General features: G+C 38.3%; 8 protein-coding genes, 1 long non-coding RNA gene, 2 other non-coding genes and 2 pseudogenes across 33 annotated transcripts; 4 read left to right on the plus strand and 9 right to left on the minus strand.

Moving 5' to 3' along the window:
- Positions 1 to 40,989: 40,989 nt before the first annotated feature.
- Positions 40,990 to 57,132, minus strand: LOC134474533 (small ribosomal subunit protein uS5-like; annotated as a pseudogene).
- A 41,922-nt stretch (positions 57,133 to 99,054) lies between these two features.
- Positions 99,055 to 140,434, minus strand: Asb9 (ankyrin repeat and SOCS box containing 9). Of its 2 annotated transcripts, XM_063242738.1 has the most exons (8): positions 140,338 to 140,434; positions 127,167 to 127,392; positions 118,561 to 118,640; positions 109,068 to 109,175; positions 107,164 to 107,314; positions 105,748 to 105,882; positions 103,724 to 103,915; positions 99,055 to 99,278 (listed from the first exon to the last, which is right to left on the minus strand). In XM_063242738.1, exons 2-8 carry the CDS (start codon positions 127,258 to 127,260, stop codon positions 99,109 to 99,111), a joined length of 930 nt encoding a protein of 309 aa, XP_063098808.1. In that variant the 5' UTR covers positions 127,261 to 127,392; positions 140,338 to 140,434; the 3' UTR covers positions 99,055 to 99,108. The 2 variants fall into 2 exon arrangements, with proteins under 2 accessions (XP_063098808.1, XP_013000327.1); XM_013144873.2 differs by lacking the exon at positions 140,338 to 140,434 and having other exon boundaries at positions 127,167 to 127,509.
- Positions 140,435 to 151,816: 11,382 nt separating this feature from the next.
- On the minus strand, positions 151,817 to 170,553 carry Asb11 (ankyrin repeat and SOCS box containing 11). Of its 2 annotated transcripts, none has more exons than XM_003463035.3 (7): positions 170,321 to 170,553; positions 163,350 to 163,429; positions 159,396 to 159,503; positions 156,928 to 157,078; positions 154,285 to 154,419; positions 152,992 to 153,183; positions 151,817 to 152,395 (listed from the first exon to the last, which is right to left on the minus strand). In XM_003463035.3, the coding sequence occupies exons 1-7, from the start codon at positions 170,499 to 170,501 to the stop codon at positions 152,271 to 152,273; spliced, it is 972 nt and encodes a 323-aa protein (XP_003463083.1). In that variant the 5' UTR covers positions 170,502 to 170,553; the 3' UTR covers positions 151,817 to 152,270. The 2 variants fall into 2 exon arrangements, with proteins under 2 accessions (XP_003463083.1, XP_003463082.1); XM_003463034.3 differs by lacking the exon at positions 170,321 to 170,553 and adding an exon at positions 169,269 to 169,490.
- Positions 170,554 to 175,524: 4,971 nt separating this feature from the next.
- Piga (phosphatidylinositol glycan anchor biosynthesis class A) lies at positions 175,525 to 189,397 on the minus strand. 2 transcript variants are annotated; one of them, XM_013144871.3, is made up of 6 exons: positions 189,227 to 189,397; positions 185,902 to 186,621; positions 181,521 to 181,653; positions 180,852 to 180,984; positions 180,490 to 180,696; positions 175,525 to 177,809 (listed from the first exon to the last, which is right to left on the minus strand). In XM_013144871.3, the coding sequence occupies exons 2-6, from the start codon at positions 186,557 to 186,559 to the stop codon at positions 177,543 to 177,545; spliced, it is 1,398 nt and encodes a 465-aa protein (XP_013000325.1). In that variant the 5' UTR covers positions 186,560 to 186,621; positions 189,227 to 189,397; the 3' UTR covers positions 175,525 to 177,542. The 2 variants fall into 2 exon arrangements, with proteins under 2 accessions (XP_013000325.1, XP_003463081.1); XM_003463033.5 differs by having other exon boundaries at positions 185,845 to 186,621.
- A 5,875-nt stretch (positions 189,398 to 195,272) lies between these two features.
- Vegfd (vascular endothelial growth factor D) lies at positions 195,273 to 228,354 on the minus strand. The gene is made up of 7 exons (XM_063242981.1): positions 227,614 to 228,354; positions 211,035 to 211,245; positions 204,716 to 204,906; positions 201,706 to 201,854; positions 200,299 to 200,399; positions 196,472 to 196,667; positions 195,273 to 195,914 (listed from the first exon to the last, which is right to left on the minus strand). Exons 1-7 carry the CDS (start codon positions 227,701 to 227,703, stop codon positions 195,788 to 195,790), a joined length of 1,065 nt encoding a protein of 354 aa, XP_063099051.1. The 5' UTR covers positions 227,704 to 228,354; the 3' UTR covers positions 195,273 to 195,787.
- A 173-nt stretch (positions 228,355 to 228,527) lies between these two features.
- Pir (pirin) lies at positions 228,528 to 342,756 on the minus strand. 6 transcript variants are annotated; one of them, XM_003463032.5, is made up of 10 exons: positions 342,636 to 342,755; positions 340,909 to 341,039; positions 331,113 to 331,205; positions 304,329 to 304,412; positions 300,612 to 300,818; positions 280,637 to 280,721; positions 260,625 to 260,669; positions 252,501 to 252,583; positions 234,094 to 234,160; positions 228,528 to 228,834 (listed from the first exon to the last, which is right to left on the minus strand). In XM_003463032.5, the coding sequence occupies exons 2-10, from the start codon at positions 341,002 to 341,004 to the stop codon at positions 228,722 to 228,724; spliced, it is 873 nt and encodes a 290-aa protein (XP_003463080.1). In that variant the 5' UTR covers positions 341,005 to 341,039; positions 342,636 to 342,755; the 3' UTR covers positions 228,528 to 228,721. The 6 variants fall into 6 exon arrangements, with proteins under 6 accessions (XP_003463080.1, XP_013000322.1, XP_013000323.1 ...); XM_013144868.3 differs by having other exon boundaries at positions 342,525 to 342,707; XM_013144869.3 differs by lacking the exon at positions 342,636 to 342,755 and adding an exon at positions 342,408 to 342,427.
- On the plus strand, positions 233,238 to 233,364 carry LOC111754881 (small nucleolar RNA SNORA40). The gene has a single exon (XR_002789556.1). It is a non-coding gene; the product is annotated as a small nucleolar RNA SNORA40 (small nucleolar RNA).
- Positions 244,140 to 247,280, minus strand: LOC134474546 (large ribosomal subunit protein eL42-like; annotated as a pseudogene).
- Positions 270,526 to 270,716, plus strand: LOC111754882 (U2 spliceosomal RNA). The gene has a single exon (XR_002789557.1). It is a non-coding gene; the product is annotated as a U2 spliceosomal RNA (small nuclear RNA).
- A 13,793-nt stretch (positions 342,757 to 356,549) lies between the features above and the next one.
- Positions 356,550 to 405,732, plus strand: Bmx (BMX non-receptor tyrosine kinase). Of its 4 annotated transcripts, XM_013144867.3 has the most exons (20): positions 356,600 to 356,753; positions 357,916 to 358,049; positions 364,675 to 364,821; positions 365,828 to 365,932; positions 367,889 to 367,970; positions 371,650 to 371,769; positions 373,447 to 373,511; positions 378,248 to 378,423; positions 381,172 to 381,243; positions 381,846 to 381,899; positions 386,551 to 386,605; positions 388,052 to 388,131; positions 390,615 to 390,742; positions 393,086 to 393,160; positions 393,864 to 394,035; positions 396,180 to 396,396; positions 397,294 to 397,358; positions 397,969 to 398,087; positions 401,402 to 401,559; positions 405,282 to 405,732. In XM_013144867.3, exons 3-20 carry the CDS (start codon positions 364,684 to 364,686, stop codon positions 405,354 to 405,356), a joined length of 1,956 nt encoding a protein of 651 aa, XP_013000321.1. In that variant the 5' UTR covers positions 356,600 to 356,753; positions 357,916 to 358,049; positions 364,675 to 364,683; the 3' UTR covers positions 405,357 to 405,732. The 4 variants fall into 4 exon arrangements, with proteins under 4 accessions (XP_003463068.3, XP_013000321.1, XP_063099004.1 ...); XM_003463020.5 differs by lacking the exon at positions 357,916 to 358,049 and having other exon boundaries at positions 356,550 to 356,753; XM_063242933.1 differs by lacking the exon at positions 357,916 to 358,049 and having other exon boundaries at positions 356,601 to 356,759.
- Ace2 (angiotensin converting enzyme 2) lies at positions 398,417 to 460,547 on the minus strand. Of its 2 annotated transcripts, none has more exons than XM_063242931.1 (19): positions 456,502 to 456,872; positions 445,166 to 445,324; positions 440,074 to 440,167; positions 439,536 to 439,679; positions 436,841 to 436,953; positions 434,744 to 434,849; positions 432,420 to 432,517; positions 428,023 to 428,192; positions 425,256 to 425,482; positions 422,476 to 422,620; positions 420,555 to 420,653; positions 419,732 to 419,854; positions 419,159 to 419,331; positions 417,972 to 418,030; positions 416,031 to 416,131; positions 414,440 to 414,556; positions 412,337 to 412,531; positions 410,456 to 410,589; positions 398,417 to 398,715 (listed from the first exon to the last, which is right to left on the minus strand). In XM_063242931.1, exons 1-18 carry the CDS (start codon positions 456,709 to 456,711, stop codon positions 410,481 to 410,483), a joined length of 2,442 nt encoding a protein of 813 aa, XP_063099001.1. In that variant the 5' UTR covers positions 456,712 to 456,872; the 3' UTR covers positions 398,417 to 398,715; positions 410,456 to 410,480. The 2 variants fall into 2 exon arrangements, with proteins under 2 accessions (XP_063099001.1, XP_063099000.1); XM_063242930.1 differs by lacking the exon at positions 398,417 to 398,715 and adding an exon at positions 460,361 to 460,547 and having other exon boundaries at positions 406,150 to 410,589; positions 456,502 to 456,787.
- A 21,818-nt stretch (positions 460,548 to 482,365) lies between these two features.
- On the minus strand, positions 482,366 to 515,233 carry Cltrn (collectrin, amino acid transport regulator). The gene is made up of 6 exons (XM_003463030.5): positions 515,033 to 515,233; positions 514,669 to 514,727; positions 511,654 to 511,739; positions 497,958 to 498,071; positions 493,536 to 493,730; positions 482,366 to 483,194 (listed from the first exon to the last, which is right to left on the minus strand). Exons 1-6 carry the CDS (start codon positions 515,088 to 515,090, stop codon positions 483,038 to 483,040), a joined length of 669 nt encoding a protein of 222 aa, XP_003463078.1. The 5' UTR covers positions 515,091 to 515,233; the 3' UTR covers positions 482,366 to 483,037.
- Positions 515,234 to 532,016: 16,783 nt separating this feature from the next.
- Positions 532,017 to 554,226, plus strand: LOC101788011 (uncharacterized). Of its 11 annotated transcripts, none has more exons than XR_010045450.1 (8): positions 532,017 to 532,382; positions 533,567 to 533,700; positions 533,834 to 533,891; positions 537,666 to 537,783; positions 539,098 to 539,256; positions 542,469 to 542,732; positions 544,965 to 545,519; positions 553,873 to 554,226. It is a non-coding gene; the product is annotated as an uncharacterized LOC101788011 (long non-coding RNA). The 11 variants fall into 11 exon arrangements; XR_010045451.1 differs by having other exon boundaries at positions 532,018 to 532,382; positions 537,730 to 537,783; XR_001199653.3 differs by lacking the exon at positions 533,834 to 533,891 and having other exon boundaries at positions 532,019 to 532,382; positions 544,965 to 545,159; positions 545,331 to 545,519.
- The last annotated feature ends 6,544 nt before the right edge of the window (positions 554,227 to 560,770 follow it).

Genomic DNA, 560,770 nt, shown 5'->3' on the forward strand with positions numbered 1-560,770 from the left:
CTCATTTCTATAAGACCTGGAAACGCATGGGTTAGATTTTGCTGTATGCCCCTTTTGGATTTGGTTCAGGTTGTTCGGGGGATGGATCCCACAGGTTTGGTTTATATTTGGCTGTGGTGTAGGCAGACTTCTAAGATGGCCCATGATGAGCATCACCCCCTGGTCTTTGCATCTCAGTGTAATCCCATCCTGTTAAGTGTGGGCAGGACCTAATGACCTGCTTCTAATGAATAGAATATGGCAAATGATGCAATATCACTTCAGCAGACTGAATTGCTTTTTAGCTTGCTTACTTTAATAAAGCAAGTTACCACTGGAAATACTCACATTACAAGGAACTGAGGGTAGTCTCAGCCATCAGCAAGTAGGGAACTGATCCTTCAGCTCAATAGCCATTGAAGAAATGAATCTTGACAATAACCGTGTAAATGATCATGGGAAGAGATTGTTCACTATTGAGCTTCATATAAGAGAATATTCTGGTTTGACACCTCAATTGCAACCACACATTTAAGCCATGCTTAAATTCATGATTCATATAAACCTTGAGCTCATAAGCTAGGTTTGGGGTTATGTGTTATATAACTAACACAGTCTAGGTGTGTTATATAACACATGTGGGTGGAGGCCACAGATGTTTGTGCACACAATTTCAGATGTCATAGCAAATAAAAAGAAGAAGAAGGATAGTTGAAAATGGTAGACTACTATAAGAACTAATATCCAGGGATATGAAAAGATATAGTGACAAACAGATAGACTTCAGTGAGTCTGATAAACCTAGTTTTTAATGATTGAAGTTGTAAGTTAACTCCTGCAGAATTAAAAGCAGATAAAGAGGAAACGTTATGCAATTTCGCATTGAAGTATACATTTTCCCCCCACACCACTGCTCAAGTACTGACAGAGTATTAGCTCATTTAAGCTTTGTAATAATGATGTGAGAGTAACATTATTATCAGAATTTTGTAAGGAAGGTACCAGGAAGTTAACTTTTTAAGTCACCAGAAGGAACTGGCAGAGTGAAACCTTGAAATGGGTCTGTGCTTTTAGGTACCATGCTTTCCCACTCCTCAATGGTAAGAAAATTACTTTGGTTGAACAAAAGTTCTGAGACAGGAACTCTTGAAAAAGGAAGCCTCCTGACTATGAAAATCAGGAGCTCCAGAGAACAAGAAAAAAATGCAGAATTCAAATGATCAGGGTTGTTCTTTATCTTCCAGAAGCTACAGGGTTTATTGTCCTCCATGAATGAGGAAAGAAATAAAAGCAAAACAAAATGAAACTTATGTGAATGGCAATGTTTTCTTCCTGTGTAAACAAGAAAACCCAGGTAGATAGCAGGCGCTGTTCCTGAGAGACTGACAACAAACAACCTTAGTCATGGGGTAGCCACATTTCCCCTTGGGACAACTATGTGGTCCTCGTTGGTGGCAGGTACTGAGGAGCTCCTATTGCTGATGTACAGGTCACTGATTTTGAGTTTCTAAGACAAGGAACCCTGAAAACTCCCACCTTTAACAATACATTTTCTCTCTCCTGAGCAGCGTGGTTCAGTGAAGCGTTTTGTTCATCCCCTCCCACCCTCTGTCCACAATGCTTGACAATATTTAGGGATTTTTGGTTTTCATACTGAAGAGTACTACTAGCATGATGTGGGTCAATGCCAGAGATGCTGCTAAACATCCTACAAGGCACAGACAGTGCTCACCACAGCAAAGCACTGTCCTTGAGGAAGGGGTATGCTGAGTCACTGACTGAGACATCACTCCAAGCATCTCTAAGAAAAGAATTGCATGGGTGAAGAGGACAAATGTTGATGAGCACAAGAGAAAGCATTTCCTGTGGCAATTTTTAGTGAAATAGGTTCCTCAAAACAGCCAAAAAATGGCTCCGTAAAGTCTTGAATTGGTGTTTATCTTAAATTGTTGAATTCATACATCTAGAAAAATCAGACATCTGGCTCATAGCTGGAGCCAGTGAGTGAGACTCATGCCATAAAATTTAGAGTCCAAATAACCTTTCTTCCCATGCTTGAAATATCCTCAATCAAAAATTAGGATCATCAGGTACCTTGTAAAATGTCTGGACATTCATTTTTCTGGTTTCTAAATAGACACAGAAATATGGAAAACCTGAGGTGCTTCATTATTCAGCAGCAAAATTGATTCACTGAGAGCCTAGAAGCATAACCACTTTAACTTAACAGGTGCATTAGTATAATGTGAACTGCATAATAGCAAAGCCAAAAAGCCATTTACTCATTGACAGATATAAACAAGCCCAAGAAATTTAAAAAGAGAGGCCTTCCCAGAATAAAAGTGAAACATATGTTGAAGGAATAAAATAATCTTACCGACAAAGAACTCTACTGTACCAATGAAACAGAGAGAAGAAACAATTTTTTAAAGAATAAGCAATACCAGATTTACATGCTTGTGAAGTAGCTCAAAATTACCTACAAAGTCTGGACAGAATTTAATAAAAACTTCTATAGTAAGGAAGAAGAAAATAATTCAGTCTTATCTTCTTGAGAGATAAAGGGATTCGCTTGCGATAGATGCCTGTTTACTCTGTCCGTGAGTTAATTTTGGAGGAATATGTTTATGGCACCAAGTAGCAGAAGGCCCTGAGCTTTTCATTGTAATATAAAAATATTGGACCTCTTTTTGGCCCTACAATGCTTTCAAGGGAACATTCTAAGATAGAGAGGAGGTTTGGGAAGCAGCCATCCCCTCGTGTTCTCACACAGAGAGAAAAGACAAAGAGCAGTGTATTTGGTTGCACCTAAGTACCATGCATTTAGAGTACAGCCTGTCCTCATTATTCATTGTACTTATGTTCTTTAAATTCACTGTAAACACAAAACTAGCCAATACTGATCTACTGCTCCTGGAGAAAATAAAGGATGGAGTACTGGAAAGCATCTGTTCACATTTCCATGGACCAATTAGGATACCATCTTATTTTATTTTAGGTGCTTATTTAAAAACCTTATTTAATATATATTGTTGATTTATTACATCAAACTCATGGCCAGTAGTACTTTAAATCATGCCTGAGTGACTCTTATTGAATGTGCATATTTTCTTCATAAAGTATATAACAGTCTTCAAGTTCTTAAAAACACTAAACACCACTTTGGCACTATACTTGGAGACAATTTTAAATAGTAAAATTATCAACTAAAAGCATAAAAATGTGACACTACATAATCACCCCAAATAACACTTGATTCCAGTATGAAGACAAGAAGGCGTGGGGCTGGGGATTTAGCTCAGCGGCATGAGCGCCTGCCTTGCAAGCAGGCAGTCGTGAGTTCGATCCCCGGTACCAATAAAAACGAAAAAGACCCCCCCCCAAAAAAGGCAGATCTTTGCTTTGTTTGACCCCAATCAGGTACATGACTATTTTTTCCATGCTGCTCATTTTTAGGAATAGTAGTGAAAGTATTACCAGAATTAACTTTGGAATTACAAATAAATGTTAGGAGGTAGGCAAATCCACAAATACAGAGCCAAGAACAATGAGGATCAACTGCTTAGTGTTCTGTTTGAAACTTACAAGGTTCTTTTTTTTTTTTTTTTGTCTTTTTCATTTTTATCAGTACCAGGGATCGAACTCATGACCGCCTGCTTGCAAGGCAGGTACTTATGCCGCTGAGCTAAATCTCCAGCCCCATTGAAACTTACAAGGTTCTTGTAAGGTAGGTACTATCATCTCTGTTTTATGTAAGAAGGACATGCTCTGAAAGGTTAAATAGCTTTCCAAGGTTATAGAACTAGTACATGGTCAATCTGCTGGTGAGCAATTCTTGGATTTCCATGATACTGTGCTAGGACTTGAAATCTATTGAAGGTCATTCAATAACATCAGTCAGTTAAAGTGAAAATGATCAGTAGTGGAATCCAAGTAGTCAACAGGTGGAATGGTGAAAGAGAAGAACCCTAGAAGGCAGTGTTTGCTAGCAATGTATATGGAAGTTCCAAGAATTCTTTGAGTTTTCCCTGGAGTAGCAGGAGAGATTTGAAGGAAACATTGGTTTTGTTCACTCTGAGTGTGAGATGAAGAGTTACAGCTTTATAATCATTATTATGAGGTCCTATTTTGTAATCAGACCATGTGAAACGTGTATCATCTGCGTAAAAGTCAACAATGTGCTCCACAGGACTCATGACAAGAGAAAAATAAATGTGGCACCATTTGTTTCAGTGTCCTCCAGGGAGGACTGTAGCTGTGCACATCAAGATAGAGTGCTGATAAATTCCCATGGGCACCAGTTGAGGATGTCTCATGATGATGATATCTGGCCATGGTTTAGAGGAATGAAAAATATTTGGTATTTGTCCATATTTGATACCCACATTATGAATGAGACTTCCTATAAAAGTATTGGTAGATTAAAGTAAACTAGGACTAAAGGAGATGACAGATGCAAAGAAATAAATTCAAAGGAATTCTTAATATTCTTCATATATTCTTGTTTGACACTCAGTTGAGGATAAGTTACAGTTTTTTACTTTCAGCTCCATAACTTAGGAGAGCAGGAGCTTTCCACAAATAACCCCGATCGTTAACAAATGTTTTAAAGAAACATCAGTGAAAAATAAAACAGCAATATTCAGAAGGAAGTAAATACACCTTATTGTTTCAAATGTTGATGTTTCCAACTAAATTCCTTCCTAAAAATTCCAAGCTCAAGAAGCCAATGATTTAAGAAAAGGCTTATTTTTGAATGCTCAACAAATTATACTGTGAGTCAGAATATTAGTAAGATACTTTAAAAGTATGTAGGGTTAAAGTAACACCTAATGGTTTTTACCATGATACACCATGGCTTTTCTTTTTTTTTTTTTTCTTTTGAAAATAGTAAAAATGTAACAGCACAAGACAGAACAAAGCCAATCGAGACAATGCAGTGAAATTGGTACAGGATTTCACAGTAGGATACTGGGATAGTAGTAATATGTATTATACTATGGGATAGTATAATAGTACATACTGTTAACTATTATAGTACATATTGTTAACTATACTTAACTATTATTAAGTTGTCCAGTCAATTAGGTATAGCAAAATCAAACCAAAAATAGAACATTATAAAATCAATTGAGAATGCTGAATAGAGCAAAACAAACATAACAAAACAGTGACAATAACTTATGCCTTGCAACAGAAGATTGAAGGAAATCCCCCATATTTGCTATACTGCATATGGTCATCTTCCTAAGAGATGCTGAAACATCTAATCCCAGTAGCTATGGAGGGAAGGGGCAGGTGGGGGAAAGGTGCTTGATTTTCAACCCACGTGGCAGTAAGCTCACAGGTAATGGTTCTCCTTCAGGCCCAAGTTGCAGGCGCTTACCAAGAGGGCGGGTGAATAAGCTGCCTGAGTCCCTCCATGGCCGGATCTCGGGAGCTCTGTTCTCTTCCTGGCCCGCGCTGCAGGCACTTACCAAGAGCACTATGGCTTTTCTTAAGTACCATAACTTGAGGAAGTGCTATAATTGAGATCACAATAAAACAAAGGATTTTTAAGAATAAAGCAACAATAAACCAGTTTTAATGACTTTCAAGAACCCTTCGCGCTTTTGGTTAAATACCTGCCTGTGAGCTATTTAGGTCCACATTAATAACTGCAACCAATAGAATGAGCGAGTTCCCTATTGTGAAAGCCGGGCTGTAAAACTGCAAGCAACATAGACTGGTTGGCCACAAGACAAATCAGATGAAGCCTAGGCTCTGGTTTATTAGGCCCACATATTGTAAATAAACCTTGGTGCCTAGAGAAACATAAGTATACTGGCAAAACCAAGGGCATTGAAAAAGACAAGTAATAATTCAAAGATCTCACCAATTTCAACCAATAGGATTGTGTCACCAACTAGAATTACTGCTTCCATTTTGGAGTCTGGCCTTTTCAGAGAAAATTCCAAAATTTTACATCTTTACTCTCTCATATTAGCGTTTTATTGTCTCCTTTCTTAAGTAGATAGACCAGTAAGCCAGATTCATTTTTATCTGGGTAAAAGATAAATTGTGATGGAGGAAGAATGGGGCTAGGAAATAGATTAAGCTCCCAACTTGCAGTAGCAGTGAAATTTTCAGTGTTGCCAAGTTATCTTAACAAAGCTGGCCATGCATAAATAACTGTGATGTGTCATTATATGCTAGGAAATTCTGACATTGTTCCAGTATATGCTATAACAGAATAATGACACCATGATCATTCTCTACAGAACGTACAGGTAGTCAGGAAAGGAGTTTAAGACAACTCCTTTTTGATGATTTTAATCACCATAAATGTAATTACAAGACTTATGCCTCATCTTAATTCTAAAAAGCTTTTTAGCTGCGGTGAATTAAGCATCCTATGCTTTTTTTCCTGGTTTGATGGCTAAGACCTGCAGGGGGCATTGAAAACCAGAGATTATTATGCTACTACCACCCATAGATTCAGCAAGCATTTGCTGGGCTCCTGGTATGTGACTGGCTGGGAACTTAGAATGCAGGATACAGGTGAATAAGCTATGAGTCCCACTCATAAGGACTTCCAGTCTAAGAATCATAAACAAACAGCTCTGTAAAAAACAATAGCTCAATGATGAGGAATACAAGGTGTGACAAATGCATATATAATGTACAGTGGGATCCTAAGGGGACCATCATCTATTCTGCTTAGAGTATTAAGGAAGAGATTAAGACAGAACATGAAATTAAACCAAGCCCTGAGTAATGAGTTGTACCAAGATAGTTCAGCATTGCCCTTATAGCAAAGCAGTATTCTTTAAACATGAATGATATAATGATATGAAAAGGGTTTGGGGTTCAGAATCGACTTACACAGCTTTTTATTGTAATAATACTTGGAAAGGCACACATATAAGACTAAAGTAAAATTTCTATGCTTTTATTCTATTACAAAATCAAAACAAATGTTCAAATTAAATATGGTCAAAGTTACAATGCCAATGCATTCCAAATTACCCCCCATGTTTTATTTACTGTAATGGGTAATGTTTTCCTAAAATGAAATTGCTGATGTTGCATCTTCTCATTTGCTGGTTTATGAAACAAATATGTGCACAGTATTATATTTTAAAATACAGTAGCATGGAAAAGCTTATGGTAAACAAAAAAGTACTCCAGTTACCTCTCTCGGAAGAAACTGCTGTTTCTAATTTTGATGTTTTGATAGATACTACTCTACTTCTCCATACACTGCTTACAGTCATGTATCATTTATGTATCAACCTTAAGATTGTCTGATTTCTTGGTTTTTGGGTGCAGACTTGGTTGGCTTGCCTACTCCTCTCTTCCCCTCTGAATTACACCCAGAAGAGTACCAACAGTGTTCACCTCTGTATCATTAAACAGCACTTCAAACCTCCACCTCTGAGGCTATCAAACATGGGCCCTTTCTTCTTTATTTTGTTAGACAGGATAGTATTACCCCATCTTTCTAGATCTCCTCTTTTCCAACTAATGAAATTCTATCTTCTCCATGATAACATTTATATCCTGGCATAGCTACAGTTAAGTCTTTGATAACTGGTTTATAGATTGATTCTAAAGGTTAAAAACCTATAAAATTTTCTAACATTGGTTTAACCAAATATTTACCCTAGAACCAAATGCATTTTCTAGAGGCAGCATTGAAAACCCAAGTCTGTTTATTGTGAAAACTTGGACAAACAACCTCACTGTGCTTTCATGATCTTATTTGAAAAATAGGGAGTAATAATTTTACCTAACTCACAGGGTTGCTATGAGTATTTCAGTGACTTAATATACATAACATTATACTATGCATATGTAACTCCTCAATAAATACTAGCTTTTATTGTAAAACATTTGCTTCTTATGCCTTCCAGAGGAGACTGTCTATAGTATCAGGTTCGAATTGATTGTATTTCTTACTAACAGCCTCTTCTTTATACTTTATCTTCTCCAAACTGTTCATGGTGTCTCTTTTGATTGCCCTTTTATCTAGACGCTTTGCTCTTAGAATTCTCCTTTCTCCTATATGAATTTCTCTTCCAGCTGGGCAGGATCTTCTCAAAGTTGACTCACAGATTTGTAATCCTCATGTGTCCCTGTCTCATCAATCCTGTTCATTTCCCTTTTTCTTAGCTTCTCTATTTCCTGTCCCTTGACTTTCTGTCTCCTGGCTTAGTTTTACAATTTTTAAGAAGGAAATCCTCAAGAAACTTTCTATGAAGAAATATACTAGTGTCAAAATTATTCAAATGTCCAGAAGTCATCATTCTGCCCTCATAATGGTGTTTTTTTCTTTTATTTACAGAATTTTAGGTTACAATAGTTTTTGTTCAGATCCTTGAAATTCTTGGGCTAACATATTTTAGTAGAGTCATTGTCTCAATTTACCTGGGATAGTCAAGATTCATACCTTTTATCCCAAAGACTGATCCAGTTGATGTGTCCAGATTAAGACAATAAACTAAACTACCTGGTCTCCATGCCACCTAGTATTTGGTGTTACTGATGAAAAGAAATATGGTGGTTCATCTGTAGTCTAAATAACTTGTATTTTGTCTGAAAGTGTTTAGACTTCTCTACCTTTTGTATTCCAAAAAAAAAAAAAAAAAAAAAAAGGATTCCATGACATGTAGATACTGTTCTCCTTTTGTTGAGATGGTTGCTTTGTTTTTCCTTTCTAACTGAAGACATTTTCTGTTCCTCTGCAGAAGACAATCCACTCTAAATTCTTTGGACAATTTTAATCTCCATTTTCCTCTATTTTCATACTTAATCCCTAAATTTCTGACTTGGTTACTAAGTTTATGCTGCTTACAAAAACAAGGAATAGAGATGGAGGAATAAATATAACACAGTAGCAATTTTTGGATGAATGCTTTCTTTGCCTGTGGAATCTGTCTACAGAGATCAAGATGACATGTTATATACTTAGAAAAGATGTCCTCTCCCTTTGTTATTGTTAAGAAAAAGAATCATATCTTAATCATAATTTTTATTACTAGAAAAATATTCATTTGGGAAATTATTTTGGATAAGTATACTTACCATAAGTCCCTTGAATCAAAATATGGTTCTTTAATTATTCCAGAAGTTTAAATGCAAGTTAACATTTTTTTGTTCCTAAAATAACAGAACAGTAATATTCTTGACAAACAGAGAAGAATTAATGCTAATTCCAAATGCACAAAACTGGTCATCTGGGAGAAATATGGCGGAATAAAGATGTTTAAAAATCATTCCTTTCCCATTCTTTTTCTATCCTGTTTTACTTTCTTCCTTCTTAATCACACACTACTAGAAAATCTCAGCCCCACATTCCAGGGTAACATGTGAGGCTTGCAGCATGGCATAAAAACACTCCAAGGTCATAAGATATTTGCAGTTGATTATGCCACTTGAAGGAGAGAAGAGGTTTGATAAAATGAAATATTAAAATGCCACTCCTGGAACCCCCTGGAAGCCTGTGGCTGCCACTGTACAAAGCGTTCTCTTTTAGTACAGCAAACTGGAGCCTTGGGGGACCCAGTGATTGTTTGGTGCATTTGAACATTTAGCTCCCAGGCATTTTAAGAGGAGTCATCTGGGATTCTCTCTTGTTCCTTCCCAGTGTTATTTCTTTATCTTGGCATTGGAGGCTGCATATACCACATTGTTTAAACAGACTCCGGTTGGTCAAGGAAATTATGGTCATTAAAAGGGCCTAAAACCGACACATCCAAGAAACTGTTATGTTAAGAATGACATATGAATACCAGAATGCAATGTATCTTGTATAAGACTGAACTTCTAGAGGTATAAGAAATATTTACAAAACAAACAAGGCCTAGAAAAGACATGCTTTACTATGTGGTTTAGAAGAAATTCTCACTTTAGATGTGCACAGATCAAGAATGTTCTGGTTAATACTGTGATGGACTATCCAGATATCCAGGAAGGAAGAATTTACCCCACAAAGTGTTGGGAGTGCTGTGAACTATTGATCCTTATCCCAGACTGCTTCAGCTAAATCTAGTAGACTGGGTAAAGCCCCTGTTTTCTCTCCAGAGCAAGCCATTACAATGATGATTTATCCAGAAGGCAGAAAGACCCAGACCCTGGCTTATCCCTGGACAATTCTGGAAAGAATATCACAGCTCTAATGCTCCCTTGGGATTAGGTGATAAGACCACAATGCAACTTAGCTTCTCCCTAACCCAATTCTGCCTCCTCTATAGATCTTGATCCAAAACACTTCTAATAAATATCTCAGACCTGAACTTTGAGCTCAATCCTGTACGATTTCCAAGTCTGCTTCTCAGACAACCAAACTTCCAACAAATTGGAAGCACTAAGGTGCAAGTGGTTTACCAAAGGGCACCCTGATACTTGCTGCACTCCTATGGAAGTGACTTCATGTTTGTGTGGCATTCAGCACTCTCATTGGATTTAGGGATGACTTTACTGAGTTAGGGATGATTTCACAGATCAATGATATGAGTCTCAGAAAAGTTCAGTGACTGATCCATGCCTCAATTTAGTAAGGCATTGGTGGAAATTTAATGATGATGGTGTAATGAGTGGCCTCATTTTAAGAGCCACTAAATTTACCTGTTACCTCCTATAGTACTTTTCTATTGCCACTATGACAAATGAATACAATAACAAAAATTTGTTGTATTGTGTTTCTGTGACTTATAAGTCCTGGCAGGCTTAGCTTGTTTCCCAGTTTGCTATTTTACAAGGCCAAAATCAAACTGTTGGCTGACTGGGAACTAATTAGGAGGCTTGAGAAAAACTAGTTTCCAAACTCATTCAGGTTGTGTAGTTTCTTGTGGGAAGCAGGATGCCCACGTTCCTTCTTACATTTGCTGTTTGGTGCCTCTCCAGCACCAGTGGGTCAAGTTCCTCTCATACTTCTCCTCCAACTTTGATTCTGCTGCATCACTCTGAAGGTCTCTTCTGCCTCCTCTTCCACGTATCTTCCTCTGACTCCAGCTGGAGACAGTTCTTTGCTTATAAGGGTTCAGATGATTTGATTGGACTTGCCTGAGTAACTCTTGTTCCTCTTAATTTAAAGGTCCCATAGCCAGAATTGCATTAGCAAAGTCCCTTTATAGCAATATGTAGATTAGAACTTGATTGGATAACTAGGGGATGGGAGTCCTGGAGAAGGTCTTTAAAATTCAACCTATCATATTTTATGAATCATGTATTTAATGCAGATGATACCTCCAAGTCCCAGGAAGCAAGATATGCCTGGTATATTTGATCTTGCTAACTTTTGCTGCTGCCTCTAACAGGTTGATGCCTCTTACACAAGGCTTGTTGAAAAACCAAAAAAATTACTCAGCAGTTTTACACTCAGCCCTCATCTCCTTGGAATGTACCACTTTACAGTGCTTTATGAGTAGGGTTTCCCAAATGTTCTTAATGATAGCATTCACCTATTTCCCAGAATGACTCTCTCTAGTTCCTGATGTAACATGAGGCTCTAGGAATTCATATTTTTTGAAATGCTGACAGATCATCTTATGCTAAGGGAAAAGGGAGATATAATGTCAAGATGCAGGCTCTCTCCGGCCTCTAAGCTTTTGCATTTTCTGTCCTCTCTGTTTGGATTGCAGTTCCCCTTGCTCATTGCAGATCTAGCTCCTCACCATCCTTTAGGTCTGTTTTCATGTTCTTATCTCAAAAGAACCTTTCCACAACACCTTATGTACTTGAGCTCATCCTCCTTAATTATCTTTCAGCCCCTCACTGTTTTCATTTCCTGTGCAGTGGTGATCATAATCTGTACAAATTTTGTGAAAGTATTTGCTCATCTCTTATCTACCTAAACTAGCATGCAATATTGAATAAGGCAAGGACACTTTTATATCCACCTCTTCTGCTTAGTCCAATGCTTGATGCTCAAAAAATATTCATTGAATGAATTAATGAATGCATGGAACTGCTTCAAACTCATGAGTGTAGTACCCCACTCCAGTGTAAGGACAGAAACATTCCTAGGACCTCATCTGTCAATTTCTCCATTTTCCCAAAGGAATATGTGAGGAATAAGATGATTTTGTTCAAATTTTAAAAATAAACTTTCAAGATGTGAATTCAATAGCCAGTCGATGGAAAAAAAGGTTAGTGTAATGCTAGTATTTTACATATTAAGAAAAAAGAAAACATTTCATGAGTATGTCTTTCTATATATCCATATGATGGTCAACTCTGCAGTTCTTTGCTTAAATATGTGCCAAAATGTGTATGGGACTTCCCATGAATAGTGGATAATCTATACTTCAGGCTAGAAACTATTTCAAATTCTTTCCTCTTGGTTATCATAAGTGCTGGGACTAAGTCTTACCCTCTTGGTAACTAAAGCTTTCATGAAATTTATTTTGCTCACGTGTACTATAGAGTTGGTTCATGAGTGAGTGAGCAGAGAAAGTACTTTCCTCTTCCTTTGTTAGTTCCTAGGTCTTTTTCCCCATGTCTCTCTGTCCTTATCTGTGCTCCAGGAGGCTGACTTCTATGGGCTGGATCCTCCATCATTCCAGTTTCTGTTTTGACATACCATATAAGAGGTACCTGGAGAGTGAGAGTACAGGAGATTTTTTTAAAGGTGAAAGTAATTATTCTCCTGGATCTATATCAGCTCCATACCATACCTCTGTGTTCCCAGTTCTTGTCAAGGGCCCTTTTTCCATGGTTGCAGCTATCACTATGCCTACTGGCTCTTTTCCCTCCTTTGCCTCACCAGGCCTAAGGATCCAAATAGCTTCCTGATGTTGCTATACATTGGTACCCCAATATCACTAATGGTTCTCTTAACTCTATCCGTACTTCTAAATACTTCCTTCAGTGAAAAGACCTCTTCAAAATTCACATATACAGCATGGAATACTACTCAGCCATAAAGAATAAATTTGAATCATTTGTAGGAAAATGGATGGATCTTAAGACCATAATGCTAAGTAAAATAAATCAGATAGAGAAAGCTACATAAAACATGGATTCTCTTATATAAGAGAACCACAATATAAACCCTTTAAAGAGCAAAATAAGAGCTGATATGAAACACGGAGACGGGAAAGGGATCTGGAGAACAGGGAAGAGGGGAGAAGGAAGAAGGGGAAGTAAAATGATCAAGATGTATTGTGGAAACATACCAGTCACCCAAGATGAACGTAATTATGATGTGCTATAAATATACCAATAAAAAACTTCAAAAGATTTGCAGATAGTGTATTATTATTTTGTTTTTGGATTCTGACCTATGTTTTTATTTACTTTAGCCCCAATTTGCATTTAACTGAAGTGATTATAAGATTAGCCACAGTGAGGAGACATTCCTAGGATGTCACCTCCCACCTGCTACTCAAGGATAGGAGGCAAAATGACTTGCATCACTCTTTTCTCTGTCTCCATACCTCTGATATTTTAAAAGACTGAGAATGACAAAATAAAAATAGTTCGTGATTGGATAGGGGTTTTTGTCCGTTTAAGAGAAGTTAGAGCTAATAGTTTATTATTATAATTTTTTGCGTAATGACATTTTTTTTAATTTTAAAAGGAATAAAACAGAACAATAAAATGATTCAAAACAGTGATGAGGCAATAGGAAATCTATAATAGTTACTATACTGCACGTTGTTGTCCTCTAAATAGTTAATAGTTTAAAGCTAATCTGAATTTCTTTAAGCTATGAAGCCTAGCTTGAGTACTTACTTTTGCAAGCTTAATTGTTCAGCTTTGGAGCAGTTTCATTTAGTTTTGAATGATAATAAATCATTTGAGTGGCCTATTTTGCTTATAAAGTGCTTCATTTGGCTGTAGTTCAAGAAATGCAAGATGGCAAACAATACTTATAATATGAATGCTTCAGAAAACAAACAAATAGAAAGCTGATAAAGTCTCCAGTCTTTGAATCACTGTGAATGGATCCTAGCACTTGAACAAAGCTCATCAGATAAGTATTTACCATTTTGCCTAATTGCAAAGAGGCCACTTTCTAGAAAAGAACTATAAAATAGCTTATGCCTATTAATGCATCTAAATTTCATATTAAAATTTTGTACAGATAAAAGTGGCACTAAATGAAAAATGCTTTGAATATCACATGGAAAGTATACATCAGTAAGGTATAAACACAGGTCCTAGATCTATCCTTTAGCTGTGACATGTTGTAGATATAAAACTTTCAACAAATTGTTTCACTTGTCTGTGCTTCAGGTTTCTCGTCTTTAATGGCATAGTAATAAAAGACTCCCGACTCCACAATAAAGGGGTAGTTTGTGTTTCCTCTAAGGTAGAGCTCGAGACTAAGAATAAAGAGCAGGTAGTTTACTTGGAAGGTTATGTCCAGAAAACAGGAATAAGAGAGCAAGGTGAGTGTGCCAGGGAAGGAGAGAAGGGCAGTAACATTCTACAGGAGTGAGCTCTTTACTACTACGGTCAATTTGAGCTCAGTCTCAGAGACTCAGTATCCATGAAGAATGTTCCTCAGAATTGTTCTCAAACAAGAGAAGTATCAGTCATTAAAGCATTTATCCAGAAACTTACTGATTATTACCAGAGGTTAATTCTCTAGCTCTTCAACTGTGCCTATCCTGAGGTTCAGAGGACTGTCTGTGTTCCTAGGACAGAAAAGAAAAACAATCCTCTATGTCCTCCAAGTTGAATATAGGGCAAAGTGAACTGTTGCCCACAGAGATGCTGAAACCAGGGGGGATGTGATACAGTTCAGTGTGTATGTTATGGGAAATATATTTTAGGCTCTTTTTGTTTAAGGCCTGACATGGATAAGAAGGAGGAAAAGGTTTCATGATACATCTGAGGTACAAGTGGCAAAGTCATGACTAGCAAAAAGAAAAAGTCTGGATTGAATTTTACAGTTCTACTGAGAGGGCAACCATAGTAGAAGAGGTCAGAATCAGTGAAAGAGTTTCCCACTGAGTGCGGTTGGCATTGGAACCATTGTGTTTTCTCCATATCTGATGCTTCCTTCTTGTGGAGGAAAATCCTTGAGTGTAATCCACCAGGCCTCTCCATCTGAGAATGACCTACCCCTTTTGGCATGAGATAATAAAATGGACTTACATAATCCTATTCTTTTCTCTTTTTCTTTGTTAGCTTAGCCTGCCTATAGAAGGCATGTTATTTCAATTCCCCCCATCACTACTTTTATATCAGTGAGATGCCTGTTATTTTCAGAAATACTCTTCCTTGGTACCTGAATACTGATTGATTCTGCAGATCAATGTGAAGAAGTCTACTTGTCCATAAATATTAGCCACATTTTCCAATATCCTAAATGTTGGCTTTCTCTATGGATTTTGACTCCATGGAGTAGATAGATAGGCCACTAATATTTCTTGAACCTCCACAAGCGAAGATCATCCAACTGAAAAGAGCTATGAAAGTACTACCCATAAATTGTGGCTTATTCCACAGAGGCTGCCCTGGTAGCTAGAGAGACTTAATAATTTCATATAACTGGGTTAGTTTTGGAAATGGAGAAGTAAGACAATACACATTTACAAGAATTTAACAAAGAAGGAATCAGAAATCTGAACAATGACCTTAACTCACCAAACATGCAATTACATATGTAATCAGAGTATATAGGTGGAATATTCAAGAATATTTGAAGTGTAAGGGCATGAAAAAAATTTCCTTTTTAGAACAGAATGTCTTTATAAGACATCTAATTCACTGAAAGAGACAGCACTTTCTGGTTATTTTTCTTTCAGGGTCAGACAGCCAATTTTTGCTGTTACCAAGCATCTTGGCAGAATTATTATCTCTTTGTGCTTGAAAGGACCTTAGGAAATTAGTCTGGCTCCCTTTCTCTAGCCTCTATAAACCAAGGTAGGCAAAATGTTTTGTAAATGATCATGTAGTAAATATTTTGGGCACTGCAGGGTTTCTGCCACAATTCAACTCTGCCATTGTAGCACTGAAAACAACCACAGACAACATCTTAAATGAATGAGTGCAACTGGGTGTCAAGAAAAACAGATTTGCAAAAATGAACACTGTGCTAAATTTGGCCTGCAAACTATAGTTTGCCAACCCCTTCTCTAAATGAGTGCTACTTAAAACATGTTCTGTACATGGTACCTGTCCAAAGTAAATGTCTGTCATCAATCTCTACTGAGATAGATACAAAAATTGACAGTAAGTGTGTTTAAAAAATGCATTCCAATTTGACATTGCTGTCCCTTGAAATGGCTTTTTAAAAGTGTTTATTCTCATTGAGTTTACCAAAGATATCAGTCAATAAGCTGGAAATACAACACCTAGTTGCCCTCCACCAATAAAACAGTGTGACAAGACTTGGAGCTTGTCCTCCTTTTCCAGATAGTAAAATAAATTCAGAGCATGGAGCTGTTCAGAGTCATCCAATCAGTTAACAGCAGTCAGAATTTGACCCCAAACATCTCAAATACTAGTCCAGTGACATTCCTCCATATGGCATGGATTTCAGTCTGTGTGAATGATTTCGTGTTTTATAATCTTCCTGCAAGATCACAATGGTGGCCTTGAACCCTCAGGTCTGCTGAGAAGGTTAGATTCTAACATGCTTCTAAACTCCTATCCTTGTATCTGGAGTTGTCTAGGCCTAATTTGTTGCTCTGGGCCAGTCTACTCTTTCTTCATTATTCATTAGGATTCTGAAACTTCCAAGACTAAAAAGATATGGGAAAATAAAAATTAATTCTAGTATTCCTTTTCAATTCCACCCCATGCAAAATTGCTGGGTTATTAGGAGAGTCCTATGGCTCTCAATGGAACAAAAAGCACATTATTCCAAATATCCTATCTCTCTGCCTACTCATTAATACCCAAACAGAAGATTTTCAACCCTCACATAGAAAAAAATACCTATTTATATACTCAGGGAGAGCCCAATAGCTATTAAAAATAGATGAGTAATGGAGGCGAAATGCAATGTCAGTGGAAGATAGAAAAGCTGACATAATTTGTAGAGGGCTCTTAAAGGCCTAAAAATCTAAGTGATGTCAAAGATACATTGACCATGTCAGCAACATCAACCTAAGGAATCGTTTCTTAAAAATGAATGAAAAAATGATTCAGAAATGAAAAAGAGACTACAGCTAAAATAATCCAGCCTATGAGATAAAATGGCCACACCGTGGTAGGTCAAGGATCAGTTCTACTTTTTCATTAATTTTGTTAGTACATTTCTGACATACATGATCACAATCATCATAGAAAAATTGTATTTGTACATAATATATCTTTTTATTTTTTCCCATTCTCCTCTCTTCCTTCAAACTTTCTTCCCCTCTTCCTTTGTAAAACTTTGTTTCTATTGTTTTTGTTGCATTTTAAAATCTCTTTTTACCCTCATTCCCTCCCTTCTTTTTCTTCCCCTCCCTCTCCCCCTCCCTTTTTCCCCTTCCCATTTGAATATTTTCTTCCTACTTCCCAATATCTATCATCCATTTTGGTCCTTATGTACCCTTGGTGTTTCTCACACAAGACAAACAATGCCAGATTTAAACACACGTATCTGATTTATTTCACTTAAAGTTTTGTTCTCAAGGTTCACCGATTTACCTAGAAATGTCTCAAGTTTAAGGGATCAGTTTTAGGTGCAACTGCTTAAATTTTATTAAGATGCTTGAAGTCTCAACTTCAGAGTCCGCTGATTTAGTGACACTGGTAAGTGGTTTAGAATTTGGGCCAAAGTTTGTCTTTTCTGAATCAACTCTATCTAGATTGGGGATGACTAATATTGGACATTTATTATGCATTTTGTTCAAACTTATAAACTTATTTGTAATGCTACATAATTTTTTTTCTTTAAATACAACCTTGAAGAGCCTTTGCTAGGTGTATGGATACTGATGAACTTTAGTAGTGAAACTAAATCTTATTTGTTCTATATCATTTCTAAAAATCTGCATAAAAAGAAGTCATCTATTTTATGACATATAAATTGAATACTCTTATGATTCTGATGCCCCTTCTCTTCTCTCTCTCTCTTTCTCTCCCTCCTTTCTTTCTTTCTTTCTTTCTTTCTTTCTTTCTTTCTTTCTTTCTTTCTTTTTCTTTCTTTCTTTCTTTTTTTCCTTCTTTCTTCTTTCAGTCTTTTTAACTTGCAGTACTGGAGAATGGAGACAGTGTTTTCACACTGATCTATATACCCAGTCCTTTTAATTATTTTCATTTTGAGACAAGATGCTACTAAGATGCCCAGGTTAGTCCTGAACTTGTCATTCTCCTGCATCAGCATCCTGCAGTGCTAGGATTATAGACTGGGGCCACCACACCCAACTCCTTTTACTTTGAATTAACCCAGATTGGTATTGACTAGATGTTTGGAATTGCTGTATTCTTGAACTTTCTACAGCAATATAAACATTCGGGCTTATACTTATTCAAAAATATTCACCAGGAGGGAATGAAAATTGATGCAGCTGCTGTGGAAAATAGCATGAATGATCCTCAAACATTAAAAACAGAATTATAATATGATCCAGCAATCGTACTTCTGAGGACATGTCCAAAATAAGCAGAAACGTCACCTCAAAGAGACATTTGCATACTCATATCCATTCAGCACCAGTCACAGCAGCCAAGAGTTGGAAGCAAGCTAAATGCTCATTTATGGACAAATGGATAGGACAATTTGGTGCATGCATACCACAGAATATTATTTTACCGAATATAAAGAAACCTTGTTATATGGTACGAAACAGATGAACTTTGAGGACATTATACTAGGTTGGATAAACCAGCCACATAATGATACTGCATGATTCCATAACAGTTATATAAAGTAGAAGAATCAAAGAAGCAGGCAGCAGAATGGTGGTGAACTAGGCTGGGGGAAGGGAGAAATGAGGTATAGAATTTTGAAAGGTATAGAATTTTAATATTACAAGAAAAACAATTCTGGAGATCTATTGTGTAACAATTTAAATGTAATTAGTTATACTGATCTTAGAATAAATCTTGGAACCCATTTAGCAATAATTTAGACAGTAAATTTTGCGTTTTGTACTGTATTTTTTTAATGAATTAATGTTGGAAGGAACGCACCAGGTCTACATTATACCATCATAGAGGCTTAGGAGGCAACATGGTATAGTGAGAAGGCACCATAGATGATGGCACTGATAGACCAAGATCAAATGCAGTCCTATAACTTATAGTAAGTATCAAGTTAAAATTCTTTTCTAAAATGCATCTCTTGTGTCTGTGGCATACTCATCTTGTAAGAGTTTTGATCAGACTAAAAGTAATCAATGCAGTGTCTAGTATTCTCAAAACATGACAGCTACACTAATGGCAATATGATGGTGATGGTGGTAGTGGTGGTGGTGGTGATGATGATGATGATGACGATGAAGACGATAGCAATCTGTTGCAAGGTGCTAAGGGAGAGAGAAAAACTGAAAGACAATTCCCAATCCTAAAGGATTATTAGTGTTTTTCACCTTCTCTATTTGTTTCCATCTAACAGGATAACCTGCATCTTGGCTTAGGATACTGAGGGTAGTCTCTGAAATACTTAGTCATGTAAAATGACAAGCCCCAAATCCACTATTGTCCCAAACTCTTCATTCATTTCTGAGGATCAAAATAACCTCAAATCCTGACCCAATCCAAGATGCTGATGAGTTATGCAGTCCCTGGCTATGAAAGAGTATGTGCTCAAATGCCAGGAAGAGTACACTGTACACCGCACATCGCCCACGCTGTACTTGGATAAATGCATCTTTGTGCTCATATATGTTAGCTGTCTTGCGGCCTGTTTTATAGTTTCTAGTTTCAGATGATAATTTCATGTATTACAGCCACTTCAGCACTGCCTGCAGTATAGATTATTTTAGGATCTTCCTTTTGAAATTTTCATTGCGGGAAAATCTTTTCACAGTGTATCATGATTTTGGCTGTAAAGAATTTTTAATATAGTGTGCTGGGTTCATATAAAATATGAATAAGTAGAAAATGAAAATGGCCAAAGAGCTTAAAAAAGAAAAGTGATGGAGTTTTTCTACCATAAACGATCAATATAAACAAATAAGGTTCTCAGACAAGTTTCAGATTTTGTTTAGGGCAAGGGCTGACAAACTATTTCTTCAAAGAGCCAGGTAGTAAATATTTCAGGATTTGCGGGCTGCACTGTCTCTGACAGAGCTATTCAACTCTCCCGTTGAAACACAAAAACAGCCATACACAATACATAAATAAATTAGCATGGCTGTATTTTTGGACACTGAAATGTGAATCTCATTTCAGTTGTCATTAAACATTAATCTTCTTCTGATATTTTTGAATCTTTTGAAATATAAACACCATTCGTAGTTAGCAGACTGCACAAGCATAGGTCATAGGCCAGATCTGACCTTTGGGCTATAGTTTGCTGACAACTGATCTTGGTCACCTACTCTTTAGAATATTAGTACCAAGAGCTGCAATAAACATCCCAAAACTAAACTCCAAACGTCTTAAAGAGTATACTAAGAGACCTGTTATCTGACTCGAGTGTTTCCACCTACTACCATATTCCAGCATTCCTCTATGCAAATACACCACTTTTTCATCATTTCAAGGACTGTCATATCACCATGCATCACCTGCTCCCTTTCATCACCATTTCTACATAGTGAAAGCTCACCTATAACTTAAGGTACAACCCTAGTGCTATGTCCTTCATGAAAAATTCCTTGATACAATTTTTCCTTTGTCAGAACAAATATTCCAGGCCTTCTAGTTCACTGCTCTTTTTGTATACCACGTTGGTGACGTATATTAAAGTAATCTATCCCCATTACTGTTGTCCATGTATTAATCAAATGATCATCTCTGTGAGGGCAGAAAATGTGTGTGTTCATCCAATAGCTCTATATTCATTCAAAGTCAATTCCTAATAAAATGGAGCAGGTGTTCAATGAATACCTGCTGCTGAATGGATTTATTAATGTATTCAGACATACAATCAGAGAAGCTTTGTAATATGTCCATCAACACACCTCTCTCCTTGCTTCCTTCCAAACCTGGTAGAAAGACAGAGTAAAGAAGCGTCTTATGAAATGAACAGAATTCCTGAGGAGCCACCAAATATTTGGTATTATAGTCTGAATTCTTACTCCAGCTGGTGGCAAGTGGGTATTGCTTTTGGGAGCTGCTGAAAGAAGAGTCATATCACAAGGGAGCATTTCACAGAATCTTAGCCAGTAGAAATATAGAGAAATTATACAATATCAGCATCCCTTGTGAAATGATTGGATGGGTCTCAGAGACATCACAGAACCCTCTGAAACCCCTCCTGGAGTCAAGGCTGGGACAGAGCAGCTCTGAGCCAGAACAGGTTCAGCTCCACTTGACTGAATATGCATTTTCATTCTGTGTAATAAATACCAAGAAGTGTATTCTCAGTCAGATATAGATGCGTAACTAACTTTATAAGGAAAATAAACTTTTCACAAGTCATGGTACCATTTCACATTTTCATCCCTAATGAATGAGAGATTCAGTTCCTCCCCATCCAAAAACATATTTTCTGCTCAGTCCTTTTTTGCTTCACAACTAGGGGTTGATGGGTGAACCTGGGGCCTTATCACTGAGCTACATTCCCAGCCTTTTTAATTTTTATTTTCAGATAGGGTCTCACTCAGTTTCTGGAATTTCAGGCATGGGAAAGCACAGCCAATCTCAGTGATTTATTTTGAACCATTCTGGTGAATCTGTAGTGGTATTTAATTGAGCATTTAATTTACATTTTCCTGAGGAACAACATGTTGAAAACTGTTTCATGTGCATACTGACCACATATTTATCATCTTTAGTGAAGTGCCTGTTCAAGGGTTTTGCCCAATTTTTATTGAATTTTTTTTAACTGGGTCATAGTTGTCCTAAATTTGCTGTATTTTAAAAAGAGCCCAGAAAATATAATTCAACTCATTTAACAAGAAGACATGTGTTCTGTTTTATAGTATTTCATTATCATTTCCCCTGTATATATTATTTTTACCTAGCATCATATTCCTAAATATTGATACCACATATATTTCTTTGTTCATTAAAATAACACATACTTTCAACGTGCAGGTTCACCTCATGTTGCAGATTACTACAAAAGCTAAACTATTCCAGTCCAATATATGAAACACAGATGTGGAAGACATTAAATTTTTTAATAATGTTATGAAGCCTGCTGATTAAAAGCTACTTCATGATAAAACCCATTCTGACTGTGGATTAGTATTTATATTCATAAGTTTTCCTATTGTAAATCAAATCAACTAACAAACAGGTCTTATACTGAGTACTCTGAGTCATTTGTACAAGATTTCACATATTAAATTCCAGTTCAAAAACCCAAATCCTAAGGGGTGAGGGGTTTAGCTCAGCAGCATAAGCACCTTCCTGGTGAATGCAATGCTGGAGTTTGATCCTCAGTACCAAAAATCAAACAAACAAAAAACCCCAAATCCTCTTTTGACCTCAATTTTATTTGCTTTCTCTTTGAAACCTGAATTAACTACTTCCATCCTTTTTGGCAGCCATATAGCCAATGAGGAAATCAAATCATTTCCTGAAAATTTAAAGCATCAAAATTCCAGTACAAGTAACTGTAGTAATAACACTAATAAACATTGGTCTTTCAAGATAATTCATAATACATCCGCACAGTTCAATTCTCTTCTGTTTCACTGATTAGGAAATGGCTTCAAGAAGTAAAGAAACACTTCTAAGGAGAGAAAGGTGGCTAAAATATTTCAGTAGCAATAGCTTCCCTACAGATTCACAAATCAACCTTTACAGTAGAAAAAGGAACCAGATGAGGGACCATAAAGAGGATGTATTGTTGAAGAAGGCAGGAAGGAAAGAGTGGGTGATGCTACCTCTCCTCCTACTCCAAGCAGTGTGAACAGAGATATCTACCACTTGGAGGAGGAAGAGGGAATTAAGTCTAGGACTTAGATTTAAAACCCAACTGAGGACCTGTCAAGGTGAACTCTGGTCCCAGCTATAGCCCCACAGCTCCCAGCCCCACACCAATATCCACAGACTGAAGGTGCTGGAGGTGCATCAGCCAGGAAACACACTGCCTCCATGCTACCTCTTCCTGTCTCAGGTAGCACTGGGGGAGCTGCACTCCAGCTGCTGGGTACCAAGACACGGAGGCCAGCACAGGGATTTTTCTGGGAGCTCAATGCTGGGCCTATTGAAGCAAGACTCAAAACCAGGCAGAAACCAAAGGCCCTGTGTGTGGGCCTGAGCAGAGACACTGAGGCCACAGGCCTTCTTTGGCACCCAGTGGAGAACTGCACACCAGTGGGCACACTTGAGTTTGTGCCTGAGTTACAGCCAGTCTCAGCATGGACCTGTGGTATCCCACACAGCAACAGATTGCTCAGGTAACTGCAGCAGTGAGTTTCAGGCGCAGCTCACCTTAGCATCCGCCTTGGTGGCCATGGACATGTGCACCAACCTCAAGTAGCACAGCTGTCCCCAAGCCAGTGCTCACAGACACGGCCTCTGGACCTGTACCAGCACCAGGAAAAGATGGACTAGTGCCGTGGCCTGCATCAGTGTCAGCTGTGGTGTTGGCCTGTGTGACTTGTACCTGTGAGACTCAGGAATAATTCACAAAGTTCAGTGTCAGCCTCACTGACCAAGGAACTGCCTTCACCAACACTACCTCCAGCTCAAGAAGCAGAGCCTGGAGCAAGACTCCCTTCACTGAGGCTGAGCAAGGGTAGTTAGCACAGGACTTTGCCTTAGAACTCAGTGCCAGGCTGGCAAAACCAGATGCATGGTGCACCCTATCAGCCTGTCTCCAGGCCAGTGCCCATAGACACATCTCTGCAATAGCACTATTGTTGGGAGGAGTCCTGCTGCCCCAGTCTCTCAAACTGTTCTAGCCAGCATCACTCAGGGCTGGTTGCAGCAGCCCTGGGCCACAAGTCCACCGCAGCAGTAGGCAGCCTTTAACTCTGTGGGCCTTGGCCCTCCCACATGCTATGTCAGTCTCAGCAGGCTCTGGGTTCAGGGTGTGTTTGAGGTAGCTCTCCTGTCTCTCAGACACCTCCCTCCCTTCTCACACACCCACCTGTTCCCTTCCTTCCTCCCTTCATCCCACCCTCAGTGAGCACACAAAGACACACACACACAAATTTCCGAAGAAGTTCATTTTATTTTCTCCATCATTTCAAATTGTTGATGTAGACTTTTGCCAGCTGCTTCAGTGGCTATATCTGCGGACCTCTGGGGCAGCCTTTAAGGTTTGTGGCCGCTGGCCTCCACTGCCCAGATTACCACGAGGTGTGGTGAGGTCTCGTACGATGCTGGTGCTCTTTTTCTTGGGTTCCCCAGAGCTGGAGCTGGTGGGTGCTCTGGGGGATGTTTTTTCCTCCAAACAGCCTTGGTTTTTTCCTCCTGCCTTCCTTGGTTTCTTGGGCATCTGCAAGGACATAAAGAGATCACAGGAGTGAACTGATTTGAGGAAGAAGGGAGACGAGGGACAGCAGCAGGGGCTTCAGGAGAAGGGGTACAGTCCGGCCAAAAGGTAGGAGTGGTCTTGAGGAGTGTCAAGGGAAGAAAGAGAGAAGCTGGGCCGATCCACTCACCTTGCTCTCGAACCCAAGTGGTGCAGAGGATTTGCGTTTTTCTTGCACACTGGTGCTCGGACCTGCTTGTGTGGTATTTGCGTGCGATGCCGATGGTGAGTATCTAGATGGTGGCACAACCTTTCTCTTCTCTCTAGTCAGGGTGCTTGGCACGGTTTTTTCAGTTTCAGCCTGAGGCACTGCTTGCTTCTGCCCCATCTTCTACCCTTGCTGCCTCCCAGTGGGCTTCCCCAGGTGGGTCTGTCCTCTCTGTCTGCCTGGCCCTAGGATGGCCACACCCTTGGGCTTTATTTGGTCATGAAACCACTAGGTCATAGTAGCTATGGGGCGGGGGGCGGGGCTTAGGTACCACAAAGTGTCACCCATGGGGGAGAGGGAGGTTGGAATGATGAGCCCAGCATGTATGGTGGAGAAGGGAGGGATGTGCCCAGGATTCACGCAAATCTCTCTCACACTTATCTTCTACCCCTCTTCTCTCCCTAGACTCAGTACCAGTGATCAGGGATCAGGGGAGGGTGACTCCTCCACACTCTTCCCAAGGCGCCCCTTTCAGCGGTCCATTCCTTCCTTCCCTGTCTCGACCTCCAGAGAACACAGAGACACAGACTGGCAGGTTCACAGAGCTAAGTTTTATTGCTACCATCACTGGAAAGTGGTGCACAGTTCCAGGTCTACCTCCATTGCTCAATAGTGGTACACAGGCCACGGGCCACGCCTCAGGTTGTATGGAGTTTTGTGGCCTCTGCGCACACGGGCCTGTGGCACCACCTTCTGTGGGCCTGGGCCTCCACGGCCTCGGGCGGACCTCCTCCCGCTCACCCTGGTGCTGTTTCTCTGGCGGTCCCTGTTGACCTTGCCTTTCCGGAGCGGCACGCGAGGGGCTGGTCTTCCACGGGGTCTCACGGATGCGCTCCTGCACCGGGGCCCCCGGCTGACGTTTTTCAGCAGGTAGGTGAAATGGGCCAAACCGCGCTGCCGCTTCCCCTGTCTTTGGGTCACCAGCGTGCGTGGGAACGCCCGGGGAGATGTTCTCGCCCTTTGTTGGGGGCTCTTGGCCCTGCTCGATTTCTTGTTTGCCTGGAAGACACCGACATCACACAAGAGCACTGATTTTGGGGAAGAGGGGAGCAGCGATGGGAACAGGGCCTTCATGAGAAGGGGCACAGTCTGAGGACAGGAAAAGATCTTGGGAGGTTTGCCAAGGGACAAGGGCAGGAGTAGGATGGGACACTCACCTTGCACTTAAATTTAGGCGCTGTCATAGCCCTTGTCTTCTGTCTCGGGAGAGATCTTGATCTTCTTTTAGTGGATCTAGGCAGTCCACGCTGCCCATGCTGATACCGCGCCATCCCTCATGGGCAAGCTCTTCCCAGCGCTCTGCCCTGCCTAGGCCTGGCCACCATTTATATACTGTCCCTGAGGTGGCCACACCCTTGGGCTTTCTTTGGTCAGCAAGTCAGCAGCCAATGGTAGTCCTGGGTGGACAGAGAGGCTTAAACATCACAAGACACCAGCTGGACAGATCCCTGGGAAAGGGGTGGGGGTATGGTGAGTCCTATGTGAGATGGTTAGAGAAGGGGGAAATTTACTTTAGCAACACTAAAAGCATTCCCAGACGGTCTCCTATCCCTTCTATCTACCTGTACTCAGTTTTCAGGGATCCAATTCCAGGGAGAGGATCTTTCCTTCATGCTATTCCTAAGGCCACTGCCATTCAGTGGTACATTCTGTTCTGTTTCTTTTCCTCCCATTACCAAATTTGTGTCTTACTTGATCTTGCTAGCCCAGTTATATCTAAGACTATATAGAGATGTGCACCATCCTTCTCTCCTACAAATTTCTCTTGCAGACTTTGAGGATTGCTTACCATTTGGCTGCCACCAAGGCCTTTTTCCACTCCACCCCCTCTCCTCTGTGTCCACTCAGGTTCCTTCAGTTTTTGTTTTCCAGTCTGCCATCACTGTCCTCAGCCTGTATGACATCAGTGAATACATTGGCTCCACTTAGAGGCATCATAGCTTTGTTTAAAATTATAAGAGCCTGCTTATCTCAGTGGCTGTATTATTCAGGCTCAAATTTTAACTGTTGTCACAGTTACTTTTCTCATCCTGAGACAACATATCCAACATGCAAAGTTAAAGGGGAAATGGTTTATTTAGCTCACAATTTGTGGTTTCAAATTGAGATTAATTGGTTTCAATTAGAGATTTCAGTCTCTAATCAGCTGACTCTGGGGCAGGGTGGTGTGGTAGCAGGACAACCATTCATGGTGGTGGAAGATATCTAATGGAACAAAGGATGTGGACAGAGCGGGAGAGAGAGAAAGAGAGGGAGAGAGAGGGAACTTTGTGTGCCTTATATTGTAGAGGCTGTCCACCCTAGGATGAGTGTAATGCTCACACCATTAATCCCAGCATTAGACTATGAATGAATCACAAACTCTAGATTCATCTTTCTCCAAAAAGCCCACTCCCTCATGACCAAATGAGGCTTTGGGAGACCACCCAGACATAAGTCATAACATCCCTCCCCTGGGCCCTCAAAGACTCATGTACATTTCTTCATGTAAAAGACATTTAGTCCACCTCTAAGGCTTCCCAAAGTCATAACAGTTTTCTCCTTGCTGAAAAGTCAAGACCCAAGTCTCCTCTGAGATGTAAGGCAAACTTAAATATGAGCTTCTGTACAAACGAAAAGGAAGTTAAACATGTCTAACATGTAATGACTCAAGATGAACATTTTTATTCTAAAGTAACAAATAAGGAAATACAAAGGAATGGAACCAAAACAGTCCAAAATCAAGCAAGGCAAACATTGAAGCATTGGAGGTGTTATGGTTTGAGAACTGGTGGTCAACTTAATGCCAGCTGGATTACATCAGCATGCATTGAGAGAAGATGCCCCACCTGAGGAGGATAAATAGGTGGAGAAGAAGGGAGGTGTTGAGAGAGGTTGAGGCATTAGAGAGACATTGTGTGTTCCCCTAGGAGTTACTGTCTGAGCTGTTGGTTCTCCTGGAGAAGCTTTGGTCTTCACATCGAGCATTGCTTCCTGGCTCCAGAGGGGAAGACATGTGCTGCCTGGTCTCTAGGATGAACTTGTCATGCTACTTCCTGGCACATACCCGACTATGCTTGTTGTCGGAGGAGCTTGGGGCCTCCGTGTCTCTGAGGACAGCTGTGGTGCCTTTCTGGACAGCCCCGCTCTTTGTTGTGAGTGTGACTTCTAGCTCCAGTGTAGAACCCTCATCCCACTAGCACAGCTCCTTCATCCTGCTGGCATAGACTTTCTGGCTTCTACCGCTGACCCTTGGGTCTTCCTGGCACAAATCCGTAAAAGAGACTGGCGTGAGTCCTTCTTGTGGGCTCTGGACTTCCAGTTGGACTCGTGGAGGCGTTGTCCTGAGCTCTGGGTTTTTATATGGACTCATGTGGGACATTGCCGTGGGGTTTAGACTCTTGACTAAATAATCTATGTCGTTGATGTTGCAGATAGATTTCCTGCATTCTCATGTATTAACTTCTGGTGACCATTATAAAAATATTATAAACTCCATGTCCTGATCTGAATTGTTCTATGTGTACAACCCCTGACTACAACAGAAATTTGGTACCAAGGAGTGGGGTCATTTGCTGTGACTATACCTGGCTATGTTTTTCAAGAGGCTTTGGAAATTGCTTGTGGGTGGAGTTTGGAAAGGTTCAGACATGTCGCTTGGATGCATAGAGCTGGAGCAGCTTAGGCTGTTCTGTAGAGGAGATTCTGGTCAGAGCTCAGGAGACCAGAAGGCTGATAGAAAGCTGGATAGTGAAGACCAGGCTTGGGAGGTTTCTGCTGGGAAGGACTGCATTGGTCGTTGGACTCCACATGATGTGTGTTATGGCTTGGCAGAAAGTTTGTCTGAATTTTGCTCCTGCCCAGAGATTTTGCCTGAGACTGAGACAAAGGGCAATGGACTGATTAATCTTGAAAAAGAAATTAAAAAGCAATTGAACATTGAGGCTGTGGCATGGCTATTGTTGGGGGCTTTCAGCCAGCTTTATGTTTCAAATCAAGAGCAAAGAGCCCAGCAGGATAATTCACAATGCTGTGAGTTTGACCAGAAGGAAAATTCCAGGAAGGCTGTGGATTGTAAAGACAGAGTTGAGATTTTGATTCCTGAGGAGAAACAGAGAGATAAAAAAGATGGCCCTGGGGCATCCCAGGAAGTGGGTCCCCACCCTGTGCAGCCTCACAGCAAAGGTAAAAAAATTTGCTCAGAGAAGAAAGCTACAGAGTGCCATGCTCCAGAATGGCAACAGAGGCCAAGTGAGGTTCCAAAATGGTGACAGAGGCCACTTGAGGTTCCAAAATGGCGACAGAGGCTACATGAGTTTCCAGAATGGCGGCAACACAGAGAAGCTTTTCATCACAATCAGGTAAACAGAGCCCTGCGGTCCATGCAACTGACCCCTACAGCCAAGAGAGAGAAAAGCCTGGCTGTTGGGCGCAGGCGCTCATCGTACCATACCCTACCCGGGACTAAGGACCACGCTAGCTTCCGCAATGCGCTACGTCCCTCTCCAAATTAGCCACCCCGTGCACACCTCGTGCTCACTCCGTATTCGCCCCGTGCTGACTCTGTGGCAACCCCTGATTGACCACAGCTGGGTATATTGGCCAGAGCCCGCGTCAATAAAGCGGCAGTTACCTGTTACCCACAAGAGCGTCCTCTGTCTCATTGGGGGGCTGCGCTGGTCACCTGGCTACTGCTTCAGCTAGCAACAAACCTTGGCGGCATCCACAAGATGCTGATTTTACATGCAAGGAAAATGCACAAATTCTGAGGGTAAGATGGCTTCCATCTTGATTGCAAAGGGCCTGGCTGGCCAAGCAGTGTGCTCCTGAGAAGGCATGTAAATGTGAAGCCGAAGGTGCAGTGGAGACCCCAGAAGTTTGGAAAAGTCAGGAATGTGGATGATCCAATGGAAGCTGTAAAAAGCAAGCAGAGAGGAGTTAAGAAAAAAGCTGCAGGAGTTGAAATTGCCAGAAGTACCATGGGGGTGGAATCACCCAAACCTTTTGGAGCTTGCAACCAGATTGCTTCAGATGCTGAGCATAGAACTCTGGGACTTAATGTTTGTCCTGCTCGATGCTGGACTTGCTTTGTTTCCAATGCTTTATATTCCCATGCTTGTAACTTTTGGAATGGTAATGTTTATCTTGTGCCTTTGCATTTCAGTAATGTTTAACCTTTTTTCATTTGTACAGGGAGTTACAGTTATGAGTTTACCATAGATCTTGGAGGAGACTTGTGACTTGGACTTCTCAGCAATGCTAAAGCTGTTAGGACTTTGGCAACTCATGGAGGTGGACTAAATGTCTTTTGCATAGAGGATGTACATGAGTCCTGGGGGCCAGGGGTGGAATGTCATGGTTTATGTCTGTGTCCCCCAGGCGTCATGAGTTTGCATTGTGTATTTGTGATTGGTTCATTGCCTAGTGCTTGGATTGATGGTGTCAGTGCTCCACCCACATAGAGGTGGAGCCAGGATGTGGTGTGATGGCAGGAAGAAGGTATGTCTTGTTCTCTTTGCTGGTGCGAGCTTGCTGTCAGTGGCTGCCATGAACTGCGGTCCAGGCATGCCCGCCTGCCTTGGAGCCAACTGAGTGTGGACTGAAACCTCCAAAAACTGTAAGAAATAAACTTTTCCTTTCCCAACTTTTGGCTTCAGGTATTTTGTCTCAGCGACGAGCAAAAAGTAACTAAGACAGGAGGCAATGTATGATAAGATGTGAACACCATAGTACTTGAGTGACTGTATTCCTATTGCTCTGCCATTGCTTGTAGCTCTCATGGCTTATCTCTTGGGCATACTGTTTCCTCCTTGCAGGTTTTTCTCAGATAATCCATGTTCTTGACTTTTTCACACTTCTGGGATCTCCACTGCACCTTTGGCTTCAAACTCATAACTTCATGTATTGCCTTCTTAGAAGCACATTTCCTGGCCTCCCAGGCCTTCTGAAATCTCAGTGGAAGTCTTCCTTGAACCCACAACTGTTGTAATCTGTACGCACCTAAAATCAGCACCATATGAATGATGCCAATTTCTGTTGCCAACTAGAGCCATTGACAGGTTTCCTTCTCTCTTGGCTTAAGGGGTTAAGTGCCTTGATCACTGAACACTCTCTTGTGCCTTATATTGTAGGGGCTACACACTCAATTACAAGGAAGAAATTCTCTAGGTTGCCACCATTCTGAAACATGGTTCAGCCACAACTTTTCTGGAACATGGTACTCCATGGCTTTCTTCACAAAGCAAAGATTTCATTTTCATAATTTTGAGGCTGTGAAGGGTGGAGTCCTGCTGTTTCTTGCAATGTCCTCAAACCACATTTTCAATTTCCCTGTTTTTTTTTTTTTTTTTGAGCAATCAGGTTCTCTTCTCTTTTATCTGTGTAGTCCACAGCTTTACTGGAGCTTCCTTTCTGGCTAAACTCACAGTGTTTTAAATCTTTCTGCTGGGCTCTTTCCTCTTGATTTTCAATCATAGATCTGGCTAAAAGCCCCCAACAGTAGCCATGTCATCACCTCAACATTGGGCTGCCTTGAAATTTCTTCTACATGATTAGTTAGTCCACTGTCCTTAATCATCTCAGGGTCAGGCAAAGTCTCTGAACAAAACACAGAGAAACCTTCTGCCAAGGGATAACACGTAAATCTTTCCAAATTCTTCCCATAAACCATTCTCAAAGTCTCCTGAACCACATGGTCATGTATAGTCACAGCACTGACTCTACTTCTGGTGGCAAATTGTGTCTTGGTTACTTTTCTCATTCCTGAGGCAAAATACTCAACACCCAAACTTTATGGGGGAAAGGTTTATTTAATTCATAGTTTATGAAGGTTTTAGTCTGTAATCAACTGGCTCCATGCATGGCAGAGTGACAATTTTTCATGGTGGTGGAAGATACCTCACCCAGACATATCCAGAAGTGTGCTTTATTAATCCCCCAGGTGGGTCCCAAAACAATTAGGATGATAATTTATCTTAACCATCATAGGTATGACATATTTTTATGATGTTATTAGTCACAGGTGTGACAGGAGCTTGGGGCTGGTTCCTCTACAGTGATTCCCCCATAGCAGGGCAGAACCCTACAGCGTCTCACCAGTTGGTGACTATGAATGATGTAGCTGGACCAACCCAAATTGCATGGAAGTGCTGAAATGAATGGAATATTTGTTCTATGCACTCCCCAGATTTATGCTGAATTACAGACCAGTTAGATTTGGGACAAACTTGAACTTGGATAACCTTGTAATGCTGAAAGAGTAACAACACACCAGTGCTGGACTCACAATAGCACATCTGAACTTTGGGTACCATCTAGTGCTGAAAGGGAAGAAGAAACTGCAGGCTTGGAGAAAGTAAACAGTCTGTTCAGAATTTATGGAAATACAGGTACAGACAAAGCCCAATTGTGAAGATGGGAATGAAGAACTGATCCTTCTGTGTCCAGATGACATTACACATCAGGTAGCAGTAGCTTCCAGGAAACCAGGACCTCACCAAACAGGCAAAATTAGGCCCTCACAATTGACCTGGTAGTAATCAGTATGACTTACCTCCAAATTGGGAAATTTAAAATAGTAGTTTTAAGGAAACTCAATGAGTTTCCTTCGAGAAAACAGAGGGAAGTAATTCAGTACTTCAGTGATGTAATTCAGTGCTTTGAGAAAATACAGGGAAGTAATTCAGTACTCTACCAGAGAAAATTAACAGTGATGGAAGCAATTTGCAAAATCAAACAGAAATCTGTGAACTGTGAAATATCATAAGAAAAATGAATAATATAATACAATCCATCAGTAGCAGGATAAACCAAATAGATGAAAGAACTAATGAGCCTGAAGACAGGCTATTTGAAAACACAGTAGGAGCAGAAAAAAAGGAAAACATTAAGGAGGAATGAAGAAAATACACACGAACTTGAAGAACACCAAAAGCAAAAATATTCAGATTATTGGGGCTCAAGAGAGACCTGAGAATTTCAAAGATGTAGAAAGCAGAAACAACAGAAAATTCCTCAAACCTTAGAATAGAAGAGAATATAAGTAACCAAGTATAGAAGGTTCAAAGGTCATTAGTGAAATTTAACTCAACCAAGTCTATTTCACCTGTGACATGTGTGATATGAATGTCATGTATTATTACATTTGTCTACATTTTTTAACAGATGGACTTCTCTCTGAGAGCAGAAAATGTGTCTTACTAACAGTTGTGCATTCATCCAAAGTCAATTCCTAATAAAATATAGCAGGTGTTCAATAAATACCTGCTGCTCTGTGGATTTATTAAGGCATTCAGGCACACAATCAGAGAAGCTTTGTAATGTACCCATTAACACATCTCTGTCCTTGCTTCCTTCAGGACTGAGGGGGGGGATGCAGAGTGAATAGGATTATTCTGTAAAAAAGATGATTCCTAAGCAGCTGCCAAATAGTTTGTGTTATTTATAATTGGAGCCCTTACTGCCACTAGTGGCAAGTGGGCATGGCTGTTAAGATTTCTGCAGCAAGAGGCATATCAAAAGGGGGTATTTCAGGGAAACTTAGCAAGTAGAGTTATGGGAAAATTACCTAATCCCAGAAACCCTTGAAACATAACAGGCTGGATCTCAGAGAGACCACAGAACCCACCAAAATCCCTCCTAAAACCAAGGAGGTATTCAACTCTATTAGATTGAATATACATTTTCATTCCTTTGGCGTAAATACCAAAAAGAATTTCTCGGTGAAAAGTAGGTGTGTGATTAAGTTTATAAGAAAACTCAACTTTGCCCAAGTGATTATACTACGTCATATTTCCACTGCTAATGTATGTAGGATTCAATTCCTTTCCATCTCAACACATTGTGTCTTGATTACATTTCTCTTGTTGCTGGAACAAAATGCTGGGTACCTCAAGTTAAAGGAGGAAAGTTTTATTTATCTCAGAGTTTGTGGAGGTTTCAATCCATAATAAGCTGGCTCCAAGGCAGTGTGATGTATGGCAGAGGGCAACAGTTCATGGCTGCAGAAACCAGCAAAAGTAACAAGAACAAAAAGAGAGGAGTGCATGAGAAGACTCTTTCTGTCCCATGTATTGTATGTAGGCCACAACCACTTGGGTGTAGCACTCACACTCATAATCCCAGCACTGAACCATGAATCGATCACAAATTCTAGAAGCCTGCTCTAATGACTGCATGAGGCTTTGGGGGGACATTCAGACACAAACTATAATGCATGGTCTGCTCAGTGCTTTTTTTCCCACCAGTACTGTGGATTGAATCTGGAATTTTCTCACTGAGCTACATGGCTATTCCTTTTTTCTTTTGTTTGGAGACAGGGTCTTGCTTCTATTCTAAATTGCCCAAGCTGGGCTCAAACTTGAAATACTGCCTCTCTGAAAGCTGGAATTACAAGCATATACCACCAGACCTGGCTACTTAGTGCTTTACTTTTAATCATTCTGGAGGGTTGATAATGCTAGTATATTGTGCTTTCAATTTCCATTTTCCTGATGAGTAATAATTTTAAAAATTGTTTCATATGTTTACTGACCACTCATGAAGGACTTACAGCAAAGTACCTGCTCAATATTTTTTTCCCAGTGGTTTATTGACTGCTCTTTTTATTGGACTATAAGAATTCTTGACTTTTCCATACTTTAAAAAGAGACAAATAATTTTCAGATAATTTTATCATAATAAATGTGTTTTGGTTTATGGTATCTCATTAGGATTCATCCATATGTATTATTTATAACCTTAATCATATTTATAAATAGTGATATCTCTTATATTTCCTTGCAGATTAAACTGTCGAATACTTTCAATTTACAGCTAAGTAACATGATTTCTACCACAGATTTGCCACAATATTCCAATATAATAACAAAAATCTAGGTGCAGTGGTTGTATTTTTCATATTGTTATGAAATCTACTGGTTGAGAGCTATTTGCTATTTGAGTCTGAGAGCCTTTCCTAAATAGAGGGGTCATGTTCATTGTCACAGATTTTGCTCTTCTAAATCATATCAAACCCTCCACAAGCCTTTACTGAGTTTTCTAACTCATTTCTATAATGCACTAAATATTAAATTCCACTTCACAAATCCAATTCTCTGTTTTTGGCCCCAAGTTTTAGTTGCTTTCTTCTGAAAACTTGTATTAGAACCTTTCATCATTTTAGCAGTCAGATAGCCAATAGTGAAATCAAATTATTTTCCTGAAACTTAACATCATCATAATTTCAGGATAAGTAACAACAATATCACTAATAAAACATTACCTTTTCATAATAATTTATAGTATATGCATACAACTCAATTATGCTAAATGACCTATTCATGGATAGAAATTACTTCTCTGTTTCCCTGATTAGGAAATAGTTTCAAGAAGAAACTGATTTGAGATGGAGGCAGAGCATAATGGCTTTGATGTGTAAGATGAGAATGAACCTTTGGTGATAACAGAATTCCGCAGATCTACCAAACCACATACTTTGAAATTAAGGAAGCCAGGTGACAGATTATAATTTCAATTTTTAATTGTGTAATATATATAAAAAGTGTAATAATATAAAAAGATGCATTGAAGAAGGCAGGAAGGAAAGAGTTGCTGATGTCACTTCTTGCCCAACTCTAAGCATTGTGGATAGAGAGGACATCAACTTGGAGAAGGGAGGGGAAATTAAGTTCAGGCCTTAGACTTGAAATCCTGTACAGATTTTGCCGAGGTGAACCCTAGTCCCAGCTGTAGCCCCACAACTCCGAGGCCCACAACAGTAGCCACAGAACTTCTGGATGCACATTAGCCAAGAAGCTGACTCCTCCTCGCTGTCCTTCTCCTGTCTCAAGTAGCTTTGGTAGAGCTGGACTCCAGGCATTGGGTAGCAGAATACAGAGGCCAGCCCAGGAATTTGTCTGGGAGCTCAGGGCTGGGCCTACTGCAGCAAGACTCAATGCCAGGCAAAAACCAAAGGCCTTGTGTGGAGGTGAGAGCTGAGAGACTGAGTTACTAGAACTTCCCTGGGACCAGGTGGAGAAATGCACACCAGTGAAAAAACTTGAGTTTTTGTGTGAGATACTGCCAGTCTTACCATGGACCTGTGGTGTCCCACACACTAACAGATTGCTCGTGTCCCTGTAGCTATGTGGAACCAAGCTTAGTATTAGCCTTGGTGGCCTAGGACATGTGCACCAACCTCAGGTAGCACACATGTCCCCATGTCAATACTTACAGATGCGGCCTCTGGACCTGTTCCAGCACCAGGCACAAATGTTTGACCACAGCAGAGAATGGACTTGTGCTGTGGCCTGTATTAGCATCAACTGTGGTGTTAACCTGTGTGACTTGTACCTCTGAGATTCAGGAATGACCCAGCTTAGCATCAGTCTTGGTGACCAAGGAACTGCCTTCACCAGCACTACTTCCTACTAGAAAGAACAGCCTGGAGCAAGACTGCTTTCACTGAGACTAACAAGGGTAGTTAGTACAGGACTTTACCATAGACCTCAGTGCCAGGCTGGCAAAACCTAATGCAGGGCAGATCCTGTCGGCCTCTGTCTCCAGTGCTCATAGATACATCTCTGGAATAGCACTGGTGTCAGGAGGAGTCGTGCTGCCCCCATATCTCAAATTATTCTAGCCAGCATCAACCGTGGCTGGTTGCAGCAGCCCTGGGCCACAAGTCCACCGCAGCAGTAGGCAGCCTTTAACTCTGTGGGCCTTGGCCCTCCCACATGCTATGTCAGTCTCAGCAGGCTCTGGGTTCAGGGTGTGTTTGAGGTAGCTCTCCTGTCTCTCAGACACCTCCCTCCCTTCTCACACACCCACCTGTTCCCTTCCTTCCTCCCTTCATCCCACCCTCAGTGAGCACACAAAGACACACACACACAAATTTCCGAAGAAGTTCATTTTATTTTCTCCATCATTTCAAATTGTTCACGTGGACTTTTGCCAGCTGCTTCAGTGGCTATATCTGCGGACCTCTGGGGCAGCCTTTAAGGTTTGTGGCCGCTGGCCTCCGCTGCCCAGATTACCACGAGGTGTGGTGAGGTCTCGTACGATGCTGGTGCTCTTTTTCTTGGGTTCCCCAGAGCTGGAGCTGGTGGGTGCTCTGGGGGATGTTTTTTCCTCCAAACAGCCTTGGTTTTTTCCTCCTGCCTTCCTTGGTTTCTTGGGCATCTGCAAGGACATAAAGAGATCACAGGAGTGAACTGATTTGAGGAAGAAGGGAGACGAGGGACAGCAGCAGGGGCTTCAGGAGAAGGGGTACAGTCCGGCCAAAAGGTAGGAGTGGTCTTGAGGAGTGTCAAGGGAAGAAAGAGAGAAGCTGGGCCGATCCACTCACCTTGCTCTCGAACCCAAGTGGTGCAGAGGATTTGCGTTTTTCTTGCACACTGGTGCTCGGACCTGCTTGTGTGGTATTTGCGTGCGATGCCGATGGTGAGTATCTAGATGGTGGCACAACCTTTCTCTTCTCTCTAGTCAGGGTGCTTGGCACGGTTTTTTCAGTTTCAGCCTGAGGCACTGCTTGCTTCTGCCCCATCTTCTACCCTTGCTGCCTCCCAGTGGGCTTCCCCAGGTGGGTCTGTCCTCTCTGTCTGCCTGGCCCTAGGATGGCCACACCCTTGGGCTTTATTTGGTCATGAAACCACTAGGTCATAGTAGCTATGGGGCGGGGGGCGGGGCTTAGGTACCACAAAGTGTCACCCATGGGGGAGAGGGAGGTTGGAATGATGAGCCCAGCATGTATGGTGGAGAAGGGAGGGATGTGCCCAGGATTCACGCAAATCTCTCTCACACTTATCTCCTACCCCTCTTCTCTCCCTAGACTCAGTACCAGTGATCAGGGATCAGGGGAGGGTGACTCCTCCACACTCTTCCCAAGGCGCCCCTTTCAGCGGTCCATTCCTTCCTTCCCTGTCTCGACCTCCAGAGAACACAGACACACAGACTGGCAGGTTCACAGAGCTAAGTTTTATTGCTACCATCACTGGAAAGTGTTGGTGCACAGTTCCAGGTCTACCTCCATTGCTCAATAGTGGTACACAGGCCACGGGCCACGCCTCAGGTTGTATGGAGTTTTGTGGCCTCTGCGCACACGGGCCTGTGGCACCACCTTCTGTGGGCCTGGGCCTCCACGGCCTCGGGCGGACCTCCTCCCGCCCACCCTGGTGCTGTTTCTCTGGCGGTCCCTGTTGACCTTGCCTTTCCGGAGCGGCACGCGAGGGGCTGGTCTTCCACGGGGTCTCACGGATGCGCTCCTGCACCGGGGCCCCCGGCTGACGTTTTTCAGCTGGTAGGTGAAATGGGCCGAACCGCGCTGCCGCTTCCCCTGTCTTTGGGTCACCACCATGTGTGGGAACGCCCAGGGAGACGTTCTCGCCCTGTGTTGGGGGCTCTTGGCCCTGCTCGATTTCTTGTTTGCCTGGAAGACACCGACATCACACAAGAGCACTGATTTTGGGGAGAGGGGAGCAGCGATGGGAACAGGGCCTTCATGAGAAGGGGCACAGTCTGAGGACAGGAAAAAATCTTGGGAGGGTTGTCAAGGGACAAGGGCAGGAGTAGGATGGGACACTCACCTTGCACTTAAATTTAGGCGCTGTCATAGCCCTTGTCTTCTGTCTCGGGAGAGATCTTGATCTTCTTTTAGTGGATCTAGGCAGTCCACGCTGCCCATGCTGATACCGCGCCATCCCTCATGGGCAAGCTCTTCCCAGCGGTCTGCCCTGCCTAGGCCTGGCCACCATTTATATACTGTCCCTGAGGTGGCCACACCCTTGGGCTTTCTTTGGTCAGCAAGTCAGCAGCCAATGGTAGTCCTGAGTGGACAGAGAGGCTTAGACATCACAAGACACCAGCTGGACTAGTCCATGGGTCAGGGGGAGGGTGGGGTGAGTCCAATATGGTATAGTTAGAGAAGGGGAAAATTACTTCTCAACCCTGCAAACCTTTCCCAGACGGATCTCCCACCCCTTCTATATACCTGAACTCAGTTTTCATGGGTCACATTCCAGGGGGAGGGTCTTTCCTCCATGCTCTTAGTAAGGCCACCCTCACTCAGTGGTACATTCTCTTCTGTCCCTTCTCCTATCCTCCCCTAATTTGTAATTTACCCAGTCTTTAATGCTAATCTGGTCATATGTAGGGCTATGCAGAGATGTGCACCATCCTTCCTTCCTACAGATGTCTCTCATGCACTTTGAAGGTTACTTACTTCTTGACTACCTCAATGTTGCACTTTTCTTCAGTGGCTAAAGTTGCTGAACATTTTTATATATTTATTGGTCATTTACATTTCACCTGTGAAGCATCTATTCATTTAGATTGCACATTTTTGATTGGGTCTTTAATTTGGGGGAGGTAATAATGAATTTTTAAATATGTTTTAAAAAACTGGAGTTGGGTTTGAAATTAAATAAACAAATGACATTTGTTTGATTTGATTGCACCTGAATAATAACCGATTATCATACATAACCTCAGTATTTCCCATATATCCCATGCCATCAGCGTTACTTCTACCCTTGTTTAAGGCACGAATACATGAGGCTTTGTCTCCCATTTGTTTAATATTTGAAATAACAGAGCCATTTCTTTTATAGGAATTTTGTTAAAAATGTATTTTTATGATATGTATAAATATGCAGTCCTGAGAATTGGTAACATTGAGTTTTGTTTCAAACCTAGGTCCTTTTTTAGCTCTAACCCCCAGAACTTCTTACACATTTTTATCAATCATGATTAGGATAAAAATAATTATAAAATGACTTTCTAACTTCTCTGACTCTGAGGAGTCATCACTATTTGTGATTAGTGCTAGTCTCCTTTAGGAGTGGCCTTGGTCTTTTAGTGACTCAAACATGTTCCCTAATTAATTGAACATTTGAACTGGAGCTGAGTATGAAAACTTGCACATAAGGGTATGTGACAGTGTTTTTAAAATTACTGTCCACTGCAAAGTACTTGTTTTATAATTTTCACCGTATCTTGCTTCTAATTTTCACAGTTGCAAAACTGGCCAATGCTCATCTCAGTTAACTCATCCTTTCCTGGAATCACCTTTGCATACAAATTTCTAGCACACTCCAGCTCTCATTTCAATGCATATTAAATACACATTTTCCTGTTTTAGTTCTCAGAGCTTTCTGAGCAGCACTCAACCACTGTTGCCTCAACCAGGATAGGTATGTGCCTAATAGGAATCACAGTACCCTCCTCCTTCACAGAATTTATAGTGAGTACTATTAATTCCCTTATGTTGTTAAGTGCTTTATTTATAAATTCTTACTGCAGTTTTACAGTATTATTCTGAAGTTCTTATCCTCATGACAAAATGTACTCTTAGAGGTTTAAAGATTTATCTGAGGCCACTGACATAGTAGATAAGGAACCAGAATTTCATAACACTGAATTCTGCACATAATCTTATACATAGTCTCCAGTGTCACTATTTTGAGAAATGACCACTTTTGTCCTCATGATAACCCAAATTAAATATGGATACATAGATAAAGTACCAGGCTGATAGTACCCAAATGTTCACAAGTGTCCCTACCTGAAATTAAAAGTTGAGGAGAGTTCTGTGGTTACAGAAGGTGCTGTGATTGTCTGCACTGTATCTTCCTGGTCTCCTGTGGCCACACAATCAGGGTTCACACACACACACACACACACACACACACACACACACACACACTCACAAGGGGTTGATTTCTGTTTCTCCCATTACCATAATCTGTTGATGTCAACTGTCCCATCTACTACTGACTTTTGCCACTGCACATATTTCTGGAGCTTTTGCGGGTACCATTGAGGTTTCCACCCTCTTCTTCCCTGGATCCTTGGCTGGCCAATCCTGGGGGTGGAGTTCCGCACCCACTCTATTTGACTCACTCTGGTGAACTTCACGGAGTGTCTTATCCAGCTGGTGACAATGTCCCAAACTTTCTGCCACCCCCTGTTCTTTGGTTATCAGGACTGTTGCAAGATCTAGGGCAATATTTTCTTTGAACCTGCTAAAAGGGTCTATTTCCTCTCTTTGCTCTCTTTGTCACCTGAAGATGCAGGGAGATCACAGAAGAGCAATGGTTTGAGGGAAGGAGGAGGAGGAACAATGGGAGCAGGGGCTTCATGAGAAGGGGCACAATCTGAGGACAGGGTAGAAGGCTTGAGCAGTGTCAAAGGGGACCAAGCAAGGAGTGTGGATGGTCTACTCACATTGACCTTAAACTCAATGGTGAAAACTGCTTTCTCTTCTCCCTCACAGGATGCTTCTTCAAGATCTCCACTTGGTGCTGGTGGTTAGAATTCAGGTGGAGAAGGAGCCCTTCTCTTCCCCCTCACTAGAATGCCTGGGTCAGCTACTTCAGTATCTGCACAGGGTGCTGCTGATTTTCAGCAAATCTTCACTTACTGCTTCCCAGTGGTCTACCTCAGGTGGGCCTGACCATCCTTTATACTCCTTTCCCAAAAATGGCCACATGCCCTTGCACATTGCGGTCAGTAAGTCATCATCCAATGGTAGCCACGGGGAGAGGGGCTTAGACATCAGGAAGCACCATCTAGACCAGAGAAAGAGAAAGGGGTATTGTTTCAGGAATCTGATATCAAACCAAATGATAGACTCTGCACCAAGGAGTTAGAAAGCAACTTTTATTATGCTAGTGGGATGGTGGAAATCACTTCCAAATCACCAGCTTCAAGTCAGTAAAGAGTTCAGTCAAATACATTTTGTAAGCAGTAGGTAAAAGGCTGATGGAAGGTTATTATATGGTTGTTTATATGCACCGAGTCATATGTTGTCAAGCAAACTACTTTTAATTAGATTTATTTAAAATGAATTATCGGGCTGGGGATTTAGCTCAGCAGCATAAGCGCCTGCCTTGCAAGCAGGCAGTCATGAGTTCGATCCCTGGTACCAATAAAAACAAAAAAGACCAAAAAAAAAAAGAATTATCACAAGGTAGGAACACTCTGGGAAGGAAGGAAGAGGGTGTGAGCAGAGCAAGTAGAGTTCAATGGGTCCTTGACTGGGCCAGTCTGCCTCATACATGAAGTTTTTGAAGCAAGTTGGAAAAACTATCTATGTTTTCTAAGTAGAGAAAACACAAGCATAACAACTGGATGTGGTCAGGCTCATCTAGCATGTTATTAGGAAGAAGCAACTGGATGCAGACAGTCAAGGCTGACTGAATTTAGCAGCTAACTATGTGACAGACAGCAGGATGATAGTCACAGAGAACTAATTGATTTTTAAGTTTTGCTATAAGATATATGCCCTTACCATGCCCTTACAGTATCATGAGCACAACATACACAGCAGAGAAGGGAGGGATCTGCTTAGCAGCTGCACACAGCTCTCCTGCACTCATCTTCCACCCCTCTTATCCTCAATTACATGGTGCACATCTCTGCATAGCCCTTCCACCCCTCCCTATCCTCAATTACAAGGAATCAGGAAGCAGGGAGGTGATATCTCCAAAGTCTTGCCAAGGCCACCCCTCTCAATGGTACATTCTCCTCCTTCTACGCCTGATCCTTTTCCTAGTTTGTGTCTTACCTGAAGCACCTCCCTGCTAATCTGGCCATATCTAAGACCATGTGGACATTTCCTCATCCTTATCCTCTTCCCAAAATGCCAGAATACTGGCCATTTTTAAGGAAGCTCATCAATAATCAGTGAATCATGCCTGGGGTCTCATGAGAGTGAGCTCATTGTGTTAAATGAACATTAAAAATATCCTTATTTGATTTCACAGTTCCATTAGAAAGTAATATGTACTTGAATCTTGACCCTCAAATCTCAGTCAGTTGGAGGGGCATCCCAAGTTTGTTCCTTCTCACTCCCCTCCTCCTGTTCTCTTTCTTCTTTCCTTCCTTCCATTCTTCCGCTCAAATTTCCATTGATGGGAAGAGGATTCCACCTTCCTCCCTTCTCACACGGCTTCCTACCGCTCCTTTCCATCTTTCCTTTCTTCCACCCCACCCCAGAGAACACACAGACACACATTCACAGGTTGGCAAGAGGGAGAGTTTATTGTCACCATCACTGCAAAGTGTTGCTGTAGAATTTTGGGATTACATTAGAGACTAGGCAGATTGCTGGCAATATCTCAGATAGTGGAGGTTTCCAGGCTGTCTTGGCTTGGGATTTCCAGATTGTCATCCATGGTCCTCAAGTTCCTGGTCATATATAAGACTTCAGTGTGTGTGTGTGGGGGGGGATTTCCTCACCCTTCCCTCCTGCGAGCTTCTCCAATGCACTGTGAGGATTACCTGCCTCTTGCCGACCGCCAGTGTGGTCTTCCATCCCTTTTTGCAGTGTTCATGAGGTTCCCTCAGTTTTTATTTTTTCAGTCTGAAATCGCGTTTCTCACCTTTTTAAAATTTTAACTATCCTTATTCCTGTTGTAATTTTTTCTCTTATGTTCCTCACTTGTTTGTATTCATTGTACTGATTTTTCTTTTACAGGAAATGTTTTCTCAGTTTTCAAAAATATACAGCTTGGAGTTTAACTATTTATTTTTGCTCTACTGGAGTTTGAACAAGGTACTTCATACTGAGTTGCATCTCCAGCCATTTTCTAAATTTCTTTTAATTCTGAGACTGTGTCTGGTTAAGTCCCTAATCTTCCCTTCTGTGGCCTGATCTTGAGCTCCTCATGCTTTTGCCACCCTCACAGTTTCTCTTACAAGAATTTGCCACCACTGCAGACATTGAACTACTTTTAATATAGAAATTTATTCTTTTACATTTGATAATAAAACAAATACATTTGCTTATAAGTAGTCTTTCATGGTGTTCATTCTTCTTGCCATTTCCTTCATGTTGTTGTATTTATCATCTCTTAGGTTCTTTCTAGTAAATATATGGTTCTGAATCATATTTTAATTGTACTTTTGATAATACACATTTTTCATCTCTTTGAATTATATTTGTAAATATTAAAATCATAAATGTATCTACTAATACCTTCATAGGACATAGAAAATTACCATTCCTTTGACCTGTATTAATTTCATTTTGATTTTTGTCTCTTTCTGTGCTTTTTGACCCAATTACTCATACAAAACATTGTTTATATCACTGTTTCAAGCATCAGGCTGAAAATCCCCAACTGGCTCACAAAAACAAACTCATCATTCTTGCTTTAGTCTGCTCACACCTCACCCTGCCCTGGTCTGGTTCTCAAAACCTCCTTCTCCCAGCTCCTGCAACCCTGTGCCAGCTTCACATGTAGAAAAGATGTAGTTAGTTCCACAATCATTTCTCAGCTTTGTGCCTGACCATTATTCTCTGGTGACTGTAAAACATGCTCAATTTTTTTCACAAGGATTTTAATGATTTATTGATTTCTTTCTTTGGTCTTTTCACCTTCACTTTTCAAAGGTAAAGTATATCCAAACTGCATGTTGCAAGAAAACCTTCAGTATTTTATTCTATGATCTAATGACGGAAAAACACGTAATTACAACATCATTTCTCATTCTGTGCCAAAGCCAGAGGCGTATTAGCATGAAAACTGTGCTGTATTTTAAAAACAGAGTGTGTATTCCATCAGTGGACACAAGGGAGACGCTCATTAACTTGTACCAGACAACAACTGTACTTAATCTTCTTGGATAAAATTACACAAGATAAACTCAATCAGTTCAGATTTATGCAGCAGCGTCCTTGTGACATTTTTTAAAATTCATAAGTTGGTTTTCGCTTACCTTTATTGGAAAGGTTTCTAACATAGACAAGAACTGTTTTGGAGGGTGATATTCTTTGCCTTAAGACAGGAATGATACTAAAACTTTTCATGATTAGTCAGGCATGGGAGCAGACCAATCAGAATAGACCTGAGCTGTAAATATTATGTTCAGCCATTTGGGTTGGCAGCAGTTGAAAGTCTTGCCCATGAGAACCCTTGCTTCATGGGACGAGACACATCCTGGGCCTCCAGCTCCTTTCAGCCTTTCAAGTCACATGATGCTCCTTCCAGCAGCTCCCTCATCAACTGAAGTCCTCATAAGCTTATTTAAAGAACACTTACTTACAGAAAATTTATTGGGGAAAAATTAGAAAGAGTAGAAATAAAGGAAACAATTGTGAACAAGTATTTGGATTCAGTAATTTTCTCAGTGTATAATCATTATAAAACTATACTCAAAAGTCAACATCTGGGATTAGAAAATCCACTAAAGAGTCAAGGATTTGAGGTTGTGTGCAGAGATCCATGAAGAAGGTGAGTTACTTGAAAGCTGGCTAAGAACTCATCTCTGTGAAAGTAAAGATTCCCTCTGTAATTATCCTGGGTTGTTTGATTTTATTATATTATATGGTATGAACAGCTATTTTGAAGAAAACAAGACATTATAATAGCCAGTGCTGATTTAATATCATCTTGTTTTGAAGTCCTACCATAGTTTTGTTCTTCTGTTTCCATTGGTTCTTTTTTTTTATTTAAAGAGAAAGAAACAAAAAAACATGGAGATAAAAAAAGGTAGAAATAATACAGAATTACAGAAAAATAAATGGTAAGAAATCACTAGTTGATAAGTTACATATTGTCATCTTAGAAATAGTTGTTCAGGTTATAAAATTAAAGTATGTAAAGTGACATTCAAATAGTAACACTGCCAACAGTTCTGTTCAATGATCTAACAAAAACTTAGTAATACGGTTATCAGTCCTACACACTTTTTTTTATCTTAAAGAGGGTAAGATTAAGCATATCAAATCAGAACAAAACAGTTCAAAAAGAAACAATTTAAAGCAATACAGATTTCAAAGCAAGTCCACTGGAGATCTTCACTGTTTATTTAATTGTCTCTAGTTTCTTCCAAATAGTTGTCCTTATCTTCACACACATTAAGTACATACTACATATTATAGAACCAATCAAATCATTACATGATGATGAAGGCTTTTTAGGTCTTCTAGATCTGACATTGGGGAAGACAATAATAACTACCATAGTGTCTCTCATTCTCTTTGTAGTAGCTGTCCTTATCTTTACATATGCTGAAATTGAACTTAAGAGACTAGACCAATATCACTGTGATCAATGAATAATAGTATTGCTAGATTTTATATCATAATGCTACAGAATTAGCACTGGGTTTCTTAGTGTCTCTTCTTCTTCAGAGTATCTGTTCATTACAGCTTGCATTATATAATCTGTTCCCGTAAATAGTTTTTAAAAATCTTCTCACATGTGAATTTCTACATGTATATCTATCCTCTCTGTATTATAGGGAAAAACAAACCATAACAAGCCAGCAAAAACAAATTCCTAGAAAAACATGCAGTGAAAAAGACACATAAGACCCCAATATTAGGTGATCTACCATAGTTACTATGCTTTCTCTTATTATTTTCAATAGATTGGTCCACATCATCAGGCTTAATATAGTTAAGCGTAGTATTACATAGTTATTTTTATAAAAACACAACTTTGAAAACATTGTAGGACTTGAGAGCTGTTAATAATCAAAACCAGTATGGATATGTTTTACATCTTGTCATCTTCAGAGCTGTTGCCTCTACTTTTAGGATTGATACTATCAAGCATACCAAATTCAAATAATATCAGCCAAGGAAAAACTGCATTCTAATAAATCATTCAAATAAGATCAGTCATAGTAAGACAATGTAAGTAATACAGGGTTTCAGTTTAAGTTAATAGGAAATTAAGGATAGTTACTGTGGTATAACCTGCCATTTTTGGATCAGATGTCTGTGCCCTCAAATCTGATATGAGTGGACAGACCGGAACAAATTAAGTTCAAACTAAACAGGGCGATAAGACTACTGTGTCTTTTTAAATCCTAATACACGATTAACAATGACCTCTGCCTTTTTTTAATAGTGTATCAAAGCTATCTATACTAAAGATTATAGCTTACCATCTCTGCCTCATGTCTGCTACTCCATTTACTGCTATAATTTGTCCACTTTACTCCCTCATTCCACTGTTTGCCCCATTCATTGAGGCTTCTCTGCCACTGTTGCTGGAATCCTGGTATCCCTTCCTCTGTCTCTCTGGAATGTCCTTCAGCACTCTCTGTAGGGTTGGGTTAATGGCCACGAACTCCCACAGTTCCTCCTTGTCTTGGAAGCATCTTATTTCTCCATTAATTTTGAGAGAGAGTTTTGATGGGTATATGAGCCTTGTTTGCAAATTATTTTCTTTTAGGAGTTGGAATATTTCCCATTTCCTTCTAGATTTGAGAGTTTGTGTTGATAAGTCAGTTGTTATTTTGATAATTTTCCCATTGTAGGTTATCTGCTTCTTTTTCCTGGCTGCTTTTAGTATTCTGTTCTTTTGGTGGATTTCTGGAATCTTGATTATTATACATCTGGGTGTAGATCTGTTTTGGTTGTAGGTAGCTGGTGTTCTGTATGCCTCATTTATCTGGATAGCATTTCTTTTTCCTATACTTGGGAAATTTTCCTTTAATATATCTGTGAATATTCTTTGTATTTCATTTTTGGTTGCTCCTGCTTCCTTGCTCACATACTTTGTTCTAAAGTAATGTATCCTTTTGTCATCTTCTAGCCTTTGAATTGTTTTTTTTTCTGGTTCCTTGCTATTTTTAAGAGATCTTTTCTTTCATGATCATATATCATAAATCACTCTTCAAGTTTTGAAAGGCTAACTTTAGTTTCTGTCAAGGCATTTTGCCAGTGTTCAATGGAGTTTTCAGTTTCCTAGTAATCTCTTTGGATCTGTTTCGTGTATTCTGGATTATGTTTAAATTCTCCTTTAGAAGTTTCTCTTTCTTTTCTGATTCCCTCCATTCTTCCATCTGTGTTCTCTTGGGTGGGGCTTATCATTTTTTAATTAATCTCTTTATATCTTACCTCACTTGGATCAGAAGTACAGTTTTAAATTTGTCTATGAGGTCATGAAGGTATTTCTTTATTTCGGCTGATGCTGTCTCTAGTATTGGATGATTACTGTGCTGGTTCTCTTCTGTGTTTACTTCTCCTGGGTTATTTTCTCACATTAGGCAGCTGGAGATTTTTTATTTCTATCTCTTGTCATCTTTCTGGTTTGTTTCAGACTGGAGTGTCCTGACCCTCTCCGAATTGCTTAGGGCCTTTCAGAAGTGTGCTGACTTGAGTTTTTGCTGCCCTCCTCAATTTGCTGTTATCTGGGGTAGGCAGGGATGCAGGGATGGTGCAGGCTAGCCTCCAGCCTCTGTGCCAGTCAATCTGCAAGTTAGGCTGTACCTTTTGGATGTCGCAGAGTCGCAACAATTTTGTATCTGCTTATTGGGTCCCAACCAGAGGCGTGGTTCAGCCCCAGCAGACCCTGCCAGTTCTCTCTGCTCCAGGGGTGGCTGACTAATATCACCATTATACAGGTCTCTGCCCCAAATCCCAGCTGTCCTCTACTAGACCTCTCTGTGCCAGGAACAACTATCTGATGTCACTGCAGTGCCAGGTCTGCCCAATTCCAAGATGTCCTCCAGCCAGCGACAGCAGCCATGGGGGACCTAGTCCCTAGTACTCACCAGGACTCAATGCAGATTTTCCTCTTGGTTCCACTGCACATTGCATTGTTTGTCTTCACTGTGTTCCCGGAACAGCGCAGATTGGTCAGAAAACTGCACAGTGTCCGGCTTCAGAGCTCTGGAGCTTCTCACAATCTCCTCTGGCACAGCCAGGCAGCCCTTGGCTGCTTCATGGGGTCCCAGGTCTCAATTTCTAGTAGTCGCCAAAAGCCAATACAGTTTTTCTTCTTGGATCCACTAGTCAGTGTGCCACATTAAAGGTGCGGGATTCGCAGACTCCTGTTATTGGCAGCCACGGTTCCTGCACAACCTTAAATGCTAGGCTGTACTAGGCTGGCCGCGCCTAGTACAGCACTGAACGGGGCTCAGTGAATGCAAAGGGCTTCAGCTCTCCATCCACGCTTTTCCTTCCTTTTCCCAGTTTTATGTTTCCCTTCAGTTACCACCTTGGCTACTAAGAATCATTATTATCCATTCGTCTGGCCCTCTCCATGTTGTCATATTCTAGTATCTAATATGATTTCTCCACAGAGACTCTCCGCCCAATCCCCTAGCAAGCTGCCATTTTTGAAAACCTTGTTTCCATTGCTTCTATCATGCTGTATCTTACTGGATTTTATTATGTGTGGTAGTATAAACAAATTTTTATGGACAATGAGATAATATAGTAACCATTGTTCATTTTCTGCTATTTGGTTCTGAATGCCCTGTATACTTTCATCCTCTTTAATCAATGACCTCCCCAAGGCTATGATTCCAAAATGCCATTATCTACTAAAATAAAGTAGGTTTCTCCAGAAAACAATTGCTATTTCTAGATATAGAATATTAGAAATGCACTGTGTAGGTGAGAACTCATAGGCAGAAGCTTCCGCACTAGGATGCATGCAGAGCAGAAAGCATCATGGGTAACGTTACAAAAGAGGGACTGCTTTTCATGAGTCCAGGCAAGGGGGCCTGGAGAAAGTGACAGACAAGTAATTGTGTTGTTAGTGGCCCCTGCAGAAAGAACCTGGTGATGTTTTAGAAAGTTGAAGTCAAGTGCAGCCTTCTGGGTGAGAGCCACTATTTCTATCTAGCAGGAAACCTGGAGAAAACCAAAACCAAGAGCCATAGGGTGGACGGTTCTGCTTGTCTCCTTAGGACGATGATGCAGTATAGAGACTTCTGGCTTGGTCTTTTCAGCAAATCAATGGATGATGGAAAAGAAGATGTTTTCAGAGTGAAAAAATTTAAAGAAGATTAAAACTACATGTTCCTTGATTGGATCCTGGCTTGGCATTTGTAGAAATTTGATGATGAATTGAAGGATAAGTGATAATAGGGAATTACTGTCAATTATATTTTATTTATACAGATATGATCACATACAGACTATTTTAAAGATGTATACTGAGATGTTTGGGGTTGAGATGTTGTGAAATCCATAAATTACTTTTAAATACTTCTGACAAAATAGATGCTGTAAATATGGGAAAATCTAGATTATGGATGTCAATTAAGTTTATATTTTTGTGTCTGAAAATTTTATGTATAACATATACTCCAGCCAGTTTGTCATGAATTAAATCAAGCATACAGATTTAATTATATATTTAAATATCTTCAATGTATAGTAAAATAGTTTAGTTAACTATATTTAATTATATATAACTGAATATGAAGAATGGAAGTTTATTATATTATCATTTTGTATCAAGGACTAAATGACTGCAAGCAAGCTGAATACTTTAATTAAAATAATTAGTGTATCAATAGAAGTCTAAATAGGATCTGAATTAATAAATATGATAACTGGAGCCTTGCTGAGAACCATTTGGATTTAACTGTGTCATTTGTTATTTCTACAAGAGACTTTAATATTTGTTCAGCACTTTACTTTCAACCATTTCCAAAATATTGAAAAGTTTTCCTTCAAATTTGAGCTCCCAATTCTCTTTTCAGAAGAAAAATATTATCAGTAGTTTTCCCCAAAATGCTCCTTTGCAGATTTGTTGCTAGCATTCTATATTTGCAATTACCCACTTTGCTGTTTTAGTTTGTTTTGTTTAGATTTTAGATTTTATTGTAACATTTGTTTTTTTTCTGAGAAAGGGTCTCACTAGGTTCTGTAGACTGATCTTGAAATTGCAATCTTTTGACCTCAGCCTTCTGAGGAGCTAGGATTAAGACGTGTGACACCATTCTTGATTTTATTGTAACATTTTAAACTTTCCAGTTTAATTCTGAATTTTATTAGGAAAGTTTTTCTAATATTCAAAAGGCAAAGAATAACATAACAAAGCTCTGTGTGCCCAGCACTGAGCTACAATGATCTGCATTTTAGGGTTAATCTGATCTACACTCGCTTTCTTTCTTTCGTATTAATAGATTACTAATCTTCATAAGTCAGATCATTTTGAGACAAATCTCTAATACCATATCATTTCATCCAAAATACTTTGTCATGCCTCTCTGAAATATGAGTATTTTTCCTTACAAAACTTCAACATCATTATCAAACCCAGAAAAGTATTTTTAGTATCATCAAAACATACAGTCACCATAAAGATGGCTCTTGAATGCACTTTTAAAATTGGTTTGTTGCAAAGACCAACAAGGTCCAAGCATGGCATTTCACTGAAATGTCTTATTCTTATTTAATCAAAATGTTATTTTAATTAATAATGCATTTTAAAGATCATTTTACTGGATGCATAGTAAGCCATTGTAGGTGTGTCCCATAATGCATTTTATCTAGTCCCCAGGAGTGGATGATTAGGCTTTTCTCAGACACTTGCTGTTACTTACCATACTGCAATAAATAGTATCAAACATGACTTTGCACAATATGCAAGCATGTATATAAGATCAATTCCTATAGAAAGTATTACGTATTTAAAAGTATGCGGCCTTGCAATTTGTGACAGAAATAGACAAATTGTCTTCCAAAGAGACTGTCCCTAAAATACACCTGTTTTTCCAAACCCATACCAACACCAAGTGTTATAAAATTTCTGCTGATATCATAGGCTAAATATAGTAATTGTTGTTTTATTTTCTCTTTCTTTCTTTCTTTCTTTCTTTCTTTCTTTCTTTCTTTCTTTCTTTCTTTCTTTCCTTCTTTCGAGGCAGGGTCTCACTATTTATCCCAGTCTGACCTCGAACTTATGGTGATTCTTCTGCCTCAGTCTCCTGAATGCTGGGATTACAGGTATGCACCACCACTTTTGCCTTCATTTTTTAACTGAGAGCAAAATTAATTATCCCTTTGTACAGTTATGTAACTTGTATTTTTTCTGTGAACTGTGATCATCGATCATTTTCAATTGCATTAACTTTTACTTATTGATTTGCATGATCAATGTATATAATGAAGAAATTTGTTATTTATGTGTATTGCAAATATTTTTCTTGTTTGTTTGCCTGTTAATTTCTTTGTGGTATTTTCTGATACATTGGATTTTATATATATGTTATTTTATATCCACTTCATGTTGAAAAAATGTCTTGCATGTGCCTTCCTACACAGGGCACTAGAATTTTCAAAATCCTCTGCATGTGCTTGTAACAAGAGAGGGGCAAAGCTGGCTCATTCCACACACTTTCATCTTTGTTGTGAGCAACTGTCTTGTAAACACTGATACCTAAGCAAGCAGATATTTTCCCCTAACTTCATCTCGGAAGCATTCTATCATAAATGAACATTCTTGTCACACAACTTTGAGAAATGCTTGATAACTTCCTGGACTGTCTTTATTTTTACTTATTACCATTAGTGATGTAATTGAGAGAAGAAATGGTGAGTTGTGCTATTTCCCTGAATATTAATAGAAGTTCCAATAATGGTTAAGATATTTAATGAAATTGGTTACCTAAAAGTTCCTCCCAAAACAAAGGTAAAATCAATTTTTAATGGGAAAAGCTAGACATCAGAATTGTTTAGCTTCTTAATGCATAATATTAGACAATGGAAGAGGTAATTTAGCCCCTCTGTTGAAAAAATGATGCTAAGAAAAAAATTAGAAGTTAGATGTTAAATGAGTTACCCAAGGTCACACAGGAAGTTAAGTGGTGAAGCCAGGATGCTTATCTAAATTTACCAGATTAGACTCCAACCACTATGCTGTGTGTGTGTGTGTGTGTGTGTGTGTGTGTGTGTGTGTGTGTGTGAGAGAGAGAGAGAGAGAGAGAGAGAGAGAGAGAGACAGAGACAGAGACAGAGACAAAGACAGAGACAGAGAAAGAAAGAAAATAACCAGAAAATGAAGAGGGCATTAATGTGAAAGTAAATTTTGGATATTGCTGGTCTTCATTTACCTTGCAAGGCCATGATTTCTGCATTTAATAGAACTACTTTGCTTGTATAACCATGAGGCACTTGTGAAAATGTGTAGTGATTTGCATGTATTCTCTCCTCCCCAAAGATGTCCAGGTGTCACACTGTGCCTTTTATGAGATAAATGTTTGGTATTTCTTGCATGGATTCTTGCTGCTACTCAAAAGCTCAAAATAAGCAGAGTGGTTGGTTTCTACTTTTGAATCTTGATTTCATATGTACCTGCAACACATATGCAGGATGTTCATATTAGTAAAATTGAACATTTTAGTGTGAGGATATCAAATCCTTCAGTAAAGGGAAGTTTCCATTATTAAATATGAAACTCAGAGCTTGATAAGAGCCAGGGAAACGCAATTCAGATTTTCCTTTTTAATAAACAAAGTCAGGGTAATGTGTAAACAAAAGTAGCACTGTATAACCAAAATGTATATATATTGAACCCACTCAAATCTGATGTGTAAACTATAATTGTAACAACTTTTGTTGAATGTTTTTGTGTGATAAGTATTAGATTTAATACTAATGTGGCTTATCTCATTTTATCCTCATAACAACCATTTGAATTATATGCTACAAATTCCCCCAGTCTTACAAATGAGAATACTACGGCTCAAAAATCAGAGTAGATCTAGAATGTAGAATAGGATTACTCAATATTGACTTTCTAATCACTTCCAGTTGCTGAGTACCAAAATGACCTATTAGACTTTAAGGACCCACCTTCGTTTATTCGGCTTCAGCTTATCCTCCAGTCTGTGGCATAACTCATTTGCAGAAGACTTGAAAAGGAATTGTACTTACTAAGTCTTAAAAATCAGGAAATAGGTAATCCAAATTAGCATTAAAAAGAAGGAAGACCATCTAAAGGAAGAGAACTAAATTATTTTGAATCATGAACATTAACATTTTTTTTTGTCTTTTTCATTTTTATCGGTACCAGGGATCGAACTCACGACTGCCTGCTTTCAAGGCAGGCGCTTATGCCGCTGAGCTAAACCCCCAGCCCGAACATTAACATTTGACAAGTAGTTTACGCATCAACTTCAGAAATATGATGCCATGGTTTTTTACTTTTTTCAGATTTTATTTGCTTTATTTTTATTGTATAAAATCCCTTCTGTCATAGCCTCTGCTGGAGCTTGTACAGAGACTCTGGTGTGGGTTTTCACAAGATGTTCAGTGATTTCCTAGTAGGGAGACTTGGTGAACACAGTCTCTTTCCGGAGGTCAGAGTCAGGTGACTGTAGGTCTTGGAGTTGGTGGAAAAGGTGGCCTTAGTGAAGTTGTCCAGAGTGACTGTGAAGCCCTTGACAGAGGTGTAGCAGTCATCAATACCAGCCATCAGCAGCAGCTTCTTAGGCACAGGGTCTGAGACAAGGCTAGCACTTTAGGGGACAGGGATCAGATGCACCAACACAGAGCCTCAGCAACCTGTCACCATACAAGGGACAGTGTGGGGCTTGCCAATCATGTTTCCCAGTAGCCTCTCCACATGGGGACAGTGGAGAGTTCAATTTCTAGGATTATGGCCTCATGAATGGCAGTGAATATATAAATTTGGAGCACTTTACACCCAGGCCAACATGTCTGCTAGTCCTTAGTGGAGGAAAATGCCTTGAACCTGATCTGCAGGTCAGCATAAGTTTGTTTCTGCAAGGATGTGATGTTTAGGACTTCATCCTTGAGAGATGTGCCCAGGAAAATGTCAATCATCTCACAATTCTTGATCGGTAAGGCTTGTCTTCAGTCTTACTGCCATGAGCCCCACAACCTCAGTTTTGGCCCCTGTCCAGCCTGTGCCCCTTTCCTTGAAAGCCAGTGTCAAAGCCTCCGGAATTAGCCATGGCCACCAGTGCTTGGGACGCCTGGGCCTTTGGGCTGTCCCACTGTTTCGAAGTAATGGGCCCAAACTTTCTTTTCCCTCCCTAACAAATCTGATCAGCTACCACCACTACTAAAGTCACCTTCTTTCCTGAGATACAAGTTCCAGACAAGTTGAGACATGAGCATGCTTGTGAATGATTACAGAGGAAGTAAAATACAAAGCTGAATCTTGTCTTAAACTTTTCAAGTCAAAACAATGAAAACCTTCACATAGAATATAATATTAACACAATCTGAAAGCCAAAATAAATGATTGTAGCATGTTACTGTCCTTCATGATGTAATCAGTCTTATCAATTATAGCCACAGCACCCCTGAGTTCCTTATAAAGAACTGCCAATAAAAATGCTGAAATAAGCTTTGCACATGCTGGGAATATCATGACATCTGTTTTCAAAATTACTTTGCTGTAATTGTCAAATCTCATTATAGTTGGTAAAAATTGTTTTCTTTCACCTGAGATAAGTGCCTGTGATTTTAAATAGCAACACTTCAAAACTGGTGATTGTGAATCTTGCTAATTATATATAGTTGTTCTGTGTTTGCTAAAAGGACAGGATTCTTACCAATGACTTATATCACTCTGATGTTCATGGCTAGAGTGGCAATAACCTGACATCAAACAGAATTAGGCAAGGAGGTAATATAAGAGCTGGTACAGTAGGTTCAAAGGAAGATGAATTTAGGGGCTTCAACAGTGTCATTAGAGATTTGGGTTGTTTCTCTGTTGCTCTCCTATGAAGATTTGAAGTTTGAAAAAATAATAATAATTTTTCTCTCTAGCCTAGTAGGGTTGGCTCCATGCTAAAGCATGCTTTCTTTATCATTGAAGGATGTCTGCAGGAAGTAAGGCACAGTCTATCCACCTTTATTTGGAAGTTTCCTTCCTAGATGCCCTTGGTATCTCTCTTTTGTCTAAACTGGCTTAGGACTATCAAGAGCTGAGCTAATTGCTGAAAGAAGACTGTTCTTTTGAGATAAAGTCTCACTATTTAGTCCAGATTGGGTTTGAATTCACTATGTAGTCCAGGCTGGCTCCAAACTCGTGGAGATACTCCTGACTAAGACTTCCCTAGTGCTAGAATTACAGGTGTGCACCACCACACCCAACCAAGATTTTATAATAATTTTAAAAACATTCAGGTTAAAAATCATTAGTCATTGATTGGCTGCAGAATAAAATAATTCAGAAACACAATCCTGATTTAGGATAAGATTATACATCCTTAAGGCTATATATTTGCAACTTCAAATTTGTTGTACAAATGACCACAATCTTACTAAAATGCAGTTTCTAATAAGCTACATCTTTATCCATGATTATGTTAATGTACACAACAGCAAGGAGACTTTCTGGAGGGCATGGGGAGATGATAGAACACTAGGACAAGGGTGAGAAGAGCAAAATAAGCCTACTGAAGAGGCGGGCTAAATTTTACATTGTAAAACAGCGCAACCTATAATTCTTTTCACACATGCACTCAGATATGACAGATGATCTTCACTGTTCAAGTTGAATTTGCTTGCTCCTCTCATGCGTTTCCCAAACCCACATCACATGTTAAACAGTGCACCGACTCACAGAACTGTAGCTATAAAAGCTACATGTTAGATCCCGAGGCCAGACTTCCATTTGGTCATTTGTTCTCCATTCACTGGAGTGGTTAACTTGCTTCTGTTGGTTTCTACCAGGCTCTGAAGTTCCAATACCAAATGATATCTATCTACTTCCCTCCTGTACCCCTCTCTGTGACATTCTTAGTCATGTACGGGAACTTAACCTCGGAGACCCCACAAGAATAGGTTTGGATAGCACTTCCAAAAAACACATCTGTCTCTCTGTTCTCAAGTGTACTTTTTCTACTTTCTCTTACACACACACACACACACACACACACACACACACACACAACACACTATGTCTGTGAAATCTCAAGAGAATCTCCATTACTTCAAAACCTCTTGCTGGAGGGGCCTCCAGAACTGGGAGGAAAATTTCTGTTTCTCCCTTTTAGACCAGTTTTAGAGGAAATAATAAGCAGAGATTCTAGCTCTTTCATCTAGTTCAGCATCTCTTTCAAAATAAGCACTTACTTTTAAGTATTGCTGAAACTCACTCAACCAGTTTCTGTTTGGACTCCTCTGAGACAGCCCATTCCACTTCCAGAGAGGCAGGTTTATATTTGACAAGTTCCACAGTTTTAGCTGAGAATTGGCAATGCTGTATTACTTCCTTACTTTGGCCCCACTCTAATTTTTTTCATTCTTCCACTTGGAAATTCTTCAGAAAGTTAGACAGCTATTACTTCCCTGAAGGTTTCTCACTTCCCACTGATGCATGATTATTTCCTTAATGATTCTGCATTTAACATGATTCTTGTACTTCATTAGCTTAGTAATCCTCATCTGCTTCTCATTTATCAGTATCCATTTTGAAACTTTTTGTCCAGGACACTATCTAATAATGTTTAAATATTGAGACAAGTGCTTACAGAGCACACACTAAATATCAATCCTAGAGAAAAATAATTTGCTTGTTTGCTTGCTTGTTTAAACAGCCAATTCACAGCACAGACTTTTGTTGGGGTCAAGTAAAATATCCAGGGCTTTTATTTTATTTTACTTAGAATTATTAATTTATGGAGTGGCTATTAAACCATCCATTCCTCATACTAAGAGGTAGTTGATATAGCACAGAAAGTACAGTGCTTAGAAGGCATGTGTTTGAGCTCCAGCTCTTACGTTCACCCACCTTGGATAAATTACTTTGCCCTTGCTGGGTTTCTGCTTTTCCATCTCGAAAACAAAGTTACCGAGAGAATCTGTCTTTCCTAACTTATGGGGTTCTTTGGAAAATCAGTTGAGATGATACAAGTTAAATTGTTTTTGATTTGAAAACAAGATACAAGTGTTAGCAACACTGCATTATTAGCTAATTCTTCTGTAACCTAGAGCCAATTTAATTAATCCTTAAAGATGCTAAGAAGTAAAACATCAAGATATTTCCTGATTCAAAAAGACAAATGCAGTCAATGAATTTGGAACATAAAATTTAACATACTATTTATTCTAAACCAATTTCAACATGATCATTCTCCTTTTTATGAACATTATTTTTGTTTTTGTGCTTGCATTTCAAACAGAGCCTAAGAAGAGAGAAAAACATATGAAACATCCATGTGTCAATCAGTAAGAATGGGCAAAATATTATTTTATTCTTACATATAGAATATTAAAGATGAAGTTGAAAATTTATTTTTAACCCTATTTCCATACTTTCCACAATCAAGTGCCAGTAGAGAAGGCTGTACCTCTTCCTTGTCCATTTTTTGCATTTTTATTACATGGATAGATACCCATGAACAAAATATAATAGTGCCTTATATGTTTAAAATCATATGAATGAATCTTACTACAAATTGCCCCATTTACTCAATTGTATGCTTTGAAGATCTGTGTTAAACATAAAGTTTATATTTATTCATACTAACCAATGTATTTCATCTGTGCACAGAGAATAATGTGTTTATAAATCCCTCTATTGGCCAATAATCGGCGTGCTTACCAGTTGCTTTATAATTACAAATAGTGTTAAAAACACTCTATTCTAGAGCTCTCCTGATGCTCCTTTGCTAGCTTTTCTCAAGTTTGTACCTTAAAGTGAAATCCTTGAGTTCCAGGCCATGCACATGTTAGCTCTTTTACTATAGGTTTTTAATTTTATTTTTCAAATTAATATATTACCTTTCCATTCATTTTCTTATTTCTTCGTTGTTCACATTCCTGCATTGCTATTCTATGGCTTATTTTTCTGTCTGATGTTTGTGCACCATAGTAGCAACTGCTTGTGATTCCATTAAAATACACACACACACACACACACACACACACACACACACTCACACACACACCCCATTATTCACCAATAGACTAGAATTTCAACTTGAGAAGAGACACTATTTGACACATTTTGGAGTATTTGAAATTTCAACTTATTCTCGATTCATATTAAACATTTTGTTTTTTGGTTCAGGAAGTGTACTGAGGCTTTTTAAGATTTTTCTGAACATCTGTTTTCCCTGAATCTCCTAATATCTAACTAAGTTATAGGTTCTTTTGTCGCTTGTCACCTATTTTCTCAAGTGCTGCTTCTTTACTCTGTTGTTAGTTGCACCAAATCCAGAGAGTTATATTCTGGCTACCATAGGCTTGTAAACTTGATTTTCTTTTCATGCTTTAATGCATATGTGTACCACATAATAGTGATGTTCATTTTGGGGAACCAGTACATACAATTAATAGACCTTGACTATTTTGATCCCTTTACCCACGTTTCCTTTGTCTCTTCTCATCCCTTCCCTATTCTCAAAAAAGTTTGCTTTCTTGTTTTCTATCTTGTCCCTATTATTCTATTTCTTTTTGTATTGTAAGTTTCTACCATATAGAGCCAGTAGTAAATTCCTGAGTTCTAGCAACCAAAAAAAAAAAAAAAAAAAAAAAAAAAAAAAAAAAAAACTTTGGTGTTGTAAATGACCCCTAGAAGGTACAAAAATCACCCCACATAAAGCTTCAGACTCTAAGTCACTATCCTCTGCCTCCTATGATGCCAACTGAAGGTTCTGTCAGGGTGGATGCGGATGTACACACACCGATAAGAAAGAAACATCCTGTCTCTTCTGGAAGTGAGAGACATTTGGGTATGATTAAGCAGGTAGACATAAGATTTCTGATCCTGGCAAAGTGAGATAAGCTGCCCCCAAAGGCATAAAGTATCAACAACAAGAAATGAAGTTTATGTTCTGTAACACATTACATTTGAGAACATGAATGTGAATATTCTAGTTATTGTATGCTTGGCAATAAAACTTCTGCTTTTATTTTCTAGGCGTACATTGCTTCATAGAACATATATACTGTTGAAGTGAAAATTTCTTTTGCACTTTCATCTACTCTTGTCTTTTATTAGAAAGAAATCATAATACTGCATGATGTATAGGATTAAAATATGTTATTTCTGATTTTACATGAACTTGAAAATTAACTGAGAAACTAATTATGATTTGAGCAATGCCTTCTGTATAATTATAAGATCTTTCTATAATCTCCGCAGCTTTTTGTTCTAAAAATGTACAAAACTTCCATTTGGTCTATGTTATTAACTTGCTCCAAAGACTCAGGAAACATGCAGTGAAAGCTCTTTGTAAAGGTCTCCTCAACACTTTAGTAGCTCCAAAGCACCTAGCCTGAGGTTCCCAGATAAATCTTTATTTTCTTGGTCAAGCTGATTTAATATTTTGCAATTTGTTCAAACAAGCCACGGCTAATATAATCACATGAACAACCCAGGAACTCTTTTGTCACTCCTAGAGATCTCAAAGATATTAACTTTCCCTAGGGAGTAGGGGAAGCCATTGTGACCAAGCTTGAGCATGCCCAGAAGGAACTGAGAGCTGGAAGAAGAGGACTGGGAATGAGTCACAGGCCTTGGCTTATGGATGAAACCAGAAGTTCTGCCTCTTCCAGGTTTCCACCCCTGTGAAATATGGCATGAAATGTTTTGGAAAAACATGGGTTCTAGACTTGATTTGGCTACAAGTCTTCCTGTTGGAGGACAGGAGCTCAGACTACAAATCCAACTGGATGTACCTTCTCTGAAAATCAAATATATTCTCATAAGTTGGATGGGTGAGAGAGTAACAGGAGACCAGAGGTCTCTGTGGAGAGCTAATTAGTTTTGAAATCCACAAACTATGAAGGAGGCTTTTGAAAAATATTGGCCTTAGAAGTAGAATTTAAATGTACCTAATCCCCCTGGTAGAGATGATAATTCTCTCAAGACCAATTTATAGCATGTACTCTAAAGAATAAAGTTAATGTATGTTGAATATTAATAATGACTTTTTGCCAAGATTTTCTGCCCAAGTTTCATTGCCTGATGAAACTATCCATTTTTTAAAGTCCATAGAGACAGTTAAAACACAATATGTTGAATGCTACAAGAGAGTTACTGGTAGAGAGGAGGAAGAAAAGAAACCATGATGCCTTAGAGAAGGTTCCAAGACAATTCAACACGAAGGGAACACACAGGTAGTGGGGAAAGGTAGGTTCTGATAAGGAGTCATGAGCCAGAACTGGAAGACTGTAAATGTACTTAGATGAGGATGGCTTCACCCAGGTGGGATAAAAGTGAATGATGAGATTTGTTCTTTAGCATAATCATTGGAGCTCCATACAATGGAGCATGGAGTACCCAGACAGACGGTAGGAGACCTGGTAATGGGTTCAAGAGTTCTCTGAAGAGGAAGAGAAAAGACTTCAACTAATGACTCTTCCAGCCATCCTTCCCTGATGATCCTTGCCTTTTGGACAACAGACCTTCCATTATACCTCTCAAAACTCTGGTTGTCCTTCCATTCCTCCTGCATTCATCTTAAGCTAGGAATGTGCAGCGACTGTGAGCAGAGAGGCACAGATTGGAGTCAGAATCCTTGGTTTTTAATTCTAATTCTTGTATTCATGAATTCTGACATCTTGAGCCAATTGCCTAACTCTTCTGTTCAATCTTCCTATCTATAAAATGGAACGTCTTTTTACTTTACATGATAAAGTCTTTGGTGAGTGACTCAAACAGGTCTGTGCTGTAAAAGTGACAAAATAATCAACACTTATTTTTACTAATATTGATTCCATGTCTATGTTCCCCAGTACACACAGAGAAACACACAGACATGCACAAGCACATACACAAGTACATGCATACAACACATAGAGAAAGATAGTGGTGTAGAGAGACTGAAACAGAGAGACAGAGATACAGAGAAATTACATGGAAGATAAAGTCTTGAGATTAAAATAAAATAAAATGAATGTAATGTCTTAACTTTTTATGATTATGGGCAAGTCATCTTAAATTAATAAGAGCTAGCATCTCCTGTGAAGAATTAAAACTAGCATTTTCTAAATATAAAAAGCCACTCTTAACTTCTCTGCATTTTTTAACTTATTTAATCTGCATGACAACCTTCTAAAATAGGTACTGTTATTGTTCTTTGAATTTTATGAAGGAAGACATTAAGGCACAGAGAGCATAAGTAGCCTGAGCAAGTCTTCCTAGGGAGTAAGAAAGGCAGCTGGCCTTCTACTCAAGGCAACCTGTTTCTAGAGCTCACATCCTCAGATTATATGCCTCCTTTCTAGCTTTGAATATTATTTGCACATGGACATTTTATTTTCTTGTTAAATGGATGGATTGCTTTTATTCTCTGTTATCTTTAGCTGTCTGTGATAATTTAGCAACACTTAGATTTATCTCATTTATTTCCTTGGAATAATCTCCTCATCAGAATTTCAGAGCTAGGCAAACTTTACAAAAGCATGCCATGAGTCATCCTTTCCGATTTCATTACTTGATGCTTGGTGACTTCAACCATTTCTCCAGGGAATCTAGTTCCTCATTTCATATCCCAGTAATTCTTTGAATGAAGGTCATTTCTAAATCCACCCTCATGATTGCCTTTATCACTTGCTTTTGGTTGCCAATTTTCTTTGGTCTTTCTTACCTGTTCTTAAGTATAATCACACACGGCCTCAGTCAGTAGCCCTTCATCCTGATAATCCACAGCATTTCTCAATTCCTGCTCTAATAGATGAAGGTAAATAGAAAAAGAAAACAGACTTAATGCATATTTCATTCAATGAATATTTATTTTTCATACTCTGTCACATGCATAAAATGAGTAAAACATATTGAATTCAGAGTCCTTTCCAAGCACTTTCAAAATAGATCTCAAGTCTGTCTCTGTGTCTCTGTCTGTCTGTCTTTTACACACACACACACACACACACACACACACACACACACACACACACACACACTTTAAATTCTTTCAACTTTCTTAGGAACTAATGAGAGATGTCCTAAAGCCCAAAAAACACCTCTGACATTTCACCTAAGTGTTTACCCACATGCAGGATACTACACTTGATCTTAGCCAAAAGACTGAAAACGAATAAATTTTAGGATAACATATTCAGAAATCTTCTGCTCGGGTTGATGTGGAGTGGTGAATCTATTTATAAACAGTTTATCTTCTAATTGGGCATAATCAGGAACAGTTAAAAGCAGTTAAAATCTGTTCTGATCATTTCAGAGTGCTTAGATAGCATTTAACCCAGCAATTTTCAATATTAACCCAAGCAATTTTCAACCTAGAGAGATCTGGTACCCCAAGAGAAACTTTCAATATCTGGAGACATTTTTGGTTGTCGCTGATGTAAGGGAGGGGGTTGTTGGCATCTAGTGGCTAGAGGCCAGGGATGCTACTAAACACATAATAAACACATAGGACGGCTGTATCCCCTGCACAACAGCCTCACACAAATGACAAAGAAATACCCAGTTGTAAATACCAAAAGATCCAAATTCAAGAGACTCTTAAAACCTCTTAAAACTTTTAACATAATAATTTTGGCTTGCACAATTCCATGTCCTATGCTCCATGTGCTCTTCTTGCAGTTTCATAACATTTTAGCCCACAGACAACTTTAATGCACCTAAAGTTTCCGTCATATTTCATTCATTCTGAAATTAAAGTGGAGGATGCTATCAGGTTGTAAAAATAAAACAGGCCTAAATCTTACACAGCCAACATAGTCAGCAACACACATCCCGTGTTTTTGATTGTTTATAAAATTCTTCATTTTTCAAAACAAGCCAACCTACTAAAACCAAATTTCTTCTTGTAATTTCATTTCCTGATCGCAGAATTTCAAGTTTCTAAGACTCAGTGTCATCTAATCACACTTTTGGCTCAATTTGTGTCCTTTTGAAAGGGTATGTCATATCAGCCCTCTTAAGTTTCTAAATGAGAAAATATGTTCTGACATATGACATAACAAAAATTGCACCTTCACATGAGATTCAATCTGAATAATCAGAGATGAACTTTGCTGGAAAGTTACCCTACAAAAAAATGCAATTTATTCTTATCAACGTCACTCCTCAGAAAACAGTGCCCTCATCAGGTCCTTACACTCACAGCTGTCTCAAAACTTCTTTTGTTGGCCCAGGGCCACCAAGGACTGTTGGCTTACCCCAAAATCAATCCTCTTAGCTACTCTTTTATTTTCATTTAGTAGATTTAGAATGTTATGAAGAACCCTTCAACCCCTCTCTGGGATTATATCCAGGAGCCACTTTGCCTAAACAAAGTCATTGATTTTAATGGAACAAATGAGAAAGCCAATTTGTGTTGTGTGGCATCTTGACAAAAATGGAAAAATGCTAGGACTCATTTGTCCCAAATTCTATCTCTAATTATAACAACAACTCTGCAACCAAAGCAATCTTTCAAACATGTGAATTAGATCATGTTACTCCAAGGTTAAACCTCCTCCATTACTGTTAGGATAAATCCCAAAATCTGCTGTATAACTTGTAGTGCTATCGTCTAATCCCTGCATTTCTTCCCTGGCTTGATACACTCCTACTCCACTGACTTCTGTACTGTCCTCTTCTGGACCTCCATAAATTCCCTTTCTTCTTCCTGGAAAGCTCATTGTGCCCCATTTACTCCTTTTCTTTCCTTAGGTTGGCCCTTCTCATCTTTCAGGCCTGGACTCTAATTGATTTTCTCAAAGAAGTCTCTTCAGCTTCTTATTATATTTGCTGAAACATCACTGGCCTAAGCAAGCTACATGGCCAAGTCCAAAATCAAAATGTGAGAACACATACAATGATAAGGCCAAGGCAAATGTATAAATGTAAGGAGGAAGTGGGATTGCAGTCAAGAAAGCAAATAGTCACCACTTTTCCTTTCCCTGAATGTACAAAAGAAAACTAGGCATGTAACAGTGCTCTTTTGAACAGAGTCAATGCATTTGTACACTTCAGTGGTGTCTCCTTTAAAATCCTTGACTAGGCATGTCCTCCGTCTGAAGCCACATCACATCCTCACAACATCCTAGAAGATCAATCACGGTTCTTCTTTCCTCCAAAAACCACATACACAGCTCATTTTTTCTCCAAAATTCTGCCGTAAGTTAGTCTGGTGGGGCAAATCTTTAAGTCCTTGTTAACAAGAAAGAGATGCATACCTAAGAAAGTGAAAAGCTAACTTATTTGAAGCCAAGCCTGATACTCTAACCTGGCTATAAGCAAAGCTTACAGAATTCAAACTACATTCAGATAAGTCTACCCTGTGACAGGTCTGGAATGAGGCCAATACCCAATCACTAAAATTATTAAATACCCCTCTCTTCTGATCCACATGAATGACTGCTGCTTCTTTACCACTGACCATTCAGGCCTTGTTTTAATCCTCCTACCTCCCTGATAAATATTAAGATACCTAATCAATCACCAAATTGTCCCAGCTTCTTGATAACAGACAAGCTAGAAGTCTTAATTCCTTAAATCCTCCTTAGAAGATTTATCACAAGCTTAAACCTTCTAAGGAGGCCCTCCTAGATCCACAGTGCTTCTGCAGGGGAGGAATCGCTGGTAGAAGCAAGCTTAATAAGCCTCATTTTGTTCAGTATACAGGTGTTCTTGGGTGTGTTTGGCTAGTGGGCTTGAACTCCTTTTCATAGGCATTCCTATTTGATGTTAACTGCTCTGAAATGGGCCTTCAAAATACACTGGCTTAAACAGATGGAATTTCAAGCACATCTCAGCAGTGTAAAGGATCCTTAAATGGTAACACCAACTGAATTTAGGATTTACACAAACTAGGCAATAACAGATATGGTCACTGACAAAGCACCGTTTCCTCCTTCTATAAATGCTGAAGTGGTCTATAATATGTTCAGAGTGACTGAATTTATTCCCCCGTTAGTGACTAGACTTCCAGCAAGAGAAAGTATGTTCTTTGAATAACATCTATGCCCATCTCACAGTAGCTCCTTATCAGATTGAACCTGCCCAGAGTAAGCAAAATCATTTTTTTCCAGATATTTACAGACCCGTTCTTCAGAGTTAGCATAAAACAGGATCTTTGTTCATTTGCTTTCATATTTCTTCCAATGAGTATTTCATGCTTTTCTAAATATGACATAGCTTTCATTTGCAGTCCCTGAGCAGTGGAAATGAACAGTAAATTCTCACTTCTACCGATTTTTCAGATTCTATCAAACTTGTACATAATCATATTACTAGAAGATACATGCGTGTCATTGCACAAACTTTAAACATAGTATTGTTGGCAACTGGGAAATTTTCTTAAAATAAATTATTATTTGGAAAAAGTAGAAATATATTCAGTATCAGCCTGAATACCAGGTAATAAATATTAAACCATATTGAAATATTTCCCCAAATATTCAACAAAATAGTCTAGAAGTAGTAACCAGTTGTCATGGGGCTGAATTCTGTTTCACAAATGCAGATGACTACCTTTTATAGTCAAATGAAGAAAGAAAAGGATGAATGATTTGCAAATATTGATCAAGCTTTTATAACGTTATTGTAGAGATCAGAGCTCCAGGTTTTTTTCACTTGGTTTCTTTTCTGCCTTTCTTAATCAAAATTTTACAAAAGTGGTAGACATTGGAGCTGTTTGCAAATTCTCTGAGCAGCTGGTTTGTTTTTATTTCCCCACTTTCTTGAATTCAGAGTGGCCATGAGCTTTGCTTTGGCCAATGAAGTGCAAAAGGGGACTTGTATTAGTTTCTTCTGGAAGACTGGCTTTAACTTGCTATCATGAGACTCCCTATTATTTCATTACTCTCAGAAAGGTGGCCAGGGGGACTTCTGATATTGCAGGCTACATTAGCCTGTGTCCTAAGATGACGTGACATGGAGCAGAGGCCCTCAGCCAACTCATGAAAAATAAGCACTGAGTAAGTAACAGAGATGTTTCAGGTCAGTTAGTTAGCACAGCATAACTTATATCACAAAAGAGATCAGCATTTTTGTCTTTGAAAAAAATAAGTTATTGTAAATAGTACAAAAGTATATAGATCTGAACTGTTCAATAGAGCAACCTCTGGCAATTTGTGACCACTTAAATTAAAAATTAAGTAAAACTAAAGATTCACTTTCTTAATCACATGAGTCACATTTCAACTCTTCAAGAGCCACATTTCACCCATGGGCACTGAACTGGAAAGCACCGATACCCAAGCAGTTGCCTCCTCACAGAAAGTTCCATAGCCTTACTTTGGGCCTTCACTGTTACTTTAACAATGTTAGTATTTCTGCCCTATTCTCTCTTTTCTTTTCATTTTGTCATTTCATTGTATATTTTTTTCATCCTTTTCTTCATTTTTCTATATCATTTCATTTTGGGGTTATTTCTCATAAACAACAAATTGGATTTTGTGCTTTTTTCAACTAATCTGAGCTTCTTCCTTTCTAAATGTATATATAACCCCCACACACACTTAATTTGTGCATCATTATTCTAGACTTTATTCATTGCTGTGGTTTGACTGTGGTTTGAGTGTATTCTCCAATGGCTCATTTGTTAGAAGCTTAGTCCTCAGTGTGATGATGTTGTGAGGAGATAAAACCTTTAAGACGTGGAGTTTAAACTGCCAGGTAATTAGGTCACTGGGGCTCCAACACTCAAAAAGGATTAACATAGTTTTCATGAAAATTCAGTTACTTCATGTGAGAGTGTTTATTATAAAAGAGCAATGTGTTCTTTTCCTGTTGCTCACACTCTTCCTATGGTGCCATCCACCAAGATATGGTGTAGCTATTGCTATATTAAGAAGACAACCCAATCTTGGACTTTCTGCCTTCAAAGATGTTGGCTAGATAAATCTCTTCCTTACATACATTACTCAGTCTCAGGTATTTTATTATAGCAACAGAAAATGTATTAATACATTCATACCATCTTATTTCAGTTTATTTACCCTGACATTTTTCTTCCTTGACTACCACTGTTACCTTTTTTCACCTAACTTCCCTCCAGTAACCTAGAACTATTCAGCAGTTTTCAATTCAGCTAGTTCATAATCTTAAATTTTGAACAAAAATGTATTATTTTATTTGGATTCCACATCAAACAAGATCTAAATCTTCCTCTCAAGTAAGGCAGAACTTTCATTTACCTCCTTTTCTTCCATCTCCCCTGTAATTTCAAGAAATGTAAAATAAGGATTATATTATTCTAACCATTATTTTATTTTTACATTCACAATCATGTACAATGATTAATAATTTTTCTGGCTACACTGACCTGTGCTTCCTCCTGGTATTCTCTCACAGGACACATTTTTATTTCCCTCATATATATTTTTTAGTAATGCTTTCAAAGAGCCTTCCTGGGTCCCTGCATGCCCCCAAATGTCTTTTTTCCTCTTACTTGAGTGGTAGTTTGCCACGTTATAGTATTCAAAATTATTTCTCTCAGTATAACAAATATACATGTACATATGTACCAGAAGAGGAAAAGGAAGAAAAAACTAGTATTTATCCATACAGGCCATTCTGGCTGCTATTTTCAGTATCTCTTTTTTTACACTCATAGTAACTCTTAATTACAGGTATCAGTTTGCCCATTCTACATAAGTGGAAACTGAAGCTCAACAACATATTCTCCTGCCACAGTTATGAAACAAATGAGTGGCAGAGATACTTTCAGTCCAATGTTATTGGACCTCAAAGCCCATGTCCAGGAGAAATAGAGCAACATGGAGAAATGGGAGTCTTCTGATGATTGTCTCCACTAGGAACATCAATCTGCATAACTAACCATGCACAAAATTACCTTCACAGGCACTAAGGAAATCAAGTGAGATCACAAAGCCCATGTTCAGAATCTGGAACACTACTTTCTAATAAAAGTATAATATGAACCACAGCACAGACTCAAAAGTTCTAGTAGTCATATTTTAAAAAGCAGAGGCAAACAGATTAAACTAATTTTAATAACTAATATTATTTAGATAAATATATTCAAGATATTGTCATTTTTGACACAAAATCAGTGTAAATAAATTGAGAAAATATCTGGCTTTTTTGCTTGCTAAGTCTGAAATCTAGTGTGCCTTTTACCCTGACAGCTTAATTTGGAGTGGCTACATTTCAGGTGCGCCACGATTACCAAGGGCTGGTATTCTTCATGTTTGGCTGCCCTGTTTTATTCCATGTAACTTTTGAAAGCAAATACTTCTCAACAGTTTTAGATAACATCCTGTGTGGGTGGGCAATTTTTTTCAATTCTGGCTTTACAAAAGGAAGTCTGGCTCTTCCTGGAAATAATTTTATGGCTATCTTGTGCTAATTGCAGATACAAAATTAATTCCCTCTGGGTTCTCATCCTCATTATGTAGCACAGCCTCTTCTCCTGATCTATGCAGCCAAAAGTCAGAAGTGTCTTCTTGAAGCCAACTGTTAATCCATTCAAAAGACAGATTAAACATTTTCCTTGTTTGATGCCAGCTGAATATATATTCCTATGTGCATTTGAGTTACATTTTCAGGCAAATACTGGCCCTAGTTCAGACAGGTCTTTTTAATGCCTTTTGGGACAGTATAGGCATTGGGGCAAGCATCCAATAGATTTCCTTTACTCAATCCCCAAGGGTATTATGAGAAAAAAAAAATAACATACATACAAATCAATTCATTTTACATTTTTAGGGCATCCACTATTTCTTATTCTCTTCTGCCAACATTTCCACCAAAATTAATCTCCTAGGCCTCTCCTACAAGTTCCCTGGAGCCTCACAACTTCTGCAGTATCAACAATTTAGAGACTACATTTTTAAATAATAAAGGATCCCCTTCCTCAATGGCACGTAATAACAGCTTGACAGTCAAGGACAGTGGGGACTGAAGCCCAGCATTTGTGAGATCTAAACCGCAGCTAAACTTTCATGTCAGAAAACAGAAGACAGAAGTTAAAAGCTCAACCAGAAATTCTTGGAATCAATATATAGTTCTGGGGCTAGGGATATAGCTCAGCGACATAGCACTTGCCTGGAAAACACAAGAATTCCTCCACTCCCCATACCAACCAACCAAACAAACAAATATATATATATATATATCTCATAGGATCATCAGTAACATCGAAAGATTTGACGTTATAAACCCCCAAAAAGTTAGGTGAAAACAAATTTTTAAATGTTAAAACTGAAACAATTATCTTCAGGTTTATTTTTCAATGCTAGCTCTGTTATTTCCTAGATTTTGAGACCTTAAACATGCTTTCTACTTGTCTAAGACTCAGTTTCCCTGGCTTTAACCTGGAAGAATGAAGATCTTGGTTTTGAAAGATGTTGTTAGAATTCTATAAGTTAATAAACATATAGATATATAAGTATATAGATAGATTCATAATTACTTTGCACAGGATAAACCACTTACTACGTGCATCATAAATTGTAGCTCTTGATTTGACAGGATAATGCCAGTTTTCCATTATAGTATTTTAAGAAGTAAATACTAATTTTAATAAAAGTTCCCAGAGGAATGCTTATCCAAGATACCTACATATCTCAAGCTTTTTAAAACTTGTTTGAATACTAAAAAATCATTTATGTATTTGCAGTACATGTTTGCAATAAATAATGAATATATACAACATCAATAATCAAGAGCTGACCTTTATTGGACATTTAGATGTAAGGGTATTTTATTTATTTTGAAAGGAGTTTGTAATTAAGACACTGACAAAGCCACATGAGACCTTGAAAACAGCTTGATTGAGCAGGTGTGTCATACATCATCAGTGTGCCCATAGTAACCGTCTAGTGGCTTGTTGAAGTTCTTAGTGTCCCTGACATGCCCTATTCATGTTCTTCATCTGTATGCACTGTTTTTCCCTGTTGCTTTTTGCCTCTGAGTAACATTTATGCATTTTTACTGCTTATATCTTGACTCCTTACCTCCCAATGTTAGCTTAAACTCCTTTCTGCCTCACCCTGCTTGGCCATTAGCACCATCTGGGCCCTGGGTAGATTTCCTTTCAGGCTCTTTATATACAAAATGATATTTCAGCAAAGCTATGGAGGTGTTTATTATCTGGCAATCAGAAAAGCAAAGTAAAAAAGGCTATAGGAGCAAAGAAATTTCTTTGGCTCAAATTAGATTTTGTGCAGCCAAAGGAAAAAAGTGACATTGTGGCAACTTATTTTAAGTCTGTCTACACAATGTTCCCTGTTTTCTGTTGCCCCCCATATTCTCAAAAAAGTCAACGTCATTAGCCATGAAAATGCCTTTAGCAGAGGAACAGCTTGTAAGAGGACGGTGACAGCAGGATGTACATAAAATGGCTTATGAAAAGCAGGCTCCTCAAAACAGAGGGCTTCCCCTGGGAAATTAGGACTGGCAAGCTCAGGAGCACACTCCATATGCCTCGTCTACCATCATCAGCCACAGCCACCTGTGACAAAATGTCCCCACCTTCCAATGTGCCTCAGGGCTAAGCTTTCCCCTGCTGTTGACTTCTTTTTTCACATCTTCTCACTTGGAATCTCATTTTTGCTTGCTCCTTGTTCATTTAATTATTCATTTGATAAACATGTCCTTAACATTATGTGGGACCAGATTCTTTCCTCTTCCCAAAACAACTTTCCCAGTCCACCTGCATCATATTCTTGTAGGCTAATGATTAAAATGCACATTCTTAGATACCTTCCCAGCTCTAGGGAATGGAATTCTGTCGTGTATGGAGTTCAGATACTTGAATTTGTGATGTCTTCTGACAGTACTGTGACACACAGGCTAGAGTGCAAATAATTCACATGGAAGTCTTTAGCCATGGAATTCTATTTTGCTCTATCTACCTTACATCCCTAGCAGAATTCCCTCCAAGTTTCAATTCCCATACCCCACCTAGTCTTCCCCCGTGTCATTTAGTGGACAAGTGAACCACAGATGCTTTAACAAATGAACACAGTCCCGAATTCTGTTGCTTAACATAGTAATGGGCTATGTCTCACTCACACAACTTTTCAGTGTAGGGTAACCATTCATGCACTCTTTCTCAAAGTGTCAATTCAGAGCCTAGATACTAATCTTGTGGCTGCACTGTCTTCAACATGTAGGACCCTAAGTGTCCACCAGAGGTCCCTTTCATTCCATTTCTTCTTTGACATAAGAAAAAGAAAATGAACCACAGTGGACATTTTCGTGAACCTGTCCTGGATGTGGACACTTCTGTTTACATTCTACTTGTTACACTGAGTCACATGGCCACAATGAACCTCAAAGAATGCTGTATATAGTCTAGCCATATTCCCAGAGAGTCAAGGTTTTACTTTACAGTATTTTAACTGATAAACCAATTCAAGAACCATTGTACTTTAATAGTTAAAATAATAGATGCAGAGTTGCTAGGTAACAAAGACATACTGTGTCTTTCTATTGGAAAATTAGGATACATTTTCTTCTTTGATTATGCTGCATCTCTTTGCATTAGAAAGCAGAAATTTTAAAGAGAAGTTATCAGTCTATGCCTCATACAGCTCATTCAAAAAAAACAAACAAACAAACACTTTCTTCAGTACCAGATGACAGTGGCCCATAGGCCTGAAAACTGGAAGGATAGATTTAAAGACTTAAGAACATCACAGAATGGGTCACAACAGTTGATATTTGCACGATTCTTGTCACAGAAGAATCAACCCATTCTCTCTCTACTCTAATCCCCTGCAAGCTACTTAACTATTCTAGACCCTAAATGTGAACTGTGGGCCTATTGGGATGCTCAACACCAGAAATGACCTGTGTCCTCCAGATGGTTTCACAAATTGCAAGCTGAAAGTCTGACTGTGATTAATTCATATTCTGGGACATAATGTTATTGATGACAAGAGAAAAACATTTGAGTCACCTAAAAACTATACAACCCAGAGTTCACTACACTGATAGAGATTTGATTGGGATCCTGTAGCAAACCCAAAGCCCAGAGCACTGAAGACTTGATCAAATGAGCAGATACAGTAATGAAGAGAAGTCCAAATTCATTATCTCAATGACTTCACTCTGTGACTATAAAAGAGCTATTGAAAAGGGAGATCTTGAGGCTCAAACATAAAAGAGGGGAGCTTGCCCTCTATGACTCTTTAGAAGAGCAGTTGGAAACAATGACAAAAGTAACAGGGTGCTATTGTTTGATGATATCACAAACTGGTGTCTTCTGGGAAGAGTCTGTTTATATTTTTACTGAACCCAAAAGATGCTAAAGCTCTACTTTGGCAAGAAACAGGGAATAAATGGGCTTTATTTAAATCCCAGCTGCAGTGCACATGTGTACAGATTAACAAACCATGCTCCACAGCTTCACTTTTGCCAGAAATGCAGAAACAGCAAAATATTAAATCCCCAGCCACACACAAATCAGCATTGCCAGTTGCTTGATTTTTTGGTCAATCTCTTGTTGACAACCTAATAATGTTTGGCTTTAGAGACACACGAGCAAAAGAAATGTCTCTTTACCTACCTCTATAATAATACCTTGCATTTGGAAAGAATACTGCTTATGTAACACTTTCACTTTACTTAGCAGAATGGTTAAAGATATGAAATAGAAAAGGATTGAAGCAAATTATTTATCTCCTTCTTCATTATCTTTATCATCACCAGCATCAGAATTATCAACAACAATGTCTTTATTTCACACATATATTGATCCTTATTAATCTTTGTTGGAAATGTCTACTTCTTATTCCTCACTATACTTTCAAAATTATATCCATATTTCAAATTTCATTAAAAACATTGTGCATTACTTTAACTTAATAATTTCTTATGGAGCATTTGATATTATGTGGTTATTTGTTTATTGCTTTATGAGCTTCTTAATTCCTCTATTGTAATAAAATGATTGTTTATATAGATGAGTGGATGTTTGAATAGATGAGTGGATGGGTGGATGAGTGGATGGATGGAGTTAAGTAGATGAATGGTTAGGTAGGGTGAATAGGATAGGTATATAGAAGAGATAGAGCTGTAGAAATATTAAAAATAGATAGTGTAACATTACAGTTAAATAGTTGGGCTCAGGAGTTGCATGCAGTTCAAGTTTAAGCTCTGCCACTTACTTGCTATGTGACCTTGGTTAAATTATTCAACCACTTAATCTTAAATTCCTCATCCATGTGCAGGACTAGTAATAACTCCTTCTCTTTGAATTAATTCATGCAAACTTATTGATGTGGTAATCATTTGATAAATATTAGCTAATTTTATTTTGATAAAGAGTTTAAAACAAAACTTGCACAGATTTTTTCTCATGCATCAGTCTATAATAATGGTGAGGATTTGCATAACTGTCAAACATATGTACTAAGTTATGTGCTCCTTGAAGCAAGGACTATGTTCCATTTGCCTCTTTATATCCAGAATAGTGTCCTATAAAGGGAAGAAACTTACTCATTGACTTTTAAATATCTGAGTGAATTACTAATATGTTAGATTTAACTTTATAGCAGACCTAAAGAGTACCAAAAATAAATAGAAACTGCCATCATTACAAACTTTCTTCAGTTTCTTTCTTAGGGCAAACTCTAAAGCAAAAATACTAAGAAATGTGTCTATGAAAATTAACTGTCTTAGTTCTTTTCCCTTATTGTTGAGACAAAATACCTGACACCCAAAATTGGGGAAGAGAAGGTTTATTTCTTACAGTTTGGGAGGTTTCAGTCCATACCATCCTGGCTCCAAGGCAGTGTAGCATGGTGGGGCCACTGTTCATGGCCATTGCAAATAGCGAGACTGAACTGAGCAAAACAGTAAAGACACATCTTCTTCCTATCTTTACACTGTATATCAGCTCCACCCCTGGGTGGGTGCAGCACTCACACCACCAATCCCAGTGCCAGACAGCAAACCAATCATGAATGCCAGACTCAGCTGCATCCATGATTGCATGAGGCTTGGGGGGAGAGGCATCTGAACACAAACCATAACACTGCTTTTACTCAAAGAACAACTGTAATTGGTTAATATTAACAAAGAATTATTAATCTTGTTTTACATCAAAGAAGACTTTCTCTGAGACAATAGATAAGTCATCCTAGATGAGACTTTCTAGGAGCAGGGACATTTGGATCTGGATATTTTTCATGGGACTTCATCAGAAGGTTAAGATTTAGAGAAGGAAATATTATGAATCTGACTCTAGTACAGACTATGCCTACATCTTCTGGAAAAGGATGAGATCTTTCACTGGTCAGTAGGCAGCTGTTCAGATGTTCTCTGGAGTTACTCACCACCCTCTCCATCTGGACAATTGAACCCTCTTGCTAAGAGATGAAACCTAAATGTCTGTTTTCAATAGGATAAAGTTCGGGTGAACACCAAAGCTAGTAGGAGTCAATAAGGAATGCCTCTATTAGATTCTTTAAAAATCAGATCCTGAGGCAGTTTATGTGAGATGTGGCACCAGAAAGCATGAGTGAGTTCAAATAATTGGGAGGAAAGAGGCAAACCCAATATTAGAGCGTATTACCCAAGTCACTGCTGTGTGTTCTGTTTTTCCAGAGAAGTAGAAAAAATGACTACTGTAAAAATGAGAGATTCTAGTATTTATATATTTGTTCCCTTGCCCTATTTTGAGCATCATTCCTGGATATCTAACCTCATGTTTCTGGTCTGTGGTGAGACAAGGGTCTAGCATTGTTCCAACGCATTAGAAGAAACCTTGGAGCAAGATGTAGAAAGGTATGTACTTGAGGTATGTACTTGCAAATGCAAACTGAGTCTAGATTTGCAAGGACTGTCTATCTCAGCTGCAGCTAAGATCAGAGGTAAGCTGAAGAGGAACGATGTAGGTACCAAAGGCATCTTCTTAAAGGATCAGCCAAAAGAAGGAGTGGTTAACTTTATGTCTATATTCACCATTTGTTTTCAATCCACCGTTATCAAATTTCAAACTCGATGTAGCAGAGTTGCTCTTTGATTATTGTATTTGTGCAAGCAAAATCAGATGATCACTTTTTAGTTCTTAGATCAGAGAGAGAGAGAGAGAGAGAGAGAGAGAGAGAGAGAGAAGAGATGAAGAACTAAGTCCTTCAAAGTTATGAAATCAGCAAAAGGTCCTTCCAGATACGTTCTCTCATCAGTTTCATTATTTTATTATCTACTGTAGACTTCTTTTTAAGTGCTAAATCTCAATCTGACCGCTAATGTTCCTAAAACTTTCAAATTTACCTATTCAAAAGACCACCAATTATCCTTTAAACCACATTACTGCCAAAGAATCTCTTTCTCCCATCAGCCTCTTTTGATTCAGAGAAGCACTGGAGTCAGAAACTTAAATGTCATCCTACCCTTCTCCATCCCCTTCTCCCTCAGCACCCAGTTTTCACCGACATGGCTATGCTACCTTTTAACATTTCCTTTTTACCTCCATCCTCTCCTCTCCATCCCCCACTGCTATAAAAACTCCATTAAGAACTCATCTACTCTCACTGGAATTAATGCCATCATCTCTTAACTAGTCTCTCTACCTCCAGGCATATTAATTCTCTCTAATCTATCAATCCATCACACTACTGAAATGATTTTTCCACAACATAAACCAGATCATAGTACTCTTCTATACATTGGTCTCTAGAAAGTCAGCATCAGATTTCTAGGTCACTTCAATCACTCAAGGAGCCACTATCCTCCATTTTCATATTCAATAACAGGATAGGGACTAAATTGGGCTTAATTCAACAAGCAGTGGAGTTTCTGAGGGAAGAAGAAGGAAAAGTGCAAGTTAAATTATACGGTTGATGGATTATCAAGAAGCTGTAATAAACAGCTTTATTACCTTACTGAGCTGCAAAGAATTCATTATTTTCTTATGGTGATACATCCAAGAAAAATGCAATGTTTATAAAGCACATATAGCACCCATTGTGGAAGTCTGATAAAAAGAAGTCAAACCTAGGTATTAAGATCTCTTACAATTTGGAGAGAATATCACAGTATGGTTGTATGCAAAGGAACACATACGTGCATGCACATATATATGCATCTGCATACACAATTCTAATATTTAAGTTGCTCCTTAACTGCTTTCTCAATATCCTGGGCTACCCCTCTCCAATGTGTTGCAGTCAGGTCAAGCAAATCTTTGTTTTTCTCAATGGAATATATTATTTCCTACTCTTCATTCCCTGAGGCAGTGCTGTCCTCAATAACTAAAGTTGCCTTTCTCCCTCTCTCTGGATAGTGAATTTCTCCAATAAAGCATACTTATTTTTCTATGCATGATTATTCCTATATATATTGCTTAAATAATTGTTTTCTGTTGCAATCATATTTCTCTTTTATAAGACTGAGAACTGTTTAGGGGTGGAGATGTCTTGTTTACCTTCTGTATTGCTAATGTCAGTAGAGTTTGATATGCGTTTTAATAATGTTGCTGAGTTAATAAAAAGGTTAGGTTTGGTTTTTCTCATGCTATGGTATCACACTTTGAGACATCTAATTGAGCCCAAACATGGTGGCTATTCAGTAAAGGTTTTGATAAAGAGATCAAAAGGATCTTGCTTGCAATCAGAGCCAACTCAATTCTGATGACCATTTGACAGCCAAAAATTTTCAGAGACAACTGTGCTAAGACGCTTCATAAATGGATCATGTCGATACTAATATAAACATTTGGTGCTCTTAAATGAGGAGAAATTGTTTGAATTACAGTGATTGCCTCATTCCTTTGAATTCCCTCAGCAGCAACACAATCTGTTCACCCAAAAGGGGCTTTTGAAAAGCATCCCACACTGCAAGGAAATTCTTGATATGATGAATAAATTCACTCAAAAGCATCTGTTAGGGCGCAGCTTTTGCAAGGCTAAAATGATTTCTTTAAGAGTAGTGAACTGCATTGAGGTACTTCAGTATCCAAATTTTGTGTGACATTTGAAAACTTCATGGTCTCCCCCAAGGAATGCACAGCAACAATAGTGGTTAAAAGGAAGGCAAACTAGTGTTAACATTTGCTGAATACCAGATATTGATATGTAGAGCCATTATTTCATTGATATTTAAGTGTACTATTCCGTTACTCATGATGACTACTTGAATGTGTTGTTCTGTCTTGCCCCTGATATTTGACATGCCCTTTTCATCCTCTTCTCCTTGTAGCAAAATGTTTTTGTTCCTTTAAGACACTGGTTTTATTGCTTCTAAAAGCTTGGCTCAAGCTCCCTCCAGGCACGTTGTCTGTGTTCCCTCAGTGTTCTGTATATAACTCCATTGCATCACAATGCACAATTTTCTGAATCATGTCTGTTTACCTTATTGGCCAAGCAGATCCTTTAAAATAGGGTCAATGTCTCTTTATCCCTTGCAACTCAAACAGCAACACCTCCTGATTCAGGGATTGGAAATGTTTGTCAAGTGAATTACACGCATCTGCTCTGGGTGTTCTTAGTCAGAATGCACATGTTCCTTTTCACAGCTTTTGTACGCTCTGATGTTTAATTTTATGTGTTAACCTGACTGGGCCATAAGGTGCACAGACATTTGGCTGAACATTATTCTGGGTGTATCTGTGAGAGTGTTTCTGGATGAGATCAGCATTTCAATCAGCCGACTGAATAAAGTAGATCACTCTTGCTAATGTGGGTTGAGTTTATCCAATAGTGGAAAGTCTGAAGAGAACAAAAAGGCCAAATATAGTCCTGTCTTTCAGCTGGAACACTGGTTTTTTCTGGCTTTCAGACTTGAACCCAAGCATTGACAATTCCTGGGTCTTAAGCCTGCTGGTCATTGGTCTTGAACTACACTGTTAGCTCTCTAGGACTTCTAGATTACTGGCATGGATTTTGGGAGTAACCAGCCTCCACAATCACATAAGACAATTCTTTATTTTAAAAATCTACCTTTCTATTGGTCTATCTATCTATTCATCTTGCTAGTTTTGTTACTCCAAAGAATCCTCACACACATGCCTTTTTACTAGGTTGCATTCTATAAGTTTACTCTCAATATTTTACCAGAATAATAAACTATACATAAAAATCATTGGCTAAAACTTCTGCCCCAAATTTCAGGGTGAATAGTGAAAAACAAAAGCTTTATGCAGAGAATGCCAAATGCTTGGCTACCCTGGAAACATAATAACTTAAAAATTCATTCTCTTTAAGAATCAGACATTTGGATTTACTCAACTAAGGCACTATTTTACTCCAAACAACAGGAGAAAGTAAGCTTTCATACTATGCTCAGCAAATCAGAAGACTTACAAAATATTATATAATAAAATGTTACCTTTCTGATCTATCAAAGCAACCTATGATATATTTATGAACTACTGTGTAACTCATAATTTTTTAATTTTGCAGTAAAATTTACTTTTTATTTCATAGTACTACATATTATAAAATTTCCAGTATTGGTACCTGTGAGAAGTCAAAAAATACTGTCACTATGAACATATTAATAAGTTTTCCATGGTTGGCTCAACTTTCCTCCTTCATTCACTTTCAAGGACTTATAGAGGCTCCAATACCTCTACTGTTAAAACTGTACTATTTTATATCCATCAGATTGATGCAGGCTGACATCTCTTGGGAGAGAAGAGAATATTTATCATCGATGATCCTCCCTTGTAAAATGATTTTCACCTTGACCTTGACATCAAAAATAAAGTATTTACTTCATCTCTCAAAATATTTCTGCCTTGTTACTTGAGTTAGATTTTGTTATGTTCTCCTCACCTATTAACCAGCACCATTTTCAAGTCAAATTCAAATTCTAGACCTCTTTCTCAATAAAATTAAACATTCCATGTATGTCACTCAGAGTTTGACCATAAAAACAAAAGCTACTTGAGGTGTATTGAACAGAAAGGGATTTGCCACAGAGAATTAAAGGGCAACACAAGGCCTGGAAGGGTTGCAGAAAAGAAAGTCAGGAAAATTAATTTGTAAAAAAAGTGTGGGAGTCACAGGAGTTGCTACCAGTGAACTTTTGCCTTCAGTGTTGCAGTGGGCAATTTTCAGGGATGTAATAGCATTACAAATTGTGTTTTCATTAACAAAATGAAATTGGAACCCTGGTGACAAGGTGTCTGGGAGATGAACTTCCCTCTCTTTCAGCCCTGTAAAACAGGGGACAGCTTACAAGGGCTGGACTACCACTCAGTACACAGAGGATATTTGGAACAGAATGTGATTGTGCTCATTAGGACTCTAAGATGCCGAGACTGTAGAGTCAAGAATTCATCAAATTCTGGTAATGGCAACTTTTAACTAAAAGCAATTGGCAGTAGCAACAAGGCATACATGAGTAAATGAAAAGAGAGGGACAAGGAATGATGAAAAGTCAACCACAGAGGGTATTATCCAAGTTTTTACTGTGCTAAACGGGGGATCCATTATACCAGAGAAGCAGCAAAAATGTCCATTCTAAAGATAGGAGGTTGAAGTATTTATATATTTGCTCCTTTCCTCCGTTGCAAGCATTGTTCCTAGAGATACTTTCCTCAGGTTTCTGACCTGGGGTCCTAACATGGGATAAGGACCTAATATGCTTCCAAGGTAGCAAAAGGGATCTTGAAGCAGGATGCGGAAAGGTGTGTGTGTTGACATGGGACTTTGCAAGTGCAAACTATGGCTAGATTTTTGAGGAGCTGTCTGTCTTGGCTACAGCTGCAATCAGAGGTAGGCTGAGCATGTATGATGCAAGTGCTAGAGGCATCTTCCTTGAAGGATCAGCTAAAGGATTCCCTTCCCCTGAGCTTTACTGTTGGTTTCGTCTTGAGTGGTCATCCTCACATCTATATCCATCATTTTTTTTCAACTCACCAATGATCAAACTTGAAACTCACCATGACCAAACTCTAAACTCATAAAAGCTGAATTTCTGTTTGATTATTGTATTGGTGCTCTCAAAATCAGATGGTCAACACTTAGTTCTAAGTTTGGAAGTTGTTGGTGTACAAGTGTACAGTATAGGTCAAGATTAGGCCACCTTTATGAATTAGAGAATGCATGGTACAAGAATAAGGCCTCAACTGAACAGAGGCAGGGAACAGCCTACACAATGATTGAGGGATCTTCTAAATGGTCAGATGAGCTCCAACATCTGTTCTTCCAACCTACAAAAACATGACATTAAAAGTCATTCCTTCGTGCTTTGAGGATTTTCTGTTTCCCAATTATCTCCAATTACTTTGCTAGGAAATATCTTGGGCTTTCATTAACAATTATTGTAGTTAGCAGGCAGTAGACTACAAGATGGTTAGATAAATGGGCCATGGATTCTGTACTGGGAAAAGGATCACCAGGAGTGATTAAGAACAGCCGCTCATTACAAGTTTGCCCCAGTTCTTAATCTGCTCTAGGTCTAGACGGTACCACTAGCATCTCCCACAACTCTGAAAATGTGCTTCTTTATTTCCCTTCCATTCACTTTCATTATCCCTGTTTGATCTTTCCATTCCATAGGCAAGTCATGTCAGAAAATTAACCCGACTTTAGGTCAAGATTAGAATATTCTTGGAAAACCCAGTCCACTACATGAGCATTCACATTCTTAATTTGAATAAGGCCTAAAAATGATTATTAAATAGCAGAACATAAACATATAACAATATTTACAATATGTTGCAATTGATATATATTAAAGCAATATTAATTTTAACATATTGGTACTTTAGGATAAGATTGATTGAACAAAGGAGCACCGATTGTGAGTGATTTTCCATGTGGTACCAGACAGAATCTTGCTGTAGCCTCCCCTGCTCTTGACTACTTCTTTTATATCTACAGGCAAGATGAAAGCAGAAAAGAAATGAGTGATTTCCATGAGACAATCTGAAGGCTAGAGCTAAGTCATGTTTGGAAAATGGGTTAGAGGAGATGAAGTGTGTGTCTTTCCTCCTCCTCTGCCTGGCTGACGGTGCTGCTCCATCAAGACCACTCATTTCTGCCAACCTTTCACTACGAGGCAGTGATGGCCGCCATCCTCTACACTAAGGTTGCTTGCTCATGGCATTACTGGTACCTTCGGCCAGATGCTTCTTTGTTGTGGAGACTATCCTGTGCATCACGGGATGTTTAGCAGCATCCCTGATCTCTATAAGCTAGACACCAGTGAGTACCTCTAGTTATGACAGTCAGAAATGTCTGCAGACATTATCAAGTGTCTCATGGGCAGTTGAGGACCACTGTACGTGCAAGAATTCAGTGAGCCCAAAAGGATCCCAAAAGATTTCACTGCATTGTGTACCATGGAGAATTGCCTAAATGTTGGTTGTCAGTACTGAATGTAAACCCAGATGTAGCTAGAGCTCAGATTAATAGCTGAAACAGAACTGAGAGTGCATATTTCTCAGTTTAGAGGAAACTTTTGAGCAGACCTCTCTTACTTTTAAAATTTTAGGTAGATCCTTAGAACAAAAACATTTCTGAATACCTAAGTATTATAAACAAATTTCTGGTTACCTAAGAGAGAAAAATCAGCATTGTTGCTGGTTCCCTGCTGTGTTCACACATCTTAAGCTTTCACTTTACCCTCAACAATAACAAGCCCATTTCAGTCCATTTGTGACCTGCTAATGGGATGCATTTTCATATTTATCTGCTTTCACGTTGTTTGTGGTCTCTTTGGGAATGCTCCCTGATTGCTCTCCAATCATTTCCCACCCCTTTTGAGAATATTAGGTATTAATTCAAGCTTGTCAAATCTTATATGATGTATTCCATTCAGGAGCTAATACCTCATCAACCTTACCTGGCACTGGAAAATTCAATTTCTCAAGATACCAGCTGTTATCCTGGAGACCTCGCATATCTGTTTGGAACAACTAATTGGAAATCCTCTTGCTGAGCTCATTTTTTGAAGCTAGTAAAGTTCTATAAATTATATGTGCAATATATGAAGTATACCTCAATGAAGGTTTCAAAAGTAAATAAATTTATAGTATAGTAATATAAGTACTTCTTTGTTATCACCATAAATAACAAATAACAATTTAAGATATATCTGTACATATACACACACACACATACACACACACACACACACACACACATATATATATATATATATATATATATATATATATATATAACCTGATTTTTTAAAGACATTTTGTGTGAAAGCTGTTGTTGCTTAATTTCTAAAAGTTTTTTTAAACCGTGGAGAGTTCTTTGACAAGGTTGAAGACATGTTGTGTTGAATAGACAATCAACATCATTGCTTTGTTCCTTTTAATGGCTGTAAATGTTGAAAAGCCAATCCATAGAGATACCTTGTGGAAAACTGAATTAAAACTTTCACAAGTCATTTCACAAGGCTAAGGTAGTATCTCAAGACATCAGAATGCTCCAGAACTTCTTGCATTAAACTACAGTTATGAAAATATTCAACCTTATCATTTGATCTGAAGGCAGGAAAACCCATGATCATGTGTACTACAGCAGCAAGTTAATAACTGCAGTAATTTCAAAGTAGTGATGAGCATAAAAGATATTTCAGAATAATTTGTAACAATAGTAACCTGTTATAAAAGTCTCCGTAATATTTATAAATGGTAGAGTTTTAAGGACCGCTAAGACTTTGTGACTGGCTGCATTCTTGATGGAAATAAATGAGCAATTTCAGTTCGAGTTTAATAATAAAATAAGATGTTTTAAATTTTCAGCTTGCAGGACTCCAGAATTTGGTCCATAGACTGATAGGATAAGAATGTCTGCTCTACAGTCTAACATATTCTGCTGTAACATTAAGAGAGAAGCAAAGAACAGTTGTGAAACATTTGGAAGACCATGGGATTCAGATTTCTGTCCAACGTCTGCTCCTTACCTCTTTGAGATCATCTATTAAGCTTCGACATCATTCATTCAGTCTTCCACTTGCATTTCTCTACCTACAGTCCTACCTGAGGGCCTTTGTACCTGTTGATCTGTATACCTGGAAAGTAAAAAATCTGCCTTAAGATTTCTGCATTGCTAGTTCTGTGGCCACTAGTATTTTGACCTGATATTTAGAATTAGTATTTACAAATTTAGAGTTTCCACTTAGAATTGCAATCTGGGTTGTGAGAATTAATGGTAGCATGCCTGGAATTGGCCTGAGCTGTTCTGCTGAAATAAGAAATGCACTTATATGGCACTGATCTTTGGATAAAGCATGAAATCTATTAATAGTGCTGAGGGTAATCATGAATTTGAAGAGTTTAGGGAAAGTGCATACCAGTTTGTCAGAATGATCATCTTGACCTTATCAGGAGGAGTTTCTCAGAGGTCTCAGCTAGTAAGGCTTAGTTATGTAGCAATAATATGCATATATAACCAGCAAAATATTTTTGAGACAGGGTCTTCCTATGGAGTTCAAGCTGGTCTCAAACTCACTATGTAGCCTCGGCTGCCCTTGAACTCACATCGAGCCTCTTGCCTCAGCCTCCCAAGTGCTGGAATTACATCGTGTTCCACCAAACCCAGAAAAACTTTTTTTAAACTCTAACAAAAGCTCTTTTGGGTTCCTTGGTTCCCAGATTTGTGATGTACATACCTCTGACTCTTGGGTAGAAAGGAAGAGTGTGTCTTACCACGGTCATTACTCAAGATCTCTTCAGATTCCTTACTCAAGCTAGAATTTGGCTATTATGTACACCTTCACCCTAGTTCTTTTTCTCAGTTGTACCCTTTCCTATAATAAAATCTAGACACTTAAGTGTCTTTTAGGATACCATGAGTCTTATTTAGAAATCAAGTCCTGTTTAATTGCCACCACTATTAGTGTACAATTCCCATCCCAAAACACCATCCTTCTTGTCTCTGGTTTGCTTGTCTCCATGGTGTTTATCACTATCTAATATGCCACATATTTTACTTATTTATCTTGCTCATAATATTACATATTTATTTGTTATAACTATGCTTGTAATTTTTTATTGCTCTTCCACTGGAAGATTCCAAGAGAATAACGTTTCTGGTTTAATTTTTATCCTTTATTGCAGTCTCTTTCTTGTCTGGACCGTAGCTGACTTTCTTCACATATTCAATGAATAAATGAATGAATTGAAAAAAGAAGCAGAGTAGAAAAATCACTTAGAGTTCAAGTCTGTTTTGGCTTGACTCTGAGGCTGAAAATCAATACACAGAAGCTTAGGAAGATGGACAATGATAAAGAGTGTGTTCACCTGCTGATTATACTCAAGTCAGTTATCATAAGAGACAGAGATGTTAACTGACAGTCAGCAGCAATAGGAATTGATGCACGTAATCTACATTGACTCAAAGACCAAAAACTGATGTCCATGAAGGGCCGCAAGTGGCAAGAGCATTTCTTTCTGACAGCTATTTCAGCCTCTGAAGGCAATCAGAATCACCCAGGTGTGGCATTTCTTCCAGTCTCCCTAATGCTTTCAGAAGCTTTTGTTTTTCAGGGAGTTTGCTTGAGGGTTAGGAGAACAAAATGACTGGGAGTTGATAAACACCACAGGGACTGTCAGTAGGGGACACTGGCAGTGAATTTGGGAGATCTACATATTTGATGGTGAGGCTTTTTTGATTCAGAATTTGGCCTCTCATCACTGGCAACATTAATTGGAGTATATCCCCATTTGGACTGCAAATCGAGAAAATACAGATAAATTCTAAGAGATACCCATTTAAGCAATAACCAAGTCATATTTGCTCTAGAACAATGTTTTCCTTTTTTTTTTCTTTGCTTTTATTAGTACACGTTTGCAGTAAAAATGATTGCATTCACGGTGGGGAGTTGGTATATGTACATAATGCATCTTAAGTCTTTTAAGTTTCCTTCCCCTCCTTTTCTCCTAACCTTTATCTGTAGCAGAATCATCTGAGAAATTTTTAAGAAATATAAGGTCTCAAGGCTGGGAATGCAGTTCAATAATAAAGTACTTGCCTAATATGTACGAGACTGTAGGTTCCTTTCCTAGCACCATACACACTTCATGTATTTTCCCACATGCAAACACACACACACACACACACACACACACACACACACACACACACATTCTTTCCAACCCCTTACTCCTCCGCACTAAATCATCATGTCTAAAGTGAGGTCTAGGAAATCGGGGTTTTTTTTGTTTTTTTTTTTTTTTTTAATTTTTGCTTGTGATTTCACAGGTTGGGAACATCTGCTCTGAATTGTATTATAAAGGATTAGCAAATTCAAAAGCAATTAGTAATTTCAATGACTAAATCACATTCTTTTTCTTAATTATAGGAAGAAAACATTTTTAACTGTCAAATCAGTAAAATTCTTTCAGAGAAGACCATGCACTTGGCTCCAGGCTTAGTGAATTTGTTGACATCTTGTTCCTCTCTTCCTGTCATTGTCTCATTGTTTAAATTTCCAGAAGGAAAGTGGAAAAGATAAAAAGTAAAGTACACAATTTTATAAGTTTACTCTTGAATTGATTGGGAGGAAGCTGGTACTTAGTTATTTGCTAATAAATTGGTGGGAAGAGAGGAAAGAAGGCAGGTGACGTGATTTGACAAAAGTGAGATAGCCAACAATTGCGAGAGCTTGATCTTTCTCCCAGTTACCCCACTGCAATGCCTAGTCCTTCCTACAGTTCTCCACTGTAACAGTGAAAAAGTGTCATAGTTAAAGGTCATATATAATTAACCTAGAGTGATCAAATGAATCCTGATAAAATTAAACAGCCTCGTCTTCAACAAAGGGGACAAAAACATAAACTGGAGAAAAGGTAGCCTATATAATAAATGGTGCTCAGAAATTGGTATAACCACACACAGAAGATTAAATCTAGACTCATATACCTCACCATGTAAAACCAAAATAAGTCAAGTATATAAATGTTAAATAAAGTAGAAACAGTTAATCAAAGTGGGAGATAAAATAGGTAAAATTCTTGAAGACATAGGCATAGGCAAGGACTTTCTGAACAGTATTCCAATGGCACAAGAAACAATACTAAGAAAAACAAATGAGATTTTATTAAATTAAAAAAAAAACTTATTCACAGCAAAGGAAACAACCATCAGAGTGAAGAGACAACCTACAGAATACGAAAAAAATATCAGCTATTTCTTGGATACAGGGATAACATCTAGAACATAATGAACTAAAAAAAAAAAAAAACTCACAAGTCCCCCAAAATAAAATATGCAATCAAAAGTGGGCAACCAAAATAAATAACACTTCTTAGAAGTACAGATACTCAATAAACACATGAAAAAATGTCCAACATCACTGGCCATTATAGAAATACAAATTAAAACAACACTGAGATTCCATCTTACTCCAGCATAAATGGCTGTCATCAAGAAATCAAATAATAACAAATAATGGCAAGACATCAGAGAAAAGTAAATCTTTCTAATTTTTTAGAGAGAATGTAAACTAGTACAATCATTATGCAAATGAGTATGGTAATTTCTCAAAAAACTAATAATAGAAATTGCATTTGACACAGCAATTTACTTCTTGCTATTTTCCAAAAAGAGTTAAAGTCATCGTATTGCAGTAATCGATGCAATCCATGCTGCTATGTTTATAGCAGCATGATGTATAACAACTAAATTTTGGAAATGGCCTAAATGTCCATCAATAGATGTCTGTATAAAGAAAATGTGGTATTTATACATAATGGAGTACTACTCTGCCATGAACAAAGATAAACTTGAGGCATTCATAGGTAAATGGATGCACTTGAGACCATAATATTAAGTGAAATAAATCAGGCATACAAAATGATATATCACATAGTTTCTCTTATATGAGAACCCCCAAAATATAAAGAACAAAATGAAAAATAGAAAACAGAATGTAGGAAAATATTTTTCAAGTAAGAGGGAGAACAAGTGATGGACGGAGAGGAAGGGGAGGGGAATGAATAAGAAAATAAAACAATTTAAGAAAAATGAAGATAGAGCTTTTTTCAAATGGTAAAGGGACCAAGAGTTGGAAGGAACAGAGGGGGAGAGCAGTGAGAGAGGAGGAATAAATGGATAAAAATACATAATATCCATGTACCAACTCCCCACAATACATGTAGCCATCACGTGCCACAAACACAAACTAATAAAAAATAAATAATTTTTTTAAAAAAGAAAAACCTGCTTGCGAGGTTGACCTTTGATGGAATCTGGTAACGTGGCTGTGGGGAATGTTCCCACTTTCCCTCACCGGTCAGAGTGACTCACTGTGCCCTGACTGCAAGCATCAGCAGCGTGCTTTATGCTCAACATCTGCTTTCCATCTGGGAGTGTGGAATTTTGGTACCTCTAGGCGGAGGGAACCAGCGCCTAATTAAAACTTTGGGTGCTCAGTTTCTGATGAGTCTCAGCACAGCCTGTGTCTCTTTGGGCAGAAACATCACATATGCCTGCATTTTTTTTTTTGTGGGAGTTAATATGTTTCTTGTGACTCCTCATGGGAGGCAAAGGGTAGGAAGGCTGTGCACAGATTCTTCCGTGTTCTTTTCCTTTGACCATGTTCTTTTTCTTTGTAATCTGGCAGTGTATTCTTCATAAACTGCCGCAATAAATCATATAGCTGTGAATACAAAGAAGATTAAACAGCCTTCTCCTTATCTTGTGTTGAAGCCATAAAGGTGAGGTACACTTGAAAGGGACATCATAGAAACTTCCCCTGTACCTCTTGCTACCAGCTCATACTTCTCTGAAGCAGTTTACAGGATCCAACCTCATTTTGTATGGTCTAACCATCTCTAGAAGTCAGTTATGTTTCCAGCCAACTGGCATTAACTTTTAAAAACTTACTAAATTTGTTGCCAGGTTCTGCATTTGATGATACCATGTCGGTAGCTTGAAATTGGCCATTGTGGACACACTTACACCACAGAAATTGGCAAGTGCTACAAATCAAGCGCTTATAATTTTCCCTGCAATTTTGGATGATAAATATTTTACCAGCATCAAAAGTTATTCTCCAGGCCAAAACTGACAAAACTAAAATGCCATTGTCCCGTCATTATGAAGTCAGGTTAAGTATTTGTTAAAGTGGATATTTAAAAACAAATGTGTTAGTGTATTTGGGAGATACATAGTAATTACATTTATCTTGGGGTATATATATAGCTCACATTTTGATCGCTTTTATTCCCTCTTATCCCACCCTCTCCTTCCTTTTCTCAGACCTCCTCCTTGTCTCCACAAGGACAACATTCCTATTTCTTGTCATCTCACTTAAATTTTTCTCTTTCAATCATTTATATTTTAGGCCTCTTATATAGGAAAAACCATGCAATATTTAACTTTCTGATTTATTTTATTTAGTATTATGTTTTCACTATCCACCCATTTTCCTACATTTGTATTTGTAAAGTGGATCATTGGTATTGAAAGCAGTCACATAAAGTACCAAGTATTACCTGCTATTCCACATTGGGGAAAGCCAACCTCATCACTAATTTCTGGGTTTTTCTTTTTATGGTTAATAAGATGACTCTGAGATATTTATTATTCTATGATTTTACTCTTAAGAAGGTTTTACTCTTTGCCCATTATGGCAAGCCTAGGAAGCTGAAGGCTTATGGAAAAAGTTATTTATTTTTATGACTTCTTCTAGCACAGTACAGCTGGAGTGTCATGACAAACTAGAGCTTTCCTCCCTCCTACAGTAGCTGTCCCTTTCCTGACCTAGCATGGAAATCACATGAGACACAAAAATTCACAGCCCAAAGAAAATGATCTACCAGCTTCATTTAACAAGCAGTTTGGCATTCCCACCACTGCTGGAGATCCACTGTAGAACATCTGCCTTCAGTTCACAGATTATTCAACTAAAGACAGAAAACCATCTTTTCGTTAATCTGAGGGAAAGGAGTCATCATTGGCCAGTCAAAGGAAAGAATACATTTAAAGCTTTAGAACTCAAGATATCAGGATTCTCACTGGTCAAAATATTCCCAAATCCCTGGTGCAGTGTGCTCCCTGTAGGTGGTACTGGCACACATATGATTCTCTTCTTTTTTATCCTAAATTCCCAAGTCACAGAGTGTATTTTCACTAAACTCAACTAATAAAGGGAGCAATGGTATCAGAAGAATGTATTAATGAACCAAAGGTCACAACAGAGACTGTTGCCATCACTGTTATGTGCTGTGCAGCCATTTTTTCGCATCACCAGCAGATAGTTCCAGAGCATAGCTGAGACAGTCCCATTTAGAATACATTGTTACAGTCCCCATAGTTAATGCCAGTTCTGGCGAATGCAAGAAAGAAAACTACCAGAGTAACACTCTAATTAATAAAAATCTTCCAAGGAAGCCGTTTACTCTTTAAATACTCACACCAAATTTTGTCTTAGAGAATTCTAGGGCAGCAAATGACTCCAGTGACCATTACTATTTGAGTATTTATCATGTCTATCAAAGTTAGGCAAGGGTGTCTGTTAGATTGTGTACCTACTGACTCTTTCCTTTGGGCTCATGTCATCAGTGGTCTTCCCAAGAGTATAGATTGGTTTATAGGGGAGCTGCACTCCCCATTTCTTTCTCTTTATGACAAAGGGCATAGAGGACTATTGAGCTTGGGAACACATCTTATCAGAAGTCCTAGAAGAGACAAGCTAATAGACCCACTTATGACCAAGAACCTAGCACTCACAATCTTTCAATAATCATTTGGTTATAAGGAACAGAAACTACTCAAGCTCACTTTAACTCATAAAGATCCCATGGAAATGAATTTATATAGGCCTCAAGTTCCAGGAAAAGCAAGAATAAAGAACAGAGTTTCACAAAACTTAATGATACACGTTCCAGAATGCTTACTCTGATGTCCCAACACTAATTTGTCTCAATTTCCCATTCTCTGTGTCACTGCATTGCTGGATTCAAATCTGCCTGAAATGAATTGTGAATGAGCACTGGCATGCTTAATGATTGACTACCTTAGGAGTGTTTGTCCATGCCTGTCTCAATGGACAGTAGGTGAAATCATGTAAGTAGTTTCCCCTGGTCAAGACAAACAACAGGGAGCAAGGTAAGGTAGATCAGGGTATTGGAGTTGGAAGACAGATAAACTAGCATCTTTACTTCGCACTCTCAAGCCGCCAACTAGTACCATAGCCTGAGGTTATTTTATTTTACTTTGTTTTATTTGACTGAATGATAATCTGGAGTTATACATTATGAAATTTCCCCCTGTAAATTGATTTTTTATTCTAGATTCAGTTTAAAAGGAAAAATATATCCAGGCATAAAGTTAAAAAAAGTCAGCCATTCTGTCATTTTAGCCATCCAGTGGAGTTTATTGACTGTGAAAAAAAAAATCAACTGAATCCAAATGGTTGGCTGGTGACCTAGAGCAGACTCAGGCTGAAAAGAACAGAGGATTTGTCATCTATGTGGGAAGAAAAATTATTGTAATGTTAATTGTGCTTACCTATCGAGGCTAATGGCTTTGCACTGCACTGCTAATTCTAGGAGTCATGAAACATTTTTCTGTAAAGGACCAGATAGTAAATAATTTAAGTTATTTGGCCCATAGGTCTCAGTGCTGCTGTAGTGCTGAAGTAGGCATAGACAATATGTGAATGAACAGTTGTGACTATGTTCCAATAAAGTTTTATTTATAAAAACGGAAGCCAAGACAGAATTAGTTTGCAAATTGTTGTTTGCCAGGCTTTGTTTTAAATATTTTCTCTTCCTTCTCACTCTCAAACACTTGATTTCTTTTAAATACATACTGGATTGCAGAGATTGCAGTGGCCACCACAGCTCTTTTTTGTGGTCACTGAGAAATGTTATATTTTAACATCTAACTCTCCGTAGTCTTCTTAAATCTTTTATGCTTGTCACTGTTCTTGACAACTTCTCACTGGTGAAGAAATTCACCCTGTGTCTTTGTTTCCCTGAACCTTGAAATCATCACTTGAAATGAACCTCTACTCCATTTAATCCATTCACTTTCTCATGGAAGCTGTCATCTCTGATACCTGAACTTCCCCTAAATCTTGATTTCAAGCCTCTCACTAACCATCAATCCATCCTCTTCTTGTTCTCACATTCTAGTATTCCAGATACCATCAGTTCTTTGGGACTCACTGAGGTCACTGGCACTGCTATCTATTGGCCCTACCACTTTTCCACTGTGTACCAGCCTTAACCCCTAAGTTCTTCTGTCCTTCCTGGTCTCCTTTGGCAGGACTCACACCCATGTATAATTTCCTCAGTGTCATTGTCTCCACCTCTGCCACAGCTATAGCTGAGCACTGAGTGTGCCTTGAGGAAAAAACATAACCACAACCACGGATCTTAGGAGAGCACTCAGCATACCTAACAGATCCACCGCGTTTCTCCAGTACAGTTAATCTTCCACTCTTAGAGGCAACTATTTCACATATGCATTATCCTTTAACCACCCAAAGTAACTTCCCCACATTTACTCTCCTTGTGCAACTGGTAAAAGAAAAGCTACCTAAGCATGTATTTCCTTGGATTTTAAAGCATTCATGCTGCAGAATTAAAGGCGGTGCTGCCATAAAGGCAGGGGTCTTATGTTCCAAGGGCCTACCTTCTTGGTTTGCACTTCTGCAATTCAGTGAAAGAAATGGGCTAGATTTTTCCAGTTGAAAAAGGAGAGACCAGAAATGCACAAAGACAGTAATTCCCTGAGACTGAAAGGGAACTGGGGGTTTAGGGGAGGTCCAGAAGCAGATACATGTGTCCTTTTCCCAGTTTGGAGACAGTTTGGAGAGGTGGCATAGATAGGTCTAAGGATAAATGGCTACAGAGTCTCTCTAGAAGAAGGCTAAGTCTCAGCCTGGGCTTTGTATTGCATGGCTGTCTCAAAATCTCCTGGCTCCCAGGAACCACATCATGTATGACCAGAGGGTCCTTCTACATATTATCAGATCTCTGTTTACCCTTTGAAGGGATCTCTGTGGTTCCAGTTGAATTCCCAGCCAGGCTGATGATAGTTCAAGACCACTTAAATTGATCTCGGGTAACTGAAAGAAATGACATTTTTATATCCTCTGTTGAAAAGTAAAGTATAGACCCACTGCACTAGATTCTGTACAATGTAACTATGAAGAATAAATTTCTTCCAGTGGCTCTCTGATGTGAAATGCACATCAATCCAAGTGAAAATGCACAAAATACGAATTGAATGGAAAACAAGGTGATACATCCCCAGTCTTCATGGTCATACCCAACATTTACAATGTAAATACTTAGGCTTCAAATATGATATAACAAAGTATCTTCTTGAACCTATAAAACTTAAATCCTTTAAAATAAATATACAAAAATTTACACACAGGCTTGTGAAACCATCTCATTTTTCTGTACTTGAAAGAAAGAAAGAAAGAAAGAAAGAAAGAAAGAAAGAAAGAAAGAGAAAGAAAGAAAGAAAAAAATCAAGCTTCTCAAAAGGGAATAGGAAGTTCAAAAAAATTTTATATCACGAAGAGTGAGCAAAGAGGCCTTTGGTGGAGAGGGAAGTGAGCAAAAATCAATTTTACTTGCCTTAGTCTCACAATGGATTTTGTAAAGTAAAGGGTAGAAAATCAATCTTGTCAAATCAGTGGAATTTATACACTTGAAGGAGTCTAAAGGTCTCGGAGGGTGTATTAGACAGTAGAATATTCTGGTCCTCTATCACATCTTGGAGGCTATGGCACGAAGGTGGATCTCTTTTTCTATACAATGAGGATTGTTGACAAGGATTATGGCCATGTTCCTTACCAAGACAAGCCCAAGCCGAAGCCAAACCTGAGCTTGACTTCCTTAGTCTCAGCCTTCAGGAGTAACATTAGAGAAAAACATAAGAAGTCCTCAGCATGCTTACTCCTTAATCACCAGAACAAAACTTCAAATGGCATCTAACAAAAGGAACTTGATCTTGCCTCTAAACATGTGCACTTCTGACATTTGGAGGCTGACTTCTGGGCCATCTGCTAAGCCTAGTCTCCTGTGGTCATAGGGTAAGAATTTGCCACAATTTCCAATGACATCATCAAGGATTCAGACAGGAAATCAGGGTGTGGAATGTGGGTTCTGAGAAGAAAGGAGGGCTTGTCCCTCCCTGGGCTTCCCTCTTCTGAGGACAGAGGAGACAGCACAGATAAGTGTTGAAGACTCAGGAGAGGTAAGGGACCAATGTCTTCTGTCTCAGGCAGGTGGCCAGAAGGTAGACCAGGAGTGGACTTGTAGCAAATGTAGCTGAATTTTATAACCATGTTATATGTTTCCATTAACCTTGGTGAATCTCTTGGTAAAACACCTGCCTAATTGGAACTGTCCTTGCATAGATGTACTAAAGAGTCATGAAGGTCAGCATGATAGAAAACAGCATTTTACCATCACATCTGAACCCCTAGGCAGACACGTCAGTGGCCTTGTACTGTAGTTGGGGAAAGGGCCCCAAAAAGAATGGAGTCAAGGCTGAGAAGTCCTGCTTCTGGCCCCACTTGGACCGTTAATCTTCAGTGCTAAACTTAAAGTTCCAGGCTTAATGTGCTTAAAGGAACATGCATTCCTTGACAGAAGCTGCATTATCTCAGAAAGGTCACTTGGCTTCTCTGTGCCCCCTTTTCTTTGCTGTAAAATGAATATAACAGCATGTTTCAGTCCCTTTTCCATTGCTGGAACATAGTATCTGACATCCACAAATTAAAGTAGGAAGGGTTTCTGTCAGTTCACAGTTTGTAGAGGCTTCAGTGCACAGTTGGCTGGCTCCAAGATAGAGTGGTGTGGCACAGGGCATGGCAGAGGAGGAACAGCTCATAGCATGGCAGTGAGAAGCAGACAGGGATCAAGGGATGAGGAGGGAGATAGACCCTTCCAGGCCATACTCCTAATGACCCACCTCCTCCAATCAAGCTTCCCCTCCCAATATCACATCCAGTTATAAATCCATCAGTGGACTCATCCAGTATCACCCACACATAATCCAGTACCACACAATCGTGATCCAATCACCTCCCAAAATCCTCACCTATGAGTGCATGAGGCTTTGGGGAGATATCTAGGTACAAACCATAACACAGGAGTTATATTTGAAAACTTGAAAGTATTATACAGGTTAATATTTGTGATGGTCTTAAGATTTATCTATGGTATATTCATCAATTAAGGACTGTATACATGTTTGGTGAAATAAAAATAATAAATAATAAGTTATGGTTGGGTGTCAGGCAAATCAACACAAAATTAATGTTTATTAGTCATTAATAGATATGGTAGGAGGAATTCTAAGAAGCGCTCAGGATTCTTCGGTTCTCATACATATACAAGGGATGGTTGAAATACATAGTGAATGATTAAATCTTTAAAAACTTGTTATAGTATGCAACACACTGCTAATAATGATGGGATAATTGTGGTCAAAGTGAGGGGACTATTTTGAGGGGGGTTAATGGTATGTGACTTTTACTGTAATGAATTTTTAAATATTCACAATATATTTTGATCACCCCATGTTGACTCAATGTTTAGGCAATTTCTGTGGAATAAAAACATTATGTTGAGTCCTCATCTATCTTATTAACTAGATCTGTCACCAAGAGGTGTCTAGCTCTTCCTAAAATCAAAATGACTATGAAAGATAAACATTTTGATTGGATTCAGGGCATCAAGGCAGCCATAGCAATGTAACTAAAGGTACTCACAAAAGAGGACTTCCATACCTGCTTCAGGAAGTGTCATGAACAATGGAATAAATGTGCTCAAAGTAAGGGGAACTATTTTAAGAGAGATTATTGGCAATCTCGTGCCAGTAATTAATGATGTCTTTTACTGTAATTAACTTATTAAAATTTAACCATTAATTGGACTGTTTGACCACCTCTCATACTTCTGCCACTTATTCAAACACTAATCTAGATTCTTCTTGAAAGGGATTTTGCAGATGTAATGAATATCTCAAATCAGTTGAACTTAAAGCCAAGATATCATAGAAGTAGGCCTGACATAATCAGGAAAGTCAATTAGAGGCAGAGAGCTTTGTGTAGCTAGTCACAGAATAGGAAGTCAAGGAAAAACACTGTTCTGTTCTGGAAGAAAGTAAACATCCATGCTGGGAACTTCCTGTGGAAGCGAGCCACATGGAACTGAGTGGTTTTCAGATGCCGAGAGCAGCCTCTGACTGACAGCTAACAGGAAAGCAACAGCCTCATTCCTACATCTGCAAAGATTTCTCCCCAGCCAATGAGCTTGGAAAAAAGTTCTATGTGCCCCAGATAATGCTACCATTGCCCTGGCCAACACCTTGGTTGCAGCCTCCTGAGACCCTGAACAGAGAATCTAGCCACTTGTGCCTAAAACTCTGATTTATAAAACCTATTTCACAGTCAACCTGCAGTCTTTCAGGCCACTAAATTTTTGATAATTTGGTATGCACCAGCAGAATACTACTATAGTAGGAAAGAAAAGGCGAAAAAAGACAAAAACAAACATATAACACAACTACTAAATGAGCAGCTAGTTTTGTCCAAAGTCCGGGTGGTTTTCCCCCGCCCTGTTACATTACAGGATAAGATCCTCTCACTGACGAAGTCCATCCAAAATACTCTGTTTAAAAGATAAGAAAAGTATCATTCTGTGTCCACCAGCATCACTGGTAGGAGGACTAGGTTGGCTTATTTATCCTACGAGGCAGCAAATTTGGGGGTCTTTTAAACTGGCTCATGTGGTCAGGGAAAAGGTTATGTAATATCCAGGCCTAAATATGGCGCAATCTCACAGGGTCATATTTGAACCTTTATCTACAGATTGGCCTGTAACTCCACATTCCAAATCCTCCAAGAAAATTAGGGGAGTTTTAGGGCCTGGAGAGCCCTGGGATTGACTTAAGCAAAGACAAGGCAGAGCATGTAGACACTAACAGTTCTGGCCTCAAAATTAAACTCTGGCTCTACCCCTACGTACTGTGGGACTTTATGCAATTTCCTTAGCCTCTCTGCACCATGTGTGAAATGGGATAAGGATTGTGAGGATACTTATAAATCTCTAATGCATAATGCCTAGCTCTTAGCAAGGTCTTTAAAATGGGAGCTGTTATTTAGTTGCTTTTCATGTGGACCTGATGTTGCATTGAAGCTCTGATGTTGACTTTTTATAATGTTACAAAGAACCAACCCTGTGCTCCAGAGTAGATAGCTGAGCACAGCTTGGTCCCTCAGTTTCTGAGTGATTAGTGCCTGTTTAAAGGCTGGTGACTCCAGCCTGGTGTATGAAGTATCAGATCATGTCAATCAGCCCATTTCAGATCCATAGTAAAAAAAAATCATCATTTCCTGGTTCCTTCCTCTTGCTTTCATCTTTTCTTGTAACATGAATTGTGTCAGTGATGTGCACAAATTTTTTTAATTTTTTTTTATTTTAAAGAGTTTAAGACAAAAGGGAACATAACAAAGCAGATCAGAACAGAACAATTTAAGCAACAAAATACTTTACCACAAGCCAACCCGACATAACAGTAGTTACCATAATGTCTCTTTCTTTGAAATAGTTGAGCATACCTTCATATACAATAGTATCAAACATAACAAAATAGTATAAAACCATTCAAGCGAATGAAAGCATCACAGGGCCTTCAGTGGGCACAAATTTGCCAGGGTTTAGAAACAACAGCAAAATGGCAGCATGCAATTAGTCTACAAAAACATGTAAATTTGCAGCCTAAGAGCCAACAAAAATGATTATTTTTAAAGATGGTTTAATGAAGCTAAGTTTACACCCATAGATCATGAAGGTGGGGTCCATTAAATGTCATTTAACCAGCTTTGATATCATCTATCAGAATTTATGAGGTTGTGCTGCATTGGAATGATAAAACATTCAAAGCATATATCACGTATAAATATAACTACATCTGGACTCATAAAAGTGTACTATTTTGAATCTTCTGAGCATTGCTAAGTGAGGTAATTTGAAAATTCTCTAAACTGCAATGAAGAAGATGGTGGTGCTATTTCATCCATTTGTGAGGACAATCTTCTGCTATATAGATTTACACATTGATTAATTTCCTGGATTTTGGAATAAAACACTGTTCTACTAATTCTGTTATGGTCTTGGATTAAACTCAGTGAATTTGGCTGAGGTAAGATTTAACATAAGCGTGGGTCTGTCTGATGCATTTTATATGAGAAACCAGGCTATTTTTTGAATTGATGTTTTTTCAAAAAGAAAACTACAGCAAAATGCCTACAATGCTTCACCCTTTGGCAAAAGAAAGATTCTTGGACTACAGTATAAGATTCAGAAAGTGAAACATCTTTACCTATGTCATTCACTGTTCCTATCTTGTTGCTTACAATAGTATCTATGGCACAGACAAAGGCACTCATTAGATGGTTCCTAAATAAATGATTCAGTGAATTAGTGAAGTAAATTGCTAAGCCAGTGGCAGGATACTGGTATTCATTAGTTATCCAAATTCTGAGCAATAAATATAATCATGATCAAATTAGGAAAAAAGCAAACAGGAGAAGGTGACTTCTTTCTTTACATTTGAATTATTAGAAGAGAACTTGAGTTATTACTGGAAGAGAAGAAAACCTGGTGCCGGTAGATTCTATCTCCACAAAGTTTTCATTCCTGAATGGAAATTTCCAGAGCCTCTGTTGTAAACCATTTTATAATGGGTCATTTATGACACTCTTTTGCTAAAGCGATTATGTGGCAACAGCGCCATCTCCTGGGAGAACTAGTTTGGCATATTAGAAGACTTTTTCTTTTTTCATATAGCAAATCAAATTTAGAATCTAGAAAATATATAATCGAAATATCTTTAGAGCCCATCTAGGCCATGTCATCTTATAGGTAAAGATTTTCCTTAAGTGGTCACAAATATTTTGTTTTTATTGTAATTAAACCCCAAATTGATCTCCAAAAGAAATCATTAAAACTGCAACCATCAATGCTAAACTACATCACACATTTCTGGTAAATCTGAGAATGAAAAGAAGTTAAAATCCATTCACTGACCATCTAAGAAACTATCTCCAGAACAACGTCTGCATTGTAACCCAACAGAGTAACCACTAGCCAGGTGCGGTTATTAAGCTTTTGAAATGTGACTAATGACAATGATGAACTGGATTTTTACATTTCTAGGTGATTTTAATTATTTTAAAATTAAATTTAATTAATTGTAAATTATCCATATACAGGATAGTGCAGGTTTTCTCAACCTTAGCACTATTTATTAGGTAGTTCTTTGATGTGCATGAGAGGCTGTCCTGTGTATTGTAGGATGTTGGCAGCAACCCTGGCCTCTAACTGCTAGGTAGAAGCTCATATGATATGCCCTCTCAGCTGTGACAAACAAAAATGTCTCCAAACATTGCCTAATGTCCTGTGGGTGGAAGTACAAAATCATTCACAGTTGTAAAATACTAGACTAGCAACTACCATATTAATGACACAGTTAACTAAAGAACTTGCCCATACACTGGGACAGTAGTAGTTTTGTCATAAGAACAGGAAAGGCACAAGAAAACAGATATTGTCTTTGTCTTTCTTCCCATGTTACAAAAATGGAGCCAGGACAATAACGTTGGCAAACTCAGCCTCAGTCGAAACTCCCCAGTTAACATCAGAAAATCTATGTTTGAACCTGGCTCCTCTCTCCTTGATCTGAGTAATTGAACATATTGATGTTCCTGAGTTTCAGCAAATTACCTGGGGGAAGTGCCCACCTGCTAGGTTTGCTGTGAGGGTTAAATCAGATGATGTATAAAGTATTCTTTGCTTACTGTAGTAGATATTAAAAAGGTAGTCGTTTAACAATTTTAGGCACTCTTCTAATCAGAGAGGAAACTATGCCTTCTAGTGTATCATATAAAGTAATCATTGTGCTTCAATTATAAACAAAAATCGAATGAAAAAATTTTGCCAGGATCTATGAGCCTAACTTTATTTTAGGTTCTGATGGCAACAACATTCAATTATGTTTTGCTGGTGTTTCTGAATCCATTTCTTCGACACAGTTAAGGTGTAGGAGAAACTGTTTCAGTGTGTCTGGAAGGATGAGCTCAGTTATCTTATGATGCTGCTGGATTCCAAAGCACTGTCTGATTCTCAAGCGGCATAGCTCCATCAAAGAAGAAGGCCCTGGAGAAAGATCATAAGACAAGTCTCACACTAGTTTCATTGATCTAAGACTGCTTTTCTTTTCCTTTTTTAAAAAAAATCTTACAAGATAAAACATTGTTACAAGGAAATAATATGAGACTGTTTCAGACCATTTTCCATCTGGGCTGTTTTTTTGCAGCAGGCATTTTTTAGATTATTTTCTCTCTTTTCTGGTGTCTGACTGAAGTTAGCTCATTGGGTTTTAATTTAGAACAGAGTTTAAGAAATTTAAAGGTTAGTCTTACTAGCAGAGGCTTAAGGAAACTAATTTGAGAATTATACTGCTACACAAAAACATCTAATAATGAAACTAAAATTTATGTTTAATGGCATTCTTGAGTCTTTGACCTTAAAAAATGAAATCACAGTTCTAGATGTGAGCATGACTATTTTATAATTTGATTAATTATTAAATTATTCTGATACAGTAATATATCTGTGAACCATAAATGTGTACTGGCTTATTAAGTCATATTTGCTTTCATGTTTGTAATGCTGAACTACCCTAAAGCTTCAAATCATCAATGAAAAGAAATTAATATAAACCTTTCACAGAATATATTCAAATATTTCCATTTAGGGCCCTGGATCACCAGAGGGGAGAGGCTTGGAAGAGGGAAGAAAGAAATACTTTGCTCCCCAGGGAACGAGGCAATACCTGGAGACATTTTTTGGAGATATTTAATTATCATAACATGGGAAAAATACTGCTGACATCATGTAGGTAGAGGCCAGGGCTACTGATAAACGTGCTACAAGGAACAGGACAGACTTCAACTGGCCCAAAGTGCCTTGAGTGCTGAGGTTTGAGAAACCTCGATACAGGATAACAGGATGGGGAATGATTTCTCATCTTCTCCCTCACTCTTTGCATCATACTGTAGTGAAAATTCTCTTTGAAACTATTGAGGAGTTCCAGGAATCCTCAATCCCAGCTATACTTCAGAATTGTCTGGGATAGGAGAACTTCAAGCTATATGATGTTGGGCCCTACTCCAGAGATGTTGCTTCAGTTATTGTTAGCTGGGACCTGTTGTACATGGACGTTTTAAAAAGACATGAGCCCCAGCAACAGTTGAGAATACACCCAAAAGGATATTGTGGGTTCTACTTTTTCATAGGCTGACCAAAATCTGCAGGGTAAACTGTTATCTCTCAGGTGATAGAGAACAAGGAGAGAAAGGAAGAGACAAATACCAAAGAAATGAATTCAAGGTATTGTTTTGCTTTGTTTTGTTTTGTCATACTGGAGATCGAATCCAAGGTACTCACACTGAGCTACATCCCAAGCTTTTTTCTTTTTAATTTGAGACAGGGTCTTGCTCAATCACTGAATTGCCAGACTGATCTCAAAGTTCTAATCCTGTTTCAGCCTCCCAGAATTCTGGGGTTACAAGCATATAGTGCCACTGCTGTTTGAATGTAAGATTTTAAATTGGGTCTTAACTTTCCAATGGCTCATATTATGGCTTGTATCTAGATGCTCCCTGAAGCCTCATGTGCTCATAGGTGGGGTTTTGAGAGTTGCTGGCTCATGATTGTATGGTACAGGTTCTAGCATGTGATACTAGGATTAAGGGCATGTGAAAACTTAAGAGTTTAGCATAGTTCTAGGTGTGTATAATGAAAGCCTCTCTCAGTGTGGATGACACCAGCCAATGGGTTTGTAGCCTGGATGAAATATAAAGGGACAGAAAGAAGTTGGGCTTGTTTACTGCTGCTGCTTGCTGCCTTCTGCTTGCCACACCATGAACTGTTTCTCCTCTGTCATGCTCCTCTGCCATGAAATCCTGCCTTGGAGCCAGTGAGCTATGGACTAAAACCTCTACAAATTGCCAGCTAAGTAAGTTTTTCCTCCTTTAACTTGTGGATGTCAGGTATTTTGTCCCAGCAATGAGAACAGTAACTAAGATGGGTCCTGTTAGAATTTAGAGCACCTTTCAAATTATAGCCAGTGCATTGAAAGTCTATACTAACACAATGCAAAAGGTACACTGTGGAAAAACTGACTTTAATCTCACCAAGGAATAATGAAAGATGTGATTAATAATATTTTCTGGATATACTACCAGGGTAACTAGGAGGTAGTGATAAAGCACTATAAAGAACACGATCTGAGAGCAAGACTGATGCAATTATGCAAGGCAGGACGTCAGAGTAAGTGCAATATAATATTGACGCTAATTGAATAGCTGCTGTTTAGTACAAGTAGGACAACTTACAATAACTATAGTTCTAATTCCATATAAACAGAGCTGAAAATCCACTACAATTTTGTAGCCACTTGGTGGCACATGCAAGCCTTGAAGGGGGTTGCTAAGCAGCCAATTTGTCTCTTTGGACCTCACTTTCTCCCCTACCCACCCCTCCCCAGCAGCATTCATGAGGCTTCAAGGCCGAAGTGTGAAAGGCTCCTGCCCTGCTAGGCTAACAGAGTCATTCTTGGTTTTCATTGCATGTCATGCGCAAACATGGCTATCGATGCTTATCAAGACCGGTAATGTTCTCGAAATTATTTCCCTTTCATTCCAAAGAGAGGAGAATCTTGCTTTTCCTAACTACCATGTAAACACAACTTAGAACAAAGTTGACTCTTACCTGATGTTTTCCTGTCACACCACCGAAAGGAGTAATTAATTAAATATCACACAGAAGCATATGGATTGAATTATCAGGCACACACAGAGAGGAAAATGGGTTAAATCTGCAGGTATGAATTCCTATGTTTGCCTGGCAGCACCATTTCTGGTGGGCTTCCCACCCACCCAGAAGTGACTTCAGCAGAATTCCAAAAACAACTCATGGGGGGGAAACAAGCCAGTGATTCTCTCTGGTGGCCAAACCATGCATTTACTTATTTGTCTATTTACTTATTTTTGCTGCTGGGATTGAACCTCGGGTCTTACCCATGCTAAGCTGAGCCACATCTCAAGCCCTCAAAAGTGCACTTTATAAACTAGTTGGGTCCTTGGCCACACTGTCACTATGCAAAATGAGAAGTGAAGGAATTCAAGATAACCTAGGTCGCTAGAAATGGTTTTGAGAAATACAATGGAAAAGAAGAGCCAGTGAAAGCAATTTGAGAATCTTAGGAGGTTATTTGATGGGAAATGGGTTATGACTTTCAGGGGTCCTAAGGCACTTTTACCTCTGTGGATCTCTGCCCTAGTAAAAATATATTAAAATTATATTGTACTATTACATTGGTATAAAGATGAATATAATTTAGGTTGAGTTTGTTCAGTTTTTTCTTCTGACTTTGAAAGAAATTGAGACATTTGTGTGAGCCCTGAGGCACTATAGGAGAAATCAGCTCTATATAAATTGCATTTTTTGAAAATAAGAAGTCATCAAAATGCAGGTAGAACTGCCCAGTAATTATCCCACCCACTGTTTAACATAAAGGGGTCTCCAACGGCCTCTTCACTCTTCTGGGGTCTATATTCGCCAGCCCTGCCAACATCAGCACTGCTGGGGAGCACAGGCATGCCCCAACACAGGGGTTTGGCTGCGGCAGTAAGAATAGGAAGAATTCCTTGGCCCACTTTGCAGTTCTGCCCAGAACCAGCTGTGTTTCTCAGCAAGTGGGGAAAGAATCCCAAATTACAACACATGGCATCAGAATCCTGGTAGAGAAACTTATCAAAAATTCTACAGCCACTATAGTTTTTAAACTGTTTTTTTTTAAAAAAGGAAGAAAAGAAAACTTTTTTTTACTGAAAAGATTCAGCAAGTACTGAATTAAGTCGAGGAACAATTAAGATTGAAATCAGATGTCACCCCAAGCTGGGTGTTTTTGCTTCCCATGTTGGCCCATGCACCAAGAGAATACTCTTTCTCCTGTGTACATCAATGTACCACAGTATTTAGTTGTTTGGTTTAGAAGTGTCAGTTCTTATTAATGTAGGAGTGTGGACTTACCTTTGGTTAGCTAATAGTAGTAAATGTGTCTTTATTGATGTGAATCATTAAAGAAATACCCTAAATACTTAATTACCTACATTTTAATGCCAGAGATCAAATTCCCAGTACTTTGGCCCACCTTTAGTGAAATAAGAAATTCTGGGCATCATGCAATGCCAAAGAGGTTTTTGATGCACCATTTCAAAGCATGTTTTAGGTAACTTTAATTTTGAAATTTTAAAATGTGAATTTAAGTTTTTGAACTAGCCTACCGTATATGTGAATATTAGATCATCCCAAACAACTTATCTCCAACATACAAAACAGCAGGGGGACTGTCCACTACATAACCAATACTGCATCTTGTTAAATACTAAATGTTTTCAACTTCCTCACACTTGGTAGCAGAGAGTGATCTTCTACAGGGATGGAAGTCAGAACTTAGTAAATATCTGCCTCCTCTTAGTGCCAGAAGACACCCTCTACAGATTAGAGCTTAGATTTGGGCAAAGAAAAAGCACCTTCTCTCTGCAAGAAGAGCTTAATCAAAGGACTGTCTGGAGGCAACAGGTCCACAGGACGTTTGCCTTCAGCATTCCTGGCCTGGATGTTTGCTCCGAAGTCCATGAGCAGGCAAGCCAGCTCCTCACTGTACATCCTGGCTGCTACATGAAGAGGAGAATCCAGATCCTTGCCTTGGTTCACATCTGCTCCTAAACAGACATACGAACAAAACATAGTCAGCCACAAAGTGGAGCCCAGCCAATTCCCCACACTCAGAGCACTGAATCTCAAAATTCCCTAATGAAAGAGAATCCGTGGGGAGCATGGTAATTCTGTGAAACCAGAAGATGATTTGATCCCATTTAATACATGAAGAAAATGTCATTTGGCAGTGCAACTGTATGTGCCACAAGAGTTGTATAGCACATGAGGTTAAAAAAGTTTGCCACTGAGCGTTACTCACAGGCATGATACACAGAAGAAAAAACCTGGTGACCAGAAAGCATACCACATGCATTGTGAACAGAGTCTAAGAATTAGTCAATGTGGTTCAGGCATGGTGGGGCATGCCTTTAATCCCACTACCTTAGGAGGCTGAGGCAGGACAAAAGGTGCAAGTTCAAGGCGAGCCTTGAATATCGGCATACAACTGTCTCAAAAAATCAGTCAGTACTGAGAGTAAAGCAAGATGGTGAAATTCTGTATATACCTAGCCACCAAATTCATGTTCTGAGCATCTGCCATGGGACTTAGACCTAGGACTTAAGAATGTGAGATTTGGACTGTGAAAACCAACCAATTCTTGGGGGGGGGGTCTCTGAGTTTTGGATGGCCAATCCCAAGATCACAGAGAAGGTGGCCAACTTTTCCTCTTCAGGAGTAGAGAGGACCTAGGACCATCTCCCACTCAATTCCACACCTACACTCCTAACAAATCCCCACCCGAACCCAGTTCTTGGCTCCTGCTGTAATATGTTAAGACATGTAGGTCCTGCTGAGCAACTGTCCCTCCAGCAAAATTAGGATCTATGTCCGTTCAATAAATGTTACCCAAATTGATCATGCATTATGTTTGACTTTGTAAGTGATGTAAAACAGGGTTCTTTCCAGGCTAGGAACTTAAAATCTACCTAGGGTAATGGGAGAGGAAGGTGGAGAAACATAGAGGGAGAGTGAGCAGAGAGAGAGAGGAGGAGAGAGAGAGACAGAGAGAGAGAGAGAGAGAGAGAGAGAGAGAGAGAGAGAGAGACAACACAGAAACAGAGAAAGAACAGAGTGACAGAGAAAGAACGAGACAGAACGAGACAGATATAAAGAGACACAAACAAATATGCATGAACATGAATAAATCTCCTAATTCATAGAAGTAGCTGTGAATGAATGTAAAGCAATAAGGACTACAAGAATATTCAGTACAGGGAAGGGTTTCTGGATTTTTTTTAATGGTGGCAATGTTTTGTATTTATTAAACAATAAAGATACACCCTTCATAGGGTGAACCACTATGAAGGGATGTGATGGCCTGGAATGTTAAAGAATGAAAAAGACTCACAAAATTAAAGAGGTGGTAAAGTAGTGTCCTGGGTGTTGAAAAGATGGCTGGACAATAGCAGGGAAGTGAAAAGGCAAAATAAAATACTTAAAATGGGGCAAATTCAATATCCAAATCAAACAAATCAATGAGGGCAGTCTCAGAAGGAAGACTCGGCCCAAATCCAGCAAATTTGCAAGTTGTGCAGGGCCTCATCATACAATTGGCCAAAAGGAGAGAGGTGGAGCAATAGGAGGAGGAAGGAATGATCATTGTGGACCAAGGGGTATCAACATCATCATCATCATTATCATCATCATCACCATTCTGCTTATGAATAAGAGAACTAAAGTCCAACCCGTGTGAAATGACCACCAATGGGAACACATCATGGACTCTGGTATTACCCAACTCTTGGCCTGAACTCATTCTCCCCCAATAGAAATATCTTTAAAATACATTTCATTTTGTTTTCATTTTCTTTCCTTGCTCCCCCCGCCCCCGACTTACCTGACTCCAGAAGCTTCTTGACACAGGCTAGCTGCTGTTTTTCACAGGCCAAATACAAGGGGGTGCCCAGGTGACTGATGTTATGGTTAATGTTGGCACCATAAGCTACAAGGGCCTCGATGCACTCCATATGGCCTGTAGCCCAAAGCAGTAGAAAGCAGTTAGAGCACAGGTTCCCTTAACTAGGGAAATGACATTGTCCCCATTTTTTGCATGTTTAAATTTGCCAGTAATGTAGCCAAGGATCAAAACTTATTTCCTTTACTTAGAATGAAGAATGATTTTACATATTGCCATCAGTTAAAGGGTTGAGCCCAAGATGAGATCTGTGGCTAAGGGTGGAACTGTAGTTAAATTCAGTAGTCGGAGTAAGCAATCAGCAACCATCCACATTTTTCAATTATTTGTGGCCAATAGAGGAACAGGAACTGAAAGTGGACTTGAAGAAGAAAGGATGTGATGTGGGCCACAGGACAGGAAAGGAAACTTCTGATCTCAACAAGAGCAGGCCTGGAATCAGCAGGCCACAGCTGGCCCAGGCAAAGCTCGCAAGAAGCTGCCAAACCCAATAGGAACAGGACCCAGCCTGGCAAGCTAGATTTGGTGAAAGATGAATCACTCTGCTTTGGTCCAGAATATCATACTTTAAACAATGTCCCTGCATGTTTTTCTAGTTATGCCATGTTAGCTGTATGTATCCCTTTTAGTTGTATGAGTTGGCAGGCCTCTTAAATAAATATCAGTGTTTGGGGAGATAATAATCTTATGGATTGATCCTGTCAAAAAGAAGCCATTCTGGAAAGCTACCAGGGAAACAGAAAGTCCTCTGTCAAAGAATAGTCTTGATGATGATGATAAACATCAGAGAGAAGCAAACCTTGCAATTTTATCATTTGTCTTAAAATTAAGAACATCAGGAAATATGTGACTTTATAAAAAGAATTACCCCCAATGGTACGTAACATATTATAATTCCCAAAACTGAAATTTGTTTCATTTGACAAACTGAGGTGGGCCTGAAATACTGTTCTTTAGGACCATAAAATAGAAGAATATAATTTGTATTACGAAAAACTATCACATGGGGTCAACAACATATTCCATAAATATTGATGAATAGTCTACTATGCATACCAGGCCCTGTTCCAGAAATATAGTGGTAAACATTTCAGATTCTCTAAAAGGAAGATTCTCAAGCTTCCTGTGCAGCAGAATCACCAGAAGGGCTTATTAAACTAAACACAGATGGTTGGACCCCACCGGCAGAGTTAATCAATCAGCAGGTCTGGTGTGAGGCCCAAAAGGCCCCCACTGGCAGACCCTACCCTGCTGATGCTTCCAGTCTTGGGGTCTCACTTTGAGAACTACTACTCTTCAAGGACTAAGTGGAAAATCAGAAATTCCCAACAGATTTACCTCTCTTAGCAGCCTCATGGATTGGAGATGCCAGATCACTCTCTGAGTGAGGACTGGCTCCGTTCTGCAAAAGCAAATTCACGCAGTCCAGACTGCCACTGATGCATGCATTAAACAGGGGAGTATGCCAATCTGTGCTCATAGCGTTCACCTATGGAAAAAGTTCCAGGATGAAGACAGGCAGTGGGGTAAGCTTTCCTACTTAAAACATATTATTTAATTTCTCTGAGCCTTAAAGTCCACAGCTATAAAAATGGGCAGAAAAGTATCAGAGTCCAGAAATTTGCTATGAAAACTCTGAATGAGGTTATTGAATGCAAGGCGGCAAGGGTGTTACAAAAGGTTCCACCTCCTCACTCTCTCCAGGAACATGAATCTTGAAACCAATAAGGATAATTTTTATAACTTACAAACTATCATTTATATTTTAAGCTTTTATCCTAGACAAGCCCAGTCTTCTCACAGCAGCAAAAGTGATCTTCTAAAATTGTAAAACTATAATTTTTAAAAATTATAAAACCCAGCTTTCATAGAAATGTAGAGTTAACAAAGGCCAAAAAAATTCATTCAATTCATTTGTTAATGAGGAAATCAGTAAGATGGTAAGGCTGGCTCAAGGGATAATTTATACAGTCAGTAGACTACTTAAATGTTTTTACTAATGGATTCAAAACTGGTCAATGTCCTAATAAGGTCACGGAGTTGTAGTTTTGGGGGTTAGGTTTTCTAATGTTTAAAGTCTGAAATTTACAAGCTGACATCTAACGTCACAATGTTTGGGCTACAGTCAACTAGTAAAGAGCATAGTCATATGCAGGTATGTTCTTCTTTTATATTGTTAAAGAATTCCTTGGTGAATCTGTTGAATGCTGATATTATGAAGACAATGAAATCATGCTTACATTCTGTTTCCACACAAGGCCAGGACCTGACTGAGCTACAAAAGACACTCAGGGTGCAGACTTTAAAAGATGTTCACTGCTAGAGTCACAGGTATACCAGAGGATATACAAGAGAGTGAACATCTCTTGAAAATATGTAACCTACGTACCACTTTGACTTCACTTTAGCCCTGATCCTGTTTCCATTTTTTTAGTAAGTTTTAGAACTTACATATAAATCTGATGATGCAGTCATCTCTGGCTCTCTACTCATTTCGAGACAAACCCCTTTTTATTTGACACTGACAAGGTTGCTTATGTTCAGAACTCTGTCATTCTGTCTATGCTGCCATAGGAATGGGTCACAGAAATGCACTCCCTTTCACAGTCAAGCCTTTGAATTGGCTTTCCCAGTGGCTGGAAAGCCTTTTAACTTTTCCTGATCCACCATTCTACTGTCCTCTAAGTTTCAGCTTAGACATCATGTCTTATAGGAATCTTCTTTTGACTCCTTTTCTCCAGGTGATAAATAGTGAAATACTTTTGTGCTTGTAACCACCCTCTTAGTGCTTAACCGAATACATTATTGTAGTCTGCAAAAACGGTCACAGATTCTTTCTATTGTTCTGTGCCTATTCCCTTATGATAAGGCTTTGTAAGGATGAGAGACACATAGAGATTTTCTGTCTCCCAAGACATCCTAGACAAATGTTATAGATTTTCTACAATATTTTACTACCCACCACTTATAGCAATGAAGACAAACAATTCCCAGTTATTTATTTTTTGAGTCTGGCAAAGAAAATACTAGAGACTCGAAACATAATTTTCTAGCTAAAAATTCAATATTTCACCTATCACTAAAGCAACAAACTCGAAGAACATAACAATTCTTGAAAACCATCATTCTTCCTATTTCAAATCAGGAAAACCATGTCAGAAATTATGGAGAAAAGATAGTCACAGTCATTTTTCATTCTTAGATATTATTTGCTTCTAAAATATAATTTGAGCCATATTTACCTGAGCTCCATGCATTAATAAAATACTTGCACAAGATGGATGACCTCCAAGACAGGCTTCATGGAGTGGAGAGACGTGATCTTCCGTGCTGAGGTTTACAGGCCACCCCTGGCAGACAGAAATCAAACACAATAGTGATGCAAAGCAACGGGCCTTGGGGGTGGCTTTCAGCCATTATTCTAGTACTATGCAGTTCTTTAGAAAGTTAACTTGTACTGTCAGTATTCTACTGTACTGTTCTTATGATACAACCACTAATGAAATCAGTTTGGCAGTGACTATTAAAGCCAGTGTCACACATGCCTACAACCCAACAATTTCACACGAAGGTATGTACACTCAAGAAATGCATACCTAGCTAAATATACAAGAAGGTACCCAGCAATATTAATTAGGATAGCTCAAAACTACAAATAGCCTGAATATCCATCCTTCATCAACTAGATTAATAAACTAGAAACATCACAGCAATATTATACTGAACAAACTGTAATTGCAAGCAAGTATAAGGATAATGCTTGCAAAAACAATGCTGGGCAAAAGAAACAAGAATCAAAACAATATGTACTGAATGATTACATCAATAAAAAGTTACAAATTAGGTATAGTTAACCTATATTGTTTTGGAACGCATACATAGTAAGTAAAACCATACAAAAGCAAGGAAATTGGATAATATTGCTTCGAGAGAAGATGGACATAACTTTACCTGAAGCCACAACAATTGGAAGGATAGGATAGATGTCACTCTGGAGGAATTAGCGATGTGTTGTTTTGCTATTTCTTGATCTGGGGGGCAATGTTCTCATTATCATTGTATGTATTGTTTTTAAATTGTATGTATGTGTTTTTAAATATTCTTTATGCTTGTTTACTGTATTTCTCAATTTAAAAAAAGTTTTCAAATCAGTTTAGTTTAACTTGCTAGGTTTAACAGGATTCGATACTGTGTGTAAAAAAAATAAGTTCTATCTAATTTTTTCAAAGAAAATCAATGCTCCATTCCTTGATATTTAAATTTTTTTGACCTTCTTAGCTCTGTCTTGATTTCAACAAAGTGATCAGCAAACTACAGCCCATGAGCCAAATCCAGCCAATAACCTGTTTCTGTATAGGACAGTCGCTACAAATTATTTTTATATTTTATTTATTTTTAATGTTTTATTAGTACATGTTTGAGTACATAATGCTCATGTTCATGAGGAATTTACATGTGCTATATTTTAAATGGTTAAAAAAATCAAAAGAAGAGTACTTTATGATACATAAAATTATATGAAATTCAAAAATTTCAGTGTCTGTAAACAAAGTTTTATCAGAACTTAGCCCTACCAAGTCATTTTTGTATTGTCTGTGACAGCTCTTGTGTTACAGTGGCACAGTTGGACAGTTGCAACAGACACAGTTCAGTCTGCAAAGCTTAAAATATTTACTAACTAGTCCTTTATGGAAAAAACCTGCCAATGCTGGTCTTTATCAAAGGAAGGAATACATCTTTTGTTACTTTACTATTTGCACCCATGATTTGAATATTCAATTGGCAAGGGAAAGTGTTATTTTTCATACAGTCATCACAGTTTTTTAAAAGTGGTTCTATCAATACAACAAGGGTGACTTTCACACAAGGCAAAAATTATGAAAGGGTATCAGATAAAAGTGTTTGGAAGACAGGCCCAGGTACAGAACTTGGGCAAAGGACAACCACAAGAAGAGTGGCCCATAGGAAAAGTGCAGAATTGGTCAATAAGGCACACAAATAAGGCGTGATCATCGGAGCCTCATCGCCTGCAGCACTACACAGTTCCCCTGGCCAACTACAGTGTGTGATTTGGAAGAAAATGCCTTCAATCATTCTCAGCTCAGTCTAAAATAGAGATTTACCCAGAAGTTACTAATAATGCCAAGTATGAAACTAGGAATAATGAGGAAAAGAGTAAAAGAAGCTTCACCTTGCCTAGTTTTGCAGGTCTCTGACCCATGAGCCTTTCCATAATTCCTGTCTCCAGTATTCACACCCTGTGTAATCCCCTTCCCTTGATTGAGGGCTACACCTACAGATTTTCTTCTATTGAAGAGAATATGAAAACATGACAGAAGTTCATATCCAGGAGTAGATTACTGATTTCCATCATGTCTGCATGTTCTCTTCACTGGTTTGTTTATGTGTTTTGATGAGATCCTTGACAAAGAAATGAGGGCGGTTTTCAGCTAACAGCCAAACCAAGAACTGAGGCTCTCAGTCCAATAACCCAGGAGGAACTCAGTCTTGCCAACTGCTACTTAAATGATCTTGAATGCAAATCCACACTTAGTCAAGTCTTAAGATGGTGGCAGCTCTGGTTCACACCTTGATTGCCCAGTTACAATTCTCTGAACCAGTGAAATTTGGTCTGTATGCCTGACCCACACATTCTGCGACAAACCCACATGTTTATTGCTAAGTCTGGGGCTAATTTGTTGCACAGAGGGAAATGACTAATACAGGGTCAAAGCATTGAGTGGTCCTCCATAAAGAAATGTCTGAAGGACTGACTTCAGGGTCTGTCCACCTCTGGAAAAATGTCCTTTCCAGGAGATGGATCAGAAGCCCAATCTAAACAGAACATGAAATAGCTCCAGGAATGGCTCCATAGCCCCATATTCCTAGAATATATCGTCCCCTCCTTTTTTTCTTTTTTGGGACAAGGTCTCATTTTGTATTTCAGATTGGCCTTGAACTCACTACATAGCCTAAAGTGGCTTCAAACTCACAATGATCCCCTCACCTCCACCTCCTGAGTGCTAGGATTATAAACGTGTGCTGCCACCATATCCAGCAGAATACTCAATCCTTAACTGGAGGAAAATAGTATAGTAAATGTTCTTTCTTATCTTAGCTATGATTAATCCAAGACTCAGTTCCGTATTATACATTTGATCCCAGAATGCTTTAAAGTTGTCTAAAATCATTCCTCACTCACCATCACTCCTGACACACTTACTGTCCTCCCACTCCTGGCTCAGGCAGAACTAGCGTTACTGCATTAGCCCTTCATAAGTTCCACCCTTGGACTTCACAGTGTGACAGCAGCTCTTTTGTTCTTGGAATTATTATTTTATTATTTTAATGGAGGCATCCCCTCAAATCCTTTTTGTTTCTATTCTCAGTGTTCTATATTTGTCAAATCTCTCACTGGCACTGCAAGAACACAGAAGAAATTTATAGCAAAAATGTTAACAGCTTTCTGCTCTGTTTAACAAATCATGAGATAAAAGAAAAGTAGTCTTTAAAGAAATCGTTGTGAAGTATTTCATAATTACAAAAGTATCTGCCAGTTCCAACTGTCATATTTAAACCAGCATTTGGGTGTTTATATGTAAATCCAGCTAAATGAAATGCAATAAAAAAATCACTTACGATGCCAACCATTTTCACCACACATTATATGTTAATATAATAAAGAGGTTTCTCTAAGTTTTCTCTTGAAAATGTAGGGTATTATTTCTACTTCATCATAAAGTCAAAGTTCTACATTCAATGAATTTTAGTAACTTATCTAGATAATTGAAAAGCCTGAATCATACAGCATCATAAGTTAACTTTTAACCAATTAATTTACACACCATTCAATACACAGTGGAAATCTCAGTTTCAAAAAGTACTGATTGAGTATTTATCTTTAAACTTTCTATTACCAGTTTTCACCTCATATCAGCCTATGGTCAGAAGCTCTTTGGGATGAGTCCTTGGGACTATACGATGTATGAACACCCTTCTTCTACTATATCGTAAGGACAATATAGTACACAGTAAGTGGTAACATTTTGTCATAGCCTCCCCCACAAATTATGTCCGTATAGGCTGAACCAACTGGTAACAAACATGGTTATGTTTTTCCTGTCCACAATTACCACTTACTTCTACACACACAGCAGAAAAGCAGGTCATGAACACTGTCTTTGTCACATTCATCATAACCTTCATTCCCTTGCCCCTTCACCAAGGAGATCACAGCCACCTGATGTGAGATTCCTATGTTCCCCTTGCTCTCACCTCTAAAGTCTCTATTTTCACCAGTCTTCTTTACCTTGGTGCCTTTCTTTGAGGAAGAAATGCATAAACGTACCCAACCTCCCTTGATCTCAACTGTCCCCTTTCACCCCCATGACCTTCTATCATCCACCTTCTCACATTCCTCCATTTCCCAGCTCTCTCTTTGGAGGTACACTTTCCTATTGCTTTCTCAGTCTGCTCATCCTTCAGTCTGACCATCTGTCAAACTTCATTTAATTCTGTCCTTTCCCCTCCCCCACAAAAAAACTGCCCATGCTTTTTGTTTCTTCTTTTTCCCCTTCTCTTATCTTTTACCCATGCAATCTTGCCAAGACTGTTTTAATTGTGCAATCCAAGTGCTTTTTCCTCTATATCCCTCAACCTTGAATTTGCTATGTATTCATCTTGACATCGTGAAACCTCTCCTCTGCCTTCTACAACGCAGTTCTGTCTAATTTCCACCCACTAGACACGTTTTTACTGTCTATTTCACAGACTCTTGTCTTTTTTCCTCCTTATAGCTCCCAAAATAGGCAACCTCTCAAGAATTTGCCCTCAAATCTTTTTCTTTTCTCTCAGTATTTTCTGCATCACACACACACACACACACACACACACACACACACACACGATTACTTTCAAATCTGATCTCCATCCCTAGTAGATTTTCTTATCCCTGCTAAGACATAACACCTAGATGCCTAGCTAGCAACATAAATTCATCCTTTTCCAATCTAAAAACTATCTCCATATTTTTCCAGCCCTAATTTTTTAATGACACCACTATCTTACTTCATATCTAGAACTGCAATCTTAAAAGAGAGACCAACAGACTGAGTCCCAAGACCAAATACTGACATTACCCTGGAAAGCAGTGTCAACTTGGGTCAGTTATTTACCTCATTAACACTCAATTTCCTTGTATGTAAAATGGGCAAATTGCATCTACCTTATAATGAGACTATCATGAGGACTGAAAATGATTATACAAAATTCTTAGTGGTCAGTAACTTCCAGAAAGTTTATATGGCATTTATTCTACTTTGTTATATAACTTCCCATCAGCTGCCGCAATCTAAAGATCTGATGTGTTAGAATGACAGTATCTTTGCTTGTTTCTACCCTCATAATGACTTAGCCCATTAAGGATTATAGGACGAACAATAAGGAGTTTTATACAAGTTGTTAAAACTTGATCCACACCTCTTGCTTAAGAGGAGACCTTACTGAGAAGGTTCTCAATCTTGACAACTGATCAGATTCACCCAGGGAGCTTTAGAAAAGTCCTGATATCCAGGCTGCATTCCATAACAATTGCAATGTAATCAATTCAGACATCAGTATTTCTAAGGACACCACAGCCCAAGGGGACTTCAATGTGCAATCTTGAGGGAAAAGCACCAAATCATGGTCATGTCCTGGTAAAGTGGTTACTTAACTGCATCTATTCACATAACAAATCACTGTGTTTTTAAAATGAGTTTTTATTGAAGCGATATGACCAGATATGAAAACTTTGCAGAGCCTATGTGTAAATCTCAGTGAACTATCAAAGAAAATTTACCTGTGTGATTACTACACAAGAAAAGGAAAAGAACATTACTACAGGCCTGCATAAGCCTGATTCAACTTACAATGCACCACTTGTCCCCAGAGGTACTCATGAAACTGACTTGTAACAGCATAATTTAGTTTCAAATCTAAATCATACGAGACTATCATAGTAACTGATCTATGAAGTATATATTTCTGTGGATGTGCTTGGCTTTTATTCAAAATGCTGGTCAGAATCATTCCCTCATCCATTTTCACTGCTGTATATAGTTTTATTCAATAACTAGTGGTGTTTGGATTTGGAATGTTCCTCAAAGGTACAGGTATTAAATTTTAGGCTTGGTTTCCAGCCTGTTGAGATCTTAGAAACTGATGGAACCTTTAAGTGTTGGGGCCAGTGAGAGAAAGTTTCATCATCAGTATGTTTTCCAAGGAAATATAGGATCTCTCTCCTCTCCTTTTCTCTTCTCTTCTCATCTGTTTTCTGCACCCCCTCACCATGATGTGATCTGTTTCCTCCACCATGAATTCTTGCCATGATGTTCTGTGCCACAACAGGCCCTTAGCAACAGACTGTGAGCAAACTAAAAATTTCCTTCTTGTAAGTTGGTTTTTCTCAAGTGTTTTGTCACAGTGATGGAAAGCTAACTAACACAGTAATACACCATAATATATTTCTCCATTTTACTTTGATGGGTATTTGAATTGCTTTCAAGGTTCTTTTTGTTTGCTGGCATGACTATACCTCTACTTGCTTTTTTTATAAACACATATGTATGTATCTATTACATATATATCTAGAAATAGAATTGCTAAGTTATAGTTGGAATATTTTTAATCTTAGTAGTTATTATTAACAATTTTCCAAAGTATTCTGTACAAATTTATACTCCTAGGTTTGCAAGAGAACGCCAGTTGCCCACATCCTTGTCAGCACATGGTATTATCTTTATCTTTTCAAATATAATTCTACTGAGGGGAAGAAGTAATAGTATCTTCTATTTTTAAATTCACATTACCTCAATTATTATACCAATAAACACAGTTTGATATATTTATTGAATATTTGGATCTTCTCTTTGTGAATGGCCAGGCTAAGTGTCTACTCATTTTATATTGGGATGCCTATTTGTTGTCTTCATTTTAGACCAGGAATATTTTAACAATATTTTCAGTTGGTTCAATCCCCAGAACTGTGAAAAAATTACAAGTATTGACTCCTAGTCTGTGGCTTGCCTTTCCAACTTTTTTAACATTGTCTTTTGATGAAGTTCTTAATTTTAAAGAAATCCAACCTATCAGTCTTTTTATTCCTTTTCCCATACTATATTCCATCTTTTTCAAAGCCACCCTCTCTCTCCTACAACTATCAAAATGACCATGTCTTATCTTGCACTCAGTGATTCTGAAGTGGTTTTTTTTTGGGTTTTTTTTTTGTTTGTTTTTTTAGCAAATACGAATTCATGAAGCCTACCCTAGGATAAATCAGAATGTCTGAAGTAAGACCCAGGCATTGTTATCTTTTAAAATGTATCCTGGATTATTTTTATGTGAATAAATGATATAGAATGACAACTAATGAGTTCAATTTTTCCTTTCTTGATATAATGAGAATTTAATTTTATAGTTTTCCCTTTGTCTTATAGGCACTTGAATGCTTTATCTTATTTATCTGAGTAAAATATTTTTTAATTTTCCAACAGTGTTTTTCTTTGATTATCTGAAGCGCTGCATAGATTATAATAAAATAGATACTGCTTGTGATGACTAATGGGATTAGACAATTTGTCTATCTTCAGTTAATTCTGTCAAATCCATTTAAATTGAATTTAGGGTCTCAATTCTTTGCTTTCCTATGGTAGTGTAACATATTCACTCTCTTTCCATGATCTCATAGTTGACAAAATATATATTTCCTTGATCCTTGACTTTGGACTTGGTCATGTGATTTGCTGTGACCAATGGAATAGTAGTAGATGCACTATAGGCAAAAATTGGATGGACTATGTTTTTATCTGATTGACCTTTCCCTGCTATTCTCTGGCCTTTTGTCAAGTTCACTTGACAATGCCTCAGGTAACCAGTGATCCATGAAGGATGAAAGATATGTGCAGCAGCTATACCTAACTTACTGCTTGGAGCTGAATCCAGGCAAGCATCCCTTATATCAGCTGACCCAAATACTTAGTACCAGGAAATCATGACTACTGTATTATTGTACTGAGCTTTGAGGCAGAAATCAAGGTTCTAATATGTAACTCACTTGAATAATGTGATAGAGCTTTGATAATGGTGTGGTTCTGGCTGATGATCATTCAGTAAACACATAAATACTGAACACAGATGAACATCTGTCCACATTTAGCAAGCTATATATAAAAGCTTCAAAGATCATTTTTTATCCTACCAAAATATGGTAAATGTTTCATTTTATCTGAGAACCATTCTAACTTCTTTTACCTAGAGTTATCTGTTATAATCTATATTTCTATTTATAATAGGCTGCTGCCATGAAAAATGGGGGGTAGTAAACTGGGGGTAGTAAAAAAAACTTCCTTGAAAAATCGTTTTTTATAGGAAATTTTCTCAATCTATTTTCACTAATTTTTACCAAAAATTCGCATGCTCTTCAATTAAGAATCTAGATAACAAATCATAGTAGTAGAAGCATGTTACAGTACTGTCAATGATAAAAATCATACATTTTAATGCATTATGATTGTTGCAGATATCTAAAATATCTCAAAATATAGGCTCACCCTACTTAGAAATATTATTATTATTATTATTAGAATCACCACTAGACTTTCTTTGATGAATTAATTTAAAGATTCATATAGTATTATGGCACACATTTGTTTTAATATTTTGGTGAGTTTCCTCTGTGTTATAATTTGTGCATTTAAAACTTCGGACTGGGAGGGAGTGGTTCCAGGGATTGAACTCACAACTTAGTGCTTGCCAGGCAAGTGCTTGTACCACTGAGCTAAATCCCTAACCCTAAAAGTTTATTCTGAGAAAGGGGTCCATTAGACATTGCCAGACTGCCAGATGGGTCAATAGTACACAGGGAGCTAAGAATTCCTAATGTAATAGATATATTCATTTTAGACATCAAAATGATCTAAAGAAACGGGATTTTTGAATGGTGACTGCAGCTGCTTTCTTAAAGGTGACTTTGTGTAGCTCTCTAGTAATTTTAAAACCTATAAAATTGCAGTAACTATGTACTAGATTACATGGTGAGGAGCAGAGAAGCTGAAATTAAACTGGTTAGAGCCATGGTCAACTGGGGATTTAGCAGAACTGAAAATGTGTTTGAAATTACATGATTATATATTTTAAAAAGATACTTTCAAGCATTTATTTTAGAGCAGGCGTTTTCAGCCTCAGCTTTGCTGATATTTGGGGCCAGATCATTTTTGATGAGGAGGGCTGCCTTGTGCACTGTAGGACAGTTTAGCAGTTTCCACCCACTAGATGCCCTTATGACTACCACTGTAGTGTGACAACCCTAACAACCAACAATAGCCTCAGACATTTTAAAGTGTTTCCCGAGGGGCATAATTACTGCAGCTGAAAATCACTATTTTACATCTTAATGTTTAAGAACACAAATTATTACATAAAGTAGAGGCAGCTTGAATGCATTAAGTCACCAGCTATTCATTTAACAGCTACTTAGTATGCCCCTATTATATGCTTACAATTGTACTAAACTCTGGCACAACAAATGTACTAACCTCTGCCATTATATAAGACTCCAAAGTACAAAATTGTTATATGACATGGTCATTTTGTTTAGGAGGAAATTTGTATCTTACTGTAGATCTATGATTTCCTTTTTCTGAGTTTGATGTAGCAATAGCATTTGCTTAATTGTACCGTTCTACTTCAAAGAGCTACCTGGTTGAGGAGGTGCCTCAAAGAGAGCAGACGTCCATGGATTGCAGCTTCATGCACTGGAGACCAGTAGGACACGATATCTATGTGGAAAGAGAGGAATAGGTTACAGCCTGCTAATGCACTTAGACGAGGAGGCTTATCTTCACCCATCATTAAAAACATAACAGATCCTAGATGGAGACATAGAAGTCACTTAACCAAAATTCCCATCAGGTCTTTGGAATTTCTTCCATGTATTGATGTTTCTTGTGTATTGTTTGTTGGAAATGCTGGGATAGCTGAAAAATCACAGCCAGGGCTCAAATTGACAATAAAAGAGGCAGATCAGGAGATCATGGTGTTAAGTGAAATAAATTAGGCACAGAAACACAGGTACTGCATGATCTCACCCATTTGTAGAAGCAAAAATAGTAGAGCATACAATGGTAGCTACCAGGTAATGGAGAGTAGAGGGGAGGGAGGAGGGAGGATGGTTTGAAAAATAGGTGCTAAATTATTGTTGAATAGAAGCAAAAAGTTCTGCTGTGTTATCGTTCAGTAGGGTGACGACAGATAACAGTACCACATATTTCCAAAAGCTGAGAGAAAGGATTTTGAATGTTTTTGCCATGAAACAAATGGTAAATATTTAAGGAGATTGGTGTGTTTAACCTTTTACACATTTCATAATGTATACATTATGAAAGCATCACACAGTACCCTAATAATATATACATTTTAATTATCAGTTAAAAATCCTAAATTTAAATTGCAAAAAGTTTTGAAAATAGGAAGATTGAGATGACAGATGACAGTCCTTCCATTTTTACAGTGGTTTCAAAGGCAAATGGCCCATTTAATTAAGTGAGAACTTTGCTAGCTCTCAGCATTAGTTCATTGAGCTACGGCCGCCAATCTAGTTTCCTGCATAAAATACAAACTTTGGGACTTTAGTAAGAGTGCCACATACTAATAGAGGTAATCATGTAATTACATACACCATTAAGTTTGGAATCAAATCTAGAGAATTTATCTATTTATAGATTATCTTCCCCCCCCCCTGCAATATTGATTGCAAATCAGAGTTTAGTCTGACATTGAACCAAGGTTATTACCCATACTTACCCCCAAAGGCACTTTATCAATGGGTTAAAAAGAAGCTCTGAATTCACACTCATTTGATTTCTGAGCTGTGGATCCCTGAACAGGCTCTGACTCTCAGTTTCTCCTTTGATTCATGGAGGAAAGCAATATAATTATCCATGGCCTGATACATATTAGCTACTGTTATTATTTTGCCCTAACATTAGAGTGTTTATTATACTCCACAATAATTGCTATGTAAGAGAGTCTATAACTACCTAGGAGAAACAAAAACTCTTAGAAAAGACCCTGTAAATCCTAACCCAGTGCATTAAATGCTTTCTTCTTGCTTTCTAATTACATGTGGATATAACTGAGTGAGACGCAGACCCAAATTTTTCTCTCTCAAGCTGCATCTGACTTCCAGAACAAACAGATGCAGAAATTCAAAACAGAAGGAGGTCTACCTGGGTTTATATCAGCACCAGCTCTATCTATTTTGGTAAACACACAATGTACAAGAAAGGCAGAATGATCTGATACCAGTTTTGCTTTGCGTGGAAGCCAGTAAGTACTAAGAAAATCATGAAGACTAGAGTGGCTGCTAATGCCCTCAAACTGGAAGGCTGTGAAAGAACATTGTGTACTTCACACGTGTTGGCAAAGGCCTGTCTGCTACCTGGAGCCATCAATGTTCTGGAAAATCTATCCCAGTGAGCAAACTATCATCTTTCCAGATGGATTCCTTAGCGTTTAGTATATAAGAGAAAAGTGAATGAGCCTATACACCACCCTGGTTGGGGCTTTCCTTCTGGGGTCACTAAGGTCTTAAGGCAAGACATCTTAAGTGAAATGACTTTTCCTACCTCCAAATCTTTATGCTCAAGATAGATTCAGTGTCCTCTCAGTATTTTCTGAGGTTTGTAATTCTCACAGGAAAAATACTGCTACTTCTAGGGCCAGGAGTCTCAAATGCATATTACAGGTATGAAAAAATTTAGATTCAAATTAAAATTAAATGGATGGCTAATTACATCTTGTTGGTGCTGATAATACAAAATGCCATTCATACAAAATCTCAAGTAAGAAGAGAGAGCCAAAAAATGAGAAGGATTTTTTGAAAATCAGTTTCAAATAGATTTGCAAGAGTACCCTAATGTACTATGTGTATGATGATTAGTCCATCAATTTCTTCCAGTGCTCAGTTGCTTAGAAATATAACTGCCTCACTCTCCAACCTTCTTAAAGCTACTTAAGATTGTTAGAGTTTACAGCCTAAAGAGTCCAGGCAGGTAATTCAGGTCCTAAATTATAATAACCGTGTTCAAATTTCATAAAAATGCTGCAATCATATTATTAATGTAGACAAAAATGGGGTCTAATTTCAATTCATTCCTTGTGAAGTCATTACTCCTCCTATTTAAAGCAAATAAAGAATTATGTTCTTCTCCAAGAGAAAGCTAAGGGCTACTTTATGTTCTCCACCCATGCAGAATGTCATATTTACAGAACAGAAACAGCCTGTGTCTTTCAGCAGTATACAGTTTGTCCTTGCATGCACAGTAATAGGCTGACAATACTAATATCTGTATCTAGCTACCTGGTTAACATTTTTGAGCTATAATTCACATGCCACAAAATTTACTCATTTAAAATACATAATTCAATTATTTTCATTATATTCACAGACTTGTGGGTCCAACACCACCTTCAATTTTAGAACATTTTCATCACCCTGAAAAGAAATCCCATGCCCCTTAGCATTAACTGCACAGCTCCACCTCTCCCAGGCCTTGGAAACCATTGATCTACTTTCTGTCTTTATGGATTTGCCTATTCTTGACATTTCATAGAGATGGACCCATTTAATATGTGCTGCTTTGTGACTGACTCCTTTCATTTAAGCATAACATTTCAAGGTCTATGGCCATTGTACTTCATCCCTTCTGTGGTCAAATACTCATTGTATGGATAGAGTGCATTTTATTTATTCATTCATCAGTTGATGGATATTTGAGTTGTTTCCCCATTTTTGGATATTATTAATAGTGCTGCAGCAAATATCCATGTGCAAGTTTTGAATGGCTGCATGATTTAGGTCCTGTTGTGCCTAAACAAATAGAATTGCTGTATGATCTTGTAATATAATGCCTAGGCTTTTGAGACTATTTTTCTCTGTGAATGCACCACGTTGTATTCCCATCAGCATTGTTTGACGTTTCCCTTTCTAATTTAAAGTCGTGTTGTTCTAGGTTTGTTCTAGGGTCCTGAACAGAAAAAAAATGGGGCCTTTTAAAGCCTAAGTATATTATTTATACAAGGATTTCAGCTTCATCAGATCTCAGAACTACTGATTATATAAAAATCAAAACAGTGACAATAGATAGAGTAACATTTTTCTAACATTTAGAGAACATGTTTTGGGCATGCATGTGTGTAGGTCCCTATATACACACAGAAAAACACGTAGTTTAGCCAGCACTGTAATTTGCACTATGGGTTAGTTCACACATTCTCTCTTACCATGAAAAACATTGAAGTAACAGTGAAGCTGTGCACCTCATAAAACCCAAAATGAGGGGTCTGCATCTGAGGACCTGGCAAATGCTTCTCTGGGGTTTCCCAGAGTCCACACCTCAAGTAATCAACGAGCTATAGGCTCAATGCATACCAGTTAAACCCAAAAGCAGCCTTCCCTGTAACTGGCTGCTGAAAAGAGCAGAACAAGCAAAAAAATGAGACCTATTTTCCTGCCAGAAAATGATGATGCTCACAGTAACAGACTATCTGATCAGCAAAGAGGAGACTCAAGTCTACAATATCCTTTAACATTGATTTCACCAAAGTCTTTGAAACTCAAGGTTTCTTACCTGTATGTAACACATTACACAAGTACTGGGAACATGCTAAGATTTATTGACATTTAATACTTCTTCTGTATTTCCCAAACACTTGTTCAGCCATTGTCTATTGATTTTCCTGCCAAAAGGTGAATGCCAAATGAAGTCACTGCTGACATCATGGGTCCAGCAGTGTAGCTCACAGGTGAAATGGGGCCGAGAGCTCTCATAACAAAATCATTCTACAAGTTATTCCATTAGTGCCATTAAACTTACCTTTTCGAAAACTGGGTCTCTATCAAACCTACAGTACATTAAGAAGGGTGCTATTTCATTTTTATTACACTTTCTGGAATGATTTCTAAAATTTCCATTATTTCAGGAAAGATTTAAAATGCACTAATTGATGCATTCTAAAAAGAGCTATTACCAAGACTCAGAGCCTAGAGGAGGCTGGGAAGTAGCATAAATCTATCTTGGGAACATTTTGTAAGGTCAAAAGAAGAGAGGTCGGGTTGCTGGGTAGATGGGATCACTTGCTTTCAATCTTCAGGACATAATAAAGGTGGATTCAGTGGCACAAACCAACACTGGAAAGGATCTGGGTTCCATGTTTATAATTACATTGAATCTTGGTTTGATTCCAGGACAAACAAAGGAGTCGGTAAATGAAGACCCCAAATCAGAAACAGGCAAACAGAAAGGCCCATTGAGAGACCTCTGAGGCAAGTTAGTCCTGTTCACTACTAATTGTTTCTTCAGTCTCCCTGTTTCTGTCCCTGTCCTTGTCCCTCTCCCTCTGCCTCTGCACACCATAGGCACCTCACATTATCATGCATTCTGTTTACATATACAGGTCATGCTCAGAAAACGTGCCCCTCCTAAGTTGCTCCAATATCCAAAATTCACCAAGAGAATCATTTCCTTTCAATGCCTGTTCTTGCCTGTCTTCCATTTAAAAATGAAAACTCTCTATAGGGTAGGCTCAATTTTGTGAAGGAGGAAATAACCCTACAGGAGAGCCTGCAGGCAAAATTTCAAAGGATAGACACTAAGAATGGAAACTGTGCAGTACCTTGGGCAGTAGAGGTATTGTGTTTAGTTTTTCTTTCAGTGTATTTCCCAGAGTTTCTATGAGTAGCTGTGAATGAGTTTCCTAGGGTTACAATAACAAAGCACCACAAAACTAGGTGACTTAAGATGATAGGAATTTGCTGGGGATTTAGCTCAGCAGCATAAGCAGCACAAGCTCCTATCTGGCAAGTGTGAGGTCATGAGTTCAAACCCTGGTAACAACATAAATAGATAATAGATAGATAGATACATAGACAGATAGTTTTCTTCTTAGAGTCCTAGAGACTAGAAGTTTAGAATCAAGGTATCAACAGGACATTCTCTCTGAAGGTTCCAGAAAGAGTCCTTTCTCACCTATTCTAGTTTCTGGCAGTAATTCAGAGTATCTTTGATCTTCCTCAATTTATAGACACTTCTGTTTTTACATTGCTTTTTCCATGTATGTTTACTCTCCTTTTCTTATAAAACATAAGCCCTGTGATATTAAGGTCTATTCTATTCTACTATGACCTCATTTTAACTCATTACATCCACAATGACCCTATTTCCAAATAAGTCTCACTTTGAGAAACAGGGGCTTTGAATTTCAATTCTTTTAAGGGGCACAATTTGACTCATACAAAGGTAAAATGACAGGGATGAAATGGGGTAGAAATCATTAAAGTATGTTATATGCATGTGTAAGTATGCCACATGAAATCTATTAGTCTGTACACCTAATATGCACTAGTAAAACAAAGAAAAGACACTCTTTCCCTGTTCCTGAGGCAGGAAAGTCAAGCACTAAATAAATCTCTAAGGATTGACTTCCCATTATCAAATCCATCCATCCATCCATCCATCTATGTTTCCATCCGTTATTCCTTTCTTTCCTCCTTATGGAAAAGGCAAAGAAGAAGCCTGCAGGTGAAGTGGTAACAGCAAAATTCCCCAGAATGAACCCAGTCTGAGCCTATCTGTTCTCTGACTTGTCCTTGTACTCAGGGACATGCTTTGCCTAAGAAGAGTTTCTCATCCTAGCCATTTGGAAATGGTATTTTGTTTCATATTCCACATTTTACTGAGGTCAAGTCTTCAGAGGCAAACACAAATGCAAACAGCTACACCTGAGGCTTTACCCAAGGCACAAGACTAGTACAAAGCAGGGAGAATGCCTGGATCAGACTTCATTAGAGGAGTATCTCCACTGGATGTGGAAGGTAAATAGGAGTTTGTCAATGAGATTCAGAGAAGGCGGAGAAAGAGCAGAGGTATCCAGGAATCTACCCCTTGCGACTGTCAGCATTTTGCAAACTTCTCTTCCCTTAGTCCCTGTGTAATTCCAACTGAAGCCTCTCCCCCTTTCTCTCTCCAGTTTACCGATACATCCTTAACTAGAAGCTCAGGCTCCATCCTTGGTTCTTAGCTCTTGGCCATCATAAAATTTCTCTTTTGGGTCAGCTTCAACCACAGCTCTTATGCAGAGCATTCTGAGGTCAGCAACTCCCAACCTGCATTTGGACCCAATCCCAGTTCTATATTATCATGTTATATATTGAACGCAGTTCCTGTTTTTTTTCTATTCAATACAAAACACTTCATCCTCTCTTCCTCACTTCACTCCCAAGTTAAGTAACTGTCCTTCCCAAATTCCTTCTTACCTAGCTCTCTTACTCAACATTATTTTAGGTTTGAAAACCTTACCATTTTGGCTGCCTTTTCTCCTTTAACCTTTATACTAATCCAAGAAGTAAATCTGATGTCTATTTCCTTTTAAAGTATCATCATTTCTCTGTCATTTCTTGTTTGATCCAAATGTACCCTTTATGCTTTGATTAGTGCCATGGTTTCCAAAAGTGTGTTCCCTTACAATCACCAACAGCATGACTTGGCATCTTGCTGCAACTGAAGGCTCCAGGATTCACCCCCAAATTTTTCACACATTGCATCAGTTTCATTTTAGAAACCCCTCATTGAGGAACACAAGAATTTGAGAATGAGTAGTTTAGTGCAAAGTCTCCTATAATACCTGCACAATCTATCCTGATTATGCCTACTAGATTAACTTACTTACAACCTTCATTATTGTCAGGTCTCTGCTCCAGAACCATCAGTGGCGCCAATTCCCTAACCCATAAAGGTTAAACCCTCTACCTTGTTTTTAAAGCTTTATCATCTGTCTCTACCTTCTCAAACTTGTCCCCACAAGATTCCCCAAGATGCTCTGCATTCTACCTGTGATGTAATTTATTCACTTTCTAATCAACATATCTCTGAGTATAATACCTGCCCATGTCCACCCACCCATCTTGCTACAAAAAGAGATGGATTAAAACCTTAAGAATTCCTGAACAGGGGCTGGGGATTTAGCTCGGGGCATAAGCACCTGCCTTGCAAGCGCGTGGTCCTGAGTTCGATCCCTGGTACCAATTTGAAAAAAAAAAAAAAAAAAAAAAGAATTCCTGAACTGTGAAAAGTAGCTGGGTCCCCTCTCCCACATAGAATCAAAGATAAACATAATGCTTTGCTGTCAGAGAATTGTGTGCATATCAAACAAATGATTGATTCTTTCATATAGTTATTGGCTTGATGCTGAAAAATATATTTGCCAAATTCATTTTCAAAAGTGATTTTTAGTATCACCCTGCTTTGCTAAATATTCCAAATTTGTGTTAAGAATACCTATTTATTTATTCAGTTCTGACTTTGTGGAACCAAATCCTACCCATTATTGTGTGTTCTGTTTTTTTTTTTTTTTTTCTTTTTTCGTTTTTTTTGTACCAGGGACCGAACTCACGACCTTGCACTTGCCAGGGCAGGTGCTTATGCCACTAAGCTAAACTCCCGGCCTTTGTTCTGCTCTTTTTAAAAGGAAAATTGGACAAATAAGTGAATGAATGAGCAGTATTGTCTGCTCAACCAGTCACAGAGAAGGTGTTTTATTTTTTGTCTTTTTTCGGCCTTCTTTTACCTGTATTGTACCTGATTTCAGCCTCCCTGTTTATTGTCCCTCTGACCATGAAGTGTTTTGGGCAGCTTACCAGAGTAATGAATGTAATACTCCCTCCTGAAATGCTTAGACACAGTTTTCAGAACCCTTTCAGCCAGCAAGCACCTGCTGAATCTTTACAAGAAGGTAATAGTGTTCATATGCGTGGGACTCTGTGCCTAAGTAAAGACTTCACCTGATATTAAGGTATTTCTCAAACTTTTTTAAAAAAGTAAATCATATTAGTGCCCAATATTTGAACATCTTTTATAAATGCAGCCCCAACATAGATTGCAAATACCTAAGAGCTTTTAGTGAAAGTACTTCTAATTAAGAGTTTTTTTCCTATTTATAAGTAACTTGTAAACCTCTAGCTTAGTAAATAATGCATTTGACCCGCAAAAAATGATTCCTTGGGGCTGAAGTTTTTACTGGATAATTAAATCTGCATCATCTGTAGCACTCTGCAAAAATATAGACATGTACACATTTTTAACAACTGTGTAAAGAATATATATCGACAGGCTGTGACCATCTGTCCAGTAACTGCTGCATAGACACAGCTCAGACAGACCCACTGAAATTGCCCAGTCTTTTTCTCTCCTATGCACATTAATCACCCCCCCCCCCAGAACTATGATTTTGCAGCCCCTAAGACTCACCCCTCATAAATGAGCCTGAAAGGTTCCTGATGTCAGGAGTGCCTGCTTGCCCCAGGGGCTTGCTGGGATTCATGCCTTGTTGTTCGTTGTCCATGGTGTTTTCTGGGCCAGCAAGTTCCACACTCTACTTCAGTTGCTTAGGAAAGTCCAAATTCCGTGCTTCTCATGCCCCTGGGAAATTCCAGTTCTGTGGATGGCTGAATTACACACGTGGTGGTCAGACAGTCTGCAACAGAGAACAGTACAGGCAGGGTAATTTGAGTATTACCTGTGGTCACTCACACACACGCGCACACACACCACCCAGCAAGCTGGAGGCTGGCCAAAGCCCACAACAGCCCCTAAGCCTTAAGTCTGCTAAGTTGCTGATGTCATATCCTTTCTAAAACTGAGACCAATCGGTGAGGAAGCCTTGGAGTTTATCAGGAAGAAACCTCAGTTTTTAAACTTTTAAAGGACGAAAGGAGCAGGGTGGGGAGGGGGTAAAGGAAACAACTTGTTTGCTGCAAAGTTATTCACTGGGTTGAACTCTGCTACTTGGAAGCCTCATGGGGCTAAACTAGCCCCAGCACCCAAGAGCTGAGAAAGCTGGTGCTGCAGCAGCCTTGTGAATTGCCTGCACAGCACGCCTTGGTCATCTACACATGTGGTTTCAATTTTGCTAGGATTGTCTTATGGAAAATGTGTCTATATGTTACAAAAATGAACCATTTGGAAAGAACTTCTATTTTATTCCTTTTAGCCACAAGGAATTTAATAATTGTCCTATTATACTCTTGCTCTACACATTTTGTTTTATCTTCAAAATAAATAATGAATAATTGTGATTGGAAAAATGGATTGCAGGGGGTATGGGTTGTGGAAGAGACCTGCTATCTTTCAACTGTTAATTACACACAAATGTTATTTTGTTAAGATTTCATTGATTTGCCTATACAAAATATTCTAATATTCTGTATTTGGGCTATTCAATTTCTAGTTTTCACTTTCCACCACATCCATGTGTGCTTATTCAGGCTGACAGTCATCTTTAGACTTCCACTGCTCCTATCTGCCAGATGGAAGAGGATTTTCCATCCTCACTGGATAAGGCTCTGAGTTACTCTTCAAGCATTATCTGGTGAGGAAATAATTGTGGATTTGTTTTAATGCCAAAGTTGTAGTCGCCTTTTTTAGGTTAATAGATACTCAGTTAAAACATTTGGTAACCATCATTAACAGTATAAAGACTATCCTTCACATTTTACAATGCATTATGTATGTGATATATATGTACAAGTATCCCTTTATGTTTTCACTTAAATATAGTTATCATAATTTTCTGATACTGTATAGCTATTCTGTCTGGAAACCCTCCCCAGCTCAGCTTATATGGCTATGCTTCTTTATTCACTCACTACTGCAATCCGTATTATGCTAGAAGTATTCACTTTGTCTCCTAATGATGCAAGAAGAATGCTGTCATTTCTTTTGCTACATTTCCACTGCAGTTCATATTCATGTACATGTGACTTTGTAAGCATATTAAAATATTTCTGTGAGAGGGATTCCTAAGAGTGTAAACGCTAAGCTAAATGTATGATCTTATACATGTGATAAATTCTATAAAAAGACAGAGACTCATGAATCAGTGCAAGTAAAACTGGGAAGTCTAAATAAGATTAGTAGCTTGTATGAATGTTGATTTCCACTTGTGATATTGTACTATATTTTTTGCAAAAGGTTGCCATGGGAGAAAACTGATCTAAGTGTCAGGGGATCACTCCATACAATTTTCAGAACTGCTTGCATCTATAGTTATCTAATACAAGTTTTAACCTAAAACAGAAACTTTTAATTTTATGAATTAAAAATTTTTATGCTGCCAAATTTTCTTCCATCTCTAGTATAGAATTAGCTGAGAAGGCCAAAAACATACAGATTTTTCACTATCAGGACATACTTAGAGAATGATTTATATTTGGCTTAGAATGAGAATTTTAGTCTCAACCTGGTCTATAAGAAGGAGTTAAACAGAAGGCATGAGGAGAAAGTTGGATGCTATTGCCACTCTTTTCCAACAAAATCTTCACAGCATAGTTTCTTTATTTACTTTTACTTGAATTCCAAAAGGATAAAGTTTTCCATATTCAAATTTATGCTCCAGAACGACAGTAAAGGGTTCTCAGGTTGTTGCCTCACAACTTGGGAAGGAACTCATTAGCTTTTAATTGTTGATTATATTTATAATGTTACTCACCACTAATGAATAGGAGGGTAGAAGCTGAATTTTTAAAAACTGTTTAACAACAGTTATTTACCAGAGAATTTTCATGCTTTTTAAGTACTAGGATGGGGATAAAATTAAACTGCATGTGTTTGAACTGTGGTTATAGAGAAACATGGTGTCTCACTGCAAGCCACAAGAGAAGAACAATCATACTAACTTCTGGTCCAACTTGGGAGCCCTCAGTGTGTGTCTGGGTGTTCAGTGAAACTGGCTCAGGTCAAATAGGAAAAAGGAATGGCCTTGTGCAGCAAATGGTAGAGTGATAACCATTACCTACCAAGGACATTGCTCAGAAGCCAGGGCCTCCGCACCCCCTCACTTACATGTCCTTAAGGGTCACCTCACTCACGGATCCTAAGACTCTTGGCCTCTAGGATCTTCCTCATGAGAAGCTTTAGAAATCACTCCTAAACAAAATTGGTCCAGGCACTGAAACCTCCAGTCACTCCAGCCAGCAATTTTTCTAGCACAAAACCTTTCCAACATAAGAGATCCACTTCTCTGATAAATTGGAATGCTCTGCTGTCTCAGACTGAAGTCCTATCTTTTTCAGTTGTTCTTGTAGGACTGGCTCTGTGCACTGAGCTCTGATGCTGCTTTAGAGAGCAGTCCCTCATTCCTAATCCGTGGAGCTCTACAAAGAGATTCAAAGAAGGATAAGTTTCATTCTTATTTAATTATTATGCTTATTAGTAAATGTGTGCTGGACACAATAATTACATTTATCGAGGGGAGTTAGTACATGTAACACATCTTAACACTTTTTACTTTCTCATACCCTCTCCTCCTCCTTTCTCTCTCCATCTCCTAGCCTCTTCTCATCTGTGAAAGATCTATTTCTCTGTTTGCTATTATCTATTTTATTATTTTGCTTTTTACTTTTGGGTTTCTTATGTAAAAGAAGCCATGTGATACTTAAGCTTGTGTTCTGATGTTTCACTTAATATTGTGGTGCCAAGATATATCCTTTTTATAACAATGACTGAAATTTTATCCTTCTTTATGTCAGAGTAGTCCGCCATTGTGTACAAACACGATATTTTTTTTACCTACTCATCTGTTAATGGATATGTTGATGCTTCTAAAATTTAGCTATTATGAGTTCTGCTGCTGTAAAAATGGGTATCTATGTATCACTGTAACACAATGTCCTTAACACTTTCAGAAAGATACTTGCAAAAGGAATATCAAAGTTGAATGGAATTTGTACTTTTGTTTTTTGAGGAATCTCTATACCGATCTTCATAGTTGTTGTACTAGTTTGCATACCCATCCACAATGTAGGATTCATTTTCCCCCACAGTCTAGTCTCTATTTGTTATTGTTTGATTTCTTCATGATAAACACCGTGAGTAGGATTGAATCTCATTGTTGCTTTAATTTACAACAGTGAATCTAATATTCAGAGATATTAAACATCTTCATGTGCTTATTGGTCACTTGTACTCCTTCTCAAGTGTCTGTTCATTTCAGTTGCTCATTTTTTAATTTTGTCTTTTATTTTGGATGGTCTAATTTTTTAATTGCTTCATATATTCTAAACACTAGTCCTTTAAAGAGTAGCTGGAAAAATTTATTCCACTTTATAACTCTTCTCAGCAATATATTGGTTGTCTTTTTTGCTAGGCAAAAATATTTTAATATAATATCTCATTGTTGGTTCTTGATATTATTTCTTATATATTTGGAGTTGTGCTCACAAAGTCCTTGCCTACGTGTTTCTGTTTTATTTATTGATTTAAATTTTATTTTAAAGATAATAAAACAAAACAGAATAAAGCAATTCAGAATAGAACAATGTAAGCAATACAGGACTTCAAAACAAGACAACAGGAAATCAACAATGGCTACCATAATGTCTCTCATTTTCTTCAAAATAGCTGTCCATACCATCACATGCAATAAAATCAAACAAAACAAAACCAATCAAAACAAAAGAATGAAAGTGTTACAGGACTTCAAAACATGATAACAAGAAATCAACAATGGTTACCATTATACATCCCATTATCTTCAAAATAGTTAGCTGCCCATACCATCAGAAACAGGAAAGTCTAACAAAACAAGACAGAATAAAACCAAACCTAACAAAACTATGACAATGATACAAGAATTCAAAACTAGATAGTAGGAAATTAACAGTGGTTACTATTTTCCCTTTTTAGGCATTTCCTATCACTTTCATAATATCTCTTGTGCTTTTTGGATCCCACTAATTTCTTCAGTTTTTTTATGCTAGAGAGATTACTCAATGTTCATCCATAAGAGTCCAAACCATTTCACCTATAAGCATGATCTCCAGTTGCATCCACTTACCTACAAGAGCCTATAGATTATACTTTATAACTCGGTAGCTTTTGATTGTATGAAAATACATGTATTTCTTATCCATTCTGCAGTTGCTTTTTTCTTGTCTCCTGTCACATGGAACAATTATTTTCTCTCCTTTGATTTTCAGTCTATGAATTTCCTTTCCAGTTAAATGTGTTTCTTATATACAGTATATTGATGAATCTTGTTTTTTCATCCACTCTCTCTGTGTTTTCTCTTTATTGAATTGAGGGCATCTACATTAATGGTTACAAACAGCATATGTTGGTTCATCTCTGCCATACTATTCTACAGTTGGCCCTCCACTTTTCCCCTTCATTCAATTGCCTGTCTTGTTTGGTGATCCTTCTCTGCTGTTGTTCCTGGAATTATGGTCATCTTGATCTCTCTCTATAATACCCGTAAGCACTATTTTGTAAGCACTATTTTGATTTGGTGGTCATTAATTCCTTTAGTTATTCTTTATTATGAAAGTATCTTATTTTTCCATCTTTTTTATTTTAGAAAAAGGGTAAAACTAGGCATAACAAAACAGAACAAAGAAGATCAGAAGAAAACAATATAAGTGACACAGATTTCAAAGCAAGACAACAAGAGATCTACAGTGGCTGCCATAATATATCTTGTTTTCTTCTAAATGGTTGTCTATCTACACACACGATAAATTCATGCAAAACAAAATAGTATAAAAATGATAAGAACAGAGTAATGAAGGCATTACAGGCTTTCAAAACCAGACAATATGAAAATTAATAATGGCTGCTATAATGGCTCTTGTTCCCTTCAAAATAGCCGTGCATACCCTCATGTATATTGAAATTAAACAATACAAAACAGACTAAACCCACTCTGAACAAAGAATATAAGCATTACTGGATTTCACAGCATGACAATACGGAATCAGCAATGGATACCATAATATCTGTTTTTCTTCAAAGTAGTTGTTCATTTTATCACACATAATATAATCAATTCTCATAAACTGTTTAGAGAAATTCTAGGCATGTATAAGCCTCTACATATATACCTATCGTTTCTACATTAGAAGGAAAAACAAAACAAAAAAAAAACCCATAATACTAGAAAAATAAGAAACAAAAAAGACAAACAAATAACAATAGCAAAGAGCCCAGAAAGATAGTTTTTCAGGATACATCAATCTGGGTTGGAAGTTGTTTTCTTTCAAGATTTGAAACACTTCACTCCAAGCTCTTCTTGATTTGATGGTGTGTGTTGAGAAGTCTGCTATGATTCTGACTGGTTTTTCTTTATAGGTGACCTGTTTCTTTTCTCTAATAGTTTTTAATATTCTGTTCTTGTGCCGAATTTCTGGAATCTTGGTTATCATATGTCTGGGTGTAGGTTTATTTTGGTTATAGCTAGTTGGAGTTCTATATTCTTTGCTTATCTGCATGCCATTTCCTTTTCCCATATTTGGGAAATTTTCTGCTATTACTTCTGTAAATAATCTTTTTATTTCATTTGTGTTGACTCCTTCTTTTTGGATATCTATTACTCTTAAATTATTTTTCTTTGCATTGTCTTGAAGCTGTTGAATTGTTATTTCCTGATTCCTTGTTATTTTTAAGAAATCTTTTTGTTCATGATCACTAGCTGTGATCCTGACTTCAAGGTCTGAAAGTCTATCTTTAGTTTCTTTCAAGTGGTTTCACCAGCTTTCAATCAACTTCTTAATTAGCTAGATATCTTTTTGAATCTGTTTCATGCATTGTAATTCTTCCTATATTGTACATTCAAGGTTTCCATCATTTTCCTATGCTCCTCTTTTTATCCATGTCTTCTTCAGATATGTTCAGCAATTCTTTCATTATGCTTATGACTCCTTCTTTTACCTGAGACATTATTTCTGATCTGATTACTTTTACAGTCTCATGAAGTCATTTCTTTACTTCAGTTGCTATTCTCTCAGGTGTGTGACTTCCATTTTATTCTATGACTATACCTCCCAGACTTGTTGTGTGTGGGATGTAGGTCTGAGATTGCCTTTTGTTCCTCATTCATGACAGTCTCCTGGGTTCCTCCCAACAAGCCGGTTGTGGGATCCCAAGCACTTCCCATATTGGCTGCCTCTCCATGGTGTGGGGGAATTGGACAGAAACCTGGATTTCTCAGAACTCAGGTTCCCAGTGAGTTAGCAGGGCATAGGGTGGGCTTCTCTAAAACTGTGCTGCTACACTGAGGTTTCCCAAATGGTCAGGGGTGGATGATGGCAGGGCTTCTTTTCTCAGACTGTGTGTCCACACCAGAACTTCCCCAATGGCAGCAGGCACACGGGGGTGAGTTTGTCTGATTCTCTTGGTGGACGCTGGCTGCCCAAATGAAACAAGGGTCTCCAATGGCTGCATCAGCATGCAAGGGTGAACCTGGCTATGTCCCTGCCAGTACTGGCTACCTGCAGGAAGCAAGGCTTCTGATGTTGGCAATGGGTGCAGAGCTGTGGATCTGGCTCCATCTCCCTGCCTTCACTGACTCTGTGTTTCTGTTTTAATATTTAGGTCTTTGATTTTAATTTTATTTTAGTACATGTGAGAGATATAGGTCTAGATTTAGTCTTCTGGCTGTGTATAATGAATTTCCCCAGCACCATTCATTAAAGAGGCTATCTTTCCTCCAGCATATATTTTCAATCCTTTTATCACAAATCAGATGACTAAACATGTCTCGGTTGTTTCTACATCCTTTGTTCTGTTCCCTTGATTTGTATGTCTGTATTTGTGCAAGTACAATGCTGATTTTACCATGGTAGCTTTGTAATATAACTTTAAATCTAGGATAGTGATGCCTCCTGCTGAACACTTGTTGCCCAAGATTGCTTTTGTTAGTCTAGATCTCTTCTAGTTCCATTAAATTCATGACTTGTTTTTAAGTTTGTGAATGCTGTTGGTATTTTGACTGAGATTGCAATAAATCTATATATGTTAGTTTTTATTTTTGGCCATTTTGACCATATTAGTTCTGCCTATCCAGGAACAAGGGATATCTTTCCATTTTCTGATATACTGTTCAATCTTCTTTTTCAGAGAGCTGTATTTTTGATTATAGAGGCTTTTCACTTCCTTGTGTTAAGTTATGTATATTTAATTTTTTGTAAAGCTACTGTAAATGGTACTATTTTCCTAATTTCTATCTTGGTGGAATTATTGTGCAGAAATCATACTGAATTTTACGTGTTGATTCTGTATCCTGTTACCTTGATGAATTTATTAGTTGTGGGAGTATTTTGGTCTTCTTTATAAATGATCATGTCATCTGTGAAAAAGGATAGTTTAACTTCTTCCTTCCCTATATGTATCTCTTTTATTATTTTCTCTTTTCTGATTGCTTGGGCTAAAATTTGGAGTATTGAACAATACTGGTGATAGAGGATATTATTGTTTTTATTCTTGATTATAGAGGAAAACCTTTCAATTTTTCCTGCATTTGAAATACAGTCCTCATATACTTAGTTTCTATAAGGTTTTATTACAAATGGATGTTGGATTTTTGTTGGGCCTTTTCTGCTCCTACTGAGAAGATCATGTGATTTTTGTTCTTGATTTTGTTTAAGTGATATAGTACATTTTTTGATTTATGTATACTGAGCCATCCTTACATCCCTGGAAGTAAGTTCATGATATATAATCTTTCTAATGATTTTTTGCATTCTGTTTGCCAGTATCTTATTGACAATTTTTGCGTCTATGTTCATTAAAGAGATTGGTTTGTGGTTTTCTTTTTTAGTTGAATTCTTGTCTCGTTTTAGAATCAAGAGTAATGCTAGCTTCCAGGAATTGGTTTGGCAGCTCTCCTTTCTTTTCAATTTCATTAAATAGCTTGAGGAGTATTGCCATCATATTTGCCAGTGTGCATAGAGACTAACAAATAGGAAAAATGTAACTGCAAGGAGTATAATATAGACATACAGTAAGACTGAATGTGTAGATGCTGCCCTAACCAGAATACAACATTTCAACTAACCACACCAACCTTTTTTTCTCATCTACCATTATTTCCCTCTTCAAACCTCTCCCTTAGTGTCTAACACCTCATTCAGTCACCTCGCATTCTCCCAAACCTATCTCACCTACCTCACCACAGAATCACCACAAATAATAAAATACCATAATGTACATAGTGAATAGACAAAGGGAGGAAGTATAACTACAAGAACTATCATATAGAAGGTATGTATGCTTCAATCTGTGGATGCTGTCATAACCAGAAGTAATTCTTTTGGCACATAAGGATAGAATTAAAAAAATCATTTATAGGAAGTAAGAAAAAGAGTAAATTCTAGCACTGAATATAAAAAGCTTAAAATTATTCACAGAAAGCAACAGCCTATTAAAAGCCTAATAAGCCACAAACTCTCCTCACTTTTCCACCCCCAATCTACAGCAACCTCCTCCCACAAAACAAGGGGAAGAAGAGGAGACCATAAATAATTAAATATATATACAAATATAAATGTACACATATACGTACTTATATACATTATATAGTTATATATAAATGTATGTATAAATTACATAAATCACTATATATTATATATACATTATATATTATATACACTATACATTGTATATAATTATTATATATGCTATGAAACACAGATACACATATGAGAATGGAAAAAACAAGGATATAGAAGATCTCCATCCTTCCAACTCTCCCAAGGCATAAACAGGATCACAAAGGAAGGAAAAATCAGATTCTAGGGCTGGGGATTTAGCTCAGTGGCATAAGCACCTGCTTTGCAAGCACATGGTCGTGAGACTATTGTACAAAAGAGAGGAAAAGAAAGTGCTCTAAACTATATAACTGCATGTATATTTAAGTGTATAAGATAGAAAATGATATCACAGAGTTTTATTGGATCATTGAACAGAACTGTTTGCAGTATCATTGTTGGAATGTCCACTCTACAAGCTTTAATCTTGTGACTTGAACAATTATTTTTAAGATGGCAATATGTAATCCATTAACTAGTGATTTCCTACTGTTCATTTTTTCTTCTGTAAATCTGTATAACTTGTACCCTTTCACTTTTTTTTCTTTTCTCCTTAAATTAAAAAAAAAAATCCCCGGAACCAATAAAAAAAATCAGATTCTAGGAAGCAGAAATATATGAAACAGCTCATAGAAGGGATGAAGAGAATAGATGAGCTCAAAGAGGAAAGAAATGAACCAAAAGTTTATAACAGTTTCATTCAATATGCCCAAAGTGAATTTTGAGCAAATAGGTTAAAAAAACTGGACTAGCTAACAAAAAGAGTTCAAAATTTTAATAACAGATTCCATAAGGATTTGGAATCCTCAAAATGATGTTAACTTAAAGTACCAGAAATTAAAAAAAAACTGTAAAGAATTCATACATTGCAGAAATGGCCAATGTCAAGACAGAGTACCCAATATTGAGGACAAAATGGTGAATTATGATACAGAGCTCAAAGTAGCTAAAAGGAAAAGAAAATAAGAGATCCTGCAGCTACTATGCAAAAGCAAGATGAATTTAAGGCTATTTGGATTTAGAGAAAAAAATAGAACACAGCACAAATGGATTGAATAACAGAGATCACAGAGAAAAATTTCTCAAGTATAAAAGAAAAGAGTTTAAAATACAAATAAGCAATGCTCATAGAACACCAAACAATTATGAGAAAAGGAGCTTGCCTCAGCATATTCTTATTAAACTAGCACATACCCAGCCAAAAACACCCCAGAATTTTAAAAGAAGCCAGAGAAAAACAAAAAATCACATATAATGATAAACCAATTAGAATAACTGACAATTTCTCAACACAAACCCTAACGACCAGAAGGGCTTTGAGTGAAGTATTTCAAACCCTAAGAGCAAATAGCTTCCAAACCAGATCAACTTACTCAACAAAGCTATCCTTCAAAATATATAGACAAAAAAGTATTACCATGAAAAAGAGCAGCTCAGAAGATATATGAATGCTAAATAAAACTAGGCAAAATACTTAATAATCTTGACAGAAACAATGACTTGAACACAGATAAAAACATAGAGGAATCTAGTGAAGTCAATGGATAAATAGCAACAGAATACATGAGGAAAAGAAAACAAAGGATACACCAACAGATAAATGAAGACATGATAGTAAATAACCAACTCATCTCAGTAATATCACTCAATGTTAACAGTCTTGACTCTTCAAGTAAAAGACGCAGATTGACAGACTGGATCAAAAACTGAATCCTAATATCTATTGAAATCAATTTTGGGTAGCAAGAGCAAAGAAGGAAGCACAGCAAAACCTGACTTCAAGCTATATTCTAAAGCAATAGTGATAAAAACAGCATAGTACTGGAAAAAACAGACATGTGGATTAATGTTATAGAATTGAGGGTACAGAAACTTTCCCAGACACATTCATTTATTTGACTTTCAACAAAGAGTCCAAAAGTTTATGTTGGAGGAAAGGTCGCCTATTCAACAATTGGTGCTTGGAAAACTGGCTGTGTGCAGAAGACTGAAACTGGACCCTTGTCTCTCCCAATATACTAAATTAAAACCAAAATGAATGAAAGATCTAAACATTAAAATAGAAACATTAAACTTACTGAAAGATAAAACAGGTAAAACACTTGAAGGCATAGGTATAGAAAAGTCCTTTCTAAGCAGACTTTCAGTTGTGCAAGAAGTAAGAGCAAGAATAAACAAATGGGGTTATATGAAGCTAAAAAAAAGCCTCTGTACAGCAAAGAATCAATCACTAGAGTGAATATACAACCTACAGAATGGGAAAAAATTTTTGCCAGATACTCTTCAAACAGAGGACCAATATCTAGAATATAGAAAGAATTCAAAAAAGTAAACCACACAAAATTAAAAAATGAACAGACACTTCACAGAGAAAGAAGTACAAATAGCAAATATATGAAAAAATGTTCAACATCTCGGACATTAGAAAAATGCAAATTAAAAACAATGTTATGATTCCACCTTTCTCAAGAAGTGATGCCAATCATTAATAAAAAGAATACAAAGGAAAAAAAGGAATATAAGTCATCCAGCTATACGAATACTGAAAAGGAAATTAAAAATTTTAAATAAAATCTATCAAGTATGCCAGCCAACAGAACTTTCCTTTTTTTGTTTAAGCTTGTCTAGCAGATGGCCTTAAAATGTAACTTAAAATGTTCCTTTGTGTAATCCTTTCTTTACTGCCTTTTTATAACTTATGACTTCACAATGTAACTGAAAATCTCTTCCTTTGTATAACCCATACTTTGTATAGCTGATGGCCTTGCAATGTAACCTAAAATGTTTAAACTTTCTTAGTAACCCCAGATATCACCCAATCTTCCAATCATACTGCACCAAATCTGCCTCTGTATCTCCCTGCTTGCTCCCCCCATAAAAGCCCCAGAACCCGACCAGGCAAGGCTTTGACTTTTTGGGAGAGATCCCAATCAAATCCAGTGGTGTAATAAACTGCCTCCTAAACCTCCTCAGTGCCCTTTCTTCCCCTGTTGGGTCCATTTTCCACAACATTACTAAAGGTAAATTGTGATGTAGAGGAAGAAGGAAGAAAAAAGAAAGAGGTAAGTCAACAAATCCCGAAGGAGATTTACTGAATTGCTTGCCTGTGAGCAAAGAGGCTTATCAAGCTTCATGGCCCAGAGCCCCACCTACCAATATGCTTGAGGCACAAGCATAGGCCTTTGCCTCTGGGCTAGTATCTAAGAGTGCAGTGGAACTGGTCCAGCCCCTCTTTCTCTGCTGACTTCCTCCAGGGCCCTCAAAATGACTGCTTTTTTCCCTGAATAGCAATCCCACAACTGCATTTGTGTTTTCCCTCCAAAAGCCTTCCACTTAGCCCACTATCAGAAACCCTTTGACCAGAATGCCACGTTATCGCCACTTGTGGTCCTTCCTTGTTAACTCTCCCCAAAACCTTACTCTCTAACCTAGGAACTTGGTGGAGGCTCAGAAGTTGCTGCATTGCCCATACCCCTCCCCCCACGGGGGTGGCTCCCATGCAGATGTGTGACAGTGAGCAGTGAGCAGCGCACAGGATGTCCTATGGATACAACACTCCTGGGGTTTGGGCAGGAGTGAGCCAGCGCTTATTTCTGGATCAGTCTTGTCTCTTCTCTCCCCTATTCACAGGTGCTGCTTGCCCATGGAGCCCCCCGGTTGCAGTTGTCCCTGTGCTTTGATCCAGATCCCTGGTAAGGATAGAGTGCTTGATTTCACCTTTCCCAAGGGCCCACTGTGGTTTCCTCATATACCATTCACCATCCTTCAGTAGCCTGCAAATATCTTAACGTAGTGTTCCCTCTTCCCAGTGGGGAAGGTAAAAGAGTTGGGAGCCTATTTCAGTGGCCTGGCTGCCACTAAAGTCCCTTTTCGCATCTCAGCATACCCAGTCCTCTCTCAAGATAGTGTATATGATAGAGCTGGGTTAAAGGATGCCACAGAGGAGGAGCAGTCTGATGTCCTCTTTTAAACCCTCCTGATATTGAATGTTGACCCAGTGAGTTTCTCCTTCCCTTTGCCTTTCTGTGTCTGGCTTTCTCTACTGCCCCACCTTGGCTTACCTGCTTTCCTCTGGTGTACATAGCAGAGCTTTCCTCGGTTGCTGCTGCCACCTAGGCAGTCATGATGGATCTCGCTGCCGCATTCTGGAGGAGTCAGGGGCATCAAGATGAAGAAAGTCTACATAACAATGTGAATAGAATCTTCAAAAATTCCAGTGGTGTGTCACCTGCCGGCATTCTCAGCACTGAGGGAGGCTGAGCCAAGAGAATCTCAGCCTGAACAACTTCACAATTTAGTGAGATATGTCTTAAAAACAAAAATAAAAAAATTTAAAAGGCTAGTGATGTAGCTCAGTGCAAAGGCTCAGGGTTCATCCCCCAGTACCGCAGAGACACAAAAATATACAATGATGGGAAAGCAAAAGTGGGGAGGGAAAGCTTGCTAGATTAGAGAATAAAATCAATGAATGATCATTGATCAAATCCTGAATAATGGAACAAGGCAGAAAAGACATCAGAGCCACACTCTGGGAAATCCAGATGTGTATTAGGTAGCTGTATCAGTTTCACAATTCCCCAGATGATCACAGCTCTGCGATTTTGTGGGAGAATCTTTGGGTTCCTGAGAGAGGCACAACAAAGTAATTTGTGCTAACCATATGGGCTTGTGAGGCCAAGAAATGTGTGCCTGTAGGCACATCCTGCACCAAACCAAAAAATTAATGCAAGCTCTATAGTGAAAAACACGTAAGTGTGTAAAAAGGTTGGGTTGCTCAATCTGTTTGCAGCCATTGTCACTCCTCATAAATCCAACAACCACTTGTCTCAGAACCCTGGGCTGATAAGAAACACTGTTCTCATTGCATGACGATGGATGGACATAAACAGTAGTCTGTCTTTATTAAAAATGTTTCTATATTTGATCATTTGGCTGTTTTGATAATGGTGATTATTTGATGTCATGGATTTTTTTACCTTGACTTTGACTTTGTAAAACATTACACTTGTCGATGTCGCTCCCGGCCGGCAGGAAGGACACACGACAAAGTCTGGCAGTGGACAACCTTTTCTTTTATTTTCCTTCTCCGTACAGCCTGCCCTGGGATCGCTCCCAGCCGAAGCCTCCTCTGGTCCGCTCCCCGCGGCTCCTTCTGGGCTTCTACTTCCGGGCTTCTTCTTCCCCCCCAGGGGTGGCACCAGTATATATACAGATACAGTGTCCAATCATGTTAAAGTGAGCAAGGCAAGCTGATTGGCTAACATCATCAGTTGCCAGGCAGACTATATTGTTGAGCGGGTTGCTTACGCGGTAAGCAGGAAACTAACATATTCGATGGGAGGGGTAATCTACCTCAGGCTTTGCTCTTTACTACAGGCCTCACGTCCGCCAAGTGAGGCGACCGGGCTCGGGGCTGCGGCTCCCAACATCTCCCCCTTTTTTATTTTTTATGAATGTGCGCATCGTAGCCCTTTCTGGACTGGGTGCAGAGGCTTATGCCCTATGCGTAGGCCCACCGTAGGTCCTTGGCTTAGACCCTGGTCGGCCGTCCCATGGTCTGCCAAGGCCCTGAGGCCCTCGTCCTTTTTCTAGGGCCAGGCACAAACTGGACGGAACCTGGATGCACACAAGCTTGCACTCATTTCCTCTCCGTAAAGAAATCCCCTCGGAGAGAAATTTAGACCTGGGCAGCATCTAACAGTCCAGCGGCTTACGTGCAGGATGGGGTAGGGCCTGGCTTAGGTTGAGTCGCACCGGGGGAGTACGCTCTTACCCGTCATTGACTCTCCTACCCAGCTATGTCATAATTTTTTAGAGGAGGAGTGTGGGAAGCTCACCACCCCTAGACTCGGTCGTAGGCTAGGCGAGCGAGCCATGTATATGTCTGAGGATCTTTTTGTCCATTTTGGGCTACCGCTATTTCTATTTATCTTGTTGGTTGGTCTGTGATGGATCTCCGGTAGGGCAGGTCTGATCTTCAGTCGAGGGCTTTGTCGCCCGTGTCAGTCTCTCCGGTACCCACAGTGGTTCTCGTCCCGATTCCTGTGGGAAAACACAAACCGCGCCTCGGTTCCAGCTGACCACTGGATCCGGGCCCATCTATTGTCCTGTCAGGACATCTTTCCACTTCACCCACCCTTCATGGTTGGGGGAAGGGTTGCAGTGCTCCACGGCTGGGGAGCAATTATCATTATTTAAATTTAAAAAATTGTGTGTGAATAGTGCCATGGATAATCGTGCCTTTGGGGCCAGGCCTTGGCCTACTCCCCCTTTTTGTTTTTGTAAAATTTCTTTGAGGCTTCTATGAGCCCTCTCAATGATTCCTTGACCTTGGGGATTGTATGGGATACCATGTTTTAATTGAACCTCCATCATTTTGCAGAACTCATTGAAGGCTTTGCCTATATAGGTTGGTCCATTATCAGTTTTTAATATTTTTGGTTTGCCCCATGCGGCCCAAGCCGCCAGGCAATGATTGATCACATTAGACACTTTTTTACCTGTTTCTGCTGTTGCAAATACGACGTGAGAACAGGTGTCTGTGGAAACATGAACATATTTAAGAGTTCCAAACTCCTGTATATGTGTGATGTCCATCTGCCAAACATCACCAGGGATCAAACCTCGAGGGTTTACTCCCATCGGTATGGCAGGTTTGTATGTGGCACAGGAGTCACATAGTCGCACGATATCTCGTGCATCTGCTCTGGAAACATGGAAATGGTTTGCTAGTGTCCTGGCATTGACATGAAACTTATCATGGAAGGCACGGGCTCGCTCGATTGGTGTTAGTAAGGTAAAAATCCATAACGGGCGAGTGGCAGTATCAGCAGCCGCATTCCCCTGTGCCATGGGCCCTGGCAGGGATGTATGTGCTCTTATGTGGGTGGTGAAGACCTTATGGTGTCTGTTCTGAAGCAATGTCTGGATAGACAGGAACAGCCCAGCCACTGTGGAAGTGGATCTAATTAAACCGGCAGTCTCAAGCACTTGCATAGCATTGACCACATACCTAGAATCGGAGACAATGTTAATGGCTTCTGAGAACCGTTTAAGAATCATTTTAACGATCTGCAGTTCCACCACCTGAGGCTGATCTGGTTCAAATTGTATGGTAACCGGGGGCTTGCCTAGGATCACATAGGCGCCTATCCCCGTCTTGGAGCCATCTGTATATATTGTAGTTGCTGGGACTAATGGCTCAGAGGCAGTAACCTTTGGAAAAATTATAGGGTGCTGAGTGACAAATGACAAGATAGGGTCTTTAGGGTATTGATTGTTTATATCCCCATGGAAAACACATCTCAGAATGGCCCATGTATCTATGCAGGCAGCCAGGGTCTTGATCTGGCTGGCGGTATAGGGTACTCGGATGGCTTGTGGTCCTGAGCCAAAATGTTGGACAGCTCTATCATGTGCTTCAAGGGCCAATGAAGCGACTGCCTCCGGGTAATGCTCTATGACTTTTGCAGGTGAGACCTTAGGGTGTATCCACAGTAATGGTCCTTTCTGCCAAATCACCGCTGTAGGCTGTAGACTAGTCTGTAGCAAACAGACATCAAAGGGTCGCCCTGGTTTAATTCTGTGTAAGGTAGCCCCACCTAAGGCTTTTTTTACTCTCTGTAAGGCAGCTCTTGCCTCAGGAGTGAGCCTCCTGTGGGAGGCTATATCTGGGTCTCCCTTCAGAAGGTCGAACAGGGGTTTGAGATCTGAATTTGGTATATGTAAATATGGCCTAATCCAATTAATGTCTCCCAATAGTTTTTGCATGTCATTTAGGGTCCTAACGCCATCCGTCCTAATGGTGACCTTCTGTATAAGTCTGGAGGCGACACTGAGGTCCACACCTGCTGACCCAGGGGTGGCCCTTGTTGAAGGCTGCCATCCTGAGCTGTCCTGTCTCTGGGGCGGGGGCCCGCCTGTGAAGGGGGCCCCCTCTGGCCGTTTTTTGGCCCTCTAACATCTCGTCCACAAATATGGTTGCCCTGAGCATTAAAGACCGACCTACACTCCTCAGCTTTGTGTGATCCCCTTTTGCATCGCCCACAAACATATGGTTCTTCATTCCTAGGGCGAGGCCTAGCATCTGCATTGTTTGGGCAATGACGTTTAATGTGTCCTGGCTCCCCGCAGGCAAAACACCCTTTAGCCTTACATTCCCCTTCTAACCCTCGAGGTCCCCTCTGCTGTACAGCCGCGGCCAGGAGAGCAGCCACTCCCGAGTTGGAGAGCGGCCCCCCTATCTCTCTGCATATCCTAATCCAGGCGTTGAGGTCCTTGTTCTTATGAGGAGCTATCGCTGCCTTGCACTCCTTTGTACATTGCTCAAAAATCAGCTGCCTTACCAGCGGTCGAGCCACTCCCGGATCAGAAAATATCTTATCGGCAGCATCTTGCATTCGGGCCACAAAGTCAACAAATGGCTCTGTGGTACCCTGAATTATTTTTGAAAGACACAAGGAGGCTGTTCCGGCACCACTTACCTGCTTCCAGGCGCGGAGCCCTATGGCATTGATTTGTTCATAGACAGCGCCGGGGAACTGAGTCTGATCATCAGCGTGCCGACCTTCTCCCATAAGCATTTCCTTGTTCCACCCCCGGTTTCCCCGATTGGCGTTTCTCTCAGCCTGCTCTGCAGAGAACTCTGCGTACCAGGCTCGCCAATCCAGGTAATTACCCGAGGGCAGACACGCCTTTGCCAGCTGAATCCAGTCCGCGGGGGTGAGGGGCCCAGAAGACAGATTCTCCAGCATGGCAATGGTGTAAGGCGCAGTCGGCCCAAAGGTTGTAACTGCATTTTTAAGTTCTCTAATCTGCTTTATCTCAAAAGGCTCCCATACATTGCGTCCCTGGCCCATAGCTACTTGTACAGGAAATATCCCGTAGGGGCCACTATCTATCCCAGGTGGATGTACCTCATGAGACAAGCGTCCCCCCTGCCAAAGCCGCCTGTAAAAATACCGACCCGCCGGCGGCGGAGCATAAGACGGCGGCCGTGATTGGGCGGAAAATGGGGGCCCGTGCATCACTTCCTGTTCTGGCGAAAGGGGAGGGAGCTCCCAGGCGGCCGCCTCGTGGCGAGGGATCGCCTCCCTCTCGGGAGCGCTCAGGAGCTCTCTACTCCTCCGCAGACCAGGTTGAGCAGAGCGCAATTCGCGGCGCAACGCTGGAAAAGAACCCTGTGACTCCTTATCGAGCGACTTGGGCTCCTGACAGCTGGTCTCTTTGGCCTCCTTGCCATTCAACTTTCCCTAGTCCTCGGAGTCAGACGACTCCGAGGCTAGAGCCCCGTCCTCCTCCTTAGCATCTTTGTTCCCCTTGACGGGCCCCTCTCGGGAGCTCCCTGACTGGGCCTGCTCAAATACCCTGCGTACTTTTGTAAGCTCTTGAGAGCTTTCTCCACAACCACCCTCGCTCTTAGTGTTGCTACCTAGCATGTTTCCCATCTTTTAATATGTTACTCACCGCGTGAGGCCCAAGGAATCCGCCACTTACGCATGAGCCTGAGGGGAGTCTAAAAGCCCTGTAGGTGCGCGCCACCCAGAGCCCAGGCTTATCCCCAACTCACCTGTCTCGCAGCTCTGTACTGGAGCGTTGTCCGCTGTCACGTCTCGGGGGTGATCAGTCCCCGGGCGGGCCTCCAAATGTCGATGTCCGCTCCCGGCCGGCAGGAAGGACACACGACAAAGTCTGGCAGTGGACAACCTTTTCTTTTATTTTTCTTCTCCGTACAGCCTGCCCTGGGATCACTCCCAGCCGAAGCCTCCTTTGGTCCGCTCCCCGCGGCTCCTTCTGGGCTTCTACTTCCGGGCTTCTTCTTCCCCCCCAGGGGTGGCACCAGTATATATACAGATACAGTGTCCAATCATGTTAAAGTGAGCAAGGCAAGCTGATTGGCTAACATCATCAGTTGCCAGGCAGACTATATTGTTGAGCAGGTTGCTTACGCGGTAAGCAGGAAACTAACGTGCTCGATGGGAGGGGTAATCTACCTCAGGCTTTACTCTTTACTACAGGCCTCACGTCCGCCAAGTGAGGCGACCGGGCTCGGGGCTGCGGCTCCCAACATACACTAAGATATTCATCTTCATGACTGAATTTTTCAGTGCCTGCTTAAATTTTTTCTTATTCATCTCATCCTAATCCTAGCCTTGACAGAGGGTTACAATGGTTTGCAAATAACTCGTTTTAAAGATAATATATTAATTAGATATATAGGTTTATACATGTAAATATGTTATATAGATGCATGTATATATATCATGCATTTATACATATATGTACACGTGTATGTGTGTATGTATATATTCACCTATGTATACACAAATACATCAAAAGAGATGCAAATACAGAAAAATGCTAATAATTGGTGAATTGAGGGGATGGACACAAAGATATTCATTGTATTAATGTTTGCAACTTTTCTACTTTCTGGAAGTTTTCTAAGATATAACAATGGCAGAGGAAAACAATTATTAAAGGAAATTAAATCCTGGAATACATGCTTTACAAGTTAAATTTGTTAAGATAGGAGACCGCTCTTCTGAGTGTGGTGCTTGTATTCATGATGGTAGACTCTGCTAAGCGAAGGAGCAAATATATTCTATATGCAAATGAGATACATTTATGCAACAGCAGACCTTGGCAGTGACTTGTGATGAGAAAAAGAGGGAGGTCTTCCAGTTGGGAAAGCATTCTCCCCGACAAGCTGTGGTTATTCAGCAATTCATTCCTCACTCAGCAGCTTCGGGTGATGTCTCTGAAGCCTCAGCTATCCTCTATGTATTCAGTGCATAAATCTTCTCAGCAAGGAGCATTGTTACCAAAAAATCATCTACAAACCTCATGTTTATTTGGCATGGCAATATTAGAAATATTAGGGGGGGAATTATTTCAGGAGATACAATTCTTTAATGAAATATGAAGAGAAAATTAGAGATGTCGAATGACATATCCGAGCATTTAAATGATTTAATGGATTTTGAAAAAAGTATCGGGGCATAAAAAGTTCAAGTGACATAAGCTTATTTTTTTAAAGAATGAGTCATGGCACATGATGGATTGACACAATGTGATAAATAAGGACATATAGATTGCATATATGGTTATATTAGATGTATGAGGTATGATTGAAAAGATGGTCAATGTTTAAATTTTTAAAAACGTATTACAGTAAATACACACTGTAATTAAGTGCCCTCGATAGGCCTCTTACTTCCAGCACCATCCCATCATTCTTACCACTTGCTGACGTAGCTCTGGAAGGCTTTAGGAGTGACTAGTTGCCCTGTGTGGCTCCCTCAGTATCCTAAATTAATTCAGTCTTTATCTTTCATGGTCTTCTTGATTTTGGAGAAGATCTAGAAGTTGCACAGTTCCAGAGCCTCTGAATAAAGGCGATGAGGCACACTGTAATGTTATTGCGAGCCTTCCTTTTCGCTGGATAGCAGGCAGGGGCAGAATTCACTGTATTTTTGTCATACTTCACAAAGACACAAACGAGAACTTTCAGAACTGCTTCAGAAAGTGGCAAGAATGATTAGATAAATGTGTTTCAAGCCAGGGGAAGTATGTTGAGTGGGATTAGAGGCTATTCGTCTTTTACATAGCCACTATTTAAAAATTTATTAAAAATTTCAAATTCAGGGGCTGGGGATTTAGCTCAGCGGCATAAGCACCTGCCTTGCAAGCAGGCGGTCGTGAGTTTGATCCCCGGTACCGATAAAAAGGAAAAAGACAAAAAAAATTTTAAATTCAAGTAGTCACTGTATATTTTAACCATGTCCCCTATCTTTATATATAGAAATAGGTAAGAGAAAGAGACACACAGACATAGCCAAACAGTATATACATATGTTATACTGGGTATCTGTTTGATCTTGAAAAAGATTTTTTTACTGAAAATTACTTATCATGCATGTATTTTAAATTATTTTAAAATTTTTCTTTAAATGGTTTTTTAAATATGTTAATCTCACTTCGGGAAATTTACTAAGAAATCTTTCAAACATTTTAAAGATTTAAAGAAATAAAGTTAACATCAGTGTTATTTATAATGGGAAAAAATTAAAAATAAATATCCAACAATATGGAAATAGCTAACTAATATGATATAGCCTTTAAAAGAAGAGCATCAAAAAGTTTGAAATTTAGAAAATCATTGCAATGAGATTTGTTCTTATCACTTGCTGATCTGGTATTTATTTGTCACTTATTCCCTATGCTCCAGTAACATGAATGTGTTCAAGGGCAAGCATCTTGTCTGTCTTCCACACTATTCCCCATCATCCAGCATGTAGCAGATGGTGCGTTAAAAAATGTGCTGAATAAATTGACAAATTCAAACATGCATCCTATGAGCACTTCGAATATGAATTCTAGAGCATTTCAAATTATTTGAAATTGTTAAAAAGTATACTAGCTTGGAAATAAAACATGTTACATAGTGTGTAAAAGTAAATATATTAGTGGTTAAGAAATGTTAGGCAAAATAATCTCATTAAAATTTTATGATCTAAATATAGCTTAGCAGAATATAGGACTTGAAGGAAATTTAAAGATAACCTTGTGTCCAATACAGTACATTTATTTAAAAATTGCACAATATTAGCATCACTCAAGATTCAGGAACCTAGTTCTGACCTTTAAAGATCCAGTCCAGGATCCGGATACACACACACACACACACACACACACACCTACTAGTGTTGGGAGTTCCACTCAAATGGCTTCTGGTATCCATGCTCTGCCTTTTCAGAGAGCCACAAAACAGCAGGACATTCAGTCCCCTGGCCTCATAGGCAATTTCAATATCCTAGAATGTTCCCAGGGAGTAACATAGATCTCAGTCACTCAGCAAGATTCCAGTTGACACACAAAACAAATGTACTTATGGAAACACTTTGAAAAGAAAAGCCACTGATTCCTTAATTTTCTATGCCAGAAAGAGACACTCTTTCCCCTTTGATTGTTTGGTGGCCAACAGTGACTCAAATGGCTCCCCATTCTGTTTTAAAACCATCATTTCTCTTTACAGTTTTCTCATCTTTATTATTTTTGTATGGGTGTCACCTTTGATAAGTTTCCTATTTATCCCTTTGATAATATTTTGATTTGTGAAATTGTATTATTCTTATTCACTTGTAAGCGAATCTTGTATATGTTAAATTGTAGGTGTCAATAAAGAGAACTCTGCTGTTTAACATTTGGATCACATTGAATTCTACTTCATTTCTTGGATTTTGGAATATACTGTAACTTCCCCAGAATTTGTGAAAATCGCCTTTCTTAAGATTTGTGAAAATTCTCCAGGAAAAAATGGTACCATCCCACTAGAAACAGGTAGTAAATAAAAACTGAATCCTTGTTCACCAAACAATTATTTCTCGTATCCAGTGGGAAAGGACAAAATGTTAAAAGTAGAGAATAAGAGTCGACTTTGTCCTAGACACCTAGTCAAAGTATTATACCCTCTAATCTGTCATGAATCTCACATACAGTTTTCCAACAATTGCGCTTCTTCTTTCTTTTCATGTGGGACATTTTTGCAACATACTTTTTAATATATTCTAATTTATCAATATTTCCCATTAAAATTTCTGCTTTTGATATTATGTTTACAAAATACTTTCACTTCTAGGTATATTCATGTAAACCTGTATCTAGTATTTTTATTTAAATTGTTAACCAGTTTCCAAAAAAAAAGTCAAGATTAGTTTTGGAGTATGAAGAAAGGTTAAAATTTAATATTTGTTTTTGCTACTGGGAGTCATACCCAAGAGGACTCCATCACTATATCCCCAGCCCTTCTTAGTGTTCATTTTCAGACTGGGTCTCACTAAGTTGCCCAGGCTGGCCTTGAACTTACCATCCTCCTTGCCTCACCTTCCTAAGTAGCTGAGATTATAGATATGTGCCGCAATGCCTGACTGAATTAAATTTTCCCCATGTAATTAGCTAATTAAGATTGTTAGATATACATAAAGTTGTAAAAAATCAGATAACATTGTAGAACAGTAGTAATAGAATATATGAACCAAATATGTAATTTAAAAATTTATAGTGTTTACATTAAAAAGATAGATGTGAAGTTAATTTTAGCAACATATTTTACTTAACCCAATATACTGCCATCAAAAGTTATTAGTGTTTTGTACTGAATCTTTAAAGACTGCTGTATGTATTTCACGCGTATAGCATATTTGAATTCAGCCTAACCACCATCGCAGTGCTCAGTGGCCACGTGTGGTTAGTCAGCACAGGTTTGGAGAAGTGTTTCTCAGCCTCAGTGATGTTGACATTTTGGAGCTGATAATTCTCTGGCGTGGACTGCCCATGCATCATTGAGTAGTTAGTTGCATCTCTGACCACTATGCATTACATACCAGTAGCACTTTCCCCTTCATTATTACAACCAAAATTGTCTGCAGACACTGCCAGAGGTTGGGGGTGGAGGGTAAACTTGTCCTCTGTTGAAAACCAAAGGCCTAGATAAATTGGGAAAAAATGCTTGGAGTAAATCTTATGATAATCTGAGAGACAATTTTCATTTTAAAAGTTAATAGATATTACTATAGCCACTGACTTAAGACAGTAGTGAAATGAAAAGTCTGTTAAGTGCCTGTGTTCCAAACTCAGAAAAAGGAGAGGAAGGAGGTGACAGAAGGGCAGAAAGGGGAGGAGATAGAAAGAAGATGAGAAAGAAGAAAATTGTTTATGTATCTTTGTGCTTGTTTTGGGTCTCTATCTACACAGGAAAAAAACCCAACAATAAATCCACAACAGTGGCTGGCATCAACATGTCATTGTTTCAAAACCCCTGAGGATTGTGACTTTGGAAATGAAGCAGTGCTTGGGTTGCAACTGCATCACACAGTACGTGTGAGTCTAGGCAGGCAGGGGCACCAAATGTTAATCAATTCTAGAACTGTTTTACTTTAGAGCGGAGCATTTAACATCAGAAGTCATGAGTTACAGAATCCAACCTCTTTCATAATCCTTCCTATCAACCAAGACTGAAGGAATCCAACCACTGCCATCCTGGTCTAAGCAAACACCACTTTAATCCCTTCCCCTGCTATGCATTTACACCCATTACAGATGTATCATCATGGGGCAATAAGGCCCAGTAAGCAAGCTTTGCCCTGTAATTCCCAACCAGTGTTCAGCTCTGCCCTTGACAACACCCAGCTCCCTGTTCAGCCTCAAACCTGCTCTCCGGTGGATAACCACAACTCCTTTATACTGAACTCTCTCCACCAAAAGTTCTATTGTGACTTTTCCGTTTCACAGCCCCCCCCACCTTTATGCTCATGACCCTCTAAAGCCCAAAGCCTGTACGAGAGTAGCTGATCCATTCTCTAGTGCCAGAGTGCTTCCCCTTGGATTTGTTCTGAAATATACCTATCCTGTTGAGCTCATTCATACTCCTGCTTCTTTTCCTTTTTGTCCTAACAAAGACTCCAGTAATTGGAAGTTCCAATTAACTGCGATGTTTTAAAAGTATTTAAGCACTTTAAGTATTAAAAAAAGACAAAGAAATCAAAATTGCAGCAGAGATTTATTCAAGGAAGAAACAAAAGAAAGAAAAAATAGAGTAAAAGAGAGGAACTAAATTAAGTGCACATCTTGGAATATGTAACATTTATTAAAATCTTATCTACATGAAATAACATATGCCTATACAATATTCAGGATGCTGACCCATAGATAATAGGGAATCAGAAAATAGCCTACTATTTTCTACTTCACAGTTTGTCTAAGTTTACTAACAACAAAAGCTAAAAACTAGAAGGTTTCTGTTTGCCTCTTGATGAATGGGAACATAACCAGGAGTTTGCAGTACCCAAATGTTCTGGTTTATCAGGGCTTTGCTCTAATTGCTGAGCTCTTTTGAAGATACTAAGTCCAGCAGTTGAGTGTCTATACTAAGAACCCTGGGTGCAAGGGACAACAATCTACTTATTTCCAAGTGTCTTTTCATGGACAATCGGAACTACTGGTACAGGAGGAATCTTTCCAGCGGCTCAGGCAGACACAGTTTGTGTACAGCTCGATGACATGCTCGACCCAAGCACTTCCGGACACACAGGCGGCAGAGTTGGGAAAGAGCAGGTGGGCCTGAAGGTGGGAATAAAATTAGTGAGAATCTTATGGTCGATCAGTGGCAAGGGTAGATCAGAGAACTGGAAGAAGCTACAGCTTTCTGAGAGCGGAAGAGAAACTGGATCTGATGGGAATAAAGAATGAACTAGCAAACACTAAATACACACAGGGGAATCCTCATTTATCCTTCTGGAGGCATGTTTTTTTTTTTTTTTTAAATTGTTCGTCCAATGGTGATTGTATTACTCACGTTGTAGAATGAAGCTACCCAGAGGCAAATAAGGCACCCTATTAATTTACAGCCCCTCTTAATGAAACTGATATGCCGGCCTAAGGAGAAAATACAAAGGAAAGTACTGTACTGACCATACAGGACCCCACACATACACACACACAGTGACAAAACAAAAAGACAGTTGCAGACAGGGAGTCAACGGGAGGCTTGACTTGTGTTGTCACAGAGGCAGTGTTAGGAGATGAGCCCTCCAAGTCTCCCTAGCTCCTAGCACTAGTTGAACATGAGGTGATGAGGTAGGATCCCATGTCACATCCAGAAGGGCCTTCCATTCTTGCAAGGATTTTGGCTCAATAAATATGTGTGCATCCCTTACCTTCCCGGAGCAGGAGGGCCTGCTCCACACTGCTTTTGGGAGCTGCCAGATCAAGTGCACTCTGGCCCTGTGCATTTCTGAGTTTCAGGTTAGCCCCATAGTCAGTCAGCAGGTGGATGATTTCTGCACTGGACTGTCTTGCTGCAGCATGGAGGGGGGTGTCCATCCATTGTCCATTGTCAACACTGGCTCCTTAACAAAGCAGATGTGAGTGTAAAACACAATGAGCCTAAAATAGAGTTTTGTATACAAAGACATCTCAAATGACATGATATATTTGACAAACCTCTGAAAATACGTGACTTAAGTCTACAGCCTCAGCCATGTCTGTTAAGATCATTCCAAAACATTTGGTGGGAAAAGTAAATGTAGATGTTTATAGGGATTTTAAACAATTGACTTGTTTTCCCATACCAAACGTGTGACCTACAAAACAAAATGTTTGAGGCTCCTGTTACAGAGAGTTATTCTATTTTGTGGCAAAGATAAAGCTAAATTATATACATATATATATATATATATATATGACTTCAGACTTGAATTGATCTTTTAATTAACTGGAGAGAATAATAAATGATGGAAATAAGAGACAATAAAAGCATCTTAGAGACAAAAATTCTCAACTAAAATTTCTTAATACAACCTCCACCTTTATGTCAGTGGCTAAGTGTATTAAATCTTCAACCAAGTGATAGTTCCAAAATATTTTACTTTTCTATGGAATCTCAGTTTCTGCATATACCTTTTAGGATTACAAAATAAGTAACATAGTAAGACTGTTGTAAAATAATCTTGGCAAATGTCTGTTGGCAAATTTTTTTTCCTGCTCAGCGTCTTCCTGGTAAATACCATTAAGATTTTTACTAGGGAGCTACTATATCTTCTTGTGATTCCCAGCTTATATGTTTCTAAGGCAAATAATTACAGAATAAACTTTAATCTAGGCCTAAGCTAATCCTTGTAGTGCATTCACTTGGCAGATACAATTGGTTCAGAAATGGGTTTGTGATTCAAAGAGTCAGTGCTTCTTGTTGTGTATGAATGAGAATGGTAATGAGCCTAGGTGTTGCTGGCAGCCATCTTGAGACCACCAGAGAGAACCATATCAGGTAAACTGTGCCAGCATCAAAGAAAGCAGAACTGAAAAATATAGACACTCATTTCTTTGGAGAAGTTCTGTTTTCAGCATTTAAACATCAAATACCATCAGAATTGTTTTCAGCTTAAGAACTTCAATTTTGAAGACATCAAAAATGTTTAACAGATTCTTCTTATAAGTTTTCTGGTAGTTACCTAGTTCCAGAAGTTTCTTCACACAGTCTACCCTCTGGTAGGTGCAGGCCACATACAGGGGAGTTCCGAGCTGAGGCACCTCTTGGTCAATATTAACATTGTTTGCTAGCAGAATCTCCATGCACTCTCTGTGACCTGGTGGGACATAAGTCAACTTCACTCAAGTAATAGATACATTGAATATTCACAGAATTATGACTGTTTATCTGGAATGGTCTTTAGAAATATCCTAGATCTCTCTGTGTAGTAGAAAAAATTTAATTTGTTTTTTGAAATCGTGGATAGAAATTGTTAAAATAGAACACTAAAGATAAGAGCATGCTAATGTTTCTTCTCCCAAATTGCTCTGTGCAATCCCGGAGATAACTCGAACTAAACTAAGGCTCCAAGGAGCACAGTTGAAATCACTCTCTAGAATAAAACCACCATTTCACAAAGGGAGCCGTAAGCTCCAGAGGGATAAATAACTCTTCCTATTATTTCTCTGAAAAGTCTCTGTTCAAACCAAAGGCCCAGCCCTATACTCTCTCTGTTACAAACTCTCATTTTCTTCTTCACCCATGTATGTGAGATTGACTGTATGATTTGCACCCTTATTTTCTTTAGCCTAGATAATACCATAAGAATGAATAAAAGTTTTTGAGTACAGAATATATGTAAATACACTATCAAATTAAGTGACTAGCAAAAACTATGTAAGCAAGCATTCTCCTTGGCGAGTTTACCCAGTGAACAGACAGACATGATGATGCTGTAGCATATGAATGATTTGTTCAGGAAGGGATGTTCCTGAGCCATTGATGGGAGCATATAAAGAACTAGTTTTCCTTGAAACTTTACATGTTTCTTTTAAAAAAGTTGTGTCATCAGTAAATTAACCAACTTTTCTTTAAAGGTGACATAAAAGAAATCTCCATCCTATACCTGCCTGATTCGTCAAAAATTCTGAATTATGCATGAAAACGTATTATAATATTCAAATCATAACTTTAGTTATCTGTTAAAATATATAAATGTACCAAGAGCACAATATTAATATGTCAAGATATTGACTCAGACAAATCCAGTGTGCTCATATAGGAATAAGGCTACAAGTCAGAAATAATATCTAATTAATACTTAAAAGTGCCTAACAAATGCAAGGTATCTAGTAAACATTGGCGAATAATTCTTGCCTTTTTTTTTGGACAAAATCAGGAACTAAACTTAGTTTGAGTTAAATGTGAAGAGTCTCAGGAAGTTCTAAAATAGATATATAAAACTTAAATGACTAACACTAATATAACGGTATCTAAAATAATGAATTTGCTAATAGTTCTTCCATTTTATGAATATTAACGTTTAACATGCTTTTGTAATACAGAAAAATTATTTAGATACATATGAACTGTCTGTTTATGATATGTATAACTGTTTTGTAGGCACACAGATAACAAATACTTCATATATAGTCAGTCAAGCAACTTCAGAATTACTTAACAATTGAAGCCATTCCCAATATTTTTAAATTAGATAAATATGCAAACAGCATTTTTTTCTTCAAATAGCATTAAAATTTTAAAAAACTTTTAATAGTCCCAAGGTACTCCAGTACTCTACTTAAAAAACTTACTTGATGTTTGGAAAATGGCTTATATCTGTTACTAAACAATAAATATTTATTAAATACCTTTAGAACACAAAAGAGAATAAATATATTGAGATTTGGGTAGTTTGCATTATTTAAAGTAATCCACTAGGAAGGAAAATTACCAATTGGCATGACTAGTAATCTGAGGCAAATCTTCCACTAGTGCCTTTTGAAATAAAGACTTTTATTCCCAACTACAACAACAAAAGTCACTACTCTAGAATATTCTAAATTCTCCAGCATATTCCTCACCTTGATATAAGATAATAACTGCACTAGTGGGTGTCATTGAAATGTTGCTCTTTGGAGGTGACTTTGACAAATGACCTGATGCTTTCAATGACATATTCTTTTTTATGTCTAGTTTAGGTATACACTTTTAAAATTCTTTAAAATTGCTTTTTCTTCATTTTGAAAGTAACTTATGAGAGTGTAAAGTCAGCTTCAAGACTTCAAATACTTTTTAAAGTTGGGACTTTTTTCCACAACTATAACCTCAAAGTCTCTAGTGTTTATTATTTATGGACAGTTACATGAACAAGTCCATTAGAAGTACTATCATCCTTGGCTTTCAAGGCACTTTCATAATTTATTTTATGGTTGTGGTTGTGTTTTATGGTCTTTAGAGGATGCAGAGATCTTTCCCACTAAGCACAGAGTCATAAGCTCGGGACAATTTATGAGGTCACAATACTGTCTTGGCTGCATCAACTGCTGCCAAAACACCAAGGAAGAGGCCCAATGAAGAGAGGTCTGCTGAGAGACTGTCCTCGGGAAATGGACATCTGAGATACAAAAATATTCCTGAGAAATTAAAAGATCTGTTTCATGTCAAAGTGATGTTTTTGGAAGATTTCAGCAAGTTAAAGTTATTTCAGTGGGATTTCTAAACTACACACCCTCTAATGGTGGAAAGAGCTGGACAACCCTGGATGGCCAGCACTAGACCATTGATTCATGCAGATCGGAATAAGCCCACTACTATTTTGTGTGCATTGTGGTGCCTCATTTACCTCTTTTCACTGCCTCGTGGATAGGTGAAGCCAGGTGCACCTCAAGCTGGGCCTTGGCTCCAAATTCCAGCAGCATGTTGACACAGGCAGCACTGCCACTGCAGCAAGCATTGAAGAGGGGTGTGGCTCCATGAACTGTCAATCCATTGACCTAGCGATGAGCAAACAAAGATCCAGAGGATTTGCTACTTCTTTCTCACACTCTTCAAATGTGCACTCCTATATACGCACCTGGGGAAATTCCCTATGCTGATAAGTGAGGGAACTCCACATCTTTATAGTATCATGAAAGCTCATGATGTTTTATCTGGGTCAACTAAGATACTATGTATGAAACACTTAGAACATTCATTGATACACAGTAAGCACTGAATGAACATTTGCACCAATAATTATTTCCATTAATATTGAGCTTATTCCCTTTGCATTTGTGACCAATCATGTCAAGAAACAACAGCATAAAAAAAAAAAAAAAAGAAACAACAGCATTAGAGAAATCAGCTAGTTTAAGGTCCTGGTTTTATGTTGTCAAAAAATTTCCTTAGAAAATCCCTATATTTCTACTATATTTCTTGCTACAATTTAATATACTAGCACAAATATAGTACCTCCAACCATCCTTGGTACCTTCTAGGGATGTGGGAGGCACATGAGAATGAAAAACACTCAGAAACCTCATAAAATATCAACAATAGAGTGGGAAGGACACCAGAGAATCCAGACATTCTAGTGGGAAGACTCTAATGCAATGGAAATGTCATATCACAATGATGAATTGATGTCAGACCATTTTGCCTCAACAACTAATAATTAGATGCCTATAAAAATCAAAGGTTCAAAATTATCTTGCCTTTGAAACAAAAATACTTTGTCTCCATATATCCAGTGTAACCCACATAAACATGGAAAGTGAAAGAGAAAATACTAAGATGGCAGAGACAAAAAAGACAGACAGGTAGAAATGTGTGTAAATTTATATGCTAGACATTTCTAGCTTGTTTATATGTTTACTAAAAAACATTTGGTGGAACTCATTGAATTTATTTTTTCTCAGTCCCATCTTCATCCTCAGTCCAGGAAGTCTTTTTATTTGATTTCCTATAATTTTCTATCTTAGCTCTTGTCAATAAGCATTTATTGAGTACCAACTAGCTGCTAATGTTTTGGAAACAAAGATGAATAAGAGAGTTGCCTCTTTTTTGATAGTCTGAATTTTATTTGGGAAGACAACACAAAAATGATAATTTTGATCCAATAATCATTGCTTTAAATCATTAGGGGCCAAGACAAAAGGAAGCATAGACTTGGGAAACCAGAAGTAAAGTTAATAGGATTTTGTGATTAATTAAATGGAAAAATTACAGGTGCAGGGTGACTTCCAGCCTTGGAAAAGCAGAATGTTTTTCCCAGTCTCTAAAACTAGCAAACCAAGATAAGAAGCAGGTCCCACTTTCAGATGCATTTAACTTAAGGTTTCCATGAAACTGCTGATTATCAGGGATTTTTCTACTGAATGACCCACTTTTTCTTATTCTTTTTTTCATTTTGATTTACATGTTAAATGGTCAAATATAGTATGGCATTTATTGGCTCTTCCCTTATAAAAATGCCAAACACAAGGGACTATTGTCTTACTCTTTTTTGTCCTCCACTAAAACTCCTCTGTGACGTGAGAGAAATGCCTAACATTTCCCACCAGCAATCTGCCCGTGATTCCAATCATCTAACTTGCAAGGAAATGGCCCTCATACAGCCTCACCCTCATTGTTACCCATGAGCTAAGTGGTAACTTAGAGAAATTCCACCTAACGGAAATGCATGACCACAATGGCACTGGAAAAATCAGTTTGTGACAGGAAGACTTTTATATTCAGTTCTCCACGTACAAACCCAACTTCCACATAAGATGTAAAAACATTATCATTAACCATCCAAAGACCTTGCAGCTTGTAAAACAAAACACACAAGGACTAGACCAAACAATGGCATTAAGAATCTGGCAACTAAGTATAGATGTCATTGAGACTTTTACAAGTTTTGAGTTTTACAAGCCTATTCCGATATTTGTGTTATACATGGCTCCTCCGTCATTCTTTGTAAAAGTAGGACATAAGCCGAAAATAAGATGAAGCTCAATGTGTGGCTTCATTTATTGAAAATCCATTTAGTTTGGTAAGTTTGTTCGATTAAAATAATGGTCAGCTCACCACTGAATTGTGTTTTTTAATCATTGTGTTAAAGTTTGTTCCTATAATGTTTTACAACAAAGACTTTTTTGAAGTCAGCATTACAACTTTGAAAAACTTCTATGAATTATGACATCTGAATACTCCACATGGAAGTCTAAAATAAAAAAAGAGTAACTTAAATAATGGAATATGGACACATATGGAACTGGATATGCCCGCCTTTAGGCATTAGCAGGTACACCTGGGCAAACAGACCAGAGTGGTAGGGGTGGCACTCACATGTGCACCGTTTTCTAGTAAGACTTTAGCGCAGGCCACGTGACCTCCAAGGCATGCCTCATGAAGAGAAGAGACTCGGTTAATTGTGACAAGGTTCACATTGACACCCTATAATTGAGAGAGAAGAGAGTTAAATGCTGCAGTAACCATAGCAATGAAAGCAACATTACACAACAGGTTTCTAGAGTTTTCACTGTCTGTGGGTTTAAAGAGGAGAGGTCATGACCAGGAAAATGTAAACAAAGCATGGAAGTCTTAAATGCATTTATTCAGCCAATGTTTATTCAGTATTGGGGGTCAGGCAATGCAGGACCTGAGTCCTCAAAATTTATGACACAAGACTGTCTCCCCCAAAAGCCTACTGGAAAGAGAGCAAGGATATCGCTATACTGGAAGCATGTTCAAAGTTTCATTGGTAGCATGAGTGTTCTTGAGCTGGTCTGAAGAGTAAGAAAAAATTTCCCAAATGGGGTAGCATTTAGCTAAGGGTTTTAGTATTAAAGCTCTCAAGCTGTGAGACAAAGAATAAGCCATTGGGAGGTAACAGAATAAACAAAGGCGGGAAGTGTGGCAGGGCAACAGTAGATAGCTGGCTATTTCTGGCTCAGAAAGAACCTACAGAAACGGAAGCAGGAAGGAGATAGAAGATGCAGAAAGATGACGAGCTGGGGAGAAGCAGCACTGCTTCAGTCACAACTCGATTGAGTGAAGAGGCCTCTAAATTCTCTAGGACTGGGGCCACAGAGATTTTCCTAACCTTCATCTCCTTACCCAGGTATGAGTATCAGCACCATACCTGGTTATCCCCCCCCCCACACACTGCCATGCTTCACCTTCCTCATCCTGGAGTCCACGTGACAGGTGACAAGGTTGGTCTACCTATTGGGCAACTGACTTCATAACCTGATTGTAACAACTTGGCTCTTACCATTTTCCCTGTGATTGCCACTTTCTATCTGCAAAAGAAATTAGGTTCCTGGTCTGCCCTCTGTACCGAGCCAAGCTTTTGATTGCCTGCCTTGTAATTGACCTATGAAAGCTTCCAAAAACTAGGATCATAATCCTGAACCTCAGCCTCCAGTCTAACACTTACCGTTTCCTGCAAGACCTCCATGATGCCAGCCGCATTCTTGCTATGACAGCAGCTGGGATTTCCCTCTATTGTCTGTCCCCTCATCCTGGGCCTCTCTATGCCTCCTGGATCCTGCTCATTTTCATGTTCTGAGTATGATGTCATCACTCTAAAGCTGTGTTACATTTTTCAGATTGGGCATCTAATACAATTAAAGTCTTTTCCTTTTCCTGTACCCATCTGTAATTTCCTTTTAAGAAACTAAGATTTTTTTTTTAAAACTGGCTGCCCCACAAGGTGGCAGCATTGTGCTACAAAACAAATCTGGGACTCCCAGGAATTGCAGAAATTGTGGCTAAACAGGCTAAAAATTGATCCAGAGTGAATTGTGTTCATCACACAGGAGAAGATGGAGAAGCAAAAATCTCAAATTATATGTAAGATCTGAGGCTCTCCATTTACTAGTGGCTCTCCATTTACCAGCATAACCAAGGAGTATCCAAATCCTAATTCAATCCTTACAGTGGTTTAACATTTTACTCGTGTCCACTACATTATCTAAACGTGAACTCAAATTTTTAAAAATAGCATTTTCTTGGCTAGCATGAAAGGTAAAGAAGTGGGGATATAGCAAGAAACATTTGAACTTTTCTATGAAACATTCCTATACATTAAATCATACTATTGAAGCTAACATGCTTGCTTATAAGTGGAGCTAAAAATTTCAAAGTGTTAAACCCAGTGCTTGTATTCTGGATCGGATCCTGTAACAGGATCCAAACAGGAGTGGAATGATTGGTGAGATGCCAGCTTAGTGAATGATGTCATACCAGTCCTAATTTCTTATTTTTCACTAATGTGTTATGGGTATATGTAAGATGCCAACATTAGAGAAAGTGGGTGAAAGGTATTCCCCGCTATTTTTGCAATTCTTTTTGAAAAGTATTCCAAGATAAAAAGTTCATTTAAAATACTAATAAAAGTATTGAGAAGGGAGTGTTGATGCAAGACTTTTCACTGGTAATTCTTTGCATCATTTCAATTTTTCAAATTATGTGAATATCACATGTTAAAAATGATCAAATATTTAAAGTCCTTAAGAATACATAGGCAAGTGATAAAATCAAGTATAAATCCCTTTTTTTCTGACAGTATTGTTTCCTTTTGTGCCTCTCCTTATCTTCCTAAGAAATAACACAACTCAGAAAAGAGAAAGAAAAAAAGAAATAAAAAGAGAAATGCAACTTGGACACAGAAGTGAGTGCCTTTAATTACAGCACTCTGGGAGATGGAGGAAGGAACCCAGCCTAGGCAAATATTGACTTAATGTACCCTGTCTCAGAATAAAAAAGTCTTGGCGATGTAGCTCAGTATGAAGGTACTGAGTACAACTCCTAGAGCTACAAAATAATAATGACTAATAATAATAATATAGCTGTTTAAATTTAAAATGAGTAATAGCCTTACAAAGAACTTACAAATATAGTTCCCCTAATGACTAAGAGGTTAATAAATCTTCCTTAAAGAATAACATTTACCCATTAGTCAATTTATTTTAATGCTTGCTCTTTTTTTTTTTTATTGGCATCAGGGATCGAACTCATGGCTGTGTGCTTGCAAGGCAGGCGCTTATGCCACTGAACTAAATCCCCAGCCCCTTAATACTTGCCCTTAAAATAGTGTATCTTTTGGAGTAGATAACTTCACACACAGTGCCCACGGATCCCCAGTTCCTAACAGTGTCTCATTTGTGCAGTATCTTCTCCCTTGAGTTTGGGAAGAGCTTAATGAATCACACGTAGTTGGTAGAATACAACAGATGAGACAGGATGGCACTGCAGAGATTAGTTTATTTTTTAAAATGTAACTTCCTTCTTGATACCTTCTCTGGGGAAAGCCAGTTGCCATCTCATAGCATAGCCCTGTAGAGAACCCCACGTGGCAAATAATTAAGATTTGCCAATAAGCACATAAGTAAGTTTGAAAGCAGATACCCCCACCCCACCAGTTGAGCCATGAGATGACTAAAGCCTTGGCTAATACTTTGCAAGCTAAGAACTGCTCTCTGACCCAGCAGAAACTGAGAATCTACATGTTTGTTGTTTTGAGCTTCTGTACTTTGTTACACAGAGACAGCTGACAGATGCAAGTTCAGGGTTGTCACCACTAATGTACATGGGAGGACATGAGGTCAATTATTACAACATATATTTGAAGGTATCCTTTACTGCCTCTCACAGGCAATAGTAGTACTGTAACCAGTAGTGCAAAATAAAACTTTTAAAAGTTACTGTTGGTCTTTTTCCTTTGAGATCAATAACTTTCCCAATTTTTTTCCTGTTGAGCACATAGCAATACTCCTTCTTCTCTTTAGTCTAAAAGAAGTGACAGAATATACAGATGGTCATCCTGCAGAGGCCAGACAAAGGAAGATGAGCTGCAGATGGCTGGAAGTGATAAAGCCAGTGTGACTATCTGCATTGTCTCTCTGTGCTCTACTATAAAAGACCTTTTATACTAAACAGTGAGATCATGATTTAAAACAAATAGGTCCCTCCATCTCTTTGGAGGTAGCTTTGAATAATTTTTTTTTTCTTTTTTAACCAAATGTATGCCCTCCTTTGATTTGGTCAGCAGCTGAGCAAATGAGCCAGAGTGGATGAGCCTACAGAGCTGATTACACTATAAATAAAGGAAGCCCAGAAGAAAAAAGAGGGAACTGGGCAGAATATGAGGCAGTTCTGGGACCCAGATACAGCAAGCAAGATCTCTGCTACAGTGAAAGTTAATAAAGAATGATGCTTGGAAAAAAATAATAAAAAAAAAAGAATGATGCTTGATTTTAGCATAAGCTCAAAGAATCAAATTTTTAGTTTACTTACTTGTGCAATTAAAGTTTTCAGGGCCAGTAAGCGCCCCTGGGCCGCAGCTTCATGAAGTGGAGATCGATCAGCCCAGCAGTCTGAAACATAAATCAAACTCAGAGTCAAGGTCTGACGGCTTTTCCTGCATTGCGCTCATGCTGCCCAACCACTCACTATAAAGGAAGATCTGGGGGAAAGGAGGGAAGCAAGTACCATGCATCAAGCTTTCTTGCCATGTCACAGTGACAGGTTACGATGTGTAAATTCCATGAGTTCGCGGGACTGTGCAAAGTGGGGCGCAGTCAATCTCTCTGGCTTTGTGGGGAGGGGACAGTTTCAACAAAACAATAGATTTAGGTCAAATAGTGCCCAGCACTTGATTCCAGCAGCTCTAAAGAAGGCAAATTGAAAGACAAAACAGGTCAGTGAGCTTTTACAATTTTCATTCTTTTGTTTCTCTCTACCCCATCCATATCCAAAGGATTAAACAGCTTGTGTGCTAAAAGAGTTCAGAGCAAATGTCTTTTTTCTAAATTCCCTAGGTAAAAAATTCATTTGATAAGGTCGTCTACCTATTGCAATGCATGATGTTAATTTTAGGTTTTCTGATGATATAAACCTTCAACAGCTTTATGGGAGGCAGTTTATTGTGATGGCTGAGCATAGATTTTTATCAGGACCACCTGGGTAATCCTACCTTGATTACTCTGCCAAAATTAGCACACTGTCAAAATTGAACCTCAATTTCTTGATCTATAAAATGGAGACATAGGCACCTAGTGACTATGGCAAGTACTTTGGTCTTTAAGAGTACCATTCAAATTGATCCATGATGTTAAATAAGCAAGATCGAAACGTATATGATTAGTAAGCTGGCATAGTAGGCCATTATTCTAAGAAACATCTTTAGAACTGTTTTTATGAATATATTTTTCTTATAGTTACTTCTCTAGAACCAAGATTACAGCTAAATGGACATTTGAGAAGTAACTCTCTATTAAAAATGCCAAAGGGCAATCACTTCTTTTCTGGAAGAATACCTACTCCAGTTTGTAAAACTTGGGCATTCTTCAAATCATGACTATATTTTTCACTAAAAAGAATGTGATACAATTTTGGTTTAAGACCCTTCTTAACCTCTTCTAGGTGATCCTAACAGTGATAAACTCTCAGGTTTTCATATCTGCACATTTGGCAAAAAAATTCCACCAAAAATGGAAATACATGAATTTGAAATAACATGAAGTATCAAGAAAAGAGTAAGCTTTGCCAGTGGATGAGAGCCACATTTGTAAGCATTTCAGTAAGGAGACCTAGAAATCCAATGTATTCTTTCTAACTCTTTGGGTTACAAAAGTGGGAAAAATTAGAATGAACTTTGGACTGATACTGGAAAAATTGGTGGAAAAAATTGATTGTTAATACAACAAGATAGATAAAAAATGAACAGGTATAAAATATAGACTTGTAAGTAGTCATATGTTTTTTAAACATTGTGCTCTGAGAAAACCAAACTAAGGCTCCCTGGAGAAAAGACTGATCCTAGGTCTTGGTTAAAAAAAAAAAAGAAAGAAAGAAAAGAAAAAGCAATATGAGGTAGGCTTGAAACATCTTGTCATAAAGGAAGAAAGCGCTCAGACAATGTGAAATACTAAAGACACAGAACCAGATATAAGTTGAGTTTCCACTGCCAAATGTGAGAAATTCGAGCACCAAAATAAACAAAGAGTAGGAGATCATGCACTATCAAATAAAACAGGAGCTTATAAATCCTCTCTGATACAGATAATAGAATATTTATGAGTTCTCACTCATAAATAATAAATAATATACAAATATGGAAAAAGAAAGTGTTTCCTTAAAGTAGAAGGCTAACTTAGGAATGTAGATGTAAAGACAGAATTAGTCCCTTTTTATTTCTCCACCAAAAATGTATCAACAAAAGTCACAAGTATAATTATACAGAGGAACAAAAATCTTAGAAACCATCTCATCCAGGTGATCAACACTAACATAAGCGGAGATGAAACAAATTGGCACTGTCTGCCATCTGATAAAATGCGATAAGCTGTATCATGCCCTATCAGTGAGAACACAATGAGAAAACCAAGTCATTGCATCTATGACATTCCTGTCCCCAAAATGCATAACCTGACTTTGATCATGAGGACAATGTATATCAACACAAACAGAATAACTGGCCTGGAACTATCCAAGGAAGAGCTGAGGACTGTTCCAGATTGAAGGGGGCTGATGACACACAACATCTAAAGGCCACATTTAACCTTGGATGGGATCCTTTTGTTATTAAGGACATTATTGGAACAGGTGACTAAACAGAAATGGGATCTCTGGGCAAAGAGAGGCAGAAATTCTTTATAAAGCTCTTGTAACTTTTCTGTCAGTTGAAATTAGTTCCAAAATAAAAAGTAAAAAATAAGAAATAGATATCATTTCTGATCCCGTGTGCCTGATATGGATTACGTAAACCACCCTCCTGTTAGGTTCTCCTTAACTTCTGTTTTTTAGGACCCCATGGCTTTCAAGAGAGGAAGGAACCTTATTTTATGAATGAGAACAACCTCAAATGAGTGACCACTATTTTGCTCCACATAAAGAGGTCTCAGTGTCAGAAGTAGGACTAAAAGCCAAGTTTTAAGGACTCAGAAAACAGCTTATTCTGGTTTGTAAGCTCTGCCTATCCTCATGGTAGGTCACTTGTCTAAGAACGCTCTGACATCAGCCTGCTGTAGATTAAGGGCATGAAAACTGTCGATTGTGTCACCTCCCTCCCAAAGTAGAAATCATTTTTGTTTCCCAGTTGGAAATAGAATCATTCTCAAGGAAGTAACCTTTTCAGTTCTACTGTTTTCCACCAATTGATTCAAATGACCTTGAAGGGCTTTTCACACAGAACCATTTCCTTGTAACTGCTAAGGTGAGGGTCCCCCAGTTTTCTATGCCGATTCCCAACAGTCACTCCTTCTTCTCATTCTCATTTTGCAAATTGGAGCTAATTGTGAGAAATTAGGGATAGAAGGTTTTTGGCAGGTTGGAAATTTTTCCATTCCTTTCAGGAAATATGCAGCTAAGCTCTCCAAGTAAATGAATGCTTAAGTAGGGCTCAATCATTCTCTTCTGAGGCAATCTATTTTTAGTGATTTGGCAGGCTGCCTGAGTCACAGGGCTGCAAACACATTATGAAGATAGTTTACTCTACGAATATATTTGCTCGTTTCTGATGAGGTGTTCGGAAAATATTCAAGTATTTTTTCATTTCCTCTTTCGATTTTTTTCTCAAAAATGTGATCTATATCTCCAGTTCTCAGATTCTTTGGATAACTATTTCATGACACCTTCTGAAACCATATAATTTGATGATAAATAATAACAATACTTCAGATGGAATACATTAAATTCCAAGTACTCATGATAAAACTAATTGTTCTTTTTTTAAGTTTTATTACAAATTTTACCCTAATTTCAACAAATATTTGAAATTACTAGTTTATTTTTCTAAAAGATAGCTCAACTGGTTATAATTCCCAGCCCACATGTATGTAACAATCTTTATTCTCTTTATTCAAATTCTGAAATCATACAAAGCAGCATCTCCCACAGCAGTTTTTAAAGAGAAGAAAATTCATATACAATCTCTGTTTTATAGCAGAATTAAGAACACTTTAAAGAAAATAAAGGTAATTAAAAACATGGTAGTAAATCTCCCGAGACATGTCAAATGTTACAATAAAATGGTGTTTAAATGAATATTCTCTAGAACATCCAGTTGTGGTAGGAAGATAAAACTCAGTGACTAGTGTTAGACATAATGAGCAGGTTAGAAAAAAGGCTGCTTTGTACCCATTAAGGGCAAGAGTTGCACTCACGATGAGAAATAGGGAGGGAGAGCCCCTACCAGGAACCAGTTTTTGCAACTTGAAAAAAATCAGCAGGCACTTGAGCTATGTACCCAATCAGAGGAACATAAGGCTAAGGCATGAGGAAACAACCCGTGAAACTAAATAAATAAGAGTGCTAGGGAGCACAGAATGAACAAGGAAGTAAATCCTGTTGGAAGGGAAAGGGTGGGAAAAAGGGGTCAGGTTGAGGAGGTCAGACCAAGCCACGGCTGTTAAGTAGGCTCAGGGCTTTGAATTTAGAATAAGGGCAAGTAATTTTAAGTGTAATACTTAGAACTAATCTTTTAAACTTAGCTTTTAAAAGCTTTTTTTAAAAGGGAGTACTACAGCTCTACAACCTCTTATCTACAATTGTAAAATCCTCCAAATTCTGAAAACCAAGCTTTCCTCTAAACACGATGCAAACTTGTTTGGCAGTAAAACATAGCTGGGACTAAGGTTAAGAAGTTTATGATTTTTATTTGTATCTCCAAAATATGAATATTTATTTTTACTCTGTGCAGTCTCTAGTATTCTAAAGCTCCTGAATTCTGAAACGTGTTTGAACCACAAATTGTGGATGACAGATTACATCCACCTATATCTACATGTTATTTTCATCATCATTGATGCCAAGCCACCATACTAAATATAGCTTAGTACAAATTAGTAAAGGTTGAAAATTCATACAACATGTCTCTCTGGGGAAAGAGATTGCTTGCAGAAATATCTGTCATCTTAAGGGAGGATTCCAGTAATCCATCTGGTGATTTAGGCATAATACCAAGGGACAGGAACAATGTTTCAAACTATATTTATTGACAAAATACATAAAGAAATACATAAAGAAAGATCAAAATTAATCAAAAACCAGCCATAGCTTGACTGGACTCTGATGATTTATATGCAAATGTAACAGTTTAAACCACAATGACATCAAATAATCATTCCAGAATATGAAATTCCAAGAAACAAATTCTAAGATATTTATTGCCCTAAAGGAATATTTTATGAGGGTTGTGATGCTAGGTGCAACTTCCAAAAGAAAGAGTACCCAGGACCTAAGAAACTTTAAATTCTGCGCTGGCTGATTTTTCTGATTTCTCTTTCTTCTTGACATTACCTGCAATAGTTTACAAGAACACAACATACCAGCAGAATCAAGAAATTTAACCTTGAGCAGAGATCATTGTAAGTCAATTAGCTAACCTATTGATTAAATGTCATATATTTTCCTAAGAAACATTTACCTGACTGGTGAACAGAAAAAAAAATTTCTTATTTCACACTTTTACAAAATTTTGTTGCTTTTAATACATCTGGATTTGAATATATAGTATTTAACTACTTGCAGTGTCAAAAGAAAAAACACTGTTAGAACCATGTTAAAACTATTGGTTTATGCATGTTACTGTCACATTATTTATAGAAAGAATTATTTGCCGGATATATGTGGAGAAATGTAGGGACATAAACACACCCAAACATATACATATGTAGGAAGCAAATTAAACTGATACGTGAACATGCACAATTCTCATCTCTGCTTCCTGTTAACAATAACTGAAAATATGTTTTAACAATAACTGAAAATATGTTTTTGACCTTATAATGCTAATTATGTTTCTTGCAAATTAAATGAGCAGGACCCTAGGAGCTTGAACAAGGAAATACATTTGAGCTAGAGAGTGAATGAATATGAAATATGAATTATACCTCCAGAACTAAACTTAAACTATGCGCACATGAATTTTAACTAGTATAAAATCTTTTTAAGAGTGTACAGAAGTAAGGACCACAAAATAGGAATAACACACTATAGCAGTGAGAGAAAACACTTGTACACAGCTCTGCCAATATTTCATTGAACTTTACCTAATTTAAACCACGACGATATGAAAACATTAAAATTATTGCTAGAAATTCTAGATTGCTTCTGTCCATATTTACAAATTAAATTAGAAAATGGCTTTCCAGATCATGCTTAACTTGAAACTAAAGAGAAGCACGAATACTGTTTTTCACCAAAGTAACATACCTCCCTGAAATGTGTGACAAATGTAATCCCCAAAAGAAATCTCTTTCCATAGTCCAGGCCTTCCAAAACTTTCTGAAACTTCAACATTCTTCTCATTTTCCCCAGTTAATTGAAGCATTCTGATAGTTCGTCTTTGGAGGTCTTATTTCTTTTGGATAACACTGCTAATGTCTAGTGTTTTCCAACTTGCCTAGTGTATCAGAATCACATAACATAAGACTATTTTGAAAGAGAGTCCTGGATGCAAATTGAAATGGATACTAGATAAAGAATGATGTAATCCTGGAACTCCTGCAAACACTAAAAATACATAGGGAAACTCTTAACTCTGTTTATGAATAAATACTCCTCCATTAAGTGACAATCCCAGCAGGGACAGGGATATCTGATTCATTTAGTTTTGTAGCACCTCACTACAATTAAGATGAATTCCTTCTTAAAAGAAATGTAGACTAATCTGTACAAAGTATGAAACTTTAAGATATTTTATCCAAAACTTGGCATTTCATAGTATAATAAGCTCTGTTTGTAGTGCTTTGCACGGAGCCACTTACAAATGAGTGTAGTGAAGAATTTTTCCTGACGGTGACAACTGGTTAATCAATTTCATTTGCAAATGAGAGTATAGAAATACAAATAGCATGCCACGTTTGTTGCTTTAAATCCAATTTATTGGTAGTTCTATTGCCTGAGAAAACTTAGTCTTGTTAAAACACTTTTAAAGCCTGATTAAAACTATTAAATAAAATAAAGTTATGTAAGTAATTATTTTGGCCAGTAGGAATGAAGTTTCTTAAAATACTCTTCGAAAGCCACATTCTATTTACTTCTTAGAATATTAATAGATTTACTGACTTGCTAAAAAATAAAGCTGAAAATCCTTCACAAATTGGTGCACCCAACACCACCTGCTAATTTAAATGTTAGGTAATTTTTTTAAACTACCCACTCAAAACCAAAATATATAGAAAATCTGCCTTCTGGAAACTCTTCAGATGAATTATCTAGGAGGGTATTTTTTAAGCATTGGGAAGAAATTCATGTATTTTTACCTGAAATTCCACCATAGATCTCTTCTGCTATCCTAGCAGCTTCTTTTCTATTTCCTTTGACGATATAGAAATGAGTTAGGAGAGCCAAAAAAACTTTAATCAAAAGCTTAAAGAAAAAAAAGGTAGCAAACATTGTAATAAAAATGTTTTTAAAGCCATAAAAAACAGGACCATCTTCCATTTTGGCTTATGCTCTGTATAGGTTCCTATGACTGCAAATTTTCACAGAGTTATAAGAGGTATCATATGACATCTATTTAAAACCTTCTAGCACTCTGTGCTCCTATTACTGAGGACTTAGTTTGTAGGTTCTAATCTAACTCTGATTTGGTGACTGCTTGTGCAGACATCCATGGCAATGTTAAATAAAGAAATTCTCTTCTAACCAGAAACACCCAGGACTTCTACAATTACATTACTCGATGCTATCTAACAGAGGATTCAAGACTAAATTCCTATTTTTGCTATAGTATGTTGAAAACCAGGATTGGAAACAGAAAAGGTACTTTTTGACTCCATGGGGACAAAGCAAGTTATTTGATGTTCATACAAAGAAGTACAAATATATGCTGTGTTCTTAGTAGGAGATTCTGCTCCCGGCAAAATTTCATTTTCTTTTCATTCTGAGGTTTGTGAAGGATTGAGCTCAAATATAAAATATGACCAGTTAAAAAAAGACTATTTACTCTCAAATTGTGTTTAATAAAGTGTCCATGTTGGAAGCCTGAGTGAAAGGGGGACAGTTACTGCAAATGTCAGATTTCTTGCTGTGGTAGTTTTACCCATGGTGAGGTCCCACAGCAAGGTTTCTTCCCAATCATTCCCTTCCATTTCAAACATCAAGAAAGTTGGTGTGTCCTGCAAAATGTGGGCTATCCTTGATCATGGAAGAGACATAATGAAATGGATGAAAGAGATGCCCCAGGATCTAAGTGACGTAACCAAAGATTCCACGAATCAGTACCTTCTCTAGTTGGACAATATTTCCTCAGCATCATTGGGTCTCCTTTCATTTATAATTTCTAAAATTTATTGAAAGAGCAAGCCAAAATAAAATTCTAAAGTCACTCTAAATAAATGTATTTCATAAAAGGTTTATGCAAAAATATGAGAATTTCTCAGAGCTTTCATGCAATCTAGAATGACTACTTCTGCAAGAACTGTTTCACTACATTCTTACGAAGGCTGACACAATCTTGGGCCATAAGACATAGCTCATCCATTTCACTATATTACAGTACTGTAAAGAGTTTTAGTTGTTTACACTCTCAAAGCACAGACACTAACATATAAATCTCCCTTACCAGATTTAGATTATCTGCTAGAACACCAATGTAGGAAAATATGTGAATACAAGTATCTTAACTCTTCTCATTTATCTTTCTTCAACTTTTCTATTCTAAGCAAGCTATCATTCACGCACATCAGACCGGTAATATATATTGCATAATTAATTCAATTTTGTTTTGGTCTTAATTTTACTTAAAACGTGGCTGTACTTTCTACTTTTTACATACCAAAAGTTGGTTCAAACAGATGGTTGCATTATTTCTGAGAGATCATAATAGCTATGTTTATTATTTGAGATGGGTATAAAAAGTTACTGATACACAAAGCACATGAGATAACTGACACTGTACCAATTTCTTAACCACAACACTATGAATATTTGGGCCAGATAATTCTGTTGTTGGGGGCTGGCCAGAGCACTGTAGGATGTTAAACAATGACTCTGATTTCTACTTGATGCCAATGCCATACCCTATCCAGCTGTAACAACTAGAAATGTTTCCAAACTTTGTCAAATTTCTCCTAGAGAACAAAATCTGTTCTCCCCTCCTCACACTCCCGTCAAGAGTCACTAAGCAATAATCCATGTTATGGTTTATATCTGGGTGTCCTCCCAAAGTCTCATGCTCTCATAGGTGGAATATTTAAAGGGTGATTGAATTAGGAGGACACTACACCTTGGTATTTGGAAGGGAGACCTACTTTGAAAAGGCAGGACACTGGAGGTGGATTTGGAAGGGTATATTTCCCTCCTTGACTCCCTTCTTTCTCTGCATCCTGGACACCATCATGAGTGCAGCTTTTATCTTCCAGGCCCCTGTACCATGCTGTTTCTTCTTTGGAGCCAGCCCATTAGGGACTAGAACATGAGCCAAAATAAACCTCTCCTAGTGGGTGCAGTAGGTGTTGAGTATTTCATCCCAGTGATGAGGACAGTGACAAGAAAACAGATTTTGCTACCATGAATGAGGTCATTGTTGAGACTTTTACCTGACTATGTGATTCAGAAGTCTTTGGAACTAGTTTTCAGGACAATTTGGGAAATTTGGAGACCTCATCTGGAGAAGCAGCCCTAGAACGACAAAAGCTGAAATTGATGGGAGATCCTGGTCAAAGTGCAGAAGACTACAATGCTGATGGAAAGGTACATGGTAAAGACTGGGCTCAGGTTTGTTTCAGTTAGGAACAGCCTCCTTTGGTATTTGTGTTTTACTCTCTTTACTTTCTGCTACTCTGTAGCAGAAAATGTCTACATTTTACTCATGTCCTGAGATTCTCCAGGGAACTAAGACTAAGGGTGGTAGACTAATTAACCCAGCGGATGTTATTTTGGCAGCCCAATATTGAGGCTGTAGCATGAGTACTATTGGGGGCTTTTACATATCTCTATGTAAAGAAGCAAGAACAAATTGCACAGCTGAGTGATCTTTAAAGTTTTTCAGTTCCCCAGAAAAGAAGCTCCTGTACAGTTGGGGGCAGTAGAGCAAAGAACTTAGTTGCTGAAAAGATTAGCATTTAAAAGAAGCCAAGTAGTTTATAACAGAACAACAGAAAAAATGGCTTGGGTGGGGGTGCTAAGAATCAGTGGGATCCCTGGTACAGATAAAAACGAAAAAGACCAAAAAAAAAAAAAAAAAAAAAAAAAATCAGTGGGATCTCTCCCTTTAAAAAAGCTCAAAAGTACAAAGGTATAAAGTTTTCATCTGAGAGCCCTGGGATGCTATGCTGGAGAAGAGCAACATAGGAAATTGGTTTCCTGATATTTAGTGCAGTGCTCAACCATCCAGCCATCCAAGCACTTAGGGGCCACTGCAGCCAAGATTCAAGGGGGCCTGGCTATTACTTGACCTGGCTACAAACCTTGGCATCACCTATGTGGTGCTGGTTTGAAAGGCATGCAAAATCCAAGAGTTGTGGGATCAGGGAAGGTTTCATCCAGATTTCAGGCATGGGAGGCAAGCCAGCATATTCCTGAGAGGGCATTGCATGAAGTTGTGAGACTAAAGCTGAAAACTCAGAGAGACCCCCCGGAAGCTGGAGAAGCCAGGCATATGGAAGGTATAAGGAAAGCCACAAGAAATAAGCAAAGTCAGCCCTCGCCAAGTCATGAGAGCTACAACCACAGGCAATGCCATATAGGTGAGGCCATCTAAGCCTTTTGGAGTTCACATGTTGCACTACTTCTCCTGGATGCTGGAACCAGAGCTAAAGTACTTAATGTTTACCCTGCTAGATATCTGTCTTGCTTTTGTCCATTGGTTCGTATCTCATTTTTACTTTTTGGAATGGGAATGTTTAGCCCATTTTACTTTATGTCTGCAGTGTTTAACTTGATTTTTACAGAGGCTCATAGCTAAAAGTTTATATTAAGTATCAGAGGAGACTGCAGACTTAAGACTCTTCAGCAATGCTGAAACTGTGAAGATTTTGGCAACTCTTAGAGATGAACTAAATGTATTTTGCACGAGATACTCATAAATATTTTGAGGGCCAGGGATGACCTAAGACTATATACAGATGTCCCCTTCAAAGCCTCATGTGCTCAGAAGTGGGGATTTTAGAAGGTGACTTGATTATGAGGCCTTTAAACCTGACTTGTCAGAAGTTGGGGTCTGGTCAGAAGGCTTGTGTCACTGGGGGTGTAACCTGAATGGCTTTATCTCCCTCCCGATATCCTCGTTTCTGTTTCCTAGCTGCCATGAGATGCGCAGCTTTTTTTTTCTGCCATCCTGTTTCTTTTCTGGAGTTGGCAGACCTTGGACTGAAACATGAGCCAAAATAAATCTCTCCTCCTTTAAATTGTCTGTGTTGGGTATTTTATCCTGGTTATGAGCAAAGTTACAAAGACAGCCTAACAGAAAAGATAAAATCAATTCTCCAAACTACTACACAATATAAATCAAACTTACTTTAATTTTCATAATTTTGTATAAAAATCCAACTACACCATGATATAATGTAACATCTTTTTGGGAATGCAGATGGGCAGAGACCTTTAAAAATAATTCACAAAAGTAAACATATCCACGGTATCCTGATGATGCCAAAAATGAATTCTGGTTAGATAAATCAGAACATATAAACATAGCTGACTGCTTTCCACTGCTGTTAACACAAGTGGTGGGAAAAGCTGGGCTCCTATGAAGTCAAAATTTAAGTTGCTCTTAAAATAGGTGGCAAGATATAAGGCATTACATAGTTCACACATAATAATATAAAGATATATTCATTTTTGTAATGTAATAATTAATGAAAGACAAGACCTTTTTGGATCAGGAACAAAGCCACAATCACACTAGTAATTTTACTGAGTATTAAAGAGTATACATTCTAGAAATAAGATCTGGAAATTTCCTTTTTTATTGACTGCTAGTCAGCATTTAGGTACCTGAAAACAATCAAAGTAAGGAGGAAAGATTTATTTTGACAGTTTCAAAGGTTTCAATCCTTGGTAAACTGGCTCCATTGTTTTTGGGCCTGGGAGGAGGCAGAAATACAGCACACAGGAGTGATAGAGGAAAGCTGCTCACCTCACTGCAGCCAGGAAACTGCATGGACAGAACCAAAAGAAAGGCGTCTGGGGACAAGATCACTTCTGTGACCCACTCCCTTCAACAAGGCCCTATCTTGTTTCCACAACCTCTCAATGATGCCATCAAGTTATGAATCTATCAATGGATTAATGTACTGATACCTCATGATTCAGTCATTTCCCAAAGTCCCTACTTTTGGACATTGCTGCACTGAACTGAGGCCCCAGCCACCAAAACATTAACCTAGGGGGACATATCATACATAAGCCCGAACAGGAACAGACTAAGCAACACATGCATCATGCTAAAAAAGAAAGTGAGAAGGGATGAGTGGGCCCTGCTCCACTAGTAAATAATATTGAATCCATAAAACAAGACAGATTGAGAAAACTGTCAAAATGTTATTCTTTATTTTTGGACATGTAGCATGTTTTAACAAATCAGTTACAGGTGCAACTGCTTATAACATAAAAAAGAAATACATTTTTAATAAATTCCTCATTATTGTGAGTTCATTCACAAATAAATGTAAGGACTAGGACAGAACAATATGTTTCCACATACTGACCAGTACAACACTGACAGTTATAATTAAAGTATCCAGGAAGTCCAGAAATGAAGATTTAACTTAAGACAAATAAATTTACTTCCATTTAAAAAAAAAAGTAAAATAAATTTGACATTTTATATGCAATACCAATCACTTTAAAATTCTAGTTTCATCTTAAATAAATGACAAATCAAGAATTAAACAATTTTGAAAAACACCAAGAAGCAAAAGGAAAAATTTTAGTGTACCGTTAAAAACTGCTGAGTAGAACAAACAAAACCAAATATTAACCATTTCTCACTTTACTATGAATATTGGCACTGTTTATTTTATGTCTACGTTGGTTTCAATGCATAAAAGTCTTAATAAGACTGAATGGCTAGAGTCAGTCCATTTTTCTCCAATGAAAGAATTTCTAACTTCTAGAATTTAAAAATTGTACTCTTGCATTTACGTTTTAGTATAAACAAAACACTAATATATTTCTTTTATAACAGTGGCAACTGAGTAATAGGCAGAAGATACTTTTTCAAAGGTAAGACCCTTTGTGAATGTTGTCATTAAAAATATCCTGTACAAAAGCACAATACTGACAGACTCTATCTAGTGCACACACAAGTGCCTCACTGTTTTCACAGTTCTCTTCCACAAAAACTTATTCTAAAGAGTTCAACAAATAATACACATTATGTGGATAACTGGGGGTTAAAAACCCATGGCTCTGGGCAACAATAATTACAGTTAAAAACATCCATCCACAAAGAGACTTGTGTTACTAAACTTTCAGACTTGGCTTGCTATAAATAAAACATTCTGGAGTAAAGCCTTTTGCACACTGACAATACTTATCAGACATCAGCTAGGCCACAGTGGAGGGTAGTGACTTTTGTATCAAAAGGATAGAGTAGCAGCTGGTTTTGAGATGGCACACCTCATACATTCTGCTCAGATAACAAGAAGGCATTTACAAAGGACTAAATTATGCACTGAAAAATGTGGGGGCTTTCTCTGCACTATCAACAGTGGTATCGGTCCCTAGAATTTAAAAAAGTAAAAGGGCTCTTCACAAAACTGAATATGGAGGCTCTACCTAGAGAAATGCATACAACAGGAGCAAAAGAAGGACTTGGAATATGCCAGAAACTTCTTCTTGGCACTAACTAGCATGAGCATTTTTGGCATGTTAGATATTTTACCATTTTATGTCAACCATGACTATAGTAAGCTGTCTGGATGATAAACAAAGAATGACTGCATCCCTGGTCCTTAACAGCAGTTTACACATAGCAGGTGATCAAAACATACTGGTTAACTAACAGACCATCTTGCTGAAGAAACTTGCTGACAATATGTAACACTTCCTGAGTGGACCCAATAAACGTTTAAGAGCATCACTTAAATGCCTAGTAGATGTATATGAATATTACTTAAAGTAGTTTCTGCAATTGGTATACTTCCCTAAAGAAAACGTGTAAACATTTGGTGAATGTCTAAGTAATGGTTTAACATTAAAAACTGGCCAAATATGCCCAGAAACATTTGGCCCTACAGCACCCAAAACTCTCAAAATATAATGTTAAAACTCTCCGCTAGAGGGATTTCAGTGTCTGAAAAATTTCATACCTGAGTGGCTTAACCATTCTCTCCTAAATTGTAAATAAGTGCAAGGAGTTTCTACACTCAGGAATTGCATAAGTTTTAATCTTTCCTCAATCTAAAACATTGAATGATATAGAGGTAGCATAACTTACTGAATTAACTTTAAAAAACAAAAACAAAGCAAGGTTATTATCAATCGTCTTGATAAAACTGTTACAAATGTTTCAAACATTACAAGGCAGGCTTTCTTCTACCTGGTTTCAGACACTTTCTCATTATCATCCCTTTTCTCACTGTGAGGATAGTGATGAGTCCAGGCACCCCTTGGCCCAGTGGCATCTACTGCAATATCAATGAGAGAATCCGGGATAATCCACCTCAGGAAGATAAGGAACAGATAGTTGAGCACAGCCAACAGAGCAAACATGTGGCCTGTGACTGAGCCGCAGTGAGAGATGAGTCTATCCAGTCGCTCATTCAGGGACAGCACGTCTTCGCTCAGGACTAGCTCGTACACCTGGAGGGAGAGAAGGCCCAGAATGAATGCTGGGAGTCAGAACACTTCTACAACAAAGGACGACCCACCCTAACCAAGAATGTTTCCGAAACACATGCAAACAGAGGTCATCCGTGTTTGGTGTTGTTACAATAATGATGTCCTTAATGAACTTAAACACAATCATTATTGCCCAATGCTTGCTGGGCACATAATCTGCGCTAGACACTGTAATACAAAGAATAAGCTATGGTTACTTTCCCCTAGGAGATCAGCACAGATTTCAGCTGAGTACTAAAATACCAAAGTCCTGCAAAGTCCAAATAGCTTTTCAGGTCATGACTGATATTTAATTGAGCAATGACTTGAGAGGTGTTCAAACAGGACAGGCCTTTTCAGACGCTTTGGGTAGAGAAAGCTCTCTGACTGGTCTCTGCCAGACAAAAAGCTCAATTATACCACCACAGCAGCAGGCTTCTGGGGATACACAGTTTCTTCTTTCAACAACTGTGAAAGGTCATCCATACTGCTGTTTATAGTAGGTAAGGAGATGGAGAAATATTTCAAAGATTGCAAGTAGAAGAGGGGAAGATGAGGTAAACTTTAATTAAACAGTCAGGTCAAGTGTTGGCAAACAAAGTCTACTGCTAAGAACTGGTAGTGTGTGACTTGCTTTTGAAAACTGCTGAGCACTAAACTCTAAAATATTTTTAAAAAACCAAAGATCTTTAAATATACTTGTATTGAACACATTAAATGAGCCAGCATTCCTGTTTTGCAATTGCACTTGGGAATTACTTGTGCTTGACCTCACATAATGAACCTGTAAATTGTCTTCTTTTGAGTTCAAGAAGTTACAACAAGTGCAACTGCTACAGGTCAGTGGCCTATCAAAGGTACAGCACGATTTTATCTAGCTCTTCTATCCTGAGGACATTTTAAATACAAGCATTTTAATCAGAATGATGTTGAGGATTATGTTGAGGCTCACAGATTAGAACTGAATAGTGTGCTTAGAGCATGAAGTCCAATTTAATTTTGTGATCAATTTTCTGAATAGCATAGTTAAACTAAAGAGTTGAAAAAGATCAAAATGTCCTACACTTAAAAGACCAAATACAAACTGATCTGTTTATCCAGTTCTATGTGAGGTCAATTTATTTATTATATTAAGTGATAAAATAATAATTTACTTCTATATAGAAAATGTGACACTCTGTTACAGATGAGAATTTGCTTTGTTCTAACTACATGCTATAAATTATCAGACCATAGAAGAGTAAAAATATAAGTGGTTTACTATTATTTTAAATATAACTACATGAAATATGATTATAAAAATAACCCTAATTAGCTTCTTCATAAATTGTCACCATTGTCCTTTTCTTGTTGAATTTCTTACCTATTATAGCTCAGAGCTCTGAACTTGCATCATGTCTATGAAACAGGTAAAGTTACAATTTATAGAGCTGTGGTTCTGTAGGGCGACCAGGGCGTATCTCCAAAAAACCTGTCTAGTCATATATTCTTGCCAGCTATACTGCAAATTCCATCTCTGCTCCCCAAAGGTCACATTAGACTCTAGGGAGTAACTGTGGACATGAGACAGGAAGATGGAGGATACAGAGCCAAGTGGTCACTCAGTTGATTGCAGGTACCAGATTTCAATTTCCAAAAGAAAAGATAAGCTATCTATCTCATAGTGGGAGAAACTCCAAGAATTCCAGAAGGTCGGACTGCCCTGAACACTTCAGTTGAAAATTTCTGACTCTTTCAGAAATCTCCTATTTCAATGGAAAATATTATTATGGATGACTGTGTTTAGAGAGAATGAGGTTCTTGAATTCATATTGAATTCATATTCAAATATAGGTTCACTTGGATTCAAAACTTGTAATTCAAAACAAGAAAGAACACCTTATAGTAGAGGGCTGCTTTCAGTAGAAGACACCTGGCAGTTTCCACTCAGTTTGATATATGGCAAGAGGCAAAAGGTACAAGCAGTCATGAGAAAGACATAAAGGATGAAACTCAGAAGAAATGCACTCCCCTTGGAAGGCACTTCTCACCATGTACTCTCCCACCTAAGGCAGCAATCTATTTTCTGTACCTGTCCTTTTGGGAATGCTCTATTGCTGCTTTTCATTTGTCATCATTTCCCCACTTTTCAGGTATATTTTAAATTCTAACTTACTTTAGTCTCTATTATTCCAAAAATACCAAAATCATTTTCCTGTAGAAAATTACAGTCATTAGCAAAAGCATGATAGAAGGTTCCAGAAGTAGCCAGAATCAAATATTAACAGTTCCAATGCTACAATAAGCACCGAAACCATATATTTGCTAATAGACCTAGATAGTTTAGAATTATAAACAGCCTTAAGGAAACATCCAAGAATAGATTTCAATACCAGTTTTGCCTTTAATTGCTAGGACTACAAAAAAATCTTGTGGTTTCCTCATGCCCAGTTTAATCAATCAAATGTTAATGATAATTTCAGATGTCAATACAATGATTTGAACAGAAACAGCCCAGCAGGTATGCAAACAGTAATGCTTAGTTTATTTCTTTTCATATAGAAGACAGTCTGTAAACCTAACCAAAAACATTAATGGCCAACTTGTATGTAAGAGAAACCAAATGGTATGTGAAACGTCAAGTAACAGCTCAGACAGAATCTTTTCTCAGCATGTGACATACCTTTTCAGTTCTCTGTGCAACATTCGTCCAGGTGTAGAAAGTCTTTACTATATTATGGATATTTTCTGGGGTTGGAAGTGCCCCGGAATTCAGCTGCAAAATAGTCTTTTCCAGTCCTTCACACAAAGATTTTACTGAAGGTTCACACAGAACAATGAGATTTTCTGGAAGCACCTCAGGAATTCCACCAACCCTCGTACTTACAATCTTAAAAGAAGGAAGGAATACATGAGCCACTGACAATCACCTCAGGAAAATCACCAAAATGAAGTTAAAAAAAATTATTATGACACGTGTCCCATTATTTTTTTCAAAACACAGATAAAGAAATACCCACAATCTAAGCCCTTAGAACATTTTACCTGTAAACCACAACTGGCTGCTTCCACAATCGCCATGCAGAATGCTTCGGTAAGGGAGGTATTAAGAAAAATATGTCCTTGAACTAAGACATCTCTAACATCCTTGTGTTCTAAAGCTCCCAAAAGACGTACCCTGATTTTTTAAATAAGAGAGGAAGAAAAAAGGGAGTGAAAAACTATGCTACAAAAAATTTAATTTCTAAACCAAATCAGCTGTTTATATTTAGATTCCTACTAGTGCTAATCTCAAAATATTAGTATAACCAGTTTTAAAAAGTTCTATAAAGCTGAGATACAATGCATAAACATATTGCTAACTCTGTTATACACACAAATTCCATCTTTCTAAAGCTAATATGCATTTAATGAAAATATTGGTATGACTTGAAAATCTGCAAATATTCCCAATCACAGTGGTTGTTTTGGGGGGCCTTCCATGATGTTTCCAACAATTGTTTCTCAAAGTCAAATAATATCAGGCTAATGGAAAAAATCAAATTGTGAATTAATCGTGCTTTCTCATTTTATATACATTCTTCAGAAATAGGCCTTGCATTACATTTGTATATCAATTACATCGAGGAGAAACTGCACATCTATGGTAGACACAGTCAAACCTGAACATCGCTGATATTTTCTTACTCACAACAAAATGAAAGCCATCATTACCTGTCATGTAACTCGTATTTTTCCCGCACTTCTTCCAGAATGATTCTCTTTGGTCCCTCTCCTCCGATTATAAAATTTAAATTTTGATACTTCTGACAGAGTTTAGGTATTATGCCACAAAGCAAATCAATACCTGAAAACATAAAGTTGAATGTTAGAGATGTTAATGTTTCAACTTCAAGACTCATCAGAACTACTGAAAATTTACTTATTAAATATTAGGTATAACATTTTTAAAATATCGAAATCAGCTCTCTCACACCTTTCCTGGGAGTGGACTCATCACAAACTGCCCCCAGTCCCCAAGAGTTCCAATTCTTGAAGATACCGACCCTGACATGCATTATTACCTTTTATAAAACCAAAATATGGACAATTCTGTTTTAACCTACTTATGTGATTTACTTGAACACATTGCCTTCTTCTACAAAAGATATTTAAGTTAGCTAACTAACACTTTGGTTCTTCTCCATAACACACAACCTACTGGAGCTAGAGATCCCAGTTTCTTTTCTTTCATGCTTTTTTTTTAACAAGCAAGCCCTTTGATCACAGCTAAGTACTCTGATATATTAAATGCAGAGACATATGTACCTAAAATCCTAAGGTCTCTTTCAGCTACAAAATTCTCAGCTATGACTCCACTTCTTGCCACAGGTTAGCAACAAAGTGTAAATGTTGCCTCCACTTTCTTCAAAACTCAACTTGCATGGAGAAATTTTGCAATGAATACTATAGTATTGCCACAACTTAAAAGAATGGTCCATTCAAACCAGCTATACCCCATTTCCCAAGAACGAGTGGGTAAAGGGGGTAGGACCTCAACTGTCAGATTATTCCAATCCACAGATCAAAAAGGATTCAACTTTGTTCCTTTCTTCAAAAAATTATTTTCTTACATTATATAAAAACAACTTCAGATAACACAAAGCAATTGAATAAATCACGATGCCCTACCAGTCTGCAAAAGTTAGTGGCTACCCAAAGCCACAGCAATGTTGACACTACCTAGGAATTTCATTCATTAACAACTATAAATCATAAACATTCAGAAATAAAAGGAAACAAAATAATTAAATTAGACCTGTTTATTAATTAAAAATAAATGTACACACATTCACATACAAACCTACACACACACTGATTTTTACACTGATCTTCCTCAAAATAGGCAGACTTACAAAACAGGTCACTGGTATTTTCAAATTATGATTATATATACAAAAATAAATTCCCATAGTTTTTAATTATAAAAGCTTCCCATTAAAATATTAGCTATCTTTGTTTCAAGTCTATTACTGAATCCATTCACTGGATTTGGTAGAAATCTAGAAAAACTAGAAAGTGAATTGATGACCATTAACATTAGCCTCCTACACTTTCTTTTTTTTTAACTTTCTCTTCCATTTTTTATCCTTTTTCCTCTTTCCTTCCTTTGTAATAGAAGGTTAAGTGTCCATTCTTTAAACAAAAGTGGAAAAGTAAGCATAACTTCTGATAGCATGTAATAGCTACTGAGTGCTTACTGTATTAGTACATTAAATGCATTATATCTTTTAATACTGATAATCACTATAAAAGAAATGAAATTAATATTGTTAATGCTATATAATAGTATTCTAGGAATAAAAGATTTTCTCCTTCAGTATAAAAAATTTTTCTGGTGCCTCTAAGATTCTAACACCCTGGATCATTTAAAGACTTTCAAATGCCATCTTTATATAAAAAGACAAGGAAAATTTCTGACTCAAAATGCTTTTTTTTAATCCAATTGCTTTTAATGCTCAATCTAACAGTATTTGAACCTTCTGATCTATCCTAGGACCTAGTGACCAGGCTAGGAAACAGAAACCCTGAACTCCAGGAGAGCTGGACACATATTTGTCATTTGTTACTTACTATGTAACCTGGGTGAGTCACTTATCCCCTTTGAGACTGTTTCTTTGTGTGCTACAAGCAGTTAACATATACATACCCACAGCTGTTGGGCCAAATGAAGTACTACAACATGCATAGGGTTTCACCACTGCAGAATACACTGTTAGGTTATCATTGCTGCTACAGCAAGAAGTGGGATGTGTCAGTAAACACACTGAGCACTGTGAAACCCCAACTGAGAGCAAAACAGGCTGGAGAGAAGAGGGCTCAGGAACAGCCAGCCAGGAAATGCAGGCCAGGAATATTTGGATTTATCTTCTTAATTAATCCACCCCAATGGCCTTCTGTTATCTGGTCCAATGAACACCTCCAGAGGAAACTGGTTTGATAATAAAGAATAAAGGACCATTACTATAATTACTTACTTTTGGGCTATAGACATGGTCACTCCTTAGCAGAATATTATTTGTGCATGGGGCCTGGCATATAGGGAGGGTTAGACAATTACTTGAGTACTGAACTTAGACAGGGAAGGCTGTAACCTTCACTCCATTGGTGATTAGCTCGGCTGATTAAAACACCACACAGGCATGAGGAGAGGTAACAGGCATGAGTAGTGGATTCTGCTGATCCTCTATTACACTTACATACACACATATATCATGGTCATTCTTGGCCATCTACTTCACAAAGGTATCCTATTCAATTAAAAATAAATCAGGTGTACTTTCTATGCTATAACAAACACATCACCAATATCCCAATTAGGACGCAGAAGACCTTGAGCTCATTCAGATCTTCTTGATGAAAGAACAGATGCACATCACTATCCTCACCCAGAAAATGCAGTTCAATCCAAGTTTTCTCACCACCTCCATATCAGTGGGCTTTCTATTCCAAATATGGACTACACTGACCAAGGCCTATACCTCGATTTTAGGTCCCTCCCCAGTACACTAATACACTTGGTTACCAAGAATCTGTGGCATTTGTTCACAAATGTAATTCCAGTTGTACTTGGCATTGAACAGGGTTATTCAAGACCACATAAACTGACAACATGAAGTTTCTATGAAAACCAAGCTGAGTGGTTTGAAAAATCTAATAAACCACAGTCTCAGAAAAACATTTCTTATCAGATGAGGGGCGACCAAACTACTATGTAAAACTGAAAGCAAATTAAAAATCCAGAAGCATATTGCTTGATGTACCTTTAGGGTTTCAACCCACTTTAAAGAAAAAACCCAGGTGACAACAGTGGATGATGCTTTGTGAAGCTGAGTGCGCAAGACAACACCGGTGAAATCAGAGAACCGGTACTCAAGCCAAAGTACTGGCAATTTGGTGCATTAATAACATTCTGGGTCAAGTTCAAATATTTGAGACTATGTATTATTTTGAGTACTGAGGTCTGACTATAAGTGACACTTGATTACTAGACTGATTTTCAGAGCATCAAGAAGACTATTTGATATATTTCTAATAACTGCTGTACAGAGCTCTGATAAACGAGTCTCCACAAATTCTACATGGTATGCACTACTGCTGCAAAGGTACTATAAACAATCCTTCTTGCTAACAGTGGGTACTTACTAAGTACAACCTATGCTAAGCATATCACTGAACCTTCACAAAGTTCCCACTGTCACCTGAATGAAATGAATGAAAAAACAGAGATGTTAAATAACTCATCCTTAATCACACAGCGGGACGCAGCCAGCCTCTGACTGTGGCCCATCTAATCCTCCTTTCATCACTTACCTGCCAAAGTTATTAACATCATATATATGATTAAACGAAATGAGCAAACACAAAACAGTAGTATGCAGAATAAGACCATTGAGTTTAAACATATGCACACGTGCATAAAAGACAAGAAGTTATAAACCAAAGTCTTCCTTAGGGTCACCTCTGGATAATATAGTTACAGCTACTTTTAGTTTTCATCTTTGTATTTTTCTTAGCTTTTAAAATCTGCAATGAAAAGACATTACATTTGTAATTAAATAAAAAGCCATGTGATAGGCTCTTGCCCTTTATTTCTTACCACACATGGAAGGCTGAATTAATTTTTTTTTGGTACCCAGGATTGAACTCACAACCTCACGCTTGCCAGGCAGGCACTTTAACAGCTGAGCTAAATTTCCAGCCCCAATTTAATTTTTAAAAAGATCCTATCAATTAAACAGCATCAGGTTATTTTTAGTTTTCAGTAACTTAAAACATCCAAGGTTGGATGTAGCATTCATTACTTTTCTAAATATTTCTCTTCTTAGATGTATAAGTCAGTATATCTTTCATATCTTTCTTTGCTATAGTTAACACAGCAGTCGATACAAAAACATAAAGCAAAATGAAAAGCCAAACAATCATTAGATACAAGTACTTAACAGCTTTCTACAAGGAAAAAAAGTCTGCAATGCAAGTACAGCTATCGTTTCATTACCTTTTCTGTAAACAAGTCTGCTGACAACAACAATAGTTATACTACCATGCCTCTTACATGGATCTGGAGTGAAGTCAGTAGGATCTACCGCATTAGGAATGACGGACACTATTTCAGGATTCAGTGCTGCTCTTAGTACAGTATTTTCCTTACTAGTATAAGAGACACAAATGATGTGGTTTGTGTCACAAAGCGACACAGTTAGAAGCTTGTTTGTGAGCACCGAGCTGACATCAGCAAATCCAAAGAGGGAATGGTCCGTGAAGACTGTATGGAGCCCCATTGTCTTGGCGTGGAAGAGAGCATCATGGGCCAGGGAAGAAAAAGAACTATGGGAATGGACTACTGTGACTCTCTCCCGGACAAATATGTACCTGAGTAATGGCAGACTGTGAAAGAGCGTCGTAGCTGTAGATTGGTTGTACATGACTTTCAGAGGCAAGTAATAGACTTTGAGGCCATTTGTGAGGTAACGGATGCCTTTTCGATCTTCATAAGCATGGGTGACAATTATGACCTTGTGCCCTCTTTGAATCAGGCACTGAGAGAGCTGGTATATGTGGCTTTCCACTCCTCCCATATTTGGGTAGAAGAAGTCAGATACCATGCATATATTATGAAAACTAGTTGGACAGGTGGCAAAGCTTCCAGGGTTAACTGAGGAGAGTGGAGGTGAAGGAAGCTTGACGTGGTCCCCTCCTCCTCTACAGGCCATGCTGGTGTGTTTTAGACATCAGTTCCTAGAGCAACCCAGCTAAGATATGTGTCCTCTGTTACCTGAAAAAGATAGTAAAACAGATCTCAGCTCAGAGACACAGGCATTCCACATTCCAAACCCCATTAGCAGTACTTTTAATATTAGTGTACGTTTATCAGCTTTTCCCCTCAAAAAAGCACACAATGAATTTTGACTCATTTGACACTAACTTGTTTAGCATTTACTGTATCATACAACAAAACTAAACTCTGCAGTGTCTTAATTTTGCTGTAAAAATACTGCTATGCACAATATAGAACAGTGTGCCATGCTACATTATTATTAAATACAAATACACACATACACATATGTTCATTCCCTACCTACTCTATCACTTTACCACCTTCTACTTACTAAATAGCTACTACACACCAGGCACTATGTGCTAAGAGTTTTCTACATTTTACGGTAACCTCACCAAAACCCTACAAAATATTAAATCTGTATTACAAATGGCAAGTAAAGCTTAAGGAGTTTAAGAAATTTGTCCCTTGTGACTCAGCTTTTTAGAGGTAGTACAACTGTTTCACTGATGATCATTCCTCCTCCTTGCGTTTGGTCCTGTTTTAACATATAGGATGCAGTAAAAGGTGATGTGCACATGTTTGTTCTCGGCCTCAAAAAGGCCTGGTAGTTCCACTTACATACGCCTGGCTACGCTAAGCACTCACATGAGTCCAGTTATTGTGCTGTGCTGGAAAGGAGACCAAACGAAAAGCGAAAAGCTCTCAGACTACCTGGACAAAGCCAGAGCCCCAGCCATTGCCCTGTTACCAGGATCCAGTTTCAAGCCAAATTGCTACTCCCTAAAAGCGGCCTCCCTGTGACGACTGGCAGGAACAGCAGAAGTACCACTAGCTAATCCCAGCAGATTGCAACATCATGAAAAACAGTAAAATGGTGGTTGTTTCACATCACTAAGTCTTGGGGAGGTTTTGCAGAAAAGTGTAACTAAAACAGGCTAGAATTTGAATCTCACTCCTTATTTTTATAAATAAAGTTTTACAGCAACATAGGCTTGCCTATTCATTTATATGAATGGCTACTTTTGTGCTGTAACAGTAATGTGGCTGTGACAGGGGCTACACAACCAACAGAGCCTAAAAAATGTCTCCTCTATAGCTGAGCCACTGACACTATTAATTTCATAAAGTTCTTCTAGTATTAGCTTTGTGTTTACACTAAAATATACCTGGAGCTGAAACAGACTTTTTGAGGCCCCTTTTTTCTAAGGGCACCTGGAGCTCACACAATGGACAACCCAAATTTTCTCCTTTCTTATTCAAAGATGATGATAAACTGCTTCCCGTCACTTGTTTTCTTAATCATTCTATTATTTAGGTCTTTCTGCCATGACTGTTCGTCCTTTCAGTGTGTAGTCTGAAAATAAAGGCTAGAGATGGGCTAAATCTGGGGCCGTTTCCTACATACTAAAGTGGGTAATGTTTATCTCTGGGGTCCTCCAAAATCCTATCAATGTGAAATATTCCTATAGATTCTTAAGACTTTGAAAGCTAGAGTGTCTTGGAAATCCGGTAAAAATCTACTTAGCTTTACAAATAAGATTTTCAGAGCTCCAGAAACTCAACTATACAGAGAAGTCATCCTAAAGCTGTTTTGAATTTCAACTGCGAAATCAGAAAATACAAATTAACTGTATGCAGTCTTAACTACCAATTCTCTGCAATAAACCCATCTGTATCTTAAATATATTCCCAGAAATACTCCATAAATGTTTTTGGAACTTAATTTAACAATTAATATTTAATATTACCAAATACTGAGATTCCTCAAGCTCATACTTTAAAGTGATTTAACAAGTGTTTTGTCACCTAAACCTGAACTTCCAGTTCTATTCAGTTTTCAAAGATGAATGATAACAAAGACAGTGAGTAATGAGCCAAATGAAATTACTTAATATTTTGTCATTAACCTGCAATACTAAGGAGTGTGCCTACCATCTGGTTATCACTCTTAATATCTTTTAAAATATCATTTAAAAGCTTATACAGCACAGTCATAGAATCTTAGATTTTAACCGAATCTCTCTCTTCAAAAATGAGCCAGACAAGTTTGAGCGATTGATTTGTCCAAAGCTCCCACCCAGCCACTTCAGTGGCAAACTGAGGAACATCTTAAAATTTTCGCCCCTGGCCAAGGAACTGCCGAAAGTCATTAGCAGCACAGGCTCCTGAGGAGAGGCTGGAGATGAAGAGGACGGCACTTCTACAAAATCCCTGGGCGCTGCCCGAGTTGCACTCCTTGAGCAGTAGCCGGGGAGCAGCAGAGCCAAGAAGTCCAGCTCGGTCAGAGACCTCACAGTCAGGCAAGATCTGGCTGTGACCCAAGGGAGGAGGAAACCGACCGGAAAGTGGGCAGGGGTCTGGGACTCCAGGTCCCCGAGATCCCAGACCCTCGCCTAGCAACCTCAAGCAAGGAACCGACTCCAGCTCTCTAAACCCCTCGGCCCCAAGCCACTCTGCACACCCTCCAACCCGGCTTCAGGGCCTGAAGCTCGGTAGGCTTCACCCCTTCCTATCGTCTTCCCAGCTCCCAAGCCAACAGCACAGCCCCATCTGGAGGCTGGCGAGAGTGCTGGAGAGCTGAGGCCAGACGCGCACTTACCGGCGAGTCCCATGGCCGCCAGTGTCCGGACCTCCCGCGGCTGTAGCCAGAGTCCCGCCTCCCTACCCCGAAGCGCCAATCCGGAGCGTCCGCGCCCAAACGCCGCGCCCCCGAGGCAGACAATCAAAAAGTGGCGCTTAGATCACGTGTAAGAGCGACGCTCAATTGTCCCTACCCCACAGCGTGGAATGTCGCGTCAGCGTCCGTTTGCGCATGCCTATTGGGTGCTGCGGAAGGTTGGGTGAAGGCGCCCTCTGGTTACCTAGTTACAGCGTCTCTTTTCAGGAAGCCGGTTATCACCCTGCCTGCTTCTAATTGGTGAGATTTGAGTGAGAAGGCTGCTGAAATTCAGGTTCTTGGTGGCATTTTGTTTATGCTTATCTGCCGAAGCAGAACCGTGCTAGTTCTTACTACCCTGCTGGGGTTGCCAGATGCTGCATATAGAAATACACAAATTTTAAAACTCAAAGCAAATCAAAACAAATAAAAATGTGAACTTTAAATGTCATATATGTATGTCCCAAATATTGGAGATGTCACTGGACAATTACTTGGTATTTATTTAAAATTCAAATACAATGGCACATCTGTATTTTATCTAACAACTGCACTCGGGCGGGAAGGCGGGGAATCTGAAATATCTAGTCCAACTCAAACTGGTTCAACTAGCTGTGGAGATTGATGCTTGGCTAGAAGGCTGAAGACTCAGTAGGAGTGGGATGAGGATCATTCACCTTTACAGCCTGCACTTGCAATTCTCCAGGCCCACTGTGCTTGTGCCTGTGCTTGTGAGAACCAGTTCCTTTCTGAGCACCGTCATCACCACCATGACTAGCACCCCTTTGGGATCTTGAGTAAACCTATTAAATCCTAAAGATTCGAGTTTTATTTTCCTCATGCCCTCTCCAAACTTCCAGAGATAATGAAATACTTCCACTTTTATATTTTCAAAAACAAAACCACCTTTATGCTTTAGCTTTGGTCCTGGGCACTGAGCATTAAAAAGTAAATAAACTGTGATTCTGCCTGTTAAAGACCCACAATCTCATGTGGCACCACTGCATTTATAGTCAGTTAAATCTTAAGCAACAATATCAACTTAAGGTTATTTTCTACAAGTCAAAAGAAAGTTTCAGTAGCAGAATTGAGACAAGTCTAGAGATGATTCTAATTATAGTATTCTGCCTAAAGGTATGACCTCAAAGTATGTCTTTAGGGAATTTTCTTAGAAACCACTAAAATTAGACCAACATACTTAACGTACTGTATTTAGATTACACTTAATAAAATGTGAGATGTGAGGGCAATCTACTACTTCTAGTATTAAATGACCTAAAACGGAAAATAAATGTAGATCTTATTTTCCTTTGCCTTTATATATGCAAATATACATGCAAATTGTTTGGATAATTTTGGATTAAGAAGGCAAAAATATATATTGATAACCTGCCATCAATGTGCAAGGCCCAGTGAACAGAAAATGTAGCATAAGCATTGCCCCAAAGATCAAGGCATATGTAAGTTATCTAGGATCAAAGAAGTGGTAAGTGCTGTAAGAGAAACACCAGAAAAATAATCAGAGGTCAGGAGCAAAGAGTATTTCTGTCTGGAACATTTAGCTAGAGGAATAAGTAGAGCGTTTCTGTGCAAATTTTTAGAGCAAGATCATTTCATTAACAAAGTGAACAAGGTACAGACAGGCATTTGCTGTTCAGTGAACGCTATTGTGCAACTATACAAAGGAAGAGATGGGGAAAGAGTACAGACAGGAAACAGGTGACATTTTTAGTGAAGGTTGGAACAAACTAGTAGAGGATCTTACTCTACAGGTGAACTAGATGTCTAGCCAGACTTCCAGCCAATATGATATTTTCAGTTAATATTTTGAGACTTCACTTCTCTTTTTGCTTCAAATAGAAAAAATGAGACTATGTTGAATATAAACGAGAAAAGTTCATTTTCTTTGCTGTAATGTAGACGAGAAGATAAATATTCCCATGTATCAGAAGCAGAACCAAAATGTACAACGGTGATCAGAAAACCAAATCCACATAGGTCCTGGACTCTGTATCTGGCATGAGAAAGACATGAACCAAAGTTCAGCTTCTATAAAATAATATAAATTTGCAGTACACCATTTGTAGCTAAATATAGGAGCCAATCTTGTGAGAGAATGTTACACTGGTGGCATTCAATAAATCACTTGCCAAAATTGGCACCCTTGTCTACCTCCTTCTTACACTGACTCTGGATTTAGCCATGTGACTTGTTTGTCCAGTGGGACATCAATAAATGAGATACCAGGGAGCCTTAATAAGTGTTTATGGACTGAGTTATGTCCTGTTGGGTCTTTCCCACTGAAAGCCAATAATCACGCTGTAAGGCTCCAATGAGATGCTGAATGATGAAAAGCCACATGGAAAGAGACTCTAAAGAATAAAAGGCCTGCTTGTGTGTTCAAGCAGTAGGTGAGTTTCCAGTTTATTGTCACCACTAAAATGACTTTAGCCTATACTGTGTGAAACAAAAGAATATCTTAGCTGATCCTAGTTCAACTCACAGGTCATGAGAAATAATGTCACTGTTATCTCAAGGCACTAAGTTATATGGTGGTTTGCTACACAGCAGCAGATAACTAGGCCTCAAGGCTTAACCATTTCCCTTACTCGTGAATGAAAAATGAAAGAATCTATGCCAACAGTCATTGCCTTTCTGAAGATATAATCTGTTAGTGACCTGAGCCAAGCAATGTGATCTACAATATGTCATTATCACTACTAAGCAGAGAAAGAAAAAGAGAGGAGAGAGAGAGAGAGAGAGAGAGAGAGAGAGAGAGAGAGAGAATTAGTTTGCAAAGCAAAATTCCAGAACACTGAAAGAGATATATATTAAGACAATGTACAAATCTAATAATGGAAGTTGAATTCACTCTAGAAGCAATAAAATAGTATGAGAAATTTTAATGAGAATTTGAAAACAGAAGCATGCAAAAATGAAACAAACATCAATGTATAGAATCAATTAGAAATCTTTTTTTTTTCTTGGTCTTTTTAAGACAGAGTCTCACTATGCAGTTTAGGTTGGCCTTGAGCTCACTTTGTAGCCTAGGCTGGCCTCAAACTCATAATGATTCTCCTGACTCAGCCTCCTGAGTGCTGAGATTGCAGGCAGGTGCTGCCAAGCCCGGTTTCAGACAGTACTTTAATCTTCATCCAACTCTGATCATTATGATGTCTCATGTGTTTCCACCTCTAAAGGGCTTCTCATCACACTGTCCTGGTTACATATTTTTCATCAATGCTATCATACTAATACATCAAGCATCATGGTATCAGACATTGCTGACATTTACTCTTTGCTTTAAGTCCTTGGGGCCTTCTCATGTACTTTTATTTTTCAACAAATTAAGAATTCCCAACTTACTTTCCAGGGATATGAGTATGACAAATATTTCTGTGTAATGACTAGTGGACTCTAATAAAGCAATAGTTACCTTATCTCTACATTCAAGGACAAGTCCCATTAAGACCCAGCCTTAAGGATGCAAATACAGATCTCTAGTGATTATTGATAACTGAGGAAGAAGTAAGGGGAGGGGTTTAGAAGGATGGATTCAGATGGTGAACAGTCCGAGCCTAGCCTAGAGCTTCCCAAGATCTATATTTAGCTACATTTAGCTTCTCCATCTAAATATAGGAGCTTCCTAAGAAGCACAAATGGTGTATTGCAAATTTATATTATTTTATAGAAACTGAACTTTGGTTCATGTCTTTCTCATGCCAGATACAGAGTCCAGGACCTATGTGGATTTGGTTTTCTGATCACCATTGTGATCATGTAAAGAAGCTTCTCCATCTAAATGGCAATTACGAAGCCAGAGCCACTTCAAATCAAAACATGGTTTTAGGACTAACATAAGGATTCAGTATAAACCAAGAACTTGCCAGAGGTTCCAAACTCCTGGGATTTGCCTACCATCCTACTTCTTTTATTTGAAATAATCTCTTTGATTTATAAAATATATTTTATTTCTCAAATTTTGTTTTCACTACTAGTAACTCAAGTGAAATGGTCAACTCTGAGATGCAAGGGAGTGATACTGCCATCTGTATTTGGCAAATGAGGAAACAAGGCTCAGTGAGGTTGATCACAATGGGATTAGGTGGGAGAGCCTGTCCTTAAACTCAGATTTATTATTCCTGTTAGTGATTTGGCCTTTTTCGTCTACCAGGCAAGAACTACTTTAACTATATGGTGCATGTTGCACTGTCTTTTGCCCAAGCTCTCAGAGAATTTAACCAAATGTCATGGAGGAGGCAGGAGAGCTGGTAGAAACTTGCTGAAATGGCAGAGCAAGGAATTGAATGCTAAGTATCTTGTACAACCTCAACTAAGAGGTTGGGAGCCCTTTCAGAAACCTGATTAAGAATATTAAAACTAGAAAAAAGAAGCCATTGCCATTAAATCAATAAAATGAGGGGTGAGAACAGGGGCAGGAGAGGAGTGACTGGGTCAGCATCTGTAAATGACAGAGGTAATAATAAGCACAGTGGAAACTGGTACGGAAATTGAGGAGAAACCTAAATAAACCCTCTGGCTTCATTTGTTCTTGGTTACTTGCTTTTAGTTGACTGTAAAAGTCACTAATTCTAGGGGTCACACAGCTGAGTAATGTATTATTAGTCTCCCATTGACCTTTCTGATGTGTGAATCATAGTTATAACCATTGCCCAGATTATCTCTCAGATTTGAGAGCTGCATTTGTTGAAACCACTGCCTCTCCACTTGGGCTTGAATGGCTGGTGCCTGGATGTGTGACTTTATGAAGTCAAGAAGCCAAAAACTCATTCCTCAGATTATGCCAGTGCCACCATTTCCTAGACATGTGTCATGTAAAGATCATGTAAAGATCATGAAGATTGATTCCACATGTGAAGACCACTGTCTGCATCACCTGTAATCACCCCTCATCTTGCTTCTTTGTCCCATAGATATGCCTAAACCCAACCTCCAGGGAGGTGAATTGGAGAGATAGGCCTCCCACTTCCACACTTGGCCGCCTTTTGAACAAATGTTTTCTTTTGCAAAATTCATTGTTTCAATGATTGGCGTATTTTGTGGCAGACAAAACAAGCCTGGTTAAGAGCCCCATGACTAAGTGCAAGTAATCTATACCACTAGGGCAGAGATTAAGAATTAAAACCAAAAGGATCAGAGGGCCTGAAGCTACAGCCCTCAGAGAACTTCAATGAATAAAAGCGAAACCTAAGAAATGTTTAGGAGCTCTGACCAAGGAAGGGCAAAAATTTAGCTAAAATCCAACAGTGCTACATTTGTTTATCGTTGTCTTTTTCCGTGTGATTGTCTTGCTCCAGGGTGGTCTGGTCTGACCGATTTGGGTTATAAGAACTTGATAAGCAAGTTTCTAATAATAAGAGAGTTGTGGTGTGGTGAGGAAGTAAACATAAACACTACTATTTGCACAGCTGTGTGCTGAGTGCTATAATAGATTGTGTGTGCCTGTGTCTATATACCTGTGCAAGACACTACAGAGAGTTTGATTTTTAAGTTACTTGGTAAGTAAAACAATTTGTATGTAGGAGTTCTTTACAAGAGGGAAACAAAAAGACTTGTCTGTTGTGCTTTCTTACTGCGTAGCTGTGGAACCTCTTGCCACAAGAGTTGAGATATAAATGAGATTGAGAATTGAGCAAGTGCAGAAACCTGGAGCCAGAAACACCAGAAGTAATATAAACCCTTAAAAGATGTCAAGGGTACTGGTAGGCTCTCTTTGGCATGGGATGGGGGTCAAGTCAGATTTAATTTAATCTCAAAGCACAGTATAACTCCCTCTGCACTTTGAGTCACATTTACTTTGTTTAGAACCATGAACTTTCTAAGAACTATGGTCTTGGTTTCCCAAAACTGAAGTCCAGCTTTGCTGAGCTCATGTCTCTCCCTGCACTTCCCACTTCTAAATGCCTTTTCTCAAACATATTTTCACTAGTATAAAATGTAGAGTGGATGCATACTAAATAACACAAAATTATATGACTTGCATAATGATGTTTATTTCCTTTAAATACACTTAAATATGAAATGTCAGACAGTAGTTCACTAAACTTGAACACTACAAGCTGGACAGAAATTAGAAAGTCAGTGCTGATGCTACAAGTGAAATTCTGCATAAGAAAGAATGAGAATAACTCTTGAGAGTGCTTAACAAAGGACTCAGAGATGGCAGTTTTCCTCATCCACTCTGAGAATCAATCACATGGCCTCTGTCATTCTGGACATCCAAATCTTTCTCATTTACCAAAATATGGGTTCCACAGATTCCCTCCTCTCCATTTTTTGGTGTGCAGAGGCATCTGCAGCTAGAATTCATCTGTCAGCGAATCAGTAAAGATCAGCTGCTGTTGGATGGAGAGTTGGTCTGACTTGGAAAATGGATTTTTTTCTGTTACCTGAAGAAGGAGGAGAAAAAGCAATGACAGCAACCTGAAGAAGCAATATGCTGTTTAAAATGATAGGAATGGAAAACTTGGAACAAAAGTTGAATCAAGGATTCTCTTGGCTGTGGAGCCCCTGGGTGGCCTTTTTCTCCTTTGGAAAGCGGCAGTGCTTTACACATGCTGGTTTTCCACTTGCGCATGTTCTGGTATGAAAAGGGCATCTGTCTTCACAGCTGTCACAAACCAAAGTGAAAATGAAACTTCAGAATTCAGAGGAATAGCTGTTGGTATTCAATTAAGTTTTTAAAGGAAAATTTCAAGATGTGTAATTAAAATATCAATATAAAATCCTGAATAGAGATTCAAAATCTATTAAAGCTTGACCAAATGTTCTATTCATCAATAAAATTCTCATTTATATTAATTCAGTGACATCATCTTCATCGAAGAAAAAGCAAACACATATGGACATTTACAGTGAGACAGAGATTAGATCAGAATTTGCTGATCTGAACCTCTACTCCTCAAAATGGTTTAAATCTCATCAATTAGTTTTTGTTTAAGAACCCTAAATTCATAACAGCAGGCTGGATTTTCTTAATTTCATGATTCATCCTCCTTCTATATAATTTCACTTATTCCTTGGTCTCTAAATTTCTGTTTATTGTTTATAAGGCATTTGGGCACCTAGCAAAAAAGTTAGCTTAATAAGGAATCCCACCAAATCAAAATGGCATTTCCATTAAATATCAATAAGCAAAGTTAATGTGAAAGTGAAAAAGCCATTTACCTGCAGGTGTCTGGGTGAAATATCTTGTGTTTCTGGCAACAACTCTCCAGACTCTCTTTGCATTCGAAACAACTGCAGTTTTCAGAGTGCTGGATGAAATCTCTGGGACACGGTGTTTTACAGACACACTCACATCGATCTTCATCAAACTTCATGTGTGGCCCACAGAGAGCTGGCTCCTGGAGATGAGAGAGGTCTAAACAGAAACACTTACCCTGAATAACATGATCACCAATGTTGATTTCATATTTGGCATCATCCTAACATAATGTGAACTCATTTGATCTCCTGTGCTATAGATTTTCATGCTTAAATGTTTTCACAGAGATGAAGGATTTACCTTTGATTTTGCAGGACAAAATACAGAATTCTTGTGTTTTCTTAGCTTTGTGATTGCCAAAATATCATCATCTGAAGATTTCTAAGATATTTTTAGAGATGTTTTAGAGTGATAATTGCTGAAAATGCATTTCCAACCCAAGCATTAATACTAAAACATAGGATGTCTTAGCATTACAAACAACATCATCCTGAAGTTGTAGGGAAGATTAAAAACGGAGAGGAACAGAAGTGTTGATATTGCAGGAATATACCTCAAACTCCAAGAAAATGGCAACAGTGATAAAGTTCCTCAACGTAAATCATTACACTGGTATAAGTGATACAACAGTGTTGATGAATTTGGATCCCACAGGCATTAGCTAAAGATACATTCAGCCAAGAGGCCTGTAAGAAGTCTGTGACACTCTCAGCTGACAGATCTTCTAGAAGATGGACAAAACAATTGGATAGCTGATACTTCAGGTCCAACCTTAATGTAAATCAGAATTCATTACAAAGAGTGAGAGACAGAAACATTGGGAAAACATGACCTTGCCATTTTGGATTCTCAAAGACTTTGGAGGAAAATGCATGCTTGCTCTCCAAAGCTGCTTGTTTCCCAGGTTGCCTCATTTAGGAAATGGCACCATCATTTCTTGCTCTGCTAGTCATTTTTTCCTCTGATATTTTTCCCAGTGTCTTCCAGTTTAGCTAAGTACCTCATCATTGTGCATATTTCCATTTTGTCCCCTGTTTTATCTTGCACTGATTACATTAGTCTGTTTGCTCCTGTTTCTCCTCCTAAGTAAAACATCCTGAGGGGCCAGGTCTTATTGTGCTAGTGTAAAATAGACAGTCAATAAACATCTGTTGAATTTACTTGGTGTAATAAGAAGGCTCCTGAAGCAGGCTGATGTGTACAGATGCTGAAGAATCCCATTCAGTATTTTAAGACATCAGGTTAAACCATACCACGTTCTTGCCAATATCGAACCATTATTGTCATATCAAAATGGCAATCTCATTGTCACTCAATCTTATGATTTTGACTGCTAATTGACGATGATTTAGAAATTATGTGGAATGGGTATCTGGGAAGACTTCTTTCTGAATTTTGTGAAGAGGAGAAAGGTGAGCTTTGTAAATCTTATGTTAGTGAGGCAGATGTCACTCTGAGGTATTTAGAACAAAAACTCCTAACAGACTAGCATTGATCACTAGATGGCAGCAAAAATCCACCCAAAATACTTGATGCAGGAACAACTTTATGCTTGGACAGTGAGACTTAGGGGTGGTGATGAAACTATGGGCAAAGCCCGCTGTTAGTTATGATTGAAAGCTCTAAAAGGTGTGCCATTACTGGTTTAGAGAAACAGCTATCAAAGTATCTGGTAAACTTCAGCAAATTATGTGACAAAGACAGTCTTTACATCTTTATGGGCAAGTTAAAAGGAATAGAAACCAGAGGCAGGCAACCTGGGTAGAACAGCTACTCTTTGAGAGTGATTCACTGAATATCATATATTGATTTGCATCCATAGAGAGGTTGATGATGGGTTACTAGTGTGTTCTATCCTTGTTCCGGATATCAACCTTAACAGCAAACTACTGGAATTTTAAAAAATAAACTGTTGAAATTTGGCTCTCTTGAGAATGAAAGAGACATATCAAATACTTTACAGAAGTGAGATTCCCCTTCCTTTATCTTTTCTTTTGATTTTTAACAATTTAGAACCAAAGACCTGAATCTGACAATATGTAATTTAATTGAACTTGGATTCATTAACCCAATGTGCACTCATTTGGTGAAGAGAGGTCATTGTAGAAAAGGCAACTGGCTTAACAGCTGCATATGTGGAAAGATGTATAGTGAACAATAGATCAGTATATGTCATTATCAGTTTGGTGAGACCATTAGGGAAATGAATGTGAAGTTGGCCATATCAGGGAGTTATGGGAGATGAAAATTACAAGTAATTATGCTTCAGTTTTTCAGTGCCTCCCACTTCCATCATTGCTACAACCGAACAAATAAGTTGATGCTCCAGAGCTGGGTTGTCCAACGAGGTAGCTCTGGTCATATGTGGCTACTGGACATAAAATGGAGAATTGAGATGCACTAGAAGGATAAGTGTGCACTCTATTTCAAATGCTGAGCACAAGAAATGTAGGCTATCTCAATAAAACTTATATGGATTATAACTTAATACTATTTCAGACCTATTGGGTTAAGTAAAAATCTGTCAAAATTAATTTTACCTATTTCTACTTTTTAAATGTGAGCAGTATAAAACATAAGTTACATGTGTGACTGTCACTCTATTCCTTTGGACAGTCTGCTCTGGAGCTAGAAACATTTAAGCTCAACATAACAACAAGAATGGGTGCACTCAAGAATGCTGCTGCCTTGGTGGTGAAGAATTTCTCCATAACAAATGTATATTCTAGCAGAGGGTGCATATTTGGTAGGGAAGGATACAAGGAACATCCCCTATCTGAAATTAGAGTAAAATAAAAGCATGAACTTTATGTAGTTTAAATGCCCATGCTGTGTTGAAATTTCCAGAAAACATTTAAACGGAAGCTGAGAGAAAAATAGAAAGTAGGTTGCTACTTACAGTTTTTAAAATGGATTTTTAGTGCTTTATTCTTACTATTCTTGCTTGAAGAACACAGTCTATAAACAAGATTCAAATAGCATTGCTCTTTACCATTTTTTTTTTTGTTTTTGTTTTTTGGTACTGGGGATCAAACGTGTGCTTGCAAGGCAGGCACTTATACTGCTGAGCTAAATCCCGGCCCTTTATCATATTTTTTACCAGTGGGACCATGTCAAATTGCTCAGGAAATAAATTTTAGAAGCATTCATATTCAGCACCAAACACTATAGTGTTATGGATGATAATGCAACTGGGATGATAGCCTATCTCACTGTCTTCCCAACTTTACAGCACAGTACCCATGTTTTGCTTTTATTTTACTCTAATTTTGGAAAATTTTCCTGTGTTCCCAATTTCTTTTTTCAAAATTGAAACGTTTTTACATGATGTAGTTGAAATAAATCAATTCCAAAATTATTTTATATTCCTGTTAGACTTTTATACAAACAAATTAGTAAACTGTGATTGCTAGTGTGTGGTCCTGAAGCAGTTTTCATTAATGTCTAGCATCTTCTTTTGAATTCGATGCTTTGAGGAGACTCTAATCACAATAAGCTTTACACAATGATGCATTGGTGGACATACTATATGATCACAGCACAGACAGCTCTAGAATCTGACTGCTTCCATCACTTAGCTGTGTGACCTTGAGGAAATTACTAAACATCTTGGAGTGTCAATTTTGTGATTGTAAAATTTGGATAACAATAGGGTTGTTGTGAAGATAAATAAGTTAGTACATATAAAAGATTACACATTCCTTGATCACAGTAAGTACTTAGTAATTTCAGTGCAATGCTGTTATTTTTATAATTGCTGTAATTATTTCACTACAACTGTCATTACCTTCTGTTACAGCCAGTGGATTCTCCTCCTGTAAAACACATTTACATTTGTTGTTATCCCATAGCATGTCAATAGGACAACGTTTCTTGGAATGAGGACAGCTGGGAAAAGAAAACAATGAATGAAATTTAAAAGTTTTAAAGAGTAACTATAATTTTGGAGCATTAAATATCTCATAGAATAGCTAAGATTTTTTAAAAACTTTATATTGCTTTTAAAATTGCAGTTATACAGGGAGAATAAGTGAGATTTGCTGTATTGTATGCCATAGTGGCTATAACTAATAAAAATGGACTATGAATTTCAAAATTACAAGCAATATATTCATATGTTCTCACCAAAAATTATAATTATGCTTGAATATTTAAGATTTTAAGGAGCTTCATTATACATCTGAACTGCATCTTATTAGATAATAATTCTGTAATTTTAAGCATGCTATTGGGAAACATTCAGAAACTGAACTGTAATTTGAGAAAGTTATTAATCTCTTTAAATGATGGGTGATAAAAGTATGCAAATCACAGCTGTCATCAGTTTATTTGCCAAAATTTAATATTGTTTTAAGAGAGCTTCTAAGATTATTTTCTTTAAAATAGAGGTAAGAACATGGCTTGGGCAGCAGGACTACAAGCTTGCTTTCTATAAGCTTACTTTTCTGTTGAGGAGGTGTCTATCTTTTAGGTTTAGTGTTACTAACATGATCACAAGCTGGCTCTTCCACTCAACACTCACACAGTACCTTTAGTGCATTATTCAATGTTTGTAATTTGCCCTTTCTTTCTATATATTCACTTCTTTCTCTCTACATTCATTTCTTTCTTCCTTTTCATGATCTTTAGCTTTGGTTTCAGAACACATCATGCCATAATCTGTCTTATAAAGAATCACAAAATTAATCTCAGTAAAATTTTAAAGTCAAGTTAATTTGAATTGATTTCGATTTAAAATAAGAATTTTCTATTTGGTAATCTTCAGGGAGTAAGGTTAGAAAGTTGCAAAGCTCGTATACTGATAGTTTTGCCACTTCCTAGTGACAGAATTTTCTAAAAATCCTTTTTGAAAAAAATCTTTCTTCTCCTTTCAGGACATAAACATACACATGGCCTGAAATGAGCCTTAATTACTGTTTGTTGTGGAATGAAGGGCATATGTCAAATTGGAGGCTGAAGCAGTTGAACTATGTATATGAAGTTCATCATCACTGAGCTTTTGAGTGTTTTCACAATATACACTAACAAGTAATAAAAATACGTTTGCTAAACAGTTATTATCAGTAGATCTGGGTTTGAAACTTAAAGATAAAACACTTAAAGACAAAAAGGTGACCATAATTAATAAAGTATTTGCCACGCACAACTTCAGCAAAGGCATGAACAATCATAATGGAGTACAAAAAATGCTTACAGATCTTCCTCAGGGATTTGGATAGATCTTCTAATGATTGAGTATGAGTGGCGGGGGGCTGTCGGCAAGCACTTACAACCTGTATGGTTGGCAACTTTAACAGGCACTAACTCCGGTACTGATGTCAAAGGCACTGATATCTCAAAGAGCTATAGGAGGGAAAAGGGAACCACAGTGAGCACACAGGTTATTTTATATTATGTATTATTTTTAAAAACTTTCACAGTGTGAATGTTTGCCCTTGTCATCTATGACAGTGACATTAGAAAAACTGTTCATTAAGAGTGAAACTATTCATGACGAGGGCCAGTAGAAGGCTAGGCTGGCACCTAAGAGATCAGTATCCCGTGCAGCTTTATGAAAGGTCTATTTATTTTCAAACTCCTTAACTTTGTGTCATTGGTACCTCTGTAAGAGGATAGTTTGGGGCCATGCTCTCACTTTAATTTTGAGTATAAATTGTAATGGTTAAATGAGATTAAAACTATGAAAACTCTTTGGGATCTTGGTGGACTGTATTATTATTTGAACTATTTACCAGTTCCTTCTCACTCCATCTCTATTGAATAAACACATTTTTCTGCCTGTTGACTTGATCATGTCACTTGTTTGGGGAAATGGGATGATAGCAGACATGACACAGGTACAAGCTGGAACTGAGCATGCTTTTGGGATTTGGTTTCTCGTGTTTGTGTTGTAGGCATGGGAAGAAAGTGAGCTAGAAGGCTTGCTTGTCCAAAGGCTGAGACACACGGGAGCAGACCTGGATTTACAACGTAGCACCAAGTCAAGCCCAGATGGACCCACCCTAAACCAATGGACCCTCAGATACAAGAGGAGAATAACTCATTGTTTGAAGCCCTTGAGTTTTAAGATACTTGTTATAAAACATTGTATGTTAATAGTCGATATAAGATCACTGTGCCTCCAAAAGTATAGCTAACATGTACATCATTCTTGCTGTGTTTCTGTAAGTCAGGCCCTGTTGTATGCACTTGTATGGAGTAATTTTCTTATTATCCTCATCCAGATGAAGAAACAGATGCATAGAGATTATGTGACTTTCTAGAGTGGTTTGATAATATGTGGATGAACTTGATGGTAATGCACTCTTTCATCATCATTCCATGTGGTCCTTTCTAGAATATTTGTTTATCACTTTGCTCCTAAGAGGTAGTACACCACATAGCTCACTCTGGGGGGAGAGGAAGATTTTTAAAAGCACTATTAAAATTTTCACATGTGTCTGTTTAGAAAGAAAAACTGCGGCACACTTACACTTAAGTACATTCTTTAAGCCTAATCATTTGTTAAGTACAGCAGTCAAAGCAAAGTACTCAACTATCTACTAAGTGGAAGCAATCCATTAAGGCTGTGTTTATTTTGACCTCTCAACATGGCACGGAACTTCCATGACACTAAGCAAGGGTGTTTTTAGAGTGTTTACTTTGCATAAACTTTGTCTTCTTGCACAACTCTCCAGCTATTCTCTGGGGAATAACATGATCATGAACTAAACCTTCCTTCATTATGCAAGTTTTGTTTTACTAACACTTGATGCTTAGCCATACTTATGTCATTTTTTTCTAATTGTCAAATAACAGAGGTCAGAGTTTTAACAAGTTTAAGGTTTTCTAAAAGGATTTAGGAAAAAGCCCCGCAGTTTAAAGGATATTTTAGATGGTAGGGAGAACAAAATTAAAGATAACTTACTAACAAAACATATTACTATCAAGAAAATTATCTAACACGGATACATTTAGCATATGTGCAATATTATTAAACTAATTCATAGCATGAGGAGACTGGATAATATAGGTAAATATGACAAATTAAATGAATATATCGGTATGTAGGAGATTTGCTTTATAAAACCAAAAGGAATGCAGTTTGACTTAGAGCTGCTTTCGGTCTTGTTTTTGTTTTTTGGAGCAGTGCTGGTGATTAAACCAAGAACCTTCATGATGAACTACAACCTGCATGTTTTGGTTTTGTTCTTTGTTTTGAGAACGGCTCCACTCGGTTGTTGAGTTGGCTGGGCTCAAACTTGAGAACTTATGATTCTTGCCTTAGCCTTCCAGAATACTCAGTGCTTTGCAGCTCTTTAGTAATGTTTTCCTAAGTTTGTTAGTATGGCTTCAATATGCAACATTTACTGAAATATGGTAGCCATACAAAGGAAAATTGATCCACTGGGCAAAGGAGATTTGCTCCTTTGCTCCTCCAGAGAAGTCATCTTCCCTCCCAGGCTCTGTGCTCCAGGTAACGAGCCTCGGTGGACTGCTCTTCCTGGCCTCTTGCCTCTCCTATCACCTGCCCCACTGCCTGTAGGCTAAGGGCTGGTAGTAGCCAGCCTCGCAGCCCTCTGTATGTCTTTCCCTCTGAGCTCCTGTAGCTGATCCCTTCTCAGGCCTTGTCAGTTTAAGAGTGGGAACAGCTTCCCCGTTTTTGCTAGTCACAGAGCTTCACCATTCCTTTCTTTTCTCCTCAGCTCTGTGCATATCCTTCATTAAACTCTTCTCAGCCACTACCTTTTGGCAACATAGAACCTATAAGTTATAAAAGCCCTTCATTTCTTTTTTTTCCCCTTTTTTGTACTGGGAATCGAACTCAGAACCTTGCGCTGGCCAGGAAGGTGCTTATGCCACCGAGCTATTTGCTGACCCCTTCATTCCTTTTAACATTCTGTTCTAGTAACTCCACATGCTTTCTGATTCTTGCCATTATATAATCAGAGAGACAAATTAATGAGTTCAGGGCCCTGCAGGCCCATAGATTTGGCCTTGAATCTGATCTCTGCCATTTACCAGTTGGGTAACGTTGGACAAATAAGTTAGCTCTCTGAACCTGTTACCTCCCCTATAAAGGAGGATAGGATGCCCTGTTATCTTGTGATAGAGATGATGCATATAAAACATTGAGCACAGTGCTTGGTAATAAGATCTGTGGAGCTGTCAATGTCACCATTACCAGGGCATTAGAGAGGGACCACTTGTTGGCGTCCTCATACCTGTTTGGAAACATACGAGGTGCTTGTGTTCGCACAGATGAGGCCCTCTTCATTGCAGCAGCCACCACAACGAAACACGGTCACACAGGGGGGCTTGAAGAATGTGTTGGTAGTCCTCCCCACCTCGCTGGCCACTTCCACACATGTCTCTCTGGGGATGCACTGGGTTCTTTGCCACTCCTCGTCTATAACTGCAGAAAGGAAATCCATGGGGGCCAGGAGATGGAATAGCTCTGACATGTCAGCATGTGGCAGTGCTGAACATAGACACACTTTTATGTTTTTATTGCAGTTATTTTGAGAAGCTTTTTTACAGGCACTGGGGCTGAATCCCAGGATCCTATACATTCTAGTCAATCACTCTACCACTGAGCTACACCTCAAACCCTGTTGGTTAACTTTTTAACGAAAGATTGTGAGAAATTAAAACGAAAATTTGTATTCTTTCCCCATTTATACCATACTTTCATAGGGTGTTTTATTTCCCTTTGGGAAAGAACATCATGTCCTATACATAATCATATTAGATCCATCTGGAGAAGCTGACTAATAAGAAGCTGAGGGCAAGGATGTAAAGAAATACCACTTAAATGTTATTTTGCAAGTGATTCACAGGATACAGCTGGGTAGTGTTTTGCATACTTGAAGCCAGGTGTGACTAAATTTTAGCACCATCAAGAAATATGTTTCTGTTTAAGTAACTGTAGTAGAACTTAAACCTGGCAAGCACCTGAATGGTCATTTAAGTGGAAACAATCTTTCTTCAAATCAGTTTTCTCGTTTGCAAGTACCCAACACTGATGTTTATACAAAATGATGAAATAAGCCTATTCACCTTAATGTTAAGGAGCAAACTTCTGGGCATAGCTAATTTGAGAGAGACAAGCCTCTGAGAATAAAAAGAAATAACATACTTCCTTGAAAAACAGTATTTGATTTTCTCTCCGAGTTTATTTTTATAAGTTAGATTTTGACACTGTTATTCAAAGCTATGTAGCCTTTCTGTGGTTCTTTTGTTGTTTGGGAGGAAGATTCAATTTTATAATAAGGAGGACACTTAAATTTTCAGCTTTCCACGAATGGAACTTTAGACTTTCTAATACGTTAGGCGATTGGTGAAAATCTCTTGCGGTGGCAGCTTCAAAACTGACCTCCTAGGGGTCCCTCACTTTTTTGATGGTCATGCCCTGCATGATCTCCTTTCTTTCTGTGTAGACAGAACCTAGTACCTTACTTTCTACAAAGAGAATACACCAGAACTGATGGGATGCCACACCCATGATTACGTAGTCCCCCACCTCCACCCATCCCTGCATGCAGGCTTTCATGAAGCAAGCTGCCATGTTGGAAAGGTCCACATGGCAAGAAACAAAGGGAGGCCTCTGGCCATAACAGCCAGTGAAGAACTGGGACCCTCCGTCCAAGAACCTGTGAGGAAATGAGTCCTGCAAGCAACTGCTGAGTAAACCGGAAGCACACTTTGCTCCAGCCAACCCTTGAGATTTCTGTTGCCTAAGCCGATGTCTCCAGAAAGACCAATCTCGGTATATTTTGGGGCCACAGAAACTGTGCATGTTAAATGTGTTTGTTTTGGGCAGTGAAATTGGGGAGTAACTTTATACAGTAATAGACAAACACTTCTCCATTTTTACCCTATCCTGAAAAATCTGAATTAATCCCTCCAGATTACTCTGTTTTTATATATGTAAATATTACCACAAAAGTCTCTGCTTGAAACATACAGATATATTATTGCTCAAGTACTGACTCTAGTCTGTAGTCCCTTAAAATATTTTTTACATGTTCTTTTGCCTTTTAGAATTTTAACCTCAATTTTCCTGTTATGTTGCTCCTCTGATTACTGCAAATACAAAACATAATATGTTTGGTTGAGGAACACTGCATATACTACATAATTTAACAATTTTAAAAAAATATTAGAAACCTATCCTGAGATATCTTTTTAAAATTTCTGATAGTGCATTATGGTAACCATTGTTGATTACCTTGTATTCTGTTTTTATATCATGTACTAAGTCCATCCTTTGTTTTGACTGACTGCTTTGTTTTGTCATATTTGGTGTTATTCTTTTCCAAAAAACAGTAATAAGAACTATGGGAGTAATAAGACCCCAAATGTGTAAATGTTATTGTAAAAAAGAGAGGAAAAGAAAGTGCTGTAAAGGATACAACCGCAAGTGTGTTTAGGTGTGTAAGATAGATGACCATATTACTAAGTTTTTGTTGGATCATTGAACACAACTGTTTTCAGTCTCACTGTTTGAATGTCCACTTTGTATGCTTTAATCCTGTGACTTGAACAACTATTTCTAAGATGACAATATGTAATCTATTAGCTAGTGATTTCTTACTGTTTATTTTTTTTTGAAATTCTGAATTACTTGTACCCTTATACTGTTTTGTTTTTTTCTTTAAATAAAATTAAAAAATATATCTGATAGTGAATATTTATATAAAGAACCCAAAACACTGTAAACAGGAGAGATAAATTACTCCATCAAGTATTTTTTTGTCTTTTTCTTTTTTATAGGTATTGGGGATCAAACTCACGACCACACACTGGCAAGGCAGGTGCTTATGCCGCTGAGCTAAATCCTCAGCCCCTACATTAAGTATTAATAAGAGCATTATTTAATTCACTACTAGTCATGACATTTTGAAAAGTAGTAATGAGCTTATGAAAATATTCTTTGTTTCAATTTTTACTTAAATGTTGCTTCCATTTGCTTATTCTCTTTTAAAAATTAATTTTTTGGAAGCTGGAGAGGTAAGATTTTAATCAAAGTTGCATGTAATTATGAGTAATGTCTCTGACTGAATACTTCATAATTTTGCTATTTTCTGTTGCTGTCCAGGGAATTACTCGAAATCATGACGGTGAGTTGGTAACATATTGAAGTTAGTGTTACACACTTATTTTATATTTACTGCTTCTCTTTTAGTAAATCACTACAGAGAATCCTTCATGTAATTAGAAGAGAAATTTTGGAGTCTGAAAAGTCCCTTAATTTTTTATGGTTTCCTCCTTAGAAAACATCAACATCAACATCACTGACTTGTAAAAATCATTCAGTCTTGATTTTATGGTAATACTTGTGCTCCCAAAGTATATCCAGGCTCACCTCAGGCCTTTAGATAGATTATCTGGTTAAGGCCCTTTATCTCCAGATGAGGGGTTTATACTTTTACTTTTATAAAGTTTGTGTCAAGTCACAAACTTGAAGAAACAACTAGAGCCTCAAGCCCTTACCATGGTTCCTATCATCTCAATTCACTTAGAAACACAGCCCTGCACATGAACACAAAGAACCTTCCTCATGCTTCTGCTCATCATGCTGCTGAAGGGTTACCCACCCCCAAATCCTCAGCTTTCTCCACAACCAACAGAGGCCCATGCAATGTCATCATTTTTTTTACAAATGGGGAAAAAGACAACTCTGGATAGAAAGAACAGGAAATTTCTGATGTAGTGGTCAGTTTAAATTACACAATAAGTATGCATTCATTTGCTAGATGGTCATGTTATTCAAGTCTAGGATGCTAGACCAACCAAGCCACAGTAGCTTTTTCTGTTGTTCTGACATGTCATCAAAAATTTAGAATGCCTAATCATCAGAGGCCACATGACTTTCTCTGGAAGACATTTTACATTTCATAACTCTTATACATAAAATGACTTTTTAAAATTATTATTATAAAGAAACTCTATACCTATGAGGAAACAATCACTCCCTCTATTTCAAATTACAGTCATCCTCTAAGAATCTCAGGAAACTGGTTTCAAGATTCTCCATAGATACCAAAGTCCTTAGGTGCCCAAGTACCTTATTTAAAATGGATGGTACTCAGCCACCTTATATTTGACAAAGAGGCTAAACAGGTTCACTGGGGGAAAAAAAGCCTCTTTAATAAATGGAGAATTAAAAAATGTGGAAAATTTGGCTTTCCATATGCCAGAGACTGTAAATAGACCCATACCTACCACCATGCACTAAACTAAAGTCAAAATGGATCAAGGGGACTGGGGATTTAGCTCAGTGGCTTAAGCGCCTACCTGGCAAGCGCAAGGTCATGAGTTCAATCCCTGGTACCCCCCCAAAAAATGGATCAAGAATCTAAATATTAAAACAGAAACACTAAATCTACTGGAAGACAAGGTAGGCAGAAATCTTGGAGACATAGGGGTAGGGAGAGAATTCATAAAATAAATGCAAACTGCATGGGAAATACTTCAAAGTATCAACAACTGGGATCTCGTATGACTAAAACGTGTTTGCACTTCAAAAGAAATCACCAACAAAGTGAAAAGAAAACCCACAGAATGGGAAAGAATTTTAGCCAACAATCCTTCAGACAAAGGACTTAATACAGAATGTATAAAGAATTAGAAAACGTCAAACCCCCCAAATTCGAAGACCCTCTCCAAAAATGGGTATCAGAGATGAACATACAGTTCTCAGATGAAGATATACAAATGGCAAATAAATATATGAAGAAATGTTCACCATTAGTGGTTATTCAAGAAATTCAAATTAAAACAGCATTGAGATTTCATCTCACCCCGGAAAGAATGGCTGCCATCAAGAAAATAACTGATAACAAATGTTGGCTACAATGTGGGGAAAAATGAACACTTCTCCACTGTTGGTGGGAGTGCACACTGGGGCAACCACTGTGGAAATCAGTATGGACATTCCTCAAAAAAACAGGACTGGAAGTTCCATTCAATCCAGCTATTCCCCTCCTGCGTATATTCCCAGAAAAAACTGAAAACATCATGTCACAGTGATATATGTGTACCCATGTTCACAGCAGCATAATTTGTGATAGCCAAATCTTGGAAGCAACCAAAATGCCCATCAACCACAGAGTAGATGAAAAAAAATGTGGTATTTTTATACAACGGAATATTATTCAACTATTAAAAGGATGATCTTGAGGCCTTTATAGGTAAATGGAGACAACTTGAGAATATCCTCATTAGTGAAATAAAGAAGACTCACATTAATAAATATCACATTGTCTCCCTAGTGTAAAAAAATAATAAAAACTGACAAAGTAATGGCATCCAAAAAGTATAATAGATATTATAAAAATGAAAGGGAAGGGAAGTGCTCTAAAGGATATAACAGTATGTATAGTGTGTAAGATAGATGACAATACTACTGAATATCTGTTGGATCACTGAACAGGATTTGTACTGTCAATGCTTGAGTGTCTAGCCACTTTTCGTGCTTTGATTTTGTGACTTTGGCAACTGTTTTTAAGATGACAATGTGTAATATATCAGTTAGCGATTTCATGATAAGTTTTTTGAATTCTGAATTTCTCTGCCTTTTTTTGTTTTCCTATTCTGTCTCTTTAAATTTTCTTTTTCTTTCTTTCTTTGAAAAAAAGAACAATATGCAATATAAGAACCATTGCTAAATTTCTTCCATTCTGTTTTGAAAGCCTATATTGTTATTGTTTTGGGTTTGTTGTTGTTTGTCTTTTGCTTTTCCTTTCTAACTTCTTTTTCCTTTTTTAAATAAAAATTAATTTAAAAAATGGGGTGGTATTTGCACATAACTGATTTATAATAACTAATATAGTTAGTGCTGTACTGTGCTAATTGTTACACTGTCTTTTTAGGGAGTAATGAAAAGAAAAGAAATCCATGTATGTTCTATACAGATGCAATTCTTTTTTTCAAATATTTTCCACCCTGCAATTGGTCAAATCCACAGGTGCAAGACCTACAGATACAGAGGGTCAGCAGCATTGCTATTTCCTAGTGCCAAGTTTTTATTTTGTTTTAAGAATTTTCTGCCTTCAATATTATCCTCATAAACCAGTGTTCATTATCATGACCCAGCTTCCAATTTATACTTTTTACTTTTACTAAAAATCACAGAATTTTGCAGAAATAATTTCTATTGATCATTTATTGATATATATGTGACAGTAGAATGCTTTTGCTGATGAATTCCCAAGTTGTTTTATTTTTTAAGTAAACACAGACTTTTTTCTATTAAGAACAGTCTTTCTGAATTTGTTTTGTCCTCACGTCTCTGAGTTAAATTTATTCATATATTTCAAAATGCTTTTTGTGTGTTAGTTTTAGATCTTAAAATCATATTGACTATATTCTCTGTGGAGTAAAAGATTCTTTTAAAATTGGGATTCTCTGTTAAACCAAACTATAAAATCAAAGGCCCTCTATCTCTCTTTGACATGTGTCTAACTTACTCAGTATTTTGGAAGAAGTTGTCGTGATCTGATAAAGAGAAAGAATTTGCATCTAGACCCCCACACGTACCTTTCAGTGTTTCAATGTCATAGTAAGATGCAGCAAACCTGGTGGAGCGATGGGATGCTGAGCGAGAGTCCATATTGGTAAAACTTTTCAGCTTCAGCCGGCATCTCCACAGCTTCCAGTCCTCAGAGTGTGTGATTCGCAGCAGTTCCTCCAAACTCGAAGCAGCCCTAATCTGCTGTTCAGACCACTCTATCATGGATCGAGACAATTGCTCAAAAGAAAACCCATTGAAAAGCAAGTTACCTAATTTGACTCGATAGCGTTCATTTCTAAGATTTAAAAATGTAAATAGCTCTGCACAGAAATTAGAAAAATTACTCAAATTACACCAATTCTTAGGGAAAATTATATCTAGTATGTTTGAGTCACATTCTGCTTAATGTATGATTGGATCAGAGGATGTACTTTTTTTCTGGGTTCTCACAACACTAACAAGGAATATTGTAGTAGACTGAATGGTGGCTTTCAAAATGTTCTGTCCATTGTCTAAGCCCTAGAACATGTGAACGTTACCTTATTTGGCAAAAGGATCTGTGCAGATGTAATGGAGCTGGATCTTGAGATGAGATTATACACTAAATCCAATGACCGGAAGTCTAATGATCAGAGTGTTTGTAAGAGACGGAAGAGGAGACACTGACAAAAAGCAGCAAACTACAAGAAGATAAATGCAGAAATTGAAGTGATACAGCCAGAGAAGCCAGAGATTGCCTAGAGCTGCTGCTGCTAGAAGAAGCATGGAAGGATTCGCTCCAAGTCTCTTATCTCAACTGTGGTTATTTTAAATCACAAACTTTGATGTAATTTGTTACACCAGCCACAAGAAATTAATATAAATTTTTATATACTACTTTTGTGACAGTGGTCAGTGATGATTGTTTCCATCTCTATTATTCATCTGAGAAACTGATCCACAAAGTCCTGTGGACACTCTCCATGACCATGCAAGAGAGAAAAATTCAGGACCCTGATAACCAGAATCGTCTGCATTCTTTTTTTTTCCTTTTAACCTATGTTCTATATTTCAAAAACATGAAATTTTTCTAGAGTTTATGTTGAAAATTTACTTTCTCAGTTTCATGGACTATATTGGCTGCTACAAGCAACTAAATTGGATGAGCTTGTAGGAGAATAATCAACGGAAGATTTTCAGTATATAACTTCTTTTTCAAAATTGGGCTCTTAATTATGTGAAATGATATCCACACACAGTGAAATACTACATGGTCAATAAAACCAATGATGTAGAGATGTTGGAACAGAATGAGTTATGGCCCTCCCTGGAATGTCCTGGAAAAAGAATAAGATGGGCAGGGTGAGGGATTTTCTCCTGCTAAGCCGAGAGCTATTGGGGTTTCATTTTGGTGGGTGGTTGGGATATGCAAGCTGAACACTTTTTTAGAGCTGAGCTGAGGTAAGAGATGAAAGAGGAATGTGGCTACAGAATTGTGCTGAAAGAAGAATGTGGAAGGGCAAAGTAAATGTCCACTGCCTACTACATGGGGAGGAACAGGAAGGAAACCAGAGATGAACAAATAGGACCTTTCGGAGGGTTTACATTGAGTAACGTGATGTACACACCCCAACATCGCCTCCTTGGAAATGATAGATAAAATCTGCACCCTTCATTAGTTATTTTGGGAGCAGAAGGTTTTTTTTTTTTTTTTTTTAGACGTGATAATGGATACTCAAAGTTGTCCAAAGGTGGGTGCTCAGAAAAGCAAGAGTGGTCCAAGTCGTGTGTGTGTGTGTGTGTGTGTGTGTGTGTGTGTGTGTGTGTGACATGCAGGTTTCATATCTACATAAATATCTTCATGTACATATATATGATATGTAGCTATGAAGACCTAGAAACATACACATGAAAACATAAAAATGGTTATTCTTTAGATCAAGGGTCAATTGATGACCTGGCATAAGTCACCCTGTAGTTTGCTGTTACATAAGTAAAGTTTTATCAGGACAAAGTCATGTCCACTTACTTACGTTCTAACCATTTTCACGCTACAATGGCAGACTTGAGAAGTTGCAACAGACACCTGGATGGCTATTTAAAGCTGAAACCACATGTTAGCTCTTGAGGATTTATGAGGATCAGTTTAGTTCAAATTCAAACTGCAAGGAAGTATGTACCTATTTTCTCCTCTCTACCCTGGTTAAGCAGTTTCATAGGAGAAGCAGATCCATTTAACAGTGAACACATCTCTGCCTTCCTCTTTCATGGATCTGATACAATGCACTCATGGAGCCTATTGCCTATTGCAGCTGAAGTTTTGACATCCTCTGCCTCCTAAACTCACTTCCACCAGTCCTCCAACTTCACCTCCGTGGTGTGAGGACCATTCCCACCAATGTTCATCATCCACAAAAGTTTACTCTCATTTAATCCATTTTATATTCTATGGACTAAAAAAACCTCTCAAAACACCAATCTACAAGATCATCTTGCTTGGAGATCCGAGGTGTGTGTGTGTGTGTGTGTGTGTGTGTGTGTGTGTGTGTGTGCTTTCTAAATCAATGTGGGGGAACCTTGAACCTGTTTATAACCTGAAGAAAAGAGCTCAGAAGAAACTGAAAGCATGCAGATGACATAAAGCAGGGATCAAGAGGGCTGGATATGACATGAATTCCAGAGTTCACTGTATAAGGCTGAATAAACAAGGAGACGCCCTCTGAAACAGGTAAGCCATAGGGAAGTGGGTTTGTAGATAGCAGGGCCACCTTGGTAGTAGCTCAACGAGCTTAGAGCTGTGGGCTCTACTTCTCTGCTAAGTCTGAATCAAGGTGATTTTCTGGGAGTAAGGGGAAAGAAAAGCCTCAAGAGCATGGGTGAATTTGTGGAATTAGCACTGAATTTTTGAGGTTTGCACATAGCTTCTTCATCTAAGAGTTTGTAGGGTAAAACTGCACAATGGCTAATGGTCCTATCAACTCTGAAATGCAGTGATTCTCCTTTGAAACTCATTTTTCAAGTTTGGTTTTTCCCAATTATTCATTTCGTCTTCTGTTTAGCTGATAGTTACTTCGTATCCAATTTAATCTTCAAAATAAAATTTTGTGACAATACTGCTTTTACATGAAAATGATGCAACAAACCAAGTAACTTTTTTAAAGGTAATTAAATTGTAATACATGGAAATGACTTTTATTTACTGAGGCAAAATTTCATCCAACACAATCAATATGGACAGAGTAATGAGGATCATAGCTTTCAAATTTCTATTCAGTCTCAGAAATATTTTGAAACTCTCCAACAATGCAAACTCAGGTGAAAGTATTAATTCTCTGGGTTGAATTAAAATCACTGAATGCCTTATATCACTTTCTTCATCATAAAAATGCACTGTTTACTCGAATAAACAAAGTTATTTAAGCATACTTTGTTTCATTTAAAACCTAGTTTGAAATAACTAGGAAATCGCTGCCACTTCACTGGAACTGCTAACAATTCAACCTAAGTGGAGCCTGATAACTAACTCATTAGGAGCACACATTTAAGGGCTCAAGAATGAATGCCTCTTGGTTCCAATAGGCTTTCTGAAACTGGTTGATTCTTGTATGATCCATTTTTATGTTATCTGCTTGGACAAGTGAAAAATGAAAGCTAAAAAGTGTGAGTGCAGTCCCAAATATATACTTAAACTATTGGTTTCAATTAGTAACCTTTAGCCCAATAAATTACTCTTGTTTCTGTTTTCTGATAGTAGCCTTAACCCAAACTAAAATAACTATAGAAAAGTCAGCAAGAGGAAGAAAGTGAGAGTTAACCATATTTGTTTTTTATTACAGTATCAGCCTTTTTAAATTGATCATTAATACAAGACTGTTCAGGTTACAAAAAAGTTCTAAACAACAAATTATTACTAATTTCTTGGCTACCACAAACTACTTTTTAAATTGTGAGGCTTAAAGTATTTGTAACAATACTTGGTCCGAATGTAAATATGCACTACCCATTGAGTGGACTTAGACCTAGAGAATTAGCAATACTGATACTGTTGATTGGCTGCTATACTTTGGAAAGTGTTTGGGACAGAGGTTTTCAACCTTGTCTTTATTTTGAATCTACCTGGGAAGAAATACTGATGGTTGGATCTGATTCTCAGATATTCTCATTTTATGAGTTTGAGCTGAAGCTTTGCCATCAGAATTTTTAAAAAACTTCCTATGTTAGCCTTAATGGAAGCTAGGCAAAGGCTATACAGGAACAGTTTAATTTTCTGTATATCTGAAATTACTTCAAGAAACAAAGTTTAATTTTAAAAATCTTCCAAAGCAAGTTTGATAACCACTAATTTGGAGGGTAGCATGTGCTGATTTTAAGTTCACAGACCTGGGTTTGGCGCCTGACCTCTGTACAATTCTACTAATCTTCAGTAGTGAATAAAAGACTAAGAAATGCATGCTAAGAAATGTCCTTAGTTTTTCAATTTCTTTGAGTTATATCTTGGTTTCAAAATTTGTGTATGAGTATCTTGCCAAACTAGATTTTTTTCAGCCATTTCCTTATTCAAGTCACCTGGAGGTTTGTGCCTAAAGTACCAGCCTGTAGGACTTTAAAATTTTTAAGTTTTAGTATATGTTTGTAGTATATAATGATCACATTCATCATGGCATATTTGTACATTACATAACCCATCTTAGTTATTTTATTTTCTCCTCCCCTCCCTGAAACTCTTCTTCTCTTCCCATTTGCAGAAGCTGTATTTCAATTTTTCTTTCAATTCTTTTTTCCCTTTAAATCTCTTTTCATTTCCTTCCCTCCCCACCCCCATATCTTCTTTAAGATTGAAGACCAATAATATTGTTTAATCTAGATAAACAGCATGAGTTGTGGAACTATCTGAAATGACAGTTTAAAGTACTCCTCAACTCCCTCAATCCCAAACAGCCCATTTCCATTTCTCAAAATAAAATTAAAAATGCCAAGTATTACTGTAACCTATTGGAGTTCAATAGAAAAATTTAAACTGTAATTCTCTTGAAAGGTAGTTACTATGACATATTTGAACAAAAATATAAATAAGAATATACACAAACTGGACATAATGGCACATGCCTATAATCTCAGGAGGCTGAGGCAGGAGCATCATTGTGAGTTTGATGTCAGCCTGGGCTACATAGGTAGTTCAAAGATAACCTGAACTGCCTAGTGAGACCCTGTCTCAAAAAGTCAGAATATTCACAAAGATGCCATTTGTCAAAAGCTTGGCTTGAGAGTATACACAGTTGAGTTTCCATCCTAGCTCTGAACTGTTAGTCCATCTGCAAACATTTGGTAAGTGGGAACCCTGGCTACTTTCCTCAGACAACTGTAAAGGTTTTTCTTGGGCCATTCTAGACCCATGCAATTTAAGAACTTCTTGTTCCAATTATAGAAATGGAAACAAGCTTTGTAGAATTCTCCTTGAGAGCAATGGGTATTAGTCTAGGTGTCCAAGCCTTTACAAATCCAGAGATGCTATTTTCTTTGTGAAACTGTGTTGGCGATACATCTTCAGGAAGTTTAGTAAAACAAGGATGTGGTGTGGAAGAGAATTTGTATATTTAGTATATTCAGAAGGTTTACAGTGAGTTATGGAGGGGGCACATTTCATGCCAATTTCCCTAGATTTGCTTAAAGATTTAGAAGTGTTACTTGGGAGCACACAACCGTGTTTTTTTTTTTTTTTTGTCTTTTTCTTTTTTGCAACCGTGCTCTTGTTACTCGTTCCTAGGGCTCAGGAAAACTGCACGCAGCAATTTCGCATTGCAATGAATTTGAGGAAGTGGCTTATACTGCAGTACAATAGCTCCAGGTTCCCTCCACCTTTTCCTGTTTCACTGGAAGAGTATTTTGCATTTCATCTTTAGCTGATGATTAAGCTTAGCTAAAATCATCCCATTTTTCCTGGCTTCAGATCAAAGTTTCACTGCCATGCTCTTCTCCCAATTGTCTTCCACAGATGTTCTCTCTCTTCCACATGTCAAAAAACCTGCCCAGGTCACATTGGACTTGGGAGTCTAAGCTGATATTTTATGACTTTGCCACATAACTTAGATCTCAAGTGGAAATAATATCCTTCCAAAGGAAGCTTTGCCTAATATTGTAGATCAACCTTAAAATGTGTTAGCAGTTTCTTATAAAAATAAACATATATTTGTCATATGACCCAGCAATTTTGCTCTTAGGAATCTTCTTTTGCTAAATGAAGCCTGTGTTCACACAAAAATATGTGCACAAATGTTTATAGTAGCTCTTTAGTAATGGCCAAAAATCTTGAAACAATGCATATGTTATTCAGTGGATGACTAGTTAAGCAATCCATGGAATACCACTCAGTAATAGAAAAGAATGGATACCTAGTAAACACAGCAACTTGGATGAATCCCAAAGGCACTGAGTCAAAGAAATTAATCTCCACATGTTGCAGACTGTATTATTCCACTTATGTGACAAAGATTAGCGATCCCCAAAGATTGAGAGGAGGGTTTGACTACAAAAGGATAACATACATGAATTTGAAGTAATACTTCTGTATTTTAATTACAGCTATGGTTATGCAAACATACACATGAGATAAGCTTCAAAGAACTGCATACCAAAAGAAAAAAAGGCCAATTTTAGAATGTAGTGATTTTTAAATAAATTAACCTTTAAATCAAGGCCTTTTAGTTTTTGAATGACAATCATTTGACTTCCTTTGAATTTGGTTTCCTCACGTACACAATGGCAATGTTAATAATACCTCGTGGAGATTCTATGAGGCCATATGTGGAAAAGAGTCAGGCATACAATAGGTACACAATAAATGTTGGTTTCATTTTTTCTTTCCTTGGGATGGAGCATTTGGTCCTTTGTGTTGCGGTTTAAAGCTTTGTGTTTCATGGTCCTGATATTCCTTAGTAACCAAAGAGATGAATTTAAAAATAGCAAGATATAGCAGCTCCAATCACCAAATTAAAATTAATCAAATCAACTTTTCCAAGACAAATGAGGAAAATTAATTTTTATTGTAACAAAAGAAAATCCTTTCTAGGATATGTTTTCAAATGAAAGGCTAGTTTTCAAGTATCTATGCAGGTTTTGTGTGTGTCTTTATAGATGCATGAAGTGAGAAAACAGCCTATTAAATAAACTCCTTTTTTTTTCTTTTTTGGTACTGGGAATCAAACTCATGGCCTCAAGTTTGGCAGACAGGCACTTATGTTGCTGGACTAAATTCCCAGTCCTCTCTCTTTAAAAAAAAAATAGGATCTTTCTTTACTCAGAAGTTGCCTGTTAGTGTGGGGAATACCAACTAGGAGTGAGGAGAGTGTTGCTAATAACTACAGCTATGGTTGCTGTGGCTGCTCAGATGAAACTTCCCAAGAGCCTAGTCTTGCATCTCTGAAATCCAGAAACCTGGCCATAGGGAGTGGAGTGGGATTGTCCTTTATTTCAGGGGCTTCATGTGATTGGCTACTCTGGTGGTTCCTTTATTTATGCAGTTCTAAATTGAGATGCATACATCATAAGCTAAGGTTGTTAAACTCAGACTGAGGAAAGGAACTATAAATGCAGAAAGTGTGTGTGTGTGTGTGTGTGTGTGTGTGTGTGTGTGTGTGTGTATGTGTGCATCTATCTGCTTATTTTCAGGAGGTTCTAGGGTCTGGAAGGCCTAGGACTGCCACACCCTCCAGTTTGATGAATATTGTTGGTAGTTTTCTCTCCAGCCATATATCTAGTACTTGAGAAATCTATGCCCTCTTTTACAGTTTTTAAATCTGTACTCTACTCAAATGCTTTTGTTCCCATTTGACCCCACTGTGCTTAAGAAATGAGGGGACAAATGGGTATGGGGTGGACTTGCATGGCAAAATAGCTCCAGATCTTCTACAAGTATGCTCTGAATAACTCTAGCAGTGCAGATTCCTGAGATCTGTTATAGTCTATTACTGTAGACTGTCTAAGGAAACCAGTCAAAGCCCTTAGGTTACTGTTGGAAATAGCTTCATTCCTTCTCTTTACTCTAGGAAGGAGTATATGTCCTAGCTCATTGATGCTGGCTCATGTGACCTCATTTGACCAATGGAACATAACAAAATACAGAAGGAGTATATTTCCTAGCTTATTGATGCTGTATCATGTGATCTCATTTGACCAATGGAGCATCACAAGACAAGCAGAGGTATGAAACTTACCTATGACTGCATGGTTCCTCTATATTTTTTGCCATCACCACAAGCACATGCTTCTGCTGGCCCAAAGATTGAAGGAAGCTAAGAGAAACCCATACTCAGTCTTTGGCTTGAGCCTTAATCCTCTGACTCCCAGTTGACCCACAGATATAAATGAGAATAAATTTATTGATCTTTTATGCTACTGAAATTTGGACTAATTTGTTGTACAGCGTGATTGTGACAATAGTTAACTGCTACAACTCTATTCTACCAAAGTTTAACAGCATCCATTAGATGAGAACTTTAAAACTTTGCTGTCCTTTCTGAGGTAGCTATGCTTGCCACTGTCAGTCAGCTCAGAACTCTTCACATTTCTTCCTAAAGATCTGGCACTCCTGTATCAACACTCACTGATCACCTCCACCCTCTTCCTTTTCAACTTGCTCTGCTGGGTCTATGATGCCCAGTGGTCCCCAGTCTTGCTGTGACAATATATTTGTGAGCCAAGCACACCACTGTGAAGACTGATATTTTTCTCATCCCACTCTGTTCTTTGGTAGAATCTCTTAAATTTAGGGTACTCATTTGATTAAAATAATACTCTTTCTAACTCTGTCCATAATGAAAAGTAAGCAGCTACAAAATGTTTTGCCATAGGGATATCTGACATGTTATTTTCTCTCTCCAGAAACAATTTTAGCCAAAGTTGGACTTCGGGAAAGCAACACTCATCTCCAACATGTGAGTGCTATAGTTATTTAGTAATGCTCATTAAATGACAAGAAACTCTCTAAAATTTATGGTTACTTAAGGTTTCAGGCATTAAAATTATCCTCCCCACAGGCTAGAATGAACTTGCTGGCTGTTAGTAAGTCATGCAAATAACTAAGACATCTTTATTTTATAAAAACATCATTTCTAATCATGTGCCTGGCACATGGCAGACATTCCATAAATGTTTACTGAACTGAATGTACAGCTTCCCCTTTTCTAGGAAGAAGGAGCCTCCTGAGCATTAGAAATGAACCATCTTCCTTCACCATACTTTACCCTGTGGTCAACTACAGTTATTTCCCAATTCCAGTAAGTGTGAAAACCTGAGCGTCCCATCAAAATATATGTTCCTCCTTGCATTAAAGGAGGCATGATGAAGCTCAGTGAATTTTGTCTTTCTGCTGTGTCTCAACCTGCTCTTCTAAAGCTGCCTTTATATAATTCATTCTCCAGCATCGCTGTAACACTGGGAAAGTTTTCAAAAGTTTAGACACAAAAGTATGCTCACAAGAATTTCGAAGTGACCAAAGTTGTGTGTTACAGTCATTAATACTGTTTGCCAAATGTGTCCAGCTGTCTATCTTCTGAGCATAAGGTGGGATTGCATTTCCTGGCCCTTGAGTTAGGCGGGGCAGAGGATCAAGGGGCAATGACTAGAAGGATTTGTCACTTTCAGGTCAGAGCATGTAACTGCCAGGGTGAGATTCTCCATGGATCCCTCTCTTTCTCTGTCCTAGTGATTCATGACATTCTAGGTGTTGATGACCAGCTAGTTTCATTCTGATATGGAACTGGCCCTGGATGAACCACAACAGTCATGTAGAATGATAAATTAACCTCTGTAGTTTATGAGCAACCAAGATTTTGAGGATGTTCATTATCAAAGCATATCTTGGCCTCGCCTAACTGGTAAAGTACCTGTCTAGAGTATTTCACTATGTGTTCACAAACCACCTATGACTAAACATAAGTAGCTCTTCTAGAACTCTCAAGGATAAAGTAAACCACGAAGGTGCCCAAGTTCTGTCCAGACCTGCTAAGTGGCTAAATGCTACTTAGCCCATCTCTCTTTTTATTGTCACCAGGCTGGAATAATGAGCTAAAGTGACTTCATTTTATAACGTTGGCTCCTATGAATGAACACCTTATAGAACAGCCTATCAGTGGCTATCAGGAAACTGGAGAACTCTTTGATACATCCATCCAAACCTTAACCTGGGGTTATAGGGAAATAACTCAGGTGAATACAGTGTCTTAGAAAAAAAATCTTTAGAATTTTAAAAAATCCTATCAGAAAAGCTATGAAAGGAGTAAATGTCGGAGACTAATGTAGTGTTCACATCATGGATATTTCAAAATCTGATGGGCCTACTCTCTCACTCAGCAAATATTGTTTTTGTATCCTCTGTTACAGCATTTAAATAGGTAATAGGGACACTGCAGGATACAAGGCAAGGCAAGTTCCTCTTCAAAACATTTTCATGATGGTGGCAAGATGAGAAACATGCACAAATAATAAATGAAAGACAAAGGTGCACAGCATGAAGAAAATAAAATAATATAGTGATATGTAAGATGGCTGGTAATCGAACCTGACCAAATTCGAATCGAATTGGACCAAATTCAGCCTGAAACTTGCTTTTGTATGATGTTTGAGCTAAGAATAAGTTTTTCAGTTTAAATGGCTGTAAATTTAACAGATTTCACAATACATGAAAATTATATAAAATTTAGATTTCAGCAACCACTCAGTTTTACTGGAACATAGCCATACCATGGGTATGTGTCCTGCCTGTTTCTCCAACTTCAACAACTGCGCTTTTGGCCTCCATTCATCTTCTTCCAGCCACAATGGTCCCCTGGTTAATATCTAAATACCCAAACCACCTCCCTGCCACAGCCACTGATGGAGGCTTCTGTGTCCTCATCTTTCAGGGCTCTGAACAAATGAAACAGAATCAGAGAAGTCTCTCTGCTGCTCATCATTCCAGATTCCCGCCCCTAACTTGAATCTTTTTATGACACTTACTATCCCTGATGTGTTACAGATTTGAATTCTGTTAACTTCTACTAACTATAATTAAAATACAAGTTCCAAAAGACTTGGAACAATGTATTTATTTCCTGTTGCATACCCACTCCATAGACCAGTATCTAGACATATTCTGTGCTCAATAAATTACCTGCTTAAAAAAATAAATGATCAACTATTGGAAAGTTATAATGAATGACAACGGAGTTAAAGTGTTCATATTACCAAAACTGATATATAAATGTTATGCAATATAAATAAAAATACCAAAGGCATTCTTCATAAAACTAGAAAAAAATCTAAAATTTATATGTAACCAAAAGATGCACAGAATAGCAAAAGCAATCCTGGACAACGAGAGTAAAACAGGAGGCATCACAGTCCCAAATTTCAAGTTATACTACAAAGCTACAGTGATTAAAACAGCATAGTACTAGCAGAAAAACAGACATGTGGATCAGTGGAGCAGAATAAAGGGTGCTCCCCCGCCAAAAAAAAAAAAAACCCAAAAAACAAAAAAACAAAAACAAAGAAATGGGCAACTAAAATGAAGAGACATTTCTCAAAAGAAGAAACACTAATGACCAATAAGTACATGAAAGTGTTCAGCATCTTGGCCATAGAGAAATGAAAATCAAAACGACACTGATTCCATCTCACTCCAGAAAGAATGGCCATCATCAAGAAATAAAAAACAACAAATACTGGTGAAACTGTGGGGAAAAAAGGAACCTGTTTACGTTGTTCATACGAATGCAAACTACTATAACCATTATAGAAAAAATCCTAGAGGTATCTCAAAAAACAACAACTAGAAATCTCATTCAACCCAGTTGTTACCCTTCCAATTATTTTCCGGAAGACATCATATTACAGCAATACTCATGATTATAGTAGCACAACTCATAACAGTGAAATCTTAGAAGTAGCCTATATACCAATCAACAAGTGAATGGAAAAGAAAATATGGTATACATACACACAGTGAAGCATTACTCAGCCATAAAAAGGATAAACTGGAGTCATTTGTAGAGAAATGAATGTACCTTGAGACCATCAAGCTAATTGAACTAATTCAGACGCAAAAAGTTAAATATCAAGTGGTTTCTTGTACATAAAAGTTCTAAAGTATAAGTAATTTAAAGAGAAAAATAAAGGATAGATAATAGGACACAAGGAGGTAGGTCTTTTGCAGATAAGAGTGGGATTCTATACATGGAGGGAGAGAAGAGCAAGGAGGGAAGTAAAAAGGACTAAGAATTAAGATGTAATATATGTAGAGGTACCAACTCCCCATGATTCACGTATTCATTGTGTTTAGCAAGTTCATGAGAGAGACAGAGAGAGAGAGAGAGAGACAGAGAGAGAGAGAGAGAGAGAGAGAGAGAGAGAGAGAGAGAGAGAAAACCAGCCAAAACTTTCCTGAAGTCAGAGGCGAGTGGGGCTCAGGATGTTTTTGCTTCATAACAAATGGCCTAGTGTCTTTGTAAAAACTGTAAGAACTGACAGCAAGAGAGAGGGAGAAAAATGGACTCAGTACCATAAATGCAACGTAAGAAGAAATACTTTTTCTCATCTCAATCTCATTCTCAATCATACAATTTCTATCATCTCTTCATCTCCTGTGGTAAGAAAAAGGCCTAGAAATGCACTCAGAATCAATTTTCTGTCATTTGTGCCCCCGTTTTCTCTAGCACCTTTATCCAGTAACAGCAATAAATGTGTCTGGGAACTCCTGAATGATTCACCTCAAGTTCTTCACAGAATCATCCATGTGTACAAATATCATATTCTCATTCCTGAATTTTCTTCATAAGTGGTTTATCATAAAGGTTTATCCAAACATCTAAGTCAGGATTTTTAAATTAAAACTAAGACATATGAGGAAGTTATATATTCAAGATACAAGATACAAGGGGTCCTACTGTATCCTGGGTATAAATAATATTCTTCAGTGGTATAAAAGCTTTAGTCATCAGTTAGTTATAAGTAACAATGTCACAACATAGCTGTGTGCAGAAGCATATAATTCAATACAATTAACCACAAGGTCATAGATGAAGGAGAAATTAATGAAAGCTATCTTAGATGTTTTTTGTGCCAAGGGCTATAGCTGGCAGTGCCATTCGCAAGAGCTCACTGGGCTAGCTGACTAGCAACAAGGTCAATGGGCATTCCTGTGCGTGACTTTGTAAGTACAAGTGGGGAGTAGGTATGAGTCTGCTTCCTGGAATTAAATACAGTAGGTGCACCTCAGTTCTATTTATTCAGTTCATTTAGCCACAATTTCAGGAAAAGGCAAGTGATACAAAGATAATGAAGTCTTGTGAGCCATGTGTGTACTTCCCATGAAAGTCAGTGGTACCCCAAATTCCTGTGGGTCCTGGACTTATTCCAGTGTTGGCAGAATTTGAAGGGCTCCATCATCCAGCAATATTCCTCTCCCAGTGCAGAAAAAAGATGAATTAAAAGGTGGTATAAAGAAAGAGAAGATGAGGAAGGAAACAGATTTGTGAGAAAACAGTTCTGAAAGTCTACCATAACCTAAGATTGTTCCTCTATTGCTATGGTATGTTTTGGTCAGTGTGCTGGAAAACATTTACAGAGGTTAGCTACTCCTGGTATTTTAAGGAGACCTCAGCATTCCTGGTGACAATAATTTTATATTAAGTCAACCATAAATAGTGCTGTCTAGAAGCCTATTGTTAATGGCAGGGCAATGAAATTGTTGGTGCATATTTACTAAATATCCATAGTGTCTACAAAATTGTGCTCGGGGGCTATTGCATACAGATGTGTCTATGTGGATGCAACTATCTAGGGCTGTGAAGTGCAGACCCTATGAAGCTATATATAACTGTTTCAACTGTCTAAAAATTGGAGAAAATATAAGGAAATGCTATATCTAGGCAGTAATATGATTACCTCAAAAAGGCAAGCATAGGCATTTCATATTTCTACAAGAAAATGTGTTCTTCTTCGACTGAGAAACTTAATAGCCAAGGAGTAAAAACAGTAGCTTTGAGTTGAGAATTTCAAACAGATTTGCCTCAGTTCACACATTCCATACACTGATGACCCCAAATAGCTATCCTTCCAAGTACTAATGAAATGAGGATGTCTTGCACTCAAATGGCATTAATCACAACTGTGCACAGTACCAGGAGCTGTCTGCATGGTTTCTGGAAGATAATTGTAAACAGACTCACAGACCTGCATTGTAAGAGGCAATGTTAGTCTCAACTGAAAAACAGGACAATGCTCAGAGGTAGAGAGTGAAGGCCAAGTCAAAGACGGGAGTAGGGTACAGCTCGGTAACAGACTGGCAGCACCAGTCATTCTGGAAAAGACGTGGTCAGAAGAGGGCAGAGTGGAGAAAAGAACAGTCTATGCTCATGGACCCAGCACAGTACTCAGGCAAATTGTAAAAATTTCCCATGATAAATGAAGCAATTTTATCTCTCAAGGCAAAAATAATATTCAAATACCAGTGTCTTAAGCCATTACCATCCTAAATAGGCCTTACTGAATTAAAACAAGAACATAAATGTCAAAAAACTTTCTTAGCTTTTCTTTTAAGACAAAGTTGGGGGGAAAGTAAATCATAAACCAGTATGTATGTCATTCTGATTGCCCCGTCTCATTTATCCTCACATTTCTGTTTAACTTTAGATGACCCTTCTATTCATGTCAGAAATAGCTTAATTCAGCTTAGAGTACAAGCTTAGTATATGTAGCTGCACCTTTTAAAGGAGATTGTGACATAAAACAACAATGTCAATGGCATTAGCAAGCATACAGTGTCACCCCTTCCATGTGGAAGGTCATACTTCCTGACATGCAAATTCAGCTATTTTCTTCTATAGCCCATTAAACAAATGTACACGTTAGCAGTGAATTCAAAGCATCTACAGCATCTCTGCAGAGGCCTGCAGAGAATTCTGGTGTTTGTGCTCATTAAAAGATCTGAATGTAAAGAATATTATTTCTTTTTCTAACAGTTCAGTTTTATCTCTTATCCCATCAGATAAATTGATGTTTTTAAAAGTAAAATGGAAACACTTAGAAATTGAATGAGCCTATTACATCTAAAGAATTCCTGAGCTTTACAGCTTAAAAAGAAGCAGGAGAGTCTGAAAAGTCTTACTTGCCTCAAAAATTCAGTTTTTCTCCTGTCATTTATGCTCAAAATTGAATTCCCTTCCACTTACAGTCTGGCATTGAAGTTCACGTGCTGTTAGCAGTAAAGCAGAGTTAAAGATTGTAATTTATCCCTTTTGTACAGTGAATTTGAAAAGTTAGAAAGATGTAGGCCTTTAGATAAGATGACCCTAACACTGTGTTGTTCAACTTTTATGCTTTATTTTTAAATCAGTTTATTGGTACAGTTCAGGTATAAATAATGACAACACTCATCATAAGAAATTTGTACCTGTACATGCTATATCTCGAGTATTCTTTGTTTTCCACATTCCCCTCCTCTCCCTACAACTCCTCTTTCCTTCCTTATTTACAAAGAAGGATAAAATGGAAACAAAGATTTGTAAGTAAGGAGGGGAAGAGGGGTTGAAGGGAGGAGAGGAGAATGAGGGGGAAAAAAGAGGAATCAAGACATATCATGCACAAGTACAAATTCCCTACTGTGAATGTGATCATTATCTATATCTAAATTGTACCAATAAACTGTGACATTACAGGTATAATGCATATCTGTTTATGTAATATATGTATACCTGTGCTTTACGTAACAAAAATTTCACCCCCCCCCCATGAACTAATTTTCCCCTTTAGGGAGCAATATCATGCTTGTTGTAGAAACTGAAGCCCACATTTAATTGTCTGTTCACAGCCAGAAATTGCTAAATCAATAGTGATTTAGCATCACTTCACTCAAAACTATTACATTTGAATCATTTTCAAGATAAAAAGCTTTAAAAATAATCTATGAAATACATAAAGCTGGGTAAAATGTTGTTCTAGCACTTAATAACACCCTAATTCACATTACTCTCAATTTGTTGAGCTCTACTTGATGCCTGCTCACAGAACCAAAGATTTGATTACTGAATTTGATTACTGTTGAATTTTGTGCACATTTCAAAAAGCGAACAACCAAAACAACCTCTGAGAAAAACATTTTTCTAGATGGTGGCAATCGGTAATTTGCAAAACCAGATAGAAAACATCTGTAGAAAGCACTATAATTTTCAATTTACAGACAAAATAGAACAGCTTTTGCTGCTTGAAAACAACCTGAAAATAAATGGCCCACAAAATTATGCATGTCATAAAAACAAATCAGTGCTTCATTAGAAAACCACTGTGCCATCCACATGTACAATTGGAAGAAGTTTCTTCATCTAAAAAGATTCAAGAATCCTCATGTTCTATTATGCCTCCAAAAAAAAAAAAAAAAACCCAAACAAACCCCAGCATTTTAAAACATTCATAACAAGAATCTCATTAAGCATAAGAAACAGAACAGTCAGTAACAAATGCAAGACATATCCTGCCCACTATTTAGAGTGTTACACATTTTTATATTGCTTTGCCAATAGTGAGGGCAAAGAACGTCTTCTATATAAGCCATTAAAAAGAATCTTCATCACATTAGAAATTGAGCTCACCTACCTTTACTGGTCCATGTTCATTACTGGAGCCCTGCATCAGATGCACGTAAGACATCATGAAAATATTCATTACTGCCCACTCTTTGTACATTTTGAGTATTTTATATCTGCTGATTACTGAGCAGTTGACATCAGGCAGCTAAAGAGAATTGTCTCAAAAGGCATTCTCCACGGAGAAAGTTTGAACCCCAAAACTTCACATGGAAAAAAATCAGTTGTGATCAAAATCCAATAAAATGACTTAGATTAGGCAAGGTACTTTTTTGCACAATCTTAGTGGTGGGGGGGAGAGATGAGAAAATTTTAAAACACTCTCATGCTCCAAAAATAATCAGGAGGTGGACATGTCTTCCATCTGAATTTAGAAAGCACTCTACATTCATTTCATGGCCAGAAAATTAAAAGAAATCTCTCCACACTATGCCCCAGGTTCTAGTTGCTTTGTAAGGAACTGGTGCAGCCACCAATTCTTGCAGCTACAGAAAGCTGGAACCCAGCTCTGGATTAAAACTTTTTTAACAACCTTCATGGAAGTTTGCAGAAGCATGTGTCTTAAATCTGACACAGATTTTGGCAGACAATGCAGGGAAATCTTGGCTGTAATCCTGTTGTGTCCCTACCAATAGCAGGGCAGTTTTAAAAACTGACTCAAATGCTCAGGACTGCTATTCCTTTAAAGCAGATAACCTGAAACATGAAACCGCAGCACATGGTCTTTAATGGTTATATCCCAATAGCGTTGCTTAGCAAATGATCTTCCGATACTGATATATCTGCTGCTGGTGACACAGAAAAATAATCAGATTATGTTTCAAAAATAGCAAAACCATCAATACACATATGCAAAAAAGGCAAAAACAAGATGAATCTTTAAATAGAAACTTAATAAGTTAGGTTAAAATGAAGAATATAGAATTTTAAAGAAGCAATGATTAGTTTTATTTGAATGTGCAGGAAAATATCCTACATACATTGCCACAAAAATCTTGCTATCAGTTTAACGTGGTATCCTTTAGAAACACCCGCTAAGTCAGCTTTAGACTGAGTGCCTAAATGGCTGGGCACCATGTATGGCAAAAGAATTGCGACCTCCATTGGACTCTTCTTCACTAGTTTCCAATCTTTGATTTCCAGGTTTTGGCTCTTTCAAACCCATTTTTTGCATTTCTGAAATCAAGAATGGCTTCAGAAATTTCTTCATTAGTGTTCATCACAAAGAGACCTAGAGCAGAAAGAGACATTCAGAAAGTTCTGGGTGATGGTATTTTACCAATAGAAATCATACATATTTCTCTAGCTCCTAATTTAAAATAAAATCTAGGCGTATCTAAACAGTAAAAGTGTTCAGATTCTAGAGTTCAGTGTTCAATACCAGAGGACAACAACACAAGTTTCTTGGTTATGACTGTACATGATTATAAATTTTTATAAAGATCAAAATTTAAATAAATGCAGTTGCATCTCACCCATCTATTGCAGGTCCCTTATCAGCAATGCAATCTCTTTATTTAAAATATTCTTAGACTTGGTTCTATTACATCCACACTTTGTAGCTGATATTTTTATAACCTTAGCTGATGTCAAGAAGTGAATCAATCTGAATATGACAAATTGATAAATTTTGTCACATATTTGGTATCTAAGCAATATATTAGGCTGTGTGCTTATATGATGGTTCTAAGCCATTTTTGAAAATTAACATCTGAATGACAATAAAAAGGAGACAAAAAATGTAAAGTCAAGAAAACATCATTGTTTGGATTCTCTACAGATGGGAAAAAATTCTGTAAAGGGCCAGAGACTGTATATTTTAGATTTTGTGGGTCAAATTGTATCTGCCTCAACAATCCAACTCTTTGATTGAAGCGCAAAAGCTACCATAGATAATATGGCAGTCAGTAGCCATGACTGTTCCAGTAAAACTTCATTCACAGAAACATGCAGTAGGCCTCAGATTGAAGTGACTTGAATAAAATTTCTCATTTTCTCTGTTCACCAAATACTCCTTGAATGCCAGGTCCTGTGCAAGACTTGAAAGATATAGTGGTTAAGACTGCTGACTGGGAGAAAGGCTGGAAGCTGAAAACTGAAAGCCAGTGGGCCCACGGGAAGTGGAAATAATTACTAGACCACCCAAAATGCACACCCAGAATGGGGTCTGGCCAGGGGTCAGGGTGGAGCTGAGGCTCTCCATGGGAGTTTCTCCTTACTACCCGCTCCCTGCCAAAACAAAGTGCAGTGGACTTACTTGGCTGATCCCTTTGTCTAGTTCCTGAATCTGAACTTGAGTATTCCTAAAAGTATATAAGGAGTTCTCCTTTACTTTGCCAAAAGAGGCAAAGTATTTGTCTCATCCCCATTTTCGCAAACAGGAGGGACAATGTGACACAGGACTATCTGTAGTCCAATTCTCATTTGGCATTGGCAGATTCTTGGAAGCAGCTGACAAGCTTGTCTATTCAGTATACTTCTTGTACTAGCCGGCAGAGGTTCCCAGCATACATTTTATGGAATTCCCTCCACTAAGAGGCTTTCTATGGGAGGCCCTAATTTACATATAACTATATTACTTAGAATTGAGGGTAGTTTCACAGCATTGGAATAAAGGACTAAAGGAGAAAAACAATGAGAATCTGAGATGTAGAAGTCAGATACCATTGGGCTTTCGATGTCATTCATGAGAAGAAGTTTGGACATAATTATTTAGGTGATTAGGAATCAATGAAGGGTAAAGTGAGAAGTAACAGGATCTGATTTGAGGTATTAAAGGAGGCTGTGGCATGAAGACATAGAAGGTTCCGGCCTAGGAACCTGAGTCAATGGCCGAGTTGCTAAGGGAAACTGACATATAGGATATAGGCTGGGTGCAGAATAAAGGGTTCTGCTATAGATATTCTGATATGGAGGTGTGAAAGGCAATCCAATGCGTTTTCAGTAGAGGCCTTCGATACGTTGTTGAGACTGGATCATGGGAAAAATTCCATGTGAAAATCAAGCTTTGGTGTTTATCAGGTAAGAAACAATGTGAGACTTCTTCCATACAAAATAATACACTCAGGAGAACATCCTGGAGAAGCTAAATTTTTAAAGGACATATGAAGCAAAGAAAATGGGATTGGGAAAATGATATCAGATACAGGGATGAGGACTGAGTTCCTGCAGGTGGTCATTTTCCTCTGGTTTGCGCTTGTACGGCACCACTCTTACTTACATCCCCATTCTTTTTCTACAGTGCACTTCTGGAAGTCCCTCTTGACAGTTCTTTAGGGTAATGTGCCATATTTCTCAAGTTTTAATGTATGGAAACACTGAAAGCCATATTAAGGAAGTTCAATCTCCTCATATGCTGAGGAAGAGGAAAACTGAATCCAGAAAGCATATGGTTTTAAATTTATCACCCACAAGGCTTACACACTAGAACATTTTTCATACGCCCTTAAGCCCTCATTCAAATTAGTTTGCAGCTCCAATTAAACCTTTGGACTCTGCTTGTAATAAAAAGGTGTGGATTCTTATGTAGATTCTTGGCATAGAGTAGAAAGTATAAGACATGGGATCAGGAGTCCAGGATTCACATCCTAGATTCACCACTAGCAATCATTTCCGATCAGAAAAGTCACAGTGAAAGGCAGAGTGACCAGCATGGTGAGAGACACAAAGGCAAAGTGGTTGAAAATCAGACAGCCTGAGTGTAAATCCACTCTGTAGCCTCAAGAAGGGCAATTTCTGTACTTCTGCTGCCTCACATGTTGCATAAGGATGAGAGCGCCTCTCTTTTAAGGTTATTTTGACAGTTAAGTGGTTACGTGCATTAACATTTGTAAAACACTCTGACAACTAAAAATACAGCAGACTATATGGACAGCATTTGCACTGAAGTCAAAATGGATCAAAAATCTAAATTCTAAAACAGAAATTCTAAACCTACTGGAACACAAAGTAGGTAGAAATCTCAAGGACACACGGGTAGGCAAAGAGTTCGTGGACAAAAACCAAACTGCACGAAAAGTACTTCAGAGAATCAACAACTGGGATCTCATCTTATTAAAAACTTTTTGCACATCGAAAGAAATCACCAACAGAGTAAAAAGAAAACTCACAGGTTAGAAAAAAATTTTTGCCAACTGTTCCTCAGACAAAGGACTTTTATCTAGAACATGTAAAGAATTTTTTAAAAAATCAGGCCTCCCAAATTTAATGACCTAATCAAAAGATGGGCATCTGAGATGAATATACAATTTGCAGATAAAGAGATACAAATGGCAAACAAATATATCAAAAAATGTTCAACATCATTGGTCATTTGAGAAATGCAGATTAAAACAACACTGAAATGTCATCTCACTCCTGAAAGAATGGTTAGCAACAAGAAATTAATAACAAATGCTGGTGGGGCTGTGGTGGGGAAAGGAATCCTTCTCCATTGTTGGTGGAAGTGTAGACTGGTGCACCACTGTGGAAATCAGTGTGAACATTCCTTGAAAAACTAGAAATAGAGGTTCCATTCAACCAAGTTATTCCACTTCTGGGTATTTTCCCAGAAGAACTGAAAACATCATACCACAGCGATATATGTGTATCCGTGTTTACAGCTGTACAATTTGTAATAGTCAGATCTTGGAAACAACCCAAATGCCCATCAACTGAGAAATGTATAAAAATATTTTTATACAATGGAATACAACTCAGCCATAAAAAAGACAAATTCAAGGCTTTTATAGTAAATGGATGCAACTAGAAACCATACTCATAAGTGAAATAAATTAGACTTGCACATGTAAACACTGTAATGTCTTGCTAGTGTAAGAAACTGAAAGAGTAAATATAATCCAAAAGTTACAATAGATATAGGAAAATGGAAAGGAACTGCTGAAAGGGAAATTGTATTGCTTGATCAACCTTGCATGTCTGTATCTGATATCCTGAGCAATTACTCCGAAATTAAAGTATACAATACAACAACCACTGTTAAATTCCTATCATTTTGTTTTGAAATCCTATATTGCTATTATTTTTGTTGTTTTTGTCATTTAGTTTTTTTATTGTTTGCTTCTTTATTTTTCTGCTTTTTTTCTCTTTAAATTTTTATATATATCTCTATGTGTATATATATATATATGTACACAAACACTTATATATATATATATATATATATATATATATATATATATATATTCATATATGACATCATTTGCTGTGATCTGAATGTGGCCTATTCCCTCCACAACGCATGCTAAAATTTGATTGCCACTGTGCTGGAAGGTGGAACCTTTAAGAGGTGATAAATTCATTAAGAAAGAGTAATTTTTTCACAAGTTATTGAGTTTTCACTCTTTTAGGCTGAATTAGTTACTATGGAAGTGAATCATGTACACAGCAAGTCCACTCTTAGTGTTTTCCTCTTCTATACACACCCACTTGCCCTTCTGTTTTCTGCCATGAGTTGAAGCAGCATGAAGGACTTTCTAGTGCCATGTTCTTGCACTTTCCAGCCTCCAAAACTGTGAGCCCAAACAAACCCTTTTCTTCATAAATTACTTAGTCTCATGTATTATCTTATGGCAACAGAAAATCATGACAGTATCGAGCCACTGTTATTACTGGTAAAGATAAAAATGACATTCAAGCACTTGTATCTGCTTTTGTCTAATTTGTGAGCTAAGACTTATGGACAGATGCAAAAAAGTAAATTCTGTTTTGTGACCTGAAACTCACTGATCAGTGTAGGTTTTGATACATAAGAAGAAATATTACTGCCAGGTACACTGGGATACTGAAATATTTGACAGACCTGAGGCAAGAGGAGACTCATGTAGTGAGTCTCATGTAGTGAGACTCTACCTCAGAAAACAAAACAAAAACAAAAATGATGATAACCTAAGACAAATTAAACTGACAGAGGTGTCGATAACCATTAAGTTTGGTACCAAGACTAAAGAGTTAATTAGAAAGCATAGCGTATCAGCCAAATTTCAGCTCAGTACATTTGGGATTGCAATTTTCATGTTGCAACACATGAAGGTAGCATTTTTCTTTTTTCTTAAAAGTTTCTGTCTTGAATATGGGGCTGGAGTTGAAGATACATCGTACTGTGTTTGGATCATGTTTGTTTAAATGTAGTAAGTAGTAACATCAGATTAAAATTTAATCAGGTTTAAAAACATGATAGTCAAATCTTCAATAGAATGCAAAGCCTTTTTTCAAGTTGTAATGTCTTATGATACAATCAAAAAATCACCTATTCTTTGCACAGATCATTGTCTGACACGATATGTACTTAAATACTTCTTTGGACAAACAAACAAATAAATACCCTGGGTATTTTCTTCTGATAATGGACAAATAAAACAAAATCCTTAGTTCTGTTGATAAAAAGATAAGACAACATCCAGCTGGTCTTCCCAGGAATACTCATGTACATTACTCTGGAGGAAAACAAAAGCCAACCAGGAAATCCCCATCATCACCATTCTGGGCTTACCATGTTGGACAACTGGTTCTCTTAATGGCTCCCCAGCAATTAAGACAAAATGGCTTCTCTCAGGATCCTGAAAGTAACAAAAAAAAATCAAAAAACAAATGTGCTTATTTTTGAATGTCAAATTAGGAACAATTTGTTCTTGGCATGCTATCTAAATGAATGCTATACTTAATTCTGAGTTCAAATTCTGAAAACATTTTCTGTGCAACATTCAATATGGAAATGGCTATTACTTAATATATTGAGTAGCAACAAGGACTCAAAAATAAGTCCAAGTTACAAAAAGATTAACATTTTCATATTAAAGAAGGACAACTTAAATCAAGATCTTTAACTAGAAACATCTTTATGACAAACTATATGATTGAATACGATTACTAAAATGTTTATAATAATTTCACACTAACAATATAATTTTTAAAAGGAAAGATTATCCAAATAAGATTTTATAACTTTTGACATTTATTATTAATGTACAATAGGCCCAGAAGTGTTACACTAAATGGAATCTTACAAAACTGTAGCATCCAGAGATTATCTGCTCAGGGAAATTTCTTTCCAAAATGATTCTATGAAGCCTCCAAAAGCTTTGTTTTGGATAAAGGATTTGATTTTCCCTGGCACTGTAAAAATATTAATTATAATATCCAGGGCCAGAGTGGATGCAGGGAAAGAGAGACTCTTATATAACTTTTAAGACACTTTAAGATTGGTGCAGTATTCCTTAAAGAGAGTGGTTTGAAAATATGGCTCAAAACCTTCAATATTGCTGATGTCCTCTGATTCATTTATGATAATTTTAGCAATATAGTGGAAGGGAAAACTCAGTTTTTGCAGTTTCTTCTTGTAGCACTACTGATTGTAGCAAAAACTGGCAATGGTTCTCCAATAACAAGGAGTTGTTTAAATGATTATCATATTTTTAAAATGAAAATCACTGGGACATTAAAATTCATTTTCTAACCATTAGTTAAGTGTATAAATATTCATAAAATATTAAGAATTTTTAAAATATCACAAAACAGTGTATATGTAGTATGGTTCTACACTTTTAGGAAAATCAAAAAACCATATACTGAGAAGTTAGGGAAGAAATATAATGAAATTTTAGTGTTGGTTCTTTCTGCACAATGGGAATTAAGGCAAATTTCACTTTATGCTTTCCTGTTTTTCTTTGAGTTTTGCTACAATAAACGTGCTGATTTTAAAACTTAAAAGAGTTAAAATCGTAGCTCAGTGTGGCTCAGAAATGTGTGCCATATGTGTGAGGTCTTGGGCTTAATCCCCAGGAGCAAAAAGAAAAAGAAAAAAAAATATTGAAAAGCAATGCCTATAATACATTTTTACATTTGTGTTTGGGAAAATATTTTTTTCATTCAACTGACATTTATTGAGTGCAAACTATGTGACAAGCATTTGCCTAGACACACTTGGACTATATATGTAAACAAAAAATTAAAGGAGGACTCTTTGCCTACTATTGGTCTCAGCATTTTATACATTTTTATCTCATTTAGTTTTTTTTAATATGAGTTTGCAGTACATGATTATATTTGCCATCAGAAGTTGGCACATGTACATAACACATTTTAATTCTTTTTCTGTCCTCATTTCCTCCATCCCTTCCTGGCTGCATTCCTTCCCTCTACTCTATCTTTTTTTCCACTATTATCTCTTTTATTTTGTGCTTTATTTATATTTTGTATTTTTCATGTAAAAGAAAACATAGAATATATAAGCTTGTGTGCCTGGTTTATTTCACTTAATATTATGGTCTCAAGTTGCTTCCATTTCCGTCCATGTACATGGATGGCTTCCAAGACTTAACTATTATGAGTCGTCTTCTATATACACGTTTATGCGTGCATCACTGTAATATGATGACTTTAACTCTTTGGAAGATACCAAGGAGAGAAATAGCGGTGTCAAATGGAATTTCTTGTTTTACCTTTTTCAAGAATCTCTACCTTGATTTCCATAATGGTTGTACTAGCTCACATTCCCACCAATATTAAGGAAACCTCCTCCCCCACCTCCCACAGCTTTTCTCTTTGTTTTTGTTATTTTTTATTTTTTGGTCTTTTTGAGGCAGGGTCTCACTATGCAGTTTAGGCTGGCTTTGAGTTCACTTTGTAACCCAAGCTGGTCTCGAACTCACCACAATCCTCCTGCCTCAGCCTCCCCGAGTGCTGGAATTACAGGCACGTGCCACCACACCCGGCTCCCTACTTTGTTTTTATCTGATTTCTTGATGAGAGCCATTCTTCCTGAAGTAAAATGGAATCTAAGTGTTGTTTGAATTTGCATTTATCTAGAGATGTCCACCATTCTTTCATGTATGTCTTGGTCATTTGTATTTCTTTTTCTGAGAAATGTCTGCTCATTTTAGTTTTGAGGGGCTCATTCTATCATATAAAATTATTTAGATATTCTAAAAATTAACATGTTATGAGTATCAGAGTCCTACCTCTTAAAATTATACCTATATCATCAAATTAAATTTTTTTTTTTGGTAGTGGGGATCAAGCTCATGACCTGGTACTCGTCAGGCAGGCACTTATGCCGCTAAATCCCTGGCCCTAAATTAACTTTTCAGTAAATGTAGTTTATTCAAAATTGGTGCTTTCATCTGAAATTAAGGAGAACTGCAGTTTTGTTAAAGGTGAATTAAGTATACATGTGTTACATGAAATATATATATATGTATATATGTGTGTGTGTGTGTGTGTGTGTGTGTGTGTGTGTGTGTGTGTGTAAAATGTTTTGTGCTCAGGCAACTTAAAGGGAGACAACACGCTGGTCAGTCTCAGTGACAACACAAGGAGAGGAGCTGATAGGTTCCACCTTGTTCTCATTCTCCTCCTTGCCATACCCAATTCCACCTGCTAACTGCTAAGCCTGCTCACTAAAAGCACCTCCAAACTCATTTTCAGATTCTTGGCTACAGAACTACAGATTCTTCAGCAGTTTCTCTTTGGCAATCTTATTTGACTGACTGGACGTGCTCAGCATTAGATTAACTGCTTTAGTGACTTCTCTGATTTCTTACCTTCTGCTCTAAATAGTCACTTCTTCAACTCTCCCCAACTGCAAATCTTCCTTCTTTGGGGATTTTTGACTGACATATTGTGAAGAATTCCCAGCTGGCCAAATAGGGAGACCACAGAAAGCAGAACAGAGGCACCGCAAACAATAGCCTCAGCTAAGCCAGGCCTGCAGCCTGCTAGCCACATAAGCAACCCTAGGGAAACTAGCAGAGGAACCTTCACTATAGTTGGGAGAAGCAGCAAATTACTGCTGTTAAAGCCACTAAATTTGAGGGAGCTTTGTTCCTAGTAGGTAACTACACACTTGTGTCAATTTCAAGTCTTTTCTTGGGCTTATCTAATTTAGAATAACACAATAACACAGTCCAAATGATTACATACTTTAAAACAAAATGTTTAAAATGTCTATAAAACTTATCCACATTTTAATATAGCATTTTCCTAAATGTATGATGAAATTATCTTAAACTATATCAAAACTTCTACTAATATAAAGCTCTTTAAATATGAATTATTGCACTATTAATCTCAGAAAAATCTATCACTGAATTCAACAAAATTAATACTTATTCTTTAATGTTCCTTGTGTTTAATAAAAACCATCATAATTACAGGACTGAAATTTATTTCTTTTGGCTTCAACTTAAAAATATTAAATGGAAGTGTGTTAAAAATGCATTAAATGGACATGTAAGGTAGAAGAGGTTTTCTACCTGGCACCTCAGCGCTTGTGTCATTTAATAATCCACTTAACTGGGTTAGGTGTGGCAGAGACACCTACAGTCTCAGCACTGATGGAGGCTGGGGCAGGAGAAACAAGTTTGAGCCTTGTCTTACAAAAAAGGTTTAGGGCATCCGCCTTCCTGTTTTGGCTGTGCTTGGAGAACTGTGGAGTTCTAAGCAAGCAGGTGGGTGAGCGACCACTTTCCCCGGAGCCAGCTTGTTTGGGACCCTCGCACCTTCTGGGTGCACTGGAACAGCTAGCGTGTCTGGGGTGCCAGCATCCGCCTCCCTGTGTGCTTGGAGGACTGTGGAGTTCTAAGCAAGCAGGCGAGCACCACTGGTTCCAGAGGCCCAGCGGCCTGGGGAAACTGGATGCCAGAGTCCCAGGAGCTGAGGGCATAGAAGTGGATTTCCAACAGACCCTGAGGAAGCTTTCGAATAACACATGAAACACTTGAAACACAGAAATATAGGAAAATGACAGAACAAAAGAGCAAATTACAATCTCAAACCTCCAGCTCATCCCAAGAAACCTTAGGAGTGATGTATATAGAAGAAAATATATGCCATACACCTCAAATATCAGACATAATAGCAACTGAAATAAACAATCAACTCCGGGAAGCTTTAAAGGAATTCAAACCAGAAATAATCTCCCAGGAAAAAGAAGAAATGATAAAAGAAATGAAAGAGACGCAGAGTATATCTAAAGAAAGCACAGTTAAAAAAATTGGAGGAACTAAACAAAAAGATAGAATCCCTAGATGAGCAATATAAAAAACAAACAAAATACATAAAGCAGATGCACAGAGATATACCGGAAATTAAAAATTCCACTGAAAGCTGTAAAAGCCACCTCAATGAAAGTGAAGGTAGAATTTCAGACTTTGAAGACAAGATTGCAGCTAGTGAACAGGAAAGATCTTTTAAAAATAACAAAAAATCAGGAAATAAAAATTCAACAACCGCAAAATGATGCAAAGAAAAGCAACATAATATTTATAGGGATTAATGAAAAAGAAGGGGACGACATAAAGGATGTCAAGAGGATACTTAGAGAAGTAATAGCTGAAAATTTCCCAAGGATGAGATTGGAAACTGACATCAGCATATAGAACTCCAAATAGTCATAACCAAAATAAAACTACAACCAGACATATAATAATCACCATCCCAGAAATCCAACACAAGAATAGATTATTAAAAGCTGTCAGAGAGAAAAGACAGATCACTTATAAAGGAAAACCTATCAGAATCACAGCAGACATCTCAACACAAACAATAAAGTCAAGAAGAGCATGGAGTGAAGTATTCCAGATCCTAAAGGAAAATGATTTCCAACCTTGACTGATGTACCCTGAGAAATTATCCTTCAAAATCAATGGTGAAATAAGATAATTCCATGACAAAGAACAGCTGAAGAACTTCATGATCACCAAGCCAACACTGCAAAAAATATTTAAAGATAGTTTAGATACACTTAAGAAAAAACCACTAACCAAAGCAGATAACTAAACAGAACAGAAAGATAAAGATGCAACAGCAGAAAGATAACATGTCAACAATAAACCAACATATAACAGTTATAACCATTAATGAAAATGGTCTCAATGCACCAATTAAAAGAAACAGACTGGCAGAATGGATCAAGAAACAAAATCCAACCATATGCTGTCTACAAGAAACCCACCTAAACCAGAAGGATACTCACAGACTGTAAGTCAAAGGATGGAAAACAATACTTCACGCAACAGGAACCCCCAAAAAAGCAGGAGTAGCCATTCTGTTTGCAGACAATATGAACTTTAAACCAATAATGATCAGAAGAGACAAAAAAGGTCACTACAAACTCGTTAGGGGAAAACTTCAAGAGGAAGAGATAATTATCTTAAATATATATGCACCAAATTCCAGAGCACCCAGTCTTATAAAACAAGTATTAACGTAAATGAAAAACCAAATTATCAGTAACACAATTGTAACAGGAGACCTTAACACACCATTGACACCAAGGGACAGATCAACCAGACAGAAAATCAGCAAAGAAATAACAGAACTGAACCACACATGTGAACAAATGGACTTGATAGACATATACAGAATGTTCCACCCAACAACATCAGAATACACATTCTTCTCAGCAGTACATGGGTCATTCTCTAAAACAGAACATATAATAGCTCACAGAACATACTTAAATAAATGCAAAAGAGTTGAAATTATCCCTTGCATGTTACCAAATCATAGCGCTTTTAAATTAGAAATTAATGATAAAAGATACTGCAAAAATGCCACAAACACATGGAAACTGAGTAACACACTCTTGAGTAATCAGTGGGTCACAGGGGAAATTAAAGAAGAAATTAAACAATACCTACAAGAAAATGAAAATACAAATACAACTTACTGGAATCTGTGGGATGCAATGAAAGCTGTCCTCAGAGTAAAATTTATTGCACTGAGTTCCCACATCAAGCAAACAGAACAAATACAAATATATAACCTGATGCTACACCTCAAACAGCTAGAAAAAGAAAAGCAAGTCAAGTCCAAAGCCAAAAGAAGAGAGGAAATTATAAAAATCAGAGCAGAAATCAATGCAATAGAGACTAAGAAAACAATCCAATGAATCAAGTTCTTTGAAAGAATAAATAAAATTGATAAGCCCCTAGCCAACCTTATTTTAAAAAGGGAAGAAAAGCTCAAATTCATGCAATCAGAAATGAAAAAGGTAAAATCACTACACACTCTATACAAATACAGAGGATCATCAACACCTATTTCGAAAACCTCTACTCTCAAAGGTTTGATAACACAGAAGAAATAGACCGATTCTTAGAAACATATGAAGTACCAAAGCTAGGTCAAGAGGATGTAAAACTGCTGAATAACCCAATTTCTATTAATGAAATTGAAAATGTAATTAAGTTCTTACCTACAAAAAAGAGCCCAGGCCCAGACGGATTCACTGCAGAATTCTACAAGAAATACAGACTTAATGCCGACACTCCTCAAACACTTCAATGAAATTAAAAGGGAAGCAATCCTTCCTAAGTCATTCCTGGAAGCAAATATTACTCTAGTACCAAAACCTGAGAAAGACCCAACTAAAAAAGAGAACTACAGACCAATCTGCCTAAAGAACAAAGATGCAAAAATCCTCAATAAAATATTGGCAAATAGGATGCAACAAATCATCAAGAAGATTATCCACCATGACCAAGTGGGATTCATCCCAGGCATGCAGGGATGGTTAAACATATGTAAATCAATAAATATAATCCACCATATCAATAAAGCCAAAAGTAAGAATGACATGATCATTTCTATAGATGCATAAAAAGCTTTTGATAAGGTCCAACATTCATTCATGATAAGAACTTTACAGAAAATTGGGATAGATGGTCTTTACCTCAATATAATAAAGGCCATCTATGACAAACCAACAGCCAGTATCATACTAAATGACCAAAAATTGAAGGCCTTTACTTTAAAATCAGGCACAAGACAAGGATGTTCTTTATCACTGCTCCTACTTAATATAGTACTGAAAATACTAGCGAGAGCAATGAGACGAGAGAGAGAAATAAAAGGGGTAAAGATAAGAAAGGAAGTTAAATTACCATTTGCAGATGACATGATACTCTTCATCGAAGACCCCCTAAACTCCATTGAAAGACTCTTAGATATAATAAACAAATTCAGTAATGTAGCTGGATACAAAATCAATACTCAAAAATCAATAGCATTCCTATACACTAACAACAAAATCACAGAGAGAGAAATAAGAGAAGCCACACCCTTCACACTAGCAACCAAAAAAAATGAAATATTTAGGAATTACTCTTACAAAAGAAGTGAAAGACCTATATAGGGAAAATTAGAATACACTGAAAAAAGAAATTGAAGATGATCTCAGAAAATGGAAAGACATCCCTTGGTCATGGATAGGAAGAATAAATATTGTGAAAATGGCCATTCTCCCAAAACTCTTATACAGATTCAATGCAACCCCAATAAAAATACCATCAACATACCTCATAGATCTAGAGAAATCACTCCTAAAATTAATCTGGAGTGAGAACAGACCTAGAAGAGCAAAGACAGTTCTAAGCAACAAAGGCAAGGCAGGAGGCATCACAATCCCTGACTTAAAGTTATAGTACAAAGCAACCGTAGTAAAATCAACATGGTACTGGAATCAAAACAGAGCCGAAGATCAATTCAATAGATTAGAAGATACAACCACAACTACAAACACACTCAACCGTCTTATCTTTAATAAGGGAGCCAAACAGGTTCACTGGAAGAACGACAGTCTCTTTAATAAATGGTGTTGGAAAAACTGGCTCTCTGTATGCCAAAAACTAAAAGATAGATCCGTGCCTATCACCATGTACTAAATTAAAATCTAAATGGATCAAAGATCTGAATATTAAAACAGAAACACTAAATCCATTGGAAGACAAATTGGGTAGAAACCTTGACGACATAGGGGTAGGTAGAGAATTCATGAACAGGACTCAAACCGCACAGGAAATACTTCCCAGAATCAGTAACTGGGACCACCTCTTATTAAAAAGTTTCTGCATGTCAAAAGAAATCTCCAGCATAGTGAAAAGAAAACCCATAAACTGGGAAAAAATCTTAGTGAACTCTCCCCGCAGACAAAGGACTTCTGTCTAAAACATATAAAGAATTAAAAAAAATCAGACCCCCAAAATTCAAAGATCCAATCCAAAAATGAGCATCTGAGATGAATACATACTTCTCAGATGAAGAAATACAAATGGCAAATAAATACATGAAAAAATGTTCATCATCATTACTCATTAGAGAAATGCAAATTAAAACCACACTGAGATTCCATCTCACTCCTGAAAGAATGGCCAGGATCAAGAAAACCATCAACAACAAATGCTGGAGAGGCTGTGGGGAAAAAGGAACTCTTCTGCACTGTTGGTGGGAGTGTAGACTGGTGCAACCATTATGGAGGTCAGTCTGGAGATTTCTCAAAAAGCTGGGATTGGAAGTCCCATTTGTTCCAGCTATTCCACTTCTAGGCATATTCCCAGGAGAACTGAAAGCATCATACCACAGTGACATATGTGCACCTATGTTTATAGCAGCACAATTTGTAATCGCCAGATCTTGGAAACAACCCAAGTGTCCATCAACTGAGGAATGGATAAAAAAGTTGTGATATCTTTATACAATGAAGTACTACTCAGATATAAAGAAGGGTCACATTGAGATATTTATAAATAAATGGACGCAGCTTGAGATCATAATCATAAGCGAAATAAATCAAACTCACATGTATGAATGCCGAATAGTTTCCCTATTGTAAGAAATGATTCAAATATATAAAAGTATGTGGTAATCATGATTCCCCATTATGTGCCTTTGAAGCCTTATAAAGTTTTCACTCATTAATTGGAATGGCTTTATTCTGGGCTGTTTAATATTATTGTCTGTGATGAAGTGAACAGCTATTTTGAAGAAAACAAGACATCATAATAGCTAGTGCTGATTTAGCATCATCTTGTTTTGAAGTCCCACCAAACTGTTGCTCTTCTGTCTCCATTGGTTTTATCATGTTGTATCTTACTGGATTTTACTATACTTGATAGCATAAACAAAAGTTTTTATAGACAAAGAGATAATATAGAAACCATTGTTTATTTTCCATTAGCAGGTTCTAAATACCCTGTAATACTTTCATCCCCTTGAATGGTTTCACATTGTCTTGATACGTTTGATGCTATAGTATACAAAGTTACATTCAAATATTTCAAGGATAGAGACACTATGGTAACTACTATTAAGTCGGGTTATCTTGTGGTGAAGCACTAGGTTGCTGAAATTGTCATGCTTTCACCTGTATTGTTATGTTGTTATGTGCTCTTTTATCTCAATCTCCCCCCTTTCATTAAAATATTTACTTATTTATTTATTTATTTATTATTTTTTAATTAAGGGAAAAAATTAAAAAATTAGCAGGATATATTATAGTAACTTTTTTGATTTCCTATTAACTTGATTTGAAGCCCTGTATTACTCCCACTCTTGTTTTGACTGATTATACTCTGTTCTGTTCTGTTTGATAGTATCAAGTTTGAGGGTGTAGGCAACTACTTTGAAGGCAATAAGATTCACTATGACGCCCATTCTGGTTTGACTATTATCTTCTTTTGCAGTCCTGTAATGTTTCCAATATTTAGGTTTTATTGGTCTTGTTCTGTACTGTTTTGTTAAATTTTATTATACCTAATGATATAGTCAATTCTTTTTAAGGAAGTAAGAAGCATTATGGTAACCATTTTTGATAACCTTGTATTCTGTTTTTACATCATGTGCTATGTCTATCCTTTGTTTTGACTGACTGCTTTGTTTTGTTTTGTCATATTTGGTTTTATTCTCTTCCAAAAAATGTAATAAGAACTATGGGAGTAATAAAACCCAAAATGTGTAAATTTTGTTGTAAAAAGGAGAGGAAAAAAGTGCTCTAAAGGATACAACTGCAAGTGTGTTTAGGAATGTAAGATAGATGACCATATTACTAAGTTTTTGTTGGATCACTGAATACAACTGTTTGCAGTCTCACTGTTTGAATGTCCACTTTGTGTGCTTTAATCCTGTAACTTGAACAACTATTTCTAAGATGACAATATATAATCTATTAACTAGTGATTTCTTACCATTTTTTTTGTAATTCTGTATTACTTGTACCCTTATACTGTTTTTTTTTCCTTTAAATAAAAAAAAGGGTTTAGGATATAGCTCAGTGGTAGAGCATCTCTGGTTTTCATTCCCAATACTGTAAAAAACTGCATAAAAATTTACTTAACTGATGCTTCAATCACTTCCACACATTTTTTTAAAAAGCCATTCTTAACCTTTCCCAGGTGTGTGTTTATGCATACATCATCACCTTACCAATCCATAAACCGATTAACTATCAAAATATGCAAATGTAAGCCAGCTGAAAATCAAAGAGGAATCCTAAAAAAGCTTCTATTAATTCAAATTATAAAAATAGATCTCATGTTATTACAGGAAAGGAAGAGGGTGGGGAAAGGTAAAGGAGGGTAATAGGGGTTAGATACGATCAAAATATGTGCAAAGTATGTGCAAAGTATATGCAAATATCACAATTAAATCTGTTAATCTTATAATTAATATGCACTAAAAAATCAGATGTCATAAAGTCTATATACTAAAATTGTTGCTTCAATTTAAGCATACATCCTCACTCAATCCCTTCTTTTGTTTTATACAACATTCTAACAATTAGACTTTGGGGTTATCAGATGTGCAAGAGAGTCAGAGCTACGAGATAGGAAAGCACTATTGTAGAGCAAGGCAAGAAAGTTGACAGCTTAACATTAATGATGGAAATGGAAACAAGCTATAAAAATGGTACACAGAAGCTGAAAAATTAGTTTAGGGCCACTGAGTCTGGCAGCCAGAAGGCTTCAAAGACATACTTTACAACTTAGGACAATAACTAATATGCATATGGATGATGCAATGTTATGAATAAAGTATGCATGGAATAATCTATGCCCAAAGAAAAAGATTTTTCCTTTCTTTCTCTCTCCCTTCCTCCTCCTCTTCATCACCTTCTTTCTCTTCCTTTTCTTCTTCCTGAATTAAACATAACCTCAAAATCATATTGTCTAAATTGCAGCACAGAACTGGATCATTTGATCCATTCTCATCTTATCTCCTCCAAGTGTAAAATCCATCCATCTCTGAACAGCCAGCATTTTCTCAGATCTGCAGTTGGGCTTAACAAATTTAAATTTCAGCACAAGTTTCTTTGAAGTTTTAGCCTTTATCTGGAAAATTGGCTTCGCCTGCCCACCATAGCCACGCAGCTTTCTGACATAATGCTGCATTCCATGGACATACAAGCAATCCTGATCTTTCCTACATGTCACATGTAACTTTGTGAAGTTGCTGCTTGCTGCACTTCTTACGGAAAATCCAGTACATCTTAGGAACATTAACCATGTTTCTAGGAGTGCTATCAGCATGACAAGAAACAAGAGAAGATTTCTAACTGAAATAATTTTTTTAATCGATGTGATGTTTACTAAAAACTTCATAATTTTAAAAACTCTGTAGGAAGAGATTTATTCTCTAAGGGTTTTGGAGTGGTGAAACTTTAGTGTGAAATTGAGGACACCAAAATGGCCATACTTCCAAAACTGATACATAGATTCAATGCAATCCCAATATAAATAGCAGTAGTATTCCTCATAGAAAAAGAGAAAACAATCTTAAAATTTGTATGGAGCCAGAAGAGACCCAGAATAGCAAAATCAATCCTGGGCAACAAAGGCAAGGGTAGAGGCATCACATTTATGAACTTCAAGTTATACTACAAAACTACAGTGATAACAACAACATGGTATAAGCAATAAAACAGATTCAAATTAATGGAAAATAATTGAGGATGCAGAAACAGAAACAGGCACATCAGGCTACCTGATCTTTGACAAAGGGTAAAAAATATATGCTAGAGAAAAGATTGCCTCTTTTATAAAGTGCTGGGAAAACTGTTTATCCACATATAGAAGATTGAACCTAGACCCATACCTCTCATCATGTACTAACAAAGTCAAAATGGATCAAATACGTAGATATGAAAAGAGAAACAAATTGGGGGAAGACATGGATGTAGGCAATGACTTTCTGAATAGTACCCCAACTGCACAAACACCAGGAATCAACAAATGCAATCACATCTGTCATGTCAAATTAAAAAGCTACTGCATAACAAAGGGAGCAACCAACAGTGAACAGACAACCTACAGAATAGAAGAAAATTTTTTCTGGCTATTTCTCAGTTATCTAGAATGGGGAAAATCTCAGATAAGTTAGATTCCCCCAAATAAAAGACCCAATCAAAAAATGGGCAACTGAAATGAACCAACACTTCTCAGAAAGTGAAATACAAATGGCCAATAAATCTCTGAAATAATGTTCAGTATCTCTTGCTATTAGAGAAATGTAAATTCAAACAACACTGAGCTTCCTTTTGCTCCAGAAAGAATGACCATCATCAAGAAATCAGATAATAACAAAAGCTGTAGAGGTTGTGGGGAAAGACTTCTTCATTGTTTGTGAGAATGCAAACTAGTACAACCATTATGAAAATCAGTATAAAGATTCTTCAAAATACAAAAACAAGAAATTCGCTTTGACCCAGCTATTCCCCTCCTAGGTGTCTTCCCCAAAGAGTTAAAAACATATTACAGTGATACATGGATACTCATCTTCATAACAGTATAGCCAAATCTTGGATTATAATTATTTACACACAATGGAGTACTACTTTCCCACAAAGAAGGCTAAACTTGAGCCATTTGTAGGAAAATGTATGCACTTGAGAGCATGTTAAGCAAAATAAATCAGACACACAAACTTAAACACTGCATGGTTTCTCTTATACGAGAAACCTAAAATATAAATGAAGTGTAAAATAAAAGATAGCTATCTTAGTTACTTTTCTCTTGTTGTTGAGACAAAATACCTGATGCCCAAAATTAGGGAAGGGAAGGTTTGTTTCTTACAACTTTGGAAGTTTCAGTCCATAGTCAGCTGGCTCCAAGGCTGAGTGGCATGGCAGGCTGCCATTCGTGAGCCCCACTAAACAGCAAGAGTGAACAGTGCAAAAAAGAGAAAAGACACACCTTCTTCCTGCCCTTACACTCTATGTCAGCCCTGCCCTTGAGTGGGTGTAGCATTCACATCACCAATCCCAGTGGTAGACAATGAACCAATTATGAACGCTGCATTCTATAAGGTCCATGATTGCATGAGCATTGGGGGTTGGGGGGCATCAGAACACAAACCATAACAATAGATAATAGGAATAAAAAGAAAAGAGAGATCGAGTGAGGGATACGGTGTATACTGAAAATGCATCCCAGAGGAGACAGAAGGGAGGGGAAGATAAAAAGTATTAAAATGTGTTTATGCACGTACCAATTCCAGAGGATAAATCTAAATACTATATACTGCAAACATGCACTAATAAAAGCAGAAAACAAACAGGAGACATCATTTTTAAATTGCTGTAAAAGAGGCTGTAATTTAACAGGGTTTTAAGGATTCCCTTTTGCAGAGAGCAAGGGACATACTTGATTTCTAGGCACAGGAACCAAAGAAAAAATGTTAGGGGTTGAAAGCAGGCAGAGAAGCTGACCTCCTTTATGTATGTGTTAATTCCTTAGATTATAAATTTCTTAACTCAGAAGAAAGATCTTGAAATGCCAATCATAATATGGTTTACATATTTTGAAATGAAAAAGTCTTAATAATACAAGTTTTGATTTTCTATATTACTCAAATAAAATGATGAGTTTCCAAGTATTACTTGGACAGTAAAATAAAGTGCTACATATATTTTGTCTGAAATGAAAAATTACTAACTTCCAGGAGTTGAGGAGTTGGGTGTTCTATCATTGAAAAAATCTGGAGACTGTGCCAAGCTTCTTTCAATGACTTTTCCGCAAATTTAACCTCTGAGTGGCCCCTCTCTTTTAATGTAAACCAGATCTCTTTTATGTCTTTTTCTTTTCTTAAATGTATGATTTTTGCTCCCCTTAAGTAGTCTTCTTTGATAAAATCTGATCATTTTTCTGGATATTTAGTGGAATACTGATATGGTTCAAAGTCCCAGTTGCTATTACTTTGGTGAACTTTTCTATGGTGTCAGATGAGGAAAATCATACAAAAGCAAAGAGAATGAAATGTGTTTAATGTTTACATGAGCCCGCATGTAATTCTAAGTCAATTCCTGTATGAGATTTGGTGGAGAAAATTCATTCAAAAGTAACACAGGCCAACTGACTGTTTTCATGCACAATTACCCTAAATAAAATTCATAATCTTTGGAGGGCCTCTATCATGTCTTTTATTTTGGGCACCTTCTTGGAGCTCTGGGCTTACAATTAGGCTCTTCACAGCTTACTTTAAAGCTCAGCTTTTAGAATTGCTGATTATTCCTTAAGTATTATTAAGATATTATTGCCAAATATCTTTTGAGTTCAACTGATACCAACAACAAATGTAAAAGTCCTGTAAAAGTCAGATGAAAGTCCTGTGATTCATTAACTGTCATGAAAATTTCTAAACTGAGTTTCTAACTCAATTTGTTTGATTAACTATAAATAAAAAGTTTGAGATAACAGTAGGACTTTGACAATTAATCTAAGGGCATACTTTTGCTACAGTAGCATTTATTTTAGTGATATAGTACCTGAAAAGATTACCAAAGAGAAACTGAACTTTAGCATAACTTAAATGCATGAAATTGTTTTTACTAGACTTCATTGTTACATTTCTTGTGCCAATGGAAAGATAAAACAATTAACTGTTATTAGTTTCAAAAATCAATGGTTTGATCATCACCAACTTTTACATATAAATAAGCAAAACAGTTGTCTCTCATTTTAGTATGGTGTTTTATATTATTTGTGACTTTCAGTGGTTATTTGGATCAAGTGTTATATTTAGTCAACTGTTAATCTTTACTATTTTAATGAGTTGTCCATTAAGAACACCAGTTTAAGAACAGTTACTCTCAAGTGTGGATGGTTTTGATGACAGCCAATGTGGAACTGATTCTTTAGCTCAGTGTACTACAACTGATTATTTGCTAATCTAATGAGGACAGTAGTACACATCTGCATCTAAATATGGGATGGAGTATTTCATATCAAGTTTATGTGTTCCTATCCATGCAGCTGTCATTGGAGCAATCACCATCCTGTATGCCAACTGTCAGCCCAAGCAACACCAGAAGCTTTCGCCCTTGAAATAGGTTATTCCAGAGCAAATGGTCCAAATCCAAAATCAAATGTCCAGAGTAGCCTGGGGTTGATTCCAATCTCTAAAAACTCTGAAAAATTTAAGTCTATTTGAAGGCACTGTGCTTTAGGCTTTCTCCAAGAATTCAAAGAGTCTAGGCTAAGCACTCAAAGCTATCATTAAGCAAGTCTCTACAGTTGCTCCCTGCTTTAGGCAGACTTCAGAATTACGGTCATAAAAGACGCTTCACTCAGTGAGGAAGTCAGGATTCCTGGTAGGCTGACATGTGCCAGCCTGAGAAAGTTCAAATAAATACTAACATAGAGCAAGCAAAGTTGGAGCACAGTGAGTACATGATTTTCTACATCATTCATTTCTTACCTTTCTCATGTGCCCTGAAGATTCACATGAAGAAACTGCCTAAACTGATGTTTAATCAAGAAGATGAGCGTGATGATAGAGAACACAGAAATGATCTACAGCGAAAGTGGAGGAAAAACATACCCAGGACAAAGATGGGGACTAAATCGGTTTGTCATTGTTGCCTGTAAGTTAGTGCAATAATAGAAAGTCACAGTTTCTTTATCCATCCTTTAGTTCTACCTAAAGTTAATGAAAGCTTAAAGCTTGACTCAGTTCTGGTCCCTGGGGACCTCTTTCTAGCAGTAGAAACTGTTATGCTTCATTGGCCTTTTGAACTGAGGCTCTGATTCGCCACTAAATGACATGTATGTGGTATGACTGTTAAATTCAGTGTTTGGATCAGTACTGGGTACCTATAGTGCAACTTTTGTATACCTGAATAGCATGATTTGGCAAATTTTTCTACGCAGGGCAAGAGATTATGAATCTTTCTGGGTCATGCAGTCTCAGTGCCAACAATTGACTTCTCCTTTTATGATGTGAAAGAATTCATAGACAAAATAGCAGTTCATGCTTATGGTTGTGGTCCAATAAAACTTTATGAAGTATATATGAAAATACATTTGTACTTGGCTTTTACCAATTATTGACCCCTGTGCTACATCTGGAATAGACTACTAATATTTACAATCTCAGATATTCTTAACAAGCTCATGTAGTTGGCCCCAATTATTTCAATTTTGAGGACAAAAACAATGAATTTCAGAGAAGTTGAAAAATGTGTCATAGCTAACAAAAGTTTCATAGCTAACAAGAAACAAAGCCAAGATTCAAATCTTCGCAATCTCTTTCCTGTTGCAATCTAAGGGGGACTTTTACTATCCTATGGATATCAGCAACTAACGCCCTCTTTAAATGCTCATTCCTCTAAATATCAGTTACGACAGAAATCTTCTAAGGTTTTGATGAAACCGGTTATGGTTTTACACAGAATAATGATATAATTGCATATAACAGAATGTCCCTTGAGCCAGGAGTGCTGCTTGCCAATGAAATGGTGGTTTCAGCTGATTTGTTTCTATCCCCAGCTGTCCTTTTGGCTCCGCTCATCAATTCTTTCTGGTGTTCTGTTTTAGCTTCCAGTGCTTATTGTCTGTATTGTTATATTCCAGGATGAACTGTGGTTGCCAAGTTAAACCAGTTAATAAGACAAACTAATTTGAGGTTAGTAGGTTTTGGCCTATGTATAGAGTTCATGCTTCTTTTCTGTATTAGGTTGAACCCTGTGAAATTGCCACATTTGTAGGTCAAAGTGGCAGTTTCATATGGTTCAATGTAATATTAGAGAGCACAGACCCTGTGATACACATTTTATCTGGTACCCACGAGACTTTTCTTCTGTTTACTTCACAGTTCACTGAAGTGCTGCAGATGATTAAAGCAGCACAAAGTGAGCTGCCAAAAAGGTGAGCCATGATATAATAATTTCTAACATTCACTGCATTCTATAATGCCAGGGTCAGCGAGCCAGAAGTGCGTTAGACTGCCCTTCTGTCAGTCACCTATAGACTGAAACAGTTCTCATCTCTACTTTTCAAAATTCACCTTTGCAGAGCTTTTGCAAAATTAGCTCCACAACCCTTCTTGTTAGTGACACAAAGTAGTCATATGGGCTTAATGGATTCACAAGAATGTGAGCGATCTACTTAGTGAAATGAAACAGACATGAGACAGAAACTTGGAAATGGGAAAAATACCTCTCAAGGCTCCCAAGATATTAGAAACTTCATTTAAAGCAGAGATTCATCAAGAAAATACTAGGAAACACATCACATGCTCCCCTCAGTTCCAAACTGATATTATTTTCCAAGGGTTTCATGTGAGTATGCACACAAATCTGTATTTATACTTCTAGATGGCTGAGCTATTTTCACTTATGCTAGAAGAAAAATTAATCAATTTTGGAAAATTAAGAGATAATAAAGATGTGTTGTCTCTAGAATCAAACATGTATGAGTAAACAGTGACTGACTTCATTGATCTCAGAAGATAAAGAATCAATATACATTAAGCTTTGGGTGGGCATGGTATCACATGCCTGTAATTCCAGTGTTTGTGAGGCTGAGACATGAGCAGCCTTATGAATTCAAGGCCAGCCTGCATTACATAGTGAGGCCAGCTTGAACTACACAGAGAAACCTTGTCTCAAATACAATACAATACAGTACAATACAATATGATATGATATGATAATGATATGATATGATACGATAAAATAAAATAAAACACCAGAAATAGAAATTAATGAAAGGGGCAGACAAACTTGTAGAATAATTTACTCCCCAAGAAAGAAAGAAAAAAATTTCTAGCTCTATAGAACATTTAAGCATTTTTTTGGAAATCTGTAGAAAGTTCAACTTAATTAGATATAAAGTTTTTAATATTTACCTTGTTCTCCACCTGGACTCCATCACCTTCCCCAAGCACTGCTGTGTGATGAGGTTCTATTTTTTGTTGCTCATCATCAGGCCCTAGAAAAAGGGTGACCTTTAATACCTATGATAGCATATTTATCCTATGGCTACACGTTGGTCAAATACCACCATAAAATTAGCTTCAATTTCAGAACTAACAGACTCAGAATCCTCTTAAATTTTAGTTAATTGTATCTGCTATTATTAAAGGCTAAAATTGGTTGGGGTTCAGTGCAGAAAAGAATAGACTGGTAAACTTGCAGTGTGTTTTCATTTATACTTTAAATTACATGCCCTAATAATTCAATTGAAAGGCAAAGAGTTTGGCATTACATATCATATGAGTGTGTCCTTGGGTAAATTATAAACCTCATAAGAAGTAAACATGCTTAGAAAAATTATCAAGTGCCATCATTAATAAATTTCAACAAGTATTGAGCACCTACAAGTACCTAGTACAAGGCAAAAACACAAAGAAGGACAAAGTAGATTTCTTGCATACAAGTAATTCAAAATCACCCTGGGGTAAATGAAATATATGCACACAAAATAACCAGAGACGAATTCATCTGAAAAATAAATAAATTGGATAGTCATTGAATACTAGCCATTAATTTGTGAACAAGGCCTTGTTCTAAACATGGTACGGAGGTCTTCAAGATGTAAATTTCTGTACTAAGGCCACAGATGAAATAACACGAATGAAATTGACACTTGAAGGTAATAATAAGTTACTCATAAATGTATCGAGAAAACAGGAACCCTGAAAATTTGTTGTGGGAGACGTAAGTCTAGAACAGAGAAGAATTACATAGGCCTAAAAGGGGACAAAGCTGGGAAAGGGGACATTTTAGAAAAGCAGATAGATAAGGTAAGTGTAACTCATGGGCATTTCTAGAAAAACTGTAAACCTTCTACCACTGCTCAAACATTCCTCTGGAAAGAAAGATGAAAATGCAGTCTGGTTTTAAGTCTAAGGAAACCTTAAACATCATGCTTCTCTGTGTGAATCTGAGAGCCACTGAAGAGGATATGTGAAATTATCCAATCCGTGTCTTGGAAAAATAATTCTGGAAGTAAAGTATAGAGTGAATTGGAGGGAGCAAGACCAAAGTTATGATGAATTGTTAGGAATTTGCTGCCACAGTCTAAGTGAAAATGAGCTATAATCTGAACTGGGAGAGTGAGAATTGCTAGGAATGGGTTAGAAACATAGTGCTGAAAAAGAATCTAGAGGACTTGGCAACAATGGGAGAGAAGAGTCTAACACGATTGTCACAGGAAAGGGAGCATGTGGTGACCTAATGATTACAACAGAAGTTCTGCAGGAAGAGGCTGGAGGCTGGAGGAGCCAAGGTGGGTGAGAACAGCCACAGAAAGCTGGAGAAATGTGAGATTTGGGGTGGGTCTTACATTTGGGTAAAAAAAAAAAAAAACATAGCCACATGAATGAATGATAGAGGACAGATTTAAAATAGTGTGATCAACTTTTGTTTTGGAGGGGTGATCAACTTTTGTTTTGGAGGAGTGACCAACTTTTAAAGATATTTAAAGGTCTGATGTCTATATTATATTCGGGGATATGAATAAGGGCATTCACTTGACCTGCTGGAGCTAAAGTTTAATAATTATGAAATAACTTTAAATGAAAACAGTAGGCCAATGAATTATTATAGAAACAGAAAAATAATTTAAGAATTTGGGGCATACTGGTTGAAGCCCAAACATAGCTATATTTTGTAGAGATGTCTTCCTTTTCATTTCTACTTTGGTGAGACATCAGGAGTCATGCTGATGCCTGAAAATATGAAATAGGATTCTGATAGTGCAAGAGTTATCAACATGGAGTCAAAGTGCTTTCCAAGGCTCTGCACACAGAATTCAGGGTGTGACACATACATTTTTACTAACACCAATATTGAAATATAGCTTTTCTTCAATCATGAATGTAGTTAACAAACCACACTAGTACTAGCTAGAGTGATGACTTGGTCACTCCTACTGGAGTAAGTTTAATATCATGCTAGTATTGTAGATGTCTCAAAATACAGTTTCTGAAAATCATGACTTAGAATTAAAATAGATCTACTGCTACAGCAAGTTATTTCGAATATTACCAGAGAAGCACACACAAAACTGTATGAAAAACTTACTGTTAATGAGATAGGAGTCAGGGTATGGCTTAGGTTAGCTGGGAAGAGAGGCATGCCAGGATTCCAGGATCAATACAGCCCCGCCTCTCAAGACTCCCATATGTAGAACTTCTCACAGGTTCCCACACGTTGTGCATGACATACAAGGACACAGACGCCAGGAGAAGTCTGTTGCCCTTGACTCTTTTCAGTAACCGGCCCTGAGTCTCCTAAACCCAGGGTGTACTTTTCTATTTGCTTTTCTAATTTCCTCGCTTGTGCAGCCCAGGTTTGCTTTCCCTCATCCCCACTTCTCAAATAAAATTTTAGCACTGATTTTGCCTTGTGTTTAATTTTTTGTTCAAGGTAAGGAGGACCTGAAATACATTTATTTGGTGAGCCATTTCTAAAACGAAGTATCCAGTAACATTATCCTAATAACTTCACTGAATTTAAAAATATTCTGTGGCGGATGCTTGGCAGATGTCAAAAAAGTCCATGGGACAGAAAAGATTAAGAAGCTCTGTCTCAGGCACGGTGGTGTGCTAGTAAATGTTTAATAACCAGCTTTTCCGGCACTAGGGGGGAGAATAACCTTAATATGTAGTGTGTGACAATTTTCATGGTGTAAATTCTTGTTTGGGCAATTTCAAGTTACCAGCATGAGGTCAGGAACGTTATTCACAATCAGCTCTTGCAGCCTGGCAAAGGTCAGCCCTAGCATATACTAAATGTTTCTTTTCCATCAAAGATACAGGTCAGAAGATGTCACATGCATGTGTAAAAATGCCACAACAAGAAAGATATAGGACCACAGATGTCAGAGAAGTAAATGATAGGACTCAATTGATTTTTCACTTATTCAGGACTTGGCAATAAAAGAAAAGTCTGGGAGTTAGAGAATCACATTTAGAGTTGGCTAATATTTAACTGTGATGTGGAGCAACATTTTTATTAGGTGTGCTTTACTGCGATCTCCTGGGAGCAATGAGCCATGTCTTTCTTTATCTTCAACTAATTCCTTCATAACACGCATTACCCATGTGGTCCATTCCTTGGCCCTCCTTGTATCATGCAGAATGTCTTATGAGACATAGACTAAAACATTTTATAAATTCCTTCACTATTTCAGTAAAGTGAGCTGACAACAGATAGCCCTTCAAAATAAGCTGAGCTGGTATTTCTCTATACCCCTATCAGGACAGCTTGTTTGACAGCAGTGTTCATTGACTGGTTTGTAAGGAAGTCTTAACTTAAGAAACAAAGGGTTCAGCTTGTTCAAAGGACTCTCATGCTAACTTCATATGGGATGCAACTGTTGCCCATTCCTCTCACTGATGTGTGAAAGAAATCACAGTGGTGATATACAACAAAGCCATTTGAAATGCTCCACCGTGGGGCAGAGCTTTCTTATACACACTGGAGTCAAGTTTCCAGGTTAATAATCTTAAGTGTACCTTTCATCTCTGTTATTATATGAAATGTCTAAAACAGGGTCACAGCAAAGACTGATTCTATCTCCATTTCCAGGTCATTCCTATGATATTTCACCCATCTGGTTATCTCCTGAAACTAAAATAAGTCTCAAAGAAAATACATTTAATTGTTTCTGACTACTTTCAACTATAAAAAGAGCCAAATCAGATAGTAAATAGTTTCCATTGGAAATCTTTGCCAGGAATGTTAAACTTAGTAGTGCATTTAAGGAAAATTTAATTAAAAACAATTTAATTGCAATTTTTTTACCTAATCATAAAAGGAAAAAAATACCTTAAAACTTATTTTAAATTTAGCTATGTTAATTGTAATACATCCTTTCTGCATGAGCCGACTTTCTTTTTTCTGTTTGTCCTTTTCATAAGAACTGCTGGCTCACTTACTCTGTGCTCCACACACTCTGATACAGCCATTGGAGCTTTGGACCCCATCAATTTTATATATATATATATAGGTTGAAGTCTTCTAACCTGACAGAGATTTTTAATTGAAAAAGACAAACTGCCTCAAACACTTTTATTTTAAAGTGTAAATGTGCTTTCCTTTACAGTTTTATAAAGGAAGTTAAAATGAGTCTGCTGATAGGTTAGAAACATTTTCTTCCTTTTTTAAAGCACACTCATTGTGTACCACATAAATGTCACTAGATTATTAGTTTCCCCTAATCTCTTACTGTCGTCTCTCTCATATTAATTCAAAGACATTTGAATTACCAATTCACCATACTACGCATTTAACTAGAAAAATGACCTCTTTTCATTGCTTATTTCATTAATTTTCATACTGTCTAATTAAATTACACAGTGGCAGTTATTGGTGCACTGGCTGGAACGCTCAGAGAAAAACAGAACATGTTTTAAATGCACTACAACTCTGCTATTGCTAGGCCTCTTCCTCAAGGCTCTGGTCAATCCAGTTAGTGGAGTAAGTGGAAGACAATCAAGAGGGCTCCTGTTGTATACATGTGTGTTTCCCAAGCTTTATTGTGATTTCCAAGGACTCCGTTAAAGTTCGTACCACCCAGAACTGCAAACGAAAGTTGAGCATTAACTAAGCATGAATAACTACTTACTTAAATACGCGAAGACATTTTACTGTCTTCATAAGCCACTTAGCTATCATTTCAAAAACCACAAACAAATACTTTTTTTATATTTCTGAAAGTGTTTTTTAAAGCACCAAACAGTACTACATGACGTTGAGTATTTTAAGGGACTGGCATTCAAGATGATAAAGTGTACCAAGCTTCAAGGACACAGGACATAAACTCTTCTACCCTTCTGACTGCTGCATTAATTTAACCTAACTAAATCTATCAGTGTCCTTTTGAAGCACATCTTATAGCAATTAATATTTTAAATGGCCCTCTTAAATTTCCACTTAATGCAGTCTCCCCAGATTATTTTTTCAACTCAAATTGCAGCCTATTTATTCCATCCGATCTCCTAATGATATATTTACAATATTTACTGCAACAGACTGGAGGGGCTAGACATTCTGAAAAAGACAATTTAACTTGTTTATCAGTTCCTGCCATCTGTGGTTGGCTGGTACCATTCTAGCTTTTTTTTTTTTTTTTTGTACCAGGGATCAAACTCATGACCTTGCACTTGCCAGGCAAGTGCTTATGTCACTGAACTAAATCTCCAGCCCCCATTCTAGTTTTATAAGCAAGAAAAAATTGAGGCAATAAAGTCAGAAAGCATTTTCTGAATTTTCTCTATTTAAGAAATCAGTACGCATTCAACAGCTATGTCTGTTTTGTCATTTCTTTTTCTCTGTGATTTATTCTTACATTTCATTTTTTGTTTTTCTCATTAACACTCCTGCTGGGATGGGTAGGAGGAAGGGAGGAAGATAAAATTCAAATGAAGTCATTTGGCCGGTTGCTCATTGGTTAAAGCAGAGTCCTAAGAGGCTAGTTTTGAGAGTTGGATTCTCTCCCTGGTCCAGTTTACTCCAGACAAATGCAACTTCACTCAAGGACACAGATTATAACAATATCTCCTGCCAGCTGTTTTCCACTTGTGGTCCACAGGATCAGGCGAGGGAGTAGAAATGACTCAGGAAAACCCTGCCTCACCTCAAGAAAAACAAGTAAATGTGAGGGTCACTCTCACCCTGAGAATTTACAGGGCTTTTCACTTGTGAACTTCTGGGATGAAAAGTCTGTCATAAACCAAGCCTGCAACTACTGATTTAAAACTTGCTTTGAAACTTACTTGTAAACTTTTCTCGGTTTTATCCTCTGCAGTGTCACTGGTACCAAAATCAATTCCCAGCTGCTATAGAGAATGGTCATTACTTTTTTAAATGGGTGAAAAAAATTTAAAATAGTATTTCATGATAAATGACAAATACATTCACATAGAGTATCATGGAACGGTCATCTGTTTATTTACCTATTGCTTCTATGCTACACAGGCAGAGCTGAGTAGTTGCAACAGAAGCTGTACAGCCCGCCGAGATGAAAATATTTACTACCTGGATCTTTACAGAAAGTCTGTTTCTCCCTGCTTTTCTTATTTTTGCAAGCATTTCTGCACTCCTTACCACCTTAGAGTCCATGCATTTTCTGTATTACTTTCCTTTTGCACAGATTATCTTCTGCTCTCAAAATCATAAAACAAAGGGGCTACCTCCACAAACATGTTTTTTTCCCTATTCTTATAAAGCGTTATGTGATTCTTGGGAGTTTCAACAGATCATAAAAACAAATAATGTCTCATCACTTCCAGGAGGTGGCTAATATAGTTTAATATGAGTGCACAGGGACTTATGATACTACTACTAGATTTTTTGTATTTCATTGAATGCTAAAATACATAGACTTTGCTTTTGAAATGCTACTCAGTGAAAAAGGAATAAAGCCCGTTTATACTATATCAGGAATGAGTTCAAAATACCGTTATTTTCAGAAGAAAATTTTCAGGCAATTAAACGCTCTTTGAGGAAAACATAAAGAATGATTTAACTAAAGAGCTCTGAGTTTAGCCTCAAACAGATGTTATCACAAGTCATCTGCCTGGCTGTGATAGTGTATTGCCCCAGGAGGTAGCCTTGTTAGGGGTCACAAAGTTCATCACTGAGATCCCTGTAGAAGCAGGACAGAAAGCATCCAACCACAGAAGGCCTCAACAGTGGGGATCCTCGGTTTGTACCTGGGATGCTCCACACCACCCATCCTTGTTACTGGGAATGAGGAGGGGAAATGGGAGGATGTTTCTCCTACTTTGGGTTTTTCCATGTTCTGGGGCAAAGAGTTTATTTAGGAGGTGATCCCAAGGAACAGTAGCCCGAAAGTCAGGAGAGTCAGACAAGAAGGGAAGATTCACACTTCAGGTGTCTCAACAAGCACACTGCAACTGCAAGCAGCTTGGCATGCTCCTACCTGGAAGGTCTAGGAACAGGCCTCTCGCACAGGCCTCTCAGGTATCCCACCCAAGTCAGGTAGTTTCTAGAATGTTAATTCTCCAGGCATTTCATGCTGCCTGGTAGAGGCAGAGCAGCTTCCCCAGGTATCAGAAAAAATGCCACAGATCCAAGCAGCTGAAAGTTGCTCAGTGGCCACTGAGGAGGTAAGAGCCCGGTGATACAGGAGGGGGACTAACAAACAGCATCTGCTATAGTAGTCCTCTGCCAGTCTTTCCCTGGAACCCATGGCTGCTTCTAGGAGGATGGGAAGGGTCAGAGTGGATGCAGGCAGGAGCCAGCCTGCTCGGCAAGCCCTTCTCTCCAACCTGCTATTCCTTGGCTCATCAGCTGCTCAGTTGACTAAGGGATTTTTATTTGAAATGACAAGACAGTGTGGCTTCTCACTGTCACTGGACAGACTGTAAGGAGCAGCATGGAAACTGGGATTGAGAATCCTGTGGTTCTAGTCCCAGCTCTCCTGATGCACATTTCTTTAGATTTCACATTGCTTACCTATAAAATCAGGGTCGACTGGTTCTCCAACATCCTTTCTTGACTAGACTCAATAAACAGTTCATATGCAACCCTTAGAATAGGAGAAAACCAACCCTGAGATATCTTAGATGCTTCTGAGACTTCTAATCTACCCCTTCTACCTCTCAAGAAACAGACAGATTCCTGCTCCCATTACAGCCTACTATAGCTCCATCCCTATGTCAGTATGAAGGTTGCCAACCTCTTATGAGGTGTCACAACACATAATTGTACACCTTTTGTCTGTACACAGGGTGCAGTGAATTAGGTGTGTCATGACTGGTATTATGTTCTCCTTCACTGAACATTCTGGCAGCTGTGACAGCTTGTCCTGGGGATGGATATATATATATATATATATATATATATATATATATATATATATGGATTGAGAGGGCTGTTGTGAGAGAAGAAAGCATAGCATTAAATGATTTGGAAAAATGATTTCAATCTACCTTTCACTCCCTCAGTACTAGAAATCAAATTGAAACTGAAGCCAAAGTAAAGTATTTCCAACTTACCAATGTACACAGCTCCAGATATGGTATAAATGAAGCTTGTCCATCCTGGAAAAGAACCAGAAACATAAAAATGTTAGTGTCCTTAACACCAAAGGAATTAGACATGAAATTCATTATTTCTTTTTTGACATATATTTTAAGATTCTGATTCTGTGAGTTGCTTAAAATGCACACACACATGCACATGCACTCCCCTGACACACACATACACACATACACGAATATATTCTTAAACCTAAAACCTTGGTTTCCAATGTTTAAGCGCCACCCACAACCGAAGTGTACAATTCATTTGACTGTACAACTATAAGCCAAATTTTGTTTTCACAAATGATTTCTTCTAGTTCTAACATGCTATGAACTGTAACACTCCAGTCAAGCTTGGCCTTCAGTGTGTGGTGCCACCACATAGTCTGAAGTGTGAATAATAATAAAGATATGGGGTTTTTGTATTTAACTGAATTCTACTGTCCAGGAAGCTTATTCCTTTGTATCTATCCTAATACAGAGTATATATCAACTCCCTGGATGCAGGGATGCAAAATCTTTGGGGAGGGGGTTTAATGGACTTCAGTTGGCCTGTGAACTCCTTAGAACTGCCCACACAGTTTTCAAGTATGTGCATTTTTCTGAGAAGAGGGTACCTAGCATTCACCAGATTCCTATCATAACCCATGGGGCCCAGAGCCAGATCCAGTGACAACCTGTTATTTGCACTCGTGGCACCAACATCTGATTTTCATGAATATGTATGTACTGAACCCATGGCTCAGAAAAGATGCTGTGTTTCCACTGAGAGACATCAATCTCAAAATGGAAAGCTCCAGCTGGAGTTAAGATATCACTCCATATGTCTTCGGTGAAAAAAGAGATCTGGAAAAGAAATGCAGGGCAGAGGTCACAGCCGAAAGGACAGGGCCCAGACTGGTGTCTTCATGAAACTCAACAACATGGTGACAGAATAAACAAAAGCAGGCACAGAAAAAGAAAGAAGGACGAAGTATATTCTAAGGGTAGTTGTGATGATGGATGGGTTCAAAAACCCAAGAATGGCACAAAACAAAAACTATACCTGGTAACATTTTAGCCTAAATTGAGTCTCATTAAGAAAACCTGAAGGATGACCAACCAAACACACAGGGACAGATGCCAGAGGATATTTTTTCTCCTATTCAGTTTTTCCACTCTGAGATTTTACTATAAAAATTTTACTCCCTCTGGAAATAATGCTATTATTTACTCATTGACCATATGCTTTTTCCCTCTCATACAGTCCTCCAAGCTCAGTCCCATAGTTGATCGAACATGTTCCATGGGCATGCATTGTGGTGAGAGGACATATAAAATTCAGGAAGGCACAGGAAGAGGTATTCATTTGGAAAACCCTGGGAATGGGGGCAGAGGTTTACTGTACATGCTGAAGACACATGCCAACAACTTATAGCCTCATTCTAGAAGTCTTTTCTAGAGGGATTTGCTTTCCCAAGGCATTACTTTCTCTGTTTTCTAAAGGATGCTCAGCTTTCCTATTCCCATTTAGCTGTGTTATTGAATAGTGCAACAAAATTCCTTTTTTCTTTAGTTTTTTTTTTAAATTCTGCCACTGAAAATTACTGGGATTTATTTCCCTAAGTGCAAATGCCTTTATTTTTCCTGATTAAAAGAGAAATTTTTATGCTCATATCTTGTACCCCAAGCAACTACTTTGAAGATAAAAAATATTAGCTACTGCTGTTCTCCTATTATTTTGTTATGAATTTCTTCCCTTTTTCTCATAAAATAAAAAGGAAACACAGTTTAAGGATAGGGAAGCAAGGAATATCTAAACTGCAATTCTTTCTGCTATCCCCATACCTACCCTGACATAAGCAGGGTTAACAATTTCATGTTGGTTCTTCCAGGTTCTTCTTTCATGCTCTATAAAATCTTTGCTTAAAAATGACAACAAACTCAATGCCCCACTTTCAATACCCTGTCATGTAAAAACCAAAGAGCAGAAACTCTTCCTTGGGAAAGATTGCATAGCATTCCACTATAAAGATGTAATGAAATTTATAGCGCCAATCTCCCCCTCATACTTTCATGATATTAAAAAATTAATCACTTTTGCATTTGATGAAGACTAAAAGCTCTCAAGTGCTCAGAAGAGCTTTTATTTGGGATCATTTTAATTGTTCCATTCTCATTTCTGCTCCACCTCCTTTGCTTCCTGATTAGCCTCTAAGCAGAGTCTGGCACAAACAGTTGCCCAGGACTAATTTTTTTCTTTCTTAAATATTTTTACATGACCCAGAAGGACAAAACATTGGCTTAAAGGAATGGCCAAGGCAGTTTTTAAAATGCATTCTCCTATTTTTGCTCCTTATTGAAGTATTGTATATGATGTAGAGTCTGTCCTTACCGGTTAGAATGCAATTCATGTTGCTGGTTGGAAAGCAAAGTGTTAAAAATAATGGACTAGGAACACTGAGCAATTTTCCTTTTATCTTCTCCTCAGCATGGTGTTCACATGCTTCTATTAAGCCTTGCCTAATTTCCATTAAGCACTTCTTCTTAAGACTGTCTCATAAGAAAACAAATGCCAAATTGTGGGAATGTGCGCTGTAAAAGAGCAATCATGCTGTATGTTTATGAATTTTGTTGGAATTATTTCTCTGCTAAGATCAGGACTCAATCAGCAAAACACTCTCCTGTGGAAATTTCATCTTTATACATCAACTCTCCTTCCACTTTTATGTCCTGCACCAGGAATTGATGCCATTCTTAATTTTTTATTGTTTTGTCAGAATCACACACCTTACATTTTCCTTTCATCTACAAGTGTGGCTAGCAAGCTACTGTCTTTCTGCCCTTGGGCAATAATAAATGAGTTGAGAGAGAGACCATATTTTTCCTTTTGCTCCTCAGGATGATTAAATCAGTTGGCAACACATGTAAGTCAGATCTCCTTTAGCCAAAGATAAACATATACAATGCTTCTTTGAAATATGCAAATCATATTCTATGGTACTAGCTCTCACTTCCAGGGAGGTTCCTAATTGCAAACATTCCTAGTGAGTTTCTCAGCCTACATTCCTTGGCTTAATCCCGATCTTTTTCCTCCTGTCTCAGTCTTAGAGTTCATTATTCCAGTGGATTTGCAATTATCCCCTATACATGTACATGGAGAGAAGATAAAAAAGATAGTCTGCGGAAGCACCAAATGCATAACACAGCTCAAGGCTGTGGAGGAAAGGAAAGGGGCAGTGGGGCTATGAAATGGTTGCCCCTCTCCCCAAACTCTGGGGCACATTTGTTGCCATATCCCAAAGCATCCCTGATTCCAACTCCCTCACCCTGTACCTAATGCCTGGGCCAGGAGGCAGACCTGCCTACTGCTTCGCTCTCTGGCCTTCCTCCAACAAATTATTTTCTTTATCATTTTTACCTTGAAATAATTTCACACATGCAGAAAAGTTACAAAAATACTACAGAGAGCTGGGTACACTGTTCATTCAGCTCCCCCAAAGCCATCATATTATAATATATGCTTTATCATTCTTCGTTTTAAATGTCGTTCTTCGAAATATTTCATAGTAACTTGCAGATACGATGCTTTGATTTGCAGTATGTATTTCTGAAAACATTTTCCTAAAAGCCATAGCACTCATACAAAAATTATGAAGTTAACATTGGTACAATATTATTACTATACTTATGTGCACATATTCAAATTGTGCCTTTTGTCAGAGTAATGTCTTTTATAAAGGAAAGAAAAACAAATTCTCAGGCCAGAATCACATGCTGCATGTAAGGTCATGTCTAATCTTCTTGCATCTGAAATAACCCCCAGTCTTCTTTTTGTCATTAAAAGTAAAGACCATTTATTTTATGAAGCATCCCTTAGTTCAGGTTTGATGTTTACTCATTAGACTAAATTGTTTGCTATTCCCTTTTCCTTCTAGATTTAAAGAAGAATTTACGTTTACTTTTAATACTTTAATTGGTTAAAATACAGGCAATACAGAGGATGAAATAAAGAAGACATATTTACTTCACTCTTTTGCAGGGAGGGTTCTGGGGATGGAACCCACATTAGGCAAGTGTTTTACCACTGAGCTACACCTCGAAGCCCTTTCTTTCCTTTTAAGGTAAAATTATATGGAAACCTTGATTGGTTACCTTCAGTCCATTTCCTGCATACAGTGAACTGATCCTTCTATAACCACCCCCACAGCCCAGTGGTTCTTTATTCTCTTAGTACAAAGGCAAACTCCTAACCATAGCAGACAGACTTCCCAATCTGAGCAAAGATAGGCCAGGTAACCATTTCCAAAAATGCCCTCCTCAAAAAGATCATGGCATTTAGGATGCTGCCACATCTCAGCAAATCTTACAATCTAGAACTGGTGATATAAATCAAGTTTTGTGATAATACAGCAACTAACAATTCAAGATCTACAAGCTTGCCAAAAATAGGCAAGCCTTATATGTAAACACAAACATCAAGTGAAAAATACAGTCTTGCTATGTAATTCAGGCTGGCCTCAAACTTGCAGTGATCTTCCTGCCTCAGCCTCCCAGGTGCTGGGATTATAAGCACATACCACCATGAAAGGCTGTATTCATTTTTCTACAAATGTCTCAAACTTATTCTTCTTTATGATTGAGCAGATATCCACTCTGTATAAATACCACATTTTCTTTATCCATTCAACAGCTGATGGGCATATAGGTCACGTTCAAGATTATATACAGATTTTTCCAACATCATTTATTAAACAGACAGTCTTCTAGTTAACATGTTTGGCCCCTTTGTCAAAGATAAGGTGGCTGAGTGTGTTTGTAGTTGTGTCTATATCTTGTTTTGGTCTAACGATCTTCAGGTCTGTTTGTTTGTTTGGTTTTTGCCAGTATTATGCTGATTTTATTATAGCAGCTTTGTAGTATAATTTCAAGTTTGGAATTATGGTGCCTCCTGCCTTGCCTTTGCTGCCCAAGATTGTTTTTGCTATTCTAAGTTTCTTATGGCTCCATATGAATTTTAGGAATGTTTTCTCTAGATCTGTGTGCTATGCTAATGGTATTTTAATCAGGATTGCATTGAATATGTATAATAGTTTTGGGAATATAGCCATTTTCATGATGTTGGTTCTTCCTATCCATGAGTAAGAGATATCTTTCCATTTTTTCAATTTCTCTTCAATTTCTCTTTTCATAGTACTATAATTTTCAATGTGTAAATATTTTAACTCCTTTGCTAGATTGATTCTTAAGTGTTTCATTTTTTTTATGTTATTGTGAAGGATGTGGTATCCCTAATTTTTCTCTCAGTGAGTTTGTGTACAGGAATGCTATTGACTTTTGAGTATTGACTTTCTATCCAGCTATGCTGCTTAATTTGCATATTAAGTTTAGAAGTCTATTGGTGGAGTTTTTGGATCTTCTAAGTAGAGTATTACGTATTTTGTGAATTTCACTTCTTTTCCTATCTTTATTCCTTTTATTTTTCTCTCTTGTCTAATTGCTTGGACTAACATTTCCAGAACTATATTGAATAGGAGTGATGATAGTGGACAACCTTTTCTTGTTCCTGATTTTAGAGTAAAAACTTTCTGTTTTTGTCCATTTAGTTATGTGCTGGTTCTTCTTTTGTCATAGATGGCTTTTATCAGATTGAGGTAAAGACCATCTATTTCATTTTTCTCTAGGGATTTTACCATGAAAGAGTGCTGGATTTTATCATAAGCTTTTTGTGAGAGAACAAGCAGTCACCAAGAAGCAAGTCCTCCCTCTGAATTGGTGCCATGTGTGGGCCACTGTGAGAAGAGCCAGATACCAGCCTTTTCCTGTGAGTCAGCACCATTTGTGAACTGCAGGAGAAGAGAACAAGAAGTCACCAAGAAGCAAGACCTCCCTGCAAATCAGTCCCATGCACAGGCCACTGGGCAGAGAACCAGATGCCAGCCCCCTCCAGCAGTGGGCTGGGAAGCAAGAATAGCCACCCCCCCCCCAACACACACCATAAGCGACTGGCTGATAGGGAGAAACAGGCTGTGATGATAGCTATTGAGTTAAAATATAATTTAATGCTTATAGTGTTTAGTGTTTCACTGACTTTGCAGGTCTAAAGCTGATAGTCTGATCATCTATTTAGAGCATAAAAATATGCAATGTAGGATCTCCTTCTAAAGGTTGTAGCCACTGTTATTTTCCTATCATCTTGTTTTGAAGGCTTGTATCATTTTCATTATTTTGTTGGATTGGATTTTATTCTGTTTTATTTGACTTCATGATATCCAAAGAAATGGGCAGCTATTTTAAAGATAACAAGATGTATTATGGTAGTCATTTTGGCTTTAATATTATCTTGTTTTGAAGTCCTTTGCTGCATCCATTGTTGTTTTAATTGGTTCTATTCTGTTCTGTTTTCTTTGATTTTTACTATGTCTGAAGGTATATGCAACTATTTTGAAAACAACAAGAGACATTATGGTAACCATTGTTGATTTTGTATTGTTTTGAAGTCCTATATCACTTACATTGGTTTGTTTTGATTGGTTTTATTCTATTTTATTTTGCATGATTTTATTCTCTTTAAAATAAATTTTCAAAAGCTTTTTTTTTATTTAAGGAGAAAAAGAAAAAATAGAAAAAGGGTACAAGTTATACAGAATTTCAGAAAACATAAACAGTAGGAAATCACTAGTTAATAGATTACATATTGTTATCTTAGAAATAGTTGTTCAAATTACAAAACTAAAGCATATAAAGTGGACTTTCAAACAGTGAGACTGGAAACAGTTTTGTTCAATGATCCAACAAAACTCAGTAATATGATTATCTATCTTATACACTTAAATATATATGCAGTTATAACCTTTAGAGCACTTTCTTTTCCTTTCTTTTGTACAATGACAATTACACATTTTGGGTTTTATTACTCCCACAGTTCTTATTAATTTTTTTGAAGACAGTAAAACCAAATGTGCCATAACAGAACAGAGTCAGTCAAATCAAAAGGATGGGCATAATAGATAATGTAAAAACAAAATACAAGGTGATCAGCAATGGTTACCATACTGCCTCTTGCTATCTTAAAAAGAATTGCCTATATCATCAGTTATAATAAAATTGAACAAAACAGTAAAGAATAAAACCAAAACATTGGAGACATTACAGGACTTTAAAAGAAAATAATAGTCAACCGGGGTGGGCGTCATAATGAATCTTATTGTCTTCACAGTTTTGCCTATACTTTTGAACTTGGTACTATCAAGCACAGCAGAATAGGGGAAAATCAGTCAAAGCAAGATGGTGAGGGCCATAAAAAATCAAGTTAATAGGAAATCAAAGTGGGTTATTGTAATGTATCTTGCTTTTTTATTTTTCTCTTAATTAAAAAGATAAAAATAAAAAGTAAATAATTTTTAAAAAGGAGATTGAGATAAAAGAGGGCATAATAACAAACCAGCGGAGGTCAAAGCATAACCATTTAAGCAAAATAGTGTTTCATCCAAGATATCCTGACATAATCTATTGAGTTGATCATGTGATTTTTGTATTTCACTCAGTTAATATGGTATGTTACATTTATTGATTCATGTGTGTTGAGCCATCCCTGCATTCCTGGGATGAATCCCACTTGATAGTGTGTGTAATCTTCTTGATGATTATTTGCTGCATTCTGTTTGCTAGTATTTTATTGAGGAATTCTGCATCTATGTTTATTAGAGAGATTGGCTTGTAATTTTCTTTTTTGATTCTTTCTCTGGTTTTGGTATCAGAGTAGTATTTGCCTCCCAGAATGAGTTACAGAGAATTGTTTCCCTTTCAATTTTCATTAAAATTTTTGAGGAGTATCAGTATTAAATCATTTCTAAATTTCTTGTATTATTCATCTGTGAATCCATCAGGACCTGGGCTTTTTTGTTGTTGGTAACTTTTTAATTACATTTTCAGTTTCATAACTGATATTGGGTTGTTTAGAAGTTTTGATCCAGCTTTAGTAATTCACATATTTCTAGGAATCTGTCCGTTTCTTCCGTGTTCTTGATCCTATGAGAGCAAAGGTTTTCAAACTAAGTATTGATGATCTTCTGTATATATACCAGTTTTGTAGTAATTCCACTCTTTTCATTCTTTATTTCATGAATTTGGGTTTTTCTTTCCTTTTCTGGTAAGATTGGCTAGGGGTTTATCAATTTTATTTATTCTTTCAAAGAGCCAACTCAATTCATTAATTCTTTGTATTCTTAGTCTCAATTGCGTTAATTTCTGCTCTGATTTTTATGATTTCCTCCTTTCTTTTGGTTTTGGGCTTGACTTGCTCTTCTTTTTCTAGATGTTTAAAGTGTAGCATAAGGTTATTTATTTGTGTTCATTCTGTTTTCCTGATGGGGGAATTCACAGCAATAAATTTCCTTCTGAGGACTGCTTTCGCTGCATCCCACAGGTTCCAGTAAGTTGTGTGCACTTTCGTTTCTTTGTAGATATTGTTTAATTTCTTTAATTTTGTCTGTGACCTTATGATTGTTGAGTAGTGTATCATTTAATTTCCATGTTTATGGAATTTTTGAAGTTTCTTTTGTCATTTATTTTCAATTTCACTATGGTCAGATGCCAAAGACTTAAACTAGACTCATGCCTAAAGTCAAAATGAATCAAAGATCTAAATATTAAAACAGAAACACTAAATCTACTCGAAGACAAGAAATGTTGAGGACATAGAGTTGATGAACAAAAACCAAACTGCATGAAAAGTACTTCAGAGAATCAACAACTGGGATCTCATCTTATCAAAAAGTCTTTGCACAATGAAAGAAATCACCAATACAGTGAAAAGAAAACCCACAGCTTGAGAAAAGATTTTTGCCAACTGTTCCTCAGACAAACGACTTTTATCCAAAACATATAAAGAATTTTAAAAAATCAGGCCCCCCAATTTAAAGTCCCAATCCGACGATGGACATCTGAGATGAACACACAATTCTCAGATAAAGAAACACAAATAGCAAATAAATGTACCAAAAAGTTCAACATCATTGATTATAAATGCAAATTAAAACAACACTGAGATGTTATCTCACCCCACAAAGAATGGCTAACATCAAGAAATTAACCAGAAACAAATGCTAGTGGGGTTGTAGGAAAAAAGGAACCCTTCTCTATTGTTGGGGGGAGTGTAGACTGGTGCAACCACTGTGGAAATCAGTGTGGACATTCCTCAAAAAACTAGGTTTAGAGGTCTATTCAACCCAGTTATTTAAAGTCTGGCTATTTTCCTAAAAGAATTGAAAACAGCATTACCACAGCGATATATGTGCACCCAAGTTTATAGCTGCACAATTTGTAATAGCCACATCTTGGAAACAACCCAAATGTCCATCAACTGAGGAATTAATAAAAAACATGTGGTATTTTTACACAATGGAATACTAGTCACTCATAAGGAAAGATAAACTCAAGGCTTTGTAATAAATGGATGCAACTAGGAACCATACTCATAAGTGAAATAAATCACACTTGCATATGTAAACACTGTATTGTCTCACTAGTGTAAGAAACTGAAAGAGTAAATATGATCCCAAAGTTACAATAGATGTAGTAAAAAGGGAAAAAACTGCACAAAGGGAAATTATACTGTTTGATCAATCCTGCATGCCTGTATCTGTTAGCCTGAGCAATAGCTTTGAAGATAACAATATGCAATATAACAACCATTGTTAAACTCTTATCATGTTTTTGAAATCCTGTATTGTCATTATTTAGTTGTAATTGTTGTTGTCATTTTGCTTATTTTTTTTAATCATTTGTTTGCCATTTGATTTTTCTGTATTTTTTCTCTTTAAGATAAAAAATCTCAAAAAAGAGAGTGTGTGGTTTTTTGCCATTTTCCCTTCTTTTTCAAAATTAAATTTTAATGGCTTCTCGGCCTTTTGGCTAAGACCAAGTGTACTGTCTGTTATTATCAGTTTAATACCTGATATGTTCTCTATCTGAGGACAACATAATAAATGGATTTTTGGAGCTGGGAGATGAAATATGACCTTACTGCATTCATTCCACACATTGACCTGGTATTGCAGTACCTTCAGGAATGGTGCACCAAACTCCTCCAAAAACCTGAATTTTAATGCAATTGTACTTCACTATCTATAAAAACCAATTGCATCAAGATATACAAAATTTCAGTGAACAGGAATAATTCCAAAAGAACTATTTTTACAATATTGTGACTATAGTTAATAATAATGTATTGTACTCTTGACAAATGCCAGTGGTTTTCACCATGAAAAACTATGTGAGGTAATGCGTGTTTTATTAGCTAGATTTAGGCATCTTAAAAAAATATATATATATATGTCTTATACACAATAAGTACAACTTTTATCTGTTAATTAAAATTATTTTAAATAGAAAACTAACTCCAGAAGGAATACATACATCAATTTGAAAGGCCAAACAACAAGGCACCTACTAATATAGAAAATACTTTCATGATTTTGGGTTATGAAAGGATTACTAAAGAAGTGACAGGAATAGCTTAATACAGTGAAGAAATTTTATTTACATATTAAAATACAATATTCAGATGAGTGAAGGGAGAGGCTATTTGCAATACAAATAACTTACAACTCATTCAGAATACGCAAAGAGCTCATACAAATCAATATGAAAAAGACAACCCATACAAAGGGAAATTATATGAAACTTCTTACTGGAAAACTACATTTCACCTTCTGGGTCATGTTTATCACTGTTCTGGAAACTTATTGATTTATATCCATAACTGTCATATGTATATTGTAAGAACAAGGGGGACTGTGATAGAACTTTCTGATGCACTACTGTTAAATAAAGAGCTCCTGAAGAAAAAAATTACCCATAATTTGGTGTGAACAAAACTCAAACTTTTCTCTCTATATAAAAACACCACAAAAATTCTGTGTGGATCATTCATGTTGGGGGCATTATCCTTAACAGGAGAGAGTAACTGTGTAAGGCTATTTAGGCAGAAATAACAAGGAAAATTCACCATGTATTCCTCAAAGCTTACTCAAATCAATAAAAAAAATCACAAGGGGATTAGGGATGTGGATCACTATAGAGTATTTGCTTAGCACGCATAAGGCCTTGAGTTCCATCCCCAACCCAGAAATGAGAGAGAAAACAATCATTATTCATTTTTGAATCACTGATCATACAGAAATATGTTAAACTATAAACCAAGATTCTAAATATTGAAGTTAATTCTAAAATGTCCTATAAAATCACTCCATGCCTCCTGCCTCCTGATTGAGCCCCGTGTAACACTATCTCTGTGAGTGTGACCTGCACCTAGTAGTTCGCTCCTAATCAGCAAAATACACCAATGTTGATAAGTGTGATTTCTGAGATTAGTTACATAAAGATCCTGGCTTCTGTCTTGCTCATCCTCTGGTTTTCTCACACATGTGCTCTGATGATTAAGCCGTATGCCCGGAGCTGTCCTATGGAGAGACCCATGTGGAAAGCAACAAGAGCAGACTCTATTTAACAATCTTCTGGGGACTCTTTGCTGCCAACAGCCACATGAGCATGAGCTTGGAAGACCATCCTTCCTAGCTGAGGTTTGGGATGACTGCAGCCTTGGCTGACACTTCGATCACCACTCTGTGTCGATGTCCGCTCCCGGCCGGCAGGAAGGACACACGACAAAGTCTGGTAGTGGACAACCTTTTCTTTTTATTTTCCTTCTCCGTACAGCCTGCCCTGGGTTCTCCCAGCTGAAGCCTCCTCTGGTCCGCTCCCCGCGGCTCCTTTTGTGCTTCAGTCTGCCCCAAAGCCTCTACCGGTCCGCTCTCCGCGGCTCCTTTTTGGGCTTTTACTTCTGGGCTTCTACCTGGCTTCTTCTTCCGCCCAGGGGTGGCACCGGTATATATACGGGTACAGTGTCCAATCATGTTAAAGTAAGCAAGGCAAGCTGATTGGCTAACATCATCAGTTGCCAGGCAGACTATATTGTTGAGCGGGTTGTTTACGCGGTAAGCAGGAAACTAACATATTCGATGGGAGGGGTAATCTACCTCAGGCTTCGCTCTTTACTACAGGCCTCACGTCCGCCAAGTGAGGCGACCGGGCTCGGGGCTGCGGCTCCCAACATCTCCCCCTTTTTTATTTTTTATGAATGTGCGCATCGTAGCCCTTCCTGGACTGGGTGCAGAGGCTTATGCCCTATGCGTAGGTCCACCGTAGGTCCTTGGCTTAGACCCTGGTTGGCCATGCCATGGTCTGCCAAGGCCCTGAGGCCCTCGTCCTTTTTCTAGGGCCAGGCACAAACTGGACGGAACCTGGATGCACACAAGCTTGCACTCATTTCCTCTCCGTAAAGAAATCCCCTCGGAGAGAAATTTAGACCTGGGCAGCATCTAACAGTCCAGCGGCTTACGTGCAGGATGGGGTAGGGCCTGGCTTAGGTCGAGTCGTGCTGGGGAGGCACGCTCTTACCCGTCATTGACTCACCTACCCTGCTGTGTATTGTCACCTTATGGAGGAGAATGAGGGATGCCCGCCATATCTAGACTCGGTCGTGGGCCAATTGAGCAAGCCATGCATATGCCTGAGGATCTTCTTGTCCATTTCGGGCTACCGCTATTTCTATTCATCTTATTGGTTGGTCTGTGATGGATCTCCAGTAGGGCAGGTCTGATCTTTAGTCGAGGGCTTTGTTGCCCGTGTCAGTCTCTCCGGTATCCACAGTGGTTCTCGTCCCGATTCCTGTGGGAAAACACAAACCGCGCCTCGGTTCCAGCTGACCACTGGATCCGGGCCCATCCATTGTCCTGCCATAGATAACCGCGCCTTTGGAGGCAGGCCTTGGCTTACTCCCCCTTTTTGTTTTTTATTTTTTATTTTTTATTTTTATCTTTTTCGTTTTTTTTTTTTTTTTTTTTTTATTGGTACCAGGGATCGAACTGGCGATTGCCTGCTTACAAGGCAGGCGCTTATGCCGCTAAGCTAAATCCCCAGCCCCCATTTCCTCGACCGGCGTTTTTCTCAGCCTGCTCGGCAGAGAACTCTGTGTACCAGGCTCGCCAATCCAGGTAACTACCCGAGGGCAGACACGCCTTTGCCAGCTGAATCCAGTCCGCGGGGGTGAGGGGCCCAGAAGACAGATTCTCCAGCATGGCAATGGTGTAAGGCGCAGTCGGCCCAAAAGTTGTAACTGCATTTTTAAGTTCTCTAATCTGCTTTATCTCAAAAGGCTCCCATACATTGCGTCCCTGGCCCATAGCTACTTGTACAGGAAATATCCCGTAGGGGCCACTATCTATCCCAGGTGGATGTACCTCATGAGACAAGCGTCCCCCCTGCCAAAGCCGCCTGTAAAAATACCGACCCGCCGGCGGCGGAGCATAAGACAGCGGCCGTGATTGGGCGGAAAATGGGGGCCCGTGCATCACTTCCTGTTCTTGTGAAAGGGGAGAGAGCTCCCAGGCGGCCGCCTCGTGGCGAGGAATCGCCTCCGGAAACGGCCCCCAAGGTGGGGCGGAAGGCTTCGCCTCCCTCTCGCGCCGGGGAGCGCTCAGGAGCTCTCTACTCCTCCGCAGACCAGGTTGAGCAGAGCGCAATTCGCGGGGCAACGCTGGAAAAGAACCCTGCGACTCCTTATTGAGCGATTTAGGCTCCTGACAGCTGGTCTCTTTGGCCTCCTTGCCATTCAACTTTCCCTCGTCCTCGGAGTCAGACGACTCCGAGGCTAGAGCCCCGTCCTCCTCCTTAGCATCCTTGTTCCCCTTGACGGACCCCTCTCGGGAGCTCCCTGACTGGGCCTGCTCAGATACCCTGCGTACTTTTGTAAGCTCTTGAGAGCTTTCTCCACAACCACCCTCGCTCTTAGTGTTGCTACCTAACATGTTTCCCATCTTTTAATATGTTACTCACCGCGTGAGGCCCAAGGAATCCGCCACTTACGCGTGAGCCTGAGGGGAGTCTAAAAGCCCTGTAGGTGCGCGCCACCCAGAGCCCAGGCTTATCCCCAACTCACCTGTCTCGCAGCTCTGTACTGGAGCGTTGTCCACTTCCACGTCTCGGGGGTGATCAGTCCCCGGGCGGGCCTCCAAATGTCGATGTCCGCTCCCGGCCGGCAGGAAGGACACACGACAAAGTCTGGTAGTGGACAACCTTTTCTTTTTATTTTCCTTCTCCGTACAGCCTGCCCTGGGTTCTCCCAGCTGAAGCCTCCTCTGGTCCGCTCCCCGCGGCTCCTTTTGTGCTTCAGTCTGCCCCAAAGCCTCTACCGGTCCGCTCTCCGCGGCTCCTTTTTGGGCTTTTACTTCTGGGCTTCTACCTGGCTTCTTCTTCCGCCCAGGGGTGGCACCGGTATATATACGGGTACAGTGTCCAATCATGTTAAAGTAAGCAAGGCAAGCTGATTGGCTAACATCATCAGTTGCCAGGCAGACTATATTGTTGAGCGGGTTGTTTACGCGGTAAGCAGGAAACTAACATATTCGATGGGAGGGGTAATCTACCTCAGGCTTCGCTCTTTACTACAGGCCTCACGTCCGCCAAGTGAGGCGACCGGGCTCGGGGCTGCGGCTCCCAACAACTCTGAGCCAGAGGACACAGGTATCTTGAAAGACACTGTGAGCAAATTTATGCTGTCTTAAGGCATTAAGTTTGGGTAATTTGTTGTAAGGTATATAGGTAACTAATATAGTACAATTTATTTAAGTGTATCTTAATGTAAGTTATCAAGTAGCACAATATTAAATCTACTTGTAAAAACTGAACGAGGAAAAGATGTTCCCTTCCTTTTCTGCCCTGGAAGATAAACCCAGAAGAAAACATGTATCAACAATATTTGCTTCTTATTGCTGTTGCAACAAATCACGATCACAACACTTTGATTCTATTGTCACACATCCTTCCCTTACTCTGATTCCCCTGTCTCCCTTTTACACATATACACTCTGGAATGATGACATTGTGCCCATCTACGATTATATAAGCTAATCTCCCTGTTGAGTTTTCTGTTGCTATAAAACAGGCAAGTTTATTTTGGCTTGTGATTTCAGAGGTTTCGGGCCATGATCCTCTGACTCGATTGCTTTGAGGAGAGTGGTAAATCATGGCAAGAGTGTGTCACAGAGAAGGCTGCTTCTCTCATAGTAACCAGAATCCAAAAAAGACAACATCCCTTGTAAGGACAACCACAACAATTTACCTTCTATGTTCAACTCCTTAAAGTTTCCATCAACTCTCAATGGTCATAGGCTGAGGAGTAAGGCTTCAACATATGGGCCTTTGTGGACACTTATTCAAACCCTAGCACTTTCTATCTGCATAGCTTTAATTCAGTCATACCTGCAAAGTCCCCTTTGCCATATAATATTCACAGGTTCTGGGGCTTGGGATATGAACATCTTGGAGGTGGGGCATTATCGGTCTACCACAGAGGGATAGACTATATGTTTTCTAAAGAGATTTGGTCTATTGATCTATATATCCTGTTTTTTAAAATGTATAGGCAAGGAAATAAAAAGACTCATGAAACAAAATTTTCCAAGTTTTAACCATCTCCATTTCTAACGTTCTATCTTTTAAGTACCCAGAAGCAAATGTATTGTGAAAGAAAATGGAAAACTCAACAGAGTAGTTGTCACAGGTCAAACTTTGATGCAATCAGTCAGAAGACAAAGGGGACATGAGGAGTAGAACACATAAGTTTCTTGGAAAATAGTGACATTTTCCTAGAAATATAGATTTATGTCCCTCACAATGAATGATAACAGTGTTATCTGTACATCAGTTAACAGCAAGAAAAATCAGGTTGCCTTGCAAGAGATGGTAGAAACCACTGAATAAAAAAAAATCGCTATTTGTTCTTATTTTAGCCAAGAGTTAATATGAAAAATGTGTAGCCATTGTGAAAGGAATCTGGTACTGTCAGAGACTGGACAAATTGGATTCTTTGTAAGTGATGCACCATTCAGCTCAATCCCTGATATCAACTGTCTTCCAAATCATCACTGCATGAAACATCTGTTTTCTGCAAGATTAGCACAACTCAACGGAAACGTGCCTAGCCTGAAGGAAATAAAGAGATGGTAAAAATCGATTCTAATACTATTTATGGGAAGGAATTCAGATAAAACCTAGGCTGATCCATGAAAAATGTTTCCAAGCTCCCTTAACTGGATTTCTTTTGAGATAAGCACTTTCTTAGTATCAGGAATGAGAAGGTAGCAATATATGCTTCTATTTGTATCCAGTTAGTCTGGTAATGATACAACCAAGTCTACATTAAATCAGACAGCAAAGCTTATGCCAAAAGCCAAACATAAACCAGACATCCATGTCAAATCTTTTTACCATGAGTAACAAAATCAGCAAAATATTGTGAACAAAATATGTTCAGGATCCAGCCAATGGTTCACACATTTCAAGGAATATTTGATGCAATAAGGCATCCAAATAAAGTTAATTTAGACAGTCCTTGGAGTCTGTGGTAGAATTTGATTTGGCAATGTGATTTAAAAAAAAAGACAAAGGGTGACCTCGATTTAATGACTTCAAAATAAAATTTAGACAACATAAGTTTACATTCAATATGTTTGATTACAGGCAGTCAGGACTATTAAATCTGTAAATAAAAAGTATTTTATAATACTTAATACTTAAGTTAATTGTCTGGCAATTGACAGGAAGCCCCAAACTTTGAATTTGTTGCCTAATTCAATAGAAACGTGTGTGTGTGTGTGTGTGTGTGAGTGTGTACAGGCGTGAAAGTGCATGTGTGTATAAAAGGCAGAGGAGAAAAATACAGAAAGATAAAGATCAACATAACTCTGGAGATGATCTCTTATAAAAGACAGGCTTTGTGTTCATAGCTGGGTTTGTAACACACTTGGTTAAAGTCAGTTTACAGGTACTCAGTACTAACATGCATTTCTAAGGTACTTGCTTTTGTATCCCTCTAAAAATGTTTTTGAAAATAAATGTCAGGTTTAAAATTCATTATGACCAAATAAAACAACAAGAAAGACTTGTAGATGAACATCTACCCATTCTCTCATGATGCAACATAGAGTGATGGCTAAAAGGAAACCGCAAATAAGATGAACCACATTCTTCCTGCTGGTAGTGTTACAAGGAATCTACTTTAATATGCTGACCTTAGAAATGGCATTTCCACTTGGCAATGTCTTTTAAAATTAAACATGCATATATCTGGTGACCATCCTTGAAAATTTGTCCTGCCATAGTAAATCTCCACGCAGGAAGACAGATGTACAAAAGTGTTCACTGCTAGTTTGCAATAGCTGAGCACTAGGAAAAATGTGAGTGATTATTGTTAGGAAATTGTTGCAGAGAATCCAGAATGTAGACTATCACTGGTAAAAGGAGCACATAAATAGATCGCAAAAGATTTCCATGAGGTTTCGTTCAGTCAAAAAATTAAGGTGCAATGAAGTGTTTAATAGTATTCCATCTTAGTAAAACAACGAAAAAATAATCCTATATGTTTGTATCTCCATGCACATATGCTAAGTGTAGAAAGAAGGGTGGAAAAAGTACAGTAGGATTTAATTCAAGGATGGAGCTGGACTGCATACTAGATCGAGGATATATAGAGGGATCCTGCGGGAGGATAAGGGAAAACTAGGGATTGGAGGGAAGCAAACATCCAAAGTACAAGACATCTCCCAACAAAGAAAAGCCCAGCGCTACATGGATTCACTGTTGAATTTTACCAAAACCCTTAAAGAAGAACTAGCATGAATGCTTCTTGACATGTTCCACAAAATAAAAAGGGAGGAATGCTTCCAAATTCATTCTATGAATCTAGTGTCACTGCAAAACCAGATAAGGTCACAACAGGAAAACTATAGATCAATACCCTTGGTGAGCACAAATGAAAAAGTACTCAGCAAAACACCCTGAAATTGAATTCAACAGCACACTAAAAATATAGTACATGGCCAAGAATTTAGCTCAGCAGCATAAGCACCTGCCTTGCAAGCAAGCAGTCGTGAGTTTGATTCCCGGTACAAAAAAGCAAAAAGCAAAAAAAAAAAAAAAAAAAAAAAAAAAAAAAAATATATATATATATATATATATATATATATATATGTGTGTGTGTGTGTGTGTGTGTGTGTGTGTGTGTGTGTGTGTGTGTGTGTGATAATCATGTTGGTTACATCTTGGAGATTCAAGGACGGTTCCACATACACATGTCAATGAGCAGAATGCTCCATGTAAATAAAATCAAGGACAAAACTCACACAATTATCTCAACAGATACATAAAGAGCCTTTGACAAAATTCATCATAAAAACCCTGAAGAAACTAAGTATAGAAGGATCTTACCTCAACATAATAAAGGTTATACACAAAAAACCAGTATCAATATCATACTGAATGAGAGAAAACTGAAAGTATTTCCTCTAAAGTCAGGATTCTGGCAAAGCCATCCACTCTCAACTCTCCTGTTTAATACAGCACTTGAAAGTATAGCTAGGTTAATCAGAAAAAAGGGTTACAAATACAAAAGGAGGAAATGAATTTATCCTTGTTGGCAGATGACATCGTTCTATACTTGCAAGATACTAAAGACCCCATCAAAACATTCTGATTATACTGAGATTTCATCTTACTGCATTCCGAGTGACTATCATCATTAATACAAAAAACAATAAATTTTGGCAAGAACACAGGGTATTGAAGGAACTCAAACAGTGGGTAGAATGCAAATTAGTGCAGCCTCTGTATGGAGGTTCTTCAAAAATCTAAAAGTATAATTACCATATGACTTAACTATACTACTCAGCATGATTCACAAAGGAATGAAAGTTGGCACACTACACAGATACCTGCATCTCTATGTTTAATTCATCCCAAATCACAATAGCCAAGTCACTGTATAAGCCTGGGTTCTCAATGAATGAATGGATAGTGAAAATGTGATACATATACATAATAGTGTATTCTTCAGCCATGAAGAAAACTGAAATTGTCCTCTACAGGGAAATGGACAGAACTGGAGATCATCATGTCAAGTGAAGTAAGGCACACTTAGAAAGACAAATGTCTCATGTTTTCCCTACTATGTGAAATTTAGAAAAGAAAAAGATGACATGAAAGTAGAAAGGGTATTATTAACCAGAATACAAGAAGCAGAAGGGGAGAAGAGGCCAAGTGACATCAATGGAGGGATGTATATGACCAAAGTATGTTATACGCATATATGAAAATTCCACAGTGGAGCCCAATATTCTGTACAATTAATTTGCACTAATAAAACATGCATGTGAAAAAATACAAGCAAAAAGTACTTCATGAAACAGATATGGCACACTCATTGTCATGCAAATCACACACAAAAACTAAGAATAAATTATTGGATCGACCTTTTTTTTTTTGAAGTGCTAGGGATGGAACCCAGGGCTCTGCACATACTAAACAAGTGCTTGACCACTGAGCATCAAGCTCAGCCTTAATAATTTTTTAAAAATAACACTGATTGTAAGTATTTGGGGATTTTGTAATCAGTCCTTGGATTCAAATGCCACCCTAAAGGTTAGCCTTCCATAATCAGACCCATATCAAGCAAAACTTGCATCTCAATCAAGCATGAATTTGTTCTTAAGTAACACAGGTCTCATTTTCAGAAACACTGTGATCTAATAATAGCAAGAATTTCAGAAGATGAGGTGTTTTACTTGCCTTCATTTATACATTAAGTCTCAATGTGGCCTTGAGCAAGTGATTAATCTGTTTCCCTTGGTTTCCACATCTGTAAACTGAGGGTGTGGGCCAAAAAGTCAGGCTCTAATATTCTGTGAATTTGTCTTGATTGTTTTTATCTGAAAAGACCCAGAATACTTGCTAATTTAAACATAATTCAAAGTAAATAAAGTTCACAGAACTTTGTGCTGAGCTTTGGAAACAAGCACATTCCTGAGAAAGGATTCATTTTTTGTTTTTTGGGATTTTTTGCTTTTTATTTCCCTGGTATAATGACTGAACCCCAGAACCCATCATACCTTTAGGAATAGGCTGGGAATGTTTTGCTCCTTGGTCCAATTTGAAGTCCAAATATAAGGTTGGTGTGCGAGTATAAACCTTAGACTGAAAAGAAAAAGGAAAAACATCAGCATTTTTCTAAGAATAAGGTTCTTCAGCTGGGCGCCACAGTTTAAAAAAAAAATTAGATCCATTATACTTATGGTTCCTCTTATGGAAGCGCTGCTAAAGCCATGTGGGCTGCTAAATCAGCTCCTTTTAAGGGCCTTAGTCTAGAAATTAGTCCTCTTAGTTTTCCAATATGATTGACAGCTATTTTCAAGAAAACAGCTGGGTTTGTTTGTTTGTTTGTTCATTTTGCAAGACTCAGTAAAACCATTTCTATTTTGAAACATTAAAAAGTGGCCTGTATGTATTTTCTTCTCACTTGGCCTTCTTGCAAAACAAAACAAAACAAAAAAAAAAGTGTTCTGCCACTGGGGGCTTGAAAAATCCCTACATCTAAATGTAAGAAAGGCAAACTTTTGTAGGATTTTCCACTGTAAACAGTAGCTTCAATTTCATCAACAGTTAGACAGTATGTAATTCAATACAATGCCATCATGAATCACTGGTATAAACCAAATCCAAGAGATTGGCACTGTTGCTATGAACTTTACAATGTCTCATTGTTAATTACACAGCCCCAGTGACTCTATCCTAATTTTTCAAATTTAGAAGTACCTGCCAAAAAGCATGTAACACCAAGCTTGAGAAGGATATGAAAGAACTGGAAGTTCCAAACTGCTGGTGGGAATGTAATTTGGGACAAACATGAGGCAATGGTTAGTACAGCTCAATCTACACGTAACTTCTGACCCAACAATCTAGCTCATACATATATACTCAATAGAAATGTCACAGACATTTAAATAAATCTTAAAAGTGGACTATTGATAATGGCTCCAAACTGGAAACATCCCTGTAACAATAGAATGGATAAATGAATTATGGTAATACATTTACATAGTTGAATACTATCCCATAAGGAGAATGAATAAGCCCAATGACCTGTAACAAATTAGAGGAATCTTGCAAGCATAATATTGAGCAAGTGAAGACAGATGTCTGATTTCATTTCTACAAAGTTCAGAACAAAGTTATGATGGTTAACCTTGATTGTCAACCTGGCTGGATTAAGAGATGCCTAGATTAGTAAAGTACACTTCTAGGTGTGTCTGTGGGGTATTTCCAGAGATGATTGGTACATAGGACAGAAACTTGAGGGGTGAAGACCTCTCTGGGTGACATCATCCGTCCAGGGTTACAGCCTGGACAGAATGAAAAAAGGAAGAAGGAGGAAGTCAGATCCACTTGAAAGCTCAATTCTGCTCAAGCAGATGCATCTTTTGCTGCTGTAACTACCTGTGGACATCAGACGTTGGCTTCTTCAGCCTTTCAACATGGACTCATACTAGTGACTCTCCAGGGAGCTTGCCATGTGTTGGGCCTCAGAATGGCAATGTATTCTTGGTCCTCCTGTTATAGGGCTTTCATCTTCTTGGACTGAGCAGCTGCGGGATCCTCTGGCTCTCCAGCATGCAAAGCACTTTGGGCCATTTAGCTTCTGGTTCTATAACCATATTTATAAATCCTGTTTTGAAAATATATATTCTATTGTTTCTGTTTCTTTACAGAGCCCTAACCAATTCAAAGGTAATATTAACCTTTAGTGTCAGAAGTCAGAAAAGCAGTTATTTGGGGAAAGTTAATAATTGCAAGGAAGTTTTTTAAAAGAGCAGAGGAGATGACTTCAAAGGGACTAGTCTGTTTCTTGATTTGGCTGTTGGTGTCACATGGCTGTTCACTTGGTGAAAATTCTCTGAAATGTACCCTTGATTCATGTACTCTTCTCTATTTGTACTAGATTCTAATAAAATCCTACATTAAAATATGCAATTGTAAACAGACAAAAAGAGAATCCAGTGCCCAGAATTATCCTCTATAAGGACAACATTTTGCAGAGAATAATTATGTAAGTTCTATAAGAGCATTAACATTTCTACTTTTTTCATCACTGAATCTCTAGGGCAAATCCATAGTGTCTCTCACATAACAGGTGTCCAATAAATATTTACAGAATGATGTTTAATAGTGGGAATATCTCACATATAATGATACATGTATTGATGGTACGTAAAGGGTGTTCATCAATAGCTATATGTAGCAAAATGCCTCTCTTCAGAACAGGTGAATCTGGTATGGCCAAAGTATATATCTGTACAGTAAATCAGAATTATAAATAGTGTTGACTCTCAAAGAATTTGTTCCTACCCTATGACTATCTCCTATCGAAGCTTTGGACTTTAAAATAGTCTGGCACATGGTTTTACAAGGCTTGGAAGGTCAAACAGAATTAAAAACAGCTTCAAAGACTAGAGAAGCAAATCCTTCTCCACATACATAAAAGAAACCAGAAAGACTGTGCCATAAAATGCAACCTGAGACCAAAGATTCACAATCGATCTGAAGAACCTGAAGTGCAGCACACCAGAGGCACTGCATTCTCTAGGGTCGGTAAGTGTGTAAGGCACCATCTGGAAAGAGACCGTTTTGTCTGATGAAGGCATCTAAAGTTTCCTCTTAAAAGGTCAAGGAGAACATAAGATCAAATGACTCCTCTGTTTGGCTAATATTTAGTTTCCTTTTAGATAAAAGATCCCTGGTTGGTTCAAGCATCTTTTCCAGTCTTTGCCTCAGTGGCAGAGGCCAGTATACCTGCCTTCATCCTAAAGTGGCTCTTGACTAACATTTTACAGGCATTCCTCCAGAATGTGGACACAAAAATCACCATGAATTGGAAATCAGGAGTCTTTGATGCTAGTACTGTTTTACCTACTGACTAGCCAAAACATTTATCTCCTGGGTTTAGTTCACTGGTCTGAAAATCTTGTGGGGGAAATTTACTAATACAAGGTTAAATTAGTTTCTGGTCTGAAGTTCTAAGTCAGAAAATTAATATTTTTCTCCATACTCTGATTTTTAAATTTCCCTTGTAGTTTTTCAGACTGGAGCTGTAGAGAAGGGAGAATGTGGTTGGGTCAGGAAGTGACAACTAAGGCTGTGGGGAGTGTGTGGAGAACCACTGGTTAACTCCCTCTATTCTTGGCCTAGACCACCCATATTGCCCTGCAGAGTAGCCTTTGTTCTTCATTTTTTCTGCCTCCAGCTTCTCCACCTAATAACCCATGTTTTCAAAAACTAAGCAATTTACCTCTCTGATAAGACTGCACCTGACTGGTTACACACACTCATACATACACACAAGCACACAATTTGTATCTATTTCTTGTATTCACTTGGAAATTTTAAACAGAAACCAAAGAGAGACTTTATAAAGCCACAAATATATCCTATTGCCATATAGGAATCCACTGAAGTAATTGAATTCTTATTAAAGTTACTTTCCACAAAATCTATACTGTAAAATAGAATTTGTATTCTAGAATCCTTTTTTATTGAAAATTAAATCATCAGGCTGGGGATTTAGCTCAGTGGCATAAGCGACTGCCTGGCAAGTGTGAGGTCATGAGGTCGATCCCTGGAACCACAAAAAAAGAGAAAATTAAATCATCAATGATTTTAATATAGCATAACTTGAATAATCAAGTACTCTATCCCCAAATAAATGTTTATACAGTCTGTAATGAGTTGGAAGGTATTCTCATGAATGTGTGTGTAAAGATATACGATATTTGAAAGGAAGGTAGGTTCTACTTTCTTAATTTTTATCATCCATAGTAACCCTATTGAAGGAGCAAATGCAAATTATGTTTGTTTAATTCAAAAATGATAATGTCATCTTTCAATGCACTTTGCACAAATCTGTATTTATTTTTTCTATTACACACAACTGCTGGTATTTAAATATAAATAAATATCATTGCTATGCATGTTTCCTGTTTTCTGTTGTTTATTTTTATGCATAGTATTAAAGTATTAATAGACCCTCAAAGCGAAATGAGAATTTAATTAAATCTTCCTTTTTTGATTAAAATTTAGCTATCAATGTATCGACTTCTATAAGATTAAAATACATTGGCCTGTGACAAATGAAAGCATTTCTCCACAAATCTGTTTCACCATGGGCAGAACTAATGCTCTATAATTCCAACAATGAAATTGTTTTCATTTTCCTTTTCTCTTTTTAAATAATGTCTGCAAAGGTATTAAAATCTGAAGTTTATTCATTCTTCTTTATTCCCATTTCATAATCTTCTGTTGAAGATATTTACAAAATTTTCCTTTAAAGGGTTTAGTCTGTATTTGAAAAGTATAGTAGCTTAAAATTTTATGGATCAAATATTCTGCAAGAAAGCTTCTAAAACATAAGTAGCTAAAGTAGTAGAGGGTACGAATAGATTTTCCTACAACAAAAGGGGTGCTCCCAAGTGCAGGAGAGCTTTGTTTCCCTCCATAAATATGTCCCAACCAAGCCTTAAATGAGTCTCAGACACCACTCCCATAATTACCACGAAACAACGAAGACAAAACAAGGTCTATAAAACCACTTCCATCCAAATCCTTCCTTCATCTTACATCCTTCAAAGACTTCCTAGTTACCCTGGCTTTTGGTATGATGCCCCTGTCAAACCGGCTTCCTTCCTCTGCCTTTATTCTTAAATGTGATCTTAATTATGAGAAGAAATTGCTTCCGTATGGAAGCCATATGGCTTAAAAGCATCTTCCCCCCCCCAAAAAAAGCAAAGAGAATGTTATGCTATTGTATGCAAGTGTGGTAAAGGGTACATCTTCTACTTTGCCACTGTTCCTCTCGTGCATAGCTGTTGCCCATTCATTCCTGAGCCTTCCGTAAAAGTGGCTGCCATTTAGTGCCACATGTCAGAGCCATAATAAATTATTTCATGTTTCTAAGAGGAACTATTTCAGATGAGATCGGGTACGTTCAGGGCTGTAGACATGAGGAACTATTTCAAAACTATGATTTAGTGATTTTTCAGGAAATGCATTGCAATTCTCAATCTTACTGTAATATGTTGCTCAACCAAATTAGTTTAAGTAACTTTACTAAGGCTTGTCAACCCCCAGTATGCTAGAAAAGAGTTTCTATGTGTTCATGAACACTTTCCTCCTATTGGCCAACCCTTTAATGTTAGATGTTGTTTTGTGTGTGTGTGTGTGTGTGTGTGTGTGTGTATGCGCGCGCGCGCGTGCGTGTCTTTGCTAACTTGTAGTGAATATTATTGCATGTAAATCCTTGGCCACATTTCTGATTTTTTTCCTTTACAGTGAAATTATGGATCTAAAGGTCTAGACAGTGTAGCCTAGAGCAAACTGGTCAGCATAACCATCCAATTAAATGGCAATTTGCTGAAAATGTCTAGGGTTAATTATTGTTTTTTCTAGTCTTAGTAATTTTGCTGCTCCACAGGGTAGTTTTTAACGTCTTTATAATTGGGATTTTTTTCATCTAATCCCCTAATATTAAAAGATTAACCCATTCAAACAAATTCTCTTTTCTGGCATGTTTAGATTTTTTTCTTGTCACAAACTTAGAAAGGAAGAATTAATTCTAAAAAGGAAAGGAAAACCTGAAAATCTTTGAAAAATGGGAAAAAGAACTTCGGAAAAAATAGTTAAAGACACCACCTTCATAGCACAAATACCAATATTTCAACAATATTGTTGAACAAATTGTTAACTTTTGAACAAATTGTTTTTCTCATTTCTCATACTAAGTGATTTGCTTTCATCTAAATTGTTTTTTATCATACCACATAGTAGCTACCTGAAAAAAGTGTGCAGTTCATTAAAATGATAACTACTTTTTTTAAATCTTAGTTTGAAAAGAAGAAATTTGTATCTTACTTTTTAATTTGCCTATTAAGTGATATTAATATTAACTTCATAAATAATATTAATTATTAATATAAAAATAACAGCTAAATATATTGAGGATTTGGTATGTACCGGGAACCATTCTGCAGACTTCATATGTAGTAGTCAGGCCACTTGTATTTACCTTTTAATAAACTATCTGCTCATCAACCTATCTAACTTTTCATTTGTTTATTAAATTTCTTATTCAAAAGATATTGAGAGATGTGAGGGTTGCAACATCTCTCATCCCACTGATCACCAAGGTGGATTTGGCTGATCTGGCTGGCTAGGCAGGAGTCCCCCCTCCTCCCTCAATTCTCCATGTGTGTCCCTCCCTAAGCTTCAACTTGCTCGGTGGAAGAGGACACCTCCCGACTCCCATAGAGGAGGAGCAGTTCTTTGGACAAGGGTAGAGGTGTAGTTTTGTTCCCCTGCTAGAATCTCTAACAAGCTCTCAAAAGATACTGAGAGCCTACATCTTCCTTAACATTCTTAAGTGTCCACATATACTTGGGTCTATTTCAGACAGGTTCTTTTACTGCCTGTTACAAGAAAGAGTTTCAGTGGAGAAAGTTTCACCAACTAGTTCAGAAGCCTCAACAAATAGGAGAATATCTACTCTGCAAGGTTATTTCATCACCTAAGATGCCTCTCACGGCTGCTGAATCTCCTAATTTCCTTCCTACTTTCCCACTCTCATGATCTAGTGGGTTTTGCATTGGGAGAAAAAGGTCTCAGCAAAGATCTAAGAGATTCATTACCAGATCCCCCTGCTCATTCGTGGAAACTCATATTCTTCTCTTTCTCTTGAATATTTTCAGGCTCAAGAAAATGAAAATCAGATTCACCACTTTATCAAAAACTAACTTTCAATGTTTATTGTTCAGAATAGGCTAATTTTCTTCAACAAAATAAAGTCTTCTGTCCTCGGTCCAAAGCACTCTGCTTTCTGAATTCTTGATTATTTTAAACAATTCTGATAAGGAGCGGGAGAGATGAGTTTCCATCCTCAGTGCCAAAGGTACTGTGGGAAGGATTAAAACCCTGTAATCACATTTTGACATATACATGAACTGCTACACAAAGAGAAGCAAGGAGTTCCTAGGCAAAATGCCAATCCTTCTGTGTAGGGTGGGAATTAGAGAGGGCCAGAAACATTTTTAACTTCCATCAACATAAAGAACTGTGGGTAGTCTTTAGCATCAAGGCACTCCAGCTGAACAAGAACTGTGGATGTAGCCAAATTACACTCAGGTCTGTCTCAACAGTATCATTCTCCAACCAGCCCTTTCATTGACACTCCTTTCCCTCGATCCTCACTTTTTGTAAGAGAGATAATGAAGAGAGAAGGGCTAAAGAGAAAAAGGACAGAGATGTTGACAGGATTCTCAGTCCTGAAATTTAATAGAAAACATGTTCATGGTGAAATTGGGCTTTAATTCTCTACCATTTGAGTCTGCATTCTTGCCAGAGTTACAAATGTTGTAAGTTCTTGAAAAACAAGAAAAAAATTTAAAACCAGAGGAGAAAAACAGGTCTATCTCTTGTATAAATAATGTATGTATAACCCTATAAAGGTAACAGTATAATGAAACTACAAGTAGCACCTAAATAAGCCAACAAAAAGGCTTCCTATTCCTTATTTCCACCAATGGGTAATGTACTACAAGACTAAGTCGGCAAATCTATCACCTGATTCTGGAACAGGGTTTTGTAGTATGTTTGGTCTCTATCAGCTGCACAAGGTATTTACTAAGATATTTCTGAGAGTTCTTGCAAGAAACTGCATCAAGATGTAACACAGAAAACTATTTGGCAAGGATAAGACTTCATAGAGTTCTGAGGATTGATTCCTTTGTATAGATATATGATCCTTCAACTTTACGACAAAGCAGAATTTTCTTATGATACAAGACTGACCTGTGTGACTGTTTAAAGGACATTCTGACACTGGCGGGCAGGAGTGTCTGCTTGTATAGGAATGTGGTGCCTAAGAGTACTCCTTTGGTAGGGAGAGAGAGAGGGATATTCATTCTGGAATGAAATGTGGCTAGACTGAACTGAAATGTGGTGTAACTATAAATACATATCAGACTTCAAAGACTTGATACAAAAGTGTAAAATCTCTCATAGTTTTATATTCATGACATGTTGACATGATATTACTTTGGACATTTAATTAAATAAACTATATCATTAAAATTAATTCAACCTCTTTCTACTTTTGAAAAATATTCATTAAGAAATTTGAAGTTGGCCAGGGATTTAGCTCAGTGCCATAAGCGCCTGCCTGGCAAATGGGAGGTCATGAGTTTGATCCCTGACATCAAAAAAAAAAAAAAATCAAAAATCAAAAAACAAACAAACAAACAAAACATTTGAAGTCGTATATTGCTTTCATTATATTTTTATCAAGCAGCTCTGCCTAGAATCTTGTACCTCATAAGCACATAAAGGATATTAGCCATTTTCATTTTCCTTTCCAAGAAGTTCTAAAAATTTGCTGTCAGTACAGCTTTATAATAAAGGGAAGCATGGGATCAGAAAGAGAGGTAGATAAGGGAAAAGGAAACCAGTATTTATTAAGTACCTTCTGTGTTGCTAGTATATATATCCAGATCTGCTGGACTGCACAATTTATGCTCGTTTGATCTACCAAATGACAAAAGGATTGAGTCTCTATGGTAGGCAGAATTTGATAATGTGACAATGAAATTTTTGTCATGTGGTAGGACTTCCTAGAATCTCTTCAGTTATCTATACAAGAGGTCCTCTACAACAGCCAAGTTAAAAGCTGGTGCTAGGCACAGAGCTCTCAGTCTCTCAATCTGAGAGAAACTTTTCCCTGTTTCCCCTCTCTCCTTCCTTCCCTCCTTGGCTGCATGGGGTTGAAAGGTCCAATACCATGGTCCATAGCACATAGTTATCACACATCCATGAACATCTTTCACATTTTATATTATTTCTCCCCCCACTGCCATCATCCCCAGTCTTAGTACCACTCTCCATTGGGTCTCAGTCAAGAATATATAATGAGTATCCTTTCACAGACTCTAGGTAATTTTATTTAGATATCTTGCTGTCCTTTGAAAACAAGTGGTATCGTGTATTAAATTACTTTCTTGTTCTGATTTATTCTGCATTGTTTTCTGAGAGCTAATAATGTAGCTCTAAGTGAACATATCCCACTAGTTCTGGAAACTGCACTATATTCCATCTTATTTAGCCACCATATTTTGCTGATCTATGCTCTAAATGGTGAACACCTACATTTTCTTTGGCTGCCTCCAACCACTCATGATGGTGGGATTACCACTGTTATGTCTGCTTGGGGAAGTTTGGGTGCAACAAATTCCCAGAAAGAAAATTTCTAAATGCCATGATACAGTTATTGACTAATGCTGTGGTGCTTTTCCCAAGGAATACATTAACTTGTCTCCCAACCATGACATTTCCATTTCTTCCTATCTTTACCAACACTTGGAAGTCACCAACCTTCTAATTTTTTCCAATCTGTGAGGTGTCAGGTAGCAGTATATTATTTGAATTCATATTTCTCTATTGGTGAGATAAACATTTCTTCCTTAGCTGGGTGGAAGATTTTCTCAAGGCCTAGTGCCTTCGGTTGCCACCAACACATGCATCTAACTTTGCAAGAAGGCAAGAATGTTTCACTGCAGATGGTAGACACAGTATAGATGCCTGAGTTTGCTCTTCCACCTATGCTAATGGTCTGCACTGACCAAGTGTATCAGTCTTCTGCAGATATAATTGCTCTGGAGCTTGGAGATTTGCTTGTGCAATGAAATTTCATGGAGGCAGGACTCATACTGTAATAATGTGTCTTGTATTACCTTTTGAGATTATTTTTAAGTGAGACAAATGAGAATTGATGTTGAATGAATTCAAGTTTGGCAGACCTAATGAAGCCGCAACCTTATTCTACCCAAGCAAAGCAGGATTAGAATCAAATAAAAATGCTTTGGTACTTTATTTAGAATGTATTTTTAAAATTTAATTTCTTTTGACTTGGTTTATAAGAGGCAAGAAATTTTAGATCTGAACTTTACTTCCGTCTTAGAAATCTGATAATAGAAGAGATCTGTGTTCAAAATCGGGATTTTTAACATTTAGGAAAATTTCATGTTGTTACCTGGGCTTCTCACATACCTGCACATGGTTCAGAGTAATTTGCCAGGGAAATAGACTGGGGAGTGAATGGGTGTCCAGCAAGTCCAATGTGCCTTTGTGTGGGTTTAATGAAGATGCTCTCTGTATTTGCTTCAGCTCCATCTGGTCGTTCACTGATTCCAGAGGGCAAAAGTTCGTGGGTGGAGGTCCATGCTGATAAACTTCTCATCTCCTTCCCAGAGAGGGCAGTCACTGCTAAGGATCTAACCAAATAGTTTACTAGAACAAAACCCTGGACGAGGTTAGAGAGAGTCCTTCCCTAATCTTCCAATAAGGCAACACTTGAGCTGCTCTTTGCCTCCCTCACTCATACCTGGGGGTGAGGGAGTGGAAGAAGGTAGGATCAAATTGGGCAAGGTGAGTCAAGGAACTGGGCATGCGCAAATAAACTCAGTTCCAGCTCTTTGGGGCTTTTAAACTTTTCTTTCTCTCTTCTTCCATGGAATAACAAAACTGCATCTGAAGAAGATGGTTACATCTGTGTACCTCTGCCCAGGAATGGCTAATGAAGTAAGGGTAGTATTCAAAAGCCCACAAAGTCTCAGATGCTAGTATACATGATGCCAGTCTCTTATGTGACTGGTAATAAAGATGATACCCACATATCTATCTGACCACTTGCCCAATCTATCTCTTCATTCACTCTGAACCTGGGAGAAGAAGAAAGGAACATTACTTTATAGTCATTTCCTCAACCTCAACTTTACATTTGACTTGTTCTGCATTGTAGGTCCTCTTCAATGTATTAGTCTGCTTTTATTTGGCTGACGGAGTTTACTAAACCCTACAAATCCATTTAGTGACCATCATAAGAAACTCTTACTCAAAACTTCTTTCAGACTGACAATTTAACAGGTAACCTCAAACCAGTATTTCAGCCAAGTCTGGGCAGTCAGTCAGAGATGCTCAGAGTCTCCCAAGGCAGACATAGGTGACAATGGACTCTTCATAAGCACAACCGTCATGACCAGATGAGAGCGCTGCTTGGGAACAGAATCTGGTCAGAGGTCTCAATTGGCATTGGGGAAAGTTTTCTTTCTAAAAGAAAACTTGTGAAGAATGGAAAGACACAAAAATTAGTGGCAACTGAACCAAGATCAGGTAGAAAGGGGTTGGGTTATTTTTCTTCTTCCTTTATGTAATCCAACTCTCCCTCTCTCTCGTGGATCATTTATTTTTAATTAAGAAAATAAAAGACAAAGGTGGATAACTGAAGCCAACATTACTTTTACAGTCTAAAGATGAGAAGAAAACAAACGAAAGGCAGGTATTTGAAGGTCAGGAGAACAAAGATACTTGTTCTGGACTTTGAAATGGCTTTTATTAGGGAAAATATTTAAAATGTCTCTAATTGCCACATATAACTTGTTCCAGAAAAAGAATTGTGGCCATCAGGATTTCCTTTCACACTGTTGAAAACAATAGTCTATATGGAAGCAAACAGAACAAGGGGACTTTTAATGTTTCAAGAAAAAGAGGTGAATTATCATTGTTTCATTTCACAACGAGCCTGGGCAAGCCGGGCATTAATCAACTCGTGTTCTAATCCAGATGCAACAGTTATAGCCTTAACATGAAAGACTACAACAGACAGTGACATAAGAGAAGATCATGAGAAGAATTTACAAGAAAAAGATGATGTTTCCAATTTTCATTCTTAAGCAATGAACATGTGTTTTGAAGGCCTTCTTAAAACATTGCTTATGCAGCTGGGCACGGTTTCATACCTCCACACATGCTGTCTTCTGCCCTGGCCCCACTTCCCATCCTTCTTTGCCCTGTCAGCCCTCTCAATTAGGATTAGGCTTGATTTTCTGAAACCTCCTATTCTGTCTTCCCACTAACCACCACATTTACTAGACTGTTGACTCACAACAGTATGTCCAACTTACCAGTTAATGTGTTTGCCTCTGATTTTTTTTTCATTTTTTTAACCCCATACCATCACAGATCTTGCACATGGGTGGCTCTTATTGCTTGTCTGCTGAGTTTGAATGAACTAATGGCATATCTTCCCACAGTACCTTCCTGGGGAATCCTTCCTATGGTAGGTGTAGATGTGCTTCCCAGAATGGCAGGTTCTTTCCACTTCCTCATCTCATTTTCCTAAGCCAAGAGAGTACTAAAAAGCCCCTGGATCTACAATGGATTCTGAAAATGATTCTCTGTGGTTTTAAAACTACAGCATGCCTTTTCTTTTCACAGAGTGGTTACTTTAATGATTCAGAACCCATTTGGGCTGAAATTTTAAAATATTTGGCTATTTTGAGGTACCTATGCCTGTACTTAGAAAAATTCTTTTTGAAAATATATTTATTGATATACAATTTACATACTTCTATTTTTTTCTGTGGTACTGAGAATGGAACTCAGGGCCTTGTGCATGCTAAGCAAGCACTCTACCACTGAGCTATGTTCTTAGCCCTACATATTTCTAACATACCAAGTAATCAGAATTATATGTGACATGGAGTTTGTTTATCATATTGAGTATAAGTTTGACCAAATTATTCAAAAGCTGTGTGGTTTTAAGGATTTTTGTTTGGGTCAAAATAAAGTCCTGTGTTTGTGGATATTAACAACATAGTTTTACATATGCCAGTATCAATTTTAAATACTGGCATCCACCTTAGCTTTTAATGCAACATGCAAGGGTCCAAAGACAGTTCTTTGAACCTCCTGTATGTTTTGCTGTGGTTAAGATAAGTATGTGCTGTGCTCCTGGGGGAATTAGAGTACTGATTACATTGATAACGCCAAAGTGTCTACTTACCTTTATTGAAGGTGACATCTTGGATTTTTACAGCTTTCATTATGCTCTCAGCTTAATTCTGCCTACAAATTTATAATCCTGATCACTGGAGCCAAGGATGTATGAATGACACAGAATGTAACTTCTGGCTTTAAAATACACCTATCCATTCTTCGTTCACTGGCAAAAGAGGACTTGTCAACACTTCTGGAATGTGCTTCCTACGTGATTAGGTCAGCAGGGACATCTTGAAAGAATAAGAACATCTGGCATCCTTTGTGCACACCAAGAATGGTATTTCTGGGGTGAGTGGGCTGCCCTGGGCAAGAGCAACCTTTTGTACAGCTGATTTGAGCAGATCTTGACCACTGTTTATTTGAACATTCCTAACTGCAAATGAAGTGCCAACTACAGCTGCCTACCACAGGACAAGTTCTTTGAAGTTGCTGGGTGCATTTCTTTGGTGTCCTCTTCATTTACTAAACAAGATGGATAACCTAATTTTGTCCATTCTCAACAATGAATCATTGCCAAGTTTTGCACTTTTCCATATAGTGATGCTGCTCATATGTTGGATGCACCTGTCTTTTTTGGGCAGTTTTGATAGAATGAAATGCTTCATAAAGTTTCAGGTAAGGCTGCACACACATACTGGATGGCCACCATCACCTGAACTTCACACCTTGCTATCTAAAACCCTGCAAGAGAGGAACGCAGGAATAGATGTACAGCTAATGTCAACCTCAAGAAAAATACAAGAGCAGACATACTTGGCTTTGAATTTCTCTCCTTCTCAACATTTTGCATCATTTCCTTCCTTATGCTCTTTCACAATGACACCAGTATCTGGTTGGCTATGCAGTCACCCATCATCACCAGCAGGTAGTTAGAGCAATTTTACTAAGTCTACCATTACAAGCACAACCTCTGTCCTCTCTGTTTTCTTTCTTTCTTTTCCTCCACCCACACAAGGCAAATTTATCATCTTTCCTTTGGACCCTCATGGAAATTTTACATATTGCTATTTTAGTGTTTCCCATATCATACTGTACTTCTAGCTTCTCTCCCAATCCTAGACTATAAGCCCTTTTGAAGGTCTTGGTTGAATCCTATTCACATCCTATGTCCAGAACATTAAGGATGCACACAAAGCAAGTGCCTGATGACTGAAAAAAATCCAGATCCTGGAGAAATGGGTCATGTAAAATGAAATAATAAGGGTTAGTCCAAAGATCTCAAGGGTTACACAGATAGGATAGCTGCCTGGATATGGACAAGCTAAGATGTTTGTGAGCGAGGGCAGCTGAAAAGACTGCACCAAAAAGAGAAGGCTCTGATGAACAATAGCAACCAGACAAAACTGTGAAATCTTCAATTCCATTTTTCCATAGTATTTTTGCCATATTTTTCTTCCCAAATATTCTGTTCCTCTCAGTGTCAAAAAAGGCGTTCTTAAACTCTGTCTCTTGCTGATTTTTCTTTTCCTCTCTCCTACCCATTATAATACACTTATTTAAGGTGTCAGTGGGAAAATTCAGTCCAAATTCATTAGGCTGAGTATGAATTTTTATGTTAAAACTTTTTGAAGGGTTTCTTATGGCATCAAATTAAAATGGATGTACCTTAAATACATCAAATTAAAATGGATGTACCCTGGAAATAAAAACCAATGGAAATGGAATTATGAAAAAGATACATAAGATTATATCATTTATAAAAAAAATCTTAGATTCCTACCAGGCATGGTGGCACATGCCCACAATTCCAGTACTCAGGAGGCCGAGGCAGCAGGATCACAATGAGTTCAAGACCACTCTGGGTTACATAGTCAGTTTGAAACCAGCTTGAAATACATAGTGAAACCCTGTCTCAAATAAAATATGTTAGATCCTTACAAAATGGTTAAACCATGTGGGGTTTCACTAAAATGCCTCAAAGAATGATGGACATTCATTTTTTTTAAAATTCATTGAATATTACACTATATTCTTAGCTCTTTTATATTTGTATCTATTTTTATGCTGAAAATTTTGGTTCCTAAAAACATCAGCAAATTTTCTCATTTGTTTTATTTTACAATGTGCATAAAATTATCAAATTATAACACCAATACTAACAAAACTACAAGTGAAGTTTAAGTCTTTTGTGCCATTTCTTTTTGTCTGCAGAATAAACCAAAAATGTACAACTGGATAACTATGTTTAACAGCCCTTAAAATAAATGTTTCTTTTCCCTGGTCATATTGCCGATATTTTTACACAAAGTGGACCTTCTTTGTGAGCTTCTACCTGTTTTTGATTTTAAGACTTTTTGATTCTCTGATTTAATGCAGCCTCAAATATGTAATCATTTTTCATTTTTTAGAACTAAAACCAAAAAGAAATACAGAGAAATGCCTCAAGTTCCTCCTTATCCCTGTCACCTGTACCCCAAAGTGAATGCTTATTAAGTATTCACAGCACAGATTTCTATTGGGAGATTTTCTGACCTATTACAGAGTGCTCTGATTTATGAATAAAATTAATTAACAGAGAGTGCTTTGGAAGGGATGATTCCTTCCAGAACAAGCACTGTTTTCCCTTTGCTTGTTCTCTGGGACAGCTGGAGCTCGTTCTCTCAAGTTCCCTTTGTCAGAAACCCAAGACCCCACTCAAACTCTGTCACATTTTTCAAACTAACCCTGTGAACTTGTTGGAATACTTGAAAGGCAAAAAAAAAAAAAAAAGTGCAAGCATATACTACCTGTTTTTAAGATGTACTTGTTTTTTAAATGATCCTTTGCAAAATGATTCTTCTGAATTTGGGAAAGAAAGTGCGGTCTTCTAAGGAAGGGCAGCTCTGTCCAACCCTGAGGGAACTTTAGAAGCAAGCTCAGGGAGGCAGAGCAGGGAGGCGCTCCTTCTCAACTGTGCCAGCTAGAATCTAAGAAATCTGGTGTCACCTTGAGTACAAAACCAGATAGGAACACAAAAATGATCTGAGCAAATTAGATGAGATGTTTAGCAAACTCCCTTGGAAACAGGTTTTAAATTTTTTTGTTATTGTCCAATACATGAGCAGCCATATATCTGCCTATCAGAAGGAAGTATCTTCTTGTTATGTCTATAGGCTATGTGAACACTGCCCAAAGCTTTGGAAAGGAAGTAAAAGTAGCATCTGCTTATAGGGGGCTTACTGTGAGTCAAACACTGCTCTAATTTACATATATGTATCAATCAGACTCCTGAGCTAAATCACTATAGTTAACTCCATTTTACAGATTTAGGAAACTAAGATACAGTAAGCTTAAGTGCATTTCCCAAAGTGAGCCAGTGGGGAAGCTGGCCTCGAAGCCAAGCTATCTGGCTCCAGACTGCCATGCTCTGACCCCAGTGGGGCTGAGGCCTCCTCAAGGTTTGCTTCTGACACAAAGGAATTTAGAGCAGCAGGAGGCCAGTAGAGGCATTCTTTGGGAAAAGAATTGTGTTCCAAAGAGATCTGGCAATAAATAAAACTGATTGGCTCACTGATAAGGATGGAATGGGGTTTGGAGAATTGAATACTCTCATGAAATAAACATGTGATTGTGACCTTCCAGAAGTGACAGAAACTATTCAAACTATCTCATTTTTATCATTTCTCCCCCTCAAAGCCTTCACTTTAGACTGCACTGTCCTGGCAGAATCTTGCTCAAATTGGCTGTGACTTTCCAAGGGCTAAATAAATGCTTAGAAACAAGGACACATATATCTTTGTAAATACCAAAAAGACAGTTTTGTTGTTTGTAAAAGCTACAGCATCTTGCCCAAAACCTCTTCACCTTTTCTGTGGATGCAGAAACTGGAGTCCAGAAAGATTAAATAGATTTGCCAAAGACACAGCACCAGATTGCTTAACATTTTCCATAGGTGCCTGCTCAAACTTTCCCAAATGGGTAAACTCCTCTGTCTCAGATTGAAGTTCCCTGACCACAGCATTGGCACCACCCAGGAGCCTGTTAGAAATGCAGAATCTCAGAGCTGGCCACAGGCCTGCTGTACCAGAATATGCATGTCCATATGAATAGTAAAGTTTGAAGAGTGCTTCAATACACACTAAACTCTGTTTTCAAGATATTTTACTTGCAGGGAGGGGAGTGGTTAATGATTTTATACTAGCTATAATACATCAGTCTCATGGAAAGTGTAGTCTCAGCCTCTTGTCCTTTAATTTAAAATGGTCTTCCAGATGCATCAGGCATGGTGGCGCATGACTGTAACCTCATTACTTGGGAAGCTAAGGCAGGAGAATCATGAGTTTGAGGCCAGACCAGGCTACATAAAGACCTCATCTCAAAGAAAACAATAAGCTACCTTGCTGATGCAAAACAATCTTTATGTGCTTTTGTGGTAGATCTACACCTTATAAGATCCAGTCACTGCTTGGTGAGCAGATACTAAGGCTTCATATGTACAAAACTGTCTCTAATCAGGCTTACAAGAAATGGCCACAATCCTCATTTTTACAATGACTATACTGATATCTTTTCTTAAGAGCAGATTCAGAGCCGGTTCTCAAATTTCACCAAATCCTTTTAGCACAGATGGCAAACATAAATCTCAGCCCAGCTACTGCACAAGTTAACACACAGTAGATAAAGCAAAAATACTGACAATACCACTTATGTGTTGTTTACCGTGTGTCTGGTGCTATTCTGAAAGGTGAATGACTAAGAAACCACTTAATCCTCATAGAAACTCTGTTTTGTGGAAGTGGAAGCTGAAGCACAGAGAAGTTAAACAGTTTTTCAACATCACACAGCTGATTCATGGCAAGAATTTTAACCCTGTCTGCCACCAAAGCATGCAAGTAACCACTGAGCCACAGTGATTCTGAAAATCCAGACTACGGCTGCACAAGTTTCCAAGAGATTATTTTATTAAAATGGAAAGTTTTATGTTATGCATATTTCACAATGAAAATGGGTGAAAGGGTAAAAGCGTTGATACTGCATGCTGAAAATAACTGTTCACAATTCAGTTTCAAAAGGCTTTTATCATTAAAATGTTCTCAAAATAAAGACTGATTATTTACTTTGGGGACCATAATTTGTTTTAAAGATTTTACTCAACAAAAAGAAATAATAAAGGTCAGCAGTTACCAAGATTATTTTATAAAGGTAAAACATTACCTCTGGTCTCTAATCCTAGGTTGCAATAGCAACACCACATGTTCTGCTGCTTGGAAGAACTTTAAAATGTCCTTCTGCTTATAATTGGAACTAGCTTTAACCTTCAAATTGCCTCGTGTTTTCCATAAATGAAAAGCAATTGTAGACTCTAAGGATTCATGATATTCCTGACTTTGCTTATCTAGTAAATCACTGGCATGGTTTCTCTGATTAGTTACACACAGATCAACTCATTTTCTAAATAAAGTCTTACATCAAATTTCAATGTACACAACCAAAGTTGTGTGCTTTGGTTGAATCGAAGGGGAAACCTGCTTTCCACCATCAACTTCAGTAGGTGCTGAAGGCATGGCCTTAGAAGCCTAGAGTCCTTTAAACACCAGATGAAACAGTGAAGGGCTTCCCATCTGCATTAATTCAGCTTCCCTTAGATCTCTCTGCCTGACACTATATCCAGTGATATCCTTTAGCCTTGAACCAGAAGCCCTCACAAGATTTTATCTGTCTTCTGAAGACTGACGCAGGGGAAAACCTTCACAAAACAGCTGAAAAGAGCATTGCTCAATGCTTGGAGAAACAGAAAGTGGTCACAGAAACACAATAAAGGATCACTTTCAATTGCAAAGTAAGAAATACCTGCAAGGGAGGCAGATATGCCTACTAAGCAGAAAACTTCTCTCTGTACTTTTCTTCAATTCTATTTGTGCACACCAGAAACACAAAGGAAATAGAACATAAACCAACGTGTGGTATACGTAAAGAACTTGGTTTCAGTGCAAGATAAAGAAAAGCTAGCAAGTCTCAACCAATAACCATAACCAATCTGTTAACTCTGTAATGAATTTCACTGAGTTGCCATCAGTGGCCACTTCCAAGCCATTATTCTCATGGCTGCACATAAAAAATTAACAGTTATATAAGTGCCAGTTTCCCACTGGGAGAATGACAAAGTAGATCCTAGTACCCCTGATGCTGTCATTGTCAGGTGCCATGTGTCCAGGCCCCTCATAGATACCACAGATAACTTTTAACCATCTCTGTGCCCCCCACCCCTAAGTCAATGGCCATAACCAATAACTGCTGAGTAAGGGAGAATGAAAACCTAGGTCCCTTGCCTGAGGTGGGTCAGGACAACTCAGAGTCGCCAGCAGGATAAAGTTAAAGCCATTCTCTTCAAGACTTTGCCTGAGATAGAACCCTTGCATGGCTTTCTCCCCTAAGTTATCCTGATTTCTTCTACTGTCCTCCTTTATAATCACTCTTTTACAACACTCCTTTACAATCACTCTTACAGGAACCCACATGTCAAAGTGTGCTACTGGAAATTTCCACCTGAAAGCTTGCTACCCAGCTTGTCAGTCTTTCAAACTTAGCTTTCCCCAGCAATTGGTTCTGGTGTGTAAATAATACAATGCTTGTCATGTCCCTTCCCTTCCACAAATATATCCATAACTTTCGGCCTAAACTGATTGCATTTGATCAAAAATGTAGGAGCTTAAATCTAAATAGTATAAGCTTCCATTGAAAATAATAAACAGTGTCATGTATGGTATAAATTGTCATTAATTTTTAAAAATAAGCTTTCTATAATGTAGTAGTGCTCTTTCCTTACTAAATAGGGTATAAATAATTCACATAAATCTTTATGGAATGGAGTTGGTCTTGGTGTCTTCGTTTGTTTCTTAAAGGTGGTGATTTTGCAAGACCAAGGAGTTAAACTCAAATCATAAAATCGTACTAAAATTAAAAAGAATTAGAGTAAGTCTGTACATATATTAAAAAATACCATGAAAACTGATTTTCAATGAAAGTCTTTATATAATCACAACTTCTTATAATCTTTCTAACTCTGTGAGTTTGGATGCAGCAAAAAAAAAAATCTGGGTTCCCTTAGGTTGCATTTATTCTGATAACTATGAAGCAAGTCTATCCCTTGGGACAAAAACTATGAGAAACCTAGTGAAGTTGTCACAGGTAGGGCCAGCCTGTGTCACTGCACAAACACACAACAGTGCAGCTTACCTTTATTCCCAGAGCTTCTCCAGAAATGACAGCAACTGTCACACCATCCTTACTGGGTTTAGGGATTTGTTCACTTTTCAGTTCCTGGTACTGAGGCTCCACCATCTTCTCTGAACTTCTCAAATTAACCCATAGTTGTAAGCCATGGGCTGGCTCCTCTGAGCAAGGCATCTCAGCATGCAGAATGCCCCGGCCTGCAGTCATCCACTGCAAACACCAAACCAACAAGAGAACGTTACCAGCCCCTAACAAGTCTGCAAGTGAGACAATTACAACGTCACCACTGAGACAGCTCACAGGTGCTGCATTGTGAGAAATCACAAACGTCAATGATCACTGCTAGCAAGACTGCCAGTTTTCCAAACGCTTTCATCCTTCTTCATTTGAAGTCAAAGCCTCAGAACTGAAGTTCTTGTAAATGGAAGAGACCTTTCGGTGATATCCCTAAGTCTTAGACTGAGCTCTGAGCTGTGAGGTTGCAGGCGTGTAGTACTTTGGGGTGTGTTCTGGGGAGATACAATTTAAGAAGTGAAGAAAGCAGTCTTGGGCAAAGGGAGAAGCCAACTAGCAATACAATTACAACACAGGCCTAAGCCAATTCAATAGGGAACTCTGGAATTGGGATGATCCCTTTAAAGTCCTCCCAAATAGAGGCAAGGTGGCCAAGCTTATCTATCCTCACATTGGCAATGTGGGTCATCTCTGAGTAGGATGCACCACCTTAAAAAAAGCAGCTTCCTGCCAAAGTGGGACATTCCCATGAAGGGATATAGGAGACAGCCATCAGCAGCCAGTGTTTCCAGCACCTGGAGAATACATGCGTGGCTCTAAATATACATGTAAAAGCCCTCGACACCTGCCACACTGTAGATGGCTAATTTGTGCCTGTAAATGTTTAGCTCCAGTAGTGGCACCCTCACCACTTGGCTAAATCATTGTTGACTTCACAGCTGAGCAGATTCAAGTCTTTATTTCTTTACTAAGAGATATTAGGGGCCAGCTCCAAACGTTAACCTCCAAATCAGGAAACAAAGGGATAAACATGATAGGTACATTTTCTGCTTGTCTTAGTTTGTGTTCTGCCATAGACACAAGGACAAAGACCTATCTGTAGGTACCTCATTTGGAAATTGATACAGAAACCTAAATGAGGGAGCATGAAAGAATGAAACAGGCAAGGAAGAAAGCTGAAAAGGGAAGTTACCAAGCACAGTGTTTTTCATTTTATTCAGCACTTCAATATACATGATTTCTTTGAGATCACTGTTATTTTCATCTCAGGTTTTAAATGAGGGAATAGGAATTTAAAGATATTAAAAATAGAAAGATGCCCATGGCCTTGGAGCATGTGAATTTTAAGGATGGAAAGAGAATCCTGTTCTTTTTCACTCCCCCACCAAACCGGGAGGTTGCCCGTTTTTAAGAAGGCATTGCCAAAATAAATTGTATATACAAAGGCCAACCAAGATGCTGAAAATATGGAGACAGAACTGTTGATGGAACAAGAAAGCGCATACAAATGGGAGAATTTAAGGAAAGCCAATAGCTATAGTCAGACAGAAAACAATTCAGATTCCTACATTAGGAGGTTTAATTGGCCTTATGAAATAAAGGGTACAGAGAAATTTACTTAGATTTAATGAAGGAAATAGCATCTAAAATATGCACTGGCATTGTTTCATGTCCTTGAACAGATAACTTTCATTCTTGTCTGAGTCTTTTTCACATGTGATTGCTTCCTTTATATGGGAAAACCTCTTGCTGTCCACTAGTTGGTTCTGAGTTTAGATCTCAGTCTGAAGTTTATATCTGCCAGTTTATAACCTCTGAGTTCAGGTGGTGACAGTTCCCCTATGTGTACATAGCACCCATCTTCAGTTCTTCTGGTCTCCCTAAGGGAGCCCATTTCTCCAGCCCATGCACTGGGAAACCCAGATATGCCAGGGATTTATCATCACAGTGGTCACTCCTGGTCAAGTAATGGGAATTAGAATCAAAATGCACTAGCTTCCCTTCCAAACTCAGGGGTTGGACAATAGGCAATGAGGCTATGGGGCAAAATCCTTCAAGAATCAATTGCACAAAGTAATTATTGACATTACAGTTGTGCTTGGCATTGTGAACAATGACAAGGTTCTACAAAAAGACATGAAATGGCTTGCCCAGTCCAAAGGAGCTCACCTGGCAGATATAAACTTCAGGCTGAGCTCTAAACGAAGAACTGACTAGTGGACAGCAAGAGGTTTTCTTATATAAAGCAAGCAACCACATGTGAAAAAGACTCTGAGACAAGAATGAACGTTATCTGTTCAAGGACATGAAACAATGCCAGTGCATATTTTAGATTCATTAAGTCTAAGTAAATTTCTCTGTATTTTCTACTTCATAAGGCCAATTAAACCTCCTAATGTAGGAATCTGAATTGTTTTGTCTGACTATAGCTATTGGCTTTCCTTAAATTCTCCCATTTGTATGCGCTTTCTTGTTCCATCAACAGTTCTGTCTCCATATTTTCAGCATCTTGGTTGGCCTTTGTATATACAATTTATTTTGGCAATGCCTTCTTAAAAACGGGCAACCTCCCGGTTTGGTGGGGGAGTGAAAAAGAACAGGATTCTCTTTCCATCCTTAAAATTCACATGCTCCAAGGCCATGGGCATCTTTCTATTTTTAATATCTTTAAATTCCTATTCCCTCATTTAAAACCTGAGATGAAAATAATAATGATCTCAAAGAAATCATGTATATTAAAATGCTGAATAAAAATGAAAAACCCTGTGCAGCACGTTCTAATCAAATATGTGGTTATAATGGTGGAAGAAATATTTGCTAGCACCTCAAATGTAGGGCTATACGCTGAACTTGACAGTGCTGATGGCAAAAGTCACCACTTCATGATCAAGACACATCCACTCATCACAGCTACGTTTCCAGCGAGATTTCACTTTGTCTTCTATTCCAGTGAAAGGTTATTGTTGGCTTTCCACCATGACTGTTTGTCCTTTTGCTTCTCTGTCTTTAAGTTTCATTGAAATGCCACGATTCAAATATTTGCATTTATTATCCCGTAAAATATACATGTGATTTCAGAAAATGCCTGATACAGAGTTCAGACTTTCAAAATTGACAGAGATGGTTCAGGCATTTCCTGGAGATTTTAACTAATTACCTATAACACATCTCAATACAGGATGGTGCAGGAGTTTGAGTCACTGTCTTAAGTAGCAATATGTAACCCTGCAAGTGAATAGTAAACTGTCTCAAATACAATGAGGTCTAGAAAGATGTAGATGGAAACGGTCACTGAAAGTGGAAATTAGGAAATCACAAGTGATTGTTGCCTAAACAGCTTCAAAGTTATAGAAGGGAAGTGCCGAGAGACCAGGTCTTATTTCACTGAGGAAGAAAACAGGAGAAAAGGAAGTTCAGACACTCACTCTTGATTATTCTTGAGAAATGTTAAGAAAAAGACTCAGTAAAAAAAAAAAAAAAGAGAAGAAGAAGAAGAAAGAAAGAAAGAATAAGGCTAGGAGGAAGTTAAAAAGTGATTGAGGAGTCAATGAAAGTACCTGTGCAGGCTTCTGGGCAGAGTAAACGAGTGCATAGGAAGGCGGACATCAGAGATATCACAGAGAAGGAGTGATCATGCTGGAAATGGGCAGGGTCAAGCAACACTCAAAGACTACTCCAGCAGCAAAGCTTTGTTCTTGGCCATACCTGTAGATCTCCTGGGTTCATTTTACCAAAGTGTCCGCAGAAATCTTCATGAGCCATGCTTCCTCCTTCCAGAAGATATGATACCTTAGAAAAGAAAAGGAAAAGTAGATCCTTGGCCCATTTTTAATCAGATGATTTAAGTTATTTGCTACGGACTTGTATAAATCCCTCATACATTTTGGATGTTAACCCCTTATCATGGTATGCAAATTATTTTTCCCTATTTTAAGTTGTTTTCCCATCACAAAAATAGGCCAATGGCCTAAAAAGACATTTTCAAAAGAAGACATTCCAATGTCCAATGCATGGAGGAAAAATGTTTATCGTAACTGAGTAACAGAAAAATGAATTCAAAACCACCGTGTATCACTTCACACCTGTTAGGATGGCTATCATCAAAAAGTCAAACAATAACAAGTGCCAATGAGGACATAGATAAAAGGGAACCCTTATTTATTGGTGGGGAGAATGCAAATTGGTGCAGCTACTGTGGAAAAAGTACAGATGATTCCTAAAAATTTAAGAAAATACAACTGCAACATGATCCAGCAATCCCACTTCTGGATATAGAGTCAAAGCAAGCAAAAGTCTTGAAGAGATATTTGCAATCACGTGTTTAATGCAGCACAATTCACAATAGCTGAAATATGCAAAAAAAAAAAAAAACAAGCATTGTCAAGGATGAACAGATAAAGTATTGGTGAGCTGTAAAGAGTCCATTGATTTTTTTCACTGAAAATGTGTTGAGGAAAATGTAACAAGTAACTAAAACAGTAGAATAAGGTGAAGCAATGAACCTAGTATCAGGGTAACATTACAAGTCCGTGCAATGTGTTTGACAGCATTTCGGATAGGTGTCCCCTCCCCTCAGCAGATGCAGGTCTGGCATGCCAGTACTCATAGTCAGAGGAGTTCTCATTCCCCTCCTCAGCCGGGCAGACATTGGCCCAACCACAGTCAGCCCTGGCACGCAGGATGAAAGGAAGTCAGCTCCTATTGAAACAGCACAGCTCCCATTACCAAACTTTGTTCATCCAGGTGGGTGGGATGATACATTTAAGGGTCCCTACGTTCCCCTAAAAGCTGCTTCAGGATCCCCACAAGAAGCATTTCCAGCGCTAGGTACACTAACACACTAGGTGCTCCATAAATGCTTATGAAATACATCAAGTGAATTCATGGGGAAGGGAGGGAAAGAGGATGCAAAAAGAATTAAGATCTGTTATGTACCTGTGCCAACTCTACACAAGGGATTTAGTCACTATGCACTGCAAATATGAAATGAAAAAATGAATTCACATAAATTAAACTCAATTTTTCCAAATTCATTTCCACATCAAATCTAAAAGTGGAAAGCCAACAGATACCTCTTACTGGAGCAGAACACAAAGCAAAGTCTCACCAGAAAGGTAGCTGTGATGAGTGAATGTGCCTTAACCATGCAAGTGGTGATTTTTGCCAGTGTGTATCATCAGGCTGAGCTTGCAGCTGCTTACAAATAAATTAGTTAAAATTAAATAATATTTACATTCTGCTCCTCAGTTGCACCAGCCATATTTTAAATGCTCAATAGCCTTATGTGGCTAATGGCTACCATAAAAGAAAGTGCAGATTATAGAACTTTTTGTCTCCACAGAAAGTCCTATTTGACAGTACAGTCTAGATATATGAATTCACAAATTACTACTAACAGTGGCAGGCATTTTGTATGGGTAGAAAACAAAAAAGAAAAGAAAATCGGAACTTTCTTACTTTATTATTTTACCAGAAGGAAAAAGCAAGCAACTTTTAAAATTCTCAATGTTAAAATACTATGACTGGCTTAGAAAACACAGACTAAAGAGAGGTCAAATACTGTACTTATAATTTTTAATTACAATGGGGTCATGATGACATTGTTACTTGCAACGTAAGTTAGCTCTTAACCCTTAAAATATTGTATGTGTGTCAAGATACAAGGCTCTTTTTGTCCGATCTATTTAGATTTGACAACCAAATTTGCTCGGTTTATGCACATTTGCAAAATCATGTTTAACTCCTAGAATTACCTATCAGCTTAAACACGAAAGTCATGTGCAAACTGTTTATTTACAAATCATGTGTGGCTCTTCACCTCAGACTTAAGGGTGACCACTTCTAACATTCACAATTTTGGATGAATTTTCTGTACTTTAGCTATCCCAATGGTTTTTTTTAAGTTTAATTTATCTTTTTTTTTTTTCATTACTAAGGACTGAACCTAGACGCCTCACACTGAGCTACATTCCCAGACATTTGTTGTTGTTATTTTATAAGACAGGATCTTTCTAAGTCACTAAGTTGCCAAGGATGGACTTGATCCTCCTGTCTCAGCCTGTTAGGGGTGCTGGTGAATACAGGCACATGTTTATCTTTTTAAAATCTTGGAAATTTCACTTCAAAATGTTGTGATCCTTTATTGAGCGAATGAACCACAAAATTCAATCTGTGATTGAAATCCAAATATCTATTACTATGTAGTGAGACTTAATTTTCACTCAAATATGTTCAACCAAATAGAACAGCTTAGATAAGTATTTAAAAAGCATTAACTGTGCTTTTTACCTTCCTAAACAATTTTTACTAACCTCTTAAATCACAATTCTCTAGAACCATGAAAAAAGCAGTGAAAAATCTTAGAATGTTTAAATAAGAAAATCTAAAAATTATGTTCACAAGATAATAAAAGAGACAACAGAAGTTCTCAACATATACATCAATACTTCCATTTCACATGAACATAATTATTTCCTTCTTCATATGGAAACTCATCAAATGTATTGAGATCAGATTGTTTTTGTAGTCTATGTTTTGCTTTCTCTTAAAGTATAAAAAGTAGACTTGACTAGTCTTTTTAACATGAAAATTCAAAGTTATTTTTTAAGTCACAGTTGGGAATGTTTTTCTTTTTTAAACTTTTATTTCAGAGAATACAAAACCAAGCAAAATAAAACAGAATAAAGCCAATCAAAACAAGACAGTATAAATAATGCAGAATTTCAAAACAAGATAATGAGAAATCAACAATGGTTACCATGCCTCTTGTCTTCAAAATAGCTGTCCATGCCTTCAGACATAGTAAAATCAAACAGAAACAGAATAGAACCAATAAAAATAAAACAATGAATGCAATGCAGGACTTCAAAACAAGATAAAAGTTAATCCAAAATGGCTACTATAAAGTATCTTCCCATCTTTGGAATAGCTGCCCATACCATCAGATATAATAAAATCAAACAAGATAAAACAGAATGAAACAAAACCAAATGAAACAATGAGAATGATACATGATTTTAAAATAAGATACTAGAGAATTACCAATGGCTACCACCTTCAGAAGGAAATCCCCCACAGATGCTACATTGCATACTCTTATCCTCTGAACAGATGATCAGCTTTAGGCTGGAAAGTGGGTGAGACACTAAACACCACAAGCATTAGGTTGTATTTTACCTCATTAGCTATGGTCACAGCACGTGTTTCTCCAGATCAGCTGGTTACTTAGAGTGGGGTTGCGGAACATTGGCTCTTCTTGTCTCCCTGCCTACACGCCAGAAAGGGCTAGCCTCTTGCTCTCCCCCAGTGAGCCCATGCATGGTGCCAACTCACAGGAGGTCTTCCGGGAATGTTTTTCTAAAACTCATTTTTGCCATGTATTTGTGTTTGTGAAAAAAATCACCAATTCAAAGGTACAAAATCTATACCTTTAATCAATAATTTTAAAATAGTAAGGTATAAAAGGTACTTTTATAGGTATAAAACCTATACCTTTAATCAATAATTTTAAAATAGTAAATTAAGAAGGTTGCCAGCAACATCCCTTTATGAACTCACTGAACAGAGATATTCACCAAGGTCCCACAGTGTCTTAAGTGCCATGCTGGGGACAAAAACAAAAAAGTGGTGAAGACAGACACAGTAATTTTATTCATGCAGCTTATATTTTCAGGGAAAAGACAAATAGCAGAAGGTGAAACAGGGAAGAAGCACCTTGCTTGGTTAGCAAGGGTGCTATGAAGTTAGACAGGTACTTGATTCACACCTGTGACCAAGGTGGTAAAGCTTCTCCCAGAATGTGAGATGGAAAAGAGTGATAGGAGTAAGCCAGAAAAAAACAAGATGGTGGTGGTGGTGGGCAGGAGGGTTATTCAAGGCATGTGTGAAGGCTGGGAAATGGGAAAGAATAGGACTCATTCAAGGAGAGGGATAAGCCTAGAGCTGAGACAGCTCCAAGAAATAAAACTAACAATGGCGCTGTAACGGAGTTTTCCACAACCTTACAACCTTAGCCTGGCTCTGCCATATCATGACTTTAACCACGTGGCCAATATTCCATCATCCCAGCTGACTAAATTAGGGCAGGACCTTCTATAGAGGCTTAGGGAGAACCTATACTCCCCTCTTGGCTGTTTCTTTCCACACAGACAGCACTCATTAATGTTGACATACCTTACCTCTCGTTGTACCTCACTTTTCTCTCCATAGTGGGGTAGCTTTGAAAGAAGAAACTGAAGTTGCCAAATCTACCCCTCTTCCTCTTAGGGTGTGGCCTTTGCACAGAAAGTAAGTGTGTCCTCTTTGACTCTCTGTCTCTGTAAGGGAGATGAGTGCCCATGATGATGGCCTACAAGGGGACAACACATCTACTGAGATATAAGTATGACTACCTAGTTTTCAGGTGCACTATTCACAAGTGGACCTGCCTGCAGATATAAGCCACCTGCTCCAGTATTAGCCTTATCAGAAATAAAGGCACAGTTTTGTCTGCCACCTTTCTTAATCTTTTATCTTTTCAATTAGTTGACGATTCAAGCAGGGAAATGGGTGATTATTTATTATGTCCCCTCAGATTTAACACCAGAGCAATAAAAGACCTGCTCCCATTATACTGCTGAAGCCTTATATTCTAGATTTATAATTAGCTCTCTTCTTCCTGAGCTAACTGTATTGAGTGCCAGTTCTTTAAACAAAACATTTGTAGAACACTTACTACACTGAAAGCAGGGCTGGCCAACAGAGGACTCTGTTTTATGCTGCAGAACAATGTTGCTGAGGTACATGGTGTACAGAACAGCTGAGATCAAACCTTTACCCTAGTGCTTGACAAGAAGATGGCTTCTGGAATTGGAGGTCCTAGAGATTTTAAGTCTAAAATATATACCTGGAAACTTACTGTGGTAATGGTGACAGCACAACTTTGGCACAGGAATAGAAGAGAACCATTTGTAAGGGAAATAAACATTGATAACAGCAGTTTGAAATAGGTAAGACAAATGAGCATTTTCCACTCAACAGTTTTGGAATTACTGACTCATGGTATGAGAAAAGAGAGAAACCTCCTGCTATATACGAAAACATGTTCTGGATGGATGAATTAAATATAAATGATACAATACCAAAGCTTAAATCCAATGAGACAAAAGTAATTCAAAAAATATACACAAATCTATTCACTGAAACATTTATTATAATAGAAAAAAGAAAGGAAAATCTAGATGATGGGATAAAAGGAGACCTAACTGAATTATGATATTGCCATAAAGAGAATAAAGCCACACTAAGATTCCATCTCACTCCAGAAGAAATGGGCTGGATCAAGAAAACTACCAACAACAAATGCTGGAGAGGCTGTGGGGAAAAAAGAACTCTCCTGCACTGTTGGAGGGAGTGTAGACTGGTACAACCTTTGTGGAGGTCAGTCTGGAGATTTCTCAAAAAGCTGGGATTGGAAGTCCCATTTGTTCCAGCTATTCCACTTCTAAGCATATTCCCAGAAGAACTAAAAGCATCATACCACAGTGATATATGTGCACCCACGTTTATAGCAGCACAATTTGTAATCCCCAGATCTTGGAAACAACCCAAGTGTCCATCAACTGAGAAATGGATAAAAAAGTTGTTGTGTTTTTATACAACGGAGCACTACTCAGCTATAAAGACAGATCACATTGAGATATTTATAAATAAATGGGCACAACTTGAGACCATACTCATAAGCGGAATAAATCAAACTCACATGTATAAATACCGTATAATCTCCCTAGTATAAGAAATGGTAAGAGCACATAAGTTTATGGTAATCATGATTTCCTATTACATTGCTTTGAAGCCTTATAATGATTGCATTCATTAGTTGGAATGGGTTTATCCTGGTTTGTTGGATTTTATTATCTGTGATGGTATGAACAGCTATTTTAAAGAAAACAAGTCACCATAATAGCCAGTGCTGATTTAATATCATTTCGCTTTGAAGTCCTACCATGCTTTTTTCTTCAGTTTCCATTGGTTCTATCATGTCGTATTTTACTGGATTATATTACGTGTTATAGTATAAACAAATTTTCTATGGAAAATGAGATAACAGAATAGCCATTGTTCATTTTCTGTTATTTGGTTCTGAATTTCCTGTAATACTTTCATTCTCTTGAATGGTTTTATACTATTTTGTTATGCTTGATACTACTGTATGTGAAGGTATGCTCAACCATTTCAAAGAAAAAGACATTATGGTAACTACTATTAATATCAGGTTGTCTTGTGGTGAAATACAATGTGTTGCTTACATTGTTCTGTTCTGATCTGCTTTGTTATGTCCTGTTTTGTCTTAATCTCTTTAAAATAAAAAATAAGAATAATATGCAACTGTTTTAAAAATTAATTTATTGACACAGGAAAATAAAACACTACTGAATCAGAAAAGCAGGTTAGAGAACAGCAATTCTACTTGTAAAGGGGTTAAATGCATCAGTGCATGTAAATGGGTTTCATTATATCAAATTTGATCAAGTCCTTGTTAGAGGGCATGGAGTTGCTGAGTGCACACATACCAAAATGCAAACAATGGTCATCTTCTGATGGTAAAATTACAGGCATGATTTATTATTTTCTTCCCACTTTTCTGATAGTTTGAAGATTTTGCGATGAGTAATGTCTATCTTTATAACAGAAACAACTTTTTTTATTTTGGATAAAATAAAAACGCTGTCTCTAACCAAAAATGAAAACAAATGGTATGGTTTATTCTATGTAGATGCTGCTGAATATCAGTTCCCTGCTTATGTGAACCAGGAGTAGACATGGAGACAGAAACACTAAGAACAACAGGGAGATAGATCTTTTGCAAATGGGAAAGGCAACAAGAGATGGAAGGAGGGGAGAGGGAGAAGAAGGAAAAAAACATAAAAGAATTAAGATGTGTTATGTGCGGATACCAACTCCCCACAATGAACGTGATCATTGTGTACTCCAAACATGTAAAAATGCAAATAAACATTAAAAAGAATAACTCCAAATTACATGGGAGGTCAGTGTCATCTGGACTTTAACATGTGTCACTGGGTGTAAAAGATCTGTAAATTTTTATAGAGGACACTCCTATCAGAATAGAAATGAAACACAAAGGAACAAATTTTAAAATGTTGACAATAAAAATAAAAAGCTTTTAAATTTATACATAGTGTCTACAATGGCATTCCTTTTTCCGCTACACATACATTTTTAATTAAAATAATTTCATAAGAAAAGCAACTTCCACTCTGTGTGAGCTGAAGCTGCCCACTAGATTCTCAAAGGGGTCCCTTTTAAATCACATCCTTCTCTGCCCCTCAAATATTTTTTCAATTATCCAATCCTAAGAGCTATCAAGTGGCTAATCATCAAAAATATGTCAGGCAACTATAAAAAGTAATTTGTGGTGTAACTCATTTAAAGCTGAAAATTTATATGGCCATCAAGAGACTTTCTTCCCCCAAATTTGATTTTAGCAAGCAGTTTCAATACATTCTAAACATCTGAAAAGACAGTCATTCTCCCTTTTCCTTTACTTTTGTGGTCTGGGCCTCTTCTCCTCCCTGGCAATACTAATACAAAAGCAAACATTATTTCACCCATTCTAGTACTACAGCATCTGAATTCGAGAAGTCTGGTCAATGAAGCTTTATTGAATGCATAAGGCCTACTTTTTACTGCTTAAAGCAGAAACTTCACAAATCAAGGAAATCACGGACTGTACTTATTATAATCATTTATTTATATATGTTTGGCTAAATACTAAACTGAGACCTTAAGTGTAAATTAATGTCTGTAGAAAACTTTGAAACATTGTCAACCAGGATTTCTGAGAGTTGACACAGTCCAGATATTTTTAGGATATTACATAATCACAAACACCTCTAGAATTGCCATGGGTGGTTGACGAATTTAAACTCAAGACTTGTGTGTATCTAATTAAGTAAGAAATTTGTAATCTGAACCAGGTGTTTTCTAAAGCACTTGATGTGCTTCTTGTTCTTGCTTCCTCTTTAATTTCTTCTGCTCCTATCCATGGATCTTTACTAAATATTTTTCCTTCTTTGTCAGTTCCTATTTCTTTGGTGTTTGTGTTTGAAGGGAGAATGACACAAACCCACAGCAATGATGAAAGAAAAGTGTCACTTGCCAGGTAAAATTTTTGGAAAGGTATACCTCAAGGAACTACAAATTAATTCTGAAGAATTATAACACAAGAGAAAATATAATTTGTTGTTTATTTTGGGATGGTTTTTACAAGAGAGAGTATGGATATGTCATTCTATGTCCCATAATGAGATGCACAACTTATTCTTTGAAGCAAAAAAATTATGTTATAGAAAAAAACTATGTTTTCCTTTAATTTGTTTGTCCCAAAACTATGGGTAGCTGGGTAGGAAACAGAGAACAACAAAATAAAAACACGAGTTGAGGTCATGACTGATGAGAGATGCCAGCAAAGAACACATTACGTAATAGAAGCTGAAACTGCTCCTCAAGGATGGAAATGTGGTGTTTGAATCCATACAACTAAGGACTAAAGTTATTTTACAAAAAGACGTCAATGAATCCAGCAGGCACTCAACGTTCTGCCACCCAACCAAGCCAGGAAGATTCACTTGAGATTCCAGCAGCGGAAGAAAAACTGTGGAGTCATAGGATTGTTTGACATACCTTTACTATCTCAGCAGTAATGTATATGTTGAAAGCACAGTGTTTGCTTCTGAGAGGTCTTAAAAGTAGCTGCAATAGCAGCCAGGAATGTAGGGGCTTCTCACAGATAGCTTTCCAATGTCTGTGCCTTCCAGTGAACTGGCCATTTCAGGCAAAGCAAGGATCCTAGTGCTTACTGTGTAAAGAGCTTAAAATAAGCTTTATAGTTCCTGAGTGAGAGAAAGAGGTTGGCTGAGGGACTCCCAACCTTCTTTGGTATGGACATCAAAAAGTTCTACCCAACTACATTCAGCTATGAAGAACAGAATAATCATCTTATTTTCCTCTTAAATTGTTTTCTATTCTGTTCTGTTTTGTTTTATTTTTACTATGTCTGAAGATATAGACAGCTATTTTGAAGACAACAAGAGGCATTTTGGTAACTATTGTTGTTTTCCTATTATCTTGTTTGGAAGTCCTGTGTCACTTGCACTGGTTTTTTATTTGTTTTTGTTTTGCTTTGTTATTTTTAAATTGGCTTTGTTCTGTTTGTTTTGCTTGGCTTTATTCTCTTTAAAATATTAAAACCAAAATTTTATGTAGTTCCCACATTCAAATGTAGTCCCAAATCTATTCATTTTCCTTTTGTTCTCATAAAATTTTCTGACATGCACAGGAAAGTTTTGGGATAATCATATTCACAGACCTAACTACTCAAGCAAACTCAGTTGCAGACTCTCTCTGAAACTTTCATCTACTTCTAAAACTCCAGCGTCAGGATGCTCTTTCTTTAAACTTGAATCAGGATTCAATCTTTTGGAGAATCTCTTCAAACTGTTTTCAGCTCCCCCTGTACTTGATAGCCCAGCTTCTTAACTGGCATCACCCACATTCTGTAAAAATGCGGAAAAGGTGCTCGTTTCCATCATTTTATCTTCCATGGTATATTGAAGGGCCTTAAAGGAATGATTTGACGACTTGTATTACTACTCAAATTTCCCACATACAAGTGTTCGGGCTGGCCCCAGTAGAAAAAGTAGGTAGTTTCAACTACTGTTGCTTAAGGGAGCCCTCTGCTGACCCAAAGGATGCATGCTCACTGTTTTTCCACAACCAGGCTTCACTCAACCAGGTCTAGCTAATCATAGATCTACAGGAAAAGGAATACGTCTTCTAGCACTAAGTGCACCGAGCATCAAATGCCTGAATTGCTCATGTGCACACAGAGTTCTGGGCAGATCTGGGACTCACAAGACTCTTACATATCAATAGGTTTGAGACATTTGTGTCAATTTTTCAGTATATGCTTAAAATTCCATTATGATGATATTTGATTTAATTAACCAGTTACTCAATCATTTACATGGGTATATTATAATTACAATTTCCAGATTCAATCCCTTGTAAGTATTCAAACTTTTAGTGAATGCATTCTTTGTACTCGATGTTACTGGGCCACAGTTCCTAGGGTTTCAAACTTATAAGAAGCCATACAATGTTTGAGAGAAGGATACCAATTTTTGCCTTTTTAAAATAAATTTTTATTTTGAAATGATTTTAGATTTACAGAAAAATTGCAAAGATTACCATCTTTGGTAATCTGTGAGTTCTTGTGCACCCTTATCCAAGCTTCTCCTGCTGTTCATACATTGCATGATCTTTGCACACTTGTCAACATTAAGAAACCAACGATGGCATGGCATGGCATGGCAGCACGCACCTCTATATAATCCTAGCACTGGGAAGGCTAAGGCAGGAGGATCAGGCCCACCTGGGATACACACTGAGTTCAAAAGCACTCCTAAACTACATAGTGAAACTCTGATGATTACTATTTTTCACAATATATGACTAGTTTTAAAGTTTTACTTCTAATTGCTGTGTAACAATTGCGCATGGGTATGGGTAGAGTGTGTTTTGATACATGTATACATTATGTAATGATCAAGTCAAAGTAATTACCATATTCACCACCTGAAGCATTTATCATTTCTTTTTGCGTCCTCATTACACCAGAAGTTGAGAGGAGAACTGAGAGCATTACTTTATATTTAGAGGTAGGAAAATTCAGATGCCTGACCCTAGAAAACATCAGGTCCACTTGTCAGTAGCAGAAGAAGTACACATATAAAGTTTCATAGTACTGTGATTGATGTCATGCATACAATTGCAGTAATCAAAATCCATTAGTCATCTGACTGTGTGAACGTATTGAGAAAAGACCACATGTACAGGAAAGGAACTTTGTTTTGGAGAGAGTAGTAGCATGGAAGACAGGACAAGTATGGGCCTGGGATCCGATGAGCTGTCCTAATCCTGCTCTTTACGGAGCTAAATGAACTTGACAAATAGTTATTTCTCTGAGTTTTAGTTTCCTTATCTGTAAAATGGGGAGATAACAATTCCTACTATTCAAGGTTGTCATTAGGCTTCAGATAACATATAAACATGTGAAGCTTCTCATGGAAGGGTAGTTAATGCCTTTCAGATTTAACCCTGTATGAAAAGGCCTTTTGTTTTAAGTTTTATTTTGTTTTTAGCTGACACATAAAAATTGTATGTATTTGTGGGATACAATATAAAGCTTGCTAGCTAGACACACTATGTCATGATCAAATGAGGAAATTAAGGAAATGAAACTGTGTTGAACACATTCGTACACTCCCACGCTTACTCAGCACTTTTAACAGTAGCCAAGATACAGAATCAACCTAATGGTCCATCCTCAGATGAACAGATAAAGAGCATGTGATACACACACAAAATAGAATACGGGTCAGCCGTGACAAAGGCTTTTCACTTTAGAAGACTCTGTTGATTGGAAGAGTCTGAAGCGGATTTGCTAATAGTGTTGACAATCTTCATGAAGATTTTCACCATGTAATGATCTGTGTTAATTTCTTTTCTATTTATTTTCAGTCTCTCTTGAAAAATATTATTTTAGGGGGATTGGAAAATGGCGGCGAGCTAGGGGATCGAGCGAAGAATCTCTCCAGAGAATTCAAACTCAAAGATAAAAAAAGACAGCATGGAGAGGACCAGACAAATCGATAGCGATTCTTATTAACCAAGACAGTACAACTGGAGGATTTAAAGTCGTGCTGAGACCGGAGGCTACAAATCCCGCGCCCTTAAATCAACAAACAGACTCGTGGACCCAGCACGAAAAGCTGAGTTGCTTTTGGAGACCGCGGGAAACTGAGACCCAGATCGAGACTCCAAGTAGCAGCCAGTTCTGCACCGCTGCACCAGAGCGGATGTACAAAGCTCTGGCGATTCAAATCTAAACGGTGCACAGAAATCTGACCGGTCAGCGCTGAGCCGCGAGTGGGGGAAAAGTGGACAGCTTGGTGTGCGGCGGTCCCGGAACGAGGACTTGCACCGGACTCTGGTGAGTACAGAAAACCCCGCCGCTGCTGGGTTTGACCAGAGAACAGCTGGCCCGCCACCACGGGGAAATCAATAACACAGAGTCTGGTGCAGACATATTAGCCTGGCGGCAGAAATCGCAGCTTGGTAACATCACCAGGTCCCCCTGTAGGGAGGGCTGGTGGAAGACATCTTGAGTCCTGGCAGAGCCTGATTACTTGTTGGCTTCAGCTCCACACAGAGAACTTAGTGGGAGCCATCTTTGTTTTGGGCAGATCTGCTTTTCTGGTGCACCTATCACAGAGAGGTTTGGAAGAGAACGGCTGGGACCTGGGAAGAATCCTGTGCCATTACTCAGCTGCTTCTGATTCAAAGAGAACTGGCAGGAGCTTCTGGGGCTAAACCAAGCCTCTGCTTGGGGCCCAATAAGCAAATACAAAATAGTCACAACTCAGTGACAACCAGAAAGTACAGCCTAATTTATGAACTAACTGACACAGAGGCTAGAGACTAGACTGTACCGCCCCTACATCCCAGCCTACCCCAGATAACAGCAAATTGGGGAGGACAGCAAAAACTCAAGCCAGCACGTTTCTGAAAGGCCCTAAGCAATTCGGAGAGGGCCAGAGAACTCCAGGACAGTCTGAAAGAAACCAGAAACATGACAAGAGATAAAAATAAAAAAAAAACCTCCAGCTGTTCAACAGGAGAAATTAAACCCAAGAGAACTAAACACTGAAGAGAACAAGCACAGTAACCATCCTCTACTCGACACAGCATCAGCTGAAATTAAAAAGTACTTACATGATCTCATAGAGGAATTTAAAGATGTACTCCTGATCCAAGTGAGGCAAGATATAAAGAGATTAATTAAAGAAATGACAAGCCCCGCCCAAGAGAACACAGATGGAAGAACTGAGGAAATCAGAAAAGAAAGAGAAGCATCTGAAGAAGAATTTAAGCATAACTTAGAATACATGAAACAGATCCAAAGAGAATATCAGGAAACTCAGAACTCCATTGAATATTGGCAAAATGCCTTGACAGAAACTAAAGACAACCTTCTGAAACTTGAAGAGAGATTTAGGGCTTATGAACGTGAAAGAAAAAGCCTCTTAAAAATAACAAGGAACCAGAAAGAAGCAATTCTAAAACTGGAAGATGATAAAAAGATACATAACCTAAGAATAAAGAATGTGAGTGAGGAAGCAGGAACATCCAAAAATGAAATACAAAAAATATTCACAGAGATATTAAAGCAAAATTTCCCACGTATAGCAAAAAGAAATGATATCCAGATAAAAGAAGCATACAGAACGCCAGCTACCTACAACCAAAACAGATCTACACCTAGGCATATAATAATCGAGATCCCAGAAATCCAGCAAAAAAACAGAATATTAAAAGCAGCCAGAGAAAGGATGCAGGTTACCTATAACGGGAAATCTATCAAAATAACAGCAGACTTATCAACACAAACTCTTAAGTCAAGAAGGGAGTGGGGAGAAATATTCCAAGTCCTGAAGGAAAAAAATATGCAACCTAAGTTCATATATCCGTCAAAACTCTCTCTAAAAATTAATGAAGAAATAAGATACTTTCAAGACAAGGAGGAACTGTGGGAGTTCGTGGCCACCAATCCAACCCTACAGAGAACGCTGAAGGACATTACAGAGAAAGAGAGGAAGAGATATCAGGATTACAGCTACAGTGGCAGAGAAGCCTCAGTGAACGGGGCAGACCATGGAATGAGGGAATAAGGTGGACAAATTATAGCAGAAAAGTGGAGTAGCAGACATGAGGCAGAGACAGTAAGCTAGTCTTTAGTAGAGACAGCTCTGAAAAAAAAGCAGAGGTCATTGCTAATGGTGTATAACGATTTAAAAGACACAGTAGTCCTAGTGACATATTTAGATTGAATTAAATTTGTTCTGGTCTGTCCACTCATATCAGATTTGAGGACACAGACCTCTAGAACCAAAAATAGCAGGTTATACCACGGCAACTATCCTTACTTTCCTATTGACTTAGGCTGAAATTCTGTATTACTTACATTGTCTTACTATAACTGATCTTAATTGTATCTGAATCATAAGACTATTGGTTGGCCTTGACTGATCCTATTTGAAATCGGTATGCGTATTAGAATCAACCCTAAAAGTAGAGGAAACTACTCTGAGCATGACAAGATGTAAAGGATATCCATACTGGTATGAATCAGTAACAGCTCTCAAATACTACAATGCAGTCAAAGATAAGTTTTTATAAAAATAGGTGATAGTATGTTTAACTATAATAAGCCAGTGTTGTCGACAAATCTATTGAAAATAACAAGAGAAAACATAGTAGCTACGGAAGATCATTTATATTATAGTTTTATAAGTCCTATCCATTGCATGTTTATCTAGGAAATTGTTTCGTTGTCTTGTTATGACTTGGTTTTCCCTATAATACAGAGAAGATAGGAACAAATACTCTGAGAAAGAGACCTGAAAAACCCGAGGCTTATTTTGTAGCATTATAATATAAATTCTAGCAATCTATTGCTTGCTGATTAAAATGACTCTGGACTGGTTTCTTCAGCTCAACTTCAGCATATGCAGAGATGGGGACGGCTATCACAAAGAGAATGAGAGATGCGATGGTAGTTGGTATTGTCTTCCCTAATTTGGAACTTGAGGACCTAAAAAGACTCCATCATCCTGTAATGATTTGATTAGTTCTATAATATGCAATAAGTATAGAAAGTGGGTGAAGTTAGGGACAACTATTTGTAAGAAGCTAGAGACAGTTAGATAAGGTAGATCTCCAGTGGACTTGCTTTGAAATCTGTATTTCTTTAAATTGTTTTTTATTTTTTTTTTAAATGTTCTGTTCTGTTTTGATATGGTTAACCTTATCCTCTTAGAGATGTAAAACAAATAGGTGGGACTGATAATCATATTACGGAGCTTGTGTTCGGCCATAGAGCAGAATGGTTTGTAGGGTCATTTTTTTTTGAATGTCATTCTATATACTTTAATTCTATAACCTGAACAGCCATTTCGAAGATGACAATTTGTAACTTATCAACTGGCAATTTCTTACCTTTTGTTTGTCTGTAATTTAGAATTATTTCTACCCTTTTTTTTTAATCTCCATGTATTTTTTTTTCGTTTCCTTTTCTTTAAATAAATAAAAAAAAGAAAAATATTATTTTATATTTGGTGACATAAAATAATCTTTTAATGACAGGTTTCTAGTCATTATTACATCTTCTCCCATGGTAGTTAAGGTGGAGTGTTCATTTGATTGGTTTTGAAATCTGCCAGGGGGTATTAATGGAACATATTTATGGATGTGTCTGGGTGGGCCATGGCGTCTCAGCTTTGATGTCTGTGTCGAGTCCTCTGGCCCTTCCCTTCAAGTCCTTCTGCCATCATGCTCCTTCCTTGGAGTTGGTTGACCCAGACTGAATCTCCTGACTTGTGAACTAAATTAAATCTCTCCTTCTTTAAGTAGTGGATGTTGGGCATTATATTTCAACAATGGGAAAGCTGGCTAATATAGAAAACCGGGGTCATTGCTATGAGTGCACCTGACCATGTGGTTTAGAACCCTTTGGAAATGGTTTATGAAAGGGGTTTGGAAATGCAGGACAGAGAAGCCCCAGAATACTATAAACAGAACTTAACACCTGATTCTGGTCAGAGTTCAAAAAGTCAGAATGTTGATAGACGTGCATACAGTAAAGGCCAGGCTCAGGATTTCAGTTGGGAACAAGGACTCCATCAGCAGTTGGACTAGGGGGCATGCGTGTTACACTCCAGTAAAAATATGGCTACATTTTACCCATGCCTTGAAACTTGAGTAAAGGCAGTGGACTAATTAATCTGGCAAAGGAAATTTCAAGACAATTCAACATTCAAGTTGTGCCATAGGGTTAGCTGGCTGCTTTTAGTCACATTTATAGTGAGAATTGGGGACAAAGGGTAGAACAGACAATTTGAAAAAAGAAAAAGATTGGCCGGGGGACAATAGTAAAGTTGAGGGCAAAAGAGATGTGGCTGCTCAAGAGATTAGCACCATTAAAAAGAAACCAAGTACTTTTTACAGGAACAAGAAAAAAGATATGTTGAGGGCATCCCAGGAATCAGCAAGACTTCGTCAAGGGCTTGTTAAAAGGTACAATAATGTTAACTTTCGATTTGATAAGAGAGTTCCTGGGCCCTTGCTCAAGAAGCACCTCCTGGGGAGCAGGTTCCCTGTGTTTCATTTCACTCTACTCAACCGTTCAGGTACTCAGACACACTTCAGTCATGGTCCAATGGCTACTGCTTCAGCTAGCAGCTGACTTGGGCATCATCCACATGAAGCTGGCTTTATCGGTAAGCAGCATGTCAGAGTTTTGGGGCCAGAGGGGCTTCCATCAAGATTTCAAAGGAAGCCCTAGGAGGCCAATCAAAGGCAGTATAGCAAAGGGTGCAGTGGAGATCCCAGGAAGTATAGATGCCATAAAATGGCATGTTTGTTGAAGAAAGCTGAAGGTCATGAGTAGTCAGCCCAGCATCCAGCAAGGCCACGGGGGGGGGGGGGAGGCCACTGAAGCCCTTTAGAACTCAACACTGTGTGCCTCAGGTGCCAGATACAGAGCTAGAGGACGTGATGTTTGCTCTGCTGGGTTTGATCTTGCTTTGGGCCATTTCTTTTCTATCCCATTTTTCTTTTCTTTTGAAATGGGAATGTTTACTCTGTATCATTGTATCTTGTGAACTTCTTAGAAGTTCTTAGAAGTTCACAGCTAGGAGTTTGTTTTGAATAACCGAAAAGACTTGGACTTCTGAAAAATTCTAGACCTGCTGAGACTTTGGAATAGGGATTCCTACATACATGTCGTATACAGGAGAGCTGTATGTCAGGCAGAATTATGAACTTGCTATTGTTTTTATTTGGAAAATAAGTATCATTTAAAGAGATATGTTTGGGGGTGACATTGACAAGGGGTGAGATGTGGTGGTTAGAGCACACTGTCAACTTTATTGGCTTTCAGATTTGTCTGGTGGGTTAGTGGAGCATATTTCTGAGTGGGTCATTGAGCCATGGCCTTGGGGCTATGTCTGTTTCCTCACCTCTTCCACTCTGACACTCTTCCCCACTCTGCTTCTCAGCCTCCATAAACTGAGCAGCTTTGCCCCTCTACGCCCTTCTGCCATGATGTTCCTGCCTTGAAGCTGGCCAACCATGGACTGATCAATAGTGAAACACATTATACCTGTCCTTAAGTTGTGCGTGTCCAATATTGTGTCTCACTAGTGGGAAAGTTGAATAATACATCTTCCCCTACTACCATTTTTCTACTATAGAACTCTAGGAAATGTAGTCTAACACACGAATGGCTTCTGTCTATAATTGTACTACCATATAGCCCAGGTGGAGTGGCTAGGAAAATTTGTTTGAAATTTACTTAGACTATTTTAAGGGCTATATTACGCAAACTCCAACACTCTCCGTATGATCAATAAACGTTGACACAGGCCAGAATATAATTCTTGTGTCAATAAATGTTGACACAGGCCAGAATATAATTCTAAAGATGCTACCGTGCAGGACTGTGCACGGTAGCATCTTTAGCAGCATATCTGGTCTTTACCCACTAGATGGCAGTAGCGTCCCTAGTTGAGACAATAGAAATGCCTATAGAAATTGCCAAGTGACCTGGGTGGGCAAAACTATCCCAGATGAGAACCACTGACATATAGACAGTACTCCACAAAAAAAAAAAAAAAAAAAAAAAAAAAAAAAAAAAAAAAAAAAAAAAATTGGACATTCAGGTTAAAGATGTTAGTAAAACACAACTGCGTTACCTTGAAAGTTCCAAGATGTAAAATATTAACCATTCATTTACAAGTGGAGATTGATCTTGGCCTTGGAATGCCTTCACAATTAAAAGAATAACATAGAGCTTTGATCCCCCTTAATACCCACTCTGTCCTTACATATACAGCGTTTAAGACCAACTAGACTACTCACTGTTTCTACTATACTCACACACCTCCACTTTGCCTCCACTGTCCAAACAGTTCAATGTCACCTTCTCCTTCAGGCCTTTTGAATGGCCAAATTTTCCCTGAAACCTTCCAGGCCCTCTATTTGAACAGACAGCTACTCTCTGTGAGTGTGAAACTCAATTCTTATTCATCTTATCATTTTCTAATTGTCATGCAAACTGAAAGTCCGCTACCTCCACTTCTAAACTCATATGCAAGTACACAGACACAAAATTTATTTATTCCTGTTGAACTCAGGGTCTTCTCACTGAGCTATATGCCCGGACCTTTTATTTACTCATTTTCAATTTTGAGACAGGATCTCACTGAGTTGCTGAGTTGCCCAGGCTGGACTTGCACTTGGAATTCTGCCTCAGTCTCCCAGACTGCTGGGATGACAGGCGTATACCACTAGGCTTGGCTCAAGTTTTTTTTTTTTTTTTTGTCTTTTTCATTTTTATCGGTACCAAGGATCGAACTCACGACCGCCTGCTTGCAAGGCAGGTGCTTATGCCGCTGAGCTAAATCCCCAGCCCCATTGGCTCAAGTTTTTATTTCCTCTGAGTAGGGAACATATTAAGGAAGGAAAGGTGATCCTTTCAATTTGAGGCAGTCTTTAAGCTTGGTAACAGTCTAGGTCCACCTATCCTTCCTAGAAGTAGCTCCTCTAAGTCATCCTCCTTGTCACAAAATGGCATATATATTAGATTCTCTGGTAAACTGGAATAGAACACAAACCAGGACCAGTTTATCTAGAAAGCACATACACACACACAACAGAGAAAAATATTTCCCCTCCTTTGTCACCCTAGAAATAATGATACCTGATCCTTAAGTGTCCTTTCAGAAATAATCCAGGTTTACGCAAGAACCTGTTGTATCTATTATGATGCTATCTATTATGAAGCATCATAATAGATGTTTCTCTAAGCACCATCATCTTCTGTTACTGGATTGAGTGTCTTGTATATTATTTTTTTTTGCATCAAGGTAGTCTGTGGAAGCAATCATTCATTCAGATAGCCCACTTTCTCCATAATAACACTGATAACAAGCCATTTTTTAAAATGTACATTTTGCTTCTTATACAAATCTTATATTATACAACAATAATTCTGTATCTGGCTGGTCACTTTCCAAACACAAGAGACAACCAAAATATACAGTGAATATTCAAATTTTAAAAAATGTATTACAGTAAAGACACATTGTCATTATTCTGCCTCAAAATCCTCTCTTTCATTTTCAACACACTTATCCCATTGTTCTTACTGCTTTCTGAAGCATTCAGGAAGTCATCTCTCATGAATGTCTTTACAAGATATGATAAAAAGTACAGTGAATGCCTCTGCTGAGTGCTACCCAAGGAGAAGGCAGGCTCAGCTTGGGAAAATATGACAGTGTGTCCTTGTCTACTTTATCAGAGTAGCTGGCACTGTGAACTCTCTGGCTCTTCCCCAAAAGCAAAATGACCATAAAAGCTAAAGGTTTTGAATGGATTCAGGACATCAAGGGAGCCCCACTGACACAACTAAAGAGAACTCATGAAAGAGGACTTCCAGAACTGCTTCAGAAAGTGGCAATAATGATGGGATAAGTGTGCTCAAAGAAATGGGGAGTCTTTTGAGGGAGATTAATGGCAATTGTCTGATGACAACTTGTGTCAAGATTGTCTACATTAGGGCACACTATTCTGTGTCACTTTTCTTAAGGGCTGTGCAAGAAGCCATTGTATGGACACCATATTTAAACTACTGGCTCTCAGGCAGTGATTTTCCCCTTCTCCTATCTGCCCACAAGACATCTAACCATGCTTGGAAATATTTTTATTGTGCAAAATAGAGATAGATGTCATTCACAACCAGTGAGTTTGGGCCAGTGACATTGATAAACACTCCACAATGCACAGAACAGCTTTCCCCACAGAGCAAAGAATTATCCATCCAAAATGTCAAGAGTTGCCAAGATTTTAAAAACTCAATTTACACAGCTCATGATTAACAGATATTTCAACAATTTGCAACATCTTTATAAATAATATTGCATAATATTTCAACTTACAGATATATAATTTCCTTATATATAATTTCCAGATATATAATCATTTCTCTATTACTTTGAATATTTTATTTCTTTTTTTTAAATCATACTGGGATAAACATTTGTATGATAAATCTTTGTTCTTTGAGTTGTTTTTCAGTAAGTTATTAGATTTATAGAAAAGGATTACTGTCTAAAATCACATGGAGTTCATATTTCCATCATGAGTGGGATATCTCCCCTGTTACATCTGATTACTGCTTCTATGCAGAAACAAGTGGTTGACTTCTACATAGTTATTTTACATCCAGCCATTCAGGCAAGGTTTCAGTTGATATTCTTAGTATCATGGAGCATAGGGGTGTCTTTAGAGATGGGAGTAGCATTAGCTTCTCTCCTGTAATCTGTTAGTGTCATCTCTAGATCATATGAAATCAACATATATGCTAAAACCCAAGTACTTCATTGGGGCTACAGTTTCAGGACCAGTCCTGAGACCTCCTCCCTCCTCTAGTCATATCACCAAAGCCTGATTCAGCCACCGTGGAGAATCTTTGAACCTTCCAGGACCATGTTAAATTGTGATGGTGCTTCTTTCTCACAATAATAGGAATACGGGTAACATCTCAGTGTTAAATATGACCTAAGATATTCACTCAACAATAGAGTCTTCATGATACTGGTAAAGTGCCATTGCCTGGTTTTCCTAGAATGTTTTTTTCTTTGTAAAAATGGACATTGAATTTATTTATTTTTGTGTTAACAATTGAACTCAGGAACTCACACTTGCCAGGCAGGTGCTTTGCCAGTGAGATATATCAGACACTAAATTTAATCAAGCTTATCTCTTAGTCTTGATTCAGCCCTCTTGGTATGATTTGCTTTTAAATATGGCACAAATCAAGCTAGGAGAACACGCAGTGTGGGCGACAGAAGGTCTGGATCTGGTGGTGGATTTTAGGCATGAATCACTAGAGCCTTCCTTTTCTCTGCAGCATACAATTCAGGTTTAGCCTGCAAATGCTGCTGGCCACCAACCAGGAATTGCGAGTACGGCCTTTATGAAGGGCACACCCTTGTAAATAGGGTGGTTTTGTTTTTCTAGGGAAAATCAAGAACCTGCTGAGGCATGTAGTGAAAATTTAAAAAAGCACTTCTCACTCGGCCTAAGAACATAATGGACAAGGCCATCCTAAAATGTCCCCAGGATACAGGTATGATCGTTTACTCTAAACAGCTCTTTCATAAGACAGCAGTGATCAATCATTTTAGTTTTCCCAGGACTGAGGGGGTACCTGAGGACATAAAGGCTTTTGGTTTAAAATCCTGGAAAGCCTCAAGCTCATAATTTTTTTTTTTTTTTTTTTGTCTTTTTCCTTTTTATCGGTACCGGGGATCAAACTCACGACTGCCTGCTTGTGAGGCAGGTGCTTATGCCACTCAGCTAAATCCTCAGCCCCTCAAGCTCATAATTTAAAGGTGATTTTCTTTTCTTTCTTTCTTTCTTTTTTTTTTTTTTTTTTTTTTTGTCGTTTTTCTTTTTATCCATACCGGGGATCAAACTCACGACTGCCTACTTGCAAGGCAGGCCACTGAGCTAAATCCCCAGCCCAAAGGTGATTTTCTTGAGGGCACAATATATCCTTCTTCCTAGTGTAGGCAAAGGTTTGTTCACCAACAATGTGTGAACTATCAGCTCCTCTTTTTGGTGTTAAAGTAAACTTAGGCAGGGTTTGCCCACTTTTCAGGTTGCTCTTTCTTCCTGATGATTTTTAACTGCTCGAAATAAAGTATGGTATGAGGCCTGACTAGGTGTAGGGTAACTGCAAAATTATTCTACCCATAACTTACTGTTCAGGCCTTTTGAAAACAATCCTTCCCAGAGTCTAAACTCTGGGCAGGAAATCCTGAAAGCATGTCTCCTCCCTTTGTCATGTGACCACCAGCTACAGGTATGCTTTCATCTGCTATTGGCTAGCAAGCTTCTAACACAAAAATACAGAGCTATTCAAACCTAAAAGTTACATTTTTTTTAAAATGACTTGATTATTAGCTCAGTAAAATGAGGCTCTGCTTCTTACTCATAGAATCATAATATTTCTGACTTAAAAAGTCATTTAGACCAACATTTCTCTGTTAATCACTGGATGATGACATTGGAAGGCAGATTCTGATTCAGTAGTTCTGGAGTGGAGGGTGAAGATTCCAGGAAATACTGCTGCTTCATGAATCACACACTGAGGTAATGAAAATCCCATAGAATCACACTGTTCACATTTCTTTGATCACAGTAAGTTTTTGTAAATTAAGCATACATCAAAATTTTACTTATATTTTATACTAATGTGCTAGTACAGCATGACTGCCTTTTTAGTTAGAAAAAAAGCTATGAACTGTAACACAGCACTATTTCCAGAGTCTCTGACCCTGATAACACCACTGTTACATGAATATGCAAGTGAAGCTTGTGGGCATAAGAAACTCATCCTAATCCAAGAAGCACATTCGATTTATTGGTTTGATTTTATGTGTTTAGAAGTCTAAAAAATTTTTTGAAGTATTAGGGATTGAATCCAAGGCCTTCACACTAGGCTGCACCCGTAACCTTTTGTGTGTCTGTTATTTTGTTGGGAGCAGCATCTTGCTAAATCCCTAAATTGCACAAGGTGGGTTCAAAGCTCAGATTTTCCTGTCTCCTCAAAAATGTTAGAATTATAGGTGTACACCACTACATCCAGTTTTAATCTGTCTTGTCATCGTGGCATCTCCTATCACAGAAAACGGCCTGACTTCCTTAACATATGAAGAATTCCTCTCAGCAGTAAGAATAACCACAACAGAAATAAAGTTTGGAAAGCCCTGCCAAACTTCAGTGTAGCTTGAAAAGGATGTACTTACAGTTCTTACACTATTGAAAACAAAGCACAATTGGAAAAAATAAGCTAAAAGCATATCTATGATGAGCAAATATTTTAAAGTGAAAAGAAAATCAACCACACCCAGATAAGAGAAATATAAATTAAAACTATCATGAGGCATTGTTTCTCACTTGCCAAAACGGTAAAAATTTCCAAGGCAAGTAAATACACTGTGTTGGTGGTGGTGAGAGCAAACAGGTACCTGCATACATCACTGTGGTAATGTCGATTGTTATAATCATCATGACAGGTGCTTAATGAGGTCATTTAAGTTTTTCGAAGAACACTGAGAAAATACTAACAGTATAATATTAGGTTAGAAAACATCCAAAACATACATAACATTATACCAGGAGAAAAAAAGTACTGGAAGAAAATATATCAAGGTATAATAAAAACTGCTTGTGGATGGTAACATAAGAGGTGTTCCTAATTTGTCCTTTATACTAGCCAGCATTTTCAAAATTTATGAGCCTTAAGAATTTAGATAATGCTCTGGAGAACAGGTGATAAGAGCATACAGATGGACTTGGCTTTAAAGTACAGTTTTCAAGTTCACATTAAAATGCAGTTGAGCCCTGGCTTACCTACACTCCTAGCGAAAACTGATAGTCATTTCTCATGATTCGAGGTAGTTATGTTCTACAAAGTTGCCGTGATCACTGAATTAGTGAATATGGAACCACTGCTCCTAGAAGAATATGGGACCCAAAGGCTGGGGTTATAAGGGAGGAGGGAGAGAAAATTTAAAAAGCAAGTAGAAGGAAGGAGAAAGAAAAAGAAGAAAGAGAAATAGAAAAGAAAAAAAAAACAAAACAAAACAAAAGAGGAAGGAAGGAAGGGTAAAGAAATATAGGATAAAGCTCCTTTAAGATTCTGGTCTTATTTTGGTTAACATACCAATATATGACTGTCTTCTGTGTATTTCTGTTCAGTGACACCTTGCACAATACATGCTTTTGGGGGCTGGGGATTTAAGGCAGCGGCATAAGCACCTGCCTTGCAAGCAGGCAGTCATTGAGTTCGATCCCTGGTATCGATAAAATTGAAAAAGACAAAAAAAAATACATGCTTTTGATTAATTACCAGCAAACTCAGCCTGACAGAGAACAGCACTAAAAAGCCCTGCAACTTATACCTAAGCAGAGTTAATTGAAAATACACATTTTCTCTGTGAGAAAAGTCACATGAATAGCCTTATTGGGCTCAGAAATATTAGATAGCACTGCTGTACTGCTTGTGAGTCCTTTTAAATCATGAAATTGCCAACAAAAAAAGCTCCCAAATGTAAGAAATGTAACACCAAGACTGTGAAAAGGACACTTGGTTATGTTACGACAGCCAAAGCAAGAAAGCAAAGCATCATCTTGTTCCAGCTGGAATTACAAACATGGGACAATTAAAATTTTTACCAGCTGGGCATGGTGACTCATGCCTGTAATCCCAGCACTCGGGAGGCTGAGGCAGGAAGATTGTTGCAAGTTCAAGACCAGCCTGAGCTACAAAGTGAGCTCAAGGTCAGCCTGAATCGCATAGCAAAATCCTGTCTCAAAAAGACAAAAAAAAAAAAAAAAAAAAAAAAAAAAAAAAAAAAAAAAAAATTGCCACTCTGCAAATGTTCATGCGTTACCAGGAAAACTCCACAAGTACTGACTTGGAGGTCACCACTAAGTTTTCAAAGTAGGTGAATTCATAAACACAGAAACTGCAAATAACGAGGATCAATTATAGCCACAGCCTCAGTTTTAAGGAAAGTCCTTAATCAAAAAGGAAGGGCCAAACATCAATATTTTGCAACTGAACTTTGTCACAGACTTGTTTAAGGTCAAGCATCTCATGATTTTAAAAGCACCTACCTCAGAAGATACTTTCTATAATGGAAATGCAGGCAAGATGATTCATCCTACAGTTTATTGAATATATCCATTGTCTTCAATAATAACCATCTCTGCTCAATATTCAGCCAGTGGTTACTGAGTATCTCCAGCAGAAGCAATTTATACTCAGTCCCCATGGGTGACAGGCGGTGAGGTTGAGGCAATTTGCAATTCTAATGCAACCCAGAGAGACTATAATCAAGGCTACCGTAGTGGTACATCATATGTGAGACTAGTAAAGAGTATAATCCTATTGGGATCCAAGGCAAGAGAAAGTGTTTCCTTTTGGGACTGTCTGGAAAAGTTGACAGAGATAATGATAGCTGAAAGGATCTTAAAGAATATGGTGATAACTGGAGCCATGGAAAAGCATGTCCTGTGAGTTGAGAGGAAACCAGCTCAGGTGTAGGGAAGGCCAACAGTGTGACACTCTGAGGTGTCAACTGTCAGACTAAACGAAGCCACTCAAATCTTGTTTCTAGAAATTTCTTGGTTCATTCTATCTTCATGATGTGGTGGTTAACTCTTTGCTTGTCCATGGCTCACCTCCTTAACTAGACTACATAGGAAGACAAGTGGGGGTCACCCCCTCATTCTTCTGTACTCTGTCACTTTTTCCAACACACAATCCACAACTAACATACAAAAGGTCACCCTACGCCCCTGTGTCTCGCTGGTCTTCAGTAAATATTTGCTCACTTACTGTTGGCTTTATAAACACATTAAGCTTTTAACAGGCCTGGACTGTTTACTGAGAATACAGGTTGTTCTCCTTCACAAATGGCTAAACTTAGTAACAGGAAGCAACTGTGTGGAGAGGGGAATTGCTGAAAGTGCCACAATCGTACGTTACACATTTTATTTCCACGTTTCACTACAATCAAACATTAAGTATTTAACAGAATCTCCAAATTTTGCAACTGAACTTGTAAATACATAGGTATGTCTTTTAAAACTCTCATGTTTAAATTTGATTGTATTTTGCTCCCTTGACTTTATAATTTCTTGGAATTAAACATAAGTATTTATTGGGTTTTTGGATAGTCTTTTGAGGCTTGTAATGTCACACGAGTTTAAACATTCTGACTATTCTTGCATAGAAAAAATTTTCTATACAAAAATTTTGGTTTCTTTTATCTCCAGTAAATTATTTTAAATATAAAGATATTTTAATAAGTCAATTCCTCCTCTTTACTCCAATAGGAATGTCTCCAGTGGCAGAAATTCAAAGACATTAAAAGAGTAAATATTTGAATTTCAGTGTATTTCAGATAAAATAAGTATTACAATTCTATAGTAGATAGCATGTCACTAGAAACATATATATTAGTTTCAGCCTATTATTTATTCATTGCTTCTAAAATTGAATTTTGTATTAGAATTAAGAATCAAATTTTGCACAGCGTGGTGGCACATGCCTCTAATCCCAGCACTCACAAGCTTGAGGCAGAAGGATCACTGTAAGTCTGAGGCCAGCCTAGGTTACATAGTGAGTTCAAAGTTAGTCTGAACTACATAGTGAGAGTCTGCCTCAAAACAAACAACAAAAAAATCATTTTAAAATATACACTTCTGCAGCCACATTATTACACTTACTGTTTCAAAACCTCGATGTGGATGATCAGGAAATCCTCCAGGTCTACCTCCTTTGAATTCATCAAACAGTAAAAATGGATCCAGATTTTTTAACTAAAATAAAAAATAATTCAGTAGTTAGCTATGCCTTTTTTAAGCCATGCTATTAGAGCTATGTTCCTGAGTAAATCTAGAATAACTCGTTGAAAACCCCATAGCCAGTGAGGAAACTTTTGCAATGAAAATTACTTTAGGAAAGAATTCCTTATACATACACATGAAGGCTCACTGATATACTAGAGCTGACATTTTTTGAGAAGAGCCTAGAGTGGACAAACATTCCATGATGATTTAAGATATAAATAATCAAGTGCAAATAAGATCAGTCTGTATCCTGAACAGATTCATAATAGCATGGAAGAATAGACTAGAAAATTGATCACTGCAATGTGAGTATAAGCACGGGGAAGAAAACAACTTTGCATGTATGAGAATGGATGGAATCCTGGGAGGTGTTACCAGGGAGGTGACACTTGAGCTGAGTCTTCAAGTACATGTAAGGAGAAAGAGGAAAAGGAAGAGTATCTAAGACAGAAGAACAGACAGCTTTGGCATGCCTGAAGAAGTCCAAGGGAACTACTCTACTGGGGGAAAAGAGGCGCATGGAATTATGATGAAAGATGGGCAGGAGGACAGAGGTCAAAAGACACTCAGACCTTATCCTGAAGGCGACGGGTCTTAATAGGAGACTGAAATAATCAGAATCTAGAAGATCACTCTATGCAAATAGAAGGGTACCAAGGGATAGAGAGATGCCGGAGGGAGAGAAGAGGAAGGACATAAAGAAAGAATTAAGATGTGTCATGTACATGTACCACCTTCCCATGAGGAATGTAATCATTATGTGTTTCAAAAACATACTAATAAAAATAAAAACAAAAAAGAACAAAACAAAAGAAAGATGATTTGGTAAGGTAATAGAAGAATATTTAGAAGTTCATTTCAGTAGTTTGGTAAGAAGAATTAGGATGTACTATGTATAGATATAAATTCCCTATGACAAATATAATCATTATGTATAACTAAACTATAAAAATAAAATTAATTTAAAAAAAAAGAACTAAAGCAGTGGCAGTAGTAATGGGAAATGGTTCAGTGACTATGAATACAGTTGTACCCATTTAAAAAAAATCTTTTAAAATATCCCATAGTAAGAATTTATAATTTTCTTCATAGAAGTTTTCCATATATGCTTTTACTTGCTTCTAGTTAACATAGTTAATGGTATTATAAACAGCATTTCCAATTACATTTTGAACAGTTTGCTGCTGGGTAGAAATCCAAATAGGTGATTTTGAACACCACTGAGCTTTCATTCATTTTAATAATTCAGTTGTCGCTTCTGTTGGGATTTCTTCACAAGATATTCATATCGCCAGTGTGTTTACCAAGGAGCCTTTCCCCAGTGTGGGCATGGTGGCACCCATTTTTTCTCTGAGCACTCAAGAGGCTGAGGCAGAAGGACAGCCAGTTCTAGAGCGGCCTGGGCTACACAGCGAGTTAAAGGCTGATCTGGACTACATAATAAGACCCTGTCTCAATCCACACTTCCCTCAAAAAAAGTCTTTCCCTAACAGTTCACTTATGTATGTATGTATATATGTATGTATGTATTTTGCTTGTACTAGATTAAAGCTGTGCCAGGTCTGATTCTTCTGTGTTTTCCTGGCCTCAACTGGCCTTTACATATATCCTCACTCATGGGCTCAGCCTAGGAAAGTGGCCACTATGAAGGACAAGCATGGTCAAGGCCAAAGTCAGGAGGACAGCACCACAATCCTGCCCACGGAAGTCATGGGTAATGCAGGTAAAATGGGTGGGCGTGCATCAACCTATCACAAGGATGGAGCCGGTATCTGGGAGCCATCTGCCAACAAAGAGCCATTAGAAAACAAACATTTCTTTTTTTCATTTTCAATTCTTATAATTTCTATTTCTTTTCCTGGTCTTTTTGCAAGCTAGCACCTCTACAAGTGTCAAGTAGAAGTTACAGTGGCAGACATACTTGCCTTGCCACTGACTTTATCCAGCTTGAATTCTGAAGTATCACTGGTAATCAGATTGTTTAATGCAGATGTTGTTTTAATTTTAACTGCTGTTTGTACACTCCCCTCATAAGATTCAGGGGCTTCCCTTCTATTTCTAGCTTACTAGGTTGTTGACTATTTTTTTAAATGTAAATGGATGGTGAATTCTCAATGCTTTTTCTTCATGAAATGCAATATTTATATATGTTTTCTCTTTTTAAACTCTTTTTGTGTGATACTGGGATTGAACTCATTATATTTTAAAAACATATATATGTGCACAATTTATGTATGGTGTATATTTTTAAATTTAAATACATAATATAAATAATATATGTAAATATGTGATATAGACATAGCATATGTAAATTAATATATTTAGGCCAAGGTCTCACTAAATTGGTAAATTGCCCAAGCTGAACTCAAACTTGCAATCGTCCTGGCTCAGCCTCCCAGAGCGCTGAGATTATAGGCATGCACCACCACACTCAGCTTCCTTTAAACTCAAAATGTTAGTAAATTGTGTGCAACGGTTTTTTTTTTAACATTAAACCAAACTTGCTCTTTTCAGATATTACAAACTTGGTCATGAAATATTATTGTTTATATACATTGGTGTATTTGGCTGGATAATATTTTATTTGTAACTCTTGCAAAAATATTTATGAATGTGATATAATTACCCTTTCATTTTTGTCATCACCCAGTCCTCGCAGTAGAGCAATTTCAACTTCATCAAGTGATTTGAGGACCACTTCTTTCCAGTTTCATTCCCTGGAGAATTTCTTATTATTGGAATTTTTCTGAACCTTAAATAGTTAGCAAAATTTGTCTGTAAAATCATCTGGACCTGTTGTCTTTGAGAAAAACTTTTAAAATACGGATTCAATTATTTGTACTGCAATGAAACTATTTAGATTTTCCATTTCTTTTTTATTTCTCAATACTTTTACACTTCACGAGTTTCTCTAACTTCTTATCAGCCCACCTAATTGATTTTTTAAAAGTACTTTATTTCAGGATATCAACTCTTTCATATTGCTAGAAATAAAAATATAAATTTCTTTATTTTTCTCTGGCTTTATTTTTGTTTCCACTTTCTGTGAAAAAATATACATGCAAATATATACATTATATGTGTGCATATATATGTGTGTGTGCATATATATATATATATATATATGCATCAAAATCTAAATTCAGTAGGCTACTTCAAGTTCTTTAGCCTAGCAAAGTTCCAGCATCTTCACTTTAAAATTTGGAATATGATCCACACAAAGTGGGGTTACTTTTTAACTTATTACTGGTTAGTCTGTCACTCAGTCCAATATTCAGCTGAAAGTCAATTCAAATTGTGTCGAAGCCTCTCAAAAATACCAAAAGGATTTAATTTAAAGAGATGTTTAAAATTCTCCTTAACTTCCTTTCTACATATTTGTCTCCAAAATTTCCATCTTCTCTCACTCTAAGTTTTCAAGTCTCTTTAAATTATCTGGACACAGTCTCTTCTTCTCTTCCTCTCTCACACTCTAGATTTACTCTTTTCTTTTTTTTTTCCTTTATCAGTAAGATGGAACCTACCCCCTTTCCAGGATCAACTATGCGGATCATGGATCTAGTCAATCTTGTCCTATCACTTATTATTCCATTTCAACTCAATGAAACCCTAGGAAAAGAACTGGGGTTGGTAAGAAGAGAGGTTCAGAATTTTCATATAACATTGTAACTTTTTTCTTCTTACAGATAATACATATTTCAAAAGATTGTAAAGATTGAAAAGAAATAATGTGGTATCTGTGGTACTGCACTGATCCTATAAATCTCTGAACCATCTTTTCCTCAGTGCAAAACAAAAGATTTGGAGCTCTAAAACGTATTTCCAGTTCTATACTGTGGTTCTTTGATATTAAAATGTGGGAAAGAAATATTATTTCTTGATATCAATGTTCATATGAACCAATATGAAATATGCTCTGTTGTCAAATAAACTGTGAAAAGAAGAGGTTCTCTGTTCTCACCAACCACCCCCAGAACAGTAATAATTTACTGGTACTGAGAAATGGAGATGCTGTAAGGAAAATCTAAAAATGTGAAAGAGGCTATGGAATTGGGTAATGGGTAGGAGCCAGAAGAGTTTTGAGGTTCATTCTAGAAAAAAACTTACACTGCCATTGAATGGACAGTTAAAAGCAACTCTGGGGAGAGCCCAGAAAGAAAAGCGAAGACCTTTATATAGGTACTATCTAAACTGTTCAGAGAATATCTAAGTAATTCTAAACAGTAAAGTTCATTCCAACGAAGGCTCAGAAAGAAATGGAGCATATATTATGGAAACTGGAAGAAAGTATCCTTGTTATAAAGTGGCAAGGAACTTGGTCGAATTATGTTCAAATCTTCATGTTTGTGAAAAGTTAAACTTGTGAGTAATGAAACAATATTTAGCTAAAGCTAGATCTAAGCAGGGTTGAAAGTATAATCTGGTTTCTCTTGATTGCATATAGTAAAATGCAAGAAGAGAGAAATGATTTAAAGGCAGAATTGTTGATGAAAAGGGAAGCAAAACTTTAAAAGATGTAGAAAATTTCCAGGCTACTTATGTTGCAAAAAATGAGAAAGCACGTTTGAGAAAAAGTAATGATGGTGTAGCCAAATGACCACTTGATAAGGAGCCACCTAAATAGAAACCAGGGCCTACTGTCTAAAACAATGGAAAATGACCACACTCATTACCAATGTTCTTTACTCTGTTCAAGCTACATAACTCTCTGTGGTCTCTTTTGTAAGGGAATGAATCCCATTTATGAACATTCAACCACCACTATGTACCTACCTCCCAAAGGCCTTATCACTAGAAAGGTTAGGATCTCAATATATGAATTTGGGGAAGGAACACACACAAATCAGTACCATGTGTCATGCTACTTGCACATTCCATCCCTGTGGTCACCAATTCACAGCATATGGGTGCACACGGAAAAAATTGCAAGACGGGGAAGAGACTACAGGTGCCAACAGGCTGGCGGAGGCAAGAGTCACAGGGATGAGCTGTTTAACTGACTGGAATGTAGGAGACGTGTAAGAGACACCTTTCCTAAAGTAAGCAAAAATATCTTGTATTTGACTGTTGTACTAAAGGGTTACTTACAAGGAAAAGTCATCACCAAAGCTCCTAATCTTCTCTAACCATTTAGCACAGATTCAACAATATGTTCCAGAAACATGGGTCATCTAAGTTCAGATTTATACTGAGAACTCTGATTTCCTAAAATGATTTAACTAAGTCTCCAACTCAATCACATCTTTCTTCCTGTGCATATAAAACTGATCTTTTGGGCTGGGGATTTAGCTCAGCGGCATAAGTGCCTGCCTTGCAAGCAGGCAGTCATGAGTTCGATCCCTGGTACCGATAAAAAGGAAAAAGACAACAAACAACAAAAAAACTGATCTTTTATTTTTTTTCCCTTCACCTCAAACACCTCCAAATCCTTTAGCTGCCAAATGAGTATCAGGTTCCAAGCTGCTTCTTTTGATCTCTTGAGAAGGTTAATTCAACTTGTGGCTACCACTGCTCAGGCCAGTGGCACTGCCATTGTAAAGCTTCACAAGCCTGGTCTATTTTTTTAAATCAGGAATAACTGGAAGTACCTAAGAGGAATGGCAGTTCCTTGGGGACAGGACTCACACTGTTTTTTTCATGATGCTCCATTGACTCTAGCCTAATCCTATATATAAAAGGTGTCCCACAAACATCCTGAGAGGTACTGGTGTTAGATTCCCTAGGCTCTCTTTAGCTAGATGAGAGCTTATGATTATATATGGCTACAAGGAGAAGTTATAGGATGGGACTTTTAGGAAATTCCTTCTAAAAGAAAAATAGTACCTAATGTGTATCTTTTTGCCTTTCTCCTGTTCTTCCTTTCTGTGTCAGAGGACACATGGCTGCTATTGCTTCAACAGCTGTCTTTGACCTAAGGTGATGTACTAGAATTGTAGGAAGAATTGTGATTTAAGATGGCATGAACGTGGGTCTCTGATAAGAGTGGAGCCTTCAGACCCTACACACTGCCTATTTTAAGGCTTTACAGAAGAGAAACAAAAGTACTTATGTTATCCCTTGGTTTGGGAGGTTGCTTTCTGTTACACGCAGTCAAACTTAATCCTACCTGACATAAAGGCAATAATACCTGTGGAAGCAGCCTATATCAAGACAATATGGCAGCAGAAAAGAGTCATTTCAAGGTAGATTCCACCAGCTCAGACTACCTCTTAGGCTTACTTTGCCTCTAAATTGGGCCCCGAGAGTAAAAATGAGAAGGTTGCATGAATCACCAGCACATATCCTAACTAAGAGAGATACAGCTTTGAACTGTCTTGACCTGTGACTCTAGACCAGTGATGGGGAACCTGTCAGAGCTTGCAAATGTTGCAAATAGCACGCTGTGGCATGCATGCCATAGGTGTGCACCACTGCCTAAACCATCTGCCTTGATGCAATATCCAGTGATCTTGATACTCGAAAACACTGTCTACAGGGCCTACATCAATGAAGACCAAGATTAGCGGGGCTATTTGATGACATAAGGAATTACTTTAATTTCTAAGTATTAATACAATTGTACTTACACATATATTTTTAAATTTTCTTACGTTTTAGAGACAGACGGATAGTTATAAATGAAATGATGGCTGGGATGCTCTTCAAAATACTGAAATGGGACAAATGGAAGAGGATATAGATGAAACAAAAGTCCCCAAGAACTGATCATTGCGAATGCCAGGAACATGGAAATTCATTATATTACTTTCTCTATTTTTCTTTATTTGAAAGTTATTTAAATAAAAGACAAATAAGAGTAGCCAAAAGTGAATTCCACTCCACTGAGGAGTGTCTAGTGGAAGGAGGAATGGGGTGGTTACATGTGTAAGTAAGTAGTGGTTTCTGCTCTTGTGGGAAGCCCAGAGGAACCACGCACTAACACTGTGGTACTTGACCATTCAGACTTCCGTCTGGCTAGCCCAGCCTATGTACAACTGTATTGAAAGATGAGAATCACTTCCAGTCTCTCTTTATTACTGTGGATCATACAAAGTTTCAGTGTGAGCAGTAGAAATTCCTCTTCCATCTCCACATTTGCAATGTTGGAGAAAATATCATTTGTCACTGCTAATACTAAGCACTGTTGTAAATTCTATGCAACAGAGCTTGCAAATGGCTTTGGAGTTCAAAGTTTAGGGAGTATTTTTTCAGAGACATAAACCTTGGTGCAGAGTTTCAAAAGTAACTTCTTTGACATTGGACAAATTCACGGGAAAGCCTTGCCTCCTACATTAAATAAAAAAACCAGGACACAAAATTGTTCACTCTAAACAATCTTCATGATGTAAAATATACGACAATATGGAAACAAAAGCAAATACTCTCTGTCTTCTGCCAAGCTGATGAGCTGAGTATTTAGTCCTATCCATTCAGTTTTCCTTAGGGTAGAAGTAGACCTGAGACACAGGAGACCTGAATAGAATATGATCATTTTTAAATTCTAGGTTTTCAGACAAGGATTCTTACCTAGGACCATGGAACAAAATTCAAGGATGTTATAAACCTGGGTCATAAAAAATTTTTTTATCTTGCTGGGCATGGTGGCTCATGTCCATAATCCCAGCACTCAAGAGGTCTGAGGCAGGAGGATCGCCATGCATTTGAGGCCAGCATGGGCTACATGGTGAGTTCAAGGTCAGCCTGAACTATGCAGCGAGACCCTGTCTCAAAAAAAGGATACATTTTTATTTTATTATCCTCTAAATAAGTTTTTCTGAATCCTTTATTGTGGTAAAATATGTACAAATTAAAACTTAGCATTTTAATCATTTAAAGCTTGGAGGCATTAACAGCACTTGAGGGACCTAAACAGGTATTTATGAGTAATCAGGAAGTAAATCTTGGAAAGAGACATGGCAAAGGCACAACCAAAGAAGTCTGATGGGGCTAAAGGAGAGTTGGGTTGGTGGTTTGCCCCTGCCTCCTAAGCCAGTCAACGTCATGCTCAGGGAAAGAATCCAGGCACAGAAAAATGAAGCCTGCATGATCTTGTTTATATGTGGAATGTAAACAAGTAGATACAGGAAAAATAGTGAGCACTAGTGGCTGGAAATGGGCACAGTTTCAGTTAGACGTCAGGAATAAGATTGAGAGATCCACTGCACAACATGGTGACCTTAGTTCATGCCAATGTATTCTATAGTTCAAAATTATTGACTGTAGACAAATATTCTCACAATGGTAAAAAATTATTATGTGATATAATGCATGTGTAAATTAATTTGCTTTATTCATTTTATAGTACATACATAAACTAAAATATCATGTTGTGCGCCATAAATCCATACACTCTTTTCAATTAAAAAAATAGCTTTAAAAAATTGAATTCACCAACAAGGTAGGGCAAGATTCATTGAGAACTAGGAGGTTTTTTTAATGCTATGAATACTTCTCAAATACACCTTTTATTTTAAAAAATGGAGAAAGTAACTCTTGGGTAATGAATACTATAAAGCTTAGTTCTAGCAACAAAGTAATATGAAAATATCTGATTAGAATTTAAGACAGCTGACAAGTCCCTTATTTTTCAAACTTGAATCTATTTGCCTAATGTATTTTTTCTGTTATTAAAAACACTGAAATCTGATATGACACTGAGGACTCTATTCATTGACCATGACCACTGTTTGCTACTTTTCTGTGCCTATAAAAATTTTCCCCATGCATCTCAAGTTCTACTCAAATGAAAAGATTGCCTACTCTTAATAAAAACTACCTAATCCACAGTCATATATTCTCTGAGTCCTCATCAATACCTGTCCCTCACAAGGTATCTTCTGAGGTGCATCTCACCAGTTTCTCTGTGAAATCCCATCCATGACATGTGACTTGGCCAGGAATGGAGACCTGACTCCTGCCAACCTGTTATGGTTTATGTCTAGATATCCCCCCCAAGAGTCTCATGTGCCCAGGTGCTTTTGGAAGGTGCTTGAATCATGGAAGCATATATCAGACATACTGTTGGGAAACTGGATCTCGTGAAAAGAGGTGGATCACTGGGGACATGGCCTAGAAGGTTGTATCTCCCTCCCTAGCTCCTCCTCTCATGGTCTGCTTCCTAGTCACCATGACTAGAGCAGTTTTTCTTCACCATGCCTCACTGCCCTTACCTTGGAGCCAGGCAATCCTGGACTCAAAACATGAGCCAAAATAAATCCCTCCTTTAAACTGTGAGTGTCAGCTATTTTTGTCACAGTGACAAGAAAGTAACTCAAGCACAAGCCAACAAGATTTTCTCTTAGGAATTTGGAACTGAAATGTGGTATCACTCTCTGGCGATTTGAAGACTGGACATATAAACTGGGGGATTGTTGGGTGCACATGCTTGGTGTAGTATATGCTGAGGCAGACAGTAAGTCAGCCCAGAGCAGGGCATGGGTGTTCAATGAGCAACAGAGATACCTCCAGGAGCTCAATTCCACCTGCTGCCCAGAGTCTGTATTCACATTCTAGAAATCTCCTTTGGACCAGGACTAGTCTGCATGGGGCCCCAAGCATAGAGCTTAGAGTCTGCCCCTATGGAAATCCAGAGGGCAACTCATGATCATCATGGCCCTCTCTTCCCAAATTATCCTCAATATCCCACCAATCACTTCCAAAAGCAAGAAAGAAGTGCCTGCCCCCACCAGCATACCTCAGGCCTGCCGATGCTTCTGCGAACCCGTGCTCCTACCCCTTCTGACTGCTCCCGGCTGAGCACAGAGAGAGTAACCTTCTTGGAGGAGCCCATGTCAAGGTCTACAAAGAGAATCTTCCAATGCTGAGCTGTAGAAGATAAAGAGCAATTGGAGGAATAACAAAACAGAAGTCAAAGGGAAGAGCTATCCAAAGACTACAAAATAAAGGATATTAGAGTTAGACTTGCTCAACATAGTTACAGGTTTAATTACTGGGCGTTTATTATGGATAGGGCCTGGATTAAATGCTTAAAACAACAATGATGGTGAACAGGTATACTCATACTTCCCTGAGCCTAGTACTCCACTAATTATTTGCAATTACCTCACATAATCTTACAGGCATGTTGAACAAAAGTTAGCAGTAGCAGTTCTTTGGGGCACTTACTAAGTACCTCTAATGAAGGCTTCATCTGCTTTACCTCATTGGACCCCGGATAGTCCCACACATTCCCAGTGCCACCTCATAAGGCAAGGTGATAGACTAGAGGGAGGCTTTGTGTGACAACATAGGAAACAGAGAGGAAAACCACAAAATTTGTGACTGTCACCAGAACGTGCTGAAGATCTTGGCATTGAAAGAGATCTTCAAGACTCATCTATCCCCTAAGTTCAGAGCCAACACTTTAAGCAAAAAACTTCTGAGTTTTCTCATGAAGTCTTCTGAAGTGAGGCAATGCATGGGTGTGCTGTTTAAATTCTGACCAGTGGCCTATCACAGAACAGATATAATGGATCGCTTTCCACATCAAGTGTTTGCAGACAGTAACCCCAACTCCCCAGATCTTTCCTGCAAGTAAAATATAAACAATGCCTTCAAAGACCTCTACTGAAACCAGAAGTGCTTTGCAAGAGGTAGGTCAAACATCCTGGGATTGCATCCCAGCTTCAGCACGAATCAACTGCCCTTTGACTTGGGACTCTGTGTGTCTCAGTTTCCCACATGTTATTGGGAGTACAAAGTGCCTAGCTCAAAGAGGTGCAGTTAGTGCTATGAGAATATTAGTTGCTGTTATTCAGAGGGGATCCACCTAACAATGATACTCCGCAGTCAGCCAAGGCCTATGCTAAAATGCATCTTTTCAAAATGTAGAATAATCAATTAAGATTTATTGGGTAATGGAACACGGGGCATAGAATTATGTAGTTCAGGTCTGTCACCATCCACACACAAGCAACTAGGAAGTTTTTAACCCCCAGCTAGACTATTCTGGGTCCTTCCAGACTCCCATAATTCAATTCTAAGCATGTGAACAACTGCTCTGGTATTTACCAGATGTCAGTGCGCTGCAGAAGTAAAAGCCGCCTACCATTTCCACCAAATCTCGGCAGGATTTAAGCATCCCTTGCCATCTCCTTTAGGATTCTGCAGAGGGCTGAGGGAAGGCAGGAACTTGCAAACTGATCGCCAGCATCCCCTACCCAGCCCACCCCGAAGGGGATCCCGGGAACTCACGCTGCAGTGGCAGCAGCCTAGAAGGGGGCGGCGATGGCACCCGGGGCCTCCGCAGCGGCGTGGTCGCTGGGACTAGGCTCTGAGTGTGGGAAGGGCGGGGAATGGAGGGCGCCTCACCGTGACTCAGCGCTTCTCTGCGCGAGGTCTCAGGGAAGCAGGAACCACTGAAGTCACTGGATCTTGGGAGAGGGGAAGACGAGTGCTGGATAGAGGCAACACCGTATTTACCTTGGGCACCCCGATCCTCTTCCCTAGCTTCACGCGCCTCTCCCTTGACCAGCTCTGCTGCCTTTTGGACTGGCGCTCCTCCTCTGCTACCTAGAGGAAATGCGCTCTCGAGCCACTAGGGGGCGCACGGGGCCCCGAGAAGGGTGTAGGGGACCAGGCAGGTTCTCTGATTAGAACTGGTTCCCTAGTTCAGCTTTGCCAGAAACCAGTCTAACTGGAGTCTACTTGTTGCTCATCTCGTTGAGCTGATCTGCACGGATTCCAATGCTTTCTGCACCCCCTGCAAGCATCATTTGACGTGACCTTAGGCAGGTAGTTCGGCTTCTCTAGGCCTCTAATTCCTCCTGGGTGAAACGCGGATGGAGAGGATAATAAAGCAGAATCAGCCTCGTGGCGCAGCAATGAGTTAGATTCACCTGCCGTGTCCTAGGCACTACACAGTTGTCTGCCACATAAATAAGTCTTCCCGCTGTCATGGGGTTGGGGGTGAGAATGAGGCAAGAGACAAGACGTTTCTGTTTCTGCCAAGAGAGAACACGTACATACTGTAGTAGGGAGACAGTTGGCCAAGAGCTTAGCTGTTACCTGGACCTCGTGGCACATGCTTCTAATCGCAGCACTTTAGGAGGCTATAGCTGGAGGATCACAATTTCAAGTCCCACCTGGGCAATTTAGGAAAACCTTATCTCAAAAAAGCAAATGCCTGGGAACGTAGGTAGTTCAGTGTGAAGGCCCTGGGTTCCATACCCAGTACCAAAATTAAACAAACGAGCTTGATCAGTGGTGGGATACAGCAAACAAATTGGAAACTTGTCCCTGAAAGATAAAACCTTTTGCAATGAGGGGACCTGGTTTATTGCTGGGCCTATGAATCAGAGGTGAAGACAAGGCTGTGCCTGGTGTTCTGTAAACACCAGAAGGTGCCTACTTTTGAGACAGGAAAAAAAATCAGTGTCTCTAAAACAAGATGGGAAAACTATATCTTTAAGGACCAAAAAGTAAATGTTTTTGACTTTGCAGGCTGCAGAGATTTTCTGTGGGGCCTGCTCCAGTTTACCTTTGGAGCAAGGAAGCAGACATAAATTAATGGATGTGATTATATTTCAATGAATCTTTAATCATGGATACTGAGACCTGAATTCATAGGAGGCATATAGTTTTGAATTTATATAATTTCTTTTGTCACAAAAATGTTATTCTTTCAGTGTTTTTATTTCAATCACTTGAAACTGTAATAACCATTCTTAGCACTCAGACTATCCAAAAAAGGTAATGGTTATATGTCCTTTTGATTTTGCCTCAGTTTGTAAGCTCCTGCTCTAAAAAGAAAAATAAATTAGTAGAAGAACAAAGACTTTTCCCTACATATATCTAGGGCTCATACTTCCCATCTGACTTAGGTGACTCAAGAGTAAATAAGAAAATATATGTCAATGTTAGAAGTGCCATGGAATAATATTGCTGCATATCACAATACAATTACTTGCACAACTGTCTCCAAGTAAAATAGAAATATGAACACTGTCCAGCACCTTCAGTCCTTATAAAATGATTCTGCATTTCCTACCAGAAAAGTAAACAATCAATTGCCTGAGTCTGAAATACAAGCTCTCCTCTCTCTGGCTCTTTCACCTTGAAACCCTGTGGATCCTAATTCCTAAGATCTCGGAATACACCCAGTCATTCCCACTTTGTCCATCTTTTCCAATAGCTACCCTACTCTTCCTACCTTCAAGCTTGCCACTGGCCTATCCAGTCTCCAAGTTGCAGGCAAATGCAGTAACAATTGTCTAAAATCCTTAATGGCTTCTTACTACTATCCATAGAAAGTTCTGTGATATCTTTGAAATGGCTTCACCCTTAATAGCTTGCTTAACATACACACCCACACATGCCTGCATGTGCACATGCCCCATCCTTTCCCACCATGCAGAGCTTCTTTAAGACTCTGAACTGTGCCTGTTCCTTGTGGTTGATTTGCTGTGCCTTTGCCTTGCCTGGAATTTTCTTTCCTTCTCTAGAATCTGGTTTTACCCTATTCATCATGCAGCTCTTAGCTTCTGGTTCTCTCTCTCTCTCTCTCTCTCTCTCTCACTCTCTCTCTCTTTCTCATTCCTATCAATACCTGTCCCCCTAAGTCTACAGGAACCACTTCACCTCACAATCTCCATAGCTAAACATTGTTTCCCAGAGCCATTGTTTATCATCTTCTGGAAGATTCCATTTTCCTATGATGGCCCAAATAGTATCTCCCATCTCACAAGCTCTTGTTCTGAAATGTGACCTTGAAATTTCATCAAAAGTAGACTTTGCTTCTTTTTCTCTTGAGTCTAGGAAGAGCTTGTGCATGCTTCGTGATGTGGTGGAAGTGACACAATGCCATTTCCCAGTGTGGCTCTGAAGTGCCCTGGCAGCTTCCACTTCTTGTTTTGTGGAAATCAGCTGAGCTGTAAGAAGAGCAATGACACTGAGTGAGTTCACCTTTTTGGAAGGACCTCATGCCATGTGAAGGAGAAGCCCTAGAAGATACATCATAAGGAAAAAGAGAGGCCAACAGCACTGGGACACATGACACAACCCATGCGTATGGATCAGACAAGACACTCAGCCTTATCCTTGCCAACTCTCTGACCCACAAAACTGTTTGCTAACAAAAGCATAAAGTTCTCAGTTTCTGGGTATCTTGTTTTGTTACACTTTTATGTGAGAGAAGCAAAGAAGTACATTTTCAAAGCTCTCCAGGCTAATGATAAACTTAAAAATATCCTTTCAGAAGCTGGATATGTCCTTTTAAATTATTACCTAGAAAACTGGTCTTCAAGCAAGATAAACAATTGTTAAACTAGACTTTAGAAATTAAATATTGCAACCTATTGGTCACTGTGGTAACCTCTGAAGGACAGATATCTTGAAAGGCTCCTTGTTACAAGTAGCATTTGCAAGGACAACCTTCAGTACAATAAAACAAGAAAGAATGGCCTACCTGATAATTTTGCCACATCTTTATTTGCAGTATTCTTGGAGAGATACTTCAATTCTGACACCTTTCAGAGCATCCTCTAGGATTCAAAATCTCCTCCACTCCTCAGACATCACCGAAATGAGAGCTTCACCTCCTTTTGTCTTTCAGAAGTTGGTCACTGGTAGAAGCTAAGTTCAAGGGTATGCATGGCCAGGGCACAGCCCCAGAATTCCTTTTGCAGGTATCCTTAAGAATAAAGAAGTAAAAATCTGAAAAGCTAGATGGTTTAAAATGAATTAAAATAAAAGTGGAAGGGGGAAGAAATTTTAAGATTGGAAGACAGGGCATGTAGTGTTTCTCTGTCACAGGGCCCATTTGTGAGAAGGGAAATGGGACACTGTACATGGAGCTTTGAGCCTTTTTCAGCCCATCATTGGAAATGAGGTTGGAGAAGTAGAGTAGGCAGCTGTGTATAAGACCACAGGCCACCCTTGGAATTCTGAGAAACATAAAACTTCAGCATATGGCAATGAGCACAGCATTCCCTAAATGATTTCAAACAATTCCATTATAATCTTTAAAGACACCCACATGAACAACATATTACACTTTTTTCTTTTTTTGCCAATATTTTATTTTCTTCATCTATAGAGCTTACTGAATTTCTTTCTAAAGATATAAGTAAGTGGACATCTTAAACAGCTCATCATTTTCATTTTTTCTTCTTCTTTAAAATGTCAACTCAAAAGTTCTTTCTTGCAGATTTTCATAATGTGCCTCTTGTGGTACTGTAGCTGCTATTCATTAAATGACAGATATCTCAGAATCACTCCATATTAGGTTCTCAGACTCACTGAACCTAGGAAAGCAGTTGGCTCCAAATCTAGGCCAGATTCTTTTGTAAACACTAATTTATGAAGGTCATTAACGTATTGGGTGGTTGAAGACATCCAAATATACCCAGTAAAGTGGGGTTCATGTGATTCCCATTTCCATCCGGGTGAGAGCAATCAGGACAGACTTGGTCTATTCTATCCACCAAGGTTCTGACCCCGAAGCCACACGTGACTAACCATTGCATAAAACCTCTCACTGTTCTCTGTCTTTCCTATGTATTTTTGGCTGCATCCCAGAAATGCACAGCTTATGACCCTCCCTTTAGAGACACAGAACTTTCCTAGAATTTGTCACAAGCAAACCACTTTGAGCCCTGAAAGGCTGATTCATCTCTTAATCTAGGGAAGTAGAGAAGTTTAGGTGAATGATTCCCCTGACACTTACCTCGGTTACCCTGATAACCTTTCTCGGTTTTCAACTGTTGTGAAGTTGTGTCTTCTGGTCAAAGGAAGGCTGCTTTTGGAATCACACATATTGGCATCAAAATAAAAACTAATTTGAAGTAAGTTCTAGATCACATTATGCCTGCTGAGGTGCTTATAGATGGCATGTATCTGTACCTTTTTTGAATGCGTGGACAATGACAATAATAGCAACAAGAAGGTGGATGGCCAGGTGGATGGCATATGTCTGTAATCCCAGCACTCAGGAGCCTGAATCAGAAGGATTGCTGGGAGTTCAAGGCCAACCTGGACTACATAGTGAGTTCAAGCCTGCACTGATAGTAAGACCCTGTCTCAACCAAAGAAGGAGGAGAAGGAGAAGGAGAAGGAAGAGAAAGAGAAAGAGAAAGAGAAAGAGAAAGAGAAAGAGAAAGAGAAAGAGAAAGAGAAAGAGAAAGAGAAAGAGAAAGAGGAAGGAGAGCAGGAGGAGGAGGAGGAAGGATGGACAATGAATAGATATATGAAAAAATCATTGTAGTAAAGGTAATTGTAGATTCTAGATGGTGCTGTATGGGTGCTTTAACTTCTTTTAACTCTTCTAGATATTGAAATTTTTTCATCATAAAATTTTGAGGAAAAATAATTAAAACAAAATGAGAATGGGAAGGATCCCATAAAGCTATCTCACTTTTGTCTACTTTCTTTGCCTCCAACTCTGGCACCTGTACAAATAAAATTCAATGAATGCCTGTAGAACTAAACTGTTGAACTAAATCCTAAGCTACTAGGTCATTGGCACAACTGGCGAGATTCTTCTAGAGCATGAGTTAGCAAATTTATTCCATGAAAGTGATAACACATGTCTGAGACCTTGCAGCAGACAGTCTCTGTCATACTCTGCTTCTGGAGAATGAAAGTAGCCAGACATGATATATTTAAAAACCATAGCTACATTCCAACAAGTTTTATTTATAGGAATAAAGTACTTACAGGTTTCCAACTCCAATAGGACCCCAAAGCCTGTCCTTCCACTAAAAACTGAAAGTAAAATTGATTAAATGCCAATACATGTTTTAAAGATTTTTTATAGGTGTCAAGAAAGGCCACACCACAACATAATTAAACAACATGCCTTAGCACTTCTACCTTCTGACATAGGCATCTCCTTGCATAAGGAATAAGGCTGTTTGTTTCACTATTGAACCCTCTGAGTCTAATAAACAAGCATCCTTAGAAGAGATGGACTTTAATTCTTGATTCCAGTAAGTAGAATGATTTGCATCAGATCTCAACTTCAAGCAAATTGTTGTACCACCAAAAGCAATAAGTGTAGGAAATGATGGTGTTGCACCCCCAGTGAAGAGATACTCAAGGGAAAATCTAAAGCCCCTGCAGGCTTACTTTCTAGTAAGGAGAGAGACACATAAAAATAATAGATATATAAATGAAGCTTTGTGTTATATGGTGATAGGTACTACAGAAAAGAGATAAAGTTGAGAAGAATAAGGGAGGCTGGGCCTACTTGGGAGTGAGATGGTAGTATGAAACAGAGTGGTCTGGGTGAGGCACATTAGCAAGAAGTTATTTGAAATAGAAACTAGAGTAAATGAGCTAGGTAGATTTCTGTGACAGTTAATGAAGCAGAAAGTACTGCCTGTGCAAAGGCCCCAAGGCAGATGATTCTCAGAATATTGAAGGAGTAACAAGTAGGTCATTTTTAAGAGTGCTAAAATAAAGTAAAATATTGCAATCATAAGATGATATTAGGAGACCAAAACAGGGAGGACTATTGGAGTATTTATACAGAAGTAGTAAAACTTGACTTACATTAAAGAAACCCCTGTGACTTCCCAGTGGAGAATAGACTGAAGGAGGTAGGAATTAGATAAGGGAGAACAGTCATGAAACAAGTGCAATATTCCAGTTAAGGGATGATAGAAACTAAGTCTGAGAGGTAGCAAGAGAGGTATTGAAAAGTGACCAAAGAGGGGCTGGGGATTTAGCTCAGCGGCATAAGCACCTGCCTTGCAAGCAGGCTCGATCCCCGGTACCGATAAAAAGGAAAAAGACAAAAAAAAAAAAAAAAGAAAAGTGACCAAATTTGAGATGCATTAGACAATAGCACTAATCCTATGTCATGAAGGGTTCAGTGTTGGATGTGAGAGAGGGGTAAAACCCAAGAGTGATTCCACTTTCTCTGACCTGAACAACTGGAAAGATAGAGATTCTACTAGATGAGAGGGGGACAAGCATAAGAAGAGCTAATTGGAGGAGTTCAGCAGGTCAGCTTTGGCCATGGTCATTCTAGTTTATTTATAACATAGTCCAAGTACAGATGCAAAAATTGACAATGAAATATGAGTCTGGAATCCAGTGGGATCTTGGCTGAAATTTGGAAGCATATATGTATAAATGGTGTTTAAAACCATGAGTTAAATGAATTTCTTTTTTATTTTAAAAAAGGGTAAAACTAAAATTAACAAAACAGAACAAAGCAGATCAAAAGAAAACAATGTGACAGATTTCAATGCAAGACAACAGCAGATCTACAGTAGCTACCATAATGTCTCTTGTTTTCTTCTAAATGGTTGTCTATATCTTCACACACAACAGATTCATACAAAAAATAGTGTAAAACTGATCAGAGGGAAGCTGGGAAGATGGCAGATCAATAAGCAGCACAGGAAAAAGCCTCCCTGAGAGAAACAGCTCAGATGCTGGAATATAGCATCCTGGAGAAGACCAGATAGAAGGAGATAGATCCTCTCGATCCAAGAAGAAACTAAAGTGAAAAAAAAGAAAAAAAGAAAGAAAAAAAAGGAAAATGTGGAGAGAAGTCTGTAGCCAGATAGGCTCTCACTGAAGCCAGTAACACTGTGTGCAAAATGCCACTGGATTCCGAAGACGCATGGTCATGGTGAAGTTGGGGGTTGGCAAACCCAAGGGCCTCAGTGGGAAGATGCAGTCACAGAGGGGAGTGGCAAACCTGAGAACTGCACTGGCTTCGGTGAGCATGGGGGAACTCAGTCCTCCTGCAGGAGTGGGCACATGGCTGGGTGACATGTGGGAGTCAGGCAGGATAAGCCCAGAACCAGAACTGCAGCTGGCTTCATTCAGCCACTCCTAGTGCAGAGCAGATTGGTGAGAGTTGCTTGGACTGAGTCTCGCCCCTGTGAGTGATCCAATAGCCACGACCTAGGTTTTCCTGAAGCTATCCCTAACTGGCCCTGATCCTGTGGCACACACTAATGTGGTGAAGACTTACAGTGGTTCAACAGGTCATAAGGGAGGGGCCAGCCTGCCCTGCCTCTGCTTGTACTCCAGGGTCACCAGCAGACTGGGAAGAGCAGCAATCCATAGCCAGCATGCTTCAGAGTAATTGTAACCAATACAGGAAGTGCCGCGGACTCCCACTACCAACTTGACTGGAAGAAACCAGAAACATGACAAGAGGAAGAAACAAAAGGCAGTCTCCAGCCTCCACACAAATAGTACTGGCCTATAAGAGGTAAGCACAAAAGATATCAAGGGCTGCACACCTGTAGGTTCTGAGGAAGCAGCATCTGATATAAAGAAATATCTTCATGAAATTATAAAAGAACTTAAAACAAAAATATTAATACAAGAAAAGGAAGACATAAGAAAAATAATAAAAGAAATGCTAAGCACCTCTCAAGAAGACACAGATGGGAAAATGGAGTAGCATAGAAAAAGGAGGGAAACCTTCAATGAAGAATATAAAAAAATCTAGGATACATGAAACAAATTCAAAGAGATTACCAGGAAATTAAAAACTCCATTGCAAGCTGGCAAAACTGCTTGAAAGAAACTAAAGATAAACTATCAAACCTTGAAGACAGGTTTGCAACTTGTGATCATGAAAGGAAAGATCTCCTAAAAATAACAAGGAAACAGGAAGTAACAATACAAATGCTAGGAGATAAGAGGATCTATAACTTAAGAATAAAAACTGTGAGTGAAGAAGTGGGAGTAAACACAAAAGAAATGTAAAGGCTATTTACAGAAATAAAGAAAGTTTGCCAAGCATAGGAAAAGCAAATGATATTAAAATATATGAGGTATAAAGAACTCCAGCCAGCTATAACCAAAATAGATCTACACTCAGACATATCAAAATCAATATCCCAGAAATTCAACACTAGAACAGAATATTAAAAGCAGTCAGAGAAAACAAAGAGGTCACCTATAAAGGAAAACCCATCAGAATCATGACAGACTTCTTGACACAAATCATCAAATCAAGAAGAGCTTGGAATGAAGTATTCCAAGCCCTGAAAGAAAATAATCTCTAGCCCAGATTGATGTACCCTGTAAAACTGTCTCTAAAAATTAATGGAGAAATAAGATGCTTCCATGACAAAGAGGAACTGGGGGAGCTCGTGACCACCAATCCAACCCTACAAAAAATACTGATGGATGTTCTAGAGAGAGAGAGAGAGAAAAGACCATGGCTTCAGGAACAGCAGCATAGGGGGCTCACTGAATGGAACAAACGGTGTAATGAAGAGGAAAAGTAGACAAACAATGACAGAAAAATAGCATGGCAGAGATGAGGCATAGAAGGCTGCCGTAATTGCTAACATAAATGGCCTTGATACAGTAATAAAAAGAAACACAGGCAGAGTGGATCAGGAGATAGGGTCCATCAAGATGCTCTATGTAAGAAATATAATTAACCTGAAAGAGAGTTTATGGACTGAGAAGTCATAGATAAGAAAACAATGCTCTATGTGGCACTCCAGCCACTGCCTCTGGCACTGCCGGGCCACTGGCGAGACCTGTTGCCATGGGCCTGGGAGTGACTTGGAGCCACTGGCTGCCCCCACTCCTGCCCCCACCACTACCACCGACCCAGAGGGGAAGTGGCGCAAAGTCTGCCGCCACCACTGCTGCCGCCGTGCTCCAACCACCACCACCAGAGGGGAGGTGGAACAAAGTAATACAGTGCAGGCCACAGTGCTTGACTGATCCAGAGGGGAGGGGCCAGCATATGCTATTCCTGTCTGCAACTCACTAGCACACAACAGAGTGAAGGGCCATCTAGCCAGCACACTTCAGAAGAATTGTAACCAACAAAAAAAGAAACCAGGGTCTCCTGGAAGAAGCAAAAAAGGTGGGAAGAGGAAGCAACATCAAAAAGTCCCCTGGCCCCAACCCTGAGAACGTTGACCTAGGACAGGTAAAAAAAAAGGAGAATGAGAACAGCAAACATGCAATATCAGTCACAGTGCCAGTGGACATAAACAGATATATTCGGGACCTCATAGACAAGTTTAAATGTGAAATAATTAGCCAAATAAAGCAAGATATAAGAAAATTAATAAAAGAGATACTAAGAACCCCTCAAGCAAACACAGACAGAAGAAGGGAGGAACTCAAACAAAGGAGAGAACCATTTGATGAAGAATATAAAAAAATATAGAATACATGAAGCAGATTCAAAGAGATTACCAGGAAATTAAAAACTCTATGGAAAGATGGCAAATTAGCTTGAGAGAAACTAAGGATAGATTATCCAAACTGGAAGACAATTTTGCAATGTGGGAGTATGAAAGGGAAAACTTTTAAAAAATAACAAGGAAACAAGCAGTAACAATACAAAAGCTAGAAGATGACAAAAGGATCTATAACTTGGGAATAAAGAATGTGAATGAAGAAGCTGGGGTACAAACAAAGGAACTACAAAGGTTATTCACAGAAATAATTAAGGAAAACTTCCCAAACATAGGAAAAGGAAATGATATTCTGATATATGTGGCATACAGAACTCCCACCACCTACAACTAAAACAGAGCTACACCCAGGCATATCATAATCAATATCCCAGAAATTCAATATAAGAACAGAATATTAAAAGCTGTTAGAGACAAGAAACAGATAACCTATAGAGGAAGGTCCATCAGAATAACGGCAGACTTCTCGACACAAACCAACAAGTCAAGAAGAGCCTGGAGCGAAATATTCCAAGCCTGAAAGAAAACAGATACTTTAAAGAAAAAGAGATACTAAAGAACCCAGTGCTGATCATTATGAGTATCATAATGTGAAACCTAGTGATAGTATTATTCTTTGTTCAGAGTGATATTAGCCTGCTTGGGTTTGTTCAATCTCAACATAATTGAAGATATAAATAACTGCATGTATGGTTAAGAGTATAAGAATGGTAACCATATTTCTAAGTTTTTGTTGGATAGTGGAACAGAACTGGGTGCAATCTCACTGTTTGAATCCCCACTTTATATGCTCCACTTTAGTATCTTGAATAACTATTTGTAAGAAGACAGTTTGTAATCATCAACTAGTGATTCATTACTGTTTAATTTTTTCTTTGAAATTATGTATTATTCCTATCCATTTTCTGTTTTGTTTAGTCTTTTTTTAAATTAAATTTTAAAAAAAGACACTACAGTACCCAGTGCTGATCACAGAGTGTCATGATGTGAAATCCAGCAATACTATTATTCTTTGTTCAGAATGATTTTAACCTGCTTTAGTTTTTTTTAATCTAAACATAAATGAAGATATGGATAAATGCATGTATGTTTAAGTGTATAGGATTGACAACCATGTTACTAAGTTTTTGTTGGACAGTTGAACAGAACTGTTTGCAGTCTTGCTGTTTGAATTCCCACTTTACATGTTCCATTTTTGTACCTTGAACAACTATTTGTAAAACGACAATATGTAAACATCAACTAGTGATTTCTTATTGTTTATTTTTTTCTCTGAACATATGTATTATTTCTACCAATTATCTGGTTTTTTTAGTCTTTTTTTAAATAAAAATTTTTAAGAAAACAATGCTCTATGTGACAGGGAATCAGAAAAAAGTGGGGGCAGCTTGCTCTTCAGCTGCAGATTGCTTGGAAAGACATAACACTTTTATACAATGGAGAACTACTCAGCTTTTAGGAAGTAAAACCTTGAAGCCCTTGTAGGCAAATGGATACAACTTGAGATCATGCTCAGGGGTAAAAATGTTCAGAATCACTTAGGTAAATAGTAGGTTGCCTCCCTAATCTAAAAACTAAAGGAGTTAGTGGGATCCAAAATGTACAATGCATCCTGTGAAAGTGAAAGGGGAGGTATTGTCTAAAAAGGGAAGGCAGTGGACATTGTTGATCTTGTATCTTGATTTGAAACCCATACTGTTTTCATCACTCTGTTTAGTTTGGTATATTCTGTTCCAATTTGTCTATTTGTACTAGATTTGATAGTATGGACAGCTATCCCAAAGATAGTAGGATATACTATGGTAACCATTTTAAGTTTTCTATTAACTTAATCTGAAGCCCTGTATTGCTTTCACTGTCTTGTTTTGACTGATTTTGTTTGAATCTGTTTTGTTCAATCACTGTCTTGTCTTGACCGATTTACTGGAATTTGTTATGATTGATAGTATCAAGTCTGAGAGTATAGGCAACTACTCTGAAGACAATAAGATGCACTGTGATACCCATTCTGGTTTGACTATCATCTTTTTTTGAAGTCCTATAATGTTGCCAATGTTTTGTTTTTATTGATTCTGTTCTGTACTGCTATATTCAATTTTATTGTGCCTGAAGATATGGGCAATTCTATTAAAAATAACAAGAGACATCATGGTAACCATTATAGATCACCTTGCATTTTGGGTTTAAGTCATGTACTATGCACATCCTTTTGTTTTGACTGACTCCCTTTTGTTTTTTCCTCATTTGGTTTTATTCTCTTCAAAATAAAAATTTATAAAAACTGATCATAACAGAGTAATGAAAGCACTACAGGCCTTCATAACCAGACAATATGAAAGTTAACACTGGTTGTCATAATATCTCTTGTTCTCTTCAAAACAGCTGTGCACATGTTCATGTATGTTGAAATTAAAAGCAAGAAAAAACAGAAATGAGCCACAATCCAGCTTTCTCTTTTTCTCTCTGTTTCCTTCTGCTACTGTCTTTCTCATAAAATGTATCCTACCAGGTTGCTTCATATTTTAAAAATGTAAACACAAGTGAACAAGCCTGTTCATGTCATAAAGTTATATTATCCCATGCTGTGTCCTTTGTCTGTTGCCTGCTGAAGGCTTGAATGAACAAGCTGTAGAGAAATTCCTAAGGGTCTTGCCGAGTGAAAGCGACAATGAAGACTATAATTCAAATGTATTAAATCATGTAGCTGAAATAGCCAGCTGCCAAAAGTTAGAATTTAACTAAAGATACGGAAAATACAGAGCCAAAGAAAGGTTCAGGAGAAGTAGCAGAGGAAGTGAATGAATAGAACAAATAAATAAATCTGTGACATTTTGACTTAGAGGAAACCACTCCTCCCAGCTGCTTCTGAGCATTTTAAGCCCCAGCAAGGGATGGAAATTCTAAAAGATTGTACCCAGGTGTTTCCACATTTATATCACCTCCCTTAAATTTATTTTTTATTCTGAAATAGATCTTTTACCATTACCATAAAAGCAACAGAGTAAATACAAATTACCATATGGGAAAGGAAGTTAATTAGGAGAGTAGAATTAATTTACTGCACCAGGTTGCTATGCTACCGATCTTCTGCTTCGCTCCCAATATGTCCATCACTACACACTTTATTCTCAGAGGATAGAGAGCTAGTTGGAATTCATCAGTGACTTTTATTTGCCATCAAGGTATTATCTATCCACTTTTGAATTCTTCTGAAGAACTACTTGTCCTTCCCCATATTCCTATTTCCAAAGTGAAATATTTCAAGTATTTGCAAGTTCTTTTTCATAGAATACTGTAATTAAGCTGTTACTGGTGGAATTTTCTCCACTAGATAAAGCCTTCTGAAAATTTGAGCTGCCTCTGTTTTGTTCACTGTTGGGTCTTCAGCCCCTAACAGAACACTCAGCAGAAGGGAGGTTTTCAGTAAGACTTGACTGAGCAAATGGATTGAAAGGATGCTAATCGTGGGTCTGCTCAGAAGAATACCTCTTTGAAAGTCAGTAGTTTCATGTCCTCCTTCCAACCCAACTTCATCGTATCATAGATGCCTACAAATAAGTATTCAACAATTTATAAATTAATATAGTGGGTCCATGTATGTTAAGAGGATGGCCAATTTTCTTGGCTGTCCACAGCAGAGCCTAAAATATATCATTAGATGTATTATACATAACCAGCCAGAGAAAATGGTGGAATGTGTAAAGCCGAATATGGTGATATTGTTGTAATGAAATAAAGTGACAGTCACATATTTTCATTATAATCACAGTGCATTGCAGTTTAACAAGGCCAATCTCTTCTCCATTCTGGATTCCTAATCATTTAAACTATGAGGTATACTCCTTTGGGGTCACATTAACTGTTCATCTCTCGATGTTTTCTCTAGCCTCACTTTGTCCAAACATTGAGTTGAAATTTTTGTTGCTTATTCTCTTTGCACTTTGGCATTACCTAATGGTTTCCTGGCTCTGACTCCTGTGAGAAAAGTCAACGTCAGAAGTTGGGTTTGGCCTAGATATCTTCTTGTCCTTTCCAGCACACAGCTCTATAAACAAAGGCAAGGTTATCACACATACCCAAGAGCTGCCTAGGAAAAGCAATAGCTATAGTTATCAAAGTTGGAACCTTTATGAAATATGTTTTTGTCTCCATTTTTGTTGCATTTAATCAGCTCAACAAGTGTTGGCTAAGTGCTGAGCGTGGTTTCCTGTGGGATTGTGTAAGGCCCTGCAGGACAATAAACGTTTTGGGGGCACTGAGTAATGCAGCCATTTCTGAGGCAGCAGCTGGGAAAATGTGAGACAATTCACTACTGCTGAAAAGACAAGAGCTGAGGCAGTGTTCCTGCCAGGACAGACGACCTTCTCTGCGGTGGACCCGGGTGACGGAAAAAGCCAAAATGGTGCGTGTAAGTGACAGTGTCATAATCTACAGGAAAATAAGGTCAGATTCAGTGTTGTGGAGCCAGAAGTTTACAAAATTTGGGAAGCCCATCATATAAAAAATGGCACAAAATTATAAATATGAAATTAGTCAGACTTCCCCTGGGACTTTGGAAGGGACCCTATAATTTGGGGACCAGAAGGTGAAACTGCTATCATTTCACTATGTATATACAGGCCTTGCTTAAAACTTCATTTTGGGGAGCTGTCAAGTCCTGAGCATACTGGCACCAGTTCCCTCAAGCTTTGTGCTCTTTTCTCTGCTGATTTTCTCCCTGCTATTCATTGATCATCTCCCTTCTATGGCTTTTCATATTGGGTTTGTAATTGCTTCTAAAAATACAAAGAATGTTCACTTATATCTTCTTTTATTTATATTTTTATAATGTTATTTCAGCTACAAATATTTGTTCCTATGTTCCTGAAGTTTCCCTAAATCAGATTTGGGAGTATCTTAGATGGAGATATAAATATGGTAGGGAAGTATAACGTAGAGTTGGACCCACATTCAGTACTTTGAATGTTCTTGTGGACCATGATTATTTCATTGGATTTAAATAGCACAAACATGTTATTGTCTGGACCAGCGTTTCTCAAGCTCTCATGTGTGCACATGAATCACCTGAGGAGCTCTTTAAAATACAGATTAAAATGCAGATACTGAGTCTCCTAAGTGTTGTCATTGCTTCCAGTTCATGGACCAAAATTTTTGTAACATCTACAAAGTCATCCAAGAAATATGATGTTACAAATACACTGTCAATGAGAGGCTGGTTCCACCTGATTTTTAAAATAACTAATCCAGGATGGAGAGTGTGTAAGAAATGTTCAGTAAAGGTGCTTCTGGCATGAGCACGTACAAAGAGGTCTTCCTGACCCCTGTTACCACCTTTGCCCAGCAGCTGCAGGCAGAGAGATAAGAAGTAAAATTTGACTTCTGAAGATCACTTAATTTTCTTTATTTTTGAAAGTTTTCTATGATCTATTTTTAAATTTTGCCTAGGGAATGATGAGAAGAAGAACATGTTTCCAAAACAACTATAGGGGTGCTCGTCATTCTACTGCCGTTTTCTCTTGACTCTTCATAACCTTAAGGGTGGTTACCGTTCTACTCCTTTACAGATGGGGAAGCTGAGGTTTAGCAGAGTTAAGTAACATGCCAGGTTGCTTACAGACAAAACAGGGATTTGAACCCACCCAAACTTGCTGCTTTTCACCCACCAACCCGTAACACATAAGCAGTATTACTTACTAAGGTGAGTCACTTTTTGTTTTCCTAAGGATGTGCCCAGAAAGAATGGTGTGGGCAGAGAGAAGGGAGCAGAAGGAAAAAAAAAATTGTTGAAACAAATAGAATTTAGAAAGGCTTTAGAAGACACTAATGATTAATCTCACACTCAAATTTTAGTTTCAACATGAACAGCATTGAGGTTCTGTGGGGTTTTTGCAAGAAAATGATCTTCTTAAAATGTCTGGTTTTCATAAATTCATTTTGGAGCAAGTAAGTGCCATGTTCCAAAATACTGGGGATTTGAGAGCGCCAATACTAGAGAGTTTTCGCCCATACTATGCCAAATCAACAGTAACTTCTCTGTTCTATGAACAATCGTGGGAAATAGGGCTTTACCAGATTCTGTGGAGCTGGCATTTGTCTTTGGCGAGCATCCTAAGACTTTTTAAACCACTTCACCTAATTCTGAGTTGAGCTTTTTGTTCCTGTTTAAACTTAGCATTGTATTTTGTCAATTATTTAGCAGGAAGCTAAGTGGGCCTGCCCTTGGGCAAATATTTCAAGATTAAATTTGTCACCGGGCCCTCCAGTTTCCTTTTCACACACCACCCAGTTCAAACTTGAAACATCTTCCTCCTCCTCCTTCTCAATGATCCCATCTACTGCCCTCCTAGAGTCTGCTTTATTTTACTACATTGACACCAACAAAAATCTTTAGGTAAATGATATGTAAATTAAAAGAGGATAACCAAACAAGTAAAGGTGCAAGAAATTGCTGTACTTACCTCTCCGTTCTAAGGGGTAAAGCTTTAAAGGCACTGTTTTGAGCCACTTAGGGAATATAATTTTTAGTTGAGGGTTTCATTTACCTATATATACATTTCCTCTTCCTTTCCTGCCTTCTGTTCCACTTAAAATTTATTCCTGTATTTGAGTTTGCATGTTCTTATTAATTGTTAAAAAGTGGGTTAGAAATTCTTCTCCCCACCCCCGTGTGTGTTTGTGTGTGTGTGTGTGTGTGTGTGTGTGTGTGTGTGTGTGTGTGGTGCAGGGCATGGAAATCAGGGTCTTACACCTACTGGGCAAATGCATTAGTACTGAGCTATATCCTCAATCCAAAATATTGTTATTTAACACTGCTTTGATGGTTTCTTTTGAAAGATTATATATAGATGGCATCTTTCTGATGGTTTTATTGGCAACTTCTTTGCACAGGTCTGGTAAGATCTAAATGTACGCCTTGTCCCTTAAACAGCATGCTTTATTAAGGAAATGGTGTGTTTTTCTGAGTAGATCCCTTTTAGTCTGTTTATGGCTATGGAGTGGACATTGAACGCAGAAGGACACCAGGATCTGGCTCTGTGGGGTGTCTCTCAGGTCACTGGTTCACGGTCTCAACCAAGTCCCTTATGTTGTTGGGGCTCAGTGTTGCACCTCTAAAATGATTTCTAGAGTTCCTGCCAGTCTTGACATCCCATGGCTGGCCTTCTGTATTGAGGTTTTTGTCTTCTTTGGTTTAGGATGGTCTGATTTAGTGGGCTTGTTCTTTTTTAACACTGGTATCTTGCTCAAGAAAGTGGGCTGTAGGCCAAGATACAGCTCAGTGGCATAAGCGCCTGCCTAGCAAGGGCAAAGTCCTGAGTTTGATTCCCGGTACAAAAAAATAAAAAATAAACCAAAAAACGTGGACTGTGGAGTTAGACTGTAGGATTCAAATCCCAAATCCACCACGCTGCCAGTGCGACCTGGGTAATTTATTTATCCATTGCAGTTTCATCATCTATAAATGGGGAATGAAGTTACTACCTATTATGTAGTATGACCATGTCACAAACCTGCCCCATCAAGTAGGAGTATCACAAACTACCCCAAAAGATGGCTGTGTTAGTGCATGCCCTATTAGGTAGGGTATTGCAGTATACCCCGTAAGTGGAGGGTGTCATAAAATGTCCCACAAATTAACTTGTGTTGGAAGCTGTAAATAGTATCCTGCATATGGTGAGCCCTACTCAAATGTATGGTTAAAATTATTATTATTAAAATCATTTGCATTCTTCAAATCCAATTTCAATGTCCACTCTCAAATAATAAACTTCCTCCATTATTTTAGAAACAAAACAGCTTTTCCTTTATCACAGCTTTCATGACCAAGTGAATGGACTCCTTTGGAGCATTTGAGTTTTTTCTTTCACCTTTCTTTTTTAATCATGATTTGGCACCAGGTATTTTTACATGAAGTTTTTCACTTAAGTCATGTAAAGTGAAAGAGCCATAATCTCTCACTTTACAGATTAGGAAACTGAAAGTTGAGAAGGGAAAGGGCTTGGTAATGTGACACTGTTCACCAATAGCAGTCAGGTAGTCTCCTTCCGAGCTCCTGAGCCCATTGCCCCACAGCAAGCTTACATACCTCTAATTAGGTCTGAAACTTGTCTCTCAAATTTTCTTGATGTCACCCAAGGCCATGGAACCACTTGTTCCATGTCTAACACACTGTAGGCTCAAAGTCAAATATTCCAAGTAGACCTGCCACATTGAACTTCTTACTCTTGTTTTCATATAAATCTTAAACAACCATAGTGATTACAAGCCATTTTAATTTAACATGCACTTTTCATGTATGGAATAGGTTCCACAGTGGTTGTTGCCTTCCTCATAAGAAAACATTATATTAATTTCTTTCAGGTTTTTTTTTACCTTCCTTATGTTTTAATCCCACTCTAGTTTCATGTACTTATGAAAATAGGCAGCTTGGGATATTTGGTAAGCAAATTGGTGTCTCTATTATATGTAGGTGGTAATATAGGCGTTCAGCCAAATCCCACCTGTTTTTCTATGGAAATGGATTTCTGTTTAATTCTTATTTTATTTTGAAAGGCCTTTCTTTGCAGCTGAATTTCTCTTATATAAGGGTGGACAGAAGAGCATTTGTAGTCATGGGGCATGCATTTGGGTCAACAGTAATACTTGAGCCCTGTTCATCTATTGTACTAATAAAGAGGAGGCAATATTACACTTCACAGTTAGCCATCACAAGTTGTCACCTCCTGCTATAAGTAAAACTGGAGAAATGCCTTCAATTTAGAATCTAGACTCTTTAGAGGAGAAAGGGGAAATCCAAGAAAAAGACAGAAGGAAACAAAGGGAAAAAAAACAGGTTCAAGCCTGAGCAGGAACCAGAGAGCTTGTCACAGAAGAAACTGATCTGGGGATGGCAAAAGCTTGAGTCATCAAAACACGGATCTTACAGCTTGTGAAGGAGGCCTCCAAATCCACCTTAGACAGTGAAGAGCTGTGATGGCCTGGAGGTCTTGATTCTGGACAGAAATTCAGAGACGCAGTGTCCCAGATGTTTGGCACACGAGCAGAGCAACTTACAGATCCATGTACACAGGACATGAACCATCTTTGGGAAAGTAAGCATAGGATGTATATATTAGACTTTTTTTTAAAAAAATATGATGTTATGTTAGTCTTTTTCATTTGCCTGCCTATACTTCTTGGTTCTGTGGAATAGACACATACAGTGTTTGGAAGAAATGCAAGAACAAATTCACAAACGGATGACTTCAGGAGTCAACAATTATGTTGAAATTTGACAAATTATATTTTGTCAGAAGTAGCATAAGATTTTATGGTAATCATGATTCTGCATTACATTGCTTTGAAGCCTTATAATGTTTTCATTCATTAGTTGGAAGGGTTTTATTCTTTTTTTTATTTTATGATCTGTGATGGTATGAACAACTATTTTGAAGAAAACAAGACATTATAACAGCCATTGCTGATTTAAGTCCTACCATGCTTTTGTTCTTCTGTTTCCATTGGTTCTATCATGTTGTGTCTTATTGGATTTTAATATGTAAGATAGTATAAACAAACTTTTTATGGAAAAGGAGGTAATATAGTAGCCATTTTTCATTTTCAGTTATTTGGTTCTGAATGCCCTGTGATACTTTCATTCTCTTGAATGATTTTATACTGTTTTGTTATGTTTGATACTATCCTATATGCAGCTATGCTCAACTATTTCAAAGGAAGAAACATTATGGTAGTTAGTTACTATCAGGTTGTCTTATGGTGAAGTACTGTGTTGCTTACATTGTTCTGTTCTGATCCTCTTTGTTATGTCCTGTTTTGGCTTAATTTCTTTAAAAGAAAAAAAATTAGAAAAAGAAGTAGCAAGGCTGGGCTGGGGATTTAGCTCAGCGATGTAAGCACCTGCCTGATGAGTGTGAGGTTGTGAGTTCGATTCCTGGTACCAAAAAAAAAAAAAAAGCAGCAAGGCTTGTAAATCCTTGGAGATTTATTGGACAATGTACTTGAGGGCTTGATACCTTCCTTTCTAGTCAATATTTTCCTTTCTTCAATATATAGAGGCCAATTTGTGAGTGTCTGGGTGGTTTCTGCAGTTCTTATTACTTTTTATATAAATTTCTAAAAGTCAAATCTTTAATGTGATGCATGTGAATATTCTATAAACAAAAAGTGTGTATAATATCATACGGTACTGGGGAAAACTTCATACTATCTTGGACATTGGGATTTGCATTTTGAAAAGTGTTTTTATGCCAAAAAATTGATTAAGCATATGAAAAACTTCTGAAAAGTAAGCTTCTTAGTCAACTAGCCAGATCGATTTACTAAGCACTCTACCTTGGGGAATATTTTACCATTAGGCATGAAAGAAATTTGTCAAGTTTTTTACATCTTTCATTTTCTGCTTTATTAGTACATTATTCAAAATGTAGAAACATAAAATGCAAAAGTACCCTAGTCTATCACTCCCAAAAGTACAACTTCATAGTTTCTGTAAGTTTTCAAGCACTTTCCCTTTAGCTATAGACTCTGGGTGTAGAGTAGCAGGCCTAGGTATGGAGCCTGCAGCGAAACAGAGGTGGAAAGGAGGCACCACCCTGCTCCTTGATCTTTTCCCCGTCTTCCAGTCTAAAGAAAAAAAAAAAAAATGACCGCAATGAATAGCACCCATTGTGCTCAAGAGAAAACTGTCACTTTTCTATTTTCCCAAAAGAATTATCATTTTAAAATTGATAATGTTGGGGCTGGGGATTTAACTCAGTGGCATAAGCACCTGCCTTGCAAGTGTGCAGTCATGAGTTCGATCCCTGGTACTGATAAAAAAGAAAAAGACCAAAAAAAAAAAAAAAAAAAAAAAAAAAAAAAAAAAAAAAAAAGAGAGAGAGAGAAAAGAAAAAGAAAAAGAAAAAATAGGTAATGTTCAGAGCAAAATGTATGCTAGAAGTTATTGTGTTTAATGATTACTACTCCTGTCCACAAGTCAAGCAAAGTCTCTGAAAGACAGTGTAGGGAGTAACACATAGTGTACTGATCTACGTAGCCAAATAATAAAAACTGGTTTTCTTGATTCCTGCTTTTAGAGTTGAATAGTCCATATCAGGAAGAATATTGACTGGGACTGGTAGTAGTTTATTCGATACCAGGTCATCTTTCTTAGTTTCCCTTTCTTTCCATCCTCTCATAATATTGGGCTCATTATCCCCCTGGGCCAGTGGGAAGTGTCTTCTAGTGATTGGGTGGCTTGACTAGGCACCTGTCTCCTTCCAGACAGAGCATTGTCTGTGTGGGAGCTTCCAGATCAATAACAGTAAATAAGATGCAAATATCCTCTTTTAATGCACTACTGTGGAATAGCCAAAGGGCATATGAGTGATGCTGGTACCTTGGAGCAGAAACTTTTCACTCAGAGTGTGAGAGTTAAGGACCCACACATAGGCCCTTAGGAGGCTGAGGTGAGTAGAGTTGATTACATTTACATCATCAAAGACCTTAACTATTGCTCATCTGATAATAATGGTGCTGCTTCACAAAACAAAGAAGAACATAAGAAAATGTATCTCTGTAGCCTGTGGTTTAATGTTATTTTTGTTCATTAGATCTAATATCAGACTAAGAGTTAAAGCAACAATCTTAGTAAATCCAGAAAATAAGTACATTTATTTTTTAGGTTTTAGGGTAAAAAAACAAGATTGCTTTTATTTTATAAGTACACTTGTTTAAATCTCTTTTATATTTCTTTTGATAATATTTTTGCTGTACTCTCACATTTCTTCCCTTTATTCTCTCAATTATTCATTTTGTTTTAAATTTTCTGAAGTATTTAAAATTATGTTATATGTTTTATGTTTAATATTTGGTCATGATCAGGGGCATCAGCATCTCACAATGATTCGGATAATTTTGCCAAACCATAAACCAAATTAACAGGGTAATTTTCAATTGATCAGTTACTTTATGCATGGTAAGCTATCTGGGATGGTTTTAACAGTTTTATTGTATATTCTACGCAATTCAGCAAACATCTATAGAATGTTTAAGCAATAAAGAACATTTTGATAGGGTGATCAGAGGATGGTGCAAGGGTAGTGAATATATAGTTCAGAGAGGAAGATGAGGCACTGGATGAATCAAATGGTAACATGTTTATGAAACTCAGAAAAACAGAAGTAGGACAATGTAAATACATGTGTACTTTATAATCCTGAGACAGTCTTATTTCAAAAATTAGCATTTATATTACCAGTGAATGAAAGATCGTTAAGTAAAATGTAAGAAAGCTAAGAGGGCCTAGCTGGAGGCTACAGTCATTTCAATTATTTCCTTTTATTTAGGATGATAATATGGACACAAAATCCATTCTAGAAGAGCTTCTTCTCAAAAGGTCACAACAAAAGAAGAAAATGTCACCAAATAATTACAAAGAGCGGCTTTTCGTTTTGACTAAAGCAAACCTTTCCTACTACGAATATGACAAAATGGTGAGACTGTTTCCTTATTCTCTTATATTTATATTGTACTATTTATTCCCTCCCTTTTTTTTTTTTTTTTGTCTTTTTCGTTTTTATCAGTACCAGGGATCGAACTCACGACTGCCTGCTTGCAAGAGGCAGGCGCTTATGTCGCTGAGCTAAATCCCCAGCCCCTCCCTCCTTCCCTTATATTTATACTGTACTATTATCCCCCTCAGGCTCACAAAGTACTTGAGTATAATGAAAGATTAGATTTCTTACAGTAAAGATTAACTTGCATCCACTTACTCCTTTGTCTTTGCTTAACCAAAGTACAAGGGACCCAAAGTATTTTAAAATATTAATCAGCATTGCTCAGGTAAACTGTAACTTTAGAATGATAGTTCTCAACTGGTAGAATTTTTGCTTCTCTGGAGGCAGTGGACTAGAGACATTTTAGGTTGTCACAACTGCCAATAGGGAGAGGCAAGTGTCCCTAGCATCCAGTGAGTAGAGGCCACGGATGCTACTAAATGCTCTACAATACACAGGAGAACCCCAGAGCAAAGATTCATTCAGCCCTGAGTGGCAATAGAGCTGATGATGAGAAATGCTGCCATCTAACACTCCTGTAAATAAGATTGTCTCAGTACAGTTGAGGATTCTATCATAGTAGAAATAGTAAAATGCTATCGTAAAATTGAAACAAAGCAAAGATGTTTGAGGAGTTACATCTTTACTTTCCTATGTTCATTAACTATGTAGCAGGTGATTTGAAACACATTTCCTAATTCATTTATCAGATAAATTAACTATTGCTTAACTACTTGCTTTTGGAGGAGCATATATGTTGTATCCACATTTGAGAAATATATTCTATTCTCGTTTAGTTTTGACTATTATGGAGTAATAGGAAATGATTCACCACCAACACCACACCCCAAATCTCCCTCCCAAGTACAAGTTTAACTGTATGCTTTTCCCTGTGCATCATGGCACATCCCTTAAACTATCTCACATTTTATTTTTAATTCAGAAAAGGGGCAGTAGAAAAGGATCGATTGAAATTAAGAAAATCAGATGCGTGGAGAAAGTCAATCTTGAGGAACAGACCCCCGTGGAGAGACAGTACCCATTTCAGGTAAAAGGTGGAACAACATTACTTTGGGTGGGTGATTCTCCCAATAATATTTTTTTGATGAACCCATACTATCCAGGAAAAATGATATCCCAAAATTATCCGGGAATGCAATGATGACACTGGAATACAGGAGATAGGCATTTTGCTAAAATTCTCTCCACCAATCTGCCTCCTCTGGAGAGAGGGGAAGCAAGATGAGTGTAAGTTGCAGCAGCCCCATCTGCCTTGATTCTGACAACCTCTCTTGTAAAATCTTGGCGAGTGCTTCTGCCGTACTATGAGTAGTATAAACCCTTATGTAGAGAAGTACCAATCATGTTCCAAGACACTCAGCAAGGTAGCAAAATAGACTCGTTAGCAGGCCACTAACATGCAGACAGGGTGAGTGTGAAAGTGGAGATCAGCGGAGTACAGCTGTGGTGCCCCAGAGGCAGAAGCTTTAGTTCTTTCACCAACATGTCAGAGATGTTCTTTGGTGGTCACACTCAAGTTGGAAAGAACAAACAGAGTTTAACCCAGCAAAGATGGGTAAGAAACCAGGGCCAAAAAAGTGCATGTGTTGTGTCTTTGATAGGTGAAACAACACCCTCTCTGAATAAAGCAGTCTTGTGAGAGAGTAAAAGAGATGAAAGGTAGATAGCACCAGATCATGAAAGGCTTGGCACATCATATCAAGGAATTCAAATTTTACCCTGAATTATTTTACACAGCGGCATGCTATGAAAAGTACGCCTACAGTGCCTTTTGACACTGGCTTGATCTAAGTCATGTGCTATTTTTTATTATAGCACAAATATTTCTTTCACCTGAGCAGATGAGTTGTCTTTTTGTGGCCAGACTGCCCAATGCTAGTATTAAGGACCCGTGGTAAAGAATGAAAGACAAATAGCCAGTTAATCAGCAACCATACTTCCCATGTCAAAGAATATTAGCCAAATGAGAGAAATTGGGGGAGTGTGCTCACAAGCGGCTGCAAACCCACATCATCACAGGGACACAGGGTATCCAGTGGTACTCAGGCTTTGGAAACCTGCAGTGTTCCTAGCTCTTCCACTTGTATTTGTATAGCCATAAACACATACTCAAATTTTTTTTCTGAGTACATCTCCTCATTTGTAAATAAAAAGGCATACTCACTTTTCATAGAAGCAAAATAAGATTAAAACATTAAAGTAGCTAGGTAAGAGCCCAACAACTATTATTTATTATTTTTAAATATGTTTTATTTTTAATAAAATTAAATTTAAAATTAATTTATTTAAAATATTTTATTTTTATTTTTAAAATTTTTTTAAAATCAACAATTAAAAGACTCAATAGAAAAATGAAAAAAAAAGTAGAACAAACTAAAGAAAGGATCTGGAATATATATTCTAATCATCAGACATTTAAACAAGTATCTTAGGAATAGAAAAAATTATTCTGGGGACTTCTGGGGTACTACATGATGCAACAGAAAGAACAAAGAGACATGGTCTTACTCAATATATGCATGAACTGTAAATGATCAGACTATATGAATATTGGCAAAGAAGTCATAGCAGAGTAAAGGACATTTCATTCTTACAAAAATGTTTAAGAACAGAGAAGTTGAAAACTTTCCAGCAGGCTGTAAAGATGGCCATACACTGGGTTAGTGGCACACTAAAATGGAGGAAAGGTCTCACGGATAATTTTCCATAGTCTGGGCCATTCCTACTGAGACTTCAGTGTTCACTCCTGTCGGATGCATCATTGATATGATTTTCCAAGGGACTGAAGTGCCTGTGATGAAACAAATTGGGAGTAGAGGATACAATAAGTATATACTTTTTCATCTGATTCCAAAGCACTAGCTTTAGTACATCATATATGAACATACTTAGGGTTTCTTCTGAGTAACAGAAAATTTTCAGATGCACCAAACTTAACTATGATGCAGTTCTATCAAAAGGCACCACATCTTTTCTTTTCCAGATTGTCTATAAAGATGGGCTTCTTTATGTCTATGCATCAAACGAAGACAGCCGAAGCCAGTGGCTGAAGGCATTACAAAAAGGTAATAAAAATGTCACAATAATAAAAGGTAATAAAAATGTCACAGAATCACTGGTGGAATTGTTTTGGGGCTTGGGGGAGGAAGGACACAGCAGTCAAAAGAGCCAGTGTCAAAGAGAACCTACTGATTTTCCTACCAACCTCAGAAAATGTGCCAGAGTCATGCTCAGTTTGCATTCGCGTTGTTAGAGGCAGGAAGCCTGGGGATTGGATTCCTTTTCCCACTCAGCACAGAGCTTCCTATTGTGTCTTCCCAGCAGCTCTGGGGAAGCCAGGCCACCTGTTCTCCACCTGCCTCACTGTAGCAAAGTCTAGGTCCCTGAGGGGCTGTGTCAAGTTCTATAGCTACCGTAGTTTTGATGTTTACAGAAAGTTATGTCTAATACTAAGCGCTTGCCATTTGCCAGTACTTTCTCAGTACTTGTAAAACATTTTGACAATTAAAGGGGTAATATTACACTTCATTTCACAGACAAGCAATGTTAACAATATCTGGCCAATGTCATAAACCTATTAATGGATTCTCAAACACAGTTTTTTAACCACTACATTGTAACTATTAGGCAAAACTGGAGGTTTAATGGAGATTTTATTCATTGATACTTTTAGGCTATCCTGGTAACAGGACCTTTAGTAGAAGAAAAAAAAATGTTAGTAATTTGGCACTAAGATGTCTCTCTATGATATTTTTATTTTAAAGATGACTGATGACACAAAGAAAATATTTACTCAAATGAATGGTCCTAATTATGGAATTTTGGGTATTAAGCTTCTAGATGGGGAAGATTTTCTTTATTTTATTGTGGTTTTAGACTGTGGCTTTTTCTCAGTATACCTCAAATTGCACACACCTACTTCACTTTAGTGTACGTCCCTTTTCACATATAGGAATTAATGTTTCCACTGCATGAAAGCTTTAGCAACCTATTTTGTAGAACAGTCATGTGGTCCATCGAGGGAAAGAAGATTTCCTGCGCCCACCACTATGTCAGTGAAGTGAGAAAGACATCCTTGGCAGAGTCACACAAACCAGAATGCAACTTCTATTTTGTCTGTCATCTATAAGTAACATTTCTGGGTCTCAGTTTCCTCGCCTGGCAAATTGAAAGCATGATTTCTTTTTTTCTACAGTGGTCATGAGCCACAAGAGAGTGACTCATAAATATGTTAAAGTATCATCCTACACAAAAAGATGAATCATTGTGGTGATCATGGGGATTCCAGAAGGAGCACCAAAGTTTTGCTTCCTATCCAGTCAGCTTTGGGGATTTTCCTGGGGGTCAGGTGCTGCGGTGGATACCACCTATGTGTAGTTTTTACTCATGCTCTAGGCCTCTACTTGTGGATTCTTCTGGGATCATATATGTTGTACAGGCTTGGGTGGCCCAAGTGCAGTGCATGCGATGGCCTATGGGATGCAAAAAGAAAACAGAATGTCCCTCATGCAGCTGCAGAGTCCTCTATACCTGGGATACCACATGAACAGCAAAAGACTTCACTCTGTTAGTAACACTCTGAGCTGCAGATAAAAAGCCACCAAGCAGTTTCTGAAACAAATCTACTTTTGTTCTCCCACAGTTACAAATCCGGAGGTAGGCAGTGCAGGGACAGATAGTATAGCAGCTCAGTGAAGTCAGTAAGGGAACAGGCTCCCCATAGCTGTCTGCTTTGTCACCTTTAGAGGCCCCTGGAGAGGTTTTGAGCTCTCTTAGAAGCTCCCTTGAAATCTTTTATTAGTGTTACATCATCCAGAACTGCGGCTCATAACCCTCTCTATGTGCAAAGGAGCCTGGAAGACTATCTGCTTTCTCCCAGCCTCTGCTGGAAGACAGTGAGAGAGAATGTGGGTGGGGCTGGCTGTCAAGTTAACCAACAAACCTGACTCAGGAGAAGTTCTATCACTCAAATATTTTTCCTTATGAAATTGCATCGTGATGCAATGATCTTTCCTATTTTGGTGCCTATTACGTGACTCAAGAATTATAAACTGAGGTAGATATTGGGGGCATAGATTTTTCCAGATGACGGCCTACACTTGGAATGCTTGGACTCATTCGGTAGTGACTTGCATGTCAGCTATCACTGTTTTCAATTTAGTTCAACAGACGTGCATAAACATGTCTTTCCTTCTAAAAATTAAAACTGAAAGGGATTCAACAGAGTAGTTGCATCTGTGCATCAGAATGTAGTAGAAAAGTTTTTACTAGGCTTATAAATTTGATAGTTACACCATCTCAGTTTACCTAACTCTGCTACAGCCACAATCTTTTATGTTTTTGTATTCTTATAATAATTTTCCTTTAATTCTCAGTAGTATATTTTTTATGATAGCATTTTCAGCAAATCTGACTGATGTAAACTAAGGGATTGACAGTACCAGAACCCCACTGTTCAATGAACACATATTTTAGGCCATCTACATACCTTAGTTTAGATCCTCCAAGTGACTCATCGAAGTAGTTATTATTATACACATATACTTTCTTGAGTTGGAGTTATAAAGGAGGAGCAGACTGCTTCTGAATTTATAATGAGGAATCCTCAGAATGAACATAAAACTTAGAGGAAGAGTTAAAGTCACACGTGGAAATAGCCCTCCCTACCTAGAAATACTTCTTGAACTATTCTTCACAAAGGCCTTGTAGCTTATTATTTTCATTGAAAAAAGAGACTAAAGTGCTATAAGTACTAGTACTACACTTCAAGATTACACTTCATTTCTTTGGCATAACCACTGCTCTATTCCTCTGGTTTTATTAGAATGCATTTATTCTAAGAAAACTCACTTTATAAACCTTCATTCCTTTCAAAGTCATGAAACACAAAGAAAGGATGAGAAACTATCCTAAATCAAGGGCAACTATGCAGTGAAATACCATGTGCATTTCTGGACTGCATCTTTGATCAGGAAAAAGAAGTGTCTATAAAGGATGTTGTTGAAACAAATGACAAAAATTTGAATATGAAATATATATTAATCATATTGTACCCATGTTAGGTTCCCTGAATTTGATAATTGCATTATTGTTACATAAGACAATGTTCTTTTTAATAGAAGTTACACAGGTGACATTATTTAGGTCATAATATCTGCTATCCACTTAATCAAAAGAATGCTAAAATTTTTTAAATAATTATTACATGTATGGAAAGAAAAAGTTAACTGTCACAGCAATTGGTGAATCTAAGTAATGTGTATGTGAATGTTTATTGTACAATTCTTGCAAATTTTCTGTACATTTAAAAAAGTTTCAAAATAAAAAGTGGGAGGAAATATATTCTGTACCTGTTTTACTTTTGCTAGGATCTAGTCCTACCATCCAGCACACCTCTGCCACAAAAGAACACCATGTACTATATCCCATTCCTGCCTTTCTGGATGTATTTCTAAAGTCCTAATAGTACATTGATTTGTATGTGTATTTGTACTTGCTTTTTTTAAATGTAAAAGTGGTACATCATTGTGTTGTTCTCACTACCCATGTGGTTAGATTGCTTATTTTGTGGTTTGTTAACTTCTGAGGAAAAGACCTTCATCCTTTTGGAACCATTAGCTCTTGCCCTTCGTTGCTGGCAAGATGGGGTTTTCATTGCTTTGTGATGACAGCACTTACCAAATGTGTTTCTCTTCTTGAGCCAATGTCTACTTATATCCTGTTTCCTTCCTGTCTGCTCCTCAGAGATAAGGGGCAACCCCCACCTGCTGATCAAGTACCACAGTGGGTTCTTCGTGGACGGGAAGTTCCTGTGCTGCCAGCAGAGTTGCAAAGCCGCACCAGGATGTACCCTCTGGGAAGCATGTAATGTGGGACCTCTTGTCGAGCTGAACCCTGGGTGGATGATGTCCTTTTAGACCAAACCTCCCAGGTGCCAGAAAAGTTTGCCAGGAAACAAAATGTGCTGGGGTGGTTGGCATCGCTTGCAGATGCTATGTAGCTAATGAAATCAATTCTAGGGTCAGTTGAATCACTTCCATTAACACAATAACAATATTAGTTCCTACCATTCAGTCATTTCATGAGAAATATTTTAAAAGTTAAAATCATTAATCAAGCAGTGAGCTATTATTTCCCCCAATGATTCCTCCTAGTTTCAGATAAACTCTAAGGAGGTAGAAGGTGGTGAACATATCACCGGGGTTCAAACACCTAGGTTTATTACTTAATTTAAAAAATCAGCTTCCTCTTTTTACAAATAACAAAAACCATAAACCAAAAATATCTCCTCAACACTGTTTTTATTTTCAAATGTATAGTAAAAGATAAAATTAAAAAAACAGTATGATGAGGTTAAGTTCTAAAAGATATATTAGCTGTGTGTGGGTCTTCTCTCCACTACAAAAAGCTAAGGAGTAATGTCTCTTAACAGTAGTCATCATTTGCCCCAATGTCTTTGTCTGTGATCTGGCATGTTACTTATTGGGCCAGATGACAGCTCTGACCTTTCCCTAACTGTCTGAGAAGAGGCAGGAATAAGGCCAGAGAGAACATTACCTCGGGATTAGCTTCCTGCACTCTGTCTTCATGGCATTCACATCATGTCATGTGTGCCACGGGTTCTCTGCCAGACTCTGGGGATAACTACACAGTGTGGTGGTGTTGCATCTAATGAGCAGCTGCAATATTGTTTATTTGCCCAATTATAATCTTCTGTCTTGGTTTCCTCTTCTGAGCTACTGAACATCCCATGGGCACAGGCACTAGAAAGGAAACAGCTGGGTTTCACTGCTTCTTTCTATCTCCAAGATGCCCTGGTTCCCCCCCCCACACACACACACTTTACAGGATACATGGCCTACAAGTAGATTGCCCATATTCCCCCAGATTGTTTGGAACCTTCTCATTCTGTGCCTGGCAATCTGGCATAATTGTTTAAAGCATGCCCTTTCACTATCAAATCTGTCTTTGTTTGGTCAATAACCCATATGGTCTCTGCACTGATAAGGTGTATAGTAGCTTCATACTCATAGCCTAGACATTTATTTCCATGTGACAATGAAAATAAAAATCAATAACTCATAAGAACATGGGGAGAAGTATGTGATAAGTTTGTTTATGTATTCAATGGCTACTTATTGATCATCAGTAATTATTAAAGTATCCTATGTAAGCCAATTCAAGAAGTAACAGACATGGATACTGACCCATTGAGTCATATGCATTTCCCAATGGATTAAATAGCTGTGACCCAAATGCAAGTTGGGTTGGGAATGTGGTACAAATGTATAGTTTATAGGGTTCTAAGAAACTTGAATTTTCAATCCAGTCTCAGGAAAATATAAATAACTGATGGAGAAGGAATCCGTTTGAGTTGAGTATTACCCAGAAAACCTACAGAATCATTCCAGATGTTGTGCTAAATTCAATTAATGTGAAGTATTATGTACACAAGCTACCTCAATCTTTGATTTTTAACATTTTTTACTTTGTTAGTTTTATTTAAAGTTCCTTTTGATAGTACTCGCTTTCACTTTTCAGATGCTGATCTGCACGTTGCAAGCAATGAAGAGAAAAACAGAGCTCTTACTTTTCCAGACAGAGTGGTAAGTTGATATTTTAAAACTGTTTCTCATAGTCAGGATGTATTACAGAGTGACCACATTCAAGACTAAAACATGCGAACTTGCTGGGCATGCTGGTGCACACCTGTAATCCTAGCACTTCGGAGACTGAGGCAGGAAAATCATCACAAGTTCAAGGCCAGCCCGTACTACATAGCAATACCCAGTCTCAAAAAGAAAGTAAAAAAAAGGTAAAAAATATAAACTTCATGAAGACTGCTTAGCAAAGAAAAAAATGTGAACTATCACTAATAACTATAGATGATAATGCACAATGGATTCAAACACAGAACCATCGTAACATTTTATAATTTTCTACTAACTAGTAGGCCTTTTCTTAACTATAAATAGTCACCAAAAACTGGGTTCCCGTAAGAGAAGTCCATAAGACAGCGTCCATGTAACATGCAGTCATTACTAGCTGTCTTTCTTTCTTGCCACAGGCATAGCCAATACCGCCTCATGCAAGTATCCTGGTGATGCAATGGGGCTCCACGGGGCACCAGCACAAAACACCACCATTCCCTCAAAGGCAGTCAGTGGAATTTCTTCTCTCTCTCCAGATTAATTCTTGGGCCAGTTTTATTGTTTTCCTGGAAATTTCAGATGATAGGAATTTCCAAATAACTAGTCGTTATAACAACAACCTCTGGATTGTCCTATCCAATGTCATGATTGCCTGACTCTAAACATTTATCCGATTTACGGTTTCTCTCCTTTGCTTAGTTAGGGTCTGCATCAGCTGGCAGCCGCTTTAGGGGAGTGATCATGAAGAGGCTGAGACTTCTTACTCTTTCATGGTTAGAGCTAAGGAAGAAGGAACTAATGAAATGCAAATGCTCAAAGCATTTGATAGTGGTGGCATCTGAGTGAGTTGCCCAGTGCACATACTGTTCTTTTTTCCCCCCTGACTATAATGTTATGACAGGAGAAAAGTTCTGATCCTCAGCTTCTGGGTTTTCAGCCCTAAGCTCTTCCACTGGATCAATTCACTCATCTTGCACAGAGTTCCTTTCAATATGGCCCCCAGTCAGTTCTTCACTAAGGGTGACATTGATCTATAGGAAAACATACAAAACCTTGATTGCTCTGGATAATTAAACTTTAGGAGGCTTGCTTTCACAGCACACACTGCTGATCTCTTTTTTGCTCTCCTGTTTTTAGTACATAGTCACATCCTTCTGCTTTTAGGGTTCTCGGGCGTGTAAGTGCCAGCTGCCTCAAATGTGAGGAGAGCTATAAAAAGGCCTCCCAGTGGTTCTCTGGAAGCTCACCTGAAAATAAGAGGATGTGTGTACTGTTTCATTAGGTCTTTGATATGCGAGGTACTTGTTTACAGCTACACATATTCACACACTCTGACTTTTCTTTCTAATTAAAAAACACATAGTAGGGCCAGGAATATAACTCAGCTGCACAAGAGCTTGCCTGACAAGGACAAGGTCCTGAGTTTGACTCCTGGTACCAATAATAACAACAATAATAGACTGGATGTGGTGGGGGCACACACATAATCTCAGTTACTTGCTAGGCCAACCCAGGAGGGCCACAAATTTGACATCCATCTGGGCAGTTTAGCAAGACTCTGTCTCAAAATTGTTTTTAAAATATGAAAAAGACTATAGCTTGGTGGTAGAGAATGACTGGGTTTGATCCTCAGTACTAAAAAAAACCCCAAAACATTCCATAAATTTTGTGAACCAACATAAAGGATGAAAATAATCCATTATTATGACAAACTAAATAGTCTTCCCTCAGATTTCATGTCCATCCAGGTCCCTAGAATAGGATGTTATTTGGAAACAAGATTTTTGTAGATGCATTAAAGATTAAGATGAGATAATATAAGACAAAAGCGGGTCATAAATTCAAAACCTGGTGTCCTTAGATGATGACAGAACACAGGTAGATACACAGAGAAGGTCATGCGAAAACCTAGACAGACATTTGGGTTATGCTACCACAAGCCACTGAACATCTGGAACCACCAGAAAGCAGAAGAGTCAAAGAATCTTTTCCCCTAGTGATGCAAATCTTGATTTTAGACTTTTGCTCTCCAAAACTCAGAAAGAATAATATCTATTATTTTAGGCCACCAACTGTGTGGTAATTTGTTAGGCAGCACTAAGAATCAATTTTTTATGGCTTGGTATTTTCACTTTATTATCAGTGACATTGCTACTTGTGTTTGGATTATTGCTCTAGTTTTAAAACTTAAAAATGATGGTCTTTGGGCTGGGAGTGTGGCTCAGTGGTTGAGTACTTGTTTAACACATGGAAGGTCCTGAATTTAGTGTCCAGCATCACATATACAAAAAATTATACACCTAACAGCAATGTCCCAAACAGGCAAATCTACAGACAGAAGGCAAATAGTGATTGCCTGAGTCCAGAAAGCAAATAGGCATCGTCTACAAATGGAGCAAGGGATCCTATTGAAGCAGTGAAAATGTGCTAAGACTTGATCGTGGTGATGGTTGTACAATTTGATAAGTTTAGTAAAAGTCACTTCACCTATACATAAAAAGTGTTAGTTTCTAATAGTGTTTTTAAAAAAACAAATTGAAGGCAGAGGATAATTTAAGAGCTAGAATCCATTGCATCTTGTCTCTGGCAGGAAAATATTTGGGAAATGTGGTGAAGATTATCAGTCAGGTAAATCAGTGGCCTGTTTGGCCTCAGTTTGTTTTGATTATATGTTTGAATGAACTAGGGATCAGAGGGTATCATGAAAACAAGTTTTCCTTTGTTTTGTTTTTACCAGAACACTCAATAGAGAATTTATTTCCTGAATGGTAGAAATAAAAATCAACTCTTCTGCTCTGTTCAGATTTCCAGTTAAAGGGCTTTCCAATGCATTTATCTTTGGAGAGAACTTGCCCCATAGCCTAGAAATAACAGTGTTCTGCATAGTTGAAATGCTCAGAATGCCAAGGCCTCAACTCCAAGTAAATGACATCCTTGAACAAAAGTGAATTGCAAGGCAAAAAATTAAATTTAGAACCTTCTCCCCCCACACACACGATACATTTTCCATGATGTATATAGCATTCCCTTAGAAAAACACACAAATCCTAAATATTTATCTTGAAGAATTTTTGCAAAGTGAACATGTCTGTGTAAAAGATGTCCATGTTGAGAAATACAAGCCAAGGACATTCTCCTGTTCCCTTTTGGTGACTTCATCCCACCAGCAGTAATCACCAGCCTGACCTGCAACATCATAGATTGTTTGCCTGCTTTGGGCTTTTACATAAACAGTTGTCTTTTGTTCAATGTATGGTTAACAATTTTTAATTTCTTTTCACCACTTATAGATTTTCACTGTATCAATATACTACTGTATTTTTTACTTATTGCTGCTTTAACAAATTACCAAAAATTTAAAGGATTAAAGCAACACAAGCTGAGGATATAGTTCAGGGGCACAGCATCTTCCTGGCAAGTGCAAGATTGAGCTCAATCCCCGGTATCAAAAACTTTTTTTAATTTAAAAGTAAATAAATAAAGCATCATAAATTTGTTCTCTTATAGTTCTGAAAGTCAGAAGCCTAAAATGGATCCACACAGCTATGTTCCTTAAGGGGACTAAAAAGGAAAACTTACTTCCTTATATTTTCTAGCTTCTGAGAGCTACCTTCAGTCATTGGTACCTCGCCCCGTCATTCATCCTCAGAATCAGATGGATAGTAACTTTTCTTCTTTAAAAAGGGCCCTTTAGGTTATATTGGGCACCTCTACATAGTCCAGAATAATGTTCTTATCTCAAATCCCTCAATCACAATCTGCAAATTCTGGAGATTAAGATGTGAACATCTTTGAGACACCATTACTCAGTCTACTGCAATTACCATATATTTATTATTTTACCATCTTGATGAGCACTTTGGTAGTTGCCAATTTTCAACTCAAATAGCTGTGCTATGAACAATGAATCTTTCAGTTTCACTGTTTGAGATGTATATTATACATACAAAGTTTGATCCAAAAGTGCAGTGACTATTTACATTTTACAAAACAATTATTGTAGTAAAAGACACATTTCCATTAACTCCCCTCAAGAGATTCTTCATTGCTTCAAACACTTCTCACGTCATTCTTACCACTTTCCGAAGCAGTCCTTGAAGTCCTCTTTTGTGTTTTTCACTTGCTTTGGCTGCCTGCGTGTTCTGAATTGTTTCATAGCATTTACCTTTCATGGTCATTTTGATTTTGGGGAAAAGCCACAGGTCACACGGTGTCAGATCTGGTGAATAAGATGGGTGTACTGTAATGTTTTTGTAAACCTGCCTTTCTATTGGGTGACATTCAGCAGCAACATTCACCATACTTTTTATCACACCCCTTAAGACATATAATTTGTGGGTCACAAAGTTTATGCACACCCAACTTTAGCACACTTTGCAAATGAGTTTCCAATATGGTTTATCATTTCACACTCTAAGCAGCAAAAGTATGAGTTATAGTTGTTCCATATGCTTACCGATACTTAGTATTATCTTTTTGTTTGCCTTTTCTCCTCCCTTCCTCCCTGCTTCCCTTTCTCCTTCTTTCCTTCCTCCCTCATTCCTGCTCTTCCTCCCTCCATTCCTTCCTTCCTCTTTCCTGACTGCTACCTGTCCTCCTTTCTCAGAATGTCAGAGCTGCTACACTTTAGCAACCACTTCCTGAATCTGTGCCTTACTGCGCCATATTAAAAATCTCTTGTCCCTCCAAAGCTGAAGATTCCTCGGCCAGTTCCTATTCTCAGAATGGATGAACCATCTTCAAGTGTCACTCTATCCCAGTATGACAGCAACTCGAAGAAATGTTACGGTTCCCAACCAAACGTCAACATGCGGTATAGTCCAAGGGAAGACTCTCCTAACTGGTGGCAAGCAAGAAAACTGAAAAGGTAATCAATCCTCAGGCACCTGACATCTAGGTCGAACATTACTCCAACTCCCCTGCACATCAGTCTCAAAGATGCCAGTAAAGACCTTTGCTGAGATAGGACTCTCCTCTCAGCAAATCAGGTCTTTAGCCAGAAGACTGGGAAGACAGTCATTCTGCTGGGCTTCAGCAGCATAGACTTTCTATTTAGATTTCCCTATCCAATGTTAAGTGACGTTTAAGCGTTTTATTCCTTCTTTTTTCTGTTCCCACTTTTTCCAAATAAGCACACATTCCAGAACATAGAATCTTCAAAATATATCCTTTGTATTAAAGAACTTACAGGCAGCTAACTTGATTACCCTTTTCCAGTTTGTCTGCCTGAACTCTAAACTAGAGCTGAAAACACTTTGAAGACAAGATGTGAATTGTCTGTCTCTGGTGTCTAGCGCTAAGTTTGCTCCCCATTTGATGCTCAGTGGATATTGAACTGAATTGTACAATGATCTTGTGGAAGGATTAGAGTGACTTCCTTTCCTTATTTGCTGCCTCAGACTCTCTCCCCATCATCACATCATCCACTGTCTGTCACCTTCTTTACCCAGCTGTCAGCCTCCCTCCAGGGTACTGATGTTTGCCTTTCTCCACAGCAAGTGCACAGCATCTCTCTTACTCATTCTGTGTCTCTTTTCTTTGTTTTCTTCCTTGCCCTCTTATTCTTTTATTCTTTCCATCCTCATTTGTTTACCTAAAGCAAATGCCTCACTGTACCCATGATGCAGCCACAGGGCCATATGCAACTTGAAGGAATGTAAGTGTATCCTGCATTTTTTAATATAACAGCTGATGGTCCTAGTAAGTCCAAAGTGGAACTGGACATCAAACACATTAATCTATACTTTGTGTGTGGGAGGAAATGTTACATTTATTTGCTTAAAGCTCTGCATTTATGTACAAGGAGCAAGTCAAAAGGCCTAGCTCCAAAGAGAAAGAATGTCATGTTAACTTTGTGCTTGCTTGCTCCCATCCAGAAAGTTCAGTGATTCCCTGAGGGAGCTGTGGGGTGAAAGGATTGGTTAGATTCCCAATAAGTAGGAAAGACTGCTGATGCTTATGAGATTGTCCCAGAGGTATTGATTTGCAGATCGCCAGGTCCTATATTTCCGGAGTGGATGCTTTGTTCTTCAGGATTGGATGCATTGGCTTTAATTTTTTAAAAATTCCTAAAAGAACTATTTATCTTGATTACTGCATTTTTGATGCACCCTTAAATTTCAGCCTGTGTTGGTTTAGAACCAACCTTGAATTTGGCCCTAGAACTTCAGAAGGCTAGTTATTTGCACAAGAAAAAAGATGATCACTCATTTCTTTCATGAGCAACACTGCATCTGGGAGTAAATAATAACACTTGCTGAAAGGTTTTTATGGAGCTTGATTTTTTAAAATGCGGCCATGATTCTTAGATCAAATGTTAGATAATACATTTTCTCATTCTTACTATCCTCCTGTGAGGTGATTTTTGATCTTTTTCCTGATTAGTAAAATCATCCAAGTTCCCATTAAATAATTCAAATATTGCACAAGATTCTGTCTATTCCTCTAAATCTTTTCTATTATGTACTATCTTACACATAGATAATTATAAAAACGAAACAGTCTTGCTACATAGTTTTCTGTTCCCCTTTTTATTTTCATATGACATCGTTCCCATTTGAAAACATGAGAATGTATCCAATTTTTAAGTTTTAATTTTAATTGTAGTAAAATACATATAATATGAAATTTACCAGCCTTTGAGTATATAGCTCAGTACAATCAATAGTATTAAGTACCTTTGCACCACTGGGCAACCTACTTGTCTATGTTTAATATCTATAAAGTATTCTATTGTATGGTAAACTTAAATGATGCACTAATTGCCATTCTCCATGAGCTTTTAAAAACAAGAAGACTTAATAAATTACATGGCCTTTTAAAATAAGAATTTTCCCAAAAATTAATTTAATTTAAAATAAAATAAGAATTTTCTTAGAGATGAAGCCTAGAGGCTTCTGTGGGAAAATTCTTTGGGAAGGTGCAAGGGAGGCAGTTTAGTACTTAGCTGCTTTATCTGGGCATTCCTTGAAATGGAGCCAGAGAAGCACTTCCTTGCCAACATAGCTTGTCCCTGTGAACCATGGTACTGAAAAGGATCCTGATATGAAGGCAGACAGGAAATAGGTCCTACATTCCAAATAAAACAGCCTTTGGACTTTGGGAGGTAGGCATTTCCTCATGCTCGTCACACCCAAAATGAAAGGGATAAAATGATAGGTAACAGAGGGCCATGGAAATCCTACTGATCCATCTGTGAACAGACAGAGTTAAAGTTCAGTATTTTCAAGACTTTTTACTGCTATCACAACGAAGAGGAACATAAATTATTTTACAATTCATAAATGACAAAAATGCTTAAATATCTGTAAGAAAATCAGACCAAACCTAATTAAGATAATGTTTTACTGCCAGTTTGCTGTTGTTTGGAGCCCTTATAAGCCATTATTAGCAATTCTCTTTTGTTCAGAAATGTTGCTGAACTACTACTTTTTATTAAAGTCTCTGAAAGGACCAAAATGTGAAGGCAGTTTATTAGCTTAAATTTCCAACCCAAGTTAAGTGTGTGGGTCTAGGCATCAAATAAAGGTAAAACATATCTGGGCAAAATTACTCTTGGCCTATAATACTTCTAAGCATAAAACTGTAAGTGTATAAAACATCTTTTTATTTGCAGCAGTGAAGATGTTACATGCAGAAACCAAATGGAAAGAAATATTGTAAATCACAGCACTTCAAAGATATCATGGTAAATCAAACCCAAATAGGACTCTATCTAGGATTTGCTTCCATCTGCAGGAAAGCTACCAAACTTGAAATCATTTTGCAACTAGGCTTTATACTTAAGGTATATATAAGCCAAGAAATGTTCATGTAGTTTATTTCTCTGAGCCCTTCAGTGGGCCTGAATTGACAGTTTGTGGGTTATGGTTACAATCTTCCTCAGACTGATCTCTATGGACATTAACATACCTGGGTCAAGATCTCTGGCAGGGAGGAAAGCAACCTGGAAATGAATAACTTCCTTCTGGATAGTTCTATACACAGCCCAGTTGCTTTTAGCTTTGTACTGTAACCATCTCTAAAAGAATCATGTATTTCATGCCCCACTCTTCTGAAAGAATCAAAGAAATCTGAGCTCCCAGGAGCCACCTGTATTGAAGAGCTGTTATCTCATTAAACTGAGTGTAAGCTCCACTTTCGAGTGACTGTTGCTTCATTTTGCTATTTTTCCAATTGCAAAAAGAAAAGCTTAACAGCTGAGATTTAAAAGAAAGGTTGAATTGGATACTGTATTGCTTGTTGCTTGCTGAGCTTTTGCATTCATGTTGTTTCTCAACACTTCCTAAGGGGATTTCCTGAGTCAAGTTCATCTGAAGAAGAGGACAACCTGGATGATTATGAGTGAGTGTTCAAAGTTCCCTGTGCACCTCTAAAACTAGACATAGATGCTCCTGTTTTATTCCTCAAAGACATTAAAACAGATGGCTCAAATGGGAAGGGGATCAAGAGAATGACAGGGGAGGGGGAGAGAGGAATGGAATGAAAAAGAATTAATATGTGTTATGTGTATGTCCCAGCTCCCCATGAGAAATCTAAACATTATGTGGTGCAAACATGTACTAATAAAAAAAAACACAGATGGCTTAGACTTTCCCAGGTGGCTACATTTACAGGGGTAAACCTCTGAAAGGTTCTGGACCATCTATCTAAATGGCAGGTGGCAATGAGCTGGCTCATTACCAGTGAAGATATTTTCCCCAATCTGGACTATCTAAATTGACTGCACAAGTTCATTAGCTTTAGCATTACCCAGTGTCCCCTTAGTTTCGCTTTGTCTTCATAGATATAGCATATTATGTTTCTACTCATTATTTATCCCCTCTCATCAGGTAACTGTTTGAAAGTTCTTGTAAACACTGAGTTAGATTTGAGGGAAAGTTGAGCATATTAGCATTTATGTTGAGAGATTCCTATCTTAGGGTGACCTTGTCATTTAGGACCCAAATTGGGATACTTCAGGGTATGGGCATCCAACCTTTTGGGTTATCTCGGCCACAATGAGTGAAGAAGCATTGTCTTGGCCCATATATAGGATATAAAATGTATAACGTAGTTAATATATAAGTAATAAAAGTTCTTTTTGTATATTTTAACTTATTAAATTGTTTGATGAAATAACACAACAAGCCCAAGTTTAATAATTAAATAAGAAAGCATATATATATCTGCTTAAAATATTAACCTCCTTATTTCACAGGCATACATGGGAAGGTAAATTGAAATACTGTTATTGGTAATTACTGTGTTTTACTTGCTGAGTCACACAAGTGCAGGTGAGGTCTGATTCATGCAAGCTTCTATTTGACTGTATATGGCAGGCACAGCCCGTTCTGGAGCACCATGCAACAGAGTCATGAAAAAAATCACATAATATTGTTAAAAGGTTGCAATCTTGTATGACCACATTATCAGTTCTCCAGGGCTGCATGTAGCCTTCTCGGCACATGCCTGTTTTAGAGAGAAAACTGCACTGGACAGCTGGACTGTTCTGGGCAAATAAATATGGGTGGTCACCCTAATTATACTTAGTCCAGTTGTCCTAAGTAGTCATTAGAGATTTTTTTTCCCAAAATATAGGCTTTTGTCATTGTAAAATAGTAATATGTAGTTGTCCCCTAGGAGTAGTAGAGCACATTGCACTTTTGGAATACTTGATACCCAAAAGATATACAATCACTTGGACACTAGGATTGTGCATATTACTAGCTCTGCTTTTATGCGAGTGCTATTACTGATTTACTGATTGCATATCAAGTGAGAACTCTTACAAAGTACACGCCACTGCTGCTCCTCCTCCTCCTGCCTTTAGCTCAGCCTGTCCTTAGGCATACCTGTAACACTGGGAAAGACGTGCTACACTCTCAACCCTTTGCAGTGAATCTTTTCACAACATTCATACGCAGTAATTTCCAAAGATGAATACACTTTAATAGAAGACAAAGACTTAAATCAGTAAGAGTAAACTTTGTAAGGAGATAATATACCATTGTTCTTTTCTGTTAGTTGGTTCTGAATACCCTGTAATACTTTCATTTTCTTGAATGGTTTTACACTGTCTTGTTACATTTGATACTATAGAATATGAAGGTATACTCAAATGTTTCAAGGAAAGGGACACTACGGTAGCTACTATTATGTCAGGTTATTGTGGTGAAACACTATGTTGCTTAAATTGTTCTGTTCTGACCTATGTTGTTATGTCCTCTTTTAACTTTTTTTTAAAATAAAAAAGAGTGAACTTTTGTCTTTAGCATTTAAGCATAAGAGGTCTTTCTTTGATTTTGGAAAGTCTAGATCTTTCAGTCACTACTGGATTCAAAGAATGTGTGACAGAAGCACATTAGGAAAATTATCAGGAAAGATTTATGCTTCAAAAATCAAAAAGACATTAAAAAGAGCTCAGGACTACAGGGCCCAGACTTGTCACAGCACACTTGATGCTCCCTGCTTCCTATTCTGTCAGTGTTACTGGAGCATTTATTTTATGCTCGGAACTTCACGAGCCATTCTGCTCTGTTCAATTAAAGATGGAGGCACTGAGATTTAGATGGAAAATCATTTCTTAAGACCAGGCTCCCCACAAGTCTCAGTAGAAAAGTAATCTTACTATGTTCTGGCCAGCCGTAGGACCCCTCTGTGTGTGTCTGGGTGTTCAGTGAAACTGGCTCAGGTTAAATAGGAAAAAGGAATGGCTTTGTGCAGCGGATGGTAGGGTGACAACCATTCCCTACCAAGGACAGTGCTCACAGAAGCCAGGGCCGCTGCACATCGGAAGATGTCTAAGGCTCACCTCACTCACGGATCCTAAGACTCTTGGCCTCTGAGATCTTCCTCATGAGAAGCTTTAGAAATCACTCCCAAACAAAATTGGTCCAGGCACTGAAACCTCCAATCACTCCAGCCAGCAATTTTTCTAGCACAAAACCTTTCAAACTAAGAGGTCCACTTCTTCTCCGATAATTTGGAATGTTCTGCTTTCTCAGGCAAAAGTCTTTCCTTTTTCAGTTGTTTTTGCAGAACTGGCTCGGCATGCTCAGCTCTGATGCTGCTTTAGAGAGCAGTCACTCATTCCTACTCCGTTAAGCACTACAATAAGATTCAAAGAAGGATGTGATTTTCAAAATCTGGCATAGTGCTGTATTTCTTTGGGGCTCTCAATTCTCGTTCTTTAATTGTTATGGTTACTGTACATGTTTGCTGTACATAATGCTTACATGTATTGTAGGGAGTTCGTACCTGTACATAACACATCTGAACTCTTTATTTCCTCTTACTCTGTTCCCTCCTCCCTCTCTCTATTTCTTGGCCATCTGCAAAGGATTAGTCTCTGTGAGTATATGTGCTGCCAAAGTGAGCATTCCTTGTTTGTTATTGTCTTTGTTTTTGCTCTAAGTTATTTATACCTTGGATTTCTCATATAAGAGAAATCATTCCATATTTAAGTTTGTATGTCTGATTTATTTCACTTAGTTGCTACGAATCAAAGTGTAACCATTTTTCTACGTTTGATTAGCTATTATTAGCTTAAAATGTAAATGAGTAAGAAAGCTATCAGTTAATATCTCAAGTGTTAGTTGTATAGAATGTATAAGGGATTTCAAGTTTATCAAGAGTGCTCTCCCTAATATCACAGATGAGGAAGTTCAGAGTCAAAGGAGGCAAAGTGAATCATTCAAAGTCACAGTTACATAATTCTAGAGTCCTAGACCTTCAAGATAACTGGTCTAAAGCTCTTTTCACTTTATTAAACTGTCCATCCTCTGACACCCCCTTCCCCAACTAAATAAAGACATTGTAAAGGGAACCATTTCCCATCTATTCCTGACAGATTCGGAGATACCTTATTCCTACATTTTGTTCTACAGTGCTTCCCTACCACACTGAACCCTCCTCGGGTACTTCTTACCTCCTCAGGTGTTATCGTGTAGCCAGGGGCTCCTCCCAGTCCTCCTAACCCATGTCGCATCTTACATCATGCTATACTTGCTTCCTTATTACAACATCTTAGGCAAAGTCAAAAGGCCAAAGATATTATTGGTCACACATGAGAACTAGCTCACTGTCTGCTGAGCTTTGCATACAAAGTAAGACACAATGTTCTTGGTTAACTTAATACAAACAGCAATATTTAAAGGATATTTTTCTTTCTTTTTATTATTTTGTGGGAAAAGATTTTAAAATTTCAGAACAAAATAATAGGAGAATACTTAATACATTACATGTTGTTATATTTAAAGTAGCTTCTCAGGATATAAGATACGGGCATAAACATTTCTCCAATCGATTTTAACACAAACTTACAAGTTATTTTTTTTAAAAAAGAATTATACTGACTCTTCCATATCACCTTTTTCTCAGTTCAGTACAACTGTCACTTCCCTATTATAATTTTATACGATAATGTATATTGTCATGAATATTAAAATAATTCCAAAAAATTTGGGGGCCATTTTGAAAATAGATGATATGATCTGCGCATCTATCACATTATTATTTTTAATTTTTTATTTAGAAAATGATAAGGTTGAAAAGCAAGAGCACTTATCTTTGGCATCTCTTTCTTTTCTTTTCTTTTTTTTCTGGGTTTTTTTTTTGGTACCAGAAGTCAAACTCAGGATCTTCCGCTTGCCAGGCAGGTGCTGTGCCACTTGAACTATATCCCTGGCAACCCTTACTTTCTTATTGGAAAAATTTCTGTCTCCTACTCAAAACAGCAAAATGTAGGATAATTTAGAAGGAAGCCAGAGGTTTCCAGACACAAGCCCATTTAAAACTTCTACTGTGTTGGCCCAACTCCAGAACTGAAAGTGAGTGGTGGAGACTAAAGATTTGGTAGTTTGAAAAATATCCTCAAGTGATTCTGTTGAACAGTCAGGCTCAGACACCCATGATGTAGGTCAATACCTCAGTTTACAATTTAAAATGTTGAGTGTCAGGTTGTTAATTAACAAAAATAATTAATTTTCAAATATGAAATTCTTTCCTGCTGCAGCTGGTTTGCTGGTAACATCTCCAGGTCACAATCTGAGCAGTTACTGAGACAAAAGGTAAATAGTGTTCTCTTTTTAAATAGTCTCAAAGAATCTCTCTGTCTTATTTTTTTCCTATGTTGGGATGAACCCTAGGGTCCCACATATACTACACTGAGCTATACCCCCAGCCTAAAGAGTCCAGAGGTTAATGCAATTCCTATAGAGGCATTATTGCTAGTTATGCTGTCAAAGAATCATAGTGTTTGTTGTTCAAAATTTGGATTACCAGGCCCGTCATGTCTAACTACTTCTTCTGCTTCTATTATCTATTGTTGTATAATAAACCACCCCAAACTTGGTAGTTTAAAATTTCATGACTCTGTGAGTCAGCTGGGACAGCTCCACATTTGATTTGGGTTCACTCCTGTGGCTGTGCTTGAGGTGCTTTGACTAACGGGCTGAGCTTGACTGAGACAGCCAACTGGAGTGCCATGGTTCTCCAGTCTCTCTACATCCCTTACTCCCTTTAGTCATAGCAAGTCCCATCGCCCAACACAGAGCCAACATGGGAGGAGACTGCACAGGACAATGAAAAGAATAAGTGATTTCTTTTGTTTTCATTACTTTTTGCAGTGCAGGAAGGAAATATAGGACCTTGCACACGTTAGCCAAGCTCTGCCACTGAGCTCCAACCCCCACTCAAAAGAGAGGTGATTTATTCTGAGGTCTTGAGTATGACCTCATGAGAATGCATTTGAGTATGAGTATGAGTACCTAAACCAGGTACAGCAGATGCAATAGGGAATAAATTTATCTGATGTTATTACAAACTGCTATGGAATCACAAATAGGAAGCTTTTGATCTATAAAATGATACATTGATATAGTTATACCAAATAATTAACTGAATACACCAGCTATTTCTTTGAGAGATGCTCATGAATACAAGGTGAACTTGTTTGCTATTTTGTCACACCTGTGACTTGTTATCTGCTCCTTCTGAATCTGGGTCTGCTTGGAATTAGCACAGATCATTAATAAAGACAAGTCGAGAGTAGAATTTCAATGATTTATTCTGCATATTTGGTTTGATACAAAGTCGTCCAAAGACATGGTATGTGGTTTTAAACTTTATTTCTTGAACGCAGAAACATTAGTCTTGCATAAGTGCAACAGAAAATTATTGAGTAGCGTTCAAAATAACTGGAAAGAAGAGTTGAAACACACAAACTAGACCTATAGATATTGAGTGGGCTGGGAGTGCAGCTCCGTAGTGTGGTGGTTGCCTAGCAGGTGTGAGACTCTGGGTTTGATTCCCAGCATGGAAGGAAATGAGGGAAGAAAGAAAAGAAAGATATTGCTTGAGAAAAGGAAGAAAACTGAACGGTGGCTTTCCTGTGCTAACTGTTGGATAACTTGTGCTCTCCGTCACATTTAAAGTGGATCTCAAAGAACTTCTTTTTCTACTGCTGTAGGTAATAAATCATTTTCAAGAATAATGAAAATAACTCTTCCTTTCAGGGAAAAGAAGGAGCATTTATGGTTAGGAATTCCAGCCAGGTGGGAATGTACACGGTGTCCTTATTTAGTAAGGCTGTGAAGTAAGTACAATGTGGATTTCTTCCTTTTATCTTTCTGTATATGTTCTTTGAGTATGTTGCTCACTTAGTCGCAGTTTGAGGTCAGACAGCCTGTTTCAATTCTGGAGTTTTGGATCAAAGTATTTCTGTTGAGTGTGACCATGAGTAGCTAGCTGCCTTTTTGGCTCCTACTTTTAAGACGCTGTTCCCAGTGTGATCTTCTCGTGCACCTGCCCCCACGCAATGCAGAGTGCCCAGAGTACAACACTCCTTGGTGAACAGTATCAGAAGACTCATGACTGATTTCCTTTATACCGGCCCTAAGCATAAAAAGAGAAAAATAGGGATGGATTCTCAGCCCTAGTCACCTGCCGAGGTGAGACATCTACTCCAATGCCCAGTTTTAATAAGCTTTTCATGGACGATTGAGTTGGCCAGAGGCCGAACCAAAGTACTTGTGTTGTCTGCATGGTTCTTTGCAGGAGTCTGCCTTCTGGGGTGTGTTTGAACTTAAGCCTCTAGATACAAATCCTGGCTCTACCATTTCTGAACTTTATAACACTGAACAAATTTCTTAAACTCTGTGCCCAACTTCTTCATGTTAAAGGGAAGTGTAATGATGATCTAATGATCACTGTGTTCTATAGGTGAAGTGAGTTAATACATGTAGTGGGTAAGAACAGTGCCTGGCACATGGTAAACATTGAATAGACTAATAGCAATTCTTATTGTTGTTGCTGCTACTTGGAAAGAGTAATTTTACCTACACCACTCCCTGCATACTAGATACCCCTCAGTCATCTCACACAAGTCATCATCATTGACATCAGGATCCTCCTCCCTAGTTTTGTAAGTCACTTTCCCATTGCTCATTAGGTTTTTTTGCTCCTTAACACCATCTTCTAAAGCAAATAGGAAAGCTATTTTTATTTGCACTACTTTTCAGAAGACTTATTGAGGTTCAAAGGGTGCTTATAAAGGTCCACATACAAAACTAGTGTCTGACTCCAAGCTGGGCCCCTTAGAACTAGATCATAGTGTTTCATCCATGCAGAAACCCTCAGTGTCTTAGAGTGGGAAGTGGGCCAAATCTTGATTAAGAGCATTTTGTTAAATTCTATGTTTATGGCCCTTTTTAAATAGCTGTGTCTCCCTTGATAATTTTCCCATGTGCCCTTTGCCACAGTGCTATGTATTTATAATAATTAAGCAATTAAAAGGTATATTATTCTAAGTATCTTTTTACAAAGTACTTGCATCCCATTTGAGATAATAGAGTGTGCCCAGAGTGGTCACATGACGTTTTCCAAAGTCAGAAAGTGTGTCCCCAGAGCTTCATATGGATGTTGGTTACAAAAATTCACTAAGAATGGGAAGAAGGCTCTGGTCACTGGGTATCAAAACTTCTGTGGCCCACTGGCCCTGCAGTTTCAGCCAAATGTGATACCAGTTGTTCTCCTCCTCTAGTTTCCAGATTCCTGACACATTTTGAAAGTGGCTAGGTAAATAAATTAGGAAATAAATAATGACATGAAAATAATCCCAATCCATGAATACAGAAGCCCTCTTTTGTGACATCTCATCAGTGGGCTTGAGCAAATTTCCTACTGACCTCCAGAGCAGGTTAGACATTTGCAATAAGGAGAAAAATCCTACCTTTTTTATAATTTTGGTCTTAACTAGGTTTGTATCCCAGAAGCAGGGATTCATTAACTGCTTGTGGTGTGCCAAGCATAGTGTGTACATGCACACACACATGCACACACACATACACACATACATGCCATATATATAAATATATACACATGGTAATCTTTATAACAAACAGAGAAGGTATCTAGGTAGCTAGCAAGCAGTAAAACTGGATTCAATGTCAAGTTCTCAACCACATTACCATATTGCAAAGTCTAAGGTAAGCAGATGTACTATTCCTGGTTATCCCAAATCAGTGTACAACCTTACACTATGATTTTCTAAAAGTGGAGGGAAAGGAGACAAAAGGTACATGAGGAATTAAAGGCCATCCCTATCCAACTGCATGTGTTACTCCCAAAAAGTCTTTCACCCATGCTGTGGAGTGAGAACACCCACAGGCTAAATAAACACCTTTACCTCCCATATTTTTATCTCCCATATTTTTATTTTTCTTGAAGAGAATTTATGTTCAAAAATGATCTTGAAGAACTGCAAGGCACTCAATCATCAAGGAAAAATCCATTTTTATACTTACGAAGGGAGGAGCAGTTCAAAAATTGGAATTTTACCGAACATGAATTTTGCATATACCAAAGGACAGACACATTGAATTCAGAGATGTGCCCTCTTCTATAATTTCTGACTGTCAAGGATACCTCCAGAAAAACACCAGATAGCCAGACTGAGAAAACCTCCCTGAGACCCCTCTTCAAAATTTACAAATGTGTCCAAAATAATTATTCAAGCATTATTTAACCAACTCCCAAACTGGTTTTTAAAAGTATTCTAACATTATTTTTCCTCACTAGTGATAAAAAAGGGACTGTAAAACATTACCATGTGCATACAAATGCTGAAAATAAACTCTACCTGGCAGAAAACTACTGTTTTGATTCCATTCCAAAGCTTATTCACTATCATCAACATAATTCAGCAGGTAAGTTATTTCATTTTTCTTTTATTGGTCCTTGTCCATAAGTATCAATTTTATTGGACATCACTGATTATCCTAATATTCTTAATTACATAGGAAACCATGAAATTAGGAAAAATGTTCTCAAGTCCTTTGCTTCCTGCAGTTTTCAACTTACATTTCTTGAAATATAACAAGATACTCTCCAAAATGATAGAAAGAATAAGTTGAGTGACTTAAGAGAAATTTTCTTTATAAAAATATTTTGAAGAGCCAGGGATGGCGGCTCCTGCCTGTAATCCCAGCACCTGGGAGACTGAGGCAGAAGAATTACCTCCAATTAGCCTGAACTGTATGGCAAGACCTTGTCCCTAAAAAAAGTAGGCTTTTTCCTTCTATAGAAGCAAGTTTATTGTCAAAATAAATATTATTGGAATATGTATCATTGAATAGATAACTTCATTGGGCAAGTTATTGTCAATTATGTCAGATTTTTTGATAATACACTTTTGTGCTTATAAATTATGTGTATGAATGTTATACTTTTACAGATATACGATCATTCTCTACATGTATTCTCCATATTTCTATCTTTATTCAACATACCTTGAAGATATTCTCATGCCAGTTTGTAATCGCTTACTTTCCAGGGGCCGAGGATTTAGTTCAGTGACAGGCGCCTGCTTGGCAAGCGCGAGATTGTGAGTTCGATCCCCAGTATTAAAAAAAAAAGCTTACTTTCTATTTAACAGTTTGCCATTCCACCATCTTCCCAGAAGCCCATAGAATGTGTTGTACAATTAACCCATAATTTATTCACCTAACTCTCTATTGGTCAGCAATTGGAAAATGTCCAATATTTTCACATTATAATGGATGCTTCATTGCACATTGCTGCACACAAAATTCTGCACACCTAGTTGAGTGTGTCTATAGCTAATTCCTATAGCTAAAAGTGGGGTTTCCAAGGCAAAGTCTAGAAATACTGAAAATTTAGAGAATGGTAAGTGCTTTTCAGAAATATACACCCCCACTAACAACAATTTCTCTTGCCTTCTCCGACATTGGGTGCTACTATTCATTTAAACTTTTGACTAATTTATTGATAAGTATTTAGAAATTCCCTCTGTTTTCCAGAATAGAATCTCTTTGGGGCAGGAACTGGGTGAATATCCGACAGTAATAAGCCATGGGATCAACATCAAATTTGTACCACTGCATCTGACTTTCTTGCACACACAGAGGCGAATTGGCTTTGCTTCTGGCTTTTATTTTAGTTCTTACATATATTTTGCCTTTGTCCAAATTTCTCATGCAGCTTATTTTAAACCGTGACACCTCAAGAGTATCTTTTTATGAAAGATATTGCATAAACCTTCATTCCCAAATAAATGATTCCACCCCTAGAGCATGCACAGGAAACTTCATACAGTGTAGGGAAAAACTATTAGAATGTTTATTTAGCATTGTATTTTTTTAAACTTCATGCTCTTATGTTTTCTATTTGTTAGTGTCTTTATGATTCACACAGTGCATCATTGCAGCAGTAGCTGTACTTACACATATTTTGGAAAAATGTTTTAATTTTTAGCTTATTTGTTATTTTTACTGATTAAAATTACAAAATTTGTAAAAGTTTAGACAACCCTCATGTAAAAGAAAAACAAACACCTGAGGAAGGAAGAGAAAGGTATATGTGTGATAATTCCCATGACTTGGAAAATATACTGCATTTAAAGCAGGATCGTTTACTTTTTTTTTCTTTTTTTATTTTAAAGAGATTAAGACAAAACAGGATATAGCAGAGCAGATCAGAACAGAACAATGTAAGCAACACAGTATTTCACCAGAAGACAATCCATAAGATCATTTACTTTTTTTGAGTGAGCTGTTTCAAGGAACTGTAAAAATTATCATGAGTTTGATCCAGCTTTCCCATAACTTTGTTAACAATTAAAATGACTTGGCCACTTAATGAGATTTAGTAATAAGTTTAAATTTTTAACAACAGATGTTTTATTTTTATTTTACATCTTTCTTATGGTTTGATATATATGGCTGTAAAAAGCAAAATACAAGTGGAAAAAATGATTTAATAGAGTCAATTAAAACTTGTATGGTATTTTTAAAACCACATAAAGTGATCTATTTACTCTTTTGCTTTGAATTCCAACTACTTAGTCAAGTCATACAAATCAATACTACTACAGAATGAATATAATCAAAGTAGATTCTCTTTCTGTACCATAAATCCCTGAGCTCTGCCTTTTCGGCTACTCTGGGGAGAAAATATCTCTGAACCGATGCTATGCAATGTGATGTGACAAGACGCAATGATGTGATGATGTAGTGCTGATTTCATTGCAGGCATGATCACACGGCTCCGTCACCCTGTGTCTACCAAGACCAACAAGGTTCCAGTGTCCGTGTCCCTGGGAAGTGGTATGGACACATTTCTGGGCTCTTAAATGCCATTTCCCACCATTTGGGGTTTAAATACATTAGGTTAGCTAACTGAAAAAAGGGACAGAAAACAGGAAGGAGGTCCCCGCTCATATTGTACCACGGAAGGTTTCAGCCCTAATATATTTATTCATTTTCATAAAAAAAAATCTTTCCACCTAAACCAAATCTGTATTTTCACCAGCACTATCAGAAAGATTGTCAAATTTTCCCTTTTATTACATTCTATCATTGGTCTCTAACACCCACTTGCCCTTTCTTTTCCTTCGTCTGTGCCTGCTCAATGGAGCTGGTCCTCAACTTTGTGTGTTTAGGATAATCACATCCACCTGGAGCATAGCTGAATTTGTTTTATGAGAAAGTCTTGCAATATTTTACCAACCTAGGGGCATGAAGCACATTTTGACATTGACTCTCTCCAGAATGCCTCTAGTTGGCAAAGAGGTTTTACTCTGAGCCTTTTTGTCCATAACCGCAGCTGCTTTGAAAACAGACATTCTTGAGTGGTATTATATGGACATGAGCTCACATAGGTAAAAATGTTTTGAAGTTATCAAGTTAAAGTAAAAAGTTTTGTTCTTCATAATGTCAGAAAATCTCTTTGGGGAGGAAATCACTTGAGAAGCTGGTGGCCCCGAGCCTTCTATGCTCATCATCAAGACTGCCTGTCTTGCCTCATTAGGAATCTGGGAACTGAGAAGAGAAGAGATTGCCCTGTTGAAGGAGCTGGGAAGGGGCCAGTTTGGAGTGGTCCAGCTGGGCAAGTGGAAGGGACGTTACGACGTTGCCGTTAAGATGATCAAGGAAGGCTCCATGTCAGAAGATGAATTCTTTCAGGAGGCCCAGACCATGATGTAAGTTTCTCCTGAGAACTGGTGGTTTGGCTCCCATCATGGGAGGGTATTAGCATTAATAGGCCTGTCCCTAACATGTGCAAGGCCTGAGCAAGAGTCCGCATGCCATAGATATTTATAACTATATAACTATATATTATACACAGTGTGGTTAAACACTACAGTGAATGTTCACATTTTAAAAATGTATTATACTAAAAAAAACACATCACCATGAATTCCCCTCAAAATGTTACCCTTCACTTCAAACACACTTATCTCATCATTCTTGCCATTTTCTGAAGCAGCTCTGGAAGTCCGCTTTCTTGAGTGTCTTTCATTGCACTATTGTGGCTGCCTCAATGTCGAGAATTGATTAAAAAGGTTCCCCTTTCATAGACATTTTGACTTTGAGGAAAAGCCAGAAGTCACATAGTGCCAGGTCTGGTGAATAAAGTGGATGAGGACACACTGTCATGTTTTCACAGCCCTGCCTTTCAGTCTGATGGCACTCAGCAGTGGCATTCATCAGATCTTTGATCACACTTTTAAAGATATGAAAAGAAGCTCGAGAACTGCTTCAGAAAGTAGCAAGAATGATGATAAACATGTGTTTGAAGACACAGAAAGTACTCTGAGAGGCATTAATGGCAATATATCCTTTACTAAAATAATCTTTTAAATGTGAAAGTTCACTATATTTTTATCACTTTTTATTTATATTTACATTTAGAATTCATATGTTGAGCTAACAAGCTGTTAAGTAAAACCAGGCCTATGTTCCTATTTTTACAAATATACACCTTCATAACAACCATAAAGGCCATAATCAGATTTTAAATTCTCATGACTCTGTAAAGAAACCAGCCTCCAGCCTATGGCCTATGACCCTGTTAACTATAATCTTATCCTTTCTCCTCCCACACACAGCTTTGCCCCTTGCTGGGAAGGCTTTAGTGATTATGTGCAGACACAGAATTCAGTACATCCAAGCTCTTTCATTGTCTCTCACAAACAACTAACTATTAGCTAACAACATGTGGCACATGCTGGTTAGGAGTTATTAGCTAACATGTGGCACATGCCTGGTTAGGAGTAGCATAACCACCTTTGAGGAAACAAACCCAAAAGTCCACAGAATTCCTGGAAGAGTATTCAGAACTACATGAACAGAGGGTGCCAGAGTTTTGATACCCCTAGAAGGCTGAGAAAAGGATGCATAATCTCTAATCAGAGACTATTTCCTTGGTATTGTGGCCTCTTTGCATATGGGAGGTGTATGGTGAGATAAGGGACAGAGTAGGGCTGTTACCCAGAGCTAAAGCAGTTCGGAAAACTAATGCTCTACCAACAATATCCTTTAGCACCTTCAATACAGTCTAGGGAAAATCTCTGCCTCGGCCTACTTTCTTCCTCTCCTGATAAATGAAGATACCTTTGTTGATGGGCCTCAATTTGTAATGCTCTCTCTCTCTCTCTCTCTCTCTCTCTCTCTCTCTCTCAGTTATATAATTCACTGTTCTTTTCATCGTGATGAATGAAAATTTGTAGGGTGACCAACCATCATCCAGGTTTGCCTGGGACTTTCTTGTTTTTAACACTGAAAGTCCTATTCCTTGGAAGCCCCTCAGTTCCAAGCAAGCCAGCACCACTGGGCACTCTACTTTTAGGAAACCAGTCAACACGATATGAAAAACTTTGGAACTGTGTATGTGGCACATGCCTGTAATCCCAGCACTTTGGAAGGTTGAGGTAGGAGGACTGCAGGTTTGAGCCCAGTTTGGACAACTTAACAACCTAGCAAGAGTTTGTCTCAAAATATAAAAATGGGCTGGGCATGTAGCCTACCGCATTTACTCAAGGAACAATTTTTACTGGGCATTATTTCCAAGAATGCTACCCTGATTCTATGTAAGATAGATGAACACAGAATCACACACTGCGACATTGCCATTGGGCTTGCCAATGTCTAATATGAGATAGAATTTTCCCCTAAGAAAGGCTGTTACTCTCTCAGCAAAGGTCTTAACTTTCCCGTCTTTCTCTGCTCAAGTAGAATAGAGAAACAGGAAATTAAAATAAACAAAACTATGAGGTCCTTCCATTTCAGGGCATTCAGAAAATGAAGTAGGGAATACTGACCTTTGAAAATCTATTTTTCCCAGGAAACTGAGCCATCCCAAACTGGTTAAATTCTATGGAGTGTGTTCAGAGAAATATCCCATATACATAGTGACAGAATACATCGCCAATGGCTGTTTACTGAACTACCTGAAGGGTCATGGGAAAGGACTGGAACCATCTCAGCTTCTAGAAATGTGTTACGATGTCTGTGAGGGCATGGCCTTCTTGGAGAGCCAGCAATTCATACACCGTGACTTGGTAAGCCAAGATTTTAAAGATCCAAAAAAGCAGAGGAAGTAATCCACAGTTCCCCCTGCCAAGGATTGGAGCCACTGGGTGGGACAGCAAGGAAGGGATCTTCACTTTTACTGTACTTACTTATGACTTGCAAAAGCAATGTACTTTTAGATAAAATAGTCACAGTTTAAAATAAAACATTTCAAGTGTGGAAAGAACAATAAAACAAGTCTTCAAGATATGTATGTTACCTGTGTTGGAATGGACAGAACAGATAAAAAGGGAAAATTTTGGCCAATTTATTGTTTCTCAGAGCCATTAAACTAGAGATGTTCATTACTCTGCATAGAGCTTAGTGATAAAACTCTCATTTAATACAACAACTGGGAAAACACGGAAATGAAACCTGTGTGTTGTGTGAGTGTGTGTGTGCATGAGAGAGAGAGAGAGAGTATGTGGAGTGTTATGAATGGTGTTTGCTGGAATTTATTTCTCTTTACAGATTTTCTTCATTGATCAACAAAGAGGGCATGCACAGTAGGCTAGTACACTGCAGCATTTATGCCTTCAAGGCATCTGTTAATATACAGTAGCTCGTGATATGAAGGTAGTCTCTCAATAGTATTCCTCTTTTTTCAGTAAGCCAACGCTCTGTGTTTAAAGTGTCATACTTTCAGAGTGTCTGGCAAGGATGGATACTTGGGTGAAAAGACTTACGGAAAACATTTTCATTTTTGAAAAATTGAACATTGCAAGTGACAAAGAGACAAGTTAAGCGCATTCGGATTGTGATAAGCAATCTTAAATTTTGCTGAGAATTCTACTGAAGAGGAGGAAAATGTGTAATGCTGACATTCGGAGATTAGGAGATCCTTGGTCACTTTTGTTACACGGTGATTTTGTTTTTTCCCCCTAAAGGCTGCTCGGAACTGCTTGGTAGACAGCGATCTCTCTGTGAAAGTCTCTGATTTTGGAATGACGAGGTAAACCAATAATCTTCCCTATTAATTTTTCTTATGCTTTTTAATAGAGATTTCTGACAATGGTATGTGTAGTTTTTCAATCAACGTTATCTGTAGGATATTTTCCAGCATTGTTTATAACAACAGAAGATTAGAAAAATTTATACAATTGAATATGTTATGTTACTCCATAAGAGAGAAAGTTATTCATCCATTAAACAAAATGCTGCAGTAAAAGATGTAGCTATATAGCAAATTCTCACCATATGCTGTGAAAAAGGAATCTCCATACAACAGAAATCCAATTTTGTTCAAAGTACATATGAAGAAAAAATGAACATAAAAATGCAAGTCAACAAGTATCCTGAGTGACAGAATTACAGGTTATCTTCGAGGTAGGATTTAGAGTGATTTTATTTTTATTTTCTTTGTGTTCTTCTATATTTACCAAACATTTTGCATTCAGGTTTTCCTAATGCAAATACAGTATACCAAGACATTCAGCTGAGAGTTTGAATGGTTCTGTGTCCTTCAGCAGCTTCTACCACCACAGTGCAAGGTGGTCAGCAGTGGTTGTACCATATCGTACTGCTATTTGGCTTAATGACTGTATCCATGTTTTCCTTTACAGGTATGTTCTTGATGACCAGTATGTTAGCTCAGTAGGAACAAAGTTTCCGGTCAAGTGGTCAGCCCCAGAGGTGTTTCACTACTTCAAATACAGCAGCAAGTCAGACGTATGGGCATTTGGTAAGAAAGTGGCCACACAAGGCCTAGCCCTGTTGCATAAGCTGCCTTCCACAATAGGAAACCACAAGAATTGCAATATCCACTTTTAAAAGTCCTTAAGCATGTACAAAATTATAAGCATCATATAAGATAAGCAAACCACTGAAGATGATTTATTTTCTTAAGTCAGATGTTAAGATGTCTTCTACACATTGTGTAATTTACATCCTTCTAGAATTTTTTCCTCATAAAATCAAAGGCTATGAAACACTTTTTTCCAAAGAAGACTTCAAATTGTTCTTTAAAAGAAGTCATTACAAACTAAATTGCATTTATTTGAAGTCCTTAAAATGAAGTCATTGATTCTCTGCATGAAAATAATTGGAATAACCACTCCCTTCTGATGGATCGATTTTTGAACAAGCCTAATGTAAACATCAGACATGACTAAGTACTTTATTTAGCTTTGTGTTAGTCAGAAATACCCGAGATAATCAACTTAGAAGGATAAAAGATTTATTTGGGCTCACAATGTTGCAGATTCCAGTCCATAATGGATTGATTCTGTTGTGCTTTGCGGTCTGCTTTGAGGTGGCATGACATGACAGGGAGAAAGTGGAACAAGGCTGCTTACCACATGTTCTTTTGGCTAGGAAGCAAAAGACAAAGAAGAGAGGCTGAGGTCTTGTTATCCTCTTCAAGGGCATAACACCTGTGACTGAAAGACCCCCACCAGGCCTCCCTCTAGTTTCCATAGCTTCCAATAGCACCAAGCCTTTAACATATGGACCTTTAGAAAACATTCAAGAACCAAACTCTACCAAGCTCATACCTCATGTCAAGTAGTCTTTCCTTGTTAAAATTTGTATTTTAGATCAAGAGTAGGCAAACCACAGCCCAGGACTAAATCAGCTAACCTGTTTTTGTAAATAAAGTTTTATTAACACAGTCATGCTGGTTCATTTTCATATTATCTATAGCTGATCTTGTAACTGCAACAGTGGACTAAACTGATGTATGTCCCACAAAGCCTAAAGTGAATAGTATGCAGTCCTTTACAAAAGAAAGCCTAACTCTCATTTAATTAAAGTCCATCTATGTTAAAATTTAGTAATTTGTCTGGAGATGTCGCTCAGCAGGAGAGCATTTGCTTAGCATGCTCAAAGATTTGCTCTGGATTTGACCTCCTGTACTGCAAAATTCAAAACAAAAACAAAATCAGAATTTAGTAAAAGTAATTACAAATTTAAAACAGTTTTTATACTGTGACCCTGTAGATTCTGAGGTGTTTTATTTTTGTGTGGTGACAATGTCAGTACTGTTTTCACTCACTGTCAGATGGGTGCAGGAGAAGTAATTTAAATTATCATACTGTTATAAAATATGTTTGATATGATGGAGACCTATTTTGTGCCTGTCTTAGTCTATACCTATAATTTGCTTTACTGCTTGACACTTGCAAGGTGTCCGAAAAAAGGGAAAATTTTATAGCTACTTTTCTATGTGATACAATTTTTTAAAATATCTATTCTCCTCTGGAGAGGCTGTGGGGAAAAAGGAACTCTCCTGCACTGTTGGTGGGAGTGTAGACTGGTGCAACCACTGCAGAGGTCAGTCTGGATATTCCTAAAAAAGCTGGGATTGGAAGTCCCACTTGACCCAGCTATTCCACTTCTGGGCATATTCCCAGAAGAACTGAAAATATCATGCCACAGTGATATATGTGCACCCATGTTTATAGCAGCACAATTTGTAATAGCCAGATCTTGGAAACAGCCTAAAATAGCTATTCTCTTCGGAAAAAATTGTTTATTGTAAAAGAATCAAATGTATACAGAAAAGGAAAAAAAATCACAAAGTACGTTGGTGAACACATGATGCCATTTTGATTGGTTAAATTTTGTCCCCTGTCAAAATTAGTCTGAATATCCATGCATCAAGTGATATGCCTAAGGTATAGTATTTTAAAAATCACTACTTTCATTCAACAGCCACAGTTTGTTTTTAATAAAACAGCAGCATTCTCCAGCTTGCTTATTCACCTTATGTGACAGAACTTGGTTCCAGATATTTTCTAGCTGTTAGCAAATAATAAATCCATTCTTAAACAATTTAGCTCCAGTGGAGGTATTCAAAATGAATCAGGGACTCTGAAAGCAATTTCCAAAGAAGAGCCCCATGGATATTTTGAGCAGCAATATTCACCCTGAAATAGCTGTGTTGCCTTTCAAAGAGAAAGTTGTGAAAGAGTAGCATGCTTTTGGGTTGTTCTTTTGGAATGTGTGGGTTTAAAAAGAAGACTACACCACCACAATGTATGAGATTGATTGCTTTATTATAAATATTTTCCATAAAACCTGTACTCTTAAAACCAAAGAAAGTTTGAAGTCAGGATCCCAGTTATGGTTCTTTCATAGTTCTGGTTTTTGAACTTGTCTGACTGTTGAAATTCTTTGTTCTTGGACAGAATAGCACCACTCAGATAGCACTTAAAATGTCCCGACACTCTGAAATATGCTCCATGCTGCACCTTACTTAAACCTCATAGCAAGTCCACCAGGTGCAAATATCCTCTTATAGAACATAGAACCTGAGGCTGGGAGGAGATGAGGAATTAATACAGCATACAAGTGGCAGAACTTGGCTTCGGAGGCCCATCAGATGGACCTCATCCTCTTGACCACCATGACCCAAACTGAGTTCCTTAACCCAGAATTCACAGTCCCCAGTGACCATCCTGAGTTTGAACACAGAACTCTCGTGCATTCACTTTCCCAAAGGTTGAGCCAGTGGTTTTATCAGATTCTGCAAAGAGCACCTGTCCTATAAAAGATTTTCAATCTGCAGCAAAAGAAGATAGGGTGAAGTCATCGATTATTTTTATGTTTAAATTTCCACTGGAAGGTAATTTGTGCAACGCAGTTGTGCAGAGCTGCTAAATCAGAAGGAAAAGGGGGTGAGAACTTCAATGGATCACTGATCAGGGGTGGGCTCGGAGCTTACTACACAAGTTTGTACCACTGTGAGGCTCAAGGAAGCCCCAGCTGCTCCCTGGAGCACATCAACAACATTGGCCCCAAGTGGCTCCCTCTATGGCTGCTCTTTCCATGTATCAGTATATAGCAAGCTTACACATATGGGTCTCAGGAGCATGGGGAAGAGACCTTGCTTGGTTTCTCAACTCCCTGGCCAGCTCACTAAGACTCATTTTCAAAGGCCCCTTGCTCTGATCCACAGCCTTCCAGACTGTGGTATGACACTCATTCCACCAACTCTGTACCTTCTGACGTCAGCTCTCTTTCTCCTTTTCGTTGCCGGCCCTCGGTATGATGCAGGAATCCTCATGTGGGAGGTGTTCAGCCTTGGGAAGCAGCCCTATGACTTATATGACAACTCTCAGGTGGTTGTGAAGGTCTCCCAGGGCCACCGACTCTACCGGCCACAACTGGCATCGGACACCATCTACCAGATCATGTACAGCTGCTGGCATGAGGCAAGTGCACACCCTGAGTGGGCTGGAGGGCTGGAGAAGCCACACACATCCAAGGTGGTCTCTGCATTGCTGCAGGGACAAAGTTTTTTGAGAGAAGCCACTTGCCACACAGGACAGAGAGAAATGGCCTTGACCCTCAAATGTTTGCAATCTAACATGAGTCATGCAGGTACTGATGAATTCCTGAAAAACTTATGTCTAGCACTGCTCTATGAACTGTATAGATATTACCTTGTTTATTCATTAGAAACAAAACTATGAGCTAGGTGTTGCTATCAGTAAAACATACATGAGAAGAACTAGAGGCCCAAAGAGTTTAAGTGACCTGCCCAAGATCACATAGTAAGAGGTAATCTAAGCCTCGTAACTGCAAGGCTATGGAGTATCATCTCAAGCAGAAAGTGTATAGCAGAGTACATCTGACCACATGGAGAGAACACACAGCAGACAACATCCAATCATCCCTCCTGTCTCCTAGACTCTGTACACAAGCATTCCCTTTAGGTAGAAGAAAAGAGAATTTTATAAGGAAGACATAGAGCTAAAGTTGCAGGGAATTCTTTTGCAAAGCATCCACTATGTTCATAGAACTCATGAAAGATGATAAGGAAGTATGAGTTGGCATTTTTCACCCCACTGAATTCAAAGTCTTTACACGTATACACACAAATGCATGTCCAGGCATACACAATGCAATTGAAAATACCAGACAGTTGACAATTACACATCCAAATTAGAAAGATTGACAAATAAAAGAGCTCAAAGGAGACAGAGCAGCTTCCTAAATACACTGATAACTGAGCTGAATAAGGGACTCTGTAAAATTCGCTTGTATGTGAATTGAGACCTTAGCAAAGGGTGTCCGATCAAATGAAATAGCACAAGCAAAGGTGTGGAGGCAGGAAACAGCATGGCGTTCTTGCCTGGAACCACTGACGAGAGGGCTGAAAATAAGTTTGGTTCAGATTCTTCCAGCTGAATGACAAGAAGAATGTAAGCTTTGTTTTTCATAGGCAGTGAGGAACCGTTGACAACTTTTGAGCAGTGACATGATAAAAGAAGATTTTCAGAACATTATGAACTCAAAGATCCTAACCGATACATGTTTCCTTATTGACAAATGAATCTAATGCTGCGTTCACACACTGACTCATTCATTCACTAGTGAAAAGCAAATTCGCGTAGTAATTACACACATGGATTCTAGAAACAGAATCTTGCCTTGATCATTTACCAGCTAATGACCTTGTACGGGCCTCCTAATATAATACATTATATGCATTTACTTCATAGGACTATTGTGTGGATTGGATGAATTAACATTATTGAGTTCTTAGAGCAATGACTGATACTGTGTTGTGCTTGCTATATATATATATATATATATATATATATATATATATATAGCAAATTACAAATTACAAATCATCCAGATACCAGATACCAAGCACTATGCTTAGAGCTAGAGATAAAATGATACACACAACTTAAATAGTTCCAATCTCTTGTATAGCAGCCTATAGTCTCTTTGCTGTGGTCTCTGGCTGCATCAATAACAGTATTCATCATGTAGCCTTAAATGGTTGCCTGAAATATGTGCACTTCGTGATTTCCCACCTCATAGCATTTGGAATAGTAATATTAAAAGATAAGTTTCTCCACCCCCTTTTGACACCAAAAATAGTGTTTCAGAGCCCCAGGCAGCTCTAGAGAGTCAGGTTCGGTCTTAGTACACTTAGAGTTCTGCAACTGCCCCCAACCAGGCTGCTCTGCCATGATCACATGTCAGATGAAGAAGAGAAGACAGAGGTTTTTGTTTTTATTTTCAGTCGAAGCCAGGAACCCCTGGCATTCCTTACTGTGGCTCCTTGGAATATAACTGCACTATCAGATAGACAGGGGCACTAAATGGGGAGGAATCACGTGCTTCTCACCCTAGTCCATAAAACTATGTGAGTTGTGACAGAATCCTTAAAGAGGGGTCTGCATGGGGACAGAACCCAAGTAAAGATTTGCAGCAGAGTTTGTAGATTTTACCTTTCCCTGCACTTTTATATTTCACTTTTCAACTTTTCAGGTCCACAAAAAAATTAAAAGAAATTGAAATTTTTATTTAGATCCTGTTTTATCTTTCTGGAGTTTCTCAGAGCATATGTATGTGTGTGCATTTCCTTGTTTTTCTTTCTTACAGAAAATGTAGCATCTGAATCACTCCTCTTGGGTGTTGCCCACTAGCCATGAAGGTAGCGATCTGTTTCCCTCGCTGAGGGAGCACATCATCAACTTCCGAATTTTTGCTAACTTGGTAGATAAAAATGGCAATTTAATGCAACTGTAATATGTTTCTTTCATTAAGAGTTAAACTGATGGTAGTTTTTGTTTTAGCCATACAAAAGCCTTTTTTAAAAAATATAGCCAATTATGACTCTATTTGCCCTTTCTGCTTCTGAAAATTAAGTCGTGGTTACCTAGGTTTTCTCACACCCAATGTAGAATGGAGTTCTCCTAGATTTTTCTCTTGTACTTTTATAGTTTCATTATTTTCTATTCAAGTCTCTGATCTAGTATGTGTTTGTTAGGGTATGTGGTATGAAACAGGGCCCTAAGTGTATAATTTTAAATGTTTATCCAGTTGTTGGAAGCACTGTTTACTTAAAGGCTACCTCATGCCTAGAGATGAGATACCACCTTCATGGTAGTTAAATGCCACCCTAATATTATTCCAAGTTTCTATGTGTATATCTGGGTTTATTCTAGATGCTCCACCTCTGTTCTTTGGTCTCTCTATACATGTGCCAGTACCACATGTTTTACTTATATAAAGCCCATATATAGAGAGACTTTGTAATTATATAGAGACATTATAATACTGTGTAGCCTAGCATCTCTTTCCCATCACTCATCTGTCTTCATAGTTTGCTAGCCATTTTGTATATTTATTAAAAATCTATAAACTAAGGGATCAGTTTACTTCGTTTGATACAAATTCATTTACATTTTTGAGGAGATAGTATTTAGGGATTTATTTACTTACTTATTTACTTTGCTACTGAGGATCAAATTCACAACCTCGCGCTTGAAAGGGAGGTACTATGCTACTGAACTGTATCTCCAGCCCTCAGTGTTTGGTCTTTAACTTGAGAAATTTGTTATTTATGCTGCTAATATCCTATCCTAGAACAATATATAATAGTGCACCTGTAAGTTTCAGCAGTGTTCTAAAGTTTTCCTCATTTTTAAGGAGTATATGTTATAGTATCTTATTTTTGTGCTGTTGCCATTATCGTTGAACTTTTTTCTTCTATAGTATCTTTTAACCAGTTATTGTAGATATATGGGAAAGCTCTTGATTTGCATGTTAATTTTATATGTTGATTTCCTGGTGAATTCTTTTATTGTTTGGGTTGTTTCTATCATTGATCATCTTGGGGTTTTCAGGTATAAATTGTGTCCTAAGCAGATAGTGATAATTTTACTCTTTCTGCTCCCATTTTAGGGGTCTAATTAGTCTCACTTTCTGATTGCACTGGTTAATACTTTCAGATTGAAGAGTGGTGGCTTCAGCAATCATGCTTGCCTTGCTTTTGACTATCACACAGATGTCCTCAGTGTCCCCACACTTTAAAATGTATTAACTTTGGGGCTAAAGTATAAATCGTTTATTTTTTTCTTTTTACTCATAAATTTCATGATCTAAAACATTGGATTTTTCTTTTATTTAGCTTCCAGAAAAGCGTCCTACTTTTCAGCAACTCTTGTCTTCCATTGAACCACTTCGGGAAAAAGACAAGCCCTGAGGAAGAAATTAGGAGCTCTGATGAGAATGAGTAGATATTGGCCAACATTTTCATTCATTTTAAGGAAAGTAGCCAGGCCCAATGGAAGTTAGCTCATTCTTAATAGTGTTCTGTGTGTTATTTGTTTCATTATCTAGAAATAAGCAAAGTAGAAAGCAAAATTGTCCATGAAATTTAGGTTGAATTTGTAATTTTGTTTATGCTGCTCTTAATGTAACACTTCCTAGCCTATAACAGGAATGTATTTTCATATTGCAATGTAGAGAGGATGTGTATGATGTGAAAGGTTTGGGCAGCACTGGAAATTACTTGTTGGATACTTACTTTTTTCTATTCTCATTATCCTGATAATTAAACATACTATCAAAAACAGAAATGTAGACTTTTGCCTTCATATTTCAATGGCCTCAAGCTTTCCAAAGCACGAAAATCAAATGAAGAAATTATTAAAACACAGACTCCCAGAACAGCCCCCTCCACAGATTCTGATAGAGCAGATCTGAATGCAAATGGTGAGTCTGTATTTTTCACCAACTCCCAGATCTTGCTGATGCAGTCGCACTGAACTGTCCTAGGACATCTCATTACTTGTTATGCAGTCCATAATTCAATCCAAGTGGCACAATTGTCATCTGATATTCAGATCAGAACGGTGAGTCTTCATGTCAGCATGCACACAAATATAATATTAAAGTTAAATAATATTACCCAATATATTAAATATGTCACACACAAATAGTCAAGAAAGATAGTATGCAATTTAAAATCTATTACACAAAGGAAATGCAAGAAATCAAATTTAGCTCATTTACTTAAATTTACTTCTTGGAAAACATAATAAAATTATGCAGATTTCGATTCAGCAATTTCATGAATCAACTTCTTCACTAGGTTTCTGGCAATCTTGATTTAGTACAGCAAGATGGTCTTAAGTTATTCAAACAGTTCCTCAGAGGTTTGTGTTCCCGGGTAGCTGCGTGACACTCTGAAAGTCTGTTTTTATTGAAGACAAAGTATTCTGGCCCATAGCTGAACACAAGTACTTTAAGGGGAACATGAGAGTAAACTAAAACTATGACAACAAAGAAATAACATAGTCATGGTTATCATCTGGTAAGTAGTGAAACTCATGAATTTAAACAATTAATATGTGTTAATAATTACAGTGATGAAAGATCTGATGAATTTATTACAACAATATGCTGACATAGAATTTTGATACCTTTTACCTTAACTTTCAACTTACCCATAATCAGTCACAACTCAGTGTAACCATGGTCTTATTTCTAAGATTAAAGATGGTCTCATTCTAAATTTTTGAGTTTGGGGCTCTGGGGCTTCAGGCTCATGTGTCAGCCAAATTTCTGTTTCAGTCTTTTATTTTAAAGATACAGAAGTACTGATTTAGCTTCTCATAACTATTTTTAAAAGGTATTTTAGTTTTAAATTCTTCCTGGGAATGTGCTCCTTCATGACCTTCTGCTGACCCATAGGTTTTATCTCAGAACATTTCATTGTCTTTTCCACGATGTCAGTAAGGGAAAGGGAAAGTTTGTGCAGAGGGCACTATTATAATAACAGCACCCCTACTGCTATTTTCAGATAAAAGTAAATAACTCGCCCTAAGAGATAGTTAGACCCTTTTTCTTCCCACTCACTCTTTCTCCTATCTGATAGCTCGAATGTTCCCTCTTTCTTATTTCCTGACACTTAAAAATTCTTTCATTTCAAAGAAAATTAGCATGAGATATTAGTCTTCTACTTTTCAGAGAGGTATATAAACTTGGGGTACATTGAAATGTAACTTTGAAAATAATCAATAGAGTATTTGTATACATCCATCCAATGATTTGTTTAGTATTTTCTAGGTGCCAGGTCCCCCCCCCCAAGGGAAATGAAAACACAAATTACACAAACCTTCCTTCTCAATGGCCTACCCTCAGGTGGGGCATCAGGCTTTCTACTCGCTCAGATGTTGTCCAGCAAGAACCTGTACCACATCATGCTGACCTTTCTTTCTGACCTCCTTCTTCAAGGTTGTTTCCTTTCTTCCTTTTATTTTTGTATGTTTGATATTTGAAAAAAATCTGCTTTATAACAAAAGTAATACATGCTTATTGCAAAAATTCAAATAACACAGGATTATTTGCTGGGAAAAGAAACCTAAGCCTTAATTTTAAAAAAGATGAAAGATAAAAATAATGATGCAGAGAAATTTTTAAAAAGCCAAAGCCTTGCTTAGAAGCCTGGTTCCAGCAATTAAGTCAAGCAAGAATTTAAGATGCTGTGAGAGGTTTATCAGAAAATAAGTCCTCTGATGTCAGGAGGAGCCAAATGAGGAAGAATGTTCATACTATTTTAAAACATTCATAACAATTTTTAAAATGTGTTTCAGCTGTGCTTTATGGTGATATGCACATTTATTGTTATAACTTTATGTGTTTTTTTTTTTTTTTTGTCTTTTTATCGGTACCGGGGATCGAACTCAGGACTGCCTGCTTAGGCGCTTATGCCACTGAGCTAAATCTCCAGCCCCTATTGTTATAACTTTAAATCAAGAGTCTGCTTATACTTTCTAAGGAGTGAAGAGAAAGGCAGACTTATGATAAGAAATTTCCCAAAGGACAAGTCCAAGAGCAACTTCACGTAAAGCATTTACCAGGTTAAATTCAAAAGTCAAACATGAAGTCCAGCAAAACTCATATCATATTAACTTGAGTTAATCAAGACAAAGGTTTCAACATAATAGATATGGAAAGCAGAGTTTCTTAGTTTTTATTCTGACTTGGGAGTAGGTATATAAGGAAGAGAGATTGGATCACAGGCCCTATCATTACCTAAATAGGCAAGGGGTGAATCTCAAATGAAGAAAAATTCATCGAGGGACATCACGGATGAAGAAGGCAGAACCTTCCCTTTCTAGCCTGATTACTTCCTGTGCCAACTCAACTCCATAAAAACCGTTAAATTCTCAGGAAGGAAACACTCAGAGAATAGCTTCAGATTCCATAAATAAATGTCTCTCAGGTCTCTAAGCTCCACATGGGTCTCCTACATTTCTAGTTTCATTTCATCCTTGGTTCCTTATAGCCCAGAGCTCAGCAAAGTTAGCCTGTAAAAGACTTTGTGGGCCATACCACCTCTCTATCAACCACTCAGCTGTACTTGGTAGCAGGAAAGCAGCCCTAGACAATATGAAAATGAATGACTGTGGTTGGGTTCCAATAGGCACTGAAATTTGAATTTCATATCATTTTCATATGTCCTAAATATTATTCTGTTTTCTTCCCCAATCATTGAAAATTACAAAAATCATGGCGAATTCATAGTTCATACGAAAACAGGTAATGAGCAGGATTTGGCCCATGGGTCATAGTTTGCCAACTCTCGCGTTGGCCTGGGTACTGGACCCTCTTTGTAGAGTTTCCATCCCTCAGAGGATGTCATTGCATTAGTGAAGAACCGCAAGCCCTACCTGGTAGGCAAAATGAGGACTGTGTTTAAAAACCTGTAAGATTAAATCAGGAAATGAACAGGTTTTCCTAATTTCTTTGTTACAGCTAGGCATTGTTGTCAATGAAATGGATACTCAAATGAGGAGAAACTGCTATTGTATGTTCCTCCAAGCTATGGGCCCAATGAATGGCAAGATGGCGAGACAGGTGGATTAAGGAAGCTTGAGTGGAAAGGCATGGGTCCAAGGCAAAAACAAAGAGTTCTGTCATTGCTACCTGAGTACCAGACAATTAAAACATGCTGAAGAACCTCAAATGACCCAGCCTCATTTGATTTGAGGCTATTTTATAGAGTTTTCTGAAAGTCATCCTCCCCTGACCTAACTAATTGATCCACCATTATCATTATCACATTGAATTTATTAAGGGTAAAGTCACTGTTACATTATTTTGGTCAATATATAGTATGACTTAATGGGTAAAGTTTGGACATGTTAATCTATTTAACGTAGTTTTAATCAGTCTCCAAGTATGCAGTGCATATGGTACTCAGAACTAGGCTGAGGACTGAAAAATATAAAAGCAGTACTGGGGTACTAGGTTTGGCTCCTAATTTGGGGATGTATACACTCTGAACACAATTCTTTTTTAACTGATTTTACAATTGCTTGTCTAAGAAGGCAATTTGAGGATTTAGGATACATCATAAGTCATCTGGTGGTCAAAGGTTCCTGACAGTCAGGTGACAGTTTTGTCTAAGGAAATGAAGAGAAGACAGAATGTGTAGGAGCCCCAGTACGCAGATATGCAGAATACCACAGGAGTGTGTATTTATTGAGTGCATGCTTTGTGCTCAGCACTACTCAGACACTATGGGAGAATATAAAAGATTTAAGAGATTGAGTGTTCACATCAGAGGGGAAATATTCAGTTGGAATTTCAATGACTCTATGTTTAGGGAATAATGAAAGCCAGTTTCCTTCAGGCATGTTCTGGGGATTCATGGAGGTCCTGTGCTAGCGTTGTGTTGTCAGGAAGATGTTGACCGAGCAGCTTGAAAGTGAAAAGGCAGCGTCCCCTATCCACACTTTGGATTCTCCTTTTTCTTTCTGTAGCCCTGCCACCCTGAAGTAGCCATGGTCCATTCAAACATCACTGTGGGCAAATTACTATAGAGCTTGAACAGAGTTGATGTAAATAAAACATGTCCTCCTTCATCCTTCTCAATTGAATTAAATAAAAGTGAATAGTGGGTCCCATCTTAATCTATGTAGCTCCAACAGTTTGCCAGCACAGATTTTATACAAGCCCCAATTATTGTTCTCATAACATAGTGATGTATCCTTTTTGCTTTCCAACTCTAGTTATTCAATAGACTGTATGTCCACTATCCCTGGGCAGCCTGTGAGGCCAAAGACATATAATCTCTACTTTATTCTAATACAAACATGAGGAACTAGAAGAGAAATCAAGTCCTGAGGCAGAAATAAATACTGAAAGCCACATCAATAAAGATGCCCACTCCCCAGTCACAGTGTCTTTGGTCAACTTTTCCTGAGCACAGCCATAGTTTTGATATTTAATGACACCCTCATAACACATTTTCTATACTGTGAAACTAACATGTCTTATAGTAAAAATCACCTTAAGAGGAAAAATACAGATTTTTCTAAAATGAAGTCTGATTATCCTCACTGTTTTGGAATGCTGTATTATTTTCTCCTTTACCAATGTCCACAGAAGAGTAAGGGTTTTCTTCTCTTTGTTTCTGCTTTTTCCTGTTAAACAAAACAAAGCCACCTTAATACAGTGATTCTGGAAGGATATTTTTCACTAGCCAGACTGATAAAGATCAGAAAGTTTGATGACACTGGGTTTGGGTTGGAGAAAAGCTTTCATAAGTTGGTGATATGAGTATCCACTGATTCACCCTCAATTGAGGGCAGTATTTGTCAAAATTAGAAGAGTGTAATGGCTTTGAAACAGCTTTTTATTTCTGTAATTTACCTTGAAGCTATATCAGAAAACATAGGGAATTACTTATCTCAAGTCATTGCACCATTTTTATAGACACAAATATTTGGAAAAAACACGCAAGCCCAGCAATAAAGGACTGGTTAACAAAGTTACAATCTAACTATAAAATGAGAAATTACATTGCCAGAAAAAAGGGATACTCTTCATACAACTAATATGGAAAGATCGCCAAAATACATTAAATGGGAAATAAAAATATTCAGAACATTGTACATACATGTAGCTATGTACAGTGGTGCCTTGATTCACAAATGATTTTGTTTGTGAACAATTTGGTTGGCAAACAGAAACGTGGCAAAATTTTGTTTTTTGTTTGTGAACTCTGCATAGAGTGGGGAATATGGTCGCAGCCATCTGTCCCGCATGAACAATGAATGGAATCATCTTTTCCAGAATTATGAAATGAATTAAGTTCATGAACCAAGGTGTCACTCTACAGCCAAGAAACTGATATTTTTGTTTGGTTTTAGTAGGGAAGCTTGGAGGCAGAGGATAATACCGACTTTTTACATGTTCTTTCACATTTTACTAAAATTTAACTATCTGACTATGTTACCTAGTCCATGTCTATTTTTTTAAAATACTATTTGGGAGAACCAAAAATATAGTAGATAAAACTGAGTAAAATAGACTAGTACATATAGAGATTCACTCAAGAATATGTTTAAACAACATATAGTGTGGATAGTTTTTTAAGTGCTATAAAATGTTATTAACTTATTTCATAAGCTTAACAAAGGTCAGTTCTTTCTCAAAGTCAGAAAATAATCTAGTGGTAAAAAAAAAAAAAACTAGAAATGAGATTGCAATGAACTTTGATCTTCAACTCAGCAGCAAATTAGAGTTACCTGACCACGAACTAAGGTGACATGGAATTTGAACACCCAAGGAGGAATAAAGATGACTCAATGCTCACTCTTGAATGACTCAATGCTCACTCTTGAATGAACGACTTGACATTTTAAGTCCATCACCAACTCAGTCTCTAGGGTCACTTCTACACTAACGGACAATCAGTGTCAAGGACAATCTCCAAGCCCACTGGCCCCTGCCTCTCTGCAGCAGGGAAATGACACTGTGGCTGGGTTGAAGCTTACTAGAGCACTAATAAACCCCAGGGTAGGTATCTACTGCATGGGCTTGCCAGAAGGTGAAATGAAAAGAAGAGGAGGAGAATGAGGAGGAGGAGGAGAAGAAGAAGAAGAAGTAGAAGAGGAAGAAGAAGAGGAAGAAGAGGAGGAGGAGGAGGAGAAGGAGGAGGAGGAGGAGGAGGAGGAGGAGGAGGAGGAGGAGGAGGAGGAGGAGGAGGAGGAGAAGGTGAAATGTTGAGACCATCTGATAAATTTCTAGGGAATGCATCAGAATATTTTTAGGTGAAAATCTGTCCAACTTATTGCCCTAGATAGCCTGCTAGTTATTCCACATTTTCCAATTGGTACTCTAAATCTTTCTGTTTTAAGATAGGTAAGTCTAGGAAATGACACTTACTTCCTTCGATCTCTGATCCCAGTGATGACTAGGACGACAATGCCAACCACTACCAATCCCATCACAACACCAAAAACAATCAGCCATATGGTGACAGGTGGCTCGTAAGGAGGACTAAGTGTCGGATAAATCCCCAGAAACTCCAGAGTGTTATCATCCAGGCGAAAAACGTCATTGATACGACTCCGGGACAGCCTGTTCTCAAAAGCAAAGCACAGCAAAGAAGACATGCAAGCAAAATAAAATTGTGTGTAGTTATTTACTTCTTAAATCTTTGCAAAAGGATTTTATAAGGCTTCTCATAAGAATGTATTTCTTAAAATAACAGTGAAATTGAAGTAGATAATCAGATCCAAATAAAGATAGGAATTTTTTACCATTATGTACCTTTCATACCTTTCAAGAGAAATTAGATGTGTCAACAGTGTGACTGGAAAATGGAGTCACAAATGTGCAAATGTGCAAATGGTTGGTGTTTGTTCATTTGTGATCCTGTGTTAGCATACAGTTGCTTTGTGACTACAAAGTTAGCATATTCAAAAATTTCCATTTGTCAGTGTATCCACAACCACTTTATATAAAATAATAAAAAATTGGATATTCCTCTTCTACAATTCTTTCATACCCCATACCCAAGTCCTTGTAGAATTTTCCAAATAAAATAGTTGGCACTTGGCAGCAGCATTGAGAATAACACAGGGAAAGAATCTTTGCCATTTCTCCAGCAATGGGATGAGAAATAGGTAAATTTTATGGAAGAAAAAAGATGAGGATTATTTAAAACAAAATCAATGAAAAAGAAAATATTCTAAATTGAAAATTAAAGTGTCTAAAATCACATCCTGATACCCTTGCAAATAGCCTAGATCTGGAGGTCAAAGTCCAATGGAGAGAGCAGGAAGTCAAAGCAGAATTAACCATGTAACTCCTGACAACCTCAGGGGCTCCTTTCTCAAGTCATACTAGAAACAGAAAGTTTGAGATCCCCTTGTTGCTTACAGCTGCCTATCCAAGAAGGGAAGGCTCTTTCATGCGAATCTCAGCCATCATTTTTTTCTAAGAGAAACAGAAGTGTTTTGGAAGTAGTGAGTAGATATATAGGTATAGTTGAGTCATAAACCCCAAGCAAGCCAGATTTTCTAGGCAAACCCTGCCCAGCTGGTCTTAGATCGGCTTTCAAAGGTAAACAGGACTCACTGATGCAGCTCAACAGGGTCATCTAGTGAGCTGCCCAGTAGCAGTGGGTATACCAAGCTTTTTTTTTTTTTAAGTGACAAAGGGCACCAACTACAAAGTCAATCCACTCTCCATTCCTGCCATCTTGTGGGGAAAAGCCAGAGCAAATTAGACAAACTTTATTTTTTTCTAAAAAACTCAGTGCCCATAGTAAGACTTTTGCCTAATGTGGAGGCCACCCAACATCTGAGAAATCCTGTTGCCTACCTGGTTTCCGGCTTTAGGCAATTAAATGAACACCAACATCATTGTCCTTACAGCAAATGATGGCAATACCTGCCTATGTCTCCTCTCCACTTAGTGTTTGTTGCATATATTAGACACACTGTCTTTAGCCAGCACCTACTTCTTGCCTGAGAGCATTGTCAGATCACAAGATATGCCCTGCCTGCAGGCCAGAAATGCTGGGGAATTAATGTCATCTGGAAGCAGTTTCCAGCCAGGCTGTTGGGAGGTGATGAATAAATATCCCAACTCCCTCAGCGTTCGGATGGAACAACTCAGGTGCATATTCTACAGTCTCCAGGGTTGCTTAACAAGACTGAGCTCTAGTTGCTAACAGTAATAACTTGCTTGATAAGGTATAACCAACTGTCTTCCTTCCCTTCTCATTCCTGCCCACGTTTTTCCTACCAGTGCCTCCCAAATAAACTACTTATACTTAAGCTCTCATCTAAAGCCTGCTACTCAAGGAACCCAAAGCAAGATAATTCTTCTGGAATCAAAACTCAAATTTGTGGGACAGAGCAAAACATGCAAATGACTCAAAGCAATGCCTGTCACAAAGAAAAAGTATACTAAATATTCACTATTTTTGTTGTATTGGTTAACCCCTTCACCTTATATAGTTTGAAAGTAAAATGTCACCTGATAGCATCTTCAACTTCAGTCTTAGGAATGATGTTAGATACATTATTAGGTTCAGTGACAAAGAAGGTGAAGGAGACTCTGTGTGTCCAATCACTCACCCGTACATCTTCCCAGCTGTGGAGAAACAAAAGAAACATCACTTTTTTGGCATCTAGGACACAATAAAGAGAGTTGGTGTTGGTGAAAAGGAGACTAGGAGAGGATCACAGGATAGAGAGATACAGGACAGGACAAAAAATGGGAGGATACAATTGTCAAAAATTAACACTGCCTGAAGCACATGAAATCAACTACAGAAAAGTTTGATATCAAGTTTTAGCACTATTTGTTCAGTTATTATTATTATTAAAAGTCACATTTTTTCAATGATAGAAAAAATGCCAGTTAAATGTATCAAGAGAATAATCAAGCAAACATTGGTGAGCCAGGATTGTGATAAGCTTTGCTAAGTTCAGATCTAAAATATCCTCCAAATGTTACATGTGTTCAGAGTTGGCACTTCTGGAAGGTGATTAGATCATGGGGGTGATAACCTCATTGCTGATGAAGTCAGAGCTGAATGGGCTATTAGGAAGTGGGGCCCAGTAGAGGAAATAAGTCACTGAGGGCATGCCTTGGAAGGGTATATCTGGTCCCTGGATCTTTTCTCTAGCTCTTGCTCTCTGGCTGCCATGAGATGAGCAACTTTCCTCCACCATGCTCTTATGCCGTGATGTTTCTGTTTTGAAGTCAACCAACCATGGGCTGAAAATCAAGCCATGGGCCAAAATAGAGCTTTACTCTTTTAATTGTGTGTGTTGGGTATTTTACTCCAGCAATGGGAAAGTGATCAATACAAATATGGCAGGCAGAATTTCCTGGTACCACAGACAAGGATGGTATGTTTACATTTCCTAATAGGCCTGATCCGGCAAAAATACTGTTTTATCCATGGCTGAAGTTTTTTTTAGTAGCTGTTAGTATATAACATGGTGAGATTGTGCTCCCAAAACTTCCAGAGTGATCCTGCTTCATATACTTGCCCAAATATTAATGAGATCTTTTCTGACCACTTTTGGTTAAAATGGAGCAACACATGCACGTGCACACACACACACACACACACACACACACACACACCAGCACTCCCTGGCCCCTTTCCTAGTATATTTTCTCTCTAGAAATTATTAGCATGTAATTTCACTGTATTTCAGTTATATACTAAATACACACACAGACACACACGCACACACGCACACACACACACACACACACACACACATACATACATACATACATACACACCAGAATACAAATTCAGTGAAGGCAGAAATTCCTGTTTCCTTGTCTTTCAGTCCTCAGTATAAGCAAGGGCATTTAAAGAAGAGAGAGCTGATAATTAGAACAGTCTTGCCATCTACAAGACTAAATAAACTACAACCATCCCTAAATGGAGTAACCCAAATTCCAGGATGCCAAAGAAGTTCAAAAGTTATTAGGAGGCTTTTCTTAATTTCACTTAAAGAAAGCTTAAGCAGAATATTTCTTCAGACTCTAGAGGAAAGAAATTGCTGGTTGGAGAACCTGAAAACCTAGAGAATGAACTCACCTAAAAAGAACCGTCTGATTTTTCACATCCAAAAAATACTTTCTCATGGCATATGCAACTGATGATCGGAACAAGTACATTTCATTATCATCCCATTTGTACTGCAAATTCAGAAAAAAAGACACTGTTCAGTGGGGATCATAAGGTATGTTTAATACCTGGTACTCCTCAAATATTATTGCTAGTATCCACTGGACTTTCACTTTAATCAGTTTCACTAGTTATCACAAGTATCACTAGTCCTTTCACTTTAATTTTATCGAAATTGGCATAAGTATCCTGATGCTTGGTTTACAGATGGGAGTCTGCCCTTCGGTTTCAGTTAAACTATCTACTGTATGGACAAAGATTTACTTTACTAGGAAGTTCTCAGATACATATATAAGTAAAAAAAAAAAGACAGAAATTTGAGGTTCAAACAAAAATAACATGTCATAAGCAACATGGTAAGACATTCCTGTTCTCTAGCTCTAAACAAATTGCTTGCATCTTTGCATAGCTTTTGAAAGGTTTGCTAAGTGGGAAAGCAGTCACTCTTCCCTCCAGCAGCTGGCAGTAGAGATCAATGAATGGCACATGATTTGTTTCTCCTTTTCCTTTTAGGGCCAAAAAGGTATATAATAGGATTTCACAAAAGATTTGTTAACATTCACCTCAGCTTGGTTTTACTCAGGTTTTGGGAGGAGGAGGTTACCTTGATAGTAGCAACAATATCATTAATATTGTGACTATGTAAATTTTTTTTATTATTTTCAGATTTCAAAACTTTTTAAAGGCTGACTTCTCAAAATAATGCCATATATCCAGTTGTCGTTCACTATGATATACCTTGAACCTGCAGATATTCTGGCCCCAGTGAGTATATGCACTAAAATTTCAGTTCCACTCTTATCAAAACAGAGTGTTACTCTACTAATTGGCCTTAGACTGTTCCATCATCAAGCTCTCTGAAAACTATTTACCAGCCCCTCACTATATAAAAAGAGAACCTGAGCCATACATCAAGGAAGAAAAAGGTATCTGGGAAAGATCTTGATTTGTGACTTTCTTAAATTTTCACTTTCTTATCTCTGTGCCATTTATATTTTGATGTGTTGTTTATCTAAGAAAATTGTACCAGAAGTATTTTGGAGTCTTAAACAATATTTAAACTTTTCAGGAAAAGTAAGGGGGTAGAACACAGTCTACGGATCTATACAATGAGAACAGTTTTCTGTTGCACCTTGGATCACTTTATCTGATAGTCCTAGGTTGACTTCTAAACTTGTCAAACCTTGGAGCTACCACACCCCACTTAGGTCTCATCTCTATCTGCCTGGGACTACCTGCTCTCTCCCCTTTCCGAAAAGCTACTACTGCACTTCCTCAGACTGGACCGCCTGCGAGAGGTGATCAAGACTGAGCAATCTCTGGTTAAACTAATTCGCATCAAGGTGTAAATAAGAAGATTCTTCTGTAAAACATTTTGTTACCCTAATATGCATCTGTAAGTCAGGGGTTCAGATGCTGCTGGCCCATGGACCACACTTTGAACACAATCAAGATAGAGAAGATTTACCAAAATAAGCAAAATGACCCTACACATTCTACTTCTAAAAACAAACTTTCAAAATATCACGTCCTTTTTCTTGACTACAAGTAACAATGATAAGCAAATTGGAAGATGGGAGATTTGATAGTTAAGGATTTGAACAGAAGTGTTCACACTGATCTGCATAATCCCTTCAAAGTAATAAGTAAAAATAGACATTGCCTATCCAATAATGAATGAACTAATAAAACATGGAAATGCTGAAGGCCAGAATCCAGGGCATAGATTTCTAAAGAGAACAATGTGGCCTCTCTTCTTTTAGACAAATCACGTGGAATGGGCGTATTGTGTCCTGTTGAAGGAAGAAGAATACACTAGGAAATAATGAGTGCTCCATCCAGGATACTCACTGCATCCTCTCCAAGAGCTGATTTTAGGCTTATCCTCACTTTGATGCTTTCTTCAGAATCTGATTAAACAGAAATAGCAGACTATTGGTTTCTGGTGTCAGATGGATCATATGTGTTTATTTCCTTCCTCTCCCAAGATCCCACTAAAGTGACAGTAAAGGAATTTTGAAAAGGTATAATACCTTTGGAAAATGAAACAAAATAAAATGATAGGAAAGGAGTAGCTGCTTTCTGAGGGGACAGGAAACCTTGGTTCAAAGAAGTTCATATAGACCCAAGAATAACCAAAGAATCGCAGAGAAGCTTAGGATTCAGGTATTGCTAAGGGTAGGAAGAGGTTACTGGGATGAAAACACGGAGAAGGAACATCAAGGTGTGGTGAAAGCCTCTTTGGGGAACAGTCGATCCTCCCACCCAATGGGCCTTTACTCAGTCATTTGGAGACTGTGTTACTGCAAAACAAGAGATCATCTGAGTAAGAACACTTAGAATCCAACAAACAATGGATTCAGCCCAGGACAAAGACAAAGACATAACGCAGGAGGAAAATTGTGATCCAGATTGTGACAGGAGGGTGTGACTCCAAGATGGAAGTTTCTAGAAAAAAAATGAGAATGAAAAGAATAGATACATTGGAATAATTGGGAAAAAATCAATGCAATGTAGATAGCAAATTGGACATGGTCAAAATATTGAGGCAAGTAGAAAAACTGGGGCAAACAAGCTACATAATAAGATAGGATACAAAATAGTACATTACTTGACTCTGCGGACAGAGTGATATAAACACTGATAACTACTTTACTAAAAATCATGATAAGGCTTTACTGTGAAAAAGTAGAATAGTTAGAAGTGTAGGTCTAAAACTGAGCAATAGCAGAATAGCAATAGAAGCACAGTATTTAGAAATATGAGAGTAACTTCTAAAAGAAGTAATAATAACCTTCTATTTTCATTAAGTGTTCAAAGAGCAAGATTCATGTGTAGTGGACTGGAGACTGCTATATTCTTTTATTTTAAACATGAGACTAATAAAATACTTGAAAGAGTGTGAAGTGGAGCCAGATGCAGATTCTACATAGCGAGAACATGTACTCATCAGGTCATAGCCGCCCTAAGTAGGGACCAAAGAAGACTAGAGAAAGAAGACAGAGAGTGTGCAAAACATGTGGACTCAGGGTACTCACACGGACTCCACTCAGTGTTCCACCCCACAAAAGAATTCCTGTTTTGGTCTTGCAGCCAGGTAGACAAGGGCTGAAAGTAGTTAAGCAGCGGTTTTACATCCATATTCTTTGTTCCTACAATACTTTCCAATGCTAAGGTCCAAGGTTCTGATTTTCCAAGTTTCAGCATATTGCTACACGAAAAAAAAAAAAAAAAGAAAGAAAGAAAGAAGGGCCTTTTGAGAAAGTCCAGATATACATATATTTATGTTTATGATCTGTAAGTTACTTTCCTCGACTTGTGTAAATTTGCTCCTGGCAGACATGAAAGTGAGGTATATTGATGAATCCTTCAATCTCGTTTTCCAGTTACTACAAAGAGAGCTCTGTAGTATGATGTAGAGAGAGGAAGTGCTCCCCCCCCCCCCGCCAGCCATCTCATGGTGTAGGGTTTTGTCTGGCCACAAATTAAAGATTCACTTTGTGGATGAGGAAAGTTTGAGATCCCCAAAAGGAATCAAATTCAGAACTAGGTGTGGAAATAAGAAATACTGAATACTAGGGAAAAAATCAACATTTTGAGGCATTTCTTACAGCAACTTCTGCCCAGCTTCGGTGGAGTTTGAGATATCACATTTGTGCAGGGGGCCTACATGGTTCGCTGCTTTACAAAGGGCTTCCTGAAACTGAAATTGGTAGATGGTCCTTGTGTAATACCTGTACAAAATACAAAGAAACAAAAATATAGCCCCATGTTTAGTTACTGTGGTAGAGTCATAGATTGGGGCAAATATTTAAATTTTGCAGCTCAAGTAACTAAAGAAATATTAGTCAGATCTCTCCAGAAGGACCCAGTCATGAATTCTACTGACACATCACAAGCTACTTGCATTTTATGTACCAGCTGATAAACAAGGCAATATAATTACTCTGTTATATGTTAGCTTACCTTTGTATTGTTTTATAGATTTATAACCCTTTTGTATAAATGATATCAATCATTCCATATGGTAGGTTGGTAATCTTATTTCCATTTTACAAATAGAGAAACTGAGGCCTAACAAATTCAAAACATTGGGCTAATAGGTGGAGAACATGTTTTTAAACTTCAAGATAAAAATGCTAATCAAATACATAGTGAAATTTGACAGTAATAAGATCACAAACAAAAAACTTTTTGTTTCTCCTGATCACACTATTGATTAAATTTCATGATGAGAAAAGAGCGTACAGAGTTTTAACCCAATTGATTGTTGGGTTAAAGTCAATTGAATTTAAACATTTGCATTGAATTTGGGGTAGGAGGTTGAGTCACAAAAATTATAATTTTCACTTCATTGAGCCTTACTTCTTTGTTATTAGCACAGCTGCACACAAACTCTACAAATTCAACAGAGAGAAGAAAATGATCACTTACCGGATGAATGAGTAATCATTAGAAACATGAAACAGAGACGCAGGGTCACAGTATGTCTCATCATGAGGCAAAGGTTCCACCACTCCAACTATCTCTCGCCTTTGGAAAGAAGAAAAAGAGTGTTAGCTGTGGATCAACCATTCCAAGGAGGTAGAGTTGGACACAACTAGTGCAGTTTCATCAAATAATAGTATTTCTGTTGGAATTGTCAAATGAAATAAGAACAATAAAATATCAGAAAGCACACCCTTTCTGTGGTTACACCTTATTGTTTGCATTCAACCAAAGTATGCCATTGAAAAACATCTATATCTTTTAAAAACTATTGAATAAAATTCATGAAGCCCTGGTAATTCCCTCTCAGGGACCATACTTCATGTGCTCTTGGCAAATGTAATTTTGTAATAGTGAAGTCTTACTTATTCTTCGGAACCTACTGAAATGTCCCCTCCTCTTGTAATTTACCCCTGATGTCACTCACCTTCTAGCACAGTTAACCCCCCAACATTCCTTAGCTTTTTCTAGCTGTGTTTCCCCTACTTATAGCTATTCACATACAACTCTTTCTCATCGTAAGAGACTTGAGCTCCAAAGCGTGCAACTGTGTCTTTCATCATCTTTAGTTTCAGTGGTAAACATGATACCTAACACTAAAGAAAGGCCTCATTTCTATTTGTTGAATGTCTAAAGGAAATACTCATGTATGAATGAATTACTTTCAATGTCTGACTCATATACCTTGAAAATTAAGAAGGATCAAAAAATTAGCCAGAAAAAAGGTAGAAAAGTATTATCTGGCATTGTTTAAAAGAAATACATTTGTACCCTATCATTGTGGGATTGGTGTAAACAACTGCAGTAATACTCAAACTCTAGAAACAGACGTATTATTCCTCCTTCCTCCTGAGTAAGCGTTGTGTTAACACAGAAAAATCTTGGAGGAAGAATGGTACTGACTTATATGTATAGATACGGGATCAAATTTTTACACAGGAGATTATCGCTTCAAAAAGGAAAAATAAGAAAAGCAAAGAAAAAATTGAAAGGCTCTGACTTATATGTGGTGAAGAAAATTCTCTCTCTCTCTCTCTCTCTCTCTCTCTCTCTCTCACACACACACACACACACACACACACACACACTCACACACACACCCTCCTCATAATCACTCATCCAAATCCCATTTATTTCACATCTTATGTTCCTGACATTGTGCAGAGCACTTTGGATACAATGATGTGCAATGTAGTACTGCGACTACTCAAATGGATCACTAGCAGTTGCCTAACTGTGCCAGTTTCAGTCTAGCTTGAAAGTTTCTCTTTCCTTTCATACACTCCTGGTTAATTTCCAAGCCTTTCTCAGGACTCAATTTGGAAGACTATTTTCATAAGATCCCACAAGCTGGGCTTTGGATCTCCCTTTAGACAACCACTAAGCCGTGTAGCCTTCCTTCACATCACTCACTGCAGTGCTTTTATCTTCTACATCCTTCCTTATATTTGACTAAAAGTTTGAAGGAGTTAAGGACCACACCTGAAATGATTAGTATTGGATCCACAGTTCTTTGCCCAAAATGTGAGGTCATCACTGTTACTTAGAAAAATACATAGTGAGTAAGTTGATCATCTCCTAAATAATATCATAATTTAATGAGTGACTCAACAACACCTATCATAGAGCATCGAATAGTGTCACCTGACTCAAGATAAAGGGCAATGCAAAGGAAATTTTATTTGTGGAGATGGCACCCAAATGGCAACTAAAAGCATTAAAAGGAGGCAGTTTGTGTGTGTGTGTGTGTGTGTGTGTGTGTGTGTGTGTGTGTGCGCGCGCGCGCGCGCGGGGCCAGTCAAATACTTTTAAATAAACAGCAAATTCATGAGAAAATATTTTACTGACTGCATTTTCATTGACTTACTTCATCTCCCACCACTTTTTCATCCACTGCTCTTTGGGAATTTCACCCCTGAAGACCATCCACCTCCACTTCTCTAGCATGTAAGTGAAGGGCAAAGTTCCAACAATCGTGAGTGCTTGTTTAAGTAGGAAGTTTATTTCTGTTTCTGAAAGTAAAATGGCAAAGGACAAGTATTAGAATGAAAGTGATAGTATATTTTTAGGTCAAAAAGAAGTTTATTATCTTAACATGTACTTACTGTAAGGATAACATGAGAAACATTGACAATGGACATGTTGATATATATATATATATATATATATATATATATATATATATATATTCATTTTCTCAATAAGGGATTTGGAATAGGATGACATCCTAGAATAAAAGAGTCCTACAAGTTAACCCTAATCCTATTTTTGGTGGTTTCAATTGCCTTAGTTAAACATCCCTTATCACTGTTAATTGGGAGTAAGTCTTCTCCTTTCCAGGCATACTGTTTATTTTTGAAAGCTCTACAAAGCCAGTGACTGTTAATGTGCCATTCAAAACTGCCTACCTAGTCCCATGTCTACTACATAATGCCTTCTTTGAGTCCTTGGTAAATAATCAAACATTAAACAGGTGTGGTAAAAAGACAATGAACCAGGAATGGGAAAGTAAAAAATTCTGTGCTAATTAACAGTACATTAACTATAGATAACAGTGCGTATTGACATTTCAAAAAGCTGAAAGAGGGCTGGAGGAGTCTGGGGTAGAGCACTGGCTTAGCATGCATGAGATTTGTGGGTTCCATATTCAGCACTGAAAAAATAAAATGCTAGAAAAAAAGAATTTGAAAGGTTTCACCATAAAGAAATGATAAACATTTGAAGAGATATGGTTACTTTGATTGAAACATTATAAAATGTATGCATGTATTGAAACATCATATGCAGCCCCATTAATAAGCACAATTTTGCATTTCTATGTGCCATCTAAAAGTTAATTTAATTAAAAATATAAATAAATAGAAGAGCCTCCCTAGAGGGCACCATCCAGTGGACAACCAAAAGTGAAATGTACTTTAATTGTACTGATCTGTTCCTTACTGTGAATTTTAAATGCTTTCACAAGTTATGTAATTTTCTTTTATCCTTTATTAGTGACAAAAAAGGCAGCAGAGTTCTAGTGTACAAAAGAAGCTCACTGAAATGTCAGCAGAGAATGCTATCCACTCTGCACATCTCTGAATCTCTACTGTCTGTAGAAATGCCTTATCCATGGTATGTGCTCAGTAAATATGTGTGGAGAAAGAAAAGAAGAAAACAATGGAAGGAAAAAAGGGAGAGATTGAGGAAGGGAGAAAAGAAGGAACTTATTTAACATCACTCATGGAGCAAGGAAAAGAATGAGATTTTCAAACCAGTGGTTTAACTACATCTAAGATTATTTTAAGAAATACAGCAATTCCATCATCTTTGCCAGCTATCAAGGAATATTAATAATGATAGAACTAATAGGTGTTTATTGGCTTGAATAAATGATTATTAAAATTAGGAAGTAAGTGTATTTGCTACTAACTCTCTTTCCTTTGTTGCTCTCTTCCTGGAAAGCCATCACTACTAATCTATAATCCACTGGATCTGTGCTTATACTATTTCAGACTTGCTGATAGCTTTACACTGGCCTATTCTCAGGCCATCATAAGATCACTAAGGGTCTGGAGCCAGAGATGAAGGCAAAATGAGTCGTCCACACAGGAATGAAGTTCATAAACTTGAACTCATTAACCAAATCTTTCAGCCAGTAGAACCAATCATTAAATTGCAAACAGCTAAAACAAAAGAGAGAAAGATGTGGAATGGAAGACAACATTAGGCTCTAGTTGTCCTTCTTTTACAAGGAAAAAATCAAAATCGTCCCATCTTCACTTAAGAATCTAAATATCTCAAACATTTGTCTTGTTTCATCAAACCCAAGCCATCCAAGGAGAAATGGGCTGCCTTGGGAAAAGAAGCTGAAGGATAGCAGGAGTCTGGAGGGATTCTACAGAGGAAACATGTGCTTCCAACTAATTGAACAAAGATGTCTCAGAACTTTGCAATTTTGATATTAGTTCAACTATTCTTTCAGAACTACAAAATTTCAAGCTGTACTTTGCTTTTCATAATACTCTGGGAAAGGCTTTAGATTAGGGCTTTGGTTCTGGATCTGCCAATATGTTTCTTTTTTATTAGTATGTGTTTGTTTTATATAGTTATATTCATGTAGGGGAATTGGTACATACACATAGTCCATATTGATCAGTTTTACTCTCCTTCCCCATCCTGCTCTCCATTATGTTGCTTTCTGATGTTGAGTTATTTTCCATCTCTTTTCCAGTTTTCTCCTTTATAAAACGGTGTTTAGAATCCATGGTAACCATAATGTATGGGGAATTTTTTCCCGAGAAATGGAAACAGTTACTCAGAAATCTGGTACAAATTAGCTAGATGATCTTGGACAAGACATGTCAACTCTGTGGGACAGGTTTAGCATCTTCAAAAGAATCAACCAAGCTTCTATTTAATGTTTATTAGATTCTCAAAACCATTCATTTAGCTCTTTCTTTTATTGCTTGTTCAAAATACAAAACCACAAATTGGCATGTTCTGATATATACTTCCAAAATATTTTCTACCAGTAGCAGTTCCTGGTTTCTCATAAATATCTTATACCTGATGTGGCAAAAGGTAAATATAAACTATACCTGGTAATGCATACTTTTTCCCACACTATACTAATAAGTACCCAAAACAAGCCATGAAAAAACGTACCATTGTCTTCATGAAAATCAGGTGGCAGTAGACCAATGGACTTCAGATGCTCAGGTGTAGCTGCAGAAAGTGACATTATTTCCCCAATAGCTTCATGAAACCCTTCATTAGCTCCATCTCTTAGCAGGAATGGTTGAATGGCATATGCCATATCATACTGAATGTGTCCCATCTCATGGTGGGCTGTCAAGAAGTGGTCCATTGTCACCTTTGTGCACATCTTGATTCTGCACAAAAATGAGCAAGACGAAAATGAATCTCATTGAATTTCATTTAATCATGATAATACAGTTGTATGAAGTTTTGGTAGCGTGAATTCCCTTTCCAAGACTTACTCACCATTGAATCTTGAATATCTACATCTTCTGTCCTTAAGTACTATTGCTCAATATAAAGTGATGGGCAAGGCAGAATCATATTCTCTTGCTCATACTAATAGGAAAAGAAGTAAGAATTCTATGCTATAGAAACTCTGAAGCAGATACTCTATCAGTGAGCAATAGTTATGACCAGGGTTATAACAATGAGCGAATATAAGCACAGTCTCCTACAAGCACTAAGAAGAGCATAATTGAGAATGTCATGGGCAGTCTGGACCTTGACTGATGTGCAGGGGTTTGCCAGATAGAGGGTGGGATTCCTGACATTCCTGGCAGTCTTATAATAAAAGCTTGAGAAAAATAAGACTTTGTGGACACTGCAAACAGTTCAACAGAGCCAGAATAGATAAATACTATCAGGGGCTGGAAATTTAGAATCAGGGATCATTAGTAGGTAAGTTAAGGAGTGGCTTTGATGGGTCATAAAGCAGGATAGAATGACAAGAAAGAGGACCAAAAACAAAGCTTTAGAAGGTCCTAGTACCTGAGTGTCAGGAAATGGAAATGGTTCAGGGGAAATGGAAAAATTGCAATCAGAAAGGTCAAAGGAGTCTGGAAGAGGATAATGATGTAGAAGTCAATGAAAAATGGCATTTGAAAGAAACCTGAAATATTGTCTACTGCCCTGTGGCTCAATGAAGTAAGTACTACATTTGGCAGTTAGGTGGTTCTGCAACTTGGCATGAACATTTTCATTTGGGTGAGTATATGGATCATACATCAGTAGATTGCCCAGTTAATTTTCCTACCACTCTGTGTCACTTTCTATAAATACATTTTAAGGACACTTCACTGCCTAAGAGTAGACAGCCTCCTATATACACCCTAATGTGACATGAACTTGCTTTACTAATGATTTCTGTTACCTTTTGAAGCCATTATAAAAACCATTATACATTTCTTGTTTACGGTATGTAAGATTACGTGTATGGAAACTTACATATATTTCCTACTATTAAGCCTGTTTCTAGTACCAGGGTTAGTAAACTATGGGCTGATGCCTGTTTTTATGAATAAAGTTTAATAGGAACACAGCCAAGCCCATTTATTGATGGATTTTCTATGGATCCTTTCATGAGTTTGAGTAGATGAAAGACAGACTTTCAAAACCTATGCTCTCTACTATCTGGCTTTTGTGCAGAAACAGACTGCTGGTCCCTACTCTCATGGGTGCTGGTGGTGCCCTGCCCTGATCTATTTTACCAGGCATATCCAGCCCATCCAACCCTCCCCCACCCCACTACTCAAGTCATAGCTAACAAGGGCCAACAATTGCTTTTTCTTTTCAATGCTTTGGCCAAATGGGAAGTACCTCAGCCAGGAAGTTGTCCCCCTACACTTTGGAGAATCCGTAGCCAATGATTTATAGAGAGTATAAAAGGCCATCCCTCTTATCTTCAAGTATGACTAACTCTGGTTCAAACTAGGCTCTAGTGGTTCATAGGATCAGGCTGAGGCCAAGTCTCCAGCACAGACTGTATCTTTAGCTATTATTTCCCTTCACTGTCCCAACCTGTTTACCTCAATCCCCTGTGCCTGAAACCTCTCGTCCCACAAATCCCTTATACAAAAAACTCCAATTCAGTCTATGAAATCCAACCTAAGACACTCAAAAACCTGCCTCCCAGGAATTATTGTTCTGCTTCATAGAGAAGGAAACTGAACCCCAAAAAGTTAAATACTTTGTCCAAGATTGCCTGGTCACTAAATGACACATCTAGGATTCCAAAGCTTTTTCTTATTCTACCACATCACACAGACTTTCCTTCACATACTTACTATTCTAGTTTAACTTGCTGACTCCAGTATATCTGCCGCATCCTGCCTCTCTACACCTGACCCTGCTGTTCTCCTGGCCTGGTACCCTCCCAGTTGCCTGTCCACAACCTTCTTGTATTTTAAGCCAAATTCCAGTGCCACCCACAAAGCCTTGCCTGATCCTGTCTCCTGTTCCAGGTGTGGTCAATTTTCTCCCAGTTTCTCATAAAGCATTCTGTGTCTTGATTATGACATGTTCTGCTTTCTCCCTTTTATGCCGGCTTTGTAATCACTTATGTCATTTCACTCACAAGAAAACACGAAGCAAATTAGTTTCTGAGTCACTCCATGTTCCATAATTCTCAGCACCAAACTTTTCATAATCTATGATCATGGCACCACCATGATCATAGAACTACAATATTTCAAAATGAGGCAAATCTAAATGTTCGAGGTGGGGCCTGCTGGTAATCTTCTATTCCCAGGAAAGCCCAGATGTGTTTTTATGGATTCCCAGTCTCAGTTCAAGTACGGTAATTTCATCCTTTCTGTGCTGAAAGAAACAGAGAAGGACTGCCTGGTTTCTTTGTCTCCCATGATATATGCACTGGAAGTATCAGCTCAACTACCTGAAGTCGTTCTTCCCCATGTCCCAAGCTGTGGGGTGGCAGACCACTTTCTGACCATCTCCTGGCTCAGTTAGCATGGAGTTTTTCCAGAATCCTTGAGTCATAGGAGGAAGACCAACAGATACAAAGAACTTCTCAGCCTCTTTGAATATCTTCTCTGCATCCCAGGACTGGTGGGGGGGGGGAAGAACAGTATTTAATTATAGCATTAAAATAGCAACATTCTTTCAGTTGGATACACACATTGGACAGTTTTTAAATGTTTACATTCTTTGTCCCATAACCCTCTCTGTAGAGAACTAGTCTAGGAAATTTTCAAAAACTAGGTCAAAGAATTACATTGTCTGATTTTTTAATAGAGAAAAATTGAAAGCAACCACCAGAAAAACTGGAAGCAACCATCCTTAAACTAATAATGTTATCCTTGGAGAATGGAATTGTGCCGCTATCCAGATTATATTTAAATAACTTTCATTGGTATTATAAGATACAATGTAGTAGTAAATGAAAAGGTAAAATATACAAACCATTCACGTAGTACACATCTTGATAAGGAAATACTGTATGTGAAAATATTAACAGTAGACCTCAGTGAGGCCTGTGGGGACTGGGAGTTCTCACCCAGGGAGCTGCCCACATCCAGGATCCATCTCTGAAACCCATAGGGGCCAAAAGTCTGCACCCACCACCCCACAGTCATCTGGGAACCCTTGATGAGATTTTTGGGGAATGAAAGTCTGCACCCAGTGACACGCTCACATCCAGGAACCATCTCTGAGGCTGCAGGGACCAGGAATCTGAACCCAATGACCCACAGTCATCTGAAAACCCACAGTGAGGCCCACAGAGACTTGGAAACTGCACCCAGAGACCCACTCACACCTAGGAGCCATCTTGAAGCCCACAAGGCCTGGGAGTTTCAGCTAGAGACCTGCGGCCATCAGTAACCCTCAGACGGGCTGCCAGCACAGGAAGCAACTACTACTTGGCATCCAGCTGATTCAGAGGAATACAGGAAAATGCCAAAACAAAAAAAAAAAAAAAAAAACAAAATGCAATCTCAGACTTCCAGCCCATCCAGATCCAGTACAGGAAACATAGATGTGGATGAATTTGGAAATTACATAGTTGAAATTTCTGAAATGATAGCAATGGAAGTAAAGAAACTACTCTAGGAAGCTGTAAAGGAAATCAGATCAGAAATAACCTCTCAGTTAAAAACATAAATGATAAACATAATGAAAGAACTGGTGAGTATACCCAAAGAAGACATAAATAAAAAATAGAGGAGCATAGGAAAATGATGGAAACCATGAATGAACAATACAGGAAACAATCGGGATACATGGAACAGATTCAAGGAGATATCCAGGGAATCAAAAATTTCATTGAAAGCTAGCAAAACGGCATAAATGAAATTGAAGAGAGACTCTCAGACTTTGAAGACAGAATTGCAGCTGGTGATCATGACAGGAAAATAGTAACAGTAGATTAAGTGAGATTATGTGTGATTTTTTGTTTTCATTCTTCATGTTCTAAGTGCAAACGTAAAACGCAGTGACCTTCTATTTGCTCAATACCATACAACTCAAATGAACAGTCATTACTTGAGCTTTACAAAAATCAAGACTATATTAGGTGTAAGCGAAGACACAAACAGTAAGGTAAACATGAGAACATGGGCTTTTGGAATTAAAAATGCGCAGATATGGCCTAAAAGATCATGGAAAACTGGCCCTTGGCTTTGTGATGTATGAGGAGTCTGAAATTTCTGACTATTTTGTCTAATGTCATCTGGCAGGTAGTTTCTGAATCATTTTTTAGTAACAAAGAAAACCTGAACATAAGTCAATTTTAGTTTATCTCCTATGTCTACCCTGGAATTAAAAACTAGAATACGAAACTACGAGATTTTATTATTAACCTTTAAAAACTTAATGTCACGCATTTGTATCAATGAGTATGACACTCTTTCTCTGAATTTAAATTAGTCTTTAACTGATACATAAAAAGAAAAACGGTACTTATTTCTGGGGGTGTCGTGATGTCTCAATACATTATGTAATGTTCTCATCAGGGTAAACATGCCTATCTCTTCAAACACTTATTTTGTTATGGTGAAAATATTCAGTCTTTTCACATAGCTTTTTGAAACATACAGTACATTATTGCTATTTGGTGTGCCATGCTATAGCACACCAGAACTTCTTACTCTTAGCTAACTATAACTTAGTCTCCAACTCCCTCTCTCGTACTGTCTCTAGATTTTGGTAACCACAATTCTAGTCTCAGTTCCTAAGAGATCAACTTTTTCCATTTTCACATATGAGTGAGAGCATGTGATACTTGTCTTGCTGTACCTGACTTATTTTTTTAATATAATGATCTCCAGTTCTATGTATGATTTTGCAAATGCCAAAACTGCATTGCTTCTGTGGATTAATAATATTCCATTGGATTTCTGTACCATGTTTTCTTTATTCAGCCATCAGTTGGTGGAAATTTAGATTGTTTCCATTTTTTATGAATAGTGCTGCAATAAACGAGGAACTGCACATGTCTCTTCCAAATACTTATTCTATTATCTTTGAGTATATATCCAATAGTGAGGTTGCTGAATCATATGGCAGCTGTTATTTCTCATTTTTAAGCATCATAATATTTTCTGTAATAACTATATTAGTTTTCACTCCCAATAGTAGTGTGAAAGGGTTCCCTTTGCTTCACATCTTCACCAACACTTGGTATCTTGGGATCTTTGTAATCTTTTATACTAGCAATTCTTATTGAAGTCAACTAATATCTCATTGTGTTCACGATTAGTGAGGTTGAGCATTTTTCCCCATACTTGTTTGCCCACCTGTCTTCTTTTAAGAAATGTCTTAATGACCTATTGTTCATTTTTATTTGCTTGTTTGTTTATTGTCTTTTTGAGACAGGGTCTCACTATGCAGTTCAGACTGGTCAGACTTTGTAGCCCAGGCAGGCCTTGAACTTGCAGCTATCCTCCTGCCTCTGCTTCCTGAGTGCTGGGATTACAGGCATGCATCAACACACTCAGCTCCATTGCCCATTTTTAATCAGGTTATTTTGGTGATTTTGTTTCTGATTTTGAGTTTTTGGAGTTCCTTATATGTTCTGGATATTAACATATCGTCAGATGTATGGCTTCCAAATATTCTCTCATTCTGTGGGCTGCTTCTTCTTTCTGTTATTTCTTTGGCTGTACTAAAGTTTTTAGTTTGATGTAATAATATTTGTCCATTATTTTGCTTTTGTTGCCTGTTCTCTTGGGCTCTTGTCCAAATAATCTTTATTTCAATATCCTGAAGCATTTTTCCTGTGTTTCCTTCTAGTAATTTCCTAGTTTGGGGCCTCATGTTTAAGACTTTAATGTATTTTTAGTTCATTTTTAGGGCTGATGAGGCAGAGGTCTAGTTTCATTCCTCCACTTCTGTATGTTTCATTTTCACAGAATCATTTATTGAAAAGACTTACCTTTCCAATGCATGTTAGCACTTGTGTCAAAAATCCGTTAGCCATTGATATGTATGTTTACTTCTAAACTCTCTACTCTGTTTCATTACTCTATGCGTCTACTTTCATGCCAAAACTATGCACTTTCATTTGCTCTAATTTTTCACAATGCTGCTAGAACAGTTGCAAGAGTTTAGATCACCCTGCAAATTCAAGATTTTATTCGTTTATGGACTTTCCACAGGAGTATATGTGAAGATGTTCGCTGCATTGCTAGTTATAGATTTAAAACTATTGACTAGAAAAGGTTCAACAATAGAGAATTACTGTATAACCACCTAAAGAAATGTTATAAGGCAAATAAAAATATGACTTAGTTTACCACACAAATCTAAAATTTAAGTAAGTAAAGACAAATACATAACTAAAATTTTAATATTATTTGATCAATGGAAAGGAGCACACAGAATTTAAATAATTATATCAAGAAGACAAGAAAAGAGTGATTTAAATGATTCTTGTAATCATTCTTAAAATAATGATTTTTAATATGAAAAACCTTTAATGATATTCTTGGTTTTTTACTATTCATTGAACATTTACTTACCAATCACTAACTTTGAAAAGTGTACTGCAGACCAGTTGCTAACTCCACATCTTACTGCTTAAAGGAAAACTCAGGTCTTCTCTATTTTTAAAACCTCTCAACAGAATCAATACCATACTTGTTATTTAAGGTATATGAAGTCATTGATATTGTACACCACTTTTCTAAAAGAACTCAGATGCATAAAAACAAACGTTAAATTATCGTGAATTTTTAATTTTCCCAGTTTTGCACACAAATGATAAGAACCGAAGGATGACATAAAAGAAATGAAGTTTAAAATTTAGGTTGTTTTCAAGGCCTCTTTTCCTACCTGGCTCTCCATTGCATCAGTAACATCTATGTTTGGTTTCTGTTGAAAAGGTACTGTCAAGGAGTATAGTTCTGTCCAAAATCTACCCCACATATCACCTATATTTAAAGAGAAAACATTAATATAGTGAAAAATAGCAAAAAATACAGATCTGACTTTATACAGTGCACAAGATTGGTTTGGTATGCAAACCATATAGTATTCCTAAACAGTCTAGTTTCTGTGCTTCCCCGTTGCTATGTTTCTACACTATTTGCCTTCTCTTATTTTAAATTGCCAATATTTCCTCCTCCTATTGCTTCTAGAAGATTAAAATAGTGAGAAATTATCTGGATAGGCAAAGCTTGTTAGGGAATAAGCCTAATTTTTTCTACTTTGAATCGCTTACTCAGGGGCACAATTTATTTAACATATGGAAAATTATAGCTACTATAAAAATTCATATATATCACCATTCATGGAACAAAATACTAAAAATTAAACTATTAGTGATGCCTCATATTGAATTCAAAAGAAATTATATAATGTAATAATTTAAATATATCTACTAAGTAGCCAGGCATGGTGGTGCACAACTATAATCTCAGTACTCTGGAAAGCTGAAGAGGATACCAAGTTCAAGCTCAGCCTGGACAACTTAGTCACTCAGTGAGACCCTGTCTGAAAATAAAAAGTAAGAAAGGGCTGGGGATGTAGCTCAGAGAGACCACCTTAGGTTCAATTCCCAATACTGCAAAATAAACAGACAATATTTCCATTAGTTAGTAACTAAGTTCACTTTATCACTATGGTAATACACTTAACCAGGTGACTTTTCAAGCATCTCCAACAATGTGAAGTTGGATTACAAGATCAGAGACCTAAAAAGCAAAGGTGAGTCTAGAAAATTCAATATAATAGAGCAGAATCCTGGCACCAAAGAAATGGGACAACACAGCTACATGAAGAATACTCCTGTGAATTCATTTTAAAAGATACAATGTGGAGTCCCATACTGAAATTTTAAAGAAAAACTCATCCACTATAGAATATATATATATATCACCAGGCTGAAGCATAGTCCACAGTAAAAGACCAAAAATGACTCAATAGACAAAATGACTCAACAGACAAAGTGACATGGCATGTAAAACACAAATATGATCGCCCACTAAATTGATGGGATTATAGTGTCTAGAACAAAGGCAGATATGGCACCACTTTTTCCCTCTGTTGGTCAAACCTCATCTAGAGTAAGCATTTAGATCTGAACATGACAGCTGAAGAAGGACTGGACAGAGTGCAGCTCATGCAAGAAAGAAGAGTTTAAAAAGTGGAATATTCAGGAATGGTTGAAATTCTGTGTGGGATATTTAACTTAAAAACAGTGCATATGTACTGATAACAATAATAGCCACTAAAATATATTGAGTACATACCCTTGTGCCATGTACTGTGCTGTGTCTTACAGTTTCCTTATAAATGGTACTAGGTTAGTCTATCTTAGAAGGAAGAACCCTTAGAAGGAAGAACATGATTGGGAAAAACCTAAATTACTGAATAATGTCTTCCAAGGATGTGTAAAGAGGATTTCCATATTTCTTTAGGATTAAAAATCATCATAATTCTTTTGTCCATATTCTTTTCTGCTGATAGATACTGGGTTTGACTGTGAAGAATTACCTGTCAGAAACCTTGTTTGACTATAAAAGGCACACAATGTATGGCATGAAATTTTCAAATATTTCTGTTGTATTTGGCCTTGGCCTTTGCTGCTGGAGTGAGAGAGAAGAGGATGGACTCTTCTTTCATTTATTACACATGCAACTCCTAGCCAAGTACTTTTCAGCACGACTTACTGGTGCAGTCTAGGTTGAACACATGAAGATTTTATGCAAGCCAGATCTTAATTTTAGAAAGACTTCCATTCACCCTTGAGCACTTCTGTCTTACCAAGTTTCTTTCCTTCAAGAATATGATGTTAAAATCCCAAATTCCACCTTAAGACCTTAGTCAACCAATTGAAATGCTAAAAACTTTTTTATTTATTTCCACTCTCATTTTAACCTGGGATTCTTTCTCTAGTTATTTTAAATAACCCCTTTATCCTTTGGATTATAGCCAACATAATGACGCTTTTTGTATAAAAATGCTAATGTAATAGGGAATGATTGAAACTGCAGCCTCTGCTGAAGAAAGTGCATTCACATTGTGATTTCTATAACATTATTAAATTCATCTACAGTTTTCAAGAACTTTATGATTGGTCTCACTCCAAACTAATATCTTATTCATGGAAATAACTGAGATGGCAAAGAACATGGGGGATTCCTGGGGTTTCTTACCCAGCAAATGAGCAGGGAGGCATCCAACCGGACTGATACGGGAAGGGTAGGTTTCCATCAACTTGGTTCTCACATAGGCATGGAGTTGTTCATATAATGGTTTAATCTAAAAGTCCAGGAAGAAAATTTAAGACCAATAATGGCCAACTCCAATTTCCAATCCCCAATGCTAGACATAAGAACTTCTTTATACAAGTGGAATTTCCTTAAATTATTTCTTCTCCTCTCATATATTCTGGAGAATTTAAAAGCCATCCTTCTTCACAGATATAGATGATGACTAGCACCACTATATAAAACAATCGAAACATCTGGAAGACTACAGATCCCAAAAGAAAATCAGAGCTCAAAACAATATCTTTAAGATGCCACCTACTTTTGACTTTAAATTGAAGTATAATTTACATAGCATGAAGTTCACTCATCTTTAAGTGTAGAGTTCCATATATTTTAGTAAATTAAAGTTGCTGGGAAACTATCACTGTCATGCAGTTTTACCACAATTCCATCTCCCCAAAATTTCTGTATACCTATTTTAAGCTAATATCACACTCAACTCCAGCCCCAGATAATCACTGAACTGATTTCTGACTCTATACTTGTGCCCATTCTGGACATTTCATTTAAGTAGAATTATATAATGTGTGATACTTTTGTCTGGCTTCTTTTACTTAGAATATTTTCTAGGGTCATCCATATTACAGCATGCATCAAGGGTCCATTCCATTTTATTACTGAGTAATATTCCACTATAGGAATATATCAGAATTAGTTTATCCATTTACCAGTTCAGGGATACTAGGTTATTCCAGTTTAACATTATTGTGAATAACTGCTATGAACATTTGTGTATATGTCTTTCTTTGGGTATATGCTTTCACTTATCTCATGTAGACAGCTAAGAGTTCAGTAGCTGAGTCATATGGTTTAAGTACATATTTAACTTTTTAAGAAATTGTCAAACTGTTTGCCAAAGTGACATCATCATTTCACTTTTTTCTCAATACTGGGGATCAGACTCAGGTATGCCCTATCCTTGAGCTGCATCCCTAGCCCTTTATATGTTTTTTGTTTGTTTGTTTGTTTGTTTAATTTTGAGATAGCTTGGGACCAAGCATGTGATCTACCTGCCTCAGTCTCCCAAGTAGCTGGGATTACAGACAGGTGATACCATAGCAGGCACCATTTTGCATTTTTGCCAGTGAGATATATTTGAAGGCTTTAGCATCTCCACGTGTATCAACATTCGGTATTGTCAGTCTTTTTGCCGTGGCCCTTCTGGTGGCTTTGTGCTGGTTTTTGATCACAGTTTTAGTTTGTATTCACCTAATAACATCTTCTTTATTTATTTGCCATTCATAAAAATTTCTTTGATGGCATATTTAGTCAAATCTTCTACCCATTTCCTTTTGGGGGAGTGGTTTGTATTACTTCCATTTTTGATAGTTCTGCCCAGCCGTGGCCATGGTTGAACAATTTCACACCAGAAGTTTGCTGGTGCAGGGATAAAGAGGAGGTGTAGAGGTCACAATGAAAGAAAAGGAACACAATGAGAAGTGTGCTTGAGATACCTCTACTCATGAGTTTCTCTCTTCCTTATTAGAAAAAACTTCTGTAGTCAAAGGCTGATGAAATAGGGCTGGGGATTTAGTTCAGTGGCTCAAAGTGCTTGCTCGGTTAAACGTGAGGTCGTGAGTTTGATCCCCAGTACCAAAAAAAAAGGTTAATGAAATAATAGTCTGGATTGTCCTCAGGAAGGAAGCAGTCTATGGCTCTGCTAACAAAAGAAGACAGTGCCATCCCCAGGATGATCGCAAAAAGTATTCCCTCTTTTAACCTGAAATACTGCTCCTTCCTGTAAGCTTTCCTTCTTATACCCTTTTGGTTGATAATTACTGACCGGTGATTAAAGGGGAAAGAACAGAGCAATTCTGATCACCTATAGGGGTTGCACTATTTTTCTTAAAAAAAATCTTTTCAACCTCTAAAATTACACAATTCTATGACTCCTGGCCGACCGCTGTGCTAAGAACAGCCCTGAATGCCTTTGCCCACCTCCCTGCCTTCCTGTGCACCGTCCTAGAGTTCTTGGGTTACCTCAGCAAAGGTACGCTCCACATCTTCAATCAACTGGTTACGGCTATAGTTGTAGCCATCCATGTCTTCTACTTCATAATCTCTTCTCCAGTAATCTCCATAGTCCTCATACTCTGTTTTTTAAAAGAGAAAGAGGAGAAAATAAGGGAAGAAAAGGAGACAAAATAGTATAGTTTATGATCATGCTGGAAGAGTAAAAGAAATCTAATGGTTTGTTACATTTTGTATTGCCTTTAGAAACATCGACCCAAAGAGATCCAAATAAATAATAATACTAGATTACTCTGTAATTCTGTTCAGCACTTGTTCTGTACTAGGAATTTATATCATCTCATTTTATATGCACAAAAGTGTACAAAATTGTCATCATTATAACCTACACTGTGCAGATTAACAGTTTATACTTATTTTTAAAATAAAACTTATTTTTGTATATTTAAGGTAGATGCCATGATGTTACAAACTACATATAATAAAGTGTTTATTATAATGAAACAAATTAATAAATCCATCATCTCACATAGTTACCCATCCCCTCCTAGCAAAAGTAGCTATAATTTATTCGGTTAGCAAAAAAACCTTGACTACAGTAAGCTATGATTAACTACTGCCCTCATGTTGTACATGAGATCTTCAGACTTGTCCATCTTACATATCTGCTAGTTTGTCTACTTTGATCTGTATTTCCTCATTTCCTCTCACTCTGTCCTCATAACCATGATTCTCTCCCTTTTTCTGTATATATGATCCTTTTTTGTAAATTTCACATGTAAGTGGAATCACACAGCATTTTTCTCTCTTTGTTAAGCTTTTTAAATTTAACATAATGTCCTCCAGGCCTGTCCATATTGTGGCAAATGGCAGGAATCTCCTCTGTTTATGGTATATATATATATATATATATATATATATATATATACCATATATATATATACCATATATATATATATATATATATCATGGTTTCTTTATCTATTCATCCCTTGATGAACACATAGGTTGTTTCCATACCTTGGTTACAGTGTATATGTTACAATGAGTGTGGGTATCTTTGTGAGATGAATATTTCATTTCCTTTGAGTATACACCCAAAAGAGAATTTCTGGGTCATATGGTAGACCTAGTTTTAATTTCTTTAGAAATCTCCACACTGTTTTCCCTAATAGCTGCACCAATCTGCATTCCTACCAACAGCCTATGCTTAAAGCAGGTGAACCACTTGTCCAACATCACATAACTGCTAAAGGGCGAAGTCACACACCTAGTTTCTTAACCCTGGGTCTCTATTCATACCATAGATCAGTTTGCATCATTAGCTTTAAAACACGCAATTGAGACTCTAAGGATTTTTAGTTCTCATCTTATTTAGAACCTTATGTTTCGATATGACTCAATTTTATCTTAGACATTGTTAAAATGGGCCTGTGTTCATTTGCAAGTTGTGTGTATACACAGCACATCTGTATGTGCTTAATTTAGTACCTAACCATCAAGAAACACAAGCTTATGTTAGTGTCTGAGCTAATAAAGTTGGTAAATGCATTTTAATCATTTTTATTTTTATAGCACATTGCCAATGGATGCTCAGAAAGATGAAGAAACAAATAAATATTTGAATGGGAGGATGCTCTGAGTATTATTTTTTAAATTAATAATAAACTACCATCTGTAGCTTGCCTAGGGCTTGAGAATATGTTTAAATGGCAGCAGGAGAACTTAAAACAGTAAATGAAAAAGAAAAAACTTTTTTCCTTACTCAGCCCCAGGGGGCAGTGTATCACCAAAGCATAAAGTATTCATAATACCATGACTTCATTTCATTATTAAAAAGAGTAGGCTAAGAGATATGGAAATTCCTTCTTATGCTAAGATTTTTATGGGTACCTGACTTAACTTATAATTACAACTGCAGATAATAAAGGCTTTCAGCCTAAACTAATCTGATATCTTTTTCTGAGACATCATCCTGAGGAAGACACACGAATGACCTCTGAGACTGAGCTGTAGTCGGATGAGGGTTAAAGTGTCTCTGTCCCTCATCCCGTCTAAGAAATAGGTTCACCAAAGGAAAGGAAGGTGGTCTAAGGGATATAACTGCATGTATGTTTGAGCGTGTAGGATGGAAAACCATATTACTGAGCTTTTGTTGGATCATTGAACATAACTGTCTGCAGTCTCACTGTATGAATGTCTACTTAATATGCTTTAATTTTGTAATTTGGACAACTGTTTCGAAGAAAACAATATGTAACCTATTAACTAGTGAGTTCTTACTCTATATTTTTTTCTTGAAATTCTGTATTACTTGTACCCTTTTACTGCTTTGTTTTTTTTTATTTCCTTTCTTTTTTCTCTTTAAATAAAAAGAAATAGGTTCACCTACTCAACCCCCAGATTCCTTCAGGAACCCTTGGGAGCCTGACACCTCTGTGGACAACTCATAAGTCATAATTCCTGGATAATTTATTTGTGGTCCTGTAGTTGCATCTCATTCCTGTGCTCTAAACTTTAGAGTTCCAGTGCAACGCTCTCATGCCCCAGTAGTTTCTTTCTGAGACAGGTAACCTGACTGTTTCAGCAAATGATTGTTAATTTGAGGGTATCTTCATATTTAAAAATAAGCTTGGTCATGCATGAGAATTATTCCTGTGTTCTGATAGAGGAACTCAGATCCTCACCACACTGATACACTTACTGTTTGCTCTTGCCATCTCATTCTTCAGGGCCACGTACTCTTCATACAACGGCCTTAGCTGCTTGCCAACCTTAGACCTCCAGCCTTCCCAAGCCCAGAGCCTCAGATTGTAGTCTGTGCTCTTTGACATTATGTCAGCCAAACCTGTTTTCCACAGCGCCCAAAGGAAAATAAACATGCATTTATAAAAATCATAAACAAGTAAATAAACCTTAAAGAATTTAAAATGTTGGCATAAACTTATCAAATGAAATCTAAGTGTTAATTAATTCTACGACTCTTACTATAGGCACAATATGTCTGCAAAGAAAAACTATTGAAATTAATTCATTATTAACTTAAATTATTTCAATGTAATATAATTTACACTAAGTTTTTTTTTTACAGTTAAAAGAGCATCCATGTACTGAAATACACATTTGGTATGCTACCATCTTTAAACTATCCATGTGAAGAGAGAAAAATCATCAAATGCAATTTTTAAAACTTAGAGAATAAAAATAAATTTTTCAGGATCATCACTGAAAATTGAGTCTACCTGGTTCAAGCAGTAAGCACTCCTGTGGATCACTCGGGTAACAAACTTTTCCAGTACTATAGAGGGTGCTCATTGTGTTCAGAATTGTGCTCAACTGCAAATTCAAGATAATAAATAATATTAGAAATGGAAAATATGCTAAAGAGATGCTAACATAAAAATACTCTGTCGGTCATGTGAATTCTTGGTGCTTCAAAAACAAGAGTTCAAAAACAGTTAACATTCATAAGATTGGAACAATTTTGCGTATTTGTATCTGGTGATCTGAATAATGCTTTTAAACATCAATATATTAAATAACAACCTTAGTTATGTTCCTACCACCATGTTTTGAAGGCCTATATCATCATTGTTTTGGGCTCTTTGCTATTGTTATTTGTCTTGTTTGTTGTTTTTCTAGTAATTTGTTTTGTTTTTTCCTCTAATGCATAAAGGATAGATGTACATAAAGAGGCTGATATATGCCTAAAACCTCTCCTAAACAGTTTACAAGAATAGATTGTATTATGCATGATGAAATGTACAGCTACTTTTTTTTTTTTTTTATTTAAGAGGAAAAAGAGAAAAACACAAAACAAACCAAAGCGGCGTAAGGGTACACGCAATACAGAACTACAAAACAAAACAAAACAAAACAAAACAAAACAAAACAAAAAACCATAACAGTAAGAAATTACCTGCTAGTAGATTACACACTATTTTCTTGAAAATAGTTCCTCAAATCACAGTATCAAAGAACACAAGGTGGACATTCAAACAGGGAGACTGCAAACAGCTGTGTTCAATGTTCCAAAAACATTGATAAAGTCAGCTATTTAACACCCCCAAACACACTTGCTGTTATATCCGTTAGAGCTCTTTTTCTTTTTTTTTTTTTCCCTCTCTTTTTTACAACAAAATTTACACATCTTGGATTTTATTACTCCTTAGTGCTTATTACTTTCTTTGGGTGGGGGGAAGAATACAGTCAAATATGGCAAAACAAAGCTGTCAGTCAATACCAAGGATAGACATAGCACATGGTGTAGAACAGAGTACAAGTTTATCAACAATGGTTATCAACGTTGTCCCTTGTTTCCTTAAAAAGAATTGTCTATCTTATTAGATATTATAAAGTTGGACAAAACAGTAGAGAACAAGACCAATAAAACTTAGGCATTGTAAACATTACAGGACTTCCAAAGAAGACAATAGTCAAACCAGAATGGGTATCTTAGTGAATCTTATTGTCTTCAAAGTAGTTGCCTATGTCTTCAAACTTGATACTATCATATAGAATGGAACAGAGTCTAATCAGTCAAAACAAGATCGTGGGAGTACTACAAGACTTCAAAACAAGTTAATAGGAAATCGAAAAGAGTTACTATTTATATATCCTAATTTTTTTGAATTTTTTCTTTAATTAAGACAAACATAAGAAATGACTAAATAATTTTTTTGAAACAATAAGGGGGAGATTGAGATAAAACAGGACATAACAATATAACAATAGAGGTCACAGCATGTCTGTTTCAATAACCTAGTACTTCACCACCTTATAACCTGACTTAATAGTAGTTACCATAGTGTCTTTTTCCTTGAAATATTTGGGTAAAACTTCATATACTCTAGCTTCAAATATTTTCATATCAAGAAGCCCAGAATAAAGCCTTTCTAATTAATGAGTGAAAACTTTATAAGGCTTCAAGGCCACCTAATGGGGAATCATGATTACCACATATTTTTATATATTTGAATCATTACTTACATTAGGGAAACTATTCGGTATTCACACATGCGAGATTGATTTATTTCACTTATGAGTATGGTCTCAAGCTGCGCCCATTTATTGATAAATATCTCAATGTGATCCTTCTTTATAGCTGAATAATACTCCATTGTATAGAAATACCACAACTTTTTTATCCATCCCTCAGTTGGGCACTTGGGTTGTTTCCAAGATCTGGCGATTACAAATTGTGCTGCTATAAACATAGGTGCACATAAATCACTGTGGTATGATGCTTTCAGTTCTTCTGGGAATATGCCTAGAAGTGGAATAGCTGGAATAAATGGGATTTCCAGTCCCAACTTTTTGAGAAATCTCCAGACAGATCTCCACAAAGGCTTGTACAGCTACTTTTAAGAAACAGAGACATACTATCCACTGCTGATTTCCTATCAACATGCTGTGAAATCCAGTAATCCTTTTATTCTTTGTTCAGAGTAGTTTTAGTCTGTTTTGTATTATTTAATTTCAGCATACATGAAGGTATGGACAGCTATTTTGAAGAGAACAAGAGACATTACAGTACCTATTGTTGATTTTCCTACTGTCTGGTTTTGAAGGCCTGTAATACCTTCATTATTCTGTTTTGATCAGTTTTATATGAATTCATTGTGTGTGAAGATATAGACAACTATCTAGAAGAAAACAAGAGACAATATGGTAACCACTGTTGATCTCCTGTTGTCCTGTTTTGAAACCTGTGTCACTTGCATTGTTTTCTTCTGATCTGCTTTGTTGTTTTGTTTTACTCTCTTTAAAACAAAACAAAACAAACAAACAAACAAAAAGTTCACATCTTCTTTACCAAGTGTCTTTCTATACATAGGGAAGGAACATCTCATTTAAGTTTCCCCACCAGAAACCAGCACAAAGCCCCCTAAGCACATAATAATTACAGTAGAGTAACCGAGATAAACATATCTGCCAAAACCCCAAGACGGTTTCTAACCTAAGCATTCACAAAGAGCATGTGCTGTAAATTGTCACTAAACAGTGATGTGGAGGTATTGTCTGGCGAGTGGGCAAGGAGACCTAACCTGGAGATGCAGAAATGGCTTCAAAGAAGAGAGGACATTAGAGCTATGTCTTGCAAAAGTAAGAATTGGTCAGGTAAAGAAAAGAAGTAGAGGACAGAGCCTAAATATGCGAAGAGGCTGGAAAAGACTAGTCATTTTCAAGAGGTGACGGAATGTTGTATAGAACTGGAATGATGATATTCACTGGGGAGAATGGAAGACGTGAGAATGGAGAGGTAAGCAAGAGAGAGATCATCAGGACCATTTCTGCCATAATAAAGAGTTAAACTTGGAGTAAAAGTAACAGAGTAAAGTAGTGCTACTCATGCTGCGGTCTATGGGTCAGTGCAAAAGGTTTGTTTCCATTCTGTGATAACTATGAGAATTGAAAGGAAGCAATTTGATATTCCATAACATCTAAGTGTATAATCAATGAAATTAACCAAGTATTGAAATATAATGAATTGGAAACAAAGAAAGAATGGAGGGAGAAAATAAGGAGCGAGAGAAGAAAGAAAGGAAGAAAGGAAAGGAAGTGGAAGAGAGGGAAGGACCGGTTCTTTTTCCACGGATGATTAAAAAAACACAGAGGTGTTTTTCTTGTTTCTTGTTTCTTTTCTTGTTTCTTCTTCCATTATTCTTTCACTCTACTACAGAGTCATTATTCTAAAACATGAAATTAATACAGGCTTAACGCTCCCACAGCATCCCATAGCCCAAGGAATAAACCTAAATTCCTTGCCCCAAAATCCCATATGGCCTTTTTCTCCACTTACATCTTCAGCCTCTTTCCTTCTCCTCTAGTAAACCCATACATCCTTGAATATCCTCTTTTCCCAAATACTTCAAGCACTTATTCTCATTTACTGTTTTGCTTTTAATCTTCATGCACATTACAATTATCTGGGAATCTTTTAAAAATAGTGTCCAGGTTCCACCTAGGCTACACTAGGCCATCTAGATTCAAATGTACACAGCTTCTTAGGGTGTCCTTGTGAAAATTATGGAGAACCAAGAAGTGGATAAGATAAAGTGAATTAATAGCTAGGGAGAGCATTAGGTTCAAAGAATGCAGAATAATAAATATCAACTTGTGTAAATAAATGCCATATGGCTTTATCTCTGTCCTTATCAGAAATTTTTATTTTTATAAATGTGGATTGGGACATACAGAGTTCTGAAGATAAATAGCTGAGAAACAAGAATTTGATGTTACATAGCTAAATATTTTAGATAAAAATATTTCAATAGGCTCTGTCAGGAGTCTGCAAACCATGGTCTGCAGAAAATCATGCCTGCTGTCTGTTTTTGTAAAATTTTATTGGAACACAGCCACATTCATTCCTTTATGTATTAGCGATGGCTGGTTTCCTGCTACAGTGGCAGAGCTGATTATTGTGACACAGGCAATATGGTCTGTGAAGCCTAAAATATTCAGTATTTGTTCCTTTATGGAAAGAAAGTTTACTGACTCCTAGGATAGATGGCTGGGCAAGGAATGTTATTTTAGCAAAAATCAAAAGTGCCTTTCTTTAATTTGGACAAACTAAGAAGGAATTTTTGAAGAGCCATTTTAGAACAACATTGGTGGGAGAGATTTGAAGACTTCGTTGGCAGTAAGGTTTACATTAGCCAATTATGGCATTTGGCTATCAAAACCCAAAACAATTTATACAGTTCTATACTGCCTTAATAGATGCAGACCACAGGGAACCATGACATGTTTCTGCTCACCTCTGTAATATCAGAACCCAGTGTCTCCTTTCACTCTTGAAAAGACTTCAGTTTTGTTGATGTAATGTTTTACATCATCTAAAGGCCATGTGCTAAAGGATTGGCTCTCAGTCAGTGGCGCTACTAGAAGGGCGTGAACTCACTAGGAGATGGAAACCTAGGTAGAGGAAGTAGGCACTGGGGATATGCCTCTGAGGAGTCTATTTTGTCCCTGGCCCTTGGTTCTTTCCCTCTCTTTTCTTCTATCCATCAAGAAGCGAGCCTCCTTTTTCCTTCATATGCTCCTTGCTACGATGTTCTGCTCCAGAAAAAAATGGAGCCAAGTAACCATGGGTGAAAACCTATGAACAATGAACCCAAATAAATCTTTCATATTTAAATTGATTTTCTTGAGTACTTTGTCAGAGCAACAGAAAGATAACTCTATGGTCACCCTATGTAGGCACAGAAATCCTGATAATGTCAGCATTACTGTCTTTGCAGATAAAGGAAGTAGCCATGGGTGATATTAATGTTTGATATCTCCCAAATATTTCAACACTTGGAATGAGTGCTAGAACATTCACAAACATACCTGTTTGTTCTTGTCTGCAGAAAACCCTGAAGATCCACTCTGCTGAAGGATCCGCAACTGACGCTTGACTGTGAGATTCTGGATGTCTTGCAATGGATATGCTTTGGCAAGGTTTGACTGTTCTTCATAAAAGGCAGACAAAATGCCCCCAGCCTCACTCTGAAATGGCAAAAAATAAAATTGAAATTGGAATGGCATGACTTTAATAGAAGAGAAGATACAGTACAAAGAACATCTGGTGAAACATCTACTATTTCCAGAGTGGTTTAGTCCCGTACTTTGAGTAAGGTCAGTGTTTAGGTTAAAAGTGACCAGGCCACATTTGGCTACTCTCTCTTTCTGGCTCAATGCCTAGTTTTCCCAAGGGTCCTGTTCCCAGAACAGGACGTGAATTCTCATAGATAATCCACACAGTGAGACCTTGGAATTTATGGCCTTTGTACTGTGACGTAGGTGAATTGGCCAAATATTCAAGGAAGAATGCTCTAAAAGAAGAACCCAATAGACCTCAAAGTGAACACGATGGGAAGGAATACTGTCCTCATGACCATGAGAACCATGAGAAATGAGAACCAATTCACAGTGGGCTCCAATATGCCATTAGTTAGTACAAGCCATTTGAGTTTTAAAAGGCTTCTCAAGACATAGCCATTGGGTAGTTGTGGTGATTTTCTACCAGCAAAAGAAATCAATAAGCAAGTGTTGACACCAGGATGCACCTCCTACATCATATTAGTATGAAACTGGATGTTTTCAGACTTCTCTAGTGTAGTCTTCTCTCATGTACACATTTATTTCCATTTATCAGGGCATAAAATGAACAAGCACTTTGTTCATGGCACTGTACTAAAGCCATACAAAAGAGATACTGTATTAGACAATAAGAACTTCATTCCTGGAGTCAGACATCTCTGACTGGCTTGTAAACTTAGGCAAGTTGATCTTTCTTTGACCCATGGTTGCCTTATTTGCAAAATAAGAAGAACAATAAAACTTACATAAAAGGGTTATTGTGAGGATTAGAAGAATTACAAATAATAAAATGCTAACCAGAGTGCCTGACACATCCTAAGATTCAATGTTATTTGCTACTTAAAGAGAAGAGATCCTTGTCCTTAAGTTGCTTAAAATTTTATCAGATAGATAACATATGCATCATGAATGTTTCATTAATGAAAAATGAGTATATAATACTCTATAAACTGTGAGTGGATCAATAAGTTTGTTACAAGAAAGGAGAAACACAGGTGACCACATTTGGTCAGGTCCTCATAGAAGAAGAACTTAAAGTAGGTAAGAATCAGAGGGCATGGAATCCTTTGTGAAATGATTTATGTCATTTGAGCTTTTTAACGACTCCAGGAGATAGACGATCACTGTATCTCAATTGTATATGCACAGAAATGGGCCTCGAGAAATAGTGGAGCTGGCAATCATCCATCAGCATTCAATCTTGGACCTGTAGCTCACAGACAGTAAAATGGCTCCCATAATCCCTACCTTCTGGTGGTCATGTCCTCATGTGGTCCCTCTTGAGTAAGAACAGACCAGTGACTTGCTTCTAACCAATCTCATACAGCAGAGGTGATGGGGTGTACATACTCACATCACATAAGATTGTAATTTTTCTACCTTGCTGACTTTGATGCAGCAAGATGTCATGGTATGTATATTCTATGGAAAAACAAGACAGCCTGGAATTGAGGATGGCTTCTGATAGCATCCTGTAGTAAAGCAAGGACCTCAGTTCACTAGTACACTCAGATCCTAGTGTAACACGAGCTTTGTTAGCTTGGAGTGGATCCATCCCTAGTCAAGCACCAGACAAGAACATAGTGCTGCATGCTACCTTGAGTGTAACTTGACAAAACTTGTAGGATGCAGCTAAACTGTGCCTAGGCACCTGACCTGCAGCAACTGTGAGATAGTATGTGTTATTTTAAGGCACTAAGCTTGCGGTAACTTTTTATGCAATAGGTAACTAGTACAGCTCTCAAAGACAGGACTTCAGGCATGATTGCACTTTCTAGGCCAAGGAATTTTACTTCTATCCTTTGAGCATTAGGTAGTCACTGAGAGGTTCTTGTTTAGAACAAACGTGTCACATGATGAAAATGGTGTGCAGAAGTGAAAGTAATGGACCAGAAAGGAGATGGAGGAAATAGTGGTAGTGAAAAAAGAAAATAATTTCCCTCCTTATTAAACACTCACAATGTGTCAGTTCATGTTCATGTACAGCACTTTTGAGGGAGTTACCATCTCTATTTCAGAAATGAAGTGAATGAGGCACAGAACAAAGCAACTTTCCCTGGATCACATAGCCAGAAATTTGAAGAACCAAGGTGGCAAACCAGTGTGCTTACCTCCAGAGCTCCTGCTCTGAACCACTGTCCTGTAGGTTGTATTTGACACATTCTGGCCTGCTCTGATGTGTATGAGTGAACTATTGAATGAGGACACTGGTCTACAAAACAAGCTGGAACTATGCAACCCACCACCGCCTTATCAATTCCTATCTTTCTTCATCCAGTGTAGTATAATTTACTGTCAAGTAACATTTCTGATAAAATTTTGAAGCCAAATCACATAAACAAATTTATTCTGGAAACAGCACAATCTCCCAAATGCCGCAGTTTGAGGGGGAAAAAATGTATTGTACTGCTTGTGGGAATTTGAGACTATCCGATTTGATTTTGTCATTACCAATCTAAAAGTGTTATACTTTACATCACCAAAAATTTTGTTGCTTTGCATTTTGGCTCCTGAGGACATACTGTTCCTTCCCAAGCTATTCTTTGTAACATTATTTATGATGTATTTTGTATCCTTATGTTAAGATTCCTGGGCCTAAATAAAGCAAACAGCTCATGTTATGCAGAAAATCACAGTTAGTTCATGCATACCAATCAGATGATCTAGGTAGTGGTCCAGAGCTATATGCAGTTTTTTGACCTCAATGATGAATGAAATGAAACATATACAGCAGTTTACATAGCTTCAGGGCTTGGGAAAGGAACTATTTCAGGTAAAATTGGTACCTTTTCACAGCACTTCTGTGCAGACAGAAGAGAAGCAACTAAAACAATGACGTTTTCTGCAACCACATTGGGGGGGAGGAAGGTTTTGGGCAACAGAACATACATTGTTCAGGATAACCACAAAAAATTCAAACGTCCTGTAGTTCCAGCACTGGGAAGGCTGAATGAAGCAAGAGGATCACTGGGGAAGGCCAGTCTGGGCTACAAAGTGAATTCAGGGCCAGCCTGAACTGCATAGCTAGACTGTCTCAAAAAGACCAAAAAAATTTTTGAAAACATTTTCTGACCTTTGTCTGTCTCTGTAGTGGACACCATATTCCTATTCTGTGAAAGATCTTTGCAACTTCAATGACTGGAAGTGAAAATGCTACATTATATTTTATAAATATTCAGAAATATATTCTAGTCTATTTTGGCCCTAGCTATATGCATAAATTAGATACAATGATTTCTTTATGCTTTTAAAAGTTCTCATACAGGCTTTTGTATCTAATTCATAAGCCTGGGGATCTCTACCAAAAGTGCAACAATTTTATTTAAACAATTGCTTTGCTTCTGTGTTAAGTTGTTTGAGACTTTGGTCTTTTTCTCTAGCTCACTATCCCCTGAGCCTATCTGTACTTTCAGCAATGCCTAAACTACTTCATCCCCTGTATATATGAGAGTTCACTGAAAACAAAAGGTGAAAAGCTGGGTGGCATTTTTGCATCCATCCAGTATATTGGAGCTCATAAGTCTCCTAAGAAAACCTCTAGCTATATTCTGGCCCAGTTTCCAGATGGTTCTTAAGGCCACATCAGGTTCAAAGACAAAACTACCTTGGTTACTTTTTAAGTTTGCTCACATGCTGAGCTTCCCCCCCCCCGCCCCCGCCCCCGTCGGGACCAAGGATTGAACTCACGACCATACGCTTACAAGGCAGGTGCTTATGCCCGCTGAGTTAAATCCCCAGTCCCCGCTGAGCTATTTTTAAAAATGCTTATTCTTGAGGCTGGGGATTTAGCTCAGTAGCATAAACGCCTGCCCTGCAAGCAGGTAGTCATGAGTTCGACCCCTGGTACTGGAAAAAAAAAAATGAAAAAGACCAAAAAAAAAAAAAAAATGCTTATTCTAAGCAAGAGAGTAGGTAATCCAAGTGATATGATTATGAATTCCACCACTCCATTTTATGGATTTATTATTATTTTTTCTGTATTTTAGGTGGGAATTTTAATATATCAAATTTTAAACATTATAACCTTTTTATTTTTCACTGTATTTTATGCTATGAGAAAATGGTGGTGCTCAGCCCCAACTTCCATCTTACTTACACAATGATGCTTTTTCCCACCTCCCCTCCTGTACTTAGTATAGGTATTCTGTGTGCCATGAAGTGTGGATGGACCTACAAGAGACACGGGTCCAGTCAGCATTCTCTCTTTGGGTAGAAAATAACAGGTTGGAATTGCCTTACTGTGAGTTCATTGTAACTCCAGCCCAGAGACACAGGAATTGGGCATGCCTGAAACTCTGCAGGTCCAGAAGCAAGTCACTAAATAAACCCTAAAGACTACCTAAAGAGTACCTGTAGATCTCCTGCTTCTGATAACTCATGAAGAAATGTACTTCAGAAGTATTCTTGGAGTCCTTGAGGGCTCCAACAGGGCAGGCCCCAACACTTTAGCTGCATGGACAGGACTGTGGACCAGATGTAGTAGTTACTGCTAATTATTGGAAGGGTAAACCAGGATACTTCTGCTAGTAGCACACATTTTGTTCTGTCCAAGGATAAAAATGGCCCGGCGACCTCTTATGTTGCTATTAAAAATCACATGTGCCTTTTCTGAAATTGCTTTTACAAATTCTCAGTTTCTCCCTGTAACATTGAGTTTGTCTTCATGAAAGTTAAGGTCAAGATTGAGTTGGACTAACAAAAAAGAAAGCTCTTTAGTATCTTTTCTTTTTGCTTAGCTCTGGCTCTTATTTATTCCATTTCATCTTCCCAGTTAGGTTTACCATTTGGAGTTCCTGCTGTTTAGTAATATTCTGATTAATATAATGAATTTGCTAATTCTGTACCCTTTGGGAGGATTTACAAAAGATTCTATTTCAAAAACAAACCAACACAATTACAAAAAAAAAGCCAATGCATATAAAAGCAATATCATTTTACTGAGAAGTTAATTACAGTTTCACTGATGAATATTCAATCTGTATTTGCTGTAAAGCAAGGGAACAATTTATTGTACAGAAAAGATAAAAGTTTGGTAACTTTTACTGACTTCTAAACTTAATTTGTTTTTCTATTTTTCAAACAAAAGTTCTCATATGCTAATTACAATCAATAAATCAACTAACTAGTTCTAAAGCATAGATAAAAATAGACAAATCATCATTCCAATAAAACATGTCCAACTGTCTAGACAATGGTGATATTTTCACCTTGAAAATATTAAAGTGAGAGTGACCTTGATACGGTATAAATATATATTCCATCTCAGTGCAGTTACTTATGGAGCTAGTGGGGTTCTTCTCCAGTATCTCCTCTGAGAATTGTATATGATTTTTATTACCAGTTTTTATCCAAATCTACTGGAGAATGGTATGATCTTCTTTTCATGTCTTGGTCACTAATTCTTAATCTTGAAAGTCTTACAAGAAAAGAGACAGGGAATGGAGTCAACCACACATACCACAATGCCAAAGAAAGATAAAGGAGCTTTGGAAACATGTTTTGAACCAAACATTTTTCATTATCCCTGTCTGATGTTCTCTGCCACACTCTGGGTAGGCAATATTTAGGACACTGCACTATTTGAGTTTGATACCGTCTATTATTTTTAATCAATTTATTCAATCTCAGTGTTGCCATTCTACATCAGACCCATAGGATGACAAGCCCAGTATCCTGACTTTTGAAAGTTACACCTAAGGAGAATATGGAAATGTCAGATTGTCCTCAAAAAAGCCTCAGTGAAAGGGTATGAAAATATGCAGTTATGCATTCCAAATTTTTGTTTCTCTATCACTTATCTACTGTTACATGAAATGTATATAAAACAATTACAACCTTCAGTGACATAAGTGTTTATTGTTCATAAAACTACTGTCACTTGGGGTTGGCAGGTAGCATTGCTCATTGTGATCAGAATTGCTTACAACTCTGGGAGTTGGCTTCTGTTTGGAAAACTACTCCCTGTGTCCCTCATTTTTAATTGGCTAGTCTAGGCACATTCTCCTGGCAAAGGCAAAGGTGCAAGACAAACCCCATTATTCAAGTGCATTCCAGCCTTCTGTTTGCATCCTTTCTTCTAACACAATGCAAGATACATGACAAAGGACACAGTGACATAACCTATATTGGGATGGCATTAAAGTGACATGACCTTAAACATTCTTACAGGAAAGAACTGAGTCCATTGGTAGACTACAGGCCCAGAAATAAACCTGTGCAAGTACTACAGCCATCTAATTCTTGACAAAGGTACCAAATACATACTTTGAAGAAAAGACAACCTAGGGGCTGGGCATTTAGCTCAGTGGCATAAGTGCCTGCCTGGCAAGTGTGAGGTCATGAGTTCGATCCCCGGTACCACACACAAAAAAAGAAAAAACAACCTATTTAACCAATGATGTTCAGACCGCTGGATATCTTTATGTGGCAGACTGAAACTAGGTCCTGATCTCTCATTCTATAAAAAAATCAACTTAAAACGGATCAAAGACTTAAATATAATTCTGTGAACTTTGAAACTACTAAAGGAAAATGGAAAATGCTTCAAGATATTGGCACAGACAATTTCACAAATGAGACTCCAATAACTCAGGAAGTAAAAGCAAGAATAGACAAATGGAAATGCATCAGTAAAGAGCTCCTGCACCACAAAAAAATGAAGCAAGAGATTGAACAGACAGCTCATAATAGGAAAAAAATCTTTGCCAGTTATTCATTGCCAGAGGATTAGTATCCAGCATATATAAGAAACTCAAAATGTTTAACCGAAGAATAAGTAATCTGATAAATAAATAGGCAAATTATCTGAACAAACACTTCTCAAGAGATATAAATAGTCAATAATATATGAAAAAATACTCAACATCTGCAGTCACCAGGGAAATGCAAATCAAACTTTGTTGAGATTCCATCTCACTCTACTCAGAATGGCTATTATATAAAAATAATAATAATAAATGCTGATGAAGATGTAGAGAAAAAATAAACCTTATACACTGTTGGTGAAAATGTAAGTTAGTACAGCCACTATGAAAGACAGTAAGAACATTCCTTTAAAAAAATAAACTAAAGCTAGATCTAGCATATAATCCAGTTATACCTGGGGATATACCTGAAGGAAATGAAGTGAGTATGCAAAATAGATATCTATATGCCCATGTTTATTGCAGATCCATTACCAATAACCAAGACATGGAATCAGCCTAGGTGTACAGGCAACAAATGAATGGATTTTTAAATTCTGGCTTATATATACAGTGGAGTATTACTTAGCAATAAAAAAGAATGGAGGGCCAGGGATTTAGCTCAGTGATGCAGTATCTGCCTGGCAAGCATGAGGTCCTGAGTTCAATTCCCAGTACCAAAAAAAAGAAGAAGAAGAATGGAATCATGCCATGTTCAGGAAAATGGATATAACAGGTCATCATGTTTAGTGGCATTAACCAGACAAAATAAGACAAGATTAGCCCAGGTTTACAAGTCTTACTGGTTTTGCCACCTATGATATAAATGGCATTTTGTTCTATTTTTTCTAAACTTAACTCTATTAAACTTTCAACTATCTTGCATTTCTAGTATAAAGATTTGGCCAATATAACAGTAAACACTCCATACTTGTTTCACCAGGTTATTGTCTTTCTCTTTGAGATAGGTGTTATGTGATTCCCAATACTTTCTTATCTCCTTAAATCACTCTGATTGCTCTTTTTGTGGGACAGTACGCATTTATAAAATTCTTCCTAAGTCTGATCATCATTGCTGTGTTTTCAAAGGAATGGAATAATTTTTTTTCTCTCTTCTTTCCAGAACGTTCCAGGTGATAGTGGTTACCATACTCACAGAAAGATATTCAGTTAAAATCATTAGAGCACAATCTTGAATAACTTCTAGGTTTTCTCCTGAGTCATAAATTATTCATGATGGCTCATCAGCTCCCAGAAAGAGCCAACACATATACCACCTATTTTGTCTATTATATATATATATATATATATATATATATATATATATATAAATTTTACTATATATCACAACTTTAATGGTAAGATTATGCTTTGATTTGTAGTTGGGATCATTTTTGCAAACACTGGCCTATGTATTAGTGATCCACTCAAAACCTGCTTTATGACATATTACAAACATTTACATGGCTGGAGAACTTTTTCAGAATTTGTAAAACTTCCTTGAGGTAATAAACTTATCACAAAAATATTAGAAATACCAGGTGGTTGCTAAAATATTAGTGGTAATTAAAATATTTCATTTGCTTTTGGTTAAAAGTTAGTTACTGCTCAACAAATATTATATACTGGGGATCACAGAGCTAGTCATTTTCTCTGTCCAAGAAATTCATTAAGGGTTTATCCCAAAGAAGATAAACTAGATCATCAGATAGTTTCATTAAAATGAGTCCACACTGTTTTTAATTTAGTGAGTCAATGCACATCTTATAAAGAACACATGCTGGTCTATAGTAAAACACAGAATAAAGTAAATCATATGTAAATTTATGGGTACAAATTCTCCCCTTTGTGCAACAAAAGTTTGCTGTCAATATACACAGACGAAATCTGGTCTTTCTTAATTCTTGACCCTAAGTTCTTGGCTGCCTGCAGGCCAAGAAGCAGTCAAAGAAAAAAATATTATGGATGTCTCTGGGAACTACACTGCCTGCCCCCAAGTTCATATTCTCCCAGCATCTGTTCTGTGAATCTCAGAAGAGTGTCAGAAATAGGAAGCTCTTGCTTCCTCTAGCTCTGATTTTTTTTATGAACTTACTGAAAAATCTTCATATCCTGAAAAAGAACAACCAACTTCAGATAGCAGTAAGACTATGGGTGTTTCAGAATGCAAAACCTCTGAATAATAATATTGTCATTGTCGATGTTTACACAGAGAAAGCTAAGTGCCAGGCACGATGTCACATGTCACACACAATCATGCATTCTCGATCCTCAGCAATCCCATATACTATACACTGTATTACTAGTATTATGGTCAAAATCTTCAGTTTACAGATATGAGAAATGGAACTGAAAAAGTTAAGAACCTGGCTTAAGACACTCAGCTAGCAATATTCAGAACTAGGATTAGAACACAGGTGTCTGGTCCCAGAGTCCACACTTCCTGTATCACTGAACACTTACACATGGTCACACAAAATGTGCACTCACTACCTGAAGAAAATACCATATCTCAAAAATCTGCTCATCTTACTACCATTTATAATACCTGCCACAGCGCCCAGTACATCTCAAACTCATGATCCTCTTGACTCAGCCTCCTGAGTGCTAGGACTACAAGAATGCACAATAATGTCCAGCTAAACAGATCTCAATACTTGTAATCAGAGACTAGAGAAGGAGCCACTCCCCTCCCTACCCACTGTCTTCCTCCCCAGGCAAACCTACACAGCTGTACCTGAGTACATCAATGCACCCTCCGTCACTACTGGAAGAAGGAGATATCTGGCCTCTTGCTTGCTTCCTACATTTAAATGTTCTCATTTTCCCTTAAAGGTTAAATACTTTGCTTGAGTTTAAACATGCTTAGTGAGTGTACTTTTTCATTTCTGGTCTTTGCTCTAATCAATCTGTTCAATTCAAAAAATAATAGCACTTTAATGGTTAGCGGTGGCTTCATAAACAGTACTACATCTCATTCTAAAACATGCCTTCTTGACGCATTGGCTCTCAACAGAACTGTTATGTCTCTTTAAAAAGTGCAATTCTCAGGGGCTGGGGATTTAGCTCAGTGGCATAAGCGCCTGCCTTGAAAGCAGACAGTTGTGAGTTTGATCCCTGGTACCGATAAAAAGGAAAAAGACCAAAAAAAAAGTGCAATTCTCTTTCACATCAATAACAAAGATGTCTAACTATTCTTCCATGCCCGTAAGCACCAAGCACTATTCTGGTGATGCTGTATATTAATCCAGTCTTCATGGCAACCTTACAAGGTAGAGACAAATATTATATTCTTTTTCACTGATGAATAAGCTAAGGCCCAGGGATGCTAATTAAGTAGCTCAAATTCACCTAGCTAAAAAGTGGGGAGGCCAGGATTTGCACATAAGTAGTTTGGCTTCAGAGCTCTTAGGCATGATGCTAGTATGCCGTCACAGTCAAGCCATTCTCCATTCACTTGAAAATGAGAACAAACACACACTCCCCTGCAGTCACGTCCAATACAAATCAAATTGAAAATGAGGGGGAAAGCTGCAATGAAGAACTGAAGACAGGTGAGACCAAAATGTGAGACAAGACAAAACATCTCCTATGACAACATGGGTATCAAAATCTGTATTTCTTGAGATTTAGAAAAAAATGTGTCTTGGGGGATTTTAGACGAGGCAGTAGTTCTGAGATGTGATCTGTTCAGTAAATGCCAGTAATTGAATTTAAATATGCAATACACTAATCATGTGAAAAAACATCAGATCCAAACTTGATTTTTGAAGAAAAGTTCTTTGAAGATAAGAACTCACATGACACAAAAAAAAATATTTTCTTAATAATTGTTCAATTTTCCAGCACTTAAAAGTACAGGTATACTGCTTTGGAATCTGAGGGAAAAAAATTCCTAAATCCTTAAATTTGTCAAAAAAGCATCTTGCTTTCCCAGAGCATTCTGAGATTTTAAAAAATGGTTTTAATTATAGTTTTTCTTGGAGAGTTTGTGACCTTTGGAAGTCCCTCAGAATTCTATGACAAGAAGAGAAGGAATTTCCAAGTCCAGTCTCACCCAACCCATGATTACTTTAATTACTAGCTGATTCTATCAGTAAGACTCCAGTTGCATTTTTAAGTTAATAGTCACATGTAGAATCTTTAGATATTCTTACAGGCTAGAGGAAAATGTGAACTGAATAATTTATGGCATTTCCATGAAATGCCATATTCACTTGTTTCTAGAATCTAAATTGAGACCAGTGAATTATTTTTAACAATTTTTAAATAAACTCCAAGGTCAGTCAAATTTAGTTATCTGTCATAGAGATTTCTTTAATTTCCCTTTTCACTTTTATGGATGGTAATTCAAATATTTAAAAAGCAACAAATACCCTTTATGTATCCGTGACAACTTACCATCTTTTGGACATTTTCATCAGTAATATTGGTGTTATAATTCCAAGAAGCAAGTGAACTTTGATAATACAGGTCTTCAGCTTTCAGATTAAACTCATCCAAAAATGTCTTGGCCTGTTCCTCGAGGTTGAACTGAGCAGTAGTTACAGCAACAAGATTGAGCAGGAACCAGAAAGAGCCGGACATCTTTCCCCGTCCACCAGATCTCATCCACTGAACAACTTTCCCTAGTGTAAAATCGCCTCCTGAGTTTTTCTCTCAACAGCCTTTGAACTTGGGTTGGGCACTGAGGAGAGAAGAAAAAAAGACAAGAGGAAAACAGTAAACAATCTGCTGAACCAATATAAAGTTAATCCCGGCGAGAACAGATATGTAAACAGATTTTAGAATGATTTTTTAAGTAAACCAAATAAAGACATGTTATTCATTAATCCTAGAAAACCTTAGCTCCCCTAGTACTTTACAGCCAAATCAAAACTTGCGCATTTGGTTAATATGTTCCTAAAAAGCTGTTAAAAGTACACAGAGGGTGTTATGATTTTACAGTAATGAGAGAGGGCTATAATTAAAGATCAGAGAGATAATGTTGGTGTTTATATATTTTTGGACAATTCCATTCATGGTTACCCTTCCTTTATTTTTATTGCAAGCTCATCTTCACAGAAAGGCAGTAATATGCTTGAGTAACATTTTTCCTTCCAGATAAATGATTTCACCTTTGTCTTTTTTTAAAGAGCAGAATATATTTATTAGGGGGAAAAAAGCTTTTGTCTGAGAGAGAGACAGAAGGCATCCCAAGTGAGCTGCCTTTTCTAGAAATTTTTGTAAAGCAAATCCACCCCATGAGGTGGGTCCAAAGTGGCAAAAAAGGAGAAATCACAAGATGGGCATGAGATGGGAGAAAACTATGGTCAACAAATAAGATTACGAGTATAATTGTTCAGGCAAAATTGATTAAATAGGGAAGCAAGTCATAACAAGTGGACATGAATACAGAATAAGGGCTTTTCCTGTAGGGGTTGGGTTAGTGATTCTTCTTGGCTTCCTCAAAGTGACTGATACCTATTTAGAATATCAATCTCTAGTATTCATCCTTAGTAAGTATGTGATACATTTATCTTTTGTAACGAGATATGGCCCACAGTGGAGGTGACTCTCTCTCCCACAGGTACAAGGTATCTTGTCTTCTGCACTGGCCTCTTTGAGGGCCAAGCCCTATCTAATTGCCTATAATATTTTTATCTAACTTAGCTGTCTATAACATTTTCTCCTCTGCAGAAGTATCCCAAACTGCTGTGAGGGAGTAATAGGTAATGACTGATCTGGCTTCTTCAGGCTGAAAGGGGTCATAATTGTTGATAAGCAGTCAGAAATACTCCACAGAGGATCTATGCAAAGGCCCTCAATAGCAGGCATTTTTGTCTTGGGTAGGTATATAACCTTAAGTCTGGAGGAAACAAAGTCAAAGAAACAATTAAGTATGCATGGGCCAAATAATAGGAGCCACAGGATAATTATGAATACAGTCAATGAAGATTTCCACCAAGAGAAGTTAGTAATGGCTTCCCTTAAACAGGAAGTATAAGGTCCAGGGAATTTCAAAGTCTAACATGTCACCGATTTGTCATCTAGTATCTTGAACAGCTGTTGAGATAATATCAGGTGGATCCGGAATATACGCATAACATCTAGTTTTTACAGTTGCACAAGTATCTACTGTGCTGCTGTTAGAATGCCTAATACCATCTGATTTTTGAGGATAGCTTTTCTCATTAATTTTACTTTTTTTATTTAGGAGAGAGAGGCCATTTAAGGCCCACTGAGTATAGTTAGTTAAGGCCTCAATGTGTGTCATATAACCCTCTCTCTGTACAAGATCTGGTAGATCCTAGTAAAATAAATCTAAAAGGAATATAGAATATTTGTTATAAGGTTTATCTGTATGATCACTTGGGGTTTGGCATCCTCTAGGCAAGGACAAATTTTCTGAGAAATTAGAGCATGTATAATCAAAGCATGATCATCAGAGCTGACAGGTAAGTTTAGAAACTGTTTCTAAGGGATAGTGATTATAACTCACCGGCTCTGAGATTCCTTTACTGATGGAGTCTGACAGTTTGTCATAAGTCCTTCTAGTTTTAGTTATAATTATCTCTAAAGTTTTGATGAGCCATGAGAAACAGATTATAACAATTAACAGGTTATTTTGACCAATAAAAAACTCTCTGTTTTTGTACATGAACAACAATATGTATTATATATGTAAAAACTAATCTCAGCATCATTTTAACTAGTTGGCAACCTGAATATCTACATTACAGTATTTAGACAGTATAAAATCTCTCCAGGATGAGAGCTAGGCTTTTAGGCATAACTAAAAGGAGATATTCTTTTCTGGTTAGCGTTTTTATTGAGGTATGATGTCTGAAAGGAAGGCCAGAGTTGGAGAAGGTCAAAGAAACCTGTGCCAATGACCAGCATAGGATGGTTTTGTCCTCTATAGTTATGATTACTGAGGGCTTCTCCTTAGAGATGACAGGTAGAGATTATAGCCTTGCCAGAGGGAGGAGACAGAGTGCCCTAGAGCCCTTTAGTCTTACTAGACCACCTAGGAAGATGAATCTGAGCTCTGGGGCCTCTGTCTCAGAGTGCAGTCTCCTTCCCAGTGGCAGGCTTTGCAGTCAGGGCATGGCTTTGGGGGCCTCTAAAGGCAGTCCCTCTTAAGGTGACCTAGCTTTCCACAGTAGTAGCAGTTGAATTTAGTCATTAAGCTCTTCTTGGAGCTCTGAGAATCACACTTTGTATCTGTTTTTTTAAGGCTGCAACAAAGGCAGTAACTTTTTGGTCTGTTTTCTCTCCTGGACTTTCTTCCAGTCCGAATCATAGAACAGTAAGGAAGCAGTTTTTACTAAAGTATCCAGTGAACTACTGGAGCAAAAGTTATATTTTGTAGCTTTTTTCTAATATCTGGTGCTGAAAGAATAATAAACATGTCTTTAAGCAAAATCTGTTCTTCTGTTGAATCAGGAGCTTATGGACATATGTTTTACTAGTACCTCTAGTAAATGATCTAAGAAGACAAAACGGTTGTCATCTTTCTCCTGGTACATAGCTGACAATTTAAAATAACTAAAGGGCTTGGTTTTTGTCCTTCTCAGGCCTTTGAAAACACACTTTAAAATTTCTTCTGCTCCAGTCTCCTGTCTGGCTGTTAGACCAGCATGGGTCTAGGGATTGCTTGGGCACCAGCGGGAACTGGTTGTTCCCCTGACTGCTGATCTTCTGGATGTCTAAAATTAAGAATATGATTTTCATCCCCAAATGCAATAGCAGCTTGTAAGCTGCTTGTCTCTCACTAGAAGTTACTGTTTGATTCACAATTAACATTACATCTTTCCAGCCTTGCTTATAGGTCTGAGTAAATCCTCTAAAGACATCAATGTACTTATAAAGGTCATCTGAAATTTTTCTCAGTTCTAACTTTATCTGCTTCAAGTCACTGAGAAAAAGAGACAAATGAATGTGGGTAGTCTCATATGGATTATAATTATACTTTGAGCATAAATAAGAATTATTTCTTAATGCAAAGAAAGTTTGAACATGCGGTAATTCTGACCATTATCACTCTTTTTTAAAGTATGATTTTTGACTTTGTCTTTATAGAATTTACTTTTTCTGACCAATTTTAATTACCATGGCTATTTTTAAAAGTTGTAAGACTACTCTCCACTACACAGATTAACTCTCCTGACACGGCCTTGGAAAATTTTAAAAGGTTTATTTTCTATCTGTCAGATGACCACATTAAACACTACTTCTATGGCTGACTTCACTGTATTCCTCCTTCCCTTTCACTTACCTGTTCAAAATTCAGTCAGGATCACAAAGTAGGAATGTCTCCACACGTATGAAATCCAAAGAGTATCGATGTCAAGTTCTGGTCATCCATAGCCAAGGGATCATGGCAACACAGACTGCAAGGAGACCTCAGTAGTCATTCTTTTGAATCTCAGCAGCTGACTCAGTCCTTATTCCCAGGGTGTAGGCATGTCACAGATAAAAGAGAGGAGCCACTTTAAATGGCAAGGCTTATAGGCCTGCTTGATTGTGATTACGAAACCTCCATACAGAGAAAACATTTCTTCACCCAGAAAAACAAGTCTTCCAGGTTCAAATGAAATGACAATAACCAAGCCTTAAAAATTTTTTCCACTACTTTACTCTGAAGTTCTACACATTACTATAGAATGGGAAAAAAGATAACTGTTTAAAGTGTTTTGTGTTGTGAAATTTTCTTTAAGCATCACAACAAAATGATAAGCAAATTTTTATTACCATTTTATGTGTTATGACACTGAGCTTAAATAAATTGCCTGACCTCAATTTTCTAATAAGTGGTGGAGCCAGAACATTGATCCATATAGTCTGATTCCTTTAGGCAAAAAAAATTTGCTGTTTAGTTTTTGTAAAGCAGTTGTAACTTCACTGTGTGTAATAAACATGTGGTAAAAATCAGTTGTGTTAAATGTAAATAATTCTTGACCGCGTCAGCTTTTAAGTTTACTATGCTTTGTATTCCTAGTATCTGTTCTTGCTCCTGTCAGAAGCATGGCTCAAATAATTTCATGAAAAGAAGCTGCACAAACCACCCATCCTTCTTTGATGTAAAGTTATCTTCTACTTCAGGGTATTAAGAGGATTAAGGAGATTTTGCTATAGATTGTAGAGAGGCCACACTGACTATTTTGTCCCAGACACGTCCGGTCAACAATGTTGTGTGAAAAAGTGCAGGCCTTGAAATATTGCCCCTACCCCAAGGTAAAAACATGAGGTCCTGTAAGGACAAGAAGCAAACAAGTTATATAATCTAAGCATGTGCAATTTGAGTTTTTTTGTTCTTTATCTCAATAAAAGCTACTTGTTTAGGCTGGCCAGGGGGTAGCCATTTTGCTGACCCTTAGTGGATGTGACCCTTTATTTCTCTTTGCTTGCAGAACGCCAACGGTAGTTGTTTGAAATGTTACCATTAGTGAGTCAGTTGGAAGTAGATAAAAAGTTCATCAGTGAGAGAAATATGGATCTCAAAGTCTGTGCACTTTGCTGTAGCCAAGTGAAGACTTATGCTCAGGTTTGAACCTGTGAATAGAAACTTCCATTTAGATCTTAGCAGACAGTAGATCAGAAACAGGGAGGGGATATTTGGTGGGCAGTGCTGCTAAGAAGTCGATACTCTAAGAAGTAACAATGAGCTCAGAATGTGCAGAGACAGTAGAGTTAATAGCAATAAAGTTATTTGGACTCATTCAGTGGAAAGCTTTGAAGACACTGTCACATTATGGCCTAGTCAGTAAATAATGTTCAAGATGATTACACTGAGTCATTTGAAAAATAAGAATTATATCTAGGCAACATCCTAAGTAGTATGGAGTTATGTTTCAGGAAAAGTGGTCCCTAAAATGGCTTAAAAATTTAAACTGACATAATCAAAGCAGAACATTTTAGCTTTGCTCATGTGGGCCATGATTATGAAGACTTACTAGACTGAAATAAAGTTAGCTGATGACTGAACCTATAACTCCACAGAGAGAAGAAATCTCTTAGATAGCTTGGGATCAAAATCCAGCCCCACTATCTATCAGTTACAGGAATCTGGGCCAGTCATGGGAGCATTAGGAAGCTCGTCTTTTTAATTCCAAAATGGGTTTCACAATTCCTACTTGTAAATGTAGCCTTCAAGAGCCTGATACAAAGTGTATGCAATCATGAAAACAGTATCTGTGAGTATTGGGAGGAAGTCATTAACATTTATAATATCCCCTTCTTCTTCAGATTACAACTATAAACTCAGCCTATTTCTTTTTTAATCTAGGAGGTTTTTATACCAGGACCCAATCATAGTTAGGTGATCAGAACACCTGACAGGCTCTCCATTGCCGGGCTCACGCAGACTCCTTGATTGACTACCTTTCCCTTTCATACATAAACGATTTTGCTCATTTCTTTGGTGATCTCCTCCATCCTACTATTTCCGCACCAGCTAGCAAACTTCAACAATGCAGGGTCCTATAGTCCAGGTGAACCTTTGAGTCAAGCTCTCAGCCAATCTGTGCTGCAGTATTCTTGAAAGATGATCTTGCAGATAGTTGCTTAAACATTTTAATGTGGAAAATTGCTCGTTATTGCACTACTTTTATTTTGAGTGGCTTTATTACTAGGCTTCTGGTATTGTTCTTTGTGTTCTCATGTATTTATTCTTACAATACAACATCCGTATGCAGTAGATATAATATTACCATTAGCTTTACACTAAAGGATTATGTGCAGAGAGGTGGTTTCAGGGAACATTTTGATCTAGCTGTAGTACTTTCCATTTTGCTAAATCCTCTACTGAAGAATTTGGATTTTTAAAAGCAATTATATTCTTTTATCAGGGGAAGTAAGTCAGGCAGCATCTGACTTGCTCCTAGTGAATTCCGAATGGACCACATACATACATTTCCAAGTACAAATCGTATTCTAAACATTTTTGTTTTGTCAAGTGCCGTGGTCAAACATAACCTATGTTTTATGAATGGACCCCAACCTTCATTCCTTTTGAAAGCTAGAACAGTTTTTTTTTTTTTTTCTTGTGTGTCCAGTCTTCTGATCTTTTCTGTTTCTACATTCTTTCTCAAACACAATGCATTCCTTTGGGCCAGTTGTTTTTCTGGGTCCCACCCCCTGGGTCTTCAGTGGATTCTTACTATTCTCAGATGGGATGAAAGAACACTTGCAGGTAGCAGAATGTCAATGACTTCTTAATAGAGTGGAACGAAAATTCCAACAATTCAGTCACTGCTTGCAGTTGGCCATCCTGAGCTAATTTTCCTACAGAATCAGTGTAAACAATTCTCCCACTGCATTTGCTTCTCAACATTTCTTGATTTTCAATATTTTCCTGCCTCACTATTATCTTAAGATTCTTGTCTATTTTTAGCTTGGATTTTATATTTTACTTTCTCCATTTCAATTTGACCATGTTAATCTAATTTTCTGCCTTGGTGAATTACATCTGGACTACTCTGTTCTCCCTCTCACCCCTAAACTCAAGTGTTTCATTCAGGAAGTTACAGGACCAGATGTGTGCTTCTGCTTTTACTCAAGTAGCTTTATAACATTTTGTTCAGAGACTCACATGCTGCTTTCCTTTTTGTTGCCTGTTGATTTCCTAATGCAGCTGAGAAAGGAGTGGATTTCAGCTTACTTGAATGTAGGGGCAGCCTTGCTAAAACATCTTGGACTGGATTCCCCCATCTCACTTTCTTTAAGCATTTATTATTATGATGATTAAAATCTGTCAGCTGCTTTATTTCCTCAAAGGATAGTAAAATTGATTCACATTTGATGTAGTAGAATTAGTCCATCATTTTCATTATAGGCACAAACTCTTCAGTTGTTCTTTACCTATGGCTCCAGACTACAATTTAGTTAAGCTCTTTCCTGTTTACATTTTTAGTCACATAGCAGTCCATTTTTCCTATGGATAGATCAAGGATAATGTTCATTATTCAACTGGACAAATATTTTCAACAGAGTTCAAATTTGCAGGGGAAAACTGTGCATACCAAGGTCATTACAGTGATTGGGACTGGCTTGGACTTAAGGCAGTACAGTGCTTGCCACCATAACTGTAATTTAGTTTCACACCTAAACTCTACAAAGCATCAAATAGCACTAAGCAAGGCAACTATTACAAATTTATGTCTAGGAACTTATAAATCCTAAGCTTCTAAAATCTTGAGAGTTTATCCAAAGTGAAACGGGATCCATGATAAAGTTTGAACAGAAGAATGACATAGTCTCACATCAAAGAGAAATCACTTTGACTGCTTATGAAGAATAGACTACATTTGGAGAAAGGCCATAAAGGGGCCTAGCGTAATAATCTAAGTAGGATATAGAAGTGGCTTGGTGATAGCAGAGGTGTTGGTAAGATGTGGTTGGATTCTGAACACGTTTTTAGTGACATTGGGGAATTGGAGGTGGGCTATCAGAGAGTCAAGGATCACACGAGTGTTTTTGGATTGAATAACTAGAATGATAAGGTTAGTATTGATTCAGATGAGGAAAGTTGCTATTAAAATAGGTGTGTAGGGAAAACTATGAGTTCAGTAGAAATTGTGATATCTGCTAAAATCTCAAGTGATGGTGTTCAGAAAGCAACTGTATACATAAATCTGGAGACTGGCAGAAAGGGCAGGGATAGAGCTATAAATTTGAGTGTTATTAGCTAGAGACAGTTAGTCAGATATCTTTTCAGTTAAGACCAAAAGGAAAAGTTTGTTGTTCAGAGCCAATCTACTGAAAATTGTTACTTAGTCTAGATCTAAAGAGAAAAACAAGCTCTATAACTAAGAAAAAAAAAGTTACTAAAACAACTCTCTTAAAGGAGCTATCTGTGGAAAGAGCAGGAAGGTGATACAGGGGAGTTTCAGGAATTTGGCTGGAGCATTATATGTCTTCACTAGTTTATAGCAGAATACAAATGTCTCAGGAGCACAGGCTGATTGAGGTGATGTAATGAAGTAAAGTTCAGGTTCAAGAAATGCAGATAACATGAAAGAAAATCAATGTCAAATGGCTTAGACCAAGTCCAGGTCAAGGCCACAACACTGGTAGGCACTCAATGTATAGGAGACACTTTGGAGTCATATCAGATCCTGTCTCTCAGCTAGTTTGAAGAAAACTGAAGACATTTACACTTCAGTCAGTTATTCCTAATTGACTCTAAATGTCTCAGAATAGGCCTTCATTATTATTCTCTACCTTGGTTTATGAATTAAGTATAAGCTTCATGCTTTGTTACCCAGCTGGCAACATTTAACAGAAGTTGCTTCCAGGAAGTCCACCAAGATGATTTGGGAGACCCCACTGTACTCCTCTCTCCTCATTTCCTAAGGAATTTGTGTGGTCTGGGTCATCAGTGAGTGTTGGTTAGGGCTATAGTCCCATCCCAAAACTCCATATTCACTCTGACAGTCCCTCCAACCAAAGTGGGACAGGAAACCTCGCAGGGAGTTGATGGAGCAATATCCAGACAGAGCCAGTTATATGAGCTTTCAAGGTCAATCCTAGGAATGCTAATAAAGGCAATAATATCCCAATTTTACTGAATCCATTTTACCTTTTACCAGTCTGGAAACGCAGAATTTCTTTTTTTATTTTATGAAAAAATGGTAAGACAAATTTTCATAACAAAATAATAGGATAATAACAATAGTCAATACATTTCATATTGTTATTTTAAAGTAGTTTTATTCAGGGTACAAAATATGGGCATTAAAATTTCTCCAACTGACATTAGCAAAATATTATCTGTTTTAATGAGTCAAAGCATAGAGCTCAAGGTACCAAATTACTATATTAAAATTAATCCTCTTCATCATTACCACATACATGTATTTAGGCAATTTCCATTCTTTATTGTCCTTTTTGGCACTTGCCACCACCCAGTACCCTATACTGATGATTAAATGTTATTCATGTTTTTATATTATCTATCTCTCCCCACTAGAATATCAAATCCAAAGGGGCAGAGACTTCTCTTTGTTTTGTTCATGCTGTTTCTGCAGTAGCCTAGAAAAGTAGTTGGCACATAATAAGCACACAACAAATGTTTACAAAAGTGCAGACATTGTACTTAAATTCAGTAGTAAGAAGGAGGAGAGTAGCAGCTCAGTCGTCCTACTACATGCAGTATAATTCATTTTTAATGCTGAATCACTCATTTGTTGGTTCATCCATGGTATGTGAGAAGTACAGATCAGTATCAACTGAAAAAATGAAATTCTTAGACAAGATGAGATTTTGAAGCTATGATTTAATGTAGTAGAAGACCTGGGAGAAAAATAGCATGATTATTATAAGACAGACATTGGGCTAGGTGGCTTACATGTGCTGTCACTGAATCCATCAAATAACCCTGTAAGAAAGATTTTGTTACCATCTTTTTATAGATGAAGACAATGAAATTTACTTCTATTGAGTGACTTCTTCCAACATGCTGCTATCAATTGCTAACTAGCAAAGGCATTTAAACACTGGTCAGTCTTTCCCGTGACCCAAATACATTGTGTGATTGAAAACTATGAAGAGTGTTTACATTCTGAACATTTATTATAGTAAAAGACACTTTGCCATTAATTCCCCTCAAAATACTCCCCATCTCTTTGACCAGGTTTATTTCATCATTCTTGTCACTTTCTGAAGCAGTTACGGAATTCTTCTGTCGTGAGTGTCTTTAACTGCACTGTCATAGCTGCCTCTTTGTCCTGAATTGATACAAAATGTTTAGCTTTCATGGCCATTTTGTCTTTGGGAAAGAGCCAGAAGCCACCCAGTGCCAAATCTGGTGAATGAGGTGGATGAAGACACACTGTAATAGTTTTGTAAGCCTGATTTTTTATTAGATGGTGCTCAGCAGCAACATTCCCCATATTTTTATCACACCTCATACAGACAGTCACAAAACAGGACTTCCATGCGTGGCATAGGCGTGTTTGAAGTGAGGGGAAGTATTCTGAGAGGGATTAGTGGCAATGGCCTTTTACAATAATCCTTTTTTAAAATCTGAACATTCACTATAAATTTTTATTACTCTTATATCTCAGCCTGCAATAAGTGTCTTAGGCAGCAAAAGAAAAAGGGCACCATGGCTATATCAGAAGAACCAATTTTATACATAACTACTATGATACAAAAGCTCACTGGTTACTGTCAAACTGGACTGTCAAGGAATGAGGTAACAGCAGTGAAAATCCTCCTAGTGATTTCATTAATAATTTATTTGTAATGTTTTACTAGGTTAACTACTATGCTGGTTTTTCGCTTGTGCCCAGGTGCTGCCTATCTGTATCATAAATTGCCACTCCTTTTCTCATAACTGTAGTTATCAAAATCCTTAGTTGATGACATGGAGAATATTATTCTAATGTGGGTATCAAAATGAGATGCTCCATAAAATAGTAGTACTGTGGAATATAAATATAAAATATTCTATGAAATAAATAAACTAGTTTAAGAATCAGGAGATATACACAATCTTTAAACTCAGCCAAACATAGGGTTGGTAATTATAGCATTGCTAATTTATCCCATAATCTGGTGATTCTCTGAACTCAAGAGGTTATAATGCCATCAAGAGCCCATACAATGGAGGTCACTATGTGAAATGAAATAAGCCAGACACAGAGATACAAAAGCCACATGTCCTCACTCACATGTGGAAACTAGAAAGTTAATCTTTTGAAATACAATGCAATTGTGATCACTAAAGGCTAGGAAGAGTGGTAGGAAGGGGGGTAAATGGAAAGAAATTCAATAAGGGGCATCAAAACACAAGAGTGCAAGAATTGCTTCTGATTCCTCTTTAGCACAGTAAGATAGGTATTGGTTAAAATAATCTGAGGGGCTGAGGATTTAGCTCAGTGGTGTAAATGCCCATCTAGAAAGTGTGAGGTCATGAGTTCAATCCCCAATACCAAAACAAAAACAAATTAAAAAATCTGATACATTTCAAATTAACCAGAAGGATACAAAACATTCATAAGAATGATAAATGTTTGAAGAAAGAAATATTTATTTTTTATTTCATTATTACATACTATATATTGCATCTATTAAATTGCCATATGGAACTCTATAATGATGTATAAATATTATGTTCCAATTAAAAATAATCTAGTTAATAATACTGCTGCAGGAGATGCTATTCCTTAAATGTGATCCTTGCTGCTAGCCATTAACTTCAACAAAGCTAAGATAGTCAAGTAATAGACCTGAATGAGTCCAGAATACTGGCTAAATGATAAAGCTGTTCTGGAAGCCATGTTGGGCACATCTGTTTCTACCATGGCAAGGTATCAAAAGACCTAAGATGAGATCACAATGCCCTGCAATTCTCAGAAGTGACACACCTACTAGCAAGTCTGGTACTGGAAGGAGTGTGTTTATTTCAAACTAAACTAATATCAATTAAAAAAATATAAGGTGACCCTATGAGTCACCATGCCTTTGGAAGTGTCTGGCAGGTATGATCCAGAATTCTGCTGATCCATTATGGCTCCCTTTCTATGCTCTATGGGATAATTATGTCACCTCGGCTTCATATAAAAAATATTTGTGTCATAACTTATGGTTTCATGACCATTTCAAAGTAGACGTGACTAATATGGTGAGGACCTCAAAATAAAATCAAGATATTCACCTATCATAAAAATACTATTCCTAAAGTACTGAGAGAAAAAAATGGTTATTGCAAAGACAGAATGACATAGCCAGAGCACTGCAAATGGTAATGATTCTACAATGCATAGAATTCTCTTTTCCATTTGTGATCCTCTCTGATTCACAATGTCTCTGTTAAGAATTTTACCATAAGTGGTGATTCAGAGATCATAAGCTTCAAGGCTCAGCATGTCTTCTTCCTTGAAGATATTAGAAATCTAGTAGGACAAGGGTGAGGCTCAGGGTGAAACTTGCTGGTCTAGTCTATAGTACCAGAGAAGAAAGTTTAATTGGAGCTCCGAATTTTTCTTCTAGATTATCCTGTAAGACTGGTACTGTGCCCAATGATACTAGTGTCTGTTTGATTGCAGGGCTCCTTTGTTCTCTCTCCTCCAGAATCTGAGCAAGTGAGGTGGACGTGAGGGAAAGTATGAGGTGTCATAGAATCATCCTTTTTTCCCAAAATCATAGAAATGGGGAATGGATGAATCATTCTGTGAATGTTTAGTGCCAATATCTGAACTTCAACGAGGATCAATCCAGAAATAAAAAGGTAAAGGCTTGTATCTCATGTCCACATGAATGCACGTGGAATTACAAGAATTTTTCTGAGGCCTCAGAGTCTCCTATGCTTTGAATGAAAATCTCCTGACTTTTAATAATGTAGGAGATATAATGCCACTGTGAATACAAAAGCTAGAAACCAAGCAGGGTAAGAGCCTTATTACTCATTCTTTTCCATCATAGACACCTCTAATATAAGATATGCCACCTGTCTTCAATCTCATCAGGAATCTTCTTCTCTGGCTGAGAAATATATTCAATGCCTAGAAGTTACACGAATTCCAGGGCAACGTTCTCTCTTTTCTGAGACAATAATATGATAGATCTTAAAAATATTAAGTTGGATTCTATCCTGAAATCAAGGCCTTTGGAACTTGAATAATGCCTTCATGTCATTTTACATCTCAATGACTGTCAATATTTTAACATTGGTTGACAAGCAGATAAAGCCTCTACAATATCTACAAGGATGAAGGCATTAAGCAACTGTGAAAATCAAACATTTAAGAACACATTTGGAGGCACTGTCCTAAGTGAGCCTCTTTCTCTGCTCAGCCTTTTCACAGAATTTTCTAGCTGGTATTGCCCAAACATTTTTGCCTCCTCTAAATCACTGCTAAGATTAGCTATGGAGCAGGAGTAAATTACAGGTCACTAGGCAGTTTGATCACCTTTGGGAGCTGACTCGTGATGATACCTGAATTTATTTGTTCAAGGAGTCCTTAGGCTCAAGTTGCAGAGTCACTATAACCCTCAAATTCAAGGATTATCCCCATGAGATGTTTTTTGGATAGGCCATGATGTTTGGGAGACACTTTCGGTAATCTCAATGTATGCTCAAAAGTAACATGTTTCTTTAAAAAAAAACTAAAGAAGCTGTGATGAAGAATGAAATTCTCCACATATTACTTATTTAGAGATTCAATCTTCTCACTTTTCTAAGAAGAAACCTGCTGGTAATTTTTTTAAAAAGCAGTAACAAGGTGTTAGACAAAGCAAGATATTAATTAAATTAGACCCCCGAGATAACCATCAGAGCATTGGCCATTGACAATCCAGCACCCTGGAGAGTTCCCAAGGGGTCCCAAAACCTGGGACAGATATGAAGAATGTGGGGACAAATGACCAACTAGCACAGTAGTGAGGCGTGGGGGGGGGAGGTTGCAATGGCTCAGTGGATAAACAATTACTTAGATTTTGTTTAACAAAGGAGAGTGGGAAGAATGAAAGAGGAGGGGAAAAAAAAGCAAACAGAAGTCTAGGGCATAAACTGGAGAGTACAGACCTGTCTTTGTAAGTTACAAATAATGGTTAACATTCACATGCTAGGTACTGCACAAAGCACTTTACAAGCATTCCTTCTTGAATCTCTCGGTCACCGTATGAGTAAGCAGCTCATATAATTTCCATTTAATAAGAGTACACTAGTAAATGAAGGCTTTAAAAAGTTAACTAAAGACCCAAATTCTAAATAACAAGTGGAAGTATCAAGATTTTAGCTCATATATTTATCACCTTGTAAATACTTACTATAGAATATATGTATTAGGTTGCAGAAGTATTTCTTCAATACTACCTGTACACACAGCATGAATTCTTAGATTCCTCTCTCTCTCTCTCTCTATCTCTCTCTCTGTCTCTCTGTCTCTGTCTCTCTGTCTCTCGTCTCTCTCTCTGTCTCTCTGTCTCTCTCTGTGTCTCTGTCTCTGTCTCTGTCTCTGTCTCTCTCTGTGTCTCTGTCTCTCTCTCTCTCTCTCTCTCTCTCTCTCTCTCTCTCTCTCTCTCTCCCTCCCTCCCTCCTCTCCCCTTCCTCCTTCCCTCCTTTAAATTCCTGGAATGTGATGATCATCAGGCAGAGGCTATCCAGAACCAGCTGGTTCCCCATCCTTCCTGAACACTCACTAGAGACTACAGATACACAAGTGAAGCCAGCTAAGACCTAAAGAACTTCGCAGCTGACTCAAGTTACCAACCCAGAGGTTCATAAGCTAAATAAATAGCTGTTATTTCAAGCCACAGGGTTTTGGGGTGATGTGTTATGTAACAAAATCCAACTGATAATATCTGAATTACTTCACCAAGATCTTTGCATAGTATCTGTTCAGCTAGGATACTTTTGAGCTGAAAACCCTTGGAGGGAGCGGCTCATAGGGCATTGAACCCAGAGCCTTCATGCTGAGATACATCACCAAACTTTTTTAAAATTTGAGACAGGGTCTCACTAAGTTGCTCTTGGCAGGACTTGAATTTGTGATTCTCCTGCCCCAGCCTCAAGAGTTCTGAGATTACAACTGTGTGCCACCACACCTGCTTGAGAAAACACTCTTACCCAATTGACTTAAACAATATTAAAAACTATTAACTCACATAAGTGAAATACCATGGTATGTTATACCAAGGGTTCATTTATCTATTGCCTTTATGATAACAAAGATCTAGTTTTCTTCTATCTTTCCACTGTGCAACCCTTAGCACATTGACTCTGCTCTGATGAAAGCTGCCTTTGTTGTTTCAAGACTTGTTGATTTCAGGCATCACATCTAGAAAACACAAAATAAAAAAAGAACAACTCTTTTTCTCCATGAGCCCTCTCTTTCAATGAAATTTTTAGGAATAAGAAAATATTTCCAGAGAACTAACATAATTGGCTCAAACTAATCAAGACTTGTATCTGTTTCATGATGGAATGTAGTAAACCTCCAACTACATTTGTTTCTGCCTTAAAGAAGCAGATTCAGATGTCTTTCCTGTAGACCATATAGCTGGCCTACCTGTTCTACCACCTGTAGAAAGGGACTATTTAGAAAGATATTTTCTGTAGAGATTCCATTCCAACCTTAATGCTTGGGTTTTGAGAACTTCAGACCCGGAAGACATAACTTACAAGACCATCTTTATAAATTTTGCTCTGGTCTGGGAGATTTTCTGTCTTACTGTCAAGACCAGGCTAATTCCTCTACCCACTAACTATACATGATGTAACCAGATAAGAGTGGACAAGATAAGAAAGTCCTGATAAGACAAGAGGGATATTTTCCCAAACCACTATCTAATTTTTTCAGGAGTGTAGCTCTACAAATGGTGTTTACAACTACATATCTAAAACATGAGGTAGATGAGAGAGTGTAAATCACAGAGAACATACCATTCCTGACTAATAAGTCCTTATTATTGGGAAATTTTACTCAAATGGCACAAATAAAAAATGATCTCTCAGAGAAATCAGAGATCAGAGCAATCTGGAAGACTCAAACAGCCTTTGTGAAGGAGATGGAAGTCTGAATCACAGATACTAATATTACTATTGACAATAATAATATTTAAACTTTGTTCAGTGACTATTATGTGTCAGAAAATTTAAGCATTTACTTATGTTCCTTGATTTAATCCTCACAACAATCCTATGAGATAAGTTATAGCATCAACTCTATTCTCTAGATAAGAAAATTGAGACACACAATCAAGATCATAAAGCCTGGAAAACAAGGAAACTGGGATTTTAACCTCAATCTGCCTTTAAAGCTCATACTCTTTGTACTCAGAAAGGTCTTTCTGAGATCATTCTTATTATTGAAAAACATTTATGGTCTTTAAAAAAGATCATAAAAGGACAGAAAGTAAAAAATAGTCCCCAGATGACATCAAACTTGCATGAATTACAAACATAGTTTTTCTTTGTAATTATTTTTCTTTATGGTTTCCACTGAGGGAAAGCAACCAGTGCTCTACTCTCTCTTGGTAATAAGCTATATCTTTCTCAGGAGGGTCAGAATGTTCAGGGCTAGAGGGTAACCAGATATCACAGGTTCACAGATGACAACCCCAGGTGACATGACAGCAATTTTATTGTCTTCAAAGTGCACCTGTGTTGGTGATATAGAGTAGTAGTTCTTAGCCTTGGCAATTTTGTCTCCTAGATGATGTTTGGCTGTCAAAACTGAGGGCAGAGTGCTACTGCTTCTAGTTGTTTGAGCCCAGGAATGCTGCTAAGCATCATACAATGCAAATGACGGTTCCCTACAACCAGGACTTATTGGGCTCCAAATGTCAAATGCCTACACTAAAAAAACTGATCTACATCATGCTATGCATGTATTGTTCTTAAGAATTACTGTGTGTGCATGATTCCCCTTCCCTACATCTCATTCATGGCCAAGTAGAGTAGGCAATCACTTACTCCCAGTTAACAAAGCTGCCAGAGGATTTGAACACAAAGCATTTTACCCTGTTTAGACATGTATATTTGTGTGTATGCAAACGTCTCAAACAAGAGAACGGAGAAAAACTAAAGCATGTAGTATCGGTCCAGATAATTATGCCTGCCTAGGACAACACAAGGGGTGAACTAACTCTTAAAGTATTTTATGCACGCAGAGCAGCAGTGTATATGATCTTCCTGAGTGCTCACAACCACCTATGTGGAGCTTGTCACTTTTCAAATGCTCAGCAATGGTACTAAGTAGCCTGTGTCACCCAGCAAGACCACTAGGGTTTAACATAATGTACTTTCCAATAAAACTCTTGCCTCTTTCCACTGGATGTGGTAAAAGTTGAGGAGAACTAGTGTGAGAGTTGAAGAAGAAAACAATTGTGATTTTTAAATTTTTTTTCATTCAATTATAAAAGGAATAAAATGAATGAAAACAGCGAAATGGGAAATCTACTATAGTTACTATGTTGTACATTGTCCTCTAAGTAGTTGCTCAGCTTTAGGTTTGCAAAGGTCAATGAGACAATAAGGGCCCTCTAAATCAGCTGGTTGCTGGGGGGGGAGAGCAGGGGGTTGTTCTCCTCTTCCCAGCAGGGGCTCAACTTCCTTCCTTGTTCTCTCTGATCCGCTCTGACCTCTTCTTAATTATGATTTTTAAAAATAGACGAAAGTGACAGAGTCCTTTTGCCTTGACGTCAATACATAGATGATATTGTGCAGACAACTCTGCCTCTGCAGAGAAAGGAAGAGGAGGAAATGGACTGAGAGTATACAGTGAAGCTCACGTTCTGTTCTAAGGGATAATTGCCTGGCAGTAGTAAACACTGATGCATACTCTTGGAGGGTGTTGTGTAATCTGTTTCTCTGGGGGATTCTGTGGAATCCATCCTTGACCAGGGAGAATCCAATGTGGCCCTAGGGAAAGGACATGGATGGCCAGAATTCTATCAAATACTGCTCTTCAACTAAGCCCATCTGCAGTCCTGCTGTGGTCTCTTTCCCTATCCCTTACTTCACCCCTACTCTCCCAGTAAGAACCTGGAGTTCACTCAAGACCATCTCCATTATACTCCTGACACTGAGAAGAAGATGGTTCCCTCGCTCTCACTCCCAACTCTCAAAGGGACCTCATTTCAGCCTTTTATCAGGTCAGTTAGGAATGAGTAGATCAAGAAGATAGGACAAGTGTTCATTATAACAGTTTCCAACTCTCTATCACATATTGCCATTTCATAATGAAAAAGAGTAGGGGGCAGTAAGAGTAGATTGTGTGGGGCCTCATCACCACATACACACTTATGCTTCTACCCTGGGAGAGGTGATAAGCATAAAGAGGTTTAAGTAAAGAAATGACATGGTCTAATTTCTTTTTTAACAGGATCTGTCATGGTTTTCTCCCTCTAAATCTGTCTCAATGCCAGGATTATAAGGAAATTTCAATTCTGGGCACAGTTTTACCAGAGCCTCTGAAATGTGCCCTCTACTCACAGGAAAAGCACACAGAGCAAATGAAATAGCACATAGAGCAAATAAAGTTATGGCACAGGGATAAAACAATTATCCACATTAGTATGTAAATTGTACGGCAAAATTGAAATCCTTACTTCAAAAATGTCGTTGTAAAACACACTCAAACTGCCTAAGATTCGGATTCCTCTCTGTGCTGCTGACCACGCATTCCGTGTTTACCCCAAGGATCATCCGTGTAACCAACCTGCACATCACACATGCAGTCATGGGATCTCTGACATCCCAATCCCAGGTGTCATCCTCCAAGTATAGTGAGATGGAAGCTTGAGTTATTCTAGAAAGAGGAGCTGGTGGCAAAGTACTTTTATATAAAAATAAGCCAAAAGGACTGGAGATATAGTTAAGCCTGGAAAGCGTGACGTTTGACTCCCAGTACCCCCCCCCAAAAAGACACTAAAAGTAGAAGAGTAATTAAAATAGGAATAAAATAGATTAGTCAATATGAATCCTCCAACATAATCTATGAAAAATTTTAAGTGCTACACAATTTAAATCCATTGAGCCTCTGCATATTCTTGTATTTATTTACTTATCTTTTTGAGACAGGGTCTCACTAGGCAGTTCAGGCTGGCATTGGGCTCACTTTGTAGCCCAGGCTGGTCTTGAATTTGCAATGATCCTCCTGCCTCAGCCTCCCAAGTGCTGGAATTACAGGTATGTGCCACCATGCCCCACTGAGCCTCTGTATATTCTTTTGCTAAGTAGAATTAGTAGTACTTGTCATGTCTACTCAAAGCGTTGTTGTGTGAATTAAATGAAATAATGAAAAATGGTTAAAAAATAGCAAATGAGGTCTGTGAATAAAATGTTTAATTATTTTTATAAAGTGATATTGAGTTTAGCTTCAATCCACAAAATAAAGAAAAAGGTACTTATTTAGCAGAAACACTTTATTAGATGAGTAAATATTATATCCACGCTGAGCAAGTCCTAGGAATAAAATAACTTCTCCATCTGGAAAGATACAGAAATCTGTCAGAAAGAGAGTAGATGGGAATACATAAATAGGTATCTATTTGAATTCTCAATAAGAAAGAATAAAGAACTATGAGAGTGAGAAAAACTGGCAAGTACACTGATTTCTAGCCCCTCACAACACCTTTAAGTCACAGTCTTACAAAGAACTGTATTGTAACCCTCGGGGAGGTTTCATAGCCGACATTTATTTGCTGGCCTGTTGGAATGTGCTTGTCAAAGCACTAGTTTCAACCATCATCGTACGATTTTCCCCCATTGTACTACTAATGTCAATCCTGCCATTTTCCCATTACAGCTGCCCAAATGATAATCTAGCAAGAAAGCACAGTACATGATGAGAATTTAATATGAATCTCAGTCACCCTTAGAAGGATGGCAAACACATTAACATTGGCAAATTTCTGTGACATTTGATTCAGCAGATTTTAGTGCTTACGTTCTTTACTTTCAATTTGCTTAAAGAACACATATGATCACCTGGAATTGTCCCAAGTAGATACCAAAAAGCTTATCATATGAATTATCTGTCTTATGGCCCTGTCCTCCCAGGTATCTTTGAGTTCTTGCTTGTAGGAACTGAAAGCAATAAAGAAATCGGTGACTCATCCCCACATACTTGTCAGACAAGTCAGAGGCGCCAATACTCAATGGAAGAGCATCTAAGTGTCCTTAGAATTTGACCAGTTGCAGCATTTTACCATATTAACTAGTTAATTCTAAAAAAATGTTCATCCATCCAATAGATAAGTTTTCAAGTGAAATTGGGTGGGAAACTAATCTATTCAATAAATGTCAACTTGTTCAACAATCACCATTCAGTAGAAATTTAAAAAGTAGTTCCTACATAAATAAATATATAAATTTCATTTAGAGCACATTTTGCTCAATAATTTTACAATTTTTCCTTATTTCATTCTATTGATGCAATAACCCTTTGGGTATATACAGCAAATAAGAGCTCCTTTTTAAAGCTAATTTGTTTATATCAATTTGAGAAGTTTTTTTTACCAATTTCTTCCTTTCCACTTTCATGAAGCCTTTACTATTATAGAGGCACCCAATTAGTAAATGCTAGAGTTAGAATTAGAATTGAGGAAGTACAGATAATGCTGTACATATGGCCATTCATTGATACCCACGGAGACCTGGGTCAGCATCTTATCACCAAACACCTGAATATTTCTGTATTCAGTAATATGATAGTCCCACTAAGTAAAATAAATAAAGATCATGAAATATAATAAATGAGGACCATACCATTGTATCTATTCATCTCAGGTGTTGATGCCAAATAGTTCTGAGAGGTTTTTGGATTTTGGAGATTCACATAAGGAATTAGATGGTGTATATGTCTCTGGCTCTGGTGTGACCCACCACTTAGCGAGATAGCCAATCATTTAATATATAATGACTACTTGTACACGTTTTTTCTCTTACCCCAAAGTTTCTCTGGTCAGTGGACAAGATACTTGTGGTCTGTAGAGAGGATATTAACCTTGATTTCATTATGCCCAAGAGAAAATTTGCCTTTGTTCATCCACTACTCAGAGCTTAACTACATTTTACATAATGTCATTCAAGTCATTTTTTCACCTGTTTCTCCCTGATCAAAGAAAGGAGGAAGAAAGGCAAGAAGCCATATCACAGAATCCAAGAAGGGAGAATTAATTAGTGTCAAAGAGAGTGACAGAGTACCCTAAACTGCAAAATGCTTTGAAGAGACATAAGATAGTGAGAACTATAAAGCTCTGACCTTGACAACTGGAAATTCACAGTGATGTTTGAGGGAGTTTTCTCAGATGTGTGGAATGGAAACTAGAATACAAAGAGTTGAGGGGCAAGTAGATGGTGGTGAAGCCAAATACAGACCTGAGTTTTTTGAGATGTGATCTCCTTATGTTGCCCAGGCTGGTCTTGAACTTGTGGACTCAATTAATCATTCTACTTCAGCCTCCCAAGTACTCAGGTCTACAAGAACACACCATCAAGACCAGCTTAGAGATTTATTTTTTAATTAACCAGAGTCAGTATCCTTAACAGTCTTTAGACATTTCTGTTTGTATCTCCTAAATCTTAAATGGCATCTAGAACAGAATAGTGGATATTCAATATATTCTTAAGAAAGAAAAAGAAGCAAAGTATGATAGAAGGAAAGGAATGTCTATGCATTTGCTTGTGTAAACAAGGTAACTAAACAGGCAAATTTTATAAAGGAAAACAAAATAGAAAACGAGAAACAAAACACTATGTTATGGAGCCTTGTAATTTGATGTAAAGGCTGGGAATTTGAATTGAGTTTGTCTTTACCTCACTTTTTTTTAGCTTTAATACTGTTTTCTCTCATTTTTCCTTATGCAGGAACGCAAATAAATGTGTATATTTTACATGGTGATATTCACATACAAAATTTGATCATTATCATTCCAAATCCAAGAACTCACAGCTTTCTTTAATCAGGTCTTCTTTTGTCTTGTTTTCTTTTCTTTTGTTTTGCAATGTTGGGGATTGAACCCGGCGCTTCACACATACTAGGTAAGCGCTCTCCACAGAACCACATCACGTTGTTTTCATTTATATTATGATGTTTGATATTTGTTAGTTCTCATGGAAAATATGGACACTGAAACTACACATAAAACTCCAAAATGGTGACATTTACACTTATTCTATAAAATCAGTCCAGATATTGCCATCAACTAGTTTTTTCTGCATTGATTTGGTTTGTAGATGCTCTGTCTTTCCAGTTTCATCAAGCAGTTTTTGCTAAGGACCTGGAGAGTAAAATAACAGTTCTATTTCCATTTACTTTACAATATTTTGTTTCCGGTACATATCATCTCACAATGTATTCCCTCATGGCATATTACATGATCATTAAATTAAAAATGAGAAGTGTGGTTGATGATCGACTGCTCTCTAATTACCCAGAGTATTTGTCAAAGGCAGTAGGCAGGAGACATCAGCTCTATTTTACAGTTATATTGACTGTGAAGTTTACAGCACATCTCTGCTAATGAAAAAAACTTCCCCAATAAGGACGTTTAGGGGAGAAGCCCTTTCCCAGTGGAAAAGGAAAATCTCTTCCCCACCAGAACAAACAGTGAAGAAAATGATCTAGTGGTACAAACAATTTCATTCCATGCTTTCAAAATAAGGAACATTTCTAAAATCAGTGCTTGTCAACTTTTCCCCATAATTGAGACATTTACAGGCTTTTCCCTAACAGCTCTCCCATGAAATTTTAATACTTAGATATACTAAGTTTCTATATTGAGATCCTGTGGAAGGACACAACCCTTTATACTATGTCAAATTCTGTCTCTAAACCAGGCGCAACTTATGCTCTGTTGAGAATGCTTAGCTTGCATTGTTCTTCCTGGCACACAGTGACTTAATTCAGATGACGTTTTACCACTGAAAGTCTCCTATGTGCTAAGCCACATTGTTCTGGAGCTCAAAAGGATATATGACAGAAAAGAGTTCTTTAGTAAGGCATGCCTTGCCAACCAAAAGAGCAAATCTCATCCCTCTTCTACAAATAAGGAGGCCTTAATAATATGAAAGAGCATATTGTTGCCAAGACAAAATAGTGTGCATATCAAAAATGTTGTACAACTCATGAATTCAGATCTTTCCACTTACCTACAGGTTTTGCTCCCAGAAAGAATAAGACCATGAACTCGTGATGGCTACCACTCATTTTCTATCTCTTAGTGCGTATTTATCAAGCTCTGACTATATGTACTTTCAGCTCCACGAGAGCAGGGACCATGTCTGGCTTTGCTCAGCATCATAAAAGTTTTAAAAAAAGAAAGATGAAAAGGAGACAGAGAGAGCAAGGAACTATGCTATGGGACTTGAACACTGACTAAGAATATTATATTTACTATAAAGACTCAGACCTACAAAGAAATAAATGAGTAAAGTGAAATAATATAACCATGCATAGCTATAGTGAGGTTAAAGCAATGATTAATTCTATTTGGTTGGAGGTTGGGAGGCAAAGTGAAGTGTGTTTAAAAAAAAATGTTCACAGAGACTAGGTTGCATTGCGATTTTTGTGAACACTAAAGCATTCTTGATTTCATGGGTTCCATCTTACATAAAAACCTGTATTTCAGAATAGTATAAGTCTGGTGCTAGATAAGTATAATCATCTGATTGCTCTAGAACCACAGAGCTGAGAGGCTTACCAAGGTAAGATGTGTAAGTTAGAAAGGGCCTAAAGACAAGCTGGAAGAGGCAAAGTTGGGAGGAAACAGCTTATTCAAGGCCTGGAAGCGATTTATGGATGACTGGGTAAAAAATGGAGAAGGAAAAAGACAGACAGAGACAGAGACACAAAGAAGAGAATGAGTGATAAATGAAGTCAGAGAGGGAGGTAAAAGTCAAACTGCGGCAAGTCCTGTGTTAAGAATTCTGGCTTTAGAAGAATAATGAAAACCATTTAAAAGTCTCCATTTTTTAAGAACTAACAACATCATGTTTGTATTTTGGGCATTCAAACTGCACTGAGGCCAATGGACTGGCAGATATCATAGGCGACCTCTAGGCCCCCTCTTTAGGGCCAAGACACTCATCCCCAGTTGCTGGGAATATTAACTGGTGAAAGTGCACAACTCAGTCCTTGGATAGGAATTGTACCCAGCCACAGTGAGCTGTTTTTCTCAAGGGTAGACCCCCCTCCCAGACAGCCCCTATAGCTATGAATGACCATTTTGGCAATAAAGGGGCCTGGGCCAATGACAACTCAAGCTCTTGTGCTGGCTGAAGGCTGAAGCCTCTGTTGTAACTGTCACTGATCACTTTTCCCCTTGCCTCATCCTACTCTGTTAATATGCTGCTGCTACAAAGCCCATTTCTATGAACTTAATGGCTTAAAGTAATATACATTTATCATCTCATTGAGTCCGTGGTCTGGAGGCAAAGCATGGCATAGCTGGATTCTCTTCAACTTGAAAAGTGTTGGCCAGATTGCAACCATGTCTGCACATTTAGCTGGGGGGAAAATATCGCCCCCATTGTTAGCAGAATTTTTTTTCTTGTGGTTGCAGGAGTGAGGTTCCCAGTTTCCTGTTGGTTTTTAGCTGGATGCTATCTTTGTGCACCAGCAATTCCGAGAAGCTGCCCAGTTTCTTTCACATAGGCTTTCCCAACGTGGCCACTTACTGAATCAAGCCAGCATGGAAAATCTTTAGAACAAGTCTCCTAGAAAAGAGTCTTATAAAAGCAATTGCAGGGAGCTCACATTTCATGACCTTTGCTGTACTCTATTCATTAGAAGCAAACCACAGGTCTGATTCACTCAGGGGGAGGAAATTACAAGAACGCATGAATACCAGGACAGAGGAATAAGAGACAGCAATCTGCCCTACTTGCCTTCCTCATTTTGAACAGATTTCTCTCCTGAGAGCACTGCCCAATTAACCTTCTACATGCAACTACTCATTTTAAGGTCTGTATCCAAGGAGCAACACTGAAGGCAGAGAAATGAGTTAGAGACTGTTGCTATAATTTAACTGAGAGAAACAGCAGAGACAGAATGAGTACCAAACTTTTATTTCCATTAATAAATGTTTAGTCCTTATTATGCCCTGCTTGGAAACAAAATCAAGCCCATAGTCAAAGGAAATAAAGTCAGTATGTTAAAGAGACATTGGCACTCCAGTGTTTTTTGCACCACTAGTCACAATAGCCAAGACATGGAAACAGACTAAGTGTCCAGCAACTGATGCATGCGTAAAGAAAATGTGGTGCATATATGCACAACAGAAAACATGCCAGCAATGATAATGAATGAAATCCTGTCATTCACAACAACGTAGATGGAATGGAGATCATTATGTTAAATGAAGTAAGCCAGGCACAGCATGATCTCACTCATATGAAAGATAAAAACATTGCTCTTATAGAAGCGCAGAAGAGTAGAATGGTCGTTGCCAGGGCCTAAGGGAAGGTGGGATGGAGGAAGAAAGGTTAAGTTCTGGTGAACTACTGCACAATAGGGTGACCAGAGATAATGCTAATGAACTGCACTTTCAAAAAGCTGGAGGAAAAGACAAGTGTTTGAGATATGTTTAACCTGATTTAACATTACACAATGTATATGCATGGTGAAACATCACATAGTAACTTATAATATACAGAATTTTTATGTTTTATAGGCCAGCTAAAAAAAGCAAATTTAAAAAAAAAGCAAGCCCAAAACCTACAAGGTGTCTTCAAGCAAGGGTAAGACAACAAAAATGACAGATTAGGTACAACCGATAAAAATTAGACTCACTATGTTCTACAGAATGATAATAATCAGCCACCCAATCAGAAAGAAGTGATTACTGCTTTATTAAGTTAGCATAAATTGAACTTGCACAAATTGCAGAAACAAATAGAACTACCCTATTAGAGACTGCTATTCAAAAAATATACTAGAAATTGTTGACATACTAAAAGAAAAAGTTCCACATCGTAAAGCAACATTCCCATTTTTATCTATCTCATTTAAAATTGTTTACTTTTGCTTACCTAGTCATATAGAGAGCAATATTAACAAGATTCAAAAAGGACCCATTTTCAATGACTTCTGTACCATGTTATAGTTGTTCTCTACTGGGAAAATTATTTGCTTTACATTTTCAAAGTGTGATTCATATATATATTATGTATATTACATATATTATATATATATAATATATATATATCTGGCTTTGTGTCTAGAAATGCTTAAGTCAATAACTATAAGCACCACATGACTACATTTACATATTGTATAATAAGAAAACTACTTTCAAATATTCTGAATAGTCAATAGCTTACAATTTCAGTGGTCTTTATGGGTATAATTGATTGCTTATCACTTTCAAGAACAGTCGACACTGCTTCGAAAACAAGAATGGTGAAATAAAATATATAATCCGCCCTTGATATTTTGGAGTGCTTAGTAGTCACACAGAAACAAGTGTTAGGTTTCCTGAAGAAGCAAACAGCAGTCGCTCAGAGAGGGGTGAGCCGCTCATCCTCTGTCATGAAGACGTCATTAATGTGCCCTCCTTTCATGTCCAGGGAATCACAACGGGTGCTGTTGGTGATTGTGTCCATGTTTTCCAACTTGTCCTCTATGTCATCCACTTCAGATGATCCTTTGTTCTCCCTAAAAGCACATAAACACAGTGATTGAGGTCTTGGAGAAGAAAGCATGGCTAAGGTATTCTGTACAGACGTGAAGAACAGAAATGGGCATGGAAACTTTATAATGATGAAATAACTGACAATATTGGGGCTGGGGATTTAGCTCAGCAGCATAAGCACCTGCCTTGCAAGCAGGCAGTCCTGAGTTCGATCCCTGGTACCGATAAAAAGGAAAAAGACAAAAAAAATTGACAATATTGTGTATTTTCATAAATTTTAAAGATCACAAGGTGTTGATGAGGTGAAAGGATATTATCAAAATAATTCTGTGTGAATGACATTTACACATTGATTAGAACAAGTAGCCTTATTTAGAACACTAAAAATGTATATCATTCAATATATGTATACATATATGTGAATTAATATTGTGAACATACAAAACAATATACATATACATTCACATAGACAAACTGCTTAAAGGCATATGAGCAAAATGTATGGTACATCAGCAAGGTTAAAAATTTAGGTCTAGGAGAACTTAATAAAAATACCATAAAAAATAGTAAGCTGTCTAACAGGATTTGACAAATTAACACAAATCTTGAGTGAAAATTGAATTGAGAAATTCAGAAGTAAACTCACATTACTTCATAAAAAGTAGCTGTTATAATTTGTAGATATCATCAATTGGCTCTAATCATTACAAAATAGTTCTGTTAATTTATAAATCAGGTTTTTTGGGACTCAGTTACATATTTTCCTAATTATATCACAGCCCGCACACAGGTGCAATTCCAAGTCATTCTGAAAACTTCTACATGACAGGACTTTTAGTTTCTCACACTTTTGACCCTTTATAGACCCTGCTACCTCAATCCAAGTGTTAACCAGACCCTTAATTTCTTTGCAATGTGGAAAGAAACAGCCGCAAAATTGAAAGTGTTTCCTGTCTGTTGTGAAAGACTACAACACTGAACCAATTATGCTTGATATTATGGGATAAGGAAAAGAAAAGTGGTGGTTAGCTCCAGGCAACCACAGAGAGAAAGGGTTTCCCTGAGGCCTGGGTGCCGGGACACCATTCTGTGGTGGTACCATGGACACTGATATTAGCAGAGAGGATCAGAAGGAGGGAGAGTGGGAGGAGGCGAGGAGGGAGGGAAGAAAGGACAGAGCAGAAAGGAAACCATATACACTCATGAAATTTCTTTTTCTTTTCCCATGTATTTTTTAATAGAGGGATAAAAATATTCATTTTTCTACCTCAGGAATTAGGGGTTAGCATGAATTCTACCAGGATTTGGTGATGATTTATTAGATAATTTCAAGGAGTTGAAGTTCATAAAGAAAAGTACAATTCCAATACTACAGGTTGCAATGTCGTCATTTAAAAGTATATTGCCATTATAGATGCCACCATCAAACTGCACAAACAACACTATAGGCAATCACTAAATTGGGATTTTAAATATTCATTTATAAAACTTTTATCTAGTGCTGGGTTGAAAGTTTGGAGTTGCAGTTCCAAAGACCTGGAAAAAGAAAGACACTCTGCTGGCCATTCCACACATCAACAATTAGGGGCCAAGCTAGACTGGGTACACTAGAGTGTAATGTGGTGAGATAGTCCTCCAGCCAGGTTAAATCACTTGCTGGAAGACAGGAACATTTTAGCTCCTCCTTTAGTAGACAGATGTACTAGTCCATGGAAATGGATTTTCCATGTCCTCCAGAAAGCAACATCAGTCAGATCACTTCCACTCACAAGATCCAACATTTATTAACAAGGGTTTTGAGTGCTTACCATACGGAAGAGATGCAGTCTTTCTCCTAAAGGAAAGGACTCAATGACAGAGGAAAATTGCAAATTCACTTACTTTCCCTCTCTCCATTTTAATGCCTTCTAAAAGACTGGAGGAGTGCCATTTCACAGGAATGAAACTCTGGTAGGAAGTGTACACTTATCAATTATCATCCAAAAATGTCTTCTCGTGCAAACTGCCCCCAAATCATTCCTCAGTGAGCTTGGAGTTAATACTTTTTCATAACAATAAATAGATTTTAAACAGTGATATCCCACTCTAAAACTTGTGTATGTAACTATGAAATCTGCGTTACAAAAATTGTAGTGACCAGGACATTCTGAAGTAGCTGGCAATGCAATGGCAGCTGTAGAAACACTGGACTGCCAATGTCTATCAGTTTCATCAGTAAAAGTCATTTTTATAGAGTTAGAAGAAAAATGGCAGGGCGTGGATGTGAACAGATCAATGCAAGGCATTTCACCTTCCCCTCCACAGCCACAAAGGAAAAATAACCTATCAGGCATCATGATGAATGTGGAAAAACTAAAATAGAAGATGTAAACAGATGAGGAAAGCTTCTCCTCTTTAGAAGAAGGGATATTTTGCAAACCAAAAAGATACTAAGGGAAATCTCTGTGGAAATGTACCAAACTAAGCTGTATCAGTAGCAAATTAGGTACATATCATTTTTTGACCTTAGATCCAGCTGTTCAGAGTCTTGGCATTGCTGGGCTTTACTAACTGCAATGTCAGTAACTTGCTGGCTGGCAGATGTGATAAGCAGCTCAAAGGTTATCTAACAGTAATAGAGTACTTTGTCATGTTTCATAGTGTGTACTATAATAAACTGATTCACTGCCTTGCGTTGTTCTTACTAAGAATAATAAAACTTAACTGTCTTTCTAGATCATTCTGATGTGATGATGTTCTGCTAAACATAAGTCCTTTTACCTGAAAAATAAAATTGAGTGTTAATGACTTCCACACCCACAATATCAGGTGGTTCTGAAGAGGATTTTAAAAAACCTATGACTAAACCTCCGATAGGAGCCTTCAGAGCAGATATTCCTCATAAATCCAAAGAGAAGAGGCGCAATAGTGGGGACAAAAGAAGTCTCTGGTGGTCCTCAGAGTTGGGAGTGTAAAGGGAAAGAGTTCACTCTATCCTGAGAAAAAGTGGGGGGAAAAACATCAGAAAGAGTAGTTCTGTGCCCTTTTGAGCAAAATAGAGCCAAAGAGCTACAGTCAAACAATACCAGAAAAACAACAAAGGACAGATGAATATAATTTTCAAACAAGATAGAATTATTGGGGAATTGGTAATGTCCTCATAATCAGCCTAGTTAATTCCTGGGGGGCAACATCAGTATTACTAGGATGATTTGAGTGAGCAGTATGGGAGACTGACAGGCTCTGGGATCGAGTCTATCTGGTTTTAAATCCTAGTATCACAACTTTCTAACTATGTAACTGTGGACAAGTTGTTTTACCTCTGCTGGGTAATAGCAATAATTACTATGATAAATATCTATTACGTGACAAAAACCAGGCTGGGCACACTGTATACATCATCTCATTTAACTCCACTCCACTCTTACGCAGGTTTCATTATTATCTCTATTTTGCACATGAAGAAACTGAGTTTCAAATATGTAGAACCACTAGTATTTCAGAACGGAACAAGATTAGTGAAAGGAGTTGACCCAGAATTCTATTTTAGTCTCCCCAGGTTTCATTTAGAAACACATGTTAGCTTTCTTTTGGGTACATATACTTAAATACAGCAAAGGGAAAGCATTAACTGACTTTTCTCATTTTATTTCATTTTTACTTCTAATTTACAATGAATTCACTTAACTAAGACCTCATAAGAAAGCAGAGGTATAGAAAATGTTGGTTAAGCCTCTATCGCTTTGTAAAAGCAAGATTTGTAGAAAGTCAAATGTACTTTTATCTACTACTGACTTTATGAAAAAAGAAGTATAGCTAGACCCAAACTGAGAAAATCTACTAAGGACTCTGCTCAGCTGTGAATATTGACTAAGGTTCTATGTCCTAAGTCCTTGACCTGGCTTTGTTACCAAGATTATAATCTCCATGTAGGTAAGGACCATCTATGTTATCTGTGTTTGTCACTTCTATGATATTCATTATAGCTCTATCATAGCATGAGTGGTCAATAAAATGGCTTACCTCTCTGGGGTTTGGTTTCTGCAAGGTTGTATTTCGATAATTGGTAAGATACTGTCCTAAGAGCCAGTTGAAACCTTAGATCTAACTAAGGTCCAACATTATAGTAATCTATTTATTATGTATAGGACTCATAAATCAATTCCACCATGTACCTCTAAGTCTGAAAGTGCAGTGTGCCTGTGACTCTTTTACATACCACAAAGTGCCACGTTATATAAAATTATCACTAGGTAACTACTTTTTATGGTTATGCTAATAATTTACATTGATGTAGTACTTTTCAGTATACAAGCATTTTGGGTATTCTGATTTTCCCTTCTTATCAGGATAACTATTTGAGAAAATATTATTTTCCATATGTGACCTGCTCAAGGTCACTAAGCTAATAAATGTCAGTGCCTGACACTGGAAACCCAAAACTAAGAGTCTTGGTCAAATGTTCTTTCTATTAAAACATACATCACATCAACTTCATCATCTTCACCACAGTCTCTATCACTATCACTAAAAAGCTGGCCAGATAATTAAGACATTACTTCCATGCTGGGACATACAGATCCATAGGCTTCATGAGTGAAAGCAGTTGGTCCCATAACTACTCACCTGTCCTGTTCCCTCCCTAGTCATAGCCAAGGAATAAAAAACAATCACTTTTCCAATTCTTTGCCTTCAAAAAAGTCTTTCCATCCCAGGAAGTGCTATTTTCAACCAGATGTTGATAGAGAAACTTCTCAAAGAGATGGCAGTTGTAATGTCATAATGGTGTGCTGAGCTAGATAGTTAAAGGTTACAAGGGCTACTTCTTAAATATTTACAATTTTTCAGCCATGATAAGTAATTGGCAAATACTACAAAAGATATTTTTAGAACACCAACTGATCATTTCATTACTATTATAGTGACTAGGACACTTTGTGGGATCCTGTCATTTTAAGATATGTGCTTATTCAGTATGATAGTAACATCAAAACAGGCACAGACCAATGGAACAGAATAGCGAGCACAGAAATAAACCTCCACACTTATGGTCAACTGTTCTCCAATAAAGGTGCCAAGAAGACACAATGAGGAAAGGACAGTACCTTTAATAAATACCTTTAGGGAAAGCAAATATTCAAGTGCAGAATAAAACAGGGCCACAATCTCATGTTGAATTTAAAAATCAATAACACAAAATAGATTAAAAACTCAATGTAAGTGCTGAAACTATAAGACAACGTGGGAAAACTCTGTGACACTGGTTTGGGCAATGAGTTTTTAGACATAACCCCAAACTAAAAAGCATCTGAACAATAAAGAAAAAGCAATCAACACAGTGAAGAAATAACCCGTGGAATGAGAGAAAAAAAAATCTGCAAACCATATCTCTGTTTGAGAATCAATAACCAAAATATGCAAAGAACTCAACTCAATAGTAAGAAAACAAATAGCAGATCTTAAGAGACATTATGGTAACTACTCTTCTATCTGGCTGTCTTGTGGTGAAATACCGTGTTGCTTAAATTGTTCTATTCGGATCTGCTTTGTTATATCCTCTTTTATCTTAATCTCTCTAAAATAAAAAAATAGCCTGGTTTTAAATTAGGCAAATAACCTGAATACACAATTTTCAAAACACATACAAATGGCCAGCCGGTATGTGGAAAAATGCTTAACATCACTAAGCGTCAGCAAAATGTAAATCAATACCACAGTGAGATACCACTCACCTTGCACATGTTAGAATGCTATTACTAAAGAGGTAAGATAGCAAGAGTTGGCCAGGACGTGGAGAAAACAGAATGCCAGTACATTGTTGATGGAACATAGATTTGTATAGCCATTATGGTAATCAGTATGGAAGTTCCACAAAAGATTAAAACTAAAACTATGATCTATCAGTTGTTCTTCTGGGTATATATCCAAAGGGATTGAAACCAATATGCCAAAGAAATTAGCTGCACTCCTGTCTTCACTGCAACATTACTTGCAATAGTAAAAGTATGGAATCAGTCTGATTCCCCATCAGTAGATTAGTGGATGAAGAAAATGTGATATATACATACAATGAAATCAGACTTGGAAAAAGAAAATTGTGTCATTTGCAAAATTTATGAAACTGGAGGACGTCATGTTAAATGAAATAAACCAGACACAGAATAAGAAATAACCTCATGACCCTCACTTACAAATTAAATCTAAGAAAAATCAAACTTGTGGAAGCAGAGAAAGTAGAATTGTGGTTGCCAGGGCCTAAAGAACAAGAACAGGCAGATATTGGTCAAAAACACAAAATTTCAATTAGATATACTGTATAGGATGATGACTACAGCTAATAATAGTGTACATTTGAAAATTGTTTGCTCTTTTTTTTTTTTTAACTTTTATCGGTACTAGGGATCAAACTCACGACTGCCTGCTTACAAGGCAGGTGCTTATGCCGCTGAGCTAAATCCCCAGCCCCTTTGAAAATTGTTAAAATAGTAAATGTTAAATGGTCTCATCATAAAAAATGCTAAGTGTGTGGCCAGGCATGGTGGTACATGCTTACAATCACAGCACTTTGGAAAGCTGAGGCAGGAGAATCTCAAGTTTGATCCCAAATTGGGCAGCTTAGCAACTTAGAAATACCCGGTCTCAAAATAAAAAATAAAGGACCCAGGATGTAGCTCTGTGCCCTGGGTTCAATTCTTAGTACCAAAACAAAACAAAACAAAAATGCTAAGTATGTGAAGTGATTGATATGTTAATTAGTTTGATTTAACCACTTCACAATGTATACATATAACAAGTATTAGGGCAATATCTGGGTGAAAAAAAGTTCCTTTCCAAGCACCCTTTAAGCACAGCAATGGGTTAAGTTGATCTTAAATAATAATAATATTTGCTATTTTTTAACATACTATATTCTGAGTACTTCACACAACATTTGTAACATTCAAGCTTAATGAAAGCCCTATGACATTTTGTGCTCCAGCTGCAGGTGGAAAAACTGAGACCCATGGAAATTAGGTGACTAGATCAAGATCATATATGTGAACAGCACAGCTGGTATTTGAGCTTACCTGGTTTGGACTCCAACCCAAACTCTCCACATTATAATCAACATGACGCTGTTACTGACAAAACTAATGCAATTACTAAAGATCTACATGAGACATTTCCTCAACAGTAATTTTAAATACACATATATCCTAGATGACTCTGATGTTCTACATGACTTAGATGACACTGGTTCCCGCAGATCATTTAAGATTTTGCACCATATAAACTATATCCATCATTATCCAGTGAATGGACTAGATTGTTAAACATTTCTCTGTCTTGCTCAAGACTAAAGACTTGAGCAAGAGCAGCTCCTATCTTGTCCATGATTAAAAAGAATTTTCATCACAATTATTAGAGCTCTCCCTACTTCAGATTGCACCCCTCTTCATCTTTGAAGCAATATTTTGCCTATGACAAAGCTACCACAGAGTGTATCAAACAAAACACAACAAACACTTTATCTCCAGGAGGTTGTCATAATTATCTTCACCATATTTGCTAATTATTGATCCTCTCCAGGTTTACACAAGAGATCTGCCCATCTGCTTTCCTAGTCTGAACCTGAAATGAATTTATGAAGGCAAAGATGTAACAACAGCCTCATTTCTCCCAGGCAACAGATTATGATCGTACACATCTAATTACTATATTACTGCAGAATCTGCCCAGAAGGAAACAGCTCATCCTATCACAAGCTAGCTGAAAGACCAGCAAATGGCAAGATAATAAAATAATAGTAACAGCTAACACTCATTGAGTGCTCACCATGTACCAGGTACGACTCTAAGCACTCTGTAGTATTGACTGCTTTATTCTACCAAGTTAATTATTTCCAGTATGCCTTGCTGCTGCTCTAGAAAAGTTATCTATATGTGGACAGTAAGATAAATTCGACCAGCTTGACTGTAGCACTACAAACCATATTCTTTCAAATTTGGTTTCCTCAACTTATTGTGCTTCCTGATCTCCATACAGTTACAAGATTATACACAAGGTCACAATCTAAGCAGTATTTTGAATCTAAGAGGCCTATCTCAGAGGCCATTTGTCTAACTCCTACATTACATTATATTAATGAAGAAATTGGGGACCATGGAGATGAAGCAAATTCACTCAGGTTACCAATCATTTGAAACCACAGAATCATAACATCTCATAATTAATACTAAACTTAAAATTACTAAACATAGGCATTCTAATGCTGCAAGAGAATTTTCTTAAAATCCTGCAAACAAACCAAAACACACACCACATGTCAAGTTTTTCATTATATGTCATGTCAATATCATTAAGAATATCAAGCAAGAACCCCTGGATGACGATCTTTGTGTCTGAGGCACAGACACACAGCATATTTATTCCATGGTATTCCATATATCATTTGTGGAAAAATTATAAATCTAAAATTTAAGATACTGCCTATCAGTAACTAGGGTAAAACATGAAAAGTAATAAACATTAAGAGAAGCATTACTTGAACACATAGTTGACTAAACACATCCCATATGACGCATGGATACCAACACTTTTAAAAACCATACCCCCCCAAAAAAAAAACCAAAAAAAACATGGCCCTGTGACTTTGGAATGCATGTTTCTATAGTTTCCATTTGCCAGAATTCCTCTTTCTCAGGATCAGAACGGAAGTTTAGAAGCTTTAAATGTTTAGTGAAGAACTGAGGCATCTCCCATCTTCCCCTCTGGATTAGAGATATTTACAAACAAAATTACATACCTTTTTCATCACACAGAAATCCTGCCTCCTTGCCACCTCCCTTCCTCAGTAACTCCCACATTGGTCCGAAATGCCCTCTTGAAGGAGTATCAGTCATTCAGACAGCAAAGTTTGCAAGTGCCCCCAAAACCCAAGTAAATGAACTCAAGAAGTAAGATCCTATGCATAAACTGTCAAATTGGAAGTTCTCATGGGGCATGGATCCCAGCACTCTGGGAGACTCAGGCAGGAAGATCACAAGTTCAAGCCCAGCCTTGGCAATTTTGCAAATTAGAGAGATCTTGTCTCAATATAAAGCATAAAAAAGGAATAGGGATATATACCACATGATTGAAAATTACAATGAATGTTTAAATTTTTTAAATTGATTGCAGTAAAAGACACATCGGCATTCATTCCCTTCAAAATGCTCCCCCTTGCTTTGAACACATTTATTTCCTTTCTGAATCAGCTCTAGGGGGTCCTTTTTTGTGCCTTTAGTTGCACTGCTGTAGCTGCCTGAATGTACTGAGTCAATTCAAAGTGTTTACCTTTCATGGTCATTTTGACTTTGAGGAACAGTTAGAAGTTGCACAGTGCCGGATCTGGTGAACCAGGTGTAGGAAAACACACCATAATGTCTTTATGACCCTTTCTGCTGGATAGCACTTTGTAGCAGCGTTCCCTGTAGTTTTGATGATACCTCATAAAGACATGAAACAAGACTTCCAGAATTGCTTCAGAAAGTGCCAATAACAATGAGTTAAGTGTGTTTGAAGTGAGAGTGAGTGTCTTAAGGAGGATTAGTAGCAGTATGTCTTTTACTATTATGCATTTTTAAAAAATTTAAACATTTACTATATATTTTTATCACACCATGTAGCTCAGTCCAAAGAAAACCCTGGGTTCAGTTCCCAGTACCTCAGTAAGTAAGTAAATAAATAAATATTGAAAACTCTCAAATTAAGTGAATAAGGAGAACCTGGATGTTCATTTAAATGCATCCCTTCTTGGATGCTGACTCAGTGAGTCTGTAACAAGGTCAAGGAATCTGCATTTGAAACAAGTGCTCCACGTACTTCTGAGGCCTCAGAGTTGGTTCAAAGGCCAGGAAGAATCCAACTGTAGGTATCACAGGCACTAGAGAGATGTGTATCCAGCAATGGGAGAGAAGAACAAAGCAGCACAGGGCATCTGGGGTGACAGAGTGGCCTGCAGGCCCTGAGCCCAGAAGAGACAAGCCAAGGTGGAAAGGCTTTGAAGGAACTGTGGAAGTGCTAGCATCTGGACATGAAAGCATACCAAAGATTAACTCTGCCTACCCAAAGTCTGTTCAGCTCCATGTATTCAGTACATGAAACCACAACACAGATATGAAAATCAAGTCTGAATATGAGACGTTCATATAGTATAGAATAGACAGAGGAAGTAATGGAAAGAGCCTCATTAAGGGCCATTGATTCTAACACAAACCAAACATGACCCCAAAAAAGTGGTATTTTGAAAATTGAGAATTTTCAATTTAAGACACTAACTTCAACCAAAGGAAAATCAGCTTATTTTTTTATGACATGAAAACATAAGCAAATGCTCCTTGAATCATTCGCTTTAAATTTCTTACCTTCTACGTTGCCGGATCCCCGATAAAATCAGTAGTGTAGTTGCAACTATAACAATGCAAAATATTACACCAAATATAATAATCCAGATGGGCACAGATGGGTCCATGGGTGGTGCAAGAGTGGAAGGAATTTTTAAGAATTCCAGAGTCTGGTCATTCAAAAAGAAGACATTGTTGATCCGGTTCCTGTTCATTCTATGATGCAATAATTAAGAAGAAGATTAGAAAGAAAAAAAACATTAGAAATCAAGTACAGACCTAGCACTGCTGGAAATAAATATCTCTTTAAACACAAAGCATCCTCCTAGCAGGAGACTTCAGGTTGGCTAGAAAGCTTTCTAAAGGCACTCATGCTGTGGTTTCTTTTAGTAGTTGCAAGTTGGCCTCTGGGGAATGCCTGTCTATGCACAGCTGCCTTTCCTTGTTGAGAATGCCCCAGAAATAACCACCATAAGTCCTGAGCTTTGAACTCTGTCCACCATGTCTGACTTTTTGAGAGGTAGCGTGTAGATTAGAATGGCAGAACTCTGCTTGCGGTGCCCTACGTAAATACCAATAGCCTCTCAAAATAAAATTAAGTGTCCATGGTGGGTGATAAATAAGGAAAGAAAAGAATAATCAGGAATCAAAAATAAAACCACTAACTAGGAGTGGCTTTGAATCCATCAACTTCATTTTTGTCCCGTTAACTCAACAAATGCTCACCAAACTTTACTAAGTGTCAGATATTGTACTAGGTACTGGGGGATATACCATGGAATTAAAATAGTCAGGAGCTTAGAGTATAGAAGGGTGGCTGATTAGTGCATCCACAAGCCCAGTGCAGTATACAGTGTTCTGTTGAAGAGACAAAGATGGGCACAGTAGTAGCACAGGAGAGAGTCAAATATATTACAGTCAGAAGACAAAGGTGCTTTTCTGCAGAACATTTTTGAGTTGTGTTTTGATAGACAAATAGGAGTTCTTTAGACTTAAGTGCAAAACGAACATAAGAATGGAGCCATAATAAAGTATGTTCAGGAAATAGCAAAGTGGTTCTATGTGGCTGAAGACAATGGTGATTTAGGAATAAAAGTGCCTAGAAAAATATAAAGGTAAATGTGGTACTTTCCTTGAGGAAAATCTGCATTTTGGGCGGTAGTGACAGTCAGGGAAGGGTTGATGATAAAGATTTATTTAATGGAAATCAAATAAGTGAATTTCTAACTGGAATTTGTAAACTAGGTGAGTAGATTTCTTGGAGATACTTTGTGGCCTGTACTAAATTCACAGTCACAAGTAGATTTCATCTACCTTGGAGCCCTGGCAAATAGAAATATAATGAAAGTGAGCCTTGTATATCTTAAAAATCCCTAGTAGTTGTGCTAAAGATTTGTTAAAAAGAAACCAATAAAATTAACTTTCATACTGTGTTTTTGGCCAATATATTCAAGAAAACATAATTTCAATGTGCAATCAATATTGAGTTGGTTCTCATTTGATCTTGTACTGTCTTTTAAATCTGATGTGCAGTTTACATATACATTTTGGACTGGCCACAGTTCAAGTGCTTGATAGGACAATCCAGGTCTAAAGTGTGATAATGATGGCTTGAGAATATCTGCAGGCCAGCTATCAGGCCATCAGAAAAGATCTTCTTTAGCAAACAAAAATCTGCACTAAATGCTGGAGCTACAGCTCACTGGTAGAACACTGTTTATATGTGTGAGGCCCTGTGTTGGACTCTCAGTGCCACATACAAAAAAATTCATGCAGAAGCAATGTATTTTGATGAATGTGAAAAAGAAACCCTACCAGAAAGTCTGTATCAAGGGACAATTTAAATGTAATTTTTATCAAACTAAGGAATGTTTTCCTTTTCCATAATCTAATACTGGTAATCTGGAATGCAAACCTTTCCACAAATTAATGAAACCCACTGATAAGCTATAACTCAGAGAAAAATGAAGTCACCCTGAATATTATTTCTATCTACCTGATTGTTTAACCTTTTTACAGGGGATGTGCTCTGGCCCTTCTCAGGCTGATTGCAAATTCTAGCTCAACAAACACTGATCAAAAAAGGTTTAAGTCTTCTCCACTACTGGTGTCAGTCACTACAGATATTTTTCAGCCAAGACCTGAATTCAATTAGGCCTGGCCTTTACAAATGAACTACATCAGGAAGTATACCAATATGGCACCCCTGTAGGTGTGGAGTCAAAAAAAACCTTTAAAGAGCTTCAAGCCAAAGTTATTGACACTCAACAAAAGGTGAAATTTATAGACAGATAGATAGACCGAACAAATAGCTACCAGAACAAAAAAGCAAGCACATCTTTTAGTTAGAGACTATGACTTTGGCAGATGAGACTAATATGTATAAAAATGTAGGGAAGAATATTTATGTTTTAATCCATGAAAGTAATTCACATTTTAAAGTAATTCACATTTTAAAGAAATTGAAAATTCAACAAATTGATTAATCTCCCTGAGCCTGTTTCCTCATTTTTTTTAGTTTTCTCATTTATAAAACAAGGATGATAATAATAACTATTCCACTCAAGAATATTTGGTGTCAGCATTAAATGCCATAGAAGTATAAGACATTGTGAATCATAAAGTGTTGTGCAACTATTAGGCAGAAACTGTATTTGTGCTCAATGATATGGATTCTTCATCTTCAAAATTCCTATTATCTATGCCTTGTCTTTCACTCTATTCTTTCTTGGTACTGATTTCTTTTCATTCAAACCCAATATAACCTACTCATTTCTAATATAAATTCTTATTCTATTGGCCATTCTCTGCCTCCTAACTGGCTTCTTCTGCTAAAACCTCTGAAGCAGACATTGTTGTTGAGAATTTATTTATTAATTTCCCCCACCTGCACCCCAGGCACTCGATCATCCTCTTCAAATCTTAACTTAAAACTGGTTTAACTATAATGTCTTCATTTTCTTGGAAGTCCTCTCAGATCACAAGGCTTGAATAAAATCCTTTTTTTCCATGAAATACTATATTTCTAATTATTACTCCTTAAACTGCAGATCTTAGGAGTATTCATAAAGGCAAAAATGCAGAAATAGTTTAGTCCAAATCTCCTTGTTAGAGCAGATTAAACCATTTCCCACTGGTATAGATCTTTAGGCCCTTTGCTTCAGTAAGAAATAGATGACTGTTCACAAAAACACTTGGCATTTAATTATATATTCATTATCATAAGTGTTAATATGTAACAGACAGCATGTGGGTTTTTTCTCTTGGAATTTTTCCCTAATAAAGAAAATAATAAGTATTTCAATAACTTGTAAATCTTTTACGGGGAAGGATATTTTGCTCTGTTCTTTGTCAGAAAATAGTTTACTTCCTCAACTCATTCTTCCACATACCTTTGCCCAACTTCAATCACATGTGCTAGCCAAAGTTGTGATGCACACAAATTGCACATTAATTGAAAGCAAAACAAATGGCATTCTGTTGCTTCTTGAAAGTAAAAATTTAGCTTCACTTTTGAAAGTTAGTTATGATCCCATGGAGTGAAGGGGAATAACTAGCAGGAAAAAAATTGTGAAAGACCGAAAACAGGCAAAAAGAAGATTACTGGACTTCTTACTAAGTGTCCTGCCTAATGCATATTTCTGGACAATTTGCACATGGCATTGTCTGAGCTATCTTGAAAATCTCTAATTTCTAGAAAAATAGAATAATGTAAATGTTTTTGTCCATAGAAAAACAAATGAAGGCCAGGGATTTAGCTCAACAGCATAAGCTCCTGCCTGGCAAATGCAAGGTCTAGAGTTCAACCCCTGGAATGAAAAGAAAGAAAGAAAAGAAAAGAAAAGAAAAGAGAAAGAAAACAAATCAAATGAATTGGATCTGGTGGAACAATTGATCACTAGCTGACAGATACACAGATGCATTTGTTAATGAATTTCCATCACTCCTCAGCCCTTGAAGTGTCCTTTAAAAATCTTTTAACATGGCCAAGTGTGGTGGCGTACTCCTGCAATCCCAGCACTCAGGAGGCTGAGGCAGGAGGATCCTTGCAAGTTCAAGACCAGCTTGGGCTACAAAGTGAACCCAAGGCCAGCCTGAACTGCATAATGAGACCCTGTCTCAAAAAGATAAAAAATGTTTTAACATTTTCCTGGTTCCTTCATTAACTGAGATAATAAAATCTTCTAACAGTATTCAGTTTTAATTTATATGATTAACGATTTTATTTTTAATTTTTAAAATTATCTTTTAAAGGTTAAGGCTATATGGTGACTGCAAAGGATTAACCTTACTTATTCCTAATAGAAATAAGATGAAATCTTTGACATCTTAATCAATAAATCGTGTGTGGAATAGAGTGAAAATGAGACATCAGTATTGAAAACCGTTGAGTTAATCAACAAGTTGACTGACCAGTAGAGGGCGCATTTAGGGGGGGTTTACCTTATGGCCGATTGTACTTCATTAGCCGGAAGAGTATGATTTTTGGACGGGTCTGTAACCACAAACCAGAATGACACCCTCTGGGTTACATTGCAAAGTAGAACATGGGAAATTCTGCAGACAATGGAAAGAAAAAAATACATTAGAAGAATAGTATCCCAAAGCAGATCTGGCAGCACACACTTGCAATCCCAGCTGCATAAGAGGCCAAGGTAGGAGGTCAAGTCCAACCTGAGCAACTTGGCAAGACCTTGTCTCAAAACAACATCAAAAAAGCTGAGAATGTAGCTCAGTGGCAAGTACGACGCATTAGATTAGTCCCCAGTACTGTAAACCAAAATGGTAAATTACAAATAGTATGACACTGTTCACTCTGGTGCACTTGCTATCCTACGATGTATCTTAAATCTCGAAAGAATTGTATTTAACGCTTGAAGGAATACGGCAGGAAAAAATGATATAGGAAATTGTAATTGTTTCAAAATCACGTGCTTGCTCATCACTCACCCCCAAAGGAATCTGCCCCCCACCAGTTTAAAGAAAGAATTCGGCAGTGCAAAGCAGTAGGAATTTCCTTCACCATCATGTATTGTATTGGCCTCTCAGTTTCCTCAATACTTGGTCTCTCTCTGAACCACAGAAGCCTACGTTTCCCGATGGCCTGTTTTGGTGTCCTGCCTATGTAGCCCTTTCAGAATCAGAATCTCTTCAGCAAATTCTTGATTTAATACTTGATCGATTTGCTTCTGCTGCTGCACCTCTCCTTTCCCAGCCCTGGGACCACCCCAGGAGGTGAATTCTGTGTGTACTTTTTTAAACTTTTATTTTATTTTTATTCTGGTCTTTCTGAGACAGGCTCTCAATATACGGTTCGGGCTGGCCTCAAGCTCACTTTGTAGCCTAGGCTTGTCTGGAATTCTCAGCGATCCCCCTGCCTCAGCCTCCAGCGGACTGGGATTCCAGGCATGTGCCACTACACCCAGCTTCTGCACGTGCTTTTGAGGAAAAAGTTCTCAAGAATGGTTGTTTTATATCACCTTGGACAGATCTCCACACTTTTTTAATTCTACGCTTTTCACCTGCAGGTTGGAACTAACCACTGGCTATATTCAGTACGCATGAATTACCAGTAAAAAGTGAAAAAGAGAGAAACGGCATCAGCGCCCATAAAGAGAAGCATCTTTACAAGACGGCGTGAAGATTGAAAATGATAGGACAAGCCGCGTAAAATCGCACGGCCAATGGAAGCGCGCAAACCCTGGACGTCCTGGGCCGTTTCGTTAGTCGCTACATTGTAAAGAGTGGCGCGCACGGGGGCCGAGCAACAACGGCCCCCTCTGTCTGTCTCTCCGGCTCCACGTGAGGCGCTCCCGCCCACCCAGCACGGCGTGGGGGGCGTGGGGGCCGGAGCGCCTTGGTCGCGTCCGCGCTCTGTGGAACGCATGGGACATCGCGGCCACCGTCGCGCCTGGTGGCCCCCCAGGGCCCCGCGCGCCTGGCACTGCCCGCCGGGAACCCAAAGGTCGACGCAGCCCGCGTTCCACCGTCGCGCTGCGCCTCAGGCCATGGCCGCTCGTCGTCCGGCGACGCTGCCGCCTGAGAGCCACATGGCGACGCCCCGGAGGGGGCCCGCGGCGCGGGCCACTCGTCGTCCGACGACCCCACCGACGGACAGCCACCCCGAGAGCTACATGGAGACGCCCCGGAGGGGGCCCGCGGCCCGGGCCGCTCGTCGTCCTGCGACCCCGCCGATGGACAGCCACCCCGAGAGCCTCATGGCGACGCCCCGGAGGGGGCCCGCGGCCCGGGCCGCTCGTTGTCCTGCGACCCCACCGCCGGACAGCCACCCCGAGAGCCTCATGGCGACGCCCCGGAGGGGGCCCGCGGCCTGGCCCGCTCGTTGTCCTGCGACCCCACCGACGGACAGCCACCCCGAGAGCCACATGGCGACGCCCCGGAGGGGGCCCGCGGCCTGGCCCGCTCGTTGTCCTCCGACCCCGCCGCCCGAGAGCCACATGGAGACGCCCCGGACGGGGCCCGCGGCGCGACCCGCCTCGCAGAGACGCGCTCCCCGCCGCCGAGGCTCCCGCACAGCCGCGGCCTCGGCCACCGCCGCCCCCGGCGTCCTCGTCATGGCGTGGGAGGCCCCGGCCCAGGCGGCCGCCGCGCCGCCCCAGGCCGTCGTCTGTGCCGGCCCGCTGCAGGGGCCGGAGGGCCCGATGCCTCCGAGCCCGGGCGCCGTGCAGGCCGCCCTGCCCGGCCTGCAGCTCGCCTTCGCGCTGAGCTCCTTCCACTTGCAGGAGCCGCTGGCCGTGGCCCGCCAGGGCCCCCAACACCCCGAAGCCGCCGACTCGATGGGCCACGCAGCCTCGCGGCCGCTGAGCTCCACACTCGCCTCGGAGAGGCCGCAGCCCAAAAGAAGGAAGAAGAGCGGCACGCAGCGCCAGTCCGCCTTCCAGCCGGTGCAGGGCAGACACGGAGAGACCCGCGCCTTCGTGCCCAGGCAGGGGCCGCTCAACCTGCCCCCGCTGGACCTGCACCCGCCATTCAACTTCATGAGCTGCCCGGAATGCTGCCCAGGATGCTGCACCAGCTACGCCAGGCCAGAGCAAGGCCTCCTCCTGGCCACTACCGCCGCTGCCGCCACCGCTGCCCCTGCTTCGCTGCAAGTCACCCAGCAGCAGGCTGCCCAGCTGCAAGCCACCCCAATGCAAGTTGCGCAGCTGCAGGCTGCCCAACTGCAAGCCGCCCAGATGCAAGTCGCCCAGCTGCAAGCTGCCTCGCTGCAACTTGCCCATATGCAAGCTGCCCCGCTGCAAGTCGCGCAGCTGCAAGTCGCCCAGCTGCGAATCGCCCCGCTGCAAGCCACTCTGCCCCTGCTGCCATACTGGGTGCCTCATGCTTTCCTGGCCTTGCCAGGGCCTAGCCTCAGGCCTGTGCCGCAGGCACCCTGTTTCTCCCAGCCTGTGCAGCCTGCCAGGGCCCCCAGGCCCCCAAGAATGAGGGTCCTGGCACCTCCGTCCTCTTCTCAGGCCCGGGGCTCCTCACCACCACCACCACCACCACCATAGGAGCCACGCGGCCAGCAGGCCACAGGAGACAGCGGATGTCTCCTCTCCCTGTGCTGGGAGCTCACACTACAGAAGAGCAGAAGATTACCCCTAGGACCACTGCGACCCACCCCCTCCATCCCACCCCCTCCATCCCACCCATGCCCAATTGCTCTACTTCAGTGGTCTTTCTTGTGCTATGTAATAAGAGCATAATAAAAGCAGAGTTTTAGCAGCCTAAATGTGGTCATTTTCTTGGCTTCTGCACTGTGGCACTCTTGCCATGTGGGGCCATAGCATTCTTTGTGGCTGGGACTGGGTTTTTTCTGTGAGGGTTGGAGCTGCAGCCTAGGCCTGTCACCAGTAGGTGCTGGGAGCACAAGTGCTCTTGTCATGACCACCAGCCTCTCCAGGCACTGCCAACTAATCCCTAGTGTGAAGAGGTTAAAACACACACACACACACACACACACACACACACACACACTAGGGAAGAACCACCGAGCATCACTGACCTCTACTGGTGAGAAACAGGCTGAGTCTCCCAAAAGATGCAGTTTTATATGTATCAAAGATTCACAACTGAACAAAGTAAGGTGGTGGGTGCTTGCCAATAAATATTTCCACCTTGTTGGGGATGAGGGACTATTTCCACCCATTTTATGTAGAGTGCTTTAGGTTTTGAATCCTTCCTGTTATGTGGACTTACAAAATGCCAAACTGTTAAAAAGGAACTGTTGTAAACCTTTCAAATTTGGCAAACCATAAAAGTTAAATAATACCAAGTGCTGGTAAAAAGGCATGTAATTGGAACCCCCAGGCAATGCTATAGGAACAAGTAAATCCAGGCACTCTGCAGCAGCAGCTGGGGAGTGTTTACAGAGGAATGTGTGACTATCAGAAATTCTTGTGCACCCAGATACCAGTGAGTATATTCTTTGCAGCACTCCTCATCATGGCAGAGATCTGGAACAACCTAAATGTCCATCAATAGGGGAATGGATAAAGAAAGCTTGGGTGTACTATTCCATAGATTAAAAGAAAACTTTAATTTAATTCCAAAGTGCAGCAAATCAGGCCAGATAATTCTAAATTGTGCAAATGCTCTGGGCAGAGTAGGATATTTACCAGCAAACCTGGCTTCTGCTCACTAGTTATCATTAGTACTACCTCTACTTATGACCATCAAAAGTGTCTCCAGGCATCAGCAAATATCCCCTAAGGGACAAAATCACCCCCTGTGCAAACTACTGAATTAGAACTACCTATTCTTAAATAAAACTACCAATCAAAGTATACCAACAAGTAAAAATGATAGAACGTGGAATACTATGTATAGTGCATGCCATTTACACGAATTAACAAACACAAGATAGTATTCTGGGCATAATAGAGGAGGCCAGAGAGCAGGTGTTGTGTCATTTGGTTACTCTGGCCTGCGTTGTTCTTTGTATCTAAAGCCTCTTCACATGACTCTCCAAGCATGTCTTTCATAGTAATCCCTGTCAGAGAAAGTCAAAGAATACAATTCTAAATAAAGCAAATTCCCTTTCTCATGAGTTTGCTTTCTAAGGGGGTGGAGACAGAAGAAAAACAGATAAATTAAGACAAGTCCTATAACAGAAAATAAAGCAGTAGAGGGATGCAGGCAATTCCATCAACACAACTCTGCCCCTCACTGCTCTCCTATGTCCCCGTTACCACTCCTTATCATGAATTTAACTTCAGTAAATCCTGAACTTATAGACAAGTTCTGTTCTGGGAGAATTGTGAGTCAGATTCATTCGTAAGCTGACAAAGTGAGTCTTATATGTACACTTCTGAAAGATCTCAACTCGAATGTTAGTAAAGTTGGGGACTTACTGTTCTTTAAATTTATTCAAAGCCACTAGCACATCCAATTGGGGAAAACCAAAAAATGCCTCCAGACATTTCCAAACATCCTCGGGACTGGTAAAGGGACAAAATCTCACAAAATTGAGAACACAGGAATCACTCTGTATTATCTTAGTAACAATTTGTAAATTTAAATCTTTTTCCAAATTAAATACACACACAAGTATAGTGTCCGTCAGCTATTTTAAAAGTTGTCTGGGCACAATAAAATTATCTCAAGACAAAAACTGAGCAATGTTATAAAAACAGTTCTTGGGGCCTGGGGTTTAGCTCAGGGGCTGGCATAAGTGAATGCTTGGCAAATGCAAATTCATGAGTTTGATCTCCACTACAAAAAAAAAAAGTTCTTGCTAACTTGATAAAGATAATAGATGCATACTTAGAAAATAAGAAAAAGCTGTACTCAAGTGCAAAATATTGGCATCTAGCAGCAGAAGGATGGTCTTACTAATTACTTTAAATGTTAGCTTTGGTACATAGTCAAACATTCACAGTATGTATTAGAAAGCCTCTCACTGCCCTAGAGTCTTAAGAAGCACTATATCAGCCAGGTACAACGGTGCAGAACTACACCTCAGCTACTCAGGAGGCTGAGGCAGAAGGGTTACAAGAGAGAGATCATAGACAAGGGTTACAAGAGAGAGATCAGAGACAACTCACACACAGACACCCCCTGTCTCTTGCCACATAATGTCTTGTACCACATTGGAACAATGCCAACAAGAAGAGCATTACCAGATGTGGGGCCTCAACCTTAGACCTCTAGAACCGTACGCTAAAATAAATTTCTTTTCTTTATAAAGCAGCTATCTCTGGAATTTCATTATAGTAAGACAAAAAAAAAAAGACTAATAGAAAAAGTTAATAGCTTTAGCTGCTGGAATCTTCCTCAACAGAAAAATATTTTGTATCCTTCTTATACAGTGATACAACTCCTCTAATATTTTAAGTAAAGAAAAAAGTAATCCAATTTTCCACAAATGTTGATCAGGCAACTATAATTGAAGAGATATGCTTGTATTTTGGTTAAATACAGTCCCAAAACTAGAATTAATAAGTCCATTTCTTGAAGTAGCAAGATTATAGGAAAGGAGCCAGGGGAGATATGCCCTGCTTTGAAGACATACATGAAGCAAAGGTAGTACTTAAAATGGAGACACAACTGTAGGCTGGGACTTACTACTTGCATGGGTGATGATCTAAGAAAGTAACTGATGTCATAGGGCATGGAAAATCAGCAATTAGGAGCTACCTACTATTGCCACCCATGCCATGTCAACAGTGGGAACAGACTACTATGAAAGAAGAGGCAATAGGGGGCGTTTCATGTCACTATGCACAGCCCCTGGCTTAAGAGCCAGAAAGTTAAGCATACTTCATTCAGTCATAAATATTACTAAGAGCTAATCTTGATTAGGCAATATGGGTAGGGGTGTTTGGTAAGAGTTCCCACTAATGGGGCTGGGGATTTAGCTCAGCGGCATAAGCTCCTGCTTTGCAAGCAGGCAGTCGTGAGTTCGATCCCTGGTACCGATAAAAAACCGAAAAAGAAAAAAAAAAAAAAAAAAAAAAAGAGTTCCCACTAATAAGGCATTTAGATTCCATAAACATTCCCCTAATGCCAGGATTAGGGATACTAAGACCCTTAAAAACCAAAAGAAGTATCTACAGCCCACCAGAATATTAAAATCCAAAGTAGAAGCAAATGACTCTCAAAATATCAGAATTTGTACACAATCCCAGGTCTCATCTGGGGATAGACCCAAGACATGAGGAGAGTAATGGGCCCTGAGATTTTATGTGGTTTGTTCAAAGTCTTTGTCAGGAGGGTCTTCTCTGTTTTAAACTCCCTGGTTTCTAAGCAAAGAGCACTTTGTTTTATTTTACCAGCTGTACCTCACCATAAAGACTATCAAATAGTCTGTGATACCACTTGTAATACAAAAGACTCTTCTGAGCCATGAGGACAAGGTCCAAGTCTGTCTGCTGTTGTGAGCTCCTTGACTCCTGAAGGGAGACCCATGAGAGCCTTCAGGGATTGTGAAATGAATGGGTGAATGAAATAAGCTTAACATATGATCGTTTATGGAATTTGCCCCTGAAAGACCCTGTTTAAAAAAATAATAATTTGAGCAGGGGCTGCAATAAGAAATATAAGGAGCGCATGAGAGAGAAAGATTACTGCTGAAAGATTATTGCTGAAACTTACCCTACTCACACACAAATACAGTATATAACTGTAACATAAGTAACACAATATCCAAAATGAAATAAGAATTCCAAATGGGCTGTAGGTTGGGGTAGCCAAAGGAAAGTGAAAATGGAGAGGAATAACCCTAAAAAGGAAATGACACGAAGAATAATTTTGGAAAGTTTAGTAGTTAATTTAGTAAGGAACCAAATGATATCAAATCCTTCCAGCTATAAATTATGTACAAGTGAAACTTCTCCATGGCCTTTCTTCCAAATAGGACTATACTGAATGTCCTTCAAGATTTCAACAGAATGGAAAACTAATCAACCATTAAGTACTTACAGAGCTAAGCATGTCCTTTTAAATGTGTGTTTTGAGGCTAGGAATGCACCTCAGTGGTAGAATGCATGCTTACTATGCAGGAGACTCTGGGTTCAATCTCCGGTACGAAAAACAATAACGTGTTTTGATGTAATAAGTATATTAAAATGCAATTAGCATGACTAAGTACAAATCCAACATTTTCAAGACTTTCAATATGGATGAATCTGATGAAAATACCTGATTTCACATTAATCATCATTTTAACCAATGCTTTTTACCAATACACCAACACATATGCAAGTGGCTTCTTCAAGCAAATCAGTAAAAAGAAGTAAAAATTGTTCTCTCCCTCCCTTTAAGTATGGGAAGCCCTAATCTGAAGGTAATTCTCTAATAATTGGCTCCAATACCATTTCTCATCAATGAGGCCGGACAAAGCCAATGGTATCCAAGGGATGGTAAGAATCAAGCTCTTGTTTCTGGAAATCAGAAAAACTAAATGGAAGCTGGACTGCTGTTTTACAAGCATAAGACCATTAATCCCCTTACGTTACCATGGATACAAGAGCATACTGTTCCTTTTGAGATCACAAGACGGATTCATGAATAATAAAGCAGAGGAAGAAATCCATTACATGCCCTATACTATTTCACTCAGAAAGAGAAATCCATGCTTGAGTTATAAATCTACCTCTATTAAAAATAAAAATGATCTGAAAACCAAAACTTGAGTAAACTACATAGATAAATTTCTCATTTCATTTGAAAAATAGATTAAACTTCAAACTCAAGTCATAACTTCCTTAGAAATTATTTAAAACATTTAAGTCTTGTGAAACTGTTTTTAGCAAATCTGCCCTAAATTATATTATCAATAACTGAAAATACCCTGTTGCCATTGTCAATCCAATTCTCAACAAAAGCTCAAATACCCTAATTTAAAGAAACCAGAACTTTCTCTTAAAATATTCCCCCAACTTTCATCCATTGTACTTCTACGAAAATTCAGTGAATGCCAAGAAAACCATTTGTGAACATTTGTAAATAATTTTGGAAAGCATTCCGTGGTTCCTATCACATTTAGCCCATCTGCCCATAATGTCTCCCATATCCAGGTTCATGGAGCACTGTGGGTCCTGGTTTATGCATCATTTTAGTCTCAGTGTCCAGTACATACTAGGCTTTCAATGAAGCTTGCAGTACAATGAAGATCTGACCTCTTGACCACCATAAAGGAAGAAGTACGTGTTTCCCACAGCATTGCCTGGAGCCGCTCTGTCAGCTCTTTCCTCCTCAGCTCCCCACAGCATCTGCAGCACATAGATGGCACAGCCTTCCTGTCACTTCCAGCTACCACAGCATTCAGGCCAGTCTAATCAGCACTGCCTTCCCGCCTCTCACACGCAGCTGCTCTCCTTCCAGCACTTCTGGCCCAAGCAGGGGCCCTGAGAGGTGGGCTCCAGCCCTTCACCCTCCTCACTGCAACCTTTCCCTCCCCCCTGCTTCCTTCTTGCTCATTTACAAGTGGGAAAGGGAGGCTGGAGATCAGACACATAACAAAAGGCAAAGTTTTCTGTTGTTGACTGAGGTCCTTCCAGGGCTGCCCTTTGCTGTCAGTGGTCCTTGGGAATGCTGGGCACCAGAGGCTCTTTGTTCAGCGCTCCTGTGGGGCCCTCGGGGCCCTCTCCGGACACCCCTGCACCGCATGTTCCCGACATGGGTGTTGCGCTCTCACCCACCTCTTGCGTCCCCTTGGCTCGCCCTCCAGTGGTCCAACTCCAGCCTTGCTCCACTGCCTTGCCTTGCCTTGCCTTGCCCTGCAGTTGGTTCTCAGCCCAGGAGGCAATGACTCCATTCAGTTCCCCCAGGAAGCCTCCTCTTGGCCCTGGGAATACATGCAGGTGCAGACTGCTGAGAGCCGCCCCCTCACCTCAACAGCAGACTGCTCCAGCCACCCTGCCATATGTGGACTTCTCCAGCTGAGAGGACAGCGCCAGAGGCTAGCACCCAGCTACCCTCACAGTGACTGCACACACCATCCCAGACTGCAGCGCTTCCACTGCTGTTCTGGTGGCCACTTGAGGCAACGCTGAGAATACCTGCAAGTTGGGGAACATCTAGCCAGGAAATAAGATGCCGGTCTCCACTTTAATACACAACTCCACCCTCGATAAGCAGTTCTCTGCCTGGTTTAAGGTAACCAGGCAAACAAACGAGGAAATCACTCAAAATACATCCTCATGCTATGGAACTGCAGTTCATACAAGCAGTCTGCATGTATCCAGCTGTCCACACCTCAAAAGGCTATACTGGTGCCCATACTCAGAAAGGCATTGTGGGCCCTGCCCTGGGCACAAGGGGTGGGAATGCCACAGTCCTCTCTGCAAGCTCACACCCTCTGCCTCTCTGACCCTCTTAGAGAACCCCTTAGGTTCTCCTCCACTGCCTGGCCAGGGAGATGGTACCCTGAGCAGATGGGCTCTGAAGCAAGTCCTAAATGCACTCAGCCAGGGCCTCTTTGTAGAAATCACCTTCTCCTTCTTAGCCAGTCAAGGCCATGCTGCAGAAAGTGCCACAAGTAGGTTTCCAAGCCTGAAGAGGCCTCCTCAGGAGACAAAGAACTCTGTGAGACTGGTGATGGTCAAACTTGAAATGACAGACATTGTAGGAAGGACTGAGTTAAAGGTGGGATAAAAATGAGAGTATTTATCACTGGCTAAATTAGTTGAATATTTTTATTTTTAGTTCAATTTGTTTTATTCTTTGTGCTAAACAGCATCTTCAAAGTCTGCAGTATTTGTGGTTAATCAGTGAGGGAGAAAACAGCAATAAACAACCAGTGTGCAAGATTTGGTTCTGGAAACCACCATAGAAAAGTTATTTACTACATTCCAGACTTCACTCTGTACATGTGGCCACAAGAGAGCTTTTATAGTCAAAATGTTTTAAAACTGACCCACAAGTCAAGATCCTGTTGTCTTCCATTGATCTACCATACTAGAAAGAAGAGCCTCTCTGCAAAGTGACTTTCAATCTTATCTTGTACTATGTGCTACCCTTTCCTATAGGAGAAGTCAGTTCATGTAGAAATACAGCCTTCTTTAGGGCCATGTATGTAGAAACTATCCGGCATGTGGATAATCTAAACATAACTTAAACATTATTGTAAACATATCTGTCCAAAATTCCTCTCTCTGACAGCAGCATGGCCAAGATTCATACAATTCCTTATAGCAAAACACTACTGACCCTTGATTTAGTTTTATACATTTTAATATTTATAACTGACAATAAAAGCTTTTATAGGATGCCTAATTCCAAGTAAAACACCTTTCCAATAAGCTAGATGAGATATACATGGACTCCTACAATATTCCAGGCTCAGAAGGACAATATTCCAAAGGTGAATTCCTCAAAATTAATCTGAAATGTTACCTACTTAACTAATTTTTTTTTTTTTATCAGTACCGGGGATTGAACTCATGACCACCTGCTTGCAGGGCAGGTGCTAATGCCGCTGAGCTAAATCCCCAGCCCCTTAACTAAATTTTTTAAGAATGAAAACGTTTGATTTAAAATAATCACGTACCAAGTAAAACATAGGTGGTTAGTGGAAATAACAGTGCCATGAATACAGCAATGTATAAAATCTGATTATGAGAAGAGGTAGCAGGCAACGTAAGACAGTACTTGAGTTAGCAATGTAAGACAAGAGACTTTTTTCCCTTTTCCAATTTTTTGTAATGTTATCACCTTATTTTTATCAAAAAAAAGTTATAAATAGCTGTGGAAAGAATGCCATAGTTTAATGTTATAAAATAAAAGTAAATGTATTTTTCTAAATACATTTATAAAACAGGAAAGGGAAAACTTTTACCTTACCATATATAGTCTCTTTAATTTTTTAATCATGTAACTATATTACCTACAATATATGTTATTAAAATATAGGTGGGTATGTACACAAAAACACATATATTATGTGTTTGTTATGCTTTCTCAAATTCCACTGTTCTGTTTTATTCTTTATATTTAATGCCCATGCATCAGATACCTCAAGTTGGACGGAAACAAATAGTTGTAATCCTCTCCACCAGGCTCTAAATCATTGTACAAATCTGAGAAGAATGAAACAGATAGGAAACCAAAACAAAAGGCTAGGATATGGCTATAGCCACCAGGCAAATTTTTTTGTTTACTTTAGAAAATCCTGAAATGAAACACCCCCCACAGACACACACTGTCTCAGGTAAACTGAGGCGGGTAGTGTCATGTGCTGGAGGAATATGCAAGATATTTAACATCTCCTCTGATATGTCTAAATGCTTCTGAGCTGTCAGGCGGCAAGCACAGCCTTGGAGGTATGTGTAGCACCTAAGTGAAGGCAGGGTTCTGTATTTAGCTGAACATCAGCATTCCTGGAATGCCTGATGGAGGTTGGGGGGAAGGGCAAGCTAACTCTCAAGAAGAAACAAACTCACACTCCGGTTGTTACCATTCCAGCTCACCAGTCAGAGAAGTTATTTCAGCTCTCAAGAAGAGGAAGGAGGGACTGATTAGAAAGACCAGGAATGTTACCCTAACCACAAATTGAAAAGGCAGGAAACACCATAAAGAGAGAAGGTTCCTTCAGAAGAACAGGGAAAAAATGTGAAACTATATAAAGTTATACCAAGTGTTTTTAAGAAAACCAGGTGCTATGATAGATACCAGCTATCCATAGTATTTCATTTATTTCCAAAATGAAAGTAGAGTTCTTCACTATTTCTCTGTAAGAGAAAACATCTAGAATATATACAGAATTTTAAAAAACCAAGTCCCTCAAATTCAAAGACCCAATACAAAAATGGGCAGCTGAGATAAATACACAATTCTCAGATGAAAATGTACAAATGGCAGATAAATATGTGAAAAAATGCTCAATATCATTGGTCGTTAAAGAAGTACAAATTAAAACACTGAGATTCCGTCTCACCAAAGAAAGAATGGCTATCATCAAGAAATCAACCAATAAAAAGTGCTGGCAGGGCTTGGGGTAAAAGGAAACCTTCTCCACTGTTGGTGTGAGTGTAGACTGGTACACCATTGTGGAACTCAGTGTGGAGATTCCTCAAAAAACTAGGATTGGAAGTCCCACTCAATTCAGCTATTCTCCTTTTGGGCATTTTCCCAGAAGAATTAAAAACATCATGCCACAGCAATATATGGGCACCTATGTTTATAGCAGCACAATTTGTAAGAGCTAAATCTTGGTTAGAAACAACCCAAATGACCATCAACCAAGGAATGAACAAAAAAAAAGATGTGGTGTTTTCATATAATGGAGTACTACTCAGCTATAAAGAAAGATAAAATAATGGCTTTTATAGGGAAATGGATGCAACTAGAGACCATATTCACAACTGAAATAAAAACTGCATGTGTAAATATTGTATTGTCTCCCTAATGTAAGAAACTGAGAGAGTAAATAAGATCCAAAATGTACAATAAATATTACAAAAGGGAAAGAAACTGCCCAAAAGTAAAGAACAACTAGGATGGGGAGGAAAGAAGGAAGGGAAAGAATGAATATATATATGTTAAGATAATATATATTATATATATATATGCTATAATATATATGCTAAGATAATTATAATGCTAATTTAGTTCATTGAAAATAACATTTTGCAGGGCTGGGGATTTACCTCAGCAGCATAAGCGCCTGCCTTGCAAGCGCACGGTGGTGAGCTTGATCCCTGGTACCAATAAAAAAATAAAAAAGATGAAAATAACATTTTGCACTTATATTTTGTGATCAGTTTTGCATGCCTATATCTTGTAATCTGAGCATCTACTTTGAAGATAACAAGATATAGTATATTAATCATTGTTAACTTCCCCTTATTTTGTTTGAAATTCCGCATGATTATTTCTATTGGGGTTTTTCTTTTAAATAAATGTATAAAGAAAAACATGTACAAAATAGAAATTCAGAAAGCTGAAGGCATATTACTACAATTTGGAATTTATTTTTCTTCCTACCACCCCTGAGCACAGCGCACTTTTGAACATGACACCATATAAGCTGTAAGCTGAGCTACATTACAAAAGTTTTTTTTGAATGTTCCATAAAAATGAGGGCCTCTTAAAAATAGATGAATAAATTATTTTCAAGATCGAGGTTTGAAATAATGCCCTGTCTCAAATAATATTGCAAGTAATCAGTAAGGATTTTGCACCATTTGCTTACTCTGTTGTTTCTCTGTTGGGAACTTTCCTCATGGAGAAAGCCACCATTGCTCTGAAGAGATATTCTTCATTTGTATCCCAGACATACTGAAAGAGAAGAAAAACAGAAAATGTAGGACTATGGGGCAAAAAATGGCACATTAGGTGGTGAACTCATTCATCATTCTCTCTCCCTCCCCGTCCTCCTCCCCCTCCTCCTCTCACTTTCCTGTCTCTCTCCCTTCCTCTTTTCCTCCCTCCCTCTCTGCTTTCTCACACTGAACACTGGAGAACATGATAAATCAAATCTCATAATGTCTTGGGTAGATTTTCTGGGCATTCTATAATTCGTGTGTGCTTCCTATTGTAATGTCAGTAACTATGTGATACGCACTAATTGCACTTCCTTGTGCGTCAGTTAGTTCAGATTCCTTGGTTCCTTGCTTTAATAGTACATGCTTCAGGACCCTAAAATGCCCTCACTCACCTTGCTTTTTACATGTGTCTAAGAACACTCCAACTCACAGCTAGCCCCTTATTTTACGTCAATAAGCAAACAAAACTGGAGAAAGTCAAAAAACAAGGTTGGCTGTTTTAACTGTAAATTCACCATGACCTACCCAAAATTGCCTTAGGTTTCTCCATCAGTTTTTTCTCTCATGGGTCACTTGACTATTTCAAGTTCCCTATAAGCCCCTCCAGTAACAGTGTTTCTCATCACTCGCGCTCACTAGATGCTTTTCCTTTAGAATTTATAGATCCATCTCAAGACATCAATTTCAACTCCCTCATTCTCCTGATACCAAGATATTGAACTTCCTACATAGACACACACCCTACCCAACTTTTCTCCTGGAGCATTATGCTTTTATTTCTCTACTATCAATGACTATTCCTGTTGCCTCTTTTAAGAATGTCTCTACTCTGCCCTTCTCAGGATCTAAACAGCACCAATTTGCCCTCTCTTCTGTGTACTCCAATCTATCTCAGCTTATCCACCAACTTTTAACCATGATCAAGTTCTTTTCACTAACACCTCAGCAAATTGTGGCACAGATCTGTATTCTGGAAGGCTAAGGCAGGAGGATTACAAGTTCAAGTCCAGGGGCTGGGGATTTAGCTCAGCAGCGTAAGCGCCTGCCTTATAAGTGGGCAGTCATGAGTTTGATCCTCGGTACTGATAAAAAGGAAAAAGACCAAAAAAAAAAAAAAAAAAAAAAAAAAAAAAAAAACAAGTTCAAGTCCAGCTTGGGCAAGTTAGTGTAACTCTGTTTAAAATTTTAAACAGACTGTGAGGGCTGGAGATGTAGCTCAACACAAAGGCCCTGGCTTCAAGTCCCAATACCACTAAATAAATCAATAAATTCACTCAATCTTTTTTTCACCCACCTTCTGCTATCTCTCTCCCCTTCACAGCTAAAATTCTTAGTTGTCCATACTTCTGTTTCCACTCACTCCACATATTCACCACTCATTTAACTCCTTTGAATAGCTGCTTTCCAATTTCACCACCCTACAAAAACAGCTCTCTCTAAAGTTGCTACTGACTGCCACACTGCTTAATGCAATGAGTAGTTTTCCTTGGTCTCTAAACATTTGTTGCTTCTGAACGCTTCCTTCATTTTGAAACAAAAGTCCCTAAAACAGCTCACATACTCATGGCCCAGTCCCTTTCTCTCCTGGCTTATCGTGTGTCATGCCCTTCCTCCTGCCCCAGTTCCAGACACCTCACCTTCTTTCCATCTTTCATGCTTACCAAGCTCCTTCCTGTAATAACCCTGGGCATGTCCCTCTGCCTTTCCTTCTTTGGTCCACTGCTTCACTTGCCAAGGCCTTCCTATAACATTCTCAAGACTGTGCATGTATATTTGGTTTGTTGAGTATTTAATCAATAACTGGTTCTCTTACTACCGTAAGTTCCATGGGGCAAGAACAAGCCCACTGTTAGCTGTACTGCATCCCCACCATCCAGCATGGTACCTACTCTGAAGCTGCTGAAATGAAAAATCCTACACACTTGTAAAGAGTGTGGAATACACAGTCAGACTGCCTGGATTCAAACCTTACCTCTATCACTTACTGCATTAAGATGACAAAAGAGTCATTTAAATCCTTTGGACCTCCGTTCTCTCACACTTCCATTGGGAATAGGAAAATATGTACTATCATCCTCAAAAAGTAAGGGCTAAATGGGCTGGTAGAAGTGAAGTACTTAGAAGGTTAGAAAATAAATTTGGTTCTTAATAAATGCTGGCAGTTACAAGAATTATTATTCCTCAAGTAAATAATAAAATGATACACTGATGGGCTGGTCTAAAAATAGAATATCATTAAATTTCTTTAGCACTCTTTTCTGTTTTTTGTTTTGTTTTGTTTTTCGCTCAGTCATCAGTCATCTTAATATCACCTACTGGCAGGCAGGGGGAAGGGGATCTGAAAAACACACTGGGAAACCAAAACTAGAATTAGACAATACTGAATTTTACAGTGTTTATTGTTCTTATAACCACATAGGCCCTATGAGAAGTTTTGGAACTTCTATTTCATAAACATGTATTTCATATCATCACATTGATAATTAGAATTCAGATTTTATGTTACAATTGGAAAATGTTTGTGCTATGAAAGACTTCATGTAAGTAGTATCATCCCTTCTTTTTGGTGACTGGAAAACAGGTTGAAAAAATGCAAATGACCAAACAAGTGAGACACAGACCTAACCCAGTCCTGAATGCCTGATTCTGGGCCCTTTACTCCATGATGCTGGGTCCAGAGATGAAAGCTTCTAAGTTATTTGATGTAACACAAAACGTCACATAATATTTTCAAGCACACACTGCAGAGAAGTACTTTAGGAATATGCATTTCAATAACAATTTCTATTTTATGATGTTTCCTTTACTTTAAGAAAAATCAGACTTGCAGTCTTTAGAAATAATGTATGCAAGATTAAGGTTACCATGCAGAGAGGTCAATTATTAAAGTAAAATGTTATTACAGAGAAAATTTAAAATGAATGTGTAGATGCTTCACTTACTGCTTTATCTCCAAGAGCTGTTCTAATACTGAGTCTCACTTTAAAGGCATTTTCTGCATCTGCCAGAAAGAATAAAGAAAGGACAATATACAATGATAAAATCTGTTGAAACAGAGTCTGATAAATCCTAATAATTAGTGCAACTCAGATCAACAGAACAGAAAACTAAATTACCACCAAAAAACCCCTGAAAGTTTAACAGAAATCTTAGTTTAAATATTTCTTTCAAACTCATAAAGCAGTCACAGGCTCCCCTTTGCAGCCACAGCATGTGTGCAGATTGAGAAAAATAGAAGTCTTTCAGTCAATGACTTTGTCAGTGAGTTATCAATGCAATCTATTTTTAAGTTTCAAGGCTACATACCTGGCTGACAGAGTTCAGCACGGATAACCGTCACTAGGAAAAAGAGCAGCCACAACATTCTTTCAGAGTGGAAAACACAAGGAGAACTGAGGAAAAAAAAACTAACATCCACTTAAAGCTGCCTTAGCCATTCTGAAAGCCGGATTAGAGTATCAGAGAAATCGGTGAGGCACCATCTAAAAGGTTTGATAATTAACATCTATCACTTGGGTTAATACTTTCAAAGAAGCAGACTATTTCCTGTCAGTTATTTACAAAGATATGTTTGGAAAAAAGAAACAGATCCTTGTTTTTACAAAAGTCTGCTTCAAAAGAATGCTTCCTCTGTTGATAAAGTTGGAATCTCCCTCCACCCTTCTGCAGTTGTCAGATTAGGTGCCCCAAGGAAAGAATCTGGGAAGAACTGAGCCCACTATGCAGCTCTTCCTTGGCAAAAATTTTCCACCTATTCAGGCTGGCCCACCTGGTTCAGAGGTGATCTGAATCTGGGAGCAAATGTCACTCATTTCTACCTCTGATGAATAAAAGATGCACCTCCCAGAATGGCCTCACCTGACCGCACCATGCCAGGTAAACCTGCAGGACCCTTTCCATCCAACAAAGGGGATGGTTCAGCTCGGCCCTGTGGTCTGGCAGCTGTCCAAAGTCAAAGTGAGGACGTGGACAACACTGCTCCATGGAACATTCTGTGGTGCTGGGGATTTGCACCGTCTGTGCTACCCAACGTGGGAGCCACGACCCATAGGTGACAGTGGCTTTTGAAATGGGGCTGGTGGCACGGAGGGTGTGAACGCCTTGTTCAGGGTCATTTAACTGAGCTGAAGCCACCACTTGGGGCTGGTGACCCCTTGGTCAGGGCAGCTGTACAGCGTGACTGACAGCCACCTGCCACCACCTGACTTCCCTGGATTATTCCTCTACTCACACCTCGCAGTGATTACAAATCATCACACATCGCAGGACCCGAGGATCTGGTGTTGAAGTCAAGGGCAGAAGTGGTAGGCATGGACTGTGCGTCCCTTTACACACTGGGGCGCCATCCCCACCACAAGGAGTTGCAGTGCGCCACCTCTCTGGGCCTCCTAAGGCAAAACTGAAATCGCAAGAAAACCTCAGAGGTGTTCTGAGGATGAAGATGATGAGTGTAAAAGACTCTCCTCTGGGCTTCCCACTGAAGCCAGGAGAAGCCCCTGGCAGATTTTCCTCTCTGCCATGCCTCCTCTTCATACATGCACTGCCCAAATTCTTTGCAAATCATGGGAGGGAAGTTTAGATGGAGTAATGCCAAGGTTAACCAGGATATTCGGATCTTTAAAGCAACAATGAGGAAAATACTAACACCACCACCTCTGCAGCATCATAACACACACTGTACAAACACCTCCTCCCGTACTCCTAGTAAGGTGCCATTTTATTGGAGGTGACCCACTTCTGTTTGCTAAATCCACCTGAGGAGCCTTTTCTCATCTCCTTCTACTTGGCCACAAGGGTGCTGAGTCAGGAAAAGCTGGACTCAAGGACCCAAGGAGAGACAGCCAAACCTGCCAAACAATTCTAGCAATTTCGCTCTTGGTTGCAATGGAAATTTCCTAAGAGGAAGAGCTCACTTACTACCCCTTGAAGAAATGCCAGTCTGGATGAAGTTATCTTGGGAAGGAAAAGTCAACAGACATAGAGATAGGGATTGTAACAAAGCATGCTATTTACACCAAAGACCAAAGCCATGTTAGAGACACAGAAATCTGATTAAGCTTTTCTTTAGTCTCAAATTTCATAAAAGTGACAAATTTCTTTATATGCTCTTAATCATTGATGCGACTAGAACTGAAGACAGTAAAATACTGAATTTTAGTCAATATAAACCATTAAAGGAGAACAAAACCTTTCTATTTTGAATTTTCATTGTTTGTTCTTTCATTTAAAATGATAGAAAAAAGGAGTGATAGAAGTTCTGTATAGAAAATACAGAGAAACAAAAAGAGAAGTGTAGAAAACACACATATATCACCAGCATGGATTACTAATGACAATACATTTTAATAGGTGGAATAAAACTTCCTTGGCTTTGGGTTTTCTTATATGTTCTTGTATGATGTTGTTGTTCTGCCTCATTATATGATACCATCAGAACATGTAATGGTGCAAATATAATTTGGACTTTTCTTCACTTTCTCTAATGGGAATGCTGCTACATCATGGAATGTGGTAAGCTGCTCTAAAATGATGTGTCATGTGTAAAACAATCCTTTGATTTCTAATTATCAAGGAGTATTTTTATCAATAACTGATTATATTTTATGAATTTCCTTTTTATTATCTATAATTATAATCACAGAGTTTCTACCATTTGGTACATTATATTAGCAAATTTCCCTACATTGATTCAATCCTTAATGTGCCTTTCTTAAATTTATTTTTAGCATGTTGCTGAAATTAACTACTAGCTTTTACTCTAGAAGTTTTTTAAAGTTTGTTTTTTTTTGTCTTTTTGAGACAGGGTGTCACTATGCAATTCAGGCTGGTCTTGAGCTCACCTTGTGGCCCTGGCTGGTCTCGAACTTGCAATGATCCTCGTGCCTCAGCCTCTTGAGTGCTGGTATTATAGGTGGGAGCCACCAACCCCAGCTTCCCTTTAAACTTATTTTTGTAGAACAATATCATATAGACTCTGTTGAGGTGCTAATTCTAGAAGGGGCTTTTTTCCTTAACCCTTATACTATCACTTTCAAAATGATATAGAAAGATTTTTAACATTATATATGTTTAAAATGCATAAGAATAAAGAATCTAGACAATGCAAGTTGTAGAGTTCTTTGAAAATTTCATTTCTTATATTATCATTTATTTCAGGCTTTAACCTTTTTCTGAATCCATTTTGACTCTTTATAATTTCCAAGAAGTTATTTGTTTAACATTCCAGTATTTTCTTTTTTTTTTTTTTTTTTTTTTTTTTTGTCTTTTTCCTTTTCATCGGTACCGGGGATCAAACTCACAACTGCCTGCTTGCAAGGCAGGCGCTTATGCCGCTGAGCTAAATCCCCAGCCCCAACATTCCAGCATTTTCATAGAATTTCTGGAACATATCCCACAAAGTATCTACATTTGTTGTTATGCTCTCTTTATGTTTTCTAGTGTGTATATCGTTTCTCATTTTCCATTAAACTTGCCAGAGGTTTACTTATTTATGTTGTGATTTAGTCAAAGAACAAGGTCATGAATTTAGTTTAAATTCTATTCTTCCTGTTTCTCATTCATCAGTCTTAGATATATATGTTAAGTCCTTACTTTTGTACTCATTATATCTGATTTGTTATTTTTATATCTCTCGAATTGGCTATTAGGTTCATTTATTTTTTTTACTTTTTCTTAGTTAATAATTACAGTATCAGGCCAGGGATATAGCTCAGTGCACAGTGCCTGCCTGGGAAGCATAAGGTCCTGAGTTCAACTCCCAGTACCAATAATAATAATAATAATAATAATAATACCTAAGGTTGTGAATTTTCCTTAGAGTATTGTCTGGTCATATGGCATGGGACCTACAGATATAGAGTGATCTCATTCTTATTTTCTAAATAATTTACAGTTTTAATTTTTCCTATGTTCCAGTAATTACCTAGAAAAGTGTATCCTGCAACAAAAGAAAAAGCAGACAGGCAGCATCCCGTGAGCCTACCAGCATTAGTGCTGAGAATCAACCCCTCCCTGCCCCCCGCCACTGTTAGCAACTGGGGGCCAGAGGTCCGAGCATCTCTTAGGCAGATGACCATATGCAATATAGTAAATATGGGGGTTTCCTTCTGTCTTCTCTTTAAAGGCAAATATTGTTTCCACTGTTTGGCTTTGTTCTGATCAACTGTTTTGCTCTATCAATATTCTGTTTTGATAGGTTTTATAATGTTCTGTTTTTTGTTTGATTTTGCTATACCTGATTGAATGGACAACTATTGTGAAGATAACAAGATATAGCAGAGTACCTATTACTGTTACCCTGGTATCCTGCTGTGAAGTTCTGTATCAATTTCACTGCATTGTCTCAATGGCTTTGTTCTGTCTTATTCTGTTGTATTTTACTACCTGCAAAATAAAAATAAAAATAAAAATAAAAATAAAGCAGACAGGAATGGTATTACCCATAATACAGACTTTTAGAGGCTCCACTAAGTACATAAAAAGATAAAAGCTCAAAGGATACACATGAGACACTGTCAACAACTTGACTTCAAATGTGAAGCTGTCACAGTTACTTGTCACATGAAAAAATACTAAAAACAAATTAATTGTTAAGTAGTTTATTGGAGATCTCAAGAAAATAGATGGAGAACAGAATTATCTTGTCTTCATTTTCTTACATTTAAAAATCTTTCAGAGATTCAGTATTTTGATGTGCAGACTTTGAGTAATAAATTTCCACAGAATTCATATCTGTGTAATTTGCTTTATAAAGTGCAAAGTTTGGCAATTTCACATATAGGGGTTTAATAACTAACTTATTAGTAACTGTGTAATAACAACAAACAAGGCAGTTTCAATCATTCTGAATGTTACTATTAACTTTCAAATGTTCAAGGTTAGAGAGCAGAAATTAAAAGTTTAGATTATTGTTGCCATAAGCAATAAAATTGGGCATTCAATCTCTGAGACAGGAAAAAGAAATTGATTTCTTCATGTCTTTCATACTCCACAACACTACTGAATAGCAGTTTCTAGGCACATAACTATTGATCCTCTGCGATGGGGCAAATAAAATATGAGATCTCATGAAGTAAAAACATATTATTGCTTTCATTCATAAGAGATACTTTTAAAGTTCACCAAAAGTATAAAAGCTTGTGGGGCTACACTGGCAATATTGGGAAACAGTTTTGTTGGGGGTTTTTTTGTTGTTGTTTTTGTTTTTTGGGGGAATGCCTGGGATGAAATTCATGACCACTGGCAAAATCAACAAACAGTTTTGTTGTTTTGGGGGTTTTTTTGGAAAGGCAGTGGGGTTTGAACTCATGACCTCACACTTGCCAGGCAGGCACTTGTGCCACTGAGCTAACCTACAGATCTAGGAAACAGTTTTGATCATCGCTATGGTACAAAAGAGAGCTCTCATCGATAGCAGATAGATGAAGGCCAGATATGCTCTTGTCTTATAAACTTTAGAAATATCATTCAGGCCTACACTTCATAACATTTTTCTTCTTATAACTGGATTAATGGAAACAACCCACACAGAGAACAGGAGATAAAAAGGAATCCAATGTATCTGGGGTATATGTGTGATTGTATTAAGCATACTATTAGACTGTAACATCATTTGTTCCCTGTTCTACAACTACTCTTAAAATAAGCTGACTTCTCTTTTTATTAAATGGCTAATGAAAAAGTAATTTTCTGGTTATTATATTGCTGGGCATATATGAGCTGCCAGTTTACTAGGCTAGGGTCAGGAAGTAGCAGCACACTGGAAGTACTCTATCATAGAATGCCCTTCCTACCTTCCACTGTCCTTCTCCTTGTCATGTACACAGAGCAATTTCCACATTAAAATCATTAAAACTTCAAAGTGGATATAAGAAAATTCAAATTTTGGGTCCTCTACGATTTGAACCCATCTGGGCTTTCACAAGCAACTACACTGCTCCTCCCTCCCCCATCCTCTGTACTGTTCTCCCAGCTAGGCCAGTTGAGCCATCAATGTTTCATCTCTGTTCTGTGCAATGTGTTTTCATGATTTCCTCAATTTAAATCTTTTGAGCTTTCATTCACCTTTAAACAAGATGGCCATTATGCCAAGTCTATTTTATTGTTATCTCCTTTGAGAAATTTCTTTTGCTTTTGTTAGACAGTTTTACCATTGACTTGTTTAATCCAGTAACTATTTTCTCCTCCTGTGTTCCTATAGCATTTTATTCACATTTGCACATCCACATATTCTGTACATGATTTATCTTGTGCCCTACAAAATTGTAATTTTCCAGATGACAGAGACTACGTTTGATTCATTTTTGTATTTCTCATGGTCCATGAATATTTCATAGTTTAAGGAAATGAAACTGACTAATTTAACCATAAACTATAAATCTAATAAGTTTGAGACTACGTAAATGAAGTGCAAAACTATGCAGTACATTTCAATTTTATTTTTCACATTCCTAGCCAGAGAAAAACAGTTCCCAGTATCCTGAATAAACAAGGATCCCTGGGCTTTGGAATGTTTTTGTTTCCATCCCCCTATCTCATGTCCTTTTTAAGATGAGAAAATCAGATGATGCTAGGATATTCACAAAGCTCATCAAATTTTGTAGGTTAATCAATACCCATAGCAGTTATGAACTTTGTCTTATTATTCACAGGTTAACATTTTTGTTCTTCAGAGAAAGTTAATCACTACTGCTTACAAATAAAAATTAATTCAGATAAACTAGGTAAATGTAATTCTGCCAACTTTCTATACCTAAGAATTCAAAAGACAGTTTCTTAAGCAGGACACGTGAATGTCTTGTGTCTTGGGCGTGAGACCAGTACTTTATAATAAATAAATAAATGTCACGTAACAAAAGACTTCCCTGACATTTCTTCCTACATACTGTATTTATCTGTTTCTACCACTGCTCTGGTATGTTGAAATGAAAATTAGAGGAGGCCATTATTTTGGACTCAGCTCCTACACTAGTTCAAACAAACCACTCCAAACCAAAATGGAGTTAACCATGCTAAATGCCACAAGATCAAACTAAAGTTTAAAGAGAGCAGAGAGATCCCAAAACAAACCAGTTTTTCTTGAAAACAGTCTATTTTATTGATTTGAGTTAGCATACACAAAAGCCTCTTTTTCTTTAATCCTTTTTTTTTTTTTATTTAAGAGGAAAAAGAGAAAAACACAAAACAAACCAAAGCGGTGTAAGGGTACACGTAATACAGAACTACAAAAAAACAAAACAAAACAAAAAAAACAAAACAAACAAACAAAAAAAACATAACAGTAAGAAATCACCTGTTAGTATATTACATATTATCATCTTGAAAATAGTTCCTCAAATCACAGTATCAAAGAATACAAGGTGGACATTCAAACAGGTAGACTGCAAACAGCTGTGTTCAATGATCCAAAAACATTGATACAGTCAGCTATTTAACACCCCTAAACACACTTGCTGTTATATCCGTTAGAGCTCTTTTTCTTTTTTTTTTTTTTTCCCTCTCTTTTTTACAACAAAATTCACGCACTTTGGATTTCATTACTCCTTAGTGCTTATTACTTTGGGGGCGGGGAAGAATACAGTCAAATATGGCAAAACAAAGCTGTCAGTCAATACCAAGGATAGACATAGCACATGATGTAGAACAGAGTACAAGTGTAAAGGAACTTGATGTCAACCATCAAGTATTTTTTTCTGTTTTTCTGTTTTTTGTTAACATCTTACAAAACCCATTGTAATCCACTGGGATCTTTCATGATATTTTGTAGGATGGAGGCTGCCCTAATTCATGAATCACAAATAAGTCAATTAGATTCATAATTAAAGGTGTAACTTTGTCTCTGGACAATTCTTGAGTTTTCTCATGGTTTTGGCAAGCCACAGTTCTTTTCTAGGCTAAAATTACTGCAGCTATTCCTTATGGAGTAATATTTCTAATCTTTAATTATCTATTTTACTGCCTACTGGAGTTCACCAAATCCCATTTAGCCCTGTCTATGGGTATTTCCTTTGTCAATATCGGCAAAGGAGTGGCAGTGGGGACATCAGGCCATGTAACTTTAAGACCATATGCTATTTCATAACAAAATCTTGATATAACATTCATAAATATCTTAGAGTTTCCACCCTCGGGTAGCCAGAAATAATGATCTTGATCCATCTACTGCACTATCTAATTTTCATTAAAAGTCTTACAATGAGAAATACTTTTGTGGGCTCCATAAAAAAAATGTATACACAAGACCCCTACTACAAATCGAGATGCCAAATATATTGTTGTTTTCACTTACCTGCCCTACATCCACAACAGACATTATTAATCTATTACACAACTTTTTTCTTCTGAACATGAACTCAGCCACAAAACTTCCCAACCCATTTATGCAATTAGCTAATATGAATAGTCACAAGTTGACATGTGGGTTGAAACTTATTTGCCATCACCTAAACTCTATCTTGAATTAAGCCAGATCATTGGGAGTCTGGGTACTCAGCAGAACTGGAAAGTTTGGATAGTTCAAAAAAAGCAATGCAATACACTATGCTTTTGATCATGGCAAGTTCACATTAAGGGGATCTAATGAACACTTATTTCCCACTTAATACATAGCAAAATGGAACTTCTTCTAGAACAAAAAAATTAAGAAAACTTATGCTTCTCAAAAACAAAATCCTAGCTGGTTCTTATAAACACTGTAAAATCTTAAATAATTGTCATTTCCTCTTTTCTATGATTATTTGGAAGCTCAAGACAAATCTATTGTTTAATTTCAACTACAGTTCTGGATCTGATGGTATGCATTTGGACTTTGCATTTATTCTCCCTCAATGAAATTTTCCATTTGATTCTTTCAACAATTTCTATTTAAACAGTGTTGTCTATATTCTGACCAGTTGTTCCACACCCTTTATGGAAGAAGTGAAATATTGAAAGGCAAATTAAATTTTTAAATAAAAGCCTACCAAGGATACCCACCAGACAAGGCAGACATATCCATGTCCAGACAAGCCTGATAATGGAACATTCCCTCCTTTGTGTAACCCATGCTTGTTTAACTAATGACCTTGCAATATAATTTAAAATGTTCATTTGTATGACCCATGCTTGTTCCACTGATGGCTTTGCAGTATAATTTCAGATGTATAAACTACTTCAGCAGCCCATAATGCCACACAAACCCTCCAATCATAATGTACTAAATCTACCTTTGTACCTCCCCCTTAATCTCCCAATAAAAGCCCCAAAATCTCACCAGGTGAGGTTCTGACTCTGGGAGAGATCCCAGTCAAGCCCACTGGTGTAATAAACTGCCTCCTAAACCTCCTTGGTGCCATTTCTTCACATATTTGACCTCCTTTCCATAACATTTCTTGTTTTCCTGACTGGGAATCATCATGCTGACCACTTAGGTCACCAATTGAAACCTGGCAGCCAAAGCAGTGACCTTTCCAGGCTCCTTGATAGGGAGATATGCCCTCCAGACCTTCTTGGAGTCCCCTTAGAGGTCCCAAACTGGAGGCCCTTGCTTGGTATTCATGGCCTTTGTCACATACTCAACAGAGAAAAAGGATACAGTCAGGTCACATCATCAGATAAGGTAAGACCCCAAGGAGTACCCTAGTCAGTCTGTCAGGTTGTTAGTCAATCCTGCTCACAACCAAGCAGAAGGAGATTTTGATTCCTTTCATTAGTTAAGGCTCCCCATGAGGGAAAATGAGTTGAAATGTTTAACCTCTGAGTGCCTGCTGAATGACTGTGCAAATGTTTGTAATGAGTGGTGAAAGCAGTAGGCCATTCCATCTGTGCTCCACAGGAATAAGCCCTTCCAGGACCTCAGTGCTATGGAGCTTGTTTGGGGCCTAACTTGTGGTTCCATGGAAGCATCAAACAAGGACAAAATGGAAAACCTAACAATGTTTCTCCATAGTCCAGACTGAGCCAATGCTGCTCAGAGGCCAGGGGCCAAGAAAGCATCTGAATAGTCTTTCTCTGAGGGGTACCCACCCTTTGTCTGTTGAGCCACTGATCAAGGGTACACCACATACACTGCAGAGAGAAAGAATGGGTGCAAACCAGAGTAAACCTATGATCCTTAATTGTATACTGAAAAACTTCAAAAAAAGGATTCCTGGATGATTACAAAGTAAAATTGAAAGCTCAGAAGCTCAAGGGAAGTCTCAATGTTAAGACCATCTGACAAGTCTGGAATGATGTAACAGACCCGAAGACTGGCTGCCTTGAGCAGTTCCCTTATATTGATTCCCTATGTCAAAGCTTGCCACCTTGGCTATGCACCTGTGCCCTTGTGACAAAAGGACCATTCTGATTGTCAAAACAAATTTCTAAATCCACCTGAAACCATCTCAGGCCTGTCCTAAACTGGAGAAGCTTTATCTTGTTCTACCCAAAGACCCTGAGTCTGATCTGTCTCCTCCTTACAATTATAGGCCCCAAGCATGCTGGCCAGCCTTGGTGCCTCTATCACTGATCCAGATGCTGCCACCACTGTATCTAGTACTGCCACCACAGCCAAGGCTGCCACCATCACAGCCGAAACTGCTGCTACTGTCCCTCCTACTCCCAGGTTCCATAGCACCACTGACATCAACACCATCAAGTGCATCTCAGAACCCTTGTTTGTTTTCACCTGCTGCAACTGCACCCTCTAGAGGTTTCTCAGCACCCAGAGATCGACATCTACCACAGCCTATACCACAGCTATTCCAAATTCCACAACTCCAATGCCAACAATTACTACAGTGCCTCCTGAACCTCAGATTGATTTCTCATCAGGTGCTGCCAACATGAACAGAAATGCTGAGAGCCCTATCCGTCATCGCCTTTGCTCTACTACTCAGATTGTGGCTCCAGTTCATCTCCAGCTGCCACTTCACGTCTACCCTAAAGTTCAGAGAGATGCATTCAACCAGCCACCCTTGATGTATTATCAGTCATTTAGTTCCACTGACTTCCTAAATTGTAAGCACCACAACCTGTCCTACTCAGAGAAGCCCCAAGCGATGACTGTACCTCCTTATATTCATCTTCCAGACCTACCTACCAATGTAGGATGACTGTCAACAGCTCCTTCTGTGTTTAATACTAAAAATTGCCACTGCATTCTAGATAGAGCCCACACCTAGCTATTACTGTGGCTGATTCTGATACTTGGGTGAACACAGCCTTCTCCCAAGTGTGTCCAAACTGGGACTGCAATACAATAGTAGGCCATGAGTCCCTAGATCCATACTGCATGGCCCTACTTGAAAGACTCAAGGAAGAAAACAAAAAGCCAATAAATATGTCCAAAGTAACCAAAGTCACTCAAGAACCAATGAAAGTCCAGCCAAATTCTATGAGAGACTCTGTGAAGCCTACCAGGTCTAAACCTTTTGATCTAGAGGCACCTAAAAATCAACAGATGGTCAGTGCTGCCTTTGTTGCACAATCTGCCTCTGACATTAGAAGAAAAGGTTGATGTTTTTGCTGGCATGAATGCCACCCAATTACTCCACACAACTTGAAAGGCTTTTGTAAACTAAGGCAGGGGCGGGGAGGAACAACAGCAGGAGGCAAATTGCAGAGCCCAGAAGAAAACTGTTCTCCTGGCCACAAAGTTAAAAGCCTGTTCCTGAAGTATCCTGCCAAGGCCAATCCCACAGCAGCAAGGCAGCAACCGATATTAGGGGGCCCCTGCAAGCTTTATAAGTTAAACTGGTAGCAGACCTTACACTCTGGCAGCTGACCAGTGTGTTCATTGCAGACAATTTGGACATTGGAAAGATAAATGCCCCCTCCACTTGCAGGACAGAAAGAAACTTGTCTGGGCTCACCCCCAGACTGAGCCTTTTCTCCCTTTCTTTCATGGCAAAAAATAGGACAGCCTAGGTTCCATTAGACTGGACCTCCATAAGCCCATGGTCATTTCCAGAATCAGGGGAAAACCTATGATCTCCTTTGGTAGACAGTGGGGCTAAACATTCAGTGTAACTCAGTTTATTGCTACATTAACCTTCTGGAAAATCCAAATTATCAGCACCATAGGAGACCCCACTGAAAAGAAATTCTGTCAAAGCAGGTCCAATGAGATTGACGGACATTTTATCAAACATGAATTCTTACACATGCCTGAGTGCCCCATCCCTTTCCTGGGATATGACCACATCTCTCACTCTAAACCAACCAGCTTCTCTCACACTCTAATCCACGGCTCCAGACTTGATATTGAGTCTGACTGTATCCCAAGAAGAAAAATGATACCTATATCAGCCTGAGATGCCTAATAATCATAACCCTGAATACTTGTTCCCAGAGGTATGGGCATAGGATTCACCTCTAGGGCTTACAATCAATCATGCCCCTTTGGTGATCAAGCTCTGTCCCTCTGCAACCCCCACTGCTATTAAACAATACCCTATGTCAAGAAGTGTCTGACTTGGCTTCCAGTCCCACATCTCTCACCTGAAGCTGTTTGGAATCCTGGTAGACCACCAATCACCTTGGAAGATTCCCCTCATCCCAGTAAAAATGCCAAATGGAGACTATTGGCCAGTGCAGGATCTCTACACCATCAACTCAGTCACCTTCCTGCCCACTGAGCTTACACTCCCACCCTCCCCAACCATGACTGTCTCACTCTGACTGATGAGCTTTTGCTAGGTGGCCAGATCTGCAAACAGAGTCCTTGTCCAATGCTGAGTACACCCTGTTTATGAATAGAATTAGCTTAGTCAAGGATAGAAAGACGCCAAGCCAGATATTCAGTCATCACCACAGAAAGAGGTACTCCTAATAAGGCTTATTGTCCAAAACTGTTCTGCTCAACAAGCTAAATTGTGGGCCTTATACAAACTCTCAGCTGGGCTAAAGGTGAACACTTACACTGACTCGAGTTATGCTTTTGCCACTGTTTATTCCACAGAATGCTATACAAGGATCATGGACTTCTCATGGCAGAAGGAAAACAAATTAAAAACAAAGATGAGATTTTTCAACTCCTGACTGTTTTGGAAACCTGAAAAGGTCACCATTATGCACTGCAAAGGGCACCAAACGGTAAAGGACACTGTCACTGTTGGAAACAACAAACTTGACAAGGCTGCAAAAATAACAGCCAAAGGCTCCAGTTGGGGAACAAATGATGTGAAACAAAATCTTGAAGCCCAACATAAAATTCCCCCTAACATTGTCCTTAATCTCTGTAGCAGACAATTCCACTACTCTAAAGAAAAGAAAACTAAATGGGCACATCAGGAAGGGGCCTACATGGTCCCAACTGGTGCTTGGACTTTACCAGACAATAGGATGACATTTCCACAGAATTTGGCCTATACCTGGGCAAAACACCATCATGACATCACACATGGAGAAAAAATTGCTATGAATCAACTTCTAAGCTGTTACTATTATATTCTGAAATTAGCTTGGATCTGTGCCCCAGTTAGTCAGAGATACCAAATCAATGCAAGGACTGAACCCTTATCTGTGCCTAAATCCCCAACTAGTATCCCAAATGCTGGACTTTCCCCTTTTGAAGACCTATAAATGAATTTTACAGTAGTCAAATCATGTAGAGACTAGAAATACCTCATCTGTAATTATTCTGGGTGGCCAGAGGCAATTCCTGCTAGAACAGAAAAAGCTACTGAAGTTTGTAGCTTATTATTTAAAAAAGTATCCCTAGATATGGGCTGCCCCTAACCATAAGCAACAATAATGGCCTGTATTTGTGGCAAAAATAACACAGACACTGACTAAAACATTAAAAATCAAATGGAATTTGCATATCACATACAGGCCACAAAGCTCTGGAAAAGTTAAAAGAATAAATAGGACTTTAAAGTCAATATTGACTAAATATCACCAAGAAACTCAGGCACCATGGATAGATTTGCTTTCATGGTCCTCTTCAAGATCTGAAGCTTACCAGGGCCTATAGTACATACACCCTTTTAAGTTTTATATGAGAGACCCCCACCAGACTTACATCAGCTAGGTAACATATCTCTGCAGAAACAATTTACACAGTGAGAATAAAATCTTTTCTCAGATGCACAAAAATATAGCTGACAGGCCTGCCATACCCACAGACACACCTGCCCACACATATAGCCCTGGAGATATGGTTTGAATTAAGGATTAGAAAAAGGAGCCCCTACAACCTGTCTGGAGGGGCTCCTACTTAATTATTTTGACCCCTTCCACAGCTCTGTGTACCCCTCATTCCCCTCTCAAACTGTTTCTTTGGCTTAACCTACATGGTACTAACCTTAACTCCACTTCTACTCCTGGTCCCTTACTCCAGACCCACCAAAAGGAGGTACAGGAAAATGCCACCTGCCTCCTGGATTCCTCTGAAAAATCAAACATCTCAGCTGATTGTATAGGTGTTCTGATTGCTACCTCAGGCTCCCTCATGAAACTTTATTTGTCCTGACGCGGTCTATCAAGTGTTTTTGAGGACAAAAATGAGTCTCTATGTACTCATTTACTTCATACTCAACTTGTCTATTCCAGTCAATAGGGCCCCACATACATCCACTAGACTTGTCAAAAATGTGACCTGGTAGTACTTCCAATTTTGGCCAGGATAACAACAGCAGGGAGTCTAACCCTCAATGCCACTGCATTAAGCATGGGCCAACAACAATAGGTACAATTGGGCACCCAAATAGAGGACAATTTTACAGCAATTCAGGGAGCCCTTGACACACTACAGGACCAAATTGACTCACAAGCTGCAATAGTACTCCAAAACCAAAGGGCATTAGCCCATCTCACTGCCCAACAAGGGGACACCTGCATGTTCTTAGAGGAAGAATGTTGCTACTGTGCTAATAAGGCTGATGTTATTAGGGAAACCATCCACCACTTATAAGAACAAATAAGCCATCGGGCCTGAGACAGACAAACAGGCTCCTACTGGTGGAGCTACCTGGGAAACTGGGAGCTATGGTTGGGAGATCTATTAGGACCACTAACAGGCCTCCTTTTCATACTCTTAATAGGACCTTGCTTATTAAATTGGCTCACCTCCTTTATTACAAAACAAATAAATGCTAGAGATATAGCTCAGAGGCACAGCACCTGGTAAGAAGCAAGCACAAGGTCCTGAGTTGAATTTCTGGTATCGAAAATAATTTAAAATATAATAAACAATATTAGCCTCTAAATGACCCTCATGTCCAGTACCTCCTATATAACCTTAAACACCAACATCTCCAAAAATGATTTTTCTGATTAACCAAAAGAGGGGAAAAAGAAAGAGAAATTAATTTTTAAATAAAAGCCTATCAAGGATGTCCACCAAGACTAGGCAGACATATCCGTGTCCAGACAAGCCTGATGATGAGACATTTCCTCCTTTGTGTAACCCATGCTTGTTTAACTGGTGGTCTTGCAATATAATTGGAGATATATAAACACCCTCAACAACCCGTGATGTAACACAACCCTCCAATCATAATGCACTAAATCTGCCTCTGTACCTCCCCCTTGATCGCCCCATAAAAGTCCTGAAACCCCACCAGGTACAGTTCTGACTCTTTGGGAGAGATCCTAGTTAAGCCCACTGGTGTAATAAACTGCCTGCTAGGGGCTGGGGATTTAGCTCAGTGGCATAAGCGCCTGCCTTGCAAGTGTGTGGTCCTGAGTTCGACCCTGGGTACCGATAAGAAGAAAAAGACAAAAAATAAAATAAACTGCCTTCTAAACTTTCTCAGTGCCCTTTCCTTCTGTGTTTGGTCTGTTTTCCTTAACAATGTAACTAGCTTAATAATCAAAGAAGTGACTTATACAAGTTGCACTTGGTCCTATTTCCTCTGTTTAGTTTTTCAGGCAAAAATGGCATTTGTAACACTTTATATAAATGCGATAGTTTGCAGGGCCAAATGACTTTAATAAAAATGTTCTGTTGAAAATCATTGTTGGTCTACGGCCATATCATCTTGAACACGCCCAATCTCGTCTGAAATCGGAAGTTAAGCAGGGTCGGGTCTGGTTAGTACTTGGACGGGAAAATCATTCTTTACTCTGTTCAGCAATGTGACCCCCATATACATATCCCATTTTCAAGGCAAAAATGGATGGAAGGTGGGCGAGAAGGCAGCTAATATTTTATATGTGATCATAAAATTTTGACTACTAGCATACGTAGAATTACATATACAAAATCTTACTGCCACCAACAGAAAAACCGTAACCCTGTATGCAAGTGAAAGGGGCAAATTTTCAATGATTTACTGAGAATATACTATATAAGGGACTGTGGTTAAGTACTGTGAAAGTGGCTCCTTTGTTTGCTGCCCGCATCACTCCTAATAGTTGGGATCAACAGACCACTTACAAACAGGACTTACCAAGTACTTTTCCACCTATCAACTCCCTCATCAGATGCCTTTAACTTTCTTTTCCTTTCTCTTCCCCATCCAAATTCAAGTTGGGGAACTGCAGGCTGTACACTTCTTGAGAGTTGTGTTGTCATTGGAGCACAGTATTGTACTCCACAAATCTTTTTTGAATGAATGACAGCCTGAAAGGTGAATAAAAAGCGGCTTTCCTTTAGCAGTGACCATTCAAGAATTTCTGAGAAAAAAACAAAAAGAATTTTGGGGTGGGGGGAGCTGGTAATAACTCGCTTTTTCTCTTGTGGATCCAGAACTGTAAATGGGGAAAAAAATAAAACAATAACATTTGAGCAGGAGGCTGTAAGCAGAAGTGCCTAGAAAAAGTTATTAGAAGCACACAGCAAGAAGCAGAGTGTGCAGCTTCTCACATGTGCTAGCACTTAAAGTGTACTAAGCAGCTGGATCATAGATCCAGTTGGCCCTCAAGGTCGGATCAGAGGACATGAAACCTAATTAAAAGAAACCTAGTTCTACCATTGATCCTCTAGTTGTGTTTCCTACGCGGTTACTGTTTATCCAGTGATTATGTTTACAGCTAGGAGAAACAGGAAGAAAGTCTTTTTTTTTTTTTTTTTTTTTTTTTTTAGAGGATCAGATATTCGCAGGTTCCTTTCACTATAAATGCTGAAGTCTAGGTCTGGGACTTGGAAGCTTTTCTTAAGAGACTTGTTCATCCTCTAGGAGGGAAAACCGATCCTGGCGCATGAACCACTGGTACAGCAGAACCGAAAGCGGGTAGCCTGGGAACATTGGGCTAAGCAGGACACAATGCAGCTAACTGCGCATGCGTAAAACCAGAATGACCAATGCAAATCAGGCATGAGAGTAAACTGGGAGGATCTTTGTGATAAACCATTACAGAGGGGTGGGGAATGTAGAATGAAAGGGATATGACGTAGCTAACGCGACCTCGCCCCCGTGGGAACTGTCCCGCCAGTGAAAAGGGTGGGTCGCACGTCCCAAAGAAAGGGGGTTGCTTAGGGGAATTGCAGCAGCTAGATTTGACCTTGTCAGACTTAACCAAAGTGGGGGCACGGGGCAAATGGGCGAATTCGCGGGAGGGGCTGTCCCAGGTGGAGGGCAAGTTTCCAGACTCGAGAACGCAGGCAGAGGCTGCAAGGAAGAACTTCTGGCTGGTGGATGAGTGAACGGGTAAATGAAATGAGCTACGCTCTGGGACATGAACTAAGCGGAGTGTGGAGGCACGGCCATAAAAGAAAGTGAGCCGCTGACGTAAGGAAGAAGGGGCAAAGGTAAGCCAAACAAAATTGCTCTGAATTTGGGGGCGCGGCCCGTGCGTATGGGCGTGGCCTCGCCGCGCTCCTGCGTGATAAAGATGAGGAACACGAATGGCAAGCGCAAGTTACAAGCAGTGGGGTAGCCGCCGAGGGAGTACCATGGTCACTATGGACTTGCACCGCGGTAGAAAACAAGTGTGGATTCTGGCGTGGGCAGGAAAAAGGGCGAATATGGTCCCGGGCGCCGGAAGTATGGATAAGGCAGGACTTCCGGCTTCCGGGAGAACGGAGGCCGAACGGGGTCATGGTCTGAAGAGCGAAATGGGTTTTCCCGTGTGAGGGGTGTGGCAAAGTAGAGGGGGTGTATCCAAGATGGCCGCATGCTAGAACCTTGCTTCGTGAGAGCGAATAACAGGGATGCAGCTCGGTTAAAAGAAGGTGACGATATGGGGTTCCAGTAAAGGGAGTGTAATCTGCCTGAAAGGACATAGCATACCTACTGTTCTCCCACACACGACCACGCGCCACCTTGGGATCTGGATTCGGGGAAGCTGTCGGTCCGCTGAGGAGGTTCAGAGTCCTGGCGGGTTTTCTCTGGAATGGAAGTGGGAGGGAGTTGGGAGAAGAGCCCTTGCCTCTTTCTAGCCTTTTTTATTCCCAGGAAGGATCAGACATCTTTTTAAAGGTAGAACAGTTGTCTCAGAGATATAGGGAGTAAGAAGATTTTAATTCTAGCAACCAAAATACTGCAGACTGGCTCCTTTTGGTGTGGGTTACTGATCTTCTCCCCTGACTGTGCTAGGGAAAATAAACAGAATTTACAGTCACCAACAGGATAGGGAATCGCCAGCACACTTGTGTCCTGTGGGCAAATCCTAGTTCTTTTACTTTTGGCCTGTGCTCTAGAGCTGAAGGAGAGTGATCTCCAAAATACAAGTACTGTTAAACTGAGATTTTTTGTGATATTCAGCATTAACTGCTGCTGGTCGGAGGTTGCTAGAAACTACTTGTTAGTGTCAGTGTAACTCACATTTATTTTTGCTGGAAAATCTTGAAGAAGTTAACAGAGATGTGCATGCCTTAATTTGGTTAAAATTTGTTTTCTGGCAGCCACTGAAAATCACATTCGTATGTGCTACTTCTGCTTTTTTTTTTTTTTTTTTTAACTGATAATGTGTCTTTCTCCACTCTGCTAAAAGTCCTGCTGGAAAATGGAGAACAGCCAGAAATCATGTAAGAAGCCCTGCACATCTCAAAGCAGTTCCTTCACAGCCTGTACAGGAATCCATGGTGAACCAACCTTCACCCCTTTCACCCTCTCTTCTGGGACCTGGTAAGAAACTGCACTATTTTTCAGTGTTTTGAAGGGTTTTCTCCTTTTAAGTCACCACCTGGGCTGAAATTTACCAAAAGGCCAAAAGCAACCAGTTATCTATGCTCTTACACACCTCTCCTGTTCTCTGTAGGGCTAGGCAAAAGGCCGTCATTGCATAAAGTTGGAATGCAATAAGGATTGAGTAAATCGTGAGTAAAAACATTTGGGAAATGATAGAGGGATGAGCATTGCATATCATTGGCCACCCTGGGACAGTTAGTTGCAACACAACTGAGATATAAGAAGTGTATTTGAGGGGGCTGGGGATTTAGCTCAGCGGCATAAGCACCTGCCTTGCAAGCAGGCAGTCGTGAGTTCGATCCCTGGTACCGATAAAAACGAAAAAGACAAAAAAAAAAAAAAAAAAAAAGAAGTGTATTTGGAAATCTTTGGCAACCCCAAATTGGTATTACGCCTTCAGAGGAGAAGTGAGTGTAAGGTAGAAGCTAAGTTTTCTTAAATGACAATATAATTTGTAATTTAGGTTTCAGGGACTTGCAAAAGACTGGCTTCCTTTTGAAGTCGTGTGAGAAAATGAATGGTCAATGTAATAACAAGATATTTTTCAATACAATTGTAACCTTTTTTTTTCTGGTATCAGGAATTGAACTCAGGACCTCATACTTGCTAGGCAGGTGCTGTGCCACTGAGGTATATTCCCAGCCCTATAATTCTAACCTTTTATCAGTACTTTTTTGCTGCCCTTGCACAAATATAAAAAATTCTGAGAGATGTAGCTCAGTGCAAAAACACTAATTCAGTCCCCAGCATTGCAAAAAAAAGAAAAGAGACTTAGAATCTTTTTATTCACACTTTTCTTTTTTTTTTTTTTTTGTCTTTTTGAGACAGGGTCTCACTATGCAGTTAATGCTGGCCTTGAACTCACTTTGTAGCCCAGGTTAGTCTTAAACTCACAACGATCCTCCTGCCTCAGCCTCCCAAGTACTGGGATTACAGGCATGTGCCACTATGCCCAGCTTATTCACACATTTTTAAGTCTGCAAATCAGCAGATAAGGAGTATGTTGGCAAAGTGCAAGCCATACATAAATAATTTGTGATAGCAAATAATGGATAGCACTAAAACCTTGGTTTTCATAGGAGCCATCTAGTCACAGATTAATCTTTGTTAAAATGGAACATTATAAATATGAATCATTTGTAGTAGTATTTTTACTGTAAAGTTTTCACTAATAAGGGAGAAAAACATCAGATTCAGATAACTTCCACGTATTGCTTTTGAAACTTGCTCAGTGAATTCAGGTAGTGATTATATTTAAAAATTAGATGCTCTTAATTAATCTGGCTCCAGCTACTATTACGATAACGTATAGAAAGTCAATTAGCAGTCTGTCTTTTAACACATTAACAGTGGGTCTGCAATCTGTATGTCTCAATGCCAGGCAGCTCTGAACTACTAGTGATACATGCATGACTGTGATACAGTGCACCAGATGGTTCAGTCATGCATGTACTAATGATGGTTCAAGCCATTGAGAGCATGTCAGATCCTGAGCCACAATATTACATGGCTTTATGACAAGGGAATTTCTCATCTCAGACATTTTGACATACAACTGTAAAGAAGGTATATATAAAAATATATGAAATTGAAAAAAGTGATTTTAACCTTGGTTTGAGAATTTCTGATGCCAGGGAGAACAGGAGACATTGTGGTAGCTACAGTTAATTTCCTATTATCTTGTCTTGAAATCTTGTGTTGCTTGCATTGTTTTATTCTGATCTGCTTTGTTCTTTTCTGTTTTGTTTTGTTTTATTCTCTTTAAAATAAATTTTTTAAGAGAATAACACCAAATGAGACAAAACAAAATAGAGTCAATCAAAACAAAAGGATCAACACAGTACATGACTTAAAAACAAAATATAAAGAGATCAGAAATGGCCACCGTAATGCCTGTTGTTATCCTCAAAAGAATTGCCCATATCATCAGTCATAATAAAATTGAACGTAATAGTATAGAACAAAATCAATAAAAACAAAAATTGGAGACGTTATAGGACTTTAAAAGAAGATAATAATCCAACCAGAATGGGTATTGTAGTGTATCTTATTGTCTTCAAAGTAGTTGCCTGTACTATCAGACTTGATACTATCAAACAACACAATAGAATAAAAACAGTCAAAACAAAATAGTGAAAGCAATACAGGGCTTCAAATCAAGCTAATAGCAAATCAAAAATGATTACGATAATATATCCTGGTATCTTTGGAATAGCTCTCCATGCCAACAAATAAAATACAAGGAGACAAACGGAAAGAGAATAAAACCAAACTAAACAGAACAATAAAGACAATACAGATTTCAAATTATGATACTAGATTAACAATGGCTACTGCCTTCCTTTTTTAGGCAATTCCTCCCCTTTCACTTTAACAGGATATATTGCACATTTTAGATCCCACTAAACTTTTTTAGTTTTTATATTAGGGAGGCAACCTGCTATTCACTTAAGTGATTCTGAACCTTTTTTACCCCTGAGCATGATCTCAAGCTGTATCCATTTGTCTACAAGAGCCTCAAGGTTTTCTTTGTTTATAGCTGAGTAGTTTTCCATTGTATAAACATGACATGGCTTTCTAAACTATCTGCAGCTGATGGACAAGCTATCCCCACTTTGTTTCTGGTTCCCTGTCACATACAGCATTGTTTTCTCATCTTTGGCCTTCAGTCTATAAACCCCCTTTCAAGTTAAAGGTGTTTCTTACATAAAGCATACTGATGGACCCTATCTCCTGATCCACTCTGACTGTGTTTCTTTTTATTGGTGGATCGAGGCCATCTACATTAGTGATTATGGACAACCTTCCCTACCTCACTCTGCTATGCTGTTTTTCTGATTGTTGGTTGTCTACTTTTCCCCTTCATTCCACTGTCTGCCCCATTCAGTGAGCCCCCTCTGCCACTATTCCTGAAACCATAGTCTTTTTCCTCTCTCTCTAGAATGTCCTTCAGTATTTTTTGTAGGGTATGTTTGGTGGTCATGAATTCCCCCAGTTCTGCTTTGTCATGAAAGCATCTTGTTTATCCATTAATTTTGAGAGAGAGTTTTTCAGGGTACAACAATCTGGGTTGGAGGTTATTTTCTTTCAGGATTTGGAATACTTCACTCCAAGCTCTTCTTGATTTGATGGTTTGTCTCAAGAAGTCTCTCAATTTGCTGATGGATTTTCCTTTATAGGTGATCTGTTTCTTTTCTCTGGCAGCTTTTAATATTCTGTTTTTGTGTTGAATTTCTGGGATCTTGTTTATTATATGTCTGGATATAGATCTATTTTGGTTATAGCTGGCTGGAGTTCTATATGCCTCACTTATCTCAATATCATTTCCTTTTCCTATGCTTGGGAAATTTTCTTTAATTATTTCTGTAAATAGCCTTTGTATTTCATTTGTGTTTACCCCTGCTTCTTCACTCACATTTTTTTCTTAAGTTATAGATTCTCTTATCATCTTCTAGCCTATGTATTGTTACTTCCTGGTTCTGTGTTACTTTTGAGAGATTTTTCCTTTCACAATCACAAGCTGCAAACCTGTCTTTAAGGTTTGATAGTCTTTTTTAGTTTCTTTCAAGCAGTTTTGCCAGCTTTGAATGGAGTTTTTAATTTCCTGGTAATCTCTTTGAATCTGTTTCATGTATTTTAAATTTTTTATATTCATCCTTTTTCTATGCTCCTCTATTCTTCCTTCTGTGCCTTCTTTAGAGGTGCTTAGCAATTCATTATGGTTCTCATTTATTCTTTTACCTGTAATAGTATTTCTTTTTTTTTATCAGTACCGGGGATCAAACACACGACCGCCTGCTTGCAAGGCAGGTGCTTATGCCGCTGAGCTAAATCCCCAGCCCCTGTAATAGTATTTCTGTTCTAAGTTCTTTTATAGCCTTATAAAGTTGTCTTTATTTCAGTTGCTGTTGCTTCAGAAACTTCAGGTGTGTGATTCCCAATCTCTTCTGTGTTTACATCTCCTAGACCAGTACTGCTTGAGTTGGAGGCCGGAGACTGCGTTTTGCTTCTTCCAGGCAAGTGGGTAGTGGGGTCCTCAGCACTTCCTGTATTGGTTATAATTACTCTGAAGCATGCTGGCTAGGTATTTCTGCTGCTTGCTGCTTTTCCCAGCCTGCTGGTGGATATTGGAGTACACCAGGGGCGGGCAGGCTGGGGCCTCCCTTCCAGGCTGGTTAACTGCAGGGAGTCTTCATGTTAGTATGTGCCAGGCAGGCAGGTTGGTTGGTGATAGCTTTATACAGTGGCTGTTGGACCACGCACAGGGATGGGACTCAGTCCATGCAATTTCCACCAGTCTGTTCCGGGCTAGGAGTGACTAAATGAAGAGGGCTGCAGTTCTGGCTCTGGGCTTATCTTGCCCAACTCCAAAATGGCCCCTGGCCAATCGCCCACTCCCGCGGGAGGATTGAGTCCCCCATATTCACCACCAGCTGGTGCAGATTTCTGGTCTGCTGCTCCCCTCTGCTACTGCATCGTCTCCAGAGATGTGTTCAGGCTTTCCAGCCACCAGCTTCACTGTGACTGTGTGTCTCCAGGTTCCAACAGCGTTTCTTACACAGTGGTTCTGGCTCAGGTTGAAAGTGCCACTGACTCCCACCTTCTTCTGTTTAAGTTTTTGTTTTGTTCATTTTCTCTGTGAGCTTCAGTTCTCACTTTAGTTTCTTTCTGGGTCGAGGAGACCCACTTCCTTCCTTGTCTTCTCCAGAATGGTATATTCCAGCATCTGGACTGTTTCTCCCAGAGAAGCTATTCACTCTGCTGCTTACTATTCTGCCATCTTCCCCTAGCTCTAAAATATTTTTTTTAAAAAAGAAACTATGATCAAATGATGTCAAAACTATTCAGTTTGGATGAGGCCAATTTTTTCTACAGTGTTGAGAAAACTGTATGCCTGCATGCAAAAGAATGAAGTTAGTTGATATCTTCCAATGTATGTAAAAATTAACTCAAAATAGATGAAACATACAAGGATGAACGTGGGAAACCCTGTAATTGGCTGCCATCTTATATCTGCAGGCTGCACCACCCTAACTCCCTCCAGGAGTTAAATTTGGTAGTTAAGCAGCACCTTGCCTACCTAGCTTGTTTGGCCTATTCAGGAATTATGTTAATCGGCCTGCCTTATGAGCCCACACCTGGGAAATTTGAATTGACCTGTAACCTTTGCTACTGTTGCTAAGTTACCTGCTGACATCTCGGAACCCAAATCCCTCCTCCTCAATACCCTATATGTTTGTTACTCCTTCTGTGAATAAATGAGACTTGATCGACTTCGTCTTGTCTCCATCCTTTGTGTCTCTTGTCCCCTCTTCATCCCCACTCCCCCTCTAGGGTCTCCGTGGACTTACCCACAGGCCGAGACAAGTGGCGCCCCAACATGGGACCCAAGAACAGGGGACTTAATGAGGGACGCTGTTAGTGGGCCCAAAGTAGAAAAAGGAAAAGAAAATAGAGGACCAACGTGGGAGCCTGCCATGCCACTGAACCTCAGTAAGTGAACAGCAATTATGGGACAACAAATTAGCCAACATGAAACTTTTGTTGAAAGTTTAGAAAAGCTTTAAAGATGCAAAGGGTAAAGGAAAAGAAAATTTAGCAATTGTGTCCGCTAGGACAAGGAATGAGCCAACATGAGATTTTTGTTAAAAGTTTAAGAAAGGCTTAAAAGATGCAAAGGGTAAAAGGAAAAAAAAAATTAAGCAATTGTCCACTAGGGCTAAACTTTAACTCGGGAGCAAAGCCACCAGTAGCCGTGCATCCCTCCCCCATACTGTAATGATGGTATAGTTCCAGCTTCAGTGTGTTTAACTATGATACTAGGAAGGAATTAAGAGACTAAATTGAATTTTTAAAACAACAGATTGAACTAGAAAAAGAACATCAGGATTTGATAGCTCAATTAGAAAAACTAAAAACAGCTAAATTTAAAATGAAAAGTGAAACTAACCCCAGAGTTTCCTCCAGGATTTCTCCTGCTCAGTGACCCCCGCTGAGAGGCATGATTTCTAAATTTACCCCCCTGGCCTGATCCAATATTAAAGCTAGATGATATGGAGGCTTTCCCTGTGATGGAAATGAGGGACACAGAGGGCGGAGTTATTCGACACTACTCTGGTTTCAAATTCAAACTGAATAGAGAATTAAAAACAGTGGTTACACAGTAGGAAGACACAGCCACATATATTCTTGCTGTCTTGGATTCTTTTGCTGATGGCTGGCTCACACCTACAGATTGGTAAGGATTGGCCCGAGTGACTTTATCGGGTGGGGATTATCTTTTGTGGAAATCAGAATATATAGAAAATTGCAAAGAGACTGCCAGGCGCAATATGCAAGCTGGCAGTGGGTGGGACCTTGATATGTTAATAGGGGAGGATGCCTATGCCGACAGAGAGGCCCAAAAGCAATTTAAGGGCGATATGAGTTCCTTTCTCACGAGCATTAAGCAAGGGCTGGGGGTTTAGCTCAGAGACATAAGCACCTGCCAGCCAAGCCAGGGTTGTGAGTTCAGTCCCAGGGCTAGAGATTTAGCTCAGTGGCACAAGTGCCTGCCTGAAAAATGAAAGGCTGTGAGTTCAATCCCTGGTACCATTGACATTGGAACTGCTTATCAGCAAGGCCATTGCTGTGGCTGCCGCCTTGCAAGGCTTTACAGTTAGACAATTCTTATCTCAAAAAAATAAAAGTGTTTAACCTGTGGAAAGACTGGTCATTTTGCAAAGAACTGCAAAAAAAGACTCCAGAGATAGAGATTCCAATGTCAGTTACTTTGATTCATTTAAAAGGCATAGGTCAGCTGGTCCGACGGCAGTGGGTTATCAGAACTTATTAACATTAGTGTCACTAAAGTTGTTATACCACCCCCCCACTGCTAAATTTGACTGGCTTTAAAAAAAAAAAAAAGGCATAGGTCAAAGCCAAAACCCATAAAAAAGTTCAAAACTTCTGACCTGGAAGGACAGAGAGGACAATCAAGGCACGATACAACCATATGTCATAGCTGGATTACCAATAAATCTTTGGGGTAGAGATCTACTGGCACAAATAGGGTTAATTATGGGTAGCTCAAATACCATTGTCACTGCTCAAATGTTAAATAGTGGATATTCACCTGATATGGGCCTTGGAAAAAATAATACAGGAATGACAGAGCCCATAGAGACTGTACCAAAAACAGACCAAGCCAGATTGGGCCATTTTCCGTAGGGGCCATTGTCACTCCTGCGATCCATGCAGAAAAAATTATGTGGCTGTCAGAGGAGCCTATATGGATCCATCAGTGGCCTCTCACCTCTGAAAAGTTAGTGGCTGCACAACAGCTGGTACAGGAACAGCTTAAAGCAGGCCATATAGTACCTAGTAATTCCCCCTGGAACACTCTCATCTTTGTCATTAAAAAGAAATCAGGGAAATGGCAATTGCTTCAAGACCTTAGAGCAGTAAACAGGACTGTGGTCTTTATGGGAGCCTTACAGCCAGGCTTCCCTTCACCTGCTGCTATACCTTTGGGCTATTTTAAAATTGCCATAGATATCAAGGATTGCTTTTTTACTATCCCCCTGGACATGGCATGGTCCAGACCCAGTCCTTATCTGGGGACAAGGATCAGTATGCATTTACTCTAAAGAGATGAAATCTGCGAGATGGCTGCCAGAATGATTGGTTAAACAAATAGATCAAATACAACAAATAGAGGATAATGTTACAGAGGGCTCCAGGGACGAAAAATGACCCCTGAGAGAATTTTTTCACAGCTTTTGTTTTTCAGATGATGGAACCAATAGCCTGGATCATGTCTCTTGGAATTATGAGAATAAGTTGATGGCTTTTGTCAAACAACACAGGTCCCTTACCACAGGCTTAGAATAGCTGATAGAGAAAATTACGTGGAGCCCGCAAAACTGTGTTATGATAATGCTTTGTGAAAGCATGCTGCCCGCTCCATTTCTCTTGCCTTGGTACAATAGACTGGATAGCCAGAAATGGGCAGCTGGGCCTCACACGGGACGCCAACCTCCACCTAAGACAGGAACTGGGCCTCTCGCTGCCCTGCCTTCCAATGACGGGTAAGGCCAGGTTGGCCCCGCTGTGGAAGTGCCCTGATTCAAGACAGGCACAGTCTCCTCAAGGATGCAGCCTCTTATATTTTAAAGTAAAGAGGGACCTGTGGGAAACCCTGTAATTGACTGCCACCTTATATCTGCAGGCTGCACCACCTTAATATCTGCAGGCCACACCACTTTAACTCCCTCCAGGAGTTAAATTTGGTAGTTAAGCAGCATCTTGCCTACCTAGCTTGTTTGGCCTATTCAGGAATTACGTTAATCAGCCCGCCTTATGAGCCCCCACTTGGGAAATTTGAATTGACCTGTAACCCTCGTTCTTGCCACTGTTGCTAAGTTACCTGCTGAAATCTCGGAATCCAAATCCCTCCTCCTCAATACCCTATATATTTGTTACTCCTGTGAATAAACGAGACTTGATCAGACTTCGTCTTGTCTCCATCCTTTGTGTCTCTTGTCCCCTCTTCATCCCCACTCCCCCTCTAGGGTCTCCGTGGACTTACCCGCAGGTTGGGACAAATGAAAAAAGGGGAATGATTCATAGCATCAGATTCAGCAAAATGTCATACCAAAATTAAAGGCATCTAAAGAAATAATACATAGAGCTCATCAAAATTAAAAACTTTTCATGTGTCAAAGGTTACCATCAGAAGAATGAAACTACAGCCATTCACCCTTCCTATGAGACAGCAATGGCCATGGGGGCTGGGAAGAGAAACGTGAAGCCAGTTCACCTTTTCCATGAACCAGCAGTGGCCTCACAGGGCCAGGAAAAAAAAAACAAGAAGGCAATTTACCCTTCATGTGAGCCAACCAGCAGATAGGCTGGGAGACAAGAAGATCCTCCCTACCGCCCCAAGCAACTGACTGATTCGGAGGATCACAGGCTGAGTTGATAACGAGGTACAAAAACAACTTAATTCTTTAAAAAAACAAACAAAAAAAATTCTAATTCCTTTTAGGTATCACTGCTGGTTATGAGATGAATTATCCCCCCCTCCAATTCATGTATATCAGTCTTAAGTCCTAGTATCATAGAATGTGATTTTATTTTATTTTTTTCTTTTAGAATGACTTTAAAGATCAGGTCTTTACAAATATAATGAAGTTAACATGCACTCATTAGGATAGTCTCTAGTCCACTATGACCAGTATCATTAATTAAAGGGGAAATTAGATGGACACGGTGAAAATGCATGGTGAAGGTTTGAAATAACATTGACACAAGCCAAGAAACTACGAAAAGCAAAATGTACAGTTCTCCAGGAAAACAGAACCAATAGAATAAAGGAGCATAGAGAGATTTATTTTAAGGAAGTAACTCACTGTTATACTAAGATGCTAAAAATTAAAATAATTGATCAAAAGATAATTAACAAAAATAGTTACTTAAAAAGATAGTTATTAGTAATATTGTCATTCTGTACTGAGCTCATTACCCTAGTAACCAAGCACCAACCACATAGTTATAAATTAACTGACTGCGTCGTTCTGTTCTGTAATGTGTCATGCCCCCCCATCTTAGTGACCTATGTGCTATGTCAACTTTTGTTCTCCTTGTAAGAGACAAATGATGCTGTGTCAACCATTGTTCCCTTCATGAGAGACAAATGTTCCTGGAATTGGCAGACCAAGGGCTATGAATTGGCTAACCACCCACTGTGAAATGCCTCTTACCTCAAGCAAAGGGGAACAAAGGCCCACCTTATTTCTGTTTCTCATCACTATGTACTTAATGATCGATGAGCTAATCATAAATGAACTATAAAAATCAGTCAGAACTCTAACTCAGTTTCACAGCTTTGCAAATTCCATCTGCACTGTGTCGCCAGGCCAGCTAAAATAAAAGCGCTTCTTTTAAAAAAAACGTCTTGCCCTGTTTGTCATTTTGGGGTCTTGCCCCGTTTTTCATCATGGGGCCTTGTTTTTTGAGTAGAGTACAACACTCACATGGATAATAAGTCTGGTAAATCTTAAACTCACAGTGCAGGCCTGCGTACTAGAAACCCAGAAAAGAGTTGGTGTTGCAGCTCAAGTCCAAAGGCAGCTGCAAGTAGAACTTAATCTTCTTTGAGGGGTCTTAGTCTTCTTTCATTCAGCTTTTCAACTGATTGGATGAGACCCAACCACATGGAGAATAATCTGATTTTACTCTACTAACTGAAATGTTAATCTTGCCCAGGGTGGTGGCACATGCGTATAATCCCAGCACTAGGCTGGGCCGCTTAGTTCAGGACCAACCCCGAACTGCGTAGTGAGATTCTGTCTCAAAAAAAAAAAAAAAAAAGAAAAAGAAAAGAAATGTTAAACTCATCTAGGGCATACCTCTACAGTGCTGTTTAGACTGATACTTGACCCAATATCTGGGTTCCATTGCCTAGTTTGATACAGAACTGACTCTGCAAGCAGAAAGGCACATAGAACAAATCCTTTGTAGCCCTCAGAAGGAACCAATTCTACCAGTGATTTCGAGCTCACACTTTAAGCTTCTAGAATGATGAGACATTAAATTTGTATATTTAAGTCAACCAGTCTATGATAGTTTATTACAAATGAATACACTGGACTAAAGACCCCACGTAGGGAGTCAACCGCCATGGAGTTTGCTGACTTCCTACCTGTCCCTTTCAATGTGATGGCAGCATATCCCCATCCCTCTAGTTCAGAGTATGACTTAGCAAAGTCATGCATATATACAGTGCCTTGTGTGCTTCATTTTACCATATACAGAGATGATTTCCTCTCCTTAAACCTAAGTGTTGCCTTCTCCCTGTGTAGCTCAGAGGGAACAGGGCTAAGGCAGAATACAGAGAAGTGCCCATATATAGCAGGGGTATACTGAAGAGGGGGAAGCATGAACTTATGTTTGTTTCATTGCTGTGCATCGCTTGGGGTCATGGTGGGGGTTTTTATGTAGCATATCCTCCTTACAAGGTGGCATAAAAAGAGAAAGTTCATGTCTGTAGGTAAAATGTTAATGCCCCTATACTTCTCGATTGACTCCTTTGCCACTCGTCCCCTCCCCCAACAAGGCCACACTCCTTTTGGCAGATGAAGGCAGAATCTGAGGAGGCATGAACTCCCTGCTTTGAACTAGTTTCTTTTGTTTCCTTCCTTGTGCTGTGTATATTATAGGAGGCTCCTGAGAGGAGAGATTACACACTGCAAGATGGACTTCAAGCCCTGTTAGTCTTTGCATCACCGCACCCAACACAGATGCTGAAGCCAAGGAAAAGACAAGAAATACTGCAATGAAGATGATTCCTGACAGGTTCCCACCTCTGAGCCTGACTTAGGCTCATAATCAGATAGGTTCCTCTTTGAGATCAGGTAATACTCTTGTGGGCCCTTCTATTTTATAAGGAGAGATATAAGACCCTAACCCTAAAGCATAAGGTCCCACCTCAAGGTGTGAAGGTAATAATCTAAATGTTGTCCTACTCAGGTTTTCACATGATTTTCAGCATCTTGCTGAAAGCTCCTCTGCCTTTCTCTCTCTAGCTGTTTAGGCTCCTGCAAGTAACTTTGCAACTGATGAAGATTGCAAGCCCAAGATGATAATGATAAAGAGCCTGAGGATTGCTCTTTAACTCCTTGCAGATCTCTGTTCAAATGGTTCCTGGTTCCCAGGTCCGTCAATCAAGTCCCCACCATCTCTAGACCTGCAGCTAAGGACCCTAAACAAATCCTGTGAGTATAATACTTGGTTGAGGACATGAGAAAGGCTTGTGGAATTTATACCATTTATTAAGCATTTGTAGATAGGATATCATTTGCATTCCAGTGTGACAGCTCTTAAGAACTGTCAGCATAACCATTCGCTACCATGCTGAAATGGTGGCATACAAGAGCTTGACAAGATAGATATCCACTTTCAAGTGTCTCACAACCTGATATTTTTAGCATTTCTGTTTTTTTTTTCTTTAGCATTTCTTAATAGCAGTTATCTTTTTACTAACATTGATCTGCAAATCAAACATTGAGGCTGCAAATTATTTCTGTGAATCTTAGCTTTCTAGAAGTTGGCATATTAATATTTGCATGCATCTCAATAGCTTCATGTTGCAGAATATTCTGCCCTGAGTTATAGATTCCATGCTCTCTGACCAGCTCAGCTGGAAAATAGGAGCTCAGGTAGGCAGCAGGTGATCTTTCTCCCCTCCCCCACAAACACAAGCTACTGCCCATGTGAGGACACAGGGATTTTCCACCTGATGCTCTTTGCTGCTAGAAGCTGTCCTGATCCATGTAGATGTTCAGTGACATATCTGACCTCTACCGATAGCATTCTTACCCAAATAATAACATTGAAAAGTGTCTTAAGACATTAGCAGGGCTGGAGATTTAGTTCAGCAGCATAAGCACCTGCCGGGCAAGTACAGGGTCCTGAGTTTGATCCCAAGTACCAAAAATATACACAAAAAAAGACATTTGTAAATCCCACACCCCAGATAGAGAACTACTGGAAGGATAGGAGACAGTGTACCATATGCAATGGTGTATCAGTTATTTTATTTTCCACTGTTTGTAGTGAATTAGCATAGTTTCTAAACACTACTTCAACACTCCAGGTGTTCCTCCTTTTCCTCTATATGTTTGAACTAAAAACACATCTGAAAATGAATTCAAAGCCAGATGTGGTGGTGCACCCCTGTAATTGAAGCTCTCAGAATGCTGAGGCAGGATTCTAGCATAAGCTACATAGTTCATGTCCAGCCTGAACAAGTAGTGAGACCCTGTCTCAAAAAAACAAAGCAAAGGAACACATAAGTGATACTAATCCAGCTGAAACTATTGCCTTCAAATTACTTCCTATGTTTTCATTATAAGTTTTATTTTCTCCAGTACAGTAATTATTTTGCCAGTGCAGTATTTTTTTATTTTTTTTTAAGGCTAGTCAAGTGAAGCAGTGGGAGTGGAGAAGGAACAAAGAAATCTGTAACTGGTTGTGATCAATTAGTTGTAAACACCACTGCACTCGGTCCAGCCTGCCAGTGCAGTATTGACTGTGTTCTCAATGACATGAACCTGCTGCAACCAAAATTTCTAGTGACTGAGAGTACCTACATCCTTCCTAGGATGACTTACTCTGAAAACTGACACTTTGTAGTATGAGATTTTTTATTTAAGGAGAAAAAGGAAAAGAAAACAGAAAAAGGGTACAAGTTATACAAAATTTCAAAAGCAATAAACAGTAGGAAATCACTTGTTCATAGATTGTATATTGTCATCTTAGAAATAGTTGTTCAAGTTACAAAATTAAAACATATAAAGTGGACATTCAAACAGTGAGACTGCAAACAGTTCTGTTCAATGATCCAACAAAAACTCAGTAATATGGTTATCTATCTTATATGCTTAAATATACATGCAGTTCTATCCTTTAGAGCACTTTCTTTTCCTCTTTTTTTTACAATAACAATTACACATTTTGGGTTTATTCCCCCCCACTGTTCTTACTACTTTTTTTTTAAGAGAGTAAAACCAAATGTGACAAAACAAAACAGAGTCAGTCAAATCAAAAGGATGGATATAGTACATAATGTAAAAACAGAATACAAGGTGATCAACAATGGTTACCATAATGCCTCTTGCTATTTTAAAAAGAATTGCCTTTATCATCAGTTATAATAAATTGAAAAAAACAGTAATAAACAAAACCAGTAAAACCAAAACATTGGAGACATTACAGGACTTCAAAAGAAGATAATAGTCAAACCAAAATGGGCATCATAGTGAATCTCATTGTCTTCACAGTTGTTGCCTATACTCTCAAACTTGGTACTATCAAGCAAAACAGAATAGAGTAAAATCAGTCAAAACAAGATGGTGAGAGCAATACAGGGTTTCAAATCAAGTTAATAGGAAATGAAAGTGGGTTACTATAATATATCCTGCTATTTTTAATTTATTTTTTCCCTTAATTAAAAAGATAAAAATAATAAAAAAGGAGATTGAGATAAAAGAGGACATAGCAACAAAACAACACAGAACATAACCATTTAAGCAAAATGGTGTTTCACCACAAGTTATCACAACATAAAAGTAGTTACCATAGTGTCTCTTTCATTGAAATCTTTGAGTATAATTTCGTATACTGTAGCATCAAACATATCAAGACAGTGTAAAACCATTCAAGAGAATGACATTATTACAGGGTATTAGAGCCAACTAACAGAAAATGAACAATGGTTTCTGTATAATCTCCTCTATAAAAGTTTTTGCTTATACTGTGATACATAATAAAATCCAATAATATACAACCTGTTCAGACCAATGGAGACAGAAGAACAAAAGCTTGATGAGACTTCAAAACAAGATGATACTAAATCAGTATTACCTATTAAGATGTCATTTTCTCCAAAATAGCTCTTCCTGTCATCCAATCTTCTCTGCCTCATTTCTGTTGAGCTCTTTTTCTGTCATTAGTTGTCAGTTTGTCTTCTTCATTTTGTTTTCTACTCCATTCATTATGGCCTCTCTGCCACTATTTCTGGATTCTTCGTATTTTTCTTTTTTAAAATATCCTGCAGTATTCCCTATAGAGTTGAATTGGTGGTTGCATATTCCCCTAGTTCCTCTTTATCCTGGAAGCACCTTGTTTTTCCATCAATTTCCAGGGATAGTTGTGCAGGATATATCAATCTTGGCTGGAGATTATTATCTTTCAAAGCTTGAATTATTTCCCCCCACGCTCTTCATGATTTGATGGTTTGTGCCGAGAAATCTGCTGTAATTCTGATGGGTGTACCCTTGTAAGTGATCTGTTTCTTGTCTCTGATGGCTTTTAATATTCTGTTCTTGTATTGGATTTCTGGAATTTTAATTATTATATGCCTGGGTGTTGCTCTGTTTGGGTTGTAGGTGGCTTGGGTCCTGTATGCTTCATACAACTGAGTATCTTTACCTTTTGCTAAATTACAAAAATTCTCCTGGATTATTTCTGTGAGTAGCTTTTGTAGTTCATTTGTTTGTGTCCCTACTTCTACTTTTATGTTCTTAATTCTTAAGTTATAGATCCTCTTATCATCTTCTAGTCTTTGTATTATTGCTGTTTGTATCTTTGTTATTTTTAAGAAGTTTTTCATTTCATTCTCCCATATTACAAATCTGCCCTCCAGTTCAGATAATCTGTCCTTAGTTTCTTTTAACTGTTATGCCAGTTTTCAATAGAGTTTTTAGTTTCCTGGTAATCTCTTTGAACCTGCTTCATGTATTCTATGCTTTCTGTATTTTCTCCATCAAACAATTGTCCCCTCTTTTTCTGTTCTTCCATTCCACCATCTGTTTTTTCTTGGGTAGTGCTTAGCATTTCTCTAACTATTCTGCTTATGTCTGCTTCAGGTCATTAATAACTTCATTCCTGAACTTGTCTATGAGGCTCTGGAGATAGCGCTTTATATCTATTGGTGCTGTGTCTGCTATTGCCTCTTTCTCAGGATTGGGGGCTGAGGACCCTTTCTTGTTGCTGCCTCTTCCCATATTCTTTGTTCCTTATATATGCAAGCATGTATAGGAGGCCCAGCTTCCTTCCCTGTCGGCCGCAGTCTGATTGAATTGTGCTGGCTAGGTGTTCCCACCCACCATAGCACACCAGGAAGTTGCAGACCAGGCAGCCTATGTGGGGCCTGCCCCTCCAGGTCAATCTACCTTCAAGCGCTGGGACCTGGGTTGTGCTAGCCTACTGGGTCTCAGCCACCAGCATCATGTAGGCTAGGCACTGCTCACCAATCCCCCTTGAGAGGGGGATACGTGACTGAAGTCACTGCAGTGCCCTGTTCTGGCAAGTCTGCCCAATCCCAGAATGTCCTCTGTTGGAGTCTCCTAGACCATGGAAGAGTCCCAGTTTCTCTCACTCACTGCAGGTCACTGCACAGCTCCCCGCTCGTCCCACTCTCAACTCCATTCACCGATTCCCATTCTCAGAGCTTTCGCTCATCTCTCTCCCTGCTGAGCCGATGTAGATGCAGCAGCAGCGGCGGGAAACCCAAATCACTGCTTCCAATGGTGTGGGCTCCAGCTTCCACACTGAGGATTTTCTGTTCCTGTTATAGCACCGGGATTGCATTCCCAGTTGGTTTCTCTCAGCCCAGTTCATTCTTGGGTCAGCAGGGCATATCTCCACTTGCTTATGATTCCTTACTCCGCATCATTCCTGAATTCTAAGCTGGGTCTTTCAGAGAGCCTCCGTAGCTGCTGCTATCTATCCGCCATGTTCTCCCAGAAGTCTCTCCATTAATTTCTAGGGACAGTTGTGCAGGATATATCAATCTTGGCTGGAGATTATGGTCTTTCAAAGCTTAAATAGTTTTGCACCATGCTCTTCATGATTTGATGGTTTGTGCCAAGAAGTATGCTGTAATTCTGATGGGTATTCCCTTGTAAGTGATCTGTTTCTTGTCTCTGACAGATTTTAATATTCTGTTCTTATATTAGATTTCCGGAATTTTGATTATTAAATGCCTGGGTATAGTTCTGTTTGGGTTGTAGGTGGCTGGGGTCCTGTATGCCTCATACATCTGAGTATCTTTACCTTTTCCCATATTAGGGAAGTTCTCCTTGATTATTTCTGTGAATAGCTTTTGCAGTTCATTTGTTTGTATTCCTGCTTCTTCCTTTACATTCTTAATTCTTAAGTTATAGATCCTCTTTATCATCTTCTAGCCTTTGTATTGTTACTGCTTGTTTCCTTGTTATTTTTAAGAAGTTTTTCCTTTCATGCTCCCACATTACAAACCTGTCCTCTAGTTCAGATAATCTATCCTTAGTTTCTTTCAAGCTATTATGCCAGCTTTCAATAGAGTTTTTAGTTTCCTGGTAATCTCTTTGAACCTGCTTCATGTATTCTATGTTTTCTCTATTTTCTCCATCAAACAATTCTCCCCTTTTTTTCTGTTCTTCCATTCCACCATCTATTTTTTCTTGGGAGGTGCTTAGCATTTCTTTAACTATTCTACTTATATCTTGCTTTACTTGGTTCAATACTTCACTTTTGAACTTGTCTATGAGTTCCCGGAGATATCACTTTATGTCTATTGGTGCTGTGCCTGATATTGCATGTTTTCTATCCTCATTCTCCTTTGCATTTACCTTTCCTGGATCAATGTTCTCAGGATTGGGGACTGAGGACCCTTTCTTGTTGCTCCCTCTTCCCATACTTTTTGTTCCTTCCACACAAGCATATATAGGAGGCCCAGTTTCTTTCTTTGTCCTTTACAGTTTGAATCGTGCTGGCTAGGTGTTCCCACACACTGCAGTGTACAAGGAAGACACAGACCTGGGCAGCCTATGCTGGGCCTGCCCTCCAGGTCAGTCAACCTGCTGAAGGCTTCACTGCATTAGGGTTCACTGCCAGGCGCAGGGACCTGTTTTGGGCTAGCCTACTGGGTCTTAGTCTGCGGCGTCACCCAGGTCAAGTGCTCCCCACCAATCCCGCTTGAGAGGGGAATATGTGACTGATGTCACTGCAGCATCCTGTTCCGGCTAGTCTGTCCAGTCCCAGAATGTCCTCTGTTGGAGCCTCCTAGTCTATGGAAGGGTTCCCCCCCGCCACCACAGGTCGATGCAGGGCTCCCCGCCAGCTCTGCTCTCAATTTGGTTACCCAATTTCCACTCTCAGAGCTTTCGCGTCTCTGTCCCTGCTGTGCCAATTCAGATGCAGCAGCCGCGGCAGGAAATTCAAGCTGCAGTTTCCAGAGGCACGGGTTCCAGCTTCGGCACTGAGACTTTAGCTGTTCCAGTTGTAGCACCAGGATTGCATTTCCAGTTGGTTTCTGTCAGCTTAGTTCGTTCCTGGGTCGGCAGGGTATATCTCCCCCTGCTTAGGACTCCCCACACTGCACCATTCCTGGAATCCAAGCTGGCTATCTCAGAGAGCCTCCATAGCTGCTGTTATCAATCTGCCATGTTCTCCTGGAAGTCTGTAGTATAAGATTTTAAATGGAAAAAAAGTAGTTATTAATCTAGTTACCGTCAATACCTTTATTTCCTTAGGACACCTTGTACCTTTTAGTTCTGACAAAACAGTAGTGGCTTGGGGAGGTGGCAGCTTTGCTTGGTTAATTTCCCACATCATGTGACATGTCATCATTTCTGAGCTGGTTGGAAGAACAGAGCAGAGTGAATGTGAATTTGGTTTTTGGCGTCTGACACTGTCACGCCTGTCTTCACCCAGGACACTGTTACAGTCTTTGCTGCCCTGCTGAGCACCTCCGGTCCTGCTATCCTCACTTGCTGAGTGGTAAAGACTACAGTCACCTTTCCTGGCAGCCGTAGCCCAAGGGGAGGCCCAGGGTACATGGTGACCAAGAATGACACAGGATTGTTGAAGGTTACAAAGCACAACAGGTAGAATCATTCTGTGCCTGCCTCACAGTGAGGACTCTGTGTTGGTTGCTGCTTCCCATAAAACAGAATCATGGGGCTGGGAATTTAGCTCAGCGGCCTAAGTGCCTGCCTTGCAAGCAGGCAGTCGTGAGTTCAATCCTTGGTACCGATAAAAAGGAAAAAGACAAAAAAAAAAAAAAATCGTCACCATCCTTACCAGCATCATTGGCTCGGTGCCTCCCTCAGATGTTTAAATCTAGATGTTTTTAAGATGAAAAGGATCAAGTGAAGGTGGTTATGGCAGATTTCATGGACACCCTGTGCACTGTGCCTGCATCTTTCTTCCCTGCAGGTCTTCTTTGGCTGGCCACTCAGATTGCTGTTCTCTCAGTTAATTTGACAGTCGTAATGTGGGGACTTGTATATAACGGACATAGAAGCCTACACCTAATACCCAAGATAAAAATAAAACGAGGGTGGGGATTTAGTTCAGCAGCATAAGGGCCTACCTGGCAAGACTGGGTCATGAGTTCGATCCCCAGTACCAAAAAAAAAAAAAAAAAAAAAAAAAAAAAAAAAAAAAAAAACGCAGTTTCACTTAGATCATCTAGTGAAACTGAGATTATTTGAAAGCTATCAAAAATATAGCTATGGAGTCGGGCATGGTGGCTCACGCCTGTAATCCCAGCACTCGGGAGGCTGAGGTAGGAGGATCGTTGCAAGTTCAAGACCAGCCTGGGCTACAAAGTGAGCACAAGGCCAGCCTGAAATACCTGGTGAGACCCCCGTCTCAAAAAAGACAAAAAAATATATATAGCTAGCTATGGGCTGGGGGTTTAATTCAGCACAAGCACCTTCCTGGCAGTTATGAGTTTGATGCCTGGTACCAAGAAAAAAAAATTTATATATATATATATATAAACATGCACACACAGATGTATACATACATACATAGCTATGAGATCATACACCAGGACTGGGGTTATAGCTCTGGCACACCGTCTACCTGGCAAGTGCAAGGTCTTGAGTTCAATTCCCACTACCCCCCCCCCAAAAAAAATCCTACACTATAAAAATCAAAGTTTAATAGTGCTAATTCGTTGATTAGTAAGATAAAGAGTTTCAGATGTAGTGAAAATAGCACCAGTTTGATAATATTCCAGTGATTATTAATGTTTGTGATTTCCTTACTTTCAAAAAGAAGAAAAATACTTCTTTTTAAGATGACTTGGACTTTGAGCCGGGCATGGTAGCACACACCTATAATCTCGGCACTCAGGAAGATTGAGATGGGGGGAGCCTGGGCAGTTTGGTGACTTAGTGAAACCCTGTCTCAACAATTAAAAAAAAAAAGAGGGAGAAAAAGAAAACAAAAGCTGAGGATTTAGCTCATTGCAAAAGCCCTGGGTTCAGTCCCCAGTACTACAGGAAAAAAAAGGTAACTTGAACTAGAAGGGTCCTATCTAAAATGTAGCTACAAGCCACTGGTGGCTGTTCATGTGTAAACTAATTCATTACAGTTTTAGGGCCAGAGTTTTAGCTTGGTGGCCTAAACACCTGCCTGGCAAGTGTTAGTTCGTGAGTTCAATCCCTGGTACCAAAAAACAAAAAGAGAAAAAAAAAAAAACATTTCTAGCCATATGTACCTGCTCTTTACTGTATTCTACATTTCCGTGTATGTTATAACTATTTCAGAGCTGTTCTTTAATTTTTCCAGGTAACTTGGTGAAAGAGTTGCTGGCCCAGACCGAACACTTTAACCAGGAGAAGCCTCAGCCAAATTAAGGAGCTCCTGCCTCCCCCGCCCCTTAGAGATTTACCTGTAACCCTATACCCCTGCGCTTAGTAACCTACGTCTGGCGCCAAACGTGTGCCAATGGGCTACCTGTGAATACCTAATACCCCTTAGGGTCCACCCCAAACAGAGGCTACTTATGGGCCTCACTCCACGTGTTAGAGTGAGAGAGTGTGTTCCAGAGAGAGACCGCTGGCCCCGGGGTGGAGATGCTGCGCCCCGGGGGCCGGGGGGGTCTCTCCCCGCATTCCCGAAATAAAGGTTACTTATATTTTATACTTCTTATCTTTGTAGCCACCTCCGCCCACTCCTTCCATGGCCATCCACTCCACCCTTTCCACTCTCTCCACTCCTTCCTTCCCCACTCTCCTTCCTTCCCCTCTTCCTCCTCTTCTCAGACCTAACACTTGGTAAAATCACCAAACCTAAAGAGCAGTAGCACTAAAAGGCTTGCTCTACAATGCCTTCCTTCACGAGGAGCTCTGCTAGAGGCTGGGATGCCGCAGCCTCCTTGTCCTTCATTACTTATCCAATACCCTTGGGAAAGGATGGGCTGATGAAGAGCCCCCTGGGTTGTGTAGTGGCCTCTGAGTTATCTTCAGCTCCCTGGGAGCAACATGCAGCCCTAGAATGGACCACAGGAAAACTGGGTTTAGTCTCCTGCACTGATAGTGTGCCCAGGGGCTAATGCACTCAGCATCTAAGGGCCTTTTACAGTCCTGGAGCTCCAGCAAGGCAATTTGTACTTCTGGGATTCCACTCAGCACACTCATTGGGGGTGCTCCTGGCTATAGTGTCACTGCGTTAGGGGCGAGGCCCCCGTGGATGGTCTTTAATTATGGAGACAGCATATCCTTCATGAAAAAGGAAGAACACAGTGAGACATCTGATCATAAGCAAACCAGGGAAGGCAGTAAAGTAATTCAGATTTTTCTAATAGGTTAGAAAGGGGGAATGAAGTGAAATTGATTGTAATAGTAAATGTATTTAATCGAGTAAATTCAGGGTGTTATCATTTTTACATGGAATCGATGTTTATTCACCACCAAGTTTACACTCTTTGTGCCACATCTTATTGCCTGGTGGATGTTTCCCATTTCCAGTGTTTCATTCTTTGGCCTGACCAAGGGCAACAGCAGGGGAAGACCAGAGCATGGGAAAGAAGAGGAGGAACCAGATAAGACCTGAGGCGGGTTGGAGTAGGAACACCCGGGCCTTGGACACAGATGTCACCGCTTGCTGTACAGTTGTTAGCATGGATACACGATGACATGATTTAGAGAGACCACCGAGTGACAGAGCACAGGAGTCAGGGGTGTGAGAGAAAAGGGAAAACCACCAAGAGGTTTAGCGTGAAGCCAGGGTGCAGGGGCCTCAGCTAGGCTGGTGGTCATGGGCAACTCAAGGAAGAGTTGACCATGAAAGCTCTCTCTGAATAGCAAATAGGGAGAATTCAAATACTTCCCAAACTAAGTATTCCATTGTTTTAGAAATATTTTAATATATATGCTAGCTGATTTCATGTATACTACTAGTTTATCTTAGTTCTTTCAAAAAAAAGTTTTCTGTTACTGTTTGTCTCTTTTTGTAAGAATCTTTTTGGTTTATGTCTTGTACTCAGATAATACACCATATGATAACTTGCTATTCTCTTATGTGATTATGAAATTTTGGTAGTTTTTTATAAAAGAATTTTTTTAAAAAGAATGTGATCAGTGGAAATAAAGCAGAAAGGATATCAAACTTTCCCAGCAGTGTGCTTCATCTTTTGATATGCTTAATCATTTGATCCACAAGTATTGATTGAGTGCCTGCTGGTTTACAGAGTTAGCAAAGGCAGCTAATTAAGCATACATGCATATAATTATACCTAAACCTCTGTAATAAATGTTGCAAAGGAAAAATCCCCGTGCTTTGATTTAAGAACTCGTAAAACCAGAGAGACATATTTTAAGAAAGTAGAGAATGAGGAGGTACTGAGCCTTAATAAGCACAAAGAGCAAGTGGAATGGGGAAAATTGATTGGGTACGAAGGAGGAGGATCAGAAACCCAGGGGCTAAGGCAGGAATGAGCTTTGCACATTTCAATAGCTTGTGGCACAGGCATAAATCCAACTCAGAACTAGTCATCTAATAACCAAAATTACATACTTCTTACTGGGGACTCTAAAGGGATTTATTGCTCATCAGTGATGGATTATTGACACCATTTTAATGACAGCCTTAGCTCACTTAAGCCATGGATGATACAGTTGCTCTTTTTATTCCATTTTCCCTATATAAAAAAGAAAACTGAATTAGCATACAGAATCATCTTCGTATTCTGAAGGAAAATACAAATAACCACCAGGAAATTATTTCAGTCTGCTTTTTGCTTAAATGAGGAAGAAGAGGAAGAGGAAAAAATGCGAGCTTGGGAACAATCAGCCCCTAGGAAAAAGCTGATTTCCCTAAGTGGACAGTGACCAAATCCTCCTGGGTGGGGGTGGGGGTGGCCTAAATTAGCAATGCAGGGCAGGGGAGGACCTGCTAGAAGCTGAACTTACAAAGCAGGGAGGTGTGGGGGACAAACTAAACAGCATTGGGATCATAAAACGGCAGTTAAAGGAACTAGCATGGGTTCCTTGGGCCAGTGTCACTGGGGTGAGAGTTGGTACTTTGTACTTCTTGAATGAAATGGCAAATAATTCAGAATGGCTATTGTACTGTTAGTTATTCCATGGTCCTCACAGGAGACCCTTATTAATTGGCTTTGAAGAGTATGAATTCTCTTAATTACCAGCCACAGTTTCTCAGAGGTGCTGATCGGTAGTTTCTTTGCGCCAGACATCTTTAAAACAAAACCAGGGCCACTGAAACACATTGTAGAAGGAATCTGCACCCTGGTCCAATTACAGTATTGAAATATTCTGCCAGTTGAAGTGCATTTTCTACTTAAGATTTCTGAAATAGAAAATAATTTATCATTAAGGAACAAGTCCTTTTATACCAAGAAAAAGACATAAGGGTCAGATCTCCTTTAGAGACAAGAGAATAGTGTGCTATAGGTGGGAATTAAAAAAAATAAAACCACTGTACTCTTGAGTTCCCACAGAGGAGGATTTGTCAAGCGCTGCAGGATAATTGTGTGTCCTATTAGGCAGCATCCCTGGTCTCAACCACTAGATAGCACTAGCACTCTTCTAGTTCTGACAACAAAAAATTTCCCTGGACATTGCCAAATGTCCTTGGCTATGGCTCTCAAAGCTAACGATCCTGATCTAGATGGTTCCAGGAAGTCTTGACCTAAGGTCTGTACTGCTGAGGAAATTTTGTCCCTACCCCAGAAAGCAAAGCAAAGGCCAAGACAATTTCTCTTGTAGGGCTATTAGCAATACAGAAAAATATTTCTTCTGTCCAAGTAAGCCAACAACAATTTTCTGTTGCTTATAGAAATAGGATGAGACTGCCCTATACCAGGGATTTCAGTAAGTACCAGTTGCCTTGTCACTTTTTCAAATCTTGGACTCATTCTTGGTGGGACAAGATATAGAGGGTCATTGGTAATGATGTCCGTCGATTCATGTTCCTCCTGGTTTTCATGCTGGTCTTGATTCTACTCACCAAATGCTAATGCCATAATTCTAAAAAGCAAATAACTGAACCATGGTAAATTGTTAGATATGGGAAATCCTGTGTGGATTTCCCAACAGGTCTGCGTTATCAGGAAGTCTCTGTATTGATTGCTGCAAAAACCTGGGGTTTGCCTCTGTAGAAGAAAATCAGTGTCAGAGGACTGGGAATGTAACTTAGTAGTAGAGCACTTGCCTAACATGTGCAAAGCCCTGGGTTCAATCTCTGGTACCAGGTAAAGAAAATGAGGGAAGGAAAGTCAGTATCAGCCATATCATTAGTGTCTATGTGAAACATCGTTAATGCCCATGTAAGATGTGACAGGAGACAAACTACACCATAATAGATCACATTCACATTCAGGTGACATAGTATGAGTTTGAGAGACCTTAGCACAGCTAATAATCCTCCAGATTTTAGTAACTAAGTGGTCTGATGCATATGCGGTTGAAGAGAGTGTCATCAATAAAGGGCATATCAAACTGTCTTCAGGGTCACACTGACTCCTTTGTTAGCTGTTTAGATCCAAAATGTCCCCCAAAAGTGTGTTCAAACATGGAGCTTTTAGAAGCTGACTGGATCATGCGGGGCACTGTACACATCAGTGGATTGATCAATACATTGATGAGATTATGAGGAATGTGCTGTTAGGAGGTTGGGTCTGGTTGGAGGTCCATCACTGGGCTGTCATCTGGAATGCTGTTTTTCATCCCCAGCTCATCCCTTTCCTCTCTGCTTCCTGGCTACCATAAGGTGAGCAACTTTCCTCCATAGCCCCCAAGCCAGCCAACTGAGGACTAAATGAACAGTGAGCCAAATTAAACTCCTCCTCCTTGAAGATACGGCTATCAAGTATCGTGTCCCTGCCACAGGAAAGTGCCTGCACCTCTGGAGTAACAGATAATCTTTCCTCATGGAATTTGAAGCTGCTAAAGATAAATGAAGGGACAATGTAGTGGGCCAGTGCATGTGCAGTTAAAGGAACAGTGTCAGATCAACATAGGACACATGAAACTGCCCCCATGATCGCATCAACCTCTTTCTTCAAAATAGCATGAAACTCATTGGTCATTTTTAAGTTGTGATAAAATATACATCACATACACGACATCTGCCATCTAACTACTTGTAAGAATACAGTTAAATGATCTTAAATACATTCACATTATTGTGCATCCATCACTACCATCTATATCTAGAATTCTTTTTCTCTTGTAGAACTGAAATTCTATGCCTATTGAATCCCTATTCTCCCTCCTGGGCCCTGGCAACCTCCATTCTGTTTTCTGTCCTCTAAAAACCTGTGGATCTGCCTACTCTAAATACCTGAGTGGAATCGTGCAGTATGTGTCTTTTTTTTTTTTTTTTAGTATGTGTCTTTTTGTGGCTAACTTGTGTCACTCGAGGTTCATCTATGTTCTACCATGTGACAGGATTACCTTTTAAAGGGTCAGCGATATCTGTCCATGGATAGAACACATTTTGTTTATCCCTCACCTTTTTACTATTAGGAATTTTACAATGATACATCAGTTCATGAACTTGACTTTTTCCATGATTCTGGTTGCAAAATGAGTTGGACGAGAACTGAATAAAATTCAGTGGTCAGGTTCAATGAAGTTAGATTTGATTCTTATCCAGTTCAGTTGCAACCAGAATCGTGGCGAGAATTGAGTTTGTGACCTGAGGTACCACTGTACTGCTAAGAATGTGGGCATATAAATACATCTTTAAGAAACTACTTTCAGGGGCTGGGGATTTAGCTCAGCGGCATAAGCACCTGCCTGGCAAGTGTGAGGTCTTGAGTGTATTGTCCAGTACCGAAAAAAAAAAAAAAAAAAGAAAAAGAAAACAAACGGTGCCCAGCCGCGCCTAGCCATCGGTGTGCAGAGGAGGAGCTGCGCGGATCCGGAGCGCCTGCAGAAGCCCCTTCCTTTGTCTGGAGGAGGAGGGATCCCGGGTTCCTGAGGCACCTCGGCCTGTGCCCAGCCGCACCTAGCCATCGGTGTGCAGAGGAGGAGCTGCGTGGATCCGGAGCGCCTGCAGAAGCCCCTTCCTTTGTCTGGAGGAGGAGGGATCCCGGGTTCCTGAGGCACCTCAGCCTGTGCCCAGCCGCGCCTAGCCATCGGTGTGCAGAGGAGGAGCTGCGTGGATCCGGAGCGCCTGCAGAAGCCCCTTCCTTTGTCTGGAGGAGGAGGGATCCCAGGTTCCTGAGGCACCTCGGCCTGTGCCCAGCCGCGCCTAGCCATCTGCGTGCAGAGGAGGAGCTGGGTGGATCCGGAGTGCCCGCAGGAGGCCCTTCCTTTGTCTGGAGGACTGTGGATATCTCTGCAAGCAGGGAGGGATCACAGGCTCCTGAGGCACTGCGGTCTGTGGTGAGTACCCTAACCCGGCTGCGATCCAAGAGCTGTGGATCTACCAAGGGGCAGGTGGGCGCACAGTGTCCCTGAGGCCCAGCTTGTCTGGAACCGCGGAGTTCTGAACAAGCAGAGGAGGGCCATTGGTTCTGCAGGCCCAATGGCCTGGGGTAGAGTGGTGCCAGAGTCTCAATAGCTGCAAACATAGAAGGGGATTTTCAACAGATCCTGAGGAGGCTTTCAAATAACACTTGAAACACAGAAATATAGGAAAATGACAAAACGAAAGACCAAATTACAACCTCAAACCTCCAGCCCATCTCAGGAAACCCTAGGAGAAATGTATTTAGAAGAAAATATATCCCATCCTCCTCATATATCAGACACAATAGCTACTGAAGTTGACAAGCAACTCCAGGAAGCTTTAAAGAAATTCAAACTCGAAATAATATCCCAGATAAAAGAAGAAATGATAAAAGAAATGAAAGAGATTCTAAATATATCTAAAGAAAACACAGATAAAAAATTGGAGAAACTAAACAAAAAGATAGAATCCCTAAATGAGCAATATAAGAAACAAACAGAATACATAATGCAGATGCACAGAGATATACAGGAAATAAAAAACTCCACTGAAAGTTGTAAAAACCGCCTTAATGAAAGTGAAGATAGAATTTCAGACCTTGAAGACAGGATTGCAGCTAGTGAACAGGAAAGGAAAGATCTTTTAAAAATAACAAGGAATCAGGAAACAACAATTCAACAACTGCAAGATGATGCAAAGAAGAATAACATAAGAATGATAGGGATTAATGAAAAAGAAGGAGACAACATAAAGGATATCAAGAGGA

The sequence above is a fragment of the Cavia porcellus genome, unplaced genomic scaffold (assembly GCF_034190915.1).
Source record: "Cavia porcellus strain 051 isolate PalLab524CR breed Dunkin Hartley unplaced genomic scaffold, mCavPor4.1 scaffold_33, whole genome shotgun sequence".
NCBI classification, from domain to species: domain Eukaryota; kingdom Metazoa; phylum Chordata; class Mammalia; order Rodentia; family Caviidae; genus Cavia; species Cavia porcellus.

Coding starts and splice junctions, on each gene's coding strand:
- Bmx (XM_063242933.1), top strand. Junction 386,606..388,051: donor AGCAGTTACTGAGACAAAAG/GTAAATAGTGTT, acceptor TCTTCCTTTCAG/GGAAAAGAAGGAGCATTTAT. Junction 390,743..393,085: donor TCATCAACATAATTCAGCAG/GTAAGTTATTTC, acceptor ATTTCATTGCAG/GCATGATCACACGGCTCCGT.
- Asb9 (XM_063242738.1), bottom strand. CDS start 127,260: ATGGACAACGAACAACAAGGCATGAATCCCAGCAAGCCCCTGGGGCAA. Junction 105,883..107,163: donor CCATGAGGCTGCTAAGAGAG/GTAAATCTGTTG, acceptor TTTGGGCTACAG/GCCATATGGAGTGCATCGAG. Junction 103,916..105,747: donor CAAGAAGCTTCTGGAGTCAG/GTAAGTCGGGGG, acceptor ATGTCTGTTTAG/GAGCAGATGTGAACCAAGGC.
- Vegfd (XM_063242981.1), bottom strand. CDS start 227,703: ATGTACAAAGAGTGGGCAGTAATGAATATTTTCATGATGTCTTACGTG. Junction 196,668..200,298: donor TCCACTGGCTGTAACAGAAG/GTAATGACAGTT, acceptor GTTTCTGTTTAG/ACCTCTCTCATCTCCAGGAG. Junction 195,915..196,471: donor TTTCACCCAGACACCTGCAG/GTAAATGGCTTT, acceptor GGTTTGTGACAG/CTGTGAAGACAGATGCCCTT.
- Piga (XM_003463033.5), bottom strand. CDS start 186,559: ATGGCCTGTAGAGGAGGAGGGGACCACGTCAAGCTTCCTTCACCTCCA. Junction 180,985..181,520: donor AAATACGAGTTACATGACAG/GTAATGATGGCT, acceptor TTAAAAAATCAG/GGTACGTCTTTTGGGAGCTT. Junction 180,697..180,851: donor CAGCCAGTTGTGGTTTACAG/GTAAAATGTTCT, acceptor CCTTCTTTTAAG/ATTGTAAGTACGAGGGTTGG.
- Ace2 (XM_063242931.1), bottom strand. CDS start 456,711: ATGAGATCTGGTGGACGGGGAAAGATGTCCGGCTCTTTCTGGTTCCTG. Junction 440,168..445,165: donor CTGCAGACAAGAACAAACAG/GTATGTTTGTGA, acceptor TTGAATTTGCAG/TTGAGCACAATTCTGAACAC. Junction 419,855..420,554: donor AATGATTACTCATTCATCCG/GTAAGTGATCAT, acceptor TATTTTGTACAG/GTATTACACAAGGACCATCT.
- Asb11 (XM_003463035.3), bottom strand. CDS start 170,501: ATGGAAGATGGTCCTGTTTTTTATGGCTTTAAAAACATTTTTATTACA. Junction 159,504..163,349: donor TGAAAACTTTAATTGCACAA/GTAAGTAAACTA, acceptor TCTCAATTATAG/GGTGTCAATGTGAACCTTGT. Junction 152,396..152,991: donor GGCCCTCCTGCTCCGGGAAG/GTAAGGGATGCA, acceptor TCCCACCTTCAG/GCCCACCTGCTCTTTCCCAA.
- Cltrn (XM_003463030.5), bottom strand. CDS start 515,090: ATGTTGTGGCTGCTCTTTTTCCTAGTGACGGTTATCCGTGCTGAACTC. Junction 511,740..514,668: donor CAGCTCTTGGAGATAAAGCA/GTAAGTGAAGCA, acceptor CTTCTCTTTCAG/TATGTCTGGGATACAAATGA. Junction 483,195..493,535: donor GGGATCCGGCAACGTAGAAG/GTAAGAAATTTA, acceptor ATGTGCTTTTAG/GGAGAACAAAGGATCATCTG.
- Pir (XM_003463032.5), bottom strand. CDS start 341,004: ATGGGCTCCTCCAAGAAGGTTACTCTCTCTGTGCTCAGCCGGGAGCAG. Junction 234,161..252,500: donor GAGTCCAGGTGGAGAACAAG/GTAAATATTAAA, acceptor TGTTACTTTCAG/GATCCTGAGAGAAGCCATTT. Junction 228,835..234,093: donor AGAACCAGTTGTCCAACATG/GTAAGCCCAGAA, acceptor TTTCTGCTCTAG/GTCTCTTTGTGATGAACACT.